The sequence below is a fragment of the Ursus americanus genome, chromosome 15, assembly GCF_024610735.1.
Source record: "Ursus americanus isolate L20-20 chromosome 15, mUrsAme1.1.p, whole genome shotgun sequence".
In the NCBI taxonomy this organism is placed as follows: Eukaryota; Metazoa; Chordata; class Mammalia; order Carnivora; family Ursidae; genus Ursus; species Ursus americanus.
The window spans coordinates 36147830-36575755 of NC_142141.1; the positions used below are offsets into that span (position 1 = coordinate 36147830).

General features: G+C 40.3%; 2 protein-coding genes, 1 non-coding gene and 2 pseudogenes across 5 annotated transcripts; 4 read left to right on the forward strand and 1 right to left on the reverse strand.

The window, feature by feature from the left end:
• Nucleotides 1–70587: 70587 nt before the first annotated feature.
• On the forward strand, nt 70588–90518 carry GDNF (glial cell derived neurotrophic factor). 2 transcript variants are annotated; one of them, XM_045787292.2, is made up of 2 exons: nt 70588–70870; nt 89913–90518. In XM_045787292.2, exons 1-2 carry the CDS (start codon nt 70720–70722, stop codon nt 90395–90397), a joined length of 636 nt encoding a protein of 211 aa, XP_045643248.2. In that variant the 5' UTR covers nt 70588–70719; the 3' UTR covers nt 90398–90518. The 2 variants fall into 2 exon arrangements, with proteins under 2 accessions (XP_045643248.2, XP_087724043.1); XM_087867917.1 differs by having other exon boundaries at nt 70589–70792.
• A 37798-nt stretch (nt 90519–128316) lies between these two features.
• Nucleotides 128317–418668, reverse strand: WDR70 (WD repeat domain 70). 2 transcript variants are annotated; one of them, XM_087867918.1, is made up of 19 exons: nt 418521–418668; nt 418361–418426; nt 416117–416200; nt 404468–404588; nt 394410–394605; nt 373355–373432; nt 362295–362354; nt 359211–359344; nt 331745–331898; nt 304501–304577; nt 234488–234662; nt 182711–182810; nt 179972–180056; nt 178417–178555; nt 155598–155698; nt 153891–153970; nt 151780–151896; nt 149078–149240; nt 128317–128497 (listed from the first exon to the last, which is right to left on the reverse strand). In XM_087867918.1, the coding sequence occupies exons 1-19, from the start codon at nt 418543–418545 to the stop codon at nt 128410–128412; spliced, it is 2043 nt and encodes a 680-aa protein (XP_087724044.1). In that variant the 5' UTR covers nt 418546–418668; the 3' UTR covers nt 128317–128409. The 2 variants fall into 2 exon arrangements, with proteins under 2 accessions (XP_087724044.1, XP_045643247.1); XM_045787291.2 differs by lacking the exon at nt 373355–373432.
• LOC123785571 (U4 spliceosomal RNA) lies at nt 296065–296190 on the forward strand (annotated as a pseudogene).
• Nucleotides 353099–353560, forward strand: LOC123785393 (UBA-like domain-containing protein 2 pseudogene; annotated as a pseudogene).
• LOC123785582 (small nucleolar RNA SNORA67) lies at nt 381937–382078 on the forward strand. Its single transcript, XR_006777677.1, has one exon. It is a non-coding gene; the product is annotated as a small nucleolar RNA SNORA67 (small nucleolar RNA).
• Nucleotides 418669–427926: the final 9258 nt, after the last annotated feature.

The window sequence follows — 427926 nt, forward strand, 5'->3', positions numbered from 1 at the left end:
CTGCCTGAAAGAGTTTCCTCCAGATCACATGGTTCACTCCTTCTACTCCTTCAAATCCTTTTCCAAATGGCTAATGCGGACCGATCCATTTATAATTTCAGCTTTCACCCAGCCATCCAATCCCCCTTTCCCTGTTTTCCTAAATCAAATTCTAACATACTATGTAATCTGCTTATCTAGTATGATATTCTTTATTTGTCTCCTCTACTAGAATTTAAGCTCCAAGAGGGCAGGAATTTTTGTCTGTCTTGTCCAGCAATGAATCCTCAGTGCCTAGAACAGTGCCTGACACATATTATGGAATGGATGAAGTAATTAATTAATAAGAAGTTCATCAGGATGCCTGGGTGGCTCAGCCAGTTAAGTATCCGACTCTTAATTTTGGCTCAGATCATGATCTCAGGGTCACGAGATTGAGCCCTGTATTGGGCTCCACGATGGGCTCCCTCTTCCTTGGCCCCTCCCTCCCTCTCTCTCTCTAAGAAGAAGAAGAAGAAGAAGAAGAAGAAGAAGAAGAAGAAGAAGAAGAAGAAGAAGGGGAAGAGGAAGAAGAAGAGAAGAAGAGGAAGAAGAAGAAGTTGTTTATCAGTTAAGAGTCTAGATGCTGGTCTTACTGCTGAGTTCAAATCTCAGATTCAGCTTCTACAAGCTGTGTGGCTTCGAACAAGCTTTAACTTTTTTATACATCAATTTATCCATCTGCAAAAATGGAAGAAAAAAAAACTGCAACTACTTCACAGGACTTTCATGAGAAAATTCATGTCGCACAGTGCTTAGAACATAGTAAGAACTCTGTGGATGATATCTATTATCTTCGTCCTTGGTAGATGAATTAGACTTCTGGAAATAACCAAAAAGCCACTTGAACTAAAGCATGGTAAATAAAGTAATAGTATCTCTGCTAAAATGATGGGAAGATAATGCAATATGCGTGGTTCTCTTTTCTGGTTCATAAACCAGCTCTACAAAATAATTCTGGCGGGGGGAGGGGGGAAGCAACACTCATATAATAAGCAATGGTACTCCCTATGTGGCCCCTGGGAAGGGCAATACCCACTTGGCTGCCTATGTTCTGACATATTTGCTAATGCCATAGAGTCCTAATAGTAAAAATAATGGAAATAGAAATAGCAGCCCTTAGAGGTCCTCTGCTATACCTCCCGCTTCCCTGACTCACTTTATGTTGCTTTTCTGCCGGACAGAGCCAACTGCTCTGAGTATGTGGGTCAAGAACCTCTGGGGAGAGAGTGCCGAAGAGGCTTTATAGAGAGGATGTCACAGAAAGTGATACCCTGAACCAGGCTGAGCCGTAACCTGAGTGTCATGAAGGTCTAGAAACTCAATCTGGGGAAGAGTGAGCAGAGACGGAACAGGTCATTTGCAGAACAGACTCTCTGGGGCCCAGAGAAGGAGGGAGGAGGAGCAGACTCACCCCAAAATGGGCTGACCACCAGCCAAGCTGTTAGAGCTCTGTGGCCTTCTTCCTCTCCCCCACCTCTGGCACCTCAGGAAAGAGGGGGTGAGGAGAGAGGGGAAGCTCAAGACGACGCCTTCAACCCTGCCACCTGAGAAGATGCAGAGCAGAGGGCTCTTCCCTTCCCGTGGTTCCTGCCGTCCGTCTCCAGGGCCAAGCATATTCTTCATATTGTAATACAGACTGTGCCTCCCCTCTTTACAGATGAAGGAGCGGAGCCCCAGAGAGAAGGGAATTCGGCTGGCAGAGAGACTGGTGGCCCAGCCGGATCCCTCAGTCTACCGCACAGGTCACCACAGACAGGTCTGCCTGGCAATGACTTCCTGCACCTCCCTGCCCGGGGGCGTCCTCCGGCTTCAGGAGCATGCTCCACCCACAGGCAGAGAGGCCCGGCATGCCAGGGGGTTACTACCCCAGACGTGACCCTCAACCTACCAGCGAGCATAATTTCAGATGCATGTCACGGCTTCTTAGAGGGTGCTTCTCCCATCGAGTTCAGACCCCCAAGTTTTAAACTAGGGGAACACCTTTTCATATTTAAAAGAGAAGAACAAAGGGAGAGGTTTTAAGCATTTTTGCTCCCCCGGACTCCTTTGGCAATTTGGTGAAGACTGTGGACCACTCCTCAGGATCATTATTCTTAAGGCACAAAATAAAATCTATAAGGATTATAAAGGACACTAAATATGTTGAAAGATAATTATCAAAAGAACTTAAAAATAATTTTGTGATAGCATAACATAGATTTATTTTAGAATGAAATCTAAAAGAGCAGCTCATAACCACCGTAATCTTAAATGAGTGGTGAGCATTAATAGTCTCTGCCACAACTGTTATATGGAATTGTGGGGGGGCCTGGGTGGCTCAGTGGGCTAAGCATCCAACTCTTGACCTCAGCTCAGGAGTTGATCCCAGGGTCATGAGTTCAAGCCCCACATTGGGCTCCATGCTGGGTGTGGAGCCTACTTAAAAAAACATATAATTTTTGTTCACAAGTCACAGTCACTGCTGATACTACCGTGGTGTGTTGCCCACATTCATACTAGAGGGAAACAGTAAAATGCAGTTATAAGTTAGAAAATAAAGATATGATTTCTCAAAGCTGACAGACTCCTGAATTTTCTACATGCACCTTCTGGGCATCTGTGCACCCCAGAGAGAACCCCTGTGCTCTCTGTGAGACTTGCTAACTGATGACTCAAAACTGGTTCAGTGGCCCCTTGAGCTCCTGCTCCCTTCCTGAACAACTCAGTCCTAAAGCCATTAGTTGGGGCAAAACAAGGTAGTAGTTCCAGAGTGGGGGTGGGAGAGGCCACTGTGGCTCAGAGTAGGGTATCAGAGTTTCAACAGAGTGCGGAGAGCAGCCCTGCTGGGGAGGGGATGGCAGCAGGGATGGGAAATTGGTTGGATACAAAGAAATTAATCAAATGAATAAATACATCCATAATGAAAGCGAAATTCCCTCACTGTTGGGAGAGTTATAAATACAGAAAGGGGGAAGGCAAGCATGAGCACTGGTGTCGGATTACAACTGGAGACATCTGTGTGAACTCACGGTTTTCAAAAGATGGAGATGTTAATGTGTGTATACACCAACACACACACACACACACACACACACACACACACACACACACAGCTCTGGCCATTGAGAAGTGTGGGAGCAGCAATCCCCCAAGAACTATGAGCATATTTAGCACTCAGATCTTAGCTTTGAAATAACATTTTCTACCAAAAGAGCCCAGGGCTCCTTGGAGAAATGGCTGATTCCCGGGCTGGAGCACGAAGAGCACAGGTGACCCGAGAACATCTTACTATGCCAGAAAGCCAGAAGGCACTCAAAGAATGACAGGGTTCTGGGAAAGGAATTCAGACTCCAGCTTGAGTGTGATCCCAATGGCCAAGCCAGGGACAATCCGAGCGTCAAAATACATAAGAATTAAAATTCATTCAACGTAAGGGAAACCATGAGCCTGTATAGATGGAAATAAACAGGTGAATCAATTGAATGTGTGATAAGGAATGAGATGTTTATACAGTTTCAAAATACCTTCCCACAAAATAGTTATCAGTTACACAAAGGAAGAGAGTAACTTTACAGTGGGAGAGCCCAGAAGACACCAAATTAAGTGATCAAAGGTAACAACACCAAGAATAGCATAAAGAGACATCTGTACCACTTGATAAGAGGCAATGAAAAGAACGTAACCTAACTGCTGTGGTATTCCTACCAAAAAATGCATAATCTGATTCTAATCACAGGAAACGTCAGACAAATCTCAATTGAGGGATGTGCTACACAATAATTGGCCTGTAAATTTCAAAATGTCAAGGTGATAAAAATCAAAGTGTGTTCCAGACTGAAGGAGGCCTAAGAGATGACAACTAGATCCAGTACAGGATTCTGAGCCAGATCCTGTTGCTCTGAGGATGTTCTTAGGGTAACTGGCGAACCTTCAACAGGGTGTGAGGTTAGATGATAGTAAGGAATCAATGTGAATTTCCTGATTTTATTGGTTGTATTGTGGTTACATAGGAAAATGTCCCTTTTCTTTGTAGGAAACACCCTCCAAAATATTCGAGGAGGAAAGGATACAGGTTGGAAATTTACTCTCAAAGGTTCAGGGTGTGGGAAGTTCTTTATAGTGACCTTCCAGGGTTTTCTGAACGTTTGGGATTGTTTCACAATTTAACAAGAGGGGAAAAGGCTGGTTCTGTGATTTGTATGTCCATCACTTATCTGTAGCCAAACGAGGAACTAAAAATAAGTGAAGGAAAATTGGGAAGCAAGGATTTCTTGGAAGACAGTTGAGACCTTGTATTTAGAGGATCCTATTCATTTCAGTTGGGTGACACGGAGAGCCATTCCCACCTCACTCAAGCCTTAGAGGGTGGTTGTATCTGCCTGAAAGAGATTAATATTTTGCCCTTCAGCGTGATGCACGTGGACCTGCAGAAACTCGGAGCTCTTAGCACTGCAGCCAGAGCAGAGCATGAAAAGGTTTGCGCACAGCCTGCCCTTCCAGAGTTGGGTGAGCAGAAAATAGAAACTATCTCCCAGAAGCAGTGGACATCATGGAGGACAGCTCCATGTGAGCCACCTTAAAAAGATTCAACTCCAAAGGCAAAGCAATCCCAGCTGCAAGAAGCTCAAGGGAAGGGAACAGTAAATGGTCAGTAGGAAGGTGAAGCCACAAGTCAGGGAGTTATGCAGCAGGCAGTACCTGACACCCTTTTAGGGAAAGGGGTCCTAAAACCTACAAAGCACCCCAAGAGAGAGAAATCCAGCATCTGGCTATCTGACACCCAGGGGACATCAACCCCAGCCACAAGTGCACTAATATCAGACTAAAACTACAAAGCACTAGCAGCAGTAAAAAAAGAGACAGAAGAGAAATTAACAACAAGAAAGAGAAATCACAAAACAAAGTTCACTCCGTCCTTCCCCCGTTCAAGTTCCCAAGACTGGATCAGGCCTGGAGCTGAAAAAAACCTTGAAATTTTGATTCGCATCAGAAAAAAACTTGAAATTCTGATTCGCATCATAATTGTTTAATACCAGAAAGCAAAACTAAAATACCTGAAAGTGGGCAAACATCTATGGACTCTTCCAGGGACAGGGCAGGAAAGGCCAAAAGAACCCATTTGAAAAGCAATGGTGAACAAGAATAATGTAACTCTCTGCTTCTCCCCACAGGGTCCAGCTCATGGAACCCGCTGGTTCCACAGGGGTTATCCTGTGTATTCCTCGCAGCACCCCAGAAGGGTGGCTTTTGCTGTAAGCCTGCCTGAAAAGGACCTGCATGTGGGCTCATCTGTACCAAGTCATGATACCGGGTGTGTCAGCCTTCCAGGGAACAGGGCATCGCTCCACATGACTTCATCCATGGGGAATGAGGAAGCAGAGACCAACGTGAAAGCCAGTAGGTGGGCAGTAGAAACCAATGGAGAAAATACAGAGAACAGTTGCAGGGAATTTGTTTTGCTTTGTAGTGGCTTCCTGGGAAAACCACAGCTACAGGGAAGATCAGCAATCAGGGATGGGGTGGTTCTTCCAGCAGGAGGCCCTGGCAGAAACACACTGTGAAAGCTACAAGCCCAACAAAGAAAACGCCCACATTGGGGATGTTCACAAACCGAGCTCACTGCAGTGATTCTTAACCTTGCTTATACATTAGAAGCACCTGAGAGTTTTGTAAAATCTTAATACCTGTGTCCTAACCTCAGAAATTCTAGCATTAGGATTTTTTTTAAGGTCCCTAGCTGATTCTAATGTGCAGCCTAGGCTGAGAACCATAGCAATGGATTTTGTTGAAGTTTGAAAAAAAAAAAGAAAGAAAGAAAGAAAAGAAAAAGAAAAAATGTTTTATCTCAACTACAAATATCAACTCTTAGAAAGGTTTGGCTGAGCATGAACCTCGACCCTGAAAAATACCTTGTTTGAAATATAAAACACTAATGAACATTCAGGCACAGCCTCATTTGCCAGGCTTAAGTATAGATGCAGATATAGAGACAGATATATATCCATCTTCCTGGTGCTAGTGGTAAAATATGTATTCAAAAGGGTTTCTCTGGGGCACCTGAGTGGCTCCATTCGTTAAATGTCTGCCTTCAGCTCAGGTCATGATCCCTGGGTCCTGGTATGAGCCCCATCTTAGGCTCCCTGCTCAGGGGGTCTGCTTCTCTCTCTGCCCCTCCCCCTGCTTGTGCTCCCTCTGTCTCTGTCTCTCAAATAAATAAAACCTTTAAAAATAAATTTTTAAAAATTAAAAAATACAAGTATTTTTCCTGGGGCGACTTGGTGGCTCAGTGGGTTAAGCCACCAACTCCTGATTTGATCTCAGGTCCTCCTCTCAGGGTCCTAGTTCTCGAGCCCCACATTTGGGGGTGGAGCCTACTGGAAAAAAAAAAGTGTTTTTCCTGTGTTTGGAGATGATCTCTAGTTCATCTCATCCACACTTACTCACCGGGTCTTCCTTAGAAAGAAAAACACACATTTACAGGGTAGCTGTAGGCCACTGGGTATGCAAGAAGTCACAGTAAAGAGCAACGCCATTGGGCCCACTAAGGGACTGAACTGGGCGGGGGAGGCGGGGACGTTTTTGTTTCATGAAAACTGTTTTCGAGCCAGCTGAACCCCCACACTACAGCATTTCCATCCACCTACTAACACTAGTGTCAATAAAAGGAGCAAATAAACAAGCAGTTAGACAAAGAGTCTTTCTTTTAGGGGACTTTTACATTATTTAACTCCAATGTCACTTTCAACTTTCATCCCCTGTTTCTAGATTATTCTTAATATTTGTCCATTACTCACTGTAAAAGAAAAGGCCCAGCTCCACGGATCAACAGGTGGCACGCACTTCCCCACGGCTTCACTCCCAGTTCCTGACTTGCAGCAACTACCCGGCGGAGCCGAGCCGACCCAAGCCAAGACTTAAAAAGAAGCACTCCAGGGCTGGCTCAGCCGCAGTGGCTTGGAGACCACGCCCAGGCTAGCCCATTGGAGGATGAGAAGCACATGACCCAATGACCCCCAGCCAACAGCCAACCAACTGTCAGACTCGCGTGTGCGTCAACTGCGCTGAGACCAGAAGAGCCTCGCGGCTGAGTCGGTCCCAGATCAGCCAACCCTCGAGAGGATCCTAGTAGGGAGCACGAGCAAGACCAGAGGAGCTGCCCGGACAAGCCCAGCCTAAACTGCCATCCTGCGAACGCATAGGCTTAATCAAGACCGACTGTTTTCTGTCACTGAGCCTCGGGGTGGTTTGTTACATTATTGTGGCAAAAGAGAGATCATACAGGTGCCTGAACGAAAAACTGTATGGCAGTCATTTCCGTGAGGGGAAAACAAGTGGGCCAAGACTACACTGCAAGACCCCTGCGGGCCTGGACTTAGGGTGGGTGGTTCACCACTGTATCGCCTTTACACAGCCCAGCCACAGCCACCGGTACTCAGCAACGTGTGCTGGATGAAGGAAACATCTGGTTGAAACAGATCCTAGGCTGTAACGCTTCTCAGAATGGTCCTGAAATCATTAACTTCCAAACTTTTAAAAATATAACTGACCCACTACTATCATTTATTTACCTTTTTCCTTTCCAAGTCAAAATCCTCAGCCAGCACTCATAAACCACACAGTAAAAAGGATTTCTGTAAAAGGCTTCCCCCAAAGCACGCGGATGACTCTTTGCCCCATCACATAACCATTTCTCTCCAGCTGCCAGGCTGCTTCTGCAAGAGCCCAGCCAGTTACAGTAGCTAGTGTAAAAGCTAATCTTAGAAAGCACACATCACTTCTCCAACCCCGTAATTAAGACCAGAAATCTGTAACTGAGACATTCATAAAACACGGGTTTTCAAGTGCCAGCTTTGCCTTCAAGTTCTGCAGAATGGGCCAGATTGGGGGAATGCTGCCCAAAACAATCTGATGGTCAGGGGAATGGAAGAATGGGCTCCCGGATGGCCAAGAAACTATGGGAGCAGGCCCCAGCCAAAATCCCCCTCTCCTTCTAGTCAATGGCACAGAACTTCACTGTCCACCTTTGATCATTATTAAGTGTGAGGGCCAACCATCTATTAGCAAATCCGTAGGAGAAGAACAGATTCCTATGGATAAGGGTAGCAATTTTGTTGGTTTTTAGATGAATGTCTCCAGTGGCTAGTTGTCAGTGAGAAGGCTTTTAACTTCCCAGTAGGATATTTCTATTCCACCAATTTTATCTTCCACAGAAGGGACCAGTTTCAACCAACTGCTTGCAGTCCTGATACTTGGATTCAAGTCAGAGAGGGTTATTACACTTATTTACACAGTGCTTATTACTGACTTCTGATGTATTAATGTGCTCATTTCTACACAGCCATAACAAGGGCTGGGAAACGACGGCCTCTCCTTCCCAAAATGCAAACATACGCATATGCCTTACCTCTGACTCCAGGCCTTGTATTTATCTGGACAAAGTGCTGATCTTGGCAGGTCACCCTTGAACACACTTTAGGAGTCTGTCTCTTTGATACAGCCAGCAGGATAAAACCGCCCTCTCCACATATGTCTTCAATGGCTGAGATATTCTTTTCCCACCACTTCCCACTGTGGAGACTTTTTCAATCTGTTTAATAGTAGGGAGGAGCCAGGTTGCTATTTTGGGTTTAACTATGAAATATTTATTGAGCTCTAACTTACCAGGAGCTATTTGAAACCCCAGGGCCTTTGGATTGTATCATTTTTATAAAAATGGGCCCGGAAATTGATCAGGTAATGAGAGGAGGGAAAAGAAAAGTCGCTCTGATTTGAAGGATCGGCAGGCCAGGGGGCCTGGGATATCAGCGCCCAGAGGACAGGAAGGACAACATTTGAGTGTTTCACTCACTTTTATAGGCCCAGAGTGTAAAAACCAAACAGTACCTTACAGATGGGGTATTGTAAACTTTCTATTTTATATGAGGAAACTGAGGCCTGGGGTGCTTAAGTGACAAACCCAGTGACAAACCCGCACCTAATTAGTGGAAGAGTCAGAATCGATTTATTTTACTCTTTTTAAAATTCCAGCAAATGACCATGAGTACATTTACAAAAGGCAGGGCAGTATTACAGGGTTTGGTGTTATACTTACATACAGGCCAGAGTTCAACATCTTGAATGTTCCTGCCTCCTGGGGCCCAAATTCAACACACTCGTATCAGTAACATTTTTCATTATACATTAGCTCTCAAAGGTGGAGAATCCGTGATTTACAGAGGGGGTTCTCAACCTCAGCACTATGGACATTTTAGTGTGGATAATTCTTTGTTAGAGTGGAGGTGAGAGTACGCATTATAAAACATGTTGCAGCTATCCCTGGCCTCCACCCAGTAGATGCTAGTAGCCTCTAGTTCTCCAGACATTGCCAAATGTCCTCTGGGGAGCTAAATCACCCCAGTTTGGAGCCACTGATTTAAAGTAAAATTAATACAACACCTGTGCAAGGCTGTATAAGCATCACTGAACTGCACAATATATTTGTATTAATAATGAGGAAGGTAGAAAGACCTAGAGATTTAAAGAAAAAGACCTGATATCATCACTGGATCATCCAGTACCTACAGCCATATGTGGCACAAAAAACTTCTCTTCCATCTTCTTAGAAATTAATATAATTAATAATTGGTGTTTATTATTACTAATAAGTGTTAATTTATTAATTAATAAATATCTTCCAAATGCTTCAAGTTTACATTAAAATAATTTTCTTTCATTTATCCTACCCCTCACATAACACTGGAATTTTTTTCCGAATGGCCATTGCAGTTCTTTTAAAAAATCTACATCAAATTCAAAAGCTTTGCATAACAAAAGAAATCATCAGCAAGACAAAAAGGCCACCTGAATAGGAGAAGATATTTGCAAATGACACATCTGATAAGGAGTCAATGTCGGAAACATACAAAGAACTCAGAGGAGTCAACACCAGAAAAATAATCTGATTAAAAGGGGCAGAAGACCTGAATACATGTTTTTCCAAAGAAGACATACAGATGGCCAACAGACACCTGAAAAGATGCTCAGTATCCCCAACCATCAGGGAAATGCAAATCCAAACCACAATGAGCTGTCATCTCACATCGGTCAGAATAGCTAGTATTAAAGAAAAAACAAGAAATAGTAAGTGTTGGAGAGGATATAGAGAAAAGGGAAACCTCGTGTACTGTTGGTGGGAATGTAAACTGGTGCAGCCACTGCAGAAAACTATGGATAGTCCTCAAAAAACTTAAAATAGAACTATTGCACAATTCCACTGCTGGATATCTAACCGAGAAAAATAAAAACACTAATGCATAAAGATGTATGTGCCCCTCTGTGTATTGCAGCATGATTTACAGTGGCTGATTATGGAACCAACCCGAATGTCCACTGATAGATGAGTGGATAAAGAAAATGTGGCATATATTTAAAATGGAATATTATTCAACCATAAAAAAAAAAGAAAAGAAATCTTGCCATCCTGACAACATGGATGGACCTACGGGTATTGTGTTAAGTAAAATAAGCCACACAGAGAAAGACAAGTACTATGTGATTTCACTTGTATATGGAATCTAAAAAACAAAACAAACAAAACAACAAAGACAGAAACAGACTCATAGAGAACAAACTGATGGTTACCAAAGGAGAGAGCAGTGAGGGAATGAACAAAATGAGTGAAGGGGATTAAGAGATACAAACTTCCAGTTATAGAATAAATGTCATGGGGATGAAAAGTACAGCATTGGGAAGGTGGTCAATAATACCGTAATACACTTATTGTGGTGAGCATTTTGTAATGTATACAATTGTTGAATCACTATGTTGTATACCTGAAAATAATTAAATATTACATGTTGACTATACCTCAATGAAGCATATTTTTTATTTTAAAAATCATAGCCTGAAGGCTATACCAAGTACACAAATATGGAATAAAAACAATCCCCCCTGGGCCGCCTGGGTGGCTCAGTCGTTAAGCATCTGCCTTCGGCTCAGGTCATAATCCCAGGGTCCTGGGGTCAAGCCCCGCATCAGGCTCCCTGTTCAGTGGGGATCCTGCCTTTCCCTCTCCCCCTGCTTGTGTTCCCTCTCTCACTGTCTCTCTCTCTCTCTGTCAAATAAATAAATAAAATATTTTTTTAAGTAACTTAAAAAAATAAAATAAATAAAATACAAAATGAAAACAATCCCCCCAATAACAATTCAAAAATAAATAAATAATAAATAACCTCATTCACTTTTGATCCTTTACCAAATTCAGACTCACTTGGATTATGGAGCGAATGCCCCGAGGTAGATCGGCTTTCATCAGCACAGTCAGATGGCTTTCCTAGCGCCCAGCTCCAGCTCATGAAGAGAAGTGGTTATGTTCGGAGCACAGGGAGGATAGGGCCTTGGCACTTCAGAATACCAGCTTTACTTGGTTTATTTTATTTTGTTAAGATTTTATTTATTCATTTGAGAGGCAGACAGAGCACAAGCAGGGGGAGAGGGAGAGGCAGAGGCAGAGGGAGAAGCAGACTCCAGGCTAATCTGGAAGCCCGACATGGGGCTCAATCCCAGGAGATCATGACCTGAGCCGAAGGCAGACGCTTAACCATCTGAGCCACCCAAGCGCCCCCAGCTTCACTTCATTTAAATTCACAGTTTGAAGCAACTCCAAAGTCCTAGGAAATGTAGCCATTTGTAACTTTGTTAAGGTACCAGTCTGGAGCTGGTAGAAAAAGCAGAGACAGCTAACCAGGGACCACGGCTGGACTCAGCTCCATTGCTCTCTTCTCACTGAAGATACCCACAAAGTGACCCTGGCAGGCGACCTTTAAAATTTGTTTCTATGTGAAAAATGCCATCAGGTGAGAGAGAAAAACTTCAGGGAAATTTGGAAAGGTGGTTAGCTATAGTTAATGAGCATGTGAGGACAAGCACAGGAGCATTTGACTCTCCATGGGAATATGAATTATAAAATAATTATAAAATCAAGACTTTGTACATTGTCTTATTCTCATTTTATTCTCAAATCTGGGGAGTCAGAAAGTACTGGAGTATCAACCTCCGGATTCTCAAGGGTTAGTTGTAAACTGTTGCTTACCCAGGAGCACATGGGGTAGGGGTCCAATGAGTAAGGGTCCAGAGCGAAGGGCTTTGAGCACCTGAGACCATGGGCTTGCCACTGGGGTGGGTAGCAGTTGGAAGCCAAAGAGAGGCTCACTTGGCAGTTCTGCCTTTCCAGAGCTGCCTTCCCAAGTGGCTCTCATTTAACGTCAGTGAGGAGGGGAGCAGGCTCCTACGACGGTGAGTCCACTCTAGAGTAGTAGGTATGAAAGAGATGCCTAGGGTCAAGGTTGGACACCAGGTCTTCTGCCTCCCAGACGCCATAGAAGCACATTGGCTGTGGAAGGATACTAATGTCAGGGAAACAGACCAGGCATGGAAAGGCCCAAGCAGTGCTGTTCCAGGGGGCTGGTAGGAGGTGGAGTCACTGGCCAGGGTGACCCCAAGCTGGTCTGCTCTTCTTCCCTGCTAGAGCCACCCCAGAGGCCCAGGAACCCAGTCCATCAATGCTTTGGGCTACGCAATTTCCCCTCTCACATCCTTTCCCTAAAACCTAGAGGAATAAATCATCTGTCAATCTTATATTAAAGGGGCTAAGGAGTGGATTGCCTGCGTGGGCGCACTCTCGGCAGCTCTAAATCTCTGACCAACCTTGGCTCCTACCTGAGCGAGCAGGAAGGTACTCATACTTGGTTCTACAACCATTCACCAAGCTGGACAGAGCCCCACAGCTGTCCTTCTTCAAAGACACTCACTGCCCCACCCTGTGCCGCCTGCTTTATATTTTGTCTTACTGATACTTTGTAGCAGCTGCCTTGATAACAACATGGCAACGTGCATTTTCTAAGTGAGGAAACCAAAGCTAGAAGTTATGTAACTTGTCCAAGGTTGCACCAACATTAAGTGATCTGGCTGGGATGGAACCAAGACGCAGTCCTGTGCTCTCTGCACCACAGCAAGGGATATTCAAGACCCAGGAAAGAGGCACTGTTGCAAACAAACCCAAATGAGAGCTTGAGCCTCTCCTGCCTACTTGTTCCTGGGGCAGACCTGGCAAATCCCACCGGAGCTGTATCTCTCCACACCACCTGCCACATTGATACCCAGGCTATCCGTGCCGCCCTGAGAACATCCTTGGAAGAAACATCCGTGAACATGGATGCCCCCTGGATCCAGACTTTCCACCACACCCAATCCAGGACTTCCTGAGAATCAGTGTAGCCAATATCTCGCAGAAAGCCCCACATCCCAGCCTAACTCCTCAGGTCCAGAGACTGCAGGACCTTTCTTGGAGTTAGGGACAAATGGGTAGCCTTAGCCTGACGACAGGCCCACAGCCTCATTTATTAGTTTCCCATGGCTGCTATAATTTCAAATCACCACAAATTTAGATTTGCGCAGACAGTAGAAGAGATTTAGGTTAGACAATTTGAAGCACTTGCCCCAAACAATAAGGATTGGGTTAGACCATTGGATTACATTCCTCAGATATAAAAAGAAGACATGAGACACTGACATGAATTATTTAATTGTCTTTCCTTGGAAGGTTTCATAACACAGACCTAGTAACTAATGTTGTTCACAAATTAAAAAAAAAAAAAAAAAAAAGATGATCCGTGTCTTCTTCACTAGAGCTGTGATACCACACACCCTTGCAGCCCCAGAGCCCCAGGTGCTCAGAATGCGGGAGAGGGCAGGGAGGGGAGCTGCCACCGCCTCCCCGGGGGAGGGTTCTCAAACCTTAGTGGGCATCAGAATCACCAGGAGGGCTTGTTAAAATACAGATTGCTGGCTCCAGCCCCCAACTCTCTGACTCTGGTCGGTAGGTCATCGTGGTGGGATCTGAGAATTTGCCTTTCTAACAAGTTTCCAGGTGGTGCTGACGCTGCTGGTGGGGACCACACTCTGGGACGTGTCGGTGTAAACTGCTTCGGCCCCCCTCTCCTATACACAGTCGGATGGAGAAGGGATCTGGGCTTCCTCCCACCCCTGTGGAATGCCCCAGTCTATACAATGGCCAAATGCACCTTCTGCAGTGGTTCTGAAGACATTCTCTCAAGATCTTGCTGGGACTGTGATCTTTCACAAAAGAAGCACTAGTCCTCTCCCACCGCCGCAGCTGAGCTGAGGTCTTTTCTCTGAAAAGACACTAATCCTGAGCGCTTGAGGAGGATGCGAGCCTCCTGTTTACCAACCTGCCCCCGGCTTGGCACTGACGTCTGTCTGCTTAACCTCTGCTCAGCTGCTGCCTGCCGAGGATTTTCTTGTCCCGCCCTTGGCCAGGTTCATGGTTTTCAAGTTCAGTCCTGAGAAACCTCTTATTTACCAGTTTGAGGAATTTGGGTTTCTTTCCTGCACGTGCCTCTTCTGGATTCCCCACCTCTGATGTTCTCCATCCCACAGCAACAGGGGGCCAGAGGATAGGGCCGGGCTGAACCGGCAGTCCGGGCAGGGAGCAGTGTTTTATCACCACAGTGAATTGTTGGCACGTGATGATCATACAAATCAGTTTGTTTCATTCTTGTTTTCAAATTCTCTACAGACAATGCACTGCCCTCCTCTAGCCCTGTGGTCTGCACCTGGGACAGGTGGCCCCCACCCACCCCACCTGGGTACTCCAAGGCCACACCAGGTTGCTATTCCTGAAGCCTTTAAGTTGAGCACCATCCTTAAAAGGACCATTGTCACAAGGTTCCCTGGTAGCAGGAGCCAGGGTGGAGATCCCAGTCCCGTTGTCATCTAGGAGACTTCATGCTGCCACCACCACCAACCTCCAGAACGGATCAGCCTCAGTGCCCCGAAATCACTCTTCCTCATGCCTGCTTGCTGTTCCCTTCTCTCCTCAGCCCACCACCCATCCAAACCCGCCCAACCTCCTGTCTATGTGGCTAATGATCTGCCAAACTCATCCTCTAAGGCTGTTCTATCCCTGCCACTCTCACCCTCTCCAGTGGGACCTCTCCTTGCTCATCATCTCCCCGTTTTTCAGGCTCCAGATCTCTGTTCCTTCCTCCACCCTCAAACAGCCAAGGGACACGGAAATTTCTGTTACTTTATTATACAGACATGTTTAAGTCTGAACCATCCCTTTCTAGGGACTTCGGGGCCTCTTTTACTCCTCTGCCTAATAAGGTTTCCTTAACAAAGACCCGCTTCCCCCGCCCCCCGCATGAAATCCTCTGTTGCCCGAGCACTGGGAAGCTGCAACAGTCATTTCTGTTCCGAAAGAGCAATTTTTCCTTCCCTGTTACATAGGTAATTTCCTCTTCTGCCTACAAGCCTCACTTTGATTCCTAAACCATAAGCAGCTTTCCTTTGTGCCAATTCCGTTTTTTCAATTACTTATATATTTTTTTCATGATTTCGTAAAACCATTTCATATGTTATTGAAAACAAAGAACATGATCCCATCACTCTTCCAGGCATTTTCATTTTCAAATGCTCCAATTTTAGTCCTACCCACCCATGCATATTTTAACACATCTATGTTTTCCTCGTCTGCTTTTTGGTTTTACGTACTATGACTTTCCATGTCTTCACTGCTATTTTTTTAATAGCTGCAGAACATTCCATTGAGTTATTGCCCCACAGGGTAGCTACACATTCCCCATCACAAAAGCAGGGACCTTTGTCTGTCTTGTTCACTGATGTATCCTAAGCAGTGGGAAATACTGCCGGGCATGTAATAGGATCTCAATAAATATCTGTTGAATTGAATGAATGAATGAATGAGACAGATTGTTTCTAATTTCTCATTGCAATAGGCAGGATGCAATAAACATCTTCATGCATACCACATTTTCCTACAGCTTACGATTCCCTTGATATAATTATTTTCCTGATATTAAAAACTGCGGTGGCATCAGTTTTAATAAAAACTGCTTTTAATAGTTAATAAAACCAGCAGCAGCAGTGATTATAATAGCTAACATTTACTGAGCAGTTACTACATGCCAGGCTCTGTGCTAAGCACTTTATACCCAAAAAAATCATTGACTCCTCACAACATCCCTATGAGAAAAGTACAGATTACCCTCATTTTACAGATGAAAAAGCAAAGGATTGTTATTTGCCCAAGATCACATAGCTTGTACAGGGCAGAGATGGGATTTGAACTAAGGTCTAACCCACTCCACACTCTGAGCTCTTAACTATGACTTACAAGATCAAAGGGTGTAAATGAACTTATGACTCTTGGTATATACTGCCATGCTGCTTTCAGAAAGGGCTGTGGCCATTTTAAGGTATATCACCTTTAAGGTAACTTATTTTACGGTATATCACCGATAAGGCGCATGACTTGGGTTTTGTTTTTTATTCAGTATGACAACCTTTACCTTTCAATTGTAATATTTTGTTCACTAACATTTAATGTAATAATGGACTTATTTGTATTTAAATACCCGACCTTCTCATTTGTCCAGCTGTTCTGTGTTCCTTTCTTCTTTTTCCCTTGCCTTTATCCAGATTGGTTTTGTCTTTTAAAATTCCATCTTCCCTTTCTATTAGCTGGGTAGCTATATATTCTTTTATCTTTTTTAGATATCATCAGAAAAGGGTCTTTATTATAAAATCTCCTGGCACTCAATAAATACAACTATTGGCACATTTTTTGCTAGACACTCATTAATCAACCTCAATTAAATCATCTCTTAGAGCCGTCTTCTCTGCACATAACACTGTGGGTCATAGACTCAGGTCCCCCAGAGCAAGACAACAGAATTCCCTCTATATAGACAGTGCCAAATTCTGGCTATAAAATATTAAGCAGCTCCTGCTGTCCTCAAAGGCGTTCAATCCAGTACAAACAAGCAGGCGAATTATTTGATACCCAAAATCAGATGGCCATCAGTGTAAGACACAACCTGATCACAGGCTGATGGCAGAGATGACCTCAAACCCAGCCCCTGCCATAGACAAAGCCCAGCCTGCCACGTGCTGGCCTCACAAACCCCAGAAGACTCTCTCTGGGGAACAGAGCCATCTTCCAATGATTTGATCCAAAATGTTGTTCATCCTTGCAGAGGCTACCTACCTTCAAACATGATATGGTAACCTTTTAATTATACATTCGAACAGAGAGCATCCACATGTCCCTTATTCTTGGCTTTGGACGATGATTTTATATTTACATTTGAGATGTTCTCAAAACTTTAAAATGAAACCATGTTGCAAAGGGCTGGAGCAAAATGGGCTTGAAAATAGCCTAAGAGCCGCCTCCTCCTCCCTCCACCCTGCAGCTCACAGATCAAGAGTTTGGGGTGGGGGTGCCGATTGTCTGAGACCCCAGGATATCTATGCATGCACTTCAGTAGGGAAGTTGTCTAAGAATCCCTAAAAATTATCTCCTTGTGGCCACGGACACAAATAATGAGAATGGAAAATATCTTTCACCAAGGAAACAAGCTATTTCTGCTACTTTAAAGTATGATTTTGAATCTGTTAACAAAGCTTTGCTGTCTTGTCTGGAGTCAGAAAGGTCAGTTTGAGGTTAAACCCAAGTGAACGGTCCCTCATGAAATAAACACAGCACAACCCAGGGCTATGTGCAATGTTATTCTTTTACCTTCTTCCTGGAATTTCAGAGGTTGTGCAAATGGAATACAAAAAGCGACAAAACAGTGCAAAATAATACCAGGGGTGAAATCTGCTTACTTGAGGATTCAAAAAAATAAAACACACTTAACTATGGATCTTACCCATCTCTGCTCCCTGTTCCCTGATAATCATCCCTTCCCCAAAAAAAGAAAAACCTAGAGTTTCTCTTTCTTTCTTTCCATAAGACTTTTGTTTCTAAAACTCTTTCTTTCTCCTTCTCTGTCTCTCTCTCTCCTATATACACAAAGAAAAAGAAACTTAGGATGTTAGAACTGGATAGGAGAGCTGAAAAAAATCAGCCAAGCCAGAGATTTTCAAACTTCTTTTAAACCAAAGGATTTGATTACTGATTAATACTTATTTATAAGCCGTATCAGCTATGACTGTGACAATGCTGTGTAACAAACAACCCCCTAAAATAGAATGTTTTTAATACTTATTCTCAAGCTTAGAGATCTGAAGGTTGAAGATAAGCTGGTCTAGATGGAACTCAGTCTATGGGTCAGGTTTGGGTCTGCTACACACATCTCTCCTTCTTTCTAGACCAGCTGCTACCTATGGGCCCATTCTCCTAGGAAATGGAAGAGCACAAAAGGCAAGAAAAATCTGGCAAGCACATTTAAAACCTCTATTCATGTCACATCCTCCCCCATTCCACTGGTCAAAGTAAATCACATGGCCAAGGCCAAAGTCAGTAGGACAGAAGAGTGTGGTCTGTTCCAAGTAAGACAGGGGAAGGAGTGATTATTGGCTCACCAATGATCCAATCTATCACAGAAATCAAATATATAAAACAGACATAGGTGATTCTTTGCTAGTTGAATGAGGAATGAAGGGAGCCTAGATCCCATGCTCTTCCCCACCCCCAGAGTCTCAGTGAGTCCTTTGGCAACCCCAAGGCTTCAGAGAACATGGCATGCATTTCAAGGCAACCCACTCATTTTGCAGGTAAGAAAACTGAGGTGCAAATACTTACAACTTGTCTACCATCTGAGAAGTGTCAGGCAGGAGGCCACCAGTGAGAGGAACTTTTCTGTGAGTTTTCACATCTGATGACAACTGGTCATTTTCGAGTCCCTAGTCATAGTTACAGAGATTACTATAGTTACATAATCTACAATTTGTGTAAATTGCTTGCAGGTGGAGAAAATATTCACAAACCAGGTAGCATAGTAAATAAGACAAAGAGGGAGTGGTGAATACATTTCTGACTACCTAATCTCACAACTCATTTCACAGTACAAAACTCGAAACCAACTTCTTCTATTCCTGGCTACGCATCCATGATTTGATGTAGGTTAGAGCAGTGACAGACAAAACGAGAGAGAACAGGGTTGAGTTAAATTCTAAATGCATCTTTGACGAAGACAATTCTCAAATTAAAGAATAAAAATTATATCGTAGTGATATTTGTTGGTAAATGAAGCCTTCAGAAGCCAGAGTGTTAGGAAGAGGCCTGAAGCTTTCCCAAGGCTGTAACCCCTGAGCACTGGAGCCGCTGCAGGGATTCCCCAGCGTCGGAGGACGTTGGCCACCAAAGAGACCTGTAGGTCCGGCTGGAGGCTTCAGAAGGAATAGGTGTCAGAACCTGAGAGTAGGCTGAATGCCATGAAAAGAGCCATTTAAAGAGCCATTCACCACCAGGGTGAAGTCAGAGGCAAGCTAGAATCCCAAAGAGGGACAGGCGTTTCCAGCCTAACACAGACCCTGATTGCAAAGTCGAGGATTGGTGTCAGAGATGTAAGCCCTCGGTGCTTAGGGGGTCAAAAGAGCCCAGCTTCTGGGGATGAGACAAAATGGCCAGGCTATTCCATGACCTGAGAGTGTAAAGGGCTCTGTGGTCCAGCGTCCGGCAGCCCCTCAGCTTGGCTCTGTCATCCTTGCCTCCCCGAGCCTGAAATGTTAAAGCCAAGCGCCACACACATGCCTCTCTGGGTCCTGAAGCTTTGGCTCCGACTAAGCTGCATGAGGCCCCCACTGCGGTGGTGATCGTGTCCTGTGTCACAAGAACCGAACAATGTCCCTGTGTTCCTTCCCTCTACGGCTCCGAATTCAGGCGGGCCACAAGAGAAACCTGGGCGACCTCTGGCAGGCAGAGGAAAGCAGTGGCCGTTATGCTCCGGAGGTCGGGTTAGGGCAGCAGGTGGGGCAGCAGCCCGTACACGCTGGCTCGGCCCCACTGGCTCACCTCGGTGGCCTGGGCGCTGGCCGGGCCCACAGCATCCCCACGGCCCGCGGGGTCTCCTCCAGCTTGTCGGAGTCCTGGGCCGGGTGCACGTGTGCCTCCGTGATAATGGGCGTCCACTTGTCCTGCGGGCCATCTGTCTTATCAAGCTCAGAGGCGGCGAGAGTCAGATGCAAGTTCCAGTTTGTTCTTGCTCTCCCCCATGTCACATCTAACTTAACGCCCCGCGCGCAGGCCCTGCCGACCTGTAGAAAACTTCAGGCCCAGCATCAGACCCAGAGGCGACAGCCTTGCATAGACTTTTCCACTAGCTCTCATACTGGGTAAGCCTAATCTCTATGACATATCCCTTGTTCCATGTCACCTGGAGAGTTCTGCTTTCCTCACCAGATGCTGTGATACAACCAGCTATTCCCATTGCCTCAGCACTTGCAGACAAAGATCCTTCTGTCTTGGCTTCCCATGTGGTTCCTCTGAACAGAACACTGATACTTCCTCCAAGCTGCTTCTCTCTTGATAGAACTTGTATCACCACCGAACGCTCATCACCACCACCTCTACTGCCCCCAAACGACCAACACTGCTACCGCCACCCCACTCCCCACCAGCACCCCTGTCATGGTCCCCGTCACCCCCACCATTAGCACCACCCCCACTATCCCCACCAGCAGCACCAGCACCAGCACCACTGTCATCGCCTTGCCGCCGCCCGCATAACCGTCACCCCTACTCCATCTCCCGTAATTTTCACAGCCATACAATCATCTAGGTACAATTATTCTATTTTACAAGTGAGGAACTGAGGCCCAGAGAGATTAAGTATGTTGTCAGCAGCCAGAGAGAGACTTCAACCCAGGTCCAGCTCCAAATCCCTTCTTCCTTCACGACACCCTGCAGCCTCAGAAACTCCAGGAGACAGAGCAAAAGAGGATGGTGGTCAATGAATAAAACAGAGGAGGCAAAACCGTGCTGACCGAGAGGGGAGAGGCAGAGGAAGGCGCGGATTCAGACAAGACCCCAGAGCAGAGCCGGGGAGGGCGGGGACCAAACACCTGGGGTGGCAGCTCTGACCCAAAGCCTGCCTGGGGTGCAGAGACCAAGTGGCTCTTCTCCTGCAGACCTCAAGGCCAGGCCCCAGAGGAAAGCTCGCTCACGGCATGAAGGTCAGCGAGCAGGAGGACAGAAATCCCATCTGGCCTCCAAAGGAAGGGCCAGTAAGTTAAAAGGGCTGAGGGTCAGAAATGACCATGGGAAGCACCTGCCATGCCCACTCGGTGCTTCAGCGAGAATGGTTCTCAGCCCTCGCTGCACATTAGAAGTATCTGGAGAGCCTTACACTTACTAATCCCCGCACTCCACACTCAAAACCTCTATTATCTGTTTAATGTTTCCCCAGTTCATCTTCAAGTGCGAGAAGGATTGAGAAGCAATGCATAAAGCCAGTACAACACTAGGCTCATGATTTTCTTCCATTTCAGCCCCCAGAATTCCCTCCCACGCCGGTGCGACCTGGGCAGGCTCTGGAATTAAGTGACTCTGGGGGCCAGACGGTGGTAAAGCAGAGGAGAGCAGAGAACCCTCCCCAGAATGTCGGGGGGAAATGAGCCTAATTCTAGACAGACGAATTCCCCTGCTTCGGGGGTGAAGCAAGTCGAGAATTCATCTACAAATTGAAGCAGTAAGAAAAGGAACATAAGCTGGAGGAGACCCCTGCAGTTGGAATAAGGTGTTGCCCTTGTCCTCAGCCCCAAGGTAAAGCTGACATTTTCTACAATATCCAAAGGCTTAACGGAACAAGAGAAATCAACAATAGCAATTGCTAACATTTGCCCAACACTTATTATGGGCCCAGCACGGCGCCAAGTTCGTTACATGGAGTAACTCTTTCAATTCTCAAGGCAACCCTATGTAGTGGATGTTAACATTTTCCCCATTATACAGATGAAGAAACTGAGGCACAGAGAGGCTACAGAACTTCCCCAAGTTCACACAAGTACCAGAGCTGTGGTGGTAGCCCAGGAATATGCCTCCAGAGTCCACACTCCTAACACCACACTGCACAGTATCTCAATCCCCGTGGGCCCTGGGGTAGGTAATATCATCCCCACTTTACAGGTGGGGAGACTGAGGTTAAGCAACTGTCTCAAGCTGTCATATTTCTCCACTAGCACAGCCCGGACTTGGAAACGCCACAAGTACAATGCACCAGAGCGGCTTAGGGCTAGTTTGACCCAGAGGCAGAGAGATATTTCTCAATGCCCATCTCCGCCAACACCACTCCATCCGTCACACTCAGAGGCTACACACGCAATATCTATCAAAATAACTGCATTTTAAAAAATCTCCCCAGGACCCAAACCAGCATTGGCATGTATGCCGCGTCTGAAAATGGCACGAAGTAGAAGGAAAGGGTGAATCCAGCGGCGCTCTAGGTTGGGCAAAACATCTCAGATTATTTGTTTCAAACATTTTACAATTGGCAAGACCCAAACCACATTTTTCCAAGCATTCCCTTCTCCACCCCAGCCCCACCCCCACTGCCCCGCTTTACATCGTAAACCCATGTGTATTTCCCCAAAAATGTAATCCATATGTCTCTGATCCGTTTACACTTAACTCATCAAACTGTAGTTTGCTAGGAGTTGTTTGCTGCCCATGAAGCCTTCCAAGACTGTCTGTGAGGCCTTCAAAAGGCTCTTTCAGCCTCTTTTCTTAGAAATAGGAAGCTACATTGAGCTAGTGGCAAATGGCATTGGAAATGTTGGCAAGAGGAGGGAAGACGCTCTGGGACCAGAAAGTTTCTTCTCCTTCTCCACACGGCAGAAGAGCAAGGAGGATCCCCCTGAGGTGGTACATCAAGGTCCTCGAAACTTGCTCTGGTTGGAACACCAAGGCCAGGGTTGTTTTCAGCTACGGTCACAGTCCCTCTGTTGCGGCGGCTCCTAGAGTGGCTCTGGAATGTAATGGAGAGCCGGCAGCACGTCCCTGACCCGGGTCACCGGTGATCCTGACGGTATCAACGACTTCGGTGGAACTAAACACTGTATACTGGGTTTCTACCTTGGCAGCCAAAGATCTTGCAAGGTCTGTTTTTCTATCTGCCTTAAAAAAACACGCACACATAGACAACGGACCAAGCGCTTCTCAAAACAAACCATTACATCTGATATGGTTTAACTCATCCATGTTTTTTGGCTTTAGCGAAAGGTTCTAGTCTGGGGTTTGTGTTTTTTTTAATTGCTTAAGTTCAGTTCACTTATGTCCTTTGGGAAAACTGATCTATGTAAATGTGATTTAACTAAAGGAGTTTGAGCCATTCACATGTGTTTTACATTTTCTAATCATCCTGAGCTCTGTACATAGTGAGCAGACTGAAAAATGATGGTGGTCTCATTTCAACATCAATTTTTAGCCATTCTATCTCCCAAGAATGCCGAACGATGCCTGGAGAGAATCTCACTCCTACTTCCAGACGATCAGAAGTTGGTGTATGTGTGAAAACCCTGGACATGTGCGAAGTAGATTGGATGGGCAGAAGGCTCATAAGAAGACAGCAACTCTCTAAGATGTCTCCATTCTTCAAATCGGCCAAAACTTTAGCAGAGATCACTTTAAATGTTCTATTCCCCTTATTAAATTAAATTTAACAAACATTTAAGAAATGCCTACTGTATTAGTTTTCTATTGTTGCATAACAGATTACCACAACTTCAGTGGCTTAAAACAACATACATTTACTATCTCATAGTTTCCATGGGTCAGGAGTCTGGGCATGGCTAAACTGGGTCTCTGCTCAGGCTCTCATAAGGTTGCAATTAAGGTGTCAGCCAGGCTACATTCCCAACTGGAGGCTTGGCTGAGGAAAAATCTACTTCCAAGTTCGTTTGACTTGTTGGCAGAATTCACTTCCTTGTGGCTATATGGCTGAGGTCCCCATATTCTTGATAGCTATTGGCCATGAACTTCTCTCAAATCCTAGTGGCCACCCTCAGGTCATTGCCTTGTGGAACCATGTTCTTAGAACATGGATGCTTGCTTCTTCAAAGCCAGCAGAGGAATCTTTTCCTTTGGGAAGGTCTAGGCTGTTTTAAAGGCCTTTTCACCTGATTAAGTCAGGCCCACCAGTATACTCTCTATTAGGGTTAACCCCAAATCGACTGATTTGGAAACTTCATTATATCTGCAAAATCCCTTAGCCATATAATGTAACCTAATCAACGGAGTGACATCCTTCATATTCATAGGTCCCATTCACATTCAAGAAGAGGGAAGTTATATAAGATGTGTATACTGGGGAGGGGGGAAGCTTAGAGGCCTGGGGAGCCTTAGAATTCTGCACACCTGTACATAAGTTATGAATCTTACCTTCATGAAACTCATACCCTGATAAGGGCCATGGATATGCAACAAGTAATTAACTACTTCATGAGATACGTTCTGTAATAGAAGTATGTTCAGTGTCTAGAAAAGCACAAAGTGGCCACACAGAAGCTGGGATTTGTGAGATAAATAGGCAGCAAGTGTGGGGAAGGGGCAATTAAGCGGGATTGGCTTGAGAGAATATGGTGTGATTAACATTACCAGAAATTTGATTTTGCTAACAGTTAAGTAAATGTGCTGAGGGTTTTTATTTGCTTTATTTTGACTTATCTTCTTTAAACAAAAAGAAAGAAAATGAATTGCTTTATTTATTTTTTTAAGATTTTATGTATTTGAGAGAGAGCGCACAAGAGAGAGCACAAGCAGGGGGAGGGGCAAAGAGAGAAGGAGAAGCAGGTTCCCCGCTGAGCAGGGAGCCTGATGCAGGACTTGATCCCAGGACCCTGAGATCATGACCTGAACTTAAGGCAGACGCTTAACTGATTGAGCCACCCAGGTGCCCAAAAATGAATTGCTTTAAAGCCTGGCTAATGGACCATGTGTACGTGTGTTATAGGCTGCATGTGACTCGGCTGTTTATAGCAACCAAGAAAATAACACAGAGGGGGAAAACGTATCATAAATTAACACTCTAGCTGCGATGGACTGAATGGTTGTGTACCCTCAAAACTCATACAGTGAAGCCCTAATTCTCAGCATGATGGTATTTGGAGGGGGGCTTTGAGAGGTCATTAAGCCACGAGGGGGGAGCCCTCCTGGCGGGATTAGTGCCCTTACAAAAGGAAACAAGAGAGGAATGATCTCTCTGCCACGCGAGGATACAGTCAGAAGGCAGCCGTCCGTGAACCAGGCGGAGGGCCCTTGCTAACACCCCACCATGCAGCCACTCGGACCTGACTTGCCACCTCCGGAACGGCGAGACACAGATGTCTGTTGCTGAAGCCCACGGCGCGTCTTGTTACAGCAGCCTGCCCAACTAAGGTAGCAGCCCTACGAGAAAACGCGCTCCTGGCTCTCCTTGGGAACGGCTAGAGCTTTTACAGGCAGAAGCCTCCCTGGAACTGGTGTTTCATCCCAGAAAGGCGGGATACATCCATTCCTACAAACTTAACACCAGGAAGCGCCGAGGCAGTTTCTGCAACTGAGGCCGGGTGGAAGTCAGGCCGATCCCAGTGCCTGAGGCGACACGTGCTGACCTGCGCCCCACATCCTGGCACTTTCCTAACTTGAAACAGGATTCACTTTTGAAGCTGGAAGCGTCTGATTCTTCCACCACAATGTATAAACACAGGCCAGAAAGGAAATGCCTCTAGAAAACACAGTAGTCTCTACGTCAACCTCGAAATACCTCTCGAGCCACTGGAAGATGACAATGCTGTAAATGAAACACAACCAGCACGCAGGTGGCTGGGGCCATGGGGCTCATTTCCATTGTCGAGTCCGCCCCTGGGGTATTTCCTGGTGACTCAGACCTGCTCAGGTTGGTCTGCCTCTCCCTGGGCCCCTGAAAAGCCCCACGGCGTAGGGAGCGCTTGAGATAGGGCAGGAGGAGGCCTGCGCTCCTGCTTCCATTTAATTTGCTTTCATTTACCCAGGATTGTTGGAGGACCAGTTTTCCACGTATTGGATAAATGGGTTTTCCAGACAACTGAAAAACTGGCTAGCAACTAGATGTTTGTACTTTATTGTTTAAATCCTGGATTCTCCTAAGATATGGGCACATATTAAGGGCATGGGCCCTGGGGCCAGGATGCCTGGGTTTGAATCCCAGCTCCACCACACGCTCGCTGTGTGACACTGGGCAAGGGAACTAACTACTCTGTGTCTCGGGGGACCGTCCCTTCTTCATAAAATAGTGGTGAGGGTTAAATAAGTCAACAAGGTAAAACACTCATGTACCTGGCACATAATAATCATCTCAATAAGTATTACTGTTGTTACTATAAAACAAATGTAAGTATAAAAGATAAGGGAGGCTTTATTTCTCAGGGTCATTTTCATAAACACTAAACAAAATACTGTGTGTATATATATATATACAGCATATAGCATATTCTCTATACTACTATACGCCCACTTCCACTAAATATATAAAAATACACACACATATATAAATATATACATATACACATAAACGTGCTTCTACGACCCACTGAAACATATTAGGAAGATGACATTTACCCCAATGACCTCAGAAGGTGGTTTTTAATGCCTTGTGTTTGTCTTTTTAAAACATCCTTGCCTCCTCTCATTGGTCTCGCTGTTCGCCACAGTCATATCTGGCTCACTGTCTTCCCCTCTGAGGTCTTCTGCGCTTCTACGCCTGAGAAATCAGATTACGCAGCTTGCTATAACTGTGGGTAGGATAAGAGCACAGAGATCCGAATAGCATTGAGCTTGCTTTCTGGATCTTGAACATGTTCTAAATCTGTGGTTTTCAGCCACCTTCACAGGTCCTTCCTGCTCTGTGAGCGTATCTCAGGGGCCCCCATGGTGGGGAGAGGGGACTGGCCAGAGGGACATTTACCCAGTAGAGCTCCAAGCCCTCCACTCCCACCTCAACCAGAGAAGCTCTGATATAGGCGTTATGTAGTGGAGCTCTGCATACAGCGCCATTTGGAAAAAAAGCTTCCACCGCTAAGTCAATAAATAAAGTGACAACTACTGTTCTAGAGTCATGTTTGCCAGATAAATGACATCTGGACATACACTCTTTTCTGTGTGTTTGAAATATCTCAAATATTAAAAAAAAAAAAAAAAGAGTCACAAGCCAAACCATCACTGGGAATTAAACATAACAAGAATTCATACTTGATACATGAGACTAGACAGCTACAGAAAGCATTTTCAAATAAGCCACCACACGTACGATTTGTAAAAAAATTTTAATGAGATTAGGCTAACCTCATGTCTCACCAGAGACCCACCAAGTTAAAAGTAAATAAATGTAAAATGAGTTATAATTTTTAGAAGTCTAAACTGGTAATGATGGATATGTATTGATGGGAGTGAGTTGCACAGTTGGGAAAAGAATGGTTCGCAATGATTCGTCAGTGCTTTTCCAGAACTCACCAAAAGAGAGTCCAATAGCTGCTGCCAAGTTTCTACTCAGAAAACCCTTAGAGTGAAGATGGGCATATTAGCATGGCATAAATGACCTTTTGGCAACATCAGACTCCCTCTTGCTCAAACTCTATCCTTACTAACTGTAGCAGTTAGGGCTGTTTTGGCTGCAAAAAACGTAGAACATAAAAGAGACTTTTAAAAGCTTAAACAAGATCAAAATGTATTTCTCTCTCACAGTCTAGAGGTAGTTAGCCCAGGGCTGGCACAGCACTCCATGTTTTCAGGGATCCGGGCTTCTTCTACCTGTTGCTCGGCCTTGAGTGGCTTCCATTTTCAAGACCCCTTATGATCCAAAATGGCTGCTGGAGCTCTAGATATTATGACTGCATTCCAGACAGAAGGAAGGAGGAAGAAGAGAAGGGATTCCCTTTCCTTTCAGAAGACTTTTTCAAGTTTCATATACCCCTTCTGTTTACATCATATTGGTCATAACTTAGTAATATGGCCACACCTAGTTGCATAGACGGCTGGGAAATGTAGTCTTTATTCCAGACAATTCTGTGCCCAGCCAAATCTGGCCTTCCATCACTATGAAAGAAGGAAGAACAGAGATTGGATGACAATAAAAAGTCTCTACCATGTCAACTCACCTCCTGATTTCTATTTTGACTTCCTAAGTAGACCTATTCAACAGAAATCATGGTATCCCCATGATCCACTCTTTCTCCAGTTATATTTTTTAAAATTAATTTTGAAGTCAATGTAATGCCACAAACATCTGTTAAGTACCTATTATGATTCATACAATGAAATACTATTCAACAGTAAAAAGGAACAAATTATTAATATATGGAACATCAATGAATCTCAAAATGATTATCCTGATTGGAAATAGCCAGACCACAAAAAATAGAGTACATGTTATATGATTCCATGCATATAAAATTCTAGAAAATGCAAATTAATCAAGAGTGATGGAAAGTGAAAACTTGGTTGTCTGGGAACAGTGGGAGGAAGGGAAGAAGAATTGCAAAGGAAGATTCAGGAGCAATGGATATGTTCATTATCTTGATTGTGGTGATGGTCTCATAGGTGTATACATACACCAAAACTCATCAAATGGAAAACTTTAAAAATGTGCCATTGATTCTACATCACTTATACTTCAATAAAGCTATGAGATAATTTTTTTAAAAGAACCTATTACATGCCTGGCAATATGCTAGTCACCAAGGTTACAAAATAAGCTATGAGTTCCATCACCAAGGGGCTCACAGTCCAGTAAATTGTTCTGATGAATAAAATAGGCTTATTTGACCACTCTCTCACACCATACACAAAGATAAACTCCAAATGGATGAAAGACCATGATGTGAGACAGGAATCCATCAAAATCCTAGAGGAGAACATAAGCAGCACCCTCTACAACATCGGCCAAAGCAACCTTTTTCATGACACATCTCCAAAGGCAAGAGAAACAAAAGAAAAAATGAACTTGTGGGACTACATCAAGATAAAAAGCTTCTGCACAGCCAAGGAAACAGTCAAAAAAACTAAGAGGCAGCCCACGGAATGGGAGAATATATTTGCAAATGATGCTACAGATAAAAGACTGGTATCCAAGATCTACAAAGAACTTCTCAAACTCAATACACGAGAAACAAATAAACACATCATAAAATGGGCAGAAGATATGAACAGACACTTTTCCAATGATGACATACAAATGGCTAACAGACACATGAAAAAATGTTCAAAGTCATTAGCCATCAGGGAAATTCAAATCAAAACCACACTGAGATGCCACCTTACACCAGTTAGAATGGCAAAATTGACAAGGCAAGAAACAACAATTGCTGGAGAGGATGTGGAGAAAGGGGATCCCTCCTACATTGTTGGTGGGAATGCAAGTTGGTACAGCCACTCTGGAAAACAGTGTGGAGGTCCCTTAAAAAGTTAAAAATTGAGCTACCCTATGACCCAGCCATTGCAGTACTGGGTATTTACCCCAAAGAGACAGATGTAGTGAATAGAAGGGCCATATGCACCCCAATGTTCATAGCAGCATTGTCCACAATAGCCAAATCGTGGAAGGAACCGAGATGCCCTTCAACAGATGACTGGATTAAGAAGTTGTGGTCCATATATACAATGGAATATTACTCAGCTATCAGAAAGAACGAGTTCTCAACATTTGCTGCAACATGGACGGCACTGGAGGAGATAATGCTAAGTGAAATAAGTCAAGCAGAGAGAGACAATTATCATATGATTTCTCTCATCTATGGAACATAAGAACTAGGAAGATCAGTAGGGGAAGAAAGGGATAAAGAAGGGGGGCTAATCAGACAGGGGAATGAAGCATGAGAGACTATGGACTCTGAGAAACAAACTGAGGGCTTCAGAAACAAACTGGGGGAATGGAATAGGCTGGTGATGGGTAGAAAGGAGGGCACGTATTGCATGGTGCACTGGGTGTTATACGCAACTAATGAATCATCGAACTTTACATCAGAAACCAGGGATGTACTGTATGGTGACTAACATAATATAATAAAAAAAACATTTAAAAAATAGGCTTATGGGTGTAGATGGGGTCGGTGGCTCTCCCAACACCTGATTTAGTTCTCAACAAATGGACTAAAGCAAGGCATTCAGTCTAGAACTGAGGACCAGAACCTAGCCCATAGGTCCAGTCAACCCCCAAAACCCCGCTTGAAGCCCGTCCGTTTTAACCACGTTATAGTGAGAAGCCATGTACATGTACACACCACCCTTTAAATCTACTTCTACATATGGCTATGGATACATGTGGGGAACAGTACTAATACTTGAAAAGTCCCAGAGTTAATTGTGTATTTTCCACTTTTAGAAATGAAATTCACATCTGTGTTGCAGAGCCAAGAAGGATCATATGACAAAAACAAGAAGTTGGCACAAATGAATCTTTAGAAGGAATAGTCTAGCAAAACAGCTATGTGGAACTGCTGTCTCCAATGACCAAGGTTGTTCATGCTTTGACATCTCTTGGTATTACTCTTGTAGCACGGGTAACAGCAAAAATGCAGTGGTAAGCTCTGGAAGTGTTAGATGTTGGCTCAAGGACAAACACTATAGATCAAATTCTTTACTCTATTTTCTCCTCAACTTAGCACCCCCTAGTTCCTAGGGCTTATGAGGTTAATAGGATTTTTCCTTAGAACTGAAAGCTATTGCTACTACCTTTTCCACTTCGAGCAAAAAAAAAAAAAATCGTAAAAGAACAGTGGTTGCCAGGGTCTGGGAGGGAAAGGGACAGATGGCTAGGCAGAGCACAGGGAATTTTTACGTCAATGAAGATACTCTGTATGATACCATAATGATGGTTACACATCATTAAACATTTGTCCAAACCTATAGATTATACACTACCAAGAAGGAACTGTAAGCCATAGATCCTGGGTGATGATGACGTGTCAAGGTACATACATCAATTGTAACAAATATACCACTCTAATAGGAGATGTTGGTAATGGGGGAGGCTATGCACGTTTTGGGGTGAGGGTATATGTGAAATCTCTGTACCTTCCTGTCGATTTTTTTTTGTGAACCTAAAACTTGTCTAAAAATATAAAGTCCTAATAAAAAAACAACATGCAAAATGGTGATCAACCTCATTAGGGTTATATTAATTCTTTGAGATATTACTGCCCAACATACTGACTTTTTTTTTTTAAGATTTTATTTATTTATTTGACAGAGAGACAGCCAGCGAGAGAGGAAACACAAGCAGGGGGAGTGGGAGAGGAAGAAGCAGGCTCCCAGCAGAGGAACCTGATGTGGGGCTTGATCCCAGAACGCCGGGATCACGCCCTGAGCCGAAGGCAGACGCTTAATGACTGAGCCACCCGGGCGCCGCCCAACATACTGACTTTTTAATTACAATAATCAAGGTGTTCCTATACAGTAGGTAGGAGTGTATGTTGGCATGTTCCTCTGGACATTAATCTGGCAAGGTGTATAATGAGCCTTTTGAAAAGTTCTTGACAATGTATGCAGAAAATATTTCCAAAAGACTATACAGTAAAGTGTTCACTGCTTTAAAAAAAAAAAAATCATTAGGGGCACCCGGGTGGCTCAGTCAGTTAAGCAGCTGCCTTCAGCTCGGGTCTGATTCCAGGGTCCTGGGATCGAGTTCCACATCGGGCTCCCAGCTCAGTGGGGAGCCTGCTTCTCCCTTTGTGTGTGCTCTCTCATCTCTCACTCTCTCAAATAAATAAATAAAATCTTTTTTAAAAAATCATTAGTTGCTGAATAGATAGCTTTTTTAAAAGTAACAAAATTAGATCAATTCACAATCCATGCCAAAGAAAGAAAAAAATTTCCCATCGCCCATGAGCCCTTTCCCGGTGGAGCTGTGTGGCCCAAACAGCCCTGAGCAGGGAGCGCTGTACAGAGTCGTATCAAAAGCTGCCCACAACCCAAAACACCTCTCCTCTTATCCTCATCCACTGCTGACACTCCTGTATTATCGACCCCCTTCGATTCAGATGCTGAGGCTGAACTGTCCTCTGGGAAAAGAAAGAAAAAATCCAAATGGCCGAGAGAGTCTCGGACGACCGGTGTAAGGTGACCCCATGGGGTTGGTTTGCGTGATCACCTTGGACCTAGAGGGGGTGCCACAAAGGCCAACGTGAGATGCGTGAGGTGATGACAGTAAACTTTGGTTATGAAAAGTTTTCTCAAGGGCCAGTACATCATATTGTAAAAAATTAATCTGAAGTGAAGTGATGAATTATTCCATACAAAATCACCAAATCTTAATTCTTTTCAAATGCCGATGTGTTTTTAAGGATCCATGATTCAAAGCACTCCTTTCACTTTTATTCAATCTCCTAATAAAAGCAGACTTGGTGTCCTCATTACGCTCCATTTATTGGCACTTGAAGCCTATTGACTTACTAGTATATGATTGCCCTAATTTCACTGGAAGTTCCAAAGCCAAGGAACTCCGCCAATGAAAATCATCCCTCCCTAATACTCCCTTTCTGACTGGGTACCTCTGTGCGTTGGAAACACATTTTCAATGCTAACTAGGAAGGACTTTCTTAGTTCTTATCACATTAATCTTGTGGTCTTAACTTTTTTACTGGAAGCCCATTTCTTCCGTAAGTGCTTTCCTTAAATCGCTTTGAGAATGGCGTGAGATACTTCATCAATGAGAAGGCCCAGCGCAGATGTGGAAGGAAGGAGAGAGAGATCAGTGACAATCTTCAACATTTGTTCTCTAATGACAAGCAGCCTGACCCTCCTGAATAGAACATCTGAATCAACTACTCACTTGTGAAGCTGATGGGAATCATTCTGCCTGAAACAGAAGTCCCTCATTATAATGTGGTTTTCATGAGCAGGGGGAGGTTTGGGACAGGGAGATGTCATAAATGGCCATGAAAACCTAACATCATGAGACCTACAAAACACTCATAGCTGCAATCCGGCCTCTTCCAGTATGTCACAGAGGCATTTACCACACACCCAGTGCCTCCCCCAAGCACCTCTCCTTTGTGCTTGCTTTGTGCCCTTGGACAAGCAAGTCACTCCTCACCTCTGAGTCTCATCTCTCATCCACACCAAGTAAAGTCTGGACTAGGGAACCTCTACCGTCCATTATAATCTATTCTGTTCTGGAATCCAGGCCATGGAATTATCTTGATTTTCTGCTAGTGGCCACGCTTTGTCTTGGTGCCTTAATTCTTCATGACACCACTATTCTTAAGATTCCTCAAGGAAGTATACTCCGATTTTATTTAATACCACATCCAAAATGCCAAGAGAGAACCTCTTCGGGTGCATGTTAAGGATGGTTCATGGAGGACAGTTGGTAAAATCCTACGATCTGCTGAAAGGACCTTCTAAACACCATCTATGCAGACTAGCCCAGAGCCAGGAGCCGATTTTGCCCCTCAGGGTATATTTGGCAATGTCTGGAGACATTTTTGTCATAACTTGGGTGGGGGGGGAAGGGGCTCCTTTTATCCTCTAGTAGGTAGAAGCCAGAGATACTGCTAACATCCTGCAATGCACAGGACAGCCGCCGGCAACCAAGAATTACCCAGCCCAGAGCATCATCGTACCGAGGTTGAGGACCCCTGGCGTAGTCCACAGAATCAGAACTAGGGCACAGTCAGCTCCCCAGAGTGAGCTGTGTGCATCTCTTTCCAGTTCCTCATTCATGAGATAACTTCAGCAGCTTGAAATTGGCCATGGGGGGAGTATTTACACCACAGACATCGGCACGCTCTCCAAAGCATGGAACTCTATCTCCGAGGGCCGACTCTTTAAACAGCTGCCCCCACACCACTACTCAGAACCGACACCCGATTCAACTGATTCGAAACTCAGAGGTGCTTTCAGCAAGAAGGCTGCATGGTGGTAAAACTAGAGATGATTTTACCTACGGGCAAGGAGTCTGACCTCACAGCACCACCATGACAACAACGGAGAAGGAAGGAGCCATCCGAGGAGCACTGTGAGCGGGTATTAGAAGCCCCTCCTGTCTTTTTTTGCTTGCTTATTCAGACACACCCTGCCTTCTTCCAGAAAGCATTTGAGCGGAAAGTTTAGGAAATAAACAATATGCTTGTTTATTAAAATCCTCTTAGGAAATGCATGATGGAATAATAATAATTCAAGACGTTTAATTTCAAAAACTTGACCTACAAAAATAGCAATCAACACACAACAGGTACAAAGCCTGATGAGCTAGGAAGTCAGTCTTTCTGTATCTGGCCCTGCAAACTGAGAGGTGCGTTCCCTGGTGGGTCCTGGAAGTCGCCAAAGCTGGGCTCCACTAGATTCCCCCACAAGGAACTGTGGGGCCAACACTGCAGTTCTCAGAGGGCTTCGTGCAGATACTGGGTGCCCTACAGAGACTCAAACCACACTGGAGGGAAACCCTTTCCCGAGTTTGCTCCTTCTTGCTGTCTTGATATTTGCCTCTGGTTGCTATGACAAAATCTGGCATTGGAATTTTTCTGGGAACAAATAGGAAATAGTTGCGGGAGGAGATTCAAGACCCCACGCACATCTAGGTTTGGTTATAAACATTCATGGTAAAATAAAGCATTGACTCATTAAACCCTCCCAAACAAGAAACCCCCCAGATATTTTTTAATCCCCATTCAACATTCCTTTGTTCCAGAGGTGACCAGCTAGAAGCTATTTGTTCCAGACAAGGTCACCGGCATGAACTAACAGGGTAGAGAACTGACTAGTGGAGGTCAGTTGGTCACCCTGTGCCAAGCTACACTCTGCTTTCAGTCTGTTTGATTTCTGGAGCTGGAAGTGTTAACCCCACACAGTGGAAATTTCCCATTTGCTAGAGTTGATTATCTCGTCCCACCTCACCAGGAAGGTCTGGGAGATCTTAGGAGAGCATTCAGGCCCATGACACGCTTTGGACCCAGATGTGCTGGATGTCTCTTTGTCTTTGTCTATAGTTATGGAAGGCTTCTGCATCTAAAATTTTGTTTCTGGAGAGGAGTTAAGATGGCGGAGGAGTAGGGGACCCCTTTTTCAGCCGGTCCCCTGAGTCAAGCTGGATAGGTACCAGACCAGCCTATATAACCACGGAATCAGCCTGAGACGCAGGATGATGCATCTGGATCTCTACAAATGAACATCTCCAGCGCTGAGTATTGAGGTACCAAGAGGGGAGCTGTAAACCGTGCACGGATATCGGAAGATAAACGGAAGGGGGAGGGAGCCGCCGCGTTTGGGCGCCGGGAAGCGGCAGCCACCTGCACGGGGGAGCGGGCGGACTCGCGGTGGGCACCCGCGAAACAGCAGACTGAGACCCTGAACCGGGTGCGCGCGCCACCAGGCTTCTCACGAAACTCCGGAATCGAGGTGTGCTCACCGGGCATAGACTGAGACCGGGAGACCCGGGAGCGCGCGGGGCGGCCGGTGGCTGGCGGCATTAGAAACACAAAGGACAGAGACGCCGGCCCTGGAAGTGAGGGCAGGGTCGCCGAGTTGGTGCGCACATCCCGGGACGGCCGCAGGGTTGAGCAGCACCAACAGTAACAGAGTTAAAGTGGCCAGAACATCAGTGGAGAACGGGCCACAATCCCTCTGTTCTGCGACAATGCAGCCTCTGCTGCTCTGACCCTCAGAAGAGGCATAGCCGGCCGCCAGGGAAAGCCGCCAGAGAACAAAAGCCTGGAAATACCGGCTCAGAGAGTGCCCATCCCCATCCTCCCTCGCAGGGGACACGGAGACTCTACCCAAACAGGGTTGCCTGAGTATCGGCGCGGCAGGGCCCTCCCCCAGAAGGCAGGCTGAAAAATCAAGAAGCCCACAACCCGGGCGCCTGGGTGGCGCAGTCATTGAGCTCCTGTCTTCGGCTTAGGGCGTGATCCCGGCGTTCCGGAAAGGAGTCCCTCATCGGGCTCCTCTGCTGGGAGCCTGCTTCTTCCTCTCTCACTCCCCTGCTTCTGTTTCGTTCTTGCTGACTGTCTGTCTCCCTCTCTCAGATAAGTAAATAAATAAAATCTTTAAAGAAGAAGCCCACATCTCTAAGATCCCTATAAAACAAGGGGCACGGCCTGGGACCCAGTCAATAATTTTGGGCTCTGGAAACCCCGCAACCTCGCTTCATCAGAATGACAAGAAGGAGAAGCCCCCCCCAGCAAAGAAAAGACAGTGAGTCAGTGGCCTCTGCCACAGAAGTAACGGATATGGATGTAACCAAATTATCAGAAATGGAATTCAGAGTAACAATGGTCAAGATAATGAGTAGACTTGAAAAAAGTATTCAGGAAAATATTACTGAGAATATACAATCCCTAAGGGCGGAAATGAGAGCGAATTTGACAGAAATTAAAAATTCTATGAGCCAAATGCAGGCAAAACTAGAGGCTCTGACGGCCAGGGTCACGGAAGCGGAGGAAAGGGTTAGTGAATTGGAGGATGGGTTAATAGAGGAAAAAATAAAAATAGAAGATGGTCTTAAAAAAATCCACGCCCACGAATGTTGGCTACGGGAGATTACTGACTCAACGAAACGATCCAATGTTAGAATCATCGGCATCCCCGAGGGGGTGGAGAAAAACAGAGGTCTAGAAGAGATATTTGAACAAATTGTAGCTGAAAACTTCCCTAATCTAGCAAGGGAAACAAAAATTCGTGTCCAAGAGGCAGAGAGGACCCCTCCCAAGCTCAACCATGACAGACCTACACCACGTCACATCATAGTGCATTTCGCAAATATGAGATCCAAGGAAACAGTATTGAAAGCGGCCAGCGCAAAGAAATTTCTCACGTACCAAGGCAAAGGCATCAGAATTACATCAGACCTGTCTACACAGACCTGGAATGAGAGAAAGGGTTGGGGGAGCATTTTTAAAGCTCTTTCAGAGAAAAACATGCAGCCAAGGATCCTTTATCCAGCAAGGCTGTCATTCAGAATTGATGGAGAAATAAAGACATTTCAGAATTGACAGTCACTAGCCAATTTCGTAACCACGAAACCAGCCCTACAGGAGGTATTACGGGGGGTTCTATAAAAGTAAAAAGGCCCCAAGAGTGATACAAAACAGAAAGTCACAGCCAATACAAACAAAGACTTTACTGACAACATGGCAGAATTAAAAGCATATCTCTCAGTACTCAGCCTGAACATTAATGGTTTAAATTCTGGTTTCAAACGCCACAGGGTTGCAGATTGGATAAAAAGAAATGACCCATCCATTTGCTGTCTACAAGAGACTCATTTCGAACCCAAAGATGCATTCAGACTGAGAGTAAGGGGATGGAGTACCATCTTTCACGCAAATGGACCTCAAAAGAAAGCTGGGGTAGCAATTCTCATATCAGATAAATTGGATTTTAAACTACAGACTATAGTTAGAGACGCAGAAGGGCACTATATTATTCTTAAAGGAAGTATTCAACAAGTGGATATGACAATTATAAATATATATGCCCCCAACAGGGGAGCAGCAAGATACACAAGCCAACTCTTAACCAGAATAAAGAGACATATAGATAAAAATACATTAATAGTAGGGGACCTCAACACTCCACTCTCAGAAATAGACAGAACACCCTGGCAAAAACTAAGCAAAGAATCAAAGGCTTTGAATGCCATACTCGACGAGTTGGACCTCTTAGATATATATAGAACACTACACCCCAGAACCAAAGAATACTCATTCTATTCTAATGCCCATGGAACATTTTCAAGAACAGACCATGTTCTGGGACACAAAACAGGTCTCAGCCGATACCAAAAGATTGAAATTATCCCCTGCATATTCTCAGACCACAACGCTCTGAAATTGGAACTCAACCACAAGGAAAAATTTGGAAGAAACTCAAACACTTGGAGACTAAGAACCATCCTGCTCAGGAATGACTCGATAAACCAGGAAATCAAAAATCAAATTAAACAATTTATGGAGACCAATGAGAATGAAAATACAACAGTCCAAAACCTATGGGATACTGCAAAGGCAGTCCTAAGGGGGAAATACATAGCCATCCAAGCCTCACTCAAAAGAATAGAAAAATCTAAAATGCAGTTTTTATATTCTCACCTCAAGAAGCTGGAACAGCAACAGAGGGACAGGCCTAATCCACGCACAAGGAAGCAGTTGACCAAAATTAAAGCTGAAATCAATCAAGCAGAAACCAGAAGTACAGTAGAGCAGATCAACAGGACTAGAAGCTGGTTCTTTGAGAGAATCAATAAAATTGACAGACCACTGGCAAGACTTATCCAAAAGAAAAGAGAAAGGACCCAGATTATTAAAATTATGAATGAAAAAGGAGAGGTCACGACGAACACCATTGAAATTGGAAGGATTATTAGAAATTTTTATCAACAGCTATATGCCAATAAACTAAGCAATCTGGAAGAGACGGAATCCTTCCTGGAAACCTATAAACTACCAAGATTGAAAAAGGAAGAAATTGATTTCTTAAACAGGCCAATTAATTATGAAGAAATTGAGTCAGTGATAAACAACCTTCCAAATAACAAAACTCCAGGCCCGGACGGTTTTCCTGGGGAATTCTACCAAACATTCAAAGAAGAAATAATACCTATTCTCCTAAAGCTATTTCAAAAAATAGAAACAGAAGGAAAGCTACCAAACTCATTCTATGAGGCCAATATTACCTTGATCCCCAAACCAGGCAAAGACCCCCTCAAAAAGGAGAATTACAGACCGATTTCCCTAATGAATATGGACGCCAAAATCCTCAACAAGATACTTGCTAATAGAATCCAACAGTTCATTAAAAGGATTATCCACCATGATCAAGTGGGATTCATACCTGGGATGCAAGCGTGGTTCAATATTCGCAAATCAATCAGCGTGATACATCATATCAACAAGAAAAGACTCAAGAACCATATGATCCTCTCAATCGATGCCGAAAAAGCATTTGACAAAATACAGCATCCTTTCCTGATTAAAACCCTTCAGAGTGTAGGAATAGAAGGCACATTTCTCAATCTCATAAAAGCCATCTATGAAAAGCCTACTGCAAATATTATTCTCAATGGGGAAAAGCTGGAAGCCTTTCCCTTAAGATCAGGAACACGACAAGGATGCCCACTCTCGCCACTATTATTCAACATAGTACTAGAAGTCCTTGCAACAGCAATCAGACAACAAAAAGGGATCAAAGGTATTCAAATCGGCAAAGAAGAAGTCAAAATGTCTCTCTTCGCAGACGACATGATACTCTATATGGAAAACCCAAAAGAAGCCACTCCCAAACTATTAGAAGTTATAGAGCAATTCAGTAACGTGGCGGGATACAAAATCAATGCTCAGAAATCAGTTGCATTTCTGTACACGAATAACGAGAACGAAGAAAGAGAAATCAGGGAATCCATCCCATTTACAATAGCACCAAAAACCATACGTTACCTTGGAATTAACTTAACCAGAGACGTAAAGGACCTTTATTCTAGAAACTATAAATCACTCTTAAAAGACATTGAGGAAGACATAAAAAGATGGAAAGATATTCCATGCTCATGGATCGGAAGAATTAACATAGTTAAAATGTCCATGCTACCCAGAGCAATCTACACTTTCAATGCTATCCCGATCAAAATACCGAGAACGTTTTTCAAAGAACTGGAACAAATAGTCCTTAAATTTGTATGGAACCAGAAAAGACCCCGAATCTCCAAGGAACTGTTGAAAAGGAAAAACAAAGCTGGGGGCATCACAATGCCGGATTTCGAGCTGTACTACAAAGCTGTGATCACAAAGACAGCATGGTACTGGCACAAAAACAGACACATAGACCAATGGAACAGAATAGAGAGCCCAGAAATGGACCCTCAGCTCTTTGGGCAACTAATATTTGATAAAGCAGGAAAAAACATCCGGTGGGAAAAAGACAGTCACTTCAATAAATGGTGCTGGGAAAATTGGACAGCTACATGCAAAAGAATGAAACTTGACCACTATCTCACACCATACACAAAAATAAACTCCAAATGGATGAAAGACCTCGATGTGAGACAGGAATCCATCAAAATTCTAGAGGAGAACATAGGCAGCAACCTCTACGACATCAGCCAAAGCAACCTTTTTCATGACACATCCCCAAAGGCAAGAGAAACAAAAGATAAAATGAATTTATGGGACTTCATCAAGATTAAAAGTTTCTGCACATCCGAGGAAACAGTCAGAAAAACTAAGAGGCAGCCCACGGAATGGGAGAATATATTTGCAAATGACACTACAGATAAAGGACTGGTATCCAAGATCTACAAAGAACTTCTCAAACTCAATACACGAGAAACAAATAAACAAATCAAAAAATGGGCAGAAGATATGAACAGACACTTTTCCAATGAAGACATACAAATGGCTAACAGACACATGAAAAAATGTTCAAAATCATTAGCCATCAAGGAAATTCAAATCAAAACCACACTGAGATACCACCTTACGCCAGTTAGAATGGCAAAAATAGACAAGGCAAGAAACAACAATTGTTGGAGAGGATGTGGAGAAAGGGGATCCCTCCTACATTGTTGGTGGGAATGCAAGTTGGTACAGCCACTCTGGAAAACCGTGTGGAGGTCCCTTAAAAAGTTAAAAATTGAGCTACCCTATGATCCAGCCATTGCACTACTGGGTGTTTACCCCAAAGATACAGACGTAGTGAAGAGAAGGGCCATATGCACCCCAATGGTCATAGCAGCAATGTCCACAATAGCTAAATCGTGGAAGGAGCCGAGATGCCCTGCAACAGATGACTGGATTAAGAAGTTGTGGTCCATATATACAATGGAATATTACTCAGCAATCAGAAAGAATGAGTTCTCAACATTTGCTACAACATGGACGGCACTGGAGGAGATAATGCTTAGTGAAATAAGTCAAGCAGAGAAAGACAACTATCATATGATTTCTCTCATCTATGGAACATAAGAACTAGAATGATCAGTAGGGGAAGAAAGGGATAAAGAAAGGGGGGGTAATCAGAAGGGGGAATGAAACATGAGAGACTATGGACTATGAGAAACAAACTGAGGGCTACAGAGGGGAGGGGGGTGGGGGAATGGGATAGACCGGTGATGGGTAGTAAGGAGGGCACATATTGCATGGTGCACTGGGTGTTATACACAACTAATGAATCATCGAGCCTTACATCGAAAACCGGGGATGTACTGTATGGTGACTAACATAATATAATAAAAAATCATTATTAATAAAAAAATAAAATAAAAAAAAAAAATTTTGTTTCTGGGGGTACCTGGGTGGCTCAGTCGGTTAAGCATCTGCCTTCCGCCCAGGTCATGATCCCAGGGTCCTGGGATCGAGCTCCACATTGGGCTACTTGCTCACTGGGGAGGCTGCTTCTCCCTCTCCCTCTGCCTGCTGCTCTGCCTACTTGTGCTCTCTCTGTCAAATAAATAAACAAAATCTTTTAAAAAATAAAATAAAATTTTGTTTCTGAATCTCCACTTTTGACCTAAGCCCAATCAATCTCTCAGTTCACATCCACCAACTTGTCTTCTAGAGCCAGCCTTATACGTGGGAAGAAGCAGCTGCCATCCCTATGGAGTGCTTTGAGGAGTGTGGAAGCCCACTCGACCCTGTACGGGCTGGTCAGTGTGACTAGGCATCCACAGCGTGCAGGCTGCTGTCAAACACAAAGGATGTGGGGAGATGTCCCAAAGAAATGTCCTACTGATCCTTTAAATGGCCATCTGGCTCCGACCTATCTTTCCCATCATATCCCCTAATGTTCCCCAATGAGCATACTTCACTCCAGTCAGGCTCATATTCCACCATCTCTTGCATCTGCCATAGATGCCTCAGAAATAATGATTAAAATTTTTATCTCTCAGAATTCCTTAAAAGAGAAAACAGATCTGTTTGGAGGAAATATTTAAGTAAGTCAGCTGGGGAGGACAGGCAAGATCACTGAACTACTCTTCATAAAATAAGTTAGGAAGAAAAAGGCAACAGGTAAGAGGAGGCTGGGCCCATGTGCGAGGGGACTAAGAGTGATAACTCTATCTAGTGCTTACCTCTACCTGGCACTGTTCCCATCTCTCTCTAGGGATCACTCATTTAACTCTTACAACAACCCTCAGAAGGAATTAGTAATATTATTCCCATTTCACAGATGGGGAAACAAAGGCCCAGAGAGGTTCAGTAAGTTGCCCAAGGTCATTTGGCCAGTGAACGGCGGAGCTAGTGAGCAATAGTAGACGCTAGAATCTGCTTTGAACCACTCTATGCAACTGTCTCAGTGCGTAAGCCTCTGGGCACCGTTGAGGAAGGACCACAGAGCAGAAAGCCGCAGGGATTTCCTCAGATACAAGAAGCTGCCAGTGTAAGACACGCTGTTATTTTGTGCATTGCTACGAGAATGGGCCAATTATACTATGACACACCATCATAGGAAGACAGATTCTAGTTCAAAGACATCAAATACTCACATTGATAAAGGTGCATCTCAGATCCGAAGTCGAGTATTAAAGGGGGATTATAAACCTGTTTGCTGGAGAGGATGCAATGAGATCTTCCCCACCTCTCCTTGAAATCTTCAGCGAAGTCTACATTTCTCATTAATGTTGTTGTGGGTATAGATTCTTGGGGGGAGGTGGTGGCAGGGAAAACTTGTAGAGGTGCTGTGTGTGGAGGTGTGTGTGTGCACAAGCAAGCACACACGCGTGCCCCTCGTGCGTGCAGGCGTCGGTGAACAGATGCAGGGCAAAGACAATTTTAGCAAGTTCAAAATTACCCTACATTTAGTGACACAAAGAAAATATAGCTTCATTATTTCTATAATTGCTCTAATCTTTTTCCTGAGCCCTTCACTATACTATGTAGGGATGGAAAATTAAACATCATCCAATCCGATAATTTACACAGTCTCCTAGATACTTCAATCTTATAGTTTTCCTCCCCCACTCTCCCATTTCTCTCCAAGGTGGCCCCTTAAGGACGAGTTTACTTTACCTGGTGGTGGCATGAAAGGGAAGGGAGGTCCCTGACCCACAAGATTCGTAGGCGCAGGTCTCTGTTCCGTGCTCTGGGTCCTCCTGAACACCTGGATGCTGAAGTCGGTGGCTGGAGGAGTCTGCTCTGTGCTCTTTTGGCAGGGCCCTGCTGACTGAGCTCCACTTAGGTCCTCACAGGAGTCACAGAGCCCTCACAGAGCCCCTGAGCTCCAGCCACATTTCCTATTTGATCTCCATCCTGGGAGCCCCCATGGTGGCCGCACGCTGCCAAGTTCATCAGCTGGGTTTGCTCATGGCACTCACAGCACTCCCGCTCAATGAGCCTGGCTGTGAGGTCCTTCCTGTCACCGCCCACTACGTTGAAGTCAGCATATTAAATAAGCTAGCGCCATCTTGGATCTGCTGCTGATTCCCTAAGAGGCACACCTGTTGGCCATTACCTGTGCCCAGGAGATAGTAATCACCTGAAGGGGGAACACAAACATTAGATAGACATGCAATTAATACTGACTGAATTAATAAAGATCTTTATCACCTACTGAACGTGTTAGCATGGGCATTAGTCTTAATTCTAGTAAATATTAAGCCACCGATCTTCGCCAAGGGAGAGAGAGGGACACATGTAGCATGTTCATGTGCTATTCAGGTCAGATAGTCTTCTGGCTGACTCCCCGAGGATAACCTGACCCGGTAGAGGCAAGCATGGCACTGTGTGTGTATGTGTTGGGAGTTTGTCCAGAACTTTGGGTTGTCGTCGCTAGAGAAGTGATACTGAAATCTCATCCATGTCCAGAAGTCTGGACGAACCCAACAAGAGCTCCAGAGCGCCAGGCAGCGCATCTCCCCCTCTGTAGCCTAGAGCCACCAAACATGGAGAAGCCTGTCCAGGCCAGAGAGTGGCCCTTCGCCTCTTTCTCCACAATCCTGTTCTTCCTCTTCTTGGAACATCTACCATCTGTCACCTCAACTGACCCTTTCCCTCTGTTCAATGAGTGGAGTGTTTGAATTCCACATTTTCCAAAAAAAAAAAATCCTCTGAAGGCCAAATCAGAAAGAAAGAAAGAAAGAAAGAAAGAAAGAAAGAAAGAAAGAAAGAAAGAAAGAAAAGAAAAGAAAAGGAAAGAAAGAAAGAGAATGTGAAAATGAGCTCGGAAGAGAGAAGAGGACACAGAGGAGCGGTACTGCTCCCCTCTCCCAGGAAAGAGGGCCCCCTGGACCTCACACTTCTGGCCCTCCCCTGACCGTGCTCCTTTCCTGCCTGAATGGTCCCAGGCCCACTTCCGGAGCCTTCGTGGGCGGGTTCTCTCCAGGGCAGGCCACGTCTCCAGTGCACACACCCCTAAGCCCAAGAAGGGGCCGAAGGTGGCTATTTGCAGGGATGGACTTGGACATGCAGGCTGGGATGTCTGCTTGTGTGTGTGGACTGCGCCTCAAGTGCGGGGCCACCAGGGAAGGAGGCGAGGCAGCCGGCAAGTCCACAGGCCCTGAGCCACCACATTCCTGCACAACACTCCAGGGGCCTACACAGTCCTGACTCAAACCTGCCCTCTGTGCAGGTGTATTTGTCAAGGCAGGAGGGTGGAACATATTTTACTTAACAGTTTGTTTGCTTGATTTACAACTTTTAAATATTTAGACATAGTATATGAGCCTCCATTTTCACCTGTGCCAGGCCCCACGAAAGTGAGGGGAGGACTGGGGAAGGGAGGAACGAGCAACTCTCTACATCAAAAAACACCAAACTTGATTCTCTGGTGTGTGGTGCTTGGAATAACACTTAGTACATGCTCAAAGATGTGCTGAAAGAGAAAGGAAGGAAGAAAAGAAGGATCAGGCAGGGAGAGGGAAAGGGAAGAGCTTGTGTTAAACCATTCACATTTTAGGAGTTTGTTTTACGGGGTCAGAAAGGTTGGAAATCAAAGCCGGTCTCTACCGTCCCACTTGCATGTCCTTGGCTAGTAGGCTATTTGACATCTCCAAATCCCATTTCCTCACCTGGAAAATGGGGAGGCCATGCCTATGAAAAAGAGAAAACAAATAAATATTAACTACTTACAGTATTCTCATTGTCATCAATTTTTATTATATACTCCATCACCTTAATCCTATTTAACTTATAAGTCATATTCAGAGGACCCATTTGCTTCAGACAATCTCAGGAAGGTCACTGCTACTGACGTGCACAACACGGAGGGGGAGCTATTTCATAATCCCCATTTCAGCCCCACTAACATCCTCAAATGCTCCCCAGGCACCACGGCAGATGCTGCTGGTGCCCTGTCCCTATCCCCGGGCATGGACCCTTTCAATACTCACCAGCCTGACTTCCAATCGCCAGCCTTTCTTTGCATAAGGGCATCCCCAGTCCTCCAGGGCCTACTTTGCCACTTGAATGGGAGGACAGAAGTACCAGAGAATTAATGTCCAGGAAGCAGCCTTCAACCAATGTCAGATGGGAGTGAGTATAAATACCCCAGCTCTCTCGCTCCTACAGTAAGATAACCCCAGGGTACGTGGTCTATACTGAATCACAGCAGGATCACATTGTAGTTGCCCTCAGTCGTAACTTGCTGGATAAGGAGCCCTTTGGTAGCTACACAAAGTTGCATGAGCATGGTCATGCCAGTTACTATGAACAGTGGATGTTCCTTCTAATTGGTCAGTGCTCACACCTTACTCCTTGTTAAATATTTTGAAAACCATCCCTTCACATTTAACCAAAAAGTTGCTCCCACGAGTGCTTCCTGAGAAATATCAATATTCTATAAAACTAGATCCAGCAGCAATTTCACCTGATAAACTAGTAAATATGTATTGCTTCCTCCTTCCTACAACATGGCATTAAAATTCAATAGTTGAGTGGAAGAGAACGGACAATAAAAGATCATTCAATGCTTCCACCCACATCCAAAAGCCAGCAAACACCACAGGTTTTATTTTTTTGGGAAATTTTCCCATATGTTTAAATGAGGACCATGACCCTGCACAGTCTATCAAATAGGGCAGCTGCTCTTATGCACTTCTGTACTTGGTGGTGACCTCAGAGCTTGATAAATACGCTGTCTCCGTGTTTTTATTATCTCATAATCCCTTGGATGGTGACACAGTCTGAGATTCTATCAAATATAGTAAGATTCCAATTTGAATGTAATATAACAAAAAAGATAACCTAGATCTGGAGTGGGTGAACGCCAACCCAAACAGTGGCTACACAAGGCAGCTGTTTGCAATTAGGTCCAATTAACACATTTTAAACATGGAAGTGCTGGGAACGTCTTTGAAGTGTGTGGTTGGTGAAGGTTTTCTTGAAAGGGGTTTCCAAGTAGGAACCAGTCAAAGCCCGAGGCTGAACAACTCAACTTCCTATCTTGACTTAAGTGCCTTGCAGAGTTCACAGATTCAGAGTTCATTTTCCCCGGTTATGTGTATAAATATTTCAAACATGTAATGAAATGTCTGGAAAGGCGTCTTTGCTGAAAAGAACATTTTAAAGCCGGGAAGAGAGAGGAAAGCAAGGACAGGGTTCCTGTGTTCTAAGTTGCATTCTGTCAAACTGCCAATGTCTACTAGAAACAAAAATTGCAAAATATTTATTTATGTAATAAGCACATAAGAGCATCATCTACCCTGAAATAAAAGCTCCATGAGGGAAAGAACTTTGTCTCACTCATCACCATATCCCTAGCACCTGGACTGATGCATAACAGACCTACAATGGATGCTAGTTGAATGAATGGATGGGTGGATGTTTACTGAGGGAATAAGCAAATGCATGAATGGAGTAATAAAGTGAATTAATTATATACATATGTTTGGAAAACACAAGCTAAAGTCCCTAACCCACATGTGTGTGACACAATGGCACCACACATACACTGAGAAGGGGGGAGAATTGTCCTAATTCTCCTAATTATTTTGCTGGTGCTGCCTGTTTGTGGATCATTTGGGGCTTAAATCTCAGCTTCATGGGGTGCCTGGCAGGCTCAGTCAGTAGAGCTTGCAACGCTTGATCTCGGAGGTGTGAGTTCAAGCCCCACATTGGGTGTAGAGATTACTTAAAAATAAAATCTTTTAAAAAATAATCTCAGCTTCATTCTTCGTATCTGACATAAAGCTGAGGAACCATGCCCGGCTTATTTATTAAGTAAGCACTTATTAAGTATTTGAGGACTAGCGACTGAAAAAACTAACTGGTGCTTGGTTCCGCAGTCCCTGACCAGAAGAGGCCCGACATCTAAGTGCCTCACTCCTTGCGTATTTCCTGAGTCTTGTTTACTGACCTTCCTGCATGACCTTTTCATTCACAGATACCGGGCCCAGCCACACAAGAGAGCTTTGGAAGAAGAGGCAGGGAGACATCGTCCCTCCCTCCAGTCCTGTGTCTCAGATGGAAGGGTCTGTGGCTTTGTTCCAGGCGAGGCAGAGAGGAAGTAATAGGAGGTCTGCTAGGAGGAAGGGTTCTACTGCTGGGCTGCCCCTTAAAAATGCAGATTCCTGGCTCTTAGCCCCCAAGGCTCCACCTCATAGTGGGTCTGGGCTGTAACTCGGGAGTCTGCATAGTAACTACGACTCCAGTAATTCCGATGTCGATGATGAGCTGTTAGGGACACGGGTGAGAAGGAAAGCATTCTGAAAGGAGAAAAGTTTCATTCCTGAGTGCCTCCAGGAAAGCAACTCCATGTCTGGTTGCTTGATGCCATCCTGGGACATCGCTTCAGGGAAATTCCCAAACATTCTCTAAAAAGACCACAATTACTTTAATTTAAAAGAGAGAATGCATAAGACATATTCTTTCCTTGTTGTGGTGGTAGATCTCTCACACACGCACACATACACATTTCATCCACCAAAGCGTTTTAGCTCCTGAAAAGTCTGGAAACTAAAGAAAGAGCCCTGGAGCACAGTTTGAGAAACCATCCACTTCTTCCCAGACCCACTTTTCCCTTCAAGAAGTTTAGAGGTTTGCTATCACAGAAACAAACAATAATAACAACAACAACAGCAACAACTAGAAAATAGCAGTTGGGAATATCCATGCTAAAGAAAAGCGAGGAGGAGGAGCCTGGGCGCTGGCCTCTAGAAGCAGAAGAGATCTGGAAACTGCTCCTGTGACCATCTCTCAGGACAGAAGGGAGGGCTGGACCAGAGCTGGCCTCCAGTAAAGCCTGGAATGATAAGTTCCTGCAGTCTGATAATTTAGAGACTTACAACCTATCTGTCCACACACCAACTAATTTCAGAGTCAACGGTGTACTCCTTGAAGACAGCCTAGAAACCTGGAAAATTCGAGACAAACGGCCTGTTAGCATAAAGGAGCTCAATGGTTTAAATCCTCCATTTATCATGCCTGCATGAAAGGCTTCCTCTGTAAACAGAAGAGCAAGACCACACTGCCTTGTATTAAGATCTGCTCAGCTTGTTTAAAAGGGGGCATTATTTTCCACCGGGCATGTGGTTTCTTCACGATTTCACACACACACTGAGCACAGAGCAGAAAACTTTTTTGACAGGCTCTTGGGCTTAGCCTTTTTGTGCTACCTTGGGAAGCCTAACCACATACGTCTACAGTACCAGCGGGTCAGACCTCCATCTCTCACCGGGCCTCCATATCTCTCCCCTTCCCACTGCCTTCCTACCCTGCAACTGTCAGTCTCTTTGTTCTTGGATCCCTCCGGATAGACAAAGGTACTTATGTTTTGTTAACTTGACATCATATATGGTTAAAAAAATTAAGTGGTAATTGTATTAAGCATGTATTGTATTATAACAATTACATAACATGAGACTCTGATAATTTCTGTTGACTTCCAACCATGAGGCTCATGGCAAAGTCTCATGACTCTGTGACGAATACGGGTGACTTCTCATTAACGTCAGGAGGGAAGAGAAGATACCACATTCCACGCAGGCTAGTTTACACTGGGACAGCAAATACTACCCAAATCTCAAAGGCCGTAAAGGCCTCTTTCTCATTCTAGCACATCTGTGTAGCCAGGCACACGGGAGAGAAGAAAGCACAATCTCACACCAGCAATTACATGCTGGGTCTGGTGGTGACACACATCACCCCCACACACATCTTCTCGCCCAGAACTAATCATGGCCCAACCAGTAGTCACCCAAGGACAAGGGGGCCAGGAAGTAAAATCCTCCCCTGTGCCTGGAAGCCAAAGAGTCAGAAAGATCTGGAGAACAGCACTAATGACCACCAAGAGAGGAGGATGGAAGGGAGAAGAATCCAGCAACTGAGTGCTATTGAGGAAGACATACTGAAAAGTCTCACCATCACCGACTGTACCCTAGTCCCAACTCAGCAGCATCTCCCACTGCCTATAAAATCCTGCAAGTTTTGTAATTAAAAAAAAAAAAGGATTTGCTTATCACAAGGTTTTTTTATGTTTTCATTTGCCATGCATAAAATAGGCATTCTCATGTATGACTTTTATGAACAAAGTTAATCAGGTGTTTCTGGAACATTACAGGTTATGTGTAGAAAAAACATTTAAAAGTTTCATTACCTTTGACTATAATTCTACATCTAGAAATGAATCCTAAGGAAATATGCAGAAATGCAGATAAAGATTTATGTAAAGGATATTGTCTAATAGCACTATTATTAATGTTCCAAACTGGAAGTAAGAAAAATGTCCAATAAAAGAGGGCTGGTCAAGGGCCTCTGAGCCTGGCTGGCTCAGTCGGTTGAGTGTTGACTCTTGATTTTCACTCCAGTCATGATCTCAGGGTTGTGAGATGGAGACCCGCGTAGGGCTCTGTGCTCGGTGGGGAGTCTGCTTGAGATTCTTTCCCTCTGCTCCCTGCCCCCTGCTCACATGCATGCAGGTGCTCTCTCTCTCTCGCTCTCCCTCAAATAAATAAATAAATAAATAAATAAATAAATAAATAAATCTTAAAAAAAAATAAAAGAGGATTGGTCAAATAAGTTCTGCTGCATCCATAGGCTGGAAGAGTGGATAGCTATTAGAAGAAATGGCTCAGCAGGCTGGTGTGTGCAGACAATGGACTGTTATGCTGTTTTACTATTATACATGGGGAATTACAATTATGAGCGTGATCTAGAAATATGAAAATACCTACATGATGTAATGATAACAGGACAAAATAAAACTTGATAATACACACATTAAAGTTATATGCAAAATAAGTAAGGTCTATATTAAATTCAGAAGGGACTGGGGCATATACATGGCGTTTCAACAGTTTGAGCTTTTCTGGTGATTTCAAATTTGTGCCCAGATGTTTTGTTCAATGCTTCTTTAGTTGATGAGGGAGAAAAACAAGCAAGGCAAGGAGAAAAGGGAGAGCGAGGAGGGGAAAAAAGAAGAGAAAGAAGGAAGAAAGGGAGAAAGAGGAAACGGAAAGCAGAAGTGGCAGGAGCACAGAGGAGGGGAGGACTGAGGCAGTTCGCTGCCGTCAGCATCCTGTGCTCCATCCCCGGCAAAGTCCTGAGGTGACTCCTCTGTGAGCTACACAAGCACAGCGTGATTTTAGTCCACCTGAAGTATGTTTGCTGTTCATGAAATACACGGAACACGTAGAAGAGACCTTCAGTACCTCTCTATCACACTCGCAGACATTTCCCACACAGGAGAACGAGCTTTGGCATCTCAGCAGCATGGCCACCTAGCAGGTTCTCCAACTACCTCTTCGGCTGGGTGTTTCTGGGGTACATGGTGCTTGGTTTGGCCAGTTCCCAGTTGGTAGCGTTGATGAGCAAGGCTGAGCGGCAAGTCTGGGTCTGGGCTTAGTCTAATTTCTTGTGCTCCATCCTTGAAGACAAAACAGAGGACTTAGAAGTTAGTATTAGAAGTTCTCAAACAAGCACGAAAATTTTTGCAACTCAGTTGGCTACCAACCGTCACACACCCAGCAAAATGGATTTGATTTAAGACTGACAGTATCAAGTGTTGGTGAGGATGTAGATGAATGGGAACTCTCAATCACTGCTAGTGTAAAATGGTACAGCGACTCTGGAAAATGGTCTCGCTGCTGTTAGTGTAATTTCACTCCTATGTATATATACTTAAAACAAATACGTGCACATACCCACAGAAAGACCTGCACTATAATGTTCATGGTGACCTTAGTCATAATATTTCACATTTGTTCCATCCATCTCCTTTCTGTGGGATGACGGACTGCCCAAGACACTGTTTTCTCATGGTCAAGCCCAGGGGCACAAGAAAGCAGAGGACAGACACTTGCCATTCCTCTTGAAGACCCACCTAGAACTGAAACATGGTCACCTCTGTCCTCTTTCTGTTAGCCAAAGCAAGACATGTGGCAAAGTATTTACTGAGCATTTATTGCAGGCCTGACTCTTCCGGTGCATTTGAACCTTTTCGACAATGCAATGAGGTGGGCACGAGTATGATCCCCCTCTATAGATGAAGAAAGGGAGACTTTGGGAAATTAAACAAGTTTTCCAAGGTGACAAGGTTAGTAAATAGCAAGGAGTTGAGTGCAGGGTCAGACCCCAGAGCCTCTCACCCTGAGCCAAGTTAGCAGATCCTAGATGTGGATTGTTCTCGACTTGCAGAGCCATCACAAAAGCCTGTGGGGTGAGTTGGGGCATAAATTTTTAAGTGGCTTGAAAAAAAAATCACTTAACTTACCTGGCTTTCAATTTCTTCTCCCATAAAATGAGAATTATATCGGATCTCTAAGCTAATTCCAGGTATAAATTTAACACCAAGATTCTGTGAACCCAGTGGAACATTTACAACAGTTGTAAATGGCTAATTTGCTAATCACTAAAAGCGAGCCTGCAAACTACCGGATTTTGGTATGAGCAACCGTATTCTGGGAGGTCACAGAGAAATGGTGAAATCTCTTTATGCAGAGTGGATACCAATTTAATTCTCATTTTTAAAAAAATCTTGAACTTTGTGTGTGTTGATTCTAAAAGCACTAGAAAAAAGTAATTCATTGTAAAATTAGATAAATTCCTCTGTTAATGCAGGATTTTGCTTCAGTTTCCTTGGAAGTGTAGCTGGGCTGCTGGCAGTGGGTCTTATCCTCTGCACCTTCTTCATGGGCTAAATAACCACAGGGGGGTTGATATCCAGGAGGGCTGCGTCTGGGTGTTCACTCAGGCAAATTCCATCCCAGTAAGAGAGATAGTAAGTGCTAAAATTGCCTCATGTCTATTGTTTCTTAAAGTAACCTAATATTTTCTGAGGAGTTTTTTTAAACATACTTCTCTGGTCTCCCTAAATGGACTTACAGACTCAGAAAACAGAGAGCTTCTTCTGGTTTGCACCTCCATGCTCACTTAGTACGGTCCTGTCATCAAACAGGAAGGATGGATGGATGGATGGAGGGACAGATGGATGGACAGGTGAACACACAGAGTACCTCTGTTAGAAATGCTCTTTCCATCCCACTCTACCCCTTTCTCCTAATTAACTCCTAATCACACGCTGGTTCTCAGATTAAGCATTGCTTCCCCAAAGAAGACTTCCCTGACCCCCAGTCAAAGGCGGTAGCTTCCCGCATTTTCCTTTCACAACGCGGTGCTCCTTTCTTCAGAGCACTAATCTGTGTGTAGTTACAGACTCATCAGTAGTAAGCAGATGCTTAATGTTGATCTCCTCATCAAGGTTCTAAGTTCCATGAGAGCAGGAATAATGTGTGAGCTAAGATAGATAGATGATAGATTGATAGATAGATAGATGATAGATAGATGATAGATAGATAGATAGATAGATAGATAGATGATAGATAGATAGATAGATAGATAGATAGATAGATGATAGATAGATAGATGATAGATGATAGATAGATAGATGATAGATAGATGATATATAGATAGATAGATAGATAGATAGATAGATAGATGATAGATAGATAATAGATAGATAGATAGATAGATAGATAGATAGATAGATAGATGATAGATACATAGATAGATGATAGATAGATAGATAGATAGATAGATAGATAGATAGATAGATAGATGATAGATAGATAATAGATAGATAGATAGATAGATAGATAGATAGATAGATAGATAGATAGATAGATGATAGATAATAGATAGATAGATAGATAGATAGATAGGTGATAGATAATACACATATATGAACAAACAGATGAATGGAGAGGTGAATGTGTGGATAGTGGGCTATGAGCTTGGAACTTGATTGTAAAGACATTTCCACAGTAACCACAGAATCTCAGCATTTAAGCAAAGCAGAAACCTTCAAGGTTAGACGGTATTCACATAATGTAAGAATCGTAGAGTTTTGAGGGACCTTGGGTTCAACCTCCCACATAATGTGGGAATCTGCACTGTAATGAGATTTGACCTCGGAACAGAGTGCATATTTTCGGTGAGTCTTTCTTTTTGGAGTAGATATTTTCAATTCCTTGGAAAACATCATTTGCTTGGTACCCTGAAACCCTGAGATGCTTAATTTAGCTTACATTAATGTGCAGTTTATTCTAAAGGGCTATTTTACTCATGCTTTTTCAATTAATCAATTCATAGATCTACCTAGCTCAATGTAATGCAATCGATATGTGTGTGCCTTTGTGTACACACACACACACACACACACACACAAATTATGTGGAAGTCATACCTCCATCAGTGAAATCAAAGTTCTTCTATATGTTGAAGAATATTTTAAACTTGAAAATTTTTAACCCCTAAAATGTGCTTCGTGAGTCCAGATTTTTAACCTGAGCTTCCTGAAAATGAGACACACCTACAAAGGTACCTCCAGTACCAGATTTCACAAAGAAAAGATTCCTCAGAAAAATGACTGTGGAGCATTTTATCGTAATGTAGAATAATATATCGGCATTAAACTGGGTCCCTCTTGCGTGTTTCAGGAGCCATATGGGGATGACCACCGGCTCCCCCCCTTCTTCTGCTTCCTTCCCAGGTTAGTGCAGGTCGATGCAGAGATTCTGCCCTCGTGCAGTCTCAACTCATGACCTGACCCCGCCAGCTAACTACCATGGTCTCTGTCGTGCCTATGTGGACAGCTTGCCTGGCGTCTGGAGGATTCATCTCTAAATGTCCTTAGGGAATTAGCTCATCAGCTATTCCCCAACCCGATGCCAGCCACACACGGGTAAGAGGAAAGGAAAATCACGTGGCAGACCCCAGTAGTTGCTCTCTCTCATCTTCTTTGCTAGAAGAATCCTCACTATTTAGGCAGCATTATGTCCAATTGCAAAAGCTGACTCATGGTTGGGTTACACGCCAGGCACATTAGTCCTCTTCCCCTTTGCCAATGATGTGGCGAGGGTAGGCATGTGAACGAGTTCAACTCAATGAGATGGGAAGAGAAGGCTGCCGGCGGTGTGCTAGGAGAGATTCTGCTCCCTGCTAAAATGAGAGGGGGCTGCAAGAAGACCCCTTTTCTCTCCATTTCCCCCATCCCTTTCTTCTCACTGGGACACCGCCACGTGAGGACATGACTTTCGGAGTTGTGACATGCATCTTGCACTGTGAAAGGAGGTATCGCCAATACACGCAGAATGTAGACAGCAAACATCAGGTCTTGAATGACATCATCGAGCCACTGCACAAATCTTGGGACCCTGTACACTCAGGTAAGTGAACAATAAATTTCTTTATAGTTTAAGCCATTGTTAAACTTCAGTTCTCAGCTGCTTACAACCAAATATATTCCTTTTTTAAAAGATGTTTTAAATTTATTTGAGAGAGAGAGCACGAGCTGGAGGGGGGCAGTGAGCAGAGGGAGAGGGAGAAGCAGACTCCCCGCTGAGCAGTGAGCCTGACTTGGGGCTCAGTCCCAGGACCCTGGGATCACGACCTGAGCTGAAGGCAGACACTTAACCAACTGAGCCACCCCGGCACCCCACCAAATGCATTCCTGATACAAATAATAATATAGTCAATATCTTATATCAGCATGGCACTTCCCATTCTTCAAAATACTTTCACATCCATTACCCATTTAATCCTGCCAACAATCCTGAGATGGAGTGCAGGGAGTCAGAGTCCAAAGCCCCTCCAACTGAATGGGAAGTTAGAAGATCCTAGATCCTTGTTCTTGAGTTGCACAGCCATCATGAAAACCTGTGGAGCGAGCTGGTGAAGAGACTGTGGAACTACTATTATCCCTTATTTTACAAATAAATGAAGATTTAGAAAGAATTAGTCTTGTGAAAGAAGGAAGGAGGGAAAGGAAAGGATAGGATAGGAAGGAAAGAGAGAGAGGAAGGAAGGAAGGAAGGAAGGAAGGAAGGAAGGAAGGAAGGAAGGAAGGAAGGGAGGAAGGAAGAAAAAACAGGACTAAAACTGATTTGAGAAGCTTTGCTTTAGTCCAAGGGATAGCAAACTATGGTCCACGGCCAAATAAATGGCGGGCAAACCAAGAGTATTTCTTACATTTTTAAATGGCCGGAAAAAAATTGAAAAAACAATAATATTTCCTGACATGGGAAAATTTTGTGAAATTTGAATTCTAATGTCCCCTGTAAAGTTCTATTGAAACACAGCCACACTCATTCATTGACATACTATCTGTGGTTGTTTAAATGCTACAGTGGCCAAGCTGCATTGTTGTGCTGGGCTAGATGGCCCTCAAAGCCTAAAATATTTACTAGCTGGCCCTTCACGGAAAAAGTATGCTGACCCCCGTGGTAGCCCTATCAAGCCCACTCCAGAAAACTCACGTCCCAATTAAAAGCACATAGGGTGGTCAGGACACCATATTTTACATGCTCGCATCGTGATCTGAGGGTTTGTTTGCTGTTTGTCATTTTTTTCATCAGCTGAGTATAACCTACTGACAACTTCCTAATCCCCAGACTACCCAGATCGGAGCAGGGAAACGTCTGGCCTAACTGCTAATTAATCAGTCTGGCTTAAATTCTCCCCTCAGTAAACACCAGAACACATCTGTTTGAAACAATGTTTTGATGAAACAGCCCCTCCATCATAAAGCAAAAACTAACATCCCAGGCATGCCACATTGCAGTAGTTTCCCCACTCTGAGAGTGGCCGTCGCATGAACGCCCATGAATCATGCTAAATCTGGTATAAGCATACAGAAGGCTTCCTCCACAGAGAGATTACAGGCAACCATATCATGCAAACCAAGATTAGCCAAACCAGAAAAAGCGGATCTAAAACAAATACATCATTTTACTTAAATTTTTTTGTTTTGATTATTGCAACATAATATTTAATGAACAATTCATTCCACTGGATGAGAAAATACACAAGCAAACATAGAATAGGATACCTAGGATATATTTCGTACTTGTTAAAATTAGTTGAACGGGGAAGAATATTTTTAAGCCACTTAATTGTTAAGATACTTTTTTAAAAGTATGCATGTTTAGCACATAAATGCTAGGAATTGGCAGTCTACTAAAATTCATCCAAAAATAAATTTTTTCTCATTTTTGTGGTTTTGGTTTAAACTGCTTCATAGACCCCCCCCCCCAAACATGCCTTGAAAGATACAATGCCAGCTTTATTCCAGCCGACATGGTTATACCAACCTGGTTTTGCCACAGTTTACAAATCTTCGCATTGTTGTAAAGCAGAAGTAACATGCTGGTCTGTAAAGATTCCTTTAAGAGTTTTTATTAAAATTATACCCACTCACTATCATCATCACATAGAGGCATGGGTTCTCCACGATAAATGCTTTTTTTTTTTTTTTTTTTTTAGGGCTTCAGAGCTCCTGGCTCCCTGTCACCCAGGGAACTCAATGTTTTGAGTTTATCCGCTCCCCCTGCTGCTTGGTTCCGTAGTAATTACGAGGCTCTTGGAGCTGGGCTGACATCTCATGTGACAGAAGAAGTATACACGCTCAGCAGTAAACACAAACAGCTGTGTTAATTCCAGCAGTGTTCAAACCTTAAGGCTGAGGGAAAGTTGCTGAATCAAAAAAGAACAAACTCAGGGGGAGGTCGCTCTCCCAACATTCTAGCAAAGAACCGAAGGGCTACACCCGGTAGGCCCAACCATCCAAAGAAAGGAGACTGTAGAATGCACAGACTTTTAAGAACACAATGGTTGAAAATCCTCTTTCTTTCCTAGACAAAAGCTTTATTTTATCATTGCACATTCTCTGGAAGACTTGATAAGAATCCAGTCATTGTGTTACCAGGGGAGTGGAGGGTTTGAAGATGGCACATGAGAAAAGAATCGCTCATTACTGAAATTACCTTCGCACCTTTTGAAAGGTATAACATGTGCGTGAATAATCTCGTCAAGTAACTGCATTAACTAATTTTTAGGATTACATATTACATACCAAACACGTGAATAGACCCAAGTTACTAAAAGCATACAGGGCAAGTTATGACTTCTAATGGAATTCTTCACTTTCCCACCATTTAATACCATTTATGTGCTAGGTACTAAGGAGGCAAAAATAAGAGATGTGATTCCTGCCCTTGCAGAACATTTGATCTAGTGACGCGTGAATATGCATACAAGCAATTGCATATAGTGCAAGGTGCAGTAGGATCAGAGGAAGGATGCCGAAATAAACCCCGGCACGGATATCCCCAAATGTGTGTTACCACCTCCTGCAGCTCCCTGGAGACACCATTCACTTATTCCAGGAATTCTATCGCTGTTCAGCATTGGGAGTTCCTCTTTTGGAATCACTTCGCAAACTGTATTAGTTATCAATTGCCATAACAATGCTGTGTGACAACCACAACATCCCAGGCTCATAAAACAAGAAGTATTTCTTGTGCATTTATCTGGAGTGGTCAGCGAGGCAGCTCTGCTGATCTTCACTAAGCTCATTTGCACGTCTAGGGGTGGAGGTGTGAGCTAACTCTCAACAGATCGGAGCCGACCTGGGCTGTGACGAATGGAGCAGCACTACTCTGCCCCACGAGTCTCTCATCCTCCATCACGCCAGCCCAAGCATGTTCTCATGGTAACGGCAGAGTCTGAAAGAGTAAGTGGGAACATGTCGGCCTTTGGGGTCCAAAGCTCAAAAGTGGGAGATGCTCACTACCACGGCATTCTGCTGGCCAGAACAAGTCACAGCACCAGTTCAGATTCAAGGGACGCGGAAATGGACACGACCTTGTTAGTAAGAGCATTTGCAAAGTCACATGACAAGGAGCATGGGCACAGAGAATGAAGAGAAGAATTGAGGCCCTGGTTGCAATGTACCCCTCAAGCCGCACCAGAACAGTCTCCAAATCGCCTTCTCTCAGTTTTAACCCACCTCTTTCACTAGAACTTCAGATGACTAGGTCTTTGCCCAAAATTAAAACCATCCTCAAAATCCAGATAACTGCCACCACTGAATATAGGGGTTATCTCATGCCTTTTTTATGTCCCTTGACAACTCCCACACAAGGTCCTTATGAAGGAAGGTGCCTGCACAACTCTTTGTTAGATGAATCTAGAAATGCATTCACATATCATGGCAGTGTTTTTAAAGCAATAGCTGCATATTAGAATATGCTGGTCTCCACAAACGGCCATTTTCAAACAGATGACACATTCTGACGTACTAGTGCTCCAGTGTTTGTATGAAACATTAATCCACTATATTTAGGTCATCTTCCTACCATTCAACATTGTAAAGCAGATATTTTATTACATTCACCTTACTTTTACCTTTTGTTTTTACTCATATTTCTAAAATGCACTTCCCAATCTTTCACCCATGATTTTTCAAATAGTGAAGTCATTCTACAAATATGCTATTCCCTAACCTCATGTTGGGTATATTATGGGCTGATCTTTCACTGGCTAGAGAATGGCTCTGGATAGGGTAACCATGACCTACCCTACAGGATTGTTCTGGGAAGCTGCATGATGGAGTCCTTAAAGAGTGGTCTGCAAATGTGCTTTTTGTGATATTAATTCTTCACATTTCTAGAGCTGACTTTCTCTCAAAGAACTCCAAGCGCCTCACATATGGCAGGCCAGATCCTCTTGGAGTGTAAATTATGCCCCAGGAGTAAGTGAATTACTTGGAGGGAGGCATTAACTCTTTCAGGTCACCAGGCTTCCACTTAGAGCACAGCAGGAGGGCAGTAATTTATCAAATAGTACCCCGGTGGCCAGAAAGTATACATGCAATATAAATTATTCCCAGGGAGTAATTTATGAACTCAGAAAATCTAGCTTATTATCTCATCTATTCACACAGTGTCCAGTGAGGGAGAGAAGGAGTAAGAAGAGAAAAACAGGCAGGGCTAGGGATGCTAGAAGTTTCCCACGGCTCGTCAGAGGCAGAGGTCCAACTTGAATTGCCTGATCATTGGCATAATTTCCTCCTAATTAGTGGCTTCAAGATTTGGGGCTCTCACCTTGACATTTCTGCTATTCGGGGGTTGGGACCCGGGTGAGGCAAGTGTGGTGCCCACCACGCAAAATGAGAAGCCCCAGCTGCCTCCCCCTCGTCTCAGCCCTGCTACTGACTCATGAGGGATATTTGGATAGTTGCTTGAAACATCTAAAGACCACAGAATTCACCCTTACATTTACTACTTGCTTCTCATAAACCTATAAGTACTGATGAGGATTCATTAGTTAATTAATTCATTTTCCCACACTGAGAAAATGTGGGAGCCAATAATGGTAGGGAAGAGAGCCAGTCCATATTGTTTTGTTGCCAGAGTTGGAAATGGTCAAATAGTTCCTCTATTTTAGGTAGGAGTAAAGATTGAATTCAATCTAGATTGAAGTCTGTATGATATAATTAATACATGGCAAAGAGGTGCCTTGGAATATTCTGGCTTGAAGGTCCAAATATGGAGTTTTTGTCCCAGAGTCAACTCTTTTATGGCAGTATCTTTAACTATCACCCATGTTTTCAACTCTTTAGAAGATTCTAGAAGCTCTGCAGAGGTGCTAGGTGGCCTACAAAAGAATTAGGATGCAGGTATCTTGACTCCCCACTCAAAGCTCTCTCTCACACTTGCACACACACACAATATATCTCTGTGCCTTTGTGATGAGATCCTGGGTAGCCGCTGTCTGAAAGCCAATCACAGGAATAGAATGGCTTTTTAAGGAGGAAAAAAATCTATTTAGTGTTCCGCTTTGCCTGGGAACTCTGCAATGCTCTAAAAGGCAGCAATCGACCTCTTTTCAAAGTTCTGTCCCCGTTCAGCCTGACACCAACCTCTGCCACCAATAAAGATTCCAACTGATTTCTCCATATTTTGACTCATTTCTTGCCTCAGTGAAATATACTGAGTCACAATTTGAAAGAAAGCTAATACAACTTAACCCCACGGCCACCACCTGCTGCCACCACGCATACCCAAACACACACACACACACACACACACACACACACACACACACACACACCAGTGAAATAATTTGATCCCACATATTCTTGGAGGGTAGGGGTATGTCACTCGCTCAAAGAGTGCTCTTGGCTAAGTCACTTACTCCCTGCCTCAGTTTTCTGATAAATGAGGAGATTGGACTAGAAGCCTTAGGTCCTTTTTGGCTTTGTGGTTTCATAACTCTAGAGCTGATCCATGTTCAAGTTACAACTTAAGCCAAAGCTGAAGCCAGCCAACTACAGCCTTCAGGTGAAATCCTGCCTACAGCCTGCTTTTGGATGATCTATGAGCTAAGAATGACTTTTATATTCTTTAACAGTTGGGGGGGGTTAAGTCAAAAGAATAGTATTTCATGACAGGTGAAAACCATACAAAAATTCAGATTTCAGGGTCTATAAAATGTTTATGGAACACAGCTCTGCACACTCATTTACATATTACCAGTGTCTGATCTTGTAAGGGCAGAGTTGAGTGATGGCAACAGAAACTGTACGGGGACTACAAAGCCAGAAGTATTTACTATCTTTACAGAAAATGCTTGCTCTTTACAAAAAAAGTTTGCCAATCCCACATCTAAGCCATTAGACCATCTGCATAGTAACAACGTCTGCCATAACCCTCTTATCTGATTAAAGTTTTACTTCTGAAAAACAGGAGTGTCAGAAAGTAATCTCAAGAACCAAGAATAAAATTAATGGATAATTAATCAGATCCTTATAAAAGACACTGCTAGAAATCATTGATAAATCTACCATGTCAATGTCAGAATTGACTTCTTATGAGAAACAATTTACTCCAAAGAATTTGTGTCTTCCTACTACTTCACAAAGTAGTAGGGGTCCCTATTACTGTCCATTTCCCCCCCCTTTTTTTTTCATTTCTTACAAGTGGTTTGAAGTATAGCAAATTTATCTGTTTTCATGAGTAGTACAGGTCCCTATTACCGTCCATTTTTCCCCTTTTCTTTTTTTTTTCATTTCTTATAAGTGGTTTGAAGTATAGCAAATTTATCTTTTTTTTATGAGTAATAGTATCATTGGTGAAAATGACTGCGAAAGAACAATCTCACATGAGACAAATCCCTCCCCAATAAAGTGGTGACTTTGAAAAGGAAATTGCCCTGCTCGAGTGATGGATTCTGTTTCAGCCGTCATGACCCATGTTATGAGGGAGTCCTGGGACCTGGGGCCTGGCCCTTATAGGCGAAGCAGCTGCAAAGCCCCACTGGGAGCGCCCTCAGGATGAATGGCCAAAGGCTGACCCGCTGCTCCACCACCCCTAAGGGCTGCAGGGCTGAGCACTGAGTCTCCAGAGACCTTTTCCACCTAGCCTGGAATGCTCCCCTCGCCACCACCCCCCCACACACTTAACTTTCCCCAAGAAAGGCTGAGTTTGAGTTCCAAATATGGTAACAGTCCTGGCCCACAGCCTCATGATACCCTATATTACTTTTTATCATTTTGCTTGTGTGTTCTCTTCCCCAGGACTGTAAGATCCTCCAGCACAGAGAGCATCCATCCCTGAAACATCTTTCAGTTAGAGATCTATACCAAATTCCAGTGAAGATGATAATGAAATGGGAAATTAGGAGGGTTTCTTCTCAAAGAGGAGATGAGATGCTTGAACAATACTTGTTTCTCTCTTTCTGATTCTCAGGCAGGGTTTTTCCAGATGAAAGGCTGAGATCTGGGGCCAATGTAAGGATTCTTAGCAGTGTGTAGTTACTTTATCAGGAGATAATCGACCTACTCAGAGCAAAAGTGTAGCTGCGGATTTTTCTCTTCTGGACTTTGCTGAAGAACAGCTTTCTATTGAACTTAGTTTTGTTTCCTCGAAAAAAGGAGAAGATTGTGGGGGGGGGGCACCTGAGTAGTTCAGTCTATTAAGCATCCAACTCTTGATTTTGGCTTTAGTCATGATCTCAAGGTCCTGGGATTGAGCCCCACATTGGGCTCCCTGCTCAGCAGAGAGCCTGCTTCTCCCTCTCCCTCTGCCCCTCCCCCTGCTCATGCTCTCTCTCTCTCTCTCTCTCTCACTCAAATAAATAAATAAACAAACAAACATTTTTAGAAAAAGAAAAAGGAGAAGATGGAGCTGTGGAGGGGTCCCTACTTTCAGCAGCTGGCGGCTTTGAGATTGTGACATCAGGCCATCCTCTTGTCTCTAAGACATCAAACCCTTGCTTTATGGCAGTCACTTTAGAAGGAACTTTGTTTTTCATTGTCTGTCAAGGCCTGAGTCTGAGAAGATTTTTGTCAATACGAATGATGGTACATTTAAATGGTGGGCTTTGTACTAGGAGATGGACAACTTTAGGCCTTTTCCCCTTTCTGCAGCCATCTGAATGTTGTAATCATGCAAATAAATGTTCTTTCAAACATTTGGAATGCTGTAGGAACGCTGACTAGAAGTATTTGCTTTCACTAAATTCAATTTTACATTTTCCTTTATATTACAATTTTGAGATAATCAGTAGTATTCCAAAAGAAATTTAATATTTTGGAAGCGTCTCAGTCCTAGAAGGTTCTAGGACTATCAAAATAGGTATATCTCTTAGTTTTGCTTTCAGAAAGAATCATAAAATGATTATAATCATGGAAAAAAAATAAAGTTAATTGATACCTCAACCCCAAGTATACTTAGAACAACTTGGGGAACATTTAAAAAAAATACCAGCTCCTGGGCTCCACTGTCCAAGAGAGTCTCATTGAATTGCCCAAGAACAGGCCCAAGGCATGAGTGTGTTTTCGTCATCTTCCCAGGGTTTGACTGGCCGTGTGAAGATCTGACGTGAGCACCTCATACATCCTCTATCAGAGCATTTATCACTCTAGACTGTGACCACTTGCGTGCATGTCTCCCTCCCTTACGGAGGGTAAGTGCTGGAGACCTGCAGCTGTATCTTATTCATCTTTGAGTCTTGTAGTAGACAGAGGTTTGTTAAACTCCAAGAGCCCACCATTAATACAGTTCCTTCTGGGGGCACAAATCCTGTGGAAAGAAAGCAAGGACGAACCGTAGGAAGCTTCTTAAGCAATGGTGGCCAGGCTTGGTACCATGTGACCCCAACAGCATGGCCATAGGTGACTAGTCCAGGAGGAAGCATCTGACCAAGGTCTGCTATCTCCAGGGTGGCCAGCAACCAAATGGAGGCCTGAGACAAAGGCGGAGTCCAACTCTAGCATCTGATTAGTGCCCAGGGCGGCCAATCAGATTCTTTCACTAAAGGAGTTAAAATGTGAGATCAACAGAGAGCTGAGCAGTTGGTAGCAGGATCAGAAGCCAAGAGACAATTAAAGAAAAACTGAGAGAGAGAGAGAGAGAGAGAGAGAGAGAGGAGCTGAATCACCTTGGCGGCTAAGCCTACTAGGAGAGATCGCGGATGCCTGCCGCTCAGGGGGCAGCGAGATAACCCGGCCCAGAGCCGTATCCTGAATGACCTTCCAGTTCCTGAACTTCAATCCAGTTTTCGTGAGGCCTGGCTAGGTGGCCTTTCCGGAAGGCTTTTCGGAGACACGTGGCTGAGCGGTGGAGATTCCGGTCAGCCTTCCTTCCACAGTAAACTCCCATTACTTAGGGTAAACTCAGTGGTATCTGTTCTTTGCAACCCCAAAAAGCCCAGTCAGTACAATTCCAGGGTCTAGCACATCACGGGTGCTAAATCATTGCAGGTGCTTGGATGGCATGACCATCCCCAGTGAAAAAACTTCTGAAAATGAAGAAATCATTCATGGTAGGAACGCTGCCTAGGGTTTCCTTCAAATTCCCAAAACAATGCCAAACCACGATAAATATGTTAAGCTTATTCTGCCCTCCCACTTCCAAATCCGCCTACATTTCTTCCATAAATCTATCAAAGAAGGAAATGTCACATTCTGCAGAGCTACAGTGAGCACCCTAACTTCAGCTAAGGTATGTTTGGATGACTTGATTTTCATTCCGCTTCATCTTAAATCACGTTAACATTAGTAAGAATGATTTTCCTCCCACACTAGCTTCGCTGACAAACCTCCAAAGTAGCTGATCTTTGACTTTCCAGAAGTTTAATAATACATGATCTTCTCCCCACATTGCCACACACATTTCCCCTGTCTATTGTCTGTATCAGCTACTTGAAGAACACATACTCCCCAACAACCGGATGAGTCATACAATTAGAGGTACAAGGATGTAAACTGAGCCTGTTTACGCTTTCCCTGGCCCCAGCTCATAAAATAAAAGAGGTCCCACTGAATTCAGGTCCCAATGGCTTCCGGAAAGCAGGCTTCAGCTGAGCAAAGACGTACCTTATTTAGTACATTATTTTGAAGGCAGAGCTAATTTCATGTGCTGTGTGAATGAAATGTATTTATGGGGAGAGTCATGCGCAGGGTGTGTGTAAGGACTTGCCCTCCTCACGTCCTCTACAAAAGAAGGCTCTGGCTGCTTCTGGTGGTAAGCTAACCAACAAAAGGAATGCCTCAAAGGTCTCACAGAGATCAGGAATGGGAGCTGGGTCCCTGCTCACTGGAAACTCAGCACCCAAGGGAATGCTTGCTTAGGTTTCCCCATCTGCATTTTCCAAAATCAGGATAAAAGCAGGTTTAGCCCAACCTCCCTTGACCTGTTCCTGATAAAATGATCTTACCCCTCTGGCATTGGGATTTTGAATGTATGTGCCTACCCGACGTCTGATATTATATTACAACAGCATGAAAATGGAGCCTAGGACTGAGGAGCCGGCCAGCCTCAGAAGCCTTCTTCATTGCCTGCCATGTAATACATGATATGCAAAGCCTCTGACTTCAGCCAGCAGGTATTTGGAGACCGTGTTGGCCCTAGCATGGGGACTAAACTAATGTGTGTTTAGGTCAGAAAGCGAATCAGAAAAGCCACTGGAGGGCACGTCACTGAGTGAGAGTCCTATAAATTCGTCCCCACTCTCAGCGTCCCCTGGCAAACACTCTGCCTCCCTCACTGGGCCGCTCCGCATCTCTCCTTCGTAGTGTAGGACGGCTCCGGCAAGCAGCTCCTCTCCTCCCCCACTGCCTTCTGCCCTGCAGAAACGCGAGAGGGCTAGACACCCGGGAAGGAAGGAAAGCCTTCGACAGGCGCGAGGAAAGCCCAGTGTAGCCCTCCACCCGACGGAGCGCCGTCTTTCACAGCGCGGGACGCGGGGGCAAAGCCCGGCGCGGGCACCGCGGTCAAGTTCAGATTGCCCCCTTCGGTTGGTCTGCGCGGAGCTCCACACATTCCTCCGGATCTACCCCGCAAGGAGGCGACGCGAGCCCGGCAGCTTCTCCACGCGCTGAGCGCTCTCCCTGCGCCCCGGGGAGGAGCGCCTCGCGTCACCCACTCGCACCCCGAGCCCCCTCCTCGGGAGCGCGGGCGCCTCCTCGCTGCTCTCCTTTCCCTCCTTCACAACCGCCTCCCGACCCCTCCCCTCTCGGGGCCCCGCGAGTCCCCTCCCCCACCCCGGCCCCCCGGCCCGGGCTCTCAAGGACCAGCCTGCGCTCCTGGCGCCCTCATGTCTTCACGGGACTCCCCGCGCCGGTTGACGTGGTGTCTCGATCGGATTTCCAGGCCAGACCTCAGCTCCGGCGGCAGCATCAGCCCGGCCCATCTCGTGCTCTCAGGCGCTGCGCCCCGAGAAGGCGCAGAGCGCGGCCGCCGCAGCTGAGCAGCCCGCCGCGCCCCGGGCCCGCGCAGCCCCGGCCAAGAGCGCGGCGCGCGCAGCCGTGTCACCCCCCCCACCCACCCAAGGCAGCGGCGGCTGCTCGGACCTCGGTTTCTGGGGGTGCAGGGCATCGGCGGGGGAGCTGTCTGCATCCTTCGCCCTTCTCGAGGCGGCGGCGGCGGGAGTCTTGGCCACCGCCTCCTGCGCACCCTCGCTGCCCCAGGATTGCGAATTCGTGCCCCTGACCTGTTGGGCGGGGCTCTGCGCTCCTGCCCTCGGCCCGGATGGGGCTCCTGGCTGGGACTCGGGGCTCCTGGAGTTAATGTCCAACTGGGGGTCTGCGGAGACCGGATCCGAGGTAAGTGGGAGAGCGGGCCTGGGTGGAAGGGGCGGATGGCGCCTGAGTCGCCGGCGGCCGCGGCGGCCTGCAGGGCGCGCGAGACAGAGGGGGCGCGGCTGGACCCCAGAGCAGGCGGTGAGATTGGAAAGAGGAAAGACTGGATGGAACCGAGGCACCGGGAGGGTAGAGGAGAGAGAGAAGTTAGACGCGAGAGGGGCTGGCCTTGCAGAGACGCCGGTTGCCTTTCCACGTGGGCAAAGATCCCTGGTGTCCCGATGCCTGTGGACCCCGGAATGTCTGAGAGGGTCAGTTTCCCTCCCCGGCTCGGCGGGGCGCTCTTCTGTCAAGTCCCGGGACGGGGAGGGTTTGGGTCATCTTCGAACCCACCGCGACGAGAAAGTGCCCTCTCTGGAAGTGCAGCTGCAGAGATACCATTGCAGCGCGTGTGACTTACTATTGAGCTTGTTTTGGTCTGTTCCTAGGGAAGGCGCACACCCTGGGAGGGACTGCTGCAAAGGTGCTGAGAACCTAAAAACAGTGGGCTCACCTCCTCCGGGCGCCGTCTTGCAAAGCTACATTCCTCGCCCTTTTCGGAACCCTGTTGCTTGCACTTTCTTAATGCCCGCAACCCCAACTAACCATGCCCGTCGAGGTTAGGGGAGGGACTGCCTGGACAGTCCGGGACTTGGTTCTCCGCCTCGAGCAGGTTCTTGAAACTCCTCGATATCTCCGCTAGGCCATCGAAGTGATTATTTTAATGACCTTTCTCCTGTAACTGTGCCACCTCCCCAGTAACACCCTTCACCACTACCCTGCACCACCTCTGGGCTGACTGAGCCGTGGTTTGGTTTACCAGCCCCACCCGGTGAAAACGAACCCTCATTGGGGAGGGGAATGGACTTTCACCGGAACCCCCAGCCTCCTGGCGCCTCCCTAGTTTTGGCTGTGGCAAACCCGCCCGCAGAGCCGACGTGTGCGCCCCGAGGGGAGGGGGGCTGCCCAACCCCGTGCTCCCAACATTTTTGCTCATTGGCGGGGACAAGCACAGCTCTTCCGGCCCCTGCCGCCTGTGTGCTAGAGCGTACTCGACTCTTCCACAGTATTTTGCATATACATTTAAGTATTCCGAGGAAGAAATGCAGCTTCCAACTTCATACACGCACTTCCTCGGGCAAAGCCCTCGAAGTGGAAGCCGCTGGGCTTCCGCCTGGCCGGGACCAACTCTCACCCTGTGTAGCCACACATTCGCTTTGGCGGGGTGGGGGGACAGTGTCGCCTTTTCAACAAGTGTCAGGTGTCCAGGGAGCCCCCAAGGTCCCCAGCCCACTCTCGCAAGGGGTTCGGGTGCCCCCGGACCTGGGACCTGGTCTCGGGCCCCTTACCAGAGAGACCTCTCCCCAGAACTGCATGCAGAAAACGTCCATTCATTTTCTTTCCCCTGGTCTTGGGCCCAGCAATTAGGGGGAAATAAGTCCTCCGTCAGGCGAGGACACGAGGCGCACTTAAGAAAAGCAATACATCTTTCACCAACTTCTGTCCCTATCCCAAAAGAAAACCCCCGAGTTACAGCACGCCCCCCACCACCCCGCCTCCCTTTTCTCTACCTGAGACCTGGATCTTGAAGGCAAAGCCCAAACAAACCTCCCAGCCTGCCAGACATAGGAAGGTGCGGGGGCACTGGCGGCGGGGGCGCTCACCCCGCGGGAAGCTGTCATGGTGACGCGGAGAATTGGGGGAGGGGGAGAAGTCTAAAAGCAGGTTACCGAGAAACCAGATCAGGTGAGGTGGGAAGGGCGAAACTGGGGAGAGAGGATGGAGGGTAGGAACCTGAAAAGCAGGCATGCTGGTGAGCACATCCGAAAGTTTGGGGGTAATTTGGATTTGGGGAGGACTGTGGGGGGACCGGGGGTGCATGTTCACGGATTTGATACTTTAAATGACGACGCAGCTTCTCATTCGCGTGGGCGCTATGGGACTCGGACGGTTTCTGGTGCCCCCTGGTGCTGGGAACCCAGAAGCGCCCCACCGCGAGCGGCGGCTTCTGCGGGCGCTGGGGCCCTCCGGGGCGCCCTTTCCGCCGCGGGCCTGGGGACCACCGGGTGCGGGCGCCCGCGACGCGCCCCCTTTGTCCTGCGGGGCGCGCTGGTCCCGGGCGCAGAGGGGGAGCAGGCTGTGGGGTACAAGAGTGAGTGCGGGGGCACCTGCGGAGCCGACTTCGGGATGAGAGCGCGGTTACCGCACGAGGCAGCGCGTTAAGCTGTTGGCGCGCGTAGCAAAGGCGGCGGGTTGCGGCACAAACACTTCCCGCTGCGGTGCTTTGGAGAAAGAGATAAAGAGACAAACCGGCGAGCGGCGGGGTGTAGGGGACCCACATGGGCCCGGAGAAAAGCTTCCTAGTAGACCACTGTGTATGCTCAGCCCCCCGATCCCCTCCTCCTCCGCCGCCCAGCAAACACCGGGAACTAAAGAGCCGCCGCGAGCGGGGCCTGCCCCGGCGGTGCGCGCAGGGAAGAATGCGCCCTCCCTGCCGCGGGGGAGGCGGGAGAGCGCTTTCCGGGCCTGCGCTGCACCCGGCCGCGGGCGGGAACGGGAGCCGGGAGCCTCCTCTGGCGAAGCGGCGACTTTTCCGCTGTTTCCTCTTTTGCCAGCTTCTCCACACTTCTAATTGAGGATCTCCACATCCAATTTAAAAAGCTCTCCGTCGGCCAAGCAGGAAAAAAAGGAAAAACCCTCTTAACGCGGAAGGGAAATCTGGTGCCTCCGTCGCTTCCTGCTGGCGGGCACCGCGATTTGGAATGGCGCATTAACCCCGCGGCTCCCTGCTCCTCAGGGCCGCCAGCCATTTCGCACGCACCCTGGAGCTGGCACCGGGGCTAGGGGGCGGGAGGCCTCGCGGCCGCCCAGTGCTCTCCTGTGCGCTCCTTCTGCACGGCCTGGGTGCAGCGTTGCCTGGGCCCCGGCGCCAGAACCCAGAGCCTTTGCTTTTTGCCGGGTCTGTAAACCAGCCCGCGCGGCGGGAGGTGCCGGGAGCGGCAGGTTGCCCGGAGTTCCCAGTCCCTACAAACACCCCGAGGCCCACAGCTGCGTAGCGAACAGACGCCCGAGGGATGGAAAATGCATTCGTCTCCGCTGCGGTGGGAGGTGGCGGCCGAATTAAACGCTTCCCCGGGTGGCCTGCGAGGGAATCTGGGCGGGAGTTCTGGGTGGAGATGGGGGTAGGGCTGCTGGACGGGAGGCGGGTAAGCCTGGGAGCTCACGGAAAGATGCCGAGAAGTTTGTGCGTTGACCTGCACACCGCCTGACTGTCTCTCACGGGAAAAGTTCAAGGAGATTTCCCTTAGAATCGTATCTGGAGGCGGCAGGATCATCAACTGCATGAATCCCTGGTTTCCCCTCGAGAATTCCCTAGGAAACTGGAACACCGGCATTGGGAAGACACTGGGTAACACCACACCCCGAAGTGCCTGGGCCTCCTCCTACCCCCTAATGGGGTGGGGCTTGGCCCTGAGTTGACAGTGCCTTTTCTCGCCCGCCCCCGACTGCGCTGGTGTCGTCCGCCTTTCTAGGGGTTTTGAGGACTGAGAAGCTAAATGGAACCCCCTCGCTGAGAGAACTGAGCCCCAACTCCGCACCCTTTCGTGGCCTGGGCCTTCCCCTGCCCGCACGTCGGCGGCGGGGTACAATCCTCCTGGATACCGGGCACAGGGAGCTCGAGACACCTCCGAGGGGGAAGGGATTGGGGGTCAGAGTCTCGCAAAACTACAAAAGTAAAATAGAGGGTGTTCGGGTATACCATGAAGGATTAAAATTTTCAGGACAAACGCAAACCCGACCTAACGGCAACGCTAAAGCAGTTATCGAGCGCTTACTTTATGCTCCCCTAGGTCTTTCATACATTTAATGTTCATAACCTTAAGAGGTGGAAGTAATATTTTAAACGGAGCTGATGCTTTGAGAAGTAACGGAACGCAGGTATCGCCACACAGGCCAAAAGTCCCCAAGTCCCTACTAACTTCTCGTTCAGCGACAGAATACTTCTATAAATAAGTGGGAGGAATGGAGCGCGCGGGCGGGGTGAGGGGTGCCACCAAGCCTGCCCCAGCCAGCTGACAGCAAGATCGGGACCCCGGCTAAAGGGGCCTTGGTTTTATTTGTAAAATGAAAAGCTGACCGCGTGCTTGGATCGAAGGCTGGTTCCCGGGACCTCGGGGAGATGCCTGAAGATGGGGAGGTCTCTGACCCGGGCGGAGGATGCAGGGTGACGGCTGCCTCCTCGTCTCCCGGGGAATGGGGAGGTGGGCGCGCCAGTACTGGTTTCGTCGTGTGGGCCAGGTACCGTGGCGTCGTCATGTTGGTACCTGCCGGGGCAGCGGCCCCGCTGGAAAATCTGACCCCTGGGATCCGATAGCAGAAGGGAAGGCAGTTGTAGGTTGGCGGCTGAGAGTTCGCCGCGCCTGGGACGCTGCCGGGACCGGGGAGTGAGCTGGGGACTTGGAAGGAGGGCGCCGGACGCCCAGGGAACCGCTGGGCTGCAGCTGTCCCGGAGGAGGGCGGTGACGCGTTTGGAGGGGGGCACCGGGACCCGCGGGGATGCCGCGCCCTGGGCGTCCCGGCCTAACGCGCCTTCGCCGGTCCTCTCGCCCGCCCGTGCAGGTGCCGCCGCCGGACGGGACTCTAAGATGAAGTTATGGGATGTCGTGGCTGTCTGCCTGGTGCTGCTCCACACCGCGTCCGCCTTCCCGCTGCCCGCCGGTAAGAGGCCTCCCGAGGCGCCCACCGAAGACCGCTCCCTCGGCCGCCGCCGCGCGCCCTTCGCGCTGAGCCGTGACTGTAAGAACCGTTCCCTCCCCCACGGGGGGCCGCCGGCGGACCCCCACTACCCCCACCCGCCGCCCGCACGCACCCCAAGCCAGCCGGGACGGCGGGACGGCCTCCCACGCCCGCGCGGAAGCCCCCCTCCCGGGGTGTGGCTGCCGGCTGCTGCCCAAAGGCCCTGACGCTGGTCCGTATATGACACGTGGTGGTTTGCCTAGCACGGAGGGTATCAAACTTTTTGCTGTCCGTTTAGCATTCCGATGAACAGACATTTTCCCCACCGCTACCAGCACCGTAGGAAAACACACAGTTGTCCCCTTTCTCCGCTTCGCTATCACGTACACGCACTCCCGTTTCTTCTTTCTTCCGAAGCCCTTTATCCGTTTGGGTGTGCCTGGCTGTGCTGAATTCTAAAAACAGTTGCATTTCCATCCTGAACTGCCCTTGCAAGGGAAGAGGCTGAGGTTTTCCAAAACCAAGCCAGAGTCAGAGAAAACACAGAAGGGCCTCGATTTCCAGAGCAAGCATCTGGGCAGTGTCAAATCTGTTCAGAAAAGTTCCGGTTCTAGAAAGACTTAAGGGTAAATAGTGCTAGCTAGGACTAGGGGGAAAAGCTGTAGTTCACTTCACACGCGACAATACTAACTTTTAAGAAAAGACCATATAAATAAACAAATAAAAATCTGTGATTTACCTCGCAAAAATGTTTTTAGATAGCACTGTATTAGGGCATGTCAACTATGATTTGATATCATTTGCCCTAGGCTCTTCAGAAGTTTATCTGTTGCACAAAGCAGGGTATGTGCCTAAGTTGCAAGTTAGAGGTTAGTGGGGAAGAATGTAGGTAACAGAGGTAGCACTAGAAAATTTGACACAAACCCAAGATAAAGCAGTAGTGAGCTGTATGTAGCCAGGATGTCACCCTAGCTACTCCCCTCTTCTACTATCCCTCCAACTGTTTTGCACTTAAAACAAACTGAAGTCATGTGCACAACAGAAGCAGCCCCTAAAGTCAGCTATAGGCTGACAGTCCCTAAAACCTAGTGGCCTTGAGCTAAAAACAGTGCAGGAAATGTGATGGGCTTGTTTTATGCTTAATTACAATAAAAGCATCTTCTTCCAGAAGTCCCAAGAAAGAGGAAAAAGTGCATTTTTTAAGGCAAATTAAGACTTCAAGAGTGACTTAAGGTTACAAAAAGAACATGGTTGATGCCTTGAAATTAAAGTAACTGTTCCAAGAGTTTCTGTCAATTAGTTATATAAACTTATTTTTAAAGGCTTTGGTTTCTGCCATGAATTTCCACCTTAGTGTATATAAACGTTTCTCCAATAGAAACTTAAATTTAAAATGTCCCTTAGCGTCATTGTCTTCAGAATAGTACCCATGAGAGCTGAGTAAGTGGCTTTTCATTCACTCAAACAGCCTAGGCCAGAGGAACAGGAACACAGTGTTAGACAATACTTCTCTAATCAGGATGTTCAGGAGAAATATGACTGTGCCTGATTACGACGCTGATTAATTCATGGAAATTTAATTAGCATATTAGTATCCTGTCTACCTAGGCTTATTTAATGCTGGCTCTTGGTTCTGGCTCCACTTACTTTTTTTAAAAAAGATTTTATTAATTTATGAGAGAGAGAGAGCATGAGTGGGGGAGGGGGAGGGGCAGAGAGAGAGGGAGAAGCAGACTCCCCACTTAGTGAGGAGCCTGACCGGGGGCTTAATCCCAGGACCCTGGGATCATGACCTGAGCCAGAGGCAGACGCTTAACCAACTGAGCCACCCAGGCGCTCCCAGTTCTGGCTCCACTTTCAACTTATTCTGACTTTACTTACTTTAGAACTCAGGGAACAGTTTCCAACCGTTCAGTAAGGGGAAGGCTTTCCACTCCAAAACACCAGTGGCTATGAGATGTTGTCCTCTGGCCTTCGTGTTCTTGCCCTCACTTGTCCTCTGGGGAAAGACTCAGAAGGACAGACCCCTGCTCACTGGAATCACCCAGGAATCTTTAACGGAATACTGCTGCTGGGCCTCCCCCTGAGAAATTCCGATTTAATTGGTTTCGGGTGTGGCTCGGGCCTTTGGAGATTTAGACGTCCTCAGGTAACTCGAAAGTGCAGTCAGGGTTGAATCATTATGATTCGATAATTCCCTAAGAAAATCTGTGCGGCATGTAAGATACAACCAGTGACAAAGCAAGCAAAGTAGCATTAATCCTACTGATTAGGGCAGGGTGGGGTGTGCAAAGGACAGGTGGAGAAGAGAGATTACCTCCCTTTTCCGGAAGTGATGCTAAGTCATCAATGAACGAGATTCCTACTGCTCTATTTACATTTGAACTAGCAGAACACACCCAATTCTGTTTTATCTACGGGAAGACCCAATAGATCCTAGAGGACACTTGAAACAGAAACGTTCCCAAAGAGAAACTGAGCTGCATTCTAAGCCAAGTTGACTTCTTTCCAGGTATGTTCAATTTGGTAGCAAGCTGTTAGTGCAGGGTAGGCAGATTCATGACAGTGTGCAGACTTTGAGCACTCAACCAGGGTGAACATGCTATCACGGTGCTGACATTTCTATCTTGCACTGTACACCGTGCGACTGCTTAGAGCTTATGGAAAAAATCATTAAGTCACGAGTTGCATTTGAAAATAGTTCCTCTGCTTTTCAAATGCTTGGACTTAGTGAGTGAGCAAAGGCGCTTTCGTGTGACCTTAACCACTCTGTGCCGTTCGAAGGGGGCTAGCCTGCACCCCCCTCACCCTTCAGGTTGCATGTGTCCTGCTGCTTCCAATGTAAACGAAAGGGCCAGAATTCTGTTCCTAGCATTTTCACAGGATGAACTACCCAAATAGAAAGCATAACCGGCTCGCTTGCTTGCCGACAGGTTGGCTGTAATGTGAATGGGCTGTGGCTGCCTCCTGCGGCAACCGTGAACTTATCTAAACTCCAGGACTTGTGGTTTTCCCTTTGGGGCATTCAAGGGCATCCTTTTCCCTTTAGCTATCTTTGTTCTTTTATTTTGCTTTTGGTAGGTATCTTCTCCAAAGGGTGATTAGAGCAGGTGGGAGGAATCTAGAAGGTGACATTAGCACATGTCACAGCATTGTAGAGGTGACAGTTAATCCCTTCCGCTCCTCATGGTAAAGCAGCTTGTGCAGAGTGAAAGAGCTCCGTTGTGGCAGGAGGCAGGTCGGTGAAACCGGGACCAGAGTTTTCACGAACCACTGCAGCACAGAGCGAAGCGTTCGGTTTTGCTACCTAGGGGAAAACACTCTATGTGGGAGGAAAGTCTTCAACTAGCAACTAAAACCCTGTTGCACAAGGCTGTCTGAATTTAATAAAGGTTAGTTAATCGCAGTCATATGTCAGATCCCGGCTGTGGATGACAGCTCTAAATGTGTTTCACAAGCAAAAGCGTAAAGTGCATGTGGTTTTAAAATTTGCATCTAAAAGCGTGTATTCATTCAGCAAACAGTTTCTGTGTGCCTGCGTGGGCCAGGCACTGTCCTAGGTGCTGGCAAATCCTTGGTACACGTAAGGGGCAGAGGTCTCTGCCTGCACGGAACGTACTATCTCGTAGATGTACAGTGTGGTACAATTCGGTAGCACTGTAAACCGAAACTAAACATCAGTAGCCTTGGGCTAGGAAGGCGGACTTGTTGTGTGACCGGAGGCCAGCTAGAAGAAAGAATGAGTATTGTTCAATTATAATTACAGGTAATACACAACTTATTGCAATACGATGGGACTATATTCACACAGTTTGGTAACAAGTCACGAAATTTCCTATGGAAACAATCTTATAAATCAAGCTATCCAGCTCCCAGGCTGGCCCACACAAATCTAGGTGTAAACCATAGTATAACTGAAATATAATTCACAGTATTATTAGGCTAGAGCCTCTTCCTGGGGTGCCAGGTCCCATAGGTTGCAGAAAGAGGGCCCAGAGCAAGAAATTAGGGAGTCCCAACCAGCAAGAGTTCCAGTTCACACAGTCTGATCAGACTAGGGTTTGGATCCCAGCCCTGACACACAACCAGCTGTTACTGTCTCAAACCTTAGTTTCCTTGTCTGGAAAATAGGGATGCTATTACAACTGTCTCCGAGGGTTGCCCTGAGGGTTAAATGAGAAAATGCTTTGTAAAGCCCGCACCCGATAAATACGGACTGCTGTTATTAGGGGCCATCTTCCTTCTTCCAACGGCCCGATGAAAGCCTTATTCCCACCTCTCCTTTTCGTTTCAGCCTCTGCCAAGACGTTGCTCTAAATGGTGGGATTTCAAGCAGCACAACATAGTAGGGACAGTGAATGAAATGCAAGCCTTACAGGGAGGCTAATTTGGGCCCCAAAGTCTGTCATTTGGTCAGCACTTTGTCAGGTCAGCCTTGCCTGGGATTCTGCTCCTGGAGTCAGGTCCCCTGGCTCTTCCCAGGTTTCACAGCTCCTTCCCATACCCATTTTCTTGAGCCCACGGAGTCCCTGTGGAATTTTTCCCACCAGCTTCCCATGGGCACGTTAGGGAGACCCTCTTCCCCCACTGGGGAAAAGGGAGCCAAGGCAGGCAGACCCGTATGTGTAAGTGATAGGGAAGTGCGGGTTGGAGGCCACCTGTATTGAGTATTTCTGTTTTAAGTGATCCCTGCTGGATATTTAATTTAAGATGCTTAATTTAAGATGTTTCAGAAACCCAGCAAAACCCTTTTGGTGAACTTCAGTAAATGTTCAGCCCGTTGTTATCCAGGAAAGGAAGCTTCTAGAAGCTGGTTCAGTGTTAAGCTTTCTAATCTAATGTTATGGATATAGAATTTGGAATAAATAAGCGCCATCTACCTATTGCTTCTTTTTGCTTTACTGACCATATGAATGAGCAGTACTATAATAAAGTGACTTTGTAAGCTGGAAAGGGGCTCTGCCCTTTGGGATGAGGCTCTTGAAATCAATAAATTTCATGTCAGACCCTTTCAGGAGGCATGGATGCCTCACTTGAGATCTGAGATCCACATCTCACTCTGGCCCGAGTCTGGAGACTGATATCAAACTGTTGCTGTTTAGAGGAATCTATTTCAGGCTTAATTTGGATTGGCTGGTGTTAGGACTTTCGGCTGATCTGACAGCCTAAGAATTATGCTTAAAAGATTCTACTTTCACTGATATAAAAATAAAAGCTATCTGGCCTCCCCCACCCACCAACATCCCTTTCATCTTTGTTCGTTTAGCACTTAATGGTCCATCACACCTTCATTCAATTAAAGCACTTATTCTTTAATTAATCACTTGAGCTCAATCAAGAAGCAAGTATTAGATATCTTTCATGTGCTAGGTGCTGTGTGGCATCAAAAAGACAAAACTGTGAGCTTAAATAGCTTATGGTCTAGTTGTAAACTATGGAGAGGCAGATGGTTGGGTGGGCGGATTGTCAGACAGATAGATATGTCTACCAAGGGGCTTACATTGGCTGAGGTCATGGTAAGAATTCCAGGCAATGAGGTCACTGGGATTTGGAGATCATAGCAGGAAAGGATTCAGGGAAGAGCGAGGATTTGAGCTGGTACTTGAAAGATGGGTATTAGGAAGGGAAGGGAAAGGAGAAAAGGCACATTCCAGACTAGGGAGATGCATGGGCAAATTTATGACCATGATATGGGGAAGAGGCAGGTGGTGTATCCACGGAGGAGGCCAGACCCGTCACCAAGTGCTGAGAACAGGTGGCGGGAAGTCGTGTGAAATTTAGGAGATCTCCGTAGGTGATACCCAGATGATGAGATGCTGTAAAATCCGGGACAAGAAGGGGTTTGCTGTTGTTGATGGCAGTGGAGCGCCACGGGAGCTTCTCAAGCTGGCAGGTGGCTGGGAATGGGACCCTGCTGCCAAGCCGTCTTGCCGCAGAGCTACTCAGGCTGCTCGGGAGTGGAGTCTGTGTAGCATTAGACATATTTTCATTTTGAGGTGTTGTGCCCTCATTTTTAAAAAGTTTCTAGGGGCGCCTGGGTGGCTCAGTTGTTAAGCTTCTGCCTTTGGCTCAGGTTGTGATCCCAGGGGTCTGGGATCGAGCCCCGCATGGGGCTCCCTGCTCAGTGGGAAGGTTCTCCCTCTCCCACTCCCCCTGCTGGTGTTCCCTCTCGCTGTGTCTCTTTCTGTCAAATAAATAAATAAAATCTTTTAAAAAAATAAATAAAAATAAAAAGTTTCTAGGCATTGGCACAGTTGAATCAACATGTTAATCCTCAAGGAAGCGAGTAACTACAAATAAAAACTGAATATTAAAAAGTAGTGTCATAGCACCTCTTGGCTATCCACACAGTTGACTCAGTTTTTAACGAGTTTTATATCTTGTCTGAAAACTGAGTAAGTTTGAGCTCTACTGGACAGGGGGAGATACTTGCATCCCCATTTTACAGATCAAGAAATGGGACCTAGAGAATTGTTCAAGGTCACGAATCTAGTAAGTGGTGAAACCAGAGTTCAGACCTCAGACTTCTGGCCTCAAAGCTAGTATTTCTTGGCTTTACACAGACTGTGATCCCATATTAGTAGATTAAGAACACACAAACACTAGCTTGCTAAAAATACATTCACTAACCCTGAAACACAGATTTTCAAGAAAATCAAAAGAGCAAGCTAATAGAAGTAGGCAATATTAAATTTTTTAAGCCTGTTTAAAAAAAAGAAAAGATTTGATTTATTTGACAGAAAGAGAGAGAGCACAAGCAGGGGGAGCAGCAGGCAGAGGGAGAGGGAGAAGGAGTCTCCCCGCTGAGCAGGACCCTGGGGTCATGACATGAGCCAAAGGCAGACACTTAACCAACTGAGCCACCCAGGCGCCCCAAGCCCTTAAAAAAAAAAAAAAAAAAAAGATTTATTTATTTACTTTAGAGAGAGAGCATGAGCAGGAGGGGCAGCGGGAGAGGGAGAGAGAGACTCTCAAGCGGGCTCTCTGCTGAGCACGGAGCTTGATGTGGGGCTCCATCTCAAGGCCCTGAGATCATGACCTGAGCCAAAATCAAGAGTTGGACGCTTAACTGACTGAGCCACCAAGGCGCTCCTAAGGCCTTTTTTCATTTCCGTTTGGGTGGCAGCGGGCCTAGGCTCACATTATTAGTCGCTACTTTGAGGCCCAGATCAGAAGCTTTTAAGGAGGGAAACGTGAATTTCTGTACATACGCTTGTACCACTGATGCCCATTACAGTGAGAGGAGGCGTCCTCACATTTGGGGGCAAGTAAGGTCTGCTCGTATGTCTGATAGGCTGACAGCATTTGGGAGACCTTCTGGGAGGTACTTGTGCACAGAGCAGTCCCGTTCTGCCCCGGGAAAGGGGACAAGACATGGGAAACCCGGAGTGACTGCACAAGGGCCAGAGTGACCCCCACGGTGGGAACAGGAGTGGGTTTGCATAGGCAGAGCTGGGGTCACTGCTGGGAATCTACCAGTTAGCTCAGGAGAGGCAAACCCACTTTTTGCATGACTTTAATAAGGTAATGGAGGTGGAAAGGGATGGTTTTAAAAGTCTTCAAAGTTGTTTGTGAACCTGCCGAAAGAAAGTTGAAAAACTATTGCACATTTCTAAGACGATACCTAAAATTTTTTGAATCACAGTTTAATAGTCGTACCAGATGTAATTTCCAGCCCCTTAGGGAATGGTATGTGTGCTTCCTATATATTTTTTGGTGACATCTTGGAGCTGCAAATTTAGCTTATCTATTCATGGGAAACTATCAAACTAATCAGCCCAGATAAATTGACTTTTTGGTCGGAAAAGATACAACTTCATTTCCAGCTCAAAGATGCATGTAAATATACCTCCATGATAAACATCACACTTCTCAATCGTAATTACATGATGAATAGATGGTTGGGGAGATGGACAGGCAGACAGATAGAGCACGGAGCCTTCCCGTGAGTGTCTGGCCAGAATGAAATATGAAGCCACCTGCTTCAGTATATTGTGGTTTATTCGTAGGAGACTTCATAGTACATAGTTCAGTAAACACCCATGTATCCTTCCCCGAGACCGACCTCTTGGTAGATTTTGCTTCCTTCCCCTGAACCACTTGAGAATTAGTTGCAAACATAACATCAGATACTTTGGCATACACCTTCTGAGAACAAGGATCTTCCTCTATATAACCACAGTTCAGTTATCAGTCTCAGGAAGTTTAACAGTACTGTTATCCAGTAGGTAATCCATATTCAGATTTTCCCAACTGTGATAATAATGTCTTATTTTATAGGTTTTTTCCCCTTAATGAAGAATTGCAAATTGCAATTTGATGATCACGTTTCTTTTTTTTTTTAAGGATTTTATTTATTTATTTATTTGAGAGATAGAGAGAGACAGAGATAGTGAGAGAGAGAGCACAAGCAGGGAGGAGAGGGAGAAACAGGCTCCCCGCTGAGCTGGGAGCCCAACGCGAGGTGCCGGGCTTGATCCCAGGACCCCAGGACCCCAGGACCCCAGGATCATGACCTGAGCTGAAGGCAGACGCTTAACTGACTGAGCCACCCAGGTGCCCCATTGATCATGTTTCTTTATTTTCTTTGAGAATAGCTCCCAAGCCTTTTCTTACCATGACGTGGACAGTTTTAAAAAGTTCAGGATGTCTTGCCTGCTGTTTTGCTGTTCTGCCCTTCAATTTGGATTTTCGTGTGACTGTTTCCCTGTTAGGAGATTCAGGTAAACACCCTCGGAATACCGAGTTCCTGATGATGTGTCCTCATGTCAGGGGCCACCGGTATCCGTTTGTCCCCAGGAGCCATGCGTGCCTGAATTGTCCCAATGTGGCACCTGCAGGCTTTGGCCCCGGACAGTGCCTCACCGTAAGGAGTGAGATGGGCAAGAAGCACGCGTCTCTTTCTGGGGTGGAAGGCTGATCGCTGATCGTAAGGCAGGAGCTGGGAAAGAGAACCGGCCGCAGGTGCGTGTGTAGGCTGACCAATTTCAGGGTGCAGCACGTGTGGCGACCAATTCTCTTAAACTGCCATAGGCACTGTAGAAAGTTTTCCCATGCCTTTAGCCGGGACACAGGGCTCAGTTGGAAGACACCGACCCACATCCATAGTGGACACAAAAACACCATTCATGGGCTGTGGACTCAGTGGATGTTTGTGTGGTTAGTTTTCGGGCATTTCTAGGGAGCACAGAAGAGGCAGCAGAAACTCCCAAGCCAGGCCTGCTCCTGCCCACAGGCCATACACCACTATGCCAGGGGCACCAGGCCCTCTCCTCCGTAGCACACACTAGACAACAAGGGACCAGCGTCTGCATCTCCTCTGGGGGACTCTTGCTTTGTCTAGAGCCAGTGGACTTGAGCTCCACACTGCTGCCCCCCTGTGTAGATGTCCCTGAAGGGTGATCACAGACAACCGTACGGACTTTAGGCACCGTCTGCCACATGCTTTCGGGCACTGAGCTGAACACTTGCTTCGACTGTGGTGAACGTGCGACTATCCCCATTTTAAGGGGAAACTGGGACTTCACAGGGTTAAGCAACTCAGCAGCCTCTGGACCAAGGGCACCCTGAGTCCAGCACTCACTCTTTGCCTGTTTTTAATTTAATCAGCCAGCATAGAGTACATCATTAGTTTCAGGTGTAGTGTCCAATAATTAATCAGTTGCATGTAGCACCCCGTGCTCATGACATCACGCAGCACCCACGCTGCGCCCACAGCCCCAGCTCACGGCCGGCCAGCCCAAGACACTCCCACATAACTCTTCTGGCTATGTCAGAAAGTCGGGAAGAGAAGTCAGGTGTTGGGATTTTGTAAATGCCATCATTTTTGAGAGATCTGTATAGCTGATTCCATGAAGAGTCTTTGAGATGCCAGTAAATTCATTCACAGTGGGGGGGGGGGTAGCAAGTCCCTCCTCACATCTGACCACAGGAAACTGGCTCAAATGATAGAGAACACTTTTCTTTTACCCCCTTTATTTTCCTTTCATCTTCTCTTTGCCTCTGCTCTTCTTGCCCAAGGCCCTCAGACCGTCAGTGTTCCTCTTAGCCACTGCTCAGTTGGCCTCTGGGAAGGGCTGAGGGAATGAGAACGTGGAACCCAGGAGCATTCTGGGGCCTCCGGCCTCGGGCAGGGCTTTGTGGGAAGGAAGAAGCAAAGGTTTCTTTGCTTCCAGGTTCCTTTGGAGTTTCCCCTCAAAACCCACCTGCCTCTGATAACACCGCAAGGGATTCTTTCCCCAAGTGGCTTTTTGTGTGCTTAATTTTATTGGGTAACTTTCTCACCCTTCCCGTAAGGTTTTTATAAAGGCAATAGCAGAGCTCATGGTGTGTGCCCCTTAGCATGGGGGGGGGGTGTTTACTGCTGACTGTGGAGTGCTTTTAGCTCACACCAGGTGTCCGTGGATTAGTTAACAAATGGACACCCTATGGGGTGTGTTTGTGCCTTAAAAGCAGGAGGATGGATGTTTTTCTCTCCAGGGGAGCCATGCGGTATTTCTGTAAAATTATTAACATAACTATAATGAAAGCATGGACCACATAGGTGGAAATCAGAGCCGGGCAATCAGAATCTGATGGCAAAATGAAAATACTGCCCGTCTCTTCCTCAGTGAGGTTTTTGGGCTATTTGTCTTCCTGGAATAATTTCCATTATACTCATGACAGGTTTTCTTAGTTAAATTGTAGGAGAAAAATTCAAGATAGTATAGCTAGTACTCATGTGCGATGTTGGTCAAAGTAGGTGGAGATGGTAAATAAAATGGCATTTTGATGAGCAAAGTGGCTTTTAAAACTATACCCAAGTGTTCTTTTTCTATATTCTGAAATGGTTTGCATTCTAGTTGGTCTTTTTCTTCTGCCTTAAGAGGATCCAGAAATGCTTTTTTTAAACAACAAAACACTGGTGTTTTCACCACGCAAATACCTTTCAAATAAACCCGTGTCATGCCTTACTGTCAACAAACCACTGGTCATGAAGAGAATGCTCTGGGAGCCCTGGCAGTGATCACGGGGACTTCGTAAATTGCCTCACCTGGTGATGACTTTTAGGGAAATAGATGCCGTAGACCCCTCTTGGAGCTAACCCAAGAGTGCCCAATGCCTAGGCCGGTCTGTCTACCACTGGGTCAGTACTCTGTCTACAGTAGGAAAGCGAGGGTGATCGTTACTTAATGAGACACGTGTCGGCGTTCTGGTGCCTAGTGACCCGTAGGCTTTTTATTTTTAATCAATGCAAATAAATGGCAAAATTAACACGTAAGTAGTAGCAGATGACAAAACTCTGTAGAATTTTTCAGAGAACAGGAACATTCTCGTGGAATAACGCCACACATTTCAGAGGTCGCTGAAGGTCAAATAAGAACAAGAGTCAGCAGCTTGCGAGGTGGGCTGGATCCGTGATCCAGCTGGTAGCAGTCGCAGTGGGTGATTCTAGCCTTGGATTCGTAAGCCGGGTATGACCCAAACATGCTTGAAGCAGCGAAAACGGAAATGGATATAATAGAGGTGTTTAAGAAAATGGCCAGTTTAGCGTTCGACTTCAGGGTGCTGGAGACGGAAGGCTGACAGCATGTTGGTGTCATATGCCCTCTCAGAGGCCATCGGCTCAGTCCCTTCCTTTATAGACGGAGACTGAGGTGTAAGGAGGACTCCCCCTAGAACCGGGGGTTTTGAGGCTCCGCGCCCTTTCTACACATCTCACCTCTCCTGCTTGGGGCAGAGGAAGAGGACGAGTTGAGAGACACTCCGTGTGATTGTTTCAAATGTAACCGACGCACTGAGCCAAGAGGTAAACTGAAAAGGTGGCGAACGGCTAGACCCTAAAATACCCCCCGTGGGGTCGCGCGGGGCCCTGAGCAGAAGGCTGCCGGGGCATCAGCCAGCGCGGCCTCTCCCTGACCCAGGCGACTGAAAACGAACGTCTGGCAGCACTCACTTCCCCACCACGACGGAGGCTGTCTGCGTCTTAGGCCGTTAGCACTGGGGACGGCCCCAGGGAAGGTCCCCTGGACCTCAGGAGGGCTACGTGACTGGCCCAAGGTCACGAGACGGGTCAGGGGCTGACCCCAGACTGGGACTCCAGGCTGTGTCCTCTCCAGCTCTGCAGCCAGAGCCTCATCAGTTGGTGCCAGAGGGAGTTTGAAGAGCATCCGGGGATGGGGCCTCTCTGTCGGCATCCGCCACCGCCCTTGGCTGCTGGTTTTCCGGTTTTAACTGGGAAATTGCCAGATCTGCCTTGGAGCCGTACGCAAGAACCAGGGCAGGGGACGTGCCCCTGCGCGGCTTGGCTTTTCCCTTCTCAGAGACAACTTACTGTATGCTGTGGCCCGCCGCGGCCTCATTTTATTTTATTTTATTTTATTTTATTTTTTTAAGATTTTATTTATTTACTTGACAGAGACAGCCAGTGAGAGAGGGAACACAGCAGGGGGAGTGGGAGAGGAAGAAGCAGGCTCCCAGCAGAGGAGCCCGATGTGGGACTCGATCCCGGAACGCCGGGATCACGCCCTGAGTCGAAGGCAGACGCTTTAACGACTGCGCCACCCAGGCGCCCCTGCGGCCTCATTTTAGAATCATCTTCATGTAACTCAGTTCATGCTGCATTTTCCAACAGAAAGTATATTTCTCACTGGATTTGGTAAATGGGTCCAGGTGAAATCAGCGTATCTTGAACTTGTTCCAGAGTAAACTACACACGCCTTGAGACTTGAAAAGCAGCATAGTAGTAAGCTTTGTGGTTTTTTGTGCTTAAAGACAAATAGGTGGCATGGAGCCCTAGAGTAAGTTTGACCTTTAAAACTAAACCAACGGAGTCCACATTTATGAGTCATGTGGCCTTTCTTTTCATCTTCTCTGAGCCTCAGTTTCCCGATCTGTGAAGTCAAGGTAATACGCAGTCCCTACGTTAGCCTTGCAGGGGTGTTGTGTGGCTTCAAGTTAATGCTGTAGGAACGGAGGCATCCATCCCCCCTTTATATCGGCAATATTTTTAAGTTGCATCAAGGAAGCTGTTATTTTAAACATAGAATGATGAAATTCTGTAACGTGAGGAATTTTAAAGTAGTTCTTATAACATCTCAGTGTCAGTGAAGAAAAATCATGTTTGTATCTTATTGAAAAGTAAAAATAATGTATTCCAAAGAATGACATTAGTTGGGAATTTTCTTGAAACGTTCTATCAGTCAGGCTGATCCTTTTCATATAAACTGCATGTGCGCAGGTGTGTGCCCACGTGTATGAAACATATATGTGTGCGGAGAGCGAGAACGTGTGTTCTGCCTGTGTGTACTTGGTCTACAGATAGTCTGTACTTCACCCGGGGTACAGGCAGGTAAGGAAATCAGATTAAAGGAATGCCTGGGTGGCTCAGTCGGTTAAGTGGCTGCCTTCGGCTCAGGTCATGATCCCGGGGTCCTGGGATCGAGTTCCGCATCGGGCTCCCTGCTCAGCAGGGAGCCTGCTTCTTCCTCTGCCTGCTGCTCCACCTGCTTGTACACCCCCACCCTGTGCAAATAAATAAATAAATACAATCTTTAAAACAAACGAAGAAAGAAATGAGATTAAATATTCCCACCCCCAGGAGGTTTTCCCCTCGCCTCCTGTCTGTGAGCAGCCTCTTTGGGGAGGCTCTGCCTGTGAGGACAGGCTGCCCAGCACCTCAGCAGCCCGAGGCATAGCCTCCCGTGGCCTAACCTCCCGCCCCCGCAAGAGTGTACGCTACCCTGGAATGGGGCACTACCTGGAGTAAGGCCATCTGGGCACTGGTTCCAGATGGACCTTTCACCCATGAGGCCTTGGCTTAAGCAGTAGCTCAGCCCATGGACCGCAGTGTATTAACCCTTGCCCTTCCAGTACATAGCAGCTGGACGCTTTACAGTGGGGTACAGAGACCGGGCCTCTGGCCTTTTCTCTGGGGCCCCTGCATTCTTGAGGCTGACTCTGGCCTGGAAGACAGTTCCTCTAAGAGGGGCTACTGTGGGTAGGATCCAGCCCCCATTTTTCTCGAACTCTCAGAGCCTCAGAGACCTTCCCTCCATCCTCAGAGCCCACTCTGGGGGAGGAATCATCTCCTGTGCTGCCTCCCTTTTGGGCCCATGGGTTGAAGACAGGCTGAAGGCTAGCTTAGACCCCTAGTCTGGCTGGGGCAAGGAGGGGGACAACCTGACACGAATATAAAATGACCCCTTTGATTAAAATAGAGTTAAACCGTACTGTTCTTAAGAGAAATCTAACATTTAGGAGACTGTTTTGTCCGTGCAATGCGGGCTTAGCTAAGATAATGTTTTGGACTATGTACTTTTTACTTAGGCTATTACAAGAAGTACTCTGAGTCCTTACCCTTGTTCCTATAAAAACTCAATTACCTTTACAAAATGGTCAATATCCCAGTCCTTTGTTCCTGAGGTGACTTTACCGTCTTTCTCCATAATCAAGGGAGGCAAGGTCTCTGCTGTGAACGGTTTGTTCCCAGAAATATTCCCCCAGTACAAGGTTTCATTTGTTTAAATAGCACTGTTTATACAAAGGACGCATCAAAGTTAAAATATTTTAAGGAGAATAATGCCAAAATATTTGGTCGCATACTGAAGGGTCACTTAAATGCATTTGAGCATTTTGATTTTTCAAAAACTTTAGCTTTTAGATGGACATGTTTTTCCAAGACATCCTCCAAGTGGGTCTGGGAAAAAGTGTTTGACCTATTTTTTAAAAATGATGCTCCTCTTTTGTGGTTTGCAAGTATTTTACTATCAAAGTTAGTACTATCGAGGGCTGTTCGTATAGCTGACATTCTGCCAAGCCCTTTTTACAGGCTGAAGAAGAAAGTGATATGCCATTAAGTTTTAATTTAGGGAACTAATCCAACCCTAACCCCCTTCTTTCCCCTCAGCTCTGTGAATTCTTGGAAGATAAGGGCAGCTGTGGGTTTGCCAGGGCCCGGGTTTGAGGCCTCTGCAGAATCTCTAAGAACAGGCACAGTGAAGCGAATGGCTCCTCGTGCCCCCAAAATGCCTTGTGTTGATAAATTAAGGTGCCTCTCTATAAGTGAACTCAGCATCAAAAGGCCTGGAATTAGGAATTTAGTTGGAAGAGGCAGGCCTATTTGCTCTGTGGTTTGGAAAATATAATGTTACCCTTTTCTGGTTTCCAAAATTCATATCATGTAAAACTTGCAAAGTAAATATTTATTATTTTGCTCTACTTTTCAAGAAGGAGAAGAAAGGAAAAAGGGAAGAAAAAAAAAAAAACCGTTGGGCTCAGTAAGAATCACCTGCAGCCAAAAACTGGGGCTTTAATAAATATTTCCACATTACTAATCAGGTATGAGGCGGATTTTCCCACCAAAAGGAAAAGTTCTTATTAGCTATATTCTTCGGTTTAACATTGAACATTTATTGACTGCTTCCCAGGTTCCTGGAAGCCTTTTAATTTGGGATTAATCATCCGTTTACCACCTCATCCAAAGCGTAAGTGGTTGGTGCATTCACGCTGCTACACTCATCACCCTAAAAAAGCCAACTGGAATTTAAAATAAAGAAACTAAACGTTCTCATAACAAAGTATAAGTATGTCACAAACATCATTTAGGACTGTTATACTAAAAATTTACTTGCAATTTATCTGAAATTCAGATTTAACAAGGCGCTCTGTATTTTATCTGGCAAGCAAAACCAATGGACAGAGCCATGCAGTCAAAATGTCATAAAAAGGAGGGAAAACGTTTTTTGGGAACTTTGAAAGGAACAGGCAATAAATAAGAACATTATATAGACTGATTCAAATCGTTACTGTAACTCCAATAATATAAAAGTATGTAATTTATTGTTGCATAAATTAATGAGTCTCTAGACCATGTAAGTTGAACTTTTACAACTCAAATGTTTTCCTGTGAGTTTATGTTAAAATTTTAGTAATGTTTCATCCTCATTTCTGATTAATCTTAGTTGATTCTTAATCGATTTTAACTTTCTATGTCCCCAGGTTCTTAAGTTACTAATCTATTCAGGAATTCTGGGGGGGGAACCCCTCATGTGAGTCCTCTTGTAACACAAAGGGTCTTTTCGGGGAACATGAAGACTTTTTTTGTATTTTGATTAATCACCCCTAATATATCAATTTTAGAAGTTCAGATTTCTATACAGGCAGGGTTTTGGAAACTGAGCACCCTCATTGCCTCTTCAGAGCTTATTACTGAAAACAATCACAAATAGCATAGGGAGCTCATTCCTCAAAATAAGCCGTTCATTTCTTTATACAGAGTGATTTAAAGGGTTTTGTTTTAAGAAGAAAACTTCTTAAGGATGTCCGGTTAGAAAGTGGCTCCGAGAAAATGACTAACTGAGAGTTCCCTCCCACGCCAGTCCTCCGGGGAGCGGGGAGCCCCTTCTAGGCCCCCAAGGGAGGCGGACATTGGGAGAGGACACTTGCCTGCCGCAGGAAGTTGGCGAGATGGGTTTTTCACTCTCAGGTGGAAAATGACGGTGCCCCTCAGGGCATGGCCACTTTCCACGTGACGTGGGCTGTTTACCTGGGAGCCGTGTATTTCCTTACGGTGTGGTTCTCAACCGAAGTCCAAGTGTCCCGTTGAAAAACTAAGGACTCCTTCTCCCCTTTTAAAGTGCCCTATTTCATTCAAAAATTATGGAGGGCTTCCAGCGACCAGATCCTGTTTTAAGCACTTGGGATCCGTGGGTGAACACGCTGAGCAAAGGTCCCTGCCTCCTGGAGTTGACTTTCTATCAGAGAGACAGACAATACATAAAAAGCGTTATACAGTGTTGGAAGATAATTATTATGGTGGAGGGTAGGGAAGCAAGGCGGGGGGGGGTCTGGATTTGGGCTTGGGGACAGATTACATTTTAAACAGGGAGGTCAGGGTAGGACTTGGTGGTGGTGACATTTGAGTAAAGACTTGAAGGTGGTGTGGGAGTGAACCACTGGGTGCTGGACAGGAACAGTGTGACATGCAGAGAAGGAACAGATAGCACAACGGCCCTGAGCTCCTGCTTGCGTCTGATCTGTGGTTCTCAACCCAGGGTGATTTTGCCCCCAGGGACATTTGGCAATGTCTAGAGAAGAGGGGGGATGCTACTGGCATCTCTGGCTAGAGGCCAGGATGCCGCTCAGCATCCTGCAATGTGGGAGGACAGCCTCCCGCAGCAAAGAATGATGCTGCCCCAAATGTCAGTAGGGCTAAGGTTGCGAAACCCTGTCTGTGAGAAGCAGTAAGGAGGCCAGGAAAGCTGGGGGAGAGGCAGTAAGGGAAAAGAGAAGTAGAAGAGAAGGTCAGAGATGACAAAGGCTGTAGGAGAAGGGGTGGCTAGGTCAGGTAGGGCCTTAGGCCAGTGTGGACCTCAGCTTTTACTCCAAGAGAAATGGGGAGTCATTGGAGGGTCTGGAGTGGAGAGGGACGTGACCTGCATTAACAGTTTGAAGAGTATCGCTCTGGCTACTGAGTGGAAAATAGACTGAAGGAGGAAAGGCTGGAATGAGGGAACTCGAGGCTGCTGTGGTAACCCAGACAGAGACGATGGGGCTCAGACCAGGGTGGGAGCAGCTTCCTGACTTCCGGGCAGCGGGTCTATCCAATGCCAAATCTTAGATATTGGACAGTGAGGCGTTCTGGGGGTTCCACACAGTCTGCACTCTTTTCATCACTATGTACCCTGTGTTATATATATTCTATGTGACCTAGATAGATGAGTGTCGATCACTAGACCTATCAACTGATGAATCGATCGATTGATAAAGTTAAGTCGCCTTAGCTGGATTTTGTATTACGCAACAGGCTACCTGATATTTGTTTTAAGATTCAGTCCATGACAAAACAGTTCGACAGGACTCAGGCACAAAGTGGTAATCCTTCTCTGCTTTACCGTAGTCTTGGCAAAACACGTTCACTCTTGCTAACAGCTATGTTGAGGTGTCCTTTTCTAAGCCACATATAACCCTAAACATGCTAAATTACCTGAAAAGGGGGTGAGGGGAGCATAAACGTTCTAGGACCCAATAACGAGGGGTTTAAATGGGTTTCAATGGCTTTAAAGAAATGCGTTAACTTGTTCAAATAGTTCCTCGCCTCTTACTTCGTCAGCCAAAGCAAACGCTGCAACAGAGCAGAAAACCCCAAGAGACTGGGAATTCTTGCGTTCACCCAAAGGTCTCAAACTTCTAAGAAGCATCACCTCCTTATTCCTCCGTGTGGCCTCCCTAAAGCGCACATGTCTTGTCCTATGGGCAACCAAAGGCCGTGGGAGTCGTGTGGCAGCCTATCCACAAACAGCATCTCCTTCCATTTACTGCTGGCCCGTTTAAATGTCTTCTTACAGTATGACCATATTTTTTTAAGTCATGCTGTTCCAAGGAAGTGGTCATCTCTTTGTTAGTGAAAAGTAGGCTTTTTTCTGGAAGTTTTTAAAAGGAACTTTTAATATCTAGGTGAAGTCATGAGCTTTTCATTCGTTCTATCAAAATGCTTCTCGCCCCACTCAGTGGCACAGAAGTGTGGAGTCAGGGACAGGTTCCAAGGAAGCGCCCTCGAGATATTCCAGATGAAAGTAGCGATGTTGGAAGACTTCCCCATCCAAGATAATCCTTTTCTCAGCTTCTAAGACAGGGTTTCTCAAAGTCATGTCAGAATCATTAAATGTGGAGACTCTCTGGCCCCTCCCCGTAGCTCCCATGAAGGGTAGGGCCAGGAATCTGCATTTCCGAGCTCCACCCAGCTCCTTCTCCCTCACACTCACATCTGAGAGCCCCTGCTCTCGCTCAGATGATCAGCCAAGAGAAATGGCTCCCAGCAAGCGCGACATAGACTTATTAAAAATGGCAGATGTCACTCTAACGAGAGAGGTGCTTCTGAGGATTTGTTTTCTGCAAGAAGTGTGTCTGTCACCCGCCATGCTAGTCTCCTCTTTTAATTGGATACTCTGCCTCCTGGGGGTGCATTTGTGCCTCTGCGCCCGGGGGGAGTGCCGGGGTCGCCTGGCTGGTGGTTCTGCTGGGGGTCCCCGCTAGGCTGACTTTGGAGGCACCTTCCTGTGGAAGACTGCTCCAAACCGTCCTTGTCGTCTCATGTGCCCTTTTCTGTTTTCTCGTTGAACAGCAAACATGCCAGAGGATTATTCTGATCAGTTTGATGACGTCATGGATTTTATTCAAGCCACCATCCGAAGATTGAAAAGGTCACCCGAGAAGCAAGTGGCCGTGCCACCCCGGAGAGAGCGGAATCGCCAGGCCGCGGCCGGCAGCCCGGAGAATGCCAGGGGGAAAGGGCGGCGAGGCCAGCGGGGCAGAAATCGGGGGTGCGTCCTAACTGCAGTGCATCTAAATGTCACCGACCTGGGTTTGGGCTACGAAACCAAGGAGGAGCTGATTTTTAGGTACTGCAGCGGCTCCTGCGACGCGGCCGAGACAATGTACGACAAAATACTAAAAAACTTATCCAAAAATAGAAGGCTGGTGAGTGACAAAGTAGGGCAGGCTTGCTGCAGACCCATCGCCTACGATGACGACCTGTCGTTTTTAGATGACAACCTGGTTTACCATATTCTAAGAAAGCATTCCGCTAAAAGGTGTGGATGTATCTGACTCCGGCTCCAGAGACTGCCGCGTATTGCATTCCTGCTACAGTGCAAAGAAAGGGACCAAGGTTCCCAGGAAATGTCAGCCCCGAATGGAAGATGAGGACCAAGGAGGCGGAGGAGGAGGAGGAAGGAGGAAGGAGGAAGGAGGAAGGAGGAAGGAGGAAGGAGGAGAAGGAGGAGGAGGAGGAGGAGGAGGAGGAAGGCAGCAGTTGGGGGAGCCTGGTAGAGGGAGATCCAGCTACAGAGAACTGGACGGGAGAGAAAAGGGCCATCTGGACTCTCCCGGCTGGCAGCCGAGGTCACCAGAAGCTCAGGGCTGGTGTCCCTGGTGGGGGTTTCCTTTCATCTGCCGCAGCCCACCATGGCTGGTCCCGGGCGCAGTTGTGGATGCACTTGAAACCAAACCAGTGTATCTCCTGTGGTTTATTTTCACATGTCTGGAGACACCCGGGAAACGGTCATCCTGGTGTCGTTCCTTGTCATGGCGTTTTACTGCTGAAAGCAAGAAAGGTTTATTTTTCTGTCACTCAGCGGAGACATCCCCAGAAAAGAGGAAGAACAAAAAACAACACAACACAACACAACACAAAAAGCAAAGACACAAGAGATCATTACCTTTGAATTTGAAAGTTGAGGCCTGAGGTTTACCACAGCCAGCATGTTTTCCCAATGGTCAGTCGGTGATGGATTTTGAACATGGTGTGTGGGGTGGAAAGAAGTTGGCTAGGAACCGAAAAGGCTGTCTTCATGACTAAAAACAAACCTGAAGGTATTTCCTTGATGTCCTTGGAAACAGGAAACCAGTTGTGGTTTTCGGCAGCATTCTTGCAGGAGAGCGAGTGGGGAAGACCCCCAGCTGCCCCGGGGCAGGGGGACCCGCTGGGCCTGTCGGTTTACAGAGAGACAGATGTTACATACCCCCCAGCTCCGTTTATGCATGGTCACCAGTGACCAGAGAAGCTACTCGATGCAATGCATCTGTTCAGATACAGAAATATAGAGAAGATATTTATTGAGATTTAAGTTATTGTTATTTATTACCGTTCACTAATGAGTTGCTCTTTTTTCCCCTTATTTATTAAAGTTTCTTTTCAAAGGTGCCAGAGTATATGTGCTCGCAAAATGCAAGGAAAAGTGACAAAGGAAATTTTGATTGGGAACAAGGGTCCATGATTTTCAAAGTATTAAAAAGTTTTTCGCTAGGCAAAAATCACTTACTTTACCTTTTTAAGAAAAGCCCTCCTTAATCTCCCCCATCTCAGCCTCTTCCCTATTTTTATTTTTGAAAAAAAAGGAACGTGTCAGAAGGAGCGCTTCTGACAGGCCCCCTTCTCGGGAGCGGGGTGCAAAGACCCGTGGGCACGGGTGTTTTGTCCTCACTGTTCCATCGCTGAACAGATCGCCACACGCTCCCCCTTCTGTTGTATGTAAGCTCTCACTCCCTTCCACATGTATCTATCTATGATATGCATAACCGTGTCTATGAAAGGGGAACTCCCTTTTAGTAAGTAGCCGTGGATTCAGTGTTGACCTGAAAGTAAGATAAAAATCCCATCAGCTAGCCATGGTCTTGCCCTGACTTGTGGAGACCCTTCCTCCATCCTTCCATCCACCCACTATCTTCTAGAGAAACATGCTCACACCCAGAGCAGCCAAGGAGCATGTTGCCGGCCTTCCAGAAACGGGATCTACCTGGGTATCATAAAAGTCCCTTGGCTGTCTCCTTGGGGCAACAGTCGCTGTCCCTGTGAGAAGAAGGTGGCCCAGAAGGGAGGACGAGGAAGACGTGTCTGGCCCTACCAAGTCTCATGCCCACAGAATGCCCTACCTGTACGATGAAAGCCTTTGGAGGGGCGGGGGCATAGGATGGGAACGACCAGCTCCTCGCACGCATCCCAGAGGTGGGTTTGTCCGGCAGCTGACCCAGGCGCAGGGCACTGGGTCCGATATGAGAGTTTGTTGCATGTTTCATAAAAGAGATTTTTATCAAGAAGATCATCTATCCCTACCTGAGTGGCTAATAGCCCGAAAGTAGGACAGATTTAACAATTAAATGACCTACTGGTCTCCCTCAAACAATCATGTTAATTTTGCAAAGTAACCAAGAGGCAGCATTTACCAGACATCCCTTCCCCCAAGCCCCAAAAGACCCAAGTTCGCCATCATTCTGTCCCTCTCTGTCTTTTCTGCTCCCCTTGCACAACTTGGAAATAAAGGAAAAGGACCCTCCCCCGCCCCCCCCTCTCCTGGGGCCACAGTGGGGACCCTGCTGAAGAGCAGCCTGCTTCAAACAGTGACAGACCCCACCGTCTGGTCATTCGAGAAGCACAATGTGACGTAGCCCTAGGATCATCTGTCTGGTTCAGAGAATCCTGGCAGATTTGGTGGCTGGTGTCCCCACGTGTCAGCCTCAGTTATCGCCCCGATTCCCACGGCGGGTCCCTGCTCACAGGGGCTCTGGGATACAGTGGATGTGGACGACTCGTCCCCAGCATCACCTACACACCACAAGCAAGTTTTAACTGAAGTAAATCACTCCACCAAATCCACAAAAAGGGTAAAGTTTGTGATTTTTCTGTATCATTGCGATTACCATCTGACCCGGTAAGGAGTGCACTTCTTTGGAGGTTCCGACTTCTCTGATCTGTCTCAGTCGTTTGTGTTCTACAACCAAAGTTCTCTACAGACTTTATTTTTGTACAATATCATTTTGTAACTTTTTACAAATAAAAACTCATTTCTATTGCTCCCTGTCCTTCTGTCCTTCCTCCCGTGCCCGTGGACCACAGCTAGCCCAGGCAGCCATCCCAAGCATTTATGATCAGGCGGGCCCTGGACCAGAAGGCCTTCCTTTACCACTGCATCGCCCACAGTTTGGTCAACGGCCTTCCCCGTCGGCTCTCCACAACCCATCACCACCCGCGGGAGAAAAAACTTGAAACTTTGCTCCTCATTTATTTCACGAATACTTACAGGGTGCCTTCCCTCTGCCAGGTACTGTGCAAGGCACCAGTTATCCAAAAGTGGCCAAAACCAAAAATCTTTGCCCTCGTGTAGCTGATATTTTACTTTAGTGGAGAAAGACGGCATTCAAAAAAGTAAAACTAGGTAGTGATCCAGGCAATGATAAATGCTATAAAGAATACAAACAGGCTATTATAATAGGGGAAAAATGGGGCCTGTTTTAATTAAAGGGGACACTGAGGCAGGATTTAAGAAACAGAGAGTGCCAACAAATAAGGAGCATCTTGGCTTTTGCCCTCAACCAGGCAAACCCTTGAATGGAGCCCCCTCTTTGCACAACTTTGGGGGGACACCATTCACATCTGGTCTGTATGACAGTCCCCAGAGTTGGCGTCAATGGTGGCCTTGAGCCGAGTGTATTCTGGTGGCAAGAAAAACATACCAAAGAGAGGAAATGCCAGTGCCCTGGGTTGGGAAGGACAGCATGCTTCCTCCTCGGATGACACACACCCCGTGTTATGTCACAGGCAGCCTTGTGACTGGGAAAAGGTAGCCTTGTGTGGTGTTTTAAACCCAAAACAAAACTCTGACACTCTTAATACTCATTCTAAGTGTCTGCCAGCTGAGGTTTTCCAACAGACGGCATTCGGAGCAGTGCCGGGCCTTCCCGAAATGCCGTTTCCTTCCTGACGCTCCCGGCCCCTGCACTGAGATTCCATAGTGTCTCGGGGCCCTATGTCGGGCTCTGGCATTTGGAGTCCTTCTGCCAGGGCAGTGCTGGGGCCAGCCGAGCTTTCTGTCAGCCAAATTCTGGTACGAAGTTAGGGAGTTGCAGAGGGAATGCAAAGATTGTAAACTCTTGCTGCCTTCCGCTCCCTTTTTAGAGTCATTTCCCCAAAGTAGGCTCCCAGGATTGCTAACTGGGTGAGATGCCCTGCAAAAACAAACAGAGAATGGGGAGGTTCTCTGATCAAATAACTTTGGAAAACACTGAGTTAAATAACATCAAACAGTTTTTTAAAGATAAAAAGAGAAATGCAGAACTTATAAGAGCCTTGATTAGACCAACAAGCGCTGAGACAGTCCAAGAGGGGCGTGGTGTGCGGTGCTCCCCAGGTGGGTGGGGCCGGGGAACTGCCTGCTGTGATGCTCTCTTGCTCATTACACCTGCTGACCATCCCTTGAAACTGCCTTGGGCTGTGGTGCCTGCTCCTGTAAACATCAGGATGAGCAGAGAGGGGGCTAGAGATCAGTAGAGAGGCGGAAACCGCTGGGCAGCTCCCACGGGAAGGACAGCCCTCCCCCTGACACACACACCCCTACACACACACACACACACACACACACACACACACACACACAGGCACTGTGGTTTCTTGCTCAGCATGATTAACCAGTGGTCAGCTTTGGAAATTTCCTTTCCAAAGGGAGAATGTGAAAATGAATTTCTCTCACGTAAGGGAGAATGTGTTGAAACCTGGGAAATTCCTAGCAATAAAAAAGAGAACTTTCACCATGCTTACTGAAAATCCTCACCAGGCTCGAATTATTCTGAATCACGAGTGCAGTCTTGAGGGACTGATACCCCCCTGCAGTGGTCCTCAGAGGGAACGTCACTTTTCTGGAGCTTCAGGCTCTGAATTCTTGCTGCCCGGAGCACTGGGTAGGAGCCCTGGATGAGGAGCCCTGTCACCAGGCTCTGACAGTCTCCTGCGGCTTGTGCCCGTGAGATCAGCCCAGGCTGGTTTTCTCCTCTGTGGCCAGTGCTGAGTGAAGCAAAGGTTTAAAAGAACTTTTTAAAGACTCAATCCACTCTTGAGGTAAAGGCAGGAAATCAGAATTTCCTGAACTTAAGTCTCAAACACAGAAAGCACCGCCTCCCTTCACATGCAAAGTCCTGCTTGGGTCACGGCTGATTTGCTATCTGACCCCAGAGTCCCGTGCAGGAGGGAACCCAACACCTCACACTGTCCACCTCAGAGCACAATGGCAGGGAGAGGACTTGGTGTCAGCCATGGGCTTTGGGGCTTTTTCCCATCAGGTAATGAGAGGTCTCAATCCAGAGTGTCTTCTTGGGACCCATCTTCCGTAACAGAACTGTTACTGTGATCCCATGCAATTGTGAACCTTGGGCTCATCATATCCTGAATGAAATGAAAACCAAATACTGCCAAGTCATCCCTGAGAACAAATCGGTAGTTGGGGGAAATAAAGGGAAAGCACCCATTTACCCATGGGTGACCACGAACGCACCGCCACATCCTGGCCCCGCGGCAGGTGAGTGGAACAATGAGGAGAACGCAGGCCGGGTAGAGCATGGGTGCTGACAGGTGCACAGAGTGCAGGAAGGCCCCGGCCGGCAGCAGGTGAGAAGGAGACCTGAGAGGAAAACGAGGCAGGGACAGTCACAGAGCCGGGTGGCCAGACCATTTGAATTTCAGCTAAACGTACCACAACTTCTCGGTGTAACTATGTCTTGTGCAAGATTTGGGACATGCGATATTTGGGACATACTTCCATTAAAACGATTACTTGTTGTTTATCTGAAATGCAGCTGGGCAACCCTGTATTTTAATTTGCTAACACTGGCAAGAGAAAGCGACACTTGAGATGAGGCTTGAGGATGAGCACGAACCTGTCAGGTGGACGAGGGCAGAGGGTGGGGGTGGGATGAGGGACAGACGTTCCAGGCTGAAGGAACAGTGTGACCCAGAAGGACGGAAGGGCCCTGCGCGTTCCAGGAGCAGTGAGCAGAGTGGTGGGCTCGGGGCTGACTTAGCCATTAGGCACAGCAGACACCTTGGCTGGGAGCTGCATGATTTTTAGAGGTCCTTTTAATTAAATGTCAATTTTAATACTTCTTTAAATCGGAAGAAAAATTGAATAGAACAATATTACATATATCATTAGAAATCCAGTCTGGATTATATTCCCCTTTATAAAGCCATGGGGTCATATAATTTTTAATATGTTATATACAGAAGGGGCCCACAAAGGCAAAAGTAACGCAGCCCTGGGTGTGGGGCGAATAACAGCCTTGCCGCGTGCTCTGCCTGCAGCTTCCTTCCAGGCTTCCCTCTCTCACCCTATCACCGAAGCCAACCTCATCACGAACATCATGACTAGCACTCCGTAAGAACCTGCTACATGAATTATCTCATTACATCTTCAAACACTACCACCACCACAAACCCTCTTCCTGCCCTTCAAGTTCGGGTGTCTTCTCAAGGTATTTGCACTCGCGTCCCACTTAGGGAAACAAACCTAAGGGCAGGCCATCTGCATTCCAAGATTCATTCACCCCCCTTGAGAAGACGACGTGAGGCAGGTGGCCCAGAGCACGCTGGCAGTCAAGGGGACAGTGACAGAGGGAAGAAGTGGTCAGACTGAAGGCAAGAAAGGTAGAGAGAAGAGTTAAGGCTCCGAGAAATCAGAGAACTGGCAGAAGTGAGCCATGACAAATAAGGATGAGGTTTTCAAACACACGGAATAGATTACTTTAGGGAAATTCTTTAAAGTGGTGTTTGTAGGGAATTTGAACCCACTTCTGGCTCTGTGCCTGGATTTCATTCATTCAATTAATTATTTAGCATCTATCTCCTACCAGGGAAGGATATAAAGATAGAAAAATAGAAGCATATAAAGATAAAGCCCTCAAGGGGCCCCCAGATCCGAGGGACAAGAACGGTATAAAATATATGATGAGGACAGTGATAAAGACAACACAATATTATGGGAGAGTCAAGGATGAACCATAAATCCAGCTGAGGCTGGGGGGTGGGGAAAGGTATCAGGGAGAGCTTCCTGGAGGTGGCTGCCTGAATGTACTATTTTATAGGACGAGCAGGAATTTTCCAGACTGAAGTTGGGAGAAGAGAGGACATTCCACACAGAAGGGACTTGAGAGCTAAGCCAACAAGAGTAGAAACAGCTTCATGTATTTTTGGCTTGCAGGGTGGAGACCGGTCAAGGCCAGAGCTTTGGAAAGCAGGACTAATGAGCTTTATTGGGCAGGAGAGGGAAGGAAGCAGCGAGGCTGGAGGTGGTGAGGGGTGGGGGAACAGAGAGCTCCTCCTCTGCTGGGCTCCAGCTCTGCCTCCGCTCTTGGGAAAGGATCACTTCTGACCTCCAAGTCTGACCTCGCCCTTTTAGACCCTCTGCCTCCCCAAACCCTTGTCTGAGTCCCATTCTCCCAAGGCCTTGTGTGCACTGCTTTCATTCGCTCGTGAAAAGTCCTCCAGAGACAGCTACTTTCCACACGGACTCATTAGGACCAAAAATCTCCCAGACCAACACTTCCCAAACTGCCCAGTTGAACTCTAGGGAGTCATTCATAGATGCAAGGGTTTCTTCATTTTAAAAATTGGGGAAATGCTGCATATTTTGGTTCCATCTCAGAAGGAAATAGTACATGTTAGCATATTAAACAAGGCCCTGAGAAGGCCTGTGGAGGAAAACCTGTGTCATTTTGTTTAATCCAGCAGCCCACAACCTTATTTGACCAAGGAGCATTTGAGGACATCTCTAATAGAAGTGTTCTGCTGGACAGAACTTGGGAAATGCAATTCTACCAAAAGGAATGGCCAAAGGGTCAACCAAAGAGTCGGCCAAAGGGTCAACCAAAGAGTCAACCAAAAGAATGACTCTCTAATGGAAGAACTGCTGATGGCAAATTAAGTTCCTTCGGTGCAGGGGACCTTTCCAGCCCCTATTAGTAGAAGGCGCCTTTGGCCTAAATGACCTGACAAATGGCCACCACACCTTTTTATGTGCATCAGTTGGACTGACCCAGTAAGTGGCCAAACTCAGCCATGGTCTCATTTCTCCCTGACCTTGAGCTGAGGTACCCAACCCTCCTCCCCTGTCCTCACTCTCCACCCACCCTAAATCCTAACCCCATCTGGCCAACCCTGCCATAGCTCACAATTGCTGGGCTGGAAGATACTCCAATGGTTGGTTGGTTGTTTTGTTTTGTTTTTAGATTTATTTATTTATTTATTTATTTATATATTTGAGAGGGGGAGAGAGAGAGAGTGAGAGTGAGAGAGCATGAGCAGGGTGAGAGGCAGATGGAGAGGGACAAGCAGACTCCCCGCTGAGCCCGGAGCCTGATGTGGGGCTCAATCCCAGGACCCTGTGATCATGACCTGAGCTGAAGGCAGATGCTTAGACAACTGAGCCATCCAGGCACCCCACTTCAAGGGGTTCTGATGCTGGCTACACACACAGAAAAAATCAGCCATTGTGGTCTTCATTAGTGCCATTCACCAAATAATCACAGATCCTTTCCACTCCTGGCTATATGGTAAGATTACACATTTGGGTTCCCTTGTGGTTGACTGAAGCCAGTGACTGACCAAAGAGCATGAGCAGAAGTGGCTTGTGTTTCTTCTGAGCCTGACATTTAATTGCCGTTATGAGACCCTCGAGAGTCTCTTTCTTTTCCTATAGGACGGCAACCAGAAACCTCAAGATGGTGGCTCTTCTGTCAACGTGGAGTGACTATGATGAACAGAGCCACTCTGCCAACCCACGACAGACATGCGTGGTAGAAGAGAAAGGACCCATTGTAATCTGAGCCACTGAGATGGGGAGGTTGGTTGTTACTGCAGCGTATCTTAGTCTATCCTGACAGAGGCAAGTTTTTATTATGATGAGGCATATTGTGGGCCATGAAGACAAAGAGAACGGTCAGCAGAGGAGGGAGAGTGGTGAGTGTAGAGGCTCAAAGGGATGGGGGAGTGCTAGGAGATAAAGTGGAGGAGGTACCCAAGGGCCTGATCATGTAGAGTCCTTGGGACATTGTAGGGATTTAGGATTTTATTCTGAATCAGCCAGGAAGCCATCAGGGGGGTTTTAGAAGATAGGTGGCAGACAGGATGTTAAAGGACTCTTTGTGAAGTTAAAGGACTCTTCTAGCTGCTTTGTGGAATACAGACTGTGGAGGAGCAAAAGCAGGGCAGGGAGACCTGTGAGGCCACTGCAATAATGCATGCGGGTGACAGTGGGGACTTGGACCAGTGTCAGCAATGGTGGTGCCGACAGGACTTGCTCAAGGTCTGGGGGTGAGGGGCCAGGAGAGCAGGAGTAAAGGTGTGATCAGAATGATTCCGAGCTTGAAGCCAAAGCAGTGGCATCTCTAAGAAGGCCAAGCTGCACAGGTCTCATGCAGGGGACCTCAATCGGGTCTCATTGTGGAGCTTTTCTGCTGGGAAGGCACCAAGTAAGAAGAGAGATGCTCCCTCCTGACATCCTAACTCTGGGTAAGGCAGGAGCCAGTGCAGGGGCCAGGCTCTGATGGAGTCTGCCAGGCCCTGAGGTCTGGAATGCCATTAAAAGTGTGTGTGCCAGGCCAGTTGGCTCATGATCAGGATGAATCTGCCACTGCTCCCTCTGACAATGTTTAGCATGAAATAAAAAGTATGGCTTTCAAATGATACCACAAGGAGGATTCTTGAGCAAATATGGCCAAAGCCGCTCTGCAGAATGTTCTCAGAGGCTGGGATTCCATTCGCCTCCAGCTCTCTTTTTCCATCTGGTCCCTCCCAGCCCTGCACTGAGGTCCAGCCGGACAATTGCATTGGCCTCCTCCCGCCTTCCAACCCTACCCCTCCAACTCCACTCACAGCTGCCAAATTAATCTTCTGCACCTCGCTCTCCTATTCAAAATTCCTCTCTACCTTCCTGCTGCCAGTCAGATCCCTCAGACTGCCAATCAGAGCCTCCACAAATCTTTTCTCTGGTGGTTGTGTTTATGTCCCCCAAATCTTCCTGTTTAACCTAACCTCTACCCCTTCAGTTGCTATGGATGACCTACAGAACCTCAAAATACACATTGAGCTTTCTATACTTTCCACAGCTGGACCCTTGCCCAAGTCTTTCCCTCTGCTGGGAATAAGGTCCTTCTTCTCTTCAGCGCTCCAGATTCTCCCCAGCTGGTGTCCATCACCCACTTGACTGTGGTCCTGCGGCCAAGCTCCTCATGTGTGGATCACGCTGATGGCATGGGCCCCCTTTCTTGTATATATGTGTGCACTGATCTCATGTTCTCTGCTAGGTTGAGGGCTCCTTGAATGCATGGGCCACATCTGGTTCATCTTTGAATCCTGAAGAGCCCTGAGCACATGCTGTCACATGTAGCAGAAACTCAACTCAAGCTGCCTTAAACAATGAAAGGGAATCGATTAGCTCATGCACCTGGAAAGTCTTAGGTGGATCTGGTTCAGAACAAGCTAGATCCAAGTGTTCAATTAACACCATAAGGAAGAGCCCCCTGTCAACCACTTCACTGTCTTCCATTGGGTTGGCCTCGTTTTTAGACCATTCTTCCCCAATGTGGTAGCAAAGATGTCCAGTGGAAGTTACAGGCTTAGATCCCACTCTCTTAACTACCCAGTAGACAGAATGAGCACCTTATTTAATAATTCCATCAAGGACCTTGGAGGAGATTCTGACTGACCAACTAGAGCCAGATGCCAATGTCTCCACCAATGGCTATGGCCAGGGGGATGGATAATTCTGTCCCAGCCTAGGGCATGTGTTTATGTTTGGTGCCAGCTGGTAGGCCAACTTAACTAAACTGCACGGGCTAAGAACATGGAAGGTCTGATGCTGTGAAGGAGATATGGGTGCTGTGACCTAAAGAAGGAACGAGGGATGCTGAGAAGCCAAAAACAATAGATGTCCACAACAGTCATTTTCTGTGATAGCACATTCCAGCAAACAATTTGGCACCTCTTTTCTCAGACTGATTTTGACAACCATCTGCTCAAAGAAATTAAAGTTTCCATCTTGGTTTATTTGTTTGGCCATAACAGCAAGTTCATATAACAATTCAAACAGAACAACAGGGAGTAGGGGGCATCAGTTAGAATGTAACTAGGAGAAATGTAAGTATTGGTACTTCAATTTTTTTTTACAAAAAAAATAAAGGAATATTGGATAGGTGGATAGATGAAAGGAGGAAGGAAGGAAGGAAGGAAGGAAGGAAGGAAGGAAGGAAGGAAGGACTGTTTTATTTATTTGATTGTGTCATTGTCAGATTAAAAATCCTGTTAAAGGGCACCTGGGTGGCTCAGTCAGTTAAGCAACTCTTGATTTCCACTCAGAGCATGATCTCAGGGTCATGAGATCAAGCCCCACATTGGGTTCCCAGTGGGGAATCTGCTTGAGATTTCTTCTCCCTCTCCTTTTGCCCCTCCCCCTGCTCTCTCTCTCTCTCTCTAAAAATAAATAAATAAATAGTTTTAAAGAAACCCTGTTATAATGGGCCCCATTAAAAAGACATTCAAAGAAGGCTCAATTAATAGAAAACCCTATTGCAGTGGTTGAAATAGGGGCTTACTTGTCTCACACAATTATTTATGGATATGTATGTGGTGTGTGCCACAGGAATAATTTTTGCAGGCAGATCTACCAATGGATGCTAACATTAGTGGGCATAAGGTTGAGGAGAAAAAGATACATTATCTCAAAATATCTCACCCAACATATTTATTAATTACAAAGGGAAAAACAGCAAATTTACATGGAGAAACTCAGCAGACACCATCTTCACTAAGTGACTAGGGCTAAGATCACCAGTAATAAGAAATATTGATAATCATGTTCCCTGATACAAATGAGAAGAACACAACATCACTTCTTCCATTTTTGCCAAAAATGCAAAACCTCTCTTTAGCCTTGAGAAAGCATCAAACTCAAATTGAAGAACCTTCTACAAAATAACTGATCAGCAATGTTCTAAAGTGTCAAGTACAAGAGAGAGAAGGAAGGACAGAAGAATTGTTCCCAGCCTGGAGTAGGTGAAGGAGATGTGACAGCTGGATTGAGGTGGGATCTCAGATTGGATCCTCAAACAGGAAAAGAACATGAGTGGGAAAACTGGGGAAATCTCTCTTAATAAGGTCTGCAGTTTCTTTAGCAGTATTGTACTGAAGTTAATTTCCCAGGTTTGATCATTGTACCTGGTTAAGGAAGATGTTAGAATTAGGGGAAGCTGGGTGAAGGGTGTAAGGGAGCACTCCTCTTATGATTTTGACAAATTTTCTGTCAGTCTAAAATTATTTCAAAATTAAAGTTAAAAACGAAAACCATGGTGTTGGTTCTTAGTAAACTTATAGACCAGTTGCCACCACAGTACAAAGATTTATAGGGCTAGTGCCCAAATCACATGTACAGACAAGTGATCTTAGAGTTCGGAGGAAGGAGGACACAGTGTGGCCTTGATATTTTGACGTCTCTAGCTTCAGGCAAGTTGCAGGGCTTCTGTTAGACTTTAATAGCATGGGCCAAGGGGTGAAAGGACTTCCATAGGGAACCCGACAGAGCAAAGATAAAGAAGTGTGAATGAATGCCCGTGGCATGTTCTGAAGGCTGCTCGAACTTCTTCCCAGGCAAAGAAATAGACCTTGGGTTCTAATCTGGAGCTAGCATTCTGGAATTTCAGGCCTGGTGTGGGAGTGGGCAGGGTATGGGATTGGCTGTGGGACACCGAAAAACTGGGAAATAAAGGTGGCATCTTCAGAGAAATCAGTTATGGAAGAAGACATAGTGGATTCATTTCTGTGTTTAAAAAGACACAAAAATCTGAATGAAGTCTGAGACTAAAAGCCAGAGCGCACGTTAGAGAGCTTTTAAGGGCACCAAGCTGACGTAAACCAGGCCATTGCAGAGCATGTTTCTTTAGCAGAGCAGTGAATGATGTGGAGTCAGCTAAGGAGTTTTACTTATCTCAGTCTCATGTCAACTAAACTACCAAATTTCCTCTAACTTCAGTGTGCACATGGAGCCCCCAGAGATGTTGCTCAAATGCAGATTCTGATTCAGTAGATCTGGGATGTAGCCTGAGATTCTGCATTTCTAACAAGCTCCCAGGTGTTGCCAGTGCTGCCGGTCTGCAAACCTTGCTTTGGGTAGTAATGATATAGACCACTGGAGATGTTTGAGCTGCAGAAAGACAGCGAAGATAATGGTGATCTGGGAATATGTTCAACAAGGCTGTGTCGGTTCTAAATACCTTCCTGGTTTTCATGCTGGATAAACAGTCATAAGCAGAGTTAACATGGAAAGCTGAAAAAATTTGTATGAAAAGCCCCATCAGGCAAGTAGCACCAATTTGAAGAGCAGGTGGGAACATAGGATCCAGAGGTGAAGCCACAATGCATCCATAACACAGACTGTTTCAATCAGTCCATTGAGCCCAGCCCTGAACCACAGATGGGTGGCACAGGGCCTCCCGGGGCAGCAGAAACCCAGCCAGGTGAAGGCTCCCTGATGACCACCTCACTGCCACCAGTGCCTCTGGCCTGGCTGTGCAGTGGGTACGCAAGCTCAGCTCTTCCTCGTCTTTTCTCCTGTCATCACGTATTAAGTCTCCTTACATCCCCTCATCTCTTCCCTGCTCAAATATCCCATTACCCAGGAAAAGACCTTCCAGTCTTCCTACCAAAATGCAACACATATGCAAAAATGCAGGAGCTGCGAGGAAAGTCAAAGACCCTTTGACCTCTCCCAGGGATTTATCCACTGCTCTTCTTGAGAATGGAAGTGAGTTCTACCTCGTCTCCCCATCAGGCAAGTTAGGAACACTATTTCTAGTTGGAAGGCATTTTCATTTTCGGTGGGTATCTGGAAGGTGGGCCTCTTCCCTAAATGATCGGATTCTATTCTACCAAATGAGCAGAAAATGAGTGCTTCCTACACACACTGTGGTGACCAAAACACAGCCTCTGCCTTCAAGATGCTCCTCATCTTGAAGGAAAGAAGGCCAAGGTAAAACCAAAGCAGGTACCAAAGGCTGCAGGAGCCCAAAGGAGGGAATGCCCTGTGGAAAGTAGGTGTTGGAGAACTGAGAGATATACCCTGAGCAAGGGAGTCTGGTGGCGCCGTCCCCCAGCCCCACCTTCTCCGTACAAGACACCCTAGTGTCTACCGTCTCCATGTGGACTGTCAAGACCTCTGGCTGGTGGGGCTTCCCTGCTACTAGGTGCAGACTCCGTAGCAAACCCTGCAGACCGATTCAGTTGAGTCTCACATGGCACACTGTCTTTGCATTACCCACAACTGAAGTCAACCTTACAACAGCCTGATTTCTCCCAGGTTTCTAAATCATGGCCCCCAAATCTTCCTAGACCCCTTTGCTCTGAGTCTCAGTGTTCACTCACTGCCCTGGCTTCAGGGCCCCCACCCAGAGCATGCACTGCATGCCCTGGTGGCCTCACCCTCCCCGCTCTCTGAACAATGAGGACAAGAATCCCCCTGCCCTGTCCCCACACACCCAGCATTTTCCCTGGCATTTGCTTGGTGCTCTTCTCACACTGGCTGTTGTTTGGGAACATCATCCCCTTCTCCATCCAAATCCTAGTATTTTAAGTCTGTGTTCACCGACACCAGGTTGGGATCCACTGTTAGATGGCTGTTTTCCATGAGCCCAAACTCATCCCTCGGGTAGCTGGATAACGTTTTTGAGGCTCATTCATGTTGTAGCAGGCATCAGAACTGCATTCCTTCTTATGGCCGAATGATAGTCCCTTGTGTGTATATGCCATCACCTGTTTATCCATTCATCTGCTGATGGACATTTGGGGTGGCTTCTGCTTTGGGGCTATCACGAATGATACTGCTATCAACATTTGGGTGTAGGTTTCAGTGTGACTGTTTTTGTTTCTCTTGGGCGTGCACGTCGGTGTGGAATCAGTGGGTCATGTGGTCAATGTTGAACTTCGCGAGAAACCACAAAACTGTTTCCACAGCAGCTGCCCCATCTCGCTCTCCCTTGCTACTATGCCATGACCATTATTACTGCAGCTACTATTTATCAGGTGCATGATGGACCAGACACCCTGTTCCAAGACAATTGGATGAAGTTGATATTGAAGGAAAGCAGAATATGTCACTCCCAAATAGACCTCTTGGATATAAATTATTTGGGGATGCCTGGATGGCTCAGTCAGTTAAGCGTCTGCCTCCGGCTCAGGCCATGGTCTCAGGGTCCTGGGATTGAGTCCCCCGTCAGGCTCCCTGCTCAGTGGGAAGCCTTCTTTTCCCTCTCCCTCGTGTGCTCTCTCTCTCTCTCAAATAAATAGAATCTCTTAAAAAATTATTTTGAGCTAAAGGCAGTTAAGAAGAAACAAACTCAGAAAAAGCTCCTCTTTTTCTGCCTCAAGGCAAGATAGAAATTCTCCTTCTACTGGTGACAGGCTCTTGTCAGCCCCGAGGTGGCACCAGAGGAAGCTGCAAACAAATCTGGCCCCATAGTTCCCTCCCATATACCCTTCCCACAGGTGGCCACGGTGCGGGGACGCCTACTGCGGCTCTCCTCTGTCCTGTCACTTCCCTACAGATGAACTGTTCTTTGTCGAACACGATAGATAAGCCACATTTCTAAGCCACTGCTTTGAGTTACTTTGGTTCCGATTTCTCCTGGGTGATGTGTGCTGCACATGTTAATAAACTGATCATTTTCCTCTTGTTGGTATTTTAGTTTAAGAATTGCAGCTGAAGCCTAGGATGGGTAAAGTTTAACCTTCCCTACGATATCATCATCGACTTCGTTTCATCTACGGGAAATTGTAACACAGTGACTTGGCCAAGATCACACAGGGAGGATGTGGCCTCACCTGCCTTGGAATACTTGGAATGCACAAATCCAGCCGCATGTGCGGGCAGCGGTTGGGGCACAAAGGGGAGTCACAGGCTAGGCCCAGAAAGGAAGGGACTGGAAGCTGAGTCTTGAAAGATGAGTGTGTTTCTGTCAGTAGATGTGGCGGAAGATGTGCGGTCTCAGAGCCGTGGAGAGAAGTGAGTGAGCAAAGGCACTGTGCTCTGTGTGGACGGATGTAAGGTGAGCATGACGGTCGTGTTTACCGCTGTCTCTTCAGCACCGACATGGTCCTGGCACGAGGCAGGTGCATGATACCATATACTGGGGCAAGAGGTTAGAAAAGGGAAGTAAAAGAGAAAGCTGGAGAGCTAGACAGTGTCCAGATCAAGGGGAGCTTTGCCTGCTTTCGTGAGGAGTATGGACTTCATCTTGTGGGTAAGGTGAAGACTTTTGAGGGTCACATCAGAAAGCCCACTGCAGCAACAGTGTGGAGTACGGCTAGGACTGGATCAGAGTAGAAGCAGGGAGACCAGTCAGTCGGGCGGCAGCTGCAACGGGCCAGGAGAAAGATGGGGGGAAGGTCTGAACAGAGGCAATAATGCATGGGATGGGAAGGAGAGAAGATGAGGACGATGAATGGAAAGAAAAAAAATAATCTGTTGGCTGGACTAACAGATTGGATTTCAGGGCAGAGGGGGAAGGTGTGTTTGTGACCCATTTTCAGGTGTGTGTTTAGATGATGGGACTGATGGAGGGGCTGGCGCTGGTGGGCACAGTAGATACTGAAGCGTGGTGATGCGCTCTCCGTGTTGGCTGTGGCGTATTAAGGCTGCCTGGGGACACGAGCGTGAACCATAGACAGCTGAGTTCCAAGCTCAGAAGAGCAGGGAAGGGGATAGAGGGTTAAAGGTTGTCAGCACTCATGTCATCACTGGGTATATGAGGTCCCACAGGTATGGACAGAAGCAGGAAAAGAGGGGAGTGGAGATAGAGCCCCCCTGCAAATGGCCCCGACCTACCCGTACCACTGTGCCTTCCCCAGTCCACTTAGAAACTTCCTGCTCGGTTCCTTGTTCTCAACAATGATCTAACGTAAGCTAGCCAGAATTCAGTTTTCCAGCCCAGAGACCACCTTCCTCTCCACCCCCACACGTGCTCACATCAGAAGATATTTCAAGGAATATGTGCGAGCCCCAATTTCTCTGCCGTCCTGATGATCTCATTCATTAACTTGAACTCATCAATTTCAATCATTAGGGAATGTATGACTACACAATTTTGTGGAGGAGAGAAAGCTGTGTCTTTTCCTTAAAAGAAAGGATGTTGCCCCTCAAAATGGAGTTTGGTGGCAGCGGGAGCAGAGCAGAGCTCACACGGTTGCAGGCATGGGCCGTGTCCTTGCAAGGAACGGCAGCCTTGGCCTAGGGACTTGGTGCCCTTGGGGCCTGGTGGCAGCGCTGACTCAGATTCTTGTCCTGAGAGAACGGTCTCTCCCTCCCCATTTAGACATTCGATTCCTCTGGCTCCGCTTGGTTCTCGGCATCTGCCAGCCTCAAGGAGGCACCAAGCTGGCTCCGCTGGTGTGGGGTTCTGAACCTTGCCCTGGGGATTTCGCGCTGGGAACGAACTCCTCCAGCTTCTGCTTTCATCTCGGTTGTGGGAGCCTGGGGAGTGTCGGTCTGCCCCTGCACTCGCTCTTGATCTGTGGACAAAATGCAGTGACCCAGCCTGCGGGCTCAGACACAGCCCTTGGACCTGGTCAAGCGCCCTGACTCCTGCCTGCCTGAGACGACGCTGCGGAGCAGGCAGCCCTCCCTGGAACGACCTGGGCTCTACTCTTTTTCTTTTTAACTTGGTCTCTGCTTGGATCACCTGTCACATCTGCCTGCAACTGCCCCTCCTTGCTCCTGAGCCTGCTATGGAATTTTCCTCTAAGTGTTGATAATGAAAAAACCATTCTTGATTTCTATTTTCTGGTTTAACTTTTTAGGGATGGCGTTTTTAGACTTCGACTTCCAGACTAGGAGAAAGCGTACTCATAAAACTACAGTGTTCACAGCTCAGTTAACTTCCTTAAAGTACCGTTTCTGGATACATTTTGTGAAGTCACAGTTTAGAAAAACAAAGGCTCCCAAATGGCTTTGAGAATGAAACCATTTTCAGATTGGCAATCAAACTAACTTATAAACATTTTCTCCCACTTATTTAACTTTCCCCATCCAAATGCAGAGATGGGGAACGTAGCATGTGCGGCAATGTGTTGATGCTGTTGGGGGGAGGGGAGCTGCTGGGCCCCTGCTGACCTTTGTGGGGGGGTTCCCCCCACTTCAACCCCCTCCCCCATGAGCTAGTAGGCACATGTATCATGCACATGGCACATAGGAACTCACGTGAAACCAGGAGGCAGCCAACAAGACTGCAGCTAAAATATAATCCACATCAGCCTGCAAAACCACTGGGGTTTGGGTCCCCTTTTAATCACACCCCCAGGGCCCGTTTTGCCCTCCTGACAACTCCCTACACTTCTTCTACCCCAAGGCTGGCTCTTTCTTTCTTTCTTTTTTTTTTAAGATTTTATTTATTTATTTGACAGAGAGAGAGACAGCCAGCGAGAGAGGGAACACAAGCAGGGGGAGTGGGAGAGGAAGAAGCAGGCTCATAGCGGAGGAGCCTGATGTGGGGCTCGATCCCAGAACGCTGGGATCATGCCCTGAGCCGAAGGCAGATGCTTAACGACTGAGCCACCCAGGCGCCCCAAGGCTGGCCCTCTCTGACAGTGTTCTCAGCTTTGTCACTCTAGCCTACTTTGCTATTAGGACAAATAGTGTTAATGGAGTGCCTTCTGTTTTCTCTATACCCTAAAGGTACTGCCTCATTCAATCCTGAGCAAAGTTAGGAAGAGGCAATGAGACCTGCTTTTTACACCCAAACACCCAAAGCTCAGAGAGATTCGTATGAACCTGGTTAGGGTCACCCGGTTGCTAAGTAGCGGAGGCAGGGTTGAGGGCCCGGTGAGGCTGGCTCTGCAGTGTGAGCACGCTCTTCCTGTCTCGCCCTCTGACCCTAGGCAGCTTCACCTGACAGATGGAGAGGTGGGTGACGGGGGACCCAACCACCAACTGAGCAAGAAAGAGAACGAGGCAGAACTTTTCTTCGCTCACACCTGTGAGGAAAAGTATTTCTGGCCAGTGTATTTCTTACCAGAGTATTTATCTGTAAGAGGTACAGGGTAGTACAGTGGGAAAAACACTCACCCAAGAACCAGAAGCTCAGGGACTCAGGTGTTTGCACTTGGAAGCTGGGGTGACCTTGAGTGGGTGTAAATCACCCATACGCTCTGTTCTTGTCTCTTCCTCTGTCGAGTGAGGATAAGCAATGCTTGCCCTCCCTTCCTCTCAAGGCTGTTACAAGGATCAATGAGGCAATCAAAGTAAAAATTACAAAATGTTCTACAAATCACGTATAAATGCATATTTTTATATTGCTGTAGTTCCACCTGATAAAAGAACATTTTGGGGTCATTGAAGTCATTCCTTAGCTCTGTTCTTGGACATAACATTCAATTTCTCTTGGCCTCAGTTTCCCCATCTGTAAAATATGGCCATGGGGTTCACTGAACCCTAAGCTTCTTTCTAGCTCTGACCTTCAGCAGATTACTGACCCTTCCTTATTCCAGCCATGCTTCCCAGCCAGCCCCTGGTGACTAGGAGAACACGGAGATGGAGTCCCCTCAAGAGCCATCATCCTCTCAACCAACAAGAGGCTGGATATGAAACCGCAAAGGTGTCTCCAAGGATGTTCAACTGTAAAAAATGTCAGAATTAAATTCAGAGAGGAATACTAAAGTTCATCCCCTCCAGAATGCTCATCGGTGGACATTATGTGCCACATGGGATGCTGGGAATGAGACTGGGTAGAAGAAATGGTCCTGAGCAGGAGACAGACTTTAAACAAATGTTTTCCCAGGTAATTATTCAATTGGAGGTATGACGTACGCTATGACATAGAGTGAGACTGCTGAGCAGGAGATTATATAATGGGGTAGGGAGGTCTCAGAAGGATTTCCCAAAGCAGTGGCATTTCCAACTATTTCTTGAAGAAGGATCTGGATTTAGCAGGGCATGGGAGGGGGTTGAGAAGAGGTTAGAGGATATTCCAGGCAGAAGGAATGTCCAGTGCCAAGGTCTTTTGAAGAGGAAAGTTCTTGGTCTGTCTGAGTTGCTGAAAATAAGTCGATTTGGCTGTGATGCTGCTAGTGACGGGGAGAGGGGCATGACATAAGGTTCCAGATATAGACAGGAACAGTTCATTCAGGGTCTTATAGGTCAAGATCAAGAATCTGGGCTTTATCCTAAGCGCACAAAGATGCCACTGGAAGGTTTTAAGCTAGAGGATATGTTCCGAGTGATTGTCCAGAAAGATCACTGAGGCAGCAGCAGGGATGTCTACTAGAAGGATGTGGGAGCAGGTGCACCCACTCCAGTCAAGAGGCTAGTGTAGTGATCAAAGGCAAGAGCAGACAGTGGCTGGGACCAGGACGGTGGCTGGGTCCAGGACGGTGGCCGTGGAGATAGAGAAACGTGGAAGGAGTTGAGAGATACTTAAGAGGTGGGATGCTGGGGACGTGGTCATTGATTGGGGGTAGTGGGGGAGAAAGAGGGAAGTAATTTACATATACTATGCATTCTAATCCACTGGGGTTGCAGGGACCATGACCCTCATTTCCGGATAAACAAAGTCTCTGAGAGGCTGAGGTACTTGTCCAGATGGAAGAGCTGAAAAAATAGGTTCCCAGAACTCTCAGCTCTTACATCATAATTATTTCAGGGATGTAAAGGCTCTTGTCCCAAGTGACTCATTCTAGGCGCTATCATTACTTCACAGAAAACTCAAGGAAGGTCTGATTTCATGTGTTTTGGATGCCAAGCACACCACGGCAAAGGCCATATGATGAGAAGGGACCGGAGTGAGCCAGGGACATCACGGACCAAACAGAGTCGCCACTCCAGCGTGCACTGCAGACGCCTTACACAACCACCTAATCAGTTCCTGAGGAAGCACCGTACAGTGGCACACGGTGCGGAAGCCAACGGGTGACTGTCAGCGGGCCAGACGGTCTTCTTAATCTGAGCTGATATTTGGAAGATCACGTGTAGCAAGCTCAATGAGGTTTTTGTGGTGGCGCTTTTGGCTGAACAGGTCACAAATCTTTCATACCCAAGAGAAAGGCCTGTCCAGCCTCTGAGCGAACAGGCTCTTCCATACTCCGGAATTCAAAGTCGGCCTGACCTGAAGGCCTCCTCTCCTCACGTCCCAAAGAAAGGGAACAAAGAAGTCACGAAGTTCACGTAAAGACGTGTCTATCCTACGTGCAATGCAGCATTCGCGTACCACTGCTCCCCCGACTGCACTGACCCAACATGGTTTGGCCAAGACAAACACGGAGTTCTTTCCAAATATTCTCGCTTTAATGACAATAGTTGACTAACTTCCCTGAAGTCTCCATATCATAAGAGGCAGAGGTAGCAAACTGAGTCTCTCCAAGCTCAGGGTCATGCTGTCTCATAACCAGTCTGGGCCTCGGGTTCCTTGCGCACAGTGAGGACAGTCTCTACCTCCCAGCTCAGCTGTGACCGCTGATACCTGGAAAGTGTCTCACACACGGCTTGGCTCACGGCAAGAGCCCGACAAATGGTCTCCACGAATTCCAATAGAGTGGCAGTAGAGTACATGAGACATTCCAAACTAGAATTAAAATGAATATAAATTATACAAACAGCACACTCTGATTTATTCAGAATGACCGAGACTGACACTTGAGCGTTGCACATAGATCTGAGCTACTATTTAACAGAAAGTAACAACACGTTTCCCATTCAATGGCTAAAATTTTACTGGTTGGATCTGCTTCTCTCTGCTCTCCCTGCATGACTCATTCGCGATTCCCCAAGTACTTCAAGGTCTTGCTATGCTTTCGATCCTTGAAAGCAGCACAGTTTTGGAAAAGGCACTTAATAATGCCAACGCCGTTTCCCGCCTCGCCTGGATTTTGCCATGAGTAACATGTGTTACTCTTACGGGATTGATTCGTGCCAGATACGCTGCTCGACGCTGGCTCTACAAACAAACGGCCAGCATGGTCACTGGCATGACGCCGTTCCCGCTCTGGCGGGGCTGAAGGCCTGGAAGCCCCGGCTCAGATGTGGTGTATGGAGAACCTAACAGCAGCAAAGCCCATCTTTCTGCGGGGGAGAAGGGCACAGGAAGCTACCGCCTTCGTTCCAGAGGGAGGGAGAGTATTCAAGAGCCTGCCTGCTCCTCAACTGCCCCGTCCGAGCGAGACCCAGACGGAGGTGCAAGGAGGTGAGCTCACTTGCCGGTACCGGGAGAAACGGGTGGACGGAGGCAAGGAGGAGGACGCGGAGCTGCAGACCAGTGGCCAGCTGACCCCCACAGTGATTTCGTCCCGTGGGGTTCTAGTTCAGACAGACGCAGGGCAGAGGCGACCTGGCCGCCTGGCAGCTGACACAGGCCCGGCCCGGGCGGCCTCGTCTCCTCACCTCACCCCACTCTCCTTAGTGTATCACTTTCTATCACCCTATCCTTAGCTCCTGCCACCCAGAAATTTTTCTCCAGATGGGAGGACTGGCAGTCGGCTCCCCTCCCTTGTGTAATCAAATATCTCACCCTGAAGATATGCTCAGACTCTCTGGCCCGGGCTCAGCCCTCCGGTTTGCAGCGTGGCATGGAGCAGCCGGCCGGCCCAGAGCCCCAGCGGTTTCTAATTAAAACGGGGCAAGTGTTTCTCTAGACACAGACCGAGTTCTTAGAGGAGAAACAACAGGTTCCTCTGAGGTTGGCCTTCAGGGCTCACACAGATGGGCTGTTTGTGAAGGGAAGGTAAATAGGCCGCTTTTAGAAAGTTCAAATGGATGTATTATTATTATCAATTATTTTAACCGTATTTGCCACCTGACACTGACTACAAAGAACTTAAATATGTCTCTGGAATGGCATTCAATAGATGGGGGCGGAAATCATGTTATTTTAATGTGTCAGAGCTGCAAAAATAAAAATAATTTCCTGTCTCCCTTAGGTTATAAAAATTTACCTAATCCTAACATAAGAACTAGAATGATCAGTAGGGGAAGAAAGGGATAAAGAAAGGGGGGGTAATCAGAAGGGGGAATGAAACATGAGAGACTATGGACTATGAGAAACAAACTGAGGGCTACAGAGGGGAGGGGGGTGGGGGAATGGGATAGACCGGTGATGGGTAGTAAGGAGGGCACATATTGCATGGTGCACTGGGTGTTATACACAACTAATGAATCATCGAGCCTTACATCGAAAACTGGGGATGTACTGTATGGTGACTAACATAATATAATAAAAAATCATTATTAAAAAAAAAAATTTACCTAATCCTCTCCATATTGATCATATTCTGCACCATGCTATGGAAATGTAAACATTTCTGAAAATAAAGTTTTTATACTTTAAAGTTAAAAAAAAAACAACCAAAATTCCAAAGCAATTTGTGATTGAACACATTCCCTGCTCCAAGAGGCAAGATTGCATGTTTCAGCCCTGAGACCACAGACTTGATCGCCTAAAGGCAGGAGTATCGTTCAAACTGCTGAATGGCCATCCTGGCGGCACAGGGCAAGGACTAACCAGCAAACGGATGCAAGATTTAGCGCTGGAGCAGGGAGGTAGAGACCCTTGATGCCAGATGGGACCTCTCTACAGCCAGGTACGGGGGAAATGAAGTTGGGAGGTGCTGTTGGAGAATGTACCCTGAGCAAGAAGGGTGCTAAGCTGAGAAGAGCTATTTACCAACAGAACAGGATTTCACCCTTCAGCAACTGGTTCAGCTACACACCCACTAAATACTGGCCCTGCCCAAAGGGAACAGGCAAAAACCTAAACGGGGGAACTAGCTGGTCCAGGGGTTCACACCCCGAAGGGGCAGACATGACTTGGTTCTTATTAATTGCTGCTAGACCTTCTGATTTCTCAAGAGAAGCTAAAAATCTGTATTTCATTATGGCAAGTAATACACATTAAAAAAATAAAGCCACGTGAGCCAAAACAAACAGGTCGGCAAGTAACCATTTTGTCACTTGGGATTGACAGTGGCCTAGGGGAACAGGCCCACTTACGCCCACGGCCTCCACAGAAACATGAACCTACCACGTTGGTCCAAAAGCCAAAATCTCCCTCTACCGCTGAAGCCCCTGCACTGCTTCAGGCCACCTCCCGCCTCACATGCATTCCCACGAGAGACCGAACTGCTCTTCCCACAGCACCGCAGACATTCCCCTCCTCTGAACCTGCCACCTCCGAGGCGCCTGGGGGGCTCAGTCAGCGAAGTGTCCGGCTCTTGATTTTGGCTCTGGTCTGATCCCAGGGTCCTGATCCCAGGGTCATGAGACTGAGCCCTGTGTGAGGCTCTGCACTGCGCTCCAGGCCAGGCTCGGTGTTGGGCACGGAGCCTGCTTAAGATTCTCTGTCTCCCTCTGCCCTTACCTCCCCACCCTCCACCCCCATCCCCTGCGCACGCACTCTCTCTCTTAAAAAAAAAAAAAAAAACAACCCTATCACCTCCTATGCTAGTGCCTTGTCTGTCTCATCCAGAGGTTCCATCTTTTTGTTGCTGTGTCTACAGGGCCTAGCATGCAGTTTGGTACCCAGGAGCCACAGAAAGGGAAAGAAGAGAAAAAGGAAAGAAATTTTGTTCTCCTATTTTCTGTCCCTTGACTTTTTTTTCCTAAAGATTTTATTTATTTATTTATTTATTTATTTATTTATTTATTTATTTATTTATTTATTTATTTATTTTAGAGAGAGAGAGTGCATGCATGTGTGCACGTGAGCTGGGGGAGGGGCAGAAGGAGAGGGAGAGAGAATCTCAGACAGACTCCCTGCTGAGCACGGACCCTGACTTGGGGCTCCATCTCATGACCCTGAGATCATGACCAGAGCTGAAACAAAGAGTCCTTCACTTAACCAACTGAGGCCCCAGGCGCCCCCAGTCCCTCTACTATGTCAAGCAGTAGCACCTAATGGTGATATGCGATATGGCAAACCCAGCTTTATTTAACGTGGAAGATGCTCACTCAACCAAAGAGGAAATAAATAATATGACATTGAAATATTTTACATCATAAGAGAAAGCCCCAAATTGAAAGATGCAGCAAAGGCCTCTGTAATAGTCACGGTCACCACATGAACTCTTTCTTTTAAATTCAACTACTGAAGGATTTTTTAATCATGAAAACATAGCACCAATTCCTTAATAATTTTTTAGAAAATTGAACTTAAAGTTTAGAAAGGTATTCTATAGCCATTTCTCCTATAATGTTTCACTCCTGAAATGTATATATTTTTCAGGTCTCAGGAACTGCTCTTAAAAAGAGATAGTCCTCATTTCCCAACAATGTGAATATCCTTAACCCAACTGAACTGTATACTTAAAAATGGCTAAGATGTTAGATTTTATGTTATGTGCTTTTGCTACAATAAAATTATTTTTAAAATAAATATATTTTAAAAAATAGAGATGGTCTCAGCCCACTTTCCTTAAGAGGTCCTTAATACGGAGAAAGCAGGCAACAACACAAGGTAAAGAAGTATAAGGAGAGGCACTGAGATGGAACCCATACATTGGTCCTGGCATTCCATAGTCTAGTCCCAGAAACAGCTGTACCTAGGGGCAAATTGTTTGTTTCCTTCCAGTTGTTAGATCCCACCCTTCAGGGGTGTTCATTCATTCAGCAGGCATTTACTGAGTGCTATGACTGAGGCTCTGACGATATCCTTAAAGCATAGTCTGCGCCCTTCACTTACTCGAAACCCAGATTCCAGCAAATGTGCTGCCAATACCTTGGAGTTGGAGATGAAGTAGGTGGTGCTAAGGCCCAGCCTCACCATGATTCATCGGTCCTGAGCAACATTCGCACGCCTGGTCACGAGGTCAGGTGGCCCCCAGGGAGCCCACGCCTGCCTGTGGCTAGAGATGCCCACCACTTTCTTACTCACTTTTAGGTATGAAAGCATAAATATCTCCTCACGAGCTTCCTCTTTGCCATCCTGCTCCCACTACAAGAGGTCCGGGACGTCCCCAGGCAGCAAGACAAAAGCTGAAGGCAAAATGAATGGTGGAGGCGTCTGTTTATGTCCACTGGGCAAAAAAATGTAAACGTAACCCACTGCCATGTTTTCTCTGAGCCCTGAGCCTCTGCTTTCCGTGCCCCTGGAAATTCACCACGTAGCAGTGATTTCTTCTCAGGCTGGCTCCTGGCTGAGGCACTTGTCCATACAACCTTAGCTTTCCCAGTGGATTGGTGGGAGTTAGATGGAAGGATATTAGACCCAAAAGAGAGCCTAGAATCAAGAACTCTCATTTTAGAGATAGGAAACCCCAAGAACTGGTAAATTTCCCAAGCTCACAGCAAATTATTGGTTAAGTTGGAAGCAGAACTCAGGTCTCCTGACTCCCACCATAATCTATGCTAAGTCCAAGATACCTCCACTAAGAGAACTGGAGTAGACTATTAAGCTATAGCTGGTCCAGTTTCAGACTCTGATCACATAGAAGTTGTAAAAGTCTTTCAAGTTCATTTTGAATGTCTTGTTGGTAACTCTCTGGATTAAGGTAATGGTGGCGACACCTATATCCAATCAGGGATTTTATACAGAAAGGCAGGAGAGGGAGAGCCTGCCAGGAAGCCCCCCACCTGGTGATTGGATCATGTTCTAGCCTTGGGTCTAGTTCCATGGGAGCTTGAGGACCCAGACTTCAGTTCAGTCGTCCAGTCAGTGGAGTGACGGATGTCACTATCAGCTCTAGAACACATCTCCATGCCTCTGTATCTTCATAAGTGAAATGATTCATTGCGAAACTCTAGTGAGGTTATTGTGAAAATCAGGAAGTGTCAGCTGTGGTTAAATGTACGTGAGTTTAAGATAGAACATTTTTGATACGGATGTGTCAATCTAGGTTCATCTCATGTAAGGAATGTGCCACCCTGGTGGAGGATGATGATGATGAGGGTGACTGTGTGTGTGTGGGGGGGGACGTGGCAGGGGATATGTGTGGGAAATCTCTGTACATTCCTCTCAGTTTTGCTGTGAACCTAAAACTGCTCTAAAAAATAAAGTACATTAAACAATACAATTTTTTTAAAAAGATAGAACACCTCTAGTCCACATTTCCTTTATTATCATACAGTATCTTTCCTCTTATATCAAAATATGGGGTGTTCCATGTTATGGGCAGAAAGCCAGAAAATCAAGAGGCTGGAGTGGGGCCAAGACAGAAACACTGCTTGCGGCTGCCCGGATCAAGCAGCCAGTCTCTCAACTCAGCCATATCGTCATCAGGGTCTTGAGGGCACCTGAGGCACCAAGTTTCCCAGGTCTCCTCGAGCTCAGAATCAGAAGGAACACGACTACTCTGTGCTGTCATGAGAAGTGTTTCATGGAGCAGTGTTCATGGCTTCTTGCTTCAGAGTCACTTGGGACACTTGTCACAAATGCAGAATTGTGGGCCCTGTCTCAGGGTCTTATTGAATCCGAATGACTGGGAGTGGGGCCTGGGACTTGATATTTCTGGTAATTGTCCCCTGATGACTCCGAGGCAGCCCGATGTATTGGAATCCGTTTCTGCTGATATTGGATCACCCTTTTATGTCGAGACCATACACGAGAAGGCTGAATCCATAGTGTGTCTTAAACCCAGAAAGCCTCCCTCCAGGCAACATTCTTTCAGCAACTTGTAAGGCACCACAAGCTGTCAGAAAGGGCGGTATGGACAAGGACATCACTGAGGGCATTTTGGATTTCAGAAGGGGGAAGGGTCCAACTCCCATTTCCCAAAGAATGACTGCTTTAGCAAACGGGTGAGTGAGAGGTTAGCAATGCAGCCATGGCCACAATTATGTACTGCCCAGACAGACACTGCCCGAGTACATGACTTACACCCCAGTCACGGGTTTGACTTCTGTGGGATCTCTGGTCTGACATTTTCTAAGACCAGATCGCTTTCCCTCCATCTGAGGGTTGGTGGGATATTTATGAACAGTGCCCATAAAATGCCACCTGGGGGCTACAGAAACTCTCGGTCCCAGAGATACCTCAGTCATACCTGCTACTTTAAATCTAATTTAAGTCCCTGTGCTTCAGTTTCCTTGGAAGCAGAACAGAAATTCTCTCACTGCCCCGCCTCTAAGGGGCATTGACAGGAGAAAGAGGCAAAATTTGCCGAGAGCTGAGTGGTGCAGGGGAGTAAGCCTCAGCCCACCTTCAGATGCCCCTGGGATTTAGGTCCCCTCCTTGTCTGAAAATCAAAATGGATTGCACCTGCCATGGCTCACATTCTGGGTCTTGTCGAGCCGCATGCCCAGGGAATAGAACTGAAGGGAAGCCAGCTGCCCCTTCTAACCCTACACAAGGCCTTCCCGCGTTTCAGTACTTGGCCTTCCACCACTCCACTCCTTCAGCACACTCCATTTCCTCAGCTCTACCTCCCCACTCAGTGCATGAGCCCATGGCAGTCCCCTGACAACATTGGTGGAACCCACCTGAGGCCTTGACGCAGCCACCAAGGCAGCTCGCTGGCATGCCCCTCCTTCCTGCCTTCCGCATTTCCTGTCGGGCAGTCCTGAGATGTTTCTTCATTTCACCTTTACTCCTTTTGAAGCAGCCTTGGAATTGTTGGTGTTTCTTTTAAAAAGAACAGAGAGAGAGAGATCAGGGAGACTAGATTGGAGAGTGACCCACACTCAAAATCCTCAAAGTCTAAAGTCTTTTGTGAGGCTTCTGTTTGGATTCTCCAAGAACTCTTTTTCAAAAAACGATCTGAATTTTAAGTACAAGTCTCAGATCAGTGAACAGACTCCAATATGACTAATGATGGCTCAGAGAGTTAGCAAGAGAAAAAGAAAAACTGATTTCAGTTTCTCTGGACTGTATTTGAAAGACATGGGTAAAGAAATCAGATCTAGCTCTGGAAACCAAAGGCAGAGAGAAGGAAAACTAAGCCGAGAAAAGATTAGTCTAGAATTGCTGGCAAATCCATTTTTGTCAGGCCAAGTTTATGTACCGGTAGAGTGACTTATATACACCACGCCCTTTGTAGAACCATAGACTGCCACTTACTGAGCGCTTACTGATGTCTTGGCCATTGGTTAAGTCTTTCTCTTCTATTAATTATTTCATTGAATCGTGACAACAACTCCACAAGATATGTATTGATTTCTCAGTTCTATAGTTGGGGACATTGAGGCTCAAAGAAGTGAAATAGCTTGCCCAAGGTCACCATACATGGCAGAGCTGGGATCCCAGCCTAGGTCTGTCTCATTCTAGTCAGTGACCTCCAAGAATAGTGGAGCTGAAGAAACACTGGGCTGCTATCAAAGATCTTTGTTATGGTCCCAGCTCTACCACTAACTAATGAGGTGTCCCAGCACATGTAGCTGACCCTCAGGGCTCCAGTTTTCTCAACTGTAAACTATGTGACTCAGTAGTAGACAGGCTTGAATGCCCTTTGCATGCTTACCAATCTCTATTTACAGCTTCTCTCTTGCACATTATTCCAGCAGCTCTCTGCTGCTTTCCCTGGATTTTGCGATACATAGCTGGTGATAACTATAACTTATGGGGTGCTTAATCCTTGATCTTGTTGACCTCCAAATTACAATACTGTTTTTATAAGTAAAAAAATACAGCCTGCTTGACTAGTGTCTGCTTTGCCACAGCCCACATTGTGACACAGCTCCCAAGGCACACTGAGGCAATGCTTGTCAGACAGCTCCAGAGATAAAAGCAGTAACATTTGCTTGTGTTGTTCTGTCTTCTCATTATTTACAGTCCTGTGATCTTCAGTAAAGGGGAAAAATTGAAAGCTACTACACATAAACCCAAGAATAATGTTGACTGTTGTTGACTGTTTATAATGAGAAAGATCTTGGAAGATGTGAGTAAATCCAGGCACGGCTGTTAGAACCACACATCTGGCCCTGTGCAGCTTCATGAATCTCACCTCCAAGCCACACATAATCAGGCAAAAGAGAGGGTCAATATGCACGATATCTCAGGCTTCAGCCAGTCTTGGACCAGTGAAATAAAGAGCATGGTCAGTGGGGCAGATCAACAGGAGAAAGACTAAAGGGATGGGTCACAGTCTAGTCTCCAACCTCCAGGTGGGGCTAACTGTTGGTGGGCACTGAACGCGTAAGGCCTGGATTTCAAAACTAGGGTTGTGCATTTTTGAGGTAAAGAAATATATCTGCAACACGTTCTTCAGGACTTACTTGTTTCAGGCCAAATACACATATGCCACAATACAGCATTTCCAAGAAATATCTCAAAACCAGAATCTCTGAAAAGCCGGCCTCCTCCTGCGAGGGCGCCTCTGAATATAGAAGCAGTAATGAGAACACTTGTGTAGTGTTTCATTGTTTGCAAAGCGCTCTCACACTTTGATCTTTCTAACATCCCAGAGTCACTGAGGTTCCAAAAAGCTTATGTAACTTGCCTGACCCAGCATTTGAACCCAGGTCTCCTGACTCAAGAGCTTTTCTTACACCATGTATTTCTTTTTTTTTTTTTTAAAGATTTTATTTATTTATTCGACAGAGATAGAGACAGCCAGCGAGAGAGGGAACACAAGCAGGGGGAGCAGGAGAGGAAGAAGCAGGCTCACAGTGGAAGAGCTCGATGTGGGGCTCGATCCCACAACGCCGGGATCACGTCCTAAGCCAAAGGCAGACGCTCAACCGCTGTGCCACCCAGGTGCCCCTACACCATGTATTTCTGAATAAGATTTTTTCCACAAAGGAAATAAATTTTCTTATTTTAAAAATCAAATAAGGGAAAGAAAAATGACTCTGTACTTAGGAGGCAAGACTGCTGCTGGTTTGTCATGGCTGACTTGCTATTTTTCATAAACAAGAGGCAGTAGGGTCAAAGGGAAGACCACATGGCACCCAATGAAGTGAACGCAATCTTTTTCAATGCTGGGGAGAAGCAATGGCAAATAAGAAAAAAAGCAACATCAAAATAGCCTATGAGAAATGCGAAAGACAGCTTTCCCATTTTTCTAAATTTAGATAGGTTTCGGTGCTGTCACTGCCAGCACCATGAGGGTCATTGTGTCAAACATGGCCAACAGCAAGGCCACGAGGAGGTACATTAGGGTTCCAACTGGCTTCATGAGAAGCTGAATCAACCAGGACCAGAGTCCACCTAAGACAATCTTAGCCAAATCTTGGATAACTTTCACATTAGATGACAACCTCTCAAACACACAGAATCAAATTCTCCCTGAATACAGCATCCTCTCTGCCACCACAGTGATTCTTAAATATGGGGCTGATAAGGATTTGGGCTTGTGTTCTAAGAATATGTCTTTCGTGTACATTACTGGGATACTAATAATAAATAACCATGAGTGACCAACTATATTAGCATTTCATAATTTGCAAAGTTCTTACACACACACACACACACTCATTGGAAACATAAAACATCCCTCTGGATATAGTGAGGGTGATTGATATTGCCATTCTACTGATGAAAAAACCGAGGCTCACTGTTTTATGTCTTCCCTAAACTCACAAAATTACTAACTAGCGAAGGAGAAACACAAACCCCAAACTTCTGACTTCATATTTCATGCTACTTCCAAGATACCAGCCATACCACTGATTAAGACTCCTGATTAATGCAGTAAATATTCTTCTCTCATATGTTTATCTTTTGCCATGGCTGGTCAACTTCAGAGATCTGAGAGCAGCACCAGACATCTGGTCACATCAGCTCTGTCAGGCAGATCTGAGGGGAGAACCCAGTTGTCAGCCACCCACGCTTCAGAGTGACTTATAAACAGCAAAACCATCAGCCATAAATGTCTCAGAATAAAAAAGGCTATGAGGAAGACTTACTCATAGGCTTAGAATGTCATGGATACTTTGGATAGGAGGCTGTAATGCTGGATGTCTGCTTGTCTGTCCCAAGGATGAAGGATAAGACCAAGTGTGGAAGCCACAGCAACTCAGGGAACCACTTCCAGCTGAATCAACTTGAGGGGAAACGAGAAGGGGCAGCAACTCTGCTGACTTAAAGGAACTGAAGGGAAAAAAATGTTATAATTATTTCCTTTAGCTATGACTTCTGGGTTTGTCCCAAGTTATTCCTGACAGTCTTCTCACCCTATAGAATAAAATCTGTCCCCTCACCCTCACCCCCACCGCCTCAAGAAAAACCAAGTGACCTCACCACCTTAAGACAAATTCTTAACAAGTCTACCCTCAGAAGATCAAACAGAAAGTCTCTCTGGAAACTAGTGGCTAGATACTCAAAATGTAAGATGAATTAGCTGCATTAGCTGCCTTAGCAATTGTATTAGTTGTCTATTGCTGTGTAACAAATTACCCCAAAATTTAGTGGCTTAAAACAACAATTATAATAACTCAAGTCCATACTGATGGTTGGACCTGGGGAGCAGGGGAGGGAGATGGACGACAACAGGATTCGAAACTTTGATGTTGGATCTAGATTTTCCCTTTTCCTGAGCGCTTAGTGAATGGTGATATGCAGCCTTGAAGAGTTCACATGGATCCAAGTGTTCCTTACGTCTTGTTGCAAGGTGTACTCATTCCCTAGGGCTGCCTTAAATTATCACAGACTGGGTGGCTTAAAACAACAGAAATTTAGTTTCTCACAGTTCTGGAGGCTAAGTCTGAAAACAAGGGCCATGTCCCCTCTGAGGGCTCTAGAGAAGAATCTTGCCTTGCCTCGTCCTACCCTCTGTTGGTTGCCCAACAATTCTTAGAGTTCCTTGACTCCAATATCTGCCTCCATTTCACACGGTCTTTTTTCGTCTCTGTGTCTTCACATGACCTTCTTATAAGGACACCAGGCATCAGATCTAGGGCCCACCCTAATCCACTATGACCTCATCTTAATGTAATTGTATCTGCAAAGACCCTATTTCCAAATAAGGCCACATTCTGAGGTTCTAGGAGGGCATGAATTTTGGGGGGACACTATTCAACCCGTATACTAGGAATATTTCCCAGAATCGTCTCTGTCCTCTCCAATTGGGCATTCACTGATAAGGTAACCACCAAGATAACAATAATCCTATCTAGCAAATATGAGTCATTCCTTTTGACCCTCCGTAATTCTATTTTTATAACCAATTCTAAGAAAAGAATCCTACGTACATAAAGAAACTTTAGGTATAGAAATTAAGCAAAGCAGTGTTGCTTATGATAGCAAGTTTGAAAACAACCTATGTTTCCAATAATAAATGAATGGTTAAGTATTACAGAAAATATATCTGTATAATAAACTACTAAGTAGCCCCTAAATTTATACATGAGACTTGTAGTCATGTAGAAAATCTACATGCTTAATGAGTGAAGAAGATACCACATTTTAAATAAATATTATAATTATATTTTAAGAAGAGCAAATAATTCTCAAAATTGTACATAAAAGTTTAAAAACTGGAAAGCGATTCATCAAAATATTAGCACTATCTGTATTTAAATGAATGATTTCTTTTTAGTTTGTTTCAATTCTATATTTCTGCATAACAACCCCATAACTTATTGCTTAAAATGACAATAATCATTTATTGTTCTCGTTAATCTGTGATTAGGGCAGGACTCCATGCAACAACAGCTGATGTGACAGAACTGAGACTGAAGGATCTGCTTCCCAAGATGGCTCAACAACACGTTGGTGCTGGCTATCAGCTGGGAGCTCAGCCAGGGTTGGCCAGGGGCCTCGGTTCTTCTCCAACTGGGCCTCTCCACGGGGCTGCTGAAGCTTCCTCACAGCATGGCAGCCCAGTTTCAAGAACAAGTGCTCTGAGAGAAAGGAAGTAGAAACTGCTAGTCTCTTAATGGCAGGGCCTGGGAACTAGCACAGTGCCACTTCCGCCATGCTCTGTTGGTCCAGCCATCACACAGCCTGCTCAGATTTAAGGGGAGGGGCTCTTCCTCCCCACCCCTCCCCTCCCCTGCCCTCCCAGAGGAATGTCTCAAGGAACTTGTGGCCATCTTTAATCTACCATTTTATGTCAACATTTCCCAGATTTTCTTTAAGGAGTATTATTACAAGTGGGGGCAGATGAAGTACCTTTAAAATGATTTTACTTAAAATTTTGAAGACCCCCTAATATAAACTCTGATAATTCATAAAACTACTTAAAATAGCAAATTTCTCCACTCTTAGCCCTCAAAGCCCCTTCTCCACCTATATACCCCTAGACACACACACACACACACACACACACACACACACACACACACACAAGATCTCCCATCTTTAGGCACTTCTCTCCACGTCAGTTCTTTGATGAGGGTGTTGAGTAAATTCGAGTCATGGTCACGGTGGCTTGTGGTATACTTCCAATCCAGATAGACACTTTTCAAAAGGCATTTGTTCACAGCCCTCCCCCACTTCCTGACCTCCTCACACACAAGAAGACCAATAAATGAATGAAGCATATCATCTCTAAAGGGCCAGACCCAGATTGGATGTACACATCTAAGCAGGCATCTGGTTACCCTCCTTATCTCCTACCAAATCTGATTCATTGGTTACTAAACACTGAAGGGCTCACAGATGCCTGAAATAGTAATATCAACTCCTAAAAGCTTTTCTCAAATTGGCTCAAATCTCATAATATTCACGCTTAGATCAAATAAAGAAGCACTTACCTTTGGATGCTGTCCCTTCAGGGAATCATAAAGCTGATCTCTTCAGCTGCTAATGGGACAGAAGGCTAATCATCTTTAAAGAACAAAAATTAAGGTCTGTCTACAAAGCAACAAGATCAACCACCTAAGATTAAACGGGAGCCAGCGTATTAGCAGTTTGGGTTTAGTTTGTTCTGTTTGGTATTTTGTGCATATGTGAATGTGACAGTTAGGTCCTGATTTTCAAGTCTGGTTGGCCCAATTTTACACAGTCCTCCTGGGAGAGGAAAGAGCTGCTAGCAACACCAAATAACCCAGAATTTTAATTAATGCTGTGGATCCTTCCTACGGAAAGACATGCATGAGCATAAGCAAAGTGCGCTGCATACATCGGGGCATTCACAGACAGCCTGCCTAGGTTAAGAACCCCCATGCTAGAGATATCTCAGATCTTTGGTGATTCAGGATAGGAGGCAAGTGCCTGAGGATGTCAGGATGGCTTAGGGCTCATTAGGCCTTGCCAGGTACAACACAGGCAACTGTTTAGAATCCTGTTTCCTCCTTGAGCCGTCACAATGGTCACCTGTGAATAAACCCCAACAGACAAAGGCCAAGCAGCCCAGACACAGCCCGAGCTTCCGTACTAATGATCCTCCTTCCCATTGGCGAGGCAGAAACACTTCTCATACCTCATTCTCTCTCCATCCTTACCCTTCCCTGTTTCTCTCTTTCCCTTTGCCAAATATTTAATTTTTAACCCCCTTCTTGAGGCTAAGGCTAGGAATACAAATGTGAGTAAAATATGGCTCCTCTAACTCATTAAATAAATTCATTGCACATTCACAGAACCCAATGTGCTTTAGTTTTTACAACCCACATCCCAGTAGGGGAAACACAGTCAAGCCCACAAGCCACACACGCATACACTTTCAATGAACATATAAAAAGGCCATAGCACAGAGATAGGGAAGCAACCATGGGGACAGAGAAGGGAGCAACTAATTGTCTGCCAGGGTGGGTCACAGAAGGCTGCTCGGGAAAGGTGACATTGATCCCCATATTCAAAAACAAACAGGCCGACAAGGAAGGAAGAAGGGACAGTATGTGCAAAGACACTCAAGTGCAAAGCACATGGTACTTCCCGGGTTCAGAGTTGCTGGAACTGAGAAGCATGTGCAAGATGAGCGCGAGTTAAAGCAGGAAAGACAGGAAGAGGCTGAATCTGGACATCCTAAGCGCCACACAAATGGGTTCAAACTACTGACACGGACACTCTGGTAGGCTCTACGCAGATGGATGAAATGATGGGCTTTAGTTTTAGAAAGCTAAGTCTGATGGCAGAATAAAAGATGGATTTGATGAGGATCAAATGAAAAACAGGGAGATTAGTTGGGAGGGAGGCTCCTGGGAGGTCCTGGTGAGGGATAAAATAGGGAGTAAATTCTAACAGGGGCAGCAGGGAAAGAGATGAAGGTCAAATAGAAGACGGTCAGCATATGGCATGGATGGAAACTGGCAAATGATTACATGAGGGGGGGTGAGGGAGGAGTCATTATTATGACTTCCAGGTCCCTTATTTGAGCAAATAGAAATGCAGTTGACTGAGATAGGGAATGTAGGGTTGTACAGGGTAAGGTAATGAGGCTCGAGGGGCATGGGGAGTGTGAGGGCCTGGGGAATATCGACTGGGGATTCTACCCTGGTGATGGGACTACAGGGCCAATGAGCACCCACTCTTCGCCCAGCCCTGGCTCTGAGGTCCTTACTCATCAAAATTGATACGGAAATCCTATGTGTCTTTTGCCAATCTTGTGTGGAAAAATAATTTTGTATAAAATTCTCAAGTGAGATAGATCATCTTAAGCTTGGAAAGGGCCACTTGTGTTGTGGGTAACAATGAGAAAATCATCTTCGTGCTAAATCTGTCTTTCTCTCCCCTTACATCATAGCAGGCTCCGCCAAGACCACTACGATCAAGTTTTTATTCCTCCCTCCCACCCTTCACGACAATTTTTGGCTGTGCAAGACGAATACTTCCATATGGTGCAATGTTTATGTTAAGACAGGAAAAAAATATGAAATGCTTTCAGTAAATTTTATCCAAGAAACAGTAAATTTACAAATCCTAAGCACTTGGAACAAAATATTGGTCTGTAATTGATTTTGGATAAAGTGTATTTCAACAGGAATAGGAAACTTTGGGCAGTTTATTACTGATGCTTAGAAATCTCGGGTGTCTTCGTATAGCCCCCCCCAACTGTAATTGCAGATTGACTTCTTGAATCTCTTTTGTCTGTAAAGTGGGTCCAGCAATTTTACCTACTCATGGGGTTTTTGTGAGGATTAAATGAGCTACTGCAGATAAAGAACTCAGAACAGTAGCCATCAGATGGTAGGCATGTAGCAAATGCTAGTTCTTATTACCTATAAGCTAAGTGATGACAGAACGGGAATAGGATGAAGATGGGGATGGAAGAAAAAAAGGACAGACGGTAGTTGACAAGAATGAAGATTTTTAGGATTTATTTATAGAGGAATGCCCACTGCGACCCACCTCAGAACTGCAGGGGCAGAAAGGCCACGTACCTGTGATCTTGGTAGAAAAGATTTTTGGGGAGGGGGTAGGTATGTGAGGCCTGCAACTTTCCAACACGCATTTTGGATCATCCTTAATTTTTATATTTAATTCACTGGGACAAATGAGAGCAGGAGGGAAAAAGGCAAGAGGATTAAAAATTCCTGAATTTTCTAGTGGGGACTATTTGATATGCAATATTACCCCAGGTCTGGGTGAAAACAGTCCACAGAATTTTATTCTATTGACTCATTATTACTTTGGACAAACTGCCAACTTTCATTTTAGTTTTCTAGTCACAAAAGCACAAGGGTCTTTTAGAATGATTTTTAATGTCTTCTAATTACAGGTACAAAGCATTTCCATACTTTTCCAATTTAATAGTGATAAAAATCAGGCAAAGTATCATCAGCTCTATTTTAAAATAGGAAATGGGGTATATTTATTACGTGCCAGGTACTATACTAAACACTATATAAGAAGTGTCTTATCTAATCCTGTGACAAACCCAGGAGAGCAGTGCTATCATCACCTGAGGCTAGAAGAGAGAAGTTTAATAACTCCCAAGGTGACCTAGACAGTAAAGAGCAGAGCCAAGGTTTGAACCCACATGGGTCTGACTTCACAGCCTGCTTCCTAAATCCTAACCACTGTATTCTGCTGTTTAAGGATAATCAGATACATGTTCTTTCCTAGCATAGCAATGCTTTTAGCCTGAACTCAGCCTAATTATTTATAATCATGTAAACAACTATTGTGAAATTATACAGAAATATTAAACTTTTGATGTCTATTTCCATATTATGATCCTAGAATTGCTCAAGACTCATGTCCATTTCAATGTACATTTCCCTCCTTCAATGCTGTAAGAATCTGTACAAGACCAATAATTGTTGAATAAAGTTTTCAAATACCTAAACTACTTGGTAATAGGCTAAGAATCTGTTTCTTATTTACTTATAATATAGATTCATAGTTGTAATTAAGAAAAATGTAAGCACAATTTTAGTGAAGGGTAGCTACCAATTTTTTGAATGGTCCAATAATGCAAACTACAAAAGTTGTTCATAAAAATGTATTTTTTATTTCATTAAAAAACAAAAAACTGTCCAATATCACTCCCCCTCATGCAAAGAGCTCTCATGTGAGAGTCTTCAAATTTTACGTTTTTTCCATTCTGGCTCATTCTTTGCTTCCTCATCATCAGATTCAACTTGGGCAAACATGGTTTTGGGCTGAGTCCTAAAAGAAAGTTAATGAAAAGAGGAAAAATTTAGTCAGCAAGTGTTTACTAGATTAGACTTTGCTACTTTGCAAGTGGAAGCACATCTGGGGAATCAACTATATCTCAATTATTAAATAAATATCAATCATTAAACTTCTGGCAAAGAAAAAGATAATAGAAATTTAATTTTATTCATCAAAAGAGCCAAAGATTCTCTTAAAGATTCCCCTCTGGGGCAGGCTATGTATGCTGTCCTTTTCTTAAATAAAATGAAAGTACATCAAATTCAGTACAATCTCGTATATTCATGACCACCCTCTACTTCAAACATCAGGCTCACTGGGACTGTTTGGGAGTCCAAATTATAGTCACCAAGCAAGAACACACATGATCTTTATTTACAGCTCTCTGTGTTGTTCCTAGACTTAAGTAGTCCAAATACATGTGATTATGGTGCACATGAACAGGAGAATTTGAGATAATCACTTCCTTATTTAATGAGTCTCAAGTAATAGATAATATATAGAGTAACTTGAGCACTGCCAGAAAAAATAAAACAACAAAACAAACAGATGGCCATTCTCTCCACCCCAACACCCAGTTCAACGCACAGAAATGGCAAGCATTTTAGGATACATCACTAACACCACTGTTGTAATACTGGCACACGGTATATGAAGCAATCTTTGCGTTAGGATGTTCTGTGCTTTATAAACATACCTGGTTCAATGATTTTCCTTTTTATATCATTTACACAGAAAATAATTTCAAGAATATGTGAAATGGTTATAGTTCATGCTCCTTCTGGTTATGTTACTGCTGATTCCCTTTTAAAAACAGCTCTATCACATTACGAGGAAATGTTTTTTGAAAGCTTTTTTATTTTTTAGGTTTCAGGAGTAGAATTTAGTAATTCATCACTTACATATAAAATGCAGTGCTCATCACAACAAGTGTGCTCCCTAATGCCCATCACCCATTTAGCCCATCCCCCCACCCGTTTGTTCTCTATCGTTAAGAGTCTCTTATGGTTTGCTCCCCCGCCTCTCCTTTTTCTTCCCTTCTCATAGGTTCATCTGTTTTGTTTCTTAAATTCCGTATATGAGTGAAATCATTTGGTACTTGTCTTTCTCTGACTTAGATCACTTAGTTTAATACTCTCTAGCTCCATCCACATCATTGCAAATGGCAAGATTTCATTCTTTTTGATGGCTGAGTAATATTCCATTATATATATACCACATCTTCTTTATCCATTCATTAGTTGATGGACATTTGGGCTCTTTCCATAGTTTGCCTGTTGTTGATAATGCTGCTACGAGCATCAGATCACGGTGCATGTGTCCCTTCGATCTGTATTTTTGTATCCTTTGAGTAAATACCTAGTAGTGCAATTGTTAGGTTGTAGAGTAATCCTATTTATAACTTTTTGAGGAACCTCCTCCATGACTGTTTTCCAGAGTGGCTGCACACATTACAAGGAAATATTAAAGCACTATATCTGAAGATGATATATCTTAGCTTACATCTTCATCTTGAATTTAATTCATTATATCAAGGTAATTCCAGAATGCTAAAATAATGACAACAACCATTCCTTTTCTTTGACAAGTAAAAACAGGGTTAAAACCTTATGTTACTTGTTGCTGTCTCTTTATTATCCTGGGAAGAAGTTAAACCATCCACATTCATGCTGATGTTGCTCTGATGCACGCCAGGTACTAGAATTCCTTGTGCATAAGTTAGTCACAATTCCTGTCTCTCTAGTGACCCACACACCTACCTGGAACCCAAGGTGTCCCCACACACAATCCAGTTGGTTGAAATTCTTGTCACTTCAAGACACTGTTATGACATCTACAAACAAGTAACAGCTCTAATGTTTCCAAAAACAGCTGCAGACTTTCATAGGTCATGAGTTGCTGAGTTACTAGAAAGCACCCCCCGTCCTCACACTGGCTCTCTAACATGCGATAGTAGGGCAACTCGTGCCCATTACATATTTCATCTTCTTTTTTTTTTTTTAAGATTTTATTTATTTATTTGACAGAGGGAGAGACAACCAGCGAGAGAAGGAACATAAGCAGGGGGAGTAGGAAAGGAAGAAGCAGGCTCCCAGCAGAGCAGGGACCCCGATGCGGGACTCGATCCCAGAACCCTGGGATCACGCCCCATTCTGAAGGCAGATGCTTAACAACTGAGCCACCCAGGTGCCCCTACATATTTCATCTTCTGACAAAGATGTGGACCACTGAGGTACGGACAAACCCACATGGGAACAAATTTGATTTAAAAATCCTTTTGAATTAGATGTTTAACTTCTAAAGAAAAAAAAATAACATGGTCTTGTAATGATATGCTTCGGAATACACCAGCTCATCAATGTTAGTTGTAATGAGACTTAAGTACTAAGAAATTTTAATGGTGCTTTTTTGGGTACAAAAAAAAAGAAATTAAATGACAGATCACAGGAAGAACAGAACTTAGAGCTTAAAAAGACTGTTTCATTTAAGTAATTGCTCTCATATTCTACCTACTTCGCAAAAGTATTTTTTGCAAGTTGGTGGCTAACTTGAAGGGCATAGAATCAATGGAACTATTTCACAGGGAGCAGAAAGGGCGTAATGAGTGTAAAGAGGCATGGGGAATGTTTTGGGGGGATGGAAATGTTCCATAACCTTCACTGAAGTGATTACATAGGTGTATACATTTGTCAAGTCTTGAAATGGGTGCATTTTGCATTTTATTATACATAAATTATACCTCAATAAAATGGATTTATAAAGAAAATCAAAACGAATGAGTAGAAGGAAAGGGTAAACATAATAATACAACACTCAATTTCCTAGTAGCCAAGACAAAGAAAAAAGAAATATATTAGTTTTCAAAGGAGATACCTTTCTCCCCCAGCACTAAACTCAGCAAAATTCGCTGAGTAACTTTTACACCAGGATCACTTAGACTGTCATGCTGAATTACCAGACCACAACAGTTTATTCCCTGGTCCTCTCCAGGTATTTTAACCTGGGGGATATGAATTTGTTTGGAAGGTAGAATGGTCTCTTTGAGGAACTCCATGAAATTTAGTGTTTTAAATTCCATTTTTTTGAACTAATAACAATGCTGCCAGCAAAATAACCATATTATGTATATGCAACATCAAATTATGACATTTAGCTTTCAAACAGCCAAGGAGAAGCTAGTGTCCAAATTTTCCCAGCAGTGCTTGCATATCACTTTATCTTTCATTTTATTGGCCAGGTAGAATACCTGAGTGTAAGAAGTAAGGTCCTTTCAAAAAATGGTGCTGGCAAAATTGTACCAAATGCAATAAATAAAACTGGACCCTTACCTTACACCATATGCAAAAATTAACTCAAAATGGATCAAAGACCTAAACCTAGAGCAAAAACTATAAAATACTATGAAAAAGCTTTATGACATTGGATATGACAATGATTTCTTTGATAAGACACCAGAAGCATAAGCACAAAAAAAGCCCAGGTAAATTGAACTGTATCAAAATTAAAACCTGTGCATCAGTGGACACAATCAACAGACTGAAAAGGCAACCTATGAAATGGGAGAAAATATTTGCTAATCGTATATTTGATAAGGGATTATATATAAAGAACTCCTACAACTCAACAATAACAACAAAAATGGAAAAAAAAAACAAACCCCAAACAACACAGTTAAAAAAAACAGGGCAAAGGACTTTAATAGATATTTCTCCAAAGAAGATAGCAAAAGACTAACAAGTAGATAAAAAGAGTCTCAACATCCTTAAGCATTAGGGAAATGCAGAGCAAAACCACAATGAGATAATACCTCATACCCACCAGGGATGGCTACTATCAAACAAAAAACAAACAAAACCCAGAAAATAACAAGTATCAGCCAGGATGTGGAGAAACTGGAACCCCTGAACAGTGATGGTGGCAATGTAAAATGGTGACGCCTCTATGGAAAACAACATGGTAGTTCCGCAAAAAATTAAAAATAAAATTACCATGTGATCTAGCAATTCCACTTCAGGAAATATGCCCAAAAGAACTGAAAGTGGGGTCTTAAAGAAATATTTGTACACCCATGTTCAATGCAACATTATTCAGAATAGTCAGAAGGTAGAAGCAACCTAAGTGTCGTGGATAGGAGAACAGATAAACAAAATGTGGCGATACGTACAATGAAATATTATTGAGCCTTAAAAAGGAAAGAAATTTCTGGCAAATGCTACATAGATGAACCTTAAGAGCATTATGCTAAGTGAAATAGGCCGGTCATAAAAAGACAATACTGTGTCATTCCACTTATATGTGGTACCAAGGTAGCCATATCCACGAGACAGAAAGCAGAATGGTGGTTGCCAGGGACTGGATAGAGGGGGAAAGGAAGAGTTCTTGCTTAGCGAGTACAGAGTTTTAGTTTGGCAAGATGAGAAGAGTTCTGAAGATTGGCTGCACAACAAAGTGAATACATTTAACTCTACTGAAATGTACACTTAAAAATGGTTAAGAGAGTAAGTTTTATGTATATTTTACCAAAATTTTAAAAAATGTTTTTGTTTAAAAGAAGAACCAGACTCTTGGACTTGGGAATAAGAAATAATGAAGCTGCTTCTAGAATAAATAGGAGTCACCCTGGAGAAGGCCTTAGCCTCCAATCTGGGGTCCTGCCTAGAGCAGTGCTTCTCCAACCATCTGTGGTGCAAGGCCAGACTTTGTTTTCTAATTTCCAATCCCTTCAAACAAATACTATGTTTCTAGAAAAATAAAAAGACTGCAAAGTACAAATTCAAATTTTTATTAGATTCCAAAAATGTATCAAATTGCTCCACAATTTTCTAACTGCTTACTCTCAATTCCTATACTTCTCTCATGAGTACTGGTTGGTAGAGCGCACTGAGCAGCACCGTGGGAACACCTTCCGTCCCAGCTGGGGAAAGAAAGCAGTGGAGAAGGGCTCTGAAACCAGGCTGTGGAGTAGGATCTGTCTTCTTAACATCAACTTTGACACACAATGAGCTTCCTTTAACTGTAGGAATGTACTTCTCACCTTGGGAGAAGCCGGCCCTGGATGATGCCACTGAAGACGGGGTGAAGGAACGGGGTTCAAGGCCGCACTGTCACAGGCCCAGCCCTGACAGAACAGTCTTTAATCCCTGGGAGTGAGGCATGAGCAGGTGAGGGGAGATGTGGCCCACAGAGAGGAGTTTCCCTTGTTCCAATCCGTCCTGCCCCCAATACCAACATTCCCACAGCACCGTTCACAGCCTTCCCTAAGAGCTATATGTGGTTTGCTGAATAAAGACCAAGTTCTTCAAAAAGGAGTATTTGACTTGCGTACACTGAACATCTCTATCTAGTCTAGAGAATTCCAGCGTTTTACAGAAGCAAACTAAGAGAATTACAGCTCTAAATCTTGCAGCTATTCTTTTCTTTTCAGTAACTGTTATCTTTAAATTTATTTCCAACAGTTATTCTTGTGAAAAATTTTGGAAACTCATATATGAGAAAGACCCCCCCAAAAAATTTAATTCAGATTTTCTAGGACATTTAAAATGGATTTCTTCAGTCACTACTTTTTAAGACAATGAGAAACAGAGATGATTAGGCAGAGTTAGGAATAGAACCGAAAGATTTCTTCCCTAGGGGATGGCCTAATTGCCCTTGACATAAAAAACTACTATAAAAATAAATCAACAATGCCAAGTAGGAGTAAAACGACACATGCAAAAAACAAAACAAAACAAAACAAAAAACCAAAAAAACCCAAAAACAAACCAAAAAACCCCCCAAAAAACGCTAATGGATTTAAAAACACTTAGAAGTTAGTCCAGAAGTCCCTGCTTTTAAAACCAACAGGAAACCAACAAATAAACAACAACAATAATACTCCCCAAGTCTCTATTAACATTGTCACTGGCTACAAAAGTGGATTCCTTTCTGGGCTGCTTGAAGAAACAGAATTTGTACACTGATTTTAACACAGACTTTGTTGGGTCCTTCCATAATGAAGAGTAAAACAAACCAAACCAAATGGGCACTGAACACATGGCAGGAACTCAGGAAATACAAATATAAATAAAAAATGAGCAAGAAATATATTCCATCACCTTGAGAAAGCATTTCCATTTCTGACCCATTACCCTGTCTTTTTAAAAAAAAAATATTTTATTTATTTATTTGTCAGAGAGAGAGCACAAGCAGGGGAAGGAGCAGGCAGAGGGAGAGGCAGGGTCCCCGCTGAGCAAGGAGCCTGATGCAGGACTTGATCCCCGGGATCATGACCTGAGCTGAAGGCAGATGCTTAACCGAATGAACCACCCAGGTATCCCTATTCCCGTCTTCTATTTAATCAGTTCCTCCAGGATTCTATACCTCCTTTCTCAAGAGACAGGAAGTTGCTAACTCAAACTTCCAGCCTCACGGAAGATTTATTCAGTTGGCCAAAACAAAAGCCTATAAAGAGACTGACTTGAAGGAAAAGGGGGAACATTCCATTCAGCCAAGGGTATAATCACTGCAGTTGCTCGACAGGTCAGTAGGGACATGGTAAACCTCACTGAGGACCAGCAGAGTAACCCACCTTACTGAAATCAGCTTATCTAATTTACTGGTTTATGGCCCATACTAATCCATTTTTCTAAGTGTTAACTGAAAACTTTAACTTACAGAAGGCTGATGTGAAACTTGTTTTCCAGTTTGATTAACTCACTTGGTGAATAGTAAACATTTTTCACTTGACTATATATGTCAACTTGTTTACTAGAGTTACTAAGAAAAGGAGAATAGATTACATATCAACACAGTTATTGTTATGAACCATTAAATAAACCAGAGAAGGGCTGAAAGGTTTTTTGTTTCATTTTGTTTAGCTTCAGTAAACTCTGCATTTGCTAATAGTTATTATTTCATAAGCAAAGATAAAAGCTTAAGCAAATGTCTTTCTCAAATCTATCAATTCTGATTAGATGATACTATGTGCTGAATAATTTTCCCCTTGGGACATCTTTCAAACTGAATTCTCAGATATATTTGTACAAAGAGCTTTCCCAGCAATCGTGTGCTAACAAAAAAATGTCAGAAGCCCAACAAAAACTGAGTCCCACCTTTAGTGTTCCCATGCAGAGGAATTTTGTGTAGAATAGTCAGTAATGACTGAAGATTCCCCCTGCAATATTCTGTGAGGGCATTTCTGGGGTGCACTGCTTGCGCAAGAGATTCAAACTGTCAGCAGGGCTGTCTTCTCTCTTCTGACTAGGCTCTAACCTAGGGTTTCTACACTCCCTCACTAGCGCTCAGGCCACAGAAGAATTTCAGAATGTTTTCAGCTGCAATGGAAAGTGCACGGGTCACATTCTTTTTAATTATGGATATTCTTCTGATATGATTCATTCAAAAAGCATAAAGCCAGTTGCAGGGTCACAGAAGGAGTATGAGGAGAAATCACTTCTAATATTCAGTCATCAGTATGGGAGTATAAACCACAAGCTTTTTTGGCTCAGGGCCCATTGTTTATTATGAGGGAAAACCTCAAAGCCAAAGTCAATTATAGCCATGACTTGACAATCTGACACACTTGTTAACCCTGTTAGAATGAATACAGTCCAGATGAACTGTGACCCAGTCATCACAATTGCAGAATTATTAAGATTAAATAAAGGGCTTGACCAAAAGATTCCACTTGAAATGGGCCCTTCTTTCTGGTGAACAGCTAATCAAAGATAATTTTTTTTTAAATATTAGGGATGAATAAGATGATGAGAAGCAACATGATGTTTCTAGATAAAGAATGTTCTATTTTCTTCAAAAAATGAACACATAATATTTTGGAAAATAGATAAACATATTTCGGACTCATTAAAGAGGGCACACTAACTCATAATGCTGGGTGTGTGAGTTCAAAGCCTGGGTGAGGGTAGAAAAAGGGACAAATACTGAAACCTGTGGAAATGGGAAATAAAAAGAGAAAGAGAAAAGACAGGAAATGGAAAACAAAAGAACCCTCTAAAATCACCATTACCTGCCTTATCACCAAATGGTTAAACAAGTCAGAAGGAGAAAATCTTTGAAGAGTACACAGGCCTGAGGCCGCCCAGGTGTCATGGGCACCCTCTCTCAGCTGTATAGCTGGGCGTTACTGTAGCCCTGCTCTCTTCACACACCGGGAAACAGCCTCAGGCCATGTCAGCGAAGCACACGACGAGAATGACACCCCGAAACTTCTGATTCTTAGTCTAGTGTTGGGGTATGCCATGCTGGCTCACACGGTAGTCTTTTCAGCTTCACTAGTACTCAATTTTTTTTTCATGACTGCCATCAGTTGCTTGGTGATGAGAAGCAGTACACTGTAGTTGTTGAGAGCAGAAGCTTGACTCTGAGGCCAGACTGCCTTCAAATCCCAATTCTGCCATCTGCTACCTGTGTGGCTTTGGTCAAGTTACAAGCCTCAACTTCCTCATCTGTAAAATGGGGAAATAATACAGCCTCCTTCATAGGGCTGTTGTGAAGATTAAATGAATAATATAAAGTTCTTAAACAAGGCTGGCATGGTATAAGTACAATAAAAGTGTTGTTGTTATTACCCTTTGCTTTGGCTATCACATGTTCTCACTTTATATAAAAAGTATGTTTTCAAAAAGTTGTATGTAGAATACATTTGGTAAAATAACTTACAAATTAAATACACACAACACCTTGCTATTTAAAAAAAAAAATACCGGGGGGCGCCTGGGTGGCACAGCGGTTAAGCGTCTGCCTTCAGCTCAGGGCGTGATCCCGGCGTTATGGGATCGAGCCCCACATCAGGCTCCTCCGCTGGGAGCCTGCTTCTTCCTCTCCCACTCCCCCTGCTTGTGTTCCCTCTCTCGCTGGCTGTCTCTATCTCTGTCGAATAAATAAATAAAATCTTTAAAAAAAAAAAAATACCGGGGGAAATTATTTGGTTATGTAAATAATCTGTCTTCAGTATAAATCTCTATAATTGGAATAATCTATTCTGTACGTTTTCATTTTCTAGGGATAAATCATTTGTGATTTGTGCTTTATTTACTTTAGTGCACAAAATAATCACATGGGAAACTTGTTAAGATGCAGGTTTCCAGCCCCAAGTTCACAGAATCTGAGTTGGTCTGAGGTGCAGTCTAGAAAACTGCATTCTAACCCCCTACTCTCACCCTGGACTCTGGCACGAGGCAGTCCACAAAACCACTCTGAGAAATGCTGGCCCCTACACAAGAATATGGTGGACAGGGACGACCAGTCACCTAAATATAACTCAGGGAAAAAAACTGCATTTCCCCCTGTGGGTTTATATCTCTTCTTGGCAAAAATAATATATAAACCTTTACTCACTCAAAGAACGACCTCTTTAAATACTGCCTACTAACTCAATATGACTTTAAATGGATCCTTCATACATGGGAATGATATTTTAACACACACACATATATCCAAGTATCCCGTATCTGACAGGACATGCACACTGAAAACTAAACTGACTGAACCAGCAGTAATGGCAGTTTATCTGGCAAGAGAAGTGACCATGGCTGACAGAGCTGTCAGGCTGGCAGGCTGCTGGCCAGGGTCCAGGCTCCCACACACGTCCATCTCTGTGTGATGTGTAAGCTAATAGCATTCTGGATCTATATCCTGCCCACTCTCTAGCCAGCTCCTCTTCCCTCCCTCCACAGCCACTTCTTTTAACAAGAAACTGTAATTGAATCTGACCATGTGTGGTTGAACAAGAGGCCTCTGTGATCCTGCTGTGTTTTAAAACTTCCATGGCTAGTACATTGCTAGTGCCAGGAATGAAACTCGAATCCTCCATCAACACAGGTAAAGTGTTTAAAGACCCTCTGTTATCATCACTGGAGAACAAAGGTGAGTATATGTCATGTGCAAGCAGGGAGATTTATGTAAATGTCTAATTGGGCTTTTCTGTGATAAAGTGAGATATAGTAAATCTTCATTTCATCACTGACAGAAGTCAATTGCCGTGAAGAAAAACAACCAGACACACATTCTCAATTACAGTGACCTTTACAAAAAGATCCTTTTAAATATTAGCTTCCCTTCAAAGACTTTGCCACTTGGCAGTAAATAGTATACTCTAGCAGGTGAACACAGGAGAAATAGCACTGCGACTCTGGCTAACAAATCACATGCCACAGACAGTGCCATGAACTTAGTTAGTATGCAATAAATGGAAGGTGACAAAATTGGGTGGAAGGAAGCAGATGGGAGAAATGCAGCAGCAGAAGGGTATATATTAACAGACAGCGCAGCCCTCTGCAAAGCTCACTGGTTTAGGGATCGAGAGAGCTGAAGGAAGTGCCAGCTGCAATCACCGTGGACCGCAAGCTTCAGTCTCCTCACATGTAGGGTAAAAGATGGGACAGTACCTGTTCTCCCCACTTCGCAGAGCTAATATTGAAGCTAGCACATTTTCAACTGTAAATATAACTAAACTACCTATAATGCAGGAAAATATCATTTGTTAATGCTCACCAAAAAACAAAAAGAACTTCCGCTTCAAGTAATTCAATTTAAAGAAAGCTGAAAATCTGGATGAATGAATCCCCAAGAAAATATTAATTACTGAGCAGACTCAGAAGAGTTGGAAAGTCCAAACAGAGTATTTACCATGAGGGGACGGAAAAGAGAGAAACTAAGAAATTACTATTTACCCTCTCCTCCACAAAAGCACCAGGTTTTGACAGTTTCACAGGTGAATTCTACCAAATCTTTACAAAGTAGATAGATTTAATGGTATTAAAAACAGTTTGAGAGTATATGTAGAAAAGCATACAAAATTTTAATGAAGCCAGTCTGACACAGGACAAAGAATAAACTGTAACTATGTGAGAGCCATACCAAAGATGCAAGGATAATTCAATATGAGGAAATCCAATAATATACTTCATCATATTCATTGATCAAAGTAGAAAAGTCATATGATCACTTTCACAGAAATACAATAAATGAACCCAATAAAATTCAGCATCTATTTCAGATGAACATGTCTCTGGTCTTTGTATGGTGTTTTCTTTGCATGGGATGCTTTTCCCTTGGATATCTACATGGCTCACTCCTTCATTTCATTCAAGTCAAAAATCACATAGCAGAGGTTTTACCCCGATCACCGTATCTAAAAAAATAGTAACCTTTTCTCCCCGCAGTTACTCTACATTCTCTTATCCCTATTTTACTTTTATTCTTTGCACTAGCTATCACCTAAAATTTAGGGACTTATTTATTGCCTGTCTCTGCCAACTTGAATATAAGTTCCATAAAAACTACTATATCCCATAATCTAGAATAGTACCTGACCTACAGTAGGTTTTCAATAAATCATTATTGAATAAATAGAAGAGAAAGATATTGATTCATCCTCAACATCTTGTATGTATGAGTTTTCAGAAATTATGCTTTATGGAGAAATTATCATTAAACTGAATATGAAATTGCCAATATTTGATTTTTTTCCCACCTATGAAAAGGGCAATTACCTGATTTAACCTAATGGAGTCACTCCTTTAAGTTCAAATTAAGAAAAAAATGTGTGCTATCATGATGTTATTTAATATTGTTCTGGCAGTATTAGTCAATACAATTAGATAGGATAACTTATCTTACAAAATTGGGCAACATCTATTCATGATAAAAACTCTCAACAAAGCGGGGTTAGAGGGAATATACCTCAGCATTATAATGGCCATACATGAAAAACCCACAGCTAACATCACATTCAGTGGTGAAAACTGAGAGCTTTCTCTCTAAGATCAGGAACAAGACAAGGATGTCCACTCTTGTCACTTTTATTCAACACAGTACTAGAAGTCCTAGCCACAATAATAAGACCAGAAAAAGAAATGAGGCATCCATACTGGTAAAGAAATTAAATCATCACCATTAGCAGATGACATGATACTATACATAAGAAAATCCTAGAGACTCCAACAAAAACTACTAGAAGTAATAAATCAATTCAGTAAAGTTGCAGGATATAAAATTAATACCCAGAAATCAGTAGTTTCTAAACACTAATAATAAAGTAGCAGAAAGAGAAATTAAGAAAACAACACCACTTACGATTACACCAAAAAGAATAAAATACCTAGAAATAAACTTTACCAAGGGGTAAAAGACTGTACTCCAAAAACTATAAAACACTGATGAAAGAAACTGAAGACAGAAACAAATGGAAAGATATTCCATGCTCATGGATTGGAAGAACAAACATTATTAAAATGTCCATATTACCCAAAGCAATTCAATGCAATCCCTCTCAAAATACCAACAACATTTTTCACAAATCTAGAACAAATAATCTTAAAATTTGTATGGAACCACAAAAGACCCCGAATTTCCAAAGAAATCCCAAGAAAAAAGAACAAAATTGGAGGTATCACAAAACCAGATTTTAAGACATACTACAAAGCTGTAGTAATCAAAACAATATGTTACTGGCACAAAAATTGACACATAGTTTAATACAACAAAATAGAGAACCCAGAAATAAACCTATACTTTAATGCTTAATCAATCCATGACAAAGGAGGCAAGAATATACAATGGGGAAAAGACAGTGTCTTCAATAAATGGTGCTAAGAAAACTGGACAGTTACATGCAGAAAAAGGAAATTGGACCCCTTTCTCACACCATACACACGAAAAACCCCTCAAAATGGATTAAAGACCTGAGACCGGAAACCAGAAAAACTCTAAAACAGAATACAGGCAGTAATTTCTCTGATATCAGCTGTCCAACATTTTTCTAGATGTGTCTCCTCAGGCAAGGGAAACAAAAGCAAAAATAAATGAATGGGACTACATCAAAATAAAAAGCTTCTGCACAGCAAAGGAAACCACCAACAAAACTAAACGACAACCTACTGAATAGAAGATATTTGCAAATGACATATTCAATAAAGGGTTAATATTCAAAATCTATAAAGAATGTATAGACTTCAGGGGCGCCTGGGTGGCACAGCGGTTAAGCGTCTGCCTTCGGCTCAGGGCATGATCCCAGAGTCCTGGGATCGAGCCCCACATCAGGCTCCTCCCCTAGGAGCCTGCTTCTTCCTCTCCCACTCCCCCTGCTTGTGTTCCCTCTCTCGCTGGCTGTCTCTATCTCTGTCAAATAAATAAATAAAATATTAAAAAAAAAAAAGTTTAAATAAAAAAAAAGAATGTATAGACTTCAACACCAATTGCCTCCCCCCAACAATCTGATTAAAGAATGGGCAGAGGACCCGATCAGACATTTTTCCAAAGACATACAGATGGCCAACAGCCTAATCATCAGGGAAATGCAACTCAAAACCACAATGAGATATCACCTCACACTTGTCAGAATGACTAAAATCAAACACACAAGAAACAAGTGTTCGTATGGATGTAGAGAAAAAGAAAAACTCATACACTATTGGTGGGAATGTAAACTGGTACAGCCACTGTGAAAAACAGTACGGAGGTTCCTCAAAAAATTAAAAATGAAATGCCATGTGATCCAATAATTCCACTATTGGGTAATTTACCCAAAGAAAACAAAAACAATAATTTGAAAAGATACATGCACCCCTATGTTTATTGCAGCATTAATTACAATAGTCAAGATACGAAGCCACCTAAATGTCTATCAACAGAAAAATGAGTAAGAAAGATGTGAGATACACATATACACAGTGAAATACTACACAGCCACAAAAAAGGATAAGTTCATGGCATTTGAGACAACAATGGATGGATCTGGATGGTATTATGCTAAGTGAACTAAGTTAGAGAAAGACAAGTAGTGTAGGATTGTACTCATCAGTGGAATCTAAAAAAACCCAAACAACAACAACAACAACAACAACAAAAACCCTACAATGAATAAACAAAAAACAGAATCAGATCTATAAATACAGAGAACAAACTGATGGTTGCCACAGGGGAGGGGGTTGGGGGCTGGGCAAAATGGGTGAAGGGCAGTGGGAGACACAGGCTTCTAGTTATGGAATGAATATGTCACTGGAATAAAAGGCACAGCATGAGGAACATAGTCAATGATGTTGTAATAGTGATGTAACAGGCGGAGGGTACTACACTTGGGGTGAACAGAGCATAATGTATAAACTTGTCAAATCACTAAGTCGCACACCTGAAAATAATGTAATATTGTATGTCCTCTAAACTCAAATAAAAATTTTTTTAAATTAAAATAAAAGTAAATTAAAATAATTAGAAAGGATGAGGTAAACTGATCATTATTTGCATATGATACAATTTTATGCCTGGAAACTACAAACAAACTGAGTGAAAAATTACTGAAAACAACAGGAAAATAGGGTAAATAGCTGTATATAAAACAACTACCTATTATACATTAATAATACACATATATGTGGCCACACAGCACTTCCATATACACAGGAGTTACAAACTCAGCAGAAGAAAACATTCTATTTACAATGACATAAAAAGATAAAAATAACTAGAAACAAAATTAAAAGAAAATGGGAAAGATCTATATAAAGAAAACTTAAAAATACTACTGAGATACAAAGAGACATGACTGAAGAGAAAGATGTACCCTGCTCTTGGTTTAAAAGAACCAGTTTTGTAAAACTCAATCTAAATTAATATATACATTAACTCAATTCCAATACAAATATCACCAAGAATTGGGGGGAGGTGTTTACTAGATAGCTTAAAGTCATGGAAACCTGCAAAAATAGAAAAGTTTTACTGAGAAGAAGAATGAGAACAGGCAGCCCTACAACAATGAAAACAGTCTGATACTGCTACTTGAATAGACCAAAAAATAGAGCACAACAAAGAGCCCAGAAATGGGTTCAAATTCATATGGAAGTGCAGCGTGTGTAACGATGTGGTTTCAATTCAATGAGGAAAACTAGATTATCCAATTAAAAAGTGTTACAGCAACTAACTAACCACAGGAAAAAATTAAATTGGAGCTCTATTGTGGTAGGCTGAAATATCTACCTTAAATCCCTGGAAGCTGTGAATATGACCTTATTTGGAAAAAAGGTCTTTGCAGATGTGACCAAGGATTTTAAGATGGGGAGATAATCCTGGATTATCTTGGGTGGTCCCCAAATAACGTCATGGCTATCCTTGTAAGAGAGAAGAGGAGACCAACATAAAGCACAAGGCAAAGCGAGGACTGAGAAGAGCCTGGGATAATGTGGCTCTGAGCCAAGCTAGCCAGCAACCTCCAGAAGCTAGCAGAGGACTGGAACAATTTCCCAGAGCCTCCATATGGAGTGTGGCTCCCATGACACCTTGATTTCAGACTTCTGGCCTCCAGAACTGTGAGAGAATTCATTTCTGCTTTTCAGGCCACTGTGTTTGTGGCAATTTGTTCCAGTGGCCACAGGAAACGAATATACCTTTCTCACTCCCTTCACTAAAATAATTTCAGGGGAATAAAAGATTTAACTCTTAAAAAAAAAAGGTATTAATGGAAAGATGGGAGAACCTGAAGAATTATCTTGAATGCAGAGGCCTTCCTAACAAAACATAACTCAAGAAAGAAAAAATTCCTAAATCTGCTACATTAAAATACATTTGATAGCAAACTGCTCCAAACAGGTTTGTGTGTGTTTACATGCAAAGTAAATTACTGAGGTATTTCCATAAATACTGAAATAATACCGCTGATTATTGGGTGATATTAACAATATATAATTGATAGGAAGTTGCCAAAGACCTTACTTACCATTGAAGAGAATTAGAGACTGAGAAGATAACTTTCAGAACCTACTGGATAGTAAGTCCTTGCTAGAACCCAGGCCAGGAAGCTGGCCTTAGACCTTCCAGACTATCGTTCAAACTTCTAACAACTAATTATTTTGATGAGGTTCTAACCTAAATATCATATGTAATTTTCATGTCTGAGATTTTAAGGAATACATGCACAGTGAAAAAAATCCAGTAGTGCTAATGGGCAGACTATGGAAGGCCCCTTTCACTTCTCGCCTCCCACCCCGCCCCCCTCCCCTCTCCCCACTCCTTTGTTCTCCTACTTAAAAGATACCCACCACCCACATTTCTTGTATTTTCTCCCAGAGGAAGTCCGTGTTTAAATGATCAGATATGTGTGTAGGTACATCTACTGTGTTAAAACACAGGTATACAGACAGCATGTTTTGCAATCTGGTTTCTGTTTTTGCTTGTTGGTCTTTTATTTAAGGAGACTGGGACACATCCATATCCATATATATATCTAGCTCATTCTTTATATTTTCTTGTTATCTTTAATTATATGGATGTGTTGTACTTTTCTGAAACAATACATCATTGAAAGGCTTTACATTGTTTTCAGTCTTCTGCTTTCATAAACAATACCGAACTTAGTATCTTTGGACATACATATTTGCCCACATGTGCAAAACTTCTGGAAATAGAATTGCCAAGTCAAAGGGTATTTGCATTTTAAACTTGTATAGATAGTGCCAAATTTTTCTCCAAATGATGCTTACTATGTTTAGCAAATTTTAAAACATGGCTCTGTTTCTTCTTCTTTCCTCAGCTAATTTTTTTGTATGTTTCTAAACAAGTTTCTTTAAGTATTAAAAACCCCTAATAGTAATAGAAAATAATGGCTCCATTAAAAACAGAAGTGTCAACAGAGGCACAGTCTATAAGCTTATCTGACTGCCAATGATGTGCTGACATACATTAGCTTATACACACACAAACGCTACACAAAAGAAGGCTAAATGCACACTAGTTAGCTGGCCAGCCTTGATATGACCCTCTTAGCTGTTGTAATATTATCCAACTAATTGTTCAGAGATGTTCCATCTGTACTGTCTGGTTATTAGTACACACTGTGAACAACCACCATTGACATTACGGAGTCAAGTCTGTTCTGTGACATGGACAGCAGAGGATGCTGCGCTCCCCACCAGAGACCCGCAAATCTCTTGAGCATTTCTGTGTGGGGTGCTTTCACTCACAACAGCAGCAGCTATGTCTCTTTGTCAGAGGGCTGTCAGCAGGTTGCTAAAGCCCTGGAAAGCTGGAAGTACCTGGGAATGTCTCCCCCACCCCCATCTCCAGCCATTAGCAAGGATCAATAGATACTGGAGAGTATAAGTACTCCAGTTACCATGCCTCTGACCAGAGTCTTCAGGGTTACCGTGCAGACTGAGCCAAAGTGGACCTCCCTGAAACTTTGCCTGATACACCCTTACTTGGCTTCATTACACTTCTCCACACCCCTATTGGTTTTCTCTATGGATGCTTCCTAATAAGCATCCTAATAATAAAGCATCCTAATTATAAAACTTCCTAGTAATAATAAGAATCTTTATATGAATCTTTTTCTCAGGATCTACTTCTAAGGAACCCAAGCTAAAACAATGTGGTTTTCTTTTATGCAAAGTAGCTCATAATGATTAGCAGATAGAGAACTGACACTGGTATAACATGTCCGTTGAGTTGGTTCATAAGTGATTTTCTTCCAGCATATTAATGTTCTGAAAAGTGATCAGGGTCCAGCTTTCTCATAATTTAAAAGAAAAATTTAATAATACATAAATACATCAAGAAAAAACCTGACTATAACTCCAATGATACAAAAATACATATGCACAAGTTTATTCACTATAGCACTGTTAGAAATTGCAAAATACTGGGGGTGCCTGGGTAGCACAGTCGTTAAGTGTCTGCCTTCGGCTCAGGGCGTGATCCCGGCGTTCCGGGATCGAGTCCCACATCGGGCTCCTCCGCTGGGAGCCTGCTTCTTCCTCTCCCACTCCCCTGCTGTGTTCCCTCTCTTGCTGGCTGTCTGTCACATAAATAAATAAAATCTTAAAAAAAAAAAAAGGCTTCAAGTAATTAAAAAAAAAAAAAAGAAATTGCAAAATACTGGAACAACGTAAATATCCACTCATAGGAGAGTGGTTGACTAAGCCATGATATGGCCATACAATGGAGTACTATGCAGCAGTGAAAAAGAACGAGAAGGAGCTCTATGAACTGATGTAGAATGATTTCTAGGGCATAATCCTAAGTTTAAAAAAAAAGGAAATCCCAAAAGGGCATTTATATTATGTTATCCTTCATGTAAGAAATGAGAGGGTAGAAAAAATACTTACAAATCCGTTCACTTGTGCAAGAAACCTACAGGTGAGGTAAACCAGAAACCAAAGAGATAGGTAGGCTACCTGTGGGGGTGAGTGGGGAAGGGACCGAGAGAAGCGGGGCATGGGAATGAGGGAACAGAGAGGAAAAGCAAGGCTTTTTTCAGACCCTGACTCCTAGCACTAGAGTAATATTTTGCATATCCTACACACACCTAGAACATAGGGGAAACCCAAAAAAGGAATGCACACTAACAAATGACGCTAACTGCATTTCAAATGAACTACATAACCACTCTGACAGGAGTGGAGAAGAAAATATCTCATCCAAGTAACTATGAAAACCAGTCTCTTGACCACATACTGTAAGGCTAAAAGGACCAGACCAAACCAAACCAAACCAGACCAAACCAAACCAACAAAACTACACAAATCCTAGTTAGGGAAAATATTTCTCCCAGGTGTATGAGTCGGCAATTCTGAAACTACTTTATATGTATACTAGAAGTGAATAAGTAAATATATTGTCAGTAATGAGAGCTGGGTTTTTCATTTTTGGAGAAAGAGGTTAAAAATACAGGAAGGAGAAAGGTAAAATGAAACCAGAGGTATAGGATTGAAATCAGAGGCATCAGTATAAACTCATAGTTTTTAAAATATAAATAGAGATGTGTGTGTGTGTGTGTGTGTGTGTGTGTATACATAGGTGTATGTGTGTTGAAGCACAGGTTAGTGTGTGTGTGTGTGTGTGTGTGTGTGTGTGTGTGTGTGTGTGTGTATTTCCAAGTTTTGTCAGCTAAGAAGCCCTAACAGAGGATCTAAAAGCAATGCTACTTCAGTAGCAATGGGCACATCGAGTACCAATGTCTTGGTTTCTAAACGCCGTTCTCAAATAAAAGAAACCTAGGCTCCTTGAAGAAGTAGTTGGTTCCAGGACTGGGGGAAGAAAACAAAGATGACTCTGGCACATCTACGGTATCAGAAAATAAGGAAGTGCTCAAAAAAAATAGAGGCACCTATCGAAAGAAGACAGGAGTTATTCCAAAGGAGATTTTTCTTGGCCAAAGCTGGGACAATTTGAGCAAAAAAACTAAATAATGATAGTATTGGGTTTTAACCCATAAAGTATTTGAGTCCATACTGATACAAAAAATTCTTGAAAAATAAGTAAATGTGGAAGAAGGGTGATTCTTCCTTTTAGAACTCCAATTAATAAATGTGGAAGAAAGAAAAAAAAACAGAAAATCACCACTCGGCAAACACCACAGTCATAATTGCAGCAGGCAAACTACCCACGGGTAATAAAATTAGAGAGCCAAAGTTTAAAGAGAGGCAGAATTTGCATAGTCATAAAAGATATTACCCCCAAATAACTTATTAACTCAAAATGGACAGTAACTTTACAGTGGAGAAACTTGGCAGACACCACCTTAACCAGGTGACCAAGGTCAGCATCACCAGTTGTAAGACATCCTGATATGGCATCCTTGATATGAGGCACCAAAAAGGATACAGCATCAGTCCTGGGTCATTTTTGCCAAAAATGCACAGTTTCATTCCAATTGTGAGAAATATCAGATAAACCCAAACTGAGAGAGGTGTACAAAATAACAGAGCAGTGTTCACTGAGAGTGTCAAGATCATGAAAGAGAAGGAACTCTAGAAGACTGTTGAGATTGGATGAAATTAAGGAGAAGCAACAACTAAACGTAACATGGGATCCTGGACAGGATCCCGGAACAGAGAAAAGACATCAGTAGATAAACTGGGGAAAATCAAATAAGGTTTGTAGCTTCATCAACAATATCGTAGCAACGTCGACTTCCTGGCATTGCTAAGTAATTGTACTGTGGTTTTGTAAGGTGTTAACATTAGGGGAAGTTAGGTGAAGCGTATACATGAACTCTGTATTGTTTTTGCAATTTTTCTGTAAGTCTAAAATTAGTTTAAAATGAAAGATTAAGAATCCAAAAATTCTACAACACCACCTTTCTCTAGTGTAAATGTACCTGGTTTGGAGGCTGTAAGAACCACTACATGTTCACCCATGTTGAGCTACTTGAGGGAATCTGCGCCGCAGGCTCCACTCTGCCTATGTACGTGTTACTTACATACACAGCTCTGCAAATGAAAAGCAGTTCTTAATGACAGACCTACAAACCGCTCCTCTTCTTCTGCTTTTAACCCTCTTCAACTAAGATAACGCATACGGGTAGTGCTCTTCCTTTCTTCGTCAGAGGTAGAATGGGCTTCACATAATAGGTTTACACTAGGCCATTAACTGATGGAATTTACCTACTGTAAAAATTCACCATTTTAGAGTCCTAAGATACAAACAAATGCCTAGGTTCTGAACTGTGACTACTTGGCTTATTTTTCATGCTCAAGAATAAAACAAGAAATGGAGAGTTAGAACTTCAAAGTAGCCATTGTTACATTCTTTCCAATTCATTAAACATAATAATTTTTCTATTTTAAAAGGCTTTTTCCTTACTTAGAATATGCTGGAGAAACCCAATACGGGTTGTCTTCGGCTGCTTTAGCATGCCGCAGAATGGCTTCCCGGGGATTGCTGTCATCAGTTTTGTCCAAAGCAATGTTCTTCACAATGTATGACGACAGAGTGCCCCCGTGGGTTCCAACCCGGCCGCCACGACCTGTTTCCAAGAAAAAAACACAAATCAGAACTGGAATGAGCATGACAATATAGAAGTATAACCTTGCACACCCTGTACTTACCTGAAAAGGTTGAGAATCCTTCAATGCTAGGTTCCAAGGTGGCAGGTGAAATGAGCAACAAGAGTGAGGCCAGAACTTCAGGTTTACCCAATTTTTGTCATTCCCTATGGAATCAAGGTTTTGAGCACTCTGGGGCTTCTTCAGATCTTGGCTTGAAGCACACAAGTCTCAAGAGGACTTCAGTATCATCCCTTCAGCTTTCATTTATCATCATCACAACCAAAGGAGGAAATCACCAAACCTTAACTTCCCCATAACATTTTTAAATGGAGATGTTTTTTGATATGTCTTAGCTGTTTAATCTACACAGTGATATAAATGCATGGAAGAATTACAAATACTTTGCCATATATAGGCCTTGAAAAGATTCCTTGGGCATGAACACTTGAAATTCAATTAATATAAATAACCAATACTGGGGCATCTGGATGGCTCAGTTGGTCAAGTGGCTGACTCTGGATTTCGGCTCGGATCATGATCTCAGTGTTCTGGGAGGGAGCTCCTAGGCGAACTTGCGCTCAGCAGGGAGTCTGCTTCAGGATTCTCTCCCTCTGCCCCTTCCCCCCGACTTGCGCACTCTCTTTCTCTCTCTCTCAAATAAATAATATTTTAAAAAATTAACCTATATTTGTTAGATGCCTATTTTAGTTTTAAACAAATATATCTTAGGGCTTTCCATCTTCCAAGTGCCTTGTAGCAGGAAAAACAAACAAGCTGAATACACTGATTCACATTATTTTATGGTACTGGAACTGCTCTAGTAGACAGAAAGCTCCGTAAGGGCAGGGATTTGCTCCCTGCTGGATCCCCAACAGCTAGTCTGGTGCCTGGTACTCAAAAATGTATGACTTTTTTTTTTTTAAGATTTTATTAATTTATTTGTCAGAGAGAGAGAGAAAGCACAAGCAGGGGGAGCGGCAGAGGGAGAGGGAGAAGCAGGCCTCCTGCTGAGCAGGGAAGCTTGATATGGGGCTTGATTCCAGGACCCTGGGATCATGACCTGAGCAGCAGGCAGACACTTCACCAACTGAGTCACCCAGGTGTCCCCCAAATTTATGACTTTTTAGGAAGATTAAACACACACACACACACATACACACACGAAAAGCCAAATTGTGCTATAAGATTAATTCTATAAATCAAGATGAGAAGAGACTAAATAAGACAAGAAATAATTACTTGTGAAAGAATTTGTGTGGCCAGTAACTATTATAGTACTTAGAGGAAAGAGAGAGCTCTTCAGGCTGGGGTGGTTGGGGAGCTCTTTAGGAAGAGAGGGATCCAATTTGAAAAAGCTCTGAAGGCAGAGGTCATTTTCAGAATGAGCAGAATGGTTTCAGAACAAACGTACAGAAAGAGGACAATGCAATGGGCATTTGCAGGCAGGGGTGAACTGACAGTCATATCAGAAGATCAGAGGAGGAGAGAAGTGACGTGGGATGCTCAAAAGTGGGTTAGAGTCAGACTGCAGAGAATGATTCTCTGGAAATGCAAACGGACAGTAGGGAGCTTATAAGATTTGGGGGCAGTAGCAGTATGGAAGCCAGAGGAGCTGGAAATAAAAGCTGTGTAGAAGATGGATGGAGACAGGGTGGGAAGGAAAGAGAATGACTTGAGATAAGGCACCTAATTAGAAGGGCTTTTCAATAATCCAGGTAAGAATATTATTTAGGAACTTTGATTTAGAATGGTGGCAGAGAAAATGAAAAAAAAAATGTTAAGATAGAGATGTGAAATGTTTTCAAGGCTGAAGGGGCAGGCCAAGCAGATGTAGGCCCAGAACTGAGGTTCAGGATGAATGAACAAAGTCAAAAGCTATAGGCTTAGGAGCCTAGGAAAACGGAAACCACACAAGTGATAACTAGTAAAATGGGATTCTAGTAAATGCATGTGTTGTATGATGGCCAATGCTGCCTCGCTATCTTCTGGTACCTACTTTCATTCTCCCCTTTTTTTTGGGGGGGGGGTACCTACTTTCTTAAAAACTCTAAGGACTTTTATTTATCCTCTAGGGGAATGGGCAGCTCCATTTTATCAACACAGAACAAAATGATGGCCACTTTTCCCTAATGTGAAATCTAATCCAGCCTGGATTCTGGTCAAAGTACCCAAATGTTGTATATGAAGTTTTAACACTGGGTTCCAGGAGCCCTAGAGTTCCACCAAGATCACCTAGAAGGGCTCAAGTTAGAGACTGAGCAGAAAGGGGTCCAGGCTTCCTCTCTATGTTAGCACAGCAGCTCCATTTTTATCAGTTTTATGCACCAGGATTCTGCATCCTTTAAGCAAAAAAGTTCTGATGCTCAAAAGAAAATGTTTGAAAACCACTATGTAGTAAAATCTCTCTGGAGACAAAGCAGCATCCAGGAGCAAAGGATCTTCCCAATTCTCTATCAGTGACCCCACCTTACCCCTCCACCCCCTTTGCAGGTCACAAGCTAGAGAGATCACAGTCACCTGGGCCTGCCACAGGAGGTTCGGGTTTGTGCGACTTCAGGGGATCCAGTCTGTCCTTCTCCAGCTGTTTCCTTGTACTCCGTTGGCGGGGCTCACGGAACATAGGCAAGGCATGAGCTACGAGAAGTCACATTTGAAAAATTTTATTATAATAATAACCCTTCCATCCAAAAACATAGCTGAAGCATGACTAACTTGAAGATGAAATGGAAGTCATAATGACAGCCTTCATCTAATAATAAAAGACAGTCTTACTGTAACCAATTAGCCAATTTTGTCTGAGACCAGACTCATTGTTCACCTCTCCTGGCAACTAACAGCACTCAGGAAATCCTGTCAAATACTGTCACGGAAACACTGGTGAGGCTCCCCATCGCCCAAACCATGGGCAGCAGTTAACCCTAATTTTTGTGGTTTTGAAATGAAACACTTAATGGGACTGCTTCCTATTTTTTTCTTACAGGACCCAAATGTGAATGATGCCAGCAGCTTGCCTGTCAGTCCTGACGTCTCCTCGGACGCCTCACCAACACTGGAATCACTTCACACGTTTCTGAAATGTGACCACCTCTCAGGAGGAGTTGACAACACTGAGTAACCGGAAGGGAGAAGCACTTCTCCCCCTGAAACTGGGATAAAGGTTGCCCTGAATGCACGGGGGTTCCCAGATCTCCTGACATGGTGACTTGATGGGGACTTTTCCCTACTTCTATATGGTGGACAAAACAAAAGGAGAAGAATCAGAGTAGTATTTGTCCAGTTGCTATTGGTTGTTCACTCAATGTCAGAATTCAATTTTATAATATAAAAGAGTATATGAACGTAAAAGGGAAACAGTGATATTCTGCAGGAGAGCAGGAAGGTGATTGGGGAAAAAATTAAATAATGACCTTTTTTTGACCAAAAACCGTATTAGAACAATTTCTTTGGATCCTTACATGCTGAGTAAAATATCCTTCAAAAGAGAAAACGTTTTTCCAGGGGAGGAGGGGAGGGAAGGAAACGGATTAAGAGGGGTTCAAAGGGAATTTATAATATGAACAGCAGAAATGTCTAAAATACCTCAAAAACTCTTCCAGTATCCCCCTCCCCCTAGCACCACCAGCTGGGGCCAGGACCATCTCACTCACCAGTAAAACTTGCCTGCCTTGAGTCAGGGGAGCTGAGAAACACAGCCACCCGTCACTCTGTTGGGCAACACGACACAACAGTATTTTTAGGAGGGGGAAAAATAGCTTTTCACTTCAAACGACTGGAGGAATTTAAGTAGGCCGCATGTAATTACATGAGCTAGACTGGTTGTGACACTGACTTTAACACTTCTACTCTTGCAAAAAGTGTCACGGGATCTCCTTACCGATCATAAGCTCCAAGGGACTTGGTCTTATAGGAGACCCACCACCAGGGAGAAAAACCCAGCAGTACAGCGCCCCCTGGGCTTTAGACCAAGGCCCTGATAAAGTCCACAGGGCATCTGCTCATCACAACTGCTACTGCAGCCAAGATGTCCTTCCTAGCCATGACCTGTGACAGGTCTGAGGCCCTGGCTCGGAGCAACACAAATCCGCCAGGTTGACAAGGTTGTGTGACAAACCTGAGAGAAGGTGCTCATTCTGGTAAGATTTCTGGTACCCCAGGTAGTTCATTGTGTATCTAAATGTCTCTGAATCTATTGTCAGTCTCAGAGAGAGCTGAAAGAAACCTTTCACCTAGTCTCCTCCCTCTCCTGATAAAGTTCAGTTGTTCAACATCACACTGCAAGTCACTGGTAGAACTGGACAAATTCAGGTCTCCTGATTCCAAGACCAGCATTCGTTCTTGTTTATTCTTAGAACAGATTGTTATTCTTTAAAAGGCTGCTATGGAGTAATGCATTAGGCTCAAATAGGCTTTTCCCTTTTGGGTTGAAAGTTACATGAAATTACCCTGTCTCTGTGATGAGTCACAGAAGCTAAAGCGGTTAGCTGTTACATGACTCGCAGTCCTGTCCACATGGTATTTTGTAATATATGCCTGGACTCTGAAGACTTTTTCTGTCTCTAAAGCTATGAGATCAACACCACACTACAGTAGAAGGGAGAGACGATGGAGAGACCATGCTAACAACTTACGGGTGATGATGTAGTCCTGGGTTAGAGTCTCGGCTTGTTTTGCCTTCCGCTGGGTTTTAACCACACATAATTTTGCTCCCCTGGGGCGGGTAAAAGCACATTATTTTCTTTACTTGGTCTTGTAAACAGAAAGTCACGTCAAAAGCATTAGATACTTTCAGGAACACACTCTGTGCACACCATCTCGCCAAGTCCTTGACTTTCTAAGGGATGGCAACAGAAGGGGCCTTGGTGATAAGGGATTAAATTTATGGGAAAGCAAGTCTGTCAGTCAGTGGTTACTACTGAGTGAAAGGGTTGAAGAGGTAACTGGGCCACAGAACACTAGTTTAAAAAATCTATAGAAATAACTTAAAAATTTAAGATCTGAGAGAGATATAAATAAAATTAACCAACCTTTTCACCCTGAAGGTCACAGGGTTCAAGTTTTATTTTATTCTCAGATGAAAGCAACCTGGGTGGTCTACACCCCAAGTGGCATTTGTCCACATCTCAAATGTAAGAGTACAAGTGTCTGGAACTGAGTCGGCTTGGCAGTGTTGCCACGGGGCAACTGCCCAAGAATGTGTGGGATTAAACCAAAAGTCTGATTAGAACATTTCACTTCTCCTTAGCAATATGAGCTATCCCTCTCAGGAGGAGCAAATACAAATAAAAAAATTTCTTCAAGATTCCAAACATAGTAGCTTCCAAATGGGTGCTATCAAATGGGGCTCATCGTTTTCTCAAGTGAAACAGACACTCCCTCATTCTAATTACATTAGCATTTTCAATTTCTTTATTAAAAAACAAACAAAATCCTATTTGTTCTTAAACACAATAAAAACTTTATTTTATACGCCAAGGGTTCCAACGCTAGTCCACAAAGTTCCAAGGGAAAACAGGACTGTCTGCTTCTATTCAGATCCAAATTACAACAATGAGTATTCATTAATAGAGGAGGAGTTTCCTTTCCCCAAAAAGGATGGGGGACCTCAAAATAGGTTTATGGGGGACCCCAATGAATTTAGCATGTGAACTTTAATACTAGCTAACCAAGGTTTACTCTAAAGAAAGAGCTAATCAAGTACTTAAGAGAGAAACAAAACCATCCTTTTTTGGGGTTGTGACAAATGTTCACCTTTGTGCCCAAAGAAAATGAAAATAATTGAGGAACTGATGGAGCCTCCAGTGGAGTTTTCAGACTTCTGAAACACATTGGGATGTTTAAGTCTAGCATTTGGGGTGGGCATAGGGTCGAAGAGGAAATTAATTTGTGCTGTCCCCTTGGCGGAGAACAACCCCCAAAATCCAAACCACTACCTGATAAAAGCCCAAACAGAAAGGGAACAAAACAGACTGTTTCCATTTCCTGTAAGTGGTTAGTTCCCTGCTTTGTTAATCCCTTACATGTATCACTGCTAATGCCAGGTCCAGGGTGGTATGCAAAGTGGGCAAGACTTTTTCCTTCTTTGCACTCAACATTTCAGCCAAAGTACTGAAAATCCCCAGGAAACTTTCACTTTGAATTCTGTCTGGATCAAGGGCAATATCCAAATCCTCTTTAAAGTACAATACCAGGAGTTTGAGGCTTTACTCCGTGCCAGCTGCATTTTCTAAAAGGGTGGATCCCCATCAAAGGGAAAGATAAAGAAAAGCAGGGTGGGGAAAGAAGCCCTCCCCCCAGTTGTTGTCATCCATCTAAAACAGGCAATACTTATGAAATACCTCTGGCTCTTGTTGGGGTCATAATAGACTTTAGCCAATCCATTTCCAGTTCCTACCATGATCTGGTTTAGCTTTGGATGCCACAGGCAGCGGACAACACTCTGAAAAGGAAAGGCATGGTAATCAACTAAAGAAGCCAGATAAAAATGGGAAAAATCCTGCTAGTACTTTGATAGCTAGTTTACTAAACCGAATATCATCCTGATGGCTACCTGTAATTTTTAGGACATTTTCCCCCTAAACCATAAGGTTGTGTCCCTGAGGTTAGGTTCTATTCCATCACTTGTCATATGTGTGATATCCTTTAAAAATGAAAAAGATGTTCCTTCCTGACACCACTCCTCTCTTCTCCTGACAACCTAGAAACCACAAAGTTAGCTTTCCCCAGCTCCATTGCCATGTGAGGCTGGCATCTCAAAATGCTAAACCCACATAACTCGGTTCTGCTTACCACTGAAGCAGATTTAGATTTCAGTGTTTCATGCTTTTATACACACAATATGTCCCTCTGGACAGCAGATTGAAGCCAGGTGCTTATTGTTTTTAGTTCACAAAGGTCCAAATCTCATAAAGCTTTTTCAGGAACAACACATATTTGCAGGCACTGAAAAATATCTCCCTATCTATGAGATAAACCAGCAGGATAATAGCAGAAGTAAAACAGAGATACAGCATACAAAGACTTGACATTAACCTGAATGAAAAACTATTTAAGAGAAGGTTCACTGGAAGTTATGATCCTTTGAATTCATTACTGGTAAGGAAAAGAAGTGGTGCTCTGGGGTCGAAAAGAATGAGTTCTCGGTGAGAACTACAACCTGTTTTTAATTTTTGTCTGCAGTAAGAGGGCCAAGGTGGGAGGTTTAGTAGGGATGGAATGAAGGGGGGAAAAGATAAAGCTGAAATCAGTAGGCAGAGACACCATGTGCTAGGTTCTGCAGATCTCACTCTGATAGGACAAGTATTGAGTGGAAACACCAATTCAAGATTAAAAACCATCACGTGCCAAGCAACGTACAAGGACTAAGGAGAAAAGGGGTACAATTAGATACCGCTATATTAGGTTCTAAGAGTAAAATGAAAATAATAAAATTCCTGCCTTTCAAATCTATCTCAGGCTGAATTTCTCTGGTTTCTTTTCCCTAACCATCCCACTCTTTTGTTAAGACAGAATATCTGTGAATCTCCTCAATCCCTTTTGATAGAAATTCTGGCTCCCACCTGACTGGCAAGAAGTATGCATATAGTTATATGGCCACAAATCCTACTCTGAGATTCAGGAGTAACTGAAGAGGAAATGTAAGAGTGTGCAGGACTTCTAATTCTGATCTGACAATATTCTACAAGAGCGCTTCTTAAGCTCTGCACCACTGATGACAGCTGAGATACTGCACTGAGAAAATCAAATCAGAGTGGCCGTGTTTTCCCGGTTGGGGGGGGGGGTAAAATTAGGTTCAAAGGGCAGGTTTTTACAATTTCAGGTGTTCTTTCCACAATTTTTCTTAAATCTATGGTGCCTGCTACCCAGTGTCCACTAGCAAGTGCTAAAAGATGATAAAACACACAGTAGTGAGTGAATATTAACAAAAATCCTTGAAAACAGTATATCATATATGGTTTGGTTTTGGGGGGAGGGTTTTCATTTCTTACATATGCTTGTGAAACCTACTTTATAATGCATGAGTATAGAAGATACATTTTATCTTATAAAATGTGATTGGTTGGTAAAATGGAATGAAGTACATCAACAGTTCATGATCTACAACACACAGCCTGACTATGGGTGCTCTGCCACTGAGATTAATTTGAGAACCATGCCTTGGCCACTGGAAATTTCCAAATGGTCATGGCCAGGTATAAGGAAACATGAGAAGAGTCACAAACTTAACTTCATAAACCCTATCTAGAATAAGTTCATCTGAGCCAATACTCATCTCCTTCAAATCAATGCTTACATGTTATCACGCCAAGACTGCCCCATTTAAAACCACACTGCACAACTTTCCCTACTCTGTTTTTTCATTTTTCAAAAGCATGTATCACCTTTTAACATAATATATAATTTATCATTAATTATGCTTATTATCTGCTTCCCCGATGTGAACATATTTTCTACATAGGCAGAGATCTTGGTGTGTTTGGGGTGGCAATGTATCCCAAATGCCTAGATTAATGTGTGGTGCTCAATAAATGTTTGTTGATGGAATGACTTAAAAGTCAGAGTTCACCACGCCTAAATGGATTGCTTTGCTAAGTGGAGTTAGAGATAATTTCCCAAGTTAAAATCATTACTATCTATGGAGAATAATTTTATTTCTCTAGATTATCATACTCAAGTATCCTACAAACGAGCAGGGTTCGTTCCCTCCTAATGTGGTCCTAAAAAGAAGGATGTGCATGAAACAGAGAACAAGGGACAATAGTAAGAGGGGCTTTCAAGGGCCTTCAGAAATCCCAGCCACCCACAAATAGCCCCAGGACAATCTCAAGGACATAGTATTAAAGTCATTTCTCTTCCTTGGTTCTCTGGAGGTCTGGCTAAGCAGTCTAAGATTACTGGTTCTCAAATATGTTTTCGAGTGAGCAGGGTGCAGAATTGGAAAGGATCCACAATGAAGGCCTGGTAAATTCCAAGACACCCAGCCAAATAGGCAGTTTCCAGGGGCAGCAGGTTACTGTTACTCTCTCCCTCTATGCTGAGCGTGTAAATGTTAGAGAGAGGCAACTGCCCAAGCCAACAGACGAAGACCTGATTGCTTTCTAGGTAGTCCAAACTCAGGGCACTGCACCTCTATTCCTGTTCATATCCTCTCCTCTCCAGAGCTCTTAAGACACATACATGGCTGGTTAGCTTAAAGCTCATGGAGAAGCACATTTACTCTCCTTTTCACATGGAAGCTGGGGGAATGCAAATAAGACCCCTTGAACTAAACAGTCATTCCAGAGCTCCATCCACTGTGGCGATGAGTCACCAAAGCCGCCAATGAGGGCTCTGTGAGCAGTCTAACTTAGGCAGAGGACACTTAAGGCTCAATTACCCTAAGACTGGTTATTAATCAAATACTACAGGGATTCCAAAACATGGAATGAAGAAACAGAATTCAAAGTCAAAGGTGGGTGGGCCTTTTTTGTTTATTAATATTTATTGTGTGTGTTTAGCTAACCTTTGTAAACTTTGCAGCTAATGCGGCTCCGCACTTTGTCCTGTCAAGGAAATGCATCATATAGCAGAGAGCTGGCCATCTGCCAAACCAAACAATCTCTGAGACAGCGGCAGGGCTGGGGAGCAAGCAGAGCTGCCACGCCGCTAACTTGTCAAACATACATACCGGGCTTTACTTAACAACAATGGGACACGTGCCTGCTAGAAACCCAAGGAACTATCTGAAGACATATGAGCTATAACTACTTAGAGTGCATTCACTCCATCAACCATCCACCCGAGCCTTCCTTTAGACTCTGTTCTTGAGGAGGTGTGTCTGTGGCTGGAGGTTGACACAGTCAGACCTACAGATTTCCTGAGCAACGCAGCAAACAGAGGGTCCTGAGCACGTCTGAGTGGAAGGACCAGAGAGGAAAACGACACAAGAGCTACCCGGATCTAAGAGAAAGCCTTCACACTGTATCATGAGATTCAAATGGCAGAAGCCCACTGACGTGCAAAGGACTAGATTCTGAAATTAGTCTGCGTATTTTAATACGCTGATTTGCTTAATTAAATTGATAAAGCATTTTTATTCCTACCCTAATCTACTTCAACTTACCAAAACAATGTGGGTCCACTAATGGCTTCCCCTAGCTAACTAGGCTGAACTCCATTTTAGCATAAAATTAGATGTAGCCTTGTAAACCAAAGCCTACCTTCATTTTAGCATTGTAATTTGGCAGTGCAGAGTAACCACAATCTGCCCCAAAGGTACTTAGCTCCAGCAGCAGCCATAAAGAGACGGTAATGGGGCTGGAGATCATAAGCAAGATGACAAGAAGGAATTACAAGACTTTAATGTACTTAACACAGAGATCTTTCTTCTCTGCAGAGACCAAAGAAAAAACAGGGGTGTGGGCTGGGGAAGAAGAGCGCACTGTGTACAAACAGCAGTGTCGATATTCCAAAACAGGAATTTTGGAATTCTCCCTTAGCAAAAGTAAAAAGGCCACAAAAAATTCCAAATAATTTATTTCTGTGGTTTTTCTGGTTTACTTTAAGTGAAATCATGGAAGCAAATAGAGGAGAAGGAAACCAATGAGAGAAATGAATTTATATTTTAGGACACGGTGGAAAGGGAACTACTAGGTATCTGGAATTTTATATTATTTAAAGTAATTGAATCCTTGCAACAATACTGCAAAATTAGTAATATCCTCATTTCACAAGAACAAGAAACTGAGGCTTGTGGGAGGGTGGGTAACTTTCCTAAGGCCACACAACTTATACTGAAAGGAGCTGGGATCCGTGGGGAGGTTTTCCCAACCCCAATGCTCATTCCCTGATACTACTTAATTATGCAAAGTCCTATTTTAGAAGATGGGGAGGAGAGATGTGGGAGATCTGAAATCATTTCTAAACCCACCTAAGCCAGAAGTAGAAATCTTGAGAGTTTATATTAAAAGGCAGATGGTATAACTAAAATCATAAAGGAAAAGGCTCACTACTACCCAGGTCATAAATGTTACTATAAAAGAAATCAATGCCTGTATAATATCTTAGGGGTCTGTAACGCACATATCCAAACACCACCCTTATTCTACTTTACATGCTAAAAGAAGCCTAACATCCTTCATAATTTTATATCTTAAACATGATTATGATGAAACACCATTTCCTGATTCTTCCCAGCTGCTGAGCCACACTGTAAACCAAACTCCATCTGGTTTTTTCATGTTTGGTTTTTGTCACATAGTACAAGAATGGATAAGCTACCTACCGATTCCTTGGGAGAACAAGCACTTTCCAGAATTTTCAAATAAGGAGCCTTACACCTGTCTGTGAAGGAGACTGTCACAGTTTTGCAGACCTGTACAGAGGCAGCCTCACGGTCATGGACATTCAGGAATATCCATTGCATCTGAATGGCTGTGTGTGCGCTGATTTCCAAGGCTAAGATCATAGATCAAGATATGAGTCCAAAATAAATAAAAAGAAGGCAGATGAAAATGGAAAAATACTGGAGAAAGAACTTTCTTCAAATTTTCACAAGCCCAAGTTCTACTTCACAGAAAGAAAAACTGCTTTCTACATTAAAATATTGAGCGAGGGAGGTAGAAGAGTAAGATGAGAATTCTTTATACCTTTCTAGGCTATTTGTCCTGTCCTGCCAAAGCTATGATTTCTCCAAATTTGGATTATTCTGCAGCATGCATGGGTCATGAGGCTTGGCTTCATCCCTCTAAAGTTCAGGAAGCAAACCTGGTGAATAAGCCTCAGTCTCCAATAACTAAGACTCCTCAACACCCACCTTATCTCCATGGAGACATCCCTCAAATGGAAAAAATTAAAGACAGACATTTTCTCTGCTCTTCTTTCTAAGTACACACCTATCCTTTCTTCTTCCTCCACACCTCCTCCAACTCCAAGGAAGTTCTACCACAGGGCCAAACACATAGCAACTGCCATTCTTTTCTGGAAATCTTCTCAATCTTCCCCCTTTCCTGCCCCAAGTAATTTTCTGATAAACCTGATAGCAGCTCACTTGTGTGTGTGGGGGGGGAAGGCCATAGCATTTCTATAAATGTAGGGGCTGCTGCAGAAAACCCAAACAAGGAAGTGTTGCTCTATACCTGCCATAAATATTTGATACAGATGTATGGATTATGACTTTTAAAAATGAGCACCTAGTTATCAAATTAATTCCCACCAAAGCCATGGAAAATTCATTTATTAAAATCTTTTCATTTATAGCCTACGCTCTAAAATTAAGGTAATTGCTAAAGCAGCAAAAATCTGAAACCTGGTAGTTGTCCTTGGCACTAAATGAATCACATCTGTATCTGATAATAAAAATGCCTTAAGAATTTCATCACAACAAAAAGTTCTCAGAGAAAATGGAAGGTCTCTTGGGTAAGAAAATTAAATACAATTTTCTTCATCTAATTCAAAACACTAAATGTTAGTTTGCTCCAATCCACTTATTTGAGAAGAATTCACAAAGGAAAAGAAAGCACAAATAATGACTGAACAAAATCTGGTAATTATTCTTATTAACGACAGTCTGGGAGCAGGAAACAGGCGGCTGGAAGCTGAAGTCCACAGGATGAGAGACACTGATGGCGGATCCTACAAGGCAAAAATCCCAGAGGCCCTACACCACAGTGATCCACATAGAAGCAGCACTTACTGGAGGCACAGTCCCAAAATTCTAGTGGAGCTTCCCACTGGTTGGCACAGGATGGGTTGCAGGCAAGTCTTCAGGCCTGAGATCTCAGGCCTGAGACGGGCGTAGGGCACTAGAGCCTTCGGCAAATCGGTTACAGCAAAAAGTACCCTTATCTGTTTATACCACACATTATCATTATGAGCACCAGGTTGAGAAAAAGCTTGAGAGACACTACCTAAGGCCATGCCTCTCAATCTAATCTATGCAGACCCAGGCCTCTTTACCCTTCTTCGTTCATCAAGTTCAAGATGGCCAAGGCCATACATGAAAAACCCACAGCTAACATCATATTCAATGGTGAAAAGCTGAGAGCTTTTCCCCTAAGATCAGGAACAAGACAAAGATGTCCACTCTCACCACTTTTATTCAACATAGTACTGGAGATCCTGGCTAAAGCAATCAAATACGGGGAAAAAAAAAAAGGCATCTACATTGGTAAGGAAGAAGTAAAACTTTCACTATTTGCAGATCACATGATACCGTATATGGAAAATTCTAAAGACGCGACCAAAAAACTAGTAGAACTAATAAATAAATTCAGTAAGGTCACAGGAAACAAAATCTATATACAGAAATCCACTGCATTTCTATACATTAATAATAAAGTGGCAGACAGAGAAATAAAGAAAAAATCCCATTTATAATTGTACCAAAAATAATAAAATACCTAGGAATAAACTTGATCAAAGAGGTGAAAGATCTTTACTCTGAAAACACTGATGAAAGAAACTGAAGATGACACAAACAAATGGAAAGATATTCCATACTCATGGATTGGAAGAACAAACATTCTTAAAATGTCCACATTACCCAAATCAATCTACGGATTCAATGCAATCCCTATCAAAATACCAACAGTATTCTTCACAGAACTAGAACAAATAATCTTAAAATTTGTACAGAACCACAAAAGACCTCAAATAGTCAAAGCAATGTTGAAAAAAGAAGAACAAAACAGGAGGTATCACAATCCCAGATACCAAGATATACTACCAAGCTGCACTAACCAAAACAGTATGGTACTGGCACAAAAATAGACACAGATCAATAGAACAGAATAGAGAGCCCAGAAATAAATCCACAATTATATGGCCAAATAATCTTCAACAAAGGAGTCCAGAATATGCAATGGGAAGAAGTTTCTCCAACAAATGGTGCTGGGAAAACTGAACAGCTACACACAAAAGAATGCAACTGGACCTTCTCACACCAAACACAAAAATAAACTCAAAATGGATTAAAGACCTAAATTTAAGATCTGAAACCATAAAAATCCTAGAAGAGAGCATGGGCAGTAATTTCTCTGACATTGGCCATAGCAACATTTTTCTACATATGCCTCCTGAGACAAGGGAAACAAAAGCAAAAAGAAACTATTAGGACTACATCAAAATAAAAAGCTTCCACACAACAAAGGAAACTATCAACAAAACTAAACAACAACCTACTGAATGGGAGAAGATATCTGCCAATGACATACTGGATAAAGGGTTAAATATCCAAAATATATAAAGTACTTACATAACTCAACACCCAAAAAACAAACAATCTGATTAAAGAATGGGCAGAAAACCTGAATAGACATTTTTCAAAAGAAGACATACAGATGGCCAATAGACACATGAAAAGATGCTCAACATCACTCATCATCAGGGAAATGAAAACCAAAACCACAATGAGGTATCACCTCACACCTCTCAGAATGACTAAAATCAAACAGACAAGAAACAACAAGTGTTGACAAGGATGTGGAGAAAAACATACTCTTGTACACTGTTGGTGGGCATGCAAATTGGTACAGCCACTGTGAAAAATAGTACGGAGGATCCTCAAAAAATTAAAAATAGAATTGCCGTATCATCCAGTAATTCCACTACTGGGTATTTACCAAAAGAATACAAAAACACCAATTTAAAAAGATATATGCACCCCTAGCTTATTGCAGCATGATTTACAATAGCCAAATTACGGAAGCAACCCAAAGCCCATCAATAGATGAATGGATAAAGAAGTGGTGTGTGTGTATATACACACACACACACACACACACACACACACACAATGGAATATTACTCAGACATAAAAAATAATAATGTCTTGCCATTTGCAACAACCGAGATGGATCTGGAGGGTATAATACTAAGTAAAATAAGTCAGTCAGACAAAGGCAAATACCACGACTTAGCTCACATGTAAAATTTAAGGAACAAAACAAAGAGGCAAAGAAAAAACGAGGCAAACCAAAAAACAGACTCTTAACTATAGAGAACTGATGGTTACCAGTGGGGAGGTGGGTTGGAGGATGAGTGAAATAAATTAAGGGAATTAAAAGTACACTTACAATGATGAATACTGAGTACTGTAAAGAACTGCTGAGTCACTGTATTGTACACCTGAAACTAATATATCACTGTATGTTAACTACACTGGACTTAAAATTTTTAAAAAGATAGATATGGGCATAAAGATAATAACCATAAATCCTCTGTTTATATGAATAAACAAAGCACAAGTAGATAAGGCTATTAAATCCCTAACTATACGATAAGAAATATACATGATTAGATCTTGGAAATCATCAACTATGTATGTGAAACCAAACCAAACCAAATCATACAAAATAGGAAAAACCAAATCTTGAAAAATGAACTATATAGGATATGTAAAGCACTATTGATCTTAATATAGTATGGGTAAAAATGTTTTACAAATCATACTCTTTTACTTAGCCCTTTGGGGGTCTCACAACCCCTCCTCATACATGACAAAGCATTATCTATTACCCCAAAAAAGAAAAAAAAAACCACTATCCTGGGATATGTGTTAATTATAGACCTCTTTCTTCCCCACACTATATATAATTGTGAAAGTCTGGCCAGAGCTCCAATGGAACAGCTGGAAAACTTGTTACTGAAGATCGTTCATCAAATTCAGGTTGGGAGAGGAAAAACTGTCACAGAATATCTTACAAGACATAAAGTCCTTCACTGGTCTGCTATCAGTGGGACATAACACGGTGCTGGGGTTAGACAACAGCACTAGTCATTATCGCATTGTATGTTTTCTCATGGTATAAAGAGTAGTGTGCCATTTTGAATACCTTCAAACATCTACAAAATCAAGTTTTCTTTTTCTGATATTTTATAAAGGAGTCAAGTATGTTTCTCCTTCAGGGTTGTATTATGTAGTGGCTAATTCTTCATCCAGTTTTGCCATTCATGGCAATGATATTTATACAAGGAAATACAAATAAGTTTAAATACCAATTAAAAGAACACCAAACACAAGAGTGCAGAGAAGGAAAAAATGTTTCTATTTAACCAAAAGGGTAATAGTGACTCTTGCTATTGTTTTTGCGGGTCCAGAAAGGGAAGCAAAATAGTAAACAGAAAACATTTCTTTGAAACTGCTATCACCAATAAGTAGTAGATGCCTTTTAATATAGCACAGTATAGGGTTAAATGCCACTAGAAAACGAGTAAACTATTAAACTGAACAAGCCCTCCTTGTTGTCCTCATTCTTTTGCTTTCAATAATTTATGAAGCCTAGAGCAGCATGTGATTGGCACTTCAACTCGATGTAACTCTCAAAATGAGATCATTTCAAATTGATTAACAAAGAGATAATTAATTACAGGAAAGACATCTCACTATAGGTTTTGAATGCATTCCTACAGCAAGCATTATTTCAAGGAAGAGAATAGCTGAAAAGAGAGTATCAGAGATAACAGAAATGTTGAGAAAATATGACCCACAAGGAAATGTTAAAAAAAAATAGCTAAGTTTGGTTCTCTTAGACAAGAGAAGACTGAAGAGAAACTTTATAACAGAGGAAACAGAGGATGTTGACCAGCTGTTCTCCAACTCCATGAGGACTCAAGTAAAGGATGTGGGCTCTAAGCTTAAGAATGTGAGTCTAAAGTACAGGAAAAAAATAAAAGAGATCTGATGGTAAGGGATTTCAACAACAGGAATGAACTCTTTGGGAGGGTTGTAAAATCTTCTGTTAAAATTAAGTCTAAATTTCACATAGAAGAATTAAGGCATAGTTCTCAGGTAAGCAAGGAGATGGACTCCAGAAGGTAATATTGAGAAACTAAACTAAGTATGCTTAATGCCAGATGGCAGCTGATTAAGCAAAAGCCAGTAGTTTCGCCTGTGGCACAGTTACGTCGAGAGAACACACCACCAGAGTAAGAGAAGTGACTCACACCAGGATCAATGACATTATTTTACTTCCTACAATATGAATGTCCCTGCAAATGTGCAGGGATCTTAGAAGCTTCCTCCTAGGTACATCTGCTGCAGTCTGTACTAGTTCATTATGTATTTTCCATTATCATTGTAAAAAAGGAAGGAAGGAAGGAAGGAAGGAAGGAAGGAAGGAAGGAAGGAAGGAAGGAAGGAAGGAAGGAAGGGAGGGAGGAAGGAAGGAAGGAAGGGAGGGAACTGGTTTTAGGTGAGACAGCGGTAACATTCCACTCAGTCTCTCCTTCCGAATGCAGTTATATAAGATAGAAGGCATGCAGCACCTATTTGAGGACTCTGAAAAGTAAACAGTAGTAGATAGATTGGGGAATTAGTCCATATTCAGAGTATCACTGAAGAAGAAGTGAGTTTACTATTTCCCTTACTCCAGTTCTTCCCCCTACCTACCCCCCAAAATCTGTGATGCACAAAATATCAAAATTTTGAAAAAGACAGCTCAGTCCAACTCAGTTTCCCTTTTGCCTTAAGCTTTAGTATGGCTTGGCACAGCCCTGTTACTCATCCCATTTTTATTCAAAATATTGGTATTTTATTCACCATGGATTTTTTGCATTAATTTTCATTTTTTTATAATGTTGCATTAAAATGTCATTTATCTTGACTACTGAGTTTTTTGGTACCTCCGTAAATTTTGCGCTTGAGCCTGACCCTAGTCCTGGCCCTGCCTCAACCCATGTCTCCCTCTATTACATAAAATTTTAGCCTAAAATGGACCTCTAGACCTAAATACAAAACATAAAACTTTTATGAAAATCTGGGTGACCTGGGGGTCAGTCAAGGAGCTTAGATATGACACCAAAAGTATACTCTATAAAAGAAAAAACTGATAAATAGGACTGTATCAAATTTAAAATCTTCTGTTTTATAAAAGTCACTCTTAAGAAAAAAATAAGCAACAGATTAGGAGAAAATATTTGCAGATATCCTAAAAAGAACTTACCCTAAAAAGGACTTGGTGCCCAGAATATATAATGGACTCTCAAAACTTAACAGTAAGAAAATAAACAACCTGACATTAAAATGGCAAAAAACTTGAACAGGTGCTTCACTAAAGAGAATAATAATAGACAAAGAGCATATGAAGATATTCAACATCATTAGCCATTAGAAAAATGCAAATTATAACCATGATGAGAGACCATTCCACACCTATTAGAATGTATAAAATAAAAAATGTCCACAACCCAAACTGTTGGTGAGGATATGGAGCAAGTGGAAAACAAATACATCATTGTATTTGTATTTTCAACACTGGTGGAAATGCAAAATGGCACTGTTACTCTGAAGAACAGCTTGGTATTTTCTTATAAAAAATAATCACATACTCACTGTATGACCCAGCAAGCCTACTTTTAGGTATTTACTCCACAGAAATGAAAACTTGTGTTCATACAAAAATTTATATAAGAATGCTCATGGCAGCTCTATCCATAATCTCTAAAAACTGGAAACAATCAAATGTCCTGTAATAAGGTAAACTGGGCTATAGCCACACAGTAGAATACTACTCAGCAATAAAATGTAACAAACCCCTGATACACACCATAGCCTGGATGAGTCTCAAAAGCATTCTGCTAAAAGAAGTTGATCTACATGTTGGGTAACTGAACATAATAATAATTCAAAAAAAAAAAAAAGCTGATCTAAAAAGGTTACATGAGGTATGAATCCATTTAGGAGACATTGTTGAAAAGCGAGTACTACAGTGGAGACCAGTGAATGCTAGGGGTTAGGAATGGGGGGCAGGGGAAGAGGTAAGAGAGTGGCTACAGAGGGACAGAACAAAGGAGTCTTTGGAGGGTGAGGGAACTGTTCTGTATCCTGATTGTATTGATGGTGGCTACATAAATCCATATATGTGTTAAAAATCACAGAACTATACACTTTTTATTTATTTTTTTTTATTTTTAATTTTTTTATAATGATTTTTTATTATATTATGTTAGTCACCATACAGTACATCCCCGGTTTCCGATATAAGGCTCGATGATTCATTAGTTGTGTATAACACCCAGTGCACCATGCAATATGTGCCCTCCTTACTACCCATCACCGGCCTATCCCATTCCCCCACCCCCCTCCCCTCTGTAGCCCTCAGTTTGTTTCTCATAGTCCATAGTCTCTCATGTTTCATTCCCCCTTCTGATTACCCCCCCTTTCTTTATCCCTTTCTTCCTCTACTGATCATCCTAGTTCTTATGTTCCATAGATGAGAGAAATCATATGATAGTTGTCTTTCTCTGCTTGACTTATTTCACTTAGCATTATCTCCTCCAGTGCCGTCAATGTTGTAGCAAATGTTGAGAACTCGTTCTTTCTGATAGCTGAGTAATATTCCATTGTATATATGGACCACAACTTCTTAATCCAGTCATCTGTTGAAGGGCATCTCGGCTCCTTCCACGATTTAGCTATTGTGGACATTGCTGCTATGAACATTGGGGTGCAGGTGCCCCTTCTTTTCACTACATCTGTATCTTTGGGGTAAATACCCAGTAGTCCAATTGCTGGGTTGTAGGGTAGCTCTATTTTTAACATCTTGAGGAACCTCCATACTGTTTTCCAGAGTGACTGTACTAGTTTGCATTCCCACCAACAGTGTAAGAGTGTTCCCCTTTCTCCACATCTTCGCCAACGTTTGTTGTTTCCTATTTTGTTAATTTTTGCCACTCTAACTGGTGTAAGGTGGTATTTCATTGTGGTTTTGGTTTGTATTTCCTTGATGGCTAATGATGAGCACTTTTTCATGTGTCTGCTGGCCATTTGTATGTCTTCTTTGGAGAAGTGTCTGTTCATGTCTTCTGCCCATTTCTTGACTGGATTATTTGTTTTTTGAGTGTTGAGTTTGGTGAGTTCTTTATAGATCTTGGATGCCAGCCTTTATCTGTTCTGTCATTTGCAATTATCTTCTCCCATTCTCTATATTGCCTTTTAGTTTTGTTGACTGTTTCCTTTGCTGTGCAGAAGCTTTTATCTTGATGAAGTCCCAATAGTTCATTTTTGCTTTTGTTTCCCTTGCCTTTAGAGACGTGTGTTGCATGAAGTTGCTGCAGCTGAGGTCGAAGAGGTTACTGCCTGTGTTCTCTAGGATTTTGATGGATTCCTATTTCACATTTAGGTCTTTCATCCATTTTGAGTTTATCTTTGTGTATGGTGTAAGAGAATGGTCCAGTTTCATTCTTCTGCATGTGACTGGCCAATTTTTCCAGCACCATTTATTGAAGAGACTCTCTTTTTTCCATTGGCTATTTTTTCCTGATTTGTCAAAGATTAGTTGACCACAGAGTTGAGGGTCCATTTCTGGACTCTCTATTCTGTTCCATTGATCTATGTGTCTGTTTTTGTGTCAGTACCATGCTGTCTTGATGATCATGGCTTTGTAATATAGCTTGAGGTTAGGCATTGTGATGCCCCCAGCTTTGGTTTTCTTTTTCAACATTCTCCTGGCTATTTGGGGTCTTTTGTGGTTCCATACAAATTCTAGGATTTGCAATCCCTATCAAAATATCATCAACACTTTTCACAGAGCTGGAACAAACAATACTCCCAAGTTTTTCATCAAATATTCATACATCTCAGAAGACCAAGAAACAACCAGTGCTAATGTACCCTGCCTTTCTGTTCCCAATGAGCACATCCTCTAAACAGCTATGTGGAATATACTGTCTTATCACTTGGCTATGGGAAAATATACCTATTTTAGTACGTAAAAATATGTTAATCAGTATCTATCTAGAATCTGCATTGTTTAATCCTCCCAAGAAAGTGAATTACAGCAAAACTTCATTAAGCTGATGCTGCTTTATCCAAGATAATACATAATTCAAAGCAACTGCTATTCACTAGGCAACCAGCTGCCTGATTACTCTTTAATAAAAATCAGGTAATGGAAAGCTAGTTAAACCCAAAGTCCATTTTTTCCATCCCCTGCGCTTCATATTAAGAAGGTTTCACTGTATTTTAGAAGGCAGATAAATGCCAAATACGTTCTTTTTTTCGAGTTTATTTTCAGTTGGCATTTTCACTATCAAAAGCTCAAGCTGGGGTTCCTGGGTGGCACAGCGGTTAAGCGTCTGCCTTCGGCTCAGGGCGTAATCCCAGAGTTATGGGATCGAGCCCCACATCAGGCTCCTCCACTATGAGCCTGCTTCTTCCTCTCCCACTCCCCCTGCTTGTGTTCCCTCTCTCGCTGGCTGTCTCTATCTCTGTCGAATAAATAAAAAATAAAAGCTTTAAAAAAAAAAAAAGCTCAAGCTTCCTCTGTGTCCTATTCCTTGTATAATCCTGACTGGGCAAAGACATCGCTGGACTCTATTTCCAGAAAACTTTTAAAGAGGTGGAACCTTGTATCAGTGAGACAGATCATTAGTCTATTCCCAGGATGATACAGAAGAACAGGTGAGTTCCTCAAATCTTCAGGGACAAGCTTTCACAAGCACAGCTTCATTAATTTGTTTGAAGTGAATTTCCAGAGTAGTTCCATTTAGACTCATATGTAAGAACAAAGACACTTTCCAAAACCAATTCTAAGGATGTCTGGAATATCCATTCATTTGAATGACCTTTCTTTTCTCTTACATATGTACAAATAATGGAGGATGATTGTAGTCTGAATGGTCAGCATGTCCCTTACACTCATAAATTAAGTAAACAGCTAGTTTTGTGAAGAGTCCATTATTTATGGCCCCATAATACCCATTTCTTCTTTCATTTCAATCTCCTTGGATTTAAAATATCAATATATTCGACAGGTAGGAGTTAAGATGGCGGAGGAGTAGGGGACTCCTTTTTCAGCCAGTCCCCTGAGTCGAGTTGAATAGGTACCAGACCAGCCTGAACATCCACGGAATCAGCCTGAGACGCAGGAAGATACATATGGATATCTACAAATGAACATCCCCAACGCTGAGTATTGAGGTACGAAGCGGGGAGCCGTGAAACCACGCACAGATATCGGAAGATAAATGGAAGGGGGAGGGAGCCTCCGCGCTCGGGTGACGGGAAGCGGTAGCCACCTGCACGGGGGAGCGGGCGGACTCGGGGACGGGCACCCACGAGAGAGCAGACTGAGACCGTGAGCCGGGAACGCGCACCACCAGATTTCTCACGGAGTTCCGGTGCACTCACTGGAACCAGACTGAGACCGGGAGCTCGGGAGCGCGCAGGGTAGCTGGCAGCTGGCGGTATTAGAAACACAAAGGACAGAGATGCGCCAGCCCTGGAAGTGAGGGCGGGGACGCCGGGTGTGGGGCGCACATACCGGGACGCTGCAGGATTGAGCAGCACCAACAGTAACAGAGTTAAAGTGGCCAGAACATCAGTGGAGAACAGAACGGTCCGCGATCCCTCTGTTCTGAGACAGAGGCTGAGATTCGGCCACTGCTGCTCTGTCTCTCAGAAAAGGCACAGCAAACCACCAGGGAAAGCCGCCAGAGAACAAAAGCCTGGAAATACCGGCTCACAGGGTGCCCATCCCCATCCCCCCTTGCAGGGGACACAGAGACTCTACCCAAACAGGGTTGCCTGAGTATCGGCGCGGCAGGCCCCTCCCCCAGGAGGCAGGCTGAAAAATCAAGAAGCCCACATCCCTAAGATCCCTATAAAACAAGGGCGCACGCCTTGGGTACCGGCCAATAATTTGGGCTCTGGACAACCCCGCACCCTCTCCTCATCAGAATGACGAGAAGGAGAAATCCCCCCCAGCAAAGAAAAGACAATGAGTCTGTGGCCTCTGCCACAGAACTAATGGATATGGATATAACCAAATTATCAGAAATGGAATTCAGAGTAACAATGGTCAAGATGATGTGTAAGACTTAAAAAAAGTATTAACGAAAATGTTAATGAGAATATAGAATCTCTAAGGGCGGAAATATGAGGGAATCTGGCAGAAATTAAAAATTCTATGAGCCAAATGCAGGCAAAACTAGAGGCTCTGACGACCAGGGCGAATGAGGCAGAAGAAGGTATCAGCAAATTGGAGGATGGGTTAGTAGAAGAAAAAGCTAAAATAGAATCTGGACTCAAAAAAATCCACGCTTAGGAATGTAGGTTACGGGAGATTACTGACTCAATGAAACATTCCAATGTCAGAATCATCAGCCTCCCCGAGGGGGTGGAGAAAAACAGAGGTCTAGAAGAGATAAATGAACAAATTGTAGCTGAAAACATCCCTAATCTAGCAAGGGAGACAAACATCCGTGTCCAAGAGGCAGAGAGGACCCCTCCCAAGCTCAACCACGACAAACCTACGCCACGTCACGTCATAGTGCATTTCGCAAATATTAGATCCAAGGATACAGTATTGAAAGCGGCCAAGGCAAAGAAATTTCTCACGTACCAAGGCAAAGGTATCAGAATTATGTCAGACCTGTCTACACAGACCTGGAATGAGACAAAGGGTTGGGGGGGCATTTTTAAAGCTCTTTCAGAGAAAAACATGCAGCCAAGGATCCTTTATCCAGCAAGGCTGTCATTCAGAACTGATGGAGAAATAAAGACCTTCCAGAATTGCCAGTCATTGACCAATTTCGTAACCACAAAAACATCCCTACAGGAGATATTAAGGGGGGTTCTATAAAGGTAAAAAGGCCCCAAGAGTGAAAGTCACAATCGATAGAAACAAAGACTTACTGGCAACATGGCATCATTAAAATCATACCTCTCAATATTCACTCTCAATGTAAATGGCTTAAATGCTCCCACGAAAGGCCACAGCGTTGCAGATTGGATAAAAAGACATGACCCATCCATTTGCTGTCCACAAGAGACTCATTTTGAACCTAAAGATACAGTCAGACTGAAAGTAAAGGGATGGAATACCATCTTTCACGCCAAAGGACCTCAAAAGAAAGCTGGGGTAGCAATTCTCATATCAGACAGATTGGATTTTAAACTAAAGACTATAGTTAGAGACACAGAAGGGCACTATATTATTCTTAATGGATGTATCCAACAAGTGGATATGACAATTATAAATATATATGCCCCCAACAGGGGAGCAGCAAGATACACACACCAACTCTTAACCACAATCAAGAGACATATAGATAAAAATACACTAATAGTAGGGGACCTCAACACTCCACTATCAGAAACAGACAGAACACCCATGCAAAAAATCGACAAAGAAACAAGGGCTTTGAATGCCATACTCGACAAGTTGGACTTCATAGATATATATAGAACACTACACACCAGAACCAAAGAATACTCATTCTATTCTAACGCCCATGGAACATTCTCAAGAACAGACCATGTTCTGGGTCACAAAACAGGTTTCAACCGATACCAAAAGACTGAAATTATCCCCTGCATATTCTCAGACCACAACGCTTTGAAATTGGAACTCAACCACAAGGAAAAATTTGAAAGAAACTCAAACACTTGGAGACTAAGAACCATCCTGCTCAGGAATGATTCGATAAACCAGGAAATCAAAAATCAATTTAAACAATTTATGGAGACCAATGAGAATGAAAACACAACGGTCCAAAGCCTATGGGATACTGCAAAGGCAGTCCTAAGGGGGAAATACATAGCCATCCAAGCCTCACTCAAAAGAATAGAAAAATCTAAAATGCAGTTTTTATATTCTCACCTTAAGAAGCTGGAACAGCAACAGAGGGACAGACCTAATCCACGCACGAGGAAGCAGCTGACCAAGATTAGAGCAGAAATCAATGAATTAGAAACCAGGAGTACAGTAGAGCAGATCAACAGAACTAGAAGCTGGTTCTTTGAGAGAATCAATAAAATTGACAGACCACTGGTAAGACTTATCCAAAAGAACAGAGAAAGGACCCAAATTAATAAAATTATGAAGGAAAAAGGAGAGGTCACAACCAACACCAATGAAATTGGAAGGATTATTAGAAACTTTTATCAACAGCTTTATGCCAATAAATTATGCAATCTGGAAGAGATGGAGGCCTTCCTAGAAACCTATAAACTACCAAGACTGAAACAGGAAGGAATGGATTTTTTAAACAGGCCAATTAATTATGAAGAGATTGAGTCAGGGATAAACAACCTTCCAAATAACAAAACTCCACGCCCGGACAGTTTTCCTGGGGATTTCTACTAAACATTCAAAGAAGAAATAATACCTATTCTCCTAAAGCTATTTCAAAAAATAGAAACAGAAGGAAAGCTACCAAACTCATTCTATGAGGCCAATATTACCTTGATCCCCAAACCAGGCAAAGACCCCATCAAAAAGGAGAATTACAGACCAATTTCCCTAATGAACACGGACGCCAAAATCCTCAACAAGATCCTGGCTAATAGAATCTAACAGTACATTAAAAGGATTATCCATCATGACCAAGTGGGATTCATCCCTGGGATGCAAGCGTGGTTCAACATTCACAAATCGATCAGTGTGATACATCATATCAACAAGAAAAGACTCAGGAACCATATGATCCTCTCAATTGATGCAGAAAAAGCATTTGACAAAATACAGCATCCTTTCCTGATTAAAACCCTTCAGAGTGTAGGGATAGGGGGTACATTTCTCAATCTCATAAAAACCATCTATGAAAAGCCTACAGCAAATATCATTCTCAATGGGGAAAAGCTGGAAGCCTTTCCCTTAAGATCAGGAACAGGACAAGGATGCCCACTCTCGCCACTATTATTCAACATAGTACTAGAAGTCCTTGCAACAGTAATCAGACAACAAAAAGGGATAAAAGGTATCCAAATCGGCAAAGAAGAAGTCAAATGTCTCTCTTCCCAGATGACATGATACTCTATATGGAAAACCCAAAAGAATCCACGCTCAAACTATTAGAAGTTATAGAGCAATTCAGTAATGTGGCGGGACACAAAATCAATGCTCAGAAATCAGTTGCATTTCTATACACAAATAATGAGACTGAAGAAAGAGAAATTAGGGAATCCATTCCATTTACAATAGCACCAAAAATCATATGTTACCTTGGAATTAACTTAACCAGAGATGTAAAGGATCTATATTCTAGAAATTATAAATCACTCTTGAAAGACATTGAGGAAGACACAAAAAGATGGGAAAATATTCCATGCTCATGGATCAGAAGAATTAACATAGTTAAAATGTCCATGCTACCCAGGGCAATCTACACTTTCAATGCTATCCCAATCAAAATACCGAGGACATTTTTCAAAGAACTGGAACAAATAGTCCTTAAATTTGTATGGAACCAGAAAAGGCCCCGAATCACCAAGGAACTGTTGAAAAGGAAAAACAAAGCTGGGGGCATCACAATGCCAGATTTTGAGCTGTACCACAAAGCTGTGATCACAAAGACAGCATGGTACTGGCACAAAAACAGACACATAGACCAATGGAACAGAATAGAGAACCCAGAAATGGACCCTCGGCTCTTTGGGCAACTAATCTTTGATAAAGCAGGAAAAAACATCCGGTGGGAAAAAGACAGTCTCTTCAATAAATGGTGCTGGGAAAATTGGACAGCTACATGCAAAAGGATGAAACTTGACCACTCTCTCACACCATGCACAAAGATAAACTCCAAATGGACGAAAGACCTTGACGTGAGACAGGAATCCATCAAAATCCTAGAGGAGAACATAGGCAGCACCCTCTACGACATCGGCCAAAGCAACCTTTTTCATGACACATCTCCAAAGGCAAGAGAAACAAAAGATAAAATGAACTTGTGGGATTTCATCAAGATAAAAAGCTTCTGCACAGCCAAGGAAACAGTCAAAAAAACTAAGAGGCAGCCCACGGGATGGGAGAATATATTTGCAAATGATGCTACAGATAAAAGACTGGTATCCAAGATCAATTATTTAAAAGGCTGCTTTAAAGTGCTGTGGCACTTTTGTCCCTATTTGAAGTTTTCTCTTCATCTGTGTATTAATATGGATCTCAAAATCTGTTTTCTGATTTTTCTAAGACAATTCAATAGAAGGTATATTCCATTTACTTAATGACCATTCTCGTTGTTTGCGTCTCTTCATTTGATCATCCTTTAAATATTCAGGTTTCCTAGGGCTCGTGTTCTCCATCCTTTCTGCTCTTTCCTCAATCAAACTAATCAGCAACCAACATTTCAACTATAAACTGTAAATATTTCTCCCGAAACTGTGTTTTCTTTCTCTTAAGCACCAAACTCACTTACCTATCTGCCTACTATCTCCAGCCAGAGGCCCTGCAGGTATTTCAAGTTCAACATATCAACAACAACGCACTGTATTCCTTCCAAAATCTGCTTTCTTTCTTCTTTTTCTTTTCTTATTTTTAATCTTGGGGAACACTGGCCCAGTCTCCCAAGTAATAAACCTCAGCCTTCATACACAACACCAAAGCTTGTAAATCTAACTTTCACACTTCAATAAAAATTATCTGTTCTAAAGCCTAAATTGGACTGTGCCATTCCTTTGCTTTAACAAATACACAAACAAAAAACAGACGATGAAGTCACCTTCTTATTGTGGTATACAAGATCAGTTTACCTTTCCATCTCTAGATACTTCTCTCCTGCCTCACTCTCCAAAGACAGACCTGCGCTGTACAGTATGCATTACGTGCACTTGCCAAGTTTACCATTCACTCATTCAACAAATATGTGTCAGGCACTGTTCTAAGCACTGAGGAGATCACAGTGAACATAAGAGACAAAGTTTCTGCTCTAGTGGGCTTACATCCTGGTGGAAGAAAACAGACAACAAACATATAATAGACGCAAGGGCAGTAAGTACTACGGAGGAAAAGATCTAGCTAGAAAAGCAACTCAGAGCAACAGAGCAAACAGCATGTTCTATACTCTACAAAAACATAGGGTGTCTTAAAAGTGCAATCATACATCCCTTAATTTATTTAGGTTTCAATTTTAATTATAATTTAAAGCCATAACACCATGAGTAATACTGAAATGTATAGTCATTGAGAGGCATAACAGAACACAGCTTACTTCTGGAAGAACCAATTATAATAATTTTATTTTTTGAGATTAAAGTTGATAGAGTCAAGAATGTTTTTCTTTGATTCTAGTGTTTTGGTTGGCTCTTGGATGTACCCAAAAAAATTATTATTAGTGCTGGCACATTTCAAATTATGTCATGAGATTAGAATCTATAAAACTTAAGTACTCACCTAGAATTAGTCTCATTGTTATTTCATTGTCTTTAACTAACTATACCATGGTTTCAAATTCAGGGCCTACAAATTAAGACTCCACAGTAATGCTACAACATTAGAGACAGGAGCTTTTGACTAGTGATTTAAAAACAGTTGTTCAATTGTCTGAAACATTTAAGTACATAATATGTCCCAACTGTTTACAAAGAGCTAAAACAACTGGAGAAGTCTACAGAAGGGCGCTGTTTAAGACATAGGATATTACTAAAGGCTTTGACCGTGAGCCAAAGAAAATTTACACAGACATTAATCAGTCTGTTTCATACTCAGAAAATAACCATGATTTACCTTACCGTCTAAATACTAATACATACTTTAAAAGACTATAAAGGAATTCAGCTTTTCCTCTGGGAAACTTCACTATTACTGTATTACATACGGCTCCAGTCTCAGGACAGGAACGAAGGAGTCAGTGAATCAGTGCATGCATACTGGTGTTTCAGTGCTTCTATAAATATGTAAAGAAAACTAATGGGTTTTTTTAGATGCAGAAATTAACTGTGAAATGTTTTAAACTTCCAAATAACTAAATAGAAATTAAGCTCAGTGGAAGCTGAGTCTTACTTCAATGACCACGCTGGCAAGCAGAATTCGGACAAAGTTTTCAAGGTTTAGGAAACAGTGATACAATTCATCACTTTCTGAGGGCCTAACTCTCACTTCTGTCCACAATCCTGAACCCTCACAAACCTGCGCCCTGCGGGACACTCCTTTCTGCATCCCACATGATGATCAGCGTCTGCTCGCCTCAGACTGGTTGGCAGAGGGGCAAATGTCCCTGGCCCAGGTAAATTCTGATTGAAGCACAGGCCCATGGGAAATACAGGGTCAGAGGAAGGAAAGTGTAGATCAGCCAGTCTGCAACATACTAATAATTCCTGTGTTGGTGAAAAAAGCAGCTACCATTGCACCGTAAGGGCCAGAACTTATGTTCTATTTAAAAACTAAAACCAAAACAAAAGATGACTAAGAGGCAAACTTCACTTCATTCTCAAGGCTGAGGAAAGAGGAATTTACATACCGCATCCGTGATGTCTATTTCATACACCCTTTGGAAAGTCCTGCGCTCAAAGAAAACAAGTTTGCCGCTGCCACATCCCCTTTGAACAGATGTCCCAGTGACTATGAGTTTATCATCTGGACTGAAACAGCAGTCAGTCCTACAGACAAAAACAGCGTGTAAGCATACGCTTATGACCGTACAGCAATGAGTTAAATAAAATATAAACAACACCATTGTAACAAGAGGTAACTCTTATAGAGGGCTCACAGTAAGTCAAGCACTTATATTAGTTTGCTTAATCTTCACAACAATCCTATGAGGTAGATATCATTATCCCCATTTTACTGATGAAGAAATTGAGGCAGAGAGAGATCAAAAAAACCTTGCCCAAGATCACAAAAGTAAGTGGCGCAGCTGGGATTTGAACTCAGGCAGTCTGATTCCAGAATCTGTGCTTTTAACTTCTACAACACCATATTTTTTAATGTAAAGGAAGTGTGGGAAAAACTCAAGATAGACCTTGACGGTGCTACAGACAAACAGACATTGTATGACTAATGTCTAAATAGTGATAATTTTGTCCAGTTTTGGAATTATTTTTTACCACCACTAGCCACCATCCCCAAATAATTTGAGTTTTGTCAAGTCAAGGGCCATGAAATGAGGAGCAGGTTGAACTGCTGGAACCTAACTGATGGCTATGATTCAAGAGCCCTTGTTATGAGATCTGACCACCTGATTGTGAGTAATCTAAGACATGATCCAAAGAAGTTATGTAGTTAGCATAGTTTGCAGCAGGCATAAGAGCTCAAAAAATTCTCATCAGCTATAAATTCATGTTTGTTTGTCCATCTGTTTGTTTTAACAGATAAATGCCACGGGCAATGGACCACGCTAGAGTTAGCACTCTGCTATTACAGTTTCCTCCAGTTGACGCTTCCATCACCTTCACGCTCTCCCTATTGGTCATTATTTAACACAGATGTGAAATTTTATTTCTACAAAAACAGGAAGTTTTATTTAGGCACCAACTGTAGGACTTAAAAGTTCAAATCCCACCTCAGTTGCCTTAGAAAAATCTTTAAATGCTTCAGTTGTCAACTTAATAGAATGAAGATAACAGTGTTTGGCTACCTAGAGCAAGACACTCTGAACAACTGAAGTATACTGAATTACTGACTGGAATGATGACAAGAAAAATAATAATGTTCAGTAACTATGAAATATTGCTTTGCTGGAATGGGGTTCAAATTTTAAAAGACAACAAATATGTAGGCCTACCCTGTCATTTACACATATTAAAAGAACAATTCAATCCCTTAAAATATTTTTACTATCCCAAGACCTATGTGTGTATACACACAGAGAAACACATGAACATGTTTCAACTTCAAAAAAATTTTATGGTCTGAAGAATGTGCAAATGAAAGGGAAAAATAAAATGCATCTTTTGAAAGACAGATTTCAAATATTCTTCCTGTCCCTTTTTAAAAGACATATGACATAAATTAAAGTGAAGAAATTTCTTTTCCATTCTCTTATGTTTATCAATTATTTAAAATATGCTACTTACATTGGGAACATGGTAGGAAGACCCAAGGCTGAAAAAAGTGGCTTATTAAACTGTCGGATGTCCCATAATTTCAATGTATCATCACCTGATATAGGAATGTAAAAGAAAAAAAAAGAAAGTGAATTGTGCAAAAAACTGTTTTAAGTTTAGAGTTTGCTAAACTTAGTATATAAGTATAGGAAGGAAAGAAGGAAGGAAGGAAGGAAGGAAGGAAGGAAGGAAGGAAGGAAGGAAGAAGAAAGATGCACATAAGCGTATTTTACTGTTTTAACTGGGAAGTTTGAAAGTAGTGGATGTGAGAACAGTAGAAAGATTTAGGATAATGAACTGGCCTTCTAGAAATAAATTTTCAAACTGAGGGAGCATCTGTAGGCTAGAGGGAACCCTGGAGAATCTACTCTAAGGAGTGATTTTACAGCAGCTGGCAGTTCCCCTACGGTATAGTTGAGCATAACCTGACTTCTTAAGAAGAAATTAATTTAACAACCATCAGGACTGAAAATAGTTCAGTTCACAACAGATCCTTTCTCCCACTGGTGTGTAGATGAAGCTATCCATTAACATTAATGAGAGTGAGCCATGTGATTCTCTTCCCTCCAGTGTAACTCTACCTGCGGCTATCATTCTTCACTTTGCTGGGGAGTACAGCTCTTCCAAAAGCTCTTTAAAGTATAATGAATATCCTTCTAAGAATCCCTTTTTTTTATATTTCTATAGGGCTACTAACTAATATTCCTGACCAGAATGAAAGCCAAAACTCATATAAGTAATGTCTTTGCTGTTCTTTCTCTCCAGTGTCCACAGCTGAGATCTGCTTCAACCCCTTGGGTCCAATAAAGAATCAGTATCAGGTGCAAGTGAGGTGAGTGGAGATTTCAATAAAAATCTCCATTCTCTCCCAAGTGACCGTTCCTCTGAAACTCAACTTTTGGCAGGTGCACTAATCCACAACTGGCTGACTGGGGACCTGCTTAAAATGGAAGAACTTTGTAAGACTCACCTTTTTTTGCTTTTAGTCTTTAAAAAAAGATTACATATCCTCATAATTCTCAAACAATAAGAAGACATTAATCTGCATTACACAGTTCCGCTAACCTGACAGGTTCTGGAGCTAGCAGGAGTACTTACAATGCCCGGGGGCTCTGCTGAACAGACTTCCATCTGCCATATTCTATACATTCAGGAAGAAAAGTGATGGAATACGGTATGCATGCTGTGTTGGTGACATGTAACCTAACAGTTATTATAGGATGGAAGGGGAAGGTAAGAATTATCACCGAAATGGCTTTGACTAAAATGAGGTTATTAGTCCTATACTTCTAGTAATTATCAACTGGTTTGGGGCTGGTCTGTTTTAGAATCCTCTGAGAGGAATTTTCAAACCATGCTTCCCTCTTATTCTCTTGTCTCCCCCCTCCATGTTGGAGATTTGGGTATATCATTCTAAAGCTGCAAGAGTAAATGTGAGAATTTCCAAGTGAAACATTTATCATTTGAAAAACTTTCTCAGAAGATTCAGATACACACTCTTGGAGTAAGAACCACTATTTTTAAGTAAGGAGTATATATAGTCTTAATTAAGAGTCATCTCAGGACTCAAATAGGTTAGAACTGATGGACCAAAATACATATTTTATACAGACCCCCCTTTTCCATATATACCACAAATAGAAAATACATGTGCTTTGATGATTTACAATTATGTAAGTGAGGGTAGTTTGGATATAATAGACAAGACTTCCTCAGAGGAAAGAGAATCTGATGCAGTTCCCAAGGTACACAGACATGGAATAGCTGAACCGAGCGAGAGCTGGGCCAAGTCTATCTCCTCCTCACTCCCACTACTTCCTACATCAGAGAAGGAACTCTGATTCACAGTTTAGACCCAGCACCTAGCACAATGCTTGCTCAGAGTAGTTGCTCAACACAGAGCAGTTGACTGAATGACCGAATGTAGTGTTACTAGATTAACATGGCCTACAGAATAAAGACTAAATCCTTTATGTGACATTTAAAGCCATCTGTAATGGCTCTAATCTACTTACTCTACTGATTCTTTTCCCTCCCCACAACTGGGCCTACAGGAAGATCCTCAGTCATGTCCCATACTTCCCAGAATGCTCTGCTCATAAGCTGCCCTTACTATTCCCTTGTCTCCTTCTGTCAACACTTAGCTCATCCATGTGAGAAAGATTCAGCAAGAAGAAACCCATATTCAACCATATGAATGTGAATAAATAAACTTATAATATGGCCATATAGAACTATGTAGCCATTTAAAAACTAACATCCAGGTACACAACTTTTTTTTTTTTTCTAAACTAAATTGAGGTACAGTGCTCAAACTTAAAAAAAAAATCAATGGTGAGCCAACAGAAGACTCTAAATTATAAAATGATACAGGAAGAATGTAGAACATCATCTATAAAATTCCATAAGTTAGATGCAAAGGTCATCCTTTGAGGCTTCAAAATCTGATGGAATTTGAAGCTAAATTAAAAACTTAGGCAAAAAAAGTACATATTTTCTAAATTTTACTTGATACCTTTTAAGAAAACAATATTGCCAAGTTAGAAATGCATTTTAATGAAAAAAAAAAAAAAAAAGTCAGACCGGCAAAGGCACATTAACAAAAGCACAGCAAGCTTTACTGTTAGGATATTAGTGTAACATTTGTTCGAGTTAATTATGATCATTTTTAAATACAGAAACACATCCAAAAGAAAGTTTTTAACCTACCTCCACGAGAGGCAAGGACATTACCATCATAGGAAAAAGCCACGCAAGAAGTGTCCGTGCCTGGGTCATGAGCCTGTTTATAGTGGAATTTAGGATGAACCTGTTTGCAAAGACAAGCAAAGTGTTAACATCTCATCTAAATTCAAATGAGAACATTTTTGTGGCAAGAGTATTTTACTTTATCATCCAGAAAATGATATATGTAAAATATGAATTTTACTTGACTACAGTTTTCTTTATTCTGGAAAATAATTCAAAAGGTTTCTAAAAACATCCATTTACTTTAAGAATAAAAAAGAGATTAAGTCCCATTTTTCAGATTGCCTTAGCAAGCTCTGAGCAACACAAGATTAACACAGTATTTAGTTCTTACAGCATAAAGTTATTGGGACCATTTCCTACAGTTATCTGAAAGAGTAAGTATGAATAAAAATTACAAATGAACATATTATTTATTAAATTAAAAATGTAATTGTAGGGATGCCTGGCTGGCTCAGTCAGTAAAGCGTGTGACTCTTGATCTCAGCATTGTGAGTTCAAGCCTCCACTGGGCACGGTGCCTATTTTAAAACATATATATATCATTGTATTCCTAGTATATGCCAGACACTGTGCATGTGGTTGTAGGTCTTGAACTCTCTTTAATGTGCCTGTAGGATAATGTTGTTGTGGAGAAGGAAGAGGGGAAGGGCTAACCCTGATACAATGCTAATCATACCCTATGCATTCTACCCTTTACTGTCTTGTCTAATTAATTCAATCACTCTACAAGTTAGGTTCTACTATTCTCATCTGCATTTTACAGATTAGGAAACTAAACCACAAAGACTTAAGTACCTGGGTTAAGGTCACACAGCTAGTAAGTGGTACAGCTGGGTGTTTGAACCAAAAGGCCCACTCCTAAACACTACGTGATACTCCTTTCTCTAGTGATGTATGTTAATAGTCTTTTTACTTCTCATGTTGCTTCTTCACAGTTGATGACTTATAAAAGTAACTCTACTATACTAATCTTGTCACTCACTGATGAATCAGAAACCAGCACAGGCAAAATACTAGGGAGTCAATTTTCCCAGCTCCACTAGGCTGGATAATTCCCGTGAATGGACCAGGGACACTGCTAGTGATAACAGCATGTAGGTCTCTCCTGGGAGCCACAGGAATAGGAATACAAATGAATCCATCTCCTTTGGTCTTATGTCAACCCTAACAAAAATGAGTAACAACACAGAGTTCATGTCCGTTAGCCTCCCACCAATACCCCTGACACCCTGTCAGTGAGCTTCCACTTCAAAGCTTCCAGTAATGAGGAGCACCTCATTACCTCACAAAAGCAGGCTGGGTTTTTGTTTGTTTGTGTGTTTTAATAATTTGTATATCTTGAAATAAATTTGTCCTTTCTCTTCCTCTGATAGTCTTAGAAATTTGTATTAAACATGGTGCTCATGCTTCCACCTTTCATGGGTACAAATAATTTACTGACCCAACTTTTCTTTTAATTGGGCATCAACTATATGACAGACACAAAGTTAAACAGGGAAACACAAATGTGACAAGATAAACATGGCTTTTCTCCTTAGAGAGTTGACAGTCCCCTGAAAAAATATGGGTAAGCATAAGAAGTGACAAGTGATACAATGGGGATGTGAAGAGTAATAAGTGAGCATTGAGGAGAGGTGGGGGGGGGAAGGAGTGGGGCAAAAAGAAATCCTGAGACCCAGTGGACGAAAGTATGAGTTAGCAGATGAAGGAGTAGGATGCAGAGATAGGAATGAGTATTCCAGTCACAGGGTACTGTGTTGTAGTAGGCAGAATTTTGACCCCCATGACCTCCATCCCCTGGTGTCATGCCCATAAACATGTCACTCTACATGGCAAAAGGGACTCTGCAAGTATAACTAAGGTTACTAACTAGTTAACCTTAAAAGAGATTATCCTGGATTATCCAGGTGGGGCTGAAGTAGTGACCCTGAAAGCAGAACTTTCTCCTGGCTGAGGACAGAAGAGGAAGCCACAGAGACACGACAGAGAATAAGTGAGAGAGACTGGAAGAATCAAAAGTATTTAACATGCCACTGCTGACTCAAGGAAATGGGGATCTGAATGCTGCCAATAACCAGTGAGTTTGAAAGAGGACCCTGAGCCCCCGATGAGAGCCACAGCCTTGGCCAACAGTTTGATTTTAGCTTGATGAGACCCTAAGAAGAGAATCCCACCACACCATGCCAGACATCTTACCTACAGAAATTGTGAAATAATAAATTGGGTGTTTTTTTTAAGGCACTAAATTAGTGGTAATTTATTATGAAGCAACAGAAAGCTAACATGTGCATAAAGGTAAAAGAGCTAGTTGTAGTCCGAGAACTAAAAGCAGCTAACATCAGCTGGAGGGAAAGGAGAAGTGGGGGGATGGTGTGAGCAGGGCCTCGATCACCAGGAGCCTTGTAGACCATGTTAAGGGCTTAGATTTTATCCTGAAGGCAAAAGGGAACTACTTAATGGAGATTACTCAGAGGAGAATGTGACTAGGTTTGCTTATTTTAAAAAGATCATTCTGGACACATGTGGAGAATAGATTGGGAGTATTTTGCTCCTCAGAAAAACAAAACTCTGCTACCAAACTCAATTAGGAAAATTTGCCACTTAGTCATATTTCATCAAGTCATCAACTACTAAACTCTAAATAAAACTTCTGAAAGATATGGTAGTGAGAGCAGCTTACCAAAATGTCTGTACTTACATTTGGCCTCTCAGTGAAATTAACTCAGTTTTGTGTTTATTTGTTTTAAATGTTTTGTTTCTTTTTAATGCTCATAAATACATATACACATCTAAACAGAAGGAAGACCCATCATTTCAGGAGCAGTAGGGCAGAGCAGTATAGTAAAACTGGGCCAGGACCAGGAGATAGGAAATCCAGACTTCATTCAGTAAAACCTAGCAGTGCGATTGGGGACAAATTTGACTCTCCAGATCACAAGTCTATCTGCTGTAAAATAAATGGATTGTACCAGATGATTTCTAGGGTCACTGACAGCTCTGTGATTCTTTAGGAAAAGACAAAAACTGGTATATATAATATTTTATAATTCAACAAACTGATCAATATGTACTTTTTATTATTACTAGGACAAAATGGATTTTGAATGCCAACATTTGAACACATAAATACACACATACACATAGATGTGTGTATATATATATATACATACATATACCAGGAAAGTGGGACAAAGAACCCTAAAAGGTACAGAATCCAAAGGAATCTAAGCTTCCACATGAGCCCCGTGGCAAGCAGGTTGTTCCCTGTGATAGTCTAATTCTCATCCTTGTAGCTCAGACAGCGGGGTGAGATGAGGCTGCGAATCTGTTGTTCCCTAAATTGGTCTTGCTTCCTCCTTTTACTGCCCTGAGTGGGATTCTAGGTTTTAAAGGCATATAGCCATCTGGTATTCAAGCAAAGAAAAAGTACTGTTTCAAAACTTAAGATTCTACTGGATCTAACAGGTGATAGTATAACTAACTATAATACAAGGAACTGAACAGGAATAAGGAATTATGACTACAGGTGATTTTGACTTAATCTAGTAAGAAAGCACTTTACCAAATATTCATGTGCCACACTTTTATGACTCCTCATTTAAGTACTACTTTAAAGGGCCACTATAGTAGAGGCTGGTGTTTTGAAATTTTTACAATTCATCATTTATAATGCCAAATGTCTGAATATATGCCACGAAACAAACCCCACCTTGTCTTTCTGACTTCCCAGAGTTCCTATTGCTACAATTTACATCTCAGTGCAACACTCTTTTAGAGTAACAAATGGCTGCATAGTTAATAATTAAGATTTCAAGGGAGAGAATGCACTCAAAATAATCTAAATCATTTCCTCTTTTAAAAGGAACTAATAAAATAAAAAAGGCAAAATTCCTCACTTCAGATGAACAGCTCACAGATTTTATGTCAAAAGTACTCTTCAATTATTAACTTCACTTTACCCAATAACAAAAATTTATTCTAATGAAATAAAATGATAGCCAGAGGTGATCTTAAAGTTGCATAAAATATCACCACTTGGACAGTCATGATGACAAACACCCTTACACTTCAGAAACAGAACCGACCTGACTAAAAACACTTCTGGCATAACTTGGGAAATCTAAAACTGCGACTTCTCCTTTAACTGATTTTATGATCATCCCAAGCAAAGAACATCGTTCTTCAGGGAAGCTGAGATTATTAACTCCTTTATATAGGTTTCCTATTCTTAGGAGGGCCTTATGTTATGATTTGAAGAGTATCAATTCTCACAGATTCATAGTGATGGAAAATGCAAGCACAAATGCTAGAGTTTTAAAGGCCCTCTCCTGAGATCATACCATACAAACTCCAATTGGTAAAACTGTTCCTATACTCTTTCTTAGCAGATGGTCAAGAGCCTCTGGCAGTACAGAACTCATTACCTTAAAAGCAACATCAGTCCATTTCTGGGTGGCTCTAACTGGGAACACTTTTCTTAAACTAGGTCCAAGGCTCCTTCCTAGAAGTCCAGTATCCACTTATGACTCCTGCCCCTGTCTTCTGTGGCTATGCTAATTCTAGTTTTTCTTCTCTAATGCAGTCTGCCAAATTCTCAAAGAAAAATATGACGTCTTCTACAGAGTCTTAAATACACCATTCCCAGAATCCTAAACATAATGCAAACATTCTGTGGTGCTACTGATGGTGCGTTTACATCCAGGGGCTGCCTAGACCCCGATATCTTCATTGTTCTAGTGTGTGTCGATCAATACAAGAGGAATGACTGCCCTCAGAATGATCAAAACATGTTTTGTAATTAATAGAGACAGTGGAATAAATTATTTTAAATGAGGGAATTTAAATGAATTGCTGGGCTGAAAACAGAGAACATTTTAACGGAAAGAATATTGGTACTACAACCAAGCTGACTTTACCTAAATTTTCAATCTGATACATTTAGTTTGACCCTGGCCAAACTGCTTAATCTTTCTGTGTCTCAGTTTGGTAATTTTTGGTAATAACACACCCTACACATCTTCCCACCCCTCCCCTTCTCCTCAACTACCAAAGACACTGAGTTACGTCTGACCTACTAATCCCTGCCTTATGTCAAGACCACACGCACTCATTAACTCTGTAGTAGGTACCTCTTTTCAGAAAGTTGCTGGCATGCAACTATGCTACCAAAACACAAACTCCAAGAGCAAGATGAAGCAAATGCAGGGATCCCTAACAGACGAGTGGTACTAATGTTTGACTGTTCTCTCAAATCTGTTCCTAGGACCCCCCTCAATAGACATAAAATTTCTTTCTCATTGGGAATCTATTTTCAAAAACCAAGCAATTCCATAATTTCAATCACATGTTAGAGTTGCTTACTATACCAGGGTTAAAATATACCAGGATTTTTTTAAATGGCAAGATTAAGAATAGAATAAATATTAGTCTAGACTGACATAATTTGCTCCTGTTTCTCTGATTTTGGAGACTTGTAGTAAGGAGAATGAGGAGAATGTATACAAAAGAATAGAAACTGTCATATGAACATGCTTTGCCATTCCCTACTCCCATGAAGCCTTCATTTTAGTGTGGAGAAATGGATAATAACACTTCAACTGATTCTGTGATATTCAGATTAATATATTGTACGAAAATATGGCATCACGATAAAAAGCACAGGCGATGCAGCCAGAGTGACAAGTTCAAATCCAGGCTTCACCACCACTTACTGTCTGTATGATCTTGGGCGAACTAATCTCCCTCTGCCTCCCTTTGCCTCCCTCTGCCATCTATTAAATGAGAATAATAATAGCATCCACATCAGCTGTTGGGAGAATTTAATGAGTTGATGCAAGCATGGCACACTCCTTTGCTATATAACTTTGCTGTTCTTTTCATCAAGATGTGCCGTTTACTTCTCAAAGCCTGGGTTTTGGGTATGGACATGTGACTTGTTTGGGCATACAGGACATGCAGCCATGAAAATGTGCCTCTCACATCTCCCACGGTAAAAAGCGTAACTACCATTCCCCGTGCCCGTGACTCGGCTGGGCTTTCCAAGGGCTGCTCCCAGCCAATGAGTGAGCACATGGGGATAAAGGACTCCTGTCATCTGAATGAAACTTTCTTGACATTGTGCTACAGTCTAAGAATCTTTCTGCACAGCCTTCTTTTTTCTTTTATTTTACTCTAACGGTTTTATTGAGATGTAATTCACATGCCATGGAATTTGCCTACTTAAAGTACACAGTTCACCGATTTTAGTATTTCCACAGAGTTGGGCAATCATCACTACAATCAATTTTAGTACATTTCCATCACCCCCAAGAAGAAATCCTATACACAATAACAATCACTCCCCCATTTCCCCCTAACCCCTCAGCCCCAAGCAACTGCTACTCTAGTTTGTCTCTGTACATTTGTCTACCTGAACATTTCATATAAATGAAATTACACAATATGCTATCTTTTGTGACTAGCTTCTTTCACTAGCATAATGTTTCTGAGGTTCATCCACAGTGTAGATAGATGTCAGTACTTTATTTCTTTTTATTGCCAAATAATATTCCATTGTATAAATGTGTCACATTCTATTTATCCATTCATCAGATGAACATTTAATATTTCTTTCTTTCCTTTCACAGAGCTATGATACGCATCATGCTCTGTTTTCCAGATTTCTCAGGCTCTCTCCCCGTTTCCCCCTACAAGCTTTTCCCCAGTAAATCTCACATGTTTAATCCTGCTCTTGCTGTTTGTTTTCAGAGGACCCAGACTAACACAAGTGGTGCCCTGAGAGATCCACAACATCAGGGTAAGATTAAGAATGTGCGACTGGCTCATTCACTGCCTGGTAGGTAGAGAGGGCATTGTTCTGAGTGGACTATGAGGTGCAGACACGCTCTAGCGCTTGGTATTGGTTCAACTGCTACAGATTTCACTGGAGGTGACCTGGGAAAACTTCCTGGTATAGGGGAATGTCCTGGTGGGTACAATGTTTCAGGCATTTAAAAGATATGAGAGGAGCAATGTCTACAAAGATAATAGTGTTAGCTGGCTACTGCTAAGTCGTACTGATACCCTACAGAGGGATAATGAGAAACTGAGGGCCATTAACAGTTAAAGACTACGTGGGAGAGCCAGGGGGCCAATTTGAGTACTTTTTGAAGAGGCCCTCATCTCCTACAATGGAACAACAGACATAGCTGAGCAACGAACAAAAGTGATCTGGTAGTTAGATTTGTAGAGCTCCAGAGACGTTTAAGTGCTCAACCAAGGCAGGTCTGTTATTCTAAGATCAGGGCTCCAGTTGGGAAAACCTGAGACCCTGAAACGTAAGGACAGGATATCTGGATGGATGTCCATAGGATGCTGGATCTGCAGATGCCCCTGGAACTCTCACAGCTTACAGAGGTGGCCAACTCTTGCCCTATGAAGAGCTAGAACTTCCTTTGTGTTGGAAGATGCTACAACTGCCCCTCCCCCATGAGGACCTTCCCCTACCTCCTCCTCTCCTGGCTGCTAGGCTAATAACTTGGGTTGAATCTAGGATTACTCAGTGGGGGGGGGGGGGTGGTAGCTGAAAGGAGGAAAGAAATTATACACCAAAAGAACACAAGAATTAGCTAGCAGCTACTGGGAGGAGCCATGACGTGCCTTGAGTTTAAAGTGTGAGGATGCTTAATCAAGGGGGCTTTGATGTAAGACTAGATAAGCAGGATTCCTTGATTTGGAAGGGGGGGAGATTTTTGGAAAAGGAACCCAGGAGATGGGGAAAACAAGCTGCTAGGATGCTACTAGAGGCCTGGAAAAATGATGGCCAACGCTGAGTAAAATAAAAACACCCTGATCGCTCTAGCAGAGGACAGAGAAAAGAATAAGAAGGCTTGGGGAAGTGGACATACTGGAAAGGATATATTGTGTCAGACCAGAAAACACAGATTATTATTTTTTCATGGGAGAGCCCAGAAGAACCACCATTTACAGGGAACATCAGCAAGCACAGGGGAGAGAGCCAGTATCACTGAGAAGTTCAATGGCAGCTCTCCACTGCAGCCCAGGGCTAATGTCACGGAGCCAGACCATTAAAATTAACATCCACAGGGATGATGAGGCCCAAAGTAATAATAGCCAGGTTGCAGTGCTTAATTACTAGAAGCCAAAAGGCTGCAATTACTATAATATAAAGTATAATGACTGGCAAAGTCAGAGAGGCAGGAAAGGGGGCTTAATGTGCAGGGAGTTGTGGAGAAGATTGATAGCATACAGCATTCCTAGAGGGAGAAGAGATGGGCAGACAACAAAGGTAATGCTTAATCTCTATGATCTAAAAGAGAGATGAACAGAGGAGGAGGAGGCTGAAGGTGGTCACCCCGATAAAAAGTTATGATCCCTTGTTCTATTCCCATATCTAAGCCTATTTTCAGATCAGGAGCCTACTGACTACAGAGGTAGCCAGATTCCTAACAAAAAGGACAGTGCTTCTCAGTGGAGCAATAATTCTAGTCCTTCCACAAAGGGATAGCTGACTACAGAATTAATCAAGTAGTAGTCCCAATTGTAGCTGCTGTGATGAATGACAGATCATAGCTAGAGCATATTAATAAAGCCTTAAGGTGATTCTGGCAAAAGGACTTCCCACTGGCCTGGCCAGAACTGTGTTGCTGTCTGAGATTCTTCCTAGCCAACCCTAATTCTCCCTTCCTTCCCTCTTTCTTCCATAGGAGTTGGACCTGTATCACCATCTGGTACTCTCTAGCCTCCTCCTCTGGCTCCCCACTCACTTTTTCTCTTCCAGGAGTTTTGGCAATAGATCGCTTACATAGCTAATGCTGCCTTAGCCATCTGCTTCTTGGAGAAGCCGAACAGAGGACACTAGCAAACAAGACACAAGCAGAGAACAGCAAAGGCATATACATTGAGACTTGCTCTTTTGCTGTTTTAGGAATCCAGCCATCTTGTGAAAAATCACAGGCTAGCTTCCTGGATGATCAGAGACATGCCCAATCATCCCCATAGCACCAGCTGACATCCAGCCAACAGCCAGACATGTGGGTGAGGACATCCTAGACCATCCAGCTGTTAGTTAACTGTAGATCCAATAGAGAACACAGGAGAAATCAGCCTAGCCATTTCAGACCAGAAGTATCGCCCAACTGACCCAAAGGATAGTAAGAAACAAGAAAGGTCTAAATTACTAAGTTTCAAGTAGTTTGTCAGGCTAACAATAGGTAACTAATACAACATGTAAAGGATGTGAACAGTGCCTGACAGTAAACATTATATGTGTTTGGCATTATTATAAGTCAGATGATACTACAGGAGCATAACTTTTTAAAGAAGGTTGATTCCCTCTCCCCTACCTCAGCATGCTACCAAATAATATCCATCATAAACTAGTCCTAGAATCCAATAATTAAAATTTATTCAACTTCATCATGTGTTATACTTTACATGATCACTGCGCTCCTCTCTTGCCTTTCTGCATCTGCCTGTGAGAGCAAGAATTCTCTCTAGCAATGTTTCTCAATCCTTGCTGTGGTCACTTGGAAACACCACTGTCTCTAGGTAGTTGTAGTCTGGTTCCAACCAGTTGCAGCCATTCTTGTATATATTCTTGGACACCAAATAAGATGATTCCAGCAGACGACATTGCAGTGAGAGAAGAGAATGCTTAGAAATAGCTCATTCTTGGAGGATGGGGAAGGGAAGACTGTGTTTAAGTTGCTTTTCTTTATTGTACTAGATAAAAGCTCTTTCCCCACATTTCTGATCCTTTCAAGTAGGTCAGCCTCAGATTCTTTCTTTCCCAGGCACATCTGAACTTCAAGAACGCCAATGAGTCTTAGAACAGTATAATATGTTATACATCACATATCATGGTGCTTATAAGAGGAACAGACTTAATAAATACAGCAAATGAAACTGGGAACTTTTGAGTATGTTTCAAGGAAATAATATATTTCATACTAAGTTGACAGTTTTCCAAGTTTCTAACGTTTTTTAAAAAGATAATTATGCTCTAGCCAAGATGTTTTTCCCTTCCCTCATTCCTTCCTTCTGTCTTTCCCTCCTTCCCTTCCTTTGTTTAAAAGAAATAATTTAAAGCCAAAAGACAATAATAATCTGACATAGGTTTCTGAAAAGTCTATTCATCATCTCCCATAAAAGTGTGATAATGAAACTTTTAGAATCCACATTTACAGTGTGAACCACATTTACCGAGGACCTATTACACACACACAACAACGAGATACATAAATGAAGAGGCCACATGGAATGTTCCTGAAATGATTTGCAAATTGGAAAAGGGGGAGACACACTTAAGACCTCTTATTCTTTCATAAAACATTTACTGTATCGACTATAAGCCAGGTTTAGAGGGCATCGAAACAACCAGGAACTGGCCTCTGCCTTAATGGGGAAGCTTACAAGTGAGAGACAGGCAGAGACAGAATGATCGGAGCTGAACTCTCCAGCAAGATTCTCCACTCTTAGCCCAGGTTCACTGTTGCAACCACTGTGATTTCAGAAAACAGGTATGACTTAGCATTTATTTTCCAACTGTGTTTGGCAAAGAGATAGCCAGCCTTCATTCATAACTGGACAGTGTTGCAATTACATGCCTGTTGGGTCATCTGAAGCCAGGTGACTGCAGTGTGTGACTACCTAGGGCTCTATCTGATGACCAGCTGGAAGCTGCAGCTGCAGGAGAAAGCTCAGCCACTGAGATGTGTGAGTCACAGGCTGCATATGACGCCACTGCTCTGGAATCTTCTGGCTCCCCATGTGCTTGCAACTTGAAATTCAAGGTGTTTACTTTAGTCTATAAAACAAACCCCTTATGGCTAAGGCACAAGTTACCTTCACATTAATCTCCCTTCTTATAAACCCTAGCTAAGTCAGTTGCTATACCAGTTAGGCACTCTAGATTTATGCTTCAGAAAGCTGAATGCAAAAAGTGTTAAAGCCCTACAGAAAACCCAAGCTTTTAGAATTTGAAGAAGGAATAAAATGAAATGCTGGACTTTGAGATTGCATTTATAATCTTAAGACATCATATGGGATCATTTAAAGATAGGGATATTATCTGATTAGAACATTCAAATACCTGGTATTTTTTTACTGTTCTGATTTTAAGCAAAGTATACTTTTTACTGGGGAAAAAATGCGGTGATATAGAATTTCATATGATATTCTTAGGTTTCCAAATGAGGACATCACCTAAATCACCAAGAAGAGTGATTTAAGAAAAAAGTCCTTCCAGAAACAGCCTAAAAGTAGGGTTTCCCAGAGGAATGTTTTGTGCAACATCATCCTCTCGAGAGGTGGGTGGGGGTGGGGGTGGGGGTCAAGGAAGCCTGGGAAAATAGAGTTTATTTGCAAACCATGCCCTTGTCTTGAAAATTCACAATGCACATTAGTGTATTAAAAGCCAGAGTCTTTTAAATAGCAGTCCTAGAATAACTCAACCTCTTTAACATTTCTGATGCTTATTTGACCATGGCACTTTTTTTTATTCACATAGTACTTACTAACACAGAGAGAACTAACATTCTCTGGACCTTAACTGGGGAAATACAGTATCTAGAGCAAGAGTTGGTAAGCTTTTTCTGGAAAAGACCACACAGTAAATATTTTAGGCTTTGAGGACTACAGTCTCTGTTGTAATTATTGATATCTGCTGTTGTAGCGAGAGAGCAGCCACAGACGACACATAAACAAATGGATGAGGCTGTGTTCCAATAAAACTTTATTTACAAAAAGAGATGGCAGGCTGGATTTGATCCACAGTTTGCTGACCTCTACTTTAGAGAGAACAAAAATTTAAGGAAAAGGCAACGACTGTTCTATAAACTAAAGGCTTCCTTGTGATTCAATAATTTAACTTGTAACACTAATGGTGGTGGCAGTAACAACAACGACAGGTACATTTATTGAACATGCTGCTACTTGGTGCAATAAAACATACATTTTCTAATTTCATCCTTAGAACAAGCCTCCTGAGATGTATGTAATCACCTCATTTCACAAACAAGAAAACTGGGGCTAGCAAGGTGACTTACTGAAAGACGTATGACTAGTATACAGTCAGAGCAAAAATTCAAACCATAATTCTAACCCTAGAAATTGTACTCTTCACTAAAACATCTTTTTATTTATATAATCACATATTTTTATATTTATATATTAATGTGTATATACATATATGCATGCTGTCATGTTTTACCAGGCTTCTTTTGGATTTGTATAGATTATTATAGTAATGGTCCTAAATGAATTGCATCTCCTTGCACCCCCAAGAAAGGCAGTGTTGGGGGGGGGTTGGCGGGAAGTAGATAACATGAAATAACTTTTCTCCTTCAAAATACATATTACATTTTTTAAACACTATTAGGGATTTCTGAGGGGAACAAATTGTATTATAAATTCCATCTAAGGCAGAAGCTAGCCATCTTTAATCCGTAAAGGGGGAGTAAAAATTATAAACCAGTTATTTTTCACCCCTACTCTAGTCCCAGTCAATGGGATCTGATACATGATAATAACAGCTAACATTTACTGGGCATTTGCTGTGGGCTAGATACTGTCCTAAATGCATGCTATGTATTAACCCCTTGATTCTTCCAACGGCCTTATGAGATAAATACTATTATAATCCCCACTTTCCAGAAGGACACGGCAGTACAGAAAGGTAAGGTTAGTTGCCCAAGTCATGTGGTCACTAAGTAGGAGGCAAGATTTGAACTCAGGCATCTGGCTTCAGATAACAGGCTGCACTGTTATCCACCACTGGACATGTACATACAACTCTTCTGACTTTAGCAACAATGGCCTGGGCTTTGCGCAGCACCTTTTTTCTTTCTTCAAGAGGCCAGCCCCGCACCGCCCCTTCACCACTACCATGAAAGAAATTTGCAAGTGAAAAGTGGGGAAGTACAGTAAGAGAGTGTAGCATAGTAGGTGAGCGCTAGACCAGTTTCTGGAAACAAATAAAACCACCATCACAACTAAACCCAATTCCAGGTCACTAGTTAATTCAATCCATAAGCCAAGGTTCCTTCCTTGCAAAGATCACACAAAGAGTCCTTAAAGTAATTTAGAACTTGGTAAATAACAAGTTACAACTGGCAATGAGGAAATCCTGCTAACTGCTGTGGATCTCCTTAGCTGCCCTTTGTATGATGTTACCTTTCCCCTCCATCTTTACACGTAAGTATGGGGTAAGAGGGGTGAGGATCTTAGACCATTTATATCACATAAGAAACACAAATGTGAACACAAGTGCAGCTTTCCATTCAGCTTTTTAAATTGAAGAGGAACTTGAAAGCCACTATGCCAACACCGGAAGCACAGTGCTGTGGAATGACCTGCCTAGACAGGAGGGAAAGCCCAGCGGTCCCCCCTTTGAAGTCCAGCTGCCTGAGATTCACTGGCAGCCAACCTTCAAAGAGAGCCGATGCTTCCTTCCCTCAGCCTGGCCGCCAAGCTTCCCGGGCAGCTGGGCAGATTTAGCCATTCTCTGCCCAGCTGTCTGTGAACTCTGGCAGCCAGTTCAAGTGAGGGATAGAGAGGTGGCAGAGAAGGAAGGGTGAGGAAGAGGGAGTGGCGGGGGGAGGAGGGTGGCGGGGCCCAGTGGCGCCAGGGCAAAGAGGATGCTGGGTTTCTTTGGAACCAACCTTATCAGTGTCAGTCAAAAGACCAAGTTTCCAGGAGAGCACAATCCAACTCTACCACAAAGCAACCAGAGAGATTTCAAATTCCTTCAAAAGCTGAGTGACTCTCAAATGTACTCTTCTAAAAATCTAAAGATGGCCCAGTTGCTGCAGAAAATTGTCCAATCTCTCCATAAGGATGCAGGGGACAAAGCTAAGATCAAGCATCAAAAATGCACAATCCTTTACTAATTTTGATTTTCCAGCAGCAGGAGTTTATGCTTCTTGGGGACTTTTGGGGTTGTTTGCTGAGTTTGTTGTGGCAACCCTTCTGTTCCCCTGGCCGCCAAGAACTAAAACCACTTATCTGTTTCTGCGCCTGTGCAGCAGATGCTTGAAGAAGACTGGCTCATTTAACATAAACATTACCAATGTGTTGTTATATTTGTCCTCTAGAACAATATGCTTGGAAGAGAGAATAATGAGTGTTATCAGCTACAGGTGCAAAAGGGACATAGAACAGTTTTGTTAGTGACAACAAACTTTCAAAAGAAGTCCAACTAAGAACAAGATCTTAAATTTGATAAAGTGGGAGACTGTGGAAATGACAAAGTACAGGAGAATGGAAAGGAAGAACTGAAGAGTCATGAACAGAGGAGTCAACCATCAGATCTGCATTTCAGATGGAGTTCTCTGGCAGTTATGTGGAGATAGTGAGGGAGACAGGAAGCAAAGAGAAAAATGATCATAAAATCATGAAATCTTTTCTCTAGTTTTGTACACTTTGGTCAGGAAAAGAATGAATGGATGAGGTTGTACCATGCACCATGGCAATATCAGGAAAAGACTTCAATATTCAGGTAACTATCATATTAAGTCATTAGCTACAAATGTCTCCTCCTGCTGCTCTTTAGGTCTCTTTAAAATTATATGACACCGTAGCCAGCATCAAGTACAGTGATATCAAAAACATACAACCCAAAACTTATTATCTAACTTTAAAAGTATAACACTGAGCCTATAGAAGAAGTGCTGGTTAATTAATCCAACTGTTTATTCACTCATTCTACACACATCTATGGAGTCCTTGCTGTGTGCAAAGCACTATGCTAGGTATTGCAGACGAGTCACAGGTTGGTAAAATGGTTCTTTACTCTCAAGGAGATCTGTCTAGAAATGGAGGCAAACATAAAACAAATATTTGCAATTCTTTGTGTAATAAATAACGGCAGTATCACAAACTATGTAATAAGCCCACAGAATAATTGTCAACTCTGCTATGGTAGCAAAATGGTGATAGGCTGGGAGTAGTGGAGAGAAATCAGGTAAAACCTGGTGAGGATGCTTGACACCTGTCTTTGAAGGATAAGTAGGAGATCACTAGCAATACAAGAGAAAGTTATTCCACTAGAGGACTCAGAATATAAAAGACTCTGAACTGTGAAATAGCATACTGCTTTTGGAACTACAGGTGGGACTCAAGAACAAACCAATAGCACATAAGACTGGAGAGCCGGAGGTCAAATCATTACTGCCCTCTGGTATCTTCCTATGGAGTTTAAATTTGTACCCAAGGGCAATGCTGAGCCTCTGAGGGTTTTAAGGAGAGAGGGGTAATATGATCATACCTGTATTTTAAAAGATGGCTCTGCAGCAGTGGGAAAGATAAACTAGAAAAGGGAAGACTGGGGGCAGGGAGATGAGTTAGTAAACACCTGTGGTGGTCCAGGTGAGGGGTTGAAGCTGGGGAATGGAGGAGTATGCCTGAGAACAAGTGAAGTTGTAGTCGGTGACTTTGGCATAGTTTCAGTGAATCTGTGACAGAGCGAATATAGTCTATTCTGGGTAGATACCTGATTAAAAAAAAAAAAAGAAGGAAGACTTGGAAAAGCCTTTTGTTAAATCAAGTAAATAAAAAGCAGGAGCTTGAGCATACATTCTAGGAGCCAGTAGGGATGAAAAGGATGAAAATACAGGAAAGGGAGCAACTGATGGAATGAAGTCTCAGAGGAGGCAGGAAGGACCCAAGATCAAGTGCACAGGTGGAAGGATTAGTGAGGAGCTGGGAGACAGACCTCTTCCGTGGAGCTGCAATGCAGAAGGCTGGGAGACAAGCAGGTATCACCCCAGAGACATTACATACATCAGGGGGAAAAGTCTGACAGAGGTCTAGCCCATTGTCCTTATTCTTCCATGTAGAGAAGGAGAGATAACTGAGTAGGGGGTGGGAATTACACGGTAGACCAGAGAAGAGCTGGATGAGTTTGAAAATTCCCACTGAGGTGAAATGACAGAGATAAACGACCAGGAAAAAGGAAGGGATTACCAAAGGCAAGGAGGGCCCAGAAGAAAAGGTGTATCATCAATCTGGAATATACTAATCTGCAAAATTGTGGGTTTTATCACATTGGACTTAGAGCCAGAGCAAAGCAGCAAAGAACCACACTACTGGAGCTGTAGGATAGAAAACAGAAAATAAAGCACAGTGTAAGTCTTGGTAAAACGTATACCGCAGAAGTCAAATGATCTTTTGCCTTTTCTCCAAGGATTACACCCCACAGTTAACTGGCTTAAATGTGCATTTTTGCCCCCCAAGTCAAAGTTGAGGTCCGTATAATGTAACTTTAAACTTAGCTCAATTACAAATATAGAATGTTTTCTCTTCTTTGAATGTACACTTTGTTAGAGAAAATGTCTTCACTACAACTAAAAATAATAGTACCGATATTTTGTTTATACTGAGCATAGCAGTAACTCATTTCAAAAAAGCAAGAGTTCTAATTTCACTCAGTTAAACCAACCTGAAGCAAATATGTATTGGTTGCTTTCTAGGTCTGTGGCATTATGCCATGCCTGTAGGAACAGATGCAAAACCACAATCCCTACCTTCAAGATTATACTGTAATTCATATTCTAAATGTTTTAATTACTTTTTTCCTTGTTAAATAGTGTCTTACATTTCCTTGTTCATTATATTTGTTAATGATGCTGGTATAATCTTTCAACTAAAACCACAAAAAAGGGAACAGTGACCAAGCAGTTAACTGCCGGAAAAAATTTTTTTAATTACAAGAAGACAGAAGATGGAAGAAACAAATAGGAATTTGTAACAACCTACAGGTATTCAAGAAATTAGGGACTTCCGGCTTCTCTTAATAAACTAAAAAATTCCACACACCTTATTTCCACATTGTAATAATAGGCTGATAGAAGAGAAAGACACTGCCTTCAGGTAACATGACAAAAGCAATTGTTTTAATTTGAAGTAAAAAAAAAAAAAGTAACTCATTTATTAGTAAGATATCATTAAGTATAAGCACAGGGATGCACTGAAACCATTTTAACCAAGGCAGGTAGATTCCTCCTTTGTGCAGACAAGTACGTTTTGGGAATGACTACATATCAATCTTTATTAAGGATACGAAGCTGAGTTTAAAAACAGACAAACAAAAACCTCTCCTAGGTATTTAACATTTACCTTGATCTTGGAAAACATTTACTCATCCATAAAACTGTGCTATCTCCACAAGCTCAGAATATTCTCTTAAACTCTTTTTTCACCTGAGTTTTAATGGAAAGATATTGAAGTTCTGCTATTTATCAATACGTTAAGTTCTGAAAGCCTATCTATAAGTGCATTTGCTCCTAAGACCCTTCACATCATCCATAAGTGGCAGGCACAGGTGTGGTGACGAACTTTGGTCCAGGGCTGTGGTCTGGACACTACTTTAATAAAAAGCAAAAAGCACCTACTATTGATAGAGGGTAGGAAACTCTCCTATCTCCTGGCCCCTGCCCCTTCTAGGCAAAGGTCAGATGTCACAGAGAAAGATGAAAAAGAGACTATGTGCTCTCACCCAAGACTCTCTAGAGAAACAAAGCAGAGTTTGGTTGTCATCAAGGCAAGAAGCAGGAAATCTGCCTGTGTTCTCGACCCACACTGTCCAACATGGTAGCCATTTGCCTCATGTAGTTATTAAGATCATGAAATATGGCTACTATGATTAAGGAACTTAATCAAGGTTATTACATAATTGCATTAGGTCACAAACAGTTAAGAAGTATTAATAATGTGTTTTCTAACTATAGAAGCATTTACCTTAAAATCTATATACTCTATATATTTATCTTAAAATATATGCTCCTGAGGATGTAGAACATACCCCCCCCCAAAAAATGAAAATAATAATCTACTTCTAAGTCATTTTCTAAGAACTTGCTGAAAGGAAAATTATTGAATGAAACGTGTACAGATCATTAACACTCCTCTTATTGATAGAAAATATGATCAGTACCAAGGAGAATCTCTTAGTATAGAGATCAGGATTTGATTAGCCCAAATGCAAAGTATCTCGTTCTCTTCTTCCAGTCTCTTAAATAAATGGTCTTCTGACAGAAAGTGGGAAGACAAAATAATGAAACTAAAACTTCAAATGTTTAATTTTGTCTTAAAACAAAACTACGGTTGGCAAATGGTTGGGAGAGAGCAAGCTGCTAGCCTATCACTCTTGTCAAAACCCTGGATTTGGGGCTGTTTGTGGATTTCTAGTTTACTGAACTCATTCACCAGTTCATCCAAACTCTAAACATTTCTAGAGCACCTAAGCACTTGGGAAGCTGAAGCTACAGAGATGGCCACTGTTCAGGGAACTCCCAGTATAGTGTGGGAGGAGAGCTCCAAGGGGTCTCACACAGGCAGAGAGGAGCAAGTAATGAATTCTGTCTAGGGGCAGGAATGTTTTGACAGAGGTAATAACATTTAAGGGCAGTTTTGGAGGATAACGAGGAGGTCACCAGGCAGAGAAAGGGACAAGGTATATAGTAGGGAGAAGGAACATTATTTTCTAAGGCAGAGTGGGAGAGGGCACAGTACATTTAGAGATGACAAGCAATTGTCTGGTAGCCTAATATTCATGCTGCCCCTTCTTACAATCACATAGGATTAGAGAGTTGGTTCTATTTGAATTTCCACTGAAAAGTTATCATCTGAGAATATATATCTCTTATTTAACTAGCATGTTCAATATTTTATGGGAGAAGGGCATATATATCTAAGTATTTTTTATTTTCATTGTAAAAGAGAGATAGTATGGGAGCATTAATCTATATGTTAAACAATTTTCATAATTTTAGAGACTCTTATCTATGTTTAATTAAAAACAATGAGTCACCTAAACAATAAAAAGTTAACAAATTCAGCCTTCCTATCTTTTCTTTACATGGGCTTTTGTCCTAATTCTTTTTTGAAAAGTTATCACTTGGGTATAAACTTATTAATTATGTGATGCCAGTGAGAAGTCAGTATGTGACATGATTAAGGCGTGTATGCCACAGTATATGTAAGAGAGGGGGTGTCAGAGTGAAAATAGACAGTAATTTATAAAAATAAAGTGTAATCCTTTGAAATCTGGATTTGAAGACACTAGGTTTCAATGGAAGGGAGACCAGACAGTTGCTATTGTTCCATATCCACGCTCAACTGGTTCCTCAATTCATAATCAATTACTGAGTTTCTACTGTAAATGAGGCACTGTTCTAGCCCCCCCCCCCCAGGAATAAAATAACTACCTGGAGCCCCTAAGACCTCCCAATCTTGCAAAGGAGACAAAAATATATACAACTATGAATAACAAAGGATGAAACCACTTTTTATGGTTTCAAGATATGATAACTGATGAGGGAATAGAAGGCTGGCTGAAGACAAAGCGAAGCTGACACCCTGCAACACCCCCTCCCCCCATGTATGCAACATTCCTCACCATTCCTGGCTGCCCTAAAACTAAGGAAAGGACCTGCAGCTCATTGATAGGGACACAGTGATAGTGTAAACAGCCTTGGCTTGACAATAGCGAGGCCTCCAGTGTCCTGCGAGTCTTCTTTGACATATGAAAGTGCTTTCTCAGCCTCCCTTTTTCCTCACCTCCCCCAACCCCATGGTGTATAATCAGCCACCTCTCACAACCCGGGGCAGCAGCTCTTTCTGCCCACGGGTCCTGACCCCGTGCTTTAATAAACCACGAATTTTGCACCAAAGACGCCTCAAGAATTCTTTCTTGGTCGTCAGCTCCAGACTCCACCCCACTGAACCTCACCTATATTCTACGACCTCATCAATAATCACTATAAAATAACATTTATTAAGGACTTACTATGTTCCATTCCCAGGGTAAGCTCTTTATTTATATTATTTTATTTTATCTTTACAAAACTTCCCATTTTACAAATGAGGAAGCAGGTTATATACTTAATTAGAGCTGGAACTTAAATCTACAAAATCTGACTCTAGAGCTTGACCTCTTATCTATTCCTGATATAAAATAGTTTGGGAAAGCAAAGAAAGGGACAATTATTTCTCTCTTGGCAGACTGGCTAAGGTTTCACAGACACATCTGATACTAAGGCTGAGGAAACTGCCTAGCTGAGGTATGGAGGAGGTTTAAAAGCACATGGCATTGGAAACATAGTTTGATCAGAATGCAGAAGTGTAGAGGGTAAGGCAGAGAAGATTTATGGGATCAGATTATCAAGGGCCTTAACTGACAGGGTACAACTTGCACATCCCACCAGATGGTCCTACCGCAACAGCCCAGGTTACAGGATTTGGACTCCAACAAATATCTTGTCCCCAGGGCCACATTAGCACATTGATTCTCAGCCTTTCTCACTATCATGCCAACTTTAGTGCCAGAATCACCAAATCAGCTCAAGAAATGAGATAGGAGAGGATCTATCCAGAGATAAAAAGACTTTTTCTTTCCCCTTTCAAAACTAAAGATAAATAGCCAGTTAACTCCCTTAACAGTTTGCCCCTATAAAAACAAAGCACATTGTGCTGATTGATGTTCTGAAAGCCCTCAAGGAAGGTCTGCTGAAGCAAATGTTGCTGTTTCAGGACAGTATTAAAAAAGAATGGGTGGCTGAGTAGTAGAGGGAGTTACGATGTCTATTCCTCCTCAAAATAAGGAGCAAAACATATGAGAGAGTGTGTGAGGGAACAAATTATGTGCATGGTTTTTCCTCTAAATGTCTGCTTTCCTCTCAATACCCACTGCCCAAGAGCTCACAAATGCACTTTAATAGCTTCAATAACCTGCCATGCAAATGATTCCCAAATTTCAACCCCACTTTGTTCCAGAACTTTCTCTCAAGCAAAGCCTTTAACATGTAATGATACCGGACATTTCCACTTAGATGTACTATTATTTCCTCCAATCAACAGTCCTAGAACTGAACTCATACATTTTTACCCCCAAACCTGCTCCCAGTCCTGACTTTTTTATTTTAGTTAACCTTCTATAATTTTTTTAGTCACTAAACATCATCTTTGACCCTTATCAAATACCCCTCAATATAATACATCTCTCACATCCAATGCTGCTTTATTTAGTAACCACTATAATGGCCGATAACCCCTGAGTGTTCCTATAAATATTGACAATATAATAAGTAATATCTGGCTAATGTATACTAACTTCATAGTTTAGAAAGCACTTTTATGTGTACTATCACATTCTTGGTCACAACAAACCAGTGAGACAACTAGGAAAGATATTTTTTATTACATCCACTGTCTAGATAGGAAAACCACACAAGATTAGAAAGATTAATGACTCTGCTCAAGATCACAAGCCCCATTTCCCATCATGCTCCCCTGCTTCATCCCACTTATTATAATAATTCAAGGAAGGAAAGATCTTTCGCTCATCCCAACCATCTTATATACCCCCGCCAAATTAATTGTTCTAATAAAACTTTGTAGGTCATGTTATTTCCATATGCACAGACCTCTAGAAAGTGACATTGCAAAATAATAAGGAAAATATGCAGGTAAATAGGTAAGTAAGAAAGTAAGTAAATTCATGAATGGATGAGTGAATGAACGAATGCATGTCTAAAACCAAGCACGATGACATTCAGGTTCTTCCATGATCTGGACCCAACCTAGCTTCCTGGTCTTACTTCCTACTACTCCTAATGACAATCCTTTGCTTTAGATAAACTCAAATTGTCGCTGTCACTTGGCAAGACTTTCATTTTCCACTTTACACTGTTGCCTATGCTGTTCTTTATTTAGAGAGCCTGCGTCTCTCCTCACTGCCTGCCCTATAGTTAACCTGTAGGTCTCAATCCAGGTACTTTTTGCTACATGAAGCTTTTCTAAAGTACACACAAGAATTCTCTCTCTCTTTTTTTTTAAGATTTTATTTATTTACTTGACAGAGAGAGAGAGCATAAGCAGGGGGAGCGGCAGGCAGAGGGAGAGGGAAAAGCAGGCTCTCCGTGGAGCAGGGAGCCATATGCGGGGCTGGATCCCAGAAACCTGGGATCATGACCTGAGCTGAAGGCAGAGGCTTAACAGTCTGAGCCACCCAGGTGCCCCAAGAACTCTTTTTAAAATACCTTTTTAAAATTTTGATTTGATTTAATTTTTATGAAGTTGGATACAGGAATATGCTTTTAAGGGAGTTTATCACTGAAAATTCACAGTTCAGTTTTATGTCATTTCTAAATGATTTCTAAATATCATTTCAAAAAACATTTAGAGGCCACTGACAATGTTAATAATGAAAAATCAATGCCTTAAAAGTAAAATTCAATAGGATCAATGAAATTTAGAAGAGATAAAAATAAAAAACAGCAGAGAAAAATCCTTGCTCCAAATTGCCATTTTTACATATGAAATAAAATCTTCATACTTGAAAATTCCAGTTACTTTTCCTTTCATAAAGAAGACACATGCATTTCAGCTATAATTCAAACCCTATGAATAATGTATTACAAAGAAGGGGGAAGTACTCAACTTTACAGTGTTGTTTTGTTCAAAGCCAAAGAAATATATCAAACCACTGTTTTTTCCATAAACTTTAGACAACAAATAATGGGTGAAGAGTACCAACCATGTTTGTTGATGTTTTATTTTATAGTCACTTCTGACAATTTAGCTACCAACAGATTACCACTAAAAACATAGCTCTCTTTCTCTGGAAAATATTATTTTTTTTTAAAAAGTTATTAATTAGTTCAAGTTGATATTAGGATTAATCACTATGATTTCTAAATTACGATATCATACTTTACAGTAGAGTGGTATCATAAATTTAGATAAAACAGAAGAAAATTTAGCATGCCTGAAAGACGTGGTTTTTAGGAATAGAACCCAAGAACTCTTCATACATTGCAGAAATTATCACCATCTTACTCAAGCAAGTAAAGGAAGAAAAGATACTGATGGATAGTATTTATTAGGTACATCCTTTCAAAATAAACATTTTTTCATTTGATCTTTCCATATATTTACTGGTGAACTTTTCATATGTGGGAAGTTTCTTGGTGGGGAGAAAATTGGAACATTAATTTGTTTCAATAAGACAACTATTTTTTTTAAGATTATATTTATTTATTTGACAGAGAGACCCCGAGGGAGGGAACACAAGCAGGGGGAGTGGGAGGGGAGAAGCAGGCTTCCCACCGAGCTGGGAGCCCGATGTGGGGCTCGATCCCAGGACCCCAGGATCATGACCTGAGCCAAAGGCAGACGCTTAATGACTGAGCCACATAGGCGCCCCAAGACAACTATTTTTTAAAGTATTTTTGAAATCTCTCTTTTATATACGTTTCAGCCTGTCAATATTTATTGAGTGCCTCCTGTGTCTGAGGCATTCAAAGCTAAAATGTAATACTTCATGAGGAAAAGTATTGGCATTTAGCATTTTATGTCACACAGTGAATATGTAGTCATTTGGGTGTAGTTGATATAGGACAGCGTGAACTAGGAGGAAAAATGTCCAAATAAGCTCGAAAGTACCATAAGACACAACACAGAATAAAAGACATTAAATTTATTCTACTGATCAATAATGTTTTTTAAATAAATTTCAGTTGTTCCTAAATTTGTTTTACCATGGGATACAGTTTAGTAAGGGTAGAAATATCACAGATAATCAATAAACAGTGCTGTTGTTTTTTCTTTATAAACTCGAAGCTACACAAAAGAGCCAGAATCAGCTCTGGTTTCAGATCGCGTGAGAAATTCTACAAAGTTCAAGCAGGCAGCCCTTTGCTAGATATCTGGTAACAGTCTGTATAGCATCATGATAGTCACACATTATATAAAATGCATTGGTAAAGACCCCACTACTTCATGATCTTTCCTAAAATTGTTTAGTAGCAACAACCACAGAAACAAAGCTCTAGACTTTCTATAAGGAATGCTAGAAAGGGAACTCTTTCTCATGCTGCCCTTTCATTTGGGTAAAGGTTAAAATATTTTAGAAAATCTAAAAATTATTTCCCAAAATGCCCAAGGAAGTCATAAAAAACTGAAGCCTGACAATTTTGTTGGAAGTATAATACTCATTTCCTGAAGAACAGTTTTACATCTTTTCTAAATCCTACATTTGGTAGATGTAAGAACTATCATTACAAGTTCAAAATACTTCTGAGTTTCCTAATTAATTAGCAAGCAAGATTTCATTCTTTTTAGGAAAACATATTGCTTACTTATTGTTCATCAAAAAACAAACGAACAAAACATTAAAAATGCTTATGTATAATTCTGGTCAGTTTTGAACTCTTTTTATTTTTTATTTTTTAAAAAAAGATTTTATTTATTTATTTGACAGAGAGAGAGTGAGAGAGGGAACATAAGCGGGGGGGGGGGGGAGTGGGAGAGGGAGAAGCAGGCCACCCGCTGAGCAGGGAGCCTGATGTGGGGCTCGATCCCAAGACCCTGGGATCACAACCTGAGCTGAAGGCAGACACTTAACAGCTGAGCCACCCAGGTGCCCCGAACTGTTTTTATACTTTGAAATGGATCATAATCTTATGAAGATAATGGACCAGGTAACAACAGTATTTATGCAATAAATATTAGTTGAACTGAGGATGCTGGGTCATTTTCTTTATTTATGAACATCTGATGAAATTAATTAGAAGCTGACCTAAGAAACTGAAGACAAAATAACATCTACAGGATCAGTTTTTTTTTTTTTTTTTAAGATTTTATTTATTTATTTGACAGAGAGAGAGAGCCAGTGAGAGAGGGAACACAAGCAGGGGGAGTGGGAGAGGAAGAAGCAGGCTCACAGCGGAGGAGCCTAATGTGGGGCTCGATCCCATAATGCCGGGATCACGCCCTGAGCTGAAGGCAGACGCTTAACCGCTGTGCCACCCAGGCGCCCCTACAGGATCAGTTTTTAACTGATCTTTCTCTCTATGCTCTTCTTTTTTCCTATGTCGCTCTTTCTTTGTATTCCTTGGATAAGTGGAAAATGCCTTTTCACTGTCAGTACTTTGTGAGTCAGTATAAAATGCATGTGCACTGTGTACTTCAGGCAGTATGCCTCCAACAGGGATTCTAATTATACTTCCCCACTTCCTGGTTGTCATGAATACCTGATATGTGTCTTATCTTGACAGTTTCACGCTGGAAATATTCTCTTTTAGACCATCTTAAATGGGACCTGTTAAATACTTATATAGGATTATAATCTTAGGCTCAATTTCAACAATCTTGGGGCTCCTATTTTAAATCATAACAACAGAGATCAAGATTATAAAGTCAAATATAAATAATAATAAGACAAAGGATACAATCTTATTTTCTAAACAAAGAATTTAGTTAACTATTATTTTCAGTAATAAGACAAGAAAGAAACGGAGGAAGAAAGGAAAGAGAAAACTGTACTAAGCATCTGGGAGGAAAAACTAGACTTAGTATAGAGAAGAAGGGAAGAGCAGGACGGGTAACACTAGAGGATGAGGGTAACACTGGGCTAGAGAACTAAAATGTGAAATAAATCATCACCAGTTTACTGATCTTGAAACAAATACCTCCTAACACTACATAACTGTAGGCAACTTATACAAATAAAAAAAATACCTACTCTAAAAGTAAACAGGTACCAAAGTTTTAGCAATCATGCTTTCAAAACTCTTAACAAGTATATTTATATCAAATATTGAGAGTTACTAGATCTAGAACATTTAAAGTATCCTTTAATTACACCTCCACCACCACCAACCTTCTGGCTTTTCTAAAATAGCTGACATCTAAAATAGTTTATGCTACTACAGAACAACAAAAATCCGTTTGCAAAAACACATGTGTCAGTGATCAGTGCCTATAGCAGAGAAGTGAGCCCGCTGTTTACACGTAACTGGAACCGGGCAGTACAGGGCAGGGGAATCTGGAAGAGAAATTCTAAGTATAAGAAAGTGTGCTATGAATCAGAGAAATAAAAGAGGAAAGGCTAAAGGTCATGTTCTTCAGTGGTTTGTGGTGGTGTAGAACTGAGGAAAAACAGTTCAAAAGACCCACAGCGATTCTGTTGTAATGAATAGAGTACTGGGAAACAAGTGAATTGTCAATTATGCTAACTCCGTGAAGCAGGCTATATTTAGGGTACGGCCTGCAAACACTCTCTTACTTTACTGTCCTCTGCTTAATGAAAAGTAACTCTACAGAGAATTTTAAGGATGCTACCCTATACCTCATTTTATTCAAGTGAGCATGAACTTCCGTACTTTTAAACTGTCTCATATTTCTAACTTAAATCAGTTAGATTGAAGAAAAGTTCTAATTCTTCAAGAAGACAGAAAAGTATAAACTTGTTTCTTTAATTTTCTCCTTTAAATGACTAGTGATTTTTCATTTCATATGGTATTTCAAATTTGGAAGGACAATTTAAAATTTACTGAAGTCAAGAATAAGTGCTGCTTTAAGATCAAAAGGTAAAGCTAATACAGAGAGCAAGTATCTGTTCAGAGTTTAAACCCAAAGTGTGACCTACTTTTAAGACTTCATAGCCTAGAGGAGAAAGTCTTTAGATCTAAATGTCAGCATGTTCTTTTAAAATTAGTGTTGTGATTATTTTTAACTCCATCATTCTCTCAAGGAAAAAAAACACACAATACAGTCTATTTATCAAAGACTAGTGAATACCACATCAGAAAGGCTAAGGCATAGCTACAGAAGAATTATCAGGGAAATGTATCAACCCTGGCAGCTACCATCAGGAATGTCCACTCCATATTCTAAATACCATTAACAATTAAAATAACAGGTCTTCCAGTGTTAGATAAATGGGAGAGGAAGACATTTTTAGAATTCTTTTCCCTAATAAGTGAAGGCAACTCAGTGAAATACTCATTTTTTCAAGAGCATGCTATTACGATCATGATAACTCTATAAGCATTCTATAAGGAATGAAAATTACTTATAGATTTCAGAGAAATGAAAGAATCAATGACACACGCAAATGTCCACGGGGACTCAAAGAAACCCATGATACAGTGGCTGAAAGCAGTACCTTTGAAATCAGAAAGAACTGGGTCTCTCGGCTTTAGTATTTCTAATTGTACACAACAGGCAAGTTATTTAATTTCTTTAAGCCTTAGTTTTCTCATCTGTAAAATGAGAAAATAGCATGAATTTCAGTGAATTGTGGTGAGAATTAGATGCAATAATAAATGTGAAGTGCTCACACACACTTCTGGTACCCAGAAAATGATCAACAAACACCACTTATTATATTAGCTATTATATAATAGGCAATTGGAAAGTAGATGAATATTGAGAAATAGATGCAATATTATTAATTCTCAGAATATGCTAACCAGAAGTCAATAGTATATTTGAAATTAAAGAAGCAAACCACTTCATCATCATGATCACCATCAAAGAGTGTGGTAGAACCCAAGCCAAAGAGTCAGTGCCCTCAAGGAATTTATAATCCAAAACAGATGACACTGGCATCAACTAAAATGTAAAAGGCCAGTGCCACTGACAAAGAACTGTACAAGAAACCCAGACCAGAAAAAGCTTAAGAGCCACGAAAACAAAGGAATTATGACTAACAATACGCATGAATTATTAAGGTCCACAGATTAGCATTCCTAGATTTGCAAAGTAGGCAGGAAAAGTATTTAGACAGTAATTTTTTAACTTCTTCCTGTCTCGCTAGCAGCCTGAATGAGCACTCTGGCTTTCCTTTAATAGGCTGCTAACTGACTACAATAAAACTTTGAGGAAGGTTTTGATGAGCCTTCAGAGATGGATAACGATGTCCATATCCACTGGGAAAGAATCACGATCATAATGATTAAAATCACTGAGTCTTAATCACATGATCAGAAAGTGTGAAGTTTATAGGGAAATATTTTCAGGTTTTTTCCATCATATTGGTATAATCATTCTTTAAGGAAAACTTACTCCAATAGGCAACAAGGGAAAGAATTTCAAAGGCTCAACACAATGATGCTGTTGTTCATTACTTAAATGAATAACTCTCGGGGGTTGTTTTTATGTTCTCCATTTCTTCCGAATGTTCTAATTTACTCATCTCTTGGGCAGCCAGTGAATAGCTTAATTTTGTTCATCTGGCTTATAAAAATCCATTTAATTAAGTTAGATAACATTTTTTTTCTTTTAAGCACTATGTATATCAACTTATTCTAGAAATATTTTAAGATAATTAATTGAAGCTAATATTTTAGTCTTGCTCTCAAAATTACAAATTCATTTCCTTCTTAAGTTGGGATGGTAGTTATCACTTTTCCTTATAAGCAAATCACCTAAAAACTGAGATGCTGTATAGATTCCAAAAACTGTCATAAATAGAGTTGATGCAATAACATTATCAATTCACAAAATCTGATCTCAGATCTTAGCATCAGTGTGAACTTTCTCCTATAAGATACCTACTACAGAGGTTAACAAAGAGGAAACATACTGCAGACACAAACAGGGTTTAAGGACTTGACATACTAAAATTGACCAGAAAATGAAATAAAAATAAACTTCCGAGTTGATAAGACAATCAAAATTACAACAGTAGCTAACAATAGCTAATATAATACATACACACACACACACACACACACACACACACACACATTTAGTCCTCCTAATAAACTGAGGGGAAGTGTTGTTATTATCTCCATTTTATAAGTGGAGAGACTGTTCAGATAATAAGTGGCAGAGCCTGGATTTGAATCCAGGCAAATCTCCAGAAATTACACTGTTAACCTTTACACTGTAATGACTCTCAAACTCAATAGATCAATATAACACATATAAGAGCACATTAAATCTGAAATATACATGCCTCAAAATAACTCTTGCAACATAAACTCATTTTAGTGTCCTAATAGACAGGATAAGAAAGATAGAGGCAGTTTTAAGTTCCAGATAGCTCTCTAGTAATCACAGGGAAAAGCATTAAATCCATTGAAATCATATGCTAAAAGGTTCTATCTTACCTCTGATATTTTAGCTAACATCTAAACATGAGTAGATCTGTACATTATCAGTTAGAGTTCTCAACTGTACAAGAAAAAGAATTCACTGAAATAACAGAAAATGCATCCTGTAGTTGTTGAGGAAACTACAGAGCCAGGCTCAGAAAATGTGTGGGAACAAGGCAGGTTTGGCACAATCAGGATGCCAGCGAGACTCAGAATCCAGAACAAATCTAGAAGGCACCACTGCCACTTCAGAATGTTGGATGTGATACCATCGGCGTCACTGCTGCCCTTGAACATGATTGCTTGTACTCCTACTCCCACACTAGGATGAACTCTCCTCTCTCACTAGCTCCTGATTCAAAGCCCAGAGTAGGTGAATTTGATTGCTCAAGCCTCAGCTGAATACCTGCATTCTAGAAACACAAACAAGGCTGAGAAAGTCAGCATTTGGCATTTTTGGCTTTTGGTGTGGGAGCTGTGCTCTATTTCCCACTAAAACTCGTTTAATGGCATCAGGAGACATGGCTGTCCTCCAGAGGGCCACCCTCAAAAGGTAAATCATTTATATGCACATATACCTTGGGGGTTTTTTTGGTCCAGACTGAACCCAGGACCCCACATTGCATTTAGCTGTCATGTCCTCTTAGTCTCCTCTAATGTAGAAAGTTTTTTTAAATTCTTGTGAAGAGTACTGACCAGTTATTTTGCAGAATATCCCTCAGTTTGGATCTGTCTGATGTTTTCTCATTATTAGACTGAAATTAAACATTTTTAGCAAGAATACAACAGGCACTGGAGGGGTGGAGCGGTTTATTTCCAACAGCTGGTTCTGAGGCAGCAGCGGCACAAGATCCAGTACAGTCATCGTCCTCTGCTCTACAGGGTTGTGACCTCTCCTAGCCCCTATCAAAATCAGTGCACAGAGACACTGGGAAAATACATCTCTCACAAGTCTCATTGTGCCATCTTTCTCAAGTATATGCATCCAGAAGGGATTTTGGATCCAAAGCTGAGTAAGACAGGGAGGGAGCTGGTAAGGATCACAGTGAAACATGGGACAGAGATCATGAGCAAAGTGGTGTACAGGTAGAGAAGGCACAGGGTCAAGGCATGGAAATTCAACTAGCAGAAATGAGGAAATTAGGCTGGGAGATCAATGGAGGAAAGAATCTAATCTCAGTGAGATTTCAGAAATAGAAGTCCAGCCCTAGGCCAAAAAGTTAGAGCACTTTTCAGTCAAAATCAGGGCAAAAGAGTAATGGGCATGGATATAAGCCCCAGGAATTAATAAATTAACTAATTCATTTATTCCACTGAGTTGGATATGGAATTGAAGATTTTGTGAATAAACACATCCCAAACTGAACTACTTACAGCACTTTCTTCTTCCTCTACTTCCTCAGGCAAATCTCCCTGCCTTGATGGTAGCATGCATCCCAGTTACTCAACCTGGTCAGTCACTCATCCTGCGTTCCTCTCATACAAGTTACCAAATTGTATGTGTCTTTCCTGTATTCTAAATATCTCTCTAATCCACTTCTTTGGATTGATCTCCATTCTCACCTCCCACCGGGCCTGGACTAACCTAGCACCTCTTAACTGACCCCCTTGCCTCCTGGTTTAATTTCCTCCAATTTATCTACCACATAGACAACAAAGTGATTCTTCAAAAACAAGTCTGATCATGGACCTCTCTTGCACACAGCCATTTACTGAAAGGGAAGAAAACAGGCCTTCCTTTCGACCTCACCCCACACCATTGTCACCAGGAAGGGCATGGCAAATCACTGTGTGGGGTAAGAATAGAGACTCGTTTGAAAAAGCATATTTGATTTACCCACTGTTTCTGTAACAGAGTACAGAAAGTAGAGCTTAACAAAGTGTTCTTAGCTAACTGCGAAACACAGAATATGTATTGGTTTTTAAGATACTGAAAAACACTCCCCTGTAAGATAAAACAGAAGCACTTGGTCCAAGTCTATCTTTGTAAATGGGAAAGCCCCATACAAACAAGCAATCAGTATCAAACTCAAACACATTCACACACACACACAACTATATCTGTTTCAAGTTTATACAGGAAGGTCACTTCCTAAGAATGTGGATTTAGGGTTAGAGTATAGATTTTTTTTTTAACTTTTTGGCTTATATCTATCTAAAGTACTCTTAATTTTTCAATATAAAAAATAATAACTATCACGTATTTTGCTATAACTTCTACTAGTGTTTCAGTGAAATGTCTAAAATATCTTTCCCTCCTTGAGCTACACATTTTATGTGTGGGAAAACATTCAAGCCCCATGCAAGTATCTTTAGTATCTCCATATGTTTTAACTCATAGCACTTGGAAAGTCTGCTCTGCTACTAAATGGTTTATAGGCAAATCTTTGTAGGTTTAAAAATAAAATAGCACAATGTCATCTGGCTACTAGATCTAGTCAATGACAAAGAATTCCGTTTAAGTTATGGCCATTTAAACTTAGTAAAATGTTTTAATTTTATGCTATTTCTATAATCTTGATTCATATCTCAGTAATAAAATACAGAAAGCATAAATATAGTACAGAGTGAATTATTTCCTTTAATGAATGTGGACACCACACATTTTTTACCAAGGGAAATAGATATAAAATTTAGAAGTACTTCTAATGAAGTCAATTTAGGTGGTAGCATTTGGAAATACAGCTGTGAGGAAAGGCTCTGGTAGTCACTCCTTGCCTAATTACCTGAGTCTAAACTGAGCTCTTTTCCTCTAGCAGCCTTATTCCATTTTGATCCTCATTAATTGTGATAGAAGGACCCAGGAATTCCCTTTACACTACCCCCCCCCCCTTCTTTCTTCTCTCCTGGATCCACTCCCTAATTACCCAGCCCTGCGGGCCCTTTCTAGGCAGACAGACAGAAGTGGGATCTTTTCTTATTGGAACCAGATCATCAATCAGACAATTTTACCTCCGATAATATGCATTTCCTGGCTTTTGAACAACATATAGAGAACAGAGGCCCCCTCAATTGGGTAGATGAATGGGTTCCCACTCTCAGAGACTCAAGAGATTGTGCTTAGAAGTATAGACTCTGGAGCCAGACTTCCTGGAGTCAAATCCCAGATCTACCTATGCTTTACTGTATGACCTTAGATAAATTACTCCGTCTCAGTTAACTCATTCTTGAAATGGAGATACCAATATTAACCTCATAAGCTGTATAACAAGCAAATAGATTGAAAGCATTTAGAAAAATTCCTGGTACACAGTAGGTAGACAATGTTAGCACCTATTCTAATAATTATTACTATTATTATTATCACTACCACCACCACAATTACTATTGTTGAGGTAGGCAGCAGTGAGAAGGAGGTGAATTCTCTCGTAAAGTTCTATAGGTCATACCAGAACAAAGCTAACTGACTTCTCTGGACAAATGGTCTTTTTTTAAAAAAAGATTTTATTTACTTATTCATTTGAGAGAATGAAAGAGCATAAGCAGGGAGAGCTGCAGAGGGAGAGGGAGAAGCAGGCTTCCCACTGAGCAGAGAGCCCCACACAGGGCTCGATCATGACCTGAGCTGAAAGCAGATGCTTAACTGACTGAGCCACCCAGGCACCCCTGGGCATACACTCTTGATGTAGTTCTATAACATATTAACAAAACTATGAATACGAGTGACTAAATAAAAGAAGGGACACTTAATGACCTTCACCTAGGGATCAGGTGCTTTGTACTTTCACAAAGGTTATCTCACTTAATCCGTATAACCAGACAAAGATGAAGTTTATTATTCAGATGAGAGTAAACTGAAGCTTGGAAGGCAAAGAACTCTTTTTGTCCTACCAGACCTACCTATGGGGAACATAAAGAAGAGCACAGAAAGATAAGCTCCTTTGGACTAATCTAGAATATTCACAAAAATAGCTAATATTAACACTGTTTCTACAAAAAAGTATACAAGTTCCAAACAATTTAAACCAATGAAATTTTAGAATACAATCAACCCACTTGTCTACTATTATCAGTTTTCTTTTCTAAGTGTTAATTGTGCACAGATTTTCACAACAAAGATTTATGTCATTCCAGAGTAGTATCTGTGTCTTTTTATTAAAACTCCTGAAGCATCTAGTTTACTCTTTGGTAAATACCTAATTTTAAATGATCAAGGATAATGATGAAGACTGCCATCATCGTACTTGGTAAAACACATTCTCAATTTCAGTTATAGAAAACTCTGGGACTAATACAGTATCCCTTAAATGAAATGAATGAGAAGACTGGGGTGGGCATTGGATAAATTCAGCTATAGCAAGACAGATTTTAGGTGGTACAAGGAAATAGTATTAAATGGTAGTGAATCTCATAGTGAGAAAACTGTTTTTAAAATTCTCCTTCAATTCCAAGGAGAGAGTCTTGATTTAGCACTAATTTGCCTTTTTACCTCCTTAACACTTGCTAATTATCTTTTTAATATAGAAAAAAATTCAGACACAGAGCCTTGGCTGACAATAGTATCCAGCAAGTATTTATGATTGTTTTATTTTTAATGCAATTTTAAAAATCGCTATGTTCTATTAACAAAAACATTGGCTTTTTGCTTATGGTAGTGTTACAAAGTTTCCTTTCGAAAGGGAGAATGGGGAGTGATTACTTCATGGGCACTGGATGTTTTTATGGCATGATGAGAAAGTTTTGAAACTAGAGAAAGCTGGTGGTTGTACAACACTGAGAATACACTAAATACCACTAAATTATATATTTCAAATGAAAAATAAAATGGTTAACTGTATGTTATGTGCATTTTACCTCAATTTAAAAAATATTTATAATTTTAAAATAAATCAATGTTTTAAAATTAAGTAAATAACAAGATGGTGTAGAGAGATGGGAAAAGTTATGAGAATAGTATGCAAACAAAAGAAGTTTGAGAAACACACTTAAGTAGTGAAACCGAACTCGATTAGTATGGATGGGATTGCTGGGGGTAAACTCAGAGGGGTAAACTTTGAGATAGGAATCTCAAAGATAGAGCCCTGGACAAACTAATTTCGGTAGCTTTCCAAGACACCATCAACCTAGCACATTCTAACCACCCATGACTTCTGGTGGCATAGCAGATGTTTTGAAGGGTTAAGGTAAAAATCCCGAGGCAGGAAAAGCATCTACTGCATCCATCTGCCTCCTGTTCTAAATCTCTGCAGCTCCCCTTCTTCTCTCTCACCATTTAAGGGACTGCTGGGTTCATGATGCCCTCTGGTCACTAAATGCCCCAAACCATTTCTTTATCATCAGTCAGAGCTTCTGTTTTCATTTTTGTTTTTTAAAGATTCTATTTATTTACTTGTCAGAGAGAGAGCACAAGCAAGGACAGCAGCAGGCAGAACAGGCAGAGGGAGAGGCAGGCTCCCCACTGAGCAAAGAGCTCGATGAGGGACTCAATCCCAGGACCCTGGGATCATGACCTAAGCTGAAGGCAGACACTTAACCGACTAAGCCACCCAGGCGTATAGAGCTTCCGTTTTTTAAAGGCAGGTTTTAACTATGTTTTGAAAGGACCAATATCCACAAGGTCACCGTGAAGATCAAATTATATTTGGGACATGCTTCAGAAGTATTTTGTAAGCTCTGGACTAGTGGTTCATAAAATCAATTTAATAGATTATAATCAGTAAAATCAAATCAAATCAAATGAAAAAATATGGGAGCACATTGTACATTGCAAGACTGGGAACTGTTCTGGTAAACTATTTCAACTGCATGGGTGGGTGTGTGCCAGTCTGTGCAAAGATACTTGTATAGTCAGTCACAATGAAAATGTAATTTACTGTGGGCAAAACAAAACATAGTTTTACAAAACAAGTAATTCCTTTCTTTCTGTGCCATATGACCAGACTGAGAGAGCATAAGAACTGTTTTTTGGAATAAAACAGGCTTATTATAGGATATACACAGCAATTGGTGACTTTACCACCTATCCCATAAACATCAGCGTTTTCCACCCAAAGTAAAACTTCTACAGCAAAAAGTAAAATTTTTTATCAGACAGCTGTGAGAATAATTCTTTATGTAATTAACTATAAATAAATTGGGGCAATAACTTTAAAAATACTTCTGAATTAAGATTGGATCCTCACATTACTTTGTAGAAGAGAGCTAAAAGAACAAAAACTCTGATAAGGAACAAAACTGGTAAATATTTTAAATATTTCAAATTGTTGAGGTTTACCAGAATCTTGAAATGCTCTATAATTTGGCTATCAATACATAAAAATAAGTTTCTGAGTTTTATGAAATGCGGTAAATTATTACGGCTTGTATGATTAGTAGAAGAAGGAAATTTAAAAAAAAAAAGAAAAAGAAAAAGACACACACAGAGAACAGGGAGGTTCACTGTAACACCAGGAGTTTCAGAGCTCAAATCATCACTGGTTGCATCCCTTCTCCAGTTGCAATGAATCAAACAGTAGGTTAAAAGAGAATGCACACAGCCCAGAGAACGCTTTCACATTTTTGGCTCAGACATTACTTTCTGTATATAAAAGCCCTACTAGTGGCTCTATTGAGTGAACATTTAACATTTACTATGCTGTTTATAATGATTAAAACAGTAATGTTTGGCCTCTTCAGCTTACAAAATAAATCATAGCTGTCCTGAAGCTGAGAAACACAGCGAAGGAAATATCTCTCCTAGAGAGAGGAATCCCTTATATAGGCTTTCTAGAGACTATAGTCATCCTGCAGAGATCCACCATTTTAAATGACATAACAGCCCTATCTAGACAACTGCAAAGGACTTTACTCATGCTATTGAAGATGCAAAAACTCTTTTTTTTAAAGATTCAGGGATTATTGGAGTGCCTAGGTGGCTCAGTCAGTCGAGTATTTGACTCTTGATTTCAGCTCAGGTCATGCTCTCAGGGTCCTGAGATTGAGCCCCGGGCAGGGCTCCACACTGGGCATGGGGCCTGCTTAAGATTCTCTCTCTTCCTCTCCTTCTGCTCCCCCCACCCCCACTCATGCTTGCTCGCTCTCGAAAGAAAGAAAGAAAGAAAATTAGGGAGATTTACTCCATATTGCCAATTGATTTAAGATAATCATAAAAGTAAAACGAACTATTTAAAATTAGCTAAAATAACACAAAATCAAAACAGATTTTCCTGTAATCCAAATTCTCAACCCCAAACAGCCTGCTTACCGTTTAAAAATCAGAAACCATGAAAATCAATCAATGTGTTTTATGGAATCTTTGTCAAATTAAATTCTTTTTATTATACCAGTTGTTAAATAACAAAAATTCAACCAAGCAAACTTTAAAGATCTAATTGGCTTTTTAAATCAATGCATGAAATGGGCAGCATACCTTCTAGCAAGTAGAGGGTAGCTCCAAAGGATTACAGAAAAGAAAGGGTTTTTAAAGAAAGAGAAGGAGTGGAAAAAAGGAAATTATTAAGCAGAGAATCCACTGTTATAGGCAAGGTTGCCCTCCTAAGGGTAACAGGAAGGGTCTATCTGTAATTTTCCTAGTGCGGACCAGAAAACTCCCTTGTTGAATGGTTAAAGGTTACATTCCTAAGAAGTTGAAAAAAGAGATGGGTTAGGTATTAAGTCTTCGTTAACCTAAGTGACACCATTTTAGACCTGCGATTTTCTTTCTAACATAGTGCACAACTCTTTAAAAAGCCATAATTTAAAATACTGTGAATAAATTACCTTTACATTAAATTCTACCCATTTGTCAATCTAGCTTCAAAAAAAATCTTCAAAATCCAAAGATTACCTCTACCGCTACCAACCTGGTCCAGGAAATTACCTGGACATCTGCAACAGCCAGCCCCCAGTCACCTTACTTCTACCTTTCTCCCCTTACAGTTATTCTCCATGCAAAATGGCATGAGGGATTGCTGGAGGGGAGGTATGGGGGAGGGGGAGTGGGTGAAATAGATGAAGGGGTTTATAAGTACAAACTTCCAGTTATAAAATAAACAACTGTCACAGAGATGAAAAGTACAGCATAGGGAACATAGTCAATAACACTGGTGACAGATGGTAACTACACTTATTATGGTGAGTGTTTAGTAATGTATAGGGGTGCCTGGGTGGCTCAGTCGTTAAGCGTCTGCCTTTGGCTCAGGGCGTGATCCCGGATCCCTGGGATCGATCGAGCCCCACATCAGGCTCCTCCGCTGGGATCCTGCTTCTTCCTCTCCCACTCCCCCTGCTTGTGTTCCCTCTCTTACTGGCTGTCTTTCTCTGTCAAATAAATAAATAAAATCTTAAAAAAAAAATTAAAAAAAAAAAGTAATGTATAGAGCTGTTGAATCATTATGTTGTACACCTGAAACTAATATAACACTGTATGTTAAATATACTTCAATTAAAAAAAAAAGTGGCCAGAGTGATTCTTTTAAGAATACAACTTGGATCGTATTATTCTTCTAGAATCCGTCTAATGGCTTCCCATTACCCTAGAGGAGTATTCAAACTCCTTGACATACCTCTAAGGCCCTTTGACGTGATAGCCTCCTGCCCCAACCTTGTCCCACTTCTCATTCACTCTTCCCTAGGAAGGAGGGTAGTACATTAATCTGACCTGTGATTGTGGTAAAAAGTAACTGACAGCGCCTGGCTTAGCTCTTCCCTTTTCCTTCTTGCGTGCAAGCTGATCTTAAGGAGTAATTCTCCTCCGCTCTTCCATGCCCAAAGTCTTCTTGGCGCAAGCCTAGCAAGGTTCAATGTTGGATGGGACTGGGTGGGCAATTCTGTCCAATTCTAGGAGTTAGTTAGCAGGCACTTCTAGCTGTCATCCTCCTCCACCATCTGTAGCAAAGGTGGATTCTGGGCCTTCATCTATCACACTTCGGTGATTAGTCTTATTTTGTACTTTGTTTAGAACTCATGTCGGGAAGAGGGGTGCTAAATTATTAGGGCTACTAAAAAACCCAATTCAGTGAAACAAACACACATGCAGGGCTCACACACCTTACATGTGAGTACAGAAATGCTCATCTCTGGGTGGAGTAGTTATAGGTAAGTCATGTTTTTCATATGCTTTTGTATTTTGGATATTTTTACAAATAACTATAGATTAGTTTAATAATCAGAAAAAAATAGACCAAATTAACTTTCTTTGGGAACCATTACATAGGTCAAAGGTTAGCACCAGCTTTCCAGAGGAAATCATGAGCTATGTGTTGGATACATGTCTAATAAAATTGAAAACAGAGTTACAAAAGAACTGTCATGATTACATGCCGTACAGATAAAAATGTCTTACTTCTTTTTTTTTTTTTTTAAGATTTTATTTATTTATTTGACAGAGATAGAGACAGCCAGCGAGAGAGGGAACACAAGCAGGGGGAGTGGGAGAGGAAGAAGCAGGCTCATAGAGGAGGAGCCTGATGTGGGGCTCGATCCCAGAACGCCAGGATCACGCCCTGAGCCGAAGGCAGACGCTTTAACCGCTGTGCCACCCAGGCGCCCCAAAAATGTCTTACTTCTTTACAGATATTTCATAATTACTTTTACTTTAATATTTTGACTAAATTCACATCACCAAATAGTGACAAAAACTATACCATGCTCTTGAATCTGTACAGCCTCTGTGGTCTGCTTATTCAGTATAATGAAAATGTAAGATTATACTAACTGCTTACTTACAATATTTATATATTTGACTCCATAACAGCAGCTCCTATTCACATACATTTTTTAAAGATTTTATCTATTTATTTGAGAGAGAAAGAGAGAGAGCTCGCGAGTGTATGAGCAGGGGAGGGTGGAGGCAGAGGGACAAGCAGACTCTCTGCAGAGCAGGGACCCCAAGATCATGACCTAAGCCCAAGTCGGACACTTAACCAACATAGACACCCAGGCACCCCTCTTACTCACATATTTTAAACTGGAGGTTTCTGCTGACCAATTTCTATTTTTTTCTGTCCTAATGATCAATACACATCCACAAATATTCATAGAAGTTTCTACTCTTACCACATTTAGGAGAAAATTCTAATTCTTCTAGTTTTACTTATAAGGTAAAATGTTTTAAGAATATTTATAATCTTTATAAGAAAAATACATATCTTAATCCAATTTTAATTTTTCTTCTGGCTTCCCTGGGCAACTTTGATCAATATGTGATCATCTAAACCTAAGAATTTTCTCACACATTATTTTCATCAGTTATATTTCCTTCTTTCTGTATGTTAATATGTATCAAGGCACGGCCTAAGTTTTGCCTTTTTCAGGATACTGTGCAAGGTCTACATCTCAAAATTAGAATATGAAAGCAAGAATGTTTGGAATAAAATTTAAATATTGAGGCTATAGGTAAATTAAACCCTTGAAATTTATTCCAGCAACTATTTATTAAATCCCTACCACATATGTTTTCCATAAGAGTGGATCCAAAGTTAAAGAAGAAAGAAAAAGAACTCTTGTCTCCAAAGAGCATGTAACAGTGACTTGTAAACTTTTTTGTCCTTAGCCAATTTATTCTTTTTTTTTTTTTTTTTTTTTTTTAAAGATTTTATTTATTTATGTGACAGAGAGACAGCCAGCGAGAGAGGGAACACAGCAGGGGGAGTGGGAGAGGAAGAAGCAGGCTCACAGCAGAGGAGCCCGATGTGGGACTCGATCCCGGCGTGCCGGGATCACGCCCTGAGCCGAAGGCAGACGCTTTAACGACTGCGCTACCCAGGCACCCCCAATTTATTCTTTTTTTAAGATTTTATTTATTTATTTGACAGAGAGAGAGAAAGAGCACAAGCATGGGGAGTGAGAAGGGGAGAAGCAGGCTCCCTGCTGAGCAAGGAGCCAGATGCAGGACTCAATCCCTCATGACCTGAGGCAAAGGCAGACACTTAATCGACTGAGCCACCCAGGCATCCCTGTCCTTAGCCAATTTAGGCAGGGCAGAAGATTACCTATTTCATCTCTTCCTTTATTCCAGTGGCAAGAGAATTCAGGGTTTAAAGTTCCACTGCAGAAGCAGTTTTGAAAAGATTATAACCCATTTTAATAAGTCACTTTTTAAACAGCTTTATCAAAATACAACTTAATACCATAAAATTCACCCATTTTCAGTGTATGATTCAATGATCTGTAGTAAGTTTGCAGAGTTGTGCAACCATGACCATACTCTAGCTTTAGAATCTCTCCAGCAGGAAGGATCACTCATTCGTGAACCATACAGCACTGCGGCACAGTGATTAAGAGCGCAGGCTCACTGCAGACTGCGTGGCTCCACGATTTTACCAGCCTCAAGCAAGCTGTTATACCTTTCTCTACCAGGTTTCAGTTTGCTCATCTAAAATATATGGCTAATGGTAGTACCTCATAGTATGGCTCTAAGGGTCACATGAATCAACATATATATAAAGTACTTGGAACAGTGGTTGGCACAAAGTGTTCAGTAATTATCAGCTATTATTAACATCATATACTTTAATAATCTATTTATTAGAAAAAAATAGACTGAAAATACTTTTGACGCAAGTAAGCGTCACTCCATACTGAAGGCTAAAACAAACAATCTATAATAACACATTTATTTGATGATAAAAAAGCTTGATTAACAGTAATCAAAAATTTTAAAACACGAATAATGGTAATTGAAAACTAAACCACCTCAAGATAGAACCTATGATGATCTGATAGCATCCATTCATTGACTCAACAAATATTTATGGGATGCACATACTATATGTCATGCTCTTTTAAGGGATGGGAAAATAGCAAATAATACAAAAAGTTCCTGACCTTATGAAGCTTAGGTTAGGAGGAGACAAAATGAATGAGCAGACAAATGAAAAATAAAACAAAATAATTACACAGTGGTAAATGTTATAAAGACAGTAACATATTTTAGGCAATGGGACAGAAATACAGGGTCAGGGAAAACAAGGGCACTATTCTAGCCAGAAATCCAGCCTCGCTCTAGAACTAGACTTTTTAATTCACATTCTCTACTATTACACTGCTTTGTGGTTCTTTGAGATGACATTTTGCCAGAGGTCAGAACGAGAAGTTAGTTGCCACAGCCAAGGCAATAAACCATGACAAAGGCCTACAAGCACCAAGGGTAACAAGTACAAAGGCTCCAAGGCAGGACAAGGCCTAGTAGTATTTGAAGAATGGAAAGAGGCTAGCTAGTCTGGAGTTTAATGAGCATAAAGAGGAGTGGCAGGTGAGATGGGGCATCTGGGTGGTTCAGTCGGTTGAGCTCCTGACACTTGATTTCAGCTCAGGTCATGATCTCAGGGTCCTGAGATCAAGCCTCATGTCAGGCTCCCCACTCAGCAGGGAGTCTGCTTTTCTCCCTCTCCCTCTGCTCCTCCCCATTTGCACATGCGTGCGTGCACGCACACACACACGCTCTCTCAAATAAATAAATCTTACAAAAAAGAAGAAGAAGAAGAACAAGAAGAAGACGAAGAAGAAGAAGAAGAAGGAGAAGAAGAAGAATGGCAGGTGAGGTTAAAGAGATAGGCAGACACTAAATTCCTCAACCATTTCACTATTTGACTCAACCCCTTCCCTATCCAACTGCTTGAGGTAATGTTAGGCCACTAACTGGACATTTCTGGGGAAATTCACCATCACCATGGGCCAAACTGAGGCAAAGCAATCTTCACTTATTAAAATGATGAGATTTTAAAATGGAAGATTATTTCTTAAAAAACATTCGACCTAATTCTGTTATTTGTATGTTTTCAGGGTTTACACTCCTGGATAAATCATCTTCTGGTCCACTGTTCAAGAGCAGTGTTCAGGGAATAGCATCTGATTTGGCTTTCAAGGAATGAAATCACCACCAGCAGTTGGGGGCTTGCAGGAGAAGCACACAGGGCAGAGTGGTCAGTTCTGCAAAAGGCAGCAAGGCAGGAGAAGGTGATCAGGAGGGAACAAAGTATAATTAAGTCTATTTTTTTTTAAGTTTTTCTATTTATGGAGAAAGTCGTGGGAGATATTCAAAGACTGGTTAAAGATAAACTGAAAGGCTGTAGGTGTCAGTGAGAGGAAATGTGAACTGCAGTCAGTATGTGGTAAGCGCTGAAGCAGTATGTGTTGCATCTAATAAGATTTAAGCTGGAACTGGGTATATCTGAGTGGATGGACAGAGAAGGCTGAGGATACCCAGAAACACAGCCTGGAGATGACGCAAGTCGGAAGTAGAATGAAGGCAAAGGAGGTGAAACTGAGGAGGCAGATGTGAGGGCCACTAAAACAGAATTTATGAGACTGACACTGGTTATAGAAAAGGAAAATTAGCAGGAGAAGAGATTGTTTCAAAGAGTGATACTATCAATAAGGAGAAGAAAGACTGAAAAAAGAGGAGAAAGGAGAAAAAGCTGGATTTGGTGCTTGGAAAGTCTCATATTTTATTCTTCAAAACACTCAAAGAGATTACACAATATCTTATGATGCATCCTCGAAATATCCATTTTGAGCTTCTCCGGGGTGTTTGAAAACAAACTGGGTCGTGTCACTGTTTTGTTAATCATGGTAGATGCTAAGCACCTAGAATAGTACTTGGACCAGAGAACATGCTCAATAACCTTAGTGGAATCAATGATGTCATCTCTCTGCCTCCCTTCCATCTGTCAGCCCCTCTTGCTCCTAGTTTTCTTCCCTATTGACCCAAGAGCCCACACTGAGCAACCACCTTACCAACATCCTTAATTACATGGCCCATTATCCCGTTACATGTTTCCTATATTTCTCTCTCTGAGATTTCTCAGGATCTTCTCTATAACCCTGATGCCCTGAAAGTTCACGATACATAGTTTAATAGGAGTCTTTTTCATTCACTGCACTGAGTATTTGATAAGCCCTTCCTATCTGGAAAATTATGTTTTTTCAGTTCTGACATTTTTTTTGGAGCAGGAGGAGTAACTATTTCTCACCTAATTCCATCCTCCCTCCTCTACATTTTCTTTTTCTAGAATTTTCAAGTCAAAATTGACCCTTTCAAAAGTCTATCATTCTTAGTGTTTTATTCTACTTTCTAGGAGATTTCCTTGACTCTATTTTTCAACACTCCTATGGATGTCCCCCCTAGTATCATCTATTTACTTTCTAAGAGCTCTTGCTTGAATTCTAACTGTTCAAAAATTTTTTGTAGTATCTGCTTTAGTTTCTTGGTTGTAATATTTTCTCTTTTCTCTCTGGCATATTAATTATAGGATTTTTTTCTTAAAATTCTTCTCTGTTTTCTGTTTTCTACATTGTCTCTCTCTCCCCTCTTAGTTATTCTGTTTGCTTTAATCTCTGTATTTCATGTTAGAGGATTTCCTCAAATGTCTCGTAACCCTTGTCTGTCCATTACTATATAAAAGTAAGGCACTAAAAAGCTGATTAGAAACTCTATGTCAGGGGTGAAAATCTTGTAAAGGCATAGACAGTAAATATTTTAGGCTTTGAGGGCCACAGAGTCTGCTGTAGCCCTGCTGTTGTAATGCAAAAACAAGCACAGACCATATGAAAATGAATGAGCAAGGCTGCTCTGATAGAACTTAATGACAATGAAATCTGAATTCACACAATTTTCATGTCATGAAATATATTTCATATTTTGATTTTTTAAAATGTCGTGTCATTGCAGTAGGCAGAATAATGCCCCCCAAAGATTTCCACATCCTAATTCCTTAAATCTGTGAATATGTTATTTTACATGGCAAAGGAGGAATTAAGGTTTCAGACTGAATTAATATTGCTAAACTGATCTTAAAATAGGGAGATGATCCCAGATTACTGAGTCGATCCAATGTAATCACACAGGTCTTTAAAAGTGAAAGAGAAAAACAGAAGAAAAGGTCACCATGTTGTGATGTGAAAGGACTCCACTCACTGTTGCTGGCCTTGAAGATGGAGGAAAGGGGCCATGAGCCAAGGAATGTGGGTGACTCTTACTAGCTGGAAAAGGCAAGAAAAAGATGTTTCCCCTGAAGCCTCCGGAAAGGAACACAGCCCATAACGACCTTAATTTTGGTCCAGTAAGACCTCTAACCCACAAAAGTGTAAGATAATAAATTTGTGTTGTTTTAAGTCACTAAGTTTGTGGTAATTTGTTACAGTAGCCATGAGACAACAGTACAACCATTTAAAAATGTAAAAACCCTTCCCAGCCTGCAGGCCACAGGAAACCTGATGGTGAGCTATATTTGGCACATGGGCCGTAGTTTGCTGACCCCTGGTACAGGCTCTTGAACTAACTGCCTGGGATGAAATCTCAATTCTGCCACTTACTAACTGTAAACTTTGGTAAGCAACTCAACCTCTTTGTGTCTTATTTCTTCATTTGTAAAGTGACAGTAGTAACAGTACTTGCATCACAGGAATGCTATAAGGATTAAATGAAATATTACATGTCAAGTGTTTAAAATACCACCTACCCCACAGGAAGCACTCAGTAATTGCTATTACAGTAACAATGGGGGGGGGGGGAGGAGGAGAAACACAGCTCTACATGAAGATGTTCCCCTTATCTCAGCTTTACCTGGAATATAGTCTCTAACACCCAAAAGTAATTCTTTACTGTTCTCGCGGGGTGAGGGAAGAAGAGGGAAGAACAGTGATATGGTTGCGCAGGACAGAGAAGGGAACCGAAGAACAGTCCCTTTGTCTTTTACTGGCTGCTCCCGCCACTGCTAAGGTTTCCGCTTTCTCTCATTGGATAAGTCAGTTACCATTCTTGCATTTGGTTTCCATGTTCCAAAATGTCTTGAGTTCTCTTTTCTGCTGCCATCTCCCCTCTAATTCTCTTCATCTATGCTTTTAAAAATGCCCTTTCTGTCATTTTAGTGGAGTTTCAGAAGGAAGCAGAGGGGAATGTGTTTAATTTATCCTGTTTAACTGAAAGTCTTAAAATTCAATTGCTCTATTACTCCTGACCTCAAAAAACAAGGACAATAATCACTTATATTTAAAAGAAAACCTTTTAACCTAACTTTTTCAAAAGCCAGTATTTCCTCATTTAAAAAATGTTGTTTCCAACAATATATAACATTTTCTAAAAGCATTTTAAGTAAAACTTTAAAGCTCTCATTAAAATAATTGACAAATTAGAACTTAACTTCAGGGCCTGCAAGTAATTTTGCGCAGTTTGATGATTATTTGTGTTGTGAGTCAATGACATACTTTCTTGAAAAGTAAACTTCGAAAAATATGCGTGTTTAAAACACTACAGAACAATCTGTATGTCACATGTTTTCTCCCGAGTGTTTATTTAAAAAGGTAACTATAGTTCATACATCTATTCAGGCACACTTACCAGTGGGTACATAACATTCTCATTAACTGATGGTGACTGTATTTTCCTACATTGAATGACGGCTGTAACAGGGATCTACATTCTCATCTTTCTAAGCCATACCTTTAGTCCCCAAGAAATCTGGGAAACTCATGACACTTTCAGTCTGAGCTCAATAGCATCCTGAGATCTAATTTTACCATTCTACATAAACTGTAAGCTGACTAGGAGCTAAAGAGAAAAGGAGGAAGAAGAGACCAACAGTTATTGAGAACCTGTTATGTGCAAGTCCCATTCTGGCTACTTTTAATATATTACCTAATATATTCCTCAAAATAATATGACAAGCTGGGGATCATGCCCTCATTTCCTGAATAAGGAAAACGACATATAGAATGCTCAGGAAACCCAGGACTGATAAGACAGAAAGCCCCGAGTGATGTATGATGTGATTTATGCCTCAGGTATCATTTACAAACTGTGCCATAGAAGTATGCAATCAATATTTAGCTGTCTGTATTTTTTAGACTCCCAATATTAGGCCTAATGAAGAGATAAAAATCTGTGTTTGAATTTTTAATAATGCTCTTTATATATTTTTTTCAGAGACAGCATGTTTTCTCAAAGGAAGATACCAGAAACTTTTTTCTAAATAATTTGCTTTTTAAACTGTTTAAAAAATACCATTTTCTCCTCTATAATGTACTTTACTCCTCCATATAGTCAATATTTTGCCACTTTAACTTGAACTGAGATTGGCTAAAAGCTTTGAATCACTGTTAAATGACCGGTCTTCAAGTAAAGAAGGGAGAAGACACCTGGAGGAGGGCACGAACCTGGACTTGCTTGCAAGCACAGTGTTGGCCAATGGAAGTCATGTTTAACTCATGAAAGCCTTTTGATGACATCACTATGAGAAAGATAAAGGACACCCAACAAGTACAGAGAAATCAAATCTCAAAAAGCTCTCCATGCATTATTCCCAAGGTTGATAGCTAAAGCGGTATGTCATAAAAATTAAAACACAAGAGTAAAAGCAACTGTTTTGGCTGAAATAGTTTCAAAGGGAATTTTTTTAGTGATTTGACTTATTCGCATTTGTAGATGACAGTAAATGATAAATAGCTATATAATGAAACATTTTCCAAAGTGAAGTTATTGTGATATTAAAATTGCACAACAAATGACAAATTTGTCACAAAACAAGACTGGAAATAAGGACAAAATACTATATGCTAAAAATATTTCAAAGTATTATTCCTTTTAAAATCTCCAAAATCTGCAATATCAACAGGTTAACACTCTATTTAAAGGAAGTCTGGGATGTTCAAATTGTATAAATGAGAAAGATGAGGTAAATATTAAGAACCCTCCTTCATAAAACTTTTCCCTCTCACTAATAGTCTCTGTTAGTATATGTACTTAGAGATAATTCTGAAACTCTATGAGAGTAAATAGTGTTTTTCTCTTCAGTGGCTATGACAGCTTCATAAAAATGTCCAAAAAGCAGGGGGAGAAAAAAAACTATCCATAAAAAAATGACTACAGAATGTAGTTAACCAATAGTATGAGAATTTGACCTGAACTGGTTTACACGAGGTGTGAAAGAAGAAGGATCAAAGCTGTATTATGGAATTTAATAGAAAATACCACGAGAAACAAATTTTTAAATCTCAAAAACAATCCATAAAATACAAGGCACAGCAGATAGTGTCCAACAGTGAGGAATCATTTCTGTGTGACTTTATTTTTTTGTTGTTTTCTTTTTTTTAAAGATTTTATTTCTTTATTTGACAGAGAGAGACAGCGAGAGAGGGAACACAAGCAAGGGGAGTGGGAGAGAGAGAAGCAGGCTTCCCACCGAGGAGGGAGCCCGATACGGGGCTGGATCCCAGGACCTGGGGATCATGACCTGAGCCGAAGGCAGACGCTTAAGGGCTGAGCCAACCAGGCAACCCTCTGTGTGACTTTAAGCAACTTAAAGGTACCCAGGAACTCAAGTGCCACCCCTCCCACAAAACATTCTCTTTATTCTGCTTTATTTTCTTTGTGGTACTTGCTATTATCTGAAATAAGCTTGATGGTGATTTTAAAAGAAAAGATCTAAAACGTTTTGAGATATAACAATCTCAAAAGAGCCTTTCAGTGTGACTGCATTGATGCAGAATAGCCTTGTTATGTTGCTTAGTAAAATAACAGCATTATTACTCTGTAATCCCAACTGATCCCATTGGTTATCTAAATTCCATACCTCTCAGAGGTCCTGAATATGAGTACCTATCCTGACCCCCTAAGCCTTCCCTAACTCTTCCGTATTATGGGCATTATACAAGATAACATCTGATTATAAGTAATCTTACAGATAATTCTTTTTTATAATTACTTAATGGGTTTAAATTTCTTTTGTCTCATTCTCAGTGAGGTGGTAGGTGTTCCAAAATAGCAGGAGAAATGTTCCCAATGTAGACAGCTAGCTAGCTAGAGATACAGAAATATGGAAAGAAGTACAGAAGAATACATACCAGGTAATTCACAAGCATTATGGGGTAGAGATAGAATAATGCAAGCGAAGAAGTTATTAATAAAAAAATAAATTTTTTGAAAAGTATACCTTTCATGTATGTAAAACTATGATTGCACTTAAATAAAGAAATTAGAGCTCTACCTATTCACTTACGAGGTTGTCCATGCTACGCTTTCAGGTAAAAAAAGCAAACTGCAAATTCTCTCTCTATAAAAACAAAATCTCTTAATGCATACTTACACACATAAATAAAGGGGAAGGTGAAAAGGACATAAATCAACCTAAGCTTAACACAGGTTATCTGACAGTGACTGGAGACATTTAAGGATCTGTAGTGCACTGGATCTAAGCTACTACTGGTGACTTTATTTCCCATTGTTTCTCTCTTTTATACCTGTTCTCTTACACACTGGAGGCTTCATTTGCCCAGAAACTTATCTCCCAACATCACTAGTTCTGCCCAAGCCCCTCTCTGGTCCATACCAACCATTCTCTGGGATGGCTGATGGTATGGGCACTGATGAGCCACTGAGCTGGATAAATGTCTCTGCACATTTAGGCTTGAAGTTTTCCTGATAGGGGATTGGAGTATGTGGTCATTTTCCCAAAAGGCACAGCCCCAGAATCTGGGCAGGGAATGCAGGCAAAAGGAGAAGTAAGAGGCAGTCAGTTGGAGAGTAGGTCAAGCTGCTGCTGATAGTACGCTACTGCCAAATAAAACAACTTCAAGTATTATTCCTTCCCATCACCTGTATCTATGGAAGGCAAAAATAAAGAAATAAATATGATGGTCCCCATTTTCCTGCCAAAATCTTAGTTTATAAATAGTGATTGTAATACAAGTAAATACAGCATGTTCTTGTAGTTAAGGGCCTAGCATATTGTAGATTCTTAATAGATATTAAAGAACAGCTTTGAAAAAAATATGTCCAAAGGATGTGTTTTTATACAAACAAAAGAAGTCATTAGATATTCATGAGACCATACAATGCTAGAATATTTTAAAGTCAGAAATTAGACTTGAGAGCCATGAAAGTAGTTTTTAAAAATCTACTATGTTAATAGAGATTATATATTTATACATCATTAAGGATATACCAAAAATTACCTCAGTCTCCCCTATTCCTTCTCTATCTCTCTTTCATTGAGGTTTCATATAAATAGGTTTTTTTTTAATGTTGCTACTTTTAAATGTCTTCCCAGAAATAAACTGACAACCTTATTTTGTTACCTTTACAGAACAGATTCATTCACTCATTCACTCAACAAATCATTCTTGAAGATCTGCTGTATGATAGGCATTGTTCTTTGCTCTGGGAATACAGCAGGGAGCAAAACAGGCAATAATCCTTTCCCTGTGGAGCCAATATCCTACTGGAAGTAAATAGCCAATAAACAAGTATGTAAAATACATAGTAGAGTATGTCAGATGCTGATCAGCATGACGGAAGAAAATAAGGACAGAGAGCGCCACTGGTGGGGAGAAGGCTGCAATTTTATGTAGGGTGGAGTCAGGGAGACCTTACTGAGAAGAGAAAATGTGAGCAAAGGACTAAAGGGTGGCCGGGGGGAGGGGGGGAGAAGCCACGTGAACACGTAGGAGAAGCATGTTGCAGGCCGAGAAGGCTTCTGCATACATGGAACCCGAGTCAGGGTGCATGCTATTACCTCTCCAATGTCCCCTCCCACTGTTCTGCACCTCCCTCACCTTACTCTAACCAGACACTGGCTTTCTTGCCACTGCTCAGATATATGCTGGTGAATGAGGGCTGAGGGACCACGGAGGTAATGCAGACCTGTAGAAGCTCCTCTGAAAAGCTCTTCTCTCAAACTGACAGACAGGCCATCATCACATGACTGAAAGGGATATTGGGCAAACACTCCTCTTGAGCAGCACTTTCCAACAGAACTCTCTGCAACTATGGGAATGTTCTTTATCTGTGCTGTTCAATAAGTAGCACATAGACACATGTGGCTATTTGGTACTTGAAAAGTGCCATGTGACTAAGGAACTGAAATTTTAATTGTAAATTTTAATTAATTTAAATCGAAACAGTCAAAATGTGGCTAGTGGCTACCATCCTGGCCAACATAATTCTAGAGTAAAGGTAGGTCTTAAGAACACAGGAATTTATCACTAATAGACACCTTACTTCTAAAAAAGAAATATTTTTTAATTTTCTAAATTCTCTAATGAGAATTCTATGATTAAGTAGGGCAATTATGAAACTTTCACTTAACTGTCATAAAACACACACATGTATTAATCACTATATACCATGTAATTCTCCGGCTACTGCATGGAAAAACTACTGCTATTAGGCTTTTTTAATCTCAGCTTTAGTGTTTCCCTGCAGATAATTTATTATTGCTGAAGTAATAATTAAGAAATTTTTAAAAATTCTGTTCTTAAATCAAGCTGTACTTTCTGCTAGCAAGTTTTTTCTTCTCAATTTGATTTGTCTTTAGGTGACATATATTTACATGAAAATGTAAAAATATGAATAAATACAACAAAGAGGATGTGGTATAATAAACTATAACTTTATATACTATTAAATTCTAACAAAATAGAACCAAAGACTATAATTAGGCAAAATAGCTTAAAAAATTGGGGTTAATGGACATTTAAATAGCTTTGTTTTTTACAATAATAGAAATAGAAGATACTCATTATTCTAGTAGATATGCAGAGCCAATCTTTAAAAACTGTACCCAACTTTATAAGAATATACGGGTTCTAAGAGAAAGGCACACATATGTGCACTATACTACAAACACCACTTTTAAAGCTACACACAAAAACTTCATGACTTAGAATTTTTATGTTTAATCCAACAGCACCCAGAGACGATAAAAGCCAGTTACTAAAGAATTTATTGCTTGGTTAAAACTCAGTTTACAATTCAAAGGATTTTTAAAATCTCTGTGCTGTTATGAAGCTTTATGGAGTTTACAATGGAGATGAAAACAGAAATAAAAAGATCTGACAAACAGAAAATGCCAAAGATATTTCCAGCATTATCAACATGGATTCTTTTTTCCCTATCATTACTTTTTACCTTATTCCAAAACAAGTGATTTTAACCCATCTGCCTAAAAAGACAACTATGTTTCCTAGGGTCCCTTTCAAAATGTAAATGTCTGATAGACAATTTTATTTGAAAGAATATTATTTTTATAATTTTTAAAAAGAACTAGAATATAAACTCCACAGGGTGGGAAATTTTTATAATCTGCAGTATTCCCAGTGCCTACAATAGAGCCTGCCATCTAGTAGATGTACTTAATAAATTCTAACAAATTACTAAATTAATCATTTTATCAGAACCTTTTATTAAAATAAAGATAACCAAATAGTATTATAACATTAATGCAGATTTTCATTTTAACATTGGTAATATAGAATCATTCCACTTATCAAAAAATCTTATTGTACCATCTCTACATAGAATAAAACCCTTTCTAAAGCTTATTGGTAATTCTCGGAATTAGCCAAAAACTTCCATATTCACTATTTCGTAGAATTATTTACATAGAATTCTGTGATCCCTTCCAATTCAAAAATTTATTTATTCTAATAATGATCTAAAACTGTAAAAGAAAATCTGAAACCTATTCAAATGGAACGTCATGGAATGTTAAAACAAAATATTATTTAAATTACTACAAAAATAATTGCAAAACAACTGATGGACCATCCCAGACATTTCATGGTTTTCTTAAATCTTTCAAAGGGTATTTTCTAGTACTCTGCTTAGTCTTGTTTTACACTACTATCAAATCCTTCGCTTTCAAAATCAAGTACACTGAGACACCAAATAACAAAACTACACTATGCTTTTTAAATTTTATGCCAAAAGATCTACTTTATTTTAAAAACAAAATCTAATACACATTGGAAAATACTGAGCTGGAATGTTTGCTGAAATGCTGTTTACTGCAAATGTCCCAATGTTTTATCAACTAACACCGAAGTTTAAATTAGGGCTAAACTCAGGAAACTGACCTTCATAATATTTTAACATGATGTTTGTCTTTATAAGGTGGTTTTCTTCTAAGAAAAGCGGACTTCAATGTCCTAGACTTACAGTCAAATTTCGGTCCCAGATCTGTATGCTTCCATTCTGGCAGGCAGCTGCTATAAGGTTTCCATCTCTACTGTATGTGCACGTGGTGGGAATTACTTTTTTACCCTGCATCGTCCGTGGTTTAAACACACTTCTTTGCTTCCTTGGATTTTCAACTTCCCATGTCCTCACAGTCCTAAAAACAATAAAGAGATTTTCATTTACAAAAAAGAAAGGAGTTTAAAATTCAGAAGAGCTCATAAAAACCACTTCACCTCTTAAGCATATAAGTCTAATAATTATTTTAAAATAAAATGTGTACTGTAAAACATTCTCCACTTATAAATGAGGTTGCTCACTGCAATAAAGTGAACCATCTGAATCATGTTGTCTTCAAATAAAACAGCAAGTAGCAAATTCTACTTCAAATCTATCAGAGTTACAAGTTCTGACCCTCTACAACAGTGGCCTCCGAACAATTCTGATTATACACTCTGATGAGTAAAACTGCTGAATATACACCTCTCATATATACACATTAATTTCTAAATTACTTACATGTCTTAATGCACTGTTATATAATACACACCAGAAAACACACTGAAAAAATAAGTCACTAAAGAATGATGTCTCACTCTAGGACCCAGGCAAAGAAGCAGAAACAAAATTGTCTGCCCCTGAGTTTTCAACAAGTAACAAGAAGCAGCAGCCTGGGGTTGGAGGAGTACCCTTCTGCTCACAGTCCCAGGCAAAGGAGCACTGTCACTAAGGAAAGCCAGAACAAGATCCTTATGACCCAGAGAGAGAGAGGGGAAAAACAACAACAACAACAACAAAAACCCCAAAAAACCATGAAATACAGAAAACCAAAGATAAATTCAGCAAATTCTTGGCAGAAACTATCCAAACCGAAGCAAGAACAACATCTCCAAAGTTCTAAAAGAAAAAAAAAAATGTCAATCTAATATTTTATAGGCAGCAAAAAATATTTCAAAAATAAGGTAAACAAAGACTTTTTCAGATAAATGAAAGCTAATTCATTTCCTTCAGACATGTACTAAAAGAAATGTTAAAGGAAGTTCTTCAAGAAGAACAAATATGATACAAATGGAAATCTGAATCTACACAAAGAAATGCAGAATGCCACAAATGGTAAAAATGAAGATCCATTTAAAAGACATTTTTTTAAGTGTTTAAATCTCTTTAAAAGATAAATGGCTGAAGTAAAACAATGTATTGTAAGATTTATAGCATATGTTCAAGTAAAATGTATGTCAAGATTAGCACAAAGGGGAGGAAGACATAGAAGTACAGTTTTATACTATACTTGAAATGGTATAATATTATTTGAAGAGAGATTTTGATACATTAAAGATATATATTACAAACCCTAGAGCAATTGCTAACATTTTTATAATAAATATGTAATAATGGAGATAAAATGGAAATGAAATAAAAACAGGAAGGGATAATAAAGAAGAACCATGGGATAAACATAAAACAAACAGCAACATGGTAGGTTTAAATCCAATCTCATAAATAACTACATTAATTAGAAATGATCTAAAAACTCTAATTAAAAGGCAAGATTGTCAGACTGGATTACATAAAAGCAAGACCCAGCAGATTCTGTTTTTTAAAAAGACACAAAAATGGGGGCGCCTGGGTGGCTCAGTAGGTTAAGCATCCAACTCTTGGTTTTCACTCAGGTCATGATCTCAGGGCCCTGGGATCAAGCCCCATAATGGGCTCCATGCTCAGTGCAGAGCCTGCTTGTCCCTCTCCTTCCCCCTCCACCCCTCTCCCCAGCTCACATGCATGTACACTTTCTCTCTCTCTCCCTCTAAAATAAATTTAAAAAAATAAATAAAATATTTTTAAAAATATACACAAATGTTTAAATATAAAGACTTAGATAGGTTAACAGTAAAAAGATGGGGGAAAATGTGCCAGGTGAACATAATCAAAAGAAAGCTGGAGTAACCAATCATATTAATGTCCAACAAAGTGGACTTCAGGACAAGGAATAAAATTAGAGACAAAGAGTAAACTCTCATAATGCTAAAGAGTCAATTGATCAAGAAGACACAACAATCCTACATTCAAATGCCACTTAATAACAGAGCTTCATAATATGAAAGCAAACTTAATAGAAACAAAATTAAACATAGCAAATCCATATTTATATTTGTATACTTCAACACTCCTCTCTTAGTGACTGATAGAATAAGTAGACCCCTCCCTGGCCTTCCAAAAATCAGTAAGGATACAGAAGACATCAAAAACAATGCCAAACAAGTTGAGCTAATTGACATTTATATAACACTTCACCCAACAACAACTGAATGTGCATTCTTTTCAGGTGCACACTGAACATACTCTGGGCCATAAAACAAATATAAACACACCAAAAATGACCAAAATCATACAAAGTATGTACACTGTCAAAAAATAAAATTAAGCAATCAATAACAGAAACGTATCTGAAAATATCTTTTTCAAAACATCTAGAAATAAAGAAATACAATTCTAAATAATCCATCGGTTAAAGAAAAAAACATCACAAGGGATAGCAGAAAAAACTCTGAATCCAATAAATATGAAAATATGTAGCAAAATTTATGGTATTCAGGTAAAACAGAACACAGAAGGAAAATATAGCATTAACTGTATATATTAGGGGAAGAAAAAAAAAAGGCCTTGAATCAACGACCTAAGATTCAACCTTAAGAAACTAAAAAAAAGAGGCGACCTGGATGCTCAGTCAGTTAAGCATCTGACTCTTGACTATGGCTCAGGTCATGATCTCAGGGTCATGGGATCATGCCCTGCTCTGCATTGGGCATGGAGCCTGCTTTAGACTCTCTCTCTCCCTCTCCTTCTACCACTCCCCCAACTTGTGCACACACGCGTGCTCTCTCTCTCTCTCTCTCTCTCTTTAAATACATAAATATTTTTAAAAAGAAGCTAGAAAAAAGAGAGAAAATTAAACCTAAAGCAGGCAGAAGGAAGGAGATAATAAAAATGAGAGTACAAATGGATAAAACAGAAAACAGAAAAACAACAGAGAAACCAAAAGCTGGTTCCTTGAGAAGATCAATAAAATTAATAAACCTCTAACTGGATTGATGAAAAAAAGCAAAACAAGAGAGGATATCACCATAAAGTTTAACAAAATTAAAAGGATAATAAGGGAATTTCATGAATGAATTTATATAAATAAATTTGATAATTTAGGTGAAATGGATAAATTTCCTTAAAAGATATAACTACCAAAGTTCACTTAATAAGAAATAACTGAAATATTCATACATGATTAAAAGGCTGAATATATAGTTAAAAATCTTCCTATTAAGAAAACTCTAGATGGACACATAACCACCAAGGAAATTGAAGCAGTAATCAAAAATCTCCCAACACACAAGAGCCCATGGCCAGATGGCTTCCCCGGTGAATTCTACTAAACATTTAAAGAAGAATTAATACCTATTCTTCTGAAACTGTTCCAAAAAACATAAATGCAAGGAAAACTTCCAAACACATTTTATGAAGCCAGCATTACCTGAATCCCAAAACCAGAAAAAGACCCCATCAAAAAAAAATTATAGACCAATATTCCTGATGAACATGGATGTAAAAATTCTCACCAAAATACTAGCCAATAGGATCCAACAGTACATTAAAAGGATTATTCACCACGACCAAGTGGGATTTATTCCTGGGCTGCAAGGTTGGTTCAACATCTGCAAATTAATCAATGCGATACACTACATTAATAAAAGAAAGAACAAGAACCATATGATACTCTCGATAGATGCAGAAAAAGCATTTGACAAAGTACAGCATCCTTTCTTGATTAAAACTCTTCACAGTGTAGGGATAGAGGGTACATACCTCAATATCATAAAAGCCATCTATGAAAAACCCACAGTGAATATCATTCTCAATGTGGAAAAACTGAGAGCTTTTCCCCTAAGGTCAGGAACACAGCAGGAATGTCCACTACTATTCAACATAGTACTAGAAGTTCTAGCCTCAGCAATCAGACAACAAAAAGAAATAAAAGGCATCCGAATCAGCAAAGAAGAAATCAAACTCTCACTCTTTGCAGATGATATGATACTTTATGTGGAAAACCCAAAAGACTCTACCCCAAAACTGCTAGAACTCATACAGGAATTCAGTAAAGTGGCAGGATATAAAATCGATACACAGAAATCGGTTGCATTTCTATACACCAACAAGACAGAAGAAAGAGAAATTAAGGAGTCAATCCCATTTACAATTGCACCCAAAACCAGTTGTAATTACACGTATTAACATTTATTCCTTCTACAAAAAGAGCTACTTGAGAGCAAGGGTTGGCGCTCGCTCTCTCTCTCTCTCCCTCTCTGTATGCCTAGAGTCTGTACCATCTCTTAAACATAACAGGAACAGAACACCCACTGGGTCTTCAACAAATGTTCTTCAAAGAATAAAAGAAACTCACTGCCTATCTAAGCATTTTAGAAATCAACTTATTGAGGTATAACCAACATACAATAAATACAATTGATTTTTAAATGTATAGATTTCAAATAGCCAGCATTTTCTGTCAAGTATTTATAATTTATTCCAAATGAAGGTTTTGGAATTTTTTTTAAATAACTTCTGCCTATTTCCCCCTAAGCGTTGTTTGAGAACTTACTCAATTGCTTAACATCACCAAACCCTAGTTTCCAGAGCTGTCAAACCCATGCCTGATATAAGATTGCACCGACGGCATTTTAGGAACTACTGACTAGCAATGTTCAAGTAAGAACATTCAAGTAAGAGTCTAGAAACAGTACACACAGAAACAATGGAAAGGCACCTTGGAATTCCAGGATTTAAAGCAACTTAGTGGGGAGCCAGGAGACTTAATTTCAGAGTTACAAGATACTGTGACAGATAGATGCCATCAACAGTGTGACAGATACTGCCAGCAGCACACTCCAACATCCATTCTCCTTTCTTCTCAGTTAAAGTCTATACTTCCCAGCTTCCCTTGCAGCTAGATGTAATGAAATGTGGAAATAAAGCTTTGACCAATGCAGTATAAATGAAGGGTAGCACAGGACTTGGGGAAAGTCTCAAAAAGAAGGTTGCAGACCCTTCTTCAGCCCTTCTTGTTTATTCCACCCTCTACCAGAAATCTGGATGTGATGCTGGGCTCAAGTAGCATCTTATCAGACCAACAAAATAGAAGATACCCTAATCCTCGATGACACTAGAGCTATAAAGCAGCTCTGGAGTACCTATATCTAGACTTCTCTTACTGAGAGATAGATAGATGACTGACTGACTGACTGATTGATAGGAAGGAAGGAAGGAAGGAAGGAAGGAAGGAAGGAAGGAAGGAAGGAAGGAAGAGAGGGAGAGGGGCAGGGAGGGAGGGAGGGAAGAAAGAAAAAGTTTATTGGGTTTTAACATACCATGAAATTCATTTGTTTAAATGTACAGTTCTGTGAGTTTTGAGAAATGCATAGTTATATCACTCCAAAAAGTTTTCTTTATGTTGCCTCTTTGTAGACCACCCCTTCCCTTCCCAGCTTTTACCCTTGGTTAAACCATTGACCTATTTCTGTATCCCTAGAGTTTTGTATCCCTAGAGTTATGACTTTTTCACTATTATATAATGAGAATAATACTGCACGTAGCTTCTGAGTCTGTCTTCTTTAACTTACCATAATGTATCTGAGTTTTATATGTATCTCATTAGTCCACACCTTTTTGCTAATGAGTAACATTCCACATATGGATATAATACATTTTGTTTACCCATTTACCAAATAAAGGTTATTGGGTTGTTTCCAGTTTGAAGTGATTATGAATAAACCCACTATAAATATTCATGTATAGTTTTTTATTGTTTCTTTGTTTTTGTAAAAATAAGTTTTCATATCTCTTGGCTAAATGCCTAGAAAGGAAATTACTGATCATATGGGAAGTATATGTTTAACTGTATAAGAAACTGCTGAACTTTTCCAAAGTAGCTATTTCGTTTTGCATTCCCACAAGCAGTACATGAGAGTTCTAACTACCCTCCACAAAAATATGATCAGTTGGGTTTTTTTTTTTAAGTCATTCTAACAGGTAGGTTTTGGTATTTTTATTTTAATTTACGTTTCCTATATGATTAATAATGTTGGGGATCTTTCCATGTATTATTTGCCATCCATTTCTCTTCTTTGGTGATGTGTCTCTTCAAATTTTTTGCCCATTTCAAATTTTTGTTTATTTCCTTATTATTGTATTTTGAGAGTTCTTTAAATATTCTGTATACAAGTTCTTTATCAGATGTGTTTAGCAAATATTTTCCAAGTCTGTAGCTTGCCTTTTTCTTTTTTAAATAGTCTTTCAAAGAGCAGATGCTTTAGATTTTGATAAAGTCCTTATCAAATTGTATAATACCATATTGAAAAAAACTTTACCTACCCAAGGTCACAGAAATTCTATGATTTCTTCTAGAAATTTTATTTTTTTAAAAGATTTTATTTATTTATTTATTTATTTATTTATTTATTTATTTATTTGAGAGAGAGAGCACAAGCAAGGGGAGCAGCAGGCAGAGGGAGAGGGAGAAGCAGGCTAAGCAGAGAGCCCAACGTGGGGCTCAATCCCAGGATTCTGGGATCATGACCTGAGTGGAAACCAAGAGTTGGATGCTTAACTGACTGAGCCAACCAGGCACCCCTTCTTCTAGAAATTTTATACTTTAAAGTTTTACAACTAGGTCTATGATCTATTTAAATTAGTTTTTATATCTGGTACAAAGCTGAGGTTCATAGATAGATAGATTGATAGATAGATAGAGACAGATATCCCAATTGTTCCAGCACTGTTTATATCTGAGAACTATAAAACCTTACACCCTACTGAATGTATTCAGCACAGCTTACTTGTCTCTTCTCTCCATTCACTATGTTTCCCATAGTTGAGAAATACCTCATGTGTCTTTTCTTTCTACCCTTGGCTCAACAGCAGTGGAGATAAATTATGATGATTTCTCTTTTTTTAATAACTGAACATCTCCAAAAGTCAGATACTACTTTAAAATTTGATATAAAAGACCCCACACAAGTATAAAATATCATTATCATTATCTGGCTCCTTTAAAGTTCTTCATCACTAAAAACTAGGATAATAATACCAACAATAAGGGGATTAAATGTGATTAGGGATGTAAACGTGTCTGGGACAGTACTTGGAACACAGTAGGCACTCAATAAATACTAGTTCCTTTCTGCTCTTTCTCTTAGACTATAAATAAAATATTAAAGCTAATAAAACCAACAACTACGTTCCATTTGCTTCACTGGTATATTAACAGGTTGAGCTAGTTATCAAAATAACAGAAAGGGAAAAAAGCAGCTAACCTAGCACATAGATGTGTGAAACATAATTTACATAGCATCTGATAGTGACTAATTACACTATGGTTTTATGGCTCTGATTCTCTGAATCTATGCCTAAAAAAAAAAAAATGGATGCTAAAGTGCTAGGCCATTAGGTATCTGTCTAAACATTTTATGCTGAAGAACACATATTTTGAAACTTGGAGTGAGATCTGGTCTTGTAAAATTAAAACTGTGTTTCATAAAAAAAAGATTTAAAAATAGAAGAAGGATCTGCCTGGGCCTTTCTAGACACACAATGAAAACACCCAGAAGACAAGAAAAAGACACAGGTGGGGTCATTACATTGCCCCAAGCACAAATGCTTTCTGTCTTAAAATTTTGAATTCTTTCCAGATACAAGTTCTAAACTTTCTGGCATCGGCTACATAAATGCATCACAGCATTTGGCAGAAGTCAAGGGAAGCATTAATTTTGCATGGAAATCACTTAAGAGATCTTGGTTTAATTTTTCTCGAAAGACTACACAGGCAACTTGAGTGATGTAAAAGTCTGAAACTTGCCGGCTCTCTTGGCAAAGTCAACAAGAATGACCTTCTTTTCAAAAATGCCCAAATATGAAAGTATCAAAATTCCAGAAATGGGAAAAATGTTCTAGCTTCTACATAAACCCACAATAATCTTTACAAACACACATAATTCACATACACACACAGCAACTGCAATAAGAATACAACTGCATTCAGAAGAAATATATTTGGTGCTAATGCTTTATACTTACCATTATTAAAGTTAGGCCTTATGAAATCTAGAGTTAGACTAAGGGATAAATGCTACAATAAATAACCACTTACACCCTTACATTTATGGCCAATTGATTTTCGACAAAGATGCCAAAACAATTCAGGGAAAAGGAATTGTTTTGAAAAAGTCTTTTCAAAAAATGCTGCTGAGGCAACTAGATATCCATATGCAAAAAGGTGAATGTGGACCTTTACTTCACATCATACAAAAATTAGCTCAAAATAGATCACAGACATAAATTTAAAACTCTTAAAACATGACATTAGATTACAAAATGATTTCTTGGATACTACAACAAAAGCACAAATAATAAAAGGAAAAAAAAAGATAAGTTGGATAGCATTAAAAATGTATGTGCTTCAAAAGATACTATGAAGAAAGTTTAAAGACAAGTCATAGATTTGGAAAAAGTATTTATAAATCATATACCTGACAAGGGAGTACGATCTAGAATATTTAAAGAACTTTTACAATTCAATAAAGAGATAAGTAATACATATTTTATTTAGACAAAGATATAAATACATATTTCACTAAAGAATATATACAAATGCCCAATAAGCACATGAAAAGATGCTTGACATTAAGGAAATACAAATCAAAATCACAATGAGATACCACTTTATACCCACCAGAGAGCTATAATCAAAAAGACAGATAATAATAAGTGTTGGTGAGGAAGGAAAGAAACTGGAAGACTCATATTATTACTGGTAGCAATGTAAAATGGTAGAGCTTTTCAGGAAACAATTTGGGAGTTTTGTAAAATATTAAACACAGATTTACCACATGACTCAGCAATTCCACTCCTAAGTATCCACACAAGAGAACTGAAAACATACCCCCATGCAACAACTTTAACATGAATGTTCATAGAAGCAATATCCATAACAGCCAAACCTGGAAAGCTAATGTCCATAATTGATGAATGGATAAATAAAATATGAAAAACAATCGAAAACTATTTAGCGATAAAAAATACCGAAGTATTGACACATGCTACATATGACATTCCTGAGGCTGCATTAACAAATTACAAATTGGGCGACTTAAAACAACAAAAATTTATTCTTTCACAGTTTTGAAGGTCAGTAGTTTACTCCTTCTGGAAGCTCTAGAGAAGAATTCTTCCTTGCCTCTTCCAGCTTCTCAGGCCTATCAACATTGGTCCTCTTCACTGCCTTATAACCACACCACTCCAATTTCTCCCTCTATCTTTACATGACCTTCCCCTCTGTGTGTCTTCTACTTTTCTGTCTCATAAGGATACTTGTCATTAGATTTAAGGCCCACCTGGATAATCCAAGATGATCTCATCTCAAGATCTTTAACAATTACATCTTTGAAAATCCCTTTTCCAAGCAAGGTAACATTCACAGGTTCTAGTAATTTGACATAGAAACATCTTTTTTTGGGGGGAGGCTACCATTCAACCCACTACATACTATAATATGGATGAACCTAAAAACACGTTATGCTAAATGAAAGAAGCTAGATACAACAGGTCATACATTACATGAACCCATTATCTGAAAGCAGATTAGTGGTTGCCTAAGGCTGGGGGTAGGAAAAGGGAATGACTGAACATGACTCCTTTTTAGGGTAATGAAGATGTTATAAATTAGATTGTTGTTATGGTAGCACAATTCTGTAAATACATTAAAAATCATTTAATTTCCCCACCCTCTTCTAGTTTCAGCTAGAATCAGTATAGCTAAAAGTCTCATTAAATTCCTAAAATGATCCTCAGTAAATAAACATGCCTCAAGACTACTCTAGGAAAACTCAGATGAGAAAGCTGATCAAATAGAATTATAAGAGATTCTCAATTTAAAATATATATCAATATTTCTTATTAGATAAAATTTACTCCCTAATCTTATAAACCAAATTACTTAATGGAGGAGAAAAACTCACAAAGCACCACCCAGAGAAAAGAAAAAGGAGCTCAAGTGGAAAGACCTGGAAAAGATTCCACAGAGGTATGTATGTTGGGAAGAGTTGAGATTCTGCAAGTGAAATTTGGGTGGATGGGCAGGGGATCCTAATAACTGGTATAGAAAATGCAAAGATAATGTGGCTTGCAGAAGCACAGCTATTCAAGGAACAACAAATAGTTTGCTTTAACAAAAGGATGAGGTGCCCAGTGGGCCTAAGTGGAAGATGAGACTGTCACAGGTACTGGCAATCACAAGATTATAAAGGGTATCCTAGAAGACATACTGGGATTAGGGGCTTTATGGTCTAGGAGACTCTGAAGCCACTAAACAGAGGAGTGACTTAAGTTATTTAACCAGATTCGTGTTTTAGAAAACCACTCGTGTGGCAGTGGACAAGACTGCTTAGAGGGGACAGGTCTGTACCGGGTAGCCCAGGTGAGAGATGATCAGCACCTGGGCTAAGGCAAGGGGTGTGAAAGGTATAAAGGAAACCTCTGAAGAAGGCCAGGGGGTGTGCCACTCATTCAGTGAGGCAGAGTTGTGGAAGGTGTAGTATAAAACAGAAAATAATAATATTAAAGGAGGTAAGAGCAAGTTAAAGTCGAAATACTTGTGTGACAGCCAGGTGGAGAACCTTGTACAGGGTGTGTGAAAGGAACACAATTAGGCATCATTAGAACATAGACAGAGATACAATTGTGGGAGAAGGCAGACTCCCATGGAACAGATCCTGAAGGAACAGGAAGCAAAAAGGAAAAGAAGTGAAATAGGAGACAAGAAAGTATGAGAGGCAGAAGAGGGTAGTGTTAGAAAAGCTGAAGGAGAAAGTTCAAAAGGAAGGTGTGATCAAGAGTGTCAATTCCAAAGAGATACTGAGTAAAACAAGTAATGAAAAGCCTTCAGCAGAATTAATAGGTAAAGGTCATAGATGAGGTCTGCAAGAGCAATTTCAGTAGAATGATGGGGGTAGTCAGAAAGCTATGGAAACTAGGAGTGGGAACGATAAGGGAAAGACAGCTTGTGAAGACTGCTCCTGCATAAAATGCTATTTAAATACAGTAGGAATCAATAAAACCTAGCCAGGATAAAAAGAAATAGAACTGAGAAAGAGAGGCTGAGGAGACAATACAACATTTGATTTGGCTCCTAAATGAGAACAGGTAGGATTTGAGAGAGGGAATTTATGGCAGAAGAAATACCATGAGCAAAGGCCTTAAAAGGAACGGCGCACCGTCTGATTATAGTTACAGTGTGTGTATGAGGGCAAGGTAGGGAAGGGGAAGAAGGGTTGCACACATGTCTATAGATGAGGATGGAAAGACTAGGACTGCAAGCCCAGTTAGGGAGTACACCAATATGCTGGAAACTTTGGGAAACAATGGAGTCAACACCAATAAGGAGTTTAGGATCATGAAAGATAGGCCTGAACTCCCCTCCTGGGCAAATGTGGCGCCCCAAAGTTGGCCTGGACTGGTGCTCTAATAACAGGGTTTGATCCGTGGCTGCAAAGTATAGAGCCAAGAAGGAATGAAGACACTGTCGCTGACAAATGTCCCAAACAACACAGAATGACAGTATTATTAACATAAATGAAGAATTGAAGAAGACACAAAAAAATGAAATTAAATTAGTAAAGATCCAGTGCTTCTAATAATACATACTTCTGACCAATTGGAAATGAACATGAAGAGGTCACTGATGGATACCAATTCTCTTAGAGAGGGCACAGAGAATACAGGAATTCTATAACTTTCTAACTGCATTCCTATGTACTTGATTCGGAAGCAGAAAATTCACAGTGAACCCACCTGGGGCATAAAGCAAGTCAGTCAGTGCTGATCCAGTAATTAATCACTCTTACAAGTATCACAAAAAGAAATCACGTGTAGATTTGGCCTTAAAATGTGAAGAAAAATAAAGTGTGGCTATAATTACAGATGACTATTTTATTTATGTTAAGAAATAATTACTACCTCCTGTCTGACGATAGCAAGACAAAACACAGTGGGTGGAGGTGGAGAATGGAGAAAGAGGGAGGAAGAGGAGAGACAGAGAGATGTGGTAGTCAGCACAGGATAAAGTAGATATGACAAATCCTACAGAAATCTGCCTCCACCCACCCTTTACCCAAGTACTGCCAGGTCGCAAGAGTATTTCTGGACCAACTTCTCACTGGACATTAGCAGGTGGAGGCAGGCTTTCCAACAAGCCACTGAAATATGGAGCCATTCTTCTTCATGATTACAGCCATTATTCTTTATTTTTTAAAATACCTCTGAAATATAATACAAAGTTTTCACTCAACCAACCAAGTTTTAAAGCAGCAGACTACACATCTGCAAAACAGATTCTAAAGATAAAATTTTGTGTGCCAAAGACTGATTCAGTGCAAATTTGAAAATGAGATAAATATTCTTCTTTTGAAAGAGATTGGATGTTTTTTTTCCTGACTGAAAAGTTAAACAATGCTTAATCAAGTTGTAGAGTTAAGTACTGAAGTCAATGTTACTTTAGAAGTTTACACTAAAAATAGTGAACCTTTAAAATATCTCTAACAAATAATCTGTAACAGAACTCTTGTACTTGGAGGATTATTTCCAGAAATTATGAATGCAAAAAAGTGTTTGATAATTTAGAACACTGAACTAATAATCTGAATAAAAGCTAAGATTTGGACTAATAACCATGATAGCTCACATTAACATGTTTCAAATGAAGTAAGCACTGTTGTAAGCACTTTATCATTTAATCCTCACAATTCTATTGTGAAGAAGTTATTATTATTATCTGTATTTTACAGAGCAAAACTAAAGCACAAAAAGATTAATAATAATTTATGTCAATATTCAGATAAGCAGAATATTCAACTACAGCCTACTCAAGTTTCATAGTCTTGTCTACACGAACCCTTGAAAACAGGTAAGGTCACAACAATTTTGGATTGATACTGATGGTGCAAGAAATACTTTTGCTTAACAAAGAATACTGTAAAATTTCCATATCTATAAAACTAATGCAAAATAAAGTTGAATGTTATCTGTATTTTGCATCCTTTATGAATAAGCAATGATTTGAAAGTCTCATTATTGTAAAGTACGTTGCAGAAATAGAGCACTATTTAACAAAATAAATTCCAACTTTTCTCTTCCCATGAAGATAATCAATGAGAAAACATTTTCAAAGGATAGAAGGGTAAAGGATTCCATTTATTTTAATTGCTTCTGTGCCCCAACCCTCACTTTCCCATCCACCCCCACCAAGGCCTATGACACATTTGTTTGTAAGCCAGGCATTTTCCACCTCAATAAGCGCTGTCAGACAGTCTTAAAAAATATCTTTAGTGGGATAAAATTTTCTGTGTGTAGAGGAGGAGGAATAGCATGTAGAAGAATCAGCAGCAGCTGATACACCGGAATTCAAATGGGGAAATAGACAAAGTGAATCCAGGAAAAATTTTAAAACTCACCACATAGTTTAAAACCTTGCACGGAGGCTATGAACTACTAGGATCAACACAGCAGGGGAAACCACCCATGTAGCATTTTGCCTTCAGAAACAAGTCATTTGAGAAAACGGTCAAGAAGCACTACAGACAACTCTACAAACCCTGCAAACTCTCCAAATGCTCTCCGGCCTTTATGGCTACGTAAAGAGACAAAGAGAAGTTCCCTGTCTACACCATTACCATTAAATATAATGATATTCTTAAAAGCCAAATACGTTTTCCATTTATATTATACCAGTCCACTATGCTAAAGGCTTTTTATCTCATTTTAAACTCAACATTGAAGTGGATACCTTTATCATTCTCATTCCATGCATAAAGTGTGAAAAGTTATATAATCTGGCCAGGATCACACAGTCACTGAAAGAGTTAGGATTCTAATCCAGGTCAACCTGATTATAGAGGTAGCAAAGGATAACTGTGGGTAGACCTCTGGTTGAATAATTATTGTATAAAATTGGACCAGACACTACTAAATAAACAGAGTATTCCAGGGTTACATGGCTAGATGTCTGATATAGCAACTTTGAAAAATACAATTTACAATATGCTAGTTTAGTTTCCCAAAACACGCATTACATGTCTCCCTAACATATTAAAAGGTTAGGGGTGCCTGGGTGGCTCAGTCACTGACTGATTTCGGCTCAGGTCATGATCTCAGGGTTGTGAGATTGAGCCGTGTTGGGCTCTGCACTGGGCACAAAGCCTGCTTAAGCTTCTCTCTTTCCCTCTACCCCCTCCCTCCCCCACTTAAATGCACATGTTCTTTCTCTTTCTCTCTCTCAAAAAAAAAAAAAAGTAAAAGGTTTGATCTCATTGTTTCACTTTCACCTATCCCTACAGTTAATTAATGGTCAGCACAAAACTTAAATTTACTCTACGTGAAATGAGGACCAGAATACAACTGCAAAAATGACCCATCCTATAACTGAAAAGACCATCAAAGGTTAAATATCTTAGTAAAGCAGACACCACTTTAGAACATTTAAATAAACAAAACTTTTATATACTTGCCCCACCCCCAGGAGTTGTCTAAAGTACTGTCAGATCCAGGATTTGGAATCTAATGAAATATCCCCTCTCGTGGGGCGCCTGGGTGGCTCAGTTAGTCAAGCGTCTGCCTTCAGCTCAGGTAACAATCCTAGGGCCCTGGGATAGAGCCCTACATCCGGATCCCTGCTCTATGGGGAGTCTGCTTCTCCTCCTGACCCTCCCCCTATTCATGCACACATGGTCTCTCTCTCTCTCTCTCTCTCTCAAATAAAATAAATAAAATCTTTGAAAAAAGGGGGAAAAAAGAAATACTTCCTCTAGTGAAATATTAATTTATTGCCTTGGACTCTGTTGCCCAACTGTAGATATACCGATACTTCTTTGAGAGTTTTTTTTTTCTTTTTTGAGGGGAGGGGGAAGGGGAGGGTATTGAGTTGCCTAAAATAGTATTTATTTGTACTTTTTGCAGAAAATGTCTGTAGTTGCCCCGTAGATCATCAAAGAGATACAACAAAGGTTATTAAGAATGCAGTTCTAGGTAATCTAAAATTTACACTGGCCCAAGTAAGACCTTCAGAGAACTGACTGTATATTTAGACTGCATTTCTTTGATCCTCTCTTAGAATGTCTTCTCCTGAATTACCTTTCTTGGTGCTTGACTTATATTGTCAGGTGCGACAAAAAACAGTAACAGGAATACAATACAGAAGAATGATTAAGAGTGAGGACAATGAAGTCAGATTTGCCTTTTTTTAAATCCTCTCTCCTCACTTACTATGTGTTCTTGTACAAGTCACTTAACCTGTCAGAGCTTCAGCTTCCCAATCTGAAAATAATACTTCATAGAGTTATTTTAAAGAATTGAATGACAAAATATACATAAAAAGCACTTAGTGCAGTACCTTGTACATGGTATATGACCAATTATTATAAATTTACTACAGTATTTATTGTAAGGATATTCTCTCTCTCTCTCTCTCTCTCTCTCTATATATATATATATACACACACATATATATCAACCACTGTCCTTTATATGAGGATCTCTGGGAAACAATTCTCTTTTATACACTCCTGAAAGGAAAAGCTCTATGTTTTCATCTTGGGTATCCTGGGACACTTAACTGAGCAGGTACACATCTTTGCTCTGGCCACTAGCAAGTTTAAAACTGAATCTACAACCTAACTTTGTCTACTGAGGAGCAAAACCTTCTACTAATAATCTTTTGTGGACTAAATTTATCCCTTCACCCCTACTTTCCCATGGCCTGGATGCTGCATTTTTTTTATAATGTTGTGTTACTATTACTATTTTGAGCTTCTTCAAATTCTTTTTTGGAATGAGACAAGATGCATAAAAATAAACAAATTAACAAACCAGCAGAAAAAATAAATCGTGCTGTTTTTGAACTGGTGATAACTTCGGTTAAAAAAAAAAAGGTCACTTTTCCTAATTCATGGGTATACCGGTTACCAAGTCAGGAGAAAAATTTAATTTTTTGGACTTCCCAAAGTAGAATCTGCCCTATACTAGTTTAGACTCTCAAAGGAAAGCTGAACCAAGAGCCATCAGTCAAAAAGCAAAACAAATCCCTTCAATGATGAAGAGAGCTTAACACGAAAAGTGATGAAGTAATGGGGGAGTGCAGCAATACGCTATTCCTTTGAGGTGAATGCTTATATGTTCTGAAAGTTAAATAACTTCTAGAATTCAATGAGGGATATTTCAAAAAGGTACAAATTCACAGAAATGGGATAAATTGCATCAATTCCTGGGAAAAACAAAAATAAGTTTCCTGGTTTTAGCTTTACCAAATCCACAGCAATGGCAGGTAAAATTCAGGCTGACTTAAAGGTCTCTTTATTTTCTGACCCAGATGAATGGAAATGTGCCATAGCTGTCGTGTGGTAAGCAGATGAGACACCAAAGGGGCTGAGTGTTGGCCAAAGACAAAGGAGGAAAAAATTCAAAATGTAAGCCAAAGAAGCTTTCCATAACTGCTTGGCAATACAGCGTCTAAATAAACTATCTTAATTTGATGCACATGTGGTGAGTGGAAAATTAAAAACAGGGCAGTAAAAAACAAAAAAATTTAGTGAATTTGTTAAATAGATAAAATTATAAAGCAGTTTCACTATTACACATGTTGATATCCAGATTATTTGAATTCCTACAGATACTTTAATTCCATACCATTGAGAAGTTCTATATTGTCTTGGGCAAACAACAGATAAGATACTAATTTTAAATGTTTTTACAATAAAGAAAACTATGACCTCTAAAGAATCTATAAGAGAATAAAATCCAGTAATTTTTAAGTACATTATTGGACAATGTTAAGACAGCAAAATTTAAATGGTGTGTTAAGGAAATACAGAAGAGAAGAAACTAGGAAGACAAAGTAGAGATGATGTTCTAAAGAAAACTTAACATGTTTGAGGGACTTCTTGTTTGTAAAACCTGCTGTCTATCATAAAAATTCCATTGTGGGTCCCAGTCTATTGAAAGCTGTAAGAAAGAAAATGATACCATGTTGGATTATGCACAGTAATGAAACAGAAAAGAATTAATACACTAAAATTCAAATTTCCTTCAGACTATAATCAACTCTCTGACTACTCTAAATGCTTAATTTTTCCAAAATTGTTGTCAGAGTTAGATTTTTGTCTGTTTTCTTTTCTTTGCTCTTCCAGAAGTGAATATATTTACAAATTTCCTTCTTTTCTTCTCTCTTTTCCTTCCAATCAGTCAAAAAGATAGGCCAAGTAATGTGCTAAGTGCTAGAAATATGGCACTGAATGAAACAAACATCTACTTCCTTGTGAAGCTGTTAGCTTAGTTACATACACTCATTCATTTGTTTGTTCCTTCATTTCAGTATCTCTTTGTGGTGTGCCTTCAAGGGACACAGAATTAGGAGAAACAGACCAGGAAGTAAAGAAACAATATAATAGCAACATCAGGGTTAAGACTCTACAAGAAAAGTAAAATTTCAAATATGCTATTTAAATGAAAATACAATATGTGGAAGAGACATGGATCACATTCAGGTCAGGGCCCACCTGTGGGAACATCTCCTCATTTCTCCAGGCTTAATTTATCACTTTTCTATGTTTCTATAGGGCTGAGTCTGTTACACTTCTCGTATAAAACATGTCATATCACATATTCCTCTCCAACATTAGGCTGTGACCTCTGTGAGGACAAAGTCCAGTTCTATACAGCTTTGTGTTCCTAGCACTAAGAGCTGTAATGTGCAAATGAGTTCAAATAGATTTACTGAATTATGGCCTTTAATTACACAAAATGTTATATCTAAATCATTAAATTTATTTTTTTAAGATTTTATTTATTTATTTATTTATTTATTTATTTATTTATTTATTGATGAGAGACAGAGAGAGAGGCAGAGGCAGTAGGAGAAGTACGCTCCCTGCAGAGCAGGGAGCCTGATGCAAGACTCAATCCCAAGACTCTGGGAAAATGATCTGAGCCGAAGGCAACGCTTAAACAACCGAGCCACCCAGGTACCCCTAAATCATTAAATTTTAAAAACACGCACAGGATGGGGAAGATGGCAGCAGAGCAGGAGTAGGACTCTAAGCTTGCCTCGTCCCATGAATACAACTAGACAACTATAAAATCATCCTAAATACACCAGAAATTGACCTGTAGACTGGCAGAACAAACACCACAAATAAAGGGAGAGAAGAAGCCATACCGAAGAAGGTAGGAAGGGCAGAGAAGGGGTTTGAGAGAGAACCAGATGGTGGACATTCAGTGGGGAAGGAGTCACAGGCACGGAGAAGGGCAAGAAACAAACTAGGACAAAGCAGAGCACATGGTGAACATGAATCCCCATAGCAACTGGCTTGGAAAACAAGAGGGCCCAAATTTCATGAGTTCTTGCAACCAACGGGGCTTAAAGCCTGGAGTTTTAAAGGGTAGTGTGCTTGGAGAAAGACAATTATCATATGATTTCTCTCATCTATGGAACATAAGAACTAGGAAGATTGGTAGGGGAAGAAAGGGATAAAGAAAGGGGGATAATCAGAAGGAGGAATGAAGCATGAGAGACTATGGACTCTGAGAAACAAACTGAGGGCTTCAAGGGGGAGGGCGGTGGGGGAATGGGATAGGCTGGTGATGGGTAGTAAGGAGGGCACGTATTGCATGGTGCACTGGGTGTTATATGCAACTAATGAATCATCGAACTTTACATCAAAAACCAGGCATGTACTGTATGGTGACTAACATAATAAAAAAATAAATAAATAAATAAATAAATAAAGGTTAGTGTGCTTGGCTCTGGGAGAGCTCAGAGGGTACTGGGGCTGCTCTTGAAGAAAAGGCAGGCAAAAGGCCTAGGAGGATACAGTGTGGAAACGGTGATCTGAAGAGTACCTGGGCCACACAGTGAGGAGGTTATCTGCTTTCTCGGAGCATGTCCCAGAGAGGCAGCATGCACAAAGATGCCTCTGCGAAAAAAGGAACTGGCCACTTCCCTCCCCTGCTCCTCAACATAAGCACAGGGCCACCTGCAGGAACCAGCAAGTCTGACACTTGCTATCTAACTTGTTCACATCAAGCCCCGCCCCCATACTCCTGTGGAACCACCCCTCCCAGTAACGCTTGCCTCAGTCCCAGTGTGGTGGGCTTCCTCCTCCCCCAGAAGATAAGTCCAAACCCCTGCCTACACCACATCTCCCCACGGAGAGTTTTCTGGAGCTTTGGTTCTTATGGAGGTGGCAACAGGATTCATTTCATAAACAGACCAGAGCACACCTTATAAAAACACACCACATTCAGGCTGGGGACCAAATACTGCCCACAACAGTCAAAAACAGCCTCTAGAGACAACTGGCCTGGGTAAAGCAGCCAGGACAAAACAGCAGACCACACACAGCACACAGTGGGGACACTCTCAGAAGTACCAGGCCCTGGGGAATAGTGGACACCACAAAGCAGGGCACTACAGGACTTTCATAAGGGCATAACCCACAAGAAGAGGAGATATAGAAGACTTTCCTAACACACAGAAACAGGCACAAAGGCTTAAACAAAATGAGAAGGCAGAGAAATTTATCCCAAATAAAAAAACAGCACGAGGCCATGGAAAGAGATCTAAGTGAAACAGATATAAGTAACATGCCTGATAGAGAATTTAAAGTAATGATCATAAGGATACTCACTGGACTTGAGAAAAGAGTGAAAGACATGAAAGAGACCTTTACCACAGAGATAAGGAATAACATAGCAGAGATAAAAGATATAATAAATGAAGCAAGAAACAACCTTGATGGAAAGAACAACAGGATAGAAGAAGGAGAGGAATGGATTATTGACCTAAAAGACAGAGTAAGGGAAAGTAATCAGCCTGAACAAAAGAGAGAAAAAAGAATTATGAAAAACGAGAATACACTTAGAAAATTCAGTGACTCCATCAAATGTAATGACATTCATATTATAAGAGTCCCAAAAGAAGGAGGCAGAAGATTTATTTGAAGAAATAATAGCAGAAAACTTCCCTAATCTGTGGAAGGAAACAGATATCCAGATTGAGGAGGCAAGGAGAACTCCCATCAAAATCAACAAAAGCAGATCCACACCAAGACATATTGAAATTAAATTGGCAAAATATAGTGAAAAAGGAAAAAAAAGTTTAAAGCAAGAAAGAAGAAAAAAAAAAAAAAGACAGTAACTTACAAAGGAAAACCCATAAGGCTAGCAAGAAATTTTTCACCAGAAACTCTCTTTTTTTTTTTTTTAACAATTTTTATTTTGTTATATTAGTCATCATACAGTACATTCCCAGTTTCTGGTGCAATGTTCCATGATTCATTATTTGCATATAACACCCAGTGCACCATGCAATAAGTGCCCTCTTTAATACCCATCACCAGCCTATCCCAATCCCCCATCCCCTTCCCCTCTGAAGCCCTCAGTTTGTTTCCCAGAGTCCATAGTCTCTCATGGTTCATTCCCCTTCTGTTTACCCCTCCTTCACTCTTCCCTTCCTTCTCCTACTGATCTTCCTATTTCTTATGTTCCATAAATGAGTGAAACCATATGATAATTGTCTTTCTCTCAGCAGAAACTCTTCAAGTTGGTAGGGAGCGGTATGATATATTCAAAGTGCTGCATGGGGAAAATCTGCAGCCAAAATACTCTATCCAGCAAGGCTATCAGAATAGGAGAAAGAAAGAGTTTTCCAAACAAATAAAAACCAAATGGGGAGAAGAGGAGTAAAGAATGGGTTCAAACTTAAATGACCATAAACTTAATACAGTCTACTATTTGCAGATGTTACACGCAAACCTAATGGTTAACCATAAATCAAAAACTATTAATAAACATGCAAAGAATAAAGAGAAAGAAATCAAAATATATTACTAAAGAATTAAATCAGGAAGCCATGAAAGAGGGAAAGATAAGAAAGGATCTAAGAAACTCATCAGAAACAACCACAAAACAAATAATAAAATGGCACTAAATATATATCTATCAATAATGACTTTGAATATAAATGGACTTAAACACTCCAATCTAAAGACATAGGGTGACAACATAGATAAAAAAACAAAACAAAACAAAACAAAACAAAAACCCACAACCCATCCATACGCTGCCTATAAGGCACTCATTTTAGACCTAAAGACACAAGCAGATAGAAAGTGAGGGGATGGAGAAACATCTATCATGCAATTGATTCCAAAAGAAAGCTGAAGCAATACTTATATCAGACAAAACATATTTCAAAATAAAAATGGTAACGAGAGACAAAGAAGGACACTCTATAATAATAAAGATGACAATCCAACAAGAAGATATAATAATTGTAAATACTTATGCATGCAACATAGGAGTGCCCAAATACATGAAACAGTTAATAACAAACATAAAGGAACTAATTGATAGCAATATAGTAATAGTTAGGGACTTTAACACCCCACTTACATAAATGGACAGGACATCTAAACTGAAAATCAACAAGGAAACAATGGCTTTGAATGACACACTGGAACAGATGGATTTAACAGATATATTTAGAACATTCCATCCTAAAACAGAATACACATTCTTTTCAAGTGCACATGGAACATTCCTCAGAATAGATCACATATTAGTCCACAAAACAAGCCTCAACAAATTCAGGAAGATCAAAGTTATACCATGTACCTTTTCTGACCATAACACCACGAAACTAGAAGTCAACCACAAGAAAAAATCTGGAAAGACCACGACACATGGAGGTTAAATAACATGTTACTAAACAATGAATGGGTCAGCCAGTAAATAAAAGAAGAAATTAAAAATTACATGAAGACACAACAGTCAAAAGCCTCTGGGACGCAGCAAAAACAGTTCTAAGAGGGAAGTTTAAAGCAATACAGGCCTATCTCAAGAAGCACGAAAAATATCAAACAAACAACCTAATCTTACACCTAAAAGAGCTAAAAAAAAGAACAACAACAAAAAACCTAAAACCAGCAGGAGGAAGGAAATAATAAAGATTAGAGCAGAAATAAACGACATAGAAACTAAAAAACCAATAGAACAAATAAATGAAACCAGGAGCTGGTTCTCTGAAAAAATCATTAAAACTGATAAACTTCTAGCCAGACTTATCAAGAAAAAAAGAAAAAGGATTCAAATAAAATCACAAATGAGAGAGCAGAAATAACAACCACCACAGAAATGTAAACAATTACAAGAGAATATTATGAAAAACAATATGCCAACAAATTGGGACAACCTAGAAAAAAAAAAGGATAAACTCCTGGAAACATATAAGCTACCAAAACTGAAACAGGAAGAAATAAAAAATTTGAACAGACTGATAACCAGCAAAGAAACTGAATCAGTAATCAAAAAACTCCCAAAAAACAAAAGCTTAGTACAAGATGGCTTCCCACAGGCAAATTCTTCCAAACATTTAAAGGAGAGTTAACATTTATTCTTCTCAAACTATTCCAAAAAATAGAAAAGGAAGGAAAACTTCCAAACTCATTCTATAAGGCCAGCATTACCCTGATACCAAAATCAGATAAAGACACCACTAAAAAACAGAACTACAGGTTCATATCCCTGATGAACAAAGATCCAAAAATCCTCAACAAAACACTAGCAAACTAAATCCAACAATACATTTTTAAAAAAAAGCATTTACCATGATCAAGTGGGATTTATTCCTGGGATGCAAGGGTGGTTCAATATTCACATATCAATCAGTGTGATACATCACATCAATAAGAGAAAGGATAAAAACCATATGATCATTTCAATAGGCACAGGAAAAGCATTTGACAAAGTACAACATCCATTCTTGATAAAAACCCTAAGCAAAGGTTAGAGCAAACATACTTCAACATAATAAAGGCCATATATGAAAAACCCACAGCTAACATCATCCTTAATGGGAAAAAACTGAGAGCTTTCCCTGTAAGGTCAGGAACAAGGCAAGGATGTCCACTCTCCCCACTTTTATTCAACATAGGACTGGAAGTCCTAGCCACAGCAATCAGATAAGAAAAAAAGAAAGAAATGGCATCCAAATTGGTAAGGAAGAAGTAAAACTCATTTTTTACTGATGACACGATACTATATATAGAAAACCCTAAAGACTCATCAAAAAAACGCTAGAACTGATAAATGAATTCAGTAAAGTCCCAGGAGGAAAAAATCAATGTAAAGAAATCTGTTGCATCCCTATAAACCAAAAATGAAGCAGCAGAAAGTGAAATTAAGGAAACAATCCCATTTACTATTGCACCAAAAATAAGATACCTAGAAATAAACCTAACCAAAGAGATGAAAGACCTGTATTCTGAAAACTGTAACTCTGATTAAAGAAACTGAAGATGACACAAAGAAACAGAAAGACATCCCATGTTCATGGATTAAAGAACAAATATTATTAAAATGTCAAGACTACCCAAAGCATCCTACCCATTTAATGCAATCCCTGTCAAAATACCAACAGCATTTTTCACAGAACTAGAACAAACAATCCTAACATTTGTATGGAATCACAAAAGATCCCCAAATTGCCAAAGAGAATCTTGAAAAAGAAAAGAAAAGCTGGAGGCATCAAAATTCTAGACTTCAAGTTACTACAAAGCTGTACTCATCTAAACAGTATGTTACTGGCACAAAATAGACACACAGAGCAATAGAACAGAATAGAAAACCCAGAAAAAAATCCACAAGTATATGATCAATTAATCTTCGACAAAGCAGGAAAGAATATTCAATGGGAAAAAATCTCTTCAACAAATGGTGTTGGGAAAACTGGACAGTTACATGCAAAACAAAGAAACTGAGCCACTTTCTTACACCACACACAAAAATAAATTCAAAATGGATTAAAGACCTAAATGTGAGACCTGAAATCATAAAAATCCTAGAAAAGAACACAGGCAGTCACTTCTTTGACAGTGGCTGAAGCAATTTTTTTCTAGATATGTCTCCTGAAGCAAGGGAAACCAAAAGCAAAATAAACTATTGGGACTACATCAAAATAAAAAGCTTCTGCACAGCAAAGGAAACAATCAACAAAACTAAAAGACAACCTACAGAATGGGAAAAGCTATTTACAAAGGACACACCCAATAAAGGGTTAGTATCTAAAATATATAAAGAACTTATAAAACTCTAAAATTTTTTTAAAAAGAACTTATAAAACTGAACACCCCAAAACCATATAATCCAATTAAAAAATGAGCAGATGACATGAACAGACATTTCTCCAAAGAAGACATCCAGATGGCCAACAGACATATGAAAAGATGCTCAACATCACTTACCACCAGGGAAATGCAAATCAAAACTACAATGAGATACCATCTCACACTTGTCAGAGTGGTTAAAATCAACAACACAAGAACAAGTGTTGGCAAGGATATGGAGATAAAGGAACAACTGTGTACTGCTGGTGGGAATGCAAACCGGAACAGCCACTGTGGAAAACAGTATGAAGGTTTCTCACATAGTTAAAAACAAAACTATCTTACAATCTACTGGGTATTTATCCCCGAAATACAAAAACACTAATTCAAAGGGATACATGTACCCCTATGTTTACAGCAGCACTATTTATAATAGCCAAGATATGTTAGCAGTTCAAGTGTCTGTTAATTGATGAATGGATAAAGAAGAGGTGGTACAGGGGCGCCTGGGTGGCTCAGTCATTAAGCATCTGCCTTCGGCTCAGGACCTGATCCCAGGGTCCTGGGATCAAGCCCCACATCGGGCTCCCTGTTCTGCTGGAGGCTGCTTCTTCCTTTCCCACTCCGCCTGCTTGTGCTCCCTCTCTCACTGGCTGTCTTTCTCTCTGTCAAATGAATAAATAAAATCTTAAAAAAAAAAAAAAAGAGGTGGTATATATCATACATAATGGAATATTATCCAGCCATAATAAAGAATGAAATCTTGCCATTTGCAATGACACGGATGGAGCTGGAAAGTACAATGCTAAGCAAAACAAGTCAAAGACAAATACCATCTAATTCCATATGCGGAATTTAAGAAACAAAACAAATGAGCAAAGAAAGAGAGAGAAACCAAGAAACAGACTCTACCTATAGAGAATAAACTGATAGTTACCAGAGAGGAGAGGGGTAGGGGGATGGCTTAAATAAGTGATGGGGATTAAGAAGTGCACTTGTGATGAGCACTGGGTGATGTATGGAACTGCTGAATCACTATATTGTACATCTGCAACTATTTTAACATTGTATGGTAACTAACTGGAATTATAAAAATTTTTAAAAGAAGAAAAAAATAGACAAACTAATTAGTATTAACTGACCATTAAAAAAAAGTTGTTTTTCCAATACCCCCAAACACACACATACACACACACACACACACACACACACACACACACACACATTCACTCACTTATTTTGACCTTCGATAAAACTAAAAACCATAAGGTACAGAGCCAAGAAAGCAGTAAGTTATTAAGATTTTATAAATACAGTATAATTCCAGCTGAATGGTTAACTACTGTAAGACTGCTTCCACATGTTGATCACACTGCTACCCTGCAACTTTCTCACATTCATATGGTCTCCACTGAAGTGGATTTGTTACACTTAGAGCTATAAAATAAAATGACTATGCTCTGGTACAGAGCCCAAAAAGAGGCAAAGCAAAACCCCCAAAATGTTGACATGTTTATAATTATTCAAGTCATTACCTTCATTAGTCCTCTGTACTCAGCCTATACCACTCTTAATACTACTTCCCTTAATTCCACCTCTCCACGCTTCTTTCCTTCTTCATCAACACCTTTTTCATGTTTTCCATGCAGCCTTGCTTTTTGTCTCTGCTACTTTTCTGCAACTAAATTCTATGGGGCCAGCAATAACTCATCGGCTGCCAAGTATAACAGTTACATGCATCCTTGACTTAGCTTTTCCTTGAAGTCCCATGTTAGGCTCAGCTCGGAGTCTGCCTGGGTTTCTCTCTCTCTCTCCCTCGCCTTCTGCCCCCTCTCCCCATGTACACTAAATAACTAAATAAATAAAATCTTTTTTAAAAATTAAAAAAATAAAAGCTGCTGTTCCTCAGGGTTCTACGCTTACCACCACCTATGCAATCACTGACTCTCAGACCTAATTTTAGTATTCACATATCTATTGCCTGGGTTGCAATTCCACATTTTGAAATACTAATCAGACATACGTTTTTTTCTGCAGGCCCCCCAGAACTAAACATGTCAAAAATAGAATGTAATATCTTCCCCCTCAGACTGCCTCCCCCTCCTACCTTCCCTGTCTCACTTAAAAGAATGGGCATTAATGCCACTGCTCAAGGAAGTGGTCTCATTCATCTCTAACTCCTTCTTGTCCATCCCCACACCCACAACGCACATGTGGTTCCTTCTGTCTAAAACATCACCTTGTCTGGGGCTCCTGGGTGGCTCAGTTGTTAAGTGCCTGCCTTCAGCTCAGGTCATGATCCCAGGGTTGAGCCCCACATCAGGCTCCCCGCTCAGCAGGAAGCCTGTTTCTCCCTCTCCCTCTTCCTCTCCCTCCTGCTCCCCCTGCTTGTGTGTGCATGCTCACTCTCTCTCGCTTTTTCTGTCAAATAAATAAATAAATAAATAAAAATCTTTTTAAAAAATATACTTTAAAAATTTTTTTTAAAAAAACATCATCTTGTCTCATAGCTGTCTCTCTCCTTTTCTGTTCTCAACTAAGATGTTGCGTCCTTAGAAAAGTCTGCCCTGACCTCTAACAATTAGCATCATCATCATCATCATCATCATTATCATCATGCCATACCATTAGACCCCATCTGTATGCTTCAAAGGACTGATTACAAGCCGAAATTCTGAATTCATTTCTTTCTCCTCCACTACGCTGGGAGCTATCTTACTCACCAGTATCTGCTAGAACCTGGTCCAGGATCTAACAGAGTTGGTACCAATAACTGATGACTGAATGAATATCTGATCAGATGGTAAGTTCTGATGGATCCCACTCTGAATCGTATCTCACACCTGTTCCCAATTTTCCACCAAACTGACACCAATGCCCTGGATTGGGCCATCACTACTTATTGTCTACACTCTAGAACTAACATTTTGACAGAGTTCCCTGTCTTTAGCCTGTCTTTACCCTATCATAAAAATTATGGGTTTTTTTCTGAGGGAAAAAAAAGCTGATAATGCCACTCTACTGAGGAAAAGCCTCTGGGGTTTCAGAAGGCTCTAGAAAAAAGTTCCAGGTACTAATGGCACAGCACCCAAGGGCCTTCCTAAAACGATCATAATCTTAATTTTCTAGGCTCTAGTACAGTTACTTTGGCCTCCTTATGTTAGATACACTGGAAGGTGAGAAAGTATTGCTGGGTACATAGAGGAAGATATCTCTGAGACTATGTATGACACTCTGGAGTTGAGAACTACTGATAAAGACCTATATCCTGCTGTACAAATTACCAGGAAGAGGGACAACAAGTGAAAGGCATTAATGTGAGAAAGAGGTTGGTATGAGAAATGAAGAGAACAGTGGTGTGGCTGGAAAATAGTGTAAAATGAGATAAAGTCAGTGAAGCAGGCAGGTACAGATTATATAGAGTCTTATAGTCTGGATTCTATTCCAAATTGGTAAAGCACTGAAGAATTTTAAGCAGGTGAAGGGCATTTATGTTATAAATTCTAAGTAGAGAATTGATTCTTTCATTCACACATTCATTCCTTCACTCAGCAATTACTTGGTAAGTGTCTGCTATGTACCAGATACTATTCTGATCACTACAGATACAGTGGTGAACAAGAGAGGTGAAACCCCTCGCCCTCATTAAGCTTTTATTCTAGAGTATTCTATGAAGACAAAAAGGAAGTAAGGGGTTCAGTTAAGAGACCACTGTGAGTCCACATGAGAGGTTATGATGGCTTCCTCCCTCTTTCCTTCCACAGTTACAGTAAAGAGGGAGACAAATGGACAAATATAGGTTCTATTTTAGAGGTGCAGAAGTTAAGACAAGAAAGGGTAAAGGAAAGAGAAATTGGGAATGACTCTCACATCTCTGGTCTAGACAACTGCATTGATCAGTGTAATGTGATTTCCAAAATAGAGAAAAACAGAAATGCATATCTGGGGAAGGAAACCAAGAGTTCTATTTTGGTCATATAGGATGAGGTATCTATTAGATACACGAAGAGGAGTTATCCAGTGGGTGTTAGGAGCCTGAAAGTTCAGAGGGCAGAACCAGAGAGGTAAAAGGAGTTGGGCGTAGAGATGGGATTTAGGAAGAGAGTACAAATGAGGAGAGACTCCAGGATCAAACCCTGACACATTCTAACTTTGAAAGGTTAAGAAAAGGAGGAGAAGGAAGCAAAGAAAACTGAGAAGTGATGAGTAAGGTAGAGGGAGATGTGTAGTGTCACTGTGGCAAGCCATGGAGGTGTGCTCCTAGGGTCTCCCTTCAAGAAAACATCTACCATTCAGGTGTCAGGAGTTCAGTTAACTGACAACCTCCAGCTGTTAACAGCCTCAGAATGTGCTTGGTTTTTGAGCCAAAGCCATACTCTTCCCAGGCCACCCAGCTAATCATTGAGCATACTGTGGGGGTACAGCCTGGCCAGGTCTGCCTAATGCATCTCTTCTAATGAGTAACCTCTGCTCCACAGCTCCCAGGAGGGTTGCCAGAGACTCTGTCATATCTGCAGCCCGGTCTAAGGTTTGCCCTGCCCAGTCCTGCTTCCTCCCTCTTTCCTTCCACAGCTCTTAGGTCTTGGTCTGAAGACTTGCCCTATCCAATCTTGCTTCCTTCCTCTTGTCTTTCATAGGCAAACCCCTCCCTCCAGTCAGCCTTTTGCATGTCTCTCTCCATCCCAGCACTCCCATCCTGGAGAACCACATTCCACAGTGACAAAAATCAAGAAGAAAGAGTGCTTCAAAGAGGAAATGGTCCACTGTGATGAGGAAGTCAAGTAGGGAAAGAAGAAAGAACTATGAGTAAATTTGGCAAACTGAAGGTCATTGAGAATACTGAAGAGGACATTTTCAGTAGGGCAGTGTGATGAAAGCTGAATTGGAATGGGGTGTGGGGTGAATGACAAATGATGAAGGAACTCATAGAGACTGTAGAGACTACAGACAACTAATTCACTCTAGAAGTTTTGCTTATAGAACTCCCAGCTATAATAAGTGCTCTGAGAGAACTAGGATTTCAAAAAGTATAACTGGGAAACCTAATGTATACTGGGGAAGGTATCTCTGAGAAAGTAAAGTTTACCAGAAGAGTGGAAATAGGAACCCTGCAGAAAGAGGAAAGAGCAGGTGCCAAAGCCAAGGCATAGGAGAAGTTTGAGTAATTAGAGGACCAGAAAACCAGTTGCTGTGGCTGAAATAAAGAGAGCCAGGATCAGATTATGCAAGGCCATGTGAAATGTGATAAAAATTTTGGATTTTAGCCTAAAGCCTAGAAGTTTTAAGCAGAGGTTAAAATTAACAAGACCTGATTTAAGATTTTGTGAAAATATCACTATTTGTAGTGGGGGAAAAACAAGTGAAAGACCTGTTGAGGGCGCCTGGATGGTTCAGTTGGTTAAGCATCGGCCTTCGGCTCTGGTCATGATCCCAGAGTCTGGGGATGGATACCATAGCCAGCTCCCTGCCCAGTGGGGAGTCTGCTTCTCCCTCTTCCCTTCATCCCACTTGTGCTCTCTCTCACTCTCTCTCTCAAATAAATAAAATCTTAAAAGAAAAAGACCTATTGAGAGTCTTGATTTGAACTTGGGCAGATGAATTCATTCACTCATTCATTCATTCATTCATTCATTCAAATATTTAATAAATGAGAGAAGCAAATTGATTCAATATGTATTTTCAGAGATAGAATCTACAGGACTGGCAAAGATGGGGTTAAGAGAAAGGGAGTTATAACTTGAACTCCTAAGACTTTCGCTCAGTCAACTGAGCAAAACGGTATGAAGCCTTACTGAGGTGCACCAACTTCTAAGTGGCCCCACAGACCACATGCAGCCCCTTTTCTTGGTGGTATACCAACAAATCACACCCCAACAAGCGTAACACCAAAAAATATAACTGTGTAATACAACTGAATTAAACAACACAGGCTAACACAAAATGTCTCTCCTTCAATGCTCAACTATCTCACTTTATGCCTGAGGGAATGGATTGCCTACTGGAGTTGGAATCTGCTCATACATATTAATGCTGCCCTCCTGACCTTCACATACAATTTTACACATATTTCAGAACAGTCCATAAGCCCTCAGTCCAGAAATTTATTCATGGGCAACTTCTGAAGCTCTTATCACTGGCTTCTCCTCTGGGCTTTTCCTTAAAATTAGAAATCCCTGCTTAACATGAGCTGGTCCCTTCTTTCTCCTTTTATTTAAGACCATCATTAAACTCCATAAACCGGACCTTAAAACTCCTTAGCCTTTTGTTTTTCATTGCAGAGGACATTCTTTTTGCTCCTGTAGCTCTGAGCAAGCAATATTTAGAAATTATGGTTTTGACTGTTAATGTGCAATTTTAAATGTTGCTTTTGCCTAGGATTATATTCAAAATCAAGCATTCAAATCCACTCATTTATCAAGCAACACCTATTTGCTAGCTACTATGAAGACTGTTAAGAAGCAAAAGATGATTAACACAAGATCCCAGTCCTAAAAGAATTAACACGAACTTGGTGAGTTCAGGAATTCACTGTCCTTTCAGGGTACCCGGATAAACTCTCACTCATCGTGAGGACGCTCAGGTACGCGACACTAGCTGTGAAACGGGAGCCAGGAACTACCTGTGCTGGGGGAAGACTTCACAGAAGAGGGGGCATGTGAAAAACATCCTGAAAGGCTGAGAGTTCAATAAAACTCCAATACAAAAAGGGATAAAGAACATTCTAAGTGGAGGGAACAACTTGTGCTTAGAAACAAGAGACCATGTTCCTAAAACCAAAGGACATTCTTCAGAACTCACTTGATTTCACAGCAGCTTTTGATCCTGACGATCATTCTCATATCCTTGACACATTCTCTTAGTTTGGTGACACTACACTCTCTTTGTATTCCTCCTAATCTCTCTGGTTGGTCTTCCCCAGTACTCTTTGAAGGCTCCTCTTTGTCTCTTATATAGTGTCATTTCCACAAAGCTCAGTACCAGGCCTTTTTTTTTTTTTTTTTCCCAAAAAATGAAAAGTCCCCTGCCTGGCAGATCTCATCTCTCCCCCATGGTTTCAATTACCATATATCCATGACTCTCAAAGCCGTGTCTCCAGAACAGATAGTTTCTGAGGTTGAGAGCCAAATAACTACTGTCTTCTGGACACTTCTTTAAAATTTCACAAGTGCCTCAAACTTAATACTTTCAAAATGAAACTGTCTTTCTCCCAAACCCCCTTCTCCTCTTGGGATCCCCCTCCACCTTAGAGAACCAGCCAGCCAGTTGTCCAGACCAAAAACCTAGACATTATCCTTGACCTCTCTCTCCCTATTACTACACTCATCATCTATTCAGTTCTCAATTCCGTCAACTTTGCCTTTTACCTGAATTCGTATACTTCTCTTCATCCCAACTGCTACAGTCCTAACTTATGGTCCCATCACCTCTTGCATAAATTATTGCAATACCCTCCCACCTGGACTCCCTTGTCACTAGTCTTGCTGCCCTCCAATCTACCCTCCACATGACCATATGTCTTACAGTATCTTGCATGATCTAGTTCCTAATTACATTCTGGACTTACCTCTTACCCCTAGCCCCTACACATTCTGTATTTCCAGTCATATTCAACTATTTATCTTCCCATGCATAAAATGCTATTTCTGTTCTCTCTCTCTCTCTCTTTTTTTTTTTTTTAACTAATTCCCACTCATCCTTTAGATCTAAAATTACACATTATTTCCTCCAGGGAGCCACTGATATCTCAACTGCTTCCTCTTTTTTCCTTCCTTCCTTCCTTCCTTCCTTCCTTCCTTCCTTCCTTCCTTCCTTCCTTCCTTCCTTTTTTGAATGGGGCCCTTTTGTTAGTGTCTTTTGTTATGAGGTATAATTGGCAAGTGAAACTGTAATACCAAATATACCACATAATTTGAAATACATATACATTGTGAAAGAATTCCCACCACTTAATTAACACATGTATCATCTCACAAATTTACTTTTGTCTGTATGTGAGAACACAAGTTCTACACTCTTAGCAAGTTGCAATTACATAGTACAGTATTATAAGCTAAAGTGACTATGATATACATTAGATCCCCAGACCTTAGTCATCTTATAACTGGAAATTATACCATCTTACCAAACTCTACCTATTTCCTCTACCTCCCAGCCCTTGGCAACCACCTTTCTACTCTGTTTCTTTGAGTTCAGTTTTTTTTTTCTTTTAAGATTCCACATGTAAGTGATTCCACCATGCAGTATTTGTCTTTCTCTGTCTGGCTTATTTCATTCAGTAATGTTCTCCAGGTTCATCCACGTTGTTGCAAATGACAAGATTCTGTTCTCTTTTAAGGCTGGAAAATATTCCTCTTGTGTGTGTGTGTGTGTGTGTGTGTGTGTGTGTGTGTGTGTGTGTATCTCACATTTTCTTTAGCCAGTCATCCATCAATGGACACTTAGGTTGTTTCCATGCCATGACTATTGTGAATAATTCTGCACTGAACATGGGAATACAGATATCTTCAAGATAAAGGTTACATCTCCTTTGAATACCACTAGGCGTGATATTGCCAGATCATCTGGTAGTTCTGTTTTTAATTTCTTGAGGCACCTCCACACTGTTTCCCATAGTGGCTGCACTAGTTTACATTCCCATCAACAGTACACAAGGATCCCTTTTCTCCACAATCTTGCCAGCACTTGTTATCTCTTATCTTTCTGATAGACACTCTAACAGGTGTGAGGTGATATCTCATTGTGGTTTTGATTTCTATTTTCCTGGTGATTAGTGATACTGAGTACCTTTACTGTACCTGCTTAACTGCTTTCTGTTATGTGTTCCTATCACAGTTATCCTTATCCCACTATTTTAATTTGTTGTTTGCTAGTCAGCACCTTCCTAGACGGTAAATTCATAAAAGCCCTTGACACAGTGCTGATGCATACTTTAAGTGCTCAAAAATTATTTGTGTTATGACTAAACAAATGATAAGGAAATCCTTAACACACTTCATCAAAACACTAAGCACACATAAGATTAAAAAATGGGTGCAGGATGACAGGGGACTCCCTGTGGTTGCCCTTCTAATAAGGTCAACAGAACAGATAATAAATAAAATACTATTACAAATGGAAAGCAAAGATAATGAAAAGAATTAACTGAAAAAGCATAACGCAACAAACATTTAAGGTAGCCAATAACAATGGAAATAAACTGCTTTTGTCTTTGATTCACTAATTTTGCAGACATATCATTCAGGACAATTTTCTGAGAAAGCAACAACTGAGCAAAAAGTGAGCTGATGTCTAAGCTTTTTTTTCCTCAAAGAAACATTTTCTAAGACCAACCACTGAACACAAGTTAGACACTGCTGCATAACAAACTAACCCAAATGCAGGGGCTTAAAATAACAGACATTTTTCACTGTTCACTCCACAGGTGAGCTAGCAATTAATTCCACCTTGGCTGTGCTCTCTTATGATTATGCAACAGTCTTACAGGTTAGCTAAGATTGGCTTATCTAGAATGGCCACCCTCACATATATTATGGTTGGCTGGCTCTTGAATGGGGTGACAGGTGTGAGGCGGACACAACCAGCAGACTAGCCCAAGCTAATTCTCACAGCAGCTAGACAGGTGTCCGTGAGCAGAAATGCACAAGGCCTCTTGAGACTTAGCTTCATAACTGACACACCAACACCTCTGCTGAATCTATTAGCCAAAGTAAGTTACAAGGCCAGCCAGACTTAAGAAGTAAGTAAACAGACGCTATCGCTGCAGTCTACAAGGGGCATAGATACAGGGAGGGAAAAATCAAGGCCACGTTTTGCAATCACTATCTCATACACTATTTGGCCCTACACATGCACATGCATGTACTGTAAGCAGTACAGTTCAGTACCAAGATTCCTAATGATGATTCTGACTCAGCAAGAAGTTAAATAACAGTATCTTATAGGCCGAGAAGCATATTGCAAAAAGCTTTCCATGATCAGAACAAAGGTTAAAAGTTTTGCACTAAATTACTCACTTTATTGTGGTGTCATTCCCCACTGATTTCAGAGAACAGTGTTTTTACGAGAGTGCTTTCTGTTAATTCACTGTAAGGGCTATCAATGGGCTTGAAAAAGTAACAGGACAGTCCATTGTATCACTGGTGAAAGGATTCAATTAAAATAAACAAGGACTAAGCCCACATCAGATCTTTTTAATATACAGAAAAACTTGTATTTATATAATTGAGGAAAAGGACCAGGCCATGGACTCACTTCCTAAACACCCGACACACAGAGATAACATTCCCCACATTCATGGAATCACTCACTATAAACCTTGTACCAAAGGAAGGAGCTAGGTGAGTGGGTAAGTAGAGCTAAATGAGGAGTTCCTCTGGCAAATACACATAAATCTGGCAAACTCCAAAAAGAAAATTAGATGAAAATGGAAAAATACTCTCATATGTGCAAACTGTTACTAGTAAGGTATTTTTCAGCAACCACAAAAACTATGCTGGGCTTGAATAGGTAAACAGAAACCAGACCAAATTACAGATAAGCTTAAAAGCATGCAGATCCTCAAATCCAAGTGATATTACTGGGTGCACTTGATCCTTGGACTATGTGGCCTAGTTCTCCTGGATGACCCTCTAATTTCTGAAAAGTGCTACAGGATCCTCTTGACAACGACCTCTCCTAACTCCTGCATGGGAACTCTTAGCATTTCCGATGTGGATTTTAGAGACAAAGATAGAACACTGAGACCTGCCAAGGCTGAAAAGGATATCACTTTCAAAGGTTAAAAAAATCCCCCCCCCTCTTTTTTCTGATGACTACCCAACTACACAAGCCAGGCATGATAACTGGGAGCAGTGAAAGAAGTCTTCTTATAGGCATGGACAAAACTGCCTATTGAAACTCAATAAAAAACACATGAGGCACAGCAATAAAATTCATCTTTTGGGGAATGCACATGGAGTAGTTAATCTACCATGAAAAAAAATTTTTTTGATATAAAATAGAAAACTCAGAATCTAATTCTATTATTAGTACTTCTTATCGGGGCCTATTTTGTGATATTTAAACAGAATAGCTTTTCATTTTTTAATTTTACATAAGAGCATCAAGTTTTACAAGAGATTTATTCTTAAAATTCTGTAGGCAGGACAAAATTTTGTAAAGTGAAACCCATTCTTCCTCTGAGAGCTATTATAAAATCCAACATGTGTATCTATATATAAGCATGCTCCTGAGACCATGGATTTGGGTTATATTTTTATGTACTAGAATAAAAGCTGTAGTGTGATGTCCACTTGTACAATGTTCATTTTCCACCTGCTCAGTTGACATAGGTTCCAAGCACCTCCTGTCAGTACCCAGTAATGGCAATGTTTTAGTCCTCTCATTTATTTGCCATTCAAAAATAACGTTTTGATTTTATATCTAGAGGAGAAATGTGAGACAGGAATCCAAGAACCTGTGGGTTCTTCCAGTATCTTAGCTGTTGAAAGTATTTGCCATTGCTTTTAACTACAGAGGCAGTAAAAAAACAGCTATTTTTGGAATAGTCACAGTAAACTAGCATTATTTTGCTTCTGGAGACTCCAGATTCTGTCATCATTTTCCAAGAAGACTTAGAGAAGCCTTATAGTAATGTTCCCCAAACAGGTCTTCTTCCCAGAATTCTTATGTAATCAATTTCACATCTCTTCATTCTATCATACATCTGTTAGAGTTTTATACAATAACAGCCTTAGGATGATTCTGACAGTGCTTAGCTGAACTAAAAACCCCAGGTGAACTGTAAATTAGATCTCTACATTAACAGAATACTCAGTACAGCAGCCAACTTCAAAAAAATATTCCCTTTACCTCTCTCTCTGAACACATAAATTAAACCAGGCAAAACTAGACTAATCTTGGCTAATCACAGATTTGTGATTATTAATCCACTGGTCAAACAATTAGGTGCCCAAAGTCACACATCTAACAATCTAAGAGTTTGCATTAGTGAATAAATAACTGTAAAGAATGTCAATTGTTCGTGTGCAAAAGAGTGATGTTTCCTAAGAAAAATTGCAAAGTTTATTTAAAGAATTTTAAACATCACTTCTATTATAACTGCTATGTAAATACTTATTTGTACTATGAAGGAAAGGTATTCTAAACAAAGATAAGCACAACCAAGTTCACTATATTTATCCTAATTTGGGACAGAAACAACTCAAATCTTCAAAAACAAAAGCAAAAAAATAGAGGTAGAGTCAACAAAATTTTACTAAATAATAGTAATTAACAATATACCACTATGCTTAATTAAACCATACAGTGATGATAAACTATTGTTTATAACATGAGGAAGCACATTAACACACTGCCACAAATATTTAATGATATAGAACTTAATTATATAATTTCATTAATATGAAGAATCAGTGGTATGAAACCTATTATTTATTTCAACTTTAACGCATCATTTTAAAATTCAGTAAGTAATAAAGAGCACATTAGTGGTTGCCATGGACTGAGGGAAAGGGAAAATGGGGAGTAATTGACAACAGGTATGGGGTTTCATTTTGGGGCAATAAAATGTTCTGAAACTTAGATAAATGGTTGCACAAGTCTGTGAATATACTAATAACCACTGAATTATACACTTTAAAAGGGTAAATTTAATGGTATGTGAATTATATCACAAAGTTATAAAAAGTAAGGCTAAATATTTTTATTTAATATTTATGTGAATAAATATTTATTTAATAATAATAAATAATAAATAATAATAATAAATATTTATTTAATATTTTATTTATGTGAATTTCTGAAAAGAAAATATTTATTCCAGGGTAATATTCAAATCTTCTATCTATAAACTGCTTTGTCTATGATTTTCTAGGAATTATCTTCCTGAACGGTTACTCTAATGCTCTAAGTATCCATAGGCTACCAACAACTCTTCAAAACACAAAAGTGACACTAATTATTGAAGATTTTGACATCTTGATGGATCCTTTAAAAACAAAAAGGTCTAAATTCCAGTGGGCTACATAATATAAAGACACCTGTTTTCCTGGGAATTAACAGTTGTAAATACAGACAACATAAGCAATTTCACACATCAAGCTGATGTGTAATAAAATAAATCTACTCAAGGTTCTTCTTTCAACAAGATAACAGACTCTAACGATAAATGACTACAGCTCATCTTGTTAAGATCAAAAGGGAATGACTTTTGCAGCAAAATATGCCTACCAGCTAAGCTATTTCACCAGCTCAGTTACTAATGGCACAAAAGCAGTCTTGCATGAAGCAGCAAAAGGAAGAAAGAAGGGATTCTTAAAAGACCTGATTTGTCGAGGTTGTAAATTGCTTTGTAACTTTCATTTATTAGACTTTAGAGTTTATATCTATGAAATGTGCCAACAAACAACACAATAAATTTTTCCTTAACTTGTAAGCTCTCTGCAGATATTTTTTATCCAGCTAAACTATAGTTATATTAACAATTATTGCCACCCTATAACATATCAGAGCCAATTTGCCACAATTGGGACATCAAGAAAGAGCAAGATCTGTAAGATCATCTCTTATGCCATCATACAAAATGTCACATAAAGCAGTTTATTTTTATGATGATGTTATTTCTAAAGGGTTATAAAATAGTTTATTTTGTATTTAAATTTTAACTACATGAGTTACCGCTAATGTTTACGCATAGAAACCTGAGCTGCACTTAAGTTGCCTTTGAAATAGAACAAACACAATCAGAAAAATGTCAACATCAATAGAAAAAAATATTTTTCCAAACCATAATTCAGAAATATGACAGTGAAAAAAGCGAGGAGTTATTGGTAAAAACTATAACTAACAGCATAAACAGATACAACTTCATCCTTTTTTATATCATAAATTTTATCATAAGATCATATACAGTTGTCATACCAACTGGAGCCTCAGAATTTCGTCCTAAGAGAGGAAAAGGAAATGTTTTTCGAACTCCAGTTTAAGGAACTAAGCTTCCTCGAAAACTATCTAACATGCCCACATCTGGGCAATGAGGAAAATAAGCCTCAAAGCCATTAAGTAACTTGAAGATTTCAAACACAAGGCTTCTGACTTTTCTAGAATGTCATTTTAAAGAATAAAGAAAATTTTCCACTTAATTACACAAAATTTGAATATGCATTTGATGTCATCTACTCACACGTAGACCTCAGGACCCTGAGTGTATCTTGGGTGCCTATACAAGGGGTACCTAAAAGCGCTTCCCCATTCCACTCCCTCAAATGCCTCTGTCTTTCTTGCCACTGCTTTCTCCAACCTTAATTTTCTAAATCCGTGAGTTCTTTTTTTCTTTTCCACAAGAACCCATGAAATAATTTTCATACATGTAAATAGCAAGTGCACTTAAAATTTCAGATGCTATCTTTATGTTAAATCAACAGAGAGAACCTATCTAGTTTACTGCTAAAAAAGCAGTATGTCATAATATAAACTATAATAAAATGAATTCTACCCACCAGAGGATTAAGCTTTGCTACTACAATGAGACCTGCTTTATAAAAATAACCCTTATAATGATATGGCCTGTTGCCGAGACCCTCCTACAGCAGATCCTGTCCTTGTTGGGGACAAAACAAGCCTTAGCACCATGCCAACATAACAGCTGCCAAAAATGAATTCTTCCTGATTCTGGAGAACCATCACTCCATTTCTCTACCAAGGTAGCTAACTCTCTCTGTTGTGACCATGTTTCTTATACAAATATTTTATACAACTTTAATTAAACAGTTGTTTTAGCACAGTGGATGCCATCTCTGTCACACTGGTAAGGAAGACTTTATTTCTAAAAGAAATTGGAAATACGGATTTATAGACTGACCAAAATAATCTTCTCTCTCAGTTTTCTATATTATTTAATTCTATTTTTCTAGAACTTTGAGGGGCTACAGAGAATATAAGAAGGACAAAATATCCCTGCTTTCATGACACTTAAAGTAATATTAAGGAGAGAATATTAACAGAGCTTAAAATAATCTGAAAACACTTAGCAGATGGAAATACAGTCTACAGTACCATCTGCTACAGACTTCATTTCCTAATGATCTTTCTCCTACAATACCCATGAGGTGAGACAAGATGAGTCTACAGTAGCCAATCACAGACATCCTTCTTAGCAGATCCCCCTCCCACCCCCAGCCCCAATAGTATGTGTAATAAACCGCTGTCTCATGGAATTAAAGTATACAGTTGATACAGTAACAGTGAACATACCCTTGAGCATGCCAGATATGGCTGGCTCAGCCAAAGCCAATGCCTGACTACATAAACTGCTTTGAGCTGTGTTTTGTTTTGTTTTGTTTCTCAAGACTGACTTCTATAAGCTCTGATCATGTACCAAAATAAATAGTAAGTAGCTGACAGGGTATCCTGGAAAGGTCCAGTGATTTCGATTGTTACAAAGCTTCTAACATATAGAACTAGTTCCTAATTTTTATAATCAACTATTAATGTTATCTCAGACTGGTTCATTTACAATTTGAGACATGCGGTAGCCTAGTTTGAATGAATTACTGGAGGAATCAGCAATAACTAAAAAATACAAATTCACGTTCAAAGGGCATGTATTTTAAAGATCTGAAACAGCACAGAAGATAAGAAGGAAAGGTGTCAGTCTGATAGAGACAGATAGGTAACAGCTTTTACTTGGCTTACCAGACAGACTCATATCTGACCTTAAGCTGGGCATTTTCGGGAAAGGATACACTGTAGTTTATAAAGTGTATATCTTAACAGAAGGAGCTAAACTAGATGACCAAAAAACTCTATAATTTTAAGCAAAGGAAAACATATGACACAAGTCAGAGAGATTCCCTTGGATAAAGTAAAAAGAGCATGATTTATGTGTTCAATCTATAATGGTTTTGAAGAATATCTGGCTTTGACCTTTACAACATTTACATCAAAAATAAATGTAGTGTCTATACCTCCCTATCTTCAGTTATATAAACTCATAATTCAAGCTACTTTGGGAACACTTAGTTATTAACAGATTTTCTTGGTTTTAAATTTTCCCCATAACTAGTTTTGCCTGTACTGACTAACTGAAGTATCAAAATTTTCTTCTGCTATCAAAAGTATTAAAAAAACCTATAAAATTTATCTTCTAAAAGTTATGAGCATAAGCATAAACACAATGATAGTTTCACAAGTCAAAAAGCAAAACAAAATATATAACTATAACTAGAAGAAGTGAGTGAAATTGTTTAATGTAAGAAAAACAAAATGTAGTGTTATTACAGGACAACAAGAGCCAACCCATAATATCCCAAGGCTTTCAAAAAGCCTTTTATATCTTTATTTTGTAACACACTTCTGGCAATCAAATAACACCCAAATAAATCAATATTTCATATAACTTTAAAGGAGTATGCTCTGGATTAATACTTATCTCAGAGAGATGAAGGAGGAGAGGGATGAAGGAAAGGAAGAAGGGAGGGAGAGGAGAGACGGGGAGAAGGAAGTGGAGTGGGAAGAGAAGAAAACATGAGAAAGGAGAAAAATAAATGAGAAGCGATAAAAAGGATGCCATGTAAAATAAAAGTTCAATACATCTTATTTAAAGAAGAATAAGAATATATTTTATTATGAGAACAAATATTAAAGGAAGATTAATTATTAATATTCTAACTAAGGGGTGGGGGTGGGGGAGCAGGTAGAAACCCCAAAAAAAGCAACAGAACTAGGCCTACTGACCTAAGAATGAGATCACTGTGGAACCACCTGCTTTTCTCGAGGAAGGAAAACTTAATCTCTATGAGTAATATAGATGGCTGGAAGATAATGCAGAACAGGGAAATACACTTCCACCAAGGAGTAGATAGTTATTAATCAAAGAAAAATCATTTAAAAAATTAAATATTCTGAGTTCAAGACAAAAAATGTGAGGTTAACAGATATTAACATGGCAACTACATGGAATTCGGCAACTTTAAAAAGTAAACAGCAAACTATGTCTGAAAATCTAGACAGATTATATCATAGTAAGTATTCCTAAATAAACGCCTGATAGCTCTTTGAAATTTGACATTCAGAAGGGCTTGCTTTGTATCTAAAAATGACTGGAATTCTTATAGAATGTTACTACTACTAATGGAACTTAAATAGCCAAGGCAGTTGACATATTTAGAGTGAGACAGAGTGGTCATGCTCATTCTTATAGGAATTATAATATTCTTGAATATTATATTAAGAAATTAATATAATTATAAATTAATATACATAATACATATTTCAAAAAAAATCCTAAGAGGAAATCTAAACTAGTTTACAAAATGCAAATCTAAATAATTCATTTTTTATTATAGTCAACTCTTATGGAATAGATTACCTGATGTACAGATTAGTCATGGAAAATATGTCAACTTAATAAAATGTTTAGAATTACCATGACCCAGAAGGAAATCCTTATTAGATGCGCCTAACATCTGAAACTATATAGTTACCAAAGACTCACCCACTGACACCACTACAACTTTGAAACTTTCCTCCTGTCACTAAGACTATGGCACTTCCCACCTTTAGCCAAAGTACATCCCCAGAACAAGGCAATGATTTCAGATTTCTACACAAAAAGTAGTTGAGGAAGAGGAGGAAAAAAGGATCTTTTAATTGTCCAATCTGTCTTGCTGTGAGAATTAAATGAGTTAATATACACAAAGGGTTTAGAAGAGTGCATCTGGCACACAGCAAGCATTCAGGAACACTGACTATTTCCCTCACACAAAAACAGAGTTTTACAAAAGTCCTGGTTTCCATAAACTATCTAGGAAGAACAAATAGCCCATATTTGGTAAGCTTGTGGTTGATCTATTCAGGGTCAGTGCCTTGCCAATGCTCTTCAAGGCCCATTAGCATTAATTACAATAGCTACTTGGGTGGTCATTAACATCAGTGATTTTGTGAAGCTTTTTTTAAAATGAACTTCATAAATGTCAAGCACCAGTTTTGCTGTTTTGAAACAACAGCTAACTTCTTTTCATGCTGGCTGCTCATACATTTCATTCCATAATACAAGTACCACCAGATAAAGCCTATTCAATTAGTTGACCTTTTCTTTGGGAAGTTACTCAGGTTATGTCTAAAAAGAAAATCTCAATGATTTCATTTCTAATATATAATTCCATTTCAGAAAGGAAATAAACATATTAAATCCATATAAATCCATAAATAAACATATTAAATTGATAATACAACCTTCCTTAACACTAATTTCGATATAAAACAGTTGGTGGTTGCCTTCCATCCTTCACGACAGGCTCCCCCAGTGATTCCATCCATCTTATAATAACATGACTCTGTTTAATGGCATCCCACACTTTACCCAACTGAATATTTGTGGTTTCATTGTGTTCCATTGTGTTAAGGTAGATTTTACCCTATCAGAAACTGACACCAAATATTCTTAAGTTTGAATACCGCATAAAGGAATTTACTTTGACTCTCAAGTTGAGTTAGTATTACCTGAAAATGTATTGCATTGTTCCTGCTCTCCAAAACTGACCAGCCCACTCTTCCTATTTTCCTTTAATTGCTACTGTAATTTCTCACAGTCTTAGGATATCTGCTTGCGTAAAACAGATATTAACAGGTATTTCAGTTAGTTCACATATAGTGTATTTTTCATTTCAGGGATAGAACTTAATGATTCATCAGTTGCATATAACACCCAATGCTCATTACTCCTTAATGCCCATCACCCAATTACCCCATCCCCCACCACCTCCCCTCCAGCAACCCTCAGTTTGTTCCCTATTGTTAAGAGTCTCTTATGGTTTGCCTCCCTGTCTTTATCTTATTTTAGTTTTCCTTCCCTTCCCCTATGTTCATCTGTTTTGTTTCTTAAATTCCACATATGAGTGAAATCATATGGTATTTGTCTTTCTCTGACTGATTTATTTCACTTAGCATAATACATTCTAGTTCCATCCATGTTGTTGCAAATGGCAAGATTTCATTCTTTTTGATGGCTAATATTCCATTGTATGTATATACCACATCTTCTTTATCTATTCCTCTGTCAATGGACATCTGGGCTCTTTCCATAGTTTGGCCATTGTGGACACTGCTGCTCTAAGCATTGGGATGCATGTGCCCCCTTTGAATCACTATTTTTGTGTCCTTTGGGTAAATATCTAGTAGTGCAATTGCTGTGTCGTAGTGTAGTTCTACTTTCAACTTTTTGAGGAACCTCCAAACTGTTTGCTGCACCAGTTTGCATTCCCATCAACAGGATGTTAACAGGTATTTTAAAAAGATACTAAAATCTGACTAAAATTATAAAATGAATTAGAGGATCATTAAAAAGAACATTCTATTAAAAATGTTAATAAAGCATTAATGTGAATAAAGCATTTGGAATTTCACACAAAGTTGATGAGTTTAAGATCAAGAACCTCTAAAAGAAAATGTCATTTGTGAATGAAGACCATATAATGCTGTTTATTATTTCAAATATATAATCTAAATACTTAAATTTAAGTGTTAGAAGGGCAACAAAATAATTTAAAAAAATTTTTCCAGAAGCAGTAAGCTAATTAGTTTTTCCAATAATTTTCATGTCCAAAACAGACAAATTAAGGAAATCCACCTGGGATAGTCCCCCCAGTTCTCTAATCTTCATATTACAGGACACAAAATGGATGGTAGTAACTATCACAGAATTGGTCAAATCATATAATTCAGTCAAAGAACTGGTATCCCAAAAAAGTTATTTAGAAAGTGACACTCTTTTTTTTCCACTTTTCTGCATCTAAATGTGGACACTGATAGTTAATATTACTTTTTTTAAAAAAGGAAGAAAATACAAAATATGGAATAAGTTACAGGCATGATAATATTCAACACATTATTTACAATAAAGAAAAATAGATAACAGTATGTATTGGTAAATTTTGGTACTTGAAACTGAATTATTATGCCACAATTAAAAACTATAGTAATAAAATGTACCCAAGGGCACCTGGGTGGCTCAGTCAGTTAAGCTTCTGCGTTTGGCTCAGGTTGTGATCCCAGGGTCCTAAGATCAAGCCCCACGTCAGGCTCCCTGCTCAGTGTGGAGTCTGCTTCTCCCTCTCCCTCTGCCACTCCCCCTGCTGCGCACAAGCTCGCTCATTCTCTCTGTCAAATAAATAAATAAAAACCTTAAAAAAAAAAAAAAGTACCTCACAACAGGGAAAATGTCCTGGTATAAGGTTACATAGCTTTTGGTGTAAAGTTAAAGGGGAAAAAAAGTAAGATTTTGTGTAAGCTATAATAATAACTATATTCAAGTACATGTAAAAATAGTCTAAGGTATTTCCTCTTCTCGAAACATGAATAGTTATATTACAGCAATGGCAATCAATAGGTGAGAGTTTGCTTCTCTGAATTGCCTACGATTTCTGCAATGTTGTTAAACTGCTTTATAATTATAAAACCTATACCTGCATTTTTTAAAATTTAAACAGAAAGGAAATACAAAGGGCGCTAGAAAAAAATGGCATAAACTTAAAACTTCATAACCTTCAGAAATTTGTCAACCTAAGCATTTAAGAACTTCATCTCTTATAATATTTGTGTCATCAGAATATTGTGTGATGGACGTGAGGATAAGCTACAATTTGTTTAATGCTTATAGTTAACTATGTATAACTAATAATTGTTATGTAAGTGTTTGATGATTCTGTGAAAAAACATTAACTCAGATCACTACATTATACTAATTATTCTGTGAACCAAGGTTGGGCTTTTCCAGTCAAGTTCTATGAATTTTTCCAATGCATTTACTGTCTGCAATTCTAGCAGCTGCTCTTACGTGGTACCTGTTAATGGGAGCCAAGGCCCAGATGAAGAGAAGATGTACAGCATACGATACTACAATTCTATAAACAAAAGACTATTTTATCAACAATCATCATAGCAAAATGTTGCTAACTATTCACTGTAAGATATGCTTTACTATGTAAGGAATAAAATTTTTAAAAATACAAACAATTCTCTAACACATATTTAACCTTTATTTTTTGACAGTAAGTTCTTATAAAGATCTGCAACTGATATCCTAGAAGGTAACAGCCTAGAATTTCTTCTGTTCACTGCTTCTGCTTATTCTTGCCTTCTATGGCCATTTATGACTTCCAGGCTTCAGAGCTTGGTATGACATCTTTTAACTATTTTCCTAGAAGACTTCTACTCATCCTTCAACCCAAACTCAAATATTATTTCCTTTGTGAAGCCTCCCTTGATCACCCAAGCAACATCTTCCTCCAAACCTGTCACAGAGCTTGAGGCAGGTGGACCTAGGTATAGTACATTTTTAGACCTCTAACATGTATATTTTATGAGCCAGCAAAACTGGTCTATGACCAGGATTAAATCAGCCTATAAAGCCAGCCAGTTCTTCACAGGCCAAGATCTGGCAGAGTCAGGCTCACAATTTTCCACAGTAACTCTTAAACAGATACAGGACTTGGTAGCTACCTTAGCTGTCTTTGGTGTCCTTGGCCAAACAAGAACAATCTGAATATATAAATAAAGGGGGTATTGCACTAAACCAGTGGCAAAGTTAGCATTCTTGTAGCTTACAAAAAGTTTGCAAATTAACTAACCAAACGAATCAACCGCTGTGGAAGGCTGTTGTTAAAGCAATATGTCCATAATGCCTCTACGAAAGATATAAACTTTTCAACAACACTAACAGTAACAATAGTAATAGCAGCAAATAACTTATGGAGTGCTACTTTGAGACAGACACTATCCTAAGCACTTTAAGGATAATAAATTCACTTAATGCTCAACCCCATGTACGGAAGATAAAACAGAGGCACACAGATACAAAATAATTTGCCCAAAGTCATACAGCTAGTGAATGGCAGAGCCTGGATACAAGCCTGCATTGTCTGAGTCCAGAGTCTATACTGTACATTTTACGGCCTAATAACTGAAAGAAAAATGTAATGTTTTTTAAGCCTGGAGAAAAGACACAATGGTGAACTCATGACCATGTCCTATACTCTCAAAAAAGAGAATGATTTCACATAGTAGGAAATACACTAAGCTCCAGCACATGCACACCCCCACTCATTCCCCACTCTTCCTTCTCACATACAACTAAAGCCAGAATGTCAGGAAACAATATGAACTATAACAAAATCTGACAATTTCTACTGTACTTTGTAAAAAATGCTGGTCATAACCCAAAAAGGGCCTCACAATGCAGTCTGGAAAACGTTGCACTAACCCCAGGATCAGCTTTACTATGCAGCCATCTATTCTGAAAGAAGATATAAACAAGATACAGATTATTGTTGTGGGCTTAAGATAACTAAAGCTAGGGAGGGGATGTGGTATAATGGAGCCAGACAAGAGTTAACAATCCCTACTCCTCCCCTAATGATCTAGCAAGTCACTTCCTTCTTCAACCCAATGCTGGGATGACTGAGTGAGACACAATATATAAAGCTTCTGGCCAATAACATATATAAAGGGATATTTTCTTCCCCCCACACCAACTCTTGGCGTTTATATCTGTTGGTTTAAAGTAACTTTCATAAAGCAGAAGTTGGGTTATTTTGGAATAGGAAAGGATACAAAAATTGTAACTGTAACTTATTGAAGACTCAAGCACCATCCTATCCAGAAAAAAATTTTCTTTCCAAAGTGAGTCTGAGCTAACTTCCAGGCTGAAAAGTACCCACAGGAAAACTCTGTTCTTGCATTATGGGGATCTGTGTCCCTTAGCAAAGAGGGCTTCATGTTCCTCTGAAGAAACAATCCAGAATGAGCTACCCCCATCCCTTTGCTGTGAAATGTAGTGTTATAAGACACTGGAAGCACCCAGGAGAGAAAGCACCATGTTGTACTTTTTTCTGTGCATTCAGCTCAAAACATGGTACCTAACACAGGGTCTGACATAAAATAATAGATGTAAAATAAATGTTTGCTAAGCTTAAGTGAAGAAAATTTTTCAGGTCTGGCCTAAGGAGAAAAGGTCCACCAAATGCAAAGCTATATCATGTTTCATTTCTGTATGACTCCCTTTTTGCCTCTTCTTCCTACATTTCCACAGTACATATTTTACACCACCCACTGTTTTTACTCTGCCTTTCCTAACGAAAATCTATTTAGCATTAACTTACTTCTCTGTAGTTTTGTAATTGTTCTTCATATAGATAACTGGTATTTCTTGAAAGGCCAGAAATAAAATTAATGTACTCAAAGACCTTTTTTTATTTACTTTTTTTTTAAAGATTTATTCATTTATTTGAGGGAGAGAGCAGGGGGAGGGGCAGAGGGAGAGGAAGAGAATCTCAAGCAGACTCCAGGCTGAGCACGGAGCCAGGGACGGGGCTCAATCCCAGGACCCCAAGATCAAGATCACAACCTGAGCCAAAACCAAAAGTCAGATGCTCAACTGGAGCCATCTAGGCGCCCTGATTTTTTTTTAAAATTTTTTAAAAGAATATTAATAAATTCATTACATGTTAGTGTGTTTTCATGAAAAAATATGAAAACCAAAATAGGTCTCATGAATATATAACAATGTTTTCCAAAACAAACAAAAATAGTAAGAAATGCAGCACTGTTCTACAGTTTTGCAAATCACTTTAAAGTGTGGCTTAATAGAGGACAGTACTTAATACTTCTGCATTCAGTCTGTCACATATGTTGTTCTGGTTAAATCACAAGAAGGTAATCAATCCATCACACAGATGTGTAGTGCGGAAAAAGAGCATTTTAATAGTTCTTTCATATAATTGTGGATATTTTTGATACTACGCCAAAACTCAACAAGAAGTAGTTTCTTAAAAGTTAGTTGCAGTGCAGAGCCTAAAACCATGACAATTTTCATACTCTTATATTAAAATCTATAGGTCTATCATATATTCTGAATGGAACCTTTAGCTGTGCACGATTTTATAACACCATGCACTGAAACTAACTCTGGTCATTTTCTGAAACTAATGTGGCACCTGGTGTGTGAACTATATATCAATAAAAAAATGAAAAAAAGAAAAATACTGGTCAATGGGTTATGCAAGTCCTCAAAATGTTGATACATTTCATTGTACAATTGGAAAAAAAAGCACACATTAATGTGATAACCAATCTCATTATAAAAAACAAACCATTAAGTACTAAGAAGCTGTCAAGCTCAAAGGAATATTTACGAAGTTCTAAATTTTACAGCTCAAACTGTATCATTGGACACAAATACTAACAACTGGTTTCCTTAAAATGACAAGTGACTTCATTTTTTTAAGATTTATTTATTTATTTAAGAGAGAGAGAGAGAGAGACAGGGGGCGGGGGAAGAGAGAGAGAGAGAGAGAGAGAGAGAGGGCATACAAATGTAAGTGGGATATGGGGCAGAGGGAAAGGGAGAGAATCCCCAAGCAGACTCCCTGGTGAGCACAGAGACTGACATGGGGCTTGATCCCAAGACCCCAAGATTATGACCTGAGCCAAAATCAAGAGTTGATGCTTAACTGACCAAGCCACCCAGTCACCCCGACTTCATTCACTTTTTTGATAAACTGTCTACCAAATGTCCAGCATTAATAACCATAATTTGTCCGTCAAAGGTTCTTTCAAGTAAAACTGATGTTTGTTCCATGAAAAAACAGCAGTTACCTCACAACTGAGTCATGCAAGTGCTTCTCCTCCAGACAGCCATCACACTCTGATATGCACATAAGTGCTTCATATGCCCCTCCCATTTTGTCACACAGAATAATAAAGAGGTACTCAAGGGTTGAGATTTAATAAAACTAATAATTTTTACTGCTTCATGAAAGACATTCTTAAGTGAAACTAGCTTTTTTAAAAAAAATTATGAGTGTGTGGCAGTAAATACAATGATTACTATTGCCACTGCCTTGATTAAAGCCAAGATGCCAGCAGTTTCACCCACCATTGCTTTGGTGTCATCAGCGCAAATGCTGACACAGTAAAAACGTCAAATTATGCCTTAGTGTTGCTATGGAAATAGTTTTGACCTTGTGGACCAGCTGAAAGAATCTCAAAGATCTCCAAAGGTCCGTGGATCACACTATGAAAGTTGTTGTTGCAAAACACTATTTCATTCACCATTATCTCCCATGTGATATGTTTACATTAGAGAATTTGCCACATATATTTTGTTATCCAATGGCCAACCATAGTAAGTACATTCTAATTGAGATGTCAGTTTCCTAGACCAAGAGAAATTATGTGAAAAGGGCTCCAAAAGATTTTCGTAACTGTGGGTTGAGGTGCCTGCTCTGCCACTGGCTAACTATCTATGTGACCTTGGGAAAGTCACTTTTCTGAGCATCAATTTTTCTATCAGCAACAGTAGGTAAGAGCTGGTCTAGCTCAGTGATTCTCACACCTCAGGGGTGGGTGGCATATGGATGAAGATCAGATTCACTACAGATGATGAACAGTGTTACTGATGGGAGTATGTTTCATATTTGAAAAATCTCCAGGCAGAAAAAAGAACCACTAACCTAGCAATATAAAAGCCATTCATCTCATAAAATTTTTAGAATATGGTTATAACTGCCCCCACCTTTGTCCATCCAATTTACTCTCCATAGAGATGCTAGAGTAATTTTTTTAATGTAAATCTGATTGTCTTACTGCCCCACTTAAAATCCTTTGACCTCTTGTGTGTAGTTGCCCTTGGAATAAAATCCAAATGTGTCCAAAATAGTCTATAAAGCCCTGCATGGTTTGGCCTCCACCTACTTCAGCAAATTCATCTCATGCTGCTCTCCTTGCTCTACTTTAGTGATACTGGCTTCTCTCAGTTCCCACAAGAGGCATTTCAATGTAATCTCTTCTCTGTCTAGGATGGCATCCTCTTCTCTCTGCCTACCAATAATCATTCACCTTTCATATTCTCAGCTTAAACATTATGCCCTCAGAGAAGTACTTACTGACTCTCCAGTCTACTTTAGGTCTTCCTTATATATTGCTCCTTCATAGAACTTAACATATTTTTAATTATTCAGTTATTTACTTTTGTTTGCTTAATTGTTAATTATTATGTAAGTATTTTCACTATATTATAAATTCTACAAGAGCAAGAACTACTTCATTTATCCAGTTTGTTGAGGTCAAGCACATAGTAGGTTGTCAATAAATGTTTGCTGGTTAATAGACAAAATGGTTCTACAAGAACAAAATAGAATTAAGGGTATTAAAACCTGTTTATCTGCAAAGGATATATTTTCCTGTGGAAAAAAAATTAACTACATGATGGGTTATGAAAAAGAATTATAATCTGCAGGCTATTTGGGACATATAAGTAAGACTGCCTAAGTAAGATAAAGAATGCTAACTACAGCCATAGTTATGTGGTATAAACCAGAAGCTGCCCTACCTCTGCCCAATTCTAATATAGAGATAAATCTCTGTAACCAAATTTTTGTTAGAATATTATCAGTGAACCTCATTTCCTCCATGAAGACACAGCTATTGACTGATATCGCAAGACTTAAGTAACCATATGAAGTGCTGTTAAACAAGTCTGTGCCAGTTGTATTTGTTGACAGATTAGTACAGCTTTCCAAAAATATCATTTGTTTTATTCTAACTAATAGAACCAGTTCATTGTGGCCCGTAATTAGTAATTTATGAGATCTTTCTATTTTATAGTCTATCTTATTACTATTATAATAATGGAAAAGTACTATCAAGGGAAGAGTTATTTCCACTTGGAGCACTTCTTAAAAAACAGCAACAAAAGCTAACATTTTCATCAAGGCAGATTTTAAAACTATTATCACAAGAAAGGATAGTTTATAAGACAAAAATAGCTTTACAATGTCATGTAAACTTGGAAGATTTAGAAAGAGGCAACTGAAAAGGGCAAATCATTATTCACACTTCCTTGCAAAGTTCCTGTTAACCTGCCACCCTAACTTCATGAACTCTGTCAATACGAAACTGAAAAGATGAGGTGACAATTTTTTCGAAGTTGGAAATGGATTCAACAGGCTTATCTGGCATTATAGCAAAGATTCAGAAACATGATACATATAAATTTGCCATGTAGTTACAGAAACTTAAAAAAGAAATGGAAAGGATAATTTAAAAAAGAAAGATCACTTATTGTAACCAAGTCTTTCAGGAAATGTTGGAGAGTCAAAACAAAGAAACATTTTAAGTTTAATTACAAGTTTAAACGTTTCTAAAATGCATAATATGGAAACACCTTTAATCTCATTCCTGCAACTACATTCAATTCATCAATTTTCACAGGAATAACATTCTTCTTCATTTACAACTACTCCATAAATGGCCAACAAGGTCACCACACACAACAAGAGTACTTGTATATTAGTCATACATACAAACTCATTTAGTCACACGTGGAATGGACTGGTTGTACTGATGCGACCTTGCTTGACCTAGAAATCCCCAGAAGAAATTCAAGCTACTATCGCACTCATTAACCGAAGGATACCAGGAAACAAGCACAGCCTTCAATATTGGAGACGTCCACACTGTTCTTTAAAAATAAATATATAAATGAATAAATAAATATCTTAAAAACTGAATTGATGTAACAGAGACATACTGAGGAAATTAATGATGGTTTCATATCAACTTTAAGATAAAGAAAGAAAATAAAGTATCCTTCACAGTTACAATTCCTACATTACTGTTCAGTACTTATGTTCCTATAGCCAAAATAAGTTACTACTTAAACTGGGAAAAGTGTACAAATAAGACATAAGAAACTTGGACTTACTCAAACATTTTTGAAGGTGTGAACATTTTAAACTGGTTCACTATGGCAATATAGTACACCTGAGCAACATTCTGTATAAAAGTTATATAAACTTACATCAAGGATAATGTGACATTTAATTCCTAGAGATATGATGTAAAGTTTTATACTATAAACATATGCTAAAAAACATACCTACGGAAGTTGAAGGTACCAGGAAAATTATAAATCAAAGGCTATTCAAGCATAATAGAAGCTTGAAAATTAAAATATACACAAAATTAAAATGCTTAAATTATAAATAACTCTTGCCTATTCAGTAAACTCAACTTCCCTAGTAATATTTTGTTAGCTTATTTTGTTACAGAATATAAATGACATTATACTTCAATTTTTAAAAAAGGATATGACTAAGAATTCTACATCCATTTCATCAATAACACTGTAAGACTGTGTTCTAGTTTTTTGAAATATTACATATTAAGTTATTAGTGGACCAAATTATGTCACCGGTAAACACAGTAATATATAATTCATCTCTAAAGTCAAGCATGAAAATTCCCCTCTGCTGCTTGTGTTTATTACTTCAGACTAGCACCCAATTACTTTAAATCACCATAGAACCAATATATGGTAGAATTACAGTAGAATTACAACTGTTGAATCTCTAGGCTGTTTTTGATGTAGTATTTTCAAATTACTTCAAAATATCTGATTATATAAAGCCCTATTTTATGCTCTCAGCAATCTCTAAGGCAAAACTAGTTCTAGAGTTCCAAATATTGGATGGTTCTCAATAACTGTCAATTTCATTTTCCAATTAAAATATGTTTCCAGGGTTTTTAGTGTTAAAATATTATGGTGCACAATGGAAACTGAGAACACTGATATCTTTTTTTTTAAATGATTTTTTATTATATTGTGTTAGTCACCATACAGTACATCCCCGGATTCCGATGTAAAGTTCGATGCTTCATTAGTTGCGTATAACACCCAGTGCACCATGCAATACGTGCCCTCCTTACTACCCATCACCGGTCTATCCCAATCCCCCACCCCCCTCCCCTCTGAGGCCCTCAGTTTGTTTCTCAGAGTCCATAGTCTCTCATGTTTCATTCCCCCTTCTGATTACCCCCCCTTCTTTATCCCTTTCTTCCCCTACCGATCATCCTAGTTCTTATGTTCCATAGATGAGAGAAATCATATGATAATTGTCTTTTTCTGCTTGACTTATTTAACTTAGCATTATCTCCTCCAGTGCCATCCATGTTGCAGCAAATGTTGAGAATTCGTTCTTTCTGATAGCTGAGTAATATTCCATTGTATATATGGACCACAGCTTCTTAATCCATTCATCTGTTGAAGGGCATCTCGGCTCCTTCCACGATTTAGCTATTGTGGACAATGCTGCTATGAACATTGGGGTGCATATGGCCCTTCTCTTCACTACGTCTGTATCTTTGGGGTAAACACCCAGTAGTGCAATGGCTGGATCATAGGGTAGCTCAATTTTTAACTTTTTAAGGGGCCTCCACACTGTTTTCCAGAGTGGCTGTACTAACTTGCATTCCCACCAACAATGTAGGAGGGATCCCCTTTCTCCACATCCTCTCCAGCAATTGTTGTTTCTTGACTTGTCTATTTTTGCCATTCTAACTGGCATAAGGTGGTATCTCAGTGTGGTTTTGATTTGAATTTCCCTGATGGCTAATGATTTCGAACATTTTTTCATGTGTGTTAGCCATTTGTATGTCTTCATTGGAAAAGTGTCTAGAACACTGATATCTTTACACTTAAAAGAGATTACAAACAAAACACAAACAAAACCTAACCTTGGTCTCCTGTGTAACAAATTAACCCAGGTAAAAATTAACAAATAAAACTTCTATATTTAATCAAACATTATAAATGCAGACAAAACTCCAAAGATGACTGAACTAAAGGCAGCAACTTAAAACTGCAATGATCACACATTAATCTGAATGGCAATCTTTGGAGGACAACCACAACCATAAGCCCTAATTCTAAGTTCTAAATTTGACCTTTATTTAAAGTATCTGTCCTGGTAGCTCTGGAATTGGTTATTATTATTACTTTAAAATCTTAAGACTTTTTACCTAATGTGTGTTTCTCAATATAACAGAAATAAAATAGGGCTGAGTAAACACAAACTATTTTAAGAGGAACTTATACAAACCAAATTAATTTGTGATAAAATTAAAAGAAGATGTACATATTTCTTCCATCTAGGCCTAGAGAGAAAGTTTGTCAATAGAAGCTAAATCAAATACCAAAATGTGAACATCTCAATTATAACAGTAATTTGAGAATAGATTCTCATTCTCAGAACTCATGAAGAAAAAGAGTTGCAGAAAGTGAGTAAATTTTGCCTTTTATCATAAGCATATTTCACCATTATCAGCAAGTTTGAATGGTAAAATTTTCAGGATTTAGGCTCCATTCCTAAATCCTAGTTAATTTTTCAACAAAGTTATGTTTCATGTAAAATTTGTGTTAACAAATGCTTTAAACTTATATATAGACAAAGTTTTCATTATCCATACAATGAAAATAAAATCAAAGCTGTTAATTTTTTAAATGCTGGTAGCTATTGAAATAGATAGTTTTATAAAGCATCCTTATGGCTTTAAAATGAAAACCTATGAGAGTATATTAAAGAATAATTAGATGTAGATTTTAAAAATCAAAGAATTAAATTAGATAAAATACCAGATATTGCAGAAACATGACCTAAACACCATAGTTCCTCTTCTAATTGACACATAGCATTATATTTGTTTCAGATGTAAAACATAATGATTCGTTACTTGTATGCACTGCAAAATGATCACCACAATAGGTCTACTTAACACCTGAAAAGAGTACACTGTTTCTATGAGAAGCTCACCAAAAAAGAATCACTAAAAATATAACCACCACCTTACTTATTTGGCAGTATGGACAGTATGAAACTCCCAGAACCAGAAAGAAGAAAAAGTCTCCCAGCAACCAAAGATGGCAAAACTTAATGTGCTAAAAACAACAACAAAATCATACACTCTACTAATTGCTTATTCCCTCTTCTTCTGCACAAATTCTAAAACGCTTGGACCACCCTAGCCCAGCCCCAGCCTACAGCTTATTGGAAACAAAGAACTGAGAGAAACTGAGGCACTTGTATAGGCCGTAAGCCTACACCAACAGCAACAAGAAGGAACAATTAACAGAAAGGAAAAACCAAAAAATGAAAGTAACTTTCAAGAACTCTAAAATCTGTAGATAGGACTACATATGCCAAGACTTTGTGAGGCATTTTATACCACAATGTAATAATTTATATATTATAAAGATGTTAAATTATATTCAAAACACTTATTAATAATATAGGAAGCTAATGTATTTTTTAAGTTTCCCCCCCCCCCAAAAAATAACAGAAAAAAATATTTTGAGTTACAGAAAAGTTTACTTTTCTGGGATCCATTTAAGTGAATCACTGTTTCTTAGAGAATTTTATAATTATATTTACACAAGTTATTGATTATAAAAATTAAGTGAAATCTGTCTAGCAGCCTTCCAGCAAAGGCCTGTGAGATCCAATATGTCCCACACATGCTCTCAAAAGGGAGATGCTCATCAAGATGTGAGAGAAGCTACGAAAAACTTAAGACTGAAAATCATAGAGTCTTCAATCCAATTCAAACGATTCCAAGGCTACTCCTACACACGAACGCCAACTACGCACAAGGTTTTATACATTAAATCTAGATTACAATCTTGTGAATCAAGTATTACCCCATTTTATAGGAATCTGAGAGTCAGTGGTAAATTACTAGTCCCAGGTCATGACAAGGGGTGGAGTACCAAGTTGCTCTGAGTCTGGAAAGCGCATGCTGTTTCTATTATGCCATCCTAAAATTTGCCAAAAATTTTAATTGATATAGCTGAAACCAAATAAAAAATATTTATTATACTGAATTCCACCAAGAAAACAATTTACTAGGGGCAATCTTCATTTCCCAAAGTGCACTCCTGAAACACCAAACCCCCAGAGTGTAATAGGTGTTGTTGGCAATGGGAGAAAGATGGAGTTGTTTCAATACAGCTAGAAAATGCTGGTTTCTTCTTTTACTATAGTTCTCAGGATCTTTAACATACTTAGTCTTTGGCACCATGACTCTTCAAGTAGAGGACTAAGGAACACTTTCTCCATGGACACCCTACAGTTACTAACATTCCCAAGAACACACCTGGGAAATCCTGCTACATATAATCCAGTGCAGACAATCCTGAATAATAGGTTCTCACAACCTAAGTCAGCACTGATGTGTCAAAACTTAAAATATACTGAAAAACTGTCCAAGAAAAAACTTGATCAAAGTAGAATACAACTAACTATAATTCTCATGACTCTTAATACTCCATCTTATATTCAACTTATAGAGACAAAAAGGTGGGAGAGGGATAGATGTGTAGGACTGCTGCAATACTGACTCCATCTTTGGCCCAACATGTCCCAAGTTCATGTGTGCCCTGGCCGGAATGCAGGAAGCTTATTCTGATCCTCCCTAAAGTTGTTTAGATAACTAGTAGAGATAACATAGTTTCTGCCCCTCCCTCCCCTCTGGCACACAAATGGCGCCACTTTAGATAACTACCCTTTGACCTCACCAAAACACAATAAAATCTGTGGATTAAGGTCCAGGCTTTGCAGAGAATAGCTGCATAGCAACTGGACTGCCATGCATCTGATCCCCCCTTGTCAGTAAGTTACCCTAAATAAATCTCGGTGTAAATGATATGAAGTGGCTTGCTTTGTTTTTTTCAGTCTCAATGTGCCTTCTCAGTGTGGAGGACCCTTTCCTGTCCCTCCTCCACCTTCTAACAGGATAACATCCAAATAAGCCAATATCAAGAAGATCCTGCCAACTTTTATTGTGAAAAGCTTCAAAGCTACAAGCAAGTTAAAAGAGCAGTACAATAAAGACCATATATCCTTTCCAATGGACACCATATACCATAACATTTTGTCACATCTGTATTCTCATTCTCTCACTTTCCATATATATGTATATCCATATATACATATAAATACATATACATATACCACACACACAAGCATACTTTATTTTTGTTACACCATTTTAAAGTAAGTTGCATTATCACATAATACTTCACACCTAAATTTAGCAGCTGGTATCTTCTAAAAACAAAGACATTCTTCTAAATAACCTGATTCTACATAACACGATTCAATAATATCATCTGTATCAGTTAACAACTGATGCATAATAAAACATTTCCAAAATTTAATGGCTTAAAACAATAGACATATGTTATTGTTTACAAATCCACCAGTCAGGTGGGTGGCTTTGTCCTAGTGGGTTAACTCATCCGTCTGTGGTCAGTTTTGCTAATCTACATTAGGGTCTCTCACAAATTTGGGACTATAAACTAGGATGGCCACAGCTGGGAAAACTGAATTCTCCTCCAAAAGGTCTTTTACTCTTGTGGATTAGCCAGAGCCTGATCAGACAGCAATGCCAACGTTCCAAGAAAGTGCAAACACACAAGAACTCTTCAGAAGTCTATGCTCATAAATGGCACACCGTGATTTCTGCCACCTTCTGTTGGCCAGCCCATATTTATGAGGTGGGGAAACAGACTGCATCTCTTAGTGGAAGTAGCTGCAAAGTTGGAGCATGGGTACAAGGAAAGATGAAGAACTGCGGCCATTTTTGCAATCTATCATATCACGTAATATCCTAATTTCCCAAATTATCTCCCAAATTGTCTCTTTGATGCTTGTGTGTGTGTGTGTGTGTGTGTGTGTGTGTGTGTGTGATTCCTTCCTACCCTCCCTCCCTCCCCTCCCTTTCCTCTCCTCCTTTAGAAGAAATAAGATCAAACCAGGGGTGCCTGGGTGGCTCAGTCAGTTAAGCATCTGCCTTCAGCTCAGGTCATAATCCCAGCATTCTGGGATCAGGTGTCCTGCTCAGCCGGGAGTCTGCTTCTCCCTCTCCCACTCCCTCTCCCTCTGTATGCTTGTGCTCTCACAAATTATAGGTTTCTATGCTTGCCATGAATACTTTATTGTTTTTTTAAGACTTAATTTATTTGAGAGAGAGCAGGAGAAAAGGGCAGAGGGAGAGGAAGAGAGAGAATTCCAAGCAGATTCCATGATGAGCAAGGAGTCCTACACAGGGCTCAATCCCATGACCCCAAGACCACGACCTGAGCTGAAATCAAGAGCCTGACACTCAACCGACTGAGCCACCCAGGCGCCTCACCATGAATCCTTTAATCTAGAGCAGCACCCTACCTTTATTTCTTTTGTGAAATTCACACTTCATAATATTCAGTTGCTCTAAAGAAAACTAAATGGACTAGATTTAAATGTCTCTAAATACTCATTTCACATTGTATAAAATAAACCCTACATATTAAATCATGTTTTTTGCTTATAGATAAAAATCACCTAATCCTAGGTCACTATATATTCTGCATGTTCATATGGGCCCAAATTAAGATTTTCCTATGTTCTTCAAGTCTATCTCCTCTCTCATCACTTCCCTACTTTTCCACAAAAACAATTTATGCCAATACAGTAATTCCCCCTTATCCACAGTTTCACTTTCCACGGTTTCAGTTACTCATGGTCAACCTGGTCTGAAAGCAAATGATCCTCCTCCTAACACAGCATCGGAAGGTCAATAGGAGCCTACGTCATCCACCTCACATCACATCACCTAGGCATTTTATCATCTTGCATCATCACAAGAAGGGTGAGTACAGTAATATATTTTGAGAGAGGGAGAGACACCACATTCACATAACTTTTATTACAGTATAATTGTTCTATTTTATTATTCATAACTGTCATTAACCTCTTACTGTGCCTGATTTATAAATTAAACTTCATCATAGGTAAGTACGTATAGGAAAAAACAGGGTTCGGTACTATCCATGGTCTCACGCATCCACTGTGGGTCTTGGGATATGTTCCCCATGGATAGGGGGGACTACTGCACACATATTTGAAACCCCAGTAGAAAGCTTTCCCTGATTGTTCCAAGCAAGTAGTGTTAGCAACTCTTCCTCGATGCTCCCTGTACCTACCTGAGGCATTGCTGCTGAACATTTTTAATACGACATGAGCAGCCTGAGTTTCCCCAGACCACTGCACTCTGGAGTAAAAATTGGTCTCATTCAGATTTTTTTTTTAAGTCTCTAGTTCTTAATTCCACCAGCTATTGCAGAAGTCTTACACTCAAAGACTCACTTACTCAGTACTTGGGAGCCATTTTTCACAAGTATTTACAAATGGGTCTTGTGGCTATTTTGTGTCATCCACCAGTTCCTCCTCTTTAACTCTGGCCTAAAACCCACTTTCTCTGCACCCGTCTTTTTTTTTTTTTTTTTTTTTTAATTAGCATGGGCCCTACCACTGCCTACCTATTCTTCGATATCTCCTCCCTCCCAACTGTGGTGTGGAAGGAGACATTATGTTAAAGTTTTGTCCTCTCCCCAGTGTTTGTTATTCTTATCTAACACTGTCTATTTTTTCTGCAGCAACTCACTGTGAAATGTTTGTCTGTGCATGTCATTATTTTCCTGCTTTTTCCTCATCACTAACCCCACGGAGAGGCAGAAGTAGTCACAACAGATATGAACAAATTCCTCTGAGACACAAGTTCCTGAGTAAGCAATAGAAAACCTTCCAGATACATGCTGGAAGAATCTGATTCACTCAGCAGCACCTGCAGGCAGAGCCTGTGCTGGGCTGGAACTTGTACAAATTCTGCACCAAGGACTCAGACCACACTAGCATAGCATCACCTGTACCCTCACTCTACATAGTATGTAGTGCTACATACTATAAAGAGGCTCCATATCAGATCATATAAATTCACAAGTCAAACTGACTTCCACTGAATAAGTACACATTTTTATCTTCATTGCCATCTGGTTTTCATTAACATTTACTTCCAAGCATAACGTAGTAAGCTTTGCCTTGTTATCTATGTTTCATTCTGGTAAACTTGGGAAAACCAAATAGATTTCCACATTACCCTCATTCCTAAATTGGCCTGATCCCAGGTTTATGTTTCATACTGAAACTCATAAAATCAAAAGGTTAAGGCACTAGCATCTCCAACTCACACTCAAAGGAAACATCACAATTTAACTGAGCATACATGAGGCCAGAGCAAAACAGTGAAGGCCACCTTTGCCTCCAGTGGAATAGTTTCATGAATGCTATCTGGTTCTTCACTCCTACTGTATCTAAACTTATTCATAATATGTGTGACTTACATGAATGGCTGGTACTGACCTGGTCAGGATTCCCTCCCTACTCCTACACTGCTGCCAGCCATAGCCTGACAAACACGAGTGTTCATTAGCACCAGGCACAAAACACTGTGGTAACACAGAAGGTGCTGACATGAATAACTTTCATCTGGAAGCTATCTACACCATGGTCATGTTATCCAAAATACCTATTTTCCAGTTGCCCAAAATGAGGGGAAAAAGGGAGAGAATACAAGGAGACTGGGGAAGAAGAACTATTATGAACTTGATGAAGTCTGAGGAAACTATCCTAATTTAAATCCTAAATAACCTCTAATAAAATCTCCAAGAGAATAAAGAGTTTATAAGACATACAGTTGATATTTACCTCTCTGTCATGCTTACTGACGAAGAGTATGAGATAAAGCTATGAAAGGCAGAGTGTCCCTCTGAGCTATGAGATGCACAAAAAATACGGGCAGATTCTGCCCAAACGTGCCAACTGAACTAATTACTGAACCATGGGAATATTTCTTAATCCAGGATGAACTTCATAGTATCAGACCAAAGAATTCTGATGATGCCTCATCAGATGTTAGTTGTTCCTCATAATTCATGTAGGTTTCCAGTGTGACAGAAAGTAACCAATATACCAATGGGCACTGGGTATTATATGCAACTGATGAATCACTAAATTCTACCCTTAAAACTAATAATGCACTATATGTAAACTAAATTGAATTTAAATAAAACATTTTAAAGACTTATTTTTAAAACGTCAACTACAGGGGTGCCTGGGTGGCTCAGTCAATTAAGCATCTGACTTTGGCTCAGGTCATTATTCCAGGGTCCTAGGACTGAGCCCCACATCAGGCTCCCCACTCAGTGGGGAGTCAGCTTCTCCCTCTCCCTTAGCCTCTCCCCCCGGTTTGTGCTCTCTCTCGCTCACTCTCTCTAATAAATAAATAAAATCTTTTAAAAAATTAAAATAAAATAAAAAGTCAATTATAATACCAGTATCATATCCCCCAATTAATTCCTTAATATTATGAAGTAACCAATCATTAAATAAATCAATTCTTACATTTCTCTGAAAAAAAAAAATATATACATTACCCCTGTCCCACCAGAGTAGATATCCCCCAATTAACTCCTTAATATTATCAAGTAACCAATCATTAAATAAATCAATTCTTACATTTCTCTGAAAAAAAATAATATATACATTACCCCTGTCCCACCAGAGTAGATAGCCAGTAATTGTTTATAAATATTTGTATTTCAGCTTTGCGCAGTAGCAGTATCGTAGCCAATGACGTTTATCCGAGGCGCGATTATTGCTATTTGAAAACTTTTCCCAATGAATATTTGTATTTCAGTTAAAGGCACATTGTTAGTTTTACAGAAAAAGACTTCTAAGTACATTTTATTCAAACTGACCTATATCAAATTATATTTGTGGGCCTCTAGATCACATTCTTACACTCTTTTAACTCTCTTCCCACCTCCTATGTTCACATGTCCAGGTCCACATATTTTTCCTTCAAAGGAGAACTCAGTCCACGCACAATATTAATACACTTAACATAATATCACGGATATTTTCCTGAAATTTTTTATCAAAGCATTTTCTCCTAAACTGCTCCTGCTTACTTCTAATATTTCTTCTATATTTATTAAATATATTTTTTCAGAAAAAAATCTGAGAAATTGTAGTCAAAAAGAAAATAAGTCTTTTTTTTTTTAAGATTTTATTTATTTATTTGATAGAGAGAGACAGCCAGCGAGAGAGGAAACACAAGCAGGGGGAGTGGGAGAGGAAGAAGCAGGCTCCCAGTGGAGGAGCCTGATGCAGGGCTCGATCCCAGAACACTGGGATCACGCCCTGAGCCAAAGGCAGACGCTTAACAACTGAGCCACCCAGGCGCCCCCAAAATAAAATAAGTCTTATAAAATAACTTCTATATTAGAACGCTGGGTGTGGACTGTAATTCAACTTGTCGGATGACCTTGGTGTTCCATGAGATTTTTTGTTTACAGCCATGTTCATGAACTTGGACATGGATACCAAGTAATAAAAAAAGAGGGAAAGCTGCCTTATTTTAGGAAACCAGTATAATCTTGGTTCCAAAACCTAAGAAAAAACAATACAACAACAACAAAAAGTCCCCATTTACTTGTCAATATAAAATTAAAATCCTAAATAAAATATAAGTTTTGTAAATAGAGCAATATATTTTTTAAAAATACAAAGTGAGGGGCGCCTGGGTGGCATAGCGGTTAAGCGTCTGCCTTCGGCTCAGGGCGTGATCCCGGTGTTACGGGATCGAGCCCCACATCAGGCTCCTCTGCTATGAGCCTGCTTCTTCCTCTCCCACTCCCCCTGCTTGTGTTCCCTCTCTCGCTGGCTGTCTCTATCTCTGTCAACTAAATAAATAAAATCTTAAAAAAAAAAAAATACAAAGTGATTGGGGCACCTGGGTGGCTCATTCAGTTAAGCGTATGACTCTTGATTTTGGCTCAGGTCACGATCTCAGGGTTGTGAGACCAAGCCACACGTGGGGCTCTGGGCTGGGAACCCGCTTGAGATTCTCTCTTTTCCCCCTCCCCCTGCCCTTTCCCCCCCACCGACCCAAAATACAAAGTGATCAAGTAGGATTTACTATAAAAAAGCAAGAATGATTTAACATTCTGAAATATATTCATGTAATTCTCTATATGAATGGGTCAGAAGGATAAAAGCAAGATTACATCAAATATTCCACAAAAGCATTAAAGTTCAACATCTATAATAGAAATAGAATGAAATTTAACAGTTACATACCAAATCCATACCAATCTATTTAACAAAGTTACATACCAAATCCATACCAAGTTACATACTTCAAGAAAAAATATATTAAAATAAAAGGTATTTAACCCAGTACACTGTTTTCCTTGTTTAGTTTTTGCTTAGGAACAGGGTGGGGAGTGGAGCCCAACACCAACTTCCAAGTTGGTAAGAGAGACAGAGGAAACACCCTTAGACCTAAATATAGTCTGCCTCTGGCTATGTTAGGCCACTCTCCCAGCACAGCCAGAGTGGTTCTAGATCTCAAAAATCAAGTAGGGTTGCCCTGAGGGGTGGGGTTGGGGGAGGCAGGTAAAAGAGGGTAAAGGACCTCTCATCATCTTCATCACAGCCAGATAAAACATGGTAGCATCATCACTAGGGTGCACTATTGGAGACTTCCAAGTGAAAGCAATTTCTCCTTCCAATAATGGAGAATACTGCGAGTGTTGTTAATGAGGTGAGTTCTTGTGCCCTTCCTTTACATAAAAGGGATTTCTATCGTGTGAATGAACCCATAAATCAATCACCATAACCTTTGTGACAACCACTCACAAAGTATCTGACTCAGTGGATTCACAACCTGGCTCAACCACTTAGAATCATGTGTCCCTAGGAAAGTCATAACCAGTTTCTTCATTTGAAACATGTAGCAACTTTACCACCTTCTCTACTGCTATGAGGAGAATGTAAGACAAAGTGCTTAGCACATATAAAGTGTATTGCATGGTGCTGGCACAATGAGTGTTAGCTATTATTAGCTATTACCATAACATTCTCTCGCTGGAAATTTTTTTCTTTTTTTATAATTTCCAAAATTTTAATTCCAGTATAGTTAACATACAGTGTTATATTAGTTTCAGGTGTGTAACATGGTGATACAACAATTCCATACATCACCTGGTGCTCACCATGACGGACACACTCCTTAATGCTTACCATCTTTTTCACCCATCCCCCCACCCACCTCCCCTCTGGTAATCATCAGTTTGTTTTCTATAGCTAAAAGTCTCTTTCTGGGTTGTCTCTCTCGCTTTCTTTTTTTTTTGCCTTTGCTCATTTGTATTGTTTCTTAAATTCCACATGAGTGAAATCACATGGTATTTGTCTTTGACTGACTTATTTCATTTAGCATTATTCTCTCTAGCTCCATCCACATCACTGCAAATGGCAACATTTCATTCTTTTTTATGGCTGAATAAAAGGTGGTATATATATATATATATATATATATATACACACACACACACACACACACACACACACACCCCACCTCTTCTTTATCCATTCATCTATCAATTGACACTTGGACTGCTCCCATAATTTGGCTATTATAAATACAATGTTGCCATAAACATAGGTGACACTGAATTAGTGTTTTTGTGTTTTGGAGATAAATACTCAGTAGTGCAATTACTGGATTGGACAGTTCTATTTTTAACTTTTTGAGGAACCTCCTACTGTTTTGCACAGTGACTGCACCAGTTTGCATTCCTATCAAGAGTGCACAAGGGTTCCTTTTCCTCCACACCCTCCCCAACACCTGTTCCTTGTGTTGTTGATTCTAGTCATCTGACAGGTGTAAAGTAGCATTTCAGTGTGATTTTTTTCTGTTTTTTTTTTTAAGATTTTATTTATTCAGAGAGAGAGAGAGAGAACGTGCACACATGTGAGGAGGGAGAGGAGGAGAGGCAGAGGGACAGAGAGAATCTCAAGCCAACTCCGCTCTGCGCACAGAGCCTGATGCAGGGCTTGATTTCATGACCCTGAGATCATGACCTGCGCCAAAACCAAGAGTCAGATGTTCAACTAACTGAGCCACCCAGGCACCCTACAGTGTGGTTTTGATTTGCATTTCTCTGATGATAAGTGATATCGAGCATCTTTCATGTGTCTGTTGGCTATCTGGATGTCTTCTTTGGAGAAATGTCTGTTCATGTCTTCTGCCTGTTTTTAAATTGGATTAATTGTGTTGTATAAGTTCTTTATATGTTTTGGATACTAACGCTTTATTGGGTAAGTCATTTGCAAATATCTTCTTCCATTCAGTAGGTAGCCTTTAGTTTTGTTGATTGTTTCCAAAGCTGTGCAGAAGCTTTGTATTTTGATGTAGTTCCAATAATTTATTTTTGCTTTTATTTCCCTTGCCTCAGCAGACACACCTAGAAAAACGTTGCTAGAGCCAATACCAGAGACATTTCTGCCTGTGCTCTCTTCTAGGATTTTTATGGTTTTAGGTCTCACATATAAGTCTTTAATCCATTTTTAATTTACTTTTGTGTATGGTGTAAGAAAGTAACCCAGTTTCATTCTTTTGCATGTGGTTGTCCAATTTTCCCAGCACCAGTTGATAAAGAGACTATCTTTTTCTTATTGGATATTCTTTCTTGCTTTGTCAAAGATCAATTGACCATATAATCATGGTTTTATTTCTGGGTTTTCTATTCTGTTCCATTGATCTATGTGTCTATTTTTGTGCCAGAGCCATTCTGCTTTGATGACTGCAGCTTTATAATATAAACTGAAGTCTGGAATTGTGATACCTCCAGCTTTGCTTTTCTTTTTCCAGACTGCTTTGGCTATTCAGGGTCTTTTGTGGTTCTATATAAATTTTAGAGTTATTTGTTACAGTTCTGTGAAAAATGCTGTTAGTATTTTGATGGAGATTGCATTAAATGTGTAGACTGCTCCAGGTAGTCTCGACATTTTAATAATATTTGTTTTTCCAACCCATGAGCATGGAATGTCTTTCCATTTGTTTGTGTCATCTTCCATTTCTTTCACTAATGTTTTATAGTTTTAAAGAATACAGGGCAGGGCACCTGCCTGCCTCAGTCGGTGGAGCGTGTAACTCTTGATCTTGGGGTTGTGAGTTCAAGCCCTACACTGGGTAAAGAGATTACTTAAAAATAAAATCTTTAAAAAAAAGAAAGACTATAGGGCTTTCACCTTTTTGGCTAAGTTTATTCCTAGGTATTTTATTATTTTTGGTGTAATTGTAAATAGGATTGCTTTCTTAATTTCTTGTTCTGTTGCTTCATTATTAGTGTATAGAAATGCAACAGATTTCTATACATTGATTTTGTATCCTGTGACCTACTGAATTCATTTATCAGTTCTGGTACTTTTTTGGTGGAGCCTTTAGGCTTTTCTAGATATATAGTATTATGTCATCGACAAATAGTGAAAGTTTTACTTCTTCTTTACCAATGTGGATGCCTTTTACTTCTTTTTGTTTGTTTGTTTGATTGGTATGGCTAGACTTCCAGTACTGTGTTGAACAAAAGTGGTGAGATAAATAAAAGTTGTCTTGTTCCTGACCTTACAGGGAAAGTTCTTAGTTTCTCCCCATTAAGTAGGATGTTCATTCATGGCCTTTAGTATGTCAAAGTCATTGGAAAATTTTAATACCCTGTAAAGTGAGCATTCCTATGATTTTGATTTTCAATAATACTATAGGGCAGACTTAGGACTCTTTATTGGCTGGCCTTATAATTACATTAAAATATTAACCCTTTATACCATAGACTATAATACCTTATATGATCTAGTCCCTGCCTTCCTCTCCAAATTCATTTCCTGTCATTCTTACCTTTTCTATCAACGTACAAAATGTCAACAAAACCAGACTTTTTGTTCCTCCAATGTGCTCTAATACATTCCCTTCTTAAAGTCTTGAATTATGCTGCCATTTTGGCCTAGAAGGCAGCTGGGGCTGCCTCCCATGTATGGTGTAATTCTCAACTAAAAGGTCACCTCTGCAGAGGCTTTCTCTGACTACTCTACATACAACAGACCTTCTACTCTCTTTCTCTACCCTTTTGCTTTACTTTATTTTATTCTCAACACTTATTACTACATAAAACTGTATTAATTTATTAGTGCATCTGTACCTTGTCTGTCTCCAAGCACTCACCTCCACTAAAATGTAAGCATCATGAAGGCAGAGGCTTAGATCGTATCCAAGAGTACCTGGCACACAGTGAGCACACTGTATTTGTTGACCAAACTATGTGTCTGGGTTCATGTCCCATAGCTTAGCCCATTACTAATTACTACCCTTAAAGTCAAAGGCCAAGAGAAAGTCACTCTAACTACAAAGCATCTGAATTTATTAATGGTAGATATATATTTTTTTAAAGATTTATTTATTTATTTATTTGACAGAAATAGAGACAGCCAGCGAGAGAGGGAACACAAGCAGGGGGAGTGGGAGAGGAAGAAGCAGGCTCATAGCAGAGAAGCCTGATGTGGGGCTCGATCCCGTAATGCCGGGATCACGCCCTAAGCCAAAGGCAGACGCTTAACGACTGCGCCACCCAGGCGCCCCAATGGTAGATATTTCTAAACGGTGGTAAAGAGGGGCACCTGAGTGGCTCCGTCAGATGAGCATCCAACTCTTGATTTCAGCTCAGGTCTCAATCTCAGGGTGGTGAAATCAGTGAGATCGAGCCCCGCCATCAGGCTCCATGCTCAGTGCAGAGTCTGTTTGAGATTCTCTCTCTCCCACTCTCTCTGCTCCCCCTGTGTATGCACACACACTCTCTCTCTAAAATAAATAAATCTATAAATAAATAATCAAATAATAAAAGGTGGTAAAGAATATGTATAATTGGGGTCTATGATTAAACCCCACCGATCTTCATATAAAAGTATGGACAAAGAAAGCCCAATTTGTTTTTGTTTTTGTTTTTTTTAAAGATTTTATTTATTTATTTGACAGAGAGAGAGACAGCCAGCAAGAGAGGGAACACAAGCAGGGGGAGTGGGAGAGGAAGAAGTAGGCTCCCAGCAGAGGAGCCTGATGTGGGGCTCAATCCCAGACCACCAGGATCACGCCCTGAGCCAAAGGCAGATGCTTAACGACTGAGCCACCCAGGCGCTCCAGAAAGCCCAATTTGTACAGTGTAAAAAGAAACTGGAGCACACTTTCAAAGGTACAATATAGTAATACATCAGTGACTGGGCAGGGAACTGAAAACTTGCTCTTTCAAAGAATGGGATAAACTATATTTTATACCCAGTAAAATTATGTCATGCGTTAGAACTTTATCCAAACTATTGTTCAGAGGATTAACAAAGTTAAACAGGTTTCTTTAAACCCTATACACACCACTTAAATGTTTATTGTGGATCACTGGCCTGGGAATATAACATTCAAAGTTTCTCAAACTTATTTGACTTATTTTCTTTAAACTACTAATTTACATATCCTGGAAATCAATTTGGGATAAGCTTCTATAGAGGTCATAAAGTCACTGTGTTAGCAACTATGAGAGCCCACCATTTAGCATGATCCTTAGTAGTTTGGAGAACAAGAGTTTGTTTTTTTGTTTTTCCAATTGCTTTCTTCAGCCGAAGTTTTTAACCACAATAGCCTGGCTCCTCTCTTCTTTAATAGTTGTTTTCTTCCAATACTTCTATCAATTTATTTATTTTCTTATTTTACTACGCTGTATAAAGTCTCTAAATCTACACTGCATAAAGGCTGTAAATAGTTGTGGGCATTTTTGTCTTTTTTTTTTCTTGTCTTTTTATTTAAATGCAAATAGCTCTAATACTCCAATATGTAATATAATAATTACTTTAAATTTTGGTAATTAATCTTTAACAGGTTTTGTTAATTTCTTCTTATTCCTATTTTACTCAGAACTTCTATTGGGAAAGACTACTAAATTTTATCAAATGTCAATGTTATCACATAATATAACAACATCATGTGATTTGTAACTTTTCACTTATTTATATAATTCATTAATTATATTGAAAATTTCTTGATGGAAAAATTTCCTAATTGTAAAATATCCTTGCATTCCTAGAATAAACCTTACTTGATCATGGGATACTATTAATTTAGATTACTTGCTAAGTTTAATTCTTGAAGAAATCAGATACTTGATTTGCTGAAGTAAGGAATGTCACTTTAAACTTACATAATTTAAGTTTTGGAAAGATAGTAAGACAAAGATAAAAAAGAAATTAGAACTGCATAGTTCTATTTACTGGAAATTTTAATCAAATTATATTCTCCTATTCCAGTCATATTATGTATAGGTTCCCATATTTTAGTTTCCTTTAGATCAAATTAATTTTTAAATTGTGCTATGGAAGTGAAATTTATCTTTTGTCTGTTATCCTAAAGATCAACTCCAGAAAACATAAACTATCCAAGAATGTGAACAGGAATTTTGAAGGTAAATGAGGTGAATTATAAATATCAGAAAGTAAAAAGATGAGACAAAATAACCTAAAAACAACAATTTTTTTAATCTAAAATATAGTGTTTCACCTAAATAACACCATCTGTATTTTTTAATTTATAAGGTTTTCCACTGTAATTTATAAAACTACAAATAGTGCATTCTTATGAACCACTCTGAATACTAAAAATTAATCATTACAATATAACAATAGAGGAAAAAACTGCTCAAATATTTCCTGTAATGTTCTTGAGTCCTAGGCCAACAGATATAATGCAAAAGAATCTTAATAACCATTTAAACAATTTTTTCAGTTATTATTTCCAAAAAGCAATCACTTAAACTTGTATTAGGTATTAGACTCAGACAGAAATCAATCTTTACTATAAAAAGTAACAAATTATTAGTGACAACTTCAAAGTCATTTGAGTCCACTTAATAGCATCAGTCTGACCCACTGAGCTCCCTAATAAACTGTACTAGAATTTATACCAACTCTCTTTTTCATAGTTTCCATATTTATTTAAACAAACCTTATACTATCAGGTAAAACAAAGTAAAGACCATGAATATGTAAACATCAGGATTCCCAATACTCTACCTCCTACTTCATTGGCAAGTTTGTTACAACACAAATGTTAAATACCGAAAGATATGAATGTATTAGATGAATTATCAACAGTACTCACGCATCATTTGAGCAAGTCATAAATTCTCCCTTTATTTTGGGATGCCATGAACCAGTATGAAGCATTGCTGTATGACCCTTAAAAAATAAAAATATAGGAAAAAAGATATTTTAGAAAGATTCTTAAAAAATAAATAAAATGACCAGAAACTGACATATCATACTTAAAAGTAACTTTTTAGTCCTCCCAAGAGCACACATACTATACTTTTCCAATTTTATTTCATAATATGCTTTATTTCACTTTGTTTAATTCACTGTATAACTCCCCTGCCCAGAAATTAACACAGCACTTATACAGAACAGGTGCTTAATAAGGAAGGAAATAGAAAGGAAACTGACAGCCTCTCTTTAGGAAACAAATGGAAAAACCATAATAAGAAAGAGGCCCTTCTTTAAAGACTCCTCAATGGAAAAGAAGAATAGAAAGTATATACAAATAATCAAGGCAAGAACAAGAGGTTAAGGAAAAAAATCCACACTTAAAAATGTGTCAGTGATCTTGATTCTACATCTATAAGAATAAATATGAGAGAGAAGGAGAAATATCTTTTAAATGATTCAAGAAGATTAGCCCTACTAATTATAGAGCATAATATAAAAATACTGTAATGTGTAATGTTGGCAGACGAACTGACATACAAACCAAATCAACCACAGAGTACATATCAAACATGAATATACACACACACTTCCCTTTTAGGTGCAAAGCTGGCTAGAGTGATCTTATACAGTATGTTCAGATGGGGCAGAAAAGAGCCTAATACTTAATAATGGCAAAATCTCTTGTTCTGTAAAGATCCCAAATAAAGCTATGCTATAAGGAGCAAAATGTGCATATTTAAATGACTTAAAAGGAAAATAACTGTAGCTCTCTGGAAGGAATGAATTGGAACTGGAGTACCCACATATAAACCTGAAGACCATACACAGTCCAAATGGCCCACAATACCTCAAACAGATCTGGCCAACTCCTGACAATCTGCTTATGTTGATAGGGTACAAAAGGGGTCCAGAGATGTACAGTAGAGAAGCATGAACTGAAGTAATGGGACTAGATGGGGGTTTGAGAGTCCATTTTCTCTCCTGAGCTTAAGACTGCATATTTAACTATCAACTTGACACTTGTATCTGCATAGGCATTTCAAACATAATAGCAGGCCAACAAGGAAATCTTGATTCTTAATGTCCACTTCATTTGCAGTCAGTTTCTTCCACAGTTGCTAAAACTACAAACTTGGAGGTTATCCTTAAATACTCCAACAACCATAAACCTAAAACCTCTCTCCACCCAAATTCAATCCCCTAGCTAGTCCTGTCAGCTCAACCCAAAATACATCTTAAATCTATCCGCTTTTCTCCTTATTCACTTCACCATTCTTAGAGAGGTCAACATTACCTCATTCCTCCATGTCAGTTATTATATACTGTAACAGGTCTGCCACTTGCCTCTCCACTTTCATTCTTGCCTCATGTGTTCCACCTGGCAATCGATACAGTCTTTTAAAAATATCCTTCTAGGGAGCTTGGGTAGTGCAGTTGGTTAAGTGTCCAACTCTTGGTTTTGGCTCAGATCATGAACTTGGGGTGGTGAGATCAAGACTCAGTGGAGTCTGCTTAGGATTCTTTCTCCCTCTCCATCTGCCCCCACCCATGCCCAGTGCTTGCACTCTCTCTAATAAATAAATAAATCTTTAAATATATATATTTATATATACATATATTTGTACACAAACACATAGAAGTGTTTCTTCTAAAATGCCAATTTCTAAAAATTCTAAACTAAAAATGCCAATGCTTGGGGCGCCTGGCTGGCTCAGTCGTTAAGCGTCTGCCTTTGGCTCAGGGCGTGATCCCGGAGTCCTGGGATCGAGCCCCACATCGGGCTCCTCTGCTGGGAGCCTACTTCTTCCTCTCCCACTCCCCCTGCTTGTGTTCCCTCTCTCACTGGCTGTCTGTCAAATAAATAAATAAAATCTTTAAAAAAAAAATGCCAAAGCTTATATTGTCCCCCACTTGCTCTCCAGCCTCTTTACATAGTCCACAACAACTCACATGTTCTGGCTCTTGCTTTCTTTACAACTGCACTTATTTTGTGTTCCCTCTTCCCCAACAGGCACTAATCTGCTGGCCTTCTTTCATTTCCTCTAATACACCCAGCTCTTTCCCCGCATCAAGACCTTCTCACGTGCTTTTTCACTTGTGGGAAAGCTCTTTTTTTCCACTTTTACATGACTGACTTCTCATTCCTTCAATCTCAGTTTATATAGCACTTATTCAAATAATATGACCTGGCCTTATAACTAAGTATATATGGCCCATTCTGTTGTTTTCCACCCGAATATCTGTCCATTTCCTTAATTACATAATTAATGTCACAATTTTTAATTCTTTATTAACTTGTTATTAGACTTCTAAAACTGTCGAAGTTTTGCATATTCAAAAACAAACGAATAAGGCTGAGAGGAACCTAAAATTCCATATAAGCAGAAACCAATGAACCCTCTTGCATTTCAAATGAACAACAAATACACTGAAATAATAAATAGAAGATAATAACCCAAGTAACCATATACTCTGTATTAGATTAAATGGTGGCCCCCCCAAAAGATCTACTCATGTCCTAACCTCTAGAAGCTATGAATGTGACCTTAGAGAGTCAGAAGAGAAGACACAAAGAAGAGAAAGCTCTGTGAAAATGAGGCAGAGAGACTGGACTATGTGGCCACAAGCCAGGGAACACCTGGAGTCACCAGAAGCTAGAAAAGGCAAGGAAGGATTCCCCTAGAGCCACTGGAGGGAGCATGGCTGTGCTAATACCTTGATTCCAAGTCTTCTGGCCTCCAGAACTGTGCAAGAATTTCTGTTGTTTTAAGTTACCAAGTATGTGGTAATTTATTACAGTAGTCTTAGGAAACTAATATATACTCTCAGGCTAAAGACCAAAAGAATTATAAATACTGAATTCTAGTTAATACATTTGTTTCTTTTTTGCAGTGGTATGCATTAAGAATTCTGAAACAGCTTTCATTACAATGAAGAATTAAGCAAATGAAGAAATACTTTTGAGGACAGTGGGAGCCGAATTTCTCCCTGTTGGAAAAGGGAGTTACAAAAGTGGAAAGAAAAACTAGAATGAACCCTATGGAATTTGACTGAAATCAGGGATATCAATATGAACTCACGATTTCTAATAGGTAGATATAGATATAGGTGTATATGCATGTGTGTAAGTTATTCTCAAGCTTCGTATACTGAGATTGGCTGGAAGCAATGACACCCCAGCAACCATAGCACAGAGATGCTGGTTTCTAAATTGCATTCTCCACTAAAAGGAAATAGGGCTCCTTGAAGAAATGTTTGACTCTTGTTCATACAAGATGAACATGGAACATTTGGTTGTGCCAAAAAATAAGAAAGTGCAAAAATGATGGGGATATGTTAAAGAATAAAGGACAGGTTGACGGGCTTCTACTGGGACAATTAGGGCATCAAAATAAGCAATGAAAGTAATGGATTATAAATGACTGACTAAACTAGGAACTCCTGGTATATATGAATAAATGAATAAGAGAAAGCTCCTCCTTGCAATATTATAAGAAATACAAAATGAATGATGGAGTTAGAAAAATCACCATTTTGTAATCATCACAGTAATAATTGATTCACACAAGAATCATCAATGGATGTTAAAACTACTGGAGAAAAGCTTGATAATGAACAGGGAGGGTATTTCCCTACTCTCAAAATCTCCCTGCAAATTACTTAGTAAGTACAAAGAGAAAATAGCAGGGAAGAAATCTGGTATTACACTACCTTAATTAAGCAAGTGATCAAATTAACACCGCCAATACTGGGATGTGCTGGTATCATGTACTTCCTGATATGAGGATGTAAGAAGGACACAACAGCATTTCTGTGACACTTTTAGAAATGCATACCCAAACTCTAATGATGAGGAAAAATGGGCAAAATCAAATCCTGTATCTGTTGCTACATATTTATAACTTGTACACATTTATAAAATGAATGGCTTATAGTCTTCAAATATATCAGATTCTTTTTTTTTTTTAAAAAAGGCAGAGGAACTATTACCAATTGAGAAACAAAAAGGCAGGGGTGCCTGGGTGGCTCAGATGGTTAAGCATCTGCCTTTGGCTCAGGGCATAATCTCAGGGTCCTGGGATCAAGCCCCACGTCAGGCTCCCTGCTCAGCAGAGAGCCTGCTTCTCCCTCTCTCTGCCCCACCCCCACCCTCATGCTTGCTCTCTCACTCTCCCTTTTTTTCAAATAAATAAATAAATAAAATCTTTAAAAAAAGAAAGGTATGACTACTAAGCTGGTTATAGTTATAACCATAACTATAATCATAAAAGAGATTGTTGAGACAACTGTGGACTACAGATTAGACAATAGTATTTTATCAAGGTTAAATTCATGATTATGTAAAAAAATATGTTATTAGGAAAACCACACTGAAGAATTTAGGAGTAAAGGAGCATGATGGCTGCAACTTATTTCAAAAGTTGGGGAATATTAGGAGAACCTGGGTGGCTCAGTCGTTAGGCATCTGCCTTCGGCCCAGGGCGTGATCCCAGGGTTCTGTGATCGAGCCCCGCATTGGGCTCCCTGCCCCACTGGGAGCCTGCTTCTTCCTCTCCCACTCTCCCTGCTTGTGTTCCCTCTCTCGCTGGCTGTCTCTCTCTCTCTGTCAAATAAATAAATAAAATCTTAAAAAAAAAAAGTGGAAACAGCACAAATGTCCATCAACTGAAGAAGAGATAAATGTGGTACATCCATACAATAGAATATTATTTTTGCCATGAACAGAAATTAAATATTGATACATGCTATATGAATTTTAAAAACACAATGCTAAGTGAAAGGTCCACATATTATATTATTCCATTTACGTGAAATATCCAGAATAGGCAAATCTATAGAGACAGAAGCAGATCAGTGGTTGCATAGTGCTATAGGGGTGGTAGAGTTGAGGATGATGGCTAAGGGACAGGGAGTATTTTGTTTTTAATAGACTACTTTTTAAGACAGTTTGAGGCTCATAGCAATATTGACAGGAAGACACAGAGATTCACCATATATCCCTTGCCCCCACATGCATAGCTTCTTCCTATTATCAATATCCCCCACTAAAGTGGTACATTTGTTACAACAGATGAACCTACACTGACACATCATTATTGTCCAAATTCCATAGCTGACATTTGGGTTCACTCTTGATATTGTACATTTTATGGATATGAACAATTTATAATGACATGCATCCATCATTATAATATCATACAGACTAGTTTGTCTTAAAAATCCTCTGTGTTCTGCCTAATCACCACTCTCTGCCCCCTTACCTCCTGGCAACCACTGATCTTTTTACTATCACCACTTTTTATTTCTTTTGGGGAGGATAAAAATGTTCTAAAATTGATTGTGGTGATAGCTGCACACTCCATGAATATACTAAAAACCACTGAATATACTAAAAGCCACTGAACATACACGTTAAATGGGTGAATTTTATGGTAGTCTATCTCAAATTAAAAATTTTAAAAGACAGTCTAAAAGAAGTTCTTCAAGTGAAAGAGAAATGATAACAAAGAGAACCACTGATCATACACATTAAATGGGTGAATTTTATGGTTATATATATTCTATCTCAAAATTAAAAATTAAAAAAGAAAGTCAAGTAAAAAGGAAAGGATAACAAAGAGAAACCCGGAATTTAAGCAATAAAGAGACACCAAAAGAAAGGGTAAATATCTGAGTAAATATTATTCACCTTCAACTTGTTGAAAATAAAAATTATTATCATTGCCTGATGGGACTTTCAACGTATGTAAGTGTAACAACTACATCAGGATTGGAGGAAGAGCCTATGTGGTTGCACAATTTCTATTTTATACTTGAAATGGTAAAATATGAATTCTAAGAAGATTATATAAAATTTAAAATATATTTTTATAGTTCCCTAAAGCTACCACTTAAAAAACTATGCAAAGAGACATAACTAAAATCTGATGGGTAAATAAAAATGAAATTCTAAAAATACTCAGATAATTTAAAAGAAATCAGGAAAGATGAAGCAGAGAACAGAAGGAAGCAAAAACAATGAAATGGAAGAATTTTTTTTTTTTTAAGATTTTATTTATTTGACAGAGAGAGAGACAGCCAGTGAGAGAGGGAACACAAGCAGGGGGAGTGGGAGAGGAAGAAGCAGGCTCCCAGCGGAGCAGGGAGCCTGATGCAGGGCTTGATCCCGGGACCCTGGGATCACACCCTGAGCCGAAGGCAGACGTTTAATGACTGAGCCACCCAGGCGCCCTTGAAATGGTAGAATTAAATCCAACCATATCAATAATTACATTAAACTTAAATGAGCTAAATATATCAATTACAAGACAATGATTACCATAATACATTAAAAAGCAAGACCCAACAATATGCTTCTTTCAAGAATCCAACTCGAAATATAATGATATAGAAAGGTTAAAAATAAAGAATTTAAAAAGATGTAACAAGAACCTTGACTCAGGGCCTTGAACAGAACAGCCTTTGCTGTTCCTCTTTCTGCATGACTCCTTCTCAGATATCCATGTGGCTGGCTCCCTCGTGGATCCGTCATCCAGTTCTCAGCCTGAATGCCATCCCCTCAGAGAGGCTGCCCTGACTATCTATAACTCCCTAGGCACTCTCCATCCCCTTAGTTGGCTTCACCTTAATTCATAGCACTTACTAGTCTCTGGTTTAGTGATATATATTTTTGCATATTTTCAATGTCTCCCCACTGGCATATAAATTTCATGAGGGCTTTGTCTAGCGGACACTCAATAAGTGTTGTTGAATAAATAAATACAGAACAAAATATACCAAGCAAACAATAATTTTTTAAAAAACTCAAGTGAATATATTAATATCACACAAGGTTGACATCAGAAGAAAAATCAAAAGAGAGACATTATATAATGATAAAAGTATCAATTCACCAAAAAGACATAGCAATTATAAGTGTACATACACCTATGGGGTGCCTGGGTGGCTCAGCTGGTTAAGCATTCAACTCTTGATTTCAGCTTAGGTCATGATCTCAGGGTCATGAGGCTGGGCCCTGCGCCAGGCTCTGCACTCAGCCTGGAGTCTGCTTGAGATTGTCTCCATCTCCCTCTGCCCCTCTCCCCACTTGTGCACTCTCTAAATTAATTAATTATGATTAAAATCTTCTAAAAAAGAAAAGATAAAGCAAGTCTCCATATTTAAAGCATCCACCTTAAAATATTAGGAATTAGAAAACTAGAAAAAGCAAGCAAAAAGAAAGCATAAGAACAGAAATCAATCTTGAAAACAGAACTACAGCAGAGAAATACAAATGAGGTAAATTGAAAAATTCTACCAGACCAAGAAAAAAGAGAAGACATAAATTGCCAACATCAGGAAAAAAAATATATGAGCAATGACCCTAAAGAAATATTACTAAAAATTCTATGTACACGAATTTGCTAATTTAGAGGAAATGGACCAATTCCATGAAAGTCATAAGCTATCATAACTCAACCCAAGAACAAAGAAATAACATGAATAGTTCTATAGTTATTAAATAAATGGAATTCATAGTTTAAATTTTTTGGAGAAAAGGGAAAAGAAAACTACAGGCTATACTGGCCAATTCTACTAGGTATTTTTAAGTGTTGCCATTTATAATGGCTTAAAAATGAAATTTTTAAGTATAAATTAAGTATGAATTTAATGAAATCTGTTCAGGAGCTCTATGCTAAAAACTATAAATCCTAAATAAAAGGAAAAAAGGACCTAAATAAATGACAGATATACTGCTGCTGGTGAACTGAAAGACTCCATAGAGTTAAGATATCAATTCTCTCCAAATGATGTTTAACTTTTTAAAATATTTTTTAAAATTTTTTTCAGAGAGAGAGAGAAAGAGTGAGTAAGCACTCGAACAGGGGCGGGGGGAGGACAGAGGGAGAGAGAAAGAATCTTAAGCAGACTCCACACCCAGCACAGAGCCCAACACAGGGCTCGATCCCACTGTCCTGAGATCATGACCTGAGCTGAAATAAAGAGTCAGACACTTAACTGATGGAGCCACCCAGGCACCCCTCCAAACAATCTTAGGATTCAAAATAATTTCCAACAAAATCCTAGCAGGATTCTTCGTATGTATAGACAGGATAATTCTAAAATGTATGTGAAAAACTAAAGAAACTAAAAAGGCCCAATATCAAAACTACAATGAGATATCACCTCACACCTGTCAGAATGCTAAAATCAACAACACAAGAAACAAAAGGTGTTGGCGATGATGAGGACAAAAAGGAACCCTCGTACACTATTGGTGGGAATGCAAACTGGTGCAGCCACTCTGGAAAACAGTTTCGAGGTTCATCAGAAAGTTAAAAATAGAACTACCCTACAATCCAGCAATCATACTGGGTATTTACCCAAGTAATACAAAAATACTAATTCAAAGGGATACATGCATCCCTATGTTTATAGCAGCACCATTTACAATAGCCAAATTATGGAAGCAGTACAAGTGTATTGGTATGTGTACGTGTATACACACACACACACACACACACACACACACACATATATATATAATGGAATATTATTCAGCCATAAAAAAGAATGAAATCTTGCCATATGTAAGGACATGGATGGAGCTAGAGAGTATAATGCTAAGTGAAACAAGCCAGTCAGAGAAAGACAAATACCATATGATTTCACTTACATGTGGAATTTAAGAAATGAAGCAAATGAGCAAAGGAGAAAAAAAGAGAAAGAATGAGGAACCAAGAAACAGACTCTTAATTATAGAGAACAAACTGATGGTTACCAGAGGGGAGGTGGGTGAGGGATGGATGAAATAGGTGATAGGGATTAAGGAGTACACTTGTCATTATGAGCGCCAGATGATGTATGTAAGTGATGAATCACTATATTGTACACCTGAAACTAATATAACACTGTATGTTAACTGGAATTAAAATAAAAACTTTTTTTAAAAAAGAAACTAAAGCAGCCCAAATAATTTGAGACAAAGAACAAAGTTGGAGCACACAACCAAATTTTTTAAAAGATTTTATTTATTTATTTGAAAGAGAGAGAGAGGGAACAAGCAGGGGGGAGAGGCAGAGGGAGAAAGAGAAACACATTCCCTGCTGAGCAGGGAGCCCAACAAGGGACATGATCCCAGGACACTGGGATCATGACCTGAGCTGAAGGCAGACGCTTAACCACCCAGGCACACCACCAAATTCTAAGATATACTAAAAAGATGCAATAATCAAGGCAGTGTGGTATTAATGAAAGGATATACACATAGCTACGGAACAGAATAGAGAGTCTCCAAGTAGAGAGCCTAAGCTGCCTTGGCTTCCTCAGTCTTGCAGACTCCTCCACACCTGCTGCACTCTCGTCCTCTGCCTAACTGAACTCCATCTCCACTGACAGGTCTGCCTGGCCCTGTCATCTAATGCATAGTCTGCTTACATCCCCATCAGTTCCCACTCACCATTTTCCTCTCCCACTCGCAGACTCAGGGATTCTACAGATGGATGCTGCTCTGTCTAGTCCTTAGAACCTCACTTCTAGTACGTTGTCCAAGCAGCAACCCAACAACTCATTGAGACCATTCAGGTCTTGAAGGCAAGCCCCAGAAAATGGGTTTTTTACTGATATTTCTTGATTAGAGTTGAAACAGCATCTTGGAATATAAAGGATATTTTTAAGAGAACCAAAAGAAAATGATCCCTATTACAAAAGACATTAAGATCAAAAGGACACGTGGGCACCTTAGCTGCTGAGTACCTAGAGTATGAACACAAGTCGGTTAGACTACAAAAAATCTAAAAGACTGCAAATGTTGTTTCTTGTTTGTAAGATAGGAGCATGACAAAGGCAATGGGAATGTTAAGTACCCTGTGTTAAAACAGTGACCAAAATTAGTCATAACAAAAATCAAGTTCAACTAAGGATTCTTAAATGGATCTAAACAGATTCAGTACCATGGCTAACATTAGCGGAAAAAATTTTAAAGCGACACCTATTAAAGAACAGCCAGTGACTGAAACAGTTTTTCATCAAATAAACTAGTTTTTCTCTCTTTCTCCCTTATCTAAACATAGGCACTCCTGAAAAAAAAAAAAAATCCCTTTCTTTTTTTAACAGCCTTAACTGGAAATAGCCTAGAAGAATTAAGCATCTATTTGTTTCTCATAAATGTTATACTTTCCCTAAAGAGAGGACATTACTGAACCATGATCAGTACTGGTTTCCTCTAAACACATATACACACAGACGGGGCAGAGGCGCGGCGCAATGTATGCTGATTTGTACTAATCTATACATACTCTTGTGGCCGCCACATGACAAGAACTGTAAACACCTGCTCGGATGCAGTGCCATCTGGAGTCACTGAATAAGGTGAGGCTCTGTGACCCACCAAAATCAAAGTGCCCACGTCTTTGGCCTGGTGAGCTAACAGAGGCAACTCACACGATGAGATGAAATGTAGACGAGAATACAATGTGAACTTTGATCCAAAAGTTTTTCTTAACCAGAGTCCATTCTTTGGCTGTTAGGAATCACAAAAGGTCCTAAAATTGTCAGTAAAACTTAGTGTGCATTCATCTTGCTGAAGAAAACGTTCACAGCTTTAATGCAGGAGTTGGCAACCTTTTTCTCTAAAGGGCCAGATAATGAGTATTTTAAGCTTTGCAGGCCACACAATCTCTGCTGCAACTATTCAACTCTACCACTGTAGCATAAAAACAGCTGCCGACAATAGTAAATGAACAGGTACAGTGGTTTCCAATAAATGTTCTTTACAAAAACAGAGTGCAGGCCGGATTTGGCCCACAGCCTGTAGTTTGCCGACCCCTGTTGTAATCCATCCACACTCTTAGTCATTTCCTTCTATGAATCAAAGACTCTGAAGTCCAAGTTCTTCTAATTCCTGAGTGATTTTAAAATCCATCCATACGTTCAAGAGATAAATTCATTCTTCTGTGATCTACTCAACTCCAATGACCTCTTCCAATGTATTTCAGCAGCCCCAATTACAGCTAACTCTGCCATGACCACAAATAGTTCCTTTTCTGAAACCATGAATTTCCAATATTTTTTGATTTAACAAATATTTTTCAGCTGATATGTTCTGGGCTCTAGATATTCCATTTACTGGTCACATAACCTCCTATCTTCCAGTTCTTCAACTTTATTTTCATTATCATCTACTCCTTAGGCATAAACCTTAAAGTCCTTTTGCATTACCTACAATGCATAACTTTTACTCTGGAATAAATCCCTCCTTCTCATCACTGTATTCCATTCAGACACCCAGGCTCCTGAATAAGACTCAAGAACATCATACAAATACGCAGAATGATTATCTCTGCAAATTTACATTCTATAGCCCTTAATGCTCCCGTAGTTCTTCTAGTCGTTTTTCTCTCACAACTGTCAATAGCTATTCTAAGTCTTTACTATCTTTCTGAAGGGTTCATCCCAACATCTCCCAACACAAAATTAATGATCCTGCCAGCAGATGGTGACACTTGTAGTTTCCTACCTAAGACCCACAACCTATAAACATATCTGGGTATGAGCCCACTATAATCCCTCCATTCCCACTGTAAATATATTCCCTCCTTCCACTGAAAGCCAACTCCTGCTCTTCCGTGTGATCACAATCACTATGACCTCCTCATGGACTTGCATTATTACTTAGTATGTCCGGTTTTTGTAGAACTATATTAGTTATCCATGCTGTGTAATAAATCACCACAAACTTAACTAATAAATTGGAGGTGGCCTAAGACACTAACAGTTTTGGAGGTCAGAAGTCCAACACGAAGTAGCTGGATTCTTTGCTTAGGGTCTCAAAGACTGAAATCAGGATCGTGGTAGGGCTGTGTTCTTCTCTCAAGGTTCAGGGGAGGAATCTGCTTCCAAGTTCACTCAGGTCACTGGCAGAATCCAAGTTCCTCGTAGTTGTAAGACTGAGATGCCCATTTCCTTGCTGTCGGGTGGAGGCTGCTCTCAGTGATTAGAAGCTGTGTGCCTTCCTTGCCACATGGATTCCTCCATCTTCAAAGCCAACAAATGAGAAGCTTTCTTATGTTGAATCTAAATTAGACAAAAGCCATGCCTGCAAATCTTTGCAAAATAATCCCCTCTTTATCTGTAACTCCTGTTGAAATGGCTAAGGAGTAATATCCTTAAGCTTCCTAGAGGTCACCTGGCTTGATTGAGAAAATCTGTGAAGCACACATTAATTTCTTGAAAAAAGCCTTCAGTACAACTGAATAATCTGACCTTATGATCTTTCTGAGGTTTTAGCAAAAGGTTATATGTACACTCTTGGTTTCTTCTTTGAACCACACTTTCAGAAGAGCAATTTCTTCATTTTAACATTATTTGCCATCCAGATAGGCTCAAAATTAACTAAATCATCTAGTCCTGGTTCCCTTTTAATAAAACTTCTTTCAATTTAACTTTTTTTTCTTATATTTTCCTATAAGCAGCAAGAAGAAATCAGGCAGTACCCTCAACATTTTGCTTAGAAATTGCCTTAGCTACATATCCAACTTCATCAGGTAAGTTATGCTTACAACTTCAAAGCAGGCAACAGAACTCTCCCTCACGTCAAATCCCTCCCACACTTCAAATCTCTTTGCCAGGAAAGGCTCAATCCCTTTAAGGGCCCACCTGATTAACTTGACCCACTGAAGATAATCTTCCTTTCTTAACTGTGCCATACAATATAACTGCTCATAGTTCACATCCACACTCAAGGGGAGGAACAGGGAATCTTGGGTGCCATCTTAGAATTCTGCCTACAACCAGGACTACGAGTGTAGCAATTCTGAAACTACTTTCTGTGTATGGTAGCAATGAACAAATGAATGAAAGTAGTGATGATGCTGGAAGTCAAACTTCTCAGTGTTGAAGTGAAATACAAATATGAAATGGAGAAAGGCTAGGAATTTAGATCAGGATTACTGGATGTTATCAATGTGAACTCATGATTTTATACACACAAACACAGAAACTCACACACAAATAGTTGATTTCCCATTCCAGCTCACTCTCCTGAAACAGTCTAGAAGCAATGACACCCCAGCATCAGTGAACATACCCAGGGCCCAGATCCAGACTTGTAAACAGAATTCCCTATTAAAAGAAGACATGGATCAATGGAGAAATGGGTAACATCAGAGCAGGAAAAGTACAAGATGAGCCAAGAACATTCTGTTGTACCAGAATGCAAGAAATTATCCCCAAAGTGATGGGGATATGTCAAAAGGACAGAAACCAGTGTTAGGGAGTTTCTATTAGATAAAAAGCTCTGAAAATATTCAGAAATTAAAAAGAAACAATGTACTTCCAATCACTGCACTTTTTACAGTTTATATTTGTGGTTAAAACCATCAGTTAAAATTGTTTTCGGAAACAAAAATATACCTAGAATTCACAGTTTAAAATGTTTTACTTCTTAGGAAACAGGATTTACCATTAAAAGGATATGACTAATATGTTTCATCTCCAAATTTGCAATAGCAAATTTTTGGAGTGGCTGGATATCAGAATAACTATGTGTACTATTCAAATATAAATAAAGCTATTTGAAAACATGTTTTTCCTGTAATTACTTATAAAGCTTCTAATTTCCATAATTACAGTACATTCATTGAGAAATTGTCCAGTTAAAGATCCAAGGATTCCAGGGTCCCCTGAGCCTGTCCTCTCCCAATTTAATTATGTAGTTAAGAAAGAAATGTAACAATTGTTTTGATGTTGAAAAGGGCTGAAGACAATCCAAAGGAAATTCACTTAACAATATCAACTTTAGATGAATTGATAAAAGGAAGTTTAATAAATGAAATTATAAGATTACAATCATGGGCATTCACTTATTAATAATCCATGAAAACACTTTTAATACTTATTTGTTATGGAGTCTTGATGTATAGGAATACTTCTCAATGAAGAATCGAAATTTAATAGTTACACATTTGTGGGCTCTAGGCCAAAGAGCCCCGTCTGAATCTCAGGCAAACTGTGTGTAAGACTTCAAAATAAGAAAGAAACACACACTCTGATTGGAAGTAATGTACCAATATTCTGGTTTAAAATAAATGAGTTTTAGATGACAATATAACTACAGATTTTAAAGTATGCTTTAAATAGTTTAAAGGTTGATTCCTGCTTATCCTTGTCTTACTTTCCTAACGTTAAAAGAGAGAGAGAGAGAGAGAGAGAGAGAGAAACAATAGGCCCAAAGTGGAGTCACTCATGCTAAGCCCACAGCACCAAAAAGAAACTTAATACCTAACCTAAATACAAACTCCCCTAGGAATGTCATCTTAACTAGTCAGTCTGGAATTTCCTGATCAGGACTAGTGAGGTAATCCAACCAACAGACCCCTTTGTCCCCCCAAAAGAGGGTATAATCCTGCTGGAATAATCCTTTTTTTCCTATTTATAAATTCCTTGTCCCACTCTCTGTCTGCCTTTAAAAACATTCCATTTTGTACAGCTCATCATAACTTCTATTTGCTAGATGAGATACTGCCCAATTCATAAATCATTGAATAAAGATAATTAGATATTCAAATTTACTCAGTTGGATTTCTGTTGGATTTAATATTACTCATCTAAACCTAAAAAAGTAAGGTCCTATTTTCCCCAGATAAAATAACCAATAATCCCATGAACTCCAGCCCAGGGATCTTCATATTTTAAATAAGCAGCCCAACCAAATTTTCAAAGAATATCTTATGAAAAACTCCAACACATAAAACAGACAAAACCAGAACTCCTCTGAATGAAGTGGAAGGCCCCCTGCCCCTCACTCCTAACTTGAGGCCTCTCCTTTCACCTTACTGCAGCCCCTGAAACATTTGCACAAAATCCCAAGCTGGAGAACATGCAAAACATATCTTCAAGCAAAAACTGATGTAAAGGTCCTGATATGATCAGAAAAACATTTTTTAGATGCATAAGGAAAATAAAGGTATATAGAAACAAATGTTATTAGTGATTATATTTGGGTAGTAGAATCATGAGTAATTTCTTTTCCAAATTTTTAATAGTTGACAGGAATTACTGTTAGAAACCCAATAAACTTTATTTTTTTAAGGTATAAGTACAATCGCTCTCCCTATAATTCATTGCGTTATAGTATGTAATAGAAAAAAGCATTTCTGTACCACTATGAGTACACTTAAAAATACACACATATACACACAATGATGTAAAGATTAGAGATATAAATTTAACAATATAACAATTTAACAATCAGAGAGGCCTGTTTATATTTGAAGGATATAATATTTTAATCACAATAGATCAGATATATTTAATTGTTTCCTTTAATGTCCTATTCATTGCAATTTCCAGTAAGGCCACAAGTTACTAATTACTTCTGGAATCAGAAAAGAGGTTAAAAAGTTAAGGAAAAAAGTGTCCCATGAAATCTACTACTTTCAAATAATAATTCTTGCATTTCCAAAACCCATTACTCAACCCAAAGACTGCAATTAAGATATCAGTAACATTTCCTAGACAAGTAAATAGTCAATTAATTACATTTGCTTCTGGGAAATGAAGAAAGCAAATATTAACCATGATTTTGAAATCAAAATGGAGATATCAGGCAAGTGGGGGAAGTTATAGTAGATAGTTACAATATACAGTAGTTTTCTACATATCGGTAACTAAATTTTTTTTTCCGGTTTTACTGAGAAATAACTGACATATATCACTGTATAAATTCAAAGCATATAGCATGATAATAAGATTTACATATATTGTGAAATGATTATCACAATAGGTTCAGCCAACATCCTTCATCTCATACAAATACAATATAAAGAAAAGAAAAAAGTTAAAAAAAGAAAGTTTTGCTTGTAATGATACCTCTTAGGATTCACTCTCCTTAACAACGTTCCTGTGTATCATACAGTGTTAACTATAGTCATAATGTTGTACATTATAAATCTAATTATATCCCTAGTACTTATTTATGTTGTAATTAGAAATTTGTACCTTTTGACTACTCTCTTCCAATTCCCTCATTTCCCACCTTCTGCCTCTGGTAACCACATGTCTGATCTCCTTTTCTGTGACTCTGTGGTTTGTTGCAGGAAGAGGGGGCGCTGTTTGGGTTTTTTCCTTTCTTAGAGTCCACATATAAATATACCATACAGTATTTTGTCTTTCTCTGACTTATTTCATTTAGCATAATGCCTTCAAGGTCCATTCAAGTTGTTGTAAATGGTACGATTTCCTCACCTTTTATGGCTGAATTATATATACATACATATATATATATGTATGTATGTATGTATTATCTCACAACTTCTTTATCCACTTATCCGTCAATGGATACTTAGGTTGTTGGCTGTTCCCATGGATTAGTAATTGCACATGATGCTGCTATGAACATGGAGGTGCAGATATCTTTTCAAGTTCGTGGTTTCATTTCCTTTGGATATATTCTCAGAAGGGGAATTGGTGAATCATATGATAGCTCTATTTGTAATTTTTTGAGGATCCTCCATACTGTTTTCTACAGTGGCTGCACCAATTTACAATCCCACCAACAGTGTACAAGGTTTCCCTTTTCTCCACATCCACATCACATTTGTTATCTCTTGTCTTTTTGATAATGGTCATTCAAATAGGCTGAGGTGATATTTCACTGTGGTTTTCATTTGCATTTTCCTAATTACTAGTGATGCTGAGCATCTTTTCATGTACCTGTTGGCCTTTAGTACATCTTCCTTGGAAAATGTCTATTCAGGTCCTTTGCCCATTTTTTAATTGGGTTTGTTTAATTTTGAGTTGTAGGAATTCTTTACATATTTTGGATTTTAGCCCCTTATCAGATATATGATTTGCAAATAGGCATAGAAGGAACATATCTCAACATAATAAAGGCCATATATGACAAGCCCACAGCCAACATCAGTGGTAAAAAGCTTGAAAGCTTCTCCTCTAAGATCAGGAACAAGACAAGGGTGCCCACTCTCATTACTCCGATTCAAGACTGTACTGGAAGTCATAACTAGAGCAATCAGGCAAGAAAAGAAATAAAAGATATCAGAACTGGAAAGTAAGAGGTAAAATTCAAATTCAAATGATATGATTCTAAAAACAGAAAATACTAAAGACTCATCAAAAAAACTCTTAGATCTGGGGCGCCTGGGTGGCACAGCGGTTAAGCATCTGCCTTCGGCTCAGGGTGTGATCCCAGCATTGTGGGATCGAGCCCCAAGTCAGGCTCCTCCACTATGAGCCTGCTTCTTCCTCTCCCACACCCCCTGCTTGTGTTCCCTCTCTCGCTGGCTGTCTCTATCTCTGTCGAATAAATAAATAAAATCTTAAAAAAAAAAAAAAACAACTCTTAGATCTAACCAACAAATTCAGTAAAGTTGCAGGACACAAAATTAACATTAAAAAAAATCAATAGGTTTCCATACACTAACAATGAATTTTCTGAAAAAGAAATGAAAATGATCCCATTTACAATAACATCAAAAACAATTAAATAATTAGGAATATATTTAACCAAGGAGGTAAAAAATAACTCTGGTAACAATGTTTTAATTTTAATTTCCTGTATTGCTTATCCATCCTTGTCCTACCTTCCTAATTATCTTATTATATGTACTATAAGTCTGAGATTGCAGAAATAGCCAGAAACAAAACTAACCAGATTCCCTTCTTCTTGAAATTTTATTGGCTAAAACTTAAATCCACAAAGTCTTAGTCTTTCTGTAATGTAAGAAGCCCTGAGGGGCGCCTGGGTGGCACAGCGGTTAAGCGTCTGCCTTCGGCTCAGGGAGTGATCCCGGCGTTATGAGATCAAGCCCCACATCAGGCTCCTCAGCTATGAGCCTGCTTCTTCCTCTCCCACTCCTCCTGCTGTGTTCCCTCTCTTGCTGGCTGTCTCTATCTCTGTCGAATAAATAAATAAAACCTTTAAAAAAAAAAAAAAAAGAAGCCCTGAGTGGCTGAAATAATTAAGACTGGCAAAAACTTCTCTTCCTCATACTTTTGAAGAAATACCGTCAATCGCAAACACAAACTAAAAAGAGAATAAATTAAATACAAGTTTTTAAAGGTACCATTTCCACAAACCAGTTGCTTAAATAGTTTTGGATTCCCAAAGGCTTCAAACAAAGCAGATAAAAGCAGAACTAAGTTTAAATCAGGGAGAGTGACCTAGAGACCTATCTGCTTTCTTTCCTTACCACCATCACTCACAACACCATCTTTGGTGGAATCCTAGGGGCAATGATTTTAAGGAGAAGGAAATGAGAAATTCTAGTAAAATACATGAAAAAAATTAACTACTGAAGCCACCACTGCAATATAATTGTATGCTTAAATTGTATATGAATTCTGTTTCAATCATCTAACACTGGGCACTAATAAACAATTAGTCAAACAAAAAAATACATGAGACTGTGATTCTCATTAGGGTTGAGAGACACTTCACTGGGTTTCAATAGAGGGCAGTTTGAAACATGCTACATTAATTTCTTCCAACAGCTCAACCAGAGCATGTAGATTATAGTCAATTCTCATTATTTGCAGTAGTTTTGGTCTATAAAGTTCTGTAAATAATGAATTATCCAATATAGGGTTAGGTTCTTACAAGCCTCCAGTCATATCTTCATCAACCAATCAATACATAACTTCATGTTTTTGTTTAAGGAAACATTATTTAATATATACCTGATTCATTAACAATGAACTCAGAGCCAACGGCACTGTAAGCCATGCCTGAATGAAGCTTATCTAATATATGTATTTTCTCTGCAAGGCACATCATGGACTTTTCACAATAGACGGTGCTCCAGCACCTCAGCAGTATACTTGGGGCCATTTTAAACAGTAACATCACCAACAAAAGGCTCCCAAATAAGAAAAATGTAGGACTACATAGATCACAAAAAGGACGTTTGATTACAATCTGAGAGCTGAAACAAGAAGGAACAGCTTTCAGCTTTTTCACATTCTTTTTTGCTATTCTGTACAAGTTCACGTCTCCAAATGACCACAAAAACACTGTGTGTTGTTTTGGGGATTACAAAAACATTTTAGCAAATACAGAAACCACAAATAATGAGGATCTACTGTATTTTCTTAGACAATCAAATCTATTAGATTTTGATGTAGTTACAAACCTTGAGTATTAGTGTTTTAGAAGAAGGTACAAGGACAGGGAAAGAGGAATAAAAGTCAGAATTAAAACTGAGGCTCAAAATTCAGCACCAACCATACCCACTGACACTGTATTATATCTGTGGTAGGTTGCATTATTGTTCCCAGTCCATCACCTCTCCTGGATCCTCAACCTTTGGCATGTGATCCTGCAGTTACTCTCACTAAAGACCTGGGCAGGGCACCTGGGTGGCTCAGTCGGTTAAGCGTCTGCCTTCGGCTCAGGTCATGATCCCAGGGTCCTGGCATTGAGTCTCGCATTGGGCTCCCTGCTGCTCCTCCTGCTTGTGCTCTCCCTCCCTCTCTCTGTCTCACTCTCTGGCATATAAATAAATAAAATCTTAAAAAAAGAAAGGCCTGGGCAAATTTCTCCACTGTTAACGGGTGGTCATGTGATTTGCTCTAGCCAGTGGAATATCCATGGACAAATGAGCAAAGGCCTGAAATGTGCTTCCCGAGTTGAAGTTTCCTTCTTGCATTTCTGGCATCACTATGTGAAAAACATGCCCTCCGGCAGTTCACTAGTGCAAGGAGGAACAGAGCGCCATGGAACAGACCTAGACATTAACTGTAGCTTGGAGCCACGGCCAGACGTCCCACAGATATGTTAGCAATTACAAATCATCCATTAAGTTTGATAGCATTTATGCAGCTATAGTTAATTGATATTTAATATAATTTTAAAATATTACCTCACTAAAAAATCTTTATATAAAAGGTTAATGAGACCCTCTTTCGTTCCTGTCCTAAAGCCTAGTACATAGTAGATTCGTAGTATGTTGTTTCCAAACATGGCTGTACCCACATCTCTCATCCCATATGATCTTCTTTTTTTTTTTTTTATAATGATTTTTTATTATATTATGTTAGTCACCATACAGTACATCCCCGGTTTCCGATGTAAGGCTCGATGATTCATTAGTTGTGTGTAACACCCAGTGCACCATGCAATACGTGCCCTCCTTACTACCCATCACCGGCCTATCCCATTCCCCCACCCCCCTCCCCTCTGTGGCCCTCAGTTTGTTTCTCAGAGTCCATAGTCTCTCATGTTTCATTCCCCCTTCTGATTACCCCCCTTTCTTTATCCCGTTATTCCTCTACTGATCATCCTAGTTCTTATGTTCCATAGATGAGAGAAATCATATGATAGTTGTCTTTCTCTGCTTGACTTATTTCACTTAGCATTATCTCCTCCAGTGCCATCCATGTTGCAGCTAATGTTGAGAACTCGTTCCTTCTGATAGCTGAGTAATATTCCACTGTATATATGGACCACAACTTCTTAATCCAGTCATCTGTTGAAGGGCATCTCGGCTCCTTCCACGATTTAGCTATTGTGCACATTGCTGCTATGAACACTGGGGTGCATATGGCCCTTCTCTTTACTACGTCTGTATCTTTGGGGTAAACACCCAGTAGTGCAATGGCTGGATCATAGGGTAGCTCAATTTTTAACTTTTTAAGGGACCTCCACACTGTTTTCCAGAGTGGCTGTACCAACTTGCATTCCCACCAACAATGTAGGAGGGATCCCCTTTCTCTACATCCTCTCCAACAATTGTTGTTTCTTGCCTTGTTTATTTTTGCCATTCTAACTGGTGTAAGGTGGTATCTCAGTGTGGTTTTGATTTGAATTTCCTTGATGGCTAATGATTTTGAACATTTTTTCATGTGTCTGTTAGCCATTTGTATGTCTTCATTGGAAAAGTGTCTGTTCATCTCTTCTGCCCATTTTTTGATTTGTTTGTTTGTTTCTCGTGTATTGAGTTTGAGAAGTTCTTTGTAGATCTTGGATACCAGTCCTTTATCTGTAGTGTCATTTGCAAATATATTCTCCCATTCCGTGGGCTGCCTCTTAGTTTTTCTGACTGTTTCCTTGGCTGTGCAGAAACTTTTAATCTTGATGAAGTCCCATAAATTCATTTTATCTTTTGTTTCTCTTGCCTTTGGGGATGTGTCATGAAAAAGGTTGCTTTGGCCGATGTCGTAGAGGTTGCTGCCTATGTTCTCCTATAGAATTTTGATGGATTCCTGTCTCACATCGAGGTCTTTCATCCATTTAGAGTTTATTTTTGTGTATGGTGTGAGAGAGTGGTCAAGTTTCATTCTTTTGCATGTAGCTGTCCAATTTTCCCAGCACCATTTATTGAAGAGACTGTCTTTTTCCCACTGGATGTTTTTTCCTGCTTTATCAAATATTAGTTGCCCAAAGAGCTGAGGGTCCATTTCTGGGCTCTCTATTCTGTTCCATTGGTCTATGTGTCTGTTTTTGTGCCAGTACCATGCTGTCTTTGTGATCACAGCTTTGTAGTACAGCTCGAAATCAGGCATTGTGATGCCCCCAGCTTTGTTTTTCCTTTTCAACAGTTCCTTGGAGATTCGGGGCCTTTTCTGGTTCCATACAAATTTAAGGACTATTTGTTCCAGTTCTTTGAAAAATGTCATCGGTATTTTGATCGGGATAGCATTGAAAGTGTAGATTGCTCTGGGTAGCATGGACATTTTAACTATGTTAATTCTTCCGATCCATGAGCATGGAATATCTTTCCATCTTTTTATGTCTTCCTCAATGTCTTTCAAGAGTGATTTATAGTTTCTAGAATATAGGTCCTTTATGTCTCTGGTTAAGTTAATTCCAAGGTAACGTATGGTTTTTGGTGCTATTGTAAATGGGATGGATTCCCTAATTTCTCTTTCTTCGGTCTCGTTATTTGTGTACAGAAATGCAACTGATTTCTGAGCACTGATTTTGTATCCCGCCACGTTACTGAATTGCTCTATAACTTCTAATAGTTTGGGAGTGGCTTCTTTTGGGTTTTCCATATAGAGTATCATGTCATCTGAGAAGAGAGACATTTTGACTTCTTCTTTGCCGATTTGAATACCTTTGATCCCTTTTTGTCGTCTGATTGCTGTTGCAAGGACTTCTAGTACTATGTTGAATAATAGTGGCGAGAGTGGGCATCCTTGTCGTGTTCCTGATCTTAAGGGAAAGGCTTCCAGCTTTTCCCCATTGAGAATAATATTTGCAGTAGGCTTTTCATAGATGGCTTTTATGAGATTGAGAAATGTACCTTCTATTCCTACACTCTGAAGCGTTTTAATCAGGAAAGGATGCTGTATTTTGTCAAATGCTTTTTCGGCATCGATTGAGAGGATCATATGGTTCCTGAGTCTTTTCTTGTTGATATGATGTATCACGCTGATTGATTTGCGAAAGTTGAACCACCCTTGCATCCCAGGTATGGATCCCACTTGATCGTGATGGATAATCCTTTTAATATACTATTGGATTCTATTAGCAAGTATCTTGTTGAGGATTTTGGCGTCCATATTCATTAGGGAGATCGGTCTGTAATTCTCCTTTTTGAGGGGGTCTTTGCCTGGTTTGGGGATCAAGGTAATATTGGCCTCATAGAATGAGTTTGGTAGCTTTCCTTCTGTTTCTATTTTTTGAAATAGCTTTAGGAGAATAGGTATTATTTCTTCTTTGAATGTTTGGTAGAATTCCCCAGGAAAACCGTCCGGGCCTGGAGTTTTGTTATTTGGAAGGTTGTTTATCACTGACTCAATTTCTTCATAATTAATTGGCCTGTTTAAGAAATCAATTTCTTCCAGTTTCAATCTTGGTAGTTTATAGGTTTCCAGGAAGGATTCCATCTCTTCCAGATTGCTTAGTTTATTGGCATATAGCTGTTGATAAAAATTTCTAATAATCCTTCCAATTTCAATGGTGTTCGTCGTGACCTCTCCTTTTTCATTCATAATCTTAATAATCTGGGTCCTTTCTCTTTTCTTTTGGATAAGTCTTGCCAGTGGTCTGTCAATTTTATTGATTCTCTCAAAGAACCAGCTTCTAGTCCTGTTGATCTGCTCTACTGTACTTCTGGTTTCTGCTTGATTGATTTCAGCTCTAATTTTGGTCAACTGCTCCTCGTGCGTGGATTAGGCCTGTCCCTCTGTTGCTGTTCCAGCTTCTTGAGGTGAGAATATAAAAACTGCATTTTAGATTTTTCTATTCTTTTGAGTGAGGCTTGGATGGCTATGTATTTCCCCCTTAGGACTGCCTTTGCAGTATCCCATAGGTTTTCGACCGTTGTGTTTTCATTCTCATTGGTCTCCATAAATTGTTTAATTTGATTTTTGATTTCCTGGTTTATCGAATCATTCCTGAGCAGGATGGTTCTTAGTCTCCAAGTGTTTGAGTTTCTTCCAAATTTTTCCTTGTGGTTGAGTTCCAATTTCAGAGCGTTGTGGTCTGAGAATATGCAGGGGATAATTTCAATCCTTTGGTATCGGCTGAGACCTGTTTTGTGTCCCAGAACATGGTCTATTCTTGAGAATGTTCCATGGGCATTAGAATAGAATGAGTATTCTTTGGTTCTGGGGTGTAGTGTTCTATATATATCTATGAGGTCCAACTCGTCGAGTATGGCATTCAAAGCCTTAGATACTTTGCTTAGTTTTTGCCAGGGCGTTCTGTCTATTTCTGAGAGTGGAGTGTTGAGGTCCCCTACTATTAATGTATTTTTATTTATATGTCTCTTTATTCTGGTTAAGAGTTGGATTGTGTATCTTGCTGCTCCCCTGCTGGGGGCATATATATTTATAATTGTCATATCCACTTGTTGAATACTTCCTTTAAGAATAATATAGTGCCCTTCTGGGTCTCTAACTATAGTCTGTAGTTTAAAATCCAATTTATCTGATATGAGAATTGCTACCCCAGCTTTCTTTTGAGGTCCATTTGCGTGAAAGATGGTACTCCATCCCCTTACTCTCAGTCTGAATGCATCTTTGGGTTCGAAATGAGTCTCTTGTAGACAGCAAATGGATGGGTCATTTCTTTTTATCCAATCTGCAACCCTGTGGCGTTTAAGGGAGAATTTAAGCCATTAATATTAAGACTGAGTACTGAGAGATATGCTTTTAATGATGCCATGTTGTCAGTAAAGTCTTTGTTTGTATTGGCTGTGACTTTCTGTTCTGTATCACTCTTGGGGCCTTTTTACTTTTATAGAACCCCCCGTAATATCTCCTGTAGGGCTGGTTTCGTGGTTACGAAATTGGTTAGTGACTGGTGATTCTGAAATGTCTTTATTTCTCCATCAATTCTGAATGACAGCCTTGCTGGATAAAGGATCCTTGGCTGCATGTTTTTCTCTGAAAGAGCTTTAAAAATGCTCCCCCAACCCTTTCTCTCATTCCAGGTCTGTGTAGACAGGTCTGACGTAATTCTGATGCCTTTGCCTTGGTATGTGAGAAATTTCTTTGCCCTGGCCGCTTTCAATACTGTATCCTTGCATCTAATATTTGCGAAATGCACTATGACATGACGTGGCGTAGGTTTGTCGTGGTTGAGCTTGGGAGGGGTCCTCTCTGCCTCTTGGACGCGAATGTTTGTTTCCCTTGCTAGATTAGGGAAGTTTTCAGCTACAATTTGTTCAAATATCTCTTCTAGACCTCTGTTTTTCTCCACCCCCTCGGGGATGCCGATGATTCTAACATTGGATTGTTTCATTGAGTCAGTAATCTCCCGTAGCCAACATTCGTGGGCGTGGATTTTTTTAAGAGCATCTTCTATTTTCATTTTTTCCTCTATTAACCCATCCTCCAATTCACTAACCCTTTCCTCTGCTTCGGTGACCCTGGCCGTCAGAGCCTCTAGTTTTGCCTGCATTTGGCTCATAGAATTTTTAATTTCTGTCAAATTCGCTCTCATTTCTGACCTTAGGGATTCTATATTCTCAGAAACCTTTTCGTTAATACTTTTTTCAATTCTGCTCATCATTTTGACCATCGTTACTCTGAATTCCATTTCTGATAATTTGGTTACATCCATATCCATTATTTCTGTGGCAGAGGCCACAGACTCACTGTCTTTTCTTTGCTGGGGGGGGGGGCTTCTCCTTCTTGTCATTCTGATGAGGAGAGGTTGTGGGGTTGTCCAGAGCCCAAATTATTGACTGGGTCCCAGGCCGTGCCCCTTGTTTTATAGGGATCTTAGGGATGTGGGCTTCTTCTTTAAAGATTTTATTTATTTATTTATCTGAGAGAGGGAGACAGACAGCAAGAACGGGAACAGAAGCAGGAGAGTGGGAGAGGAAGAAGCAGGCTCCCAGCAGAGGAGCCCGATGAGGGACTCCTTTCCGGAACGCCGGGATCACGCCCTAAGCCGGAGACAGGCGCTCAATGACTGCACCACCCATGCGCCCCAGGTTGTGGGCTTCTTAATTTTTCAGCCTGCCTTCTGTGTTCTGGGGGAGGGGCCTGCCGCACCGATACTCAGGCAACCCTGTTTGGGTAGAGTCTCCGCGTCCCCTGCGAGGGGGGATGGGGATGGGCACGCTGTGAGCCGATATTTCCAGGCTTTTGTTCTCTGGCGGCTTTCCCTGGCAGTCGGCTATGCCTCTTCTGAGAGTCAGAGCAGCAGAGGCTGCATTGTCACAGAACAGAGGGATTGTGGCCCGTTCTCCACTGATGTTCTGGCCACTTTAACTCTGTTACTGTTGGTGCTGCTCAACCCTGCAGTGTCCCGGGATGTGCGCCCCACACCCGGCGTCCCTGCCCTCACTTCCAGGGCCGGCGCATCTCTGTCCTTTGCGTTTCTGATGCCGCCAGCCACCGGCTGCCCCGCGCGCTCCCGGGTCTCCGGTCTCAGTCTATGCCCTGTGAGCACACCACGATTCTGGAGTTCCGTGAGAAGCCTGGTGGCACGCGCACCCAGTTCAGGGTCTCAGTCTGCTGTTTCGCGGGTGCCGACCGCGAGTCCGCCGCTCCCCGGGCAGGTGGCCCGCCAGCCGCCAGCCGCCCCGCGCACGCTCCGGGAGCTCCCAGTCTCAGTCTGGATCCCGTGAGCACACCGGGATTCCGGTGTTCCGCGAGATGCCTGGTGGCACGCGTTCACAGCTCACCGGTCTCAGTCCGCTCTCTCGCGGGTGCCCACCATGGGTCCGCCTGCTCCCCCGTGCTCCCCCAAACGCGGCGGCTCCCTCCCCCTTCCGTTTATCTTCCAATATCTGTGCGCGGTTTTATGGCTCCCCTCTTGGTACCTCAATACTCAGCGCTGGAGATGTTCATTTGTAGAGATCCAGATGTATCTTCCTGCGTCTCAGGCTGATTCCGTGGTTATTTAGGCTGGTCTGTTACCTATCCAGCTCGACTCAGGGGACCAGCTCCCCATATGATCTTCTACAATGTGATCTTATCATTCACCTACCAAATGGTGGAGTCTATCTCTTCTCTCCTCAAATTTGAGTTGGCCCTACAATGCTATATAAGACTTGCAGACAGGGGCGCCTGGGTGGCACAGCGGTTAAGCGTCTGCCTTCGGCTCAGGGCGTGATCCCGGCGTTCTGGGATCGAGCCCCACATCAGGCTCTTCCACTATGAGCCTGCTTCTTCCTCTCCCACTCCCCCTGCTTGTGTTCCCTCTCTCGCTGGCTGTCTCTCTGTTGAATAAATAAATAAAATAAAATAAAAAATTATAAAAAAAAAAAAAAGACTTGCAGACAGACCTTATAAAATATGAAAGTTTCCATGTTCATCCTTCATGGAACCCAGTCATCAAGCAAAAAGTCAAACCCCACTAAGTCCACCACACTGTTAGAAAGCCCAAACTAGACATGTGGAAAGAGAAAGTGGGAGAGAGAGAGTGAGAGAGCATGCACGCAGGTATGCACATGCACATAGTGGGGAAGGGGCAGGGCTGGAAGCAGGATAGATACCATGGGGTAGAGCACCAACTATAAATCACTGAATGAGGCATACTGAACATTAAAACCATCCTAGTGCCCCAACTGACACTATATGAACCATAAGAACTTCCTGGTCAATCCACAGAATTGTAAGAAATAATACATTGTTTAAAACAAGACACTAATTTTTAGGGTGAATTATAGCAACTCAATCAAGTTGTTAAAAATGTGTGCTGAATTAATTAAATTCAATAAAATATTTTGTTTAATGCTTACCTTGGTGTTTGCCATGTCCACGATATACTGGTCTCCCTTTATACATTCCATTACTTCAAAACCATCTCTGTCAATCACTTTGGCCTGAGAGCTTCCAGATACAACAAGAATCATGTCTCCTGTGTTACTATACTGCAGTGACTTGATCTGATGGCTATGTAAAAGAAAAAAATAATGTCGTAAGACACTGGGCATAATGTTTACACTTTCACTACATCAAGCACAGCCAGAAAAAAAGTCACACAACTGCACAAATTGGTAATTCTTCAAAATCAAGATCATCAACCTCAAACTGGCCCTCAACACCAGTGGCTATCCTGTTAGCACTCTCCTCCCACTAACCACAGCATCTATTAAAATATCTACTCCCCTTAAATCACTGCCCTTCTTTCAGCAGTTGATTTGTCTGGCTCTTTCCCAAAAGCAACAAACAAGTGCCTCAACTTCCTCCCACTAATGCCATAAACTTATCTGCATCTGAACACCTCTCTTACTCCTCCTCTTTGATTACGATGGTGGATGTAAACCTCTTCCTGCCCAAGGCAAATCTAATACCTATATTCTGGATCCCATCCTTTCCAGTCTCCCCAGGAACATCTACTGATTATCCTCTCTCTTCCCCATCACAGCTAACTATTTGAACAAGTTTTCATCTCCTCCTTCATTTCTCTAGTACTACAGTATCCCTTGCACACTCACCACTCCACTTATTCTCCCAGCTTCCAGCCTGTGGTCTGCTGATGACTAACAAATGAACCCCCTTCAGCAACTACATGACCATGCAATTTCTGCACCTTCCTAAGGGTGTTTCCCTTGCACCTTCTCTCTCAGGGGCTGATCCCAAAAGCATTCCTCAACCAACCTTCTGCATGCAAATCCTGGAATTTCAAAGAATGCTTTTGGTGAACCTGACCTGAAAGAGTTGGTACCAAAAGTGGTCCTATGAAGTCAATTCCAAGATGAGATCAATGAGTGGCTAGTAACAAGGACCCCATGACACAGAGTACGTAGTCCCTAACATGCTACAGCAGTGCAACTGCAACTCCTAAAAGTTCATCAAGAAAGGAAAGGTACTGGCTGGTACAGTATTCCAGGCACTGGAGAGGTACAGGAAACTTAAGAACTGAAACAACTCTAGAACTGGACAACTATTACTGGGCGTAGTCAGTGCAATGAATAAAGACAATGAAAAGCTGATACCAGCTCACACTGTGCCCATCCCCATCCTTCCTCGCAGGGGACGGGGCAACTCTACCCAAAGAGGGTTGCCTGAGCATCAGTGCGGCAGGCCCCTCCCCCAGAAGGTCGGCTGAAAAATCAAGAAGCCGACATCCCTAAGGTCCCTATAAAACAAGTACACACTGCCTGGGTCCTGGTCAATAATTTGGGCTCTGGGCAACCCCGCAACCTCGCCTCATCAGAATGAGGAGGAGAAATAGCCCCCCAGCAAAGAAAAGATAATGATTCTGTGGCCTCAACCAAAGAATTGATGGATATGGATATAACCAAATTGTCAGAAACGGAGTTCAGAGTAACAATGGTCAAGATGATGTGTAGGCTTGAAAAAAATATTAACGAAAATATTAACGAAAATATTAACGAGAATATAGACTCTCTAAGGGCCGAAATGAGAGTGAATCTGGCAGAAATTAAAAAAGCTATAAATCAAATACAGACTAAACTAGACACTCTGACGGCCAGGGTAAATGAGGCAGAAGAACGAATTAGTGAATTGGAGGATGGGATGGTAGAAGAGAAAGTTAAAACAGAAACTTGGCTGAAAAAAATTCAATCTCAAGAATGTAGATTATGGGAGATTACTGACTCAATGAAACGTTCCAATGTCAGAATCATCAGCACCCCCAAAGGGGTGGAGAAAGAGAGAGGTCTAGAAGAGATATTTGACCAAATTGTAGCTGAGAACTTCCCTAATCTGGCAAAGGAAATAAGCATTCGTGTCCAAGAGGCAGAGAGGACCCCTCCCAAGGTCAATGAGAACAGACCTACACCACGTCACATCATAGTGCAATTCGCAAATATTAGATCCAAGGATACAGTATTGAAAGCGGCCAGGGGGGTGGGCGCCTGGGTGGCACAGCGGTTAAGCGTCTGCCTTCGGCTCAGGGCGTGATCCCGGCATTGTGGGATCGAGCCCCACATCAGGCTCCTCTGCTATGAGCCTGCTTCTTCCTCTCCCACTCCCCCTGCTTGTGATCCCCCTGTCAAATAAATAAATAAAATCTTTAAAAAAAAAAAAAAAAGAAATGGCTAACAGACACATGAAAAAATGTTCAAAATCATTAGCCATCAGGGAAATTCAAATCAAAACCACACTGAGATGCCACCTTACACCAGTTAGAATGGCAAAAATTGACAAGGCAGGAAACAACAAATCTTGGAGAGGATATGGAGAAAGGGGATCCCTCTTACACTGTTGGTGGGAATGCACGTTGGTAGAGCCACTTTGGTAAACAGTGTGGAGGTCCCTTAAAAAGTTAAAAATTAAGCTACCCTGTGATCCAGCAATTCACTACTGGGTATTTACCAGTAGGGAAGAGAAGGGCCATATGCACCCCAATGTTCATAGCAGCATTGTCCACAATAGCTGAGGTGCCCTTCAATAGATGACTGGATTAAGAAGATGTGGTCATGGGGCGCCTGGGTGGCTCAGTCGTTAAGCGTCTGCCTTCGGCCCAGGGCGTGATCCCAGCTTTCTGGGATCGAGCCCCACATCGCGCTCCATGCTCCGCTGGGAGCCTGCTTCTTCCTCTCCCACTCCCCCTGCTTGTGTTCCCTCTCTCGCTGGCTATCTCTCTCTGTCAAATAAATAAAATCTTTAAAAAAAAAAAAAAGAAGAAGAAGAAGAAGAAGAAGATGTGTTCCATACATACAATGGAATATTACTCAGCCATCAGAAAGAACGATTACACAACATTTGCAGCAACATGGACAGGACTGGAGAAAATTATGCTAAGCGAAATAAGTCAAGCAGAGAAAGACAACTATCATATGGCTTCACTCATTTAGGGAACATAAGAAATAATAGGAAGATAGGTAGGAGAAGGAAGGGAAGAATGAAGGGGGGGTAAACAGAAGGGGGAATGAACCATGAGAGACTGTGGACTCTGGGAAACAAACTGAGGGCTTCAGGGGGGAGTGGGTGGAGGATTGGGATAGGCAGGTGATGGGTATTAAGGAGAGCACATATTGCACGGTGCACTGGGTGTTATACGCAAATAATGAATCATGGAACATTGCATCAAAAACTGGGGATGTACTGTATAGTGACTAATATAACAAAATAAAAATTATTTTTAAAAAAAGAGACATTGAGACAAGGATGTGTGGGGAAGATGCATGTAGAAAGACATATGAAAAGTGGACACCAAATACAAAGCTCTTTGTATGCCATGTTAATCCCAGACAACACCAACTTTGAAAGAGGCAATAAACCATGCAGATAAAATGACTTGGCCGGTGACATTCGCTAGCTTTTGTCATCATCCATCCCACTGTTAACACAAAAAGCTTATAAGTGAAATAGAAGTGGAAAAAGGGATGGAAGTTATGCATGGGACTAACAGCAACTCCGCAAAATTGACCTATTATTGCCAAAGATCCAACCTGCCAGTAACAGAAGGCTATGATGAGCCCTACTCCCAAAATCAATACTAAACTAATGAGTAAGTAAAATACATAATATGAAAAACTGTAATAACTGAGAAAATAACTGGGAAATAGCTGAGGAAATAACTGGGAGAAAAATGAGAGGGGAGGGCAGAAAATGTGAACCAAGGGGAGAGGGATAAATATTTTAAGTAAAGTGGTCAGGAAGTAAGTGACTGAGTAGGCTATGAAGTGAAGAAGTAAGCTATGAAGATATTTTGATACCTTCTTTCCCTTTCCAAGGGAAGCAACAGCTACTAGAAAGGACCTGCAGCAAGAGTGTATCTGGCATTTCCCTGATATAACTGTAGCAGAGTGAGCAAACCAAACAGGAGTTGCAGAGGTCAGAATGCAGCAAGTGAGGTGGTGCAGATCAAGGAGGGCCACGTAAGCCACTGCAAGGACCTTTAGCTTTTGTTCTCTCAGGGAGAAATCACAGGAAACCCATCAGAGTGCTTTGAGCTGAGCAATGACACAATCTCACCAACACTATACAGAACTATTTTCTTGTGCCTGGATCATTCTTCACTCTGAAGTCTGTGGACTCCTTCTTAGTATGTTTTTTAAACATATTAAAAAACTGCATTAGACATATACTGGAAACCATTCTTTATGTGATAAAGAAATAACTACAAAAATAATTTTTTAAATTTGTGACATATGTGAGTTTCTGTACTAATGTATCAAGTAACTAAGCCTAGAGGCAGGTCTAATAACTACTGTAATTTCAAAGCAGTGATGAGCATAAACAATGTGTATTTTAATATGATTGTAATAACAGTAATATAATATGAAAGTATCTGAACTTTGCAAGTACAACTGTGACTTTGTTGCTTACTTTCATATTAAAGGAAATGCTAAAAATCAGTTAGAGGTTAGTGAAAAGAAATAATTTTTCATCCAAGTTCACAGAAATTGGGAGTATCAGATATTGAACTTATGAGTCGTGGAATTTAAAATAACTATAATTAAGAAATTAAATGACAAGGTATATAATAATAAATAGAACTGAAAATTTAAAAAAATATGTAGAAATTTAGAATGAAAACTACAATTACTGAAATTTAGAACTAATGGATGGGTTTAACAGCAGAGAATTAGTGGCTAAAAGATCATTTTTAGACTGAAGCATAGTGACAAAAAATGGAAAATGCAGAAAAAGTTTAAGGTACATATGATGTATGGTGAAAAAGTCTCACATTAGAATTGCAGAATGGAAAAAGAGAGAAGCAGTATGTGAAGAGCTGACTGTCAAAATTTTGGAAAAATGATAAAAGACACGAACTTTTGTCTTTGCTGAAAGCCAAAGACAAAAGTGAAACCTTAAAAACATATTTTTCCCCAAACATGTTTTCATCAGGAAAATTCAAAAGTAAAAGTACAATGAGATACCACTGTATACCCACCAAATGACTAAAATTTAAAAGGCTAACAATACGAAGTGTATTACTGGGACTGTGAAATGAAAAAATCTACCTTCTGAGACAAAAAAAAACTGTCATATCAACAATTGCAATATATTCTGCATATTATAGGACCAGCACTGCTCAGTAGAGCTTCCTGTGAGGATGGAAACGTTCTACATCTATGCTGTCCATTATGGTAACCACTAGCCACTGGCCACATGTTTCTATCAAGCACTAGAAATATGGCTAGTGCAAGTAGTTTAAATTTAAATAGCTATATATGGCTAGTGGCTAGTGCATGGAACAAGTGCAGCTGTTAACAATATGAAATAAATACAAAATGGTCTCAACTTTGGAACAACAGAAGATTCTTACTGGCTCATAAAACACATGAAAAATGAACTACTAACTAAAATGTTCTTTAAAAAACAAAAGAAAATCTAATGAAATCTATTGAAGTCTATCTGGATGGTAATAGTACCAGTACTAAAAAAGTCAGTTGTACAATCTCTAAATGTGATTTCCAGTTACAAATTTAGAAATGAAGTAAACTCTTCATGTAAAAAAAAAATTTTTTTTTTAAGATTTTATTTATTTATTTGACAGAGAGAGACAGCCAGTGAGAGAGGGAACACAAGCAGGGGGAGTGGGAGAGGAAGAAGCAGGCTCCTGGTGGAGAAGCCTGATGTGGGGCTCGATCCCAGACCGCTGGGATCACACCCTGAGCTGAAGGCAGACGCTTAACGACTGCGCCACCCAGGCGCCCCTCTTCATGTAAAAATTTCTTATTTGCCATGCTAAAACACAGTCTATAACATTCTTCAGAGATGGCATGGTAAAGTAACACACATCAGAGCAATCTCAGAGGTACCTGCTATCTCAGGTGCCATTCTCAAAAAAGAAATCACCAAATAAATATGTATGGAAAGCAAATAATTAAACACCTTAAATAGATATTAATACACAAACCCATAAAGAATTCTGCTGGACAACTAACTTTATAGAGTCTCAAATATAAAATTTCTCTATCAAAAAGCAAAACTGAACATCTGTCTTTTTAAACTGTCTTCATATCTTGCTTTATGAATGTAAGTCTGTGGGCAAAAGAAAAAAAAACAGTCAAATTCTTTGATTTATCCTAAAGGCCAATCTGAAAATAAAATAAATTTCAATGATAAGACAATTTTAACAAAATTTAGGCTATTTAGTCTTATTTCGATTTATTTTCTAAGTCTAAAATTTCAAGGCTGAGAAATAAATGGATATTTCAGTGGAAAAAAACTACTAATCATGATAATTTTATCTTCTAGAAACAGAATATATACAAAAAAAAAAAAAAACAAACAAAATTTAAGTGTATCTGGCTAGGCCACAAAAGAATTATTCTTCCTGGTAGGCTGCCAAATCCAAATCAGATATTTACCTATGAAACTGTTTTTCTTTACATCTACTGCTAACTAGAAACTAGTGCTCAAAATTTATACTGACCATTTCTCCTAAAATGAACAGATAGTTTTTTAAATATTTATTTAAATATTTAAATATTTATTTAAATATTTATTTAAATATTTATTTATTCTTCAAAAAGCCATTCTTAATGCACTGATTCAAAGTACTAATTCCAATGCAAAGATAATTCAAACAAAGGTCTGAGTGGGCTCTGAGGTTAGAATGTGTGACAGTGTGAGGAATTCTACCACAATGCCACAGATCAAAGGGTCAAGGCAGATGAGAAGTTGAAGCTCCCAAACCAGATGCTCATGGGAAAGAAACCTAGAAAAACAAATGTGCTTTAGGAAGGCGCTTCCTTCCTAAAAAGAAAAGCCTCTCTGGCCTTATGGCATCCTTCCTAAAATGCTGGGAAGGAATGAGGTCCTTAGCAAAATTTTGAGCAGGGTCCCAAATCTAAATGTTAAGTCCAAAAGGAGGCTCCCATAATAAGATATAAAATTATGTTTCACCAGATTTGCCAGTTGTCCATTTATTGCCTAACAGCTCCAAATTCACCCTTCACTGCCTGCTCTGCAAAAATGAATTTGGGCCCTTTAAATATTTTTCCTGTGCCCTCTGGCATGAAGTTTTGCGGGTAGAGGGTGCTAGAGAGACATTGCTGGGGGAAGGGGCTTTCCCCACTATGTCCAGTGTGCTCCTCCTGGTGGGCTCCAGCACCCCACACGGCTTCTCTAGTGTCTGGTTCCCACAGCCTGTACAGCTTATCTACGCCAGGCTGCTATAAGTACCTGGAAGTCAGCAACATCCAGCAGCTTCCCCCAGCACCTCCCTTAGGCAGTGCTATAACAGTGAGTCTGGTGAGACAGGTTTCTAGAAAGTTCTGCTGACAGAGCACAACAAATTCCTTATCATTCAATGAGCCAAAGCCTTGTCCTCTTGAATGTCTGGATCTCAGTCCTGGAGGACTCTACCTTGAATGCTTTATCTCCACCCTAGGGTAACAGATGCTCTTTTTATCTGCTATTCCTATATTTAGAGTACTCTTTACTTTTAATTAGCCAATACCTCATTTCTCCAATCCTCTATTAGTAATTCTTCATAATAAACTGCCTCCTTTTCAAATTACTGTGTGATTGCTCCCTACTTTATTAGACCTTTATTAGACCCTACTTTATTAGACCCTAAATTTCAAGTGATTAATTAGAAACTGAGAAAATTATTGGCAGTTTAGCCCAATTTGTTTATATACACATTCATACACAACTGTGTGTGTGTGTGTGTGTGTGTGTGTGTGTATATATATATATATATATATATATATATATATATATATATATATATATATATAAAGCAGATCAGAGTTTTGATAATTAGATAGTTCAGACTGCTAAACCAAAGCAGCTCACAGGGTATATCTTTGTTAACAGTACTCTCATTTTGGAGAAGTCGATTTTCTTCACTAACCATAAAAGATCTAGTACTGATGAGATCACTTTGTTTTCTCTGGTGAATCATTTTTATTTGTCTTTGGAAATAAGTATCTAAAGCATAGAAAAATTTAAGAAGAAAGGGTAGTAAAAACAATCAGTGGCTCCATTTCTCTGGCTATGTGCTTTATAAAATTGCTCTATTTATATTTGTAGGGAAATACAAAATCTCAGCAATCCGACACTAATATTCACCTTACTTTAGCTGTATAGACAAACCTGATGTTTTCCCTCTGTGTCACTGTTTTTCATGTGCTCTCTTTGTCAACATTAAAATGAAAAGTTAAGCATCAAGCTCATCATTCCTGTCCCACTTCGCTCTTAATTCTGCTAGCCACAGAGTTAAAAGGACAGGATTAAGGAGTCATTAGACACAGTACTAAGGAGAATTAAAGGGCTTCTTCAAGGGGTATAACATCTGCTCCTCGAATTCCTGCTTAAACAACTAAGATTCCGATCAAAGAGAAAAGAGGGAAAGCCAATCTGACAGTAAACTGGAGTCATGAGGAAGTGAATGTTCTCTCAGGGAGTAACTCTGACACCAGAGGAAGGCTTAGTGACATTGCACAATTCTTTCTGTGAAGTTATTCATGGGGCAAGTGGGAGTATATGAGTGTAAGTGGAGGGGAATGGGAAGGTGAAGATTGAGGATCCTTTTAAGTAGTTTTTGCTCAGCTAGCAAAACAAGCTGGGACATGCAAGACAGATAAACACAGCTGTTTGGGGCTGTCACTTGGGGCTCAGGAGCCAACATGTCCTGATGTAGTGAAAAGTGCACCGGAATGTGAGTCAGGAGGCCAGGGATCCAAGTCCTCGCTCTGCTGTTAAGTAGCTGTGTGATGATGAACAGGCCCTTCAGCTTCACTAGGTTCAGTCTCCCCATCTTTTGGAAAATTAATTGGTGCAAATAGTTGGAAGCACCACGCAGAGGTACTCCTGAGACAGAGTTCATGTGCTAACTGTATAACTTTGCTGAGTCCTGGTTTCTGCCACTGAAAAAAACTGCAGAAATAATACTTACAGGACTGGGGCAAGGATTAATAACAACAATAATAATATAATATATACCTAACACAGTACGTGAAATGAGTAGTTGCTATGATTATTACTTCTTTATTTCCAAGGTCTCTTTAAGATTTGACAGGTATAAAATCTCAGTAGCCAACTATAATGAATATACTCAAACTGAATACGTTGAGTATTTCAAATTCATTACGAGTCAAGTTAGTGTAAGTTTATCACATGTTTTAATTATCTATTAACCAAAATACTCATGAGAAATATCCTTACATCTTTTCTGATTTTCTGCACCCACTCAAAAAACTCAAGTCCTGGGGCGCCTGGGTGGCACAGCGGTTAGTCGTCTGCCTTCGGCTCAGGGCGTGATCCCGGCGTTACGGGATCGAGTCCCACATCAGGCTCTTCCGCTATGAGCCTGCTTCTTCCTCTCCCACTCCCCCTGCTTGTGTTCCCTCTCTCGCTGGTTGTCTCTCTCTGTCGAATAAATAAATAAAATCTTTAAAAAAAAAAAAAAAAAAAACCTCAAGTCCTATGTCAAATGTGACTATTATATTCTTAGAAATGAAAGATGATAATAATTACAGAAAATATAGTTTCAGGGGCGCCTGGGTGGCACAGTGGTTAAGCGTCTGCCTTCAGCTCAGGGCGTGATCCCGGAGTTATGGGATCGAGCCCCACATCAGGCTCTTCCACTGTGAGCCTGCTTCTTCCTCTCCCACTCCCCCTGCTTGTGTTCCCTCTCTCGCTGGCTGTCTCTATCTGTCGAATAAATAAATAAAATCTTTATAAAAAAAAAAAAGAAAAGAAAATATAGTTTCAGATTTGCATGCCATTTTCCAGGTATACAATATATATTATCCAGTGCTGGGAACAGGGCAAGAAAGCAAGAGAACTGAAGCAGAGCCATCAAAGTTTTCTGTACGAGAATATCAGAAAATACTAATTTATTCCATGCCAAAATAAATCTTCAGCTACTTCAATATTTTAGCTTTAAATTTAAGAATAGATTTCCAATGCAAAACTAAGAATATGTCACTTACCAGCTTAAACATACCAAAGGTTAGTGAGCTAGTAATAATTTTACAAAATACTGTATCTGTCAAACAAAATTAAAGCCAGAGAAAATTCTATCCAGGACTATATATACATAATTTTACTAAAGCTAATCTATAATTCTTCCCTTTCATTAAAATGCATATTTTTATTTAGAACTGTGATAAAATTACTCTATCACTCAATCAAGTATAGATTAATAGCTTTGTGACTTTATATGATTTTATAGTCAAGTTCCATGTTAAAACAGGATAGTCAATCCAAAGGCAAGGATGAAAATACCTAAACAATATGTTTTCACATCTTCTGAGGATTAGAAAAATATGATCAAAAACAGCCAACCAATGAGAATGACTTGAAAAAGCTAAGTCTTTGTTCTGAGTATTCCCAACAGTTTCCTTTATGATAATGTTGATGCTAAAAATAACTCAAGTCTTAATTCTAGTGGCAGAACAACAGGGGCTCAGGATTTCACAATGAATAAAAGGTGTTGAGGTAGCAGATATGAAAGGGACCTACTTATTAGAAAGCCTCTCTGGAAAAGCAATGTTTAGGTGGAGACCTAAGCATAAGGAGCTACATGTTTGTGAGGGGGGAGCAGGTACCAGGAAGTAGGGAAGAGCATTCTAAGCAGAAAACAAAGTGCATGCTGTGTAAAAATCTCTCAGCCATTCTGCTAGAGCAAGGGAAGAAACAAGCAATGGCCAGATCATAAGGAACATTATAAACCATGGCAAGGCATTTGGGTTTTAATCAAAATGCATCAGGAATGCATTACAGGGATTTAGCATGAATAGTGGGGAAAACAGTAAACACACTGACGCAGAATTTTAAGTGAGGTTTAAGCCCAAGGTGAACCCTAAGGGAAGGACTATAAAAGAAACTGTAGAGGCAGAAGGAGTACGGAGCATGGTACCTATGGAGTACAGGTACAATGCATGGAAGCGCTTTTTTTCTCCAAACCTTGCATCAGAATTCACACTCTACAGCTTGACAGATATTATCAAACTGAGGACTAATCACTTTCTGATTATTTCCTGAGAAATCTTGCTGTTGAGGCTTATTAAGGTGGCCACAGCACAAGACAGCTAGGAGGACAAGGGTGATGGAGAAAGGGAAGAATGGACAGGACAGAACAGGTCCAGGGGCAGACATCTGGATAATTAATCTGAGAGGCCAGCATGCATTTTGAAAAAGACTCCACCTTTCAAATGAGAAAACATTTTGCCTCTAAAATTGAGGACTGAGGTAGAAGAACAACAATAAAAACCTTTTCTGTTGTCTGAGTAGCAAGAGCCAATGAGTTTCATAAGAAGAAAAAATCTAGCTTACTAATTATATGTAAAATCTCCTTTTAAATAGAACAAAAATAAGTCACCAAAAATACAAAAGCTACACACGTTAGCATCCTTGCATGTGTTTAGATAACTAAGTAGACCAGCATAACACAGTTATGTCCCCAAATTAGCTCCCTTCCATACTCCACCCAGGGATATCCACTAGCATTTGTAAAAAGTTCACATTACCATCAGTTGATACCTGATGTGGAATTTTTTAAACTTCTTTGTATTTCCTCCACCCTCACTCTGATTCACAAAATACTTTGTTGGAGTTTACTGGGATTTTGTGGCTTATCTGACTCAAAAATGAGTTCATTCCTATTTTGTTAGTTGGCATAAAAAACATTCAATGAGCAATGCTGAGCAGGGGGATATTCTATGAGTAAATATGTATGGATCATTTCAAAGATTGTTTTGAAAATTCTTTTTAGTAAAGTACATTTAATTTTTAGAACCTTGGGAACTTAAAACATTAGCCTTTAAAATGAACTTTGTCTGCTCCTTGCCAGAGTGTATAAATAGAAGTATAGATACCTTAAGTTAATGACTATATTTTGTGGGGTACTGATCTGAAATGTTATTCTAGAGACTTCTTTCAGAATTATGAAATATTTTAGAATTAAAAAAGTTAGAATGGGTTTCTGGAACTACTTTTTTTTTTTAAGCTGCCACTTGCTATCATCATGAAATACATACTATTATAACCAATGAAAATTAATATAAAAATAATAAAGTAAGGGGCGCCTGGGTGGCACAGCGGTTAAGCGTCTGCCTTCGGCTCAGGGCGTGATCCCGGCGTTATGGGATCGAGCCCCACATCAGGCTCCTCCGCTATGAGCCTGCTTCTTCCTCTCCCACTCCCCCTGCTTGTGTTCCCTCTCTCGCTGGCTGTCTCTATCTCTGTCGAATAAATAAATAAAATCTTTAAAATAATAATAATAATAATAAAGTAAGTGTATATTAAAAAAAAAGATATTATCAAACTGTTCTGTGAAAAAAAGGTAAATGATATCTCATTTTTGCCTTCTCCCCACATTGGATAGCATGGATTTCTTTCTCCTTTGCCAGTCTTATAAGTGACCTCCTTGGCGTTTCAATTTTTCCTTCTTTTATTGTTAGTAAAGTTGAGTATCCATTTTCATGTTTGTTGGCCAGTTATATTTCTTCGGCTATTATCTGTTATTGTTTCCTTTGACCAGTTTTAATTTTCAAATATCCCTTTCCTTATTGATTTGCAGAAACTATGTATTGTGGATAGCAGCCCATTACTTTCAATATGTATTCCAACTTTTTTTGAGTTTATAACTTGTTGAGTTTATAAAAATTATAATTTTTAATTTTCTTTATGATGTCTTGGTTTTCTAAGTATAATATATCCTTTTAATTATAACAGCAATTATACTGTTTTGCCATGCCATATAAAAGTAGAAAGTGAAAGGTCTTTTCTCCCACAGAGTACACTTCCATTTGCAAGATATAACCTTCTAAACTTTCCCTAGTAACTGAAAAATGTAAATATGTAAGTTATATATTACAAAAAGGGGGCACCTAGGTGGCTCAGTCGGTTAAGCATCTGTCTTCAGCTCAGGTCATAATCTCAGGATCCTGGGATGGAATCCCACATAGGGCTCTCTGCTCAGCAGGGAGTCTGCTTCTCCCTCTCACTCTGTACTGTCCCTCTCTCTCTCTCAAATAAATATTTTTTTAAAGTTTAAAAAATAAACAAAAAGGGAATTTTTTTGGAAAATGTTTTTTATTTAATAAACATTAAAAAATGTTTCTATCTTTCTATCTAAAAAAATTTCAAGAAAACACGGGTTTGAGCAAAAAACAGGCAAGGACAGAAAACAATATGTAAAAATACATTAAGGCTGCTTTTCAAAAGACACTTAGGAAAAGGAAAAGCTGCAGACTGAGAGGAAATATTTATGATACACAAATCTTATAAATAACTTTATCAACCAACCTGAGAAGAACTCAATTTTTCAAATGGACAAAAGATTTGGACAGCTCACTAAAGAAGACACACATGATGAAAGACAGAGAAAGATGCTCAATATCACACTAATTATGGAAACTCAAATTAAAACCATTTACATATCACTACATACCCAAACAATGCCTAATTTTAAAATCTGATACTATACAAGTGTACCTGAGGATGTAAATTAACTAAAACTCATACATTGCTGCTTAGAAAGCAAAACGGTATAGGCACTTTGGAAAAGTTTGGTAATATATCTTATAAAGTTAACATACACATAGCATACGAGCCAACAATTCACTCCAAATTTACTCTATTTGCCCAAGGAAATTAAAACATCTATGTACAGAAAGACCTATACAGAAATATGTACAGCAGTTTCATTCAAATATCTAAAAACTGGAAGCAACCCAAATGTCTAACTGGTGAGCAGAGAAACAATCTGTAGTGTACTCATATGAGGAAAACTACACAGCAATGAAAAGGAGAAAACCTACTGAGAGAAGCTACAACAGAATCAGATCAGTGGTTGCCTGGGTGTCAGGAGAAGGGACTGGAGGGTGACTGTGGTGCTGGTAATATGACTGTATGCATTTCTCAGAACTTCTGGAACTGCACACTTGAAAAGAATATATTTTACTGTATATAAATTATGCCTGAGTAAATATGACTTTTAAAAGTTCATTAAGGTGCAGCACTCTGGAAAACAATATGGAAGTTCCTCAAAAACTTGAAAATAGAGCCACCCTACCACCCAGCAATTGCACTACTGGGTACTTACCCCAAAGATACAAATGTAGTGATCCAAAAGGGTACCTGCACCCCAATATTTATAGCAGCAGTGGCCACAATAGCCAAACTATGGAAAGAGCCCAGATATCCATTAACAGATGAATGGATAAAGAAGAGGTGGTGTGTGTACACACACACACACACACACACACACACACACACACACACACACACACAATGGAATAGTATGCAGCCATCAAAAATGAAATCTTGCCATTTGCTACAACGTGGATGAACTAGAGGGTATTATGCTAAGTGAAAAAAGTCAATCACAGAAAGACAATTATCATATGATCTCACTGATATGTGGAATTTAAGAAACTAGGCAGAGGATCAGAGGGGAAGAGAGGAAAAAAATGAAACAAGACAATACCAGAGAGGGAGACAAACCATAAGAGACTCTTAATCTTAGGAAACAAACTGAGGGTTGTTGGAGGGGAGGTGGGGGGGATGGGGTAACTGGGTGAAAAACACTGGGGAGGGTACCTATTGTAATAAGCACTGGGTATTATATAAGACTGATGAATCACAGACCTGTACCCCTGAAACAAATAATAGATTATATGTTAATTGAATTTAATTTTTTAAATACAAATGTATGTAAGATGTAAGTCAAATAAAATGTTCTAAAAAATAAAAAAATAAAAGTTCATTAAAACCAATAAGGAACTGAATTATAGTAAGGAATTAGTGAAGTAGTTTGGTTCAAGGGATTTTCACAGATTGTAGGGGGGAAGAAAGGCAGAGACCGAGAGAAAGAGTTAGAAAAAAGAAAAGACAAATGAAGAAGAGGTAACAGAGAAACAAAACTAGATAGCCAATACTCTTAAAGAAAGGAGATCAGCAGAGAGAACAGCCTAAACAACTGTCCAAACGTAGAGGTGTAATCCAATTTTATGTTACTAATAAAAACTGAGTAACAGGAAATAATATTTGAAAGGTATGAGAGATATATATTATTATATTCCAGCCACACTGGAAAACAGTGTGGAGGTCCCTTAAAAAGTTAAAAATTGAGCTACCCTATGATCCAGCCATTGCACTACTGGGTATTTACCCCAAAGATACAGACGTAGTGAAGAGAAGGGCCATATGCACCCCAATGTTCATAGCAGCATTGTCCACAATAGCTAAATCGTGGAAGGAGCCGAGATGCCCTTCAACAGATGACTGGATTAAGAAGTTGTGGTCCATATATACAATGGAATATTACTCAGCTATCAAAAAAAAAAAAAAGAACGAGTTCTCAACATTTGCTGCAACATGGATGGCACTGGAGGAGATAATGCTAAGTGAAATAAATCAAGCAGAGAAAGACAATTATCATATGGTTTCTCTCATCTATGGAACATAAGAACTAGGAAGATCAGTAGGGGAAGAAAGGGATAAAGAAAGGGGGGGTAATCAGAAGGGGGAATGAAGCATGAGAGACTATGGACTCTGAGAAATAAACTGAGGGTAGCTTCAGGGGGGAGGGGGATGGGGGAATGGGATAGGCTGGTGATGGGTGGTAGGGAGGGCACGTATTGCATGGTGCACTGGGTGTTATACGCAACTAATGAATCACCAAACTTTACATCAAAAAATAATAATAAACTATACACACATAGCAAAAAGAAAAAGAATACACACCCTGTTTTTTGTTTTTTAAAAGAGCTAAACAGATCAGCCTGAAGCCTGATGCCCAACGCATCACTAACAGTGCAGAGCCATAGATTTCGAAAGCTGCCTGTTCCTATTTGCCCTTAACTGATAGGGTTTAAGCCAAAGAGTTTAGGTATTCCAGGAAAAGAAATCTGTATGCTTCTTTTCTTTTTGAAAGACAGGCACACTTGGTGAAAAATGATCTTTTACTCTATACAACAAGAAACTTTTTAAAAAGATTTATTTATTTATTTATTTATTTGAGAGAGAGAGAGCACAAGCAGGAGGGGCAGAGGGAGAGATAAGAGAAAATCTCAATCAGACTCCAAGCTGAGCAGAGAGCCTGATTCGAGGCTCAATTTCACTATCCTGAGATCACGAGCTGAGTTGAAACCAAGAGTTGGACACTTAACCGACTGTGCCACCCAGACACCCCTACAACAAGAAACTTTTTAAGAAAAATATGAGAATATTCTATTATTTACAACATATTTAACAAAGAATAACTTCCCACTATCTGCCTGACAGTATTCCAGGTGCTGGAATACAAGTAAACAAATGTGAAAAATAGATTGTGTCTGATGGTGGTAAATACTATAAAGGAAATAAACCAGAGCAATGAACAGAGTAATGGCAATGGAGAGAAGCTACTTTGTGACAGGATGCTTAGGAAAGGGCTCTTTAAGTAGCTGACATTTAAGCTGAGACACAGTACAAGAGTTCACTGATGTTCAGTTAACAAGATAAAATTCACAAATTATGTAACTTGACAACAGTTATAGAAGGCAGCAGAAACCCAGGAAATTAAGCTAAAAAAATCATTAAGCTTATATAATTTTACAAAGCAAATATCAAAGAGAAAGGGAAAATATATTCAGGTACATACTGTTTATCAGAATTTTAACTGTGCTTTTTCCCCACATACCTTTTCACCTCCAATATTAAAGCTTTCTGTTGATGCACAAAGTCTCATTTGACCTTCATACAGACCAAGTAAACAACCTCCTCTCCAGTTAGTAAACCACAAGAAGGCTTATCAATGCCTGGACTACCCTGACATACATGAGAATAACTTGTGATTTTATCAACCTATTATTACGTCTTACTTTCCAACTTTCTCCTTCTTACTGGTGATATCCAAGATTAGTTACAAACAAATAAAAACTTGTTATATGCAAGGCTAAAGAAGGCTAGATGGATATAATATTCTACCTTGCATCTCAAGTACAGCCTAATTAATGATGCCACTGATCGGTGATATCTATGGGGGAAAAAGTCATATACGGCAAAATTTCCAAAATCTAGTAGTTTAGAAATATTATATAAGTCATAAAGCAAGTTTACCAGTTTACTAAAAATATAGAAAGTTCAAATGTATGTTGTCATTAACCTGAATTAACGAACTACTATCAAGTGAAAAGAGACACTATGACATGATTACTGAAATGTATGTAACTCTGCTTCCATACACATCAACTCATACACAAGTCATGGGTCTAAATTTACAAGGGGAATCTCTGTCCACCTTCACTTTCTTTTTCAGAACTGATAACATACACAGAGAAAGCACAAATGCCTAAACAAATCACTAATCCATCGTGCAATTATGTGAAATGAATAAACTATTATATGCTGCACAAACATCAGCTGTAAAGTAATAAAAAACAACTTTCCCTAAAAGCCAAAAGATTACTAATTCAGTTACATGGCATGAGCAGTGAATAAAATATTGAGATACGTAACGCATACAACTAAAGGAACTAAGTAAACACACGAACCCTTGACTGTTTCTAATGGCACTTACTCTAAATGGTTTCAATCCCTTCTGTGCTTTTGTCTAACATAATGATTAAGGTTCATGATCTACAGTTAGAATGCCTACATTCAAATCCCTGGCCTATCACTTTGTGTGACCTTAGGCTAATTAATTAATCTCTCTAAGCCTCCATTTCCACATCCCTAAGACAGGGATAATAAATGCATCTATGACACGTGACAGTTATGAGAATTAACTGATACGAAGAACTCAGCCAGACTCAATAAACTATTATGCAAACAGAACATATCTTCTTTGTTCTTTAACAAAAGAAAAACATTTATTCCTGGATTAAATAAGTAGCACATACACACGGTAGTTAAAACTCAAAAGATATAAAAGGGACAAATAACAACAGGTTTGCCTCCCCCCTTGTCTCCCAGGTAACTAATTCTTTTCCCTATAAACAACCAGTGTTATTGGTTTCTTCTATACCTTTCCAGAAATATTTTGTGCACATATAGGCAAATAGTATATATTGGTTTTTCCAAGCTTTAATAATAATAATAATAATAATAATAATAATATATAATATTATTCAGTCATAAAAAAATGAAATCTTGCCATTTGCAACAACAAGGATGGAGCTAGAGAGTATAAGGCTAAGCAAAATAAGGCAGTCAGAAAAAGACAAATACCACATGATTTCACTCATATGTGGAATTTAAGAAACAAACTAACAAAGAAAAAAAAAGAGAGAAACCAAAAAACACACTCTTAACTACAGTGAATAAACAGATGGTTACCACAGGTCAGGTGGGTAGGGGGCAGGGGTGAAATAGGTGAAGAGTACACCTATCTTGATGAGCACTAAGTAATAATGTAACTGTTGAATCACTATATTGTACAACTGAGACTAATGTAACACTGTAGGTTAACTACGCTGGAATTTAAGAAAAAAAGGATACAGGCAATCCTTGCTTTGCATAGTTCTGATATGCATGAATTTCAGTTACCATAGTTTAGAAAAATAATACCAGGCCCCAACAGCATGGTTCAAATTCCAGTTACTCCCAGGCCACACCAACTCTAAAGAATTAGAAATTCTAAAGGTGAGATCCAGCATTTAACATTTTTTTAAGTTTGTATTTTAATTCCAGTTAACATACAGTGTTATATTAGTTTCAGGTGTACAATATAGTGAGTGATTCAACACTTCCATGCATCACTCTGGGCTCATCACAAGTGCACTCCTTAATCTCTGTCACTTATTTAATCCATGTCCCCACCCACCTCCCCTCTGGTAACCATCAGTTTGTTCTCTATAGTAAAGAGTCTGTTTCTTGATTTGTTCCTCTCTCTTTCTTTTTCTCTTCAGCATTTAACATTTTAACAAGCCCTTCAGATCTCTCTGAACTATGGTAAGTTACACATAACATGCTGCACAACACTTGGAAAGAATATAGTAGAACATGCAGTGATATTAAAAATCTCCAAGCAATATTGCCAAGTGGAAAACAAAAATTATGTAATAACAACCATCTGATATCATTTATGAAAACAAATATACTCTTTTGATGGGCACGTATATTTGTCGATGGTGGCATACAAAAAAAAAAAAAAACTTGAAGAATATAAACCATCATGAAAACAGTGAGAATACCTAGGAAAGAGACTTTTAAAAGATGATCAAGGAAGAACTTTGGTTTTAACTGTAATGTTTTAATCTCTGTATGAGAACATAACTTAATGTATTAATTAATTAAAATGTTTTTAAAATAAGAGAATAAAGAGTAGCCATTTTTAAGTGGGCAGAAGATAAGGAATTTTTAACTTGGGGCTACCTAAGTGATACAAAGCTTTATGAAAATTTTATGAAATTTTATAAAAATTTTACTCCACCCCCATTTTTTTGCATAAAGGATACATCCAAAGGATCTGTGAGCCCCAACGATTCTAACTCATGAACACACATTTATAATTTTTAGGAATCTGTGAAGAAACAAAACAAAAGGTGACTAGCAGACTGGATTAGAGAAAATGCAGTACTGATGGTTTTCCCTAAATGGGACAAAGAAAGACTTTAGAAACTAGAGATTCACAAATCTAATGTTGATGCTGGCTGGGCAAAAGTCCAAAATAAATTATTAAACATACTTCAAAATACCAAAATGGAAGATGCATCAAAAAGAAGCTGAATAGCAGCAGAAGAAAAGCATTTTGAAAAATCTCATTTTTATACTGGAAGATCAAGAAAACATTTTACCTCAAAGTATTTTTAAGGTGTCCCAGGGAAATGAGAGCAAGGTCAAAAATACTAAAAACTTCATCAGAGATGCCCAAAATTTAAACACCTAATCTCATTTCACTCCTAAACTTAGGACTTCTGCCTATCCTGAATGGCTATGGGGGTCTTCGTGTGAATGCCTCTTCAACACCCACTAACTCACCATGGTGAATAGATGGTCTAAAAAGAGCACACTCTGCTTTTATACCTTCAACACAGTCAACAAACTCCCTCAAGGGGGTGAGCAATTTAATCCAAACAGTTGTTTAACAGATCAACATGAAAATAAAGAAAGGCTTCTTTTTTTTAATTTTTTTTTTTTTTTTTTAATTTACTTGTCAGAGAGAGAGAGAGGGCACAAGCAGGGGGAGTGGCAGGCAGCAGGAGAAGCAGGGTCCCTGCTGAGCGGGGAGCCTAATACAGAACTCCATGCGGCACTTGATCGCAGAACCCTGGGATCATGACCTGATCTGAAGGCAGATGCTTAACCGACTGAGCCACCCAAGGGTCCTAAAGAAAGACTTCTAATGGCATACCAAAGTCTGACTCTGCCACATTCAACAAGTATCAACTGAATAACAACTTACTACCATTTATCAAATCTGCAATCGCCAAAAAGCAAAATTTGATCAATATGTTAGATGTCAGAATCTAAAACTGGAACAATTAGCTAACAAAATAAAGAGAATAAAATAGCATGCCAAAGAAAAGTAAATACCTCCACTGCACTTTTTTCATTATTTAAAAATTTAATGTAAATTTAATTTAGTATTATATCATATAGACACACATGAACACACAAATTTAGCAAATACCAGTTGCGGCACGTAAGACCTAAAGTACTTAATATCTGGCCCTTTACAGAAAAATTTTGCCAACTCCTGGTCTTTTTTTTTTTTTTAATTTTTTATTATGCTATGTTAGTTACCATACAGTACATCCTTAGTTTTTGATGTAATGTTCCATGATTCATTATTTGCACGTAACACCCAGTACACCATGCAATATGTGCCCTCCTTAATACCCATCACCTGCCTATCCCAATCCCCCACCCCCCTCCCCTCTGAAGCCCTCAGTTTGTTTCCCAGAGTCCACAGTCTCTCATGGTTCATTCCCCCTTCTGTTTATCCCCCCTTCATTTTTCCCTTTCTTCTCCTACCGATCTTCCTATTTCTTATGTTCCCTAAATGAGTGAAACCATATGATAATTGTCTTTCTCTGCCAACTCCTGGTCTTGACCAATAAGTCTTTTCTCAAAAATACATTCTATCTCTGATTTTGAGTATAAAAATCAAAGATATTGAGTAAACATTCTGTAATGTTAAATTTAAGTTGGAGCAGGGGTGCTGGGACACTCCTGGGTGGGCAGCAGGCAGTGAGGGTCTGCAGGCTGTGGCCAGCGGCTAGCACAAGCCCATGACGGCAAGTTCCCCATGCCACCCCCTGGGATCAAGCAGGCCCAGAGCCATGTTGGTCAACATGGACCAGCTATGGCACCGGGTCATGATGAACCAGTTCATGCCGGCCTTAGCTTGCACTGCCAACCAGGCGCACAACTGCTGCGCAGGTAGCCCACTGGCAGCTGGAGATCGCCCTGAGTGGTTTTTCCAAAAAATCACCATTCCCAACAACCACCACCACCGCCACCAGATAATCAGCACCCTCAGCAACACACCTGCCACACCGCCCAACTTTCCTGATGCACTGGCCATGTTCTCCAAGCTATATGCCTCTGAGGGCTTTCAGAGCAGCAACAGCACCATGACAGCTGTGGTCTGCTCCCCTCCTGCAAACTTCAGTCTCTTCTGGGCCTGGTCTCCACCAAGCTACCAGGGCACCTGGATCCCACTCACCTCCACCACCCACAGCCAACGTGGTCCCCCGGGCACCTGGCAGAAAGCCATGGCTCAGATGGATGGTCAGAGATAAGACAGATAAGACAGCTGCTGCCAGGTGCTGGGCGGGAGCTGGGGGGCAGTCCAAGGTCATGGGGACACAGGAGGGCCAAGGTGGGGGGAGTTGGGGTGAGTGGGGGTTTCCTGAAGACCAAACTAGATGATTTATTTTAGAGGAGGTGGGGGATGAGGGGATAGTAAACTTCCCGAGGCACATGGGTTCTTTAGGAGTTTCTTTTCAGGCAGGTTTTTTTCTCTTTTTAGTATATAACTATAATATATATCACTAAATATAACTAATGTATGTGAGAATGGGCTGGCTGACTGAGGTGCTGGGATCAACAGGGAAGAGCCAAAGAAACCTCCCTTTGGGCCAGCACCCCTTCCTTCACGCCCAGTCCCAGGACTGGTGGTTGGAAGCCAGGTGGTGTGATCTTGCAGTCACAAGGTATCTGCTAGCTGCCTCCTCTCAAAGGTCATGCCTTCTGGAATCAGAAGAGGACCACCACGGATCCATTCCAAAGAGTTATACAGCAGGGACTCCCAAATGTACCCAGCAGCTTAAAGTGTGGAGGCTTCCTTGCCATCACAAGCTCCCCACACCCTGACTTAGTGGCTGGCTCCTCAGTGGTCTTGCAGCTCCCTGCCTCTCCTGGTATCAGCAGCTTCCAGGTAGATGTGCAGGGCTTGGGCAGAACTAAAGAGCTAGCTTGGGTCAAAGGCTCAAACTTGCCTAGCAGGGATCCTGATTCTCCACAGCCACCCTGCCTCTCCCACTGTATGTCCTACCTGAGTGGATGACAGAGTGGAGAGCTTGCCTTTGGATTTAGTTCCTAAATCAATCATCTCACCAATAATCTCCTCAATAATTTCTCAGTGTGAGATTTTAATTTAAAAACTTAAAAAAGACTTTTCTTTAAAAAAAAATGGAGCAGGGATACAGTTTAACCATTCTGTGACTGTTTTACACACTACTTGGGTTAAACACAGAAATGATGGTTGGTGGGAGCCAGGGTTCTCACTTTTAGAAAGTGAAGGTTTCCAAGGAGGAGGAAGGCTAGCATGAACCAATGTATACTAGATTAGAGTCAGAGACATGGGTATGAACTCCTGTTTACCTTAACATGGATGCAAATGGATAAAGAAACAATTTTATAGATGTAGCACACACACAGGTGAGTGTACACACATTTAATTCCCAGCTCTGTCAGCAGAGAAGGCCTAGAAGGAACAACAAGCACACCAAGAACCTAGATCCTGTTTTTTAGATACCGCTGTCCTAACAAATATGACTGATTCTAGGACTAGGGCAGGGACAATACAAGATGAGTCTGGAGCACCTAATAGTACCAAAAAGTAAAAAGTACTCAAAAAAAAAAAAAAAAGAGGCATATCAAAGAAAGGATCACAAGAGCCCAATCTGCAAGAGCTCCCAATGACTACAGCTGAAATAATTTTAGCAACAAAATAAATAACATTGTATTGACTTATAACCCAAGATATAAAACAAATATCAAGTAGTCAATACTGATAGAAATAACTGGTTAAATTAAAAAATAAACAAACGGGGGAAGAAGAGACAATTCTTCCTTAAAGAATTCCAAGTAGTTCATGTAAATACTATGCCCTCCAGGAGGTGGAGCTTAACTTTTCCACTTTCCCAAATGTGAGCAGCATTTACTGACTTACTTCAAAAGAAGAGCAAACAGAAAGGGGAGGAAAAAGTAACTTTATAGTAAAGAAATCTTAAAAACATGATAGCATGTACCCCTGCTATGTGATCAGAAGAAGGGCACTTCACCTCTGTGATATTCATCCCCAAGACCCAGAGTCCCAGTCTAACCAGAGGAAACCATCATAAAAAAACAAATCAAGAGGGGTGCCTGGGTGGCTCAGTCGTTAAGCGTCTGCCTTTGGCTCAGGGCGTGATCCCGGGGTCCTGGGATCGAGCCCCACATCAGGCTCCTACACTGGGAGGCTGCTTCTTCCTCTCCCACTCCCCTTGCTTGTGTTCCCTCTCTCGCTGGCTGTCTCTCTCTTTCAAATACATAAATAAATAATCTTTTAAAAAACAAACAAAAAAAAAACAAGAAACATTCTACAAAATACCTACCAGGACCCCTCAAAACTGTCATGGTCAGGAAAAACAAGTGAAGACTGAGAAGGCATCATAAACCAGAGAAGACTAAACAGACATGAAGACTAAATGTAAGGTGTATCTTGGAAGGCATATTAGTGGAAAAAACAGTGAAATGCAATATAGTTTGGAGTTTGGTTAATAGTTATGTACCAACGTTGGTTATTTGTCATAAATGTACCATGGTAATGTGAGATGTTAACAACAGAGGAAACTGAGTTAGGGGTATGCCTGAACTCTGGACGATCTTTGCAGCTTTTCTGTAAATTAAAAAATATTCTGAAGTTAAAGTTTACTAAAATTTTGAAATGGAAATATCAATATGATCTGGTCACTTAAATACATACACACACACACACATACACACATCTGTATTTTCTAAACTTTCCACTGAAAAGGTCAAGAAGGAATGCTATCCCACTATTAATGAGCAGGTATAACATTCAGATTTGGTCTCTAAATACCATTCCCACTTAAAAAAAAAAAAAGATCTCCACAGGGAAATGCTGATTGTAGGACCTGGAAAGGAATGTACCAGGAGGCTTATATCATGTTATGCCAGAAAATAAGTACTCTTTTAAAGTCTAATGAGTACATGTCAAAACTACATAGCAATCAGGGACTCCCCTGGCCAAATCTGGGACAATTTAAACATCAAAAAGAATAATGACTACAACTGACTGGAACACATGAAAATTTTAAAGTCATAAATACAGCCGTACAAAAAGGAAAAAGAAAAAAACACCACCACCAATAACAGCAACAACTCATTTATCACCACCTACCCCTGAACTAAAAACGGGTAGTTAAAGAAAAGTATTTATCCTGCCTTCACAGTAGGACTATATTTTAGGGTAACCAAATAACATAGGTTAATATTGAAAAATTCTCTTAGAAGTACATCAACAAATAAATGTAGATGAAATAATGGAATTTAGAAAATCAAGAAAATCACCAACTTACAACCCTCAATGAGAGAACTAATTCAGGTATGAATAATCAATGGATGCTAAGCTTATTAAGTGAAGCGATGATGAGAATCTAGATATTTCCACGCCACCAACTATCTCCCCACAAAGTTCTTGCCTATCTCAAACATATAATACAATATTAACTTTACAATGGAAGAATCAGATATCACCAACTTAATCCAAGGATCAGTCTTAATTGAGAGTCACAAATAGCAGCAACAACTAGACAATACATGCCACTTGATGTGATACAGTGGAGATTACGATCAAGCCTTTGGATTTTCTATAGGAAATACTGGAGACAAAGAAATAAGTTGAATCACACCATAAAGAAGCAATTAGAAAATTCAGGGAGAAAGAACTTTATGAAGCACAACTGACCTGTTTAATAAAGTCATGAGAAAGAAAATGGTTTGGAAGGAGATCCTATTCTAGATTAAAAGATATGTAACAGAGGTACACAATAAATGTGGTATGTATTACTTGATTGGATCCACGTTTGACAAACCAGCATTTAAACACATTTTGAGAGCAAACTGGGGAAATTTAAATATGGAATGGTTATTAGAAATATTAAGAAATTCTAAGTAATTTTGTAGGATAATTGGAGCTATATATATATATATATATATATATAGGGAAATGTCTATGTTTTTTACAGATTCATGCTGAATTATTTCAAAATGAAAGTTATGTATGTCTTTACTTTTAAATATACTTCAGAAATCACTAAAATGAGATGAAGCAAATACAGAAAAATGTTTGTAACCGTTAAATCTAGGTAAAGGGTAAATGGCTATTACAGTAATCCCTCCACTTTTCTCTATGTTTGAAATTTTTCACAGTAAAAAGTGAATTAGAGATGGATGCATAAATACACATTAAGTAAAAAAATTTGTATTGTCATAAAATGTAGAGTCACATTACTTGGAGATTAGGGGCAAATGATAGCAAAGTTAAACAGTTCTCATGATTTAAAATAGTAACATTCATATAATATTTGCAGTACTAGAGTTTATATTAATCTTATACAGATTGTCAAGAATTCTGTTTATTCCTATCTATACTTTGATAGCTCACTATTATATACAGGATGCAATAATTTAATTATGGAAGAGAAAATAAGCTTATCCTTGGATTTTTCTGCATTTTCAATTACAACAGCACAGCAAATGACACAGTTTAGTAACAGAGAACTGGCTTGAGACTCATGAGACATAATTCTATTCAGAGCTGACCTTTAATAGAGTACTGAATAATCCTGAACAAGTGAGTTTACAGTTGTAAAAGTAGAAGGGGAACACAATCCTTAATCAAGAGACTATCACATGGGAATAAAAGATATGACCTCGTATTTTAAATATTTTTTAAAAGTCATACTAACTCAAGATACCAAGTTACTATTTTAAATAATAAGAGCTTTACAAAATATAGCCATCATTGGAGATACCCAGTTTTTAAAATTTTTTTTTCCTTTCCAATTGATCAGAGATCTGCTAAGTTCATTTAGGGAATTCTCAAATCTTTACTAAAGATAGCTTAAGAGTTAGGACTTCAAAATTTACAAATCAGTATGATTTGTACAAAACTGACCAGAGCCATGTTTAGATAAAATTTTTAGGTTATTTTGCCAGACAACTGTAGTTGCTGGAGAAATCTGAGGTCCTAGGCCCAATTCTGAGCCACATACATTTATTATCTAAGCATTTATTAGCAAATAAGCAAAAACAATTCCTATGACCTGTTCTGCAGGATTAAGAAAAATCCCAGCTCTCTAGCCTTTCAGTTACTCCAACCACCACTTTCACAAAAGGTTCACTGAAAACAAACACCTAATAGCTCAGAAATAGGAACTTAATCCATATAGTTGACAGAAAATCCAGAGTTTACAGATAGATATTAGGTTTAGCAAAAACCATCATCCCCAAGAGTTCAAGTTAAAGGCAAACTAAATTCTTAAGCCCCACTCATGCAAGAGTAGAAAACTGGGCCTAAGAAATTTCAGCTAATTCACGTACCTTGAACATCTACAGTTAGTAAGAGCTCATTTCCAACATACATTATGCAAGTTAACAAGATCCCAGTTTCACCAATAAAAATCTATTTTTGATATCTAATATACTAAAAAGATAAGATATGGTCAAAAACAGAAATAAGAGGGCGGCTTGTGGTAGCAACATGTAAAGCTGATATTTCTGATATGATGCTAGCTGACCATACCTGCATAGTGCAGCAGTGACTAGCACCTGGTTATTGGCTTAACATACGTCATACACATATACATAACATTACACAGTATTTACTAGAGTATTAAAATAAAGTAGGCAAGGGAATAATCTCTAAATACAAATACTTTCTTTACAAAACAACAAAAGACTAAAAACATCTTTAAAATTTAGGTTAATGAAAGTGAAGGAAAGAAATTTAAGGTACATTTTTCTTTCATTCAAATAATGAAGGTAACATATGGTCATATAAACTTAGTGTATTTTGGTACAAAGCATTATAGATGGAATTCAAATGATATACAGCACTCTGGCTTCAAATATGAAGGTATTAAGTTGTGCAACACATACCATTCACAGGGCTGAAGGGATCGAAATGCCTTAAAAGAAGCATCCATTCCAGCAAAATCCCAAAACTTAACATCATAATCATATCCTCCAGTCACCAAACGGGCACCTGAGGGATCCAGACCCAAAGCAGAAACCTGGTTTGAAAAAAAAAAAAAAAATTAACTGGAGAAAAGCTACTTATAGTCTATAATAACCTCCATTTCCTTTCTCTAACCCCACCTCCTATATTATAAGCATTGGAAGTACAGGCCACCAGCTGTTATTACTTCTAAAAAGTGCGGATGGATAGCCTCTTCTCTATTATTTGACTTTGTTATTATGACTATTATCTCTTTTGAAATAAAGAAAAAACATTTTAATATAATTGCCAGCTTTGTCCCAACTTATCTACCCAGCCTCATAAATAATTCAGCTTTTTCAATGAACAATTTTGAGAAAACCTTTTGAGATATTTTAACTACCACTAACAGAAGACCACACGAATCTAAAATTACCAAAATGAGAAAATGCCAAAGGGAATGTTAAGAAATCTATTTAATGAAGTAGGACAAAGCAGAAATTATTTTCTTGTGTACACGGCTAAATGACCAAATATAATCACCTTAAACAATTATTTTTAAAGCTGAATTTATAAGTTACTAACTACATTATAATACCACTTTTATATTGGTTCCATAAAATATCTGCCTTCCCTATGAATCTTCCTTCCAATGCACATGTGAATGCCCAATTGGTAGCTCACTATTCTTAAGCAGGAAGTCCCTGGATCTACTGCCCTCTCAGAAGGAAAAAAGTGCATTAGAAATAATGAATGAGATTACCACACATATGAAATATTAAAAGGATCAAAGTTTTATATAAAGGAAGCAATGATAAATCAGTTCTCCTAATAGACTTGAAATGTTATTAAATGTAATAGAATTACTGTAATTAAAACCAAATACTTACAAAATAATTTTACTCATTTCAATCACTACCTGCAAACACTGATTTTAGAATATATTAAAAAATAGAATATAATATATATTATATATAAATATGTAAAATATATTACATAAATATAATATATATTAATTATATATAACTAATGACTTATTATGTGTTTAAATTATATAGGTACTACTCTACATGTGTTCAAGCATACAAATGAGAACTAAGTCATTTTTTATGCCTGAACAATTACATGTCTTAAAACCTAAAACAATGAAAAGTAAAAATAAACAGTAGCTTTTGAAGTCTAGGAAGTGACTTCTGCTACTACCAACAACAAACTTACTTATGTCCATGCCCACTCTATCCTTCCACCCTCCTGTTACAGTTAAAGAAGTGTCCTCCTCCTTATATGACTAACTGCACCAGTGTTCATCCCATTACAATACAATTTGAAACTGCAAATTCATTTGTGGTTTGTCTATTCCATGCCTGTCCTCCCCTCAAGGGTGCAAGCTCTACTCCCTCCCTGTGATTGCCAGCATAGAGCAGAGGGGCAGAGGCCTACAGTCAGGGTAGGAGAACTGAAGACTAGCCGTAGGCATTTTCCTTGAGTCCTCCTTGGGGAAGGGGAAAGGGCTCTTTGGAGCCAGCAGCTTCCAACTTCCAGGGAGTCATTGGACGGCCTTCAGCAGAGATCTTCTTGGGATGATCTCAGGATTATCTCAGGATGATCTCAGTAGGATCCAGTACTGCAGCAGGTTCCCTACTCAGCAGGGAGTCTGTTTCTCCCTCTCCCTCTTCCCCTCCCCCCCATGTGTACACGCTCTCTCTAATAATTAAATAAAACCTTTTTTTTTAAAAAAAGGAACTCTAATTGATTTTTTTAAATGTGCAAAACAAGTGGGCACTATATTTTTAATTATATTCTTTAAGAGATAAAATTCAATTTAAAAATAGAAATATTTAAATAAAACATGTAAAACTCACAAACACTCTCAGTTGTAAAAATCTCTGAACTAAAATGATAGGGAAGCTTCTGTTTAAGTACGAACATTCTACAATTTCTTTCCTAATTTACTTAAAAACACAAAAATTAGTAAAATTCTGTCACAATTTCAGAATAAAAATACCAGAAGTCTGATTTATAAAAAGCAGATATAAGATCACGAATCAGAAACAGTTTCCTAAAGCACCAGTTCTCAGGTACATAGGTTTCAAGCCACTTTACACTCTTTAAATCTATTGAGGACCCCAGAAAGCATTTATTTATGTGAGTTATATTATCAGTATTTACCACAGTAAAAGTTCAAACTAAGACATTTTAAAATATTTATTGTTCACTTCATTTAAAACAATAAACCCACTATACTTATTAAATATTTTTATGAAAATGGTATTTTCAAAAACAAAAAAATTGGCAAGAAGAATGTCATCTTTCTCTATTAATTCTATCACTTGCATCATTTCTGGGTCTATTTCTACTGATTGATGTTTCTCTCATTATGGGATGTATTTTCCTACTTCTTTACATGTCAGACATCTAGAAAAGGCAGTTTGATTGAAAAGAGAAAGCAAGATAATTTTATTCTTTCATTCATGAGGTTTCATTCATTCAACTACCACTTTTTTAATGGCTTTACAATAAAATGATTTCATGTTATAACACAAAATTTTATATTATTAATCTTTAACATAAATATAACAATAGAAAAATAGAATCTGTAAGTCTAAGTAATAATAATCTTAGAGCAATACAGTAACTATTTTATGTTCATTTCTTATCTCAATGTTCATCTAAAAAATAAACTCAGGCCTTTTACTGATTTAGAAATAAAGCTAAGGGTAATGAGAAATTTTCCCACACCATAAAAAGGAAAACTGTATTTTAGTTTCATTTCTTTTTTTCACTTGTAATGTTCCTCTATCAAAGAACAAGGTTTTAAAGCCAACAATAACAATAAATGTTGCTATTTTAAATGAAACGCAACAGTTATTTTGATTGAATAGAAATGTAATCTTTCTTTTTCTTTAATGCCTATAGCTTCTGTGTTATCAGCTGATTGTGCAATTACCCTTAATACAAATGTATCATTGGTTTACTTTTCCGTGAGAGCCTTGTTAAAAGGAAAGAATCAAATTTTTTAAACTTACTGTTTTAGTGCCATGCTTTAGAGTTATTTCATGCGAGTCAGGGATCTTTTGGACAGGATTCTGAAAAAAGAAAATTCCATGACATCAATGAGTATCCAACATATGGGGGGGGGGAGGGGACTACATGCCACATTCACAGGAAATACAATTTTTAAAAATTGCATCACTAGCTTTTTACACAAAGCTTAAAAAAACAGGAAATAAAATTTGCTAGAGTATCTTATTTCTGTACTTCTAGATACACTACAATTGTTGAGCTGATAATGAATTTACCTCAAATCTCAAAAAAGTTAAGCCTAAGAAACTCTTTAGTTGTATGGAACCATAAGCCCTCCCAGCATCCAAGTATTTAAAGTCCTCTTTTCACTGAAAATTGGGGATAACTTAAAGTGCTTAACTACATAAAATAAAATAAAATATCTACAGGGTAGATATATACCTTTTAACCCTTAAAAGTTTAAAAAACAAAACGCTGCTGCTCAAAAATGGCATAAATGAGGAACTGAGTCATTCAATGATTCATTGATTCAATAAACATTTATTAAAGTGAGATTATTCCAGATGCTGGGTAGCATCAGACATTGCCTCTACCATTCCCCCTTCCAAGAAGCATGTAGTCAAGAAGGGGGAGATCAATCACTCTAACACAATATAAGAAATGCTATGATAGACAGGAGGTGTGGGAAGGATAATCGAGGAGAGAAAAGACGGATGCATAAATCAAACATAAGGAATCACAGTGATCATTTGAATATGAAGTTTTATTGTTCTCTCAAGTTTCCATTATCCAAGAGCTGGGTAATCATACTAAAATTCTAGGGCCATTACAAATTTATGTGAGGATCATCCTGCAATCTACTTAATTAGATATGTGCAATCGAACAGACTTTGGTCCCTGTCTCCCATCATTCTTTAGCACCCTTATGAATCAATCAATCACTAGCTTTATTTCATCATAAACTTGTCCCCTGCTACGGCTCTTTCGCCTCGGCACATAAACAATTAAAGTACTTCCCATATTAGACACACATACACACACAGCTATTTCCCCTATATTTACTGCTATACCATTACCTTTTCCTTTCCAATCAAGCTTCTTCACACAAGTTTTCATTCAAGTGTCTCTGCTTCCTTTCGCCCTTTTACCTCTACCACTCTGGCATGTGTCCTTCCTAATGCCCAGCACAGTTCTTGGCACTTAAGAGACTCTCAGTAAATACCTCCTGAATAAACAAACAACTCACTATAAATGCCCCGGATACTTTTCAGAACTTAACCTGCACATTGACCTTTCAACAGCATAGCAACTACTTTACTATTTCCTCCTTCATAAAATGGTTCTTTCCTGGGAGGAAGCAGCCTAGACAAGAAGCCAGAAAAGCTAGGGTTTTTACTTGTATTTTTTTTAATAAGGTTGAACATTCTTTTTAACATTTTCTTTTATTTATTTAATTGTTTAAGTAAGCTCTACACCCAACATTGGTTTTGAACTCACAACCCCAAGATCAAGAGTCATGTGCTCTGACTGAGCCAGACAGATGCTCCAAGAAAAACTAGGTTTTTTAATCTAGCCCTCCCACTCAATAACCCTGTCATAACTCCAGGAGAGTTACAACTCTTATTTCCTCATTTGTATACAGAGGATAATAGCACCTGCCCTTTACGTTACTGTGAGGTAAGCGATTTAAGCCTTATAATGCAGCATTCAGCACAAAGTAGGTGCTCAATAAATGAGAGCCACCATTTATTCTAAGGCTTACCTCCTTTCGCTCCAGTCATATCATGTTAGTCTATTTCCAGGCTTCTCTTTGTCCTTAACTGGCTAATTTCTACTCATCCTTTAAGACTCTATTCAGATGTGACCTGCTCCTAGACGCATTTCTCAACATTTCAAACTCTGGGTTAGATGACCCTTCTATGCACTCATGTCTCAGATAAGGAGACAACCTCTCCTTATCTCGATTACAGAATTTATCAAAATCCATGGTAATTTTTGACCTGTTTCTCTCCCTAACACTTCATAACCAAATTGCAAGATGGACACTTCTCAAAGATTGTATATATCTATTATTATCTCTGGATCCCCAATCCATAAAACAGATGGTGTATGGCAGACAAACACAAAAGTCTTTTGGAACTAATTAATGGCCTCACGTCTACCTTGTAGATCACATTAGATTATACTTTTTAATTTACTTTCAAACATTGTTTATGTCCACAAAGGAGAGCAGGTGCTATCCATCAGATCAGCCCCATTAAGTGACAGTAAGGATAACTGAGGTTTTCAAAAAGTAAAAACCTTTAAGAACCAAATGATTATATCCCAGACTAAAAGTAAATTTAAAGTCGCAAGCATAAGGGTGCCTGGCTGGCTCAGTCAGTAGAGCATGCGACTCTTAATCTTAACGACATGAGTTCCAGCCCCATGACTGTCTGCATCTCAGAGATTACTGTAGCCTACTACCAGCACAGTGCAGTGAAGAAGATTAGGAAATGAGAAGACACTGAATAAGCCTAACTTCACAATAACTTAAAGAACTGCTGGAGAGTTTACAATTTATTTCAATACAAGATATTACAGAATGGTTTACTATGCTTTGGAAAAGGGCTGCACATACCTTGATTCCAAAATAATTTAAAAGTCAAACAAACGAATCCTGGACTACCCCTATACTAAATTATGTAAGCCACTGCTCCCTTTGCAGTTGACAACATTTTTAAGCAATAAAAACTCATGTATAAGTGCTAAGTACTCTTACAAAAAACAGGAGAACAGTTCAAATGTTTCACTTAGAGAAGATTCTATTACAGTCAGTGTCTCATTTCATAACTAATTACTTTTTCATCACTCAGGAAACAGAAACACTGTCACTAAGAGGAAGGATGAAAATTATTTCATTGAATTCAATGTACAATGTGCCTATATATAGACAATCTCTGGCATTTAAAGTAAAAACTTACAAGAACACAGAACAATTTATTATTTACATTAGGAGTGAATTAAATGTTTAAATAAATGTTGTTTACATTTAAAATCAAAGTTTTACTGCAAATCATGTAGGGCATAACTCATAAAAGGCCCATATAACTGGCACAACTAAATCATCTAAAATAGTAGCAATCCATCTTTTTTTTTTTTTTTTTTTTGACAGAGAGACAGCCAGCGAGAGGGAACACAAGCAGGGGGAGTGGGAGAGGAAGAAGCAGGCTCCCAGCAGAGGAGCCTGATGCGGGGATCGATCCCAGGACCCCGGGATCACGCCCTGAGCCAAAGGCAGATGCCTAACGACTGCACCACCCAGGCACCCCCAGCAATCCATCTTTTGGTAGCATATCACTTGATGGTGACTGTTCTTTTTCCAGAACTTTTCCTAATGACTTTTTGGGATATGGCTTAAGTGTGAAATTTGCTGTAACAATAAAATATTTTCAAGATTTTCATGCCAGGGGACATCATAAGCTGCAAGACTTCAATGAAGTCATTTATTATAAGAATTCATAACAAAAGCTAGTCTTAACGGAAGAGGAGGAAAGATACCAGCTTTTGTTTTGGTTTGGTCTTAAATGCCAACCCAAAGGATTATTTCCCAGGCTCTTTGGTTTGCCCTCAATAACAAGGATAGCAAATAGATCTGGAATAACATGAGCAGTTCCATCTGACATATACCCTTAAAGTGTTTTCAAAAGACTTGCAAATCAGAAATAACCCTTCTGGGATAAAGTTGCCATACGTTTAAAAAGTTATATATGTATGGTACTATAAGCCCTAATCAAAAGTCTACCCAGTAACAAAGATCTGTCACAAAGTGGCTATGAATTGTGTGGAGAGAATGAGGACCCAGGAACTTGCAAAGGAGTGCTACGTTCTCCCAGAAACCATTTTGTAAATAGTTGCCCATTTGGTATTACAGAAAACCAAAATTAGAGTCTATTTTAGTATAACTCTGGAGATCCAACAGACTGACTTAATAAATTACTCATCAACACACATTCCCTTAAAACACATTTATTGAGTATGCAGTTATATAAAATACACCAGAGCCTACAGTTAAAGATAAAAAGACTAACAACAAAGACACTGCTCACAAGGACTGTCAATCCAATAAAGCAAAACTGACAGGTAAACAAATAGGCAATACAACATGTTTCAGATGCTAGGACAGAAGAACACACGGGGTTCAGTGCTCCATTCCATTCTGCCTGGGGAACTAGAGGGTGATTAGAAAAGGCTTTACAGAAGAGATACTTGAGATGCCTTTGGAAAAATAGAGGTTCCCCAGGTGAATGTGGAAGGCATCCAGGAGAGAATAAGATAAATCCCGACACTTATTGAACTGCAAATATTTTTGCCTGGAGAAAGTTTAAATTGCTGGGCAGAAAAAGGGAAAGGCTGTGTGGTGTGTATATATGTATCAAAAAAAAATTTTTTTAACCCAGAGAGTTAGGAGCCAGACTGTATACAATGTCAAGAATCTGAAATTTAAGCTCTGAGCCGTGTAACTTGATAAGATTTGAGTTTTCAAAAAATCACCACATTATTCTGTGCATCAAAAGACATAATCAACACAGTGAAGAGGCAACCTCTAGAATGGGAGAAAATGTCTGCAAATCATTTATGTGATAAGGGGTTAATATCCAAAAACACAAAACTGCTACAATTCAACAGCAAAAAAAAAAAAAAAAAAAAAAAAACCCGAGTCAAAAATTGGCACAGGACCTAAATATTTCTTCAAAGAAGAAATACAGATGACCAACAAGGACATGAAAAGAAACCCAACATTAGTAATCATCAGGGAAATGAAAATCAAAACCACACTGACATACCAGTAACAGGATGGCTATTATTAAAAAAAAGAAGAAGAAGAAAGAAATGTTGACAAGGATATACAAAATATGGAATCCTTATACATTCCTGGACAGAAATGGGGCAACTACTATGGAAAACAGTATGGTAGTTCCTCAAAAAATTTAAAATATGATTCAGCAATTCCACTTTTGTGTATATACCCAAAAGAACTGAAAGCAGGATCTCCAAGAGACATTTGTACACCCACATTCATAGCAGCAAGACAACAGCCAAAAGATAGGAGCAACCTAAGTGTCCATCAGCAGATAAATGAATAAACAAAATGTGGTGTATATATGTATATGTGTGTGTGTATTGGAATATTATTCATTCTTTAAAAGGAAGGAAATTCTGACACATGCAACATGGATGAACTTGGAGGGCATTATGCTAAATGAAACAAGTCACAAAAAGAAAAATACTGTACTATTTCTATGAGGTATCTAGAGTAGTCAAATTCATAGAAAGTAAAATAGTGGTTGCCGAAGTTGGGAGAGAAGGGAAAATGGGGAATTATTGCTTAATGGGTATAGTTTCTGTACAAGATAAAAAAAAGTTCTAGAGACTGAATATACAACAATGTAACACTATTGACCTGTACATTTAAAGATGGTTAAGACCGGGAGATGGGAGGTGGGTGGTGAATGGGTGAAACAGGTGATGGGGATTAAAGAGTATACTTATGATGTGCACTGAGTAATGTATAGAATTGCTAAGTCACTATATAGTGTATATATATATGTGTGTGTGTGTATATATATATATATATATATATAGCACTGTATGTTAACTATACTGGAATTAAAATTAAAAACTTAATAACATTTAATAATTTTTAAAGATTATAAATTTTACGTGTATTTTACCAAAGCTAAAAAAGAATTTTTATAGATATGGGGCGCCTGGGTGGCACAGCAGTTAAGCGTCCGCCTTCGGCTCAGGGCGTGATCCCGGCGTTCTGGGATCGAGCCCCACATCAGGCTCCTCTGCTATGAGCCTGCTTCTTCCTCTCCCACTCCCCCTGCTTCTGTTCCCTCTCTCGCTGGCTGTCTCTATTTCTGTCGAATAAATAAATAAAATCTTAAAAAAAAAAAAAGAATTTTTATAGATAAAAACCACATAAGCAAAAAAAAAAAATGCATAGTATTAAGCCTGAATACTTCTTAATGTTCTAATAAACTTTAGGTAAGCTTCAAAATAAATTATTATTAAACGTTTAAAATCTTCCTCCAAAAATGTAAAGTTATAGGTCTAAAATACTGCAGGAAGGAAAGACAATTTCCCATCTAATTCTCACAGCTGGTTCCAATCCTTCAATTAGTAGTATTCCCAAACCACCTCTAAATTACCCTCAGTTTATGCCCTATTGCAAGCTGCAATCTTGGAAAATATTTCTCAGTAACAGGACTTAAAAGTATGTTGTTAAATAACTTTTTATACTTTTGTGAAGGCTAAGAAACTCAAAAAAGGATAGGTCATTCCTATATATTATCAGAAATTATATTATTTTTTAAATCCATTACATTATCAATAAACACAAAAGATGACAATTTTCTACCCTTACCATATAAAAATGGCAGGCAATAAGCCAACAGGATTTATATCAAAAGATACATTTATTTTCAAAAACTACTATGAACATACACTTTATCATTCCCTGACACCCTAAAATTTTATGAGTATTTCTGCTCTTATTTGCTACTTCTGAAGACTTGAAATCTAGACAGGATTCTGCAATTAACTCCACTTGTAACCTTCATTAAGCCACTCAACTGCCTAGAACCTTAGCTTTTTCACTTATAAAAATGAAAAAATCAGATGAAGTAACTCATGACACTCTATGACGACATGGTTTACCTTAAACTTATTCATAGCTGAACTATGTACACTCCCCCTATGCCACTGAGAGGTCCTTCTCTGACTGCTCTCTTCTTCACTTCTCTCCGCATTGCTCACTACCATGATGTTACTCTTCTTAGGTTGTTTTTCTTTGAAAACCTTCAATGGTTCTCCATTACTTTTAGTAGCAATCAGTAACTTTTCACAGCATTCACACATTTTTGTTTTAGAAATTTTCTGCAATATTTGACTACTGTCTCAAGTTAAGTTTAGAAAATTGATGTTTTGAAGAAGTTTCTGGTCAAAGGGTACAAACTTTCAGTTATGAGTAAGTTCTGGGGATCTAATGTACAGCATGATGACTATAGTTTAAAATACTGTGTTGTATACTTGGAATTTCCTAAGAGAGTAGATGTTAAGTGTGATTACCACACACACACACACACACACACACACACACACACAAAACTAGCTATGTGAGGTGATGGATGTGTTAATTAACTTGACTGTAGTAATCATTTCACAATTTATACATATATCAAACCACCACATTATGCCCTTTAAATATATAATTATACCTCAATGAAGTTGGAAAATAACTAGATTATTATTAAAAAACAAAAAAAAAAAAGGACTGAGGTGCCTGGCTGGCTCAGTGAGTAGAGCATGTGACTCTCAATCTACGGGTCCTGAGTTCCAGCCTCACATTGGGCAAAGAGATTACTTTTTAAAAAAATTCCTATATAGTTAAAAAGCAGTTTCTTATAAGATACTAATATTTAAGAGCCTAACAACAGTCTTATTGTTTGCAGTGGTACTTTTCTATATATTACTTACTAATGTATATAGTAAGAGCCTCTCCAGGGAGGAATGGAAGAACAAAGGAGTTGGGCTTGCCAGGGAGGGGGCAGAGGTTTGTGGGAAGAGTATTATAACAGAAATAAGAAGGAGCAACCTGACTTTCTAGAACCCCTATAATGAAACTCCTACCTCCCACTCCTTCACCCCCCATAAAAAGAACGCTTTCTTTTACAACTATAAACAAAGGTCCTGGGTTTTACCATTTGCCCTGCTCCTTAAAAAAAGGCCCACCTCTACTATGTCAGTGGCAACAATGTATACGTCATTCTCAAATCTTCACAACTTGAATTAATTATCCACTGAAAGCCTCAAGTCCTTAGCCTCCTGTCTACTAAGAATAGGTATTTATCAGAATGATTCATTTGAGAAACAAAGCACAGAGCTGCTGTGATGACCGAATGAGTTAATGTGACAAAGTACTTTATAATTATAACGCATTATGAGTAAGAAATTATTATAAGCCTACGGCTACAAAGGTTTTTCCTGAAAGTACATATTTTAGAAACTGTTGGGAGATCCGGTATGAAATGCCTTGAAGGTTTCACCAAGTTTCAGAACCTCAGATATGCAGTGCAGAATTACTTACTTCAACACAGGCTATGTACCATACTATGTTGAGTTATGTTTAAGAGTTCATATCTGTTTTTTTTTATTACGTATGTTAGTCACCATACAGTACATTAGTTTTTGATACCTGTTTTGTAATAAAAATTGAGTTACTGCTTGGGCAATTTGTTTCTATTTAAAGATGCACAGACTTTACTAATTTTAACTACAAAAGGTGACACAGTATGAGTTAAATCAGGTAAGGATTAATTTATTTGGGAAAACAAAAGAAGCCTAAGCCATAATAAATTTTTATTAAATTTACCTGACACTGAGCTATCTTCATCCTTTTCCTCTGCTATGGTTCTTCTAAAACATAACAACACTGCAGAATGGATACCATATCTGATTTAATATAACTTTCCACACATGCAAAGCCATGTATATGCTTCACAATTGTCAAAGGGACAGTGAAAATCAGAAACATCTTAAAAACCAATCTATGTAGGTTCACTTGGACAATTCTACAATTCCAGCTCCAGCTATTATACATCCTATTCAACCCACCAAATATGGAACAAACACAGTATTAACACTTCATACTTGCCATAATGTCTAAAGCCACCACCACTACAACCAAGTATTTTAAATAGCTCTTGGGCATTTCTTGCTGAAGAACAAACACGAGGATGTGGAGAAAGGGGAGCCCTTGTGCACTGTCGGTGGGAATGCAAACTGGTACAGACACTCTGGGAAACAGTATGGAGGTTCCTCAAAAAGTTAAAAATAGAACTACCCTATGATCCAGCAACTGCACTACTAGGTATTTACCCAGAGGATACAAAAATACAGATTCAAAGGGATACATGCACTCCAACGTCTATTGCAGCTTTATCAACAATAGCCAAACTATGGAAAGAGTCTAAACGTTCATCGACTGATGAATGGATAAAGAAGATATGGTACACATATACGATGGAATATTACTCAGCCATCAAAAAGAATGAAATCTTGCATTTGCAACAATATGGATAGAGCTAGAGTATATTATGCTAAGTGAAATAAGTCAGAGAAAGACAAATACCATATGATTTCACTCATATGTGGAATTTAAGAAACAAAACAGATGAACCTATGGGAAGGGGAAAAAAGATAAAAGAGGGAAACAAACCATTAGAGATTCTTAATGACAGAAAACAAACTGAGGGTTGATGGAGGGAGGTGGGTAGGTGGGGACTAAATGGGTGATGGGTATTAAGGAGGACACTTGTTATGACAAGCACTGGGTGTTGTATGTAAGTGATGAATCACTAATTCTTATTCCTAAAACCAGTATCGCACTGTATGTTAACTAACTAGAATTTAAATAAAAACTTGAAAGGAAAAAAAATTAAAAATAAAGAAAATAAAAAGAAACAACTTTAAGCAGGAGAATGAGGAGAAGGAAGTTTAGAAAGAAGTGATATTTGGGGCACCTGGCTGGCTCAGTTGGTAGAGCATGCAAATCTTGATCTTCAGGTTGTGAAGTTCCATGTGGTATATAGAATACTTAAAAATAAAATCTTTAGAAAAAAAGAAAAAAGAAAAGTAGATTGACAACTTGCCATGTCCCCATTAGCCTGTAAGATCCTTGAGGACAAGTACAATGTCTTATTTGATTTGTATCTATAATACTAATAGTATACAGTAGGTGCTCCAAATATATCTTCTTAACTGAAGATAATGAAGACTGCCTACTAATGACAGCTTGTTTTTAGAAGAAAATAAGTGAAATCTGTGAGGAAAAAATAATAGACAACCACGTTCGTACTTATCATAATGTGTTTATATATCCCTCTAAAACATGAAGACATATCTATCAACTATTTATATTTCATACCTACTCTTTAAATTTTTCTGTGTACTTTTAAGATAAAATATTTGAAGCCACAGGCAGACTTAATAAAAGCCATACCTAAGAAACACTAAGAGTCCCAAAATAAGGAAGACACAGGCATTGTCTTCATGAGCTCAGAAGCTATGAAAGGCACACACGTGTAAAAATAATTGTATCACAATTATGATCACTCTATCATGGCTGGGACAAGACAATAATAGAAGAATGCCCTATGTAAATCATACGCAAAAATGAACTCAAAATGTATAAAAGACCTAAATGTAAGAACTAAAACTATAAAACTTAGGAAAAAACAGGAGTAAATCTTCATGACCTTGAGTTAGGCTTCTTAGATATGACACCAAAAGCACAAACAACAACAGAAAAAATAAATCGGATTTCACCAAAATTTAAAGTTATTGTACTTCAAAGTACACAACCAAGAAGGTAACTCACAGAATGAGGGAAAATATTTGGAAATCATATGTCTGATAAGGGACTTAAGTCCAGAATATATTAAGAGCCCTGATAACTCAACAATAGGGAAGCCAATTGAAAGAGGAAAAAGATCTGAAGAGACATTCTTCCAAAGAAGATATACAAATGGCCAATAAGCACATGAAACAATGTTCAACATCATTGTTCTTTAGAGAAATGCAAATCAAAACTATAATGAGATATCACTTCACACTCACTAGGACAGCTGTAATCATAGAGATAAACAAATCTTGCATTGGTGAAGATTTGAAAAATTGAATCCTCATAGAGTATTGGTGGGATTTTAAATGGTGTAGCCAGTTTGAAAAACAGTTCCTCAAAATATTAAACACAGTTATCATATGACCTAGTAATTCCACTCCTAGATATAAACCCCAAAACCAAAAATATGCATCCATACAAAAACTTCTACTTCTTCATAGCAGACATCCATCAACTAATGAATGCATTTAAAAAATGTGGTATATCACACACTATTCCATTGTGTAACAATATTAGCAATAAAAAGGAATGAGGTACTCAGACATGCTACAACATGGATGAACCCTGAAAACATTACGCTGTGTGAAAGAAATCAATGAAAAGAACACTTACCGTATCATTCCAGTGATATGAAATGTCCGGAACAAACAAATCCATAGAGACAGAAAGTAGATTAGTGATTACCAGGAACTAGGGGTAAGGTAGGGAGGAGAGAATAGGAAGTGAAAGTTAAAGAGTGCAAGGTTTCTTTGGGGGAGGAGGAAAATGTCATAAAATTAGGTGGTAGTGATGGTTGCACAACTTTGTGACTATACTAACATTCACTGAACTGTATACCTGAAAATTATGAAATTTAGTACATATGAATTATAACTCAATAAAGCTGTTATAAAATAATAGAGGAATAGAACTAACACAGAAGTAGCATAAAGAAGGAGGTATTCAACTCTATTTTTCTGGGTCAATGAAGGTTTTTACAAAGAGAAAATGTTCTCCTTTCACAAGGAGAAAAGCTAGATCCTTAAAACTAAAAAGGTTCCTCCCTGATGAAGGAGACAGGTCTGGCACAATGCACCCCACAAGGGTCAATGCTTACATAGCTTGCCAAGTGAATGGAGTTGTACTAAGTGTTGGCCACCGTCCAGAGAGAAGGAAGAGCATACTGGAATGCACGAAAGAGTCAGTCATATTCAAAGACTGTTCATAGTTGATATGGATGAGGCATGAGGTAAGTGTCGGAGAGAGGCAAGAGGTGACTCTTGAGAAGCAGGATGGGTTGCAACCAGAGGTAAAGGAGAGCGTAACGGTTAAGCACATGGATTCTGGAGCAGATTCCCTAGATTCAAAAGCTGGCTCCAACATTTACTACTGGGTGGCCCTGAGAAAGTTACTTAGCATCTCTGAGTATCAGTTTCCTTATCTGTCAACAGAGGATAAGAAACCAGGAGGATTAAAGGAGTTATTTCACCTTCGGTGCTTAGGACATTGCTGCACAAAATATCCAGTCAGTAACATTATTTGGTTCTAGATCTGAGCATCTGCTTACTTCTTTATCATAAATCAAACAAAAGAAAACTGCAGAGACAGAAAACTGTGGCTTAACAGAGAATTCCTGGTTTGTTGGAGCATCCCCTTTTATGACAGTAAAAAAATCAAGGCTGTGCCACTAACTTCTTCATTTATTAAAAGAAAAAAAAAACATTTAATTCCCAATTATACTCTGCAAAGCTCTTGGGATGCAAAAGTGAATAAAGACTCCCTGATTCCAATCCAGATCAGTAGTGAAATGGCAACACTACCAACCAACAGCTGCCTGGTAGGCAATGTGAATCAACTTGGTGGTCTTGGTCTTATTTCAAACTCACAATTAGCTGCACTTCTAGTACTCAGCACAAATAGTATGAACAAAATGTCTTTCCAAATAAGGATCAAGGTCTATAGAAGAATAAAAACGTAAGCTCTGTTGGAGCTGCTTCAATATGTACTTATATGCCATTCTATCAATTTGGTACTTAAAAATATAAAATTTATTCAAATGCAAACTTTACAAGCATGGAAACAAGAAAGTACCTAATTCTAAAAGAAAAATTATATCAATTTTGGTAAATATTCCTGATTTTCTAGAAATTCTTTATAATGGCACTTTTTTAAATTGTAAGATTAAAGCATTGAGAAACCTTTCTCAAAACTGACACAGGCAAATCTCCCACTTTTACTCATGTAAATAGAAAGGGTGAAAGATCAAGGGAGCTGTTTTATGTTCAAATACTTTGTTTATACTTACTGCACTGACAAACTGATGTGCATTTTCTGTAATTGTCTTCTTTAACGTTTAGAGAAGCGCAAAAACTAGTTACACAACCCTCATTCTTAAGAATACCTATAGTTGGGAAGGCAGAAGAAAAAATAAAATCTATAAATAAAGCATCTCAAAGCAAAATTTTTATATAATAAATTGAGTGGGGTACCTGGCTGGTTCAGTGGATAGAGCATGTGACTCTTGATCTTGGGGTTGTAAGTCTGAGTTTCATGTTGGGTATAGAGATTACTTTAAAATCGTATCTTTTAAAAATAAAATAATAAAATAACTGAAATAAGAAATGGGGGGAAATTACACATAAGTTAAAAAAAAAAAAAAAGCTTTAAGGTAAAAGGAAACATGAGTGAAAGAGAGCCAAGAGGTGAGGTATATGTAGGAAGCTGTTAGGATCTAGGAAGAAAAGCAAAATGAAAACAAAAGATAAAAAAGATTAAAAATTCCACATAGATAAATAGTAAGTGAAGGACTTTGGATGGCCCAATTACAACAGTATTTTTTTATGGCCAATTACAACAGTATTAATAGAACTATGAAGTATGAATAATTCAACCCTCTGAACCTAGAATCAAAAAATATAAAGTGTGGGGGTGCCTGGGTGGCTCAGTCGTTAAGCGTCTGCCTTCGGCTCAGGGCGTGATCTCAGCGTTCTGAAATCGAGCCCCACATCAGGCTCCTCCGCTGGAAGCCTGCTTCTTCCTCTCCCACTCCCCCTGCTTGTGTTCCCTCTCTCGCTGGCTGTCTCTAACTCTGTCAAATAAATAAATAAGATCTTTAAAAAAATAAATATATATATATATTATAAAGTGTGAAAAAAAATAGCAGTGTTATGAGCAGAGAGAGGATGTGATGGGGTGGGAGGGTCCATTTTTCCAACTAAAATTTTTGACAGTATAACATGGCATAAAGACTCTACAGGACTGACTTTGGCAAGGATTTTTAAGAAGACTGTTTTTGCAAAAAATATTCAAGGCCTTCATCAATTTTCTCAAAGGCTCTTAATCCTATGATATTTAAATCATTTACCAACCTTGTCAATTTTCCTTTTTTCACTTAAGAACTGGTGGAACTCAACTAAATCCTCATTTGACAATGGCTTTGGGTAGAGCAAAGGACATCCTCAACATCACTTCCATAGACTTGTTGACAATTTACATCTGCAAGATTTGCAATTTACCGTACAGTATATACAACATAATGATAGAAATTTACCAGAGTAAATATACTTATATGCTAAAACAACTTGTAATTAATGAGACTACAGTCAGATAAAAAGTACCCTCCTGCCTTCTTCATTGCACTTAAATTATGCTTTGTATTATTTGCATAAACTAGTCCAACTTTGGGGGCACCTGGTGGCTCAGGAGGCTACATGTCCAACTCTTGATTTTGGCTTGCGTCATGATCTCAGGGTGGTGAGATCAAACCCCGAACTGGGCTCTGCGGGGAGTCTGCTTATAATTCTCTCTCCCTCTCGCTCTCCCCCCAACCCTGTGCGTACACACATGCACACGCTCTCTCTCTAATAAATCCTTAAAAAAAAAAATGCTAGCATTGTCATTCACATTATAATTACACAAAGTATTTCTGGGGGGAAAAAAAGCCACTGCTCAAAGGCAGAAAGGACACACACTACTGATTGTTTCTGGCAGCCACCTGAGAGGATACAAATGCCTACCTGGCAATGGGAGCTTAAAAAGGACTGCAGCCTTTTAACAAAAGAATTGTGGCAGGACTAGCCTGAAAATGTGAGGGTGAGTATTGACTCCTAAATCTTTTAGAGCTTCTAAAAGATAACTGTGACTATATCAGAAGCTAGCTTTGATTCAACGAAATGTTTAGGGGCAAGGGAGTAACTCTGACCACAGCCAAGGATGGCCATTCATTGAACAAATATTCCTTGAGCCAGGAACCAGTCAAGCCATTGGGGATACAACAATAAAAGAGACAATATAACTGCCCTCATGGAACTTGTATTACTGTGAGAAGAAAGACAACGAATAAACAAAAAATATCAAATAATGGTAACTACCATAAAGCAATGTCAGAAAAAGCAATGCACTAGAGAGAGCGGAGATACTTACATAAGGTGGTCAAAGGGGTAACAGTTTCACAAAGATGAATGAAAAGAGGGACTCATGTAAAGCTCTGAGAGTTATTTTGTGTATGGGAAAGAGTAAATAGAAAAGCTCTGTGAGGGAAGAAGCATAACTGCTAAGAGAAAAACAGAAAGGTCACTGGGTAGAGAAGAGTGAGCAAGACAGGGAGTGGAAGGGGATGAAGTCAGAAAGATGTGAAGAGGCCAAGTCATACAGGCCTTAGAGGTCAAGTCAGGGAACTTGGATTTCTTTTTTTTTTTTTAAGATTTTATTTATTTATTTGACAGAGATAGAGACAGCCAGCGAGAGAGGGAACACAAGCAGGGGGAGTGGGAAAGGAAGAAGCAGGCTCATAGCAGAAGAGCCTGATGTGGGGCTCGATCCCAGAATGCTGGGATCACGCTCTGAGCCAAAGGCAGACGCTTAACCGCTGTGCCACCCAGGCGCCCCCGAACTTGGATTTCTTAACATTGTGACAGGAAGAAATTGGAGGGTTTACTGACAGGCCAGTGACAAGGGAAGCAGGGAAGTGACAAGATCTGATATGCATTTTTAAAGTCTGGATTTCTCTGGTGATCAGAGACATATAAACTTTCTTATTTGACCTTACAGACTTAAATCTTAAATTATAAAGAGGTTATCCTTAATATTTCTGCCATTAAGCCTTATCATATAGTTACTGACTAAAAAAGCTTAAAGTGACCAAAAAAAACCCAAAACCCTGTAAATATGTTATAATGTTGTCAAATCACAAAAGAATATAATTTTTCTGCATTGTTTTTTAAAAAAAAATAATTATTCCAGCGTTAATCTCAACCTAAACCTCACTTGTTTCAATTTATAGAAGACACTGTTTATAAGATGCTTTTTTTTTCCTTCCACTATAGACAGGAGACAGTTGAATAAAATGGATTTTTGCCAAAAGCCAAAATGTCTCTATTGCCCCCTAGTGTCCATCAAAAGAATGAAGGCCTTCTCACATTTGCAGCCTGGAAATGGTAAGGACACATTCACTGGATTTTGCAATAGAGCTTCTAGCATCCTCTGCTGACAGAATCTTGCAGGTGTAATTAAATTGTTCTGTTTTAAGAACATTCATTTCCTCTGAAGTTAAGATCATTAAGCTTCCTCACATTGTTTTCTTAAAGACTTTTCTTCCCAGTCAGCTGCAATTAAATTAAAATTGGTCATTAATCAAATATGGTAATGATGATGAAAACAATGATAGAGCCCAGCAATTCTGAGTGCTTGGTATGTGTCAATTCCTATCTTAAGTGTTTACTTAAATCATCTCATTCTTATATCAACTTCTGACAACTACCCACTGTTTATTCTTCAACCTTTCCCTATGCATGAAGGAAAGAGACTGACTGATACAGGTGGTTGGCAATGACCAAGGCCAAGGGGATGAGAAGCCTCAGACCAGAAGTCAGAGAAGCAGTGGTGGCCCAAACTTGGACTCTTCACCACAGAACGTGCCAGCCAGGGAGTCAGAGAAAGTTCATGGAAAACAGGTGCTCACAACTAAAAAGTCACTGCTACATCTAGCCTTTAGTTACAGTCATAAAAATGCAACTTTCAATTTTCTGCAGTAACAGGAAAGAGGATAGCAAGGCTAATAAAAATCCTCAATAATTCCCAAGTCTCCACTTACCTATAAGCTACAACCTTTTTTACATATTAAAAAAATCAGAATCAGGCACAATAGATATGAATTAAAAACTATTTTTACCTCTTTTCTCTGACCCTACCAATTTGAATTTTTGTTCATTAAACTAAAAAAAATAATAAGTCTTCAAATACTAAATACTTCTAATTAGTTAACAGTTGGTGTAGTTTGACAAAGTTGAGTAATGATTTGCATACTATTTAAAAGAACAATTCCATTACCACTGTAGGTAAGTACAGTGGTAATGGAATAAAGGAAGAATAAAAAAAGCAAGCTTATCATCAAAAGAATTATGATATACAACATTAACATTTCCATTCCAGTGACCTCAACAGTAGTAACACTAGACCAACTAACCAGCAAGTGAAGTAAACTGTATATAAAAAACAACAAAATTAATCATAACCAGGTGGTGTAGTTTTTACTGTACCTACTAATTATGTTCTCTCATAATTTTCCTTCCAATTATACAGCTATCAATAACTCACTCTTTAAAAGTTTTGTGACTAGAAGGGGGCACAAAGAACCAGTTGGGAGATGGAAATGTCCTGTATCTTGTTTTGGATGGTGCCTAAACACAAAATATACAATTATCAACACTCACCAAACTGAACCCTTAAGATCTGTGCACATTATCATATATAAATTACACCTCAATAAAAGCAATTCACAATTCCTTTTTGTCAGACTGTTTTAAGAAAAGAAACTATAACTTTTTTTGCCTCATTTGACAGGTAGGTTCATTAAGTGATTATAGTCTATAAAACTAAATTACTAATTAGTGTCATTTGATTCATAGAGCAGCTCCTATAATTATTAAACTATTGTATAACTAAATTGTAAATTTAGATTAAAAATAATAAAAAATAAATTGTAAACTTAGGACAAGGCAAATATAATGGTTCCTCCAGAAATAGGTATCTTTATACATTTCTATACTCATATTTCCTCTGTTCATTCCTTGATCCCTACTTCCATCTTCCATGTAAAAACTAAGGATTGCTAAGTCACAAAGAGAGAACACTCTCAAATGTCATAAAATGAACTGTTCAATTACAAAAGCCAAATACACTCCATCCACTTGACAAATATTTACTCTGTATGTACTATATAAAGACACTACACCAGAGGTTTTAAGAGTTTTTTAAAAATTACTGAACCATTTATATATAAGTCCCTATACTTGAGATCATTACAAATGATTGCAAAGTGGAGGCAGAGGAGTTAAGACAAGCACACAAATAATGAATTAAAAAGGAAAACAGTTTGTGTTTGCTATGGAAGGCAGAAACCAAGCCTGGGAAGTAAAACATGCAGTTGGCATCTGGAGAGGCTGCATGGAGGAAATCACATTTGAAATGGTCCCTAAAGGCTGGACAGAATTTTCACAAGCAGGAACTAGAGGAATGGGAAGGAAGCATTAAAGTTTTGACCAGTACCAACAAGAAACTCTGTTAGGGAGAATTAATGGGCAGACAGGAATTGGTGGGGTCTGATATATTTAAAAATCAGAACTTCCATATATTAGCCTATACTGGTAAAAAATTAGGTATGTCCTTACAAAATATATCCTGAATTACTGATACAACCAGTGCTAAATGGGAACTGAATTATATACCAGTTGTGGAAAATAATGAAATGAGAGCAGGGAGGAGGTAAAACTCCTCTTAAAAAATGATAATCATAAGCACAACTGAGGAGGGGTTCCTGGGTGGCTCGGTCAGTTAGGCACCTGCCTTCGACTCAGGTCATGATGCCAGGGTCCTGAGATCAAGTCCCGCATCTGGCTCCCTGCTCAGTGGAGTTGGCTTCTCCCTCTTCCCTCTGCCACTCCCCACCGTTCGTGCTCACACACGCAATTGAGGAAAAATTGCTAATTTTGTTTACAGGCATAACTTGCTTCACTCAAGAGGCATATTTCCCTAAATTGAAGCATTTCTTTTTTTCTAAAGATTTTATTTATTTATTTATTTGAGGAAGAGAGAGAAAGAGTGTGTGTGTGTGTGTGTGTGTGTGTGACAGAGGGAGAAGCAGACTCCCTGCTGAGCAGGGAGCCCTGTGCAGGGCTCAATCCCTGGACTCCGGGATCATGACCGGAGCTGAAATCAGAAGCACAACCGACCGAGCCATCCAGGCATCCCTATGTTGAAACATTTAAAATACACTTTCTGGGATGCCTGGGTGGCTCAGTCAGTTAAGCATCTGCCTTTGGCTCGGGTCATGGTCCCAGGGTCCTGGGATCAAGTCCCACGTTGGGCTCATTGCTCAGCAGGGAGTCTGCTTCTCCCTCTGCCTGCTGCTCCCCATGCTTGTGCTTGCTCTCTCTCTCTCTGGCAAATAAATAAATAAAATCTTTTTAAAAATAAAATAAAATAAAATACACTTTCTCTAGAATGGTACTTGCTAGGGGCAAAGGGTAGGGAAAAAATAGAGTTGTTTAATGGGTGTAGAGCTTCAGTTTTGCCAGATGAAAAAGTTTTAAGTGATCTGTTACACAACAATGTGGATACAGGTCACACTACTATACTATACACTTAAAAGTGGTTAAGATGGTAAATTTTGGGGGCGCCTGGGTGGCTCAGTCGTTAAGCGTCTGCCTTCGGCTCAGGGCGTGATCCTGGCATTATGGGATCGAGCCCTGCATCAGGCTCCTCCACTGGGAGTCTGCTTCTTCCTCTCCCACTCCCCCTGCTTGTGTTTCCTCTCTCTCTGGCTGTGTCTCTCTGTCAAATAAATAAATAAAATCTTTAAAAAAAAAAAAAAGATGGTAAATTTTGTTACATGTGTTTTACCACAATAAAAAAAAATGAGATTTAATAAATAACTCATGCCTAAGGTTAAAAAAAATAAAATTTAAAAACTAAAAATAATGAATTAAAACGGGCGCCTGGGTGGCTGCGTCGTTAAGCTGCTGCCTTCAGCTCAGGTCATGATCCGGATCAAGCACCACGTCAGGCTCCCTGCTTAGCTTCCTGCTTCTCCCTCTCCCTTTGCCTGCTGCTTTCCCTACTTGTGCTCTCTCTCTGTCAAATAAATAAATAAAATCTTTTTAAAAATAATGAATTAAAAAATAAAATGTACTTTCTCTGTTAAGGAAGCCTTCTATAAAATCCAAGGTGATTCCCTCTCCAAAGGGCCTGCTCCCGCCCCTCTTCAGGAAGTAGCAACTTGGAATAAAATCTGGCATGCCTTTGGTTGTTGGAGGAGAGGGGATGTTTGCTTTCTTTGTGTTCCTTTGGCTGCCTACACATATACTTCAATCTCTTCTGGATAGACCGCGTCCTTTTCTCATTCACACGCTGAAGCTGTCCTCTCTCATGACCTAGGCCAGAGCACTGATGTGCAGCAGGTTTTTTTAGTTATCAACTATGACCTTCCCACCAATAGGGAAACGATATCCATAGAATCAGTCATGGTGCCAATTTGGCCGTAAGGGTGTGGCTATTAACATGATGACAGAAGAAGACATAAGACTCTTCAAGATATCAAGACCTTCTACAACACCTGAGTGAGGAGATGCGCCTCAGTGTTGCTGACCTCATCTGAGTAGCTGTCCTCCTACCTAGCCCTACTCTGGGTTCAGACCGTGGAGGAGCTGAAGAGGAGCAGGATGGGGGACAGAAGGGAGCCAAGGGATGGACATCTTGTCATTTTTTTCTTCTTTGAATAAATGTCATTTTTTGAGGCAAAAAATAATAAAAAAACATATTTTTAAGTATTTTTAAAATGTTAAAATGTTTTAAAAAGGAATCTTTCTATAAAGTTTTTTTTTTAAGTCCATTTCTATACCTCCATTTCCCTTATGAGTATTTCAATAATTCTCTGTATAAATGAACCTGGAAGGGGCGCCTGGGTGGCTCAGTCGTTAAGCGTCTGCCTTCGGCTCAGGGCATGATCCCAGGGTCCTGGGATCGAGCCCCGCATCGGCTCCCTGCTCTGCTGGGAGCCTGCTTCTTCCTCTCCCACTCCCCCTGCTTATGTTCCCTCTCCCTCTGGCTGGCTCTCTCTCTGTCAAATAAATAAATAAAATCTTTTAAAAAATTAAAATAAATAAAAATAAATGAACCTGGCAAATACATAGTTGAACTTGACTATATCTTAGGGCTAACCTTAGGGCTAGTTTTAGGGATTCTTTAACAAAATGAGCCAAAAAGACAGCAACTCATTTCTTAAGAAAAACCAGTACAATAACTAAACAGCAGGATGTTACAGATACAAAAAATTAAAAAAAAGAAAATTAAGAAAGAAAAGGAAGAAATTCATGCATGCTAATACAGTAATCAAATTCTAAGAGTTTAAAGATTACATTAGTACCCATAAATTTTACATCTTTTGTCCCTTTGGAGATAAGTAGCTATAATACTTTTACAACGAACAAAATAAAATCAAGTAGAGTCTATATCACACAATAGTAAAGGACTATTCACAATGGCTAAAATTTTTTTCTAAAAAGTAAATAACTGCTCGCCATTACTATAACTGAAAGCACCAAACACTGAATATAAATTTATGCTCACTACAGAATTGCTAAGTGGCTCCCCCCGCTCTCCATATCATCCATCCTTTCTAATGGAAGCACTGAATTTTAGCTACAATCCTAGCTTCCTAAAGTAATATTATATTTCTCATGTAAAAGATTAAGTTCAAAATCAGTAGCCTTCTTCATCCCTTCTGCATTCTTGCTGACGAAAATGCAAAAATCATGGTTACAGTTTGAGCATACATCTTGAAGCCCACATTATTGAGGATGGCAGAACAAAAGGACAAAAGCAAGCTACTCTGTGGTACCCTGGACCTGCAAACTAGTTCTGGTCCATTTAACTGTTGACTGCATTTATGTGAGATAGAAAGAAAAAACTTCTATCTTGTTTAAACCACTGTTATTTTCCATTTTGTCAGCATCAGCCAAATTACAGAATACAGTAGTCCTCCCTTACACATAGTTTCCTTTTCCAGTTTCATTACCCACCGTCAACCATGGTCAGAAGGCCAAGTGTAGCCTAACATACTGTAGCACCAAAGCCTATGTCGTTCACCGCACTTCACCTCATCACATAGGCATTTTATCATCTCACATCATCACAAGGTATTTCGATAGAGACCATATTAACCTCTTATTGCACTATATTGTTATGATTGTTCTATTTTATCATTAGTTGTTGTTCATGTCTTACTGTGCCTAATTTATAAACTAAACTTTATCACAGGCATAGATATATAGGAAAAAACACACACGGGGTTTGGTACAATCTCTGGTTTCAGGAATCCACTGGGGGTTTTGGAATGCATCCCCCACAGATAAGGGAGGACCACTGTAATGTACTAACTGATATCTAGGTTGGCCCCTTAAAATGGGCTCACAGCCCAACTCCACAGCTTCCAAGTAAGGGAGGTAGCATAGTAATGTTAAAAGCATAGATGGCCTGGGTTTAAATAGCAACTCTACCACTTAACAGCCAGATAAGCGAGCAAATAAGCAAACTGGGCAAATAATTTAATCTCTGTGGGGGAAAAATGAGAAATATTTACTGATTTTTAATGGTTCTTATCTACTCAAATTCTTTTTTGTACTGAAAAGCTTTATACTGTTATTTATATTCAGACATACCTTTCACTAAGCTTACTCCTAATTCACCATTGTGGTTGTTCCTGCTGTGAAACAGGTATCTTTTTTTCATTAACCCTTTCAACTGCACACACACAAAAATAAAATAAAATAAACTGAGTACTATAAATTAATCTATTGTAAATGTTTTGATTAGTTCTTTTTTTATTTTAGGTAGAGTCACACTAAATACAATGATCTTACTTCTTCCTTTCTAATATGCAATTTTGATTATTTCAATTTGACTTAATTGGCAAAAATAATAACAATAGAAATAATAGAAATAATAAAAGAATAATAATGCAACAGTTACCATCTTTTATTCTAGATTTTAAAGGGAATCCTCTAATGCTTAATGATTTATAACACTGACTGCTGGTAGGAAGCATGAATGAATTATTTAATAAGGTAAAAAAGTTTCCACTTAGTTTCATTTTTAGATGTTTTTATTAGAAATTAACGTTTTTTATTCACTTTTTGCTATATATATTAAAATAGATGACCATAATGACAAATAACAGGCACCATTCTAAGGGTTCCAAATACATTCATTCACTCATTGAATCATCTACACAATCCAGTTGAGTATTTTATTAGCCCCATTTTACAGAGGAGGAAAGACACAAGGGAGGTTAAGTAATGTGCCCAAAGTCACACAGCTTGAAAGTGAAAGCTCCATGTGGCTCCAAAATTCACTCTCTTAAACACTACTCTATATTGTTTCCCTGTATCTATATGTTACTTCTTTTTCTTGCCTGGATTACTACAATACTCCAGCTAACAGTGGAAGCTGGGAGACAATCTAAGTGGCTACTGCTGTTGGAGTGATACTGGATTCACTAAGGTAGTAGTAATGGAGATGGACAGAAAAGAGCGATCTGGCTGAAGATAGAGCTAATGAGACTTGTAATGAATTGGATGTGGGGCAGGAGGGAAAGAGAGTAACCAATGATGCTGACTAGGTTTTGTGGCCTACCCATTAGCAAATATTTAGAACTCTGCTTCCTATGTTTTATGTTAATTTTATTTATGTTCCTTACTTTTCTATTTCCCTTCATTCTTCCTAATTTATGCTTTCCCATAGTATTTCACTTCATTAAATCCTTTTTGGAACAAGATAAGATAGGAACTTTTTCACAGTACTTAAGATTTATTTTATATTCATGTTCAGTATTATTCTGTTTGGAGTTTTTTCTCTATCTGTTCTAATTTTTTTTAGTTTTTTATTTAACTTCAATTTAGTTAACACAGAGTGTATTATTAGTTTCAGGGGTAGAATTTAGTGATTCATCACTTGCATTAACATCAAGTGCCCTCCTTAATGCCCATCACCCTATCTATTCTAATTTTTAAATTAAGATCTTAATTGGCTTACAATGAAGGAACGTTAACTGAATGTAACCCTATTATTTGTTTTCAATCACAGGCACAACTTATGATCAACATGGAAACTAGAAAAGAAAAGTGTGAGGCAGAAAAAAAAAAACCCAAAAAAGTCCTCATTCCCACAATCCAGAAACAACCAATGTAAATACTTTTTTCCATGCATAGGCATCATTTAAATTTTTGAAATCAAACTGTCTAGACAGTTTTACATCATTCCCTAGTGCTATTGAAAGGTCTTATTAAACACATTCAATGCCTGCATAGTATTTTATGACTACACAACAATTTACTTGTCTTTCCTCCTGTTACATGTATTCACATTATTTCTAATTATTCTAATACTTCACACATGTCTGTTATTCTCAAACATTTTTAGACATGGAAACTTTCTGACAAGAGAAAGCTCTGAGCATGCCCAACATAGCACAAACCTAACATTTTTTTTGACAAATTATAAAATTTATTTATATTTTGCCTTCAAAAGCCAGAATAAATTTCACTTTCTGGAAAGTCAGCTTATTAGAAATACATGAAGTGCACTTAAGACAAGAAGTCAGTTTCCTGGTACCACCAGTGACATGGACATGCTCTCATCAGTTCCCTCAAATAAAAACAGATAGGAGATCCAGTGCCCCAAGCCACCACTCCCATGGAACACTTTCTAAAATCATTATTATAAATAGTACTGTGATAAACATTTTCGGGCATAAAGCTTTTTCCAAATTTTCTCAGGTTAGAATCCCAGAAGAAATATTACTGAGATTAAAGGAAATAAGATTTTTAAGGCTCTCAATACTTAGATATATAGTTTCAATAATAAAAACAACTGTCAGAGCTACTGGCTCAACTCCTAGACTATTTCCTCATTCATAGTCCTTCACAGACCATGATGGTCATGATTTAATAGGTATAATTCAAGATAAGCAGAAAAAGATCTAAAAATGGCTCTGATACAAAAGGTTAGGAGCTTACCATCTCTTTCACGTCTTTCTCAAAAACAACTAACAGTAACACCTCTAAAGACAATCAACCACCACGTATTATGGAAGAAATATTTTTTGCAAAATAATAATCAAAATGAATGTTACTTCTAAGTTATTTGGGAGAAAGAATATTCTTATAAGTCTTGTGTGAAAGCAAAGTGGCTTCGCTATCACAGAGAAACAAGGCAGCAACACCATATAATTCTTTTTGAGAAATGTTATTTTGTAAGCAATATCCCAAGTCCTTAAATATCCATGATACATGATACAGACCAAAACGTACAAAAGTACCCTAATATAGTTAACCTATTTAAGTAAGCAGCCACAGCAGACAGGGAAGTGGTAGTGCAACAGGTGAACTGGGAAGAGGCTTACTGTGGAGCCTTTTGTTACAACACAGACTACAGGTATTGGGGCAGGATCCACCCCAGGCCTACTGAATCCATCTTCAGATTACAAAGCCTAAGCATATGTATTTTTTAATTGTACCAAAGATGATTCTTACATTCTAAGAACCACTGGGTTAAAAAAAAAAGTTATTTTAAAAATATTTTTCCATTAATTTCAATAATACTTACTGAAATATTCAGCCAGTCAAGTATGTGAGCTTGGCTGCTTTCCTCCTAAATAGAATGTCTTTCTAAAAAGCCATAGTGCTTTGCAAGTTTCTGAGCAACAAAATAATCAAATTGTATTCAGGAATCCTCAGATGGAGTCCTACCTGCTGTGGTGGTTTATTTTCCCTCATTTAGGGAATGAGTACTATTATTTGCAATATGACTTGTGTTACAAACAGTTTAATCTTAAAGCAGTGAGGAAAAGGGATTGAACAGAGGATCCTAAAGGCAAAGAGACAAGCTAAGTGGCTTCAGCAAAAGTTTAAGTGGGAGAAAATAAAAGCCTGAGTTTGATCTTAGAAGTTGAATTTAGAATACTGTTGGAGCTTAAATGTGGACATGTTTCATGAGTCATTAGAAAGCTGGATCTGAAGTGCAAAGGAGATGGGGCAATGCTTCCAGCTGCTCTCAGTGAATAGGAGTCATGAGGACAAGAAGATGTAGGAACTCCAACCAGGCCAAACATGAAATGACAAGGCAAGCAAGGACGGATCCTCAGGGAATACTTATGGGTGGGGAAAGGTGAGGAAATATGAAATAGTAAGAGACTCTAGCAGAAATGTAAGCACCATCGGAGCAGGGATTTGTTGGCTTTATTCATTGCCATGTCCCCAACACCTGGAAAGTACCTGACTCATAAAAAGTGCTAAATAAATAGCTATTGAATAAACAAAGAGAGAGGCAGCAAACCAATAGTATAAATAAATGGCAGAGAGTTTCAAGAAAGAAGAAATCAACATTGTCCAATATTGCAGAAGTACAGAATGAGAACAGAGAAAAGGCCTTTGGATTTGGATATTTTGATTTTGTCAGTGAGGATCTCTGGGAGGACAGTTTCAGTGAAATCATAAGGGCAAAATCTGACAAAGATTTCAGGAGAAAATGTGGTGACAAAGCAGAGGTGGCAATACAGATACTGCTTTTGAAACAGTGGCGAGAAAGAGGAAACTGGACAGTAGCTTGAAGGGAAAACTGAATTAAAGGAAGATTTTAGTATATTTGCAAGCTTAAAGCCAAGAGCTAGTAAAAAGGAAAAGGCTGAAAACACAAAAGGAAACAAAAGGCACAAAAGATTCGCAGTGATGAAATGAAGCATGGGAGAAAAAAGGAGAGGAAATCAAGGAGAGGAGGGACAATTCTGATATATCCCAAATTGTAAAAATATAGCTAGCATTCTGATTTATAAAACAATCTCCTATAATTTTGCTTAGCATTACCCCAAACTGATTGCCCGAAAGAACTAAATTCAGTTTCTGAATCAACAAAGAATTACTAGGCCTAAGTCTAACCAACCATAAAAACAAGATTCCTTCAAAGGCCAGAAGCATTTGAACTCAGTGTTGACACAAAGGCCAAACACTGCTATGCAAATAAACTATAATAAATCATACCAATTTGTCTGTCTAGATCCCACAACATTCATGTTCAAGATGGTAATGGCAGATTTCCCTTGCCTATGATCCCTGACTCCAGAAGGCTGCCAATATCCCACATATCAAATACAAGTATAGAAAAGTTTTTACTCAGAACCTAAAAAAACAGCCTAAGGTTGCCACCCCTCTACTACTATAAAGCCACAGTCTAAAAACTGAAGGACTCCATTCAAGGCCAATGTAATTTATCCAGTCTAAGAAGGCCACTGCAAAGCCACATTCACAACATTTCCAAATTTCCAAACTGTCGGCTTCACCCACCATCTCTGCCCTAGCCCTGGAAATGCTGGTTGTGATACACATCCAAAAGAGGGACAAGGAGAATTGGAACAGACATAAGAAATCCCCCACTCCTGTTTTGTCTCCCTTCCAAAGTTTTAGTTAGTCCATTAACAATGCTCATAAACTCTGAATTATCAATTAATGCACACTTTAAAATTAAGGCTGTTATGGGAACACTCAACAACCTTGCATTGCATATTATTTTATCAGCATTTTCTTTTACTATGTAAACAAAAAAGGGCACACCCATAAAAAGACTTAACAATTTTCTTTCAAAAGACTCAATGCATATAATCTTATTTAAAAAACAAAAACAAAAACAGATAACAGGGGCGCCTGAGTGGCTACGTCAGTTAAGCATCTGACTCTTGATTTCTGCTCAGGTCATGATCTCAGGGATCGAGCCTCAGACTCCCCGCTCAGCCAGAGACTGCTTCTCCCTCTCTCTCTGCCCTCCCCCCCACCCCATGCTTGCCTTCTCTCTCTCAAACACTCTCTCCCTTTCTCTCGAATAAAATCTTGAAAACAAAAACAGAAAACAAACAAAAATACACCCAAAAAACTGTTATTCAGTCTCCTGAAATGCTTCAATTACAGCCATGAAAGGCTAAAGCTTACAAACGAGCTTCCGAGTCCCATACCCAAGCATATTTTTACTTGTCTACATAGCTGCACTTTGGGTTTACTCACACTTAGTTCCATGTCAAAGGTCTGATCTTCTTTATCAACTTTCTATTCTAGGCAAGTTGATTTTTGCATCATCTGAAATCTAATCTTGTAAATTGTGCCTTTGTTCCTGCCATTTACCCTTCATAGACAGGATGTGGCCTACCCCCACCATGCTCATCAAAATGTAACCCTCTACGTGGCTCATCTGAATTCCACGCCCTCCAGAAAGCTGCTCTTCCGTGTACTGATGTTGGATTTGATCTCATCAGTCTCATCTTTCCACTTATCCCTAATAAGAAAACTCAGCCATGCACTAATCACATGACATTTCACCACCATAACATGTACTTGCATACATCTGAGCCTTTACTATAGCAATTTTCCGCCTGCTCACAAAACCCTTCTTTTTTTCCATTCTCTGTTCCCCAGCCTCTTGTCAGCTTTGCAAACCTGTATTAATCAGTTCAGGCTACCTTAAAAAAATACCACAAATTAGATGGCTAATCATCAGAAATTTATTTTCTCACAGTTCTGGAGGCTAGAATATAAGATCAAGGTAATTTGGTCTGTGTTGAGAGCTTTCTTCCTGGAATGTAGATGCCCACCTTCTTGCTTTGTTATATGCAGACCTGGCTCTTGTAAACACACTAAACCAGTAAGATCAGGGTCCACCCTTATGACCTAATTTAACCTTAATTACTTCCAAAGAGTCTCATGTCCAGATGCAGCCAAACTGGGGGTTAGGGCTTCCAACATAAGAATTTTGAGGGCACACAACATTCACTCACAATATTCTCACATTTCATGATCAACCTACATTATTATCTACTTCGTGAACTACCCAAAATAATTAAGTACATCTCATGTCCATAGCATGTTGTGACCTAGATGTGAGCTGCTTCTTACTTCTGATTTATCCATATGTGCTTGAAAAGAAAATATTAGATAAGGGTTCTACATATGTTCAGTAGGAAAAAACATATGCATTTGTATTGTTCACTACTACTATACTCTTACTGTTGTCGTAACAATTTCTGAATCTCCCCTTATGATTGTAGATTTGTCTCTTCCTCATAAATTCTGTCAATTTTTGTTTTAAATATATTGTGTTAAATTCAGAGGTTAAGGAATGCCAAATTTTCCTGGAGGATAAATTGTTCCCTTTACCGTTAAGTAATGACACTCATTTAGCTAATTAGACTAATTAGGACTTAAAGATTATTTTGTCTTAAGTTAATTTTATAAGATTAATCAGTTATCTTTCACTTAGCATTTTCCCGGTACTTTTTATTCCTCTTTCTTTCAACCTTTCAGGTCATTAGATTTTAGGCGTATTACTCATAAACAGAATATATCTGAATTTTTAAATCTAATCTGAGAATTTCAAGCAGCAAGTCCACTTAGATCTATTGTAAATACTGATATATCTGTATTCATGCCTACCACCTTATTTTTTTTAATCTCTATTTGCCAAGATTTTCCTCTACTTCTTTTTTCTCCTTTTCTGTCTTTTACTGGAATGACTGAGTTTTCTTCAATGGCATATTAAGAATATTGCAGTGGAAGTGGTGCACACAATAAGGGGGTGCATTTTCTGTAAAGAACGTTAAAACAGGGGTGCCCGGGTACTCAGTTGGTTAAGTGTCTGCCTTCGGCTGAGGTCATGACCCTGGAGTCCCGGGACTGAGCCCTGCATCAGGCTCCCTGCCCAGCGAGGAGTCTGCTTCTCCCTCTGCCCTTCACCCTGCTTGTGCTCTCTCTCCACTCTCTCAAATAAATAAATAAAATAAAATAAAATAAAAAAAGCCTTAAAACAATAATAAAATCAACCAAAGATGAGTCTGTTTTTCATTACCACCATTTGCTGGCAATTCTAAAAATGTCAGATTAGAAATTTGTTTTCACTATGATTAGTGTTGAGTTTTGATAATATACATGTAAGCTTCAAACTGGCATATTTTTATTCTTTCAATAAACATTGTATTCTTCCTGAAGTTAATTTACAGAACTCCCAGTTACACAGTCTACACCGCATACGTGCACAGACGTACTCTGATAGGTGTTTACAAATCATGTTTTGAGAGGTTCAGAATCATTCAAGCTTACTTCAAGGGTAGTTTCGTATCTCCAGTCCTTGTTGTACCACACATTTCTGCATTTAAACAGCAGATCCAAAACAAACCAAATATTAAAGAAGCAATACTTGAGTATCTCCCATTCTGTTAATCCTTGAATGTCATTCTTTGACAAAAAACAAAAGATGGAAGACTAGGCTGGCAGAAGAATTCAAAAGGGCAACCAACGTTTGAATACCTGAATTGTTTTCACCAAAAACATTCTAAAGCGCATCATTTGATGACAAGATTTACCAAAATCTAGCCATTTTCTGATTTTTACCAAATATATTACAAAATGATATTTTCCTAGAAAAGACATTTTAGTGAAAACAGGTATTTTTTAAAAGCCACTAGAATTGATATCAAAATTTAAAAAAGAAATGGTCAACACTGCAATTTCAGGAAATCTATTATGAAACAAGATTCTTTTTTTTAAGATTTTATTTATTTATTTAAGAGACAGAGAGAGTGAGCAAGAGAGAGAGCACAAGCCGAGGGAGAGGCAGAGGGAGAAACAGATTCCCCACTGAGCAGGGAGACCGATGCAGGGCTCGACCCCAGGATGCTGGGATCATCACTTGAGCTGAAGGCAGACCCTTAACTGACTGACCCACCCAGGTGCCCCATGAAACAAGATTTTTAATGAAACTACCAAATTTATCCTTATGTGCCTCTTTTTTAAATTTCAAATACATGTGCACACACACACATGTACACAGGTGTGTGTACACACATACACACACATACACACATCTCATGTTTCATGTGAAAAAAAATTTTCAAAATTAAAATTAAAAGGGGTGCCTGGGTGGCACAGCGGTTGGGCATCTGCCTTCGGCTCAGGGCGTGATCCCGGCGTTATGGGATCGAGCCCCACATCAGGCTCTTCCGCTATGAGCCTGCTTCTTCCTCTCCCACTCCCCCTGCTTGTGTTCCCTCTCTCGCTGGCTGTCTCTATCTCTGTCGAATAAATAAATAAAACCTTTAAAAAAAAAAATTAAAATTAAAAGCTTTCTTTGGGGACGCCTGGGTGGCTCAGTCAGTTAAGCCACTGCCTTCGGCTCGGTCATAATCCCAGAGTCCTCGGATCGGATCGAGTCCCAAGTCCCGTATCAGGCTCCTTGCTCAGCAGGGAGCCTGCTTCTCCCTCTGCCTGCCACTCCCCCTGCTTTGTGCTCTCTCTCTCTCACGCACTCTCTCTCTGACAAATAAATAAAATCCTAAAAAATAATAATAATAATAAAAGCTTTCTTTGATCAGGGGCGCCTGGGTGACTCGGTTAAGCGCCAGACTCTTCGTTTCCGCTCAGGTCATGATCTCAGGGTGATGAGATCAAGCCCTATGTTGGGCTCCGCCCTCAGCATGGACCCAGCTTGAGATTCTTTCTCCCTCCCCTTCCACTCCTCCCCCTGTTAACATGCTCGCTCTCTCTCCAAAATAAATAAATAAAAATCTTTAAAAAGCTCTCCTTGATTAACTACTAATTAACATAGATTGATAAATTTGGTATACTGGTATTGAACAAGAATATGCAGAGAATGCCCATTTTGTGAAGTCACTGACAGATTTGCAAAAGCTGTTTCTTTTCTGATCATTATTTGTTTATCTTATAATATTACTGAAAATAATTTATCACAGAGGAGGATGGTATTAAAAATTGACCCACTCTGGTGTCAAATACACAAAGTATACCAATGGTTTTCTTTATGTTTTCTTTTACTATTTTGAGGTTATACAATTTATTTCTATTCTTTGGGCAATTACTCTTAAAATTATAACTTGCATACTAAACTTGCATACTATAGTATAACTTGCATACTAAACTCTTAAAATTATAACTTGCATACTAAACTATCTGAAGTTAATTAATAGCTCTAGCCTCTTCCCAAATAATACAAGGACTTCAAACAGAATGAACTGAGTCCACTGTCCTATCTTCCACGTTATTGCTCACAATAATTTTAGATTCACTTTGTTTTTAAATCCCCCTAAGTAGGTGCCCTAGGGGCACCTGGGTGGCTCAGTTGGTTAAGCAGCTGCCTTCGACTCAGGTCATGATTTCGTGGGTCCTGGGATGGAGCCCCATGTGGGGCTCCCTGCTCAGTGGGGAGTCTGCTTCTCCCTCTGCCCCTCCCCCTACTGAGGCACACAAGCTCGCTCTCACTCTCTCTCTAATAAATAAAATCTTTTTTAAAAAGCCCCCTAAATTTATTCATTACCATTATTTATACTCAATGCTTATGTAGATTTAACAAAATGTCTATTAATTAACTCCTTTTTTTTCAGACATTGCTTCCTGCTGCCCATTTATTATTTCTGGGTTATAGTTCCTTGTTCTTGAAGTACATCCTTTAGAGTTCTTTCAACAAGGGCTATCAGTAGTAAACCCAAAACTGTTCTTTATTTGCTCTCACTTATGAATAACAGTTAGTAGGGAACTGATCCCTACACTACTCCAATGAATTGTTACATTACTACTGAAATACTTACTTCCTCCTCCTCTGAATCGCCATCATCATCATCATCATCTTCTACTTCTTCGTAAAGAGGTGGAGGTAAAGGACCGAGGATATCTTCCTCCATATGATTACTTGGTTCTTGCATCATTTTAAGGGGTAATGGAGGGCCAATTAACTCATCATCGGAAGAATCAGAACTCTCTTCACTCTCACTGCTGCTTGTATCCCTGAATACAGAATACAGAAAATACAGAAACAGAAACTCTTTGCCTCTGGTGCAATAAAAAACACACTCTAGAGATATACTGATTTCCCAGGAAACCCTGCCTCTCCTTTTAACAACTGAGTTTTTATTTTAATTAATTAGTGTGTAATTTGTTAAAATTTGTAATTCAAACATTAAAGGTATAACTCAGATATTACTTTATCTTAAGAAAGTAAAAAGTTTCATTTATCTACTTATCTTAACCTAAACATAAATTAAAGTCACAACAATTATATGTTAGAGGCCCATTAGGGCATCCTCACTCATAAAGAGCCAACAGAACTGAAACGTGGAGGAAAAACTACAAAATAGTACATCCATAAGAAAGAAAACCCCCAAGATAACCAATGCTTCTGTTCACTATATCTGAATCCAATCACTGTTTACCACAGGAGCATATAAAGCCAGCCATGTAAGAAAGTTAATATTACTTCCCAAACATTTCAATATATTTTCTGAAATACAAATTATTTCTCAGTTTTAATTCAAGTTTGCTGAGTTGCTAAAATGTTGTATGTAGCATCCTTGGATTCTAAAACTATCTTACTCTAGACAGTATTGTACTGATTCTCAACTGTTTTTCTACCCAGCACATCTGTGAACTGTTACACACTTTCATTAAGGTCTTTATCACAAACCTCTAGGCATTCTGAAAGTCACCACCATCCACCATCCCTCCTACCCTATCTGAAAGGGATGAGAATTATGTTCCTAATTACATCAATTAATACATCGAATATTTTCTAAAACTCAAAGTCATTGCCCTCTACTAAAATATTTCTAGTATGTAAGTTCCATGAAAGCAGAAATTTCTTTCTGTTGTATTCATTGCTGTCTCTAGCACCTAAATGATGCCTGACATATAATAGGCATTCAATACCCACTGAAGAAAAAAAATGGAATTTTTCTTTTTATTTTCATCTAAATTCAATACTGAAGGGAATACATACTTACATACATGTTATCCATATACAAAGGTTCCTACCTTTGTTTGGACCAAGCAAACCTCCACAAAGAGAATTTCTCTTTGTTTTTGCAATGGTTTAGCTCACTGTGCTGCAGCCCCACAGGCCTTCTTTCAAACTCAATAGGTTAAGCTTGGTCCAGCATGAGGGTCTTTGCCCTTGCAGTTCCCTCTGCTGGAACTGACTGTTGAGTGGCCTCCTTCTCTTCATTCAGGTCTTGGCAAATATCACCTCCTCAAAGAGGCCTTATGCACCCCCTTTCTAAACTTTCTCAAACACACCCCTATCAGTCACCATTATCTTCATTATCTTACTCTGATTATCTTTATCACATACCTCACTAAACTATCTTATTTGATTGGTTACTCAGTTGTTTATAATCTGTTATCCGTCTCCTCAGATACCCCACAACAATGAGCTCAGAGATCTCATCTGACTTGCTAATTGCTGTAGCCCCAATGCCTAAAGCAGTGCCTAACCCACAACAGATGTTCAATAAATAACAGTTGAATGACCGCATAGATTTTTACTAAAGTACTCATACTCCAAAATTTTCCCCCTTGTCATTAAGTCACAAATTCCCAACTATACTAGTTTAGAAATCACAGACTTTCTTAATGCAAACTTTTCAGAGCACAGAGAGCTCTAAACTAAACTATTAATCCTTAGCACCTATGCTTTAAATGAGTTAACTAGTTCAGAAGCAAGCACTGGAGAACTAATGATCAAGTTGATTTCATGGCTGATTATACAGTCCTAATACTGACACGAAACTGGATGGAATGTATCAGCTTCTATGCAGCTTCTAGTTCCATTTCTGTCTTTTCACTTCTAATGCACACAAGTCAAAAAAATAAACAATTTTTAACATATTTTCAACTTCTGAAAAACAAAGTCCATGAAATTATGTCCAAAAATGTCTGTGACAGAAAACAGAACACATTCCATGTTTAAAATACGCTTTAATTCAATGTGGTACCAAAATATGACCCAGAGCCTGAGAAACAACATGTATCTGAGGAGAAAACAGAGGAGTCAAAACCTCTTATTTTTCTCAGCTTACTTTTTATTTTTTTAAGATTTTATTTATTTGAGAAAGAGAGAGAGAAAGCAGAAGCAGGGGAGCAGCAGCGGGAGAGGGTCAGGCCGACTCCCTGCTGAGCAGGGAGCCTGACATGGAGCTCGATCCCAGGAACCCAGGATCATGACCTGAGCTGAAGGCAGATGCTAAACTGACTGAGCTGCCCAGGCGCCCCTCCGCTGACTTTTCAAAAGAGAGTTTAGCTAAGCATTAAATATGTAATTATACAATTTCAATACAGAAATTAATTCATAAACAAAATTCAGTGTTTCTGGTACTAATTTCTTCTTTTATTATTTATTTATTCATTTGACACAGAGAGAAAGAGAGAGAGAGAGCAGAAGCAAGAGGAGCAGCAGAGAGAGGGAGAAAGAGAAGTAGGCTCCCTGCTGAGCAGGGAGCCCAACTCGGGGCTCAATCCCAAGACCCCAGGATCATGACCTAAGCCGAAGGCAGACATCCAACTGAGCCACCCAGGTGCCCTTGGTACGAATTTCTTTAAAGGAAATGCAAATGTCTAAATGATTCCTTCCTTTAGATTTGGAGTATATCAGTATTTATCCTATATTTCATAGAATAAATGACATATTTCTTTCCAGTATTTGATGTTTAAGTGGTAACTTCCATCCATACACTATTTCTTTAAAGCCAATAAAATTGGTAGTCTTAGATGGACTTCCTCTACACCAAATTTTAACAACACTGTAGATTTCTTTTTAATTATCTGTATGCTTTGTGGGAGTGCCTGGCTGGCTCAGTTGGTGCAACATGCAACTCTTGATCTCAGGGTTGTGGGTTCAAGCCCCACACTGGGTGTAGACATTACTTAAGAAAATAAAATCTCAGGATGCCTGAGTGGCTCAGTCAGTTAAGTGTCTGCCTTCAACTCAGGTCATGATTCCAGTGTCCTGGGATCGAGTCCCACATCAGGCTCCCTGCTCAGCGGGGACCCTGCTTCTCCCTGCTGCTCCCCCTTCTTGTGCTCTCTCTCTCTGACAAATAAATAATATCTTAAAAAAAAAAAAAAAGAAGAAGAAAAAAAGTTATTTGTATGCTTTGTGAAACAGATTCTTAATATGCTACAAAGGAAAAAAACTAACCTGAAACTTATTTAAAATACATAGGACTGGATGAAATACAGCCAAGAGAGAAGAGGAATTCCAGAACCAAATTCAAATTATAAGAAATAATTTATATAAAACAAGTATGCATTTAAAGATAGTGAAGAAGATGATCACCATGTAATGACTGCTGAGCATCCATAAAATAAAAAAGAGAACTATCCTGGAATCATACCTTACATTCCACATTGGAATCACCAAGATAAGCCAAAAGCCACACCAAAAAAAAAAAAAAAAGTTGGACTCCTACCTCACACCATATGCAAAATTAACTCAAAATGAATCAATGACCAAAATATAAGAGCTAAAACCATAAAACTCTTGGTGCACCTGGGTGGCTCAATCAGTTAAGCATCTGCCTTTGATTCAGGTCTTGATCCCAGGCTGCTGGAATCTAGCCCCACATCGGGCTCTCTATTTTGTGGGTCATCTGCTTCTCCCTCTCCCTGCCATTCTGCCTGCTTGTGCTCTCTCTCGCTCTCTCTGTCAAATAAATAAACTCTTTTAAAAAAATTAAATAAAACTATAAAGCTCTTAAAAGGAAACAATGGGAAATCCTCACAATCTATACTTCAGCAATGAATTCTTACATATGGTACCAAAAGCATAAGCAACAAAAAGAAAAAATATGTAAGTTGGACTTCATCAAAATTAAAAACTTTAATGCATCAAAGTACATTATTAAGAAAGTGAAAAGACAGGGGTGCTGGCTGGCTCAGTTGGTAGAGAATGTTTCTCTTAATCTTGGGGGTTGTGAGTTCAAGCCCCACATGTGGCATAGAGTTTACTTTAAAAAAATATTTAAGGAAGTGAAAAGACAGGACGTCTGGATGGCTCAGTCGGTTATGCATCTGCCTTCGGCTCAGGTCATGATCTCAGGGTCCTGGGATCAAGTCCCCACATCGGGCTCCTTGCTCATCAGGGAGACTGCTTCTCCCTCTGCCTGCCGCTCCCCCTGCTTGTGTGCTCTCTCTCTTTCTCTCTGACAAATAAAAAAATCTTAAATAAAAAAGTGAAAAGACAATCTACAGAAGAGGAGAAAATATCTGTAAATCATATACAGAATAAGTTTAATAACCAGAATATATAAAGAACTCCTATAATTTAACAACAGAAAGACAAACAATCCAACTTAACAATGATTACCAGACTTCGTTATTTCTCCAAAGAATATATGTAAATGGCCAATAAACACAACAAAAGATGCTCAACATCATTAGATATTAGGGAAATGAAAATAAAAACTACAATGAGATACTACTTCATACCTACTGGGATGACTACAACAAAAACATAACAAAATGGAAAATAACTAAAGGCAAGAATGTGAAAAAACTGGAATCCTCATACATTGCTAAGAATGTAAAAGGGTGCGATCGCTGTGTAACAGTTTGACAATTCCTCAAAAAGAAAGTTAAACATAAAATTACCATATGACCCATAAATTCCACTCCTAAGTATATACTCAAAAGAATTAAAAACAAAGACTCAAAAACATATGCTTGTACGCTAATGTGCATTGCATTCACAGTATTCAAAAGGTGAAAACAATCCAAACGTTCATCAACAAATGAATGGATAAACAAATTGTGGTATACATACACTGGAACACTATTCAGTCACTTAAAGGAATGAAGATCTGATAAAACACAAACCTTGAAAACATCTTACAAAGTGAAAGAAGCCAGGGGTGCCTGGGTGGCTCAGTCGGTTAAGTGACTGCCTTTGGCTCAGCTAATGATCCCAGGGTCCTGGGATCAAGCCCTGCGTCTGGCTCCCTGCTCCGCAGGGAGCCTACTTCTCCCTCTCCCTCTGGCCCACTTGTGCTCTCACTCACTCTCAAATAAATAAAATCTTTAACAAAGTGAAAGAAGCCAGACACAAAAGTTACGATTTAGAAATATGAAGGTAAATAAAAGATGAAAAACAAAAACTTTTAAATAGTTTTCTCTGGGAAGCAAGAACTATGAACAGGGAAAAACGAAGCTTTATAATGTTTGATTTTGTAATGTGTATAAATTACTTCAATAAAAATATAAAAGATCAGTGGTTGCTAGGAGTCAGGAGAAGGCAGGAGTGAATAGGCAGAGCACATAGGATATTTAGGACGCTGAAACTACTCTGAATGATACTATAATGATGGCTACAAGTCATTACATATTTGTCCAAACCCACAGACTTAACATCAAAGAGTGAACCGTCACGTAAACTACGGATACTGAGTGATGATGACATGTCAGCACAGGCTCATCAATTGTAACAAATGTACCACTCTGGTGGAGGACACTGAAAATAAAGGAGGCTATGAATGCAGGAGGGCAGGAGGTATATGGAAAAAACCTCTGTTCCTTCTGCTCAATTTTGCTATGAGCCTAAAACTGATCTAAAAAATGAAGTCTATTAAATAAAATTTTTCAAAAATCAAAAATAAAGGGGCTGGGAAAATTGATTGCCCATATGAAGAAAAAAATAAAACTGGATGACAACTTCACCATTATCCACAAAAAGCAATTCTACATTGATTAAAGACCTAAATATGATACACAAAACTTGAAAACTTTAGGAAAAAAACATAGGAAGCTGGGGCACCTGGGTGACTCAGTCAGTTAAGCATCTGCCACGGGCTAGGGTCAAGACCTGGGATTTGGGCTCCCTGCTCAGCAGGGAGTCGGCTTCTCCCTCTACCCCTCCCCCTACTCATGTGGGTACATGCTCTCTCTCAAATGAATAAATAAAATCATTTTTTAAAGATTTTGTATTTATTCATTTGAGAGGGAGAGAGTACCCACAAGTGAGAGCATGAGCAGGGGGGAAAGGCAGAGGGAGAGGGAGAAGCAGACTCCCCACTGATCAGAGTGCCCCATGAGGGGCTGGATCTCAGGATCCCAAGATTTTGACCCAAGGCGAAGGCAGACACTTACCAACTGAGCCACCTAGGTGCCCCAATAATAAAATCTTAGAAAAAAAACAGAAGTTATTTTATGATCTCAGAGTAAGGACTCATTTCTTAAAACACAAAAACACTACAGAGGTGCCTGGGTGGCTCAGTCTGTTGGGCACTGGACTCTTGATTTCCGCTTGGGTGATCTCAGGGTTGTGGGATTAGCCCTGCATCAGGCTCCCAGCTCAGTGAGGAGTCTGCTTCTCTCCCTCACTCTCTGCTCCTTCCCCAGTGCATGCTCCCTCTTTCTCAAATAAATATCTCTCTCAAATAAATAAATAAATAAATCTTAAAAAGAAACACACACAAAAACACCACAAAAGAAGATTAATAAACTAGAATACTTCAAAATTGGAAACTTCCATTTAAAAAACACCATTGAAAAATAAAAATTAATAATAATAAACCTCAAGCAACCCAGTAGAAAAATCTTGCAGAACATACAGTTCTTATTGTATTCAAAAGAAAAAATATATTACAAAAAAACTTTTAAAATGATGCACAACTACACTGGTAACCAGCAAATGCAAATCAACACCATAAGGGTATCACTTCACAACCATCACATTGGCAAAAATACAAATGTATAACAATAATGGGTGGTGGCAAGATGTGGAGCAACAGGAACTCTTCCATTCTGCTGGTGGATATAAACTCTTTAGAAAATATTGAGCCAAATCTGGTAAAGATAAATATGTACTTAACTCAAAGGCCTAACAAGTCTACTACTAAATATATGCTCTAAAGAAACTTGTACAGCAGTCTCTCCATCACTGCCCTGCCTACTGCTCCCTTGTGGTGTATTCAATAACTTCTATGAAAGGAAAGAAGGGAGGAAGGGAGAAAGAGAGAGAGAGAAAGAAAGAGGAGAGACAGAGGGAAAGAGGGAAGGGAGAAAGAAAGAGGAAGGAAGGAAGGAAGGAAGGAAGGAAGGAAGGAAGGAAGGAAGGAAGGAAGGGAGAAAGAGGAACTTTTATACATATAAAACAGAGGATGATGGGGTGCCTGGATGGCTCAGTCAGTTAAGCATCCTACTCCTGATTTCAGCTCAGATCATGATCTCAGGGTGGTGAGATGGAGTCCCACACTGGGTTCCATGCTCAGTACACAGTCTACTTGAGATCTCTCTCTCCCTCTGCTCCTCGCCACTCTCCTATGTCCCTCCACCCGCTCATACACTCTCTCTCTCAATTAAATGAATAAGGTCTTTAAAAAAAAAACAAACAGAGGATGGCTACAAGGCAGTCACTAAAAACATATTTCATAATAACACAGAAAAACAGCAACCTAGGGGCACCTGGGTGGCTCAGTCGTTAAGCGTCTGCCTTCAGCTCAGGGCGTGATCCTGGAGTCCTGGGATCGAGCCCCACGTCAGGCTCCTCTGCTGGGAGCCTGCTTCTTCCTCTCCCACTCCCCCTGCCTGTGTTCCCTCTCTCACTGGCTGTCTCTCTCTCTGTCAAATAAATAAATAAAATCTTAAAAAAAAAAAAAAAAGAAAAAAGAAAAACTGCAATCTAAATTGACTAGAAATTGGAAAAATTGTAGTATATTTCTAAAAGGAAAATCAAATGGCATTGAGTATGAATGAACTATAGCCTCATCTGTCAACATGAATGAATCTCAACAATATCCTGTTGTGGGGCATCTGTGTGGCGCAGTTGGTTAAGCATCTGAGTCTTGATCTCAGCTCAAGTATTGATCTCAGGGTCATAAATTCAATCCCCACAATGGGCTCCATACTAGGTGTGGAGCCTACTTTAAAAACAACAACAACAAAAAATGAAAGATCTTTTGGGGCATCTGGGTGGCTCAGTTGGTTAAGTGTCCAACTCTTGATTTCAGCTCAGGTCATGATCTCAGGGTCGTGAGACTGAGCCCTGTGTCAGGCTCCATGCCCAGCTTAAGATTTTCTCTCTCCCTCTTCCTCTGCCTCTCCTCCCCACCCCCTTAAAAAAAAAAAATCTTGTTGAATAAAAAAATTTTTTTTGAAAAAACACATTCATGACAGCATTAACAGCATCAATATAAAATAAGAAATCATATAAAACATATTGTTTAGGAATATACTTATATCTAATAAAACTACTAAAAAGGAAGGAAAGATAAAGTGGAGGAGAGAGAAATATGAGCAGAGAGAGAGGATTTCAAACACACTGGTAAAGCTCTACACTATGGGTATTTACTTCATTGTTCTCTTTAAATGTAGGATATCTAGAGTTTTATATGTATGAAATACTTCATAGCAAAAACATTTTGCTTAATTAAGGGGAAAAACATCCCTGACCTTACGGTGTCCATAATCCTATACAAGAACACATAACAAAAACAGTACATGATAGTACATAGTATGTTAAATGCTATACTAGACACATAAGGGGAAAGGTCTTAAAATATGCAAAACAATATTATATATGTCTTAGGGATACAGAAACATATTATAACATTATAAAGAGATACAGGAAAAAAATTTAAGTTTAGAAGATTGGCTACTTCTGCCAAGAAGGGAGGGAGATGCAATGGAAGGCAGTCCTAAGAAGTGTTCACTGTAAAAGCCTACTTCTTAAGTTGTCTAGTGAGTACAGTTCTTAATCTTTTTGAAGTCTTAAGTACTTCATAATAATTTCTCATTTAAAATTTTAAAGTAATTTTTATAAAATCTAGAAAAAAGAGAATAGAGTAATAATCTCCTATTTGAGGAAAAATAATTGCCTAAGAAATAGATCCTAAAAACTTTAATATGATCAAAAACATGAAAAAATGTTTGTACAATGAAATGTGATATAACTAAAAATTTTTAAAAAGCTAGAAAATGAGAAAAAATATCAAATCTAACAAGTTTATCAATATACATAAAAATTACGAGGTCCAAATTCACGTGGAGAAAGAAATAATCAGATTTATTTTTTTTAAAGACATAAAAATCACAAGAAAAAATGCATAGCCTTAAGGCAATTAAAATTATGCAAAAATTACAAAACTTCAAGATGCCTCAATGAAGAAAAAAGTCATTTAACAGTTTTCTCCTGACTATATTTTTTACAGCTACTTTTTTTCCTAATAAATGAAAGCCACTGGCAAAAGGGCCTTTAAAAATTCTTAACTAGGGAAGCCTGGGTGGCTCAGTCAGTTAAGCCTCTGCCTTCGGCTCAGGTCATGATCCCAGGGTCCTGGGATGGAGTCCCAGCAAGAGGCTCATTGCTCAACCGGGAGCCTGCTTCTCCCTCTGCCCCTCCCCCTGCTCATGCTCTCTCTCTTGCTTTCTCTCTGACAAATAAATAAATAAAATCTTTAAAAAAAAAAAAAAGTCCTTAACTAACATGTATTTTCTTATTTATTTAAAAACATGTATTGGTTTACAAAATTTCAAGAGACTTCAATCATGGGCTTTCTCCCCCCAAGGAAAAGGGTCACCACGTCCCTTCTCAGGACCAGTAAAGACTGCTTCCCACAGTGCCAGTGCCTAGTAATTGTGGTGACCAACAAAAGAAGCTGCCATTTGCTTCATATCTCTGAGAAAACAAAATCTGATAGTGTTTACCTGCTGACCTCTAATTAGAACTAAAAATCTTTAAAAAGAAAAAATCAGTTTTTTAGAACAAAATCAGTCTTTATCCTCTCTTTTTTTCTTTGCAATAACTACCAGTTGCAATTATCTAAGAATAAACACCTAAATGGGAATGATAGTTTAAAAGAATCTTTTTGAGAAAGTCAAGCACCTGGAAGATGATTTCGAGCAGTCTCCGACTACATGTGAGCCCGAAGATGTTGGTTCACTATCTTCATTTTGCCTTCTTAATTCTTTCTCTCTGTTCATTTCTTCCTCTTTTTCTCTTGCTTCTGAAAAGATTTGAAAAAAATTCCAATAGTTAAGACTTCAAAATTTGTCAGGATTAATAAAGGCTAAAAATTAATATAGTCAAAGAGATGTAATAATTTAGAGTGGTACCAGTAACAACAAAAACTTATCAACCTAAATACCCAAATTGGGAAAATAACTGAACTACTGTGTATCAACATAAAATACAACCAGTAGGGACACCTCGGTGGCTCAGTCAGTTGAACATCTGCCTTCGGCTCAGGGCATGATCCCGAAGTCCTGGGATCGAGTCCCCAGTCGTGCTCCCTGCTCAGCAGGGACTCTGCTCCTTCCTCTCCCTGCTGCTTCCCCTGCTTGTGCTCTGTATTTCTCCCTGACAAATAAAATCTTTAAATAATTAATTAATTAATTAAAACACAGCCAATAAAAATAGTGATGGAAAATAACAAATCTGGGAAAATAATAACAGATATGCTAAGCAAAATTACCATGTGAATAGTATATGAATGACACTGCACTATCTAAGGGGGCACCTCACTGGCTCAGTTGGTAGACCATGTGACACTTGATCTCAGGGTTGCAGGTTTGAGCCCCATGATGAGTGTAGAGATTATTTAAAAAATAAATAAAAATTTTAAAAAATAAGAAGAGGGGCACCTGGGTGGCTCAGTTGGTTAAGCGTCTGCTTTTAGCTCAGGTCATGATCCCAGCATCCTCGGATTGAGCCCTGAGTTGGGCTCCCTGCTCAGTGGGGAGTCTGCTTCTCCCTCTCCCTGCCCCCTGCTCCTGCTCTCTCTTGCTCTCTATCAAATAAATTAATAAAATCTTTAAAAAATAAAATAAAATAAATAAAAAGATGTGGAAGGTGATAAGTAAATAGTATTCAAAGGTAAGATTTTAGGTAATTGCACTTTTTATTTTTAATGTTTTAAACTATAAACTCAGAATTTTGTTCATTTCTGAATTTCCCCCACTGGATATACGGTCAGGGACTTCCCACAAAAATCATGAGAAAATTTCAGATTTCTAGAGTTATGTACCATGGGGGGAAAAATTATCCAAAGAAATTTGATCTTTTTCCTTTGATAATGTCTCTGTACAACTGGGGGGCACACAGGAAGGAAATGAATTATATAAATAGTCTGGTTCTCAACTGCCACCATTCTCAATAACCTGAGATAATCATCACTATTTTTTCTTAATAATGAAAAGCAACACACCTAAAGTTAAACAGTATCAAAAGGCACTTATTAATTGGAATGTTGTACTCTTTAGGGTCTTTTGTTGATAGGATATGGAGAATAAGAAACAAGAAGATAACAAATGTACGTCAACAAGTAACTAGACAGCCTTTTATTTCAAACAGGGAAAATAAAACTCTATAGGAAGGGGCGCCTGGGTGGCTCAGTCGGTTAAGCGTCTGCCTTTGGCCCAGGTCATGATCCCAGGAGCCTGGGATAGAGCCCCACATCAGGCTCTCAGCTCAGCACGGAGCCTGCTTCTCCCTCTCCCTCTTCCTCTGCCTCTCTACCTGCTTCTGCTCTCTGTCTCTGTCAAATAAATCAATAAAGTCTTAAAAAAAAAAAGAAAAGCTCTACAGGCAAACACTATAGCTCTAGCTCATGTTGACATTTTTTGTGCTCACCCCTGGGCTAAGGTGGTTGGGTTAGATAATTCTGCACTCTGATGCTAAGACTGAAAAAAAATAAGGAAGATAATGTAGAAGAGTGGGGCCTGCATGGCTCCTACCCTCATCCTGCTTCTCCTGTCAATCCCTCCATACTCTCCAGGGTGGGAGGGGAGAGGCTGGAGGGTGAAACCACACTTGGACACTTGATCCTAGGCTCTGGTCTTGGGGCATTTCTGACCTTAATCAGTAAACAATACCTAGGCATACATTATTAGCTTCCTATACAACAGCCATTTCTTCCTTTTTCCCTTGCTAAGAAAAACCACAATTTTCTCCAGATAAGAGGTAGCAGGTGCTTCAGCAGATGGGGGGCCCCTCACTGCCCAGAAGGGTAAAGCCTGATTCCAAGTCAACTATATTGCTCTTGCCAGTGGCTATTTTTTGGAACTAATGTTCCACACAAATACCAACCAATAACATATGAGAAGTCAGCTGGAGGAACATTTGAGAAAGGTTTTCTTACTTCTAAAAAAAGATATACAAAACTGTATCCTTTCAGCCTATGGATGTGGTCATCTGCATGTAACAAAATTTCACTTACAATTTTTGGTCATGAGGGCAGTCAGCTTAAAACAAGTCAATACCCTAAAACTGGAAAAGCAGAAAAAGGGGAAAAAACGTAACGTTCTTCATGTCAGGACTCAGAATGGGAAGAGCCCCATTCCAGAGGTGCTTTCATGTGTAACACTAAATTTTTCTTATTTGAGCCATTTTTAATTAGGTCTTCTAGGACTTTTTTGCAAGTATACACCTTATAATAACAACCTTAACTTAAATATTATAGAAGCTAATACTTACATGGAGCTATGTATCAGGTATTGTTTTAAGTACTGCCTATAAATTAACTCCTTTAATCATCATCACAACAACCTCTAAAGTAGATACTATTTTTTTTTAGCTTGAGGTATAATTGACAAATAAAATTGTAAAATATTTAAAGTTCACAATGTAATGATTTAATATACATTACATTACAAGAAGATTCTCCCCATAGAGTCAATGAGCATATCCATCACCCCACATAGTCACCCTTTTTTTTTAAGTGGAAACATTTAAGTTCTACTCTCTTAGCAAATTTCAATTATACAATACAGTTGATGTAGGTACTATTATTCTCACTCTACATTTGAGAAATCTATGCCATAGGAAAGTTAAGTAACAAAGCTATAAAGTCCCCTAGCAGTGAACTGAAGTTCTACAATTTGTCATTCCAAGATGTGACCAGACTTTCTTAGAGACTAAAATTACCCAATGAGCACCACCTACCTTACATAATAGTTTGCCTGCCTCTCTCTCCAAAGCCCAGTCCTTTACTGCATTCTTGTGGCCAGACTATCTGGAAACTGAGCCACCTACCTGTCCAACTAGAGTTCCTCACCAGAGGATAAATACTCCAAACTACTTGTCCCTAGAAAAGCATCTAAATTTTTTTTAAGATTTTATTTATTTATTTGTCAGAGAGAGTGAGCGAGCCCAAGCAGTGGGAGCAGCAGGCAGAGGGAGAAGCAGACAGAGGGAGAAGGAGGCTCCCTGCTGAGCAAAGAGCCTGATGCTCGACTGGATCCCAGGACCCTGGGATCATGACCTAAGCCGAAGGCAGAGGCTTAACTGACAGTCACCTAGGTATCCCCAGGCATCTGATTTTTTAATTTAAAATTTTAACTTTTTTTTTTAAACACTAGCCAGGATTTTCTAATCAGAGAGTTTCCTGCCATCACCTGCTGCTTCATTAAAGCAAGGGATAAAGATAAAAGGCAGGATTAAGACATTTTAGAGAAGAAAAAAATTTTTCTTCTTCATTGTTGACTGAGGAAAAAAACCAAAACCAAACAATTTAATAGTCTGCAACTCCCTGACAAAGGGTATCATTTCATGCATTTTCACCAAATGTGGAACCAAACACAGTATAAGCACTGTAAAAACGTTCTGTATCTTCCCTTAACCAAAGTGAATTAACCTACTATTCAACACCTAATTTTATTTTTCCAAGCACCTAATTTTATTTTTCTCTACTTTCAAACAGTTACCAATTTTTGGATAGCCATTTCTGCAAAAGCTCCTCCACTGTATGCAATTTTTGTCTAGGTAACAGTGAACTATCCAAAACTACCATCTCCCATCTGGGCTCATTCACACAAACTGCAGACTCAATGGAATGTAATTGATACCTGAAAATCTCAGAGCCAATCATTATAGCAATTACTTACCTTAAAGGAAGAAATGAGACTTAAGATAAAATGTAAAGGAAATAAAATTACCGTAAATATAAGCTAGAATAAATGTTTTCTAATCGTAATAGTCTTTTTACCCATGGGACTTAAATCTTGCTAAATGTTTTTGTTACTCTAACTTAAAACAATTCACTAGCCTGCCAATTTCATGTAAATCTACATTTAACTCTAAATATTTAATGCCAAAATACTAGGAAATAAAAAATAAGAACATTTTAACTACATTAATTACATTTCTCCGTTAAATATTTAGGGATGTAACTACTATGTACTAAGCTCTACTAAGTACTGTAAGTATATATAAAACTGAAAACAAGGTTCTTATCCTCAATACGTAAACAATATTAGGATAAAATTTATATTATTTCTGGGGGGAGGAGTTAAGATGACGGAGGAGTAGGGGACTCCTTTTTCAGCCGGTCCCCTGAGTCGAGCTGGATAGGTACCAGACCAGACTGAACATCCACGGAATCAGCCTGAGACGCAGGAAGATACATCTGGATCTCTACAAATGAACATCCCCAGCGCTGAGTATTGAGGTACGAAGCGGGAAGCCGTGAAACCCCGCACAGATATCGGAAGATAAACGGAGGGGGGAGGGAGCCGCCGCGTTCGGGCACCGGAGAGCGGTAGCCACCTGCACGGGGGAGCGGGCGGACTCGCGGATGGGCACCCACGAGAGAGCGGACTGAGACCTTGAGCCGGGAGCGCGTGCCACCAGACTTCTCACGGAGTTCCGGTGTGCTCACTGAAACCAGAGTGAGACCGGGAGCTCCGGAGCACGCGGGGGCAGCTGGCGGTATTAGAAACACAAAGGGCAGAGACATGCCGGCCCTGGAAGTGAGGGCTGGGACGCCGGGTGTGGGGCGCACATCCCGGGTCGCTGCAGAGTTGAGCAGCACCAACAGAAACAGAGTTAAAGTGGCCAGAACATCAGTGGAGGATGGTCCGCGATCCCTCTATTCTGAGACAGAGGCTGAGATTCGACCACTGCTGCTCTGAATCTCAGAAGAGGCACAGCAAACCGTCAGGGAAAGCTGCCAGAGAACAAAAGCCTGGAAATACCAGCTCACAGTGAGCCCACCCCCATCCCAACTCGCAGGGGACACGGAGAACTACCCAAACAGGGTTGCCTGAGTATCGACACGGCAGGCCCCTCCCCCAGGAGGCAGGCTGAAAAATCAAGAAGCCCACATCCCTAAGATCCCTATAAAACAAGGGCCCAGGGCCTGGGTACCGGTCAATAATTTGGGCTCTGGACAACCCCGCACCCTCTCCTCATCAGAATGACGAGAAGGAGAACTCCCCCCCAGCAAAGAAAAGACAGTAAGTCTGTGGCCTCTGCCAAAAAACTAATGGATATGGATATAACCAAATTATCAGAAATGGAATTCAGAGTAACAATGGTCAAGATGATGTGTAAGACTTGAAAAAAGTATTAACGAAAATGTTAATGAGAATACAGAATCTCTAAGGGCGGAAATGAGAGCGAATCTGGCAGAGACTAAAAATTCTATGAGCCAAATGCAATCAAAACTAGAGGCTCTGACGGCCAGGGTTAATGAGGCAGAAAGTATCAGTGAACCGGAGGATGGGTTAGTAGAAGAAAAAGCTAAAATAGAATCTGGACTCAAAAAAATCCACTCTCAGGAACGTAGGTTACGGGAGATTACTGACTCAATGAAACGTTCCAATGTCAGAATCATCGGCATCCCTGACAGGGTGGAGAAAAAGAGAGGTCTAGAAGAGATATTTGAACAAATTGTAGCTGAAAACTTCCCTAATCTAGCAAAGGAAACAAACCTTCATGTCCAAGAGGTATAGAGGACCCCTCCCAAGCTCAACCACAACAAACCTATGCCACGTCACGTCATAGTGCATTTCGCAAATATTAGATCCAAGGATACAGTATGGAAAGCGGCCAAGGCAAAGAAATTTCTCACTTACCAAGGCAAAGGCATCAGAATTACGTCAGACCTGTCTACACAGACCTGGAATGAGACAAAGGGTTGGGGGGGGGCATTTTTAAAGCTCTTTCAGAGAAAAACATGCAGCCAAGCATCCTTTATCCAGCAAGGCTGTCTTCAGAATTGATGGAGAAATAAAGACCTTCCAGAATAGCCAGTCATTGACCAATTACGTAACCACAAAACCATCCCTACAGGAGATATTAAGGGGGGTTCTATAAAGGTAAAAAGGCCCCAAGAGTAATACAGAACAGAAAGTCACAATCTATAGAAACAAAGACTTTACTGGCAACATGGCATCATTAAATCATATCTCTCAGTATTCAGTCTCAATGTGAATGGCTTAAATGCTCCCACAAAACGCCACAGGGTTGCAGATTGGATAAAAAGACATGACCCATCCATTTGCTGTCTACAAGAGACTCATTCTGAACCTAAAGATACAATCAGACTGAAAGTAAAGGGATGGAATACCATCTTTCACACCAATGGACCTCAAAAGAAAGCTGGGGTAGCAATTCTCATATCAGATAGATTGGATTTTAAACTAAAGACTATAGTTAGAGACACAGAAGGGCACTATATTATTCTTATAGGATGTATCCAACAAGTGGATATGCCAATTATAAATATATACGCCCCCAACAGGGGAGCAGCAAGATACACAAGTCAACTCTTAACCACAATAAAGAGACATATAGATAAAAATACACTAATAGTAGGGGACCTCAACACTCCACTATCACCAACAGACAGATCACCTAAGCAATAAATCAGCAAAGAAACAAGAGCTTTGAATGCCATACTCGACGAGTTGGACCTCATAGATACATATAGAACACTACACCCCAGAACCAAAGAATACTCATTCTATTCTAATGCCCATGGAATATTCTCAAGAATAGACAATGTTCTGGGTCACAAAACAGGTCTCAACCGATACCAAAAGACTGAAATTATCCCCTGCATATTCTCAGACCACAAGCTCTGAAATTGGAACTCAACCACAAGGAAAAATTTGGAAGAAACTCAAACACTTGGAGACTAAGAACCATCCTGCTCAGGAATGATTCGATAAACCAGGAAATCAAAACTCAATTTAAACAATTTATGGAGACCAATGAGAATGAAAACACAACGGTCCAAAATCTATGGGATACTGCAAAGGCAGTCCTAAGGGGGAAATACATAGCCATCCAAGCCTCACTCAAAAGAACAGAAAAATCTAAAATGCAGTTTTTATATTCTCACCTCAAGAAGCTGGAACAGCAACAGAGGGACAGGCCTAATCCACGCACGAGGAAGCAGTTGACCAAGATTAGAGAAGAAATCAATGAATTAGAAACCAGGAGTACAGTAGAGCAGATCAACAGAACTAGAAGCTGGTTCTTTGAGAGAATCAATAAAATTGACAGACCACTGGCAAGACTTATCCAAAAGAATAGAGAAAGGACCCAAATTAATAAAATTATGAAGGAAAAAGGAGAGATCACAACCAACACCAATGAAATTGGAAGGATTATTACAAACTTTTATCAACAGCTTTATGCCAATAAATTATGCAATCTGGAAGAGATGGAGGCCTTCCTGGAAACCTATAAACTACCAAGACTGAAAGAGGAAGAAATTGATTTTTTTTTTTTTTAAAGATTTTATTTATTTATTTGACAGAGACAGAGACAGCCAGCGAGAGAGGGAACACAAGCAGGGGGAGTGGGAGAGGAAGAAGCAGGCTCACGGCGGAGGAGCCTGATGTGGGACTCGATCCCAGAACGCTGGGATCACGCCCTGAGCTGAAGGCAGACGCTTTAACCGCTGTGCCACCCAGGCGCCCCAGAAATTGATTTTTTAAACAGGCCAATTAATTATGAAGAGATTGAGTCAGGGATAAACAACCTTCCAAAAAAAAAAACTCCAGGCCCAGATGGTTTTCCTAGGGAATTCTACCAAGCATTCAAAGAAGAAATAATACCTATCCTCCTAAAGCTATTTCAAAAAATAGAAACAGAAGGAAAGCTACCAAACTCATTCTATGAAGCCAATATTACCTTGATTCCCAAACCAGGCAAAGACCCCATCGAAAAGGAGAATTACAGACCGATTTCCCTAATGAACATGGACGCCAAAATCCTCAACAAGATCCTGGCTAATAGAATCCAACAGTACATTAAAAGGACTATCCATCATGACCAAGTGGGATTCATCCCTGGGATGCAAGGGTGGTTCAACTTTCGCAAATCTATCAGTGTCTTAGATTTTATCCAGAAAGAAAAATTCAAAAATCATATGATTCTCTCAGTAGATGCAGAAAAAGCATTTGACAAAATACAGCATCCTTTCCTGATTAAAACCCTTCAGAGTGTAGGGATAGAGGGTACATTTCTCAATCTCATAAAAACCATCTATGAGAAGCCTACAGCAAATATCATTCTCAATGGGGAAAAGCTGGAAGCCTTTCCCTTAAGATCAGGAACACGACAAGGATGCCCACTCTCGCCACTATTATTCAACATAGTACTAGAAGTCCTTGCAACAGCAATCAGACAACAAAAAGGGATCAAAGGTATCCAAATCGGCAAAGAAGTCAAAATGTCTCTCTTCGCAGATGACATGATACTCTATATGGAAAACCCAAAAGAATCCACGCCCAAACTATTAGAAGTTATAGAGCAATTCAGTAATGTGGCGGGACACAAAATCAATGCTCAGAAATCAGTTGCATTTCTATACACGAATAATGAGACTGAAGAAAGAGAAATTAGGGAATCCATCCCATTTACAATAGCACCAAAAATCATACGTTACCTTGGAATTAACTTAACCAGAGACGTAAAGGATCTAGAAACTATAAATCACTCTTGAAAGACATTGAGGAAGACACAAAAAGATGGGAAAATATTCCATGCTCGTGGATCAGAAGAATTAACATAGTTAAAATGTCCATGCTACCCAGAGCAATCTACACTTTCAATGCTATCCCAATCAAAATACCGATGACATTTTTCAAAGAACTGGAACAGATAGTCCTTAAATTTGTATGGAACCAGAAAAGGCCCCGAATCGCCAAGGAACTGTTGAAAAGGAAAAACAAAGCTGGGGGCATCAGAATGCCAGATTTCGAGCTGTACCACAAAGCTGTGATCACAAAGACAGCATGGTACTGGCACAAAAACAGACACATAGACCAATGGAACAGAATAGGGAACCCAGAAATGGACCCTCGGCTCTTTGGGCAACTAATCTTTGATAAAGCAGGAAAAAACATCCGGTGGAAAAAAGACAGTCTCTTCAATAAATGGTGCTGGGAAAATTGGACAGCTACATGGAAAAGAATGAAACTGACCACTCTCTCACACCATACACAAAGATAAACTCCAAATGGACGAAAGACCTTGATGTGAGACAGGAATCCATCAAAATCCTAGAGAACACAGGCAGCACCCTCTATGACATCGGCCAAAGCAACCTTTTTCATGACACATCTCCAAAGGCAAGAGAAACAAAAGATAAAATGAATTTGTGGGACTTCATCAAGATAAAAAGCTTCTGCACAGCCAAGGAAACAGTCAAAAAAACTAAGAGGCAGCCCACGGAATGGGAGAATATATTTGCAAATGATGCTACAGATAAATGACTGGTATCCAAGATCTACAAAGAACTTCTCAAACTCAATACGCGAGAAACAAATAAATCATAAAATGGGCAGAAGATATGAACAGACACTTTTCCAATGATGACATACAAATGGCTAACAGATAGATGAAAAAATGTTCAAAATCATTAGCCATCAGGGAAATTCAAATCAAAACCACACTAAGATACCACCTTACGCCAGTTAGAATGGCAAAAATGGACAAGGCAAGAAACAACAATTGCTGGAGAGGATGTGGAGAAAGGGGATCCCTCCTACATTGTTGGTGGGAATGCAAGTTGGTACAGCCACTCTGGAAAACAGTGTGGAGGTCCCTTAAAAAGTTAAAAATAGAGCTACCCTATGACCCAGCCATTGCACTACTGGGTATTTACCCTAAAGATACAGACGTAGTGAAGAGAAGAGCCATATGCACCCCAATGTTCATAGCAGCATTGTCCACAATAGCTAAATCGTGGAAGGAGCCGAGATGCCCTTCAACAGATGACTGGATTAAGAAGTTGTGGTCCATATATACAATGGAATATTACTCAGCTATCAAAAAAAAAAAGAACGATTTCTCAACATGCTGCAACATGGATGGCACTGGAGGAGATAATGCTAAGTGAAATAAGTCAAGCAGAGAAAGACAATTATCATATGATTTCTCTCATCTATGGAACATAAGAACTAGGAAGATCGGTAGGGGAAGAAAGGGATAAAGAAAGAGGGGGTAACCAGAAGGGGGAATGAAGCATGAGAGACTATGGACTATGAGAAACAAACTGAGGGCTTCAGAGGGGAGGGGGGTGGGGGAATGGGATAGACTGGTGATGGGTAGTAAGGAGGGCACGTATTGCATGGTGCACTTGGTGTTATACGCAACTAATGAATCATCGAACTTTACATCAGAAACCAGGGAAGTACTGTATGGTGACTAACATAATATAATAAAAAAACATAAAAATAAAATTAAAAAAATTTTTAAAAATCAGTATCTCTTAAAGACACATACTAAAATATTTTTGGGTGAAGTAATGTGTCTCAGATTTGTATCAGAATAATCTGAGAGGGGAAGTAATTGTTACAGTACTTCAATCTGTATGATAGAAGTTCATTACTATACTTTTGTATGTGTTTGAAATTTGTTATTAATGACAGTTCTTTTTAAAAAATAGTATGTGGCCTTATCGCCAAAAAAAAACCTTATTCTTCCACAGACCAAAAACTTTCACATCAAGCTCACTTTCCAAATATTAGATATTACTGCTATATAACTTATCATTTTAAAACCAAAAAGGACAATCGCCAGAACAACATTCACTTAAAATTTTCCAGAAGTCCTGTCTCTGATTTCTAGCCCCTTTTGTGCTATCAAGATATATCTATACCTTCAGTCTAAGAATGATCTGAATCAAATCTAAAGAAAGCAATAGAGGAGTCAGTCTACTTGGAAGACCATAAGGTGGTACCCAGAATTGCCAATCACCTAGTATCACACCAGACAGTCTGGAAATTAAGGCCTTCATTAAATGTCTGATAAACTCATTAATACAGGGGTTCAACAGCAGCAGCCACATTCACTGTATGTCTCAATTTTCTATACTGAGTCAACAGTCAGTGGTGTACACAGCTCTGAGAGCCACCTCTCGCCCAGCCTTCCAAATACTGGTCCCGCTGTAAGCAGGAAAAGAAAAAAATGAAATGAAAATCAGATAAAGGTGGAAGAAGAGGTTAAAAAAAAAAAAACTGCTATTCTTATTCTTATCAATTAATTTAGAATCCCTGTTTGTTCATAGAACACACTTCAAAAAGATTTTAGCATTCAGACTTATCCTACTTAGATGCAACTTTTACCATGTTAAAAAAAAACACAAAAAAAAACCAACTCTGCTTCCAAAGGAACCAGCACATTTGGTCTTTTAACAACTTCGAAATTTTTTTTCAGTCTTATAATAACGGCCAACGTACTTGTGTAAGGTGTATACAGTATTTAAACCAATAAAAGAGCCATAACTGAACTTCTTACCCAGTGTTTTCCGACTTCTTTCCACAGCTGTTCTTCGTGTTTGTTCAAACATTGCTTCCAAATCAAATGTGCGAGCTTTTTTTCCTAAAAAGAAATAAGAAGCAGACTGTGATCTTCTCACACTAAGCTGGCCAAATTTTAGGTACTCAATAAGCACTGATTAAATGATTGATAACCATTTAGTCTGTTTAATTTATAGCATGGCTACAAGAAATACACCTAGGAAGAAAGAGTTTACTTCCCAGGGAATTTTTAACAATAGTCTCATCATTAACCAGCCAACTTTCCCATTCTCCTCAATTCACCTGGACTCTACCCCTTAAATCTACAACACTGGTCACAGGCAGAATGCAGAATGTTCATACCCTAATCTCTGGAACCCTGGAATATGTCACATTACAGGGCAATAGGGACTTGTTGATCTAATTAAGGTTATGGACTTTAAAACAGATTATCTTGGTTGGCCCAATCTAATCACAGAAGCCCTTACAAGCAAAGATGCAGAACAGATACAGCTGAAGTCAGAGATATATGAAGTATGAAAAGGACTAGAAGCACTAGTTCATTTTCAGATGAAGGCAGTAAGATGACAAGCAATGCAAGCACCTTAAGAAGCTAAGAAACTCCCACCTGACAGCAAATAAGAAAACAGAGGTCTCAGCCCTAAAACTACAAGAAACCAAATTCTGACAACAACATGAATGAGCTTGAAGGAATATTATATTTGTCTTTATTGTTTTTTCTTAATAATGTTTACTCCATGTTAGTTAGAATATGGTAAAAATGTCATTCTTACATAATATTGACTTCGGTCTAAAATGAAACCACCTTTCTGAAGGGCATTATGACAAAATGGATCAATTAGTTTTAAAAGATATCTACCCAGGAGCACCTGGGTGGCTCAGACTGTTAAGCATCCAACCCTTGATCAGTGTCATGAGTTCAAGCCCCGGGTTGGGCTCCATGCTGGGTGTGGAGCCTACTTAAAAATAAATTTTAAAAAATTTAAAAATTAAAAAAAAAGATATACACGCAATGTTTTGGATACTTTTTAATATTTGTATTTTTATTATAGTGCCTTCTTTAGAAATCTACCCTATGGAAACACACATAAAATTACTTTTACAAAAAGAAATAAAAGGGTTATTTATAAAGATATTCTTTTCAGTATTATGAATAAAAGAATTAGAAACTAGGTAGGCCAAAATTATGGCACTTCTATCAAATGTACTATTCGGCCATTAAAAATCATGTTTTGGAAGAGTACTTCATAATGCAGAAAATCCTCAAAGCATTAAGAATTAAATAAAGTAGATAATTAAGAATATAAAATTGTACATACATATGATCTTAACTTTCTTGATAAATACACAACAGGAAAGAATAGAAAACAAACTTCTAACTCTTGATTTCTAGATCATACAGTTATTAAGGATTTACTTTCTTCCTTCTCATTTACTGTGTTCTTTGGATTTTCTGCTATTAATATGCGCTACTTTTGAAATTAGGAATGAAACAAAAGTAAATACTATAGTAACACGTAAGTATATAGTATTTTTGTAAACATGACCACCTAGGAGTAAAAATGTGACAGAAGCCGTTACCATAATAAATGAGTATATGAACACCAACAAGAGACCTAGACACATTAGCCTGATATTTGTTCTATCCAAGACCCACGAGAAACGGGAAGACAATTAACATTTGTTTCTTACAAGCAGTAATGTTTTCAACAGATGACTACATCTCTGTTTGAAATGTTCCTCTTTATCTCATAACAAGACTCTACAGAGAGACTGAAGTGACAATTCCGGGAGAGAAAGGCTTGAATCAAAAAGCATTTAATAACCGTTATTATATCACTTTAATGGCCGGCCCACCTGTTGCCAGAAAGGCCATCTCATTACAGACCACAGTCAATGGTTAGCTCCGTCTCAGGACACAAAAAGACAACTCCCTCCACTAACCAACGCCGTCCACAGCATAGGTCACAAAGCTATCTTTCCCACAAGGCTTCCCATACATGTCACCTGAGCTGGTCCCAACAGACAAGCAAGAATTAGAAAACGGATGAGAAAGAGAATACCGAGAAATCTCAAGACACAGGGCTTGGCTAAAGTAACTAGGGCTTGGCACAGCGGAGGGTGCGGAACAGAGGTGACAGCTGGGCCCCCCCCTCTCATTCTGCGGTTCTTAAAACCTCTGCAAAAGGAGAAGAGGCTAAGCGTTAAGACAGTCACTCACCGAACCCCGTGAAGCCCATGGTGACCGCCAGCTGCGGATCCGGTCCCGACGCTTCTGAGCCTGTCACTGGGGCAAGAGGAGAAGGAGACCTCGTTAGTGCGGCGCCTCCGGCGCCCCCGGCCCTTCCCGTCTTGCCTGGCATCGCCCCCACGGAACCCACCTTCACTGGGCCCCGGGCGCTCCATGGCCAACCGCCCACTGCAGAACTACCGACAGTCACAGTACAGACAGCTGCTGAAGATTCGCGGCAAAACCAGCAGGAAGTATCGCCTTGCAGAGACTGCACCGCCGCCAAGGCCAAGAGCGTCGCCTTCTGCGAGGGGATGGAGGTCCCTGGAGCTGCGCCGCCCTAGCGGGCTGGAGGGGCATAAGCGCCGCAGAGATCACCTGCTAACTCAACACACTGGCTGGAAACATTATCTAGTTTGTGTCAACAGCCTTTCTTTTTCTTTTCTTTTCTTTTTTTTCTTCCTTCCTTTCTTCCTTCCTTCCTTCTTTCCTTGCTTGCTTGCTTCCTTTCTTCCTTCTTTCTTTTCTAGATTTTGTTCAATAGCTGTATATGACTGGCATAATAAGCATTTAGAAAAAGAAAGAAAGAATGAGTACACAGGTCCTACAAGGAACAAGTAAACCTGTGGAAGCCCTCAGGCGATATTTCTCAATCTCAGCTGCATATTGATATCACCTGGAGAGGTGTTTTGTTTTGTTTTGTTTTGTTTTGTTTTGTTTTGTTTTGTTTTGAAGTACAGTTGACACAAGGCTACATTAGTTTCAGACACTCAACGTAGTGATTCAACAAGTCTATATATTATGCCCACAAGTGTAGCTACTATCTCTCACCATACAACACTATTACAATACCCTTGACTGGATTCCCTGTCTTGTACCTTTTATCCCCATGACTTATTCATTCCATAACTGGAAACCTGTGTATCCCTCTCCCTTTCCCCCATTTCGCCCATCCTCCTCCCTCTGGCAACCAAAAGTTTGTTCTCTGTATTTATGGGTCTGTTTCTTCCCTTTGCGTGCGTGCGTGTGAGTGTGTGTGTGTGTGTGTGTGTGTGTGTGTGTGTGTGTTTCTTAGATTCTACATATCAGTAAAATCATATGATGTTTGTCTTTCTTTGTCTGACTTATTTCACTTAGCATAAGGCTCTCTAGGTCCATCCATGTTGTCGCAAATGTCAAGATCTCATACTTTTTTTGTGAACACTCTTCATTTTTAAGGCACATTTACTGCCAAGGTGACACAATCCTCACAGAATTCTAAAGAAAAGCCAACAAACGCCCTTTCTTTTCATTTTGTTCTTTTCTATGAGGAAACCTTCACAGTTCTTCACCCTTTGAGTATATTTTAAGGAAAAAAATAGTATTCACTACATGATTGAAAAGTACACAGAAGCCAAAAAGACCTGAGTAGCTAAGATTTGGCAAAAAAATCCTCTAACGGCACCTGGGTGGCTCATTTGGTTAAGTGTCTGACTCTTGATCTCAGCTCAGGTCTTGATCTCAGGGTCATGAGTTCAAGCCCTGTGTTGGGCTCCATGCTGGTGTGGAGACTACTTTTTTAAAAAAATGCTCTTGGGGCGCTTGGGTGGCTCAGTTGGTTAAGTGTCTGCCTTCAGCTCAGGTCATGATCTCTGATCCTGGGATCGAGCTCCACTTTGAGCTCCCCACTCTGTAGGCAATCTGCTTCTTCCTCTCCCTCTGCATCTGCTTGTGCACGCTCTCTCACGTGTGCTCTCTCTCTCTCTCTCTCTCAAATAAATAAAATCTTTAAAAAAATAAAAATAAAAATAAATGCTCTAAAGCTTGTATTCTTAGCCCAAGCCTCCCTCTGGCTACCAGTCATGATTGCTTATAGAGTTTCCCAGCCCACAGCAAGGGTTCCCAAAGCACTTTATTAACATATTTATTATATTTTTACTTCATATTTGGTTCTAATCTCTTTACAACACAACTCCCTATCTGTGCTACAAACTAATGGTGCATTATTTACCTTTATATTTCTGAGTTCTAGCAACATTGTATATAGTCCTAATGCTGCTGAATAAAAATATTTTCATAGAGTTACTCACTAGCTTGGCTACTACACCTTAGTCTCCTATCTCAAATTATACTTTAGCTATGCATCCTAAATGATAATTATCAAGTCTAATATCATTTCCATAGTTCTTAAAATAAAATGCAAAATTATTCACATGGTCCCCAAAGCCTTTCCAACCTCACCATTTTCTATTTTCCACTACAACAGTCTTCTTTCAGCTCAATAAGCAGCCTCCGACAATCATGTCCTGAAAACTCTGACTCTTCGCCAATCTCCATGCCCTTCATTGAATCCCATTCATCCTTCAGAACTCGTTTTCAACTTGGGTGCTCTTTGGGGTGCCTGGGTGGCTCAGTCGTTAAGCGGCTGCCTTCCGCTCAGGGCTTGATCCCAGCATTCTGGGATAGAGCCCTGCATTGGGCTCCTCCTCTGGGAACCTGCTTCTTCCTCTCCTATTCCCCCTGCTTGTGTTCCCGCTCTCACTGGCTGTCTCTCTCTCTGTCAAATAAATGGATAAAGTCTTTTAAAAAAAATTTAAAAAATAAAAAAATAAAATAAACTTGGGTGTTCTTCTAAGCATTTATAGGCCTTTCTAGACCTCCAACTAAATTAGGCTCCTCTGTGACATCATCTAGTACTCTTCCTTCGTAGCACAATGCCTAGGTGGACACTCAGTATTCATTAAATGAACGAAAAAAAAATGAATAAGGGAAAGAAAGCAGTTGTGAAGACAAAAACAACTACTCTTATATGCAGAATGTTTTAGGACAACAAAATTTGGTTTTATCCTAAGAGATTACTCAACCTCAAAAATCAAAAGCCAATGTGAACTCTAATCAAATAAGGCCAGTTCATTGTGCCTTCAACAAAAAAAGTTATTAAAGCCACTGTCTCTTTTCTGTGTACAAATAAGCAGGCCTTAGGTAGTAAAGTAGAACTTTATGAATACAGATCATTAGGAAAACCATTGCCCAAGCTTATACCTAGCTATTTCAGCTCCTCGGTAGTCAAGGATTTATAGATGAGAACTTGAGATAGTATACATTTTTTTCCTTTTATTAAGACCTTAATTTTTTAGAGCAGTTTAAGGTTCACAAAAAATAAATAAATAAAAGGGAAGGTACAGAGATTTCCCATATATCACCTTGCTTTTACACATGCATAGCTTACCCATTATCAATATCACCCACCAGAGTGGTACGCTTTTTTCAATTGATGAATCTACATTAACACATCATGATCACCCACAGTCCATAGTTTACGTAGCGTTCATTCGTGGTGTTGTACATTGTATTGTTTATGACAAATGTATAATGACATGTATCCATCATTATGGTATCATCATTATGATATGCTTATCTTCTCCCTCCTCTCAACCACTACCAACCACTGGTATTTTTACTGTCTCCATACTTTTGCCTTTTCTTGAATGACATATAGTTGGAATCGTACAGAATGTAGCCTTTTTCAGATTGCCTTCTCTCACTTGGTAATAAGTATTAAGTTTCCTCTGTGTCTTTTCATGATTGAATAGCTCATTTCTTTTAGCACTGTTTAATATTACATTGTCTAGATGTACTATAGTTTATTTATCCTGCTTCACTTACTGAAGGATGTCTTGGTTGCTTCTAAGTTTTGGCAATTATGAATAAAGCTACTATGGACATTACGTGCAACTTTTGTGTGGACATAGTTTTCAACCCCTTTAGGTAAATATCAAGGAGCATGATTTCTGGATAATATAGTAAGAATATGTTTGGTTTTGTAAACAACTGCCAAACTATCTTTCAGATGACTGTACCATCTTACATTTTCACTGGCAATAAGTGACAGTTCCTTTTTTTCCACATCCTCACCAACGTTTAGTACTGTCAGTGTTCCAGATTTTGGCCCTTCTAACAGGGCCCCTTTCCCTGATGACATATGATGTGGAGTGTCTTTTTACATGTTTAATGGCTATCTTCTTTGGTGAGGTGTCTGTTAAGGTCTTTAACCCATTTTTTAATCAGATTGTGTTCTTATTTTGAATTTTTAAGAGTTCTTTGTATATTTTGGATTATGCAGTCCTTTATGTCTTTTGCAAATATTTTCTCCCAATCTGTGGTTTGTCTTCTCATTCTCTTCACATTGTCTTTTGCAGAGCAGAAGATTTAATTTTAATTAAGGAGAGTTTATCATTATTTCTGTCATGGATCATGCCTCTGGTGTTGTAGCTAAAAAGTCATTGTTTTACCTAAAGTCATTTAAATTTTCTCCTGTTTTCTTCTAGGAGTTTTATAGTTTTAGGTCAGTTGTTGAGTTTAGGTCAGTTGTTTAGTTAATTTTTGTGACAGGTCTGTGGCTAGATTCATTTTTTTGCATGTGGATGTCTAGTAGTTCCAGCACCATATGTTGAGAAGATTCCATTGTAGAAACATAAAATCTTAAACTACAAAGTGCTGAAGAAAAAAAAAATAAAGAAAAATGGAAGACATATATCATTGACCAATAGTAGTAGATAATCATGATGATTATGAAAAAAAAAACCACAAGATGTATTTGCTTTTCATAAAAAATAGAGACGATGTAACTGCACTAGTAGAGACTTCTGCATTAAGCTTTTTTTTCTTTTAGTTTTCGTCTGTATGAAACATCTTTTTTAAAATTATTTTTTCTTTTTTAAAGTAGGCTTCACATCCAATGACCCTGAGATCAAGAGTCACATGTTCTACCAACTGAGCCAGCCAGGCGCCCCTGTATGAGACATCTTCCTAATAAAATGTTAAGTACACCAGAAAATTTTTGATTTTCTTGGAGCAAACAAAGTAAAATTATTTGTGAATTAAACATTTGAGAGACAGGATAGCATTAAGCAAATGAGTTCCAGAACTAGACTATCTGGGTTCAAATCATGATTCTGATAATATAATCTTTTTTTAAGATTTTATTTATTTACTTGACAGATACAGACAGTGAGAGAGGGAAAACAAGCAAGGGGAGTGGGAGAGGGAGAAGCAGGCTTCCCGCCAAACAGGAAGCCCGATGCGGGGCTCAATCCCAGGACCCTGGGATCATGACCTGAGTCGAAGGCAGATGCTTAACAGCTGAGCCACCCAGGGGCCCCATTCTGGTAATATAATCTTAATGAATTATTTAGTCTCTATGTGCTTCAAATTCTTCGTCTGTTAAGTGGACAGTATAATAATAGCACCTATCACCTCATAGATTTTTCTGGTGATTGAATGAGTTAATTCTCATAAAGCAATTAGAATAATGCCTGGTATGTATTACACATCCAATAAATGTTGGCCATTACTAAGTGCCAGATGCTAGTGAGAATAGTGAAGACAGAGAGCATAGTCTCTGCTCTCATGGAACTTCTGTTCTAATGAGGATATTTTTAAAGAGATTTTATTTATTTGTCAGAGAGAGAGAGTGTGCATGCACAACCGGGGCAGTGGCAGGCAGAGGGAGAAGCAGGCTCTCCACCAAGCAAGGAGCCCAACGTGGGACTAGATCCCAGGACCCTGGGATCATGACCTGAGGCAAAGGCAGACACTTAACTGACACCAACTGAGCCACCCAGGCATCCCAAATGAGAATATTTTTTAAAACTCTAAATACCTAATAGGGCTAGTGTACTTAAATAATGTATTGTGTGGATTCCTGTAAAGGTGTTCATGAAATCAAAATTATTTTCATAATAATATTAAGCCATTTGCTTTTTTCACTCTATTGACATTTGCACTGATGATGCAGAAGCAACAGTGGGTAAAACTGCTGGTGCCTCAGCATAAATCAAGTCAATTACAAGGAAATTGTTGTAGTAGTCCTCATATTCCTCACTGTTACATACCCACTTTACACAAGAATGAATGAAATGAGTTAGTCACTTCAAGGAAAACAACTCACTGTACTTGTTACTAAGGAAAATTTGAGCTTTCAAGATAAAATTAGAATGTTGAAAAACTTATCAAGATTGTATCAAGGTTGTGTCCACCACCATAAGCTTGACAACTTCCTAATACTTAAAAGATTTTTCTGTTAAGATAGGTAGTAATATTAACACAATTTTTTCCTATTGGTTAATGAAATATGGCAACATTCGAAGATCTGCATAACTTAGAAAACCAGTATTTCCCAAATGATCAACACATATTACCGAATCATGCATAGATAGAAGGTCCAAAATATAAGACAGATGAGTGTTTTTAATTTTTTTTTAAATATTTTATTTATTTATTTGACAGAGATAGAGACAGCCAGCGAGAGAGGGAACACAAGCAGGGGTAGTGGGAGAGGAAGAAGCAGGCTCATAGCGGAGGAGCCTGATGTGGGGCTCGATCCCATAACGCCGGGATCATGCCCTGAGCCGAAGGCAGATGCTTAACCGCTATGCCACCCAGGCGCCCCGAGTGTTTTTAATTTAACAAAGTTCAAAAAAAATTCACTGATGGTTTCTAATTCCACATCATAACTAACTTTTAAGAAACTATACCACTTGGGGTGGGGCACCTGGGTGGCTCAGTGGATTAAGCGATTCCTGGGACTGAGCCCCACATTGGGCTCCTGCTCAGCAGGGAGACTGTTTCCCCCTCTCCCTCTGCCCGCCCCCACTCATGTGCTCTCATTCTCTCTCTCTCTCAAATAAATAATAAGTTTTTAAATTTTTTAAAAAGAAAAGAAACTATACCACTTGGGATGCCTGGAGGGCTCAGTTGGCTGAGTGGCCAACTTCTGGTTTTGACTCAGGTCTTGATCTCAGGGTCATGAGTTCAAGCCCTGTGTTGGGTTCTATGCTGGGTGTGGAGCCCACTTAAAAAAGCAAACAAAAAAAGCTACATCATTTTTCAAGTTTTGATAATCTATCAGAGAATAACATTCACAACTACCTAAAAAGGTTATTAAAATACTTTTCCCTTTCCCATTACATAACTATGTGAGGCCCACTTTTCTTCATATACTTCAAGTAAACAACAGATCACAACACACTGACGGCAAATGCAGATATGAAAATCTATCTTATCTGTCTTATTAAGCCAGACATTTAAGAGGTTTGGAAAAATGTAAAATAATGCACTCTTCTAATATTTAGTTTCACAAACTATTGTGGTTTTTCATAAAATATGTGTCATTTAAATTAAAATGGATTAGGCTTATTCTTTTTTCTTTTTAAGATTTCATTTATTTATTTGTCAGAGAGAGAGAGAGAAAGAGAGCACAAGCAGGGGAAGCAACAGGCAGAGGGAGAGGGAGAAGCAGGCTCCCCGCTGAGCAGAAAGCCGGGACGTAGGGCTGGAACCCAGGACCCTGGGATCATGACCTGAGCTGAAGACAGTCACTTAAGGACCGAGACACCCAGGTGCCCCAAGGCTTATTCTTTTAAATGACTTTTTAAATTTGTTTTTAGGAGATATTAGCACTTATGAACAAATACAACCCACACAAAACAAAAAACTCTTTGTAATCCTTAATAATTGTTAAGAGTCTCAAGAGGTCCTGAAATCAAAAAGTTTTAGAATCACTTTAGGGAAGACTTCACACACTTTTCCTGTAAAGGGCTAGGTGGTAAATATTTTAGGCTGTGAGGCCCTGTGGTCTGTGTAGCAACTACTCAACTCAGCAGTGGTAGCTGGAAGGCAACCATAGGCAATGTACAAATAAACGGAAATCCTTCGACTTAGGCCCCTGGGAATATTGTTGCAGTGCAGAAATATTAGACCAGTATTGCCAGATCATCCAATTTGTGGAATTGAAACCTCTCAATCATATGTTTTACCTTAAATTAAAAACAAACAAACACTGTGCCAAATCATCAGTTTTCAATCTGTGGTCTACCGAATAAAAGAAAGTTGATGGCTGGAGAACCATCTGCCTATTTATCCATGAATAATATAAATCTAATTTTTCCTGATATACTTCCTATTAAGTCTTAAATTATACCTATAGATCTGTAACATCCCAGAAGTTTAAATATTCAGAAATTTAGTTAACCCCTTGAGGGTTAACTAAAACTAAACTAACTAAAAACTAATTCAAGTAGCAAAAGACCATAGTTTAGCAAAGACCATAGTTTTGTATCCTGGGCACAGGGGCACAAAAGCACCTGGCTCAAGGGGTCCCAAACATACAAAGTTCAGCCACTCACCACTGAAAAATCCAAAGGCAGAGAAACAAGTGGTGATGAAACAAGAAAGGAATTTATTTGAGTGAGGACAACACTGGGAAGACAGCAGACTATTGTCTCTAAGACGGTCTTCAAACTGCTGAAAATACTCCTAGGTTTATATAAGGAAAATGTGCGACAAAGGTCAGTAGATACCGGCACGTGGGCAGTAAAGGTCAGGTCCATCATTATCTTGGGGGTCAACTACAGGCAGGGTTTTGCTGGCTCAGGGCAGTCCTAATTGTTTGAGGGCGTACTTTCAGTTCCCATCACAGGATGCTTTGCCAGCAGGATCTTCAGCCTGAGTTAAGAGATAAGCTGGAAAGAACTTAATCAATTAGGAAGTTTGAGATCAAAACGGAGGTAGTTGAAGTCCTCTTTCAGTTTAGCTAGTCAATATGGAGTAATTCCGTTACTAGCTAAACTATTAAGAATATAAGGGGATGAAGCTTACTTATGTGTGGTTCTAAACGAGCACTAAATAAGGAATGCTCTTTGAGTGTTTTGATTTGACCACTCTAGTTGCCTTCTGTGTGAAATGAAGCCTATCTAACCTCTTCTTGCTCATCATACCCTCCTACTGCAATTAATACATATCCCATAGGGGCGCCTGGGTGGCACAGTGGTTAAGCGTCTGCCTTCGGCTCAGGGCGTGATCCTGGTATTGTGGGATCGAGCCCCACATCGAGCCCCACATCGAGCCCCACATCAGGCTCCTCCCCTATGAGCCTGCTTCTTCCTCTCCCACTCCCCCTGCTTGTGTTCCCTCTCTCACTGGCTGTCTCTATCTCTGTCGAATAAATAAATAAAAATATTTTTAAAAAATTTAAAAAAATCTTTAAAAAAATACATATCCCATAAAAAATTGTGGTGATGCACTTTATTGCTTTATTTTGTGTGTCCCTGCATCAAGCACCTTGAAGACAGGGATGTGTCAGTTTGGTATTTCCGGCACCAGGCACAATGCCTGACACAAATTATAAATTCAGTTTCTCTAGAATTTGGGTAATGTAAAGGGACCTACTTTATCCCAGTCCCTCTCCTTTGTGCTGGGGGTCAACCAATGAATTAGAATACACTTCTTCCTCTCTGTAATGAGAAATAAAGGAAGCAGCAGCCCCCTGCATGCAACGAATGACTCCGTAAACACACAATTCTTCCCAGTAACAGTAGCCATACATAAATAGAAAAGCCTGATGATTTTGAAGAAGGCTCCACTCCAAGGTGGAGCTTGAACTCACCACGCAGACACCAAGAGTCACATGCTCTACTGACTGCCCCAGACAGAAAAGTCTGATGAATTTACAGTGAAGCCCATAAGAAATGTAGTGAAATTTTGGTTCACACGTAAACTGTTTCTGAGAAGCTACCAAC

Coding starts and splice junctions, on each gene's coding strand:
- GDNF (XM_045787292.2), top strand. CDS start 70,720: ATGAAGTTATGGGATGTCGTGGCTGTCTGCCTGGTGCTGCTCCACACC. Junction 70,871..89,912: donor CTTCGCGCTGAGCCGTGACT/GTAAGAACCGTT, acceptor CTCGTTGAACAG/CAAACATGCCAGAGGATTAT.
- WDR70 (XM_087867918.1), bottom strand. CDS start 418,545: ATGGAGCGCCCGGGGCCCAGTGAAG. Junction 359,345..362,294: donor TAAAGCATGGCACTAAAACA/GTAAGTTTAAAA, acceptor TTTTCAAACCAG/GTTTCTGCTTTGGGTCTGGA. Junction 178,556..179,971: donor CTTCCTACCATGTTCCCAAT/GTAAGTAGCATA, acceptor TTTTGTCTGTAG/GACTGACTGCTGTTTCAGTC.